Consider the following 549284-nt stretch of genomic DNA (forward strand, 5'->3'; position numbering starts at 1 on the left):
TTATTTATAAAGCAACCGCTTTATTTCTTAAGACACAACATGACATTTATTTGGAAGATGCTTTTGTCCAAAGCGACTTACAATTCAAGTCAATTTAAAGCTTCAGTAGGCAACAATGTTTTTGGCATCTCTGGGCAGACATCCCATAATAACCTTTCAGCATATTGTAATGCAAGTGTTCTGAGAGATCACTAGACTTCTGCTCCTCCTCATGGCTCTGTTTTCAGGCTTTAGAACATCTAGCTCATGACGGGAGACTTTGACCAATCACAGGTCCTTTCAGAGAGAGAGAGAGCGTTCCTATTGGCTGAGCTCCGGCTGGTGGGCGGTGCTTGGAATTTCCTCAGCAGATCTCAACATGGCTGCCGGGTCACAAACTCTCTCATGTTCCAGCTAAACAGAACACTACGAGATGATTCTGAGAACATGTGAGGGGAGAAAGAGAAACTACAGTAACAGAATATTGATTCATAAGTGAAAATATGATTTGTGGTGATTTCTGGACGCCGACAGCAACGTTAATATTGCCGTTGCTTAGCAGCGGTGTTCTCACCACTTAACCACTTGAACGCCACGCACATGGTGTACACGACTTCCCGTGTTGTAAACACGAGCTCACCAGTTTCACTTGAAGGCAGCATCTGTTCCAGATAAGAGGCCAGAATCTTTCCGTTGCCTTTAAAAGGTCTTTGTTCACACTGTTAATGACAGTTGTTGCATTAGAACAACTGTCTTTGTCACAACAAAAAGCTCCTATCTGAGTTTCAGTTGAGGTCTCATTTAATAACAGCATCTGTCTGTTCTAGTTCATGTCTGCAGACACCATCTCTTAATGGAATAGTTTCACTGCTCAACATCCATCCAATGAGTTTCACTTTGGTTCCATCACAGTGTGACGCCTTTTTTCCAAACTTATTTGTTTTGCAATGAAATCTTTATTGTAGGCTCAAGTTACAGAAGATCTACTGACGAATAAAATGACCAAACAAACACAGATCTATAGATTATCAAGTGCAGTTATGATATCCATCCTTACCCTTATTGCTATTTGTAAAAAGGTCTTTTGTTGCAGCTGTGAAGCCTGCGTTGATTAGCAGTAAGAGACAGAGAGATGGATTTAGATCTTAGCTCAACACAGTCAGGTCTGACAGAGAATCAGTAATCAATATTAGGGCCGTCAATCCATTAAAATATTTAATAGCAAATCACACATTTTGTATCTGTTCAAAATGAACCTTAAAGGAGATTAGTCAAGTATTTAATACTCTTATCAACATGGGAGTGGACAAATATGCTGCTTTATGCAAATGTATGTATATATTTATTATAGTAAATCAATGAACACAAATCAATGACAGATATTGATCCAGAAACCCTCACAGGCACTGCATTTAGCATAAAACAATATGCTCCAATCATAACATGGCAAACTGCAGCCCAACAGGCAACAACAGCTGTCAGTGTGTCAGTGTGCTGACTTGACTATGACTTGCCCCAAACTGCATGTGATTATCATAAAGTGGGCATGTCTGTAAAGGGGAGACTCGTGGGTACCCATAGAACCCATTTACATTCACACATCTGGAGGTCAGAGGTCAAGGGACCCCTTTGAAAATGGACATGACAGGTTTTTCCTCGCCAAAATTTAGCGTAAGTTTGGAGCGTTATTTAACCTCCTTCATGACAAGCTAGTCTGACATGGTTGGTACCGATGGATCCATCAGGTTCTATAGTTTACTATGATACCAGTATCTTCACTTTAGCTTTAACACTGAGATGCAGCAATCTAATAATCACAAGTTGCGTTAAAGAAATTAGTGGCATTAAAACAAATTTGCATTAGCACGATATTATCACGTTAACTTAGACAGCCCTAATTAAAACTAAATTAATCATTTCCAAAGATTAGCAATAAGAAGGCAGTCCCAAAACATATAGAAATGTCACAAGCTCTCTATCGCAGGTCTTCATCACCGACAACGCATCAGTAGTTATCACAAGTAAATGATTATAAAATCTTGAGACCAAACCACAAGAGATTGAAAATGAATTCACTTTTCCCCCAAACTTCAGTGAATCACCTTCAGAGTGAAAGTCCACACAGGCTTCCACGACGGAATTTATCATTTAAAGACAACAATAAGTGATGTGAGTCTCTGAAACAGCCAGATATTATAGAGATTCATCATCACACTCCAGCTTCTTGCTTTTGCTTCAGCCTAAGTTCTGAAAACCCACGGATCATCCTTATGGAGAGCAGCGATCAGAACTCTGCTGGCTTCAGTTCCCTTTCTTCGCGCCGTGTCGATCAGGTCTCGTGCTTTATCTGCCCTGGTTTTTGTTCTGATTGACTCCATTTCTTCATCACTTATAACGCGACGTTGAAGGAGTTCATCCAGAAGCTTGTTCAGATTAGGTTCAGACATTCCCTCTACAAACTTTGTTCGAATCAACCGCAGCCTCTCCTCTGGTGAGACGCTGTCCTCTGCTGGGATGCTCCTCTGAGGGATTTCCATTGTTAGATCTGGGAGATAACCAGGGGAAAAAAACAACAATGACTTTTAAAGAGAAATTCAACTGAAGTGAAACGTCATGTTTCTGTACAGCAACATGTCTGCTCTGTAAATCAGTTGTTCTGTGTTCAAAACCAGAAACCAAAAGGGAGACATTCATATTTTATATTTTTTTGGTTTTGATTCTTCTTTGTGGTGAGTGCATGTTCTCCCCGTGTCGCCTTTGTTTTGGCCGACCAGTCGCACCCGAACACACCGCAAAGACGGCAGCCGACGTTCAGTTAGCTACGTTCTGCTCCTGTGAGAGGAAATAACTCTCCACACCAGCAGGCGGCGGTAGTCTGTATTCATCATTCAGAAAGGGAAACAGGAAGAGCGAGGACGGAGGATATACAAGCCGTTGTTATGATACGTACATGAAACAAACCATTTTCACACCACTCTCACTCACCACTTAGCTTCATTCCAGATGTGTCATGTCACTGTGAGAATATGGTACCGTCAGGTATCCACATGTTTGCGTTGGTAGAGTAGTGTAATGTAATGTGTTCATAGCGAATGAGAAATAATCCTGATCTCAAAATTGATCAAAATAATTAAAATGTAATCTTTACCTCCTTGAAACAGATCACATCTCCAGACGTCTTCTGTCCTCTCTTGATTCCGGACCATCAAAGTCACTTCGTCTGGAATCGTAGTCAGGAGAACTTTAAATGTCGGATGGTAATTTGGTCCATAATCTGAGTCAAATGGTGCACGCTGAAAACCAGAAGCATCAAGTCATTTAAATCTTGTTAAAAATGTTTATCTGATACTTTCTTATTGTGAATCTATTTTCAACATGCAGCCAAAATTATATTCATGATAATTCTGCGACTTGACTCACATCAGGTTGTATTCTGAAGCTCCCAGGTTCACAGTGGACACTGTAACTTTGACCAAAGTTGAGAAGACACTTGGCAGTGTTCGGGATGTACGTAGCACCTCTTTGTTGGGCCTCAACCTTCAGAAACAGAACATTTTTAATATGCTGTTAATGCTCATATTGTCGATTGTATTTATAGAGTACACGTAAAAACAACAAATGACCAAAGTGCCTCACAGAGCGATGAGAATTAGAACCAAATAAAACACAGAAATAATTAAGAGGATGCAAGTAAATTAATAAAAGTGTAGAATAAATAATTCTGGATTAAAATCCTCAAAACATGACAGCATTGCACAGAAGTCAAATAAATAAATAAAAACAGAGTGTGACCAGTCTTCAAGGTGACTACTGACAGACTAAAGGAAAGAGACGGGTCTTAAGACAGGTTTGAAGTTATCAATGGAGGAGGGAGATGTAATGGTGAGGGGGAAACTGTTCCTCCATTCAGGACCAACAACCTAAAGAGCCCAATCAGCCCGGGATTCTAACTGGGAGCGTGGCTGATGATGAACACATATGACAGATGGCTTTACCTCGCTTACAGGGACGTTTTTGTTCAGCAGAAAGACATCGAGTACTTGATGTGTTGCGTTGGGAGGTCGGAGGAACAGCAGAACTTGTCCATTTATCGGCCATATGAGGTTCCGAATCCTAAGAATCGTATCCCAGATCAGGCCAAAGGCAGAGAGGTGAGAGATCTTCACAACCACATGAGTGTCTGTAATCTCCAGCGGCTCCAAGATGCTCATTTCATCATCAGAGATGTGAGCGACAGACAACAGGCCATCACAGAGCAATGCTGTGAAAGCAAAGAGCTGTTCAACTTTTGTTTTAATGCCAACAGGTTGATCTACCCAATTCATTTCTCACCACTTGCCACAATCTATTGCCTCTAACTCTGGAGCATCCCGAGGATGTGCCACTTCACCTCTATTCTTTACCTCCTATTTTTTAATTAATTATTATTTTACTGTTCCATGTGTGCATTTAGCGTTGTGCATAAAATCCATTACATTTATATATTTTGCAATTTTACTGATTACTTTTGAACAATGTCTTTACCTTCCTTTGTGTCACAGTGTTGGAGGTGGAGCTGACGGAGAGCAGCATCCTCAGAACACTTGATGTTGAACAGCGGCCCTGCAGCCATTTTGCCAGCTGATTGGAGGAGGCTCTCATCCCATTGGACGGTCCTGTACAGTAGTTCCGCCTCCTGAGCCATGACGAACACCAGTCCAGTCAAAGCACACTGGAACACACCTGGACCAGGACACCTGAAGCTGTAGGACAAAGAGGGCCAAACTGATATAACAAGCATTTATTGGCCTGTTAGTCTCTCTCTTTTAGTCGAGGCCTCAGCAAGGAAACGAGGTTGGTTGGGATATGACATGCTTTCTTTAAAGTTGGTGGGACATATCACCACCATCCACATCTTTATCTGTGCTTATAAACTGGAGCCAAACAGCTCCATGTTGAAATCTAATTTCTGATGTTGAGGTTGAACCACGGCCTGCTCCTGGGCAGGATGCTAGCGCAGAGTTAGTTAGTTTGCTGCCACCTCAACCCAAACCTGTTGAAGGAAAAACAGAATCCTTTTTAAGAGGCAAAGCCTGTTTTAAAAAGAACGTTATCACTTATGTCTGCATACTTTTTGAAATTGAATTTAATGCTTTTTAAGACCTTGACAGATAAGACTTAATACCCTTCAAGGCTAGGTGATATGTTAAAATCAATATCAACACATTAATGACAATATTACAATACTGGTATGTATGTCCATATATCAAGCATATGCAAATTCACATATAAACTAGTCAAATTATTCTTGAATGCAAACTTTATCTATTCAAAATGAACCTTAAAGGGAGATTTGTCAAATATTTTATATTCTTATCAACATAGATGTGGACAAATATGCTGCTTTATGCAAATGTATTTTTCATTCACATATCTGGAGGTCAGAGGTCAAGGGACCCCTTTGAAAATGGACATGACAGTTTTTCCTTGAACAGCGGACCTGCTCCGGAGCAGGTTATGTTCCAGATAAGAGATCAACACATATATAAAAGCACCTCCTACTGACCAATCAGAGCTCGATGAACAGATCGTATGATAATATTACACAAATATGAAGAAGTTAGAGTCATAATCAGACTAAAATAGAGTTTATACGATTACCTGTATGAAGATTCAGCTGTCTGCTCAGGTGAGAAGGATGTTGGAGCCTGGAATTAATAAAAGGAACAGAATTAGTTATTTTAATAGAAATACCAACTTGTCTTAGTGTTTAATAAAGTGATGAAATACTAGAGCCACACTGTCAATACTCAACTCAAGCACCCTGTATGAGTCAGAGAGGAAATGACTTCAATGGAGTGACAGTGTGAGGTGTGTTAGAGAAGACTACACAGAAGGACAACTACACCAAGAACATGGGTCTCAATAAATGTGCAAACACAATCAGCATGCACCAGCTCCAGCACCAGCACCAGCTCCTGGACTGATGGTGGTCCTGCCAGTGACGAGAGCTCCGAGGCCAAGTTTAGTAAATAAATGATAGTTCAGTGATCTTCACTCCACACTATTAACTTCTGCAGGTGAATGCAGTCTAAGTCATTAAATGAATGTCTGCCTGCAGGTGTAATACACTACAGTTCTTCAGTGGTAGATCCTTGATAAATGTCCAAGTAAAGTCATCCATGGTTTAAACTGGAGGATTTCACACCGTACAACTGCTCCTTTCTCACCTTTTTGTCGTCCTCCGGTAGGTTTTCTTCCACATTCAGTTTGACATCTGAGTCCCCTGAAAGTGAAAGAGAATATTGATGAATATTGTTCAAATAGACGTGATCTTAACAGCTGGAACAAAGATGGAACTGAGTAACAGTTTTGTTGTACAATGAGGACATTCTCATTTTAAGATCAGATGTGAATGTACAATAGTTTGATGAATGGGCGAAGTTGTTTCAATACTCACATTCTTTGGGTCTGGCAGCTCTGTAGACCTCCTTGTCTGTACTGTAGAGATCAACACAGACCCAAAAGTTACAGAACAAGTTTAAAATAATTGTCCGTTCTTTGAGTTAGCATCAATCTATCAGAATTAAATGCTTATCATCATATCTGCACCATGAAGACTACAACTGACTGCTGACAATCATGTTCTGTGCCTACATTAAAGGAAATAACTAGTCATTAGTCTCGATCCAACACACATCAAAAGAAAACACAACGAACTACACTTTTCACTCGACTGTAAATTCACACGTCTGTAAAAACATTGCTGACTGACTGTAAAATGTTGCTTTGCATTATCAGGTTGCCTTTTATTGTTTGTGGAAGAAGGAAAGAATGCAGAGAAGAAAAGAAACATAGGATGTGGGGGGGGGGGCGGTAGCTCAGTCTGACGGCTCTGGAACCGGAGGGTCCCCGGTTCCTGTCGGGGGGCCCCGGACCCCCAAACTGCTCCCCGGGCGCTGTATAGTAGCTGCCCACTGCCCCTAATACTAGGATGGGTAGATGCAGAAGGTAACATCACTGGGTGCTGTGCTGTGTTCAATGTACTGTGTGACAATAACAATTACACATTTACAAATGAAAAAGAGGAGAAACTGCACTCAGTGGGAGAAATCCCTGATTTCTTGTGCCAGGTGAAGCTTCCTCTGCAGAGTGACAGTTCTCACCCAACAGAGCAGGAACCCAAGGCTCGGTTCCCAGTAGAGATACCTTGAATCCCAGTAGAAGGACCTCTGGTAATTTGGCTGTGAGGGTTCTCATCCTTGTTGCTGCACTAGCAACTCTTAAGCTTTGTTTATACTGACGTGAGACGCCGTGGCGAGGGCCTGCGGAGATGGCGAGTGTAGCACCTGAGAGATATATAATTTTTTATATCTATTCCTAGTTACATTTATCTAATATGTCATTCAGTAATATGCTGTGATATTCAGTCTTTTGTTTAAATATGTATAATTACACCCGCCAGCAGGGGGCAGGGTGAAACTCTCTGTCGTAAATGACTACCAGCGAAGAAGAAGAAGTTTCTGTTGTTAGACGGAGCCCTTGTTCGGTGAAGTGTGTGTGCCCGGTGCTGCTCGACAGCTAGTTTGGTTTTGCCAGTTCTGCCGGTGAATTAATAAAAGTTGAACTCTCTCTTCTACACCAAACCGTGTGTGTGAGTGGTGTAACAATTTGGAGGTTCCACCGAGATGAGTATGGATATTATTTCACGGCGAAGGACTTGTTAACTCTGGAAGAACACGGTGACGTTGGACACGTGTGAGAGCAGCAGGTCAACTAAGTGAGCTAACGTTAGCTACAGAGAACAGTTGAAGTATAGCTAGCACGACGCCGTCTCGTTTTATTGTTTTCCAAGTGTTGACGAGTCAAAAGCGCTTTAAACAAGATGTCGGAGCACCGAGAAGAGTTTCTGTCAGAAATAGAAACCAAATTGTTTGGACTGACTGTGAAAGAACTGCACAGAGTTTGTGAGTACTGCAACATTGCTGGCGAAGACTCTGAGGACATTAAAAACAAAACCCACCGTGCAATGGTGAAGCACATTGTGGAGTTTTGTGAACGTGAGGACTTTCTGGAGAGGGAAGACGAAGGCATGTCTGTGCTTTTGGAACTGAATGATGTACTGGAAGCTCTGCCAGAGGACCCAGCGGAGACCGACGTCGCGGGAGCGGCGCTACTCTTCTGCGCTACTCTGCGGCCGAAGAGGAGGAGGAGGAGGAGGAGGAGGAGGCGGCTCGCTCCGCACAGCCTGCGTCGGGACGCCGGCAGGGAGACCGCGCATCGCTCATACCGGCGCCGAAGCAGCTGGTCGCCCGGGAGACAGCGCGGGACGAGGGGACGTAAAGCAGAGACAGAGACTCTATCAGCAACAGCTTTCTGGTTTCCAATGGATCCAGAAAGGACTTCAGGATAAACGGACATGTTGGTGAGTCAACATCAAGAGACACTTTGAGCTTTAGCAGCCTTGAACACCAGATTGAAAGTGGTCTAAGGAAGGGCTTTCCAGAAGAGGAAATTATGGAGGTTGTCATACGTGCTGTGAATCCTGGCTTGAAACTGAGGAGCTATTTAGAGGGGAAAATGGATCTCACCTTAGCCACTCTCAGACAAATATTAGGAACACACTATGCAGAAAAGGATGCAACAGTACTGTACCAACAACTGACAAAAGCTGTACAGGGACCTGGTGAAACTGCATTTGATTTTCTGGTCCGAGTACTTGACCTGCAGCAAAAGATCCTGTTTGCATCTGAACGTTCCCAGTCTGGCCTGAAATATAACAAAGAGCTAGTTCATAGCCAATGTTCTCAGTCCATCATGACAGGCTTGTCAAATGATAACATAAGAGCAGAAATGAGGATTTATCTGCAGGATGGGAACAGTAGTGATGAGCTGCTCCTTCAAAAAATGCAGCTAGCACAGTTGTATGAAAATGAGAGAGCCCAAAAGAATAAAGCTACAATTAAAGCCACTCATAAAGCAAGTCTGAGCACAGTAGAGACGAGTGAGGATGAAAATGACCCTTTGACAACCCCAGTCTCAGCTAAAGCTAACAAACCCATTAAAGACAACTCCCTATTTACAAAGATGGAGGAGAGCAACACAGCAATAAGGGAGCTGACAGGTCAAGTAGCATCCCTTGTGCAAACTGTCCAGCGGGGAAGAAATACTGTTGATGACGGCCATACCAGAGCTCCAGCTGATGCTTTTAAGAGGCCAAGGAGACAATGTGTAGCATGTCAGCAGGACAAAAAGGACTGCAATCATTGTTTTAAGTGCGGCAGTGACACACATTGGGCAAGAGGGTGCAGAGTAGGGGAAAGACAGAAGCCGTCGGGAAACTACCAGAGGTTGTGATGGAGGGACGTACCATGACCTCGGAATTAAAGTCCCAAAATCACCCAAAGCGGAACCCTCAAACAGAGCCTGTAACCCTGTACGCAGTGAAGGGGAAAAGAAAAAAACTGCCCTCTCATCACCCATCAGCACCTTTAAAGTCAAATGTGAAACTTAAAGGAGACCAACCCTCTCACTCACACAACCCTTGTACAAAACGCAAGCAAGTAGCACAACTGGTAGGCAAAAAGTGTCTTGTCTGGTGCAGAATGAACAGTGTCAAGACTCAAGCCCTGTGGGACACAGGAGCACAAGTGTCCATCATGAGTGAGACATGGAAGTCACAAAACTTACCTGATGCAAGAATCCGTCCCATCAGTGACCTGCTAAGTGATGATGAACTGCTGGACTTAAGGGCTGCAAATGGCACAGAAATCCCCTTTCAGGGATGGGTCCCAGTTAGTTTCAGTCTGTGTGATCCTAAAGCTAAAGCAGCAAGATCTGATGAGATACTAGTTCCAGTACTAGTGAGCAGGGACATAGTGCAGAGGCCCATAATAGGATTTAATGCCATTGAGGAGATGTTGATAAACAGAGAGGACCAGGTTCAGTCTAGTGAAAGAGTAGCTTTGCTCAGAAATTCACTCAGACTAGGGTCAGTAAAGGCAGAAACATTGCTTAACCTCATTCAGGGAGCTACAAATGAGAATGTTACTTACCCTGTCCTCACAGGACGCACATCTGTTGTAGTTCCAAGGGGGGAAATAAAGTGTATTACCTGTCCTGTCAAAACCAATCTCAAAGTGAAAACTGAAATGCTCTTTGAACCTGAGGAGAACTTGTCATTGGATGAAGGCCTCAAAATCACCTGCCAACTGATAAATGTTTCCTGTTCCTCACGTAAAGTGAACATTTATGTGAGAAATGCCACGCAACATGACATCACAATGCCAAGTAAAGCTGTGATAGGAAGCATGCAGAGAATAACAGACTGTTACCCAGTGTACTCAGAAGAACACCAGGTTAATTCTGTAGTTGTTGAAAATTCTCAGGCTCCACCATGCTCCACCACAGAATCATCTCAAGATGATCCCCAGGACAAACTGCTGGATCCACCTGTCAAGGTAGACCACTTGACCAGTGAACAACAAGCGGTGGTCAAACAAATGCTCAGGGAGGAATCAGGAGCATTTGCCAGACACAAAGATGATGTAGGTTACATTAAAAACTTAAAAATGGACATTAAGCTAACTGATGAGATCCCAGTAGCCAGAACATATAATGCCATACCTCGCCCATTGTATGAGGAGGTAAAGAACCACATCCAGGACTTGTTAAGCAAAGGCTTCATCCGCAAATCCACCTCCCCATATGCTGCTTCAGTGGTCTGCGTGAGAAAAAAAGATGGGAGCCTAAGGCTTTGTATTGACTACAGGGGTCTTAACAAAAAGACAATCCCGGACAGGCACCCCATACCACGCATACAGGAGATACTTGATGGCCTTGGTGGAAATGCTTGGTTCAGCGTGCTGGACCAAGGCAAAGCTTATCATCAAGGGAGTGTCAGTGAGGACTCAAAGAAATTCACAGCCTTCTCAACCCCATGGGGGCTATACGAATGGAACAGGATTCCATTTGGCCTCACAAACGCACCTTCAGCTTTCCAGCGCAGTATGGAAGAGAGCCTGGAAGGTCTCAGAGACAAAACATGTATTCCATACTTGGATGATGTCTTAGTTTACAGTAAAACATTCACACAGCATGTTGAGGATGTGAGGTCTGTCCTCAAACAACAGCAAGCTTGGGGAATTAAGCTGAGGCCAGACAAATGTGACCTATTCAAAAATGAGGTACGCTATGTTGGAAGAGTGATTTCAGCTGAAGGCTACAAGATGGACAGTAAAGAAATCGCAGCTGTGCAAGCGCTCAAGACAAAACCCCCTACAAACATTAAAGAGTTGCGCAAACTTCTGGGTTTCCTGGGATACTATAGAAGCTATGTGCAGGATTTCTCTCGTCATGCAAAATGCTTGTATGAACTACTCTCAACAGATGTAACCCCAAGTCCTAAGTCAAAGCCCACCTTTCGGTCAGCAGGGGCAGGACAGCTCCCCCCACATCAGAAAATAGTGTGGAGTGACACTCACCAGAAAGCCTTGAACTATCTAGTTGATGTCCTGACTAACCCACCTGTAATAGCTTATCCAAGGTTTGAAGATCCCTTCATTCTCCATGTTGATGCTTCAGAACAAGGACTGGGAGGAGTCTTGTACCAGAGGCAGGAAGGCAAACTCAGAGTTATTGGGTACGGCTCACGAACATTGACACCAGCAGAAAAAAACTACCACTTACATTCAGGGAAACTTGAGTTTTTAGCGCTCAAGTGGGCTGTTACAGACAGGTTTAGGGATTATTTGTTTTATGCCCCCTCAGTAACAGTATACAGTGATAACAACCCTGTTACTTATGTTTTGAGCACAGCTAAACTGAATGCGACCGGACATCGCTGGGTGTGTGAGCTTGCCGACTTCAACATAACACTGAAGTACCGTCCAGGAAAAACAAATACAGATGCAGATTTCCTGTCCCGCACACCTGTGAGTATGGACTCTTATATGAGCGAGTGCACAGAGCAGTGCTCCCCTGAAGTTTTAAGTGTAATATTCAATGCAACACAAAAACAACACGAAGTGGACTGGGTTTCAGCCATTACATGCAGCCCACATGTTCAGGAGTTAGCTGCAGATAATCAGCCAGACATAAAAGTAACACAGCAAGAGTTACTACAGGCACAGCTGCAAGATCCTGTCATATCCCATGTACTCCAGTCGAAAAGGTCTGGGGAAAAACCAGACAAGAGGATCATGCATATGGAAGCAGCAAAAACTAAGCAACTGCTACGTGAATGGAAAAGACTGTATGTTTCTCAAGAGGGTCTGCTGAAGCGCAAAACGGCGACCTGTAATCAAATTGTGCTTCAAGAAAAATACAAAGAGCTTGTGTACAAGTACCTTCACTGTGAAATGGGACACTTGGGGGTAGAACGTGTCTTACACCTTGCTAGGCAGAGGTTTTATTGGCCTGGGATGCAAAAAGACATTGAGTTTTTTATAACCCAAGTTTGTAAGTGCAACATCCAGAAAAAACCTGCCGTGCATAGCAGAGCCCCTATGTGTCATGTACCTGCAACAGCACCGTTCGAAATGGTTTCTATAGACTATGTTCACCTTGAAAAAAGCAGGGGAGGGTATGAGTATATTTTAGTGATTATTGACAACTTCACTAAGTTTGCACAAGCCTACCCAACCCGTAACAAATCAGGCAAAACAGCAGCAGAAAAGATCTTCAATGATTTTTCTCTAAAATTCGGTTTCCCTGCTAAAATACATCACGATCAAGGCAAAGAATTTGAGAACCACCTATTCAGACGCCTGCAAAAATACTCTGGCATGACCAACTCAAAAACAACTCCCTATCATCCACAAGGGAACCCAGCTGAAAGATTTAATCGCACCTTGTTGTCAATGCCGCGGACCTTGGATGAGGAGAAAAAGGGGAATTGGAGTGACTATGTGAGTAAAGTCGTACATGCTTACAACTGCACAACCAGTGAAGCAACTGGATATTCTCCTTTCTACTTGCTTTTTGGCAGAAATCCCCATTTGCCTATTGACTTGATCTTTGGAATAAATGATGAGGAAGGATGTAATTCACACCAGGAATATGCTCAAAAATGGCAGCAGCAGATGAAAGAAGCATATGACATTGCATCAAAAACCATCCAAAAGACTACAGCAAGAGGAAAAACGTATTATGACCAAAAGAGACAAAGTTCAGTGCTTTCTCCAGGAGACAGGGTCCTTGTGAGAAATATGTCAGAGCGTGGCGGACCAGGAAAACTGCGCTCATATTGGGAGGATCAAATACACATTGTGGTCTCTCAAAAGGGGAAAGACAGCCCAGTCTATGAGGTAAAATCTGAACGTGGCACAGGGAGAGGCAGAATCCTCCATCGCAACATGTTAATGCCATGTAATGCTTTGCCACTTCAGGAACCAGCTCAAAGCACTGTGAGAGGACAAAATCCTCATACTCAACAAAGAAAGCGACACAAAGAGAATACACCAAATGAGACATCAGAGGACTCAGAGAGTTCAGATGAGGAGGAATATTACTGGGCTCATAGACTGAGGCACCATCACCATCAGCCTGCAGAGCAAAATGTTGCACCTCCCATTACTCCTGAAACAGTACCTCAGCCTGAACTTGACGCTGAAGCGGAGGAGTTCAGAATGGATGCTCCAGTGCAAATGCTTGTGGACAATGACTTTACCGGAGATGTCACAGCTGGACATAACACTCAAGAGGTCGCAGAAACTGTTCAGTCTGAAGACCTGCCCAGCGAACAGGAGTCAGAGCCTTCTGACACACAGCCACGCAGGTCACAGAGGGAAAGACGACCGAAAGAGACATTGACCTATGAATCATTAGGTCAGCCTACTCGTCGTGTGGTGGGGCTTCACACTAACCCGCTGTATGTAAATGCACTGGTACCAGTATATGGACAATACAGTGTGCCCTGGCTACCTCCACAGATGTTTGGAACACAACTGGTTTATCCTGCTTTTGTTCCCGCAGGATATTACTGAAAGACTGCTAATGGGTTCATTATGGACTGTTGCAGATTATTCTGGAAGAACAGATACAGTAACATGGACTGTTTGTGAACTGAGTAGTTACTGTCCAGTATGGATGTCATGGGACAAGGAGGACTGAGATAAACAAAGTATACAGAAGAAAAGAGTCTGAAAGTAACGTGAAGTTATTTACTGTGATTTAATTGTTGTTTACACTTACCTGGTTTAAACAAAAAGAGGAAAAAAAAGATACATTTAGTAAATTGCTTATATTTTCAAAACGTTACTCATATGGGATATGCAACTGAAAAGAAGTTTAGTCATAAACTATATAGTTTGGATTAAGATATGGCATATTTAAGTAATGCATATGGAATGTTTTTGGTATATGTGTGTATGATGTGAAGTGTATAGCGAAGTGACAGAAATGTTTTTGTTTCAAAGTATCAATTTAGTACTGTATATTACAACTGCTCAGAGTTAAGACTATTCTTAAGTTTAAACACTGTGGTGTTATTTAAGAGCAGAGTGTGATGAGATCACATGGTATACAATAGTAATGTACACTTAAGGTAAAATCTGTTCAAATGCACTGAAGAACATTTACGTCTTGCTAACTTTCAGTGAAAGCCATTGCCATTATATGACATGTTAAATGTAAAGTGTTGTCTTAATGACGTAGTTGTATTGGTATTACATCCTATAGTCAGAGTTGCACTGAAATTGAATGCTAATGTTGAGGACAACATTCATTTGGCAGGGGAGGATTGTAGCACCTGAGAGATATATAATTTTTTATATCTATTCCTAATTACATTTATCTAATATGTCATTCAGTAATATGCTGTGATATTCAGTCTTTTGTTTAAATATGTATAATTATACCCGCCAGCAGGGGGTAGGGTGAAACTCTCTGTCGTAAATGACTACCAGCGAAGAAGAAGAAGTTTCTGTTGTTAGACGGAGCCCTTGTTCGGTGAAGTGCGTGTGCCCGGTGCTGCTCGACAGCTAGTTTGGTTTTGCCAGTTCGGCCGGTGAATTAATAAAAGTTGAACTCTCTCTTCTACACCAAACCGTGTGTGTGAGTGGTGTAACACGAGCACACTACGAGCATACACAGAGGCGTTTATGCTCAGAGCGTTGTTCGCTGCAGTATGCTCCGAAACGCCAGGAGGCGTACAAACAAGATATCAAGTGGATCAGCAAGAAGTCAACGAGTGGTACCGGAGAGGAGAGTAGGTTGCCTGGCAACAATAGTAAACACCGATGTACGTACCGCCAAACATTACATCTGTGTACTGTAATTATTACTGTGACCTCCTGACCTCCAAGTCTAAACTACTTCCTGTCTCTCGGTGCTTACCCTCGGGTCGCTGCTCTTTACATCAGACCTTTTTATCTTTAACAAAACGATCTCTCAGATTCTTTCACAGCCTGCAGCAGAAAACCTCTTTTTACCCAGAGTGAGGAATATTTCTTTACAAGTATTTAATGTCATGTGACTGTCCCTGTGGTCATGTGACTGTCCCTGTGGTCATGTGACTGTCCCTGTGACTGTCCCTGTGGTCATGTGACTGTCCCCGTGGTCATGTGACTGTCCCCGTGGTCATGTGACTGTCCCCGTGGTCATGTGACTGTCCCCGTGGTCATGTGATTGTCCCCGTGGTCATGTGACTGTCCCCGTGGTCATGTGACTGTCCCCGTGGTCATGTGACTGTCCCTGTGTCCATTACAATACTTTAGTCTTATTCTTTCAGCTCCAACCCCGGCGGTGTGAAACAGACTTGGGAGAAAGTAAATAATAAATCTATAAACATAATTCACAGCGGTAAGCAGGCTTACTTTCACATCTTCTAATCACCCACAGCATACATAAAAGTATTGGTAGCAAACTAACCAAGGCAACACATTCAGTCTGAGGGACTGTAGGAGCACGACTCTGACGTGTCTCACAGCAACATACGGCTCAAGAAGCTGATTCAGATGAGTCCCTGTGACTGTCCCTGTGACTCTCCCCGTGGTCATGTGACTGTTTCTGTGACTGTCCCTGTGGTCATGTGACTGTCCCTGTGGTTATGTGATTGTCCCCGTGGTCATGTGACTGTCCCTGTGACTCTCCCCGTGGTCATGTGACTGTCCCTGTGACTGTCCCTGTGGTCATGTGATTGTCCCCATGGTCATGTGATTGTCCCCATGGTCATGCGACTGTCCCTGTGGTCATCCCTGTGGTCATGTGACTGTCCCTGTGGTCATGTGACTGTCCCTGTGGTCATGTGACTGTCCCTGTGACTCTCCCCGTGGTCATGTGACTGTTTCTGTGATTGTCCCCGTGGTCATGTGACTGTCCCTGTGACTGTCCCTGTGGTCATGTGACTGTCCCTGTGACTGTCCCTGTGGTCATGTGACTGTCCCTGTGACTGTCCCTGTGACTCTCCCCGTGGTCATGTGACTGTTTCTGTGACTGTCCCTGTGGTCATGTGACTGTCCCTGTGGTTATGTGATTGTCCCCGTGGTCATGTGACTGTCCCTGTGACTGTCCCCGTGGTCATGTGACTGTCCCTGTGACTGTCCCTGTGGTCATGTGACTGTCCCTGTGACTGTCCCTGTGGTCATGTGACTGTCCCTGTGACTGTCCCTGTGACTCTCCCTGTGGTCATGTGACTGTTTCTGTGACTGTCCCTGTGGTCATGTGACTGTCCCTGTGGTCATGTGATTGTACCCGTGGTCATGTGACTGTCCCTGTGACTGTCCCTGTGGTCATGTGACTGTCCCTGTGGTCATGTGATTGTCCCCGTGGTCATGTGACTGTCCCCGTGGTCATGTGACTGTCCCTGTGTCCATTACAATACTTTAGTCTTATTCTTTCAGCTCCAACCCCGGCGGTGTGAAACAGACTTAGGAGAAGGTAAATAATAAATCTATAAACATAATTCACAGCGGTAAGCAGGCTTACTTTCACATCTTCTAATCACCCACAGCATACATAAAAGTATTGGTAGCAAACTAACCAAGGCAACACATTCAGTCTGAGGGACTGTAGGAGCACGACTCTGACGTGTCTCACAGCAACATACGGCTCAAGAAGCTGATTCAGATGAGTGACTATATGAATATCATATATGAATATATGATAAGAGATCATGTACTGATTTTGTGTTATTGTGGTTATATAAATGTCATTTATGTCCGTTTCACACCGCTGGGTTTGCAGCTGAGAGAAGAAGGCTACATTATTGTCATACAGGTCATAACAATACATGTGATCACATTAACTCAGCAGAGTACACAAAGTAGTTCTAGTCAGATCTCTGGTGCTCTAGACGGGGCAGTGATATTACAAGTCTGTTCATTTACACATTCACACAGTCGGTGACCTTTCTGTATGTGTCAGTTTAAACTGTGTTGCTTTTAGCCTGGATTATGTGTTCAAATTCTTTGTCTCTGTGTAATATTATCTTATGATCCACACAGTGGAAATAAACTGCTGAGAGTCCTGAGAGCATCATTACTGCAGAAACAGAGAGCTTTTCACTGCTCACTTTAATGATGGATTTACTACTGCTAGGTTGGTTTCAGTCACATTTCAATGTTTCATCTACTTTTAAATATTACATGACAAATATGTAAATATTAGGGCTGTCAATCCATTGAAATATTTAGTCGTGATTAATCACATGATTGTCCATAGTTAATCGTGATTAATCTCAAATTAATCGCACATTTTACAACCTAAAAATCACAAGTTGCATTAATGTAATTAGTGGTGTTAAAACGAACTAGCGTTAACTCGTTATTATTGCATTAACTTTGACAGCCCGACTAAATATGGAATCTTTTTGGACAAGGAGATCAAACAGAGCGTTTCAGAGAGAGGGTGTAAAGAGGTGCTGCAGCACAGCCGCTAGAAGAAAAGTAAAGTGTTTTTTGAACATTAAAGCATGTAAACATGTTCTAGTAGAAACCCAAAATACAAGTATGAACCTGAACATCAGCTTAACAGGTCCTCTTTAAAGGTCCTACATGTTCATACACAGACTGAACAGTAAAACATCAGCTGTGATTACTGGACTTCAGCAGAGGTTCTGGTCTTTATAAAGACCACATGGTTACTAAATGTAACCATGGTTCTATGATGGTTCTATCTCTCAATGAGAGAACACACACTTTCTGATCAGATTTGATGGTACGACAGTTTGATGGATGAGGACCACTGTCTCTATACATGATGTGATGCTGTCAGCTGTAATCCAGCTTTATTTCCTGGAGACATGAACACAACAACATCTTCTTCACATTGACTCAAACACATGATCACAACAAGCTTCTGGCTGATCTGATTGGTTGACTGTTCTCTCTCACATCACAACAATACTGCTGAAACCAACATGGACCTACTCCGACGGTCTACTTACTCCAGAGTCTCCAGTCTACAGTGTGGACTCTTCACAAGATCAGACAGCAGCTTCACATCTGAATCCTTCAGCTTGTTGTTTCTCAGCTCCAGCTCTCTCAAATGGGAGGGGTTAGACTTCAGAGCTGAGGCCAGAGAAGCACAGCTGATCTCTGACAAACTGCAGGCCCTCAATCTGAATAAAGAATAAATGATGAAGATAAAAATCACTTTATAATCCAGTCAGATGTGTTCAGGTTTTAAATGTGTAGATCAACATCACTATGTCCTAATCAATGATCTTTTCCCTAAAATGAGTAGAGTGACTTTGTCATTGTGTTATTGTGGATCATCATAATGTCAGCCTTCTACAGACATCATCCAAATGTCACCACAACATTCATACACCTGTTCATGTCAACACACATCAATAACATGCTGCTGATCTCTGTGTTCATCTGTGTGTGTGCTGAAGGATCAATATCAATGATCAGACATTATTTGTGGAACATGTTGAAACAATCAGAAACCAGAGAAATATTTCTACTTCATGAAGTAAACTTGATCAATTCAGAACAAATATTCAGGGTTCCTACACATTTTACATTTTACATTCCAGACTTTTCCAGACTTCTCTGTAGATTTTTCAGACCATATTTGACTTTGTGACTCGGGGTTCAGAGGACGCTGTTACAAGACTACAGCACCCCCCCCCCTCCCCCCATCATGGTTGAGATGTCAAACGATTTTCCTCAAAGTTTGCATCCAGCTCTCTTTTCCACTTGTAATTGTTAACCAACCAGGCTTTGTGTTTGGGATCATCAAGCCAGCCCTCAAAACTTTACTCATCGTGGCCGTTCAGTCTACAGTCCTACAGAGAAAGCTGGACGACGTTCTGCTGTCAAACATCCTGCTCTAGGTGAATCACAATGATGCCGCCCCTCTATTAGCACCAGGGACAGACTGGGACACAAACCCATCCCAGGACTTTGAGACGGAGAGGTGTCTTATGTGAGCGGCCGGAGGGCGCGAGACGAAACATTGTGGGTTAGTAATTTTACCACTAATAGAGTTTTAGTGGTATAAAGAGAATGTGATGATGATGATGAAGACCTTCAAGACTCTTCATCGTGGATGACACCTCCTCAGTTTGTATCAGCACTTCATCACTGAATCAAAACAAGACCGGCCAGCTGGATCACTGGTCACAGTTCATCACGTTCATGATGTAAATGACTGAGCCAATCAGATTTCAGCCAGAACGAGGATCAGTCCAAATTAGGAGGGGCCGCCCGTCCCCCCCCCTCAATATGTAAAGTATTAGATTGTCCCAGTCTGACAGGCAGCGTTCTGCTCTGTGCCGTCTGCCTGCAGTTACCGGTTACTTTTTATTATTATATTATTATTGTTATGTTGCTCATGATGAATAGTTGGCCCATATTTGGCTGCCAAAGTGCCGCCCTAGGCGGTTGCCTAGTCGGCCTCTATGGAGGCGCCGGCCCCGGCTGTGACGTACAGGCGTAGAGGCAGCTCTGTAGGAGTGTGCGTTCAGTCAGAGCCTACTTCCTGTGCTGCTTTCAACGACATCAAGCTCTCTCTGGCCCGCGCTCTCTCACACAGTAGTAAACATTGTGGCTGCACCGGCTGCTCTAAACACCATGAAAAACACTCTGCTTGTATGATCTATTTATTTTTAGAAATTCTGAATTTGATATCTTAGAAAGCAGAATAGGAGCAACAGTCTGGAAACAGACATGTTTTTCCATTCTCTCTTTTCTTTTTTCCATACTCATCCAGACCTGGAAATGACTAAAATCAAATTCCATACTTCTCCATACTGCGTAGGAACCCTGAATATTAGTTGAGAGGATCTTCTGTATCCAGATGTGACCATTTACCAACAATGATAAACATTCATTTACTTTAACAACTAACAGTGGACATTTTCTACACTTTCTTTAAGAAACACAAGTCTTTTGTGACTGCAGACTAGATTTAGTTCAAGAAACATGAAAATATGAAGAAAAGGACATTAACAACTTTATGGATGTAAGTTATGTTTGTACATAAATCAGGTTCAATTGTTAATTCAACATATAAGATCTCTAATAGTAACAGAGAGTCAGTGAACTGACCTCAGAGTCTCCAGTCTACAGTGTGGACTCTCCAGAAAACCACACAGGACCTTCACTCCTGAATCCTGCAGCTTGTTGTGACTCAGCTCCAGCTCTCTCAGATGGGAGGGGTTGGACTTCAGAGCTGAGACCAGAGAAGCACAGCTGATCTCTGACAAACTGCAGCCACTCAATCTGAATAAAGAATAAATAATGAAGATAAAAATCACTTTATAATCCAGTCAGATGTGTTCAGGTTTTAAATGTGTAGCTCAACATCACTATGTCCTAATCAATGATCTTTTCCCTAAAATGAGTAGAGTGACTTTGTCATTGTGTTATTGTGGATCATCATAATGTCAGCCTTCTACAGACATCATCCAAATGTCGCCACAACATTCATACACCTGTTCATGTCAACACACATCAATAACATGCTGCTGATCTCAGTCAAGTCTGGAATTAGAGGATCAATATCAAATCAGACTTGTTGGACTTCATTACTTCATTTATTACATGGCCTTCTTCTCACTGTATCTGCTAGCCTAGCAGGTTTATGTCATTTACAGGAAAGGTCCACATTTGTTCAAGTGTGTCTGTAAACAACAGCCACATGTCATATGTACATTAAAAGAGTTATTGGTGGCAGTAATCATTCCTCCTGTGAAGTGGTCCCTTCATAACACAACTACACTGTAAGAAATGACTTCACAAGTTCAAGTGAAACTAATATGAAGATTCAGCAGTCTGAGTCCGACAAATCAAAGTTACACACTGTTTAGTACCAAATTCCCTCTTTGAGTTACTATTCCTCCTGCAGCTCAACAAGGAAACTGTCAAACACAACACACTGACTGGATACATACTAAGGCTGGGCAATATATCCATATTATATCCATATCGTGATATGAGACTAGATATCGTCTTTGATTTTGGATATCCTAATATCTAGGGTTGTCAAAGTTAATCGTTTTAACGCCACTATTTTCTTTAACGCATTAATGCAATCGATCTTCCGGAGGTTATAGCGGCTCAGTTTTAAAGCTAGAGTGAAGATACTGGTATCATAGGAAACTGGAAAACCTGATGAATCCATCGGTACCAACCATGTCAAACTAGCTCGTCGGGAAGGAGGTTAAATAACGCTCCAAACTTACTCTAAAGTTTGGCAAGGAAAAACTGTCATGGGCATCTTCAAAGGGGTCGCTTGACCTCTGACCTCCAGATATGTGAATGTAAATGGGTTCTATGGGTACCCACGAGTCTCCCCTTTACAGACATGCCCACTTTATGATAATCACATGCAGTTTGGGGCAAGTCATAGTCAAGTCAGCACACTGACACACTGACAGCTGTTGTTGCCTGTTGGTCTGCAGTTTACCATGTTATGATTGGAGCATATTGTTTTATGCTAAATGCAGTACCTGTGAGGGTTTCTGGACAATATCTGTCATTGTTTTGTGTTCTTAATTGATTTACAATAATAAATATATACATACATTTACATAAATCATATTTGTCCACTCCCATGTTGATAAGAATATTAAATACTTGACAGATCTCCCTTTAAGGTTCATTTAGAACAGATACAAAAATTGTGAATAATTTGCGATTAATCGTGATTAAATATTTTAATGGATTGACAGCCCTAGTAATATCGTGTTGTGTTGTAAGTGTCATCTCTTCCTGGTTTTAAAGGCTACATTACAGTAAAGTGATGTCATTCTCTGAACTTACCAGACTGTTCTAGCTGTTCTATTATTGGTCATTTACACAAATAAATATTGTGATATTTGATTTTCTCCAAGTCACCCAGCCCTAATACATCTAACTCAGACTGCTGAAGCCTCTGATTAGTTTAAGATCAACTTTACAGGTCATTTTACACAGAACAAGACTGTGGATTTAGTCCTCATCTCGTAACACTCAGGTTATACGGGGGTTGCTTCACAGACAGAAGGAATGATGACAGACATCAATAACTCTTTGAATGTACATATGAACATGTGAGTATTGTATTCACATAGACTTGAACAAAATATGAACCTGCAAAGATGTTTCTGATGCAGAATATTTATTTGGATTTTGCTTCAAATAATTAGACAATGCTGACATGAAAATAGATCACAGTTAGATCTGCTGTCAAAAAGAACGTGGGAATAACTTAGAACCATAGAGACCTATGATTAGATGGTGTCGTTCATAATCATCACTTGTGTGCCTTTAAGTTGGTGCAATACGTGTTTGTTGAAGAGTGCTGCACCTTTAGACATGTTCAAATAGAGAGCTACAGGAATGAGTCCTAAAACCCAGAAATGAATTAGCATTTTAGTACTTCCTGTTCCCTCGTCTGGAAGTCAATGGGTTTTTAGTTAGATGGCTGAAATAAGGTCTGTGGTTAAAGGTCCAGTGTGTAGGATCTGGAGGTATCTAGTGGTGAGGTGAGGAGATTACAACCAACTGAAGCCTCTCCTGTGTGCCAAGCGTGTTGGAGAGCTACGGTGGCCGACGTGACAACGTGAATGTCCCTCTCTAGAGCCATCTGGAGCAGAGCCAGTGTGTAGAGAGTGTGTGTACAAACTACATAAACTACAGTCAGTGAACTGACCTCAGAGTCTCCAGTCTACAGTGTGGACTCTCCAGAAAACCACACAGGACCTTCACTCCTGAATCCTCCAGGTTGTTGAGGCTCAGCTCCAGCTCTCTCAGATGGGAGGGGTTGGACTTCAGAGCTGAGGCCAGAGAAGCACAGCTGATCTCTGACAAACTGCAGCGCCACAATCTGAATAAAGAATAAATGATGAAGATATAAATCACTTTATAATCCAGTCAGATGTGTTCAGGTTTTAAATGTGTAGCTCAACATCACTATGTCCTAATCAATGATCTTTTCCCTAAAATGAGTAGAGTGACTTTGTCATTGTGTTATTGTGGATCATCATAATGTCAGCCTTCTACAGACATCATCCAAATGTCACCACAACATTCATACACCTGTTCATGTCAACACACATCAATAACATGCTGCTGATCTCTGTGTTCATCTATGTGTGTGTGCTGAAGAATCAATATCGATGATCAGACATTATTTGTGGAACATGTTGAAACAATCAGAAACCAAAGAAATATTTCTACTTCATGAAGTAAACTTGATCAATTCAGAACAAATATTCAGGGTTCCTACACATTTTACATTTTACATTCCAGACTTTTCCAGACTTCTCTGTAGATTTTTCAGACCATATTTGACTTTGTGACTCGGGGTTCAGAGGACGCTGTTACAAGACTACAGCCTCCCCCCCCCACCATGGTTGAGATGTCAAACCATTTTCCTCAAAGTTTGCATCCAGCTCTCTTTTCCCCATTTGGAATTGTTAACCAACCAGGCTTTGTGTTTGGGATCATCAAGCCAGCCCTCAGAACACTTTACTCATTGTGGTCGTTCAGTCTACAGTCCTACAGAGAAAGCTGGACGACGTTCTGCTGTCAAACATCCTGCTCTAGGTGAATCACAATGATGCCGCCCCTCTATTAGCACCAGGGACAGACTGGGACACAAACCCATCCCAGGACTTTGAGACGGAGAGGTGTCTTATGTGAGCGGCCGGAGGGCGCGAGACGAAACATTGTGGGTTAGTAATTTTACCACTAATAAAGTTTTAGTGGTATAAAGAGAATGTGATGATGATGATGAAGACCTTCAAGACTCTTCATCGTGGATGACACCTCCTCAGTTTGTATCAGCACGTCATCACTGAATCAAAACCAGACCAGCCAGCTGGAACACTGGTCACAGTTCATCACATTCATGATGTAAATGACTGAGCCAATCAGATTTCAGCCAGAACGAGGATCAGTCCAAATTAGGAGGGGCCGCTCGTCCCCCCCCTCAATATGTAAAGTATTAGATTGTCCCAGTCTGACAGGCAGCGTTCTGCTCTGTGCCGTCTGCCTGCAGTTACTGGTTACTTTTTATTATTATATTATTATTGTTATGTTGCTCATGATGAATAGTTGGCCCATATTTGGCTGCCAAAGTGCCGCCCTAGGCGGTTGCCTAGTTGGCCTCTATGGAGGCGCCGGCCCTGGCTGTGACGTACAGGTGTAGAGGCAGCTCTGTAGGAGTGTGCGTTCAGTCAGAGCCTACTTCCTGTGCTGCTTTCAACGACATCAAGCTCTCTCTGGCCCGCGCTCTCTCACAGTAGTAAACATTGTGGCTGCACCGGCTGCTCTAAACACCATGAAAAACACTCTGCTTGTATGATCTATTTATTTTTAGAAATTCTGAATTTGATATCTTAGAAAGCAGAACAGGGGCAACAGTCTGGAAACAGACATGTTTTTCCATTCTCTCTTTTCTTTTTTCCATACTCATCCAGACCTGGAAATGACTAAAATCAAATTCCATACTTCTCCATACTGCGTAGGAACCCTGAATATTAGTTGAGAGGATCTTCTGTATCCAGATGTGACCATTTACCAACAATGATAAACATTCATTTACTTTAACAACTAACAGTGGACATTTTCTACACTTTCTTTAAGAAACACAAGTCTTTTGTGACTGCAGACTAGATTTAGTTCAAGAAACATGAAAATATGAAGAAAAGGACATTAACAACTTTATGGATGTAAGTTATGTTTGTACATAAATCAGGTTCAATTGTTAATTTAACATGTAAGATCTCTAATAGTAACAGAGAGTCAGTGAACTGACCTCAGAGTCTCCAGTCTACAGTGTGGACTCTCCAGAAAACCACACAGAACCTTCACTCCTGAATCCTGCAGGTTGTTGTTACTCAGATCCAGCTCTCTCAGATGGGAGGGGTTGGACTTCAGAGCTGAGACCAGAGAAGCACAGCTGATCTCTGACAAACTGCAGCCCCACAATCTGAATAAAGAATAAATGATGAAGATAAAAATCACTTTATAATCCAGTCAGATGTGTTCAGGTTTTAAATGTGTAGCTCAACATCACTATGTCCTAATCAATGATCTTTTCCCTAAAATGAGTAGAGTGACTTTGTCATTGTGTTATTGTGGATCATCATAATGTCAGCCTTCTACAGACATCATCCAAATGTCACCACAACATTCATACACCTGTTCATGTCAACACACACCAATAACATGCTGCTGATCTCAGTCAAGTCTGGAATTAGAGGATCAATATCAAATCAGACTTGTTGGACTTCATTACTTCATTTATTACATGGCCTTCTTCTCACTGTATCTGCTAGCCTAGCAGGTTTATGTCATTTACAGGAAAGGTCCACATTTGTTCAAGTGTGTCTGTAAACAACAGCCACATGTCATATGTACATTAAAAGAGTTATTGGTGGCAGTAATCATTCCTCCTGTGAAGTGGTCCCTTCATAACACAACTACACTGTAAGAAATGACTTCACAAGTTCAAGTGAAACTAATATGAAGATTCAGCAGTCTGAGTCGACAAATCAAAGTTACACACTGTTTAGTACCAAATTCCCTCTTTGAGTTACTATTCCTCCTGCAGCTCAACAAGGAAACTGTCAAACACAACATACTGACTGGATACATACTAAGGCTGGGCAATATATCCATATTATATCCATATCTTGATATGAGACTAGATATCGTCTTTGATTTTGGATATCCTAATATCTAGGGTTGTCAAAGTTAATCGCTTTAACACCACTATTTTCTTTAACGCATTAATGCAATCGATCTTCCGGAGGTTATAGCGGCTCAGTTTTAAAGCTAGAGTGAAGATACTGGTATCATAGGAAACTGGAAAACTTGATGAATCCATCGGTACCAACCATGTCAAACTAGCTCGTCAGGAAGGAGGTTAAATAACGCTCCAAACTTACTCTAACGTTTGGCGAGGAAAAACTGTCATGGGCATCTTCAAAGGGGTCTCTTGACCTCTGACCTCCAGATATGTGAATGTAAACGGGTTCTATGGGTACCCACGAGTCTCCCCTTTACAGACATGCCCACTTTATGATAATCACATGCAGTTTGGGGCAAGTCATAGTCAAGTCAGCGCACTGACACACTGACAGCTGTTGATGCCTGTTGGGCTGCAGTTTGCCATGTTCTGATTGGAGCATATTGTTTTATGCTAAATGCAGTACCTGTGAGGGTTTCTGGACAATATCTGTCATAGTTTTGTGTTCTTAATTGATTTACAATAATAAATATATACATACATTTACATAAATCATATTAGTCCACTCCCATGTTGATAAGAATATTAAATACTTGACAGATCTCCCTTTAAGGTTCATTTAGAACAGATACAAAAATTGTGAATAATTTGCGATTAATCGTGATTAAATATTTTAATGGATTGACAGCCCTAGTAATATCGTGTTGTGTTGTAAGTGTCATCTCTTCCTGGTTTTAAAGGCTACATTACAGTAAAGTGATGTCATTCTCTGAACTTACCAGACTGTTCTAGCTGTTCTATTATTGGTCATTTACACAAAAAACAAAATTATGATATTTGATTTTCTCCAAGTCACCCAGCCCTAATACATCTAACTCAGACTGCTGAAGCCTCTGATTAGTTTAAGATCAACTTTACAGGTCATTTTACGCAGAACAAGACTGTGGATTTAGTCCTCATCTCGTAACACTCAGGTTATACGGGGGTTGCTTCACAGACAGAAGGAATGATGACAGACATCAATAACTCTTTGAATGTACATATGAACATGTGAGTATTGTATTCAGACAGACTTGAACAAAATATGGACCTGCAAAGAGGTTTCAGATGCAGAATATTTATTTGGTTTTTGCTTCAAATAATTAGACAATGCTGACATGAAAACAGATCACAGTTAGATCTGCTGTCAAAAAGAACGTGGGAATAACTTAGAACCATAGAGACCTCTGATTAGATGGTGTCATTCATAATCATCACTTGTGTGCCTTTAAGTTGGTGCAATACGTGTTTGTTGAAGAGTGCTGCACCTTTAGACATGTTCAAATAGAGTGCTACAGGAATGAGTCCTAAAACCCAGAAATGAATTAGCATTTTAGCACTTCCTGTTCCCTCGTCTGGAAGTCAATGGGTTTTTAGTTAGATGGCTGAAATAAGGTCTGTGGTTAAAGGTCCAGTGTGTAGGATCTGGAGGTATCTAGTGGTGAGGTGAGGAGATTACAACCAACTGAAGCCTCTCCTGTGTGCCAAGCATGTTGGAGAGCTACGGTGGCCGACGTGAAAACGTGAAAGTCCCTCTCTAGAGCCATCTGGAGCAGAGCCAGTGTGTAGAGAGTGTGTGTACAAACTACATAAACTACAGTCAGTGAACTGACCTCAGAGTCTCCAGTCTACAGTTTGGACTCTTCAGTCCAGCAGAAAGCAGCTTCACTCCTGAATCCTGCAGGTTGTAGTTGTCACTCAGGTCCAGCTCTCTCAGATGGGAGGGGTTGGACTTCAGAGCTGAGGCCACAACTTCACAGTGAGTATCTGAGAGTTCACAGTCAGAAAGTCTGTGATGACACAAAAATGACAAAATATGTTATTATGAAAGAGGACAGTTTATATTTACTTCATGCATTTGATGACTAAACAGTTTGATATAAACTTCTTTAATCAACATTTACTCCTCACATCAGTGGTTCAGCTAATCTGATCTCACTGTTTGACATGAAACAATAATTCTCATCACTCTCTCTCAAACCTGCAGACTTTTAATCTTTGTTTTTCTTTAATCTTGCAGATGAAGAGAGAGAACATGTAGTTACATTGAGGCTTCCCTAATGTCCAGTCTGTCAGTGTGATCTGATCCCAGGTCTGTCTCCACAAAGTTAGCATGAGGCCTTCTTGATTAGAAAAGCATTTTTAAAACTCAGTGAATAAGTAATAATAATACAGTTGATAAAGATGACCTCTCTTTGCTACCTACCTGCTGCTTTCAGGTTCACGTCCATAAATGGGAAAATTAAACAAATTGCTATAATATTAGACCTTTACATAATTAAACATTCATATAACTAGATATTTTGATGACTGCATGGCGTTTTGTCATTAACACTCTTTTCTGAGCATCAAATGTATTCAGCTCACAAACATAATGAATGAACCTATGAGGTTACATTATTTACAACATAATGACATCAGAAAGATGATATCAGTGTATCAGCATTAAAAACATAACACTGATCTTTGGTTTGTATAAGATCTCTTAAAAAGTCTGAATTCTACCATTCTGCTGTTATATATTCATCAGACTGCTGTTATTGGTGGAAGCTGTGTATTTCCTGTTACTACTCTTCTCTACAGCAACAAGAGAGAGAAACACCAGAGTTTCCTTCTGTGAGTAACAGAATAAAAGGAAAGACTTCAAAACAAGATGATGGAACACAACTTGAATTCATTAGCAATAAAATGCACCATTGCTCGATTCAACACACTCAGGGGTTTTACAACGACAAGCTTTGTCTCGTATGACCAGTAGTTTACGGTGGCTAATGCTAGAGTTGGGTCGATTTTCGGTTTTGCCGGTCCGGTCTGGTCCGGTGTACGAGCTTAAACCGGTTTGATTTCATGCTAACGACACGTTCTGCCAAATTAAAAAGTAGCCGACATCAACAACCTGTGCCGACAGAGTCACAGTGCTAAATCCAGCCTGTATTGCATTACTAATAAGCAATATGACAACGTGATTAACGTTATGATTATGATATAATGTTGGTGTATAAACAAGAAGAGGTTTGTTTACTAGGAAGTTCATGTGTTTTTTGGGGTGATCAGATGAGACATGGCAGAGCTGGTCTCAAAGAAAACTAAAACTGCAGCAACATGGCAACAGTTTGGATTTGAAGCCAACGAAAGAGATGAGCCCAAAAACACACAAGGTAAGGTGTAATGTGGTGCAAGGCCTATTGAAAGCAAACCCCAGCACCAGGACTCTGATCCCAGGACCGCCCCGACTCCCCGCCGGATCAGCAAACGTTCTGTTGCTGCCGTTACACCGGTTAGACCCAGCGCTCCACCAGACAGCTGATCTTTTGTTTTTTTCATTTGTTTTACCAGGTTCACATGTCGTCTCCATCACCCAAAAAGATAAATATGAAAAAACTGTCAAATGTAACAATTATTAGAAATAAATAGAATAAGTGTTCATTAACTTGACAGCTAGAAACACAAACTACTGAAACATTTTGAACTCAACATTTGAAACAGCTCAAGAACATCTGTGACAAAATACAAATACATATATATGTAATAAACACGTGGAACATTTATAAGAATATTATATTTATAGAATAATTTATAGTGTGTATATTTGAAGAACTAAACTACACTGATCTATAAAGTTAATCACATCTGGACTTACAGAGCTTTTCTGCAGTTCCTCACAGCTGGAATCAGTCTCAGTCGTCCCTCGTCTGATGTGTTGTACTTCTTCAGGTCCAACTCATCCAGAACCTCCTCTGACATCTGCAGCATGTAGGCCAGAGCTGAGCAGTGGATCACAGAGAGTTCCTTCTCTGATCTGTTCTCTGACTTCAGGAACTCTTGGATGTCCTGATGTACTGAGTGGTCGTTCATCTCCGTCAGACAGTGGAAGATGTTGATGCTTCTGTCAGGAGAGGTTTTTGTATCAACCATGTTCCGCATCAACATGTGGCGTATGCCAGAAGAGGTTTCGGTTTCATCCTATTTCTTCTCGTTCAGGTTTTTGATGGCTCTCTGGATGATTTCTGGACTGTTGTCTGTCTGACCCAGCAGACCTCCTAAGAGTCTCTGGTTGGACTCCAGAGAGAGGCCATGAAGGAAGCGAACAAACAGGTCCAGGTGGCCATTTCTACTCCTCAGGGATTTCTCCATGGCTCTCATCAGGAAGTCATCCAGGGTTGAATGAACATATTCTTCTCCCAGGAAGTCCTTCAGTACCTCTGTGTTGCTGTTTGTGTAACAGTGGAACATGTAGACTGCAGCCAGAAACTCCTGAATGCTCAGGTGAACAAAGCAGTAGACTGTTTTCTGGAAGATCACACACTCTCTTTTGAAGATCTCTGTACAAACTCCTGAGTACACCGAGGCCTCTGTGACATCCAGACCACACCGCTCCAGGTCTTCTTGGTAGAACATGATGTTTCCTTTCTCCAGCTGTTCAAACGCCAGCCTCCCCAGCTTCAGAAGAACTTCCCCGTCAGCCTCCGTCAGCTCCTGTGGACTCGTCTCACGTCCCTCACCGTACTTCTGCTTCTTCCTCTTTGTCTGAACCAACAGGAAGTGTGAGTACAGGTCAGTCAGGGTCTTGGGCAGCTCTCCTCTCTGGTCTGTAGTCAACATGTGGTCCAGAACTGTAGCAGTGATCCAGCAGAAGACTGGGATTAGACACATGATGTGGAGGCTCCTGGATGTCTTGATGTGTGAGATGATTCTGCTGTACAGCTCTTCATCACTGACTCTCCTCCTGAAGTACTCCTCCTTCTGGGCGTCAGTGAAGCCTCGTACTTCTGTTACCCTGTCAACACATGCAGGAGGGATCTGATTGGCCGCTGCAGGTCGGGAAGTTATCCAGACGAGAGCTGAGGGAAGCAGATTCCCCTGGATGAGGTTTGTCAACAGCACGTTGACTGATGACTTCTGGGTGACATCAGACACAACCTTCTTGTTCTTGAAATCCAGTGAAAGTCTGCTTTCATCCAGGCCGTCAAAGATGAACAGAACTTTACAGTCAGCGAGCTTCTCTGCTGTGACCTTCTGTAATGTTGGATGGAAAACATGGAGCAGCTTGAGAAGACTGTACTGCTCATCTCTGATCAGGTTCAGCTCCCTGAACGAAAGCAGAACCACCAGACTGACATCTTGGTTTTCCAAGCCCTCTGCCCAGTCCAGAGTGAACTTCTGCACTGAGAAGGTTTTTCCAACGCCAGCGACGCCGTTCGTCAGAACGACTCTGATGTGTCCCTGTTGGTCAGGTAAGGCTTTAAAGATGTCCTGGCACTTGATTGGAGCGTTATGGAGGGTGTTCTTCTTGGAAGCTGTCTCAAGCTGCCTCACCTCATGTTGGGTATTAACCTCTTCACTCTGTCCCTCTGTGATGTAGAGCTCAGTGTAGATCCTGTTGAGGAGGGTTCCACTTCCTGTTTCATCAGTTCCTTCAGTCACACATTCACATCTCCTCCTCAGACTGATCTTATGTTCATCTACAACCTCCTGCAGACCTCTATCTGCTGAAAGAGAAGGACAAAAGATAAAAATAAAGAAAATGTGATTATTATTTTCATTGCCAATATTGAAGTGATCAATATAAAGTAAATAAAAAAGCAGTAAAGGTTAAACAGTCTAGTTTTAGTGGAAGCATCAGAAATGCTCCTTTTTCTCTCAGTCGGTGTACATGTTTGATTGACAGCAGAGGAGGCGGAGCCTCAGCTGTCCGTCTGCAGCTCTTCATCTAAACAGCTCACTGTGGCTGTTCCTTCCTCACTGTAATATTTAAAACTGATCCACTCATCAAATAATGCAGAATATGTTCATATCTCGTTGTGTGGACATGTTTTTATTGAACAGCACCAATAACAAAAGCCGGGTTTCCACCAAAAGTTCCTGGGACTTTTTAGTCCTACTACTTTTAAGGAACTAAAAGGTTCCTTCAGTCCACTGTTGTCCGTTTCCACTACGGTCTAAAGACCTGTGAAGATTCAGCAAATTAGTCCTCTGATGTATGAAAAAGCAACATGACATGTGACGAGAGCTGTTGGTGGTTGCAGTAGTAAACACACTCTGCAGTCTGCCGTTCAGTGTGTCGTCCGTTTCATCTAAAAAACACGCTGGAAAATAATAAACATTAGGTTTTATCTCACTGTGACGACATTTACTGCACGTTGGATGTAATGAATGAAATGCAGAGGAGGAAAGTGAAACTAAGAGCGTCCGTCTCCACAGTAAATCATGTTGAGTATTTGAGGGTTATTTATTTATGTCTCTTGTTTTCTCTGTCTTTTTGGCTGGACCGCAGACGGCCAGCCCTACAACCCTAAAATTCTGTCACTGAGTGATGAAGTTACACGATTGGTCGTCTGAGTGTCTGTGTTTCCTCATTGACCTCTGGATCGTACGCCAACGTTGGTGTATGTATATATGTCTATGGCTTGAACGGCCAGTTGAGTGGAGCGGGGCGTCCCCTAGTGTCCTCGCAGGACCTGGTGGGACTTTTATGACTTTTTATGTATTAAAACAACGAGTAGTGTTTCAGACATGGAGACGTCAGCAGACAGATGTAGAGTCTTACTTTGTACAGTGCTGGTCTGACCGGCTGGCTGCAGTCCAGCTCTGGTTCTGGATCTTTTCCCACACTGGGGACAGGAGGAGTCTCCTGATGAAGCAGACTGGTCCAAGTACACAGCACAGCAGGACAGCTGCTCCTCCACAGAGACATCACTCCTCTTCCTGTGAAGACATGTCTTTATAACTAAAAGGCTTTGTTGATTGGCCGACACTGTCTCAAAGCTCAGATGGTCACAGGGAACAGTTAAAGTGTTACTTTTCTGTTTGAATTCAGCATTCAGTCTGTGATGACAGTGTTCCTTTTATTTCAACTCTCCTGCTTTCATAAACACTAATGAGCTGAATTTTACTATCTGGCTGTCTTATTAACCTCTTTACAATCCAACGGACGATATTCTGTCTTTCAGAGGTTGTAGCGGCTCAGTTTTAAAGCTAGAGTGAAGATACTGGTAACATGTGAAACTAGAAAACCTAAAGAATCCATCGTTACCAACCATGTCATGCTAGCTTGACTGGAAGAACGCTCTGACCTCCAGATATGTGAATGTAAATGGGTTCTATGGGTACCCACGAGTCTGCCCTTTACAGACATGCCCACTTTATGATAATCACATGTCATAGTGAAGTCAGCACACTGACAGCTGTTGTTGCACGTTGGGTTTCAGAGGGGTCCCGCCTCCGTGGCCGTCCTCCAGAGGGGTCGTCCTCCAGAGGGGTCGCCCTCCTGATCAGTTTCTCCCGTCTGTCCTGTCCCCGGTTCGTACACCTGAGTTTTCCTGCCCCGTCCCTGTTCAGCGCCCGGCAGCTAGCCCCTTAATCCCTCCTCCGGACTCCCTCCATCCACCCTGATGGAGTTCATAGACTATGTTTTAGGGACGTCTGGGATCCGTCCCTTGAGAAAGGGGGGGACTGTCATGGTCTTGGGTTTTGGTTGTAGTTTGTTTCCTGTATTATTTTGTAGGTTCAACACTTTCTACAGCTACTTCACAGTGAAAGTCCTCCATTAAAGAGAGCTGATCATGTTCTTAACAGTCTCACGGTCACTTTGGGCAGCTTAGCTTGAGTTAGTTAGGTTTGAACTGAGGTTAGAAGTGGTCTAAATAGTGTGGTAGACCAGCAGTCTAAGACACACAGTATGTAACAGTGGTGTCTCTGGTTCAAATCCAGATGGTTTACATTTATTTTTATGTCATTCTGATTTCTGTCACTTTCTACTGTCAACTATCAAATGAAGGCATGAATTCAAATATTCTAAAAAGAGAAGTGGTCCAAATGTACATTACTGCCCCTTTTAGTATGAGCAGATAACTTTAACATCACTACTGCCCAGGGATGTTTGTTCTTGACCTTAAGGAACAACATATGGTGGAGAAAATCTAAGGTCAAAGGTCCACTTACTAATGATCCAAAACTTTCAACTGCAAGCTCTGAATCTTTAGTAAGTGAGCTTAAATTCCCTTCACCATATTCTACATCAGTAGTTAGTTAAAGAATAAACTCAAACATTCAACACGCGTTAGTTTGGATCAGAAAGTCACACAATAACACAAACTAACTAACCGATAGAAGCAGCAGTAGAGCAGCAACTCCTGTGTTCTGAGAGGGAAATTACTGCTTTTGTGAATGAAGCCTGGTGGCTCTGAAGAGAGTGATATAACTACGTGGTCTCTATTGCTCTGGTCTATCATGACCTCTCTATTGCTCTGGTCTATCATGACCTCTCTATTGCTCTGGTCTATCATGTCCTCTCTATTGCTCTGGTCTATCGTGACCTCTCTATTGCTCTGGTCTATCGTGACCTCTCTATTGCTCTGGTCTATCGTGACCTCTCTATTGCTCTGGTCTATCGTGACCTCTCTATTGCTCTGGTCTATCATGACCTCTCTATTGCTCTGGTCTATCATGACCTCTCTATTGCTCTGGTCTATCATGTCCTCTCTATTGCTCTGGTCTATCGTGACCTCTCTATTGCTCTGGTCTATCATGACCTCTCTATTGCTCTGGTCTATCATGACCTCTCTATTGCTCTGGTCTATCATGACCTCTCTATTGCTCTGGTCTATCATGACCTCTCTATTGCTCTGGTCTATCGGGAGCTCTCTATTGCTCTGGTCTATCGTGACCTCTCTATTGCTCTGGTCTATCGTGTCCTCTCTATTACTCTGGTCTATCATGACCTCTCTATTCCCGAGGTAAAGCTCCCGTCCACAGCTGCTTTACCTCTCCATCAGACAGCCCTTTCTGACGGGGAACTGAAGCTGTTATATCGCTCTCTTCAAAGCCACCAGACTCCATTCACAAAAGCAGTCATTTAACTTCCCAGAACACGGGAGTATACGTACAACCTCACTTCAAAGAAGCTGTCATAACAGCTGATTTTAGGAGAAGTCAAACCAACACAGTATTTTGAGGACTAATGTGAGAAAATGAATTACACATTTGAAACACATTCTTTCACATTTTGAATAGTTGTAAATCTTTACAGCGACTTCAACGTTCAGGCAGAAATATGAATATTTTCTTGAAGTGTAAATTGTGAAATGGAGGTTCTCAGGTGTTTTGTTACAGAAATACAATCAGTAGTTTGTGGCTCTAAAACCCAGACTAAGATCCATCTTAGTTTGAAACAGTATCTGCACTAATAGTTCTGCATCAGGAATATATATCTGTTAGCAGAACATTTAGTCTTCATCCTCAATGCATCATCATCCATCAGGTCAGTGCACAGTAGAAACAGTCTCTTACTTTGTGTCTGAGGGTCCAGGTTCATTACTGAAGTATGGAGGAATCAATATGAATTAAAGCTGCAAGCAGCGATGAACGGGCCCTCGCACCTTCCCGCACGTCAGGGGTACTGGCGAGACGCCGGTCGACACACCCGTACATTTCAGTGACCATCGGACACTGCACGCACAAGTTAGACGTTATTTCCTTGCCTCTTTGTTTTTTTGGAGCAAATGTGCTCAGAAAGGACAAAGGGGGGTGTGATGTGGGGATTGAGAATGTATATGTTTATATTTAAAACTAATTCAAGTTCATGTATTTGATCTTAATGTGTGTCAGATAATGCAGTGGGTTAGAAAAGATGGTTAGTTTGCATGCAAGACCTTGTCTATGTGAAGCATAAACTAAACACATCAGGTGTGGCAAAACCAGCTACCTAAATATCTCTAATCTTTTAACTTTAATCTCATAATATTACAACTTTTTTTCTCATATTATGACTTTTTAACCTAAACTTATGACTTTTTTCTCGTAATATTACGACTTTTTTCTCGTAAACGTATGACTTTATTCTAAAAATCTAAGATTTATTTGTTTCCTCATTGTGGCCCTAATACTCTGTCGTACTCTTGAGTCTTAACAGTTAAAAATAAACCTCAGTCAAGTTGATCCAAGCTGTCAGACCCGTTCAGACACATTTTTCACTGATGTGAACTCAGATTACAATCAAACTGTAGATGAGATCAGGTGGCAGCAGCAGCAGGGCGGTGACTAAAAGCTACGGTTTGCAGTTTGAAACAGCCTTCACTAAATTTACAGGAAGTCACATGTTTTAAGAGAAATGAGACGTTGTTTCCTCTTAAGCGTCACGTTAATATTTTAGATTATAGCTTCTGTGTACTTCTGTGTACAGTGAACTGTGCAATTATTTGTGCAAAAGACATCAAGTAGTCCGACTCCAGCAGCCATGACCTATGAGCAGGTTCTGAAATGAACTTTTTTCATTGCCTGCCACTGTGGCAAACAAGTACCTTTTTTTTTGTCTGCCACTCAGAAATGTTATCTGCCACTTTTGAAATCTCTGCGCCAAATGAAGGAACAAGGCAAAAGTGAGCATGGCTCAGATACCCCCGCTCACTGCTTGATCCCTACTAAAGTAACACCAAAGGTTTTGCCATTTTGGAAAAACTCAAAAAAGGTTTGGGCACCGTGGACTTCTAACCCCCAAAAGGCACAACTAGACCACACTGTCAACCATCATACCAAATTTGAAGTTCCTAAATTAAATAGTTTTGCTCCGGACACGAAAATGTGACAGGTGAACGGGCGGACGGACGGAAGGGCACGTGGAACGCTATATATCCCCAACTACTTACGGGGGTATAATAACATCTTAGATCTGATGTCATTCAATGTTCAATATATTTTACACAAAAAACATTATATGCATGGTAAATTACAATATTCGAATTACACCGTGGCTTCCGGGGAGCCCTATTTTTCAGGGCAGGGAGGGTACTGTACACAGTACTGTACTGTACTTTGTTATTGTCATCTATAGGGGTTGTTTGCATAAAAACACACAATTCAAATGATTATGATTATTTAAATATTTGCTTTGATTAGAAAAATCTTGGCAAGCTGTTGAGAGCTAGTGTTAGGATGTTAAACAGGTCATACTGTAATTCCCTCTCTATTATCTATTTTATATTGCTGTGAAAACATCTCCTTCAAACAACTGGATTTATTCAAGTTTCTCGCCAAAAACATAATTTTACGAGGTTACATTTGAACAAGACGATAACGTAATTTACCAATAGTCATTTTTCCTGAGCTTGAGTTTGAACGCCACATAATAATAACAACTGCCTAATGCCTAATGTGCCTAATGGCACCTCCATTAACATTAGTAGATCTGTTATTTAACCAAGCAGGACTGTGCTGCCCACCGGCTGCTAACAGGTAACATTACTAACTCTCCTCCTGGCCAACAGGTTTGTTGTTCACAGTGTTGCATTATCAAGGAAAAAACAGGGTGCGTCCCTCAGGCAGTGTCTCCGGTCCAAAACAAACAGCAACATGATACAATGTGCTTATGCGTCATTGTGCACGCGTTACTGTGGAAGGGCATCAATACAGAGGAATCAGTAGTCACGGAGGCTTGAGATACCAAGGAATCAGACAATAAGGAGTCTGTTCTCTATTCCCTCCCCTAACATTTTTTACTGTCTGCCAAAATGGCGGATGGCCTGCCAATTTTACCCGCCAACAATTTACCTGCATTTGGCGGGTGGCGGTTGCTAATTTCAGACCCTGCCTATAAGTATATGTGAATAATAAGTACAATATACAGCTGAGTGAAGGCAGGCAGTTCAGAGGAGCAGAGTACAGCAGAGACTATGGTCCTGGAGACCAAATTATTAGGCTGAATGTTTCAGGGAAAATGTAAATGATATAACTCATATCAAACCCGACGTTCAGGAATTATCAGCCTCACATGTGACTGAATGGAAATGACGATAAATAATGTAAAACGTGTTTGTTGCTGACAGACAGACTCTCCGTCTCTCTCTGACTTTAATAGTATCATTAATAAAAGTTAAAGGGACTGTTTGTAACTTCTTACACGTGTAAATCATTGCGGGTCGGTGTCTCATGCGCGCTCACGTGTGGCTACGCTGTTCAGACAAGACTCCAATAGAAACTACACGGAAGCACCAAAACCACAAAGTTCTATATAGTGAAGCCCGTCTGTTAAACAGTGTTGGCTGCGGTCAGAGACCGTAGCTTTGGTCTCCAGGACCGGAGTCTCTGCTCCTTTGCTCCTCTGCCTGCTTTGCCTGCCCTCACTCACACACCGCGCTTGTTCTCACTCTTTCGCTCCACTCTCACATGCATGCGCGCACACTACACACTGCAGAAGAGTTAGTTTAGCTCTGACAATATTTAGTGAATGTACAGTGGACGTTTGTGCAGAAATAACTGCTGCAGCTCCTCCAGACCAACAGAGGTTTTCCGTGTCTTGTGAAGTGACGGGGCTCCACAGAGAGAAAGGTTATCGTCTCCGACCAAAACTCTGAGATCCCCTGTTCCCTCCGGCCGCGGGCGGGAGGCTGAGGCAGGAAAAGCCAACACTAGAATCAGCATTGATTCATGGGAGACCTTCGTCTGGTCAGCAGTGTCGGCGTTAGGGGCGGGCCATGGGGGTGCAGGCACGTACATGTCTTCAGGCCAAGACTCTTTTAAAACATGTCAAATTTGGGGAAGATTGGACAATGTATAGTCAATTTACAACAACTTCCTGTTTCCTGTAGGGGGCGCTATGACGTTCACTCATAATACCACATATATGTCTTCAGGCCTGGACTATTATCCAGCTTGTGAAGTTTGGAGCAGATTGGACTATGTATAGTCAATTTACAACAACTTCCTGTTTCCTGTAGGGGGCGCTATGACGTTCACTCATAATACCACATATATGTCTTCAGGCCTGGACTATTATCCAGCTTGTGAAGTTTGGAGCAGATTGGACTATGTATAGTTAATTTACAACAACTTCCTGTTTTTTGGCGAAAGGCGGTTATTCGCCGCCACGCCACGGCAACATAGTTCGATAACTTTTTAATCTTTGGATAACTTTTCATCACAAAGGTCTTAAGATACTACTGACCAAATTTGAAGTTGATCGGGTTAAGTCTCTAGGAGGAGTTCGTAAAAGTATGCATAAAATACATAAATTACATGAAAAACACAAAATTCAATATGGCCGACTTCCGGGTGGGCGGAGCTAATGAAACCCATTGAGGAATATGTTTGAAATAATGAGTGGGATATGCATACCAAATTTCATGAATATAGGAACAACTTTGACCAAACTACGGCCTAAAGTCAAGTTACAACAGCCTCCTGTGTCTTGGCGAAACATCAAAATTCAACGCGCCGCCACAAGAACGCCGTTTCACGAAAACACAAAAGCTTCGCAATTTAGTATCATGAAGGTGTTGAGATTCTGCTCCCCAACTTTGAGATGGATCGCTTGTATCCTCTAGGAGGAGTATCGCAAAGTTCCATACCTAAAAAGTGACAAAATGGCGTCTTCGCACATCACGTATGATATCACAGTTCGAGTGATCAAAAATTCCTTCGCAATTTAGCATCACAGTAGTTTGAGGGTTATACCACTCAAATTTGACGCAGATCTGATAAACTCTCTAGGAGGAGTTCGTAAAAGTATGCATAAAATACATGAAAAACGCACATATTCCAATATGGCCGACTTCCGGGTGGGCGGAGCTAATGAAACCCGATGACGAATATGTTAGCAATAATGAGCAGGATGTACCTACCAAATTTAAAAACTAAACCACCTATCTAAACTTTGACCAAACTACGGCCTTCCACGCATTAGGGGGCGCTATAGAGCCCACTAAACACGCTGAACCCAAAAGCTGTACGTTCACGTAAAGTTCACAGGTGTTCATCTTTTTGACAACTTTCATGAGTTTTCGAGTATCCCAAGGGCGTCAAAGGCATGTTCAAAGGATAAAATACATAAGGGGGCGCTAGAGAGCCAACATGCCACGCCCAAGCAAAATTTCACAACTAAAATAAAGTAAATACTAGTTTGGATGTGTGTGTAAAGTTTCACAATTTTTTGTGCATCCTAAAGTCCTCAAACATGTGTTCGTAAATTTAAAAAAAACGCAGGAAGTCCAACATGGCTGACTTCCTGTTGGCCGAAAAAATCTCAAAAATATTTAATCCAGGTATGAGGGCGTGAGTTATGACATACATGAATTTCGTGAAGATCGAAGAAACTTTCTCTGAAAAACTGCCTAAATTAGGGGGCGCTATCTCGCCCCCTGGTGACACCCTAGCCCAATCAATCCAGAACATTGAATTTCCCACCAGTTCTGACGCATATTCCACTTTTGGTGAGTTTTTGGGGATGGCTAAGGTCCCAAAAAGGCAATCTCCGCGCGGAAAAATAATAATCCTTAGAAAAACAATAGGTTTCCTTGCACTTTCGTGCCAGGACACCGTTGGGGTCCTGGCACTTTCGTGCTCGGGCCCTAATGACGAGTCACTCTTCATAGACAGACAGCTGGGTACTGGAGACTCTGCTCTCTGTCTGGACTGAACTCTGCAAACACCAAGATGATTTGATTCACATCACATGAATCCTTGATAAATTCTCTGATGACAAAGACATTTCAGTTTCTAAATACACAAACTACTGCTACTGTCAATAATGTGGTTTAAAGTTTGTATTAGTCCTCTTAGATTACAGCTGTTCTGGGTGACTGACAGCTGTCACAGATACGAAGAGGAAGAATGCACTAATTCATTCTCTTTGTGTCACCAACAGTGTGTTAAACTTCACTTAGTAAATACATTTTAGTAGAAATTTAATATACAAACACACAATCAACTAAATCATGGCATTGGCATGGCATCACTTTGTTTTATATCATCCTGTATCTTCCCAGTGGTGTTCCTTATGTATTCAAATCTGAACTCTACGTACGTAAGTTTTAGCGTCAAAATGCTGTTTTCCCTTCAAGACCTTCTCCCATGTGACCTGATGTAGGTTTCTACATGATGACACTGCTACATGTACAGTATATAAACATCCTTATAGTCAGTGTATTAATACAGTATATGTACATCCTTATAGTCAGTGTATTAATACAGTAACTTAGATGGTGGTCAGCGTGCTCCCAGTCAGGAGAAGCAGACAGGAGTACCAGCAGGAAGCTAAGTGATGTACTGCTGTGGACGCCACGTTAGTTCAGATCAGAAAGTCATACAATAACACAAACTAACTAACCGATGGATGCAGCAGTAGACCAGCTACTCCTGTGTTCTGAGAGGGAAAATGACTGGTTTTGTGAATGGAGTCTGGTGGCTTTGAAGAGAGCGATATAACGGCTTCAGTTCCCGTCAGAAAGGGCTGTCTGATGGCGAGGTAAAGCAGAGAAAATATTCTAAATATAGTATACACCTAAACGAATATTTGTTTGTTTCTTTTAGATGGCTAAAATACGTTTTTCGGCTGCTCCTGTCCACAGCTGCTTTACCTCTCCATCAGACAGCCCTTTCTGACGGGAACTGAAGCTGTTATATCGCTCTCTTCAAAGCCACCAGACTCCATTCACAAAAGCAGTAATTCTACTTCCCAGAACACGGGAGTATACGTACAACCCCACTTCAAAGAAGCTGTCATAACAGCTGATTTTAGGAGAAGTCAAACCAACACAGTATTTTGAGGACTAATGTGAGAAAATGAATTACACATTTGAAACACATTCTTTCAGATTTTGAATAGTTGTAAATCTTTACAGCGACTTCAACGTTCAGGCAGAAATATGAATATTTTCTTGAAGTGTAAATTGTGAAATGGAGGTTCTCAGGTGTTTTTTTACAGAAATACAATCAGTAGTTTGTGGCTCTAAAACCCAGACTAAGATCCATCTTAGTTTGAAACAGTATCTGCACTAATAGTTCTGCATCAGGAATATAAATCTGTTAGCAGAACATTTAGTCTTCATCCTCAATGCATCATCATCCATCAGGTCAGTGCACAGTAGAAACAGTCTCTTACTTTGTGTCTGAGGGTCCAGGTTCATTACTGAAGACTGGAGGATCCCCTATGGACCAGTCACTCTTCATAGACAGACAGCCAGAGACTAGAGACTCTGCTCTGTCCTCCTCTTCCTCCACACTATGACTCATCTTCTGATCTGAAGTCAGTCTGAGAGGTTAAACATTAACGCTGACTGTGAACAGGAAACAAGTTTGTACAAGAGTCACAGACAAGACTGAGAGAACAGAAGGTAACACACAACCTCTCTCTCTCACACACACACACAGAGAGAAACTGACTCAGACACTTTGACAGTAAAATAATAAAATGTTGGATTAACACTCACCCTGCTTCAGTTTTCAGTCGTCACATCTCTGTGTCGTTTTCTCAAAATGAAGTCTGGATAACAAACTAAATGCTTTCACTTTCATGCTTCCTCCCTGTTCTCATCAAGGACTATAGAAAGGAGGCTGGGTCACTGGTCATGTATCGGGTATAACGCATGCGCAGTGTAACTGAAGCTGCGGTCTTGCAGAGCAGATTCTACTGCGCATGCCTTAAACCTTTGAAGTTATGACGCGTGATCTAGCCTCTTTCCACAGACCTTGTTCTCATGAGCCTGGATGACATGGTCAGTGTGGCACCTCCTCTCTCCATTTACAGGAAATCAGCTCAGTTCATCTGTGACTGTGGGTGTGTAGGGAGCGGGAGGGTTCAAATAAAGTCATAGTATAGCATGTCGAAAAAAATAAAGTCATATTATAGTATGTCGGAAAAAAGTAATTGTATAGTATGTTAAAAAAAAGTCATAGTATGTGGAAAAAATTGAAAAAAAGTCACAGTGTAGTAAATTGGGTTAGGTCACCTGGTAGAACAGGTGCCCCATGTACCAAGGTTGAGTCCTCACTGCAGCATATTATAGTATGTCAAAAAAATAAAAAGTCATATTATAATATGTCAAAAAAATAAAAATAGTCATAGTATAGTTGTGCACTCCCGTTGTTCGGACCTGTTAGAAGCCCGCAAACCTCCAGCATCGGCTGCTTTCCATTAATTTATCTCCTGGAGGAGATGGTAAAGAAGAGAGCGAGCGAGAGGGAAACAACTGTAAAACATGAGCTTTACCATTTGTTTATTGATCGCATACATTGAAATTTAATTATATTAACATTATAATCATACATATACAAGATTAACATCCACAACATATCAAAAGTAATGGATGAAAAAAAACATTGTTAAGAAAATAAGATCACTGTCAATAAGTCAGACTGGAAACCAAATCATTTCTCCAACAGAGAAATACTGTTCACAACAGTTACAGTACAAAGATCCATAGATTGGGCAGGGCTGTAATTGATCAGCAGAGCTGAGGAGAAACAGTGTTATGAAATTAAATAAACAGGAATTGTACTTGGTTGATATTACTGTAAATATAAAAAGATACAGTCAGATTATAAAGTGGAGAGAGAATTTGGTTGTGCAACATTTGTATACATCTGAACAGCTGATCCTAGAAAATGTTTGTGAACTAGAAATTATTATGTGGTTGACTGGATATTGATAAATTATGAACATATGTGGCCATAGAATAAAAATACAAACAAAAAAACAAATGAGTTTTCTCAGGAGATCAGAACGGGCACACTGGCACTTTGATGGCCAATCACATGATCATTTGGGAGAAACAAATAAGGCACAAGCATGCGCACACACATACATATTGCTGTTGTCAAATGAAAAACTTGTTGTTGTGACACCAAGGTGTCAATTTTTCATAAGCTAAGAAAAACTGCTTTGGTTTCATCTTCTTTTTACGACGGAGTATTAGAGCCACATTGAGGGGAAAAAAAATCAGAGAATAAAGTCATAACTTTACGAGAAAAAGAGTAATTTAAAGTCAGTTTCCCCAGCAGGTCCGTGTGATTCTTTCTTCAGAATAAACGCAGTTTCTTTCACAATCTTCTCCAGGTCCTGATACTGATGATAATGTGGTGCTGATGTGCCAAAAGATGAAGTATTTGGTTATTTGTGAAACCTAAACTAAAGTAGAACTTCACAAGATGCTCCACGTTCCTCATTTATAATATTCTGACTTTATTCCCATGATACTAACACTTTTTTCCCGTAAACTTCTGACTTTGTTCTCATAATATTACAACTTTTTTTTCTCGTAAACCTATGACTTTTAATACGTAATATTACGACTTTATTCTCGAAATCTCAGATTTATTTTTTTCCTCAATGTGGCCCTAATACGCCGTCGTATATTTTGTTGCTTTTTGTCAACCTTAATTATTTTTTTCATCATGTCGAATAATAAAAAATTGGAGTTAACATGTTTTCACCTGACAACAATAATACACACACATTAATATATATATATATATAAACTGACACAAGCCCTAGTTATACAGCTATACTATATATTTAAACACCAACAGACATATTCTGTCTATTCAAATGTGCTGGGTCCAGCTGAGTTAGCACAAAAAACACACAAGTACACACACCCACATATACACTAACAGTCCTGTCAATGCCATACCATGCCATGCCATACCATGCCATACCATACCATGGTATTGACAGGACTGGGAATTACAACAGGTAAACATTTGAGATTTTTTTTTCTTGCTTTCAGCTTCAGTCAAACTAAAATCACTGATCTTTTGGTGCTTTTCAGTCACATCATACTAAGTACACTAATATTTAACTACTGCTAGTATTTTGGCCATTTACAAAAATAAAAGATTCAATAGCACAGTTTGGCCAGGAGTCTTTTACATAAACTGCACGACTACAGGAAGAGAGAGACACAACTGATAATGGTCACAAAGGTCAAACAGCTAACTCGGTTTTGTTCCTGTGACTTCCAACCAAAGTCACGTACAGTATAACATATCATACCTGTTAACAACTATAGGTCAAAAGCACACTGAGCTGCAAAGTATTTTTTTTTTCATTTTTCATAGAATGCTTTAGATGAGCCGAGACAGATCAGATGGCAGAAAATGAGAAAAAGGTTCTTTAAATTAAGGCTTTGGGAACTGAACGAAAGACCAAAATAAAGCTTGAGGATGCACCACAGAGTACAGACAATGATAACTGCAGAAATACAAGATTAATTATAATAAAAGAACAGTCCGACGTGTTGGAAAATGCAGGAAACTGAGCTGATTCTATTTACACAGCTCTACTCTTTTAGCCAAACTTAAACCCTAGGCTGCTGTTAGTGTGGACTGATGATGTACCTAAATTGGGTCGGACCTTCCACCAGCACTGGCCTACTAGGTGCTCAGACAGCTGTCCTGTGTATCACGACTGTACCATAAGCCACTAGTTCCCAACCCCTTTTGGCCCCTTAAAATAACCAGATGAACCCTCATCAAAGGTGGTTTATCTGAGATTTGAGATAAGCCTGAAACAATAAACACAATTTTGGATAGCAGTGATGGTTAGACACCGTGCAGGGTCCCAGCTGGAGAGTTAGGAACCACTACCGTAAGCTACATTTACACACACTTGTGCAGCAAATAGTCCCAAGTCTTGACTTTGAGGTTTTAGTTAAGTCGAAACTGACAAGTCCGAAGTCAAGTCAAAGTCTTAAACTTTGTTTCACGTCCTGAACAAGTCATTACTTGTTTGTGTGTTGCTCTGCACTGACAAACACATTCCTCTCCTGCTCAAACATTGATTAAACGTGTATCTGTTGGCAGGAAAATGAAGAGTTGATTAGCTGCACACTATTTCATAACACAAGTCCAAGTTTTCTTTACCAGTAATTGTGACAGATTAAAAGACCTGCAGGAAAACATGGAGGAAGTGTTGCATTAAATTCAAAATAAAGACCTGGTTCTCTCTGCCATTAAGGTAAATAAAAGCCCTGCACACTATTTAAAAACTCCTGGTAATGACGTGCTGAACGGCTTGTGTCTTAGTACTTCTGTTTTTGTATTACTAAATATTATTATCCCATACCATTAAAAAAAAAATGGTGTAAAAAAGTGCTTAAGACAATTATAATGTGATGGGAAAAAGTGTGGAAATACAGAGATTATATTATTAATACAATGTTAAGGTCAAATAGGCCTTTAGTAATGAGAGAGCCATAAAGAATCATAAATATCAGTCACTATTAGGATATAGTACAGTATATTACAGAGCTCCTCAGTCTGAAATCAGTCCAGGTCCAGGTCCAGGTCCAGGTCCAGCACTCATTTCATCCACATGCACAGCTGTGTTTGGGTTCTAACAATTAATGACCTGCTGGTGGAATCACACAGCTCGGTTTCTCCTGGTTACTATAGTTACAGCATTTCAAAGATTGTCCACAACATTTGGTACCAAGTTCACCATTTGTAATTTAACCTGAGACGTTCACACCTCCATTCTCTTCATCTCTCCTCTCTTTAAGTTTGGGATCATAATCCTAGAGGGGACGTTTGATAACTGCACTGTGTTATCGTTGATTATGCAGTTTTTTGGCACTACATAGAAAACAGCAGAGAGACAGACTGACAACAGCACAGCACAGGAATACAGAGCATGACTGGGCACGTCTAACTGCTATTAATCTCCCTACAGAGATAAAGGATGACAGCCTGAGACAGGTATAAACACATGCACTTAGGACTGGAAGTTTTGAAAGGTTGGTTGGGTGTAATGGGGTGGCGGAAGAGTCAGAAATGTACTATGTGACCGAACTGCAGCCAGTGGTTGTGTGAGACTAACCATGCATTCACACTGGAACCAACATAGTCAAAGTGACCCAGTGTGAGTGGATGGTTAGTCAACAACGTATTAGCTGTAGAATTTTGTGCTATTGTTTATTGAGGGTTATGTGGCTGCAGTCTAATGTATGTACCATTTCCACCCACATGCCTGGTTTGGAAATGCGGGCTAGAAGCTAGCAGCAGTCCAACAACACACTGCTAATGGGCCAATCACAATGTAAGGACTGGTGGGGGACAAAATGAGATGGGAAATGGTGCTTCTTACTGGAAGAGAGACTGCAGGATGAAGGGGTAGGGTTTAGGTAAAGACCAGATGCTGCTGGTCCAGCAGGGCTCTGGTGAAGTTGTTGATTGGCCCGATGGCGCTGAGTGACATGGCGTTGTCCCGCCCCCAGAGCAGATTAGGACCAAACACCACAGCCAGGTTACTGTTGGTCATCTTATTCACTTCACTGTTGGCTGATACCTAAACACACACACACAGACAGGTTACTATTGGTAATGATATAAAAGTTCTGGAAGGTAATTAGTGGGAAGTGTAGTCTATCAGCTGTACCTGTGCCAGGAATGTGACGAGGTATCGCAGTGATGCATAGTTTTCTTCTGGCAGCGACTCTACCAGTGCCTTCATAATTTCCCCTTGGCTGTCACTGGATACAGCTGGCACACACCAAACACAAACACCACTGATCATTAGAGCTCATTCAGGATGTAGATGTCAATCAGTACATTTACATGTCCACAAATGAGAAATCAGGCTACACAGGATTTCAGACGCATTTGCATACACTGTGGTAACTTGGTTACTGTAAATCTGCATAATAAACGGCAGGTCAGTGATCAGATTTCAAGTGTTTTCAAATATAAGTCAAAGTCAACACGATAATAACGCAAATTCGCTTTAACGCCACTAATTTCTTTAACGCATTTACACAATCGATCTTTCAGAGGTTGTAGAGTCTCAGTTTTAAAAGCTAGAGTGAAGATACTGGTATCTTATGAAACTGCAAAATCTAAGGAATCCATCAGTACCAACCGTGTTATAATAGCTTGTAGCGAAGGAGGTTAAACAACTCTCTAAACTTACGCTAAATTTTGGTGAGGAAAAACTGAGATGGCCATTTTCAAAGGGGTCCCTTGACCTCTGACCTCCAGATATGTGAATGAAAATGGGTTCTATGGGTACCCACAAGTCTCCCCTTTACAGACATGCCCACTTTATGATAATCACATACAGTTTGGGGCAAGTCATAGTCAAGTCAGCACACTGACACACTGACAGCTGTTGTTGCCTGTTGGGCTGCAGTTTGCCATGTTATGATGTGAGCATATTGTTTTATGTTAAATGCAGTACCTGTGAGGGTTTCTGGATCGATATCTGTCATTGTTTTGTGTTGTTCTGATAATGAAACGGAAAATAGTGCTGAATGTTTGAACATACAGGTGAAGTTGACAATGTCGTTGTAGAGCTGGAAGGTCAGCAGAGGCTCCGGTAGTTCCCTCAGGAATGTCTTCAGAATCACAGCAGCCAAGTGGACGTCTTCTATCTCTCTGAAATTCACCGTCTCACCTACAAAACACACACATGTAGGCGCAAGGTGAACACAAGCAGCAATCTTTTACAACATGACGCTTTCCCACTTCCTGTGTAGACAGGAAGTAAAAAGACAAAACAACGGAGTTGGAGCGCTTCCTTGTGCTTAAACGCATAAGCTCAATCGACTGGTTAAACAGGCATGTTGATCCTACCCGAATTGTATCTGAGCTGGACCTCCTTCACCAGAGTCACGTTGGCAGATCGTCTGAAGATGCCTTCAATCTCCAAACCTGACACACACAGTGAAGAACAACAAGGCGGTTCTTAATGAGAGAACGATTCACTGAGGCGATCTACAGTTAAAGTTGATTAGTGCATTATGTTTGTATTTCTATCACAACAAGAAAAGAGTCACCTTGCTCTGAAAGGAAGCTAATGGTGTCTCTCATCACCACAGGGACTAGGTCATCATCTGGATTCCTCTGTCTGAGCCTGACACACACACACACACACACATACACAGTGGTTAAGATAACAAGCTTAGATCAATGATGTTATTATAAGCTGACTGGGGCTTTAAAACATTACCATCTATAAACTTCATGCATTTAACATTTAGAGCAAATGGTGTGAGTGCAATCTGTATTCAGATCCTTTGCTTTTACTACAGTATACCAATACCACACCATGAAAATGCTCCACTGCAAGTAAAACTCCTGTATTCAAAACCTTACTGAAGTAAAAGTATTATCAGTAGGGCTGTCGAATTTAACGCATTTACACAAAATCATTTTAACACCACTAATTTCTTTAACACATTAATGCAACTTGCAATTTTAGGTAGTTGCAGGCTCAGTTTTAAAGCTAAAGTGAAGATCATATGAAACTAGAAAAACCTAAGGAATCCATTGGTATACAAATACCATAATAGCTTGTCGGGAAGAACACTAAATAACGCTCCAAAACTGGGGTCCCTTGACCTCTGACCTCCAGATATGTGAATGAAAATGGGTTCTATGGGTACCCACGAGTCTCCCCTTGACTATGACTTGCCCCAAACTGCATGTGATTATCATAAAGTGGGCATGTCTGTAAAGTCAGCACACTGACACACTGACAGCTGTTGAGTTTGCCATGTTATGATTTGAGCATATTTTGTATGCTAAATGCAGTACCTGTGAGGGTTTCTGGACAATATCTGTCATTGTTTTGTGTTGTTAATTGATTTCCAATAATAAATATATACATACGTTTGCATAAAGCAGCATATTTGCCCACTCCCATGTTGATAAGAGTATTAAATACTTGATTAAAATGTGTGATTAATTTGCCCTAATTGTCAGCTAAATGTACCTAAAGTTAAAGAGTTCATTATGCGTTAATGTGTTCCATGTCAGGGTTTTCCTATTAGATCTGATGTTTCTGGATTAATATGTCTGCTGCACTTATATTTTTACATTTTTGCAGCTAATAGTTACGAAATAATATTAGCTAACAGTAACAGTAACGTTTTTATATTGCTTAAGACGTAGGAAACCTTCAATTTAACACAAACATTCAAATTCATTTTTTCTGTTTTCACTGGACAGGAAGGTGATAAATTATAATCTGAAAAGTAACTAAAGCTGCCAGACACATGTAGTGAAGTATAAAGTACAATATTTGTCTCTGAGATACAGCAGAAGTATAAAGTTACATAAAAGGGAAATACTCAATTTAAGTACAAGTACCTTGAAGTACTTAAGTAAATGTAGTTATCAATCAATACATGTATATATATATATATAAATCTAACAGTCAATCAGCAGGGATTTTGTCACTTACAATACAAGTGGCACCCCGAACACCTGGTTGGGGAGGGGAGGGCTGTGAGGAGGAGACATGGGAGGCTGGGCGGACGGTTTCAGAGACGCTCTCAGCTTGTTGTCGTACCTGACACAGAGACAAAGATTACCAGATTTTAAAAGATAACTTGTGCATTATAAAAATGAACAACACTAATTGTGCCTGAAGGAGAGTAAATGTGTGTAGGTTTACTGTACATTATTTGTGGGTGGAAATAAAAGTATTATTTGTGGAGCAAAATCTGGAGTCCGACATCGGCTCTTACTCTTTGACACGGGCAGGAATGACCAGCTGCTCACACTTCAGCACATCCTCCAGCTCACTCAGATAGCTCACATAGTTGATCTTCCTGCCAAACTTGAAACTACAAATAAAGAGAGAGAGAGTTAGGTTATCATTTGCTGCATTCAGCTTGTTAGTTTTAAAAAGGAGAATGATAGGAATATCCTGGATTGAAACTGGGTTGAATTTTCCCCATTCTTTTTCTGCTATTATGATGATGATAAAATGTAGACACATGACTATAAGCTTACAATTGTAGCTGTAAATAAGAAAAAAATGTATTAAATTTTGCAAGTGTCCCAGTAAGCCATCGCTGGGTGACAGTGAATCAGCATGCACAATAACAGGACATAAAACTGAAGCACCTAAAATGAACTCAGCCATCATTCATTTGATAATTTACCCGTGTTTTTCCTATTATGATTGTTTGATTGCTTATCCTCAGGGACTGCTACTTGCACTACTTTTAATAACTCTTGTATAGTTGTCCTGTAATACGTAGGTACATGTCTGCACCTTGTATTGCATGTTGTTTTGTTTGCACCTCAAGTGTCGTCTGAATATTGCTTCACTCCCACTAAATGTTCCTTCTTTTTGTTTTGCACCGGAGACCAGGAGAAACACATTACAATCACAATTCTGTTCATCTATGTACTGTACTGAACTGGATGACAATAAAGTCTCTCTTAAACTATTAAAGGAAAAATGGAGAAAAAAAAATACCTAGTTCAAGTTCATCAAATGTGACAATTTGCTGCTTTTCTTTCTGACATAGCAGTTAATTGAATAGCTTTGTTTTTTTGAATGGTTGGTCAAACAAAACATTGTATTTTACTCTGTCAACTTGGCATTTTTTCACCTTTTTCTGATGTTTTATAAATATATTTACTAAGAAAATAATCACTAGATTAATTGATAATGGAAATAATGGACAATCAGAAAATAATGTTTTATTTCTCTTATTCGCTGCTTTGTTCTCACTAATGCCTAAATAACACTATGAAGTTACATGAAATTTTCGCAAGGAAAAACTAGCATGGTGATATATTCAAAGACCTTGACCTCTGACCTCAAGACATGTGAATCAAAATGGGTTCTATGGGTACCCACGAGTCTCCCCTTCACTGTAAAGCTGAGACTCTTGTGGATCCAATGAGCCCAACTGTATTCATGTGTGATGATGTTAGTCCCCATAGTAGCCATTTCATTGTAGAGAGACCATTTTTTGAAACGTGACCTCACTGTACAAAATGACCTGTGGTGACCTCTAGGATAATCACAGCCTCATGAAACTTAACAGCCACAAACTAGAGACCTAGAGCATTCAGAGGATGGATGGCTTTCAATAAGGGGGTTTCTGAGCAGTTTACACAACAGAAGTGCTCGCCATCCAATCGTCGAAAAATACAATTCTTGCAGATATCTCCAAATGTCAAACGTTTTTTATCCCAAATCACAGCATGACTTTTTCTATGGTGTTCCTCAAGGTCTTGGTGTCTTAATGTGGATGTTCCTCAGCTTTGTTACAGGCAGATATCCTGCATCAGTATTTAACAACAAATCTGAAACCCCAGTATGAAATTTGCTTAAAAAGAGATATTTGACAGTGTTTTTGTAGTTTTCTACAGCTGCCACTAGATGTTACTAGAGCCATGTCTTATCATGTAGTGCTGACAGTGAAAACATGCACAGTGGAAGCACATGAAGGACTAATCTGGCCACAGAGTAATACTCTGTGCTACCACAGTATACTATACTATGTTGAAAGATAAGGGGCATGAAGAAGGGCTGGGCAATACCATGCAATTTGGAGACGATCCATAACATGAGTGAAAATGACCAGATACCGTGTATGATGTAGCTGATGTACTATCATGTTTTATGAGTTTAAAGCATCATTAATACTATTCTCTGTTTTTAATAACTTAATCACAGGCAAGTTTTAAACCGTCATTAACAAAATTTGTGTGACTAATGATGATCGCTGCATGCATGCACACAACAGCAGCACAGAAGCAGCTTGGAAGTGTAGCACTAAAAAGAGTTTTCATGTGTATCAACGCAGACATTGGTCATTATGTGCAACAGCTTGTGTGTTGTAATGTTCTAAACACCACTCCTAGCAAGTTTCATAACAATAGTCTAGTTTGACTTTTGCATTATGTGAAAAAAAAGATGACAGGTGAATTTTATTTAACTGTCTGAAACTACAAAATTTCATCCTGCAATTGTGTCCTATATAGGACTAGTCATAGTGTTCTGTGAACATGCAAAGTATTATAAAATGATGGCTTAACAAACCTGATGAGTGGTTTGAAGAGGATCAGTAGCGTCTTGATGAACATGGTGGGATGGACGATATACAGAGCTTTGATGTTCTTCTTATACCTGAAAACACATACAGATGATAAGGATAAGGTGTCTGGAGCAGAGTATGTGGCTGTATTCTGTTTTTCCCGTCATTTTACTGAGGCATGCAGTCGTTTTCATTTTTACTTTAGGGGGAAACCCACTGTACTTCCTCACTTTAAAACAACCTTTGACAGTGTGCTTTTAAAATTTCTACATCTGTTTTTCTGCTTGGTCATGTTCTTTTCTTATCTTTCCATAAATACCACTCATTTAGCAAAAATGTAGAACGACAGCAGATATTCCAGTGATCTAAAACATGATAAGTACATCTTACATTGTAGTGTCATAAACTCAAATTGAAAGTTTTGCTTTCTTCAAAAGACCATTTTATACAATCCTACAAGGAGGATACAATGGACAAGGCCGTCAAGGCAAGAGAAAATCTCCAAGCACACCTGCTATTTTGATTCATGTATTGGTGTATTTGGTTCCTCTCCTTACACCTGTACACCATGCGCTCTGTGCATGGTACCAAAATACCACACAGAATGGCAAAGTCAAGCGCTGTTTGCACTGGTCATTGTGCTACCATGAAAATAGGGTCCAAAGTGTTGATTTGAAACAGATCAAAGTGAAGGATTTACGAAAGACTAAGGCTTCAGTCAGTTCTGATATGACGGTCAGTGCACATGTCCAGTGATGTTATCGAGCTTACTTTCTGTCAAACTCCCTGTATGCGTCTCGTAGCCAGCCGAGAGAGGGTTTGTTTTCACTGGTCAGCCCGTGATGGAAATAGATCAGAGTGTAGTCACTTTCAACATACTGATCCAGTGTTCCTTTAAGATACCTGCAAAATAAATAAAACAAATTCATTGTCATTTAAATAGATAAGTGTGTATTTCAACTGGACTCCATATTCTGGTCCAGGTTTACCAAGGCACTGCATTTTCAGCAACCTTCTTAGTGTTTCAGCATGTTACAGAAGCAGTCAGGCCATATGGTGAAGAAAAAAAAACATTTGTGGCATTTGTTTCCCCTTCACAGAAGTTATTGAGACACTTTGGAAAAAAAAACAGTTCCCTTAAAAGACTTCTGAAAGAAACATGTCCTGTTGCTTCATACTGAGTCAAGACATCGACTATGTAACAATGATATCCCTGGTTTGATTCCAAGGACCTTTATTGTATATTACTTCCCTCCCTTTACTCAAAATGTCACTCTCTATAGTCAAACAGTTAATAAATGCGAAACATGCTTTGTAGAATTGCAGAAAAAAAGGGGAGCGATCAGAATAATTTCATGTCAGAGTTGACACAAGGTACAGTGAAGTTGTTTGTTGTTGTTGTGAACCACCGCAAAAGACAGATTCATCGGACAGATGTTTCAGTAAACCCATCTGATATCTTTCTAGGATTTCAACTGGTGCTCCTGCTCCTGCGATGGCCTGGTGCTTGTTGCTCACAAACATTTTCGCCCCTTTCTTTGGCTCCAAACTGACTGTACAGTTGAGAAACAGGACTCAATTAATCCAGAAGAAAATCTAAAAGGCCCCAATCATGACCCGGTATGGTTGCAGTCTGCCGGTCCGAGTCCAGTGCGTCCGTTCCTGGTACTATGACCCGGCCCAACCAGCTCGGTCCCAGGTGGCTGAATTGATGCGCCTCACTAAGAATTAGTTGGCTGAAGAGGCCGGGCCGCCTCCTGCTAGGACGAGTGTTACTGGACCGATGCATCAGTGCACTGCTTTTTGATGCTAAAAGGTACGCTGCTCACACTGCACCCATCGACGTTGCACTGCTGGAGAATCATCAGGTTGTCCAGCAGATGATGCTGTCCACTCAAGCTGGATCCCCTCAGAGAGTCAGAGTCCAGCCAGAAAGGCCAACCCTTCCGCAAAGGCATCACCCACCACCTAACCACAACAGCCTACAGTGCTACGCCTGCATTTGGCCCGTGAATGCCCTGAGAGAGACATCTCTATGCAGCTGCCTCGGGCTCCAGTGCACCCTGCTTTTGGGTCACCTTGTGTTGGGCTCACGAGAGGGTTGACACGCATCGCATCCCGGTTCAAATCAGACACCGGGAGCAAGGTGAGCCTGGAGAGCTGGAGTAGTGGAGAACCTACCACGTCCAGTTGTTTTCTAGAGTCGGCATAGTGAAGGAAATCCTGACTGCCTTCATGTCAAAGGTCATGCAGGACCTGAGCACTCAACTGAGACTGAAACAGCTGCGCACCTCGGTGAACCACCATCAGACAGATATATATATATATAGATATATAGATATATAGATATATATCTATATATCTATCTATATAGATATAGATATATAGATATATATCTATATATATATCTATATATATCTATCTATATATAGATATAGATATAGATATATCTATATCTATATCTATATAGATAGATATATATATAGATATATATATGGTAGGTATATTATAATTTAGATTTTAGTTCTTACATCAGCAGCTTGTGATGGTCCAGCTGGTGCTGAGGAGGCATCCTGCATGCATTAAACACTATCACCTTCCTGCCAAAGTTATCATCACCTAGAGACACACAGAAAGACAGACAGGGATTCAACATTACCTTTTTACTTTCACTGTATTACCTTCTGTTAAAAAAACATGACAAGCAGTCCAACTTCTGCAAATTAACATTTTAGTCTGAAGAAGTAATGGTAAAAGATAAAGTCAACTATTAATGTCACAGTGGGGATGGGAGTGAAGAGACTGGAGGACTGACCTGCCACTTCAATGATCTGATGCCTGGCGATGTCATAGTAGGGATGGTCCCATGGCAGGTGGGGAGAGCCAGCGTCAAAGCGCTGGGAGATATCTGTCTCTGAAACACACACACACACACACACACACATCTGAGTCCTGAGCTCATAGTTCAAGTGATTTTTTTGTTTGTAATAAAATAAAATAAAATGTTTTACTCGGCTTCCTGCCAAACATCATTAGGACACTCGGGGTTAAGCACTTGTTCCCACTGTTTTTAAAAATGCCAGTGCCAGCTCGAAGCATCTGAACATTTCTGCTCACTTGGGCCTACATTTTGGTGAAAGTTGCAAATGTTACTACTGATTTGCTATGCATTTTCAAAGTTTTAAACGGTTGCTGTAGCGCCACCATCGGGACTATTAGCCCACAAAGCCAGTTGAGGAAGTTTGGAACAGGACTGGACCTATTGTTCTGTTTATTTTCATGCAAGGGAAGGCAGATTTCCTAGAAAGAAAAAGATGAAGAAGAAGACGAAGAAGACAAAGGAGACAAAGAAGAAGAAGAAGAATATTTATTGTTTGGCTGTTGCATGACAGCGTACATCCTCCTTTACATTTTTTGTTTGTCCAAATATGTCTGAATCAAGTCAGCATGTTTTGCTTGGTCCTCTATACGTGAGTGTAATGCCAGGATCAGACTACACGGTATTTTTATGGTTACGATGGCCACTATGCCAGATTAGACGATTGAGAGTCATAAATTCTTGTTGTGAATTGGCAGCGACACATGACAGACTACACGTCGGTCAACTGCTCCGACAATACACACTCTCCCGGCACCGTTGTCTTAATATACCGTAGTCTGAACCAGCCATAAGTGTGTGTGCTCTTGAACATCTTCTGTAAAGTTGAAAGTTCTAGACCTTGGAAGTGAGGACATTTTAGGCAGGGTTTTTCAAAGGGTTTTGTTGTGTTATATAAAAAATATAAAATGATATAAAAATGTTTCTGGGTTGAGACTTGGTTCAAGGGTCAAGGTTAGACATGAAGTTGTGACAGTTAAGGTTAGCTCTCGGGAATGTCTTGCATCAATAAGATAAGGTAAGGGTTGGGAGTGTGTGCTTGTATATATATTTTATATCCCTCTCACCTGACTTGCTGAGAGTGGACTCATCAGCGGGCCACTGCTGGTCCTCTATCGTGGCCAGCTTCAGTTGTCCTAACTGTGCAGTCGTGGGGTCTTCACCCAAATCTACCAGCAGCTCTGAAGACATCACACACACTGCAGAACGGCGCTACACGCACCCACTCACACACACACACACAAGGTTGCAGCTTCCACAGATACCTGCAAGAAACAGAGACACCTCAGGTCAGCTGGGTTTGACAAACATTTCAAGTACTACTGAAACTATTGACGGATCATTAAACAAGAATAATCAGTTAGAGAACATTGTGATACTGTGGCAGACAGCATTGTGTATGTACATGTAGCCATGTACTGTGATACTATGTACTTTACTGAGCTGATCATTGTGGTTTGGATTCTCATGCATACTCATTTTGATTTGTTTTCTGTGTAAAGCATTGAGTTGTATTATCTAATGGGTCAGTACTGTCTCTATGGTACCACTGGGGTAAGAGAGAAAATATGTTTGCTTGTCATTTAGGGAAACTGACCCTTTAATGTCTTTCTTATTTCACCTTTTAGGTATGATACTGTGAATGATTAGCCTGGTTCCAGACCTCTGGATCACTGCACCATAAAGAGTGACACATAAATGACAACAAGCATAGATGTCGACACAGCTATACTGTAAGCCAACTCACTGAAATAATAACACAAACTGACTCAAAGTGACAACTACCGCAGCTTCTACGTCGACTGAAAATTATGTTGGCGGGACAAAAACATCACTGGCTACTTACTGGGTAGGGCAAAATGTGATTACCTCAACTGATATCACAGTAAGTGAAAACAGCTTCAGTATATCAGGATAGTGTGACTGTTGTTGACAGGCTCGGGGAGTTAACAGCGTACTTCGGACTGCGTTACATAATTAGGATACAGATTAATAAATTATTGTACAAAAAAAGACGTAATCAGATTAGTAAAAAGGGAGATTATTAGTAGGATTAAAATTTAAAAAGCATTTTAAAATAAAGAACGATATACTACCATGCACATCACGCCACAGGTCTCACACAAGTGCCTCTAACGAAAAAAATGCTTTCACTGGGAGGAAGTTTCTCCCTTATTTTGTATGCAAAGCAGAAAAGGGAACAACATCACAGTCCAGTGTAAATTATCGCAATTATTTTTTGCCGAGAGGCATCCCAACGTGAAAAGACAGTTCGTAGGAAATGAGCGAACTGCTTCAAATTTCTGGTCCGGCAAACATAATACAGGACAAACTAGGAAATGTGCTTGTAGGTTAATTTATTTTACTTTAATTTATATGGGTACTGCTGCTGCTCCAAGATAAAATCCGGCAACACTAATGTGCCAAATGATTCGAGTCCTTGGATGATGACAGCCTTTTCACAGCTGGAAGGCAGGACTGTACTGTAATGATGATGTTCCCCTTTTCTGCTTTACATACAAAATAATGGCGACATTTCAGCATCTTTTCTCTTGTCTTTATTTGCATATCTGTTATTGAGGCAATCCAAAAGTAATCAAGTTACATTGCTTTAATATTGTTGGATTAGGTTACTGACTACATTTTTTTAGAGTAACCCTTCCAACCCTGGTTGTTGATAGGAAAGCACCAAGGTGCACTTTTTCATCACTGATGATACCACTAAAATTCTGATTTGTCATATCCTGTCATCTTCATACTGTGAAGGCATAGTAAACATACGTCCTCTGCTGTGTAGGCTACTGAGATGCCTCCAGAAGATCCAACAAAAAAACTGGAAGCCTGAGCTGCTTCAAATGAATGACTGCATCTATCTTCCTCTTCTCACATATTAACTCTCTCCCTCACTTCCTCTTTTATCTCCCAACCCCCACTTATTTACCCTGCTTTCTCTGTCAGACGCACACACAAACACACAGCCTCTGTTCTCTCTGTGATGTTATGCTGGCTGACAGCATGTTGCTTTAAATAAATATCGCTACTAACCAACAGACGCAGTCAGCCTATTGCTGCTGACCAACCACAGACACACAGATAGTGAAAAACAACTGTTAGCACACGGTTGGCCTGTTTTTCAGTGACCAAGAAGCTGTCAGGGAGCACGTTGGGATTAGGATTTTGGATGATGTGGACAGTAACAGGTTCCTCTTTTCTTGATTTTTCCTGAACTATTGTGCTCCCACAGCAGGTCAGCCAGTGTAGGTCAGAGCAAAAGGCCAAGGGCACACCACATGACTGTGAGATCATCTGTAAACATCAATTAGCTCTGTGGTTGATGTTCAAAACTGAAACAAGTACCACGTGTCAAACACATTGCATTTTTAAGAATCTATGCCTAGGGCTGTCGCAATAACCGCAATACCGCGATATTGGCAAGCCAACCACAGGGGATGGCAAGCAACCGCGACAACCGTTATGTTCAACAACCACAGAGCGTCTATGAGCAGCTGAGTGCTGCACGTATGGTGTTTTTTTTTCTGGTTGTTGAGACTTGAAAAATATTCAACTTTTGGTAAAACTCTGGACAACAACAATAAAAGGAGAAATATATACACATAGACCGGCGAGTCTGTTCTCTCTCCCTACATGCTTCAGCCTTTCCTTCATCCGGAGCAAATACTCAACCTTGTGCCAACATTTTGATATTCCGTATCATAGCAACCAAACGCAACCAAAGCGCAGCTGACAAAAATGCGTATTTATCTAGTACTAATTTCAGGACAGATAAAGTATCATCTCTGTCATTTAAAAAGCAACAACATACCTAAAAATAGGGGTCATAACGGGGTCATAAGTGTCCTTAGGAGGCAGTCCGTGAGCTTCGGCACCCCCTCAATGTCCATACATTGTTCCATTAAGTAGGGATGAATAATATTTTTTGTCCATAGGCCCAGAGAATACATAAATGTACAGGGAGGAAAAATAACATGTTTGTTTATACTTATATTACGAGAGAAGAGAAGATAAGTATAGAAAAGGAATTGAAAAAGAATAAATAAATAGATAAATAAATAAAAATAAAATATAAAACGAGAGAGATTAAATAAATAAAATAAAAATGAGATAAAGTTAGAAAATAGAAATAAAAGAAAAAAAATAGAATAGGAATAATAATAAACAAAAAATAAATAATAAAAAAACTAAATAGAGAATAAAATAAAAATAAAGAGAAACAAAGTAAATAGTGATAATAAATCACAACGAAATAAATAAATAAATACCAATAAACTGTATTTATATAGTAATAATTTCAGAATAAATAAAGTAATTTATTATTTTATTTTACTGTTGAGCCAATCATTATGACCACAGGGGAAATTCCTTTACCACGACAGCCCTATCTATAACTATAATCTAAGACTGGATGTCTAGTGTGTATAAAGGACGACACAAAGGAACGGAATAACTCTGCTGAGTGACAATGCAGTCAGCAGTGTGTGTAGTTCCTTTAGCTGTTAGCGGCGGCGATGCACTCAGTCGTCCTGGTGAGAACTGACCGGGATACTTTTGAAAAATGTTTTGGGAATGCTCCGAGCTACAAGTCCTTTCGGTTACAAGTCTTTATCACAACTTCTCAACAAGGAGATTCCATGTTATTGTGCTTGCTAAATGACAAATCTCAGGTCCCTATCTGTGCATGAAAAAAATAATTTGGCTCTCCGGCCTAACTGCTGCAAAGAAAATGCTGGTAGAACGGTGGTAACCACCACACACACTGTCATTAAACTATTGGTGATACCTGCTGTTAGATATTTTGACTCTGCGTGCAAACGTGTGACACTTTTAACCCTCTGAGACCCGCAGGATCCCCCCGGCTGACTTTACTATCTTTCAGGAGGCTGTAGCAGGCTACGTTTCAGAGCTAGACTGAAGCTACTGGTATCATATGAAACTATACTAACTACCAATCTTGTCATGTTAGCTTGTCGGGAAAAAGGGTAAATAACGCTTCAAAGTTATGCTAAATTTTGGCGAGGAAAAACTGCCATGGCCATTTCAGAGTGGTCCATTGACCTCTGACCTCAAGATATGTGAATGCAAATGGGTTCTATGGGTATGGGAGAGGGAAGAGGAGAGGGAAGAGGAGAGACAGGAGGCGAGAGAAGAGGAGAGGGAAGAGGAGAGGTAAGAGGGGAGGGAAGAGAGAAGAGAGAGAAGAGATGAGGGAAGAGGCGAGGGAAGAGGAGAGGGGAGGGAAGAGGAGAGAGAAGAGGAGAGGGAAGAGGAAAGGGATGAGGAGAGAGAAGAGGAGAGGGAAGAGGAGAGAGAAGAGGAGAGGGGAGGGAAGAGAGAAGAGGAGAGGCATGAGGAGAGGGAAGAGGAGAGAGGAGAGGAGAGAGAAGAGGAGAGGGAAGAGGAGAGAGAAGAGGAGAGGGGAGGGAAGAGAGAAGAGGAGAGAGAAGAGGAGAGGCATGAGGAGAGGGAAGAGGAGAGAGGAGAGGAGAGAGAAGAGGAGAGAGAAGAGGAGAGAGAAGAGGCGCGGTTAAGAGCAGCCTCTGACGGAGCAGAGAGATACCTGCTGAGATAACACATTCCTATAATATCTGGAGGGAGATCAGTCCACTGTTTAGTTGCTGTAACTGAAAAAGCAGTTTGAGTAAATGTTGCGGAGCAATGTTTTATATTTCCCGTCTCCCCTCGTTGATGATCCTGTTTGTCTGACTTCATTATGAGCTGTTAGAATAAATAGTTTAAACCTGCAGTATCTTATAAAGTTAACAAACATAACATAAACAAAAAAAATATAATATTGTAATAGTGGTACGAGTTATTTTTTTTGTCCAGTGCTTTAAGAGGTGGTTTAAAGGCTAAAGCCTGGTCTAACATACTGCAAATACATCGCTTTAACCGTTGCATACTGCATACTACTGAGGAACGCAGTTTGCAGTACATACTAAATACTGCGTTCGTCAGTAGTATATAGTATGCGGTTTTGGATACAGCCAGTGTGTTATCATCTTAAGAGGGGGCAGCCCTAGACATGCCTTCCCCTTTGTGTTACTGTTTGGTTTCTTGGTTTATCTTTGCATTTTTTTTTTTTGCACTGGTCTGTGTATTTGTTTGTGTGATCTAACCGATTCTGATGCTACATAAGTATCTCAGTACCTTCCTTTAAATCTCTTCTTAAGACTCACTTTTATATTATGGCTTTTTCTTAACTTATGGTGCATTATTTTTATGATTTTATTTTGTATTTACTGCACATGATTGTATGTTGTTTGGATTTTAAGTTCTGGGTGTTAATTACTTTTATCATGCTTTTATTGTAAAGCACTTTGTAGCCTTGTTTTGAAAGGTGCTATATCATTTTCCACTTGTGTAATTTTGTTTATAGTCTGTTTATTGTCAATACTGTATATACTGCTCCTATTTTTTATACTTCCTTCTATTTAAATGGTTCATATTTTGCTACACTTTGTTTAGCTCTTTTTTTACTGTGTTAGCTGATGCATCTTGCTTTTTGCACTATACGCTTTGCTGCTGTACACTGCAAATTTCCCCACTGTGGGACTAATAAAGTAATATCTTATCTTATAAATAAAGTTATTATTATTATTATTATTATTAGATAGAGAAGTGCAAAACTATGACGGAGTCTCTGATGTGATTTCCTGTTTCTTGTGTGACATAGCCTTCCCCTTTAATACTGCATAGCCTGTTTTGTTCTTGTCTCTACATCAGAAACTTCAATACACATATTGACCAAAAAAATGACCAAAAAAGGACACATTTAACTGTAGAGTTTGGCGAATGGCTGTCTTCCATACAAGTGGAGCTAACAGGCTATATCGTTAGCTGTTGATATGTCTGCTGATAACAAAAGCAACAAGTGAGCAGCCAGGTGTTCCTTTACTTTTTGACACACACATAAGGTGGAGGACAAACATCAAGTCATCTTGGCTGCTGCTTTTAGAGAGAGCCAAATTAGGCTAAATTAGCAACCTTAGCTGACAAATGTTACAAAGCTAAAAACACACTGGCGAACTGTTAGCAAGCTGCTATCGTTCCGCAGTGTGTCCAAGGCCTATAGAAGGAAGCTAGGACACGGGTCTTGAAAACCAGTACAACGCATGCGCAGTGTAACTCAAGTGCAGGCCAGATTCTACTGCGCATGTGCAATACCCCCGGAGATGTGATGCGTTGATGACGCGTGTCCTCACCTTCTTTGCATAGGCCTTGAGTGTGTCTGCGTACGGATCCACAGACATATGAACGGTTGCTATGCTGAGTGGACATGTTAAAGATAACCAGTGAAATGACGCTTAGCTTAGCTGAACTAACCGCAGTAAAATAAAACCAGTTACCACGACAGCCTCCACGCGATAATTGTGCGTTTAATTGTTGCGTTTTATACGACAGAAACAAAGTGACAGCACAGTGAAATGTGTATTTAACGTTACCGTGACTGTGAAGTAGCTTTGTGATCAGCCGTTGGGGCTCTGAGGCGTCTGAAGGCGCCGTAGACTGCTCGAGCTGTGACGTAGATACAGCAACAATCTGCCTCAACACCTTTTCCGGTTGGTTATTTTCAAAATAAACGTTCTTCTTCTTCTTCTCCTTTGGTGTTTATCGGCGGTTGGCAAACCATCTTAGAGGTGCATTACCGCCACCATCTGGACTACTGGAGTGTGGAGCAGGAGATTGTGCAGAAACAAAATATAAATAATAAAAATAATAATGATGAGGAAAACTCTAGATTCGTTTAACTAAATCAGTTTCTCTTAAAAACTGAATAATTCCACAGTATATGTTATCTGCTGTATTCCCCAATAGACCTGACAATGAAAAGTCCTGATGTTTTGTGACTGTAAAAGGTGATTCCTCTGGATACTGTTGTTCCTGCAGTGTATCAGTACATGTTCCACAGTTTCTAGTCGATTACAATATGTGCATTTCCCAGTTGGGTGCTTGCCTATTCTATATAATGCAAAATAAACGTTTCTGTTGATGCCGTGCTTATTTTTGACATTTCCTTTTTGTCTGGTAATGGTTAATGGTGTCAGTTTGTTTCTCCCCCTCTTTCTTTTTGCACTGGAAGCTACCGTGCTGGGCCAAATTATTGTTGCGTAGCAATAACAAATTATTATCTAGTATTGCTGCACAGAATGTACTGTACCTGTCAAAATAAAAGCACCGATGATGCATGCGTCTTCTCGTTGTCCAATAGGGGGAATTACAATCACAGGGGTCTAGGGGGGCTCCGTACTGTCAGGATATAGTGATTAAATTGTTTTAAATAAAACTATTTTAATCACATTTGCTGCCATTCTACCCACTGCTGCTTTAACTACAGAGGTGGGAAATAAAACTACACTGACGGAACAGCCTGAGGGACATTTTTGTGTGCGGAAGTGCGACTGGAATAAGGTAAAAGTGGACTACAGCAGTTTCCTGGTCAGTTTATAGGCTACTATGCGGTGTTTGACGTATAAACACGTCTGTGAATAGGCTACACAAGTTGTCCCATGTTAGGCAAAGGAAAGTTAATACTTTGCAGACAGACAGGGACCTTTTAAGAGACAGTTTGGGTGGTTCATATTCGTCAGAAGATATGGAGCATACAGAAGGAGAGAGGCCCAACCGGAACGGCCACAAACCGTGGTCAGTCGTTGTGCTGTCGGTGCTGGGCTCCGCCGTAGCTGTGGCCGCTGTTGGTTGTGTCTGCGCCCTCATCTACCCTATACTCAAAGGTAAGCGGGTCAAGCCAGCCTCCACGTTGTTTTGTGGTGCGTCTATATTCTAGGCACTACGGTAAGAGCGTGTGATTTCAAAATAAAAGCACCGTTCTGATGAACGTGATGGGCCATTTCACATTGATTCAATAGGTCAGTCAGTCTGTCAATAATTAATAAATAAACTAATAAATACATACATAAACAAACAAAAATGAATATATATGTAATTCAAAATGAAATTAATGATAATTAAAAGGAAAAAAAAACAACTACCAACAAAATGTATTTCAGAGAAAAATGTTATTTTAATTGTGTATTTTTTTCGTAAAATTATGACTTTATTCTCATAGTACTACGACTTTTTTCTCGTATACTAATGACTTTATTCTCATAATACTACGACTTTTTTCTCGTATACTTGTGACTTTATTCTCATAATAATAAGATTGACTGTTTCAGAGCTGCGGGCAGAGAGAGTGAAAAGAGAGGATGGGACTGAAGAGAGGATGATGGGTGAGTATCAATATCTGTTCATGATTCATATATATATAGGTCAATCGATTAAAATATTTAATCGCGATTAATTTCATGAAGGTCCAAATTAATTGCACATTTTTTATCTATTCAAAATGTACGTTAAAGGGAGATTTATCAAGTATTTAATACTCTTATCAACATGGGAGTGGACAAATATGCTGCTTTATGCAAATGTATGTATATATTTATTATTATAAATCAATGAACACAAAACAATGACAGATATTGTCCAGAAACCCTCACCGGTACTGCATTTAGCATAAAACAATATGCTCAAATCATAACATGGCAAACTGCAGCCCAACAGGCAACAACAGCTGTCAGTGTGTCAGTGTGCTGACTTGACTATGACTTGCACCCAAACTGCATGTGATTATCATAAAGTGGGCATGTCTGTAAAGGGGAGACTCGTGGGTACCCATAGAACCCATTTACATTCACATATCTGGAGGTCAGAGGTCAAGGGACGCCTTTGAAAAAGGCCAAGCTAGTTTTCTTCGCCAAAATTTAGCGTACATTTGGAGCGTTATTTAACCTCCTTCCTGACAGCTAGTATGACAGTATGTTGGTACCAATGGAGTCCTTAGGTTTTTTAGTTTTATATGATATCAGCATCTTCACTATCTTCAAAACTGCAATTTGCGTTAAAGAAATTAGTGGCATTAAAAAAAAATTGTGCGCGTTTGTGTGTAGGTTTCTGGAGTATCCTGGTGCTTTCAGTATTAGTAGGATGGATCTGCTGTGTCTTCTCATGGACCCTCACCTACCTCGACTCGTACCAGCCTGGCAGGGCGTTGGGAACACCACTGACACTGACCCACTTCAGGTAACACACCGGGACACACCAGTATATCAGACTAGTGTCTACCTTATGTCTTAAATCTGACACATGATCCATCACTTTGGTTCAACACAACCTTTGAAACAACATGTTAAAAACAGTAATCTGTGTGTGTGTGTGTGTGTGTGTTTTCTTCTAGAGATGTATCTGGTCTCCACATGGGTTACGGTGTTGCTGTCCTTAATGGTGTCATGGCTATGCTCACCGTCATCTGGAGCCTCACCTGACACGCAGACACATCCTCAGTGGAAGTGCTCAGGTGCACAGGTATCTGTTACTTGACAGCGACCAGCCTGTAACAGTGGAAAGGCTTCCGAGAAGTTCTCCATTATTCAATTAAAATGTAGTATGAAAAGGGCTGTGGTTATGTGTAATTCAAATGTCTCTGAATAGTTTCCGCAGTACCCGTCAGGTGTTTTCTACTCCGTCTGTTTTATGCACATGATTATATAGATTATATATTTGTATTATGCCGTTAGTGCTGCCAAAATGGGTCTGACCATACTGTAGTAGGCTGGCTGAAGACATCCTGTGTAGACACCGATGGAGGATTGTGTGTTAGGAACAAGAAATGACCTGATTCTGTAATCGGACAAATATGGTCGATGCACAATATGTACACGGTTCGTTCTGTGATGATGGACTTCCCATTATATATATGACAGATTAAAGCCTTAGTTCTGGCTTTAACTGTGGCGGAAAGGTACTAAATGTCTTCCCAGAAGCTGAATATGCTACTGGTTAGGCTGGGTTGTTTGTGAATAAGCTGAAGGCTGAACATGTCTGATAAACTGTCTTGTTTTGTTTTACAAGAATTTAGAATCTTTCCTACTCTTCAGGTCTGGCGTAGAGCGATGATGAATTTGCAGTCCGCTACATGTTGGGAGATCTCAGTCATTAAAAGGGAACATTTTATATGGAAATAAAGGGATATTGACAGTTCGGACAGTCTGTATTTATTATATACTGTGTATTTAATGTGTGTTTAACTGTAACAACAAGGCAAAAGTGAGCATGGCTCGCATACGACACTCACAAAGTTTTGCCCTTTTGGAAATAATGGAGCGAGTTCTGCTCCGGAAACGAAATGGAAGTGGAAAAAAAATATCACAGGGTGTTGCAAGACAAATTGGAGGGGTCATTTAAGGATAGGAAAGCAGAAAAACATATCTCTTCTAAACCATGGTGTTGAATCTCTTCTTACTTAGGACAATTATTCATATAAAACAAACAAAAACGTCACATACAGTCCAGATAGATGTCCATTTACTCTCATTATCTGACTCTTGTTAGTGAAGAAGTCCAAAATCCATCCCACAATGGGTTTTATTGGACGGATTGACATGAAATTTGGTTCAGATATTCATATTCCCCGGTGAATCTATAACTTTTATCTATCCTCTTTTCATCTAGTAGCTCTAATTAGCTAATGTTGGCATGGTAATATAGCACCGCATGCCTGAGCACAGCCTCAAGGAGATGCTAGTGTGGCTGTCTACTCCTGTTTTCTGAAAAAACAAACATTGGACAGTAGATGTTATTTCTGTTTATTTAAAGATATTAAGTATGATTTTAAAATAACAAAATGAACAGTGAAAATACACACCAATACATACATAACACAAAAACATGTTAACATATTATTAGACAAAAAACATATTGTCATAGTCATTTCATAGAGACAGCAACTTTGAATGTGTGTACTGTGTTTAGTACCACCACAACACACCTTCCAGGCAGGTAACAAACTACACAGACAGGATTTCATGTCAAGGACTTAACAGAGATCTGGAATGAACACACACACAACGCCTAACTGTCAATACACCGAGTGAGATGTACAGTAAGAGAGGGTTTCCGGAGGCGGAAAGCCCTCCACTTAATACACTTAATACACATAAAACTTCAAGGAGGAATAAAGAAGAGTCGGCGTTTCACCAAGTGGCTGACAAATGAAGCCGAAGAAGTGCCAAAAACTGCAGTTTTAATATTATATTGTCTGTATATATTTAATATGTATAATATTAAATAGGGAGGTGAAGTCCCACCCCTTCCGGTGGACCACCATGGCACCCACTTTGAGCTTCTTCAGAAACCGTCATGGAGACTACGTCCATATTTTATACAGATAAAAGGCCGTATGTTTAAATCAATTTGCTTATTGCTGTTGTACTTAGAGAAATTAGCAATAGAGCAATATTAATAGTAGTGACAAATGTGTTTCATCCAACTTGGATACAATTTAAACTATTTTTCAAATAAATACTCACTTAAATAATTCACTATTCCACATACAGTCTAGGCCTGTATATTTCCAGCTTTGAGTTCATTAACATTTGGTTTTGAAGTGCTTGCTGTTTATAAATATTTTCAAATATTTGTGAATTTTTCGTGCATTTTTTACAGATAGTCAAATCTTGCAATCGTATTTGCAAACATCATTTATACACAAATTAACATGAAGCATCGCTGTGATTGTACTGCATAACAAATAAACTTATATTAGAGCTAAAGTTATGAATAATTTGTATTGATATTAAGTGACACATGAGAGTTAATGACAATAATAATAAAAAACTAAAGGCTGGCTCAACGCCTAGTTGCCTACACAAACAAATAATAAAAAAATCTGTGTATAACATTTGGACAGTGGAAAAGGAAAAGGCATCATCTGAAGTGCTCAAAGATCTGGTATGTAACTAGCACTGTTGCTTTGTAGAGTACAGTGTGTGTGTGATGTGTTTTCCACTGCAGGTATTTGTTGCTTAAATTTGGCCATTATTTCTTATTTCTTTAAAATGTATTGGTTGATGTCAGACAATAAATTTGGTCATCACTTTATATTATATATTTGTCTTATTGTCACCAAATCCCATATGCAGAGCCAAACCAACAACGAATGCATCTACTAACAAGTAGCCTAATAGACAACGTAGTAAGGTATACAACATGTTCATTGCAGTACTGCACATAACAGATACAAGCAGCCCTAACAGGCGTAACAGTTCAAGCCTTCAGCAGCCTCGTTTCATTCATTCAAGATAAACCTGATACAGATAACTCCTCATCGGTATCAATGATTGTACACAATCTAAGCACTTACAGGAGGAAATAATACATATAAAAATATATTTTTTGGCTGGTGTCAAATATATAACACAGAAGTACTATTAAAAGGTACCATTCTTAGTGTTCATTTAGCGTTTTACATCAAGTATAAAAAGGCACCAACTTCAATAAGCTGGGAAATGTAACATTGTGCGACGTTTAACAGATGATTTGTGTGATCAGCAAAGAGTGGTCTTTTAAAAGCTGCGTCTTTTTTATTGAATCGAATATCTAAAGTGAAACATACGATGATGTATCACTCACATCAGCAGCTCTTTTTGCTCATTGTTTTTTGGTTATACCGCACATTTTCTGTATAGTTCAGTCTCAGTGCTCAGCGTGTTGACAGCGTCCATCGCTAACATATGAACCGTAACAACAATATAATTATAATATGTCCGGGCTGTGCGTCTGTCAACTTGTTCTGGAGGTTTTCTGCCACATAGTGGCCAAAATGGATTAATACTGCTTGAAGTGTTTTAAGGCAAAGCCACAGTGAGTAGTAGTAGTAATTATACAGAACAATACAATGAAGACACTATGTGGTTGGAGAGATTACTGAAGCTCACTCACCTGTGGTGTTTTAGTATGTGAGAAGCTAAATCGATATCTATCGTTATGACCTATCTGCAGGAGCTGGCGTCTCTGATTGGAGGAGAGTCCGACTTCGTTTATGCTCGGCTGTCGTCCAGGACCTTGTCCTCCTGGACCTCGTCCTCCTGCTTGGAGCGCCTCCTGGAGGCCAATTTGCAAAGCCCAGCGACGAGGAAGACCGTAGAAATGACAGCAAAGTAGCCGCCGTAGATGAGGAACTGAGGGAAGGAAACAAGACAACCATCAATGAAATCTACACTGTGGGAGGTGGATAAACAGCATAGCTGCCTCCAAGTATGTTGTCATCGGCAACTGAGTAGGGCTGGGACGATTCACCGATCGCCTGATTCCATACTATCATGATACTTGGGTGCCGATTTTTAAGTATTGCGATTCGATATTATGATTTATTGTGATTTTTGTCAACTTTTTTAACACTAGACCATGGTAAAAAGTTGAGTCACACACTTCTAGGGACTTTTACTTTGGAAAATCTCTAAATTAATACATTAAAATGTTTGATTTTCAGCATGTATGTTGTCAGAGATGTCCTGAAGTCAAATATATCATATGTCATTGTCGGGAATTATTTATTAAATTTGTTTCTAGCAAACCAAAAATCAAAGAATAAAGACATTTCCCTCACACATCTTTTCGTCAACATTTTATTTTGAAAACCGGACGTAGTCCCACGTGTCTACTTCTTCTAACGTCTACTTCGTCACGTCTCGCTGCGGTTTGTTTTGGTTGGAACAGATATGACGTCACGTTACTCAGACTACAACAATAAAAGCGGTAACTTCCTTCTACCTCGACATAGACTCAAATGAAGCAAATATATCGATTCTGGCATTCAAAAAAATTCTATTTATAAAATCGTGACACATTGGTGAATCGATTTCATATTCGGCTCCTACAACTCAGCGTGGCAGAGTTTGTTGTTCCTCCTCACCTGAGTGAAGACATCGAGGCCGAGGCCGGCGGAGTCCACCACCACCACAGTGAGGAGAGACTGCAGCAGCAGGGCCACGAAGGTGTTCACTCCAAACACCAGGGCGTAGCGCTGCATGTTGAGAGTGGCTGCGATCTGATATCTGAAAGGTCAGAGGGCAGGCGACAGGAAAACATCAAGAGATATGTGAGGAAAGTTTTGACACGGTCTCTCTTTAATATCTAATTCAAAAAGAGAAAGAAGAAAGCTCTGTAGTGGTTAAGAAAGCTGACATCTAAATGGGCTGCAGTTTGCCATGTTATGATTTGAGCATATTGTTTGATACTAAATGCAGTACCTGTGAGGGTTTCTGGACAATATCTGTCATCGTTTTGTGATGTTAATTGATTTCCAATAATAAAGCAAGCATATTTGTCCACTCCCATGTTGATAAGAGTATTAAATACTCGACAAATCTCCCTTTAAGGGACATTTGAACAGATAAATATGCAGTGAGTGAGAAGAAGAACTGCCTCTTTGTACTTACGTAGCCACAGTGATGAGCAGCATGTATATGGCTCTGAAGAGGATGTATGAGCCGTAACATATCCAGATGTTCCTTATTGTGTCCATGACGAACACACACACAGCCATGAGCAGGGAGAGGACACACAGAGCCAGCTCCCCCCACAGAGACCAGCACACAGGCAGGTAGCCCACCAGCAGAGCTGCCAGAGCCCCTGTGGACCAGTAGAACACAGACGGTTAGAAATACTAGACCTTGAGTTTCGATTATTTTGTCAGCCTACTTTTGTGCCCCCTTCACCTAGCAGTGTGGACAGCGTCTCGACGTAGCCGTTGTAGATTTCATAGTCCTGGGATGGACGAACGTTCTCCCACAGTGCTTGAGCGTAGTTGATGACCTGGAAGTAGCCGCAGGTTGCCAGAGCCCACCACAACGACCAGGCCAGCAGGGGCCGGCATCTGTAGCACTTCAGGAAGTCGTCGAACAGTATCCGTAACACCTCCACGAGACCACTGCGGTGACTTCCCGTCTCAGACGACCTGGATATCTGCATGGAGAGTGAGTGGGTCTTGTCATACAAATACAGGTATTCACATTATTAACATCCCTATCATGACCCTGGGGCAGAGTTTCACTCACCGTGGAGACGTCCTGGCTGTTAGGAGGCAACTTCCTCTCTGAATCCTCATCCTTGTCCAACAGGGCCGTGCTGCTGCTGCGCGGCTTCTCCTCCGCCGCTCCCGGGCTCTTGTGGAAGAACAAGCTCCTCTTGGGCATGGGTAGAAACCAGGGAGCGACGAAGGCCACGGCGGCCGACGCCAGAGTGATGATGACGAGGTGGACCAGCTGAACTTTGGCCACGGAGAGCAGGAGCTGGCCGGTCAGAGATCCAGCAGCCGATCCAAACAGAGTGATGCTGCGGCAGTAACCCGTCACTCTCTGGTAGTGTGCCGGCTCCACCACGCTGTAGATGTAGGAGTAGTAGGCCACCTCCGAGGCCGTAGCCAGTCCAAAGAAAAACTCCAGGAGCTGCATGGCCAGCATGCCCCGCGCCTTCAGCAACATCACATAGGTAACTACTAAGCTGGTGGCCTGCAGGACCAGTACGGGCTTATAACGGAGGTAGTCGGTGGCCAGGAAGATGGGGAACAGCAACGCCAGGTAGGAATACGTCCAAATTGGATAGATTTCATTGACGACCTGCAGAGAACAAATGAAAATTTACAGTAATAAGATTTCAATTCCATTAAATTTTAGGGGTGGGAAAAATCATCTATGTATCGCAATTTTTTTCTTACGATTTTGAAATTTTGAATGCCAGAATCGATATATTCGATTCATTTGAGTCTATGCGGAGGTAAAAGGACGTTTTTATTTGTTGTAGTCCTGAGTAAACATGACGTCATATCCGTCCCAAAACAAACCGCAGCGAGCTGAAAGGAGAAAGTAGAAAACGCTGGAGGGTCCACGTGGATACGACCTGCAGCCTCACATTTTAAATCCATAGGGCTGGGACGATGCACCTATCTCCTGAATCGATACTATCACGATACTTGGGGACCAGTTCAATATGTATTGCGATTTTTAAGTATTGTGATTCTACAAGTATTGCAGTTCGATATCATGATTTATTGCGATTTTTGTTAACTTTTTTAACAATAGACCATGGGGAAAAGTTGAATCATACACTTCTAAGGACTTTTAATTTGAAAAAAAAATCGACAATACATTAAAATGTTTGCTTTTCAGCATGTATGTTGTCAGAAATGTTCTGAAGTCAAATATATCACTCATTGTCAGGACTTATTTATTACATTTTTTACCAGCATCCCAAAAATCAAAGAATAAAGACATTTCCCTCACACATTAGTTGCAATTTTCTTTTTAATTTATAAGGGACATGTAATGTTTTATACTTCTGGTGAATATAATCCATTCAGTGTTATTTCCATATATGCACTTTGTATATACAGTTCCCTTTGTTAACACCTTATTTTGAAAACCGGACGTAGTCACACTAGTTGCGGCCGGCCAATAGAGGGCGCTAGGGCTCCGCCCTCCCTGAGTCACACACAAAAAAACATTACCACTACTAATAATAATAATACTAATAATACAAATTATACAAATTGTCAATATTTGTGTGTTTTAAATATGGAATGCACCCAGTAATATGTGTAAAATATGATAGAAAATCTTCTGTGCAAAATAAATTATTTGCATTCATATTTTTGTTCTCCCGGTAGATTCCAGGTTTAACACAGAGCAGTCACAGGAAGCATGTCATCCAAACACATATGAAAGAAACTGGTCAGAGACATTCCTGACTTTAACAAGAAGGTCATTGAGAGGTTTCTCCACTCAGAAGGAGAGAAGAGCAAAATTCCCCTACAAATAAGCTGTCAAAAACATGCAGGCTTTCTCACCACAGTGACTTTTCTTGTACACAGTTGTCCTCAGTCTCATTTGCTTAAATTGCTCATGGAGGCATCACAATTGAATTGAGACCGGTAAATTAGTTGTATTGTTCTTACTAACTGTATTTTATGTAGTATTAATATTTGTGGTTGTGCCTTTTGAGTAAGGTGAGAGAGTTTTGAAGCAGAAGTGTTGCTGGAGTTCACCATCTCTACACCTCAGAGTACTTGAGTCCCATGCTTATGTACATTCAGGTGAACAGCTTCAGGACTTAACAGCAGTTTTCCTCATTACACTTCATGTTTACTTCCCCTGATCTTTACCTCACTGTTGGTTTACCAAACAAAGCAAGGTCAATATGGTTATCACATTAAGGAAACATTTTCTATTACATGTTATATTGTTATATTATATTAGTATTGTATTACATGTTTATTGTATTATAGCACATGCAGTGGTGGAAGAAGTACTCAGATCTTGTGCTTCAGTAAAAGTAGGAATACTACCATGTAGAAATACTCTGTTACAAGTGTAGGGACCTCACGAGACAAAGAGCCTTGGCCTACATGGGAAACCAGAGACCTGATCACAGCAGGGGACCTAACTGCCCATCTTTTAAAATGTCGCATCTACATGTGAAATTTCATTTTGAACCCAAACAAGGACCCCCATTGGATGAGGCTAACAGGAAATGTGGGGTCTTTCCGGTGAAACACCCACTTTTCTCACAGGAGATATAGGCACGCTCACCTGAATCTCAGCCCTTTCCACTGCGACTCACGTTGCTGCAGGAGGTACCCAACGCTGCGGCGTTCACCTAAAGACCGAGCCACATTTTCTGACCTCGCTGGACGAGTTAAGATAATGTTGTGTCCATCAGACTTTGATCCACATCCCTGCAGAAGGAAGACTACAGCCCGGCTTCACCAAGGAAGCCGAGGACAACCGTTCTTCATCAAAGGAAACGAGCGCACCGCCTTTTCCTTTATTTCTGGCTGCTCTCCCCTCCGCTGCCACACGGAGGTCCAGCCCGCCGTTCATCAGACGTCCAGACCACCATACCTATAGAAGGAAGACCCGGATCCGCGTCCTTCACCAAGGAAGAGACGATCGCCCCGCCGTCTTCACATCAGCTGCTTCCATCCGCTGCCACACGGAGAGCCAGCCCTGCCGTTCTTCCCCCGCTGACGAGCATCATAACGGCCCGTTATTGTCCGAGCCAGCGCGACGCCGCCGGACCAATTAACGACGATATACTCCACTATCGCTCCGAAGAAGCGATTCAAGTAAGAGGCTTGTGTCTGGGCAGAGACTAGTGAGATTGTATATTCCAATAAGTTAATAACTATTGTTGATTTATACTGAACGTACGGACCGCCGAGTCCGTCTGTTGGTTTTGTTTATTTAACTTGCTTTGCTCTGCTTTGCTTGTTTATGTTGCTTTGTTTACTGTTGCTGACTGTCTGATTACTGTGTGCTCCTTGTGTTAGCTCCTGCCAAACGTGAAGATCTGTAGCTGTAGTTTATTATTAAAAGACCAGTGCACGGCTGACTAACGTGAGTTTGCCTGCCGAGCATCTGAGTAATAATAACCCAGCTAGTACATCTCTCGCGCGGCAGTTAGGATTCCTGCTGCTGCGGTGTTTACTGTTTTGACTGTGATACTGTTTTCAGGCGCTCCCCGCCTTTCTTTCCTCCACTTCTACCACACACAAACAAACACTTTGCCGACACGCGGGATCCCCGTCCCGTTCGTACGCAGTCGGTAATTTCCGTGGCGCTTCCGCCACCAGAGCACCTCCTCCCTCGTGACGTAACCACTTCCGTGGTGACGCCGCCTCGGGGTTTCCCTTGCTCCTCCCACACACGCACACACGTAGATACGCCTCCTCACGTTCCCACCTTACTGATCACGCGGGACTTTCACATCCCGTTTGGGCGTGGTCTGTAACGTTCGAGCAACCCCCTCCCTCGCGTGACGTAACTGCTTACGTGGTGACGCCACCGTGAGCGTCCCCTCTTGCTCCTCCTACACTCACACACACATAGACACGCCTCCTGACATAGGCTCACGCCATTACCTTACAGGACACGTGGGGGTCACACCCCCGTTCGTGCGTGATCTGTAACGTTCGAGCAACTCCTCCCTCACGTGACGTAGCCACTTACGTGGTGACGTCCACTTAGGGCGTCCTTTGCTCCTCCCACACCACACACACACATAGACACTCTTCCTTCACACCTCAACACATACACATTTGCATTCACACACACATCTCTCTCTCTTACACACACATCCCTCTCTCTCCAGCACACACATTTTCTTTTGCTTTTGTGTTTTGTTTAATTCTAGTTTAGGGCTTAGAGCTGCATTGTAGAATATCCATTTGTTTATTAAAAGTGTTGTTAATTAGTAATTACTGCTGTGATAAAATATTGATTTAGATTAATGTTGTTAGAGTGTTTATTATTGATTAAGATCACTGTATGTAAATAAATGGTCTTATTTTAAATAGCAGTTGTCTGTGTTTATTGTGCATTCATATTGTAATAACGGCTGGTTATGAGAGTTAGTGCTCGGATTCACCCTTCGCTATTCACCTCCTAAGTGTAAAGTAGTGTTAAAATACTGGCCTTTGGAGGGAATATATCCCCTTATGAGACTGGATTAACGTTTGGTTATTGGTCCCTGATTCCAGGGTGGTGCCCCGTTCATTATTAATGTTGATTAATAATTCTTATTAATAATAATAATTCTATGAATATTATTTATTAAATTAGCTAATAACCAAACCTGTTCCATTTGTAAATCCCTTACACAAGTAAGAGTCCTGCATTCAAAAGTAAAAGTGCAAAAATAGTAGCATCTGAATACTTAAAACATAAAAGTACTCATTATGCAGAATAATGTATATTATTGTATTCTAATTAATGTGTTCATCACTTTAATGTTGCAGCTGGTAAAGGTGGAGCTCATTTTATTATTTACTCGTCCTGTTGGAATAAAATAATTGTTCAATTATTTAACTGCAAAGTAGTAATGTGTTTCTGATACCTTCACTTTTTTTTGCATTAAATCATACCGGGATGTTTGCTGAAATTGATTGGATGTGGCACAATGACTGATATATTTGACTTCAGGACATCTCTGACTACATACATGCTGAAAATCAAACATTTTTACTGGATTCATTTAAAGATTTTCCAAAGTAAAAGTCCCTAGAAGTGTATGATTTAACTTTTCCCCCATAGTCTAGTGTTAGAAGAAGTCAACAAAAATCACAATAAATCGTAATATCGAATCGCAATACTTAAAAATCGCGATACATGTCGAATCGGGAGCAGCCACGTATTGTGATGGTATCGAATCTGGAGATAGGTGTATCGTCCCAGCACTATAACATTGACTTTAGATCAGTTATTTCAATCCCCTCAGCATCAATGCTGCTTCCCAGGGTACATACAGGAAAGACGAACGGTAAAACACCTCAAACAGTCGGTACAATCTGTTGATCAAGTTCATTCTGACATTTCCCTGAGCCGTTAAGAACTGGATTGAGTGCATACCTATAGTTTGCACAACCACAATGACCCAAGCACAACGGACATCCTGACTCCTCCCTGCAGAGTCAAAGACAAGCTTTTTTTAGTTAGTTTCCAAAGTAGGAGTTTGTGTAGAACAGCATCAAAAGCCTTTTTCAAGTCAAGGAACAATGCTGTGACTTCCTTGACAGATCTTGAGTTAGTCAAAAATCGGCTCCTGAACCAGTTTTTCCATGACTCGAGGCCAGTTCAGAACTTTACGGAGCTAATTATTTTCGGATTAAGCAGAAATTCCAACGGATCTGACAATGAGGGATTATTCTGTCTGTGGCCTGTCGTTTGGGCTAGCCTGAAAAGGACTGAGCCATTAACATCCACTTGTATTGTTATGAAGCAATCAACACATCAACAGTGTTTTTCTATACGGATGGCTGCTAGAATAGTAGAATATGGAGCTTATTGGATTGTTTGCTCAAGATTTAAACTGTCACATCACATTAAGGGTGCCTGTGAGCCTCGGGGCACAACCTACTGCATGTAAACCAGTCAACACAGGCTTCCCTTTTATGTCAATCTTAAATGTACATGTGCATGCTAAGAAAAGGTGGATACTAAAGAAATGGAGTCAGAGGCAGGGCCACGTAATGAAGAAACATGTTCAGCATGAGGAACAAGCAGCTCTAGTAGTGGTGTAACAAGAAACACAACGCAACATCACAGCTTTAGTCTCCGTCCGTGCGTTAGGAAATGCAGCAACATTTCTGTCCTCATGAATTACTTCCTCATCTTTTCTTTCACGTGTCAAATATTTATAACAAATGGCTTAAATTATACATTAAGGTCTTCCTGTTACTGTAATGCCTATTTCTCTTCATTTCTCCTCAGATGTTTTCAGAAACATCTTGTAGTGCACTGTTTAGCTGTAAGGTGAGAGAGGTTGTGACCCGGCGGCAGGGAATGAAATTAGCACCAGCCACCTGCCGACTACAGGGTAAATGTTGGCTGTGGCAGGTAAAACTTTCAGGTCACCTGCCACCATGGCAGATTTTCAGGTTTTCCTTATATTAAGAAATATTATTTTTTTTAAAAGCAATGCCTAAATTAAAATTGTCAGGGATTATGGTTACATGATATATTCCATATTTTTGACTGTCTGGTACCACTGACTCAGTGTTTACAGTACTAAATATAGCCAGATAGATTTCAGAAGTGGCCGACAAAAAAATGGAGTGGCCGGCAGAAATGTTCAGTGACCTGCCAGAGGAAAAAAGTTAATTTCAGACCCTGCCTGGCAGCCATGTTGAGATCAAGTTGAGGAAATGCCAAGCACCGCCCACCAGCTGGACCACAGCCAATAGGAATGCTCTCTCTCTCTCTCTCTCTCTCTCTCTCTCTGAAATGACCTGTGATTGGCCAAAGCCTGTGAGGAGGAGCAGAACTCTAGTTTTCTCTCAGAACACTTGAATTACAATATGTTGAACGGTTATTATGGAATTTTTGCCCAATGATGCCAAAAACGTGTTGTCTACTGAAGCTTTTAACTGTTGTTTGAATATATTCTTTGACTTTATTCTCGTAATATAACTTTTTTTTCTCGTAAACTGCTGACTTTATTCTCATATTATGACTTTATTCTCATATTACGCCTTTTATTTCCCGTAAACTTCTGACTTTATTCTCATAATATTACGCCTTTTATTTCCCGTAAACTTCTGACTTTATTCTCATAATATTATGACTTTATTCTCATATTACGCCTTTTTTTTCGTAAACTTCTGACTTTATTCTCATAATATTATGACTTTTATTTCTCGTAAACTTCTGACTTTGTTCTTGTAATATTATAACTTTATCCTCATAATATTGCAACTTTTTTTCTCGTAAACTTCTGACTTTATTCTCATAATATTATGACTTTATTATCATAATATACGACTTTTATTTCCCGTAAACTTCTGACTTTATTCTCATAATATAATGCCTTTTTTCTCGTAAACTTATGACTTTAATCTTGTAATATTATAACTTTATCCTTATAATATTGCAACTTTATTTCCCGTAAACATATGATTTTATTCTTGTAATATTATAACTTTATTCTCATAATATTACGCCTTGTTTTTCGTAAACTTCTGACTTGATTCTCATAATATTACAACTTTTATTTCCCGTAAACTTCAGACTTTATTCTCATAATATTATGCCTTTTTTCTCGTAAACTTATGACTTTATTCTTGTAATATTATAATTTTATCCTCATAATATTGCAACTTTTTTTCTCGTAAACTTCTGACTTTATTCTCATAATATTATGACTTTATTATCATAATATCCGACTTTTATTTCCCGTAAACTTCTGACTTTATTCTCATAATATTATACCTTTTTGCTCGTAAACTTATGACTTTAATCTTGTAATATTATAACTTTATCCTTATAATATTGCAACTTTATTTCCCGTAAACTTATGACTTTATTCTTGTAATATTATAACTTTATTCTCATAATATTCCGCCATTTTTTTCGTAAACTTCTGACTTGATTCTCATAATATTCCGACTTTTATTTCCCGTAAACTTCTGACTTTATTCTCATAATATTATGCCTTTTTTCTCGTAAACTTATGACTTTAATCTTGTAATATTATAACTTTATCTTTATAATATTGCAACTTTATTTCCCGTAAACTTGTGACTTTATTCTCATAATATTATGCCTTTTTGCTCGTAAACTTATGACTTTAATCTTGTAATATTATAACTTTATTCTCATAATATTCCGCCATTTTTTTCGTAAACTTCTGACTTGATTCTCATAATATTATGACTTTATTCTCATAATATTACGACTTTTATTTCCCGTAAACTTCTGACTTTATTCTCATAATATTATGACTTTTTTCTCGTAAACTTCTGACTTTATTCTCATAATATTATGCCTTTTTTCTCGTAAACTTATGACTTTATTCTTGTAATATTATAACTTTATCTTTATGATATTGCAACTTTATTTCCCGTAAACTTATGACTTTATTCTCATAATATTACGACTTTTATTTCCCGTAAACTTCTGACTTTATTCTCATAATATTATGACTTTTATTTCTCGTAAACTTCTGACTTTGTTCTTGTAATATTATAACTTTATCCTCATAATATTGCAACTTTTTTTCTCGTAAACTTCTGACTTTATTCTCATAATATTGCAACTTTATTTCCCGTAAACTTATGACTTTATTCTTGTAATATTATAACTTTATTCTCATAATATTCCGCCATTTTTTTCGTAAACTTCTGACTTGATTCTCATAATATTCCGACTTTTATTTCCCGTAAACTTCTGACTTTATTCTCATAATATTATGCCTTTTTTCTCGTAAACTTATGACTTTAATCTTGTAATATTATAACTTTATCTTTATAATATTGCAACTTTATTTCCCGTAAACTTGTGACTTTATTCTCATAATATTATGCCTTTTTGCTCGTAAACTTATGACTTTAATCTTGTAATATTATAACTTTATTCTCATAATATTCCGCCATTTTTTTCGTAAACTTCTGACTTGATTCTCATAATATTATGACTTTATTCTCATAATATTACGACTTTTATTTCCCGTAAACTTCTGACTTTATTCTCATAATATTATGACTTTTTTCTCGTAAACTTCTGACTTTATTCTCATAATATTATGCCTTTTTTCTCGTAAACTTATGACTTTATTCTTGTAATATTATAACTTTATCTTTATAATATTGCAACTTTATTTCCCGTAAACTTATGACTTTATTCTCATAATATTACGACTTTTATTTCCCGTAAACTTCTGACTTTATTCTCATAATATTATGACTTTTATTTCTCGTAAACTTTTGACTTTGTTCTTGTAATATTATAACTTTATCCTCATAATATTGCAACTTTTTTTCTCGTAAACTTCTGACTTTATTCTCATAATATTATGCCTTTTTGCTCGTAAACTTATGACTTTAATCTTGTAATATTATAACTTTATTCTCATAATATTACGCCTTTTTTTTCGTAAACTTCTGACTTGATTCTCATAATATTACGACTTTTTTCTCGTAAACTTCTGACTTGATTCTCATAATATTACGACTTTTATTTCCCGTAAACTTCTGACTTGATTCTCATAATATAACGACTTTTATTTCCCGTAAACTTCTGACTTTATTCTCATAATATTACGCCTTTTTTCTCGTAAACTTCTGACTTTATTCTCATAATATTACACCTTTTTTCTCGTAAACTTATGACTTTATTCTCATAATATTACAACTTTATTCTCGTAAACTTCTGACTTTATTCTCATAATATTATGCCTTTTTGCTCGTAAACTTATGACTTTAATCTTGTAATATTATAACTTTATTCTCATAATATTCCGCCATTTTTTTCGTAAACTTCTGACTTGATTCTCATAATATTATGACTTTATTCTCATAATATTACGACTTTTATTTCCCGTAAACTTCTGACTTTATTCTCATAATATTATGACTTTTTTCTCGTAAACTTCTGACTTTATTCTCATAATATTATGCCTTTTTTCTTGTAAACTTATGACTTTATTCTTGTAATATTATAACTTTATCTTTATAATATTGCAACTTTATTTCCCGTAAACTTATGACTTTATTCTCATAATATTACGACTTTTATTTCCCGTAAACTTCTGACTTTATTCTCATAATATTATGACTTTTATTTCTCGTAAACTTCTGACTTTGTTCTTGTAATATTATAACTTTATCCTCATAATATTGCAACTTTTTTTCTCGTAAACTTCTGACTTTATTCTCATAATATTATGCCTTTTTGCTCGTAAACTTATGACTTTAATCTTGTAATATTATAACTTTATTCTCATAATATTACGCCTTTTTTTTCGTAAACTTCTGACTTGATTCTCATAATATTACGACTTTTTTCTCGTAAACTTCTGACTTGATTCTCATAATATTACGACTTTTATTTCCCGTAAACTTCTGACTTGATTCTCATAATATAACGACTTTTATTTCCCGTAAACTTCTGACTTTATTCTCATAATATTACGCCTTTTTTCTCGTAAACTTCTGACTTTATTCTCATAATATTACACCTTTTTTCTCGTAAACTTATGACTTTATTCTCATAATATTACAACTTTATTCTCGTAAACTTCTGACTTTATTCTCATAATATTATGCCTTTTTGCTCGTAAACTTATGACTTTAATCTTGTAATATTATAACTTTATTCTCATAATATTACGCCTTTTTTTCCGTAAACTTCTGACTTGATTCTCATAATATTACGACTTTTTTCTCGTAAACTTCTGACTTGATTCTCATAATATTACGACTTTTATTTCCCGTAAACTTCTGACTTGATTCTCATAATATAACGACTTTTATTTCCCGTAAACTTCTGACTTTATTCTCATAATATTACGCCTTTTTTCTCGTAAACTTCTGACTTTATTCTCATAATATTACACCTTTTTTCTCGTAAACTTCTGACTTTATTCTCATAATATTACAACTTTATTCTCGTAAACTTCTGACTTTATTCTCATAATATTACAACTTTATTCTCGTAAACTTCTGACTTTATTCTCATAATATTATGCCTTTTTGCTCGTAAACTTATGACTTTAATCTTGTAATATTATAACTTTATTCTCATAATATTACGCCTTTTTTTCCGTAAACTTCTGACTTGATTCTCATAATATTACGACTTTTTTCTCGTAAACTTCTGACTTGATTCTCATAATATTACGACTTTTATTTCCCGTAAACTTCTGACTTTATTCTCATAATATTACGCCTTTTTTCTCGTAAACTTCTGACTTTATTCTCATAATATTACGCCTTTTTTCTCGTAAACTTATGACTTTAATCTTGTAATATTATAACTTTATCCTTATAATATTGCAACTTTATTTCCCGGAAACTTATGACTTTATTCTTGTAATATTATAACTTTATTCTCATAATATTACGACTTTTATTTCCCGTAAACTTCTGACTTTATTCTCATAATATTATGACTTTTTTCTCGTAAACTTCTGACTTTATTCTCGTAATGTCAGACCTGTGTTTGGTCAAAGTCTCTGAGGAGGAGCAGAAGTCTAGTTTTCTCTCAGAACACTTGAATTACAACATGCTGAAAGGTTATAATAGACTATATATGATATTATTACTCTTCTATAACGCAGTTCAAGTGTTAACTGTGTCAGGTTAAGATGTGACGCAACGTGTTGTAATAAGCAGTCAGTGCTGAGTCTCTCAGCTAGCAGCTAGCTGACCTGAGTCTCCGTCAGGTTCTGGTCCGGTCCCAGCAGATAGGCGGTGAGGAACGGCTCCGACGGCCGCAGGTTGGAGAAGAAGCCGTACACACAGAGCAGGACGGCCGGGTTGAGCACAGACATCCTGGACAAGCATGACCTCCAGCTTATGCTGCTGCTGCACGCTGCGTACTGACCATACTGACAGCTTCTCCTTCTTCTGCTGTGGTGGTGTCTGCTGGTAGTACACGGCACAGCCTTCAGGTACACTACCGCCACCTGCTGGTCTGAATGTGGAGCAGCAGCAGCAGCAGCAGAGGAGAAACAAACTAGTAGCTTGACAGAATATTTCTGCATACTGGGGTCCCTAAACAGTCTTGAATTACATAAATTGGGTATCACTGAAAAGCTGAGACTCTAGTGGATCCAATGAGCCCAACTGTATTCATGTGTGATGATGTTAGTCCCCATAGGAGACATTTCACATAGTGAGATCATTTTTTAAAATTTGACCTCACTGTATAAAAATGACCTGTGGTGACCTCTAGGATAATCACAGCCTCATGACACTTTACAGCCACCAACTAGAGACCTAGAGCAATCAGAGGATGGATGGATCAAACTAGAGAATTTAGATTTAGTGCTTTCACTCCCACCACCACAATAAATACACACAAATAGCATTCAGTTTGCAATAATTGGGATAATCTTTATTGATTCATGTATCAGGAGACTGGGCCATCAGGCAGTACAGAGTGTATATTTTATCCAATCATCAGGAAAACAAGGAAAGTAGAGCGAGGATTACCGAAGAAGGTACTTTATTTAGTTGTACTGTCAGACATGTGTTACTGCGATGAGCCAAATATAGTTTATAATTCAAAATCTTATCAACAGAATAGACCAGAAATTCATGGAAGGGTTTATTGAAGTACACAGAGAGGCTTGTGACAATAATGTGATATTGCTGCACAATAGATAGCGCCGACCTTCACATAGCTCTTAGACACAATAGGTAGTGTTACATCACATCTCAAGGTCCTGACACAAGCTACAGAGGAGGGAGAAGTAAAACACAAAAAAAGCGTATGAGCCAACCACCATGGGTGAATGAAAAGACCTGGTCATCAACACATTCAGAGAATGAAGTATTAAGACAAACTGGCATAGAGAGCTGATTTACAATAATGGGGTTGCCTTCTGCAAGGTGCGTCAGAATGGAAGCAATAATAAGCACTGCAGAGAGGCTTCTATCAATGCTGCTGTCAGGTACATTTAGACAGTGATTTTAGCAATAAAACATACATTTCCTACCAATAGCCAACATCTTTTGAATATTATTTGTAGTTGTACAATTAAAGGATGTACATAAACAGATGACTAGAGGCAGTGAAGGGCATGCTAATGGTTTTGATTTTATGGCCCACAACTTGTTCACCTTTCTCATCAACCTGGTTTCCAGCAGTGGCAGGCAGCTGTTTTCAGTGAAAAAGCTCTGATAAAACCAGCTTGTTCTGCTGTAACCTGTCTCATTTTCTAATAACGCAAGCAGCTGACGCTTTGAAAAGACCAGGGTTTCATTTATTTTTCTTACATTTCAAGCAGCTAAGCAGTGTGGAATGGGGTGAGTTTTGTATAATTAACAAGAACTTTGTGAGAGCTCACCACATTGTGGTCACAACGTTAAACCTGTAGAGAAACATCAGAGGTACAGTCCAACTTTTGGGACGATTTTGACTCAGTCTTACTCCGATGAAAAGATGGATATCAGTTTCATTTCTGTGTGTCCAGGACGTGGTTGGCTTAGCTTAGCTTAGCACAAAGACTGGAAGTAGGAGGAAAGTACTAGCCAGCTTTGTCAAAAGTACACCCTGGACAGGTCACCAGACTCTCACACTTAGAAACAGACAACCAGTCACGCTCACATTCACACCTACAGGCAATTTAGAGTCAACAATGAACCTGTGTGTCTTTGGACTGTGGGAGGAAACCGGAGCACCCGGAGTAAACCCACGCCAACACGGGGAGAACATGCAGACTCCACACAGCCCTAAAATGATACAACATTTAAATAAGACAGCTTTGAAAGGTGCACTTTTCACGCCACAGCTAGGCTAGCAACACGTTTATCCTCTGCACTGGATGCACACAGATTAAACTGATATTGCTCTTTTTAACAAGTCTGTTTCCCAAAAATGTCAGACTGTTCCTTTAACAGACAGTTTTGTCACATACCTCCAACATTCCCCATGTCCTGCAGCCACCGCAAAGTGTCTCAGAGTAATACAAAAACACTCCACAAACTGGTTGTAATCAGACCAGACCAGATAGAATCTCAACACAGAGGCAGAAAAGCCGATCTTTCCCAATGTCGCATCAGCAGAGGCAGATCTACGAAGCTACATGGTGAAGTGTCTCGTGTAGTCATATTCTATTGTGGGAATGACAGCCTGGACGAACTTGAGGAAAATCAGAAGATACCTGAAAGTGTCGGTTAAAGAAAACACGGAGGAGCACGGAGGGAAATAACAGGAAGGAAGTTACAAAAACAGGAACACAGTAGGCATGACGTTATGACATTTTGACCTGATGGTGCCACGAGAGGAAAAGTCTAGTAGTCTCAAAATTACTCAAGTTTTTCCAATAAAAACTTAATTTTAAATGATTACATTTGAAAACATCATGATAACGTTAGAATTTACCTTCGCCCAATAGTCTTTTTTTACTGAACAGAGCTTGAATGCACCATAATGTAACTGTATAACCCCGCAATTTGTTAATTTAGCGGGGTATTTACTGAGACAGAGGGGTATGACATGCAGAAAAGGCTGGAATCGACATGTGCTGTAACCACTGGGATACGCTAAATAAGTTTTGATGCACGTTGCACATCTCTGGATAGTTGATAGAGCTGAAAGCATACATTCGTTGTGCAAGAAGAGGGCTATATGTGAGGAAAGATTACTTAAACAGCCTGATGTTGACAGCTTAACAAAAAGGTAGTAATCAAACAAATTATTAAAGATCAGTGGGAGACTTTTGGTAAATCTTTTTAAACCTAGTTTGACTAGATTGTTTCTGTAATTAACTTGTAAATAACTAATCATATTCCACTGGACCGGAGCTGCTGTCAGCCATTAACATTAAAAAACAGACAGGAGGACCTGATGGAAACAGAAGACTAGCAGGCTGTCGCTGCTGCTTTTTTTGTCTTGTGCTTCGCAAAAAATAACTTTGCAATGCGTCTGTTAATTTGCATTTCTCTCTCGCTCACTCATTCTCTCTCCTTCTGTGTGATAAAACAATGCTGCGCTGTCGTAGTTAAATTTAAGTTAAATATCTGACGCAGTTTCCTCACAGTGGTCAGTCTGCAGGGAAAACTCAGGCGCAGAAGAAACTGCATAAATTTCAATTCCCTCCTCCCATATTTTGTGGCTCTGAACAGGAATGCCTTTAAATAAAATAAAATAAAATAAAATAAAATAAAATAAAATAAAAAATTCTCTGTGGTGCCAGTGGTCGTTTAGTAAATAAGGGCAAACACAATTTGGCTGTTTCATGGCTAAGAATAGGCCACAAAACCGTAGTAAATATCCTCCCCATAGTACCTTAACCAAAACTGTTGTTGACATGTAAGCGGTTATTACCATGAAAGGATACATATGCACTCCTAGCTCTCCTCCCCCTTCTGCCACAGTCTCAATGATCTTTTTCATCACTTCAGCATGTCTGAAAGTAAAGGTTGGATCAGCCAAAGGTTATTATCAAATAACGATGGTGAAATTGCTCTCAAACTCCACCTGCATGTGTGCTTCTAAAGAAGGTTAGGTGTCTCTCACCTGCAGGGGTGGACAGAGCACATGGCAGGGGGAGGAAGGTGGGGGTGATTCTCAATGGTGACCGTCTTCTTCACATGGTCCTGGCTGATGTCCTCGTACATCTGTTCTACAGACAGCGGTTGCCTGTCCTGGGAGACACCACAACAGCTGGATGAGCTGATAGTTTATCAGTGCTGTGTCTATGTGAGCTTCTCTGCCCTAGTTTTTCAAACATCACTTGCTGCAGCTTGAAGTAAAAGAATATCAACACCACGTCATTGGTTTCCTTCATTATGATGGGATGAGCGGTTCTCGAGGTATGTGAAGGACACACAGACAGACAGACAGACAGACAGAGGTTATTTGCTCAGGGGTGCCTTATGGTACATACTTCATCATATCCAAACAGCCAGAGTCGAGGGGTCTGATAGTATTTATCATATGTGATGTACAGGTCATATGTTCTAGTCTGGAGGATGGCGTCTTCACACCCAGGATCTGCTTTGGCTTTGGTTTCAACCATTTTACTGGTGTCCAAGGTCGCCTAGATAGAGGAAAGAAGTGTGAGGTGGTAGCTGGGCTGACGATAACTGGCATCAGATCACACAGTAAATGACATGCGGCGACCCCTTCGAGGCGTTTACCTCATCGGTTTCCAACAAGCCACTTTCCTCGTACTCTGGAAAGACATCAAAATGAGTTATATTACAGGCGGCCTGAAAGAGACAAAATGACTGCTTTGTTACTGGCGGGATGCGAGTACCTTCCATATCTGCCGCTTCTCCATCTTCATCGTCATCTTCATCGTCATCTTCGTCACAACGTGCTGCAGATTTGGCATTCATATTCTTGTCCTAGAGGAATACAAATTAAAAAAGGACCTATTTGCATCTTCAAAAACAATTGAAACAAAGTGGTCACAATTTTAAAAAACTAAACACCATTTCGGCTAGCAGCTAATGGTGCCAACAGCGCTACACTGTGCAAACAAACGTGAAATTGCTGACAGAGGTAACAGTGTATACCTGAGGGGAAACTGGAGGGTGCGCACTACGTGACAGTGCTAACCACCGTAACACCAAAAATACATTTACATGTGAATTTGTGGATTTCACATCAATCAGAATCAGCATGAAACCAAAAACATTCATGAAGCATACCTTATTATTGTCCAGTGAAATTTCTCGCACAGCATCCGTGACTCCTAACACACCTGCTGAAACAAAACAGTGTCAGGAAACATTTTTATTATTATTTTATATCGTTTTACTCTGAACCACGATGTCATAAGAAACTGGAATTGATAAGAGAGCGGTTTCAGAATCTGGCAAATCTAATCGATATCCAATTCAGGGCTTCCTGCCAGGAGAGTTGTTAGGCCGGCGCCGGGCTGGCGGCCAAGTGTCTTTTTTCAAGGGGGCCCGGCGTTGTAACCTGACTCTGTCGTCATTGGAAACTATTTGGAAAAGGGCAGGCGCTCTCAAAAAATACTTGGCAGATGATCGGATGAACCATCTGTCAGTCAAACTAACTAAACATCGCCATACTTTACACGTTCAGCGCCGTTCTTTGCTCTTCTTTGAATGAAGAAATCCTCTCCAGTTCTGATGTAACTTGTTGGCTTTGTCTGAATTCTCACACTACGCACTACATACTCAATATGTGCACTATCGTTCAATATGCTTTTGTGTGAATAAACAGTAGTATGGATCTTGTCGGACGCACTGCACTGGGCTGTAATTTACGTCGTCACTTCCCGAGAGCCTCCTTTGTCGGTTGGAGACGCGTAACCATGGTAACCCGTGCCAACCTCATGTGACCAAAACGACGGATTGCGAGAATCAAAGTCTGAATTAATTAAAAATATATATTACGCCTAGCAAAGTGAAATCTTACGGTTAAATTGAAGCTTTACTGATGTTACAGAACTGTCCGTTATGAACGTTGGCATTACTGCCGCATTGCTTGCGCAATTACCACAGCTGTGATGTGAATTTTAGTTTTTTTGTGCTGTATTTTCAAGACAGCATCGCAGCAAATAGAAATGTCAACATATTAAACTTGCATATCAGTCCAACATGGTTCTTCTGACAATGAAAAAATGGAACTAGATGCAGCCATGCTCATGGATGTTGAGAGATGGTGTCCAACCTGAGTTGTGGTAAGTGTCCACCCAGCCCCCATCTCCATCGTCCTCCTCTATGATGGCTTCCAGCTCATCGGAGTACTCCATCTGTTTACAACGCTTGTAACAGGGAACTGCAAGAACACAAACACAGAGTTAACACACAGAGAGGTGGGTTTCAACACAAACCCTTTAATTTAAAGGTCTGCACTGTCATGTCCATGTTCAAAGGGGTCCCTTGACCTCTGACCTCCAGATATGTGAATGTAAATGGGTTCTGTGGGTACCCACGAGTCTCTCCTTTACAGACATGCCAACTTTATGATAATCACATGCAGTTTGGGGCAAGTCATAGTCAAGTCAGCACACTGACAGCTGTTGTTGCCTGTTGGGCTGCAGTTTGCCATGTTATTTGATCATATTTTTATGCTAAATGCAGTACCTGTGAGGGTTTCTGGACAATATCTGTCATTGTTTTGTGTCTTAATTGATTTCCAATAATAAATATGTACATACTTTAGCATAAAGCAGCATATTTACCCACTCCCATGTTGATAAGAGCATTAAATACTTGAAATCTCCCTTTAAGGTACATTTTGAACAGATAAAAATATGTGATTAATTGTGATTAACTATGGACAAACATGCAGTTAATCACAATAAAATATTTGAATCGATTGACAGCCCTAATTTTATTCTATTTCTGCCAATACAGCCTTCTAAATACTACACACTGTTCCTTTAAAGACATGCAGCCAATGTGCCACACTGCAAATTAAATAAAGTCACGCCCATGGAAATGTCAGAGTTGCTTCACTAGGGGATTTTTTTAATTTATGGAGAACTGAGAGAGAGTTGTTTATGTAACAAATACAAAATGTTGAAGTGACATAGTGAGTGGCATTGTGGAGTGGTAGTTAAAATTCACTTAAGAACAATGAATGAACAGTAGTCCTCTTACCATTGCGTGTCAGGAGAAACTGTTTATCCTGTGGCAAATATGGTTTCACCTTGACTTCTTCCCCAGCGGCCCTGAAGGGGATGGAACCACAAAACATATTATTTGTCCTTACTTTAAACTTGACTTACTTCACACCAGTTTTAGGTTTTATAAACTACTGTTTCAGGTTTGCTTTCATATTTCTTTTAAAGAGGAACACAAGTTGAAATGACTAAAATGTAATGTGAATTATCCTATTTAGTGCCAGGGGAGAAAAAGTTTTGTATTAACAGGCAAAAATGAATATCAATGAGTAGCAGAGGTTACAATCACACACAACTAGGGATGTGTATGGTCAACATGTTCCATAACAATGCCCATACAGTACCTGAGATTTAGTACTAGTATTTCAGTACTAAAAACTCAACAATAAAAAAAAGATTTTGAATTTGTTTCCAAGTTTTTGTGTCAAAAGGTGACAATAAATTGTGTGATGCAACCTGGGTTTCAACAAGTGGAATATTACACTATGCTGTGAAATTCAACAAGAAGAACAGAGAAGTGAGCATGGTAGAGCACACCCAACACCCACAAAAGGTCAGATATTACTGTAAGCCTTTTCCTCATTTTACAGAATCACAACTGATGTGCAAGGAATGGTATAGTGCCAGCACTAACATTATTACCAGCAGTAACCCTAGACTGTATATAAGAAGTGGACGTAGTCATCGTGACGTCACCCATCGGTTTGTGGACTGCCGTTTTGAAGCCTCGAGTTCAGCATTTTGGCTGTCGCCGTCTTGGTTATTTGCAACCAGATGTGACAAGAGAGGGTGGAGCTAAGTACGATCAAACGCTGAGTAAAACATTTTTAGACGACCATGAAGGTTATAATTAGTAGTCATGAACTGAAAACACACTGTGAAAGGGTTAAAGTTGTAAGACGAAAACACAACTCCCAGACTGGACAAAACCGTGGCAGCGACCTGTCAATCACAACGCCCTAAAGCCTCCCCTGCTTTATGGTCTATCTGACTCTAAATGGGACCATAATTTACTAAATGAACATCATGCTGTATTGAAGAAGACTTTATTATAAATTTACCATTTACCATTACTGCAAACATCAATCATGGTTCCAAGAGCTAATAATAATATTTCACATATGTAAAAGGGGATGTTACCATGAGGAATTCATGAATCTGTGATTCACCTCCAAGTGGACACTCACCATTTCCATGTGGGGCAATGGTGAACCAAGTGATCTCCAGCTGCTACGAACTAAAAACACCAAAAAGAGAGGATTAATAAGTCTGCTTTACGGATAGTTTTGAATAGATATAACAACATATAGTGCAACATATAATCCAAATTAACAAGAATGTTCTCACCTCTTCCGGTGTGATGACTCCAGTCTCTTTGAATTTCGATTCCTGTAATTGAAAACAGAACCAATTTACCAATTAATGTTGTCTTTGTTAGATGAAATACATGAAATGTCATGTCTCTCTTTCTTTGAATTTCTGACAAAACATTTGATTGTATAATTTAATTATTAATATTGTTAGTCTGTATGTATGTGTCTTCTCTGAGGAATTTATTTATTGTCTTATCTTTTATTTTATTTTATTTATTCTATTGTTGTCTTTTTTAGATATGTCAAATACATGAAATGTCATGTCTCTCTTTCTTTGAAATTCTGACTTAACATTTCATTGTATAATTTAATTATTAATATTGTTAGTCTGTCTGTATGTGTATATATCTATATCTATATATATATATATATATATATGTAAAATTCAATAAAAATATTGTTTAAAAAAACAACTTAAATAGTGGAGCTGCGCATTTACAAGAAATGTGCAAATATTTGATGTTATACTATGAGCCTGTATCCAAGTAGTGCCTCAGATAACGCTAACAACAAGGAGTAATGATGTTACTGTATATGACTGTAATGACATCTCTTCCAGTAGCCAGCAGCTAGCAGCCAGCTCGCTGCTGTAATGTTTAAAGTTTACCTTCAACACCGGAGTGAGAAACTCCGCCACACCGAGAGCCGTGCCTTTCACCGTGTTTATCACGTTCTGCATCTTGTACACGTCCTTTTTGGCTAAAAGCGTGAAGTTCTTCAACGAACCGTCCTGTGAAAACAACAATTATTTTGACATAGCTACTCCAGCGAGATCACATGAGACGTCTGAACACTTCCGGTATCTGACTCTCGCGAGAAGTGTGGAAGGGACGTAAATGCGCCAAGCCCCCGGGAAGAGCTAATTGATTAAGATAAGATAATATAAGATAAGATAAAATAGAACATTATTAATCCCGAAGGAAATTCTTGTACCAGAGATTGCTCAAAAATACAACAAAATTACTACAAGTTCAAGCGTATAAAATAAAAAAAAGTACTATTTCTAGCACTAGTGCCTAATAGAATAACAATTAAGTGCGATACATTTTGTAAAATTAGTAAATAAGATAAGATAAGTAAAAAAAAAAAAGGTAAAGTAAGCTAACAAACAGAAAAATAAGTAATATTGCACATGTTGGACATTAATATTGCACACAATGAACAGTGATATTGCACATGAGAATGTAAAAAGTAGTATTGCACATGATATTAATATTATATTTGTACTCAGTGTCAGATTGAGCCAATGATGCCAATTTACTTAGTGACCAAACGTAGTTGATAAAACTTTTTTTTTTTAAATAATATTTTTATTTAAGAAAAAGAATGTTATTCACAGATATTTAACACAGAGCATTTTCACTCCCTCCCCTCTCCCCCCCCCCCCCCCCCCCCCCCCGCCCAATTGTTATCAATATTATGTATTTATATTATTTCTTTATATTAATCTTGTCTCTAGGTGGAGGCTCCAGATAAGCCCAGTGGTTTTTTTTCCTCTTCCTGCACTGTATATTATTCATTTAGTGTTTTGTTATGTTGTATAGTCTTAAATTGTGCAAAATAAATAAACAAATAAACAAACAAATGATGTTTCAAAATTAAGTAATAAGATTTAAAAAATAAATAATTCAAATAAAAATAATATAAATAACCAAAATCAAAATAAATAAATCAATAAAACAAAGGTAAAATAAAAGCAAATAAATAAAAGTACTACAACTTAGTGGGGTTTCTATATCTGATAGAAAGTGTACTAATGCTTTTGTTAGAAATCATCTTGAACATATTACTACTCCCATATATAAATATAGGTGGAAAACAACGGAACGCTAACTTTCTATTTTTTTTAATTTATTTCTTTAATACTTTATTTCAAGAGTTCAATACAATATATTTACATGTTCAGATTTTTCATTACAATTCTGCAAAAATATTTTACATTATAAAAATAATATAAATTATAAATTACACAAAAAATAAAATTTAAGGAAAGGAAAAGATGAATAAAAACAACAACAAAATAAAAAACAAACAAACAAAAAACATTCGGGGTATGTTAAACAATTGGAATACATTTAAAATAAGATAAGATAAGATTAGATATTTCTTTATTAGTCCCGCAGTGGGAAAATTTGCAGTGTACAGCAGCAAAGGGGATAGTGCAGAAAACAAGATGCATCAGCTAACACAGTAAAAAAAAAAATAGCTAAACAAAGTGAAACAAAATATGAACCATTTAAATAGAAGGAAGTATAAAAATAGAAGCAGTATATACAGTATTGACAATAAACAGACTATTAACAAAATTGCACAGGTGGAAAATGATGTTGCACAGTGAGAATTAAATGAAATTCCACCTGAAAATATCAGGTTATTGTCAGTTTTTGGTGTGTAAGTGGTCTACTGGGAGCAGTGCTGGTTGTGGAGTCTGACAATACAATATATTAACATGTACTGACAATACAAAATATTTACATGTTCTGATTTTTCATTACAATTCTGCAAAAATATTTTACATTATAAAAATAATATAAAAAATAAATTATAAATTATACAACACATAAAATGTAAGGAAAGGAAAAGATGAATAAAAACAAAACAAAATAAAAAACAAACAAAAAATTGGAATACATTTAAAATGTCTAAACAATTTAATAGTTTTAATCAATTTAGAATTTTTGAGTTTTACGTTGTCAATCATGGTCAAATCTCCCTCACTGGATCGCGGGCTGGGAAGCGGAATAGGAAACGCTACTGCGCCTGCGCAATGGGCCCATATGATGCGGAAGTTCTTGTTCATGTTGTTAGCCGTTAGCTAACATTGCAGACTGTTCCCTGTGTTAATGGTGTTAACGTGAGGGTCGAGTAGCTAGGCTAAGCTAACAGTGCTAATGCTGCTTCACGCATAGCGAGGTGCCACTATGTGGAGGGACTCCGTGAGGTCGCTGTTAAGGAGGGCAAAGCTCCTCAACACAGCTCGGTCCGTCAGACACAGATCACATGGACTCTGTAGCGGTGTTTCAGGGAAGACCTGGGTGAGACCCAGCGGGTTTGATACGGGTCTAAAGACCTTCAACAGCCTGAGCAAACAGAAAGAGCCTCTCATACTGGCAGCAGAGGGAGTAGCTACCTGGTACGGATCATAACCTTATATGATGAATACACACAGTATGCATGATAACCTCACACAGTGTTGTGTTACAGGTACAGCTGTGGACCTACTGTATACGACCATGCTCACTTGGGTCATGCCTGGTAATGATATATATATAAACACATGTTATGCACAAGCCAAATATTGTGAAATGTCTTGGAGCTAAATGTCTTTCTGTGTTGTCCCCAGCTCATATGTCAGGTTTGATATCCTGCAGAGGATTCTGTCCAGGTTGTTTGGGATCACTGTCATCCATGCTATGGTCATCACTGACATCGATGACAAGATTATCAAGAGAAGTTGGGAGGTAAGATCACAGTAGTGTGTTAAAATCAGCTGTTTTTTTATACTTTATTTTTCCCCTTTTTTCAAGGTTGTTTTCATATATGCAATTTACAGTTTACAATAGTTTATAAACAATTTTTAAGTAGATGAGCTTATAGATAAACTCATTAAGTACACTAGAGAAAACAACTTCAACATTCAAAATTGAAATAAAATTAAGAAAAGAAATAATAATAATAATAATAATGATAAAAAGAGAGAATAGAGTTAAAAAAACAAAAAAATCAGCTGTTTTTGTGACCTTATTTATTAAAAAAAAATGTGTGTTCCCTTGTTTTATAGGACAATGTGTCCCCAACCATCATAGCCACAATGTATGAGGATGCATTCAAGAGGGATATGCTGTCATTAAAGGTGTGTGATAAGGTCACACTCCTGTGTGCATTCATTAATATTGAGACTGATCTGTAATAAATGCTTAGGAGAGTGAAAAAAAAAGTAATTTGCTGTGAGGCACAAACTGTGTTTAACTTTATATTCTGTTATTTTGTTTTTTTGAGGTGATTCCTCCTGCAGTGTATTTAAGAGTCACTGAGAATGTGCATCATATTGTTGCGTTTATTGAGAGGATCATCAAGAATGGACACGCGTATGCCACAAAAGAAGGTAAATACACAGGACTTGTCGTTATTTCTCCTGTGAAATAACCACCACAATACCTTGAATCATCATTTGTGGAACGCCTTGTGTTGTAGGTGATGTGTATTTTGACATCCAGTCCATTGGCGATCGTTATGGCAAGTTTGTGGGAAGTGTGGATTCTCAGGGAGAAACTGGTAAGTGTGCTCTGTCACTGTGATAACTGGCACTGACTACATGTCAGCTTCACTAATTGACGACAAACTGCACGGTTCTCTAGGCGGCGCAAAAAAACGAGACTCAAGGGATTTTGCTCTTTGGAAGCAGTCCAAACCTCAGGAACCATACTGGGAATCTCCGTGGGGCAGAGGAAGACCTGGCTGGCATATCGAGTGCTCTACCATCGCAAGGTTTGGATTCACAGCAACCTGTCTGCTTTTCTATAGGATGCAGGTTCAACATAGTCAGGTCCTAAATGCATACGGACTCCGTCTATAGTGTTGTTTTCTCTGTGGTGGTTTCAGCTCGGTGTTTGGGAGTCAGCTGGATATCCACTCTGGAGGTATTGACCTGGCGTTTCCTCACCATGAGAATGAGGTTGCTCAGAGTGAAGCCTATCACCAGTGTGGACAATGGGCAAACTACTTCCTCCACTCAGGTAAGTAAATCCCAGACTGTTTTTTTCTCCTAAAGCTCTGAATTCCGTCTTGTGGTCGCAGGTCCACCAGAAAGACTCCTTTACACCTGCTTTAAGCTTTTTCAATATGTGCACCTGATTGGTTGTTGTTGTTGTTGTCTTTAGGGCACTTACACCTAAAAGGCAGCGTAGAGAAAATGTCTAAATCTTTAAAGAATTACGTCACCATCAAGGTAAAGTCATCATGAATTAGTCATCATTTATTAAGTAACTATATCTTCCACATTGTGTATTGTAGTTTGTGAGAATAATCTTTTTTGTCTTCATTAGGATTTCCTGCAGTCTTACTCTGCCAATGAATTCCGAATGTTTTGTCTTTTGACCAAATACAGATCAGGTGGGAAAAGTTTTTTTTTATTTTTATAAATGTGTTGGTTTGCATCAGACTGTAAACTGTTCTCTTCATGCTGCACTTTTGCCCAGTGCAGTTTGAGGAATGAACTATAACTGTATTGGTTTTAACTAGTGCTGTCAGTCGATTAAACTGTTTAATCGCGATCAATCGCAAATTAATAAATTTTTTATCTGTTCAAAATGTACCTTAAAGGGAGATTTGTCAAATATTTAATACTCTTATCAACATGGGAGTGGACAAATATGCTGCTTTATGCAAATGTATGTATATATTTATTATTGGAAATCAATTAACAACACAAAACAATGACAAATATAGTCCAGAAACCCTCACAGGTACTGCATTTAGCATAAAACAATATGCTCCAATCATAACATGGCAAATTCAACAGCTGTCAGTGTGTCAGTGTGCTGACTTGACTATGACTTGCCCCAAACTACATGTGATTATCATAAAGTGGGCATGCTGTAAAGGGGAGACTCGTTGGTACCCATAGAACCCATTTACATTCACATATCTGGAGGTCAGAGGTCAAGGGACCCCTTTGAAAATGACCATGACGGTTTTTCCTCGCCAAAATGTAGCACAAGTTTGGAGCTAGTATGACATGGCCAAGCCCAAAACGCCTAAACCTGAGCCCGCTACAACCTAAAAATCAATGATTGATGATTTCTTGTGGTGTCTCCACAGCGATAGACTACAGTGACAGCAGCATGTTGGAGGCTCGGACCTCTCTGGGAACCATCTCCACCTTCATCCATGATGCTCAGGCCTACATGAAGGGTCAGCTGCAGTGTTCACCTGTACAGGAAGCTTCTCTCTGGGAGAGGTATATACCCCCTCTCAAAAATCAAATAAATACAAAAATGGTTATTTATTTCTTATTCTAGTTCCGTTCCAGTTGAGAACTTCTTGTGTTCTTGTGTTTCAGGTTGGCTGAGACTAAATCCAGCGTGGTGAAAGCACTGGCGGATGACTTTGATACCCCGAGAGCCATCGGTGCTGTGATGAATCTGGTTTACCACGGAAACCGCCAACTCCAGCCGGTTTCTAAGGTAACTCACTGTGCCTGACTCTCCTGGAATTACATGAGCAGACTAAAAGTTACAGTTGTAGTCGGATCAGCAAGACCAAAGCGCTCAGGAGGCCGGGCTTTGCCTAATCTGATGTTCATTCTCTCCTGCATTTACGCTGTGGTTTAATAAAGGGATTACATCAATCCATAATCTGTACATAGAAGACACATTTGCATCTTTCTCTCTTGCCTTTATCCCAAATCGATGACGTACCTAAGAACCATTTCGTCCATTACTTGAACGTCAGGAGACATTGATTCATTTCCAGATAAGCCCATACAAAATACGTCGACCATATCCTTGAATTGAATTCCGACTGTAGAGAATTGATATCCGGGATTTATGATGTCATTAACAACATCATTCCACACTCCATTGAGCATTTAAAAATGGCCTGGTACTCCGATCTTGGAGTAGTTTTAACAGATGAGCAGTGGGACTCTGTCTTAGACTTGATACACACACATAATCTACGTCTGCTAAACACAGCTTAAAGGTCCCATATTGTAAAAAGTGAGATTTTCATGTCTTTTATATTATAAAGCAGGTTTAAGTGATATATAAATACTGTTAAACTATCAATACGCTCAATATACGGAGAAATACACACAGCCCGTATTAAAAAATTGTGCGTTTGAAACAAGCCGTAAGGATTTCTGTCCATTTGTGATGTCACAAATGTACAATATTTAGACCTTTTACACAGTTTTAAACATTCTAAATGTGTCCCAGTTTATTTCCTGGTTGTAGTGTATGTAAATAACATCAGCTGACAGAAAGTAAACACGGACCCAAACTGTTGCCTAGCGACGCAATTCGGTTACAATGCACTAAAACGGAGCGTTTCAAAAAGAGGGTGAATACAGGTATATTCAGGCTGACAGTATGAGGAAAATAAAGGTTTTTTTTTAACATTACGGCATGTAAACATGTTCTAGTAGAAACATAAAATACAAATATAAACCTGAAAATTAGCATGATATGGGACCTTTAATACAACTGAAAGTGGTACACAGAGCTCATTCGACTAATGCTAGACTGGCAAAGATTTATCTGACCCGTTATGTCTGCGATGCAGAGGCCAGCCAGCTGACTTAATGCATATCTCTCCACCTTCTGGATGGGTATTTTTAAAGCTTATAGTGAGCCCAATTTGACCCGAACCCAATTATTTCTGTGCGGAGGGTCAGCGGCAACAAGCATTTGAAAACCAAGACTTAGATTTCAGTCCGACTGAAGCAGTTTATTGCACAGTACAATGAGGCATCAACTTGAATGTGTGTGTTGTATCTGTTCAGTCTGAGGGAGTGGCTCGGAGCCCTGCAGTGTTTGGAGCGATGGTCAGCTACATCAGAGATGCCTTGGATGTGTTTGGGATCGATCTGCTGCCACATGCTGATGTGTCCAGTAGTGGTGGAAGTCTGGAGGGCGTCGTGGAGCAGCTGACTCATTTCAGAAGTGAAGTTCGAGCGTTCGCACTCGCTCATCGGGACGTTCCAACCGCCGGATCCCCCACGAAACCTGGACTTTACCCAGAGAGAATCCCTCTCCTCAAAGCCTGTGACGTCCTCAGAAATAACCTGGCACCCTTGGGTGTGCTGATAAAGGTATGCTGGGTTGGATCACATCGAAGTTTCAATTTACTCTGATATCAAATATTACAGTTTATAGGGAGTGATGTCTTTTTTGTGTTTTTCAGGATAGAGGAGCCATCTCGACATGGGAGCTAACTCAGACTCAGAGAGGACAGAGAGTCCAGGATAAAGACCAGGATAAAGACCAGGAGACATCCAGCTGAAACACACCTCTGAGACTGACTCTTTATTTTAGGCTTGTGGACTCAATTTAACGTATGGTAACGGGGATCATTGCCCTTTGTTTTTCAATAAAATGCTCTTGATGCTGATTCCTTGTCATATTTAAATCGATGAAAAAGACAAAACAAAGTCTTGATTGAAACAACTGTGCTAACACTTCATCAGAATGGGAAGTTGAATCACAACCGTAAGAGACCTGCGGGGCCGGGGGCGGAACCGACCGACTTTACTGTCTTTCAGAGGCTCTAGCAGGTTCAGTTTGGGGCTAGAGTGAAGCTACAGATATCATATGAAACTAGAAATCCTAAGGAAACCATTGGTAATTGATTGATAATCATATGCAGTTTTGTGCAAGTCACAGCTGCCCTAACAAATGAACAAATAAAGACACTTTTCATCCCTGTAGCTCTCTTTCTCACACTTTTTCATCTGCCCGGCTGCACTTATTTGTTAATAAAAGTGTAAATTGTAGTGAAATTAACTTAACACTTTTAAGCCAATAATATCAGGGACCAATTGTTTATTTATATCATAATAAATGCAGTTATTTATGAAAATAAAAATCTTAATTTTTGACTTAAAACCATTGTGATGTCTGATGTGTGTTGCTGTTTACGGGGGCTAGGGTCAGGGTTCTGGGGGGTTGAACCCGAGCCGGCCCTGCTAACTTGGATCAACTCAGATAGACATTTCCCATTGCATGTTAGGTGTGGTGTTTGATTTAATTAGTACATTTATCCTCTCACAGCCCTTATTTGATCGTTATAAAAACCAAACACATAAAAGATGTGACAAATCAAACTGTATTTTTTTTCCAAATTTTAAAATGCAACAATGCTCAAACACTGTTTTTCATGTGCTTGTTCATTTAATGTCATACACAGTAGTAACTGTATGTAACTTTCAATTTATAGGTGACTCAAACTCAGACACCTACTGGTGAATAAAGGCTACTGAGCCGTGATAACATCACCACCAAACAGCAGCCGATAGCAGATGAACAGTCCACTGTGTGCTTTTCTACACACAGATTATATCATTGTCCAGCAGTCTCGTGAAGACGGTCGTCCAGGTGTCCATCAGGCGGTGCTGCGGCTCTCGGGTGTCAGGTTGATCAGAGAGTTACTGGCCTGAGCCAGCTCTGTGATGGACACTCTGCCTCTCTGTCTCATGAACTGAGCCACTGAGTCCAGCTCTTCTGGAGTGATGGAGATAAACTTCCCTCGGTCATCAATCACTCCTGCAGAAAACATACAGCGTGTCATGTCATAGAGGATACAATAATAATAATAACAATTCCTTCAATTACAATAGCGTGAATTTCGCGTGTTGAATGAATGCGCCATAAGCAAGGCGATACATTGATCGACTGACAGCCCTAATTCATATACATTCACAGTGAACTTCAGACTTCAGAGATGTGAGGAGTGGGGAAAAAAAGAGACACGAGTCAGACGCTCTGAACGCTCTGGGACTTTTTTGTCAACTCCAGACATAGGAACATTTCTGCGTTGCCATTTATTCAAAGAATAAGAGCTCGTGTTTCTATGTTTCCTCTGAGCAGCTTCATCCAGACCTGCCCTGTTCACACTAACCTGTGAGGGAGCCTTCAGCCAACAGGTCCTGCAGTCTGTCAATCGCATCCTGTGTCCTCATCCCAAAGTGGGACGCCAAGTCCTCCAGGAGAACCACCTTAGAGGTCTGCGGGACAGAGGAGACATGGTAAAAGACACTATATTCAGATACAACGGCACAGGTTGGAGTGTGAAGAGTCTCTCACCTCGATGTACTCGATGAATTCTTGCAGCAGGTTGCGTGACTGAGAGTAAAGAACACAAACACTTGTTGTTAATATGTAATAGAGAGAGGAAGTGTTAAAATGATATGAGCTCAGCAGAGATGTGACCTGGTCCTCAGTGAGCTGCTCCTCCTCTCCCTGGTCTTCTACGACGAAGGAGGCTTTGAGTTTTAAGTACTCATCCTCCTCCCGTTTTTCTTGCTCCTCTTTAGCCCGGCGTTCCTCCTCCTCCTGAATAAACACCAGCACAGAGTGTCAGCATCTCCTCTTATGAACACACACAGCTGGTGAGAGGAATGAGTGTGTGACCTGTTTCTGCTCCTGCTGTCGTTCTCTGTCGTCATCCTGACGTCTCTCCTGCTCTCGGAGCTCCTGCATCTTCTTCCTCTCCTCCCTCTCCTCCATCTCCGCCTGGGAATAAGCAACAATACTGGATTCTACTGCAAACTTGGGCAGTTGTACTCACAGCCCAATGTGAACGTAGCTTTAGGATCATATTTCATTCATGATCTCTCGCTGTGTCATCCCTGGATCTTGTGTTCAGCCAGTAGGGCAAAGGCTCAGAAGCTGTGTCCTTATTCTACATATACTACATAGTAATTCTAGACAGTTATTAAGATACTACAGCAAACTAGTATAGGCTACTGTTATATTAACATTTTAGATTTGTTTCCAGTGAGATATTATTGAGTTCATATAGTGACTTTGCTGATGCTGCTCTAGAAACAAGTATGGACCCCTGACCTCTCTCTGGGCTTTCTTGGCCTGTTTCTCCTCCAGCTTCTTCTGCTTCTTGGCTCCAACTTTAGCGGTCGGCTGGAAGTCCTGCGGCTCCGCCTCTTCTTCCTCCACACGCTCCTCCTCTGAAATCAACAGCCCGCTTGTTAAACGGTCTTTTACATCACATGTATCACAAGATTTGCATCTATTAACATTATTTCATGTACTTTTGAATGAAGAATGACGCCTGACAGCTGTCTAGTAAGAGCAGCTCAAACACAGCAGAGGCTCATTATGAAACATTAGATGTTGTTTATGTATGACTGTTAAAGTTCATGTGATGAAGCATTAACGGCTACATTATAAAGGTGAACAAAGTTAGAAACTAACGGTGTTTACCTTGCTCCACAGCTTCTCTCTGTGGCCGTCTGTTAGCCATCACCGCAGCGAGGTTCCTCCTCCTGCGAGGCATCCCGGCACCTCGCTCCTCCGCTGCCCGCTGAGGGGGTCCCGCTGCCCGGACGACATCCCTCCGCTGCTCCTCATCACCTGAGCATGGAGAGGGCACAAACCATAGTACGGTCTATGCAATACACATAACACTGCAAAGATTTCAAATTAAAAAAAAGGATAAAAAACAGCACTGGTATCAGATCAGTATAGGTTGGGCACTGGAACTGGAGTGAGACTAGTGCATCCTCTATCCATTCATCCATCCATTATCTGTAACTGCTTATCCTGTTCAGGGTCGCGGGGGCTGGAGTCCTGACTAGATTTGTGCATTTTCCTTCCAAATGTAGCAGTAGAATACATTAAGCTTAGATATCATATGCATAAAACAGAACAACCTTGAAATTACTTTGAGTCAGATCAGCCTCAATATTGCAATTTTTTTTTTGTGATTTATATAAAATGACTCTACACAAAAATATTTTTCAATGCACACAAAATTGTTTAATAAATTAATAAAGTAATGTAAAATAAATCCACAAATTCATGTATTTTATATGTATTTTTTTAAATAAAAAGAATGAGCAATTTTCGTCAAAATCATATTTGGATATTGTTAAATTTATATGTATTTAATTATGTATATATATTTTTATTTAGATGAGGAAATAAAATTTGCAGGACTGGCTGTCAACCAAAATCCAACTACTTGCTCCTCTCACAAGAGAAAATATTGTGTTTGGTATTAACATGAAGGACATTAAGAGTGACTTGATATTGAACAATCTGATACTGCTGGCAAATCTTTTCATCCATGCATCCAAATGGAGGAAAATTAAACCCCTATTTTCCGTTTTCAAAAGGGACCCTGTGGACAATCATCTCAGTGCTTTAATGAAAGGACAACATGCAAAGAGTCTCCTCAGAGCTTGTGAAAAACATATATGATGATGACCCCTAGAGCTACTACGGAAGAGTGCAGTCTTATTATTATTTATTTATTTATGCATTTCTTTTTTTGTTCCTTTAATTATTTTCTAGCCTCTTTTATTTTTATTATATATATATTTTTTATAATTTAAGTTATCTTTCCTATCCAATTGTGCCTTGTATGTTAGAAGTACTGAGTTTAGATTACAATACCGTAACGTTTGTAAATGAATTATCTTCAATAAAATAATAATATATAATAATAAAGGTCCATTTGGCCCTCTGCAGCCTCCGTAGTGTGACTTATTGACAGCTGTGAGCTGACGTTGCCTGAAATCGGCCCTTAACTAACGTTACTATCGTTACAGTGCACAATATCTCAGCCTGACTGTTTCCTCACTACATACATATTTATTATAATGTCCAAAAAAGTGTTGAAAAACCTAACAACCCCTCTGTTAGAGCGTTAAACCCCATCACAACAGTGTGACAGTAGTGTGAACATACAGATCAAAGCTGCTCTTTACCTTCCTGTGTCTTCCTCCGCAGCTTCAACGCGAACACAATCAGAACAATGAGGATGGCAGCAGCTATCAGGTACAGAGCGACATCCATAGCTGTTATCAAAATATACTTTATCTAATATATATGCTATTTTTCTACGTTTATTTTAGTCTCCAACTGTGTGGACCAGAACCGGAAGCTCCGCGATTCTTCTTCTTGGTTGGCAAACCAGCTCGTAGGTGCATTACCGCCACCTACTGGACTGGAGTGTGGAGCAGTGGATTGGCAGGTAAAAATAAATAAATTTAAATAAATTAAAAATAAATTAAAAATAAATTAAAAATAAAAATAATAAAAATAGAAATTAATAATTATTAATAATAATAACAATAATATTAATTTTAATAATAATTCAATTACATCCATTATTCCTGGTGCCCTTAAGTCATTAATTATATATATATATAGATATATAGATAGATAGATAGATAGATAGATAGATAGATAGATAGATAGATAGATTGATAGATAGATAGATAGATAGATTGATAGATAGATAGATAGTAACTTTATTAATCCCGAGGGAAATTCAAGTTTCCAGCATCACAGTTCCATAGTGCAAAAGTGCAAAAACATGTTAGTAAAAAAGGTAGTAAAAAAGTTAGTAGTGCAAAGTACAAAGAACAAAAAAATATACCAGATATAAAAATACAAGATGAAGAAGAAAACTGTTAAAACTGAATATAGTGCAGAGTAACAGCTGTGATACACGACTATTAAAAAAGTGAATATAGTGCAGAAGAGACTGTTAAAAGTGAGTATAGTGCATTATTATCTGTCCTGCAGACTGTCCTCCTTTGTGAAGATGAAGTATGTGGTTAGTTGTGAAACCTGTAGTTGTGAAACCTGTACTAAATAACTTCACAAGATGCTCCACGTTCCTCATTTTCACACTATTTCCCCTCTAAAATAACACGTAAAATTACTACTTTATAACATTATGACTTTATTCTCATAATACTACGACTTTTTTCTCTTAAACTTCTGACTTTATTCTCATAATATTACGACTTTTTTTCTCGTAAACTTATGATTTTTTTCTTGTAAACTTATGACTTTATTCTAATAATATTACGACTTTCCATCTTTTCTGAAAAGATGTTGTATTTCTTCAAAAATCATTGTGTTTTAGAGCAGTGGATCTCAACCAAAATCCCCCCAATTTTTTTATTATTTCACAAAATTTGGGAATAGTTTATTTTCACTATTTAATTCACTATAGAAGTGAGCCCAATGAGAATAAGAGTCATATGAGTGACTATTCTGATCATAGGTTTCACTTTCTCTGTGTCTGTGACCCACATTTACGCATTATGTGTATTAATTTAGGGGTCCTCGACACGTAAAAGGTTGAGAACCACTGTTACAAAGCTGTCTGAGAAACTGCTTTCTATGCAAACACATGCAAAATATATGCAAAATATACAGTACCTTGAAGAGACAGAATCCTAAGTAGAATTTTGGTTCTACATGAGCATAAAAACCATAAATAAAGCCACCTCTGCAGATCTATGACCTACTTCAGCAAGCAAAGCAGTTTTGTCCTGTTTCCAGGTAACATGCAGTGCAGTTTCACACTCACTAGGTGGCAGACACACTGTACACTGCCTCTGCAGGCACACTAACTGCTGACATGCTAATATGTATGTGTGAACAGCCCATAACGACATATTCTCTCTCTCTCTCTCTCTCTCTCTCTCTCTCTCTCTCTCTCTCTCTCTCTCTCCCTCTCCTTCTCTCTCTCTCTCTCTCTCTCTCTGCACACAAAAACACCTCATCCATCAAGTCAGAGAGAAGGTCACATTGGCAGTGCTGTACTCTCTGTAATGAATCACACACGAAAGCATCGTGCACGACTCCATAGTGATGATACAATATGTAAATAGCCTACTGGAACTACTGTAATAATGCAAATACTACAAAAATGCAACCATAAAAACAAAAAGCCTCCTCACACTGGCCAAACCCGGACCCACTTAACTGTTTTGCATAGGCTCTAGTAGGTTTGAGGGCTGGAGTGAAGCTACTGGTATCATATGAAACTAGAGACGAAGACAAGAGACAAAACAACCTCAGCCGCTGCCACCTTTTTAGACTTAAAACACTTATTATATTCATAATATTTTATTGTTCAACACAGGCCATTTTGGTAGAATATGACAAAAGAATAGAAACAATATTGTTTTACTTTTGTACAGCACTTTGTAGGCGGACGTTTTATTGGCGTCCGGTGGTCACTTTCAGTCCAAAAATGAGGGAAGTGTAGCTCTGCTGCTGGGCGGTGATGTTGCAATCGAATGAACTATTGACTTCCACTTCTTGGAAATATACTGTACATTCTTCGGTTAAAGGTCCAGTTTCACACATGGGGATCAGTTTACTTGTTATGAGGAGTCGGCCTGTCTGTTGAGGATCTGGAGGAGCTTTGTCACGTCTGAGAAAACAACTCAGACAATGTCGCAGTGATGTCATCAGGCTTATCCCAGCTCAGCTTGAGACTTAAAATCTATAACACAAAACATGTGGAGATGTGGAGTTTGAAAGACATGAGCATTTATCAACAAAGTGGTGTTATTGAGAAGTGTAGTGGTTTTTAGAGCTTGACTAAAAGTCAGGATGTCTTGATCCCTGCTTTGTCTTTTTTCATCTGTATCTGCAACACTGAATCACTAGACCCCGTTAATGACAGCGCTTTCTACGCAAAAACATGACTCACTGGTGTTTTTAACCCTCTAAGACCATGGTAGTTTGTTTGGAAGGAGGCTAAATAACGCTCCAAAGTTGGGCTAAATTTTGGCGAGGAAAAAGTGGCATGTCCATTTTCAAAGGGGTCCCTTGACCTCTGACCTCAAGATATGTGAATGAAAATGGGTTCTATGGGTACCCACGAGTCTCCCCTTTACAGACATGCCCACTTTATGATAATCACATGCAGTTTGGGGGAAAAAAACACCGGTTTTATTTTTTTTTATTTAGTAGCCATTTCATTGTAGTGAGACCATTTTGTTTAAAAATTTGACCTCACTGTATAAAATGACCTGTGGTGACCTCTAGGACAATCACAGCCTCATGAAACTTTACAGCTACAAACTAGAGACCTAGAGCATTCAGAGGATGGATGGCTTTCTTAGCTAGATTGACAATAAGGGGGTTTCTGAGCAGTTTACACAACAGAAGTGCTCGCCATCCAATCGCCGAAAAATGCAATTCTTGAGGAAATCTCCAAATGTCAAAAGTTTTTGATCCCAAATCACAGCATGGCTTTTTCTATCGTGTTCCTCAAGGTCTTGGTGTCTTAATGTGGTATTTTGGAGGGATTATTGATCATTTTAATCAATTCTCCAGTGGTAAAAAAATGGTTAAATTTAGCACCAAATCTATGTAACAAATGGTATCAACCCCAAAATTGCTGCAACAACTTATGAGACATAATAGAGCATGAGGAAGGACATCATATACTTCTATCATAATGGTCTAAACCCTTATACACTTTTACAGACAGTGTAGAACTGCATCTCAAATTAATCTCCAGGTTCCCAGCTTTCAGATGATGTACACCACTTCTATGTGACATCTACTGTTGACCTGCTATCTCCCTCTAAAGACCCCCTGTACCCCCTTAAAAAAGAAAAAAATGTGTCTGTCTCAGAGGTGTGTACAGTTTTGTAAAAATGGTGTGAAATTTGAACGAGGAGACAAATAGTGCTGCTTTGTTTGATAAGAACGGTCCTTCGGCAGCCAGTGTGACTGGACAAACGGTGCGTGAGTTCATTGTGATGCATCATGTCTGAATGTGGGCTACCGAGCAGTGAACTCATTCTCCGCTCGTGCAGCAGGAGCTGAAAGAATGTCCCTCGTCAGCAGTTTTTTAGAGAACAGCAACATAAGAACAGGAGAGAAGAGAGCAAAGGAAAGTGAGGACGAGCTAATCATTTAATCCCCCCTCTCTCCCACAGAAGGATGTGAGGCTCCGCTGGGTGTGACGGTACTTTTCCGTCACCGGTGACATCTGGAGGACGCAGCCTCCTTCTGGAGCACCCACTGCAACCGGATTCGCTCACTCTTTCTGTGTGTGTGTGGAAATGTTTTGTTGCTACTAATAACACTTTTCATGCTGGTAAAAAGACCAGTGATTATGATGACTTATGACAGACTTAGCAGACATGTGAGAGATATGAATAAGATGAATTTCATTCCTCTTTTCTCTTCTTCTGTCTGTCCCAACAGCAGACCTCTGCTCTGTGTTTTACTGTGAGTTGCATGATCGTATTTGGCCAGTGAACTGATTCTCATTATAATGAACCTGTCAGAAGCTATTTATGGCATGCAAAGAATGCATGCAGGGCTGAGGCGATCTAAAGTTGAAGGTGAGCATGCGAAGGACACTACACTTGCCGCAGTCCTTATCTCCTGGTTCACCGCTCAGGTGATCTACGGGGGGGGCGGAGATAACTGCAGCTCCTCTTGCAGACTAAAACTGCAATTTACAGCAGAGAAGTAGTCGTGAGAACATGACTGATATCCCCTGTTTCTATGTCAAACCTCCAGAGGTCAGTGTGGCCTCAGTCCCACGTGAAAGCAGCAGTCAGCAGACAGTGCAGGTGTAGTTTGTGAGGATGCAGTCGTGCAGATCTAAAGAGGAAGTAGTAGCAAGGAGGGGGCTGGACCGAGAGGCAGGAAGAGGAAGACAGGAAGAGCTGCAATGTTCTGCAGGGACAAGGTGACTCCTCCGCAAGGCAGGTTTGTTCACGAGTGTCCCTGTGCACCTGCAGAGTCAGAGGGAATGTTTGCATCACACATCACACAGATTATAACATGAACAGCTCACAAGATCATTTATTTATTTCCCTAGTAGCAACACTAAATGAAACAAAGTAAGTGCATTAGTAATAATAGTTATAGTTATATATATTACCTGTCAAACCTCAGGATGTGATTGGCGGTCTATTAGGCATTCTAATGAGTGACTAACTCAAGATTACAAGGTTACAAGGTGCATTTACAGGGTTGTGCAATGAAATGTGCATCGTAGCCTCCTCACACTACACACACATACTATAAAACGTATATACACATATTAGAATATAATAGAATACAGAAAAGATATAGAAATACATATAGTGAGACTTTGGTTTATAGCGGGAATGAATGTAGTGGAAAAGGTTCCCTTACTACAAATAAGAGTATACTTTCAGATGACTTTTGATATACTTATCAGAGATATACTTAACAAAATTATATTTAAGTATACTTGGCTTATACTTATTTTTTGATAACTCTATTAGAGTGTGTGAGTTTTTTTAACGTATGTTTTGATATGAATATACTTCAATGCTTCAAGAATTTTCTATGTTTTTGAATTATTTTTTTGAGTTCCCCTCGCAATATTTTTGCATTACAGGCTACCTCGCAATACGTTCAGCGTTCAGTCCAGTTATAATTCCCTGCCAGTGTAGGGAAACGCTCTGCAGATGCTATAGAAAGGAGACATGATGTGACACTTTACATGATGCATTTATTGTCCATTACAGCTGCGACAGCGTCCTGTCACTGGCTGTGAGCACAGCTGCAGCTGCTCTGCCTGGCTGTGTGTGCTGGACGAAGCTGTGGATATGGTTTTAACAGATATAACAGTAGGTACACCACAGGAATTCAGTATAGCTTCAGAGCAACGCTCAGCCAGCACAACCATGCAAGGCAAAAGTTATTGCGAGGTAGTGCAAAAGAATTTCAGAAAAATTCCCACCGTGGCCCTTTTGACCTTTTTTTAAAAAACGCCCTTACAAAAAAGGAAGTATAGTTCAACTATAATCCCAAGTATACTTTACGTAATAAGTATAATAATATCAATGTACTTGTAGTGTACCTGTAAGTGTACTACTTGAATACTTCTTGGGACAAAATTGGCCCACTTTTTAGTTTATAAAAGTATACTTTAAATGAACTTACACAACTAGTTTACATCCAAGTTGCATTTTGTACTCCAACTCTACTATGAACTATACTACAAGTGAAATTAATAGTTGTATAGTAGATGTATGTACAGTATATCATAGTTGTAATAGTATACCTGAATAGGTATACTGTTAGTTTACTAGTTATATACTCGTAGCCCACTTTTTAGTTTATGAAAGTACATTTTAAAGTATACTCTCCGTAAACTACTAGTTTAATAGTTTTTACTGCATGTATAATTGTAAGTTTTCTTTAAGTGAACTTATAGTACTTTGCCAAATATACTTTTCTGTAAACTTGTCAGTATAAGCCAAGTATACTTGGAATTTTCTGTATACTTGCCAGTATAAGCCAAGTATACACAATTTTGTTAAGTACATAAAAAGTAATCTGAAAGCATACTCTCTTATTTGAAGTTTGAAGAAGTATATTAATAGCATACTTGAATAAACTTCCTTTTTGTAAGGGTATATTTAGTAATATTACTTATTATGAATATACTTTTGGTCATTTTTGCCTTTATACATAATACATTAACCCTCTGAGATCCACAATAGACCCATTTTTGTCTTTTTAGGGACCCCAGTATGTAGAAATATTAAAATACATCATTTTTAGAACAGGCGGAAATTTTATTTATACTGCATTCAAAAAACTGAATGGTGTTCATCACACAACAGAAAGAAGAGGTAAAGTTGAATGAGGTCCTTCAGGAGAAAAACAGCAGCAGGTGTGACTATGACTTGCCCCAAACTGCATGTGATTATCATAAAGTGGGCATGTCTGTAAAGAGGAGACTCGTGGGTACCCATAGAACACATTTACATTCACATATCTGGAGGTCAGAGGTCAAGGGACCCCTTTGAAAATGGCCATGCCAGTTTTTCCTCACCAAAATTTTGCCTAACTTTGGAGCGTTATTTAACCTCCTTCCTGACAAGCTAGTATGATCTGGTTGGTACCAAGACAGTAAAGCTGGTTGGGATCGCCCACGGTTCTCAACCACAAAAACAGAGAAATAAAAACCCAGCAGGTGAAGATGTAAGTCAGTGTGGATCATGTTGAGTGTGCCCGGTTCAGTCAAAGGCAGTGGGGAACATAAAAGTTGGATTTAAAGGCAATAAGTCAGGGACTGTATGAATATGACTAGAGACTGACTCCATGTTTTCAAAAGATGACATTATGAGACGCTTACAACACAATCCTACTGCCTGCCTCTGTGCGGTGTGGTTAGATGACGTGCAGCAGGAAGGAGTTTCAAAGCATCGCCACAAACATTCAGTCACAGCAGATTAGTCAGAGATTGCTGGAGACATTTTCTCTTCCTTCTCTGCACACATGATGAACTGACAGACCACTCAGGGCACTTTACACCATACATCACTTAAGCATCAGAATCTAATCTAAATACTCATTCACACACCGATGGCACAGCCTTTTGGGTTAAGTATCTTGCTCAAGGACACTTGGACATGTGGGGATGGAACCACCGACGACCTGCTCTACCTCTGAGCCAAAGCCGCCCTACTAAGCACCAAAGGTTAGAATATCTCGGCCTCTGCAGACTCACAAGAGACAGAACTACGGAAGTGAAATACTAAATAAATCACTGGACTGCCCCTTTAACTGACGACTGAGCCGACCGCCATTTTCAACAGGGGACAAGTGAGAGTCGACAGGTGAAGGGCGGGTCAGAGGGAGATCGTCCTCCTCTAAAAACAGACTTTGTTGACACTATGTGCAACTGACTTGTGATCCGTAATGATGACCGATGACGTCCACTCTGCTACTCTGATTCGTCTACAACTCTTCTGTTGGTTAAACAGATAAAAGCTCCGATACACTTCATCATCACTGTCTGATTTCATGAAGTGGCATTTGGTGCTATTTCAGGCACGACAACCTTAGTTGTTCTGCCTTATAATAAAAACATTTCAATAAACAATAGTGTATGCAAATGAGTACCGGAGCACTGTGAGCGAGCAGGATTCAGGATTCTGGTTTACAGCGTAATATTCCCTTATCAATCCTACCGACAGTCTGTTAATGGTTGTGGGTTTTATATGACTGCAGGTCACTTCGGTTGTAACAGGGTGTGTTACTTTCACCTTGTGCTTCAAGGGCATCATGGCTTCAGTTAGAGTCACAGTGAATCCTTTGTCTCTCATGTTCAGCCAAACTCTCTGTTCTACCTTTCAACAGGTGTTAATATGAAGTTACTGTTCCTCCACGGCAACGCAGGTCTGCTGCAGACACACACTCTGCTTTACCTGTATGAAACGGAGAGGAAACAGTCCAAGCAATGTCATGAAGACAAGGTCAGAACTCCATAACCTACACATGGTCCCACCCTGTAATAACCAATGGGAGCTCTTTTTTAGGCCCTAAAGGAACTTACTTGCCTAAAGTTTATGCAGTAACGACAGAAAACCTTCTTTATTATTATGAGCTTTCCTAAACAGAAGTGTACTGTCAATAATCTGCATAGATTATTCTCAATTAAAGTGAAATAAAAGACATTTCTTTTTATGGACAAGAGAAATGTGTAAAACCCAAGAAATAAAACATTTTACACATAACATACATATAACATGCAACACAGTCTCACAGCAGTTTGTGAAATAGTCACAAAATTTAATCTGTTTCATTTGTCTACATAGACACGAATTTCCTTTTTTTTCGCGACGCTCAGCACGACTTTCAACAACGTCATTTTAGTGCTTTTTCCTACGAATGTCCAGCGACAGGTGACGCACGTGTCAATTTTTGCTTGAGTCTTTTCAAAATAAAACTACTACTACTAGGAATAGATTGACTTGGTTAGGCTTAGGTTACAAAACGTCTTAGTTAGGTTAAGGAAAAGATTGCGGTTTGTGTTTAAATAATACTGGAAGTGCTATAATTTAAGTACGGAAGTCACGTGACAAAACTACTTAGTTAGCTTTAGGAAAAAATCTTGGTTTGGGTTAGAATAACCCTGGAAGTGCTGTAATTTAAGTACGGAAGTTACGTGACAAAACTACTGAGATAGGTTTAGGAGAAGATCGCAGTTTGGGTTAAAATACCTCCGGAAGTACGGAAGTTACGTGACAAAAACAACTTAGTTAGCCTTAAGAAAAAATGGCAGTTTGGGTTAAAATAACACTGGAAGTGTCGTAACTTAAGTACGGAAGTTACGTGAAGGATAAATCAACTCTGACTTGTGGTTTCACACGGGACATGAACGCCGGTCTCCTGTGGCGAAAGTCCTGTGTTTTTTGACCCCCCCATCCACTCCAACCTCTTCCCTATGCAGTGTTTGCTACTCTCCATACTTCCTGTAAGTAGATTTATTTTGAAAAGACTGGAGCGGACATGAGTTATTAAAAGTCGTGCTGAGCGTCACGAAAAAAAGGGAATATCATTTGTATGTACACGAATCAAATACATTAAATTTCGTGAGTATTTCACAAACTGCTGTGAGACTGTGTTGTACATATGCTACAATAACACAGTAGAATAGCATTAGATTCATCATAATGAGTTGGTATCCATGGCAATGTTCTCTTTTATTAAAGCAATACCACCTTTTCCCAACCTGCAGCAACACTATGAAGACAAGATTTTTGAGATGTAGCATGCAGTCACTGAATCCAGCTGTTGTTAGTCAAAAAAAAGGCTCCCACGCTAACTGCTGCTGAAACCACAATCATCTGACTTTGAGTAAGACTGCAAACAAGCAGATTTTCCAAAGTGCTGAAGTGTTTCCTCTTCAAAACACTTGGCCTTTACCTCAAAAAGACAGGTTTCATAGTCTGACTTGGTAGTGCTATATTGCTCCCAGTTCAGACAGCCGGAGTCTAATTCTATAGTTATCTATCTGGCTCAAATATTAACCATCACATGAATTATTGGAAGAAATGAGTACTAAACTTTGTACTGGGGTAAGCAGCAGCTAAATATGAGTGAGATATGGATTAATTTGTAACCAGCGCACTGTTTCGCAAGAGCATATATTTCACCACAGCGTCAGGAGAGTGGCCAGTCAGTCAGGATGTGTAATCTGCATCGAACAGGTTTAGAGCATGCAGCTCTGACAAGAGGGACAAAAACAATGAAAGTTTAATAGATGTGGTGTTCATTACACAGTGGACACCAGCAGCTGGTCATATCATATGCACCTTCTGCTTCAGACTGTACTGGCACAAGCAGAAACCATTGGCAGGTGACTTCTAGCTATAAAAAACATTGCTCCAAATTGTTCTGTGGTTTATTTGAATGTTTATCATAAAAGCAAACTCACTTCCAGATTCCACTTTACTTATCCTTCCATATCCCATTTTATCTCCAAGTCTGCATATTGATGCCAGCAAAGGAGCTGATGAAATGTCAGCAGCCCTATCAATTTCCCACCTTCACTCTGTCGTGACATCATGTCCTGCCTTTAGGGGATTGGGTAACAGTCCTACAGAGAAAAACATTCACCTGCCCGAGTGTATCAGCAACAGAGCGATACAAATGCAGGCGAATCAGTACTACAGAAGGAGGTCAGGTTTATAATACTCCTGTTAATCTCCAAGAGTGGAAAATGGATTCATTCTCTATTAATCTGTCATATCATGTTAGGTATAAGCTAGATGACGTAATTCATGTAATCGTGAACCAGGGAATTTAAGGAGCAGATGAACGCCGCGTAGGGAGGAGGTCGGGATGGATGGGTGGGTCAAAAAATACCAGACTTTCACCCAGGAGACTGGCGTTCGTGTCCCGTGTGAAACCAGAATTCAATGTTTATTTATTTGTCATGTAACTTACATACGTAAGTAACGACACTTCCAGAGTTATTTTAAGCCAAACCGCTATCTTTTCCTAAACTTAACTAAGTAGTTTTGTTGCCTAAACCTAACCAATTCAATCTTTTCCTAAACCTAACTAAGTAGTTTTGTTGCCTAAACCTAACCAAGTCGATCTTTTCCTAAACATAACTGAGTAGTTTTGTGGCCTAAACCTAACCACGTTGATCTTTTCCTAAACCTAACTGAGTAGTTTTGTTGCCTAAACCTAACCAAGTCGATCTTATTCTAAACCTAACTGAGTAGTTTTGTTGCCTAAACCTAACCACGTTGATCTTTTCCTAAACCTAACTGAGTAGTTTTGTTGCCTAAACCTAACCAAGTCGATCTTTTCCTAAACCTAACTGAGTAGTTTTGTTGCCTAAACCTAACCAAGTCGATCTTTTCCTAAACCTAACTGAGTAGTTTTGTTGCCTAAACCTAACCACGTTGATCTTTTCCTAAACCTAACTAAGTAGTTTTGTTGCCTAAACCTAACCAAGTCGATCTTTTCCTAAACCTAACTGAGTAGTTTTATTGTCTAAACCTAACTGAGTAGTTTTATTGTCTAAACCTAACCGAGTAGTTTTATTGTCTAAACCTAAGGAAGTTGTTTCCCGTGAAGACGGAAGTTTATTTTGGAAAGACTGTATGCATGTAACGAGTGGACATTCGTATGAAAATTAATGAAATAACTTATTTGTAAGATATCATACGAACCGTTGTACCCATTCGGCTACCAATACTGTTGTTTTTATTCAATACTCAAACAGGAGAAAATCATGCATTTGTTGGGGACTATTTTCAACGGTGGATTAATCCACATGCTCTAGTGAGTAGCTTATTTGGGACAGCAGGATAGATAGAATAGATATAGAAGATAGAAGGACGTTTCATTTAGTATTGTCATAGGAAGTAGCCCACAATTGCTTGTTTTCTTTTTGTTCACTGCACTTATGAACTGTGAGGTTCCAGTAGGGAGGAGTCGGGTTGAACAAGTTAAATGAAACCACAGATTCTTTTCACAACTCTTACACATTAACCAGTTCCTTTGAGAGAGGACATTTAAACTTTCCATAATGACCCTCTGTCAATTATTGACCTCTGGGGCATTATGGTGTGGCCTTGGTTGGTGACTGACTAAAGGACTTCAGACATTCTATGTGGCAGACGTAAAGGAGAGCACGGAGAGGCTTTACTATCAACTATGTTTATCTTTAACGAGTTGAAGCAGGGAAAATATTACTACTGTTTCAGTACTGTGTGCCCTTTACCCTCAGTCTCAACTCACAACACACAAAAAGAAACACATGCAGTTGAAAGACTGTTAAACCTAATAAATCCCTTCTCTGATGCTGCTTGGAACACGTTGCTTGAAGTCCATAGAATCAGTTATATTGTCTAATTGTCCCACATTTTGTAAAATCCCACCATTGTGAGTATTGTTATGTTCATTTTTAGTGACACAAAGATGTTGATTCGACTCTATGATCATGAGGCTTTAGTCAGTGATGGTGTTTTATTGAACTGCATTATATTGAAAGTCGGGCTGTCAAAGTTAACGCGATAATAACGGGCTAACGCAAATTCATTTTAATGTCCATTTTCAAAGGGGTCCCTTGACCTCTGACCTCAAGATATGGGAATGAAAATGGTTACCCACGAGTCTCCTCTTTACGTTTGAGTTGGCTATATTGTGATTTGAGCATATTTTTTATGCTAAATGCAGTACCTGTGAGGGTTTATATACCTACATTTCCATAAAGCAGCATATTTGTACACTCATAAGATTATGAAATACTTGACAAATCTCCCTTTAAGGTACATTTTGAACAGATAAAACAGATGGCTTGGATCCATAATTGGCGGGTTCATATTTAAACCTGCAGTAGGCAGAATGTTTTTGGCATCATTGGGCAAAAAAAACATAATAACCTTTCAGCATATTGTAATTCAAGTGTTCTGAGAGAAAACTAGACTTCTGCACCTCCTCACCTCTCAGCTCCAAGCACATTGGTTCCTACTGAAGACACATATTTTATAAATAAATAACATCCAAATGTCATGTATCCCACTCTTTCCAGTTTATGTTAGCTGAAAACAAACCGCAGCCATTGAATCCACTTCCATGCCTAAGCTCTACGCTTCTGCTGAAATATCATGCACTAATGTCCTGCAACAAAATGTACTATGGCATTCCTGTCAGTGTTTCACCTATAAACAGATGCACTGTACACTCTGCCATCAGAGTGCACAAAATGGTCAAGGTCAGGAGCTTTGTCTGTGGAGACAGGCGGAAATGATGTCTGAAATAGGATCCCGTTGTATTCTGTCTATATTCTAAACTATGGCTATGTACTACTGTATTTATTAGTAAAATTAAAATATAAGTTATAAAGATGTGACATGAATGGAGGGAGGAGGTCGGGGTGGATGGGTGGGTCAAAAAACACAGGACTTTCACCCAGTGACCGCTGTTTGTGTCCCGTGTGAAACCACAAGTCAAAGTTGATTTATTTGTCACGTAACTTTCGTACATAAGTTACAGCACTTCCGGACCTTAAACCCAAACCGCGATCTTTTCCTAAACATAACTAAGTCGTTTTTGTCACGTAACTTCTGTACTTAAGTTACGTCACTTCTGGTGTTATTTAAACCCAAACTGCGATCTTGTCCTAAACCTAACTAAGTCGTTTTTGTCACGTAACTTCCGTACTTAAGTTACGTCACTTCTGGTGTTATTTAAACCCAAACTGCGATGTTTTCCTAAACTAAGTACTTTTATTTTGAAAAGACTAGGGGCGGAAATTTACACGTACGTCACGTGTTGTTGGATATTCATAAGAAAAAGCATGAAAAATACGTTGTTGAAAGTCGTGCTGAGCGTCACGAAAAAAAGGGAAATTCTTGTGTATGTACACAAATCAAATAGATTAAATTTCTGTGTTGGTTAATAACATCTTCTGCTTAAGAGGTGTTACAAAATTGCAGTCAGACTTTACTAAGTTTGCGTTCTGGCATATGGAGATGGCTCCAGATACTTTCTCCCTCCCTCCTTCTTTCAAAGTAAATAAATGACTGAATGTAACCATCCTTTAAGATGCAGGTTCTGTGTTGTTAAAGGATGAGTTCAACATTTTGGGATATAAACTTTGCTTTGATGCCTGTGGCCTAGTTTAGCATAAAGACTGGACGCATGGGGAAACTAGCCTGGCTCTGTTCAAAGTTCAAAAATTATCTTACCAACACCTCTAAAGCTCACCGATTAGCACGTTGGTTGTCAAATCCGTATTCAAACAGAAAAGCAAAAAATACAAAACCAAAAAGCTTGTGGTTTTAGGGTGAGTTAGCAACTTCTTGACTTACAACATTCCATCTCTGGGTAATACTTGGGTTGTTAGATACGATCAGTGAGCACAGGTTTTGTTTTTTGTAGGTGTATTTTTGAACTTTGAACAGAGCCAGGCTAGCTGTTTCCTCCTGCTCACAGTCTGTATGCTAAACTAGTCTTATTTCCTGACTCAAGCTCTGTACTTCTGCTGCATTCATGTCATATGGAATTGTAGAACTGGGGAAGACAACTCAAGATCTCAAGAGAAGTTTCGATGCTCATGAGGATTAAAAATACTGTGCAATTACACTATGGCATGACAGGCATTCAATTTGAGTTTAAGTGCCTTGAACAATGGACTTCCACTGACATGAGACATTAATGTTTCCATGATGTTTCTACCATTGGTGCTTTGTGACTCCACATTTTCTAGCCTCAGTCTCAGAAGCTTCAGTGAGGATCTGCTTCTCCACCAAACCAGTGACTACAGCTTGTTTTACAGCATCTTTTCTACTTCCCGCCGACACTGTAATACCATACTGATGAGCAATTTGGATTAGGTCTGCCTTTCTACATGAATTGACCGCCTCCCAAGTGGGATTCTCCACAAATGACTCCACACTGAACTCCATGGTTTGTGCAGTGAACTATTATTTCAAGAGCAACCAACAAAATATACCTGCACAAAGAAAAGGTTTAAAGTGATCCCGGACGAACCCCCAATTGTTATGTTCCCCAACAATGACCAACAAAGAAGATATCAGACCCAAATGAGGTGTAAATTGGGAGTCACTGAGAAGTAGAGGCTGGCTAAAGATGTGCACACTCAAAATCAAAACCCTACAAAACACACAAAATCACTGAACACAATGTAAACACAGAGAGCCAACTGAAGATGTTGACCCTCTGCAGACACACAACCAAATGAGCAGCCAACCTGCTTCTATAGCCTCCCAGCCAGGCTGATTATCAAAAGCTGAGGGTGATCACCAGGTGCCTCCAATAGCTCCTGATGAGCAAGGAACCAGCAGCCCACGTCTGTCATGACCATTCTGACCATAACAGTTATGTTTCCAGTGGTCTCCTGGGTGAAAGTCTTGAGTCTTTTGACCCAATCATCCACTCGACCTCCTCCCTATGCAGCGTTCGCCGCTCTTTATACTTACTGGTTCACAGTTGCGTGGATTACATACAAATTGAGTTTGTGCTGACCATGATGAAAAAAAATAGAAATTCCTGTCTATGTCCACAAATCAATTCACTACATTTCGTGGCTATTTGACGAACTGCTGTGCAACTGGACTGTTATATGTTGTGGAGGCGACAGTAATCAGCTCTTTCCTTCGTCTGAAACTGAGAGGAAGCCAACAGGAAAAAGAATATTATCTTCCACAGCTCTTGGATTAATGAGTAATTAACCTCTTTGACTCCGCCAGGCGCAGCAGTGGGTCAGTTTTTAGAACCTTGTGTCAAGTGGACAAGCCGTTATCAAACCCATTCTAGTGGAGGCTGAACATGTAGGTAATAAATGTACAAAATGATGCACAAGATATGTAGGTTATTTCTATTAACTTAGTTTAAGCAGTAGAACAAGCAAACACAGAATATATATTATCATACAATGTTGAAAAATAATAGTTATTACTGCAAAAGAATCCCTAAGGTGTGATCTAAGATTGGAAACTAGCAACATAATGTAATAATCCACAGCACTAGAATTAATTAGGAATTATCTCATTAATTTCGTGCATGTGCCATCATGAGGCATTATGGGTTGGATCTGCTTACTTTCAACTCAACCAGCTACAAGCTTACACTGTATTTTTCCTAAATGTGAATGTGGAAATTATACCATGACAATGTCTTTGCTTGTTTAGTCAATTTACTACAGATCTTATAAGCAATATATTATTACTAGCCATTGTCTTATTTTTTGTTTAATATTTTGTATTCCAAAGCAGCTATTGGGTTCCTTTCTCATATAGTGCAAAAAACAACTTTTGTCTGCTTTTGTTCTTGCATTACTTTTCCAGACAATGCACACACATGGTTTTCATTTCAGTGAAATGATTGCGTGTCTATTTACAATTTCAGAAAATTACAAAAGCTGCCGGATGCAGCTCCTCAGTTCTGATGTGAGAGAGCTGTGGGGGTTGGGGGATCCAGACAAGCATATACAGTACATAACCTTTTAAAACTCTTCTGTGTAGGATTGTAATATGAGTATAGTGTCTTTTAAATTATTCGGATGATGGAAGTTTGGGTTTGTGGTAAAATGAGACAGTCCTGGTGTGGAATGGTGCAGTCTGTGTTGCTTTCATTCCACTATTATCAATGTCTCTGGGTTACATTTATGCTGTGCACATTTGTCTTTATTGATACTACTGATAGGAGTCACCACAGTCAGAAATTTGTCTTACAGTTGAAAAATCTGCCAGTTGGAGGACATTATTTCAACATACATTGAATCATTTTAATGTCAACATGAACAACGTGACAAAGCGTCAGTGTTTGGCGCCCTTGGAATGAGCACATGCTGGTTTCACTAGAATGAAGAAAAATGACACTAGCTTCCCAATGGTTTTGAAGATACTGTGTGTTGGAAACAGGCTGAACTCTTATTCACTTGGCTGATTTGTTCTTGTGTTAACACATATTGTAGGATGCAATAGGCATCTAACTAACTGTGCATGATTTTTAGTCACACTAGCATGGCTCTGGGGATGGCAATGTCAGTTGGTTGATCGGTCCATCACCGAAATAATACCGAATAATATCTCAACCACTTTTTTAAGGATTGCCATGAAATTTTGACGTTTGTGGTCCCCTCAGGATGAATCCTGCTGACTTTTGGGAACCCCTTACTTTCCCCCTATAGGGCCACCATCAGGTTTCTATAGGGAATGGGAATGTGACGTCACCGACAGCAAGTCCGCCATTTTTGGAGGATAAAGGCTGACAGTCAAGCCGCCGGGAAGAGCGGCAGTTGTTGATCCCACCATCGTAGTGGCCAAACGGTGGTACTACAACTTCTCTGTCCGTCACGTGATGCCATTGGGCCCAAAAATACTTTTTTCCCATAGACTTAGATTGGGAAAGAGATGTCTGTAAGTGTACTTGGCAAGTATACAGAAAAGTCAAAGTATACTTGGCTTATACTGAAAAGTATACAAAAAAGTATATTTGGCTAAGTACTATAAGTTCACTTAAAGAAAACTTACATGTATACTTGCATTAAAAAACGATTAAACTAGTAGTTTACTGAGAGTATACTTTAAAGTGTACTTTCATGAACTAAAAAGTGGACTACAAGTATATAACTAGTAAACTCTCAGTATACCATAAGTTCACTTGTAGTATAGTTCATGTTATAGTTGCAAAAAGTATATTTTTATAAACTAAAAGGTGGGCCAATTTAGTCCCAAGAAGTATTAATATACTACTAGTACATTGATATGAGTATACTTATTACATACTTGGGAATATACTTGAATTATACGTAAGTTTAAGTCATAAAATAAACATAAGTATAGTTCTTTTTTGTAAGGGTGTTAAGCCCAGCACCAGTTTATCTCTGATGTGAAAAATGATTCAACATCTGTTCAAAACTACATTTCAGAAAGACAGCAAACAAACACATTTCCCAGAATATCTTTTGGTTGTAACCACATGCATTGTACTAAATGGGCCAAGGCATGCAACAACACCAGTATGTTCATTTGAGACTGGTTGGGGTGTTCTCCTAAGACAGGATGGGTATGAGGGAACAGCTACAAACCAGTTTCATGAGTGTTACACACCCGCGTCGATCATGAATACCAATAAAACACAGAGTGGGTGATCATCTTCGTGAGAGTTGATATAGAAACTTGCCTTTGTGTAAACGATAGCTTGCGACCTGTGAAGACTCACTTTCACCTTGAGTCCAGCCTCCCCCACACACCCTTACACAGCACACATGTTTATTGTGTAAATAAGCGGACAAAAGGCAGCAGTCGTCTAGGCGTGGTTGATGCCAGACACCAGGCCGTATCATTAGAAAGATGGCAGGCTTTATCTCATCGGCTGTCTCTGTGATTCCAGCGTGATGGTTACCTTCACATGAGCTCCATCATGTAAACAAAGGAAATGAGCATTGTAGTTGTGCAAATTATGACCAATTTTGGATCAGGACAAGTATACAGTAACAGCATGGTTCTCAGCAATTATTAGAGCTTGATTAGATAGGTGAGAGTCAGTGCTATGACGATGACTGATAGAAAGTTTAAACAGTCAAATGAAAGAACTAAAAACCGGTGTAGCTCTAAATTATTATATATATAATTATTATTATAAAAAACATATATTTTCTCAGGAAAAGACCACAACCAACTATGTGTTAGGCCATCTCTCTGTATTTTCGGACTTCCCCAACCTTGTCTGTGACTCTCAGTCCCAATCTGGGTCCTACTGAAGCAACGAATCCTCCACGTATGATATCTTACGAAAAAGTTATTCCTCTTTTTGCGTTCGTTTTCCTACGAATGTCCAGCATCACGTTTCAGTTTCCGCTCGTTACATGCATACAGTCTTTTTTCAAAATAAACTTCCGTCTTCACAGGAAACAACTTGCTTAGGATTAGGCAACACAACTATTTAATTAGGTTTAGGCAACAAAGCCACTTGGTTAGGCTTCGGAAAAGATTGTGATTTGTGGTTTTCCACTCCCCCCTCTTTTTCATAGACACATTTTTGTCTCTTTTAGGGGGTCTTTAGTTGGAGATAACAGAGCACTTCTGTTCTGGAAACTGCTCAGAAACCCTCTAATTGTCAGAATTTCTAGGAAAACCATCCATCCTCTGAATGCCCTCGGTCTCTAGTTTGTGGTTGCAAATTTAAAAAAATGGTCTCACTACAATGAAATGTCTCCTATGGGGACTTACATCATCACACATGAATACAGTTGGGCTCATTGGATCCACAAGAGTCTCAGCTTTACAGTGATACCCGATTTATGGATTTCAAGACTGTTTAGGGACCCCAGAAATATTCAAATTAACCATTTAAAATAGGCGAAAATAACACATTTGTACTGCATTTGGGTACCAATAGAACCCATTTTCATTCACATATCTAGAGGTCAGAGATACTTCACCCCAAATTGCTCCTGAAGGCTGAACCATTAGTGTGTGAATGAGTATTTAGATTAGATCCTGATGGGCATGTTGGCACCTTGAATAGCAGCCTCTGCCATCGGTGAATGAATGTGTGTGTGAATGGGTGAATGCTAACATGTAGTGTAAAGTGCTTGGTGTAGTCGGAAGACTCGAAAGGCGCTATGTAAATACAAGACATTTAGCTCTAAAACTGAGCTATAGCCTCTGAAAAAGGTAAACAAGTTAGAGTCGATGTAGGTAGCTCTGACTGATACCAGCATAAAGTGCATTACAATAGTTAAAGTTTGGAAAAATAAATGAACGTATGTCAGTTGGAGACCAGAATGATCTGCTTTTTGAGATTTTCTTGAGAAGCATGACTGCTTAATAATGTTAGAAACGGAACCAGGCTTGTTGAGTTATCTGGCTGAGAGGAAGCATGGATATTGAAAAGGAACATGTCAGCCAGTGCAACAGTGTGGCTCATTGATGGGTTTTTAAATAGTTTCTGGACAACAATGGAGCTCTATTGGCACGGAGAAATAAGATAGATCGGGCTTTGATGCTCACACAATAGGCCGACTTGTTTTGTAGGATACATTCATTGTTGGGTTGAGTCTCAAGGCCAAATTGTATAGCTGTTTCAAATGGCCACTCAAAAAGTCCTTCGTAGAGAGGGGCTAGATGCGATAACAGTTCAAAGTCAGCACACATTTATTCGTCACGTAACTTCCGTACTTAAGTTACAGCACTTCCGGTGTTATTTTAACCTAAACCACGTTCTTTTCCTAAAACTAAGTAGTTTTATTTTGAAAAGACTTTAGTGGAAATTGACATGAGCATCACATGTTGCTGGACATGCGTAGGAAAAGGCATGAAAAATACATTGTTGAAAGTGTGCTTGACTTTTACTGCATGTGAGCGTACCCCACTGGCAAGGTTTTGTTTTTTATAAGACCAATTTGAGTAACAAAAGGGTTTATGTTTGGTTAGAATTGGGGGTTCCAGGAGTGGAAAGATGGGACTTGATTGTGAGGTCTTTACTTCATAGAGCTGGACAACAATAGTGATTTTACTCCTCTTGTCCTTGAGGAGATATTTAAAGGTCAGAACCCCTATGTGCGTAATCCCAACCCATCACACACATATTTACATTCAAACAAACGTACACAGCTCAAGAGACTCTGATGGCGGCACATTGCAGAGCGATTTTTCACACATGCACGCATGAACACCCGCATTACACACCGCTCACACAGCCAGACAAGAATGTGAAGGATGTACACGCGTCCGTGTTGTTGGCGGGCTGGCGGTTCTAATCGTTTCTTGCTAATCGAAATGAATTCAGACGAGGCATGGTACAGTCACTTAGTACTAGGGAACACAGTATAAATTAAAAGCCTCTTATTTGGAGCTCAGATTGAAAATTGGGTCATCATGTGGCCCCTGGCACTGGCAGCAGAAATGCCCTTGGAGCCGGCTTTAGAGGGGGGTTATAGGCTGTAGAAGGCAGGATATATATACAGGTTTCAACTATGTGTATACTTGGCAATGCTGTGTAACTAGAGCTTATTATCCCTGTGGTGTGAGGGGGGGTGGATGTGAGGAGGAGTCCACTGCACACAACAACACAGGACACCCACCAAGTTAAACTGGGAACAGATACCAGTGTGAGCCACACAGGCTTCATCTAAATGAACTCCATCCTGTCAGTGAAGGGGATGACATGTATTGTTTGTAACATAATGAGTGTTTTAGAGCAGCCGACTTCATTCACAATTGTAGGTTGGTGCACTGTAATCTGGCATTCTGCGTGCGCCTTGTTGTAATTGTTGGCATGCAGGGATTTAACCCGAACAGTCTTTAGCTACACTTGGACATCCATTAGACCGGTTCATATTTTCAATAACTTTGATTTACAGTTGCTCTCTTGTGCTCCGTTAAACCAAAAAAGATATAACCATCACCTAAAAAGACTATCAATCACGCTCCATTTCTACCCACCGCCTCCTAAATTAGGTTTAATCGAGGGTGAATTAGCCTAATGTGGGACATTTTTTGCATTTCAGACTACTGGAATATATTGCGATATAAAGCCAATACATTAAATCCACCCCCAGTACCACTCCGAAACCCCTAGGATGTGTCCTAATCAAACCAAAAAAGATGCAACCACCCCGAGTAATGGAATATAATTTGCACTTTACCTTAAATATTTCAAATAACGCAATGACTAAAAAACTATAAATGACGATTGTTACTGCACAATCCATGCTGTCCAACATTAGGCAAATCATCCTGTGCCACTTTTTGAAACCATATAAGTGTGACAATGGAAAATTTGATTGAAACAACATATATAGAGTATATTGTACCTATAATTTTATTGACTTTAGTTTGTTTGAGGACAACCTACACCCCACTGGAGCTTGGGTGTCCCACATTACGGCAACTCACCCTACTGTTGTTATCAAGTTGAATCCTCCCTGTTTCACCTCTCAGGAGATGGAGTATCTCAGGCTGGGGTCGTTGTACTTGTCATGAATGGTGAGTGCAGATAAATGTTGAGCAGGCAGAAACTCTTGACTGACTCAATAGATCCAATAGACTGCTATGAAATGGATCTATGACGCCCAGGGGCCCTGGCCCCAGGTTCACTCTTTGTAATTTTTGGGATTAATTATACCCTCGTGACAACGTAGTCGGGGGTATCTAGCGCTCCGCTTGTCCGTCCTTCTGTCCGTCCGTCCGTTCGCGTGTCACACTCGGAAACTATTTAACTTAGAAACTTCAAATTTGGTATAATGGTTGATAGTGTGGTCTAGTTGTGCCTTTTGGGGGTTTGAAGTCCAGGGTACCCAACATTTTTTTAATTTTGGCCAAAAAAAAATATTTTTTTACTTCAATTTCGTTTCCGGAGTAAAACTTGATAACTGTTTCACTTAGGAACTTCAAATTTGCACCGTGGACACAGAGTCCAGGTGTTGCAATACAAGCAAGTAATTGGTAAAACCTTGAGAGCATCAACAAGACAGACCATATTTATCTTCCTCTGACTTTATCCTGAGGAAGGTGAGTTAATAACAAGCTACATTGTGCTCAATCGACTAATTCCATTAGTTCCAAGAGGGTTAAAACCTTTGGCCCTACTGTAGTAGGGGTCAAGCGGCGAGCCTTGTTCACATTGCGGATATCTGCAGTTGAACTGTAGATATCTGTAAGGAGAAACCCCATACACATGAATGCGTGCACCAGCAACTTTTTTAATTGCAATTCAAGTGTAAACCTTTTTAATGCAGCAACAAATTGGTCAAAACTTCAAACTATAATGTCTTTAAAAATACAGTTGAATTGAATATATCTGCCCCATTGTCACCGATACCCGATCCAGCTATTTGAGTGAATATCTGGCCGATATCTGATCCGATAACTTCAGCCATGCTTCATTTATTGCTTCACAGTGGAATTATGACGCTCTGTTACCTGTAATTCAGCATCTTCATGCTAAAAATTGATTACAATGAGGAGCTGACAGCGCCATGGGTAATTACTGTAAGCACAGGCTTCACAGTTGAATTAAGATGGCAAGAAGGCAAAAGTAGTTTGAATCTTACCAATAAAAATTTAATTATTATCTTGAATTAGAGTTTTGACTATGCTAAATATCTCTAGTCTAGCTATTAAATGTTAAAGCAGCTTGCCATACACTACACTTGGTTTGTAATGTTGTGATTAAGTAATAGGAATTTTGCTCTCCAAACTATATACAATCTGTATGTATGTGTGTATATGCATGCATGCAGCCCACATGTGTATGTGTATAGTCCTACATGACAAATTGTGGACCACTTTTTTGTAGACCTGAAATAACTTTGTACCTCCACAGACTTTATCTGCAGAGCTCATCCAGCAGTGTGTGTGTGGAGGTGTAAAGAGCTGAATGTCTGCATCTATAGGCATTCTGTCCGTCTCTCTGACGTCACAGTTTACGCACGGCGTCTCCATGCTCTCTGATTGGCCGCCTCCGCTCCGCCCTCCTCCTAGGTAACTTGTTGGAGAGTTTCGGGCGGAGTCGGTGAGGAGAAACGGTTTATATGCCGGTGCCTGCCAGCGGACCGAGCTGGGTTCTCTGCTGTACCTCGGGACGTGGTTGTGCCACAGAATTAAAGGAACATTTTTGACACGGGAATAAATAAAAAAAAAAATGGCTTCAAACAAAAACGACGGAGGATGGAAGAAGTTCCTGTGGGACTCTGAGAAAGGAGAGGTGCTCGGTCGCACCGGCAGCAGTTGGTGTGAGTATAAATGTCCGGTGGTTGCTCGTGGTAACACGGTTGCCTAGGTAGCCTCGTGTCTTCTTTGCCACCTGTTTGATTTGACTTTGCTGCATTCAGGAACGCACATGCACCATTGCACCACTTCATCTACCATCTCCACTGCCTGACCTCCACCTCCACACTTTTACGCATGGCTCCCCAGATGTTATAGTGTGATGAAATAGCTTCTTGGTGGTTAAAACAAGGTGATATATGTGTGGTTTTGCTAGATCTTTATTTGTGAGTTGCATGCAGAGGGTCTGCAGTGCAATGCCAGCTGCAGATTGGACTTCAGTTCTGTTCACACTGGCTGTTTTGTTGTTGGGTAAAACGTCAAGTTCTGTGAATTGGCAGTCAAAGGGTTAAAAATGCATCATTGCCAAGGTGAGTCAAGGTGATGGGGGGGCCTGCAAGGAAGTGGACTATCGATCCGTGTCGGCTTCCTCTCTGATCAGATGTCACTGTAATCTACCGAACAATACAACTGATTAACTTCTTCGACCTTTCCTTCTCCTGTTTCTCGCCAGTGCGCATGTCCTTGTTCCTATCCTCTCAATGTCACACACAGCAGCTCTCCTGTCTAGACACTATAACACCTGGGTAACAAAATATATTACAATGTTCCAGTGACATGATGTCTGTGAGGCTGCTGCAGGAGGGAGGCTGCTGTGTGGGGGATCATATTTGTCCTTCTGAGGTCATCTAAGAAAATGCTGATGCGCTTGGGATCAGTGTGCCATGCGCAGTGCCGTGTTGGGAGGGTGTGATTTAAAAAGGGCATCCCGGCATTAACAAATCTGTTTTGACTCAGTTTTACTTGGCAGAACACTGAGCTGAGATGCTATAGATATCTAGGAACGTCAGGTTTACAATGCTTGCAGAGGACACAAGCTTGGATCATAATGTCCTCGCATCTAACTCTAAGTGATGTGTCATGTTTTAATTGCTTCCGGGCTGTTGTGACCTTTTGACCTTGCCTCATGCAGCAAAACTGCAAGGTCAACTTCAGCTAGGGATGCACCGCCACCGATCTGACCTTTTCGGATCCCGATAGCGATACCTGGGCGTCAGGTATCGGCCGATCCCGAGTATCGATCCGATGCAAGTGTTTAATTAATAAATGACTGGGATCGTTCTTTTAACACAACATCAGGCCGGACTTAAACATTCTTAACTTCTTAAAAATGTAACAATTAAATACATCTACAGCTATTTGAGTCAATATCTGCTCGATATCCGATCCGATAACTTCAGCAGTGCTTCATTTATTGCGTCGCAGTGGAATTGTAACGCTCTGTTACCTGTAATTCAGCATCTTCACGCTAAAAATTGATTACAACGAGGAGCCGACAGCGCCGAGGGTAATTACTGTGAGCACAGGCTTCACAGTTGAATTAAATCTGTAAAGACATTACAATGGCTGCCACTGTTGGACTGTTTTATCATGAATGCAGGCTTTGTTTTAACCATGGTGGAGCTCTGTTAGCGTGTCGGTGTCTGTCTGGTGCAGATGTGGATGACTTTTATGGACAATGTGTTTTACACTAGGTTATTAAAAGTGTCGTTACAATACCATAAAACCTTTCATCCTCGAAAAGGGCAGATTAAATCTTCCGTGCAACATTCCTCTTAAGTATTCACCTTTGGATGTTTTCACATCTTTTTTGTGAACCCATTTGAGCACAGAATAATTGATCGCAAAAGCATTTAAAGTTTCAGCAGCAGGTCTAACCTCGAGTCCGCATCAGCTTCGCTCCGCTGCACACTGCAGTTCTTTTCTCCATTTGTGTCTGCAGAACGTGGTCACTCGTGGTGTTAACTTTCTGGCTGCTGCATTAATTTGACCTTCTACCCCCTCATGAATGTGCAGCATCTCCACCGCATGGCAGGTTTCATGCTGGGTGGTGGTGTGTTTCCCCTCATGTGTGGCATGTAGCGTTAAACAATCGGCTCAACGGCCAGAAAGCTCAATTGTTTTATGTACGGTCTGTAATTTTATGGTTCCCACGAGACCATAAAAGCACTTAATCTCCGTCTCCTGCAAGTCATCTGGTAAACACAAGCCGACATGTCAGTGAGGTTCTTTGCCAGTCTGCCATGCAGCTGTAATGGTGAAGTACTAGTTACTGTCTGTATGCATACGCCAGACAGTCACTTCCACTTGTAGAAGGATAGTTCCCTCTATAACACATGATGGTGAAAGTCCAAGGTGGTGAATAACTTATAGCCTGTGTCACATTTTGTATAAGTTATCGTGTTGTTGCTCAACAGTAATGTAGGTCTTGTAAAGTTAACAGAATGAGTAGCTCCATCCTGGTTCAGGGAGAACAAGTGGAGTGTGTAGAATAGAGATAATATCTAGAGTTTATGGTAGGTGATTAATATTATGGCTCTATTTTTAGTGGAGTGATATGAGACAGTAGGATGTTTTATTGTTTGACAGAATAATTTTTATGGGCTGCAAAATTTTTGAAAAAATATCTAATTGCGATTCTTACAATCAGCCACTCCTGCATGCACATTCAAACCTCTGCAGATGATCCAGAACGCAGCAGCGCAGCTGGTCTTCAACCAACCCAAAACAGCACACGTCACTCCGCTGTTCATTTCCCTCCAAAGGCTCACACGCCCAGAACGCTCGGCCAATGAAAGGCGTCCAGTACTCCCATCACAACAGGGCCCTAAGTCGCTAGATAGACTCTTCTCCTCTGCAGTCCCCCGGTAGTGGAACGAGTTACCAACTCCGCAGAGGCCCTTTCCACCTTTAAGAAAAAGCTATAGACCCAGCAGCTCTTTCATGAACACCTCCGCACCTGATGACACTGATGATATTGAGGGTGTTGCTGATGTTGATTAAGATATTCATGATGATGATGACATTGTTGATAATGTTAATGATGACAATGACACCCTGTGCGTCACCTCTGTGCACTGCCTGACAGCACCCGCGTCCGATCAGACTTGAAGCTGTTGTTGGCCTCTTCCTCACGTCGTTCCCTCCTATCTAGATCCCCGCTTGTGTTTTGTGACCTCTCACCTTGCTGTTTCACCTTGCTCTGTACTGACTTTCTTTTTTTTCTCCTCCACAGTCAAAATTATATTGTTCTATATAGTTTTCTACGGCTGCCTGGCTGGAATCTTCATCGGAACCATCCAAGCCTTGCTGCTCACCCTGAGCAACTACAAGCCCACCTGGCAGGACAGAGTCTCGCCCCCAGGTAAGAAGTGTCACCCACTCTCCGTCTGACAGGATGCCAGCATGCAGATCTACCACAGAGTTGGAGGTCATCTGCAGAACACTGCTTAACGAATGGGCTCATGTTATGCTTGTGAACATGGGGGCTGTTTAACAGTTCACCCAAGTGTTGGATGGTGCAGTTTCATGATGAATTCAGCACATTAGGGCTGCAACTAACAATTATTATGGTCTATAAAATGGTTTAAAGTGTTTCCCAAAGCCCGAGATGACGTCCTGTTTTGTCCACAACTCAAAGATATTCCGTTTTTTAGTCACAGAGGAGTAAAGAACCCAGAAAATATTCACATTTAAGAAGCTGGAATCAGAATTTTTACTGTTTTTTTCTTAAAAAAATGACTCAAACTGATTAATCGATTATCAAAATAGTTGGCGGTTAATTTAATAGTTCACAACTAATCCAAAAATCCTTGCAGCTCTACACGAAATAAATGTAATATGTTTGAAGATTGTGCAAAAGCAACTAAATGGACCCTTTAATTAAGAATCTTTAATTAATATCTTTGTCATCATGATCACATTGTGTCTTTACTGACAAACTCCAAGTTGACTTGGTCAAAGAGGCGCCTGCACAGACAGTAATCAGAGACCTAGATATGGTGTTTACATTCCACATAAACAGGGTTCTCCAAATCCGATAATAACTGCAGTCGTACGGCTGTTCTGCCTCGGTGACACATCTCTTAATCAAAGTCATGTTGTCACCCTCGCCTCAGGTAACATGGCTGCATATCGTTTTTTGGAAATAAACTCCTCATAAATGTTCACATGGTGGTCCCAGTATGCCTGCGCTGACAGCAGCCTCCCCTGTGTACACACAGCAGCCTGGGCGGAATGCAGTCAACTGTTTGAGTAGACGGGAGGAGGCCTGCTCGGCTACTGTCCGACTGCTGTTTGAGTTCCACTTCAAACGGGAGGCGTATCCGTGAGCTTTGTGTTCATTTGAAGTCACCCAAACACAGTTGTGTGTCACGAGGAATTCTCCGGTCGACGACCTGGCGTCCTGCAGCTGATCAAAAGTTATTCCAAACATGCATCTAATAGATTTAGTTACATCAGCGCGGATCAGGAATTAAATTAATGTTCTTTCTTAATTCTTACCCAGAGTCACATGATATCGGTGTCATCTGAGTCCGGTACAGAGACACTGCAGGTTCCGGTCCGTATTCAGCCTATTCAGCCTGTTTTAGCACAGAGACTGGAAGCGGGAGGAAACAGTATCTGTGTCCCGGACGCACAGACGCGACATTAATATTGATCATGTCATCTGAATCTGCAGAAGATGGCAAAATGTGTATTTCCCACACAGTCAGGGTTCCTGAATGTGTCACAGAAACTCTGAGACATCCGTCCGTCCATTATCTGTCCGTGTAAGTGGACAGAGACCATGATTACTGTAGTATTGCTGTTTCTAACAAGCTGCCGATCTGTCGTCCCTGCAGGCCTTTCACACACCCCACGAATCGAAAAACAAGAATTGTCCTTCGACCTCAACGACGTGATGACCTACATGCCTTACACCAGGGCCTTGAAGGACTTCCTGGCCAAGTATGACGAAGAACTGCAGAGGGACCAGATGAAGTACGAGGACTGTGGAGGTAGGTTTTTGGCTCTTCTACATCCCTGAGAAAAGTCCCAAAGCTGGACAGGTACCTCCTGAAATGTGACGAGAACAGAGCCCCAGCCACGATGACACGGTTTTCATTTAATAAATTGGGTGTCTGGGGAGAGTTGTAACTTTTGTTGAACAACTTAAAAATATGTAAAGTTAGGCTAGGTTAGGTTTCCAGATTTGACAGGCTGGACTTTCAGACAATTTCCTCACCCAAGCTAACCCTTCACTCCGCCCTCCAGAGGATCCCGCAAACTACAAGAACAGGGGCGACTTGGAGAGCGAGGTAGGCATCAGGAAGGCCTGTCGTTTCCACAGGAGCCTGCTGGGACCCTGCTCCGGCATCGAGGACCGCGAGTTTGGTTTCAAGGAGGGAAAGCCCTGCCTGATTGTGAAGCTCAACAGGATTGTCAACTTCCGTCCAAAGGTAAGAAGTCTGTTTGCAAAATGGAGTCGCGTTCCGTTGACAAAAAAAGTCCAAATTTGTAAAATTGTTCTTTGCTGCAAGAAATTGAGCACCAGACTGAAAATGTCATTTGAGTATTAATAGTTCACGAGTTGGTAAAGAGCATTAGCTGTGCTGACTGTATGTCACCCGAGGAGAGTTAGTCACTCTTACAGTGTAATCTGATGCCCGAGCCTCGCTCCACTTCCACCTGCCATCTCTGGATACTTTATCTGTATCACGGCATCCGATCACCGACCACCACCTTAGACATTACTGACTGTAAGGTCATCAGAGCCGGTGGAGAAGCTCGCTAGCACTACTGCTGGCTCAGTCATGAGAACGAAAACAATTCATAAAGACAGAAGAAGGGGGAAAAAAGGGCTATCAATCGAAAATAGTTATTGTGATTAATCGCAAATGAATTGCACATTTTTTATTTGTTCAAAATGTACCTTTTAAATGGAGATTTGTCCAGTATTAAATACTCTTTTCAACATGGGAGTGGGCAAATATGCTGCTTTATGCAAATGTATGTATATATTTATTATTGGACAGCAAAACAATTTCAAATATTTTTCAGAAACCCTCACAGGTACTGCATTTAGCAAAAAAATATGCTCAAATCATAACATGGCAAACTGCAGCCCAACAGGCAACAACAGCTGTCAGTGTGCTGACTTGACGTCCGTAAAGGGGAGACTCGTGGGTACCCATAGAACCCATTTTCATTCACATATCTGGAGGTCAGAGGTCAAGGGACCCCTTTTGAAAATGGCCATGACAGTTTTTCCTCGCCAAGATTTAGCCCAACTTTGGAGCGTTATTTAACCTCCTTCATGACAAGCTAGTATGACACAGCTGGTACCGATGGATTCATTACGTTTTCTAGTTTCATATGATACCAGTATCTTCACTCTAGCTTTAAAACTGAGCCCGCTACAACCTAAAATTCACGAGGTGCGTTTAGAAATTAATGGCGTTAAAACTAATTTGCGTTAACACGTTATTGACGGGTTAACTTTGACAGCCCTAGAGATATCATTTACACCTGCTGAGATCAGATCACAGTGAGAGCCAGATGTTCAGCTGGTTGATCTGATCACGATACGTTTTGCGTGCATCTACACTAACACTGAACCAGATCACATGTTAGTTCCAGATAGAAATTGTGTCTCTGAAGCATTTGTGTCCAGTCCATGTGGTAACTCGTCTTTTTTCTTCAGCCTCCTCCCTCTAATGGAAGTATCCCTGAAGAGGCTCAATACAAGGCGCAGCCATTTGTCATCCCTATCTACTGCACCAACAAGGTACACATTTGTTTTTTTTAAGTCGGTGCCTCAGTACAACTGTATGTGATTTCCTTCGCGTCCTCTTATAAACATCTTCTCTTTGTCTCGTCTTCCTTCCAGAAAGAGGAGGATGCCGGTAAAATCGGGGAGATCAAGTACTACGGCATCGGCGGCGGCTTCCCCCTACAGTATTACCCTTACTACGGCAAGCTGCTGCATCCCCAGTACTTGCAGCCGCTGGTGGCCCTGCAGTTCACCAACCTGACCATGAACACTGAACTGCGCATCGAGTGCAAAGTGTTCGGAGAAAACATCGACTACAGCGATAAGGACCGCTACCAGGGACGCTTTGACGTCAAGTTTACAATCAGCAGTTTATGACCGACATCAGGACCATAGCACTTTCCCAGGCCGCCCCTCCCCCCCCCTCTTCCCCCAACTAAATACTAATGTAGGAGATTATAAGTGAGGGGTGGGTAGGCTGTAGCGGTTAAGTCAATCACAAATAGTCTTGAATGAATAAATGATACCTGATAGGGGACCGATGTGTAATCTTGTCTGCTTTCATCACTAGCTTCTACACTTCTGTCTAGCGTTAGAATGTAATTTTAGAGGAAAAGTAGCCTAATAAAAATATTTATTCAGCTGTAAATGAGACTTTTCCACAAGCCATGGGACATTGTTCATTGATGACTGTAAAGTTGAAATCCATCTCTGACGTGTAGCGAGCTGTGTTCGTCCCCTCTGCATATCGCTGCCTCGTGTGGTTCCAGTAGATATTTTTGGAGTAGTCGCAAAAATCTGGTCCTTCCAAAAAAAAAAAAAACACCTCATTATCTTCAAGCTTTAGCAGTTCTTGTGGTTTGTGTGACATGAACGCGCACTCCCACTTACTTAATGATTGAAATGGTCTGACATGGTACTGATCTGTGTAAGGAAAAGGCTGCACTCCAGGGAACTTCTTTCCTCTTTTTATTCGTCTTTTGCATCTGATCACGGGAGACTCTTTGTACTTTTCTTTCCTTGTTTTGCCTTGTTGAATCATTTAAATGTGTGAAGGGGTTTTATTACTTGGTTTCATGCCTTCTACTTTGATTTTTGCCTTTTTTTTTCGATGTCGAGTTGTGTGTCCGGCCTGTCAGCCTGCTGTATGGGCGACGGTGCTAACTCAAGAAGATTTGTCTTTGCTGGATTCATCACAGCACTGTGGTGTAACTCTCTGAATGTTTTAGCCATTAAACATGGTGGAAGAATTTTATATTTATGCAGTTGTACATTTTGTTTTCTTTGCAGAATATTGTAATGTATAAATGCAATACCAAAGTGACGAGTTGAAGAGAGTCTATCAGAAGCAATACGGTACTCGTTTTTAGGATCTCATCATGTTAAGTGCTAAAGTCAGTGTCTCGCCTTGCAACCTCAGCGGTTAACTCTTGATTTGTGTTTTGGCCATGAATGTAGTTAGGTGTAGAATGACCAGGTTTAATTCCACAATGACCTGATTTCATGCATTTTAAGAAAAAAGATACGAGTTCTTCCAGAGCTCAGTGGCTTCAGATGATTAATGATGTTGGCTTTAATATTCCATAGGATCTCATGTTGATGTAAAACACTCGACTTGAACATCAGTCAACTTCCCATCAGTTCATCCAGCTTTGTCATTTAATCAAAGATAGAAACAAATAAAACCATAATGGACCTTTCTCTTGTGTGTTTTCTTTTATATTGTGACATGTTCACTGATCTACACCCTAAACCATAGACATATGGTAGACGCTGCATTGGGCCGCCATATTGGACAGGGCAAAATCTCTGGATAAAAATCACTATAACGTCTACATTTCTCAACCGATTACAACGAGTCGGTATTATATTAAAGGGTTTAAGATCTACGAGGAGTAAAAAAGATAAAGTTTTTCCTCCAGTTACTTAGTATCTGGATAGTTCAGCTATAATCGCTGCTAGACGCTCAGCAGATGAGTGTATCGTAGGTTTAAATGAATTGAATTACTTACGTGATAGAAAATAACTCATCTATCAAATGGAATTGTACAAACTCGTAACTCAAACTGCATGTGATTATCATAAAGTGGGCATATCTGTAAAGGGGAGACTCGTGGGTACCCATAGAACCCATTTACATTCACATATCTGGAGGTCAGAGGTCAAGGGACTCCTTTGAAAATCGCCATGACAGTTTTACCTCAACAAGATTTAGCCCAACTTTGGAGCGTTATTTAGCGGACAAGCTTGTATGATATGGTTGGAACCGATGGATTCTTTTTTTAGTTTCATATGATAGCTGTAAACCTGCTAGAGCCTCTGAAAGACAGTAAAGTCGGTGGGGATCGCCCAGCGGGTCTCAGGGGGTTAACAGAGGCATTCATTTATACTTTTCTTTGGCAATCATGCAAACGCTAGTGAAACAAACTAAGGCTAAACCACCGCTGGCTTGTTACTGGCCAAAATACAACAACAAGCAGAGTTTCAAAAGTATAGTTTGTACAAAGTCAAAGGTAACTGGTTTTGGCAGCTCCAGTAGACGCTATCGTTGTCTGTAGTTGACTAACTGGATTACTGACATTCTTCATTGATTCATCTCTTTACACAATGATGTCTTTCGGACTAAAGAAGCAACTTGTATCGATCATAAATCTGATCTTGGGTCCAGTCCCAGTTATTACACCTAGACCATTGTAGTCAGATCCAAGGTGGACCAGAAATCATTGACCCAAGGTTAGAATAATGGGTCTGCCCGAGGACCCTTAGCTGGGAAACACTCTGACAGGTGTCCATCTATCACGCAGCTACCACAGGTATCACACTCCAAGAACAAAAGGTTAAATGTGCGTTCATTTGATTGACACCACAAGAACACAAAGCTACATTCTTGAACACTCCTGTCAGGGCACAGTGCTGAACATTGAGCTCTGTATTCTGCTCAATGTGAAATCAACATTGTGCTATTGTATCTGGAGCGTATCCCAGCATGCAAGTGCTTCATTAAACCTGCTACAAGTTGAAATGGTCGTCAAAATGCTATTTTCCCATGCCCTTCTAAAGACGTTTTCCCATGTGACTTGAAGTTAGGTTTTCGCATGATTACGCTGCTACATATTCAGTCCATATACATCCTTATAGTCAGTGTATTAATGTTGCATACAGTAACTTAGTAAATCAAGCTTTACAGTCCCCAGTTCACCTCAATTTAGTTGCATGACTTTGGACTATGGGAGGAAACCAGAGCACCTGGTGAAAAGCAACATGCACACACTCTCTGCTCTCTGGTGGTGTGTCTGAAACAACATCCCTCTGTTAGCGACTACTAAGCAGCTACCTCCTGTAATTACAGAGCCATGTGCCTGCAACCGATCCAGCGGCCTCGTCCTGCCTGCAACACCGAGAGCTGAATGACTGAGTGGTAACAGAAATCGTCCAGTCACTCTGCTCCTCCTCCTGAGCCAACAACAGTTCATTCATTCATCTCGGAGGTCAAACAAGAAGAGGGTGAAGGGGTTGAAAGTATGTTCCTAACGCTGTTGCTAACAGTAGTTGAGTCACAGTTAGCTGTGCTAAGTTTGGAAATAACTGAAAGGGTTAGTATGGGTGTTTTGAAGTGGGGTAGTATGTACACTCTCGTGTTCTGCGGGGTAAAAATCATGTTTTTGTGAATGGAGTCTGGTGGCTTTTGAACAGAAAGGGCCGTCTGATGGCGAAGTAAAGCAGCTGTGGACGGGAGCAGCACCTAAAAAAAAATCAGTTAAAGTGTACACTATATTTAGAATGTGCTCACCGCTATACTTTACCATCAGACAAACCTTTACGACGGGGAACTGAGGATGTTATATCGCTGTCTTCAAAGTCACCAGACTACATTCTCAAAAACAGTAATTAAACCTTGCAGAACACTACCACTGCTTTATGATTTGAGCCTGTGAGGGGTTTCTGGACAATATCTGTCATTGTTTTGTGTTGTTAATTGATTTCCAATAATAAATATATGCATAAATTTGCATAAAGCAGCATATTTTGCCCACTCCCATGTTGATAAGAGGATTAAATACTTGACAAATCTCCCTTTAAGGTACATTTTGAACAATGTACGATTAATTTGCAATTAATTGCAAATGGACAATCATGCGATTAATCGTGATTAAATATCTTAATCACAGTTGATATGTTATTATTTAACACAGACCATGATGTTCTTTCTAACTTTAACCTAGTGGTTTGGTTGCCTAACTTTGCCCATGTGTCAATGTGCATTTCTGCAAGCTTGAAACCATAAACATGCAACGTATTCTTGCAGAAACGAACAATGTCAACATGTTTTCTGGCAACTGGCTTGAGAATGTGAAGGCATATCCAGTGTATTCCTGTTTCAACTCTTTCTGAATATGTTTTCATCTGAATGCCACGTGGCAGATCCATTTTGACTTCATGTGCTAACCAATCACATGCTGCCCTTCCTTTTTTCTTTATTAAACCAGGTAAAAGCCTCATTAAAGAGATACAAGTGTCTATTTCAAGAGAGTCCTGACCAACTAGGCAGTTTTTTTATGCAATAAATACAATACAAATAATAAAAACAAGCTAAGACAAGCCTCACACATGACAAAAAAAGCAGTATAAATTAAACTTTACACTGGATCATTCTGTCCATATTCCAAGTGGAACAGGCTGCTAAATCTATACATGGCTCCATATCATTTTAAATTAACCTGGCCACATATAACAACAGTTATTTTGAGGCTGCTGTCAAATTCTAATGGGAGCAAAGGATATACGGGATACATATGCCTGTTAATGAAAGTCTCCAACTATCTATCACCCTGAACAGGACGGATAAATATACAGTATGTCTTCGGTGAAGACTGTTTGGGGTACAGCTGTAAAAAGATGGAGACAGTGTGGAAAGAAAAGAATAAGAGAGAGCCAGGGAGTCTGTTCACGGGGCTTCAGATAACAGTAATGGAGCAGTGAGATAGCATCACACTGTCAGGACACGATGTCTCCACTGAGCACTGAGGAACACAGTTAACATGAAGAACAACTTTATCCCACCTCTGACCCCCTGGGAACCTGCTGGCTCAGTCTGCCGTTATGGATAATTCATCTGGAACATGCGATTGATTGATTTCAGAGTTTAAACTCACGCTGCATGTGATGTAAAGTCACGACAGGGTCAAAGGTCACCTTTGTTGTTCTTCACACTGAACAACATATGTGTGAAAAACATGGTTTCACACATTATTATATTCTTCTCCAGTTGATTGTCCACAGGGCGGGGACATGAATGTGTGTCTCCTATCATGAGATAAAGTTTACGATGGCCACAGTTCCTGCAGTAATGCTGTATTCATGTCAGTAGTAGTAGAAAGTAACTACTCAAGTACTGTAGGTAAGTACACTTTTGAGCTACTTGTTCTTGTATTTCCAACTTCTGCTACTTTATACTTCTATATCCAATAATATCCACCCAGATTGTAGAGCAGATAGACACTGTGTAGCCATGGATGGATTACTGAACGGGTCCACCAGCCACAGGCCTAAAATATCACAAAAAGAGACAAAGAGAGTCCAACTACAGTACAAAGAGACACAAAGAGACCACTAGGGTCCAATCCAAATGTCCACATGGACTCACAAGTCTAAGTGTTCATTTGCATATAGAGATCTGGTCACAAGTGGCCACTTAAGACGACCCATTCTAATGCCAAGTGTGAACAGACGTACTTAGAGCTGTCCACTTGTGGTGGGACGCATGTTAACGCCAGGTCTGAACAGGGTCGCTGACTTTGAGGTGCGTTCTCGCAAAGTCCATTTCGGGTTAAGGGCCGTCCCACCGTCACATCGTCAAGTGTTGTCAAGCTCGAGGGCTCTCTCGCAGACATTTGAGCCCTTTATGCACACCCCCATTTCTGCAGACTTTTGCCCTGAGGGAATTACCCACAATTCATAGCTTTGTGATGTTAAAACACTCCGGGAAAGCCCGGAGGCGTTAAAACCAAAAAAGGTAAACAAAGAGGGGGGAAAAGTAGTATACTTTAACTTTATTTTATGAAGTAAACTTAAGTTCAAGTATATTTCCCAAGCATACTTTATGTAGTAAGTACACTAATATCAATGTACTAGTAATATACTTATAAGCGTACTACTTCAATACTTCTTGGGACTAAATTGGCCCATTTTTTAGTTTATAAAATTATACTTTTAAGTGTACTTTAAGTGTAAGAATAGTAATCTTTGAGGACACAACTGCATCTAATTTGTATTTTGTACTGCAACTGTACTAAGAAATGAACTTATAGGTATACTGTTAGTTTACTATAGATACATACTTGTAGCCCACTTTTTAGATTATGAAAGTACACTTTAAAGTATACTCTCAGTAAACTACTAGTTGAATTGTTTTTTACTGCAACTCTACTTGTAAGTTTAGATAGTGCTTTATCGATAGATAGTGATAGTGATAGAAGTTTAGTATGCTTGTCAGTATAAGCCAAGTATGCTTAAGTTAAGTATACCTCTGGTAAGTACATGAAAGGTAAACTGTAAAGGTAAACTAATGTGACACACTGGGCCCCTGGGTGTAGGTCACACTGGTTAATAACATGGATTTTCCTAAATAATCTTCATTTTCTCTCTCTCTATATATATGCGAGGACCCTCTGGATGCTCACCAGTACACCTCATCTCACACCTGGTTAGCAAACACCAACAAACAAGCTCCATAGCAACAAGGCAGGCCCACCACAAGTGTAACCGGACTACACCGAGCGAGAGTCAGCCCATCTTGTGTATAATGTCAGCAGGGTCACCCTCCATAATGTGAGGAGACGGAGGAAGGGAGTAGTCTGACCCCTATCTCGTTCACGCACTGTCGACCATCACAAGGTTATCGTTACTGATTACCCTCTATCACGTGACACACAGACGCTGCGTGGTTGGCTGGCAGGACAGAGCGGGGATGTCCCTCTGATAGCTTTGTTCCTGTCATACTCTGATATCACGTACATGATTAGCTGCTGATAAATCACTATCACACATTGTTTAGTTACAGACGGACTCACTGACAAGTCTTCTTTTTCTTCCTATTTAACATTTCTTTCAAATTAAAACACCAAGCGGTGTTTCCTCTTTTGGTAATGCCACCCTTAGAACAGAGTGTTCTCTTTTCTCATTTGACCTACATGGGTATTTCTCTTTGTAAACTTAAGTAACATTCAAGTATACTTTATGTAGTAAGTATACTAGTAACATACATGTAAGTGTACTACTTCAATACATCTTAGGACTCAATTGGCCCGCTTTTTAGTATAGAAAAGTATACTTTTAAGTGTACTTTGAGTGTAAGAATAGTAAACTTTGAGAATACAACTAGTTTACATCTAAGTTGTATTTTGTACTACAACTATACCATGAAGTGAACTACATGGGTATACTGTTAGTTTACTAGTTATATCCGTGTAGCCCGCTTTACAGTTTATGAAAGTACACTTTAAAGAATACTCTCAGTAAACTACTAGTTTAATAGTTTTTACTGTAAGTGTACTTGTAAGTTTTCTTTAACTTATAGTACTTAGCCAATGATTTATGCATTACATAAAGAGACTTTTGCTGTTTGACTTGATGTTTTGTGATGAGATTAAAAAAATAAATACAATTTGTTTTTCTGTCTTTTACGTCACATTGGCTTGTCGTGAAGGTTAAATAACGCTCCGAAGTTAAGCAACATTTTGGCGAGGAAAAACTGGTACGGCCATTTTCAAAGGGGTCCCTTGACCTCTGACCTCCAGACTTGCCCACTTTATGATAACCACATGCAGTTTGGGGCAAGTCATAGTCAAGTCAGCACACTGACACACTGACAGCTGTTGTTGCCTGTTGGGCTGCAGCTTTCCATGTTATATGAGTATATTGTTTTATGCTAAATGCAGTACCTGTGAGGGTTTCTGGACAATATCTGTCATTGTTTTGTGTTGTTAATTGATTTACAATAATAAATATATACATATATTTGCATAAAGCAGCATATTTGTTCACTCCCATGTTAATAAGAGTATTAAATACTTGACAAATCTCCCTTTAATCGATTGACAGCCCTAATTAATACACAACTTATATACCGTTTTGTCTTCCCTGTCCAGCTCTACCCTGAGACATGCTACATACCTGAACACTAGAGGGCAGCAGTGCTGCATCAGCTATATGAAATGACAGGAACCTGGTCAAGACTTCTTTAGCTGAGTGTAGAAAGCATCTATCTCTCCAGCTGGAAGGATTTTCAAACCCAAAAAGCAAAACAAACTCAGTCAAAGAAATATACCTCAAGTTTATTTTATGAAGTAAACTTAAGTATACTTTAAGTATATTCCCAAGTATAGTGTATGTAATAAGTATACTAATATCAATGTGCCAGTAGTATACTTGTAAGTGTACTACTTCAATACTTCTTGGGACTAAATTGGCTCACTGTTTAGTTAATAAAAGTATACGTTTAAGTGTACTTTACATGTAAGAGTAGTAAACTTTGAGGACACAACTAGTTACATCCAAGTTGTATTTTGTGCTGCAAGTATACTATGAACTATACTACAAGTAAACTTAAAGGTGTAGTTGATGTTCAGTTCTAATTTGCAAATGTTCGCATGCTAAGATAAGATAAGATATTCCTTTATTAGTACCGCAGTGGGACTAACACGCTAAACTAAGATGTGTTAACATTTAGCTGAAAGCAGTACTTAGGCTTCACTCTTAGTCTTGTTGTTAATTTGTTTTCTAACCATGAGATTAGTGTGTGACATGTGGTTTAATTCTGCTTCCTGTTTTCATGATCAACATCAAAGGTTCATAAAGAACAGAGGTGCAAACACACACACACACACACGATATAGATAAAGAGACAATCGCATTTAATAAAGGGGGATCTGCACCAAACGTGTGAACAAAGACGTGTGTCCGTACAGGAAGCAAAACTATGTGTTGCGCTCTGCCCACGACCACACTGCGAGCAGCAGTTTCTCATGTGAGAAATTTCACTTCTGTGTTATTACGGCTTGATTACAGGAATACAAAACCACAGAATGGAGTCAACAGCAATATTCAATGTTATTCACCTCAGTAAACACATCATTATGTACAAATGTATCATATATTGTCAATGTAAAAACAATGATTACTTCAAGGGCATTAAAACTCAATCAATACAAAACACATTGATAAACACAAATTGGTAAAAAAAAATATGTGAATAAATCAGATACACGTTACAGGTTGCAAAACCTTGAAATGAATGCGAAATGTTTTGATATTAACCATTTGAACTTAGCAGATTGATTTCAAGGTGCAGACAAAGGGATGTTATCATGGATATGGTTGGCAGGCTAGGCATCATGGGAGGGCTGGCGGCGGCTCGGTGTGTCCCTGGATTTTCCTGCACAGGAGAGATCAGATACTGTATTACGCATTTATTCTTATATATTATATATATATATATATATTATATTATATTTATATAAATATATTATATTATATTTATATATACAGTATATATATTATATTATATTTATATATACAGTATATATATTATATTATATTTATAAATATATATATTATATTTATATATATATATATATATAGATATTCACTGTACAAAGATAGATGACACATATATAGATATATATTATATTATATATATATGTATTATATTTATATTATATTATATTTATATATATATTATATTATATTATTATTATATATAAATATAAATATTATATATTAATGTTTTGTGTCATCTTTTTTTTTTTTTTTACTGTTTTGTTTTTCAGATGAGACCTTAAATTCTCACCTTTACACCCACACATTGATGCGACACAGAAAGTTATCACTAAGATGACGAACAGCGTGATCCTGACAACATGGTACACATACCGCCAGGAGTACTCAAGTGCTGGAAGGTAAAAGAGGACATTTGATTAAGCATCAAAGAAGTATCATGGATGTATGAAAGGTTAGATCATGAAAAGAAAATACAAGAGTGAATTAAGTTTTCTTACTTTCCGGTTTTGAAGTCGTCCATGTAACAGTGGTGTGCATGACATCATTTGCCACAACATAATCTGATTATTTGGGAAATGGCTTCATTATAACAGTTTCAGTCATGTATAGGTTTAGTCTTTCTGTGTAGAAAATCATACTCACCATGGACAGTGACGTTAATGTTATGACTGATACTGCTTCCACCTCCACATATGTACACACCTGAGTCGCTTCTGAGTATTTTTTGAAAGATCAAAATCGACTTCCCTTCTAAATGATCTGAAAGTCTCCACTTAGTTTTAATGTGACTGCTGCTGCTGACGTTGACAGGGACATCTGTTTTCTCACGTTTATACCAGGAGACTGTTGGTGGTGGATAGTTGCAGAAAGCAATGGGGCAGTGAATCTCAAGGTCTCCTCTAAGGGCAACTCCATAAACCGTGTTACGGCGTACTTTAAGTTCAACATCACAATTTAAATCTTCACCTGCAAAAGGAAAATGACAAAATGATCAGACAATGTATCCCCGTCTGATGGACAGTCTGATACCAGACACAATGTGAAAGCAGTGGAAAAAGTGTCTAACATTTTTAAAAATCAGTCTGTAGGAATGAGGTGGTTAAAGTCATTTCTACTGCCTGAAATTGTTGTATAAGAAGTATGGCTTATTATTTTGCGCCTTTTATTTTATCAGACATCTACACACTCATAAACCTCTAGTTTATGTTATTCATTTTAATGCTGCCTGCTCTCGATTTTATACGTGAGATATGATAAGTATATTTGAAACAGTTTCAATTTTTAACCTTTAACATGCAAAACTTAATTTATCTGATTCCTATTCATAAATACGTTACTCGGCGACAGAGGGAAAAAAAGACAGAAACAAAGACTTACTCAGATTGAGACAAAGAAAAATTTACCATCAGCATCCAAAGTGATGAGGAGCACCGCTAAGATGGACACAAGAAGGATGGTCAGGCAGTAGTTGGGTCTCATGGTGGAACCACTTCAAAAAGCAGCTATCCACTTCTACTATCACCGCAGGTCTGCTCTAGATATCACACTACATGGCACATGTGTGGTTTACTTTACTTCCTGCTTTTGACTATCTTGGTCTTTGGCGTATGCAAAACCCCCATCACACTCAACATACCTATCACATCACAGAAAGGGACATTTGACCAATCAAAACAAACGTTGTGACATGTTTCCTTATATAGAATAGTCTTTGGGCACAAATGGGTTAATGAGGTTAAAAGGAGTTTGCTTTGGTGAGTTCACATGAAACCAAAGAATAACCTCAGGACATCACTTGACCTCACTGAAGACATAAAAACAAGTGTTATAAACATCAAATGACCACATCAGTAAAAACTGGTGCTCACAATGCTAAACTAAATTAAATAAAGAAGCAGTACCATAAAACAAAAATGATGTGTAGCATCTTGTATAGAAGAAGGAGAAGAAGAAGAAATCCTCTGGTGTTTTAGGAGATCAGGAGATGAACAGCATCTGGATCAATGGATCAATCTGACAGTTAGGAAACGCTATAGTCTGTTAAAGCTGCAGTAGGAAGTATATTTTTGGCATCATTGGGCAAGAAAAACATTAATAACCTTTCAACATATTGTAATTCAAGTGTAATTCTGCTCCTCCTCATGGCTCTGTTTTCAGGCTTTAGAAAATCTAGCCCGTGACGGGAGACTTTGACCAATCACAGGTCATTTCATTGAGAGAGAGCGTTCCTATTGGCTGTGCTCCGGTCATGTGACCGGTACTTGGCGTTCCTTCACCAGATTTCACAATGGCGGCAGCGTCACAAACGTTCCCATTTTACTCCTGTCTCCTGACAGCGAGGTGATTCAGTGAGCAGTGCAACCTGGGAGACACTGGAGACAACAAGATGAATCCGGAGCAGCTTAGCAATTATAAATGCACACGGGGCCAGTGATTATCTACGGGTGATCTCCAGTATCATGAAATGAGCGCTGCAGCCTGGAGACCAGCTTCAACAGATCTGATCCCTGCAGGAGAGACTCGCTGAGGCTGCAGACAGAGCAGAACACCAACATGTCTGAGACGATCGGTGCTTTTCATTCACTAACTTAGCACGGAATCCATTTTTATTTAGTTTTTATTTACGTACAATCACTTTATGAGACTATTGATCCTTTTTGTTTGTTTTCCTACCAATATCCAGCAACACGTGACGCACGTGTCAATGTTTGTTCTGTCTCTCAGAGGTTGTTGTGGGCCGACTTTTCAAGCCAGATAACGCTACGAAGTTATGCCAAATTTTGGCGGGAAAAAACTGGCATTGCCATTTTCAAAGGGGTCCCTTGACCTCTGACCTCCAGATATGTGAATGAAAATGGGTTCTATGGTTACCCACAAGTCTCCCCTTTACAGACATGCCCACTTTACCACATGTCGTTTTTGAATGCAGTATAAATATTCTAAAATGGTTTATTTGAATATTTCTGCATACTGGGGTCCCTAAACAGTCTTAGAATTACATAAAGTGGGTATGACTGTAAAGCTGAGACTCTTGTGGATCCAATGAACCCAACAACATATGTATTCATGTGTGATGATGTTAGTCCCTATAGGACTCTTAGTCCCTTGGGTTCTAAAAGGAGACTGAGTGAATATAACTCCCCACTAAATCTACCAGAAATGACAGACCAACAAAGAAGGTATCGGACCCAAATGAGATGAGATTAAAAAAAAATTAAAAATGTTTTTCTGTCTTTTACGTCACACTAGCTTGTCGTGAAGGTTAAATAACGCTCCGAAGTTAAGCAACATTTTGGCGAGGAAAAACTTGTATGGCCATTTTCAAAGGGGTCCCTTGACCTCTGACCTCCAGGCATGCCCACTTTATGATAACCACATACAGTTTGGGGGCAAGTCATAGTCAAGTCAGCACACTGACACACTGACAGCTGTTGTTGCCTGTTGGGCTGCAGTTTTCCATGTTATATGAGTATATTGTTTTATGCTAAATGCAGTACCTGTGAGGGTTTCTGGACAATATCTGTCATTGTTTTGTGTTGTTAATTGATTTACAATAATAAATATATACATATATTTGCATAAAGCAGCATATTTGTTCACTCCCATGTTAATAAGAGTATTAAATACTTAACAAATCTCCCTTTAATCGATTGACAGCCTTAATTAATACACAATTTATATACCCTTTTGTCCTCCCTGTCCAGTACAGCTCTACCCTGAGACATGCTACATACCTGAACACAAGAGGGCAGCAGTGCTGCATCAGCTATATGAAATGGCAGGAACCTGGTCAAGAGTTCTTTAGCTGAGTGTAGAAAGCATCTATCTCTCCAGCTGGAAGGATTTTCAAACCCCAAAACAAAAAAAACTCAGTCATTATTGTCCCTTACAAAAAAAGAAATATACCTCAAGTTTATTTTATGAAGTAAACTTAAGTATACTTTAAGTATATTCCCAAGTATAGTTTATGTAATAAGTATACTAATATCAATGTACCCGTAGTATACTTGTAAGTGTACTACTTCAGTACTTCTTGGGACTAAATTGGCCCACTGTTTAGTTAATAAAAGTATACGTTTAAGTGTACTTTACATGTAAGAGTAGTAAACTTTGAGTACACAACTAGTTATATCCAAGTTGTATTTTGTACTGCAACTATACTATGAACTATACTACAAGTGAACTTAAAGGTGTAGTTGATGTTCAGTCTGTCTGCTCCCAAATGCACAACAGATACTCAGTGTACCCAAGAAGAGAAGCTACTTTGATCAACATCAAAAGTTCATAAAGAACCGAGGTGAAAACACACACACACACGCCAATATAGATAAAGAGACAATCACATTTAATAAAGGGGTATCTGCACCAGACGTGTTAACAAAGACTGGTATCAAGGAGGAGGAAGCAAAACTATGTGTTGCGCTCTGCACACGACCACACTGCGAGCAGCGGTTTCTCATGTGAGAAATTTCACTTCTGTGTTATTACGGCTTCATTTACAGGAATACAAAAAACACAGAAGGGAGTCAACGGCAATATTCAACGTTATTCACCTCAGTAAACACATCATTATGTACAAATGTATCATATATTGTCAATGTAAAAACAATGATTACTTTAAGGGCATTAAAACTTAATCAATACAAAACACATTGATAAACACAAATTAGTAAAAAAAATATATGAATAAATCCGATACACGTTACAGGTTGCAAAACCTGTAAATGAATGCAAAATGTTTTGATATTAATCATTTTAATTTAGCAGATTGATTTCAAAGTGCAGACAAACGGACGTTATCATAGATATGGGTGGTAGGCAAGGCATCATGGGAGGGCTGGCGGCGACGGCTCGGTGTGTCCCTGGATTTTCCTGCACAGGAGAGATCAGATACTGTATTACGTATTTATTCTCATTGTTTTGTGTCATCTTATTTTTTTTTTTACTGTTTTGTTTTTCAGATGAGACCTTAAATTCTCACCTTTACACCCACACATTGATGCGACACAGAAAGTTATCACTAAGATGACGAACAGCGTGATCCTGACAACATGGTACACAAACCGCCAGGAGTACTCAATTGCTGGAAGGTAAAAGAGGACGTTTGATTAAGCATCAAAGAAGTATCATGTATGTATGAAAGGTTAGATCATGAAAAGAAAATACCAGAGTGAATTAAGTTTTCTTACTTTCCGGTTTTGAAGTCGTCTGTGTAACGTTGGTGCGCATGCCATCATCTGAAAAACATTCAGATTGTTTATTTGCCACAACATAATCTGATTATTTGGGAAATGGCTTCATTATAACAGCTTCAGTCATGTATAGGTTTAGTCTTTCTGTGTAGAAAATCATACTCACCATGGACAGTGACGTTAATGTTATGACTGACACTGCTTCCATCTCCACACTGATACACACCTGAGTCGCTTCTGAGTATTTTTTGAAAGATCAAAATCGACTTCCCTTCTAAATCATCTGAAAGTTTCCACTCCGTTTTAATGTGACTGCTGCTGCTGACGTTGACAGGGACAAATGTTTTATCAAGTTTATCCCAGGAGACTGTTGGTGGTGGATAGTTGCAGAAAGCAACAGTGCAGTCAATCTCAAGGTCTTCTCCAAGGATAGCTCCATAAATCGTGTTACGGTGTACTTTAAGTTCAACTTCACAATCGTATTCGTCACCTGCAAAAGGAAAATGACAAAATGATCAGACAATGTATCCCCGTCTGATGGACAGTCTGATACCAGACACGATGTGAAAGCAGTGGAAAAAGTGTCTAACATTTTAAAAATCAGTCTGTAGGAATGAGGTGGTTAAAGTCATTTCTACTGCCTGAAATTGTTGTATAAGAAGTATGGCTTATTATTTTGCACCTTTTATTTTATCAGACATCTACACACTCATAAACGTCTAGTTTATGTTATTCATTTTAATGCTGCCTGCTCTCGATTTTATACGTGAGATATGATAAGTATATTTGAAACAGTTTCAATTTTTAACCTTTAACATGCAAAACTTAATTTATCTGATTCCTATTCCTAAATACGTTACTCGGCGACAGAGGAAAAAAAAGACAGAAACAAAGACCTACTCAGATTGAGACAAACAAAAATTTACCATCAGCATCCAAAGTGATGAGGAGCGCCGCGAAGATGGACACATGAAGGATGGTCAGGCAGTAGTTGGGTCTCATGTTGGAACCACTTCAAAAAGCAGCTATCCACTTCCACTATCACTGCATGTCTGCTCTAGAGATCACACTACATGGGACATGTGTGGTTTACTCTACTTCCTCCTTTTGACTACCTTGGTCTTTGGCGTATGCAAAACCCCCATCACACTCAACATACCTATCACAGCACAGAAAGTGACATTTGACCAATCAGAACAAACGTTGTGACATGTTTCCTTATATAGAATAGTCTTTGGGCACAAATGGGTTAATACGGTTAAAAGGAGTTTGCTTTGGTGAGTTCACATGAAACCAAAGAATAACCTCAGGACATCAGTTGACCTCACTGAAGACATAAAAACAAGTGTTATAAACATCAAATGACCACATCAGTAAAAACTGGTGCTCACAATGCTAAACTAAATTAAATAAAGAAGCAGTACCATAAAACAAAAATGATGTGTAGCATTTTGTATAGAAGAAGAAGAAGAAGAAGAAATCCTCTGGTGTTTTAGGAGATCAGGAGATGAACAGCATCTGGATCAATGGATCAATCTGACAGTTAGGAGACTGTTAAAGCTGCAGTAGGCAGTATATTTTTGGCATCATTGGGCAAGAAAAACATTAATAACCTTTCAGCATATTGTAATTCAAGTGTAATTCTGCTCCTCCTCATGGCTGTTTTCAGGCTTTAGAAAATCTAGCCCGTGACGGGAGACTTTGGCCATCACAGGTCATTTCATTGAGAGAGAGCGTTCCTATTGGCTGTGCTCCGGTCATGTGACCGGTACTTGGCGTTCCTTCACCAGATTTCACAATGGCAGCGGCGTCACAAACGTTCTCATTTTACAGCTAAACCGTGCACTACAAGATGATTCTGAAAACATCTGAGGAGAGAAATAGGCATTAACGTAACAGAATATTGATTCATATTTGATCAACGCTGCCTAGTTTGACCTTTTGGTCGGAGTTGGCGAGTGATTGACAGCCGGCTCTCATAGACGGCAGATGGACAGCAGACCTCAGATCAGCTCTTACTGCTTGTTTTCCTCCGGTCTGTGAAATCTTGCAGATGGCGTTTTTAAATCATATTTGCTCCAATCTCGCCTACTTCAGCTTTAAAAGGAAGATATTGAAAACAGAGTTTATTCTCTGCAATAATCCAAAACCCAATGGAACAATCCCGTTGGCTTTTTGTGGAGGGAACCCAGGGCGATGCTAACTTCCTGGTTGGCCAACAGAAATAGGTCATCCCTGCAGCACTCTGTAATGCTCTTTGGAGTCAAGGGCCATGACAACCGCAAACAAGAGGAGAAAATCCAATTGTACTCCTAGTCTAAAGAAAAGCCTTCAATATTACATGGCTGACAGACAAGCAGATTTGCCATATTAAAGCTGCAGTTGGTAACTTTGAGTAAATGTAATAAAATGTTATTTTTTATAAAATTTTCACTATATCCTGACATTGGTGCATGAGACAGATAATCTGTGTACTTGTGATCCTAATGGCATTTTTAGAGGGCGACCAGCACCCCCCTTGAGGTGGCGCCCTAGGCGACCACCTATATGGCCTATGCCTTAAGCCGGTGCTGCATTTGGTGTACTCTGGTGTTCACTCGGATTGTTTTTTTTATTTACAAGCTGATGATGAGCAACCAAATGCACTATTAGTTTGTGTCTCCGTGAGGCTAGACTGTCCTCTCTTTTATGGAAATGAACCGAACTGACTCGGGGCCCTGCAGGTGTCTGAGATAGAGGAGGAGCCACCATGACACTATGGTCCTGTGGGGAGGCAGAAAGCGCTTCCTCTGAGGCTGTAATGAATATAATTGGTGAGTCAGATCAGTGCTGTCTGTCAGCAGCTTGTTAACACATCAGCAGCACTGGGAACTGATGACAACAGTGATGTCACAGTTTGGTTTTACTGGTATCAACCTCCAGGATTCAGCCCTTCAGCTGACTCATTCCCAGCCTTTTCACTCAATCTGTCATCAACTAGCAGCCAGTGTGGTCTCAAGCCCCCCCATTGGTTCCTAGAGGCTGCAGTTTTCATCACAACTCTGAAGTGTTTCAGTGTTATTCTTCATATCAGAGAATATACAACTGTTCTATGAGATCCATCAAGAGGTTTCATGGTTCAAAGTAGTAAATCGTTGTGTTGACTGTCTCCTGACAGCGAGGTGATTCAGTGAGCAGTGCAACCTGGGAGACACTGGAGACAACAAGATGAATCCGGAGCAGCTTAGCAATTATAAATGTGTGGCGGTACTGAGTTCCCCAGACTTTAGTTGTTCAGTCAGAAGACTGAAAAACAGTTCCCATCCACATAATAATATAAAATAAAATGCCTTCTCAATAATAATAATGAACAAATGCCTCTTCAATAATGAACAAATGCCTCTATAATAACAAACAATTAAGGAAACTGAAATATTGGTTTGTGTTTTTCCTTTTACCCTCCTTTAAAGTTTTCCCAAATAAAATACACTAAAAGAAATGGGTATAAAGGGTTTCATTGAAAATCAACAAATGAATAGAATACAAAAATACAGCCTGCAGGCGTTAGGCTATTGTAAGGCAAGCCAGATCGTTGCACAAATAGTACCTAAACGTCCCAGTGCAGGTAACCCAATTGGTTGGCACTTAACTTGTTTCCCCAACTAGGAGAGTCAACACTCTCAACAAACAAAACACAAAGATCACAGAATCCCAAAAGGGCCCAAAACAGACCAGAGTTTCTGATAAAGCTGATAACACATGTTGCATTGAGTGAAGGAGAGATCAGAATGACACTGGGTGTGCAGTTTCCCTCCTCTTTTAAGCCCTACAGAAAGGGCGTTGTTACACCCTGATTGGCCAAGAGGGGAATGCACCAAGCTGCTCTCAACTATCATTTAAGAGCCAGTCCCCACACCCTGCGCAACAGGTGAACTGAATAACCCTCTAATCACTCAGCAACTCAACCAAAAAAACACCAGGGAAAAGGGAAACAACAGCAAGCACCAGAGAATTGGCAGCTGCCACAAATGCACACGGGGCCAGTGATTATCTACGGGTGATCTCCAGTATCATGAAATGAGCGCTGCAGCCTGGAGACCAGCTTCAACAGATCTGATCCCTACAGGAGAGACTTGCTGAGGCTGCAGACAGAGCAGAACACCGACGTGTCTGAGATGATCGGTGCTTTTCATTCACTAACTTAGCACGGAATCCATTTTTATTTAGTTTTTATTTACGTACAATCACTTTATGAGACTATTGATCCTTTTTGTTTGTTTTCCTACCAATATCCAGCAACACGTGACGCACGTGTCATTGTCTATTCTGTCTCTCAGAGGTTGTTGTGGGCCGACTTTTCAAGCCAGATAACGCTACGAAGTTATGCCAAATTTTGGCGGGAAAAAACTGGCATTGCCATTTTCAAAGGGGTCCCTTGACCTCTGACCTCCAGATATGTGAATGAAAATGGGTTCTATGGTTACCCACAAGTCTCCCCTTTACAGACATGCCCACTTTACCACGTCGTTTTTGAATGCAGTATAAATATTCTAAAATGGTTTATTTGAATATTTCTGCATACTGGGGTCCCTAAACAGTCTTAGAATTACATAAAGTGGGTATGACTGTAAAGCTGAGACTCTTGTGGATCCAATGAGCCCAACAATATATGTATTCATGTGTGATGATGTTAGTCCCCATAGGACTCTTAGTCCCTTGGGTTCTAAAAGGAGACTGAGTGAATATAACTCCCCACTAAATCTACCAGAAATGACAGACCAACAAAGAAGGTATCGGACCCAAATGAGATGAGATTAAAAAAAAATAAAAAATGTTTTCTGTCTTTTACGTCACACTAGCTTGTCGTGAAGGTTAAATAACGCTCCGAAGTTAAGCAACATTTTGGCGAGGAAAAACCTGTATGGCCATTTTCAAAGGGGTCCCTTGACCTCTGACCTCCAGACTTGCCCACTTTATGATAACCACATACAGTTTGGGGGGCAAGTCATAGTCAAGTCAGCACACTGACACACTGACAGCTGTTGTTGCCTGTTGGGCTGCAGTTTTCCATGTTATATGAGCATATTGTTTTATGCTCAATGCAGTACCTGTGAGGGTTTCTGGACAATATCTGTCATTGTTTTGTGTTGTTAATTGATTTACAATAATAAATATATACATATATTTGCATAAAGCAACATTTTTGTTCACTCCCATGTTAATAAGAGTATTAAATACTTGACAAATCTCCCTTTAATCAATTGACAGCCCTAATTAATACACAATTTATATACCGTTTTGTCCTCCCTTTCCAGTCCAGCTCTACCCTGAGACATGCTACATACCTGAACACAAGAGGGCAGCAGTGCTGCATCAGCTATATATGATATCAGCTATATGAAATGGCAGGAACCTGGTCAAGAGTTCTTTAGCTGAGTGTAGAAAGCATCTATCTCTCCATCTGGAAGGATTTTCAAACCCCAAAACAAAAAAAACTCAGTCATTATTGTCCCTTACAAAAAAAGAAATATACCTCAAGTTTATTTTATGAAGTAAACTTAAGTATACTTTAAGTATATTCCCAAGTATAGTTTATGTAATAAGTATACTAATATCAATGTACCCGTAGTATACTTGTAAGTGTACTACTTCAGTACTTCTTGGGACTAAATTGGCCCACTGTTTAGTTAATAAAAGTATACGTTTAAGTGTACTTTACATGTAAGAGTAGTAAACTTTGAGTACACAACTAGTTATATCCAAGTTGTATTTTGTACTGCAACTATACTATGAACTATACTACAAGTAAACTTAAAGGTGTAGTTGATGTTCAGTCTGTCTGCTCCCAAATGCACAACAGATACTCAGTGTACCCAAGAAGAGAAGCTACTTTGATCAACATCAAAAGTTCATAAAGAACCGAGGTGAAAACACACACACACACACGCCAATATAGATAAAGAGACAATCACATTTAATAAAGGGGTATCTGCACCAGACGTGTTAACAAAGACTGGTATCAAGGAGGAGGAAGCAAAACTATGTGTTGCGCTCTGCACACGACAACACTGCGAGCAGCGGTTTCTCATGTGAGAAATTTCACTTCTGTGTTATTGCGGCTTCATTTACAGGAATACAAAAAACACAGAAGGGAGTCAACGGCAATATTCAACGTTATTCACCTAAATAAACACATCATTATGTACAAATCTATCCTATATTGTCAATGTAAAAAAACGATTACTTTAAAGGCATTAAAACTCAATCAATACAAAACACATTGATAAACACAAATTGGTAAAAAAAATATATGAATAAATCAGATACACGTTACAGGTTGCAAAACCTGTAAATGAATGCGAAATGTTTTGATATTAATCATTTGAACTTAGCAGATTGATTTCAAAGTGCAGACAAATGGACGTTATCATAGATATGGGTGGTAGGCAAGGCATCATGGGAGGGCTGGCGGCGGCTCGGTGTGTCCCTGGATTTTCCTGCACAGGAGAGATCAGATACTGTATTACGTATTTATTGTCATTGTTTTGTGTCATCTTTTTTTTTTTTTTACTGTTTTGTTTTTCAGATGAGACCTAAAATTCTCACCTTTACACCCACACATTGATGCGACACAGAAAGTTATCACTAAGATGACGAACAGCGTGATCCTGACAACATGGTACACATACCACCAGGTGTTCTCAATTGCTGGAAGGTAAAAGAGGACATTTGATTAAGCATCAAAGAAGTATCATGGATGTATGAAAGGTTAATTCATGAAAATAAAATACCAGAGTGAATTAAGTTTTCTTACTTTCCGGTTTTGAAGTCGTCCATGTAACGGTGGTGTGCATGACATCATTTGCCACAACATAATCTGATTATTTGGGAAATGGCTTCATTATAACAGCTTCAGTCATGTATAGGTTTAGTCTTTCTGTGTAGAAAATCATACTCACCATAGACAGTGACGTTAATGTTATGACTGAGACTGCTTCCACTTCCACACTGATACAAACCTGAGTCGCTTCTGAGTATATTTTGAAAGATCAAAATCGACTTCCCTTCTAAATGATCTGAAAGTCTCCACTCCATTTTAATGTGACTGCTGCTGCTGACGTTGACAGGGACAAATGTTTTCTCACGTTTATACCAGGAGACTGTTGGTGGTGGATCGTTGCAGAAAGCAACAGTGCAGTCAATCTTAAGGTCTTCTCCAAGGTCAGCTCCATAAATCGTGTTACGGTGTACTTTAATTTCAACATCACAATCTGATTCTTCACCTGCAAAAGGAAAATGACAAAATGATCAGACAATTTTTCCCCGTCTGATGGACAGTCTGATACCAGACACGATGTAAAAGCAGTGGAAAAAGTGTCTAACATTTTAAAAATCAGTCTGTAGGAATGAGGTGGTTAAAGTCATTTCTACTAACTGAAATTGTTGTATAAGAAGTATGGCTTATTATTTTGCATCTTTTATTTTATCAGACATCTACACAGTCATAAACGTCTAGTTTATGTTATTCATTTTAATGTTGCCTGCTCTCGATTTTATACGTGAGATATAATAAGTATATTTGAAACAGTTTCAATTTTTAACCTTTAACATGCAAAACTTAATTTATCTGATTCCTATTCATAAATACGTTACTCGGCGACAGAGGGAAAAAAAGACAGAAACAAAGACCTACTCAGATTGAGACAAAGAAAAATTTACCATCAGCATCCAAAGTGATGAGGAGCGCCGCGAAGATGGACACATGAAGGATGGTCAGGCAGTAGTTGGGTCTCATGGTGGAACCACTTCAAAAAGCAGCTATCCACTTCTACTATCACTGCATGTCTGCTCTAGAGATCACACTACATGGGACATTTGTGGTTTACTCTACTTCCTCCTTTTGACTACCTTGGTCTTTGGCGTATGCAAAACCCCCATCACACTCAACATACCTATCACAGCACAGAAAGTGACATTTGACCAATCAGAACAAACGTTGTGACATGTTTCCTTATATAGAATAGTCTTTGGGCACAAATAGGTTAATGAGGTTAAAAGGAGTTTGCTTTGGTGAGTTCACATGAAACCAAAGAATAACCTCAGGACATCACTTGACCTCACTGAAGACATAAAAACAAGTGTTATAAACATCAAATGACCACATCAGTAAAAACTGGTGCTTACAACGCTAAACTAAATTAAATAAAGAAGCAGTACCATAAAACAAAAATGATGTGTAGCATCTTGTATAGAAGAAGAAGAAAAAGAAGAAGAAGAAGAAAACCTCTGGTGTTTTAGGAGATCAGGAGATGAACAGCATCTGGATCAATGGATCAATCTGACAGGTAGGAAACGCTATAGTCTGTTAAAGCTTCAGTAGGCAGTATATTTTTGGCATCATTGGGCAAAAATTCCATAATAACCTTTCAGCATATTGTAATTCAAGTGTTCTGAGAGATAACTAGACTTCTGCTCCTCCTCATGGCTCTGTTTTCAGGCTTTAGAAAATCTAGCCTGTGACGGGAGACTTTGACCAATCACAGGTCATTTCATTGAGAGAGCGTTCCTATTGGCTGTGCTCCGGTCATGTGACCGGTACTTGGCGTTCCTTCACCAGATTTCACAATGGCGGAGGCGGCGTCACAAACGTTCTCATTTTACAGCTAAACCGTGCACTACAAGATGATTCTGAAAACATCTGAGGAGAGAAATAGGCATTAACGTAACATAATATTGATTCATATTTGATCAGCGCTGCCTAGTTTGACCTTTTGGTCGGAGTTCGCGAGTGATTGACAGCCGGCTCTCATAGACGGCAGATAGACAGCAGACCTCAGATCAGCTCTTACTGCTTGTTTTCCTCCGGTCTGTGAAATCTTGCAGATGCCGTTTTTAATCATCTTTGCTCCAATCTCGCCTACTTCAGCTTTAAAAGGAAGATATTGAAAAGATGGTTGTAAAAACGCGTAAGTATCATAAACGTGTGTTTGCCACAGAGTTTATTCTCTGCAATAATCCAAAACCCAATGGATCAATCCCATTGACTTTTTGTTGAGGGAATCAGGGCGATGCTAACTTCCTGGTTGGCCAACAGAAATACATCACCCCTGCAGCAGTCTGTAATGCTCTTTGGAGTCAAGGGCCACGACAACTGCAAACAAGAGGAGAAAATCCAATTGTACTCCTAGTCTAAAGAAAAGCCTTCAATATTACATTGCTGACAGACAAGCCGATTTGCCATATTAAAGCTGCAGTTGGTAACTTTGAGTAAATGTAATAAAATGTTATTTTTTGTAAAATTTTCACTATATCATGACATTAGTGCATGAGACAGATAATATGTGTACTTGTGATCCTAATGGCATTTTTTTAGAGGGCGACCAGCGCCCCCTTTGAGGTGGCGCCCTAGGCGACCGCCTATATGGCCTATGCCTTAAGCCGGCCCTGCATTTGGTGCACTCTGGTGTTCACTTGGATTGTTTTTATTATTTACAAGCTGATGATGAGCAACCAAACGCACTATTAGTTTGTGTCTCCGTGAGGCTAGACTGTCCTCTTTTATGGAAGTGAACTGAACTGACTCGGGGGCCTGCAGGTGTCTGAGGTAGAGGAGGAGCCACCATGACACTATGGTCCTGTGGGGAGGCACGCAGCGCTTCCTCTGAGGCTGTAATGAATATAATTGGTGAGTCAGATCAGTGCTGTCTGTCAGCAGCTTGTTAACACATCAGCAGCACTGGGGACTGATGACAACAGTGATGTCACGGTTTGGTTTACTGATATCAACCTCCAGGATTCAGCCCTTCAGCTGACTCATTCCAAGCCTTTTCACTCAATCTGTCATCAACTAGCAGCCAGTGTGGTCTCAAGCCCCCCCCCCCCCCCCCATTGGTTCCTAGAGGCTGCAGTTTTCATCACAACTCTGAAATGTTTCAGTGTTATTCTTCATATCAGATAATATAAAACTGTTCTATGAGATCCATCAAGAGGTTTCATGGTTCAAAGTAGTAAATCGTTGTGTTGACTGCCTCCTGACAGCAAGGTGATTCAGTGAGCAGTGCAACCTGGGAGACACTGGAGAACACACACACACACGCCAATATAGATAAAGAGACAATCACATTTAATAAAGGGGTATCTGCACCAGACGTGTTAACAAAGACTAGTATCAAGGAGGAGGAAGCAAAACTATGTGTTGCGCTCTGCACACGACCACACTGCGAGCAGCGGTTTCTCATGTGAGAAATTTCACTTCTGTGTTATTACGGCTTCATTTACAGGAATACAAAAAACACAGAAGGGAGTCAACGGCAATATTCAACGTTATTCACCTCAGTAAACACATCATTATGTACAAATGTATCATATATTGTCAATGTAAAAACAATGATTACTTTAAAGGCATTAAAACTCAATCAATGCAAAACACATTGATAAACACAAATTGGTAAAAAAAAATATATGAATAAATCAGATACACGTTACAGGTTGCAAAACCTTTAAATTAATGCGAAATGTTTTGATATTAATCATTTGAACTTAGCAGATTGATTTCAAAGTGCAGACAAACGGACGTTATCATAGATATGGGTGGTAGGCAAGGCATCATGGGAGGGCTGGCGGCGGCTCGGTGTGTCCCTGGATTTTCCTGCACAGGAGAGATCAGATACTGTATTACGTATTTATTCTAATTGTTTTGTCATCTTTTTTTTTTTTTTTTTTACTGTTTTGTTTTTCAGATGAGACCTAAAATTCTCACCTTTACACCCACACATTGATGCGACACAGAAAGTTATCACTAAGATGACGAACAGCGTGATCCTGACAACATGGTACACATACCACCAGGTGTTCTCAATTGCTGGAAGGTAAAAGAGGACATTTGATTAAGCATCAAAGAAGTATCATGGATGTATGAAAGGTTAATTCATGAAAATAAAATACCAGAGTGAATTAAGTTTTCTTACTTGCCAGTTTTGAAGTCGTCCGTGTAACGGTGGTGTGCATGCGATAATCTGAAAAACATTCAGATTGTTTATTTGCCACAACATAATCTGATTATTTGGGAAATGGCTTCATTATAACAGCTTCAGTCATGTATAGGTTTAGTCTTTCTGTGTAGAAAATCATACTCACCATAGACAGTGACGTTAATGTTATGACTGAGACTGCTTCCATCTCCACACTGATACACACCTGAGTCACTTCTGAGTATTTTTTGAAAGATCAACAACGACCTCCCTTCTAAATATTTTAAAAGTTCCAACTCCGTTTTAATGTGACTGCTGCTGCTGACGTTGACAGGGACAACTGTTTTATTAAGTTTATACCAGGTGACTGTTGGTGGTGGATAGTTGCAGAAAGCAATGGGGCAGTGAATCTCAAGGTCTCCTCCAAAGGCAACTCCATAAATCGTGTTACGGTGTACTTTAACTTCAACTTCACAATCTGAATCGTCACCTGCAAAAGGAAAATGACAAAATGATCAGACAATGTATCCCCGTCTGATGGACAGTCTGATACCAGACACAATGTGAAAGCAGTGGAAAAAGTGTCTAACATTTTAAAAATCAGTCTGTAGGAATGAGGTGGTTAAAGTCATTTCTACTGCCTGAAATTGTTGTATAAGAAGTATGGCTTATTATTTTGCAACTTTTATTTTATCAGACATCTACACACTCATAAACGTCTAGTTTTCGTTCTTCATTTTAATGCAGCGCTGTTGAGTCTTTGGGCTGTTTCTGTACGCCTGCTCTGGATTTCATACGTGAGGTATAATAAATATATTTGAAACAGTTTCAATTTTTAACCTTTAACATGCAAAACATAATTTATCTGATTCCTATTCATAAATACGTTACTCGGCGACAGAGGAAAAAAAAGACAGAAACAAAGACCTACTCAGATTGAGACAAAGAAAAATTTACCATCAGCATCCAAAGTGATGAGGAGCGCCGCGAAGATGGACACATGAAGGATGGTCAGGCAGTAGTTGGGTCTCATGGTGGAACCACTTCAAAAAGCAGCTATCCACTTCTACTATCACTGCATGTCTGCTCTAGAGATCACACTACATGGCACATGTGTGGTTTACTTTACTTCCTCCTTTTGACTACCTTGGTCTTTGGCGTATGCAAAACCCCCATCACACTCAACATACCTATCACAGCACAGAAAGGGACATTTGACCAATCAGAACAAACGTTGTGACATGTTTCCTTATATAGAATAGTCTTTGGGCACAAATGGGTTAATACGGTTAAAAGGAGTTTGCTTTGGTGAGTTCACATGAAACCAAAGAATAACCTCAGGACATCGCTTGACCACACTGAAGACATAAAAACAAGTGTTATAAACATCAAATGACCACATCAGTAAAAACTGGTGCTTACAAGGCTAAACTAAATTAAATAAAGAAGCAGTACCATAAAACAAAAATGATGTGTAGCATCTTGTATAGAAGAAGAAGAAGAAGAAATCCTCTGGTGTTTTAGGAGATCAGGAGAAGAACAGCATCTGGATCAATGGATCAATCTGACAGTTAGGAAACGCTATAGTCTGTTAAACCTGCAGTAGGCAGTATATTTTTGGCATCATTGGGCAAAAATTCCATAATAACCTTTCAGCATATTGTAATTCAAGTGTACTGAGAGATAACTAGACTTCTGCTCCTCCTCATGGCTCTGTTTTCAGGCTTTAAAACATCTAGCCCGTGACGGGAGACTTTGGCCATCACAGGTCAGTTCATTGAGAGAGCGTTCCTATTGGCTGTGCTCCAGTCATGTGACAGGTACTTGGCGTTCCTTCACCAGATTTCACAATGGCGGCGGCGTCACAAACGTTCTCATTTTACAGCTAAACCGTGCACTACAAGACGATTCTGAAAACATCTGAGGAGAGAAATAGACATTAACGTAACATAATATTGATTCATATTTGATCAGCGCTGCCTCGTTTGACCTTTTGGTCGGAGTTCGCGAGTGATTGACAGCCGGCTCTCATAGACGGCAGATAGACAGCAGACCTCAGATCAGCTCTTACTGCTTGTTTTCCTCCGGTCTGTGAAATCTTGCAGATGCCGTTTTTAATCATCTTTGCTCCAATCTCGCCTACTTCAGCTTTAAAAGGAAGATATTGAAAAGATGGTTGTAAAAACGCGTAAGTATCATAAACGTGTGTTTACCACAGAGTTTATTCTCTGCAATAATCCAAAACCCAATGGATCAATCCCGTTGGCTTTTTGTGGAGGGAACCCAGGGCGATGCTAACTTCCTGGTTGGCCAACAGAAATACGTCATCCCTGCAACAGTCTGTGGTGCTCTTTGGAGTCAAGGGCCACGATAACTGCAAACAAGAGGAGAAAATCCAATTGTACTCCTAGTCTAAAGAAAAGCCTTCAATATTACATTGCTGACAGACAAGCAGATTTGCCATATTAAAGCTGCAGTTGGTAACTTTGAGTTATAAAATGTTATTTTTTATAAAATTTTCACTATATCCTGACATTAGTGCATGAGACAGATAATCTGTGTACTTGTGATCCTAATGGCATTTGCAAGAGGAGGGCTAATTTATTATTTTTATTTATTTTTTAGAGGGCGACCAGCGCCCCCCAGGAGGTGGCGCCCTAGGCGACCGCCTATATGGCCTATGGTTTACCCGGCCCTGCATTTGGTGCACTCTGGTGTTCACTTGGATTGTTTTTATTATTTACAAGCTGATGATGAGCAACCAAACGCAATATTAGTTTGTGTCTCCATGAGGCTAGACTGTCCTCTTTTATGGAGGTGAACCGAACCGACCCAGGGCCCTGCAGGTGTCTGAGGTAGAGGAGGAGCCACCATGACACTATGGTCCTGTGGGGAGGCACGCAGCGCTGCCTCTGAGGCTGTAATGAATATAATTGGTTAGTCAGATCAGTGCTGTCTGTCAGCAGCTTGTTAACACATCAGCAGCACTGGGAACTGGTGACAACAGTGATGTCACGGTTTGGTTTACTGGTATCAACCTCTAGGATTCAGCCCTTCAGCTGACTCATTCCAAGCCTTTTCACTCAATCTGTCATCAACTAGCAGCCAGTCTGGTCTCAAGCCCCCCCATTGGTTCCTAGATGCTGCAGTTTTCATCACAACTCTGAAGTGTTTCAGTGTTATTCTTCATATCAGAGAATATACAACTGTTCTATGAGATCCATCAAGAGGTTTCATGGTTCAAAGTAGTAAATCGTTGTGTTGACTGCCTCCTGACAGCGAGGTGATTCAGTGAGCAGTGCAACCTGGGAGACACTGGAGACAACAAGATGAATCCGGAGCAGCTTAGCAATTATAAATGCACACGGGGCCAGTGATTATCTACGGGTGATCTCCAGTATCATGAAATGAGCGCTGCAGCCTGGAGACCAGCTTCAACAGATCTGATCCCTGCAGGAGAGACTCGCTGAGGCTGCAGACAGAGCAGAACACCAACGTGTTTGAGACGATCGGTGCTTTTCATTCACTAACTTAGCACGGAATCCATTTTTATTTAGTTTTTATTTACGTACAATCACTTTATGAGACTATTGATCCTTTTTGTTTGTTTTCCTACCAATATCCAGCAACACGTGACGCACGTGTCATTGTCTATTCTGTCTCTCAGAGGTTGTTGTGGGCCGACTTTTCAAGCCAGATAACGCTACGAAGTTATGCCAAATTTTGGCGGGAAAAAACTGGCATTGCCATTTTCAAAAGGGTCCCTTGACCTCTGACCTCCAGATATGTGAATGAAAATGGGTTCTATGGTTACCCACGAGTCTCCCCTTTACAGACATGCCCACTTTATCACATGTCGTTTTTGAATGCAGTATAAATATTCTAAAATGGTTTATTTGAATATTTCTGCATACTGGGGTCCCTAAACAGTCTTAGAATTACATAAAGTGGGTATGACTGTAAAGCTGAGACTCTTGTGGATCCAATGAGCCCAACAATATATGTATTCATGTGTGATGATGTTAGTCCCCATAGGACTCTTAGTCCCTTGGGTTCTAAAAGGAGACTGAGTGAATATAACTCCCCACTAAATCTACCAGAAATGACAGACCAACAAAGAAGGTATCGGACCCAAATGAGATGAGATTAAAAAAAAATTAAAAATGTTTTTCTGTCTTTTACGTCACACTAGCTTGTCGTGAAGGTTAAATAACGCTCCGAAGTTAAGCAACATTTTGGCGAGGAAAAACTTGTATGGCCATTTTCAAAGGGGTCCCATGACCTCTGACCTCCAGGCATGCCCACTTTATGATAACCACATACAGTTTGGGGGCAAGTCATAGTCAAGTCAGCACACTGACACACTGACAGCTGTTGTTGCCTGTTGGGCTGCAGTTTTCCATGTTATATGAGTATATTGTTTTATGCTAAATGCAGTACCTGTGAGGGTTTCTGGACAATATCTGTCATTGTTTTGTGTTGTTAATTGATTTACAATAATAAATATATACATATATTTGCATAAAGCAGCATATTTGTTCACTCCCATGTTAATAAGAGTATTAAATACTTGACAAATCTCCCTTTAATCGATTGACAGCCCTAATTAATACACAACTTATATACCGTTTTGTCTTCCTTGTCCAGCTCTACCCTGTGACATGCTACATACCTGAACACTAGAGGGCAGCAGTGCTGCATCAGCTATATGAAATGACAGGAACCTGGTCAAGACTTCTTTAGCTGAGTGTAGAAAGCATCTATCTCTCCAGCTGGAAGGATTTTCAAACCCAAAAAGCAAAACAAACTCAGTCAAAGAAATACACCTCAAGTTTATTTCATGAAGTAAACTTAAGTATACTTTAAGTATATTCCCAAGGATAATTTATGTAATAAGTATACTAAGATCAATGTGCCAGTAGTATACTTGTAAGTGTACTACTTCAATACTTCTTGGGACTAAATTGGCTCACTGTTTAGTTAATAAAAGTATACGTTTAAGTGTACTTTACATGTAAGAGTAGTAAACTTTGAGTACACAACTAGTTACATCCAAGTTGTATTTCGTACTGCAACTATACTATGAACTATACTACAAGTGAACTTAAAGGTATAGTTGATGTTCAGTTCTAATTTGCAAATGTTCGCATGCTAAGATAGGATAAAATAAGATATTCCTTTATTAGTCCCACAGTGGGACTAACACGCTAAACTAAGATGTGTTAACATTTAGCTGAAAGCAGTACTTAGGCTTCACTCTTAGTCTTGTTGTTAATTTGTTTTCTAACCATGAGATTAGTGTGTGACATGTGGTTTAATTCTGCTTCCTGTTTTCATGATCAACATCAGAAGTTAAGAAACCGAGATGCAAACACACACACACACACGCCAATATAGATAAAGAGACAATCGCATTTAATAAAGGGGGATCTGCACCAAACGTGTGAACAAAGACGTGTGTCCGTACAGGAAGCAAAACTATGTGTTGCGCTCTGCCCACGACCACACTGCGAGCAGCAGTTTCTCATGTGAGAAATTTCACTTCTGTGTTATTACGGCTTGATTACAGGAATACAAAACCACAGAATGGAGTCAACAGCAATATTCAATGTTATTCACCTCAGTAAACACATCATTATGTACAAATGTATCATATATTGTCAATGTAAAAACAATGATTACTTCAAGGGCATTAAAACTCAATCAATACAAAACACATTGATAAACACAAATTGGTAAAAGAAATATGTGAATAAATCAGATACACGTTACAGGTTACAAAACCTTGAAATGAATGCGAAATGTTTTGATATTAACCATTTGAACTTAGCAGATTGATTTCAAGGTGCAGACAAAGGCACGTTATCATGGATATGGTTGGCAGGCAAGGCATCATGGGAGGGCTGGCAGCGGCGGCTCGATGTGTCCCTGGATTTTCCTGCACAGGAGAGATCAGTTACTGTATTACGCATTTATTCTTATATATTATATATATATATATATTATATTATATTTATATAAATATATTATATTATATTTATATATACAGTATATATATTATATTATATTTATAAATATATATATACATATATATACATATATATATGTATATATATATTATATATATATTCACTGGACAAAGATATTCACTGTACAAAGATATATGACACAAAGATATTCACTGTACAAAGATAGATGACAAAGATATTCACTGTACAAAGATAGATGACACAGATATATAGATATATATTGCATATTATATTACATATATGTATTATATTTATATATATATTATATTATATTATTATTATATATAAATATAAATATTATATATTTTGTTTTGTGTTTTTTACTGTTTTGTTTTTCAGATGAGACCTAAAATTCTCACCTTTACACCCACACATTGATGCGACACAGAAAGTTATCACTAAGATGACGAACAGCGTGATCCTGACAACATGGTACACAAACCGCCAGGAGTACTCAATTGCTGGAAGGTAAAAGAGGACATTTGATTAAGCATCAAAGAAGTATCATGGATGTATGAAAGGTTAAGTCATGAAAAGAAAATACCAGAGTGAATTAAGTTTTCTTACCTGGTTTTGAAGTCGTCCCTGTACCGGTGGTGTGCATGACATCATTTGAAAAACATTCAGATTGTTTATTTGCCACAACATAATCAGATTATTTGGGAAATGGCTTCATTATAACAGCTTCAGTCATGTATAGGTTTAGTCTTTCTGTGTAGAAAATCATACTCACCAATGACAGTGACGTTAATGTTATGACTGAGACTGCTTCCACTTCCACACTGATACAAACCTGAGTCGCTTCTGAGTATCTTTTGAAAGATCAACAACGACCTCCCTTCTAAACGATCTAAAAGTTCCCACTTCGTTTTAATGTGACTGCTGCTTCTGACGTTGACAGGGACAAATGTTTTATCAAGTTTATACCAGGAGACTGTTGGTGGTGGATAGGTGCAGAAAGCAACAGTGCAGTGAATCTCAAGGTCTCCTCCAAGGGCAACTCCATAAACCGTGTTACGGCGTACTTTAACTTCAACTTCACAATCTGAATCGTCACCTGCAAAAGGAAAATGACAAAATGATCAGACAATGTATCCCCGTCTGATGGACAGTCTGATACCAGACACAATGTGAAAGCAGTGGAAAAAGTGTCTAACATTTTTAAAAATCAGTCTGTAGGAATGAGGTGGTTAAAGTCATTTCTACTGCCTGAAATTGTTGTATAAGAAGTATGGCTTATTATTTTGTACCTTTTATTTTATCAGACATCTACACATACTCATAAACGTCTAGTTTTCGTTCTTCATTTTAATGCAGCGCTGTTGAGTCTTTGGGCTGTTTCTGTACGCCTGCTCTGGATTTCATACGTGAGATATAATAAATATATTTGAAACAGTTTCAATTTTTAACCTTTAACATGCAAAACATAATTTATCTGATTCCTATTCATAAATACGTTACTCGGCGACAGAGGAAAAAAAAGACAGAAACAAAGACCTACTCAGATTGAGACAAAGAAAAATTTACCATCAGCATCCAAAGTGATGAGGAGCGCCGCTAAGATGGACACATGAAGGATGGTCAGGCAGTAGTTGGGTCTCATGGTGGAACCACTTCAAAAACCAGCTATCCACTTCTACTATCACTGCAGGTCTGCTCTAGATATCACAGTACATGGGACATGTGTGGTTTACTCTACTTCCTCCTTTTGACTACCTTGGTCTTTGGCGTATGCAAACCCCCATCACACTCAACATACCTATCACAGCACAGAAAGGGACATTTGACCAATCAGAACAAATGTTGTGACATGTTTCCTTATATAGAATAGTCTTTGGGCACAAATAGGTTAATGAGGTTAAAAGGAGTTTGCTTTGGTGAGTTCACGTGAAACCAAAGAATAACCTCAAGACATCACTTGACCTCACTGAAGACATAAAAACAAGTGTTATAAACATCAAATGACCACATCAGTAAAAACTGGTGCTCACAACGCTAAACTAAATTAAATAAAGAAGCAGTACCATAAAACAAAAATGATGTGTAGCATCTTGTATAGAAGAAGAAGAAGAAGAAATCCTCTGGTGTTTTAGGAAATCAGGAGATGAACAGCATCTGGATCAATGGATCAATCTGACAGTTAGGAAACGCTATAGTCTGTTAAAGCTGCAGTAGGCAGTATATTTTTGGTATTATTGGGCAAAAATTCCATAATAACCTTTCAGCATATTGTAATTCAAGTGTTCTGAGAGATATCACAGGTCAGTTCATTAAGAGAGCATTCCTATTGGCTGTGCTCCGGTCATGTGACCGGTACTTGGCGTTCCTTCACCAGATTTCACAATGGCGGCGGCGTCACAAACGTTCTCATTTTACAGCTAAACCGTGCACTACAAGATGATTCTGAAAACATCTGAGGAGAGAAATAGGCATTAACATAACATAATATTGATTCATATTTGATCAGCGCTGCCTCGTTTGACCTTTTGGTCGGAGTTGGCGAGTGATTGACAGCCGGCTCTCATAGACGGCAGATGGACAGCAGACCTCAGATCAGCTCTTACTGCTTGTTTTCCTCCAGTCTGTGAAATCATGCAGATTACTTTTTTTATCATATTTGCTCCAATCTCGCCTACTTCAGCTTTAAAAGGAAGATATTGAAAACAGAGTTTATTCTCTGCAATAATCCAAAACCCAATTGAACAATCCCGTTGGCTTTTTGTGGAGGGAACCAGGGCGATGCTAACTTCCTGGTTGGCCAACAGAAATAGGTCATCCCTGCAGCAGTCTGTGGTGCTCTTTGGAGTCAAGGGCCACGACAACTGCAAACAAGAGGAGAAAATCCAATTGTACTCTTAGTCTAAAGAAAAGCCTTCAATATTACATGGCTGACAGACAAACAGATTTGCCATATTAAAGCTGCAGCTGGTAACTTTGAGTAAATGTAATAAAATGTTATTTTTTATAAAATGTTCACTATATCCTGACATTAGTGCATGAGACAGATCATCTGTGTACTTGTGATCCTAATGGCATTTTTAGAGGTTGCGCCCTAGGCGACCGCCTGTATGGCCTATGCCTTAAGCCGGCCCTGCATTTGGTGCACTCTGGTGTTCACTTGGATTGTTTTTTTTATTTACAGGCTGATGATGAGCAACCAAACGCAATATTAGTTTGTGTCTCCGTGAGGCTAGACTGTCCTCTTTTATGGAGGTGAACTGAACTGACTCGGGGCCCTGCAGGGGTCTGAGATAGAGGAGGAGCCACCATGACACTATGGTCCTGTGGGGAGGCACGCAGCGCTGCCTCTGAGGCTGTAATGAATATAATTGGTGAGTCAGATCAGTGCTGGCTGTCAGCAGCTTGTTAACACATCAGCAGCACTGGGAACTGATGACAACAGTGATGTCACAGTTTGGTTTTACTGGTATCAACCTCCAGGATTCAGCCCTTCAGCTGACTCATTCCAAGCCTTTTCACTCAATCTGTCATCAACTAGCAGCCAGTGTGGTCTCAAGCCCCCCCATTGGTTCCTAGAGGCTGCAGTTTTCATCACAACTCTGAAGTGTTTCAGTGTTATTCTTCATATCAGAGAATATACAACTGTTCTATGAGATCCATCAAGAGGTTTCATGGTTCAAAGTAATAAATCGTTGTGTTGACTGCCTCTTGACAGCGAGGTGATTCAGTGAGCAGTGCAACCTGGGAAACACTGGAGACAACAAGATGAATCCGGAGCAGCTTAGCAATTATAAATGCACACGGGGCCAGTGATTATCTACGGGTGATCTCCAGTATCATGAAATGAGCGCTGCAGCCTGGAGACCAGCTTCAACAGATCTGATCCCTACAGGAGAGACTCGCTGAGGCTGCAGACAGAGCAGAACACCAACGTGTCTGAGACGATCGGTGCTTTTCATTCACTAACTTAGCACGGAATCCATTTTTATTTAGTTTTTATTTACGTACAATCACTTTATGAGACTATTGATCCTTTTTGTTTGTTTTCCTACCAATATCCAGCAACACGTGACGCACGTGTCATTGTCTATTCTGTCACTCAGAGGTTGTTGTGGGCCGACTTTTCAAGCCAGATAACGCTACGAAGTTATGCCAAATTTTGGCGGGGAAAAACTGGCATTGCCATTTTCAAAGGGGTCCCTTGACCTCTGACCTCCAGATATGTGAATGAAAATGGGTTCGATGGGTACCCACGAGTCTCCCCTTTACAGACATGCCCACTTTATCACATGTAGTTTTTGAATGCAGTATAAATATTCTAAAATGGTGTATTTGAATATTTCTGCATACTGGGGTCCCTAAACAGTCTTAGAATTACATAAAGTGGGCATGACTGTAAAGCTGAGACTCTTGTGGATCCAATGAGCCCAACAATATATGTATTCATGTGTGATGATGTTAGTCCCCATAGGACTCTTAGTCCCTTGGGTTCTAAAAGGAGACTGAGTGAATATAACTCCCCACTAAATCTACCAGAAATGACAGACCAACAAAGAAGGTATCGGACCCAAATGAGGCGTAAGTAGAGAAGTAGAGGCTGGCTAAAGATGAGCACCCTCAAAATCGAAACCCCACAAAACACACAAAATCACTGAACACAATGTAAACCCAGAGAGCCAACTGAAGGGGTTGACCCTCTGCAGACACACAACTGACTGAGCAGCCAACCTGCTTATAAAGCCTTCCAGCCAGGCTGATTTTCAACAGCTGAGGGTGATCACCAGGTGCCACCAATGACTCCTGATGAGCAAAGCTCAGAGGAACCTGCAGCCCACATCTGTCATGATCTCCAAATGTCAAAAGTTTTTGATACCAAATCACAGCATGGCTTTTTCTACGGTGTTCCTCAAGGTCTTGGTGTCTTAATGTGGTATTTTGGATGGATTATTGATCATTTTTATATATAAAAAGAGTTAAATTTAGCACCAAATCTGTGAAACAAATGGTACCAACCCAATTTATGAGACACAATAGAGTATGGGAATGACCATCATAATGTTCTAAGCCCTTATACACGTTCACAATTAATTCTAATTAATTAATTGTTGATTAATTGATGTTTATTTCTGATTTATGACTAGGACAACTAGACACACAGTGCTCAAATTAATCTCCAGGTTCCAAGCTTTCAGATGATGTACACCACTTCTATGTGACATCTACAGCTGACCTGCTATCTCCCCCTAAAGACCCCCTGTACCCTCATAAATAAGACAAAAACAGGTCTACGTGGGTCTCAGAGGGTTAACCTAACTCACCAAAAACATGACGACACAGTCTGCCTGACAAAGCTCATCCCTGTCATTAGGCTCCAGAGTTTTCAATGTACTCTAAATATCATTAAAAAGGTATCTGCTAACCGGGCTGTAACATGTCTCCCTTCACAGCAGCAACATCAACATCATCAGTGTGAATTGTGATCCATCACTTCACCTCTATCTGCTCAGCGAGACGCATCAACAGATTAACTCTAATCTCATTTACAGCAGCTAATCTAGACTCTGCTGTGTGGCTGCAGACCGACCTCGCCAGCACATGAAGACCGCTTATATACACTGTATGATCTGATAGAATACGGAGAGAGGTAATGTATTATAAATGTGTGTGAGGTAACAATCCGGACTGATAAGAATGATAACAGGAACAATATAGTTAACGGGAGAAAACACCTGTGTGGGTGTGCAGGTTTTTAAATTCAAGTTGAGTCCCCAAGTTACCAAAGATACCAACTATCTCAGGTTGATTTTTTTGGGGGAAATGTGTATAAAATGATGCAAAAAAAACATCAAAAGCCCTCAAACTAGATCAGGGCTGCCCTAACCTTTTTCCTTGGAGGATCAAAACTGAAACTTAATGATGAGCCGTGCAAAGCAAACACCAAAGAGTGCTCCAGGGATGACGTATTTTTGCAGCCCAACCAGGAAGTTAGCATCGCCCTTGGTTCCCTCCACAAAAAGCCAATGGGATTTCACCATTGGGTTTTGGATTATTGCAGAAAATAAGCTCTGTGGCAAACACACGTTTATGATACTGACACGTTTTATTCAGCAAGATAATCTTCACAAACGAACATGATTTTTTCAGAGTAAATGAAATCAGCAGAAGTACAAAAGCTAACGTCCACGGTCACATGACATTAACCACAGATCTTATTTCAGACATCTAACTCAAATACATAACAATAGACTAAAGAAGTGACCTTGATGAGCGCCATAGGACTGACTGATGATGTATTCTCTGTTTGCACCTCTAACTGCTCTATCAGCTGCTCTCTCTTCCCCAGCGGCCCCCAGCTGTCACCCACTGAGCTCAGGGTCCAAGGGGGACGAAGGGACGCAGTGATTAGCTGAGGCTGCTGGAGGTGGAGTCTGATGTCTCACTTTAGCCGTCCACACACTAAGAGGATTTACTCCGACTGGAAGGGATATAAATAAAGAGGAGGCTCCAACTCCGATCAGTCCTGTTTATCTACCCGGTGACATTTATAGCAAAAAAACATGCCCGTCAAATTATTCTTCATTTGAGATATCATGCAAATATGTTTTCTGTCTTCCTCTGAGACCCACAACAGACCCGTTTTTGTCTTTTTTAAGGGGGTACAGGGGGTCTTTAGGGGCAGATAGCAGGTCAACAGTAGATGTCACATCGAAGTGGTGTACATCATCTGAAAGCTGGGAACCTGGAGATGCCGTTTGGATGGCGAGCACTTCTGTTGTGTAAACTGCTCAGAAACCCCCTTATTGTCAATCTAGCTAGGAAAGCCATTCATCCTCTGAATGCTCTAGGTCTCTAGTCTGATCCATCCATCCTCTGAATGCTCTAGGTCTCTAGTCTGATCCATCCATCCTCTGAATGCTCTAGGTCTCTAGTTTGATCCATCCATCCTCTGAATGCTCTAGGTCTCTAGTCTGATCCATCCATCCTCTGAATGCTCTAGGTCTCTAGTTTGTGGCTGTAAAGTTTCATGAGGCTGTGATTATCCTAGAGGTCACCACAGGTCATTTTATACAGGGAGGTCAAGTTTAGAAAGAAAAATGGTCTCACTACAATGAAATGTCTCCTAGGCATAGAAAATTATCCTTCCTCCCTCTCCCTCCTCTTCCTCCTCCTCCTCCTCCTCCTCCTCGCTCCTCCCTTCATCCTCTGAGGTAATGCAGAGTGGATGAACAGAAGGGGAAGATCTGTGATGAGTGCTGTTTGCTCCGGTGACATGTCTTAGAAGAGAGATATATTGAGGATTTATACATGTGAACATCAGCCCTCCTGTCAGTCTCATGTTGGATGTGACGGACGAAGAACAAACGAGGAACAATATGGGATTCATCCCGAGCTCACCGTGACTTCTCCTCACCGTCTGAACTGCTCGTCATCATCACTCACATCCAGGTAAACTAACAGTAGATTAGTTATAATTTTTAATGTTAGTGTGATTGCAAGAAAGAAAAGCAAACTCTGAAATCCTGAGCTTAACAAGTCACACCGGGTTGGAAACCTAATTTTAGCTGATGTAATCTGGGAGAGAAGGATTTGAGTTAACCAAGAAACATGCTGAGCTAATGGGACTAAACACAGTGAGAAGCTGTCACTTCATCACAGTCTGCTGTATGTGACATGAATGTGGGCCTCCTCTAACTGAAGTGTCTATCACATTAACAAGTGGTCATGTCCGTAGCATTGACCTGTTAGACAGGACAGAACATGGGCAAATCTGCTTGATTTATGCAAAGACATAAGACATTTAGTAGACAAAATAGACATTTTTCCTTCTAAATAATTCAACCACAGACTTTCTGATTGACACACGTTCCCATGCTTAACGTCTGTATTTCTTGTTGTACTTGGCATTGTGACTGTGAGCTCAACACACTGTCCTGCTCCATGTCTCCAGGCTGATGGACACCCAGGATCAGACATCTTCAGTGGGGACAGGACCGCTGTCCAGGTGAGTCTCACTGTGTGTGCTTCCACTTCAATGAGAGACACCAGTACAGTATGTCCGTCGGAGAAAGTCTCAATTCGTTGCAGATAACCGTGTGTTTGTCTGATTTAGGTCATTTTTTTGTATCTCTTTCCTTAGGATGTCCCACATGATGCGCCCTGGGAGGAGCAGTGTTGGCCCTGCAGAGTCCAGCCCCAGCAGCCAGAGGACAGAGGAGAACACAAGGAGCAGGTGAGCTGCACATCCCAGTGACGGAGGATCTGACCAAGACTTTCAGTGTCATGTCCATTTCAAAAGGGGTCACTTGACCTCTGACCTTCAGATATGTGAATGTAAATGGGTTCTATGGGTACCCACGAGTCTCCCCTTTACAGACATGCCCACTTTATGATAATCACATGCAGTTTGGGGCAAGTCATAGTCAAGTCAGCACACTGACAGCTGTTGTTGCCTGTTGGGCTGCAGTTTGCCATGTTATGATTTGAGCATATTGTTTTATGCTAAATGCAGTACCTGTGAGGGTTTCTGGACAATATTTGAAATTGTTTTGTTGTCCAGTAATAAAATATATACATACCTTTGCATAAAGCAGCATATTTGCCCACTCCCATGTTGATAAGAGTATTAAATACTTGACATGTCTCCCTTTAAGGTTCATTTTGAACAGATAAAAAATGTGCGATTAATCACGATTAAATATTTTAATCGATTGACAGGCCTAATTTGAACCCGTGCAAAATATAAAATTATTTTAGAATTTACTGTGAAAGTCTAAAAGGACCTCTACTGGTGAGAAGAAGTAACCAGCCAAGTCCATAACATTTAAATATTTTAATCGATTGACAGCCCTAATTTATATATTTTCATATTTCATAGCATATTAAAAAAATTGTTGAAAAATATCAGGTGTAATTTATGACTAGCAAGCAAAACATCCCAATACTCTGGCAGTGCTCCATATGACTGTACAGCCAGCACACTCTGGTGTGTTGCTTGTGTATTACCTTCCTGATTGCTGGTAGATATACGTTAGACTGCTGTAAATCTTCTGGTATTGACTTGCTGTATGTCTTGGTCACAAATGCATGTTTCTCTTCCAGTGATGGTCGGTCGGCCCTGGCTGCTCAAAACATGAACAACTGCAACAACAATGACGGGTAAGATGATATATGGATCCTCTCTCACACACCCTTAATCACACTAATTCACTTCAATTGCAGGAAACAGTTGTTGAATACATGCATCAACCTCAAGATATGCGAATGAAAATGGGTTCTCTGGGTACCCACGAGTCTCCCCTTTACAGACATGCCCACTTTATGATAATCACATTTGTCATTGTTTTGTTAATTGTTTTTCCAATAATAAATATATACATACATTTGCATATTTGCTCACTTAAATACTTGACAAATCTCTATTTAAGGGACATTTTGAACAGATAAAAGATATGCGATTAATTGGCAATTAATTATTTTAATCAATTGACAGCCCTAAATAAAACAGTAGTGTAGTGGCAGCTCCTTGTTTTATCTCCTGCAACATGTACAGTGACATGACAGTACTGTGTCACAGTGCCCCCATCAGGCTCTCTGACACTACTGAATCACAAGGATCGAAATATTTACCTCACCTGCCTCTTTCCTCCCTTTCTGGATATTTACAGTAAAAAAGATGGCAAGACAGAGGAGCCCAAAAAGGACGACAAGAAAGAAGATAAGAAAGACGACAAGAAAGATGACAAAAAAGATGACAAGAAAGACGACAAGAAAGATGACAAGAAAGATGCCAAAAAGGATGATAAAAAGGAAGAACCGTGAGTACCACATACTCTTTTCTATGGCTGCATCTTTCCATCAAATGGGACTTTTAGACAATAGTTTTACACACATTTCCTCAATCCTGACTGACAGATTTGGTATCTTTGTTAACTTTGGAAATCTCTACTATAATTTAAAATAAAGTTCTGTGGATTTGAACAAAGTTTGTCCACACCACACGAGTAATGTTTAGGTGTCATACTTTTGGGAACAGCTGCAACATTATTTTATTTAGGGAACAAGTTAGTATGTTAAGCAGTGATAACACTGGCAGTAATACCACTAGATGTAGTAACATTAAGAGCAATTGTAGAGGTAGTATTCTTGCTATCTGAGGTGTACTTAATTTATTTTTAAATTCATAATATTAAAAATCAATGTATCTAGTATGTTAAAGGTAAAAATGAAGATCCAAATCTGTAAAAGTCTCTTTGGAAACACAATTTTCTAAACTGGATCATCTGTAGAGAGTAGTTTCCAGTCCAAGTAAGGCTGGGTATATGTTGAAATTCTTCAATAAAGATACACATATAATACTTGAATCTCTGTACTGATACCAACAACCTTTATCAGTACTTTAATTTGCTGAATATAAACATGTTATTTAACAAAATAATTCTCATTTCAGAAAGGAGGTGTGGATCATGGACCCCGCCACAGATATGTACTATTACTGGCTGTGGACGATATCCATCCCGGTGTTCTACAACCTGATGTTACTGGTGGCCAGGTCGGAATTCTATATCATTATATATATTCAGATTTTTCTCTTTACCTTATTGTTGTTTCAAAGGTTGATGTCATGGTTTTGCTTCTCTGCAGGTCTTGTTTTAATGAGCTGCAGTATCAGAATACGACAATGTGGATAGTTTTGGACTACACTTCAGATCTCCTCTACCTGATGGACACCTTTGTTAGATTCAGGACAGGTCAGTGACAGGTGCTGAATGTGTGGAAAATTAAACAGACTTTGAGTATATGATAGTAATATTGTAACGTGTCAACAGGTTTCCTGGAGCAAGGTCTTCTTGTAAGGGATGAAAAGATCCTGAAAGAAAGGTACATGAAGACACGCCAGTTCCGATTAGACGTCATATCGTTGATTCCCACGGATATCGTATTCCTCTATATTGGAATCGGCAACGCAGAGTGGAGGTTCAACCGCCTCTTTAGGCTAGGCCGACTCTTTGAGTTCTTTGACCGGACTGAAACTCGAACAAACTTCCCCAACATCTTCCGAATTGGTAACCTTGTCCTTTACATTATCATCATCATCCACTGGAACGCTTGCCTCTTCTTTGCCATCTCCAAGACGCTCGGCTTTGGCTCAGACTCCTGGGTGTATCCAGACCTAAAGAAACCGGAGTACGGTCGCCTGGCCAGGCAGTACATCTACTGCTTTTACTGGTCCACTCTTACCCTGACCACTATTGGTGAGACGCCACCCCCAGTCCGAGACGTTGAATACTTTTTTGTGGTGGCTGACTTCCTCACTGGGGTTCTGATCTTTGCCACGATTGTAGGCAATGTCGGTGCCATGATTTCCAACATGAATGCCGCACGTGTAGAGTTCCAGGCTAAGATTGACTCTATAAAGCAATACATGGAATTTCGAAAGGTCACCAAAGACCTGGAGATAAGAGTAGTGAAGTGGTTTGACTACCTGTGGACGGAGGAGAAAACCTGCGATGAGAAGCTGGTGCTGAAGAACCTCCCAGACAAGCTAAAGGCTGAGATAGCCATCAACGTCCATATGGAGACCCTGAAAAAAGTACGCATCTTTCAAGACTGTGAAGCGGGCTTGCTCATTGAGTTGGTCCTTAAACTTCAGCCTCAAGTTTTCAGTCCTGGGGACTACATCTGTAAGAAGGGGGACATTGGCAGGGAAATGTATATCATCAAGGGAGGAAAGCTGGCTGTGGTAGCAGATGATGGGGTTACCCAGTTTGTGGTCCTCAGTGATGGGGCATACTTCGGAGAAATCAGCATCCTCGGTATCAAGGGCAGTAAGGCGGGAAACCGAAGAACAGCCAACATCCGAAGTGTGGGCTACTCCGATCTGTTTGCCCTGTCAAAAGACGATCTGATGGAGGCACTCGTTGAATATCCGGATGCAAAGACTCTGCTGGAGGACAAGGGAAAGGCCATCCTGATGAAAGATAATCTCATAGATGAGTCTCTGATGTCTGTAATTGACGCCAAAGACATGGAGGATAAAGTCAATCGGATTGAAGCCGGTATGGACGTCATGGCGGCCAAATTTCGAAGGCTGACGGCCCAGTATGAATCTTCCCAGCGTAAACTCAAACAACGGCTCAGTAATATGTCGAACGAGGTCCGAACCCTCGGAGTAGACGATGAGTAGATCTTGGTCTTCTGAGGTCATCCCACGGTACTGTAGGACTCTTTGTACACACCAAATGGCATATGAACAGCAGCTGGACAGTGACCGTCTCCATTCATTATTATCACTACCGAGTATCAAAAAACTGTCCGCAATAGGGTATCAGATTCTCAGTCTTGTTTACATCCTTTAAACAGTTGTTCTCGGATCATTTACTTTATTTTGTACTGATATATCCAGGCATAGTTCTATTACAGCTGTTTGTGAGTAACAAAAGGTGTCAAAAACCTTACCAATTTGGTCTCGGAACTAAAATTTGTGTCATATTTGCACCGGTTATGTGAAGCCCTCACATTGCATTTCTGTGATCAGTTACAAAGACATCTGTCAATGCTACATGTATATTTAAGGCAATCCACAAAATGACCTGTAATACCACTGTCACTTTGCCTAGATCTTCAGTAATATGCACTTTTTCTTTGATTACTCATGTGATTAAAAAGAACACTATCCTTTTTCATTTTTATTTTGTGATATTTGTAGCATGACTTTAAAAGCAACACTGTTACCAGAATCATTGTTTCCTGGCTCTGTTTTCCAAGAATGGTTTTAAATAAACTGATTTAAAGTCTGTCTGTGTCCATTTCCATCTGAAGCAGAGATTTAGGAAGTCAAATATAAGTTATGGGACTATTATTATAGGGAAAGATGAGTCAAATGTTGACCACAACTATACAGTAAGTGACTGGTAAGCATGTCCAGCTTATTATAATGTTTATTCATACAGCTTATTTTCTGCAATAATCAAAAAGCCAATGGAACAATCCCATTGTTGCCTTGTTAAAGCCATTAACAACTAAAAGTGGTCCGAAAAGCTTAGCGTCTTAGCCTGATATACATTTCATGTTCCTAATGTAATTATGTGAGTGTATTCAGCAGAAATAGTTTAATTAATAGGGTAATTCTGACAACAATAAACAGCTGAACATTGGGAATATTCAGGACCTGTGGGCTCAAATCAGGATTATAAGGCAATACAAGTTGGAAAAAAAAGCTGTCATCTTTATTTAGCAGGTTTCCACAACACTGAATAGCCTTTCATCAGTTTGTATCTTTTTAGAATGCAACTGTTAAGTCAAACCAATTGATGAAAACTGCTTCCCTTTCCAAGATCAGGTTCACCTTCACTAGGCTCTAGAGCCCTTTCACACGTCCACATGAGCGGCATCTTCAGCATTACAAAACGGAGGTACAGAGTAATGTTAAACAGCTGAAACCAGACCTGGGCTCAATAAACAGTTGTAAATTAATCCTTAACCTTTTGTTTTAACCTACACAGATGATTGAGGTTACCGCTAAGTTGTGAATCGCACAAACATACAGTATGCTGCTGTGGTGACTCCCCAACACAGTCCACTGTTTGTCCGCATTTTCCAGGCACTCTGTCCAAAGTGATTCCAATGAAGGCTTAAAAACAAGAAACAGAAAGTATCCTCCAACATCATTTTGCCCAGGTCCGTCTGAAACCATGACGATGAGGAAGTAAGAACAGAAACAATGGCTCAGGGTTGTTGTACGGCTGTGCTCTGAGCACTGTGGTTTAGTGGTATGTTGTGGGCACCATGACGCTCACAGGCTGAGCAGTGTTTAAACTAAATTAGATGGTCCTCTTGCGGATACATCACTAAGACAGCAGGAACCTGGTTACACACCAGCATCTCAATCTCCAAAGACAACACACAGAACACCCATCTGCTCTGAACAAGTGACTGTTGTAGTCCCCGACTAGATTTTAATATATCAAAACAGTATTTTTTTTTCAATAATCTGGGTCTTGGCAAAAAACGTTTGAACCACATCTCTTCATCGGTGGATGGAGTTTGCTCGGTTGTCATGGAGCTGGCTCTGGCGTAATAACCAAAGAAAATAACGTTGAGGTGGTTGTATAAGGGAAGAGATGGTCTGTTGTGTCCAATGTGAATGTCCTACTTGATCTTTCTCCAGCCGTTCAGTGACTCCTGGTCCATGAACTTTGACCTCTTCCCAGTGGATAGTGTTCGCACATTCAGTCTCTTGATGTTCCTCGACATTAAACCGAAACAGATCAAGGAGGACGTTCACACTCTACACCAAAAGACCATCTTTGAACTGAAACGGAGGTTACCATCTCCCCCTCCCACGTATGACCACTTGGTATCCCGTGATTAAAGATCCATATGAAGGTCAAGCAGGGTCTGAAATTAGCACCCGCCACCCAACAAATGCGGGTAAATTGTTGGCAGTGGCGGGTAAAATCATCACCGCCACTTTGGCAGGCGGGGATGGGAATAGAGAATCGGCATCTCATGCCTCCGTGACTATCGATTCGTCTGGATTGATGCTTTCCGACCGTTATGCAAACACAATGAAGCAACGCCATATGCTGTGTGTTGTTTCACTTTGTTTGGGACCGGAGAAACTGCTGCTACTAAACCTGCACCCTATTTTTACCCTGATAATGCGACACTAAACAACAAATTGGTGTTGAAATCGCCAGGAGGAGAGTTAGTAACGTTAGCTGTTAGAAGTCGGTGGGCAGCACAGTCCTGCTCGGCTAAACGGAGGTTCAATTGACTTATAGTATGGTGCGTTCAAGCTCTGTTCAGTAAAAATGAATATTGCGCCTGAGGTCAAGTGATGACGCCTGAGCCAGCTTCATTTGCTGATGATGAGATGTGGTTAAAATGCTGCAATAGGAAATCTGAAGAGGGGAGGGAAGGGGGACTGTTACGACAGCTTAACTGGAGTGTGCAAAGTTAACAACGAGGGGTCGAACAAGTGTTACCCAAATTATCTCAACCACTTATTTAGAAGTAAAACAAAAGGTAAATGTTAAAGGACCAGTGTGTAGCAACGTTTGCAGAAGGGTTGGCTGTGTGTATACATGCATGATATACATAATAATATACACAGGCTTCGTCCAAAATTGCATACAACGCACAACATACTTAATATGTGTGCTTTTGTTCAACATACTTTTGTGTGAATTAACAGTTATCTTTTTGGGACGCAGTAATTTACGCTGTCACTTCCTGAGAGACTCGATGTCGGTTGGAGACGTGTAACCATGGTAACCGGTGCCGACCTCATGCGACGGTTTGTGAGAATCAAAGACTGAATTAATTTAATGTATATTACGCCTAGCTAAGTGAAATCTTACGCTTACAGTTAAATTGTCTGTTATGAACGTTGTCATCACTACTACTACTACTGTATGTGCACAATGCAACAAACTGTTAAAAGTGACATTTCACATTTTATTTTTCAAATAAGTGGTGTAAATAATTTGGTTAAACTGTAGATGTGTTTAAAACCTGTTTGGGTGTCTGATGCTCGCCCCTAATGCACTCCACTGACAGTGTCAAAGTATAAAGCCTGTGTGCAAGAACATCACGCAGCCATTACTCGAGTTCTTTACAGGTACAGCCTGTTCAAATGAACAAAAATAGAACTATGAAAAAGATCTGCCTGTTCTGTGGGAGGAGGATTTCACAGTTGATATTCCAATTAATGATAGTGAACAAGAAAAGTGCTATTAAACACTCTTTGTTTTCCATAGACAGTGGTTACACCTGTTTTCATTCACATTGACTGTGACAGATCCGAATAGAAATCTCATCACAGTGATGTGTCCACACAGTACCGTCTACCCAAAGAGTCACAGAAGACAATCAGTATCAATGCAATTCAGCACACAGGTATGTAGGTTCGGGATATGTTTAGACTGGAAGCAGGCGGACACAGTTAGCCTAGCCTTGCTACATATGTTGAACTAAAAGAGACAATGCGACGGCTATGGAGAAGGTTTGTTCAACAGAGCTAGGTTAATGGTTTTCTGCCTTCCTCCAGGCTTTGAGCAACGCTCAGCTGGATGCAATCGAGATTACATTTACTCACTTGATGCCAGATAAGATAGTGAACAAGCACATTCAAGGACCAGTGTGTAGAATTTAGGGTGCTCTATTTGCAGTAATGGGATATATTATTCACAACTATTAGTGTATAATCACCTGAAACTTAGGGTGCTTTCACATTAGGGACCCGGGCCCGAATCAGAGTACACTTGTCCCCAAAGTCAAGTTCGTTTGATCAGCGTGAACGCTCCGAACACACCTGAACCGTACTCCAGACCACCTTTTCAAGTGGACCCGAGTACGGTTCAGGTGTGAAAGCCAACCGTACCAAAATACGGAAGTGGACTGCTAGTAAATGTGAGTAACGTTTACAACATAAACAAAGACACCTGGATTATGACGCAAGTGTACTCGGGTACGGAACAACTTCACTGATTTGAAAGCTGAGCTAGATGGCACTAAATCCTACACACTGCTCCTGTAAATGTTGTTTTCCCATCCCTCATGAGCACATGTCAGAGAGAGATCAGATCAAACCACAGATTTACACTGGTAGGAACGTATCAGGAGCTTCTCTGAGGCTCAGTAGCTTCAGGATTGACTGACCCTGGGTTTGCAGCTTTGACATAACAATCAGTTTGTTCAGATTGTGCTTAGACTACTATCCTCACTTGCCCAGCGTCCGATCACAGTACCAACCTGCACACACGAAGACCTGACAGGTCATATGTCATGTTGTCAGAAGATGATATGACAGGTGTAACCACAGCCAGAGACTACAGATCACAAGGTACCAAAGCTGCCTTCTTGACTCCACATAGATAGACTGGGGTTCTATTAGACTCTGCAGTGTGAGCTGTCTATTCACACACGACTAAGCCAGAAATAGACGACACAAAGTGCTCAGGGGGGGTTTCACCTCTCAACTGAATAGATCGGTTGGCACAAGAAGAGCCTGTATCTGAGAGCATCATCAGTGACCGGTCTACATGTGTACTTCCTCCAAAATACGGTCTATCCAACCGCGCTGATATATAAATACTGTTTTTATTTAGAATCGTCAACACAGGAAGACATGGAAATAAAATGCTTCAAACAATCATGGCAACCTGTGGCCAAAAAACAAACATTCTGAAAATGTCTAAGTGCACTTACACAGCTCTGACAAGATTTTAGTCTAACCTGCGGTGGTGCCCCTTCCTCCCTCCACCCCCACCCCCCCCCCGAGGAAACAAAAACAGCTATTTCATAATGTGCCATTTTGGACCAAATGACTTTCTAAAGGCTTACCTTGATCAAACACGGACTTGGTAGAAACAATAGCTGATGGCTGTGAGTGGAATGGTCAGCGGGAGCTCTTTCTCTGTGGCGAATACAAGATTTTGTAGTTGCGACTACTCTAAAACTAGATTTTCTCTGTCTGTGTCTACTTTTACACATTTTTTGTTCAATAAATGGGGTTTATATTGACTTATTATTGTCCCGAATGTACATAGTTTAATATTAACCCTCCCCCTTTCCCCAAGTAGGGAAGCTATCACAACAGGCAGGCATGAAAAATAACCCATTTTAACCTTAAAATAAATAATAAGGAAAATGATCCTCTCTGTACAAAAAAAGACGGGGATGCTGCTGCACATTCACATAATGTGGATGTGTGAGAGGGGAGGGGAGGGGGGGGTTTGATCAGGAGGTCTCTGTGCTTACACTGACTGATGTGGGATGATGCAGGCACAGTAGAAGAACTACTGGAGCGCTCTATTGGAACCATTTCTCCTCTTTCATGACTTGACTCAAAACATACTCTGGTCTGTCTTTTGTCACCTTTTAGATTGTGTCTGATAAAGGAAGGGCAGGGCAGGGTTTGATGGGCTTTCTGAGAAGGAGTCCGTTTTGCTGTGTGTTTGGAGACGGGCCTCAGAGCATGCCAAACCCTTTGGCATAAGTGATGGCTTTCAGCAGTCTCTCCTTCAGCTTCTCCCTGTTGTTGTACTCAGGCAGCAGCAGCACATTAAAGCAAGTGTGAGACGTCGGTAACCTGCCGAGAGAAAACAACACACTTTTTTTCAGTTTCCCTCTGACTGACACACACCAGCATCAGACAGAAAGCCTTTAAGAAACATGGATGGACAAATGACTTCTGAATTGTCATAATGGTCTGTATCAAGCTTGGACCTCGCCACTTCTTGGAGTCTACAGCAGCGTGGTGTCGGAGGCAAAGCTCCGCTATCGGGGTCGCGGAGCTCTCCGCCTCCCGCCGGAGCTCCGACTGCAGGTCGAAGGCGGCAGCGAAGCCGGATCTAACGGCCGGACCACACAGGGAATGTCAGGAGCGCATGGCGGCTGCAGAACCTGTTGTTTTTTTATTTCGGCATCCGTGTTAACAGGTTAGAGCAGCCACACAGCCCGCATGAGCGGCTCGGCTCGGCTCGTCTCAGCTGCGTCTCTTTAAGAGATTCGAGGTTTCGCCTATTTTGACCGCGAGCGGTTCACAGCAACAACAGACAGTGAAAGTGATCTTTTGACAGTATGTTGACATCATACCAGCAACATTACTACAGTTTCAATGTCTGTATCTGTAGAATATGCCACGCCGCACGTGTGAGACACGCAGTAGTTCAGCGCAGCAGCCTAACGTGCCCTGTCTGTCCCGGCCGTAATGGTACATGTCCACAGCCTCTATCCTTTCCACGCTTCCCATTCATTGTCTATGAATCAATCAATCACTCTAAGTAACAGAAAGTCGAAAATCTTCAGTTAACAAATTTAATAAAAAACTGTCAAACCAGGTGTCTATTAAAATAAGTGAGTACTTTACACAAACTGTGCATAAACATTACATGAGTAATGTAATGGGAAGTGCATAATGGATGGAGGTGGCTCACCTGTCGGTGTCAGGGCCGTTCTTGGCAATGATCATCTTCAGCTTGCCCAGCCCACCCACGGGTGCTCTGTCAGTGCCGGTGGTGAACTGCAGGAAGAGGCGCTTCTGCTCCTCACCAAACGAGTGCAACGTCTCCCAAAACTCCCTGCGATGCAAACAAACATCCCCGACAGTCAGAGAGAGGGCAGTGTCAACGTTTCAAAATAGAAAGGATCCAATGGAATTAATACCGATGCTCTTATCCAACAACATTCACAGTGACATTAGGGCTGCCCCCTGAAATCTTCGTATTGAACAGCCAAATCTGAGGTGAATCAAAAACTTCTGATTCGAGTACTAAATGACATACAGTACAGTTACAGTTATGGGTAGGGTCTTGCACATTGGGTATGCATTCGAACCATATTCATAATTTGTGGGCACATACTGTACCCTACAAACACAAATACTTCCTTACTTGATGATTCGAGAATCTCTGTTGTACCCTCCATCGTATTCTGTTGTTTCTTCAAGTGCTAGAAAGTCCAGGTTCTGCAGTATGTGACAAACACATGGATGGAAAATAAGCATTTAAGCGAATTTAAACAACTTACTAACAATGAAACACTCAATTGTCTGGTGTCTCACCCTGCTTCCACAGATCAGGAGCTCGATTTCCTCGGGTCTGAACAGGTATTTAAGCGGAGACTCGTTGGTGACCATGTGGAAGCCTCTCCTGAAAGCTTTGAACTGCTTCTCCACACTTTTGTTCAGCATGTACTCCGCATACTGAGCCACAAACTCCTGCACAGACACATCAACAGGGAAAGTTACTGGTTAATGTCCAAATCCTGATGGGCACTTCAGCCTTTCAAGGGAACATTTAGCCTAGTGGTATGTAGCCTTGAAGATAGCTTTGTTTTCATTTGCCACAGTTTGTAGGTGAACTGCACTGAAGAATCCAACAGCAACACACCTTATCAGAAACAAATATCCCTGTGGAGAATCTGCAGATCTCACAGGAATCATTAGCTAAATAAAAATACTGAAAACTCTCCACTCTGAGGTGGTAGTTACTGTAATTGGATGTTATCTGTCAGAAATTGCAAGTGGCAAGAAACGAGAGGGAAACGCTGCATCTTGTATTGCAAAACTTCAGAGGAGGAACTACTTAAATAGACAGCACTCTTTTTTACTGAAAGAAACGGAGCCAAATGGACAAATACGCCAGGTCACTTTGGGCTATGTTAAATTCTAATGGCCATTTTTTTTTACTATTTTCAGCTGTTTTATTGACCAAACGATAATAAAGAATATTAGGGCTGTCAAAGTTAACGCGACAATAATGCAAATTCGTTTTAACGGCACTAATTTCTTTATCGCAACTTGCAAATTTTAATTAACCTCTTAAAAATCCGACAGGACGCCGGAGGTTTCCTTTCGGAGGTAGTAGAGGGCTCAGTTTTAAAGCTAGAGATACTGGCATTGTCTCAAAGGAAGCTAAATAATGCTCCAAATTTATGCTAACTGTCATGTCCATTTTCAAAAGGGGTCCCTTGACCTCTGACCTCCAGATATGTGAATGTAAATGGGTTCTATGGGTACCCACGAGTCTCCCCTTTACAGACATGCCCACTTTATGATAATCACATGCAGTTTGGGGCAAGTCATAGTCAAGTCAGCACCCTGACACACTGACAGCTGTTGTTGCCTGTTGGGCTGCAGTTTGCCATGTTATGATTTGAGCATATTGTTTTATGCTAAATGCAGTACCTGTGAGGGTTTCTGGACAATATCTGTCATTGTTTTGTGTTCTTAATTGATTTCCGATAATAAATATATACATACATTTACATAAAGCAGCCTATTTGTCCACTCCCATGTTGATAAGAATATTAAATACTGGACAAATCTCCACCTAAGGTACATTTGAACAGATCAAAAAAAAGTGTGATTAATTCGCGATTAAATATTTGAATCGATTGACAGCCCTAAAGAATATTTTTAAAAACGAATTAGTTGCAGCTACTCCAGTATACATGCTCTAAATGTCCTGGTGGTCCTGGAAAATAACTGCTTTAGTAGGCTGCAGTGAGACAGACTGCAGGTTGAGGCTGCATCCATCATTAATGACTGTCAGAGGGAGTAAGTAAAGCCACAGCCACAGTCTTGCTAATGGCCGGCAAAAATAAGACCTATGAATCCTTAGGACTCTAGTCTTAGGAAAAGTTTGGCTCACCTTTCTGTTTTCATTTGTGACTGGAATCTTGTCCCCATTTTCCCTTAAATCATACATGAGTGGGTTCCCAAACAGGTCCGTCTGGGAGATCTGGAAAGTGATCATCATGTCCTCCTCCACGCTGCCCTCGTACTCCAGCAGCTCCTTCAGACTCTGGTATAGAACCTTTTCCAACACAGTTCAGCACAGTCACATATCATATTCAGCATTGCTCATCAAGTGAACATCCAGCACCAAAATCTGGCAGTGTTGAAAGTGTGTGGATTTGCTCCACAGCTACAGAAATTATCCAGTTAAAGAGCAATCAGAGCATTTGATGAGCTAGTCCTTACCGGGTTGGCGTCAGCCAAGTCCCTGAAAGTTCCTTTCTTGCCCATCAGCTTCCTGTAGACCACCATAGGAAAGTGGACGTCCAGAATACAGTTGTTATAGATGGCCAGACCGAGAACGATGCCGATCAGAGTGTACTGGCCCTCGTTTTCCAATGATGACGGGTTGAACCAAAACATTTTGGTGCGCTCATCATATGTGAACATGCCTGCAGGAGGAATAGAGGACATGAAAAAAGTGTTAATTAATATATATATATATATATATATATATATATATAGGGCTATCCACATGAAGCACACTGGCACCGCTTCCTCCGCTGCCATTCGGTGTGATTAACCCTTTGCCTGACAGTGCTATCAGCAGCCAATCAGGAGCGACGCTCTACATAGCATTAGGTTTTATTACTGAACTATGACCACTGTGACACTTTTTATGTCTCTGACAGTGTGGAGATCTGACATATTCACATCATGATGCGAGGTAACCTCAGACTCAGTGCTTGCGTTTGACTTCCTCGCTGTACGTCATTTTGACGACAAGCGTGCAGGAAACCAGAGAGAAGACTTTGCATGTTCAGCTCTCAGTACTTCTGTGGCTTCTAACTGAATCTCCTGCTTCCCTGTTTGTACTTTCAAATATCTGCTTTATTTGACTGTTTCGCTTTCAGCTGAATAGGAGTCGTGTTAAGTTGCTGCGGACGAAAACCAACATTTCCTGACTTTTACACACACCCTCAAGCAGGTAGCTCTGTTGTAATGGAGACGTAAATCCCTGCCGTGCTGGGCTGACACGCCAAGTCATAGATGGAAAAACCCTACAAGACACGGGAAATTGGCTTGTGTCTTGAGGAGTTGCAGCATTTATTCACCGACAGCCTGAAGTGTACACACACTGCACTGCTACACTCACAGCTAGTTAGGGCTGACTTCATCTCACCGTCACACATAAGCTCCCTTGCTCTCTGTCTGTCTGTCTCTCTCTCTTGACCACAAACACCGACACTCGCTAACGTTACGCACACAACCTACGCACTATGTTATTCCTTAAAGGAGTTTGCTACTTGTAGAACACATTTTAGTTTAAAAACATCTTAAAAATACATAATTCTTCGATGCTTTGGCTCGGTGGGTCACCTGAGTTGACCAGTGGCGCAGCTGCATCGGCATCTGTGACCCGAATGGTCACAAGGCCTCCTCCAGTCTGGCAAAATATTACAGGACTCTAGATTCCTGTTTGAGGATTCTTTTATGCTCGCTCTGTGCCCTCGTGTCACATGCATATTTGAGACTAATTAAACCCCATACGCACGTACATGTACATAGCCGAGGACAACTTTACTAAACGATCCATTTAGGTGATGTAAACGATCCATTGAGGTGTTACTGGGCTCCACAAATGAAGTGGTCTACAACGGATTATTACAAAAAGCAGAGAGAGGAGGAGGCTGGTGGGGAGGGAGAGACAACAAAGACTCACTCGGGCAGCGACTGAGCCAGTGTTATTGATTAATACCAGTGAAGAAAGTACTGGATCTTTTACTTAAGTAAAAGTACTAATACCACGATTAAAAAACACGTACATGCATTCAAAATCTTAAAAATCTTAGAAATAAATGATACATTAAATTAAATTTCAAATAGGGATGAAATGTCCTGAAAATGCTTTCATTGCTGCAATGCTGAAACTGCCACTGCTCGACTTGCAAACATGAGCAAATCCACTACAATGCATTTATGTACCACTCGAACTGAAAATGAAAGTGGTGAACTATATTACCCTAACTGTCCCTTTGTAAACTTCCATTCCAGTTTGAGAGTTACTTCCTGTTCACCTTTGACACTCTAGTTTTGCGCACACACACAGTTTTACAGAGCAATATAATAATTGTGCAGGACATTTCAGGTGTAACCAGCTTCGTGTTCACTTCTCAATAAGGGGCTTAGATCTCTTGATTAAACTAGCCTTGCAATGCCACATAGAATCTGTTGAATATCTGTCGCATATCTCAGCACTTCAGTTAGTTAGTAAAACAGTATCACAACACAAACACAAACCTGTGAAAATAAAAAAAACTGCTGAATCACTATAGCCCACAAGAAGGCTTGGTGCAGAGCCTGTGTTACAGTGTTCGGGCACACACCGATTACATTACTTTTTTTGTTTTGTCGACAGTACAACTATAAACTGAAAGTGTCTGCTCCGGCTCCTTACGGCAGCAGCAACAAAGCTGCAGCACAGTAAGGAGAGTTGACCGACAAGACCATGGCAGAGGATTTAGCGTCAAAACAAAAAGCAGAAGCGCCTATTTGGCAATATCTTGGACACACAAACCGTAAACTGAAGTTTTGACACAGCTTTTCTAAGTTTTTGCATTTGCCCAGCTCTGCTTGTCTTTTTGTAACGCAATGGAGAATGGTTAAAGCTCTATGCGTAATCCTGTGCACACAGCTTAGAGGGCAGCTCATTTCAGTTAATGCAGCAAAAATGCATTACAAAAAGTAAAATTAAAGTTTTAAAAAGGACCTTGAAAAGTTACTATTCCTAAAAAGTAAAAAAAACTTTTTTACTCATTTGCGTTACTTGTAACGAGTTACTACCCACCCCTGGATTCCTACTCATGCTATTATTTTTGCAATATAGATGCTAGTTGTTGTGCGTCTTCTTACCAATATCTGGGTTGAAGATCTCCTCCACCACCAGCTGGAAGAATTCTTTGGAAACACCTCCTTCATCAACACCTTGCTCTCCTTCAAACTCAACATACAGCTGCTTCTTCAAGTCTGCAGGATTCTCCATCGCTATCATTTCCAGCTGCAGAGACACAAGAGAAAGATATCAGTGCAATGTGTTCCAGAACAAATGTATTAAAAATAGGAGCACCTATAATAATTGCATGTATTGAACCGGCGCACACGTACCCTGACCAGAGCGTCGTCGATGATGTGGTCTCGCCGCACTTTGAGCCTCAGGTAGGGATTGAGCTGTTGACCCTGCACCAAACTGTAGAGCACAGTAATACGCCGCTCGCTGTACATGCGGATGCGGTTGTCGTAGTACAGACCCAGGTTCTTGGTGACAGCATTCAGGATGAAGGGGCAGGTCATAAAGGAGAACTTGTTTTCAGTTTCAACCTTAAAGAAAGTGTAGTCCTTGTCCATCTCCAGTACCTCGTTTAGAGGCTCATTGACAAACTCCTCAAAGGCAATGAGCGGCCGTCGGCAGTCGTTGGTGCGGATCCCCAACTCCGTCTCCACCGGGTCCACCCGAGGGCCCTTCTTGTTCCGCCGTTCCTCGCCCAGCAGCTCCTGCAGGGTGAGCTCGCTCGACTCTGGGATGGGCTCCTCGTCCTCTTCCTCGTTGTGCTCCATGTCGAGGTCGCCACCCAGCACGTTTGCATAGTAGACGATCTTCAAACACTTGGTGGACGCCACCACTGCGTCATCATCGTTGACCAGGTTGCGGCTGTTGAACTCGTTACTGATCACCTTGTAGGTTATGAGCTGTTGGAAGGTCTCCACCATGCGCCGAATCTGCTCTGCGCTGTAGTGCGACCACAAGCGTGCCAGCTTTGCCTGAGCTGGCAGTGGGAGTTTGCTCATGGCCTTGCAGAACTGTGGGAGGGCGATCTCCAGGTACTCTGGGCTGTGGAGGTTGCTGTTTTCCATCACTATAACAAACAGGTTCAGGTAATTTGGGTCTCGTGAATACACATTGTGGTACGTCAGATCGCACTCTACGTTGGGCGAGAGGTAGACCAGCGCATTCAGGAAGGCGGCTTCTATCTTCTCATTGGACAGCAGGCGCTCGTAGACCCGCCGCACGGCGTCAATGTCCACCGACACCTCATCAGGGGCCAGCTTTTGGACATCATTTTCCCCCGAGGATCCCTCTCCTAGCCTTGATGATGAAGAGGAGGCGGGGGAGTCCTCCTCCATAGCTGTAGCAGAACAGGCGGCGGCCTCCTTCTCATCCTCATCCTTGTCCTCATCCTTACCTTGGAGGGACTTGAGCTCCTCCTTAGTGTGAGGTTTGGACCTCCGGAAGCTCTGCACCAGGCCCTCAGCGCTGGAGAACACCCTACCTATTACTCTGATCAGAGGCGAGTAATCTTCCTTCCCTCCACAGATGTCCAAGATCTCATACACCTTCTCCTCCGTCAGGTAATTTACATCTACATACAGAATCAAAAATCACATGATTAAATGAAAGGAAAATAAAATTGATTAAACAGTCATAAACTGTATGAATGTAACAGCATATTCTGCTCATTTCATCCATCAACAGTGTGTAAATCCTGAATGTCTGGCATCTACTCACCTTTGAAATTGTCCCGTACAGAGTGGACATCTTTATGGTTCAACTTCCTGTTGCTGCAGGCTGAGTTGCTGTGAGCGCTGCTCTCCAGGTAGCCTGAGGCAGTGACTTTCTTTGAGGGGTGGGGGTCACATAGCTTAGCGTTGACCTTGTAGAGCTCCAAGGCTTTGACCGCCGCTGCGTTGTTATCCATGCGGTTGAAGCCGACCGAGGAGGCACACCATGAGTTGGAGCAGGACTCATTCCCACAGCCCTCTGTTAACTGGTGGTAATAGCGCTCTATTAGATGTTTGGCAGCTGCTCGCTTCCTGCGTTGAAAGGTAAGACACAAGAGATTATAAATACTGCGTGAATCCGCTTTTTATCATCATCATTATCATTAACAGCAGTTAGTACAAAATGGAATGGATGGTATAGAGAATGATTCCCATGTTTACAATTTAGGAATTATTTTTCTGTTTTCATTTAATCTGACAAGTTGTCCTTCAACGGGGACGATCTAAAATCGATTTGCAAGGTAAATAATCTATTGTATCTTGCACCTTGTATTTAAGCACGACAAACATTATATGGATGTATTTTTTATCACTCTTGATAGTAAAGAAATGTTAAACGCACTCCGGTTCATTCTCCCTGTGTATAACGTAATCAACATGTGCCAGCCGAGCCAATCTCAGAAAGACGACAACAAAACGAAGGATGGCTGATGGTGAGGAAGAGCCAGACAAGCCAGAGATTTTCAAGCTGCGTTTGAGGTCCAGCATGTGGAAACATTTTGTAAAAAGGGAGATGTCCTTGATAAATCGCTTGCTGTTTGCAGAATATGCAAAGGCCAGATAAAATACAACGGCAACACGACCAATCTTTCCACGCACCTACTGAGACGCAATGCACTTTATTTTTTGTTAAATATTATTGCTATACCTTTTGCGTTCAAAATGAGAACAGAAGCAGCAGTTAAACCACTGTTCATTTAACTTGAATAGAAGTTTGTTTATTTTTATTTTTTTTATATATTTCACTGCCTTGTATCTTGAGAACTAAAGCAGCAGGTCCTGAAGTTGCATTTTGTATTATTTTCAAATAAAAGGTGTATATATTTGCCATTAATCGTTTACTTGTTTATATTCATAATTAGTTTATCCCTGATTCCTTTACAAGAAAAACTTTGAGGTATCCTGACCTGCACTCTCCAGTATCCAGCTATTTGTTTCACAGTCACACTGATATACTGTATAGATTTCAAATCACTGAATCGTATCGTATCGCTCTAGTTGAGCCAAATATCGTCCTTGAATCGTATCGGAACCATAGAAAGTGATACGTATTGTTACACCCCTAATACTTAATGCTCAGCTCTGCAACAGGATCAACTTGGGAGAACAATATCTTTGATATCAGCATGCTAGTGTCACTTTTTTAATGCTATCACTGTGGTTCTGGCTCACCTTGTACATATAACCATGTTAACAACACAATAACAACATAGTCAAAGGAGCTTTGACAGCAAGAAAAGAAAACAAGAAGTGAGAACAGGCAAAAAACAGTAGTGGTCTGAGCTGCTGGTGTGGAAGTGCAGTCTTAAACACATGCTCACAGACACATCGACAGTATCTATTTTCTTTTAAAAAGAAAAACTGGAAGTCAAAATCTTCGTTCCATGGACATTTTGCAATTTGTTGTTCCCAAAGTACGGACTGAATTGGGAAAGAAAGCTTTTAGGTTTTCGAAACCTACTGCTTGGAATAATTCACAATCTGATCTTCAACTTCAAAACTTAGTTACCTTAAATGAGTTTAACGCTCTGGTGAAATCAGTGCAGTCCAGGTTGTCTGTGTGTGTCAAGTGTTTTGTATGAGCAAGTTGTTAATGTATGTGTTGTCTGTTACTTTCACTATAACTGTCTTGCTGCTATCTTGACCAGGTCTCCCTTTGTAAAAGAGATCTTTGATCTCAATGGGACTAACCAATACAAATATACCAGTATTAAAATGAGTTGGACTTACATTCGGCTTGCTTCTGGGTTTTCTATTTCAGGCTCCTCGTATTCTCTGATAGAAACAGACAATAAGGATCAGAACCACAGCAGAGGTCACACTGTGCTGCATTACAACAACATACCTCTCTGTAGGGGACTCAATATTAGGACAGATTTACATTTACAAATTGCAATTAAAATAGCTAAAAAGCAACATTAGAGTGTTATCTTTAAAATGATTAGGACCACAGTCAGTGTATTGTGCTAAACGTGGAGCCATAGTTCATTTAATAAGCTGCACCAGTGCTGGTGAAGTAGGAGAAATGACAGGGAGCTGCACATCCTGGCGCTGACTTAGCTAGCTGATATAGCACAAACTAGCTGGCCTTATTTGAACTATTTAACTATTATTCATTCTTCCAAAAGTAGTAACAGAACAATTTACACTTTTTAATTAACCAAATGCTTGCTAGGAACTTTCTCTAAGTCTACTGATAAAAACAAGAGAGCAGTAACATCCACAGAGCTAGCAGCAGTAGCTAACTGCTGGTTCTCCTAGCAACCCCCGCATCCCCGGTGTTTCCTGATGGCGTCCCCACCTCTGTGGTCCTCCTGCCGGGCTTCTCTCGGCCTGTGGTGGCGCACACTCACAGTCCTCCTCCTCGTCGGGATTCATACGAGACTTTCTCCTCAGTTGTTTGGTTATTCTGTTGCTCCCTGTGAATCTAGCAAGTACTTCCACGGGTCGGTCACCACTTCAGCAGCAGAGTGTGAACGGACGGAGACTGGTAGTGTTTTATTGGTAACTTCATTCAGGGCCTCGCTACAGCAGGCTCTCTGCGCTGCCGGAGATACACCGCCATCTTCACTTCACCGTCAAACACACGGCCCCACAATGCACCGCGGCTCTAGCTACAAGACCCCGCTGGAGTGGATCACATGCTGCCAGGACCTGGACTGACTCCTCATAGTCATCATGATTACATGCTTGGCAATGGTTAATAATTAGTTTCTGCTCCATCTGTCTATATTTATAGATGTTTTACAAAAACACTATAATCATTGACAAGATTCAAGATTCAAGATTCAAGAGTTTTATTTGCCATTTGCACCTATAAGTACATTGGAATTCTGAGCAGTTTACACCGAGTCAGCTTTAAGAAAAGAAAAAAAGGTAGAAAAGGCACAAGGTAATTATAGTACAAAATAAGTAGCACATTCACCTCAACACAATAAATAAATAAATTATTAAAATATAAAACGCCCTCAGTGTAGTCAATAAATAAACTACCCTCTGCATAGGAACGATACCCCAGAATACAAATATACAGTATATATGCTCCATGACCATATTAAAAGAACTTGTAACTCTCATAAAAACATTTAAAAAAATAAATAATCAATATATTATTTATTTTTTTAAATATCTTTTATGAGAGTTACAAGTTCTTTTAAAGGGACTATTTGTAACTTTCAGAAATGCTTGTTAACAGCGACACCTGTGGCCGTGAAATCAACAAAAGTCAGCGTCGGGCTCGCGCTTGCTCGCTCTAAATATACCTGAACGAGCATCACTCAAAACAGTGAGGCGACACACGTCAGCTAAAACCACAATATCACTCTATATTTCAGCTGCTTGGCAGTAATGTTAGCTGACCAGACGAAGGTCTCTCCATGAATCAATGCCGATCCTAGTGTTGGCTTTTCCTGCCTAAGTGCAGGCTAAAGCAGCGGGGCTCTGCAGCGTGTCTCCCTGCTCTCTCCACCCGCAGCCGGAGAAAGCAAAGGAGACACCGGCACCTGGTCGGTAACGAGAAGACAACGTACTCTCTGAAGAGCTCGGTCACTTCACAAGACACGGGAAACCTCTGTTGGTCTGGAGGAGCTGCAGCAGTTATTTCTGCACAAACGTCCCCTGTGCATTCACTAGATATTCTCAGAGCTAAACTAACTCCTCTGCAGTGTGGAGTGAGCGCGCGTTCACGTCTAGAGGTGGAGCAAGACAACGAAGACGCGCGCTCTGTCTGAGTGAAGGAGAGCAGGCAGCGGAGACGAGGCTCCAGCCACACGCGAGCGCGCATATGCGAACGCGCATGTGTGCCGACCCGCTACATTTATACGCTTAAAAAGTTACAAATAGTCCCTTTAACATGGTCATGGAGCATATTAAACAACAAATTCTTAAAACAGTATATAAATTGTTACATTGTGTGCAACAATAATTAATAAGGTTCATAAATACTTTACTTATAATAATATAAAAAAATTGGACTTATATAGCACCTTTCAGAAACCCAAGGATGCTTTACAAAGGGGGCACACAAAATCATACTAATAAATAACACAGAGGAGAAACTATAGGTAAGTAATCAAAAGAGTGATGTGTAGGAAGAGTCAGCTGAGGTCATAGGCCTTGATGAACAGGTGGTGTTTGAGGTGTTTTTTGAAAGTGTCCAGGGATGAAGCATTTATGATCTCAGGAGGGAGAGAATTCCAGAGGGCTGGGGCCGCGGCGCTGAAGGCTCTGTCGCCGAATGTTCTCAGCCAGGTGTGGGGAGGGTGGAGAGCAGACCAGTGTCAGATGATTGTAGTTTCCGGGATGGAGTGTAGAGGGTGGAGAAGGTCGGTTAGTTACTGGGGGGCATGGAGGGATTTGTATGTGAGAATGAGGAGTTTATAGTTGATGCGGGACTTGATTGGAAGCCAGTGAAGGTGGATGAGTGTAGGGGTGATGTGCTGCCAGGGCCTAGTTATTACTTTTGTAATTAGAATTTAATTATCGTCTCTTATCAGCTATGATACAGTATATAATTATAAACTAATTATTTCATATTACACAAACTACTGATAAAATGACAGAAATGATAGCATTACTAATAATTAGTAAACAATCATTGTTAACAGTAAAATAACTATTAACTAAATGTAATCAACTATGAATTTACCATATATAAATGATGGTTATTATAAAGTGTTCCCCCTGCTGTGTTCTGACTCAGTATGTCCATGTAATGCCATCACTCAATTGGCATTAATTGGCATATATACAGCATATTTGCCCTCTCCCATGTTGAGTATTAAATACTTGACAGATCTCCCTTTGAGGTACATTTTGAACAGATAATAAATGTGCGATTAATCACGATTAAATATTTTAATCGATTGTCAGCCCTAATTTTAACCTGTGCACAATATAAATTATTTTAAAATTTATGGGCGCCTGGGTTAGCTCAGTTGGTAGAGCGGGCGTCCATGTATTAAGGCTTGGTCCTGACCGCGGCGGCCCAGGTTTGAATCCGGCCTGTGGCCTTTTCCGCATCCACTCTCTCTCTCCCCCTTTCAAGACTCTATCCACTGTCCTGTCAATAAAAATGGAAAATGCCCCCAAAAAAATAACTTTAAAAAAAAAAAAAAAAAAAAATTTACTGTGAAAGTCTAAAAGGACCTCTACTGGTGAGAAGAAGTAACCAGCCAAGTCCATAACTAGCTTTTTAGCCACACACATCAAGGACAAGTTCGACTACCCGCTGTCTGTGTGTGTTTATTTAACCGCCATATGTTGAAGTTCAACTCTGTAATTTAAAACAAGCTTTATTTTAAATATTAAAATCATCAAAAATGCAGAATACAATAGAGTTTATGCATTACAACATGTTTCATACAAATATAAAACCTGGGGAGTAAAGCTGAGTGTGCATCACCTCCCCAGATCCAGCTGAATAGTCTTCTGCAGACTGGCTATGCTGGCGTCCAGAGCTGCCAGGCCGTCTCTGAACGCCGCCTCGTCTCTGGTGTCAAAGGTCGACCCTGACCTCATGCTCCAATCAGACCACACGGATTCCACGTCACACTGGGACAGATGCCTACGCTCCTTCTCCAGGGGCCACCCACATGACTGGACTTCATCTGAACGGTGACGGGCTGATTCTGCAGGTTTGTCACCTCGCTGACATCTGACATCAGGACGTGATAAAGTGTCTCTGAGCTGGACTGAGGTCAGTTTCTTCTGCTCTAGTGTGTCTCCGTCTCTCTCTGCAGCCACATGCTCAGCGTGTGTTGGATCCAGCTGACCCAGAGACATCAGGAACTGGGTGATGCGGTCCGTGGGGGACTCTGCTGGATCCAGTCTGTGCTGCTGTTGGTTAAAATGTTGTTTTGCTGGCAGAGCGTCAACAACTGTCGGACAATTTGATAAATCGTGACTCCGAAGAATCCTGAAACAGACAGAGGAGAGGAGAAATTGGAGGGAGCTTCATGGTGAATTTCTCACACATTCCCTCTGTAAAAGACATTTTTGTAGTCAAAGTACTTTCATTCATTAATCCATAATCTGTAATGGTTTATCCTATTCAGGGTCGCGGGGGGACTGCAGCCGAGATGACATCGGGTGAAGGCGGGGTACACCCTGGACAGGTCTCCAGAATATCACAGGGCTGACACATAGAGACAGACAACCATTCACGCTCACATTCACACCTACGGGACATTTAGAGTCAACAGTTAAGATGCATGTCTTTGGACTGTGGGAGGAATCCTGATCAGATGTAGAACCTCCTCAGCTGGCCCCTTTCGACGCGAAGGAGCAGCTTCTCTACTCCGAGTTCCCTCCGGATGTCTGAGCTCCTCACCCTATCTCTAAGGCTGAGCCCAGCAGCCCTACAGAAGAAGCTCATTTCGGCCGCTTGTATCCGTGATCTCATTCTTTCGGTCACTACCCAAAGCTCATGACCAGAGGTGAGGGTTGGAATGTAGATGGCCTAGTAAATCAACAGCTTTGCCTTCCGGCTCAGCTCCTTCTTCACCACAAAGGTCCGGTACAGCGCCGCACCAAACCGCCTCCCGCTCCATTTTATCCTCACTGGTGAACAAGACCCCGAGATACTTAAACTCCCTCGCTTTGGGCAGTGCCTCAATCCAAACCCGGAGGACGCAATCCACCGTTTTCAGGCAGAGACCCATGGCCTCAGATTTGGTGGTACTGACTCTCATCGCAAACCGCCCCAGTGTGTGCTGAAGGTCACGGTCTGATGAAGCCCAAATCCCCCCACCCACACACATATTTACACAGAAACACACACAGACACACACACAATTACCTGTTAAGGTTTCCTATCTCTTCCAGTCTTTGTTGGGCGAGTGAAGCCAACTCAGTCTTCTCTCGCTCGCTGTCCAGCAACCTGCTTCTAGTGGCCTCCAAGTCTACACACACACACACCATATAACTTCATTAACACATTTACATTACATAATAACTCTTCACCATTGCCCTTCTATATAAATATGCAGACGTCTTGATTGGTCTATTAGTAGCGCTGTCAAAGTTACACCACTAATTTCTTTAACGCATTAATGCAACTTCCGATTTGTAGCTTGTAGCGGGCTCAGTTTTAAAGCCAGAGTGAAGATTTAAGGTACATTTTGAACAGATAAAAATGTGTGATCAGTAACTGCCTGAACCTGTTTTGATGAGTGTATTCTCTGCCTCTCTGTCCGCCAGCTGGCCCTGTGTGTACTGAAGGGCTTCCCGTAGTCCTGTGAGGTCATCCTGGAGCTCCTGCAGTCGCGTCTGAGCGGTGGTGAGCTCCTCCTGCAGAGTAAACACTGTGGAGAGACACAGGATTTAAACTATTCACATCCCGTTAGTCCTGAGAGTGAAGTCAGAGAGCGTCATAAACTAGACACACAGGCTGTACCTTCTGAGTTACAGAGAGGCTCCATGTTCTGCTGCCGCTCTGCTTTCTCCCTCTCCTTCAGCTGCTGGTTAAGGAGCCTCACACGCCTGCAAAACACACACGCACACAGAATTTTAAATAAAATTTATACCCAACAAGAGATCCCCCATGAGCATGCACTTAGTGCGACAGAGGCAAGAAAAAACTCTTTAACAGGTAGAAACTTTGCGTTCTTGTTTGTTTGTGTCGTCTGTTGTCTTCCAGAGGCCTTTCCCATTTCACAGTTTGTACCTCCTCGATTCCTTTCCTCGACTCCTCTCCTCGCGTCTGAGTCCCTCCCATGGGAGATGCGAGCGGAGGAGGCGAGGAAGAGACGCGAGTACAGAGGAGTCGAAGCAACAGGCATTTAACACTAATTCTTGCCTCGGAGCCGTCATTTTAAAACAAGGTTATTTAAATATGACATGTGTCACAGCTGGATCCTCTGTCCATTGTTTTGTTATATCACAGCATATCACAGTATTTTATGATCTCTGTCAGATGAGCAGAACAGTGCTCATGACAATTATGTTTTCTATTATGTTTTATTTTTATTGTGTGAAGCACTACAGATGTTTGCACGAAAAGCACTATGCCGCACAAATAAGGAGTGACATTATATATTTATAAATGATTGAGTGATATATATTATCCTACAGACAACACACTCCTGTCTGTCTATATGACAACATGAAATACAGCAAATTAGAATCTGAAAGAATGTTCTTATTGATATAATAATTTGCCGTCAGCAGCTGTTTACAGCTGGAAAAATCATACCACGATTATAGCAGGTGAATAGGGTGTAGCCTACATTCAGTAATAAAACATCAGTAATATGAAGGTGAGATGTCATTAATGAATGAGGTTAGAACAGCTCCTTACAAGGTGAAGGGCAGAAAGTTTGATCATCTCACTGACACAGTCCTGATAAATACTAAAAGTAAGTAAAAGTAATATACATATCAAATTGACTTGACTTGACACACAAAGTGATCAGTGAATGAAAAGTGTTTTTTCACTTTAGCCCACTGAGACATGAGTCAGTGAGGGTCCATGCTAAGCTGAGGTACCTGCGGAGCTGAGTGTTCTGGCTGTGTAGTGATGACAGGTCTGGTTCAGTCTGGAGGTTTGACCTACCGACATCCATCAGTGGTGAAGACACGGCCTGCTCCAGGTGACTGAGCAGCCTCTCTGCTACACTGCCTGCACACACACACACACACACACACACAATGGGTTAACACAGCACAGCGTGAGTGCAGCGCTGTAAACTCTGTATCATACAGGGTAGGAAAGACGCTGGAAATTGAGACAAAAAGCAGCAGTTTCCATCAGATGGCATTGGCAAAACACCAGAACATAATCAACATGTCTGCATTAATAATGTGATAATGTCATAATCTGTTTTTAAGTATACATTTACGTATACAGTGAGGCTTAAAAAATGCCTGATTTGCATTCCGATTAGACCCAGACAGGTTACCTTGTCCAGCGATCAGAGCCTTGAGTTCTCCCAGCAGATGCTGAACCGTCCTCATTTTCACTCCCGTCTCTGCGCTGCTGTCCTCTCCGCTGTGTGTGTCCTGAGGGACTTTATCAAGCTGTCCAGGCTCCAGCTGCATGTTTGACATCTTCGTCGTACAGGTGTGTATGTGTGAGTGTCTGACAGCTGTGTGTGCGTCTGTGGCAGTGCTTCTAGTAGTGATGTCTCTCACAGGAACAAACTCCTCCTCTTCTCTGTCACATTCTGCCTGACAGTCGGTCTGAGGGAGAGGCAGCTGGGGTGGAGGGATGGAGGTCTGATGTGGAGGGAATGAGGTCTCGGGTGGAGGGATGGAGGTCTGATGTGGAGGGATGGATGTCTGATGTGGAGGGGCGGAGGTCTGGGGTGGAGGGATGGAGGTCTGGGGTGGAGGGATGGAGGTCTGTGGCAGGGGTGGAGGGATGGATGTTGGGGGCAGGGGTGGAGAGATGGAGGTCTGTGGTGGAGAGATGGAGGTCTGGGGCTGGGGTGGAGGGATAGGTGTCTGTGGCATGGGTGGAGGGAGTGAGGTCTGGGGTGAAGGGATGGAGTTCTGGGGTTGGGGTGGAGGGAAGAAGGTCTGGGGTGGAGGGATGGAGGTCTGGGGCTGGGGTGGAGGGAAGGAGGTCTGGGGTGGAGGGATGGAGGTCTGGGTTGGAGGGATGGAGGTCTGGGGCTGGGGTGGAGGGATGGAGGTCTGGGGCTGGGGTGGAGGGTTGGTGAGGGGGAGGTGCTGCAGTGTTTGACTGGGTGGAGGATGAAGGTGATCCTGCAGCAGAGTCGGAGGTTGTATCTGAGGTGGACGGAGCTGAACTTGTGAGCGTGCAGCTGGAACAGTAGACTGATGGGTTGCTCTTGAAGTTGTACTGCCCGGTCCTGGTCCTGGTCCTGGTCCTGGTCCTGGTCTTGGTCCACGCTGGACTGACTGACGACTCTTCAGGCCTGGAGGTGGAGATGAATATGGGGCAACATTAGGTGGTGTAATAGAGGACTGTGCCATCGTGGTTTGTGAGACCTGAACCACTGATATTTGAGCTGTGAACACTGGGCCACATCACATCAATAAGGTACATTCATATGTCGTGCCAGCACAGAAAGAGTAGGCCTATTACAGGTTTAATAAATAACACGCAAACTACTCAGACTTTTATTGTACACATAGAAGATTGAAAATCAGTGAGTTCTTGTAGTGCTTTGCTTCAACCTTGAAGGGCTGCTGTAAGTTTTGCACACCACCAGATGTCACTGTGCTGCTGAGTTGAAGCTCCGTAGCTTTTTTTTAAAAGCACAAAAAGAAAGAAATCCCCAAAGCTTCACAAGGCTTCATCCCCCCATCACTAGTTTGTTGGTAATACGAGGCCCCTAGACTCTGGACATCTTTACTCTAAGTACATCAGGGACACTCAAGACGCATTAAGATCCGATCGCTCAGACCACATTCAGAGGTGGTCTGGGCCACATATGGCCACATTCTTTTAGCAGTGTGTAGTGAATGTGTATATGAATATGTAGGATATTACTACTGACATTCATGTCACAACGTCTGCTGTATTAGCCGTGGGTTTACTGCGTGTTTATTTGCATGTAGAGCAGGGAAGTGATCACAAGTGGTCACGCATGTGGAGACGCATTCTGATGCCGGGTGTGAACAGACGTATTTAGAGCTGTCCACCGGTGATAGGATCACTCAGGATGCATGTTAATGCCAGGTGTGGGCAGGGCCTTTGTTGGGTCGTCCTTGACATTGTCTAGTTGTGTGTGATCCTCCTTCTCATAATGTCAAATAAACTGAACTAAAACTCAAACACATTCATGAACACACACCGACCTGTCTCTGTGTTCTTGGTGGTCTTCTTCCCCAGTGAGGTAGATGGTCTTGATTTAGCTGCTCCACCCTTCAATGCTCTGGGAGGGCCTGGCATGGCTTCTAAACACACACATTCACAGGTGTTTACATCATTATGATGGGATGTTGTTTCGTCACATAAATCATACAAGACAGTCACTATAAATACAGAAGCTGGCTTGTAACTAGAACTTTAAATAACTATTATTTCCATTATCAATTCATGTATTATTATTCTGATTCATCAGTTAGGCATCTGTTTGAAGAAGCTGGAACCAGAGGATTATGAAAAATGTTGCCGATTACTTTTCTCAACTAATCATTTGATGAAGTGATTGTAACACGCTGTTGGTCTTCTCTATTCATTGCTATTATGTTAGAAAACTCATCTGACCTGCCTTCTCAGCCTGAAGGATGCCGCTGAGCAAGGCAGCACAGCGGTCCAGACCCTGATGGAGAGTAGTGACCTGAGGGGACAGAACACATCAATATATGATATGACACTATTACCAGAGCTGTTCCTTGTAAACAATACAGTTTACAGACCCACTTCCTGCTTCACGGTGACCTACTGGACCTATCAGTGTTCCTGTACAATGAGGATTAGTGACCTTTCAGCTGTGCTCACTTTCAGTTTGAGCTCTAAATTAAACCTGCAGTAGGCAGTATATTTTTGGCATCATTGGGCAAAGATTCCTTAATAACCTTTCAGCATATTGTAACTCAAGTGTTCTGAGAGAAATCTAGACTTCTGCACCTCCTCATGGCTCTGTTTTCAGGCTTTAAAAAGATAAAAAGTCTAGCCCGTGACGGGAGACTTTGACCAATCACAGGTCATTTCAGAGAGAGAGCGTTCCTTTTGGCTATTCATTCAACGGAGGCAGCTGTCAATCAATCGCAGATCAAACAGTCAAACTAGGCAGCGCTGATCAAACATGAATCAATATTGTGTTACTGTAATGCCTATCTCGCCCATAAAATGTTTTTAGAATCATCTTTTAGTGTACTGTTTAGCTGTAAAATGAGAAAGTTGAAAGTCTCATTTCATCATGCTCAAAATCTCCTCTCATGTCTTTCGAACTGGTTGTAAATCAGTTCACTTCACTACCTGGTCTTCAGAGTCTGTGGAGTACAGAGAGTAGGCTGGCTCAGGGCGGGCTGCTGGTCCTTGGTTTGGAGTCAGTCTGACAACACAAGATAAGAGGAGAACAGCACAGCGTAAGAATGGGGGAGAGCTAACAGGATTCAAGATTCAAGATGTTTGTTGTCACGCCGGTTATACAAGTACAATCGTGTGAAATGCTTTTTGCTGGGAAGCTCCATTCAAAATAATAAGTTATGTTACAATTATAAAAGGAAATACTTCGTACAAGGCATATTAAGAACATAATCATATTAGGAAGTATGAATGTACATGTATGAATCGTATGAGTTATCTGTTTAAAAGTCTGATGGCCTGGGGGAAGAAACTGTTCCTCAGTCTGCTGGTGAGAGTCCTGGGGGTCCTGTATCTTCTACCAGAGGGCAGGAGAGAGAAAAGGCTGTTGTGGGTGTGTGTGTTGTCCTTAATAACCTTCAGGGACTTCCTGAGGCACTGCTGGGTGTACAGCTCATGCAGGCTGGGCAGCTCGCACCCAATGATGTGTCAGGCTGAGCGCACCACCCCTCCCAGTGCCTTACGGTCCACGTTGGTGCAGTTGCCGTACCAGTTGGTGAAGCAGCAGGAATATATAGTATAAAAAGTACAAAACAAAGCTACTCACCGTCTCCTGGTCAGCTGCCCTTTGACTCCTCCTCCTGTCAGCCTCCCTGATGTCACCACCTGCCAATCACAAGCCTGTTACAAACGGCTGGAACATCTGCACATCCCAGAGCATCCTCCCAGAGCTACCTGCCAATACTAGGCACCAACAACCACTGCAGCTGAGTACACTTAGAGTTTACAGATATATATGTTGTATTAGTTAACCTGCAGCCTGGAATGACAGATGATAACGTTAACCCATATCCCCACATGTCTGTAAGCATTTCAAAACCTACTTGTCCACTGACACTGAGACACTAGTTAGTTAGCTAGCTAGCTTTAACTGTCTTAGTTTAGTATTACAGTTTGACGTTAGTCGGTCTTACCTTGCTTTTAGCGGTTCCTTTCATGGTGAAACACGTTGTTACAGCTTCAGATAGATTTCATAGACTTTATTTGACTATTCTATAGTCTGTATGTAGACTATAGCCGACAGGTCTGAAGGGTTTTCTCCCCCTGGCTTCATCTAGCTTCTACAACTTCTACAAACTTCCGGGTGACGCACAAGTTTGAAACGGACAACATGTAGCTGACCAATCAAAATGATAGGAACAGAGACCACGCCCACAACGGGCGGGGCTTCAGGGCTAGGAAGAATACACCACCACAGCGTGGATGTATTATTTTTTTCTTTTTTGTATTTACAATAGGCTTTATGGTAATATAACAATATATATAATAACATAACAATACATATATATATTGTATGTATATATTGTTATGTATATATATTGTTATATACACAGTATATTGTTGGTATTTTTTTAGCCTGCCACTAGCACATATTGCAGTATTTATTTTGTTCCAATCTATATCATATTCAATTAACTGACTGCGTGCATTAAAAAAAAATTATGCCAATTTTACGTCTAGATAATTAATAAGTATGCCTACTGTATATCTGTGCAGTAACCAACTAATTGGCATTGATGTATTAAGAGAAGCACCTTAAAACATATTTGACCATTATTGATAACTTAAAATCCCCAAATTCTAAATTGACTAAAACTATTCATTTTAAATTTATTCCAACAGACCCCGAATGTTTTTTATTGTGTTTTTGTTCATCTTTTCCTTTCCTTACATTTTATTTGTTGTAAAATGTATCATTCATTTTTATATTATTTTTATACTGTAATATATTTTTGCAGAATTGTAGTGAAAAATCTGAACATGAACTCTTGAAATAAATAGAGGGGTGGAAATAACAAAAATTAAATGATAAAAATGGAGGTGATGAAAACTGGAGCTGTAAAAATAGATGCAAATTGAAAAATGGAGTGATAAATTATCAAGATAAATGATCAGTTTGATTCATTTAAAGCCGATTTGATTAAAACAGTCATGATGTGATAAAAACAGAGCCACGTTTCATCATTTTCACCATCTTACATTCATCATTCACAACACAAAATTGCCATTTATCATGTAAGGAAAGTGGCCTAAAGGGTGAAAGTAACAAAAATTAGTTGAAGAAAAGTGATGAAAATGAATGTGAATTGAAAAATAGTGATACATTTTCATTTGATCTGATAATCAAGTGTCAACCATTCATCATTCACAACACCCGACTGACAGAGAAAAGAAATGTATTTTTGTGTCATAATAGGTACTTATAAAAAAGAAAATAACATTTTTGCTATGGAGATAGTTCAAAACTCCATATTCATTCACATGTATGATTCATACTAATACCACACTGTCTAAATACCCCACTACAAGTAAAGGTCAACTTTTCATGCTGGTTTCAGCTTTGTGAGGATGCATTTTCCAGCTGATCCAAGAGGCTTTTATTCAGCTGAAGTGAATGTAGTGGAGTAGAAGTATCAAATAAAATACTCAGGAAAAGAACAAGTACCTCAAAATTGAGTCATAACACCATACACAACACATTTGACAATAAATGTAGGCTTTGCTTTGAACAAATACTTATTTATTGGTGACCTTTATGGAAACAAAATATAGTTGGAATATGACATCCTTAAGTTTTGTCTTTTGGTCAGACACATTGTTTTCCTTATTAACTTTGTTATAAATGCAAGTGATGATATAAAAAATAAAACAAATTTGCCACAATATGCCAGTCACTGAAGACCGATTAAGTTGTCGCGTCATAAACGAGACCTGGTTTCCCCGTTTAACATCTCGCTCAACATTTAACCTTTTTTCCCCCCTTCAAACAAAAATACTTTGATAAAACTACAACAAGCTGAACATGTGAAAAGAAAAATAACTCAATGCTGTGTGGATATGTTGCTCTAATATTTCCTCTATTCCCATTCTTCTTCATCTGCAGTCGCAGCAGCAGTCTGAGCAGCCGGCTGGCTTCTCACATCCTTTTCTTGGAAAGATCCTCCCTGAAGACACAGTGAGGACAGAAGACGGTGTGAGGACAGACAGTTACACTGACATCACAAAGACTCCAGAGAGAAAAAAAACAGTGATTATAAAACAGAAGAGTCAATCCAGTTACCTTCCGGGAGTCTGTGGAGGCAAAGCCCTTCCTGGAGGGGTTGAAGCCTGCTCCAGGACCGCTGAACGCAGACTCCTCTAACCATGAGGGCACTTCCTGCTGGGCCTGTCAATCCAAGTCAACATATGGAAACAATGAAGGCCCACACTGACAGTGCTTTAAGTCCTTCCTAGTGATGCATTATTCCTGTACTGTCAATGACTGAATAGTGATTTCTCAGGGGGGATAACTCATGCAGGCTATTACTAGGGCTGGGACGATGTGCCTATCTCCTGATTCAATACCATCACGATACTTGAGTGCCGTATTGCGATTTTTAGGTATTACGATTCAATATTAGGATTTATGTTAACTTTTTTTTAATACTAGACCATGGGAAAAAGTTAAATCATACACTTCTAGGGACTTTTACTTTGAAAAATATCTAAATTAATACATTAAAATGTTTGATTTTCAGCATGTATGCTGTCAGAGACGTCCTGAAGTCAATTATATCAGTCATATATATGTATTTTGTATATACAGTTCCCTTTGTTAACACCTTATTTTGAAAATCGGATGTAGTCCCACGTGTCGACTTCCTCTAACTTCCTGTCCGTGACAGAGTTAGCATGCAGCTTTAGCTGTGATGTCTAGCTCTGATTTTCCTGCAATGTGTGACAACCAAAGTGTTTCCATCCTTTACTGGATGTGTAGTGTTTACCACGCTGGATTGGATGGACATGGGAGGGTGCAGGTCGAATCCACGTCAAATTCAAATTGATTTCAAAATCATAAAAAAATATAAAATCACGATACATAGGTGAATCTATTTTTTCCCCCACCCCTAGCTATTACTGCTTGTTAATGAAATAGCAGGCTCAGTATGAATGTGGATTACCTTGGACAGGATTGTGACGAGGGAGCGGGCCAGTTGGTTATCAGCTTCAGGGTCATAGAAAGACACCGCCCTTCCGGTGTTACCACAGCGGCCAGTTCTCCCAATACGGTGGACATATTCATCAATGTTGTTGGGGAGGTCAAAGTTCACCACATGCTGTACATCTGGAATATCCAGACCGCGGGCAGCTACAGAGGTTGCCACCAGGACGGGACATTTGCCGGAGCGGAAGTCTGCCAGAGCCTGCTCTCGCTCCCGCTGCTCGCGGTCACTGCCAGACAACACAACACATTACTATCTGCATTCAAACAGAAATGGAAATATAGGATTCTAGACACGTCACTTACCCATGAATGCTGGTGGTCAGAACCTTCTCCTGGCACAAATAAGTGGCAATGAAATCAGCTTGTCTCTTGGTCTCCACAAACACCATGGTGCGCTCCGCTCCTGCAACACCAAAATCAAGACTAAGACAAACACCACCAGCTCATGCTCCATTGTGGACAAGTTACTGTACATGTTGAGCTGTAATGCATTATTCAGTCCTACAAGAGCAGCACCTGTGAAGCTTTGGTGACCCATAACTGGGTATATGGGTCTGCTGCAAGCAGTACGGTCTAAAGCCTTTTTGTGTCTAGTCTTAGCTGATAGGGTTCTAATTATACATTAAACAATAAATTCTTGTCCTTGCTTATACTTAGAGGTTTTCTTAACGTTGGAAAGTAAAACAGCTACGAAAAAACTTTACCAACGGTCTTGAGAAAGTCAAGGAGCTGCTCCCTCTTGGAGAACTTGGTGACTTGGACAAACGTCTGCTCCACATCACTGCAGGCTCCGCCCACCACACCCACAGCCAAGAACAAATAGTCGGTCTTGAGGAAGTCAGCCGCCATCCTGCAAAAGCACACTTCCATATTCATACATGCTAAGCTCACTTCTGCAGTAAAATATGTGGTTGGTCAAGGAGCAGACCTCTGGATGTCCTCAGGGTAGGTGGCACTGAACATCAAAGTCTGGCGGTTCTCTTTGGACGGCATTCCAGGGGAGCCCACCAGGCGGCGCATGTCAGGCTCAAAACCCATATCCAACATCCGGTCAGCCTCATCCAGCACCAAGTACCGCAGCTTACTCACCCCAACCTGGAGCACATACACCATTCAGTTACACTTCTTCAACTACAGACTGTATAACTTCAAACATCAAATGTTTGAAAATTCTGACTTAATTTACCTTTCCTCTTCCTATCATGTCCAACAGCCTCCCTGGGGTTCCACACACCACATTGCACCCCCTTAAGATGTCTCGTATTTGGTGTCCAGTGTTGACTCCACCATATACCACTACTGGACGCACACATGTCCTACAACAGTCAGAGGACACAGATTAAAAAATACAACCGTACACCTTCTGAATTCAAGTTTCTCTCTTTCACCGAACAAAGACTAGCGTAATTGCCTTGTTAACTCATCATAAAACACTTTGTCAAAGCCACCGTCTAAACATACCCATGGGCAAACTTCCTGGCCTCCAGGTAAATCTGGTTGATGAGCTCCCTTGTTGGGGCCACAATGATGGCTTCAGGCTCCTGCACCTCACTGAAGGAACTGGCGGCCACACCATCAGCCATCAGCTGCTGCAGAATAGGGAGCAGGAATGCAGCCTGGAGGAGGGAAGATGACTTTATACTCAATCCAATTTTTTTTTTTTTACAAGACAAGTGTTTCTCTCTCTCTCTCATCTCACCGTTTTACCAGATCCAGTCTGTGCACAGGCCATGAGATCTCTGCCAGCAGAGATGATTGGCATGCCGTACTTCTGCACAGGTGTCGGCTTCACATAACCCGACTTGCTGACATTTTTTCTCAGGGACTCGCACAATGCTGCCTCTTCAAAAGTCTGAAGGAAAAAGGCTTGATTTGTTGCCTGAGCAGACTTATACAACAGATGAAACACACCAGCTTCAAGGGACAATTCATATTTGTTGTCATAAGGTTACACTCTAGTTAAGTAATAATGCAAGGTCTGTAGATCTTATTGTTAGACATCCCAGTGAGCTGGCAGCTTGTCAGGCAAGATAAAACATCTTCAGCCACAACACAGCACCAGTACGTCCACTGGTATTTTGGAGGGATAATTGATTATTTTTATCAATTCTCCAGTGGTAAAAAAATTGTTCAATTTAGCACCAAATCTGTATAACAAATGGTATCAACACCAAAAATTGCTGCAACAACTTATGAGACACAATAGAGCGCGGGGATGGCCACCATAATGTCCTAAGCCCTTATACACTTATACAATTTATTTTAATTAATTAATGTTTATTCCTGATTCATGACTGGAACAATTTGACACAGTGCTGAGCCGCATCTCAAATTAATCTCCAGGTTCTCAGCTTTCAGATGATGTACACCACTTCTACGTGACATCTACTGTTGACCTGCTGTGTCCCCCTAAAGACCCCCTGTACCCTCCTCCCTAAAAAGGACAAAACATCTATTGTGCCTCTCAGAGGGTTAATTGCTTATTTTGTCTTACGAACCAGCTTCAACAAATAGTCCAGCTACTGTATATCAACTAATTCATGAATTAACTTATTATTTCAGAACTTCTTACCATGATAGCCGGCGGTGGGTTGGTTCCACTGACATCTACCATGATGTCATCATACTTGTCAAAGTTGATGCCTTTCTCATAGTGGGCAAAAATGGAGTCTTCATCTTCGGGGAGGGATGGGGGAACATACGTGACCCTCGGTCCTGCGGATCACAAAACAAATTAATTATGTGGTGCAGGAGTGGCACAAGCTTAATCATACTGCAGGACTGCCGAATATATTTACATTGAACAGTTTAACTTACTTTCACCCTCGTTTTCATCCTTCTTTTCTGGATCTTTATCTTCCCCTGTATCAGAAACAGATGTCGGTCACATCAGTGAAATGTTTCCCAACTGAATGGCTAAATCAGTTAATCATTTAAAAAACATTACAACCTTGAGCAAAGAACTCCTCATCTCTCCCACGGTAGCCTGCAATGATACAAGACACACTCAACATTTACCAACATGACAGTGACTCATCCAAAAGGTTAAGGAACTGGTCATTTACCTCCTCCAAAGCCTCCTCTGGCACCCTGGTCACCACCTTCAACACATTATCCACCATTAATGATGTGCTCATCACATTTCAAGTTAAGACTGGATCACTTAATTTGGCAATACATTTCTCTGTATTTCAGAACTTCAAGCTAAAGCTGTCCTGCTTTACTATAACAGGACTGAATTGAGAAATACCTCGTCTGAAACCTCCTCTGCTGCCTCGTCTTCCTCCTCTAAACCCTGTTCGGAACATACAGTATTGAAATACAAAGATTCACGTACAGTAGATTAAAAAAAGCTATTCCTTTGTGGAAAATTACAACAGTCAACCTGTTTTTGTACTTTGTGTGGGGGACTAACAAAAGAAAAGAGAAGAAAAAAAACCTACCATTTTCACACACTTCATCATCGTCTCCTGTGAAAAAAGAAATCAAGGCAATTCATGTACTAGGCTGAAATGTCTTTAGGTCAGTTGCACTAAGAATAGACCTGATTCCAGCGGTCTTAGAACCACACATATGAAAACATTACCATCGAATTCACTGCTATCTGTCCTGCCAAATCCTCTGCCGCGCCCTGATACAATAAACATGCTGTCAGGACACACAATTTCATAAACAGTGCAAAGCATTCAAAGGAATAAACATAATACGCTAATATGATACAGTATTTGCTCTTCATATTGTTCAGAAGGTTTAATGGACGACTTCATAATGGTACAATTGTCTCTGGAACCCCCGTCTCATCCAGGATGCTTCTCGTAATGTTTGTGGTTTGTAAAGTTTCTTGAATGTTTTGATTATTTTCCCTTTGTGAAGCTGTTGGAATCCTTCCTCCAAGAAAACCTTAGAGTGTTCGTTCAAGCCTACAGGGGCCTAATGTTTGATATTCACAACAGGTTTCAATAGAGTATTCCATCATGTCTAAAACCTCTAAAGTAGAGACGCACGGATATGGAATTTCAGGGCCACGTTAACCGATATTATTAATTTTAGAAATGCAAAAATGTGAAGCGGAAAACAGTATATTTTTAGATTTACAAGTTTTATCTGGTCAAAGTCTACAAGACTTTCAACTTATCTTATGTAGGGCTGTACCTTCACTAGTCGGCACCAGAAATACTAGTCCGTTAAAAGGATTTTATTAATATACATATTGAATTAGATATTGCCATGCTGGCTCAGCAAATGTCATCTTTTAACAATCGAAGCTTTGATTTGAGAATGAAGTTTTGTCATGCAAGATCAACACATTAATAGGCCTATAAGTGCGTGACGGAGAGTTAACAGGTTTTTGAAAAAATTATATCAGCAACCGATAAATCGTACATCCCTACTCTATAGTAGAGACTAAGTATTTGAACATTTACTACCAGGTTTTTGTTCATTCAGGTAACCCAGTTAATGACAACTCATACACGTCAGTCAAATCTGAAGTGGAATGAAGTTATGTCTCACCTCTGCCACCTCTACCTCTGAAACCGCCTCTTTCTCCTCCTGTATTGTTCCAGCTGTCCCCATCTGTATAGAACAAATTGGAAGGTCAGTAGCACCAAGGACTGAGCAACTGCTGACACCAGTTAATATAATACTGCTGTGCTTACCATTCCCATTCTCATCAGGACCTACAAAACAAAGGTCAAAGCACCAAAATTAGATTAAACCCTTTTACAATGACCATGGAGTTCAACTTAATCAAAGCTATCTCAATCTATGCATTAATTTAAACTCCTTTAAAGAAGAATTTATATATATTCAGTCACTTGACTAACAAGGATTTTACTGCTTGTTAAATGAGATGCATGGGAACCTGAAGAGAAGCTTTTAAATCCTCCTTGTCTGCCTCGGCCTCTTCCACCACGACCTGTAGAGAAACAGAAAAACATTCTTCATCGATGTCCTCTAGGGTGGAGATGGTCATTGCTCATCCTTTCCACACTTACCCCTTCCAAATTCGCCACCATCACTGTTCCAGGAGCCTCCTTGGGTAACTAAAAGTGTTCATGTCCAACAATTCATCATCTTAACTTAAATAGGTAACAAATTATTCTAATTCCAAGTACCCTTTATTTGCAGTTACAAGAAGGGATTTCAGCAGATGTGAAAGGACAGAACAGTTAATTTCACGTTAACAGTGGATGTACAAGTGGTGTTGCACGGTATACCAATACTAGAAAGGTATCGTGATATCCTGCCGTTAAAAACGATACCCCGTTTTATTAGTATCGATACTTTAAGAATGACCGTGTGCGGGACCAGGCAGTTATAACTTTGCTGCTGGTGGGAGCAAGCGGTCAAAAAAATAAACTGTAGTGATAACCAGAAGGATGGAGTATTATTAATATTAAAGTATTATTTTACTGTGTTTCTCTGTAATGTGAAATGGACGGAGAGGAAATGCAGTCCAGTGAGAGTGACTCTTTTCTCTCTTCACACCACAGCTCTTTCTACAGTTACTGTGGTGTCTTCCTGATTTTAGCAGCTTTTCTCTCATCAACTTCTCACAGAACTTCATCTGAATTTATTATCATTTCGTTGTTTTTTTGTTTTGGGAGCCTCGTCTTCCGTGCTGCAGTACCACTCCCCGCCTTAACTGTTACTAATGTGCCAGCGGGAGGTGCTGTTTTAGGCGCTGCCTTACTAAACGCTGTTTAATAAGTGATATCAGAATCAGAAATACTTTATTAATCCCGGGGGAAATTACAGTTGTTCTGTTTTAGAATACAAATATATATAAACATAGATAAGCTAAAAGAAAGATAGAAATAAGAATACAGATGAAATGTAAATATGTGTGCATGATCAAAAATAAATGCAAGTATAAAATTGATTATCAAAGAAATCACAAACTTAAGTAAGGGGGACAACAGATTACTGCATACCACTTCATTCGTTAAATTAATACGTTTTTAGTTAATAAAATATTATTTTAAGTTCCATGTTCTGTCATCTATTATTCCATTACTTTTCCTGATGTTTTAGATTTTTGCCGTGGTATCGTTTCAGTATCATATCGAGATATTTAGGCAGGGTATCGTATCAGAATTCTGGTATTGTGACAACACTATGTACAAGCACTATTTATTTATTTAAAAAGGATCCCCATTAGCTGATACCAATGGCACCAGCTAGTCCTTCCTGGGGTCCGAAATCAAGTACATTACATTTATCACATGCATACTATATACACAACATCATATTTGTGTTACACTAATAACATTTACATTTTCGAAACATATATAAATGTTCTCATTCATACACATCTTCCACAACCATTTAGCCTCAAGGCCCATCATCATGGAAAATGAACAAAAGAAAAAACATACATTACCAACACTGGACTATCGATCAGCTGCTTAAGTAATGTATTCTTAGATGGTATTTGAATGAGGATTTGTTAGAGGATTGACGGATGTAAAGAGGGCAGCTATTCCAATGATTGATGGCACGATAAATTACCTTTTTTAAGGCATTCGATTTCAGGTGAGGTGAAATGATTTGGCCATCACCTGCTGTTCCAGTGAAATGACTGTGAACGTCCCTGCATTTGGTAATTTGACTGTATAAAAACTTGGGTTTAGTAGAATAAATACTATTAAAGCTTACAATGCAATGGCAAATAATTGCCATTGAATAATTTGCATACAGAGCAGTAAACATACCTTCACTTGAGGTGTGGCTGGTTGGTGCAGTAGTACTAGTTCCCTGTAACGATGAGTAAATTCAGATCAGGTGTTGACCATCTGGTTCCATGGCATGAAAAACAAAGCTGGACATAATTAGCAAACTACTTATTTTTAAGGGCACTTACCTCTTCTTCCCACTCGTCCATTTTTGATCACCTAAAGAATTAAAAACACAAGGTCAACATTCAGATACAAGAACTATATTACTGTTGCTTTAGATCAGGGATCAGCAACCTGCGGCTCCGGAGCCACTTCGGCCCCTCTCCAGTGGCTCACTGTGGATTTTTAAAAATGGAAATTAATAATTTTTTTTGGTTTACATTTTCATTTTTATTTATCATTGTTGTAGGTCTATGGTACGACGGAGTATTAGGGCCACTTTGAGGAAAATAAATAAATCTGAGATTTCGAGAATAAAGTCATATTACGAGAATAATGTCATAAGTTTACGAGAAAAAAGTCGGAATATTATGAAAATAAAGTCATAACTTTACGAGAAAAAGTCATAGTATCATGAGAATAAAGTCATAATATTATAAAGTATCAATTTTACGTATTTTCTTTTTTCTCTCTCGTAAAGTTATTACTTTATTCTCATAATATTACGACTTATTTTCTCGTAATATTCTGACTTTATTCTGTAAATCTCAGATGTTTTTTCCCCTCAATGTGGCCCTAATACTCCGCAGTACATTTGCACTTTGGCCCTCACTGCATTAGAGTTATAATTTATATACTTAGACTTTAAACTGTGTTACCTTCATCACAATGATCAAATGTTTTGTGGCTCCAGACAGATTCTTTTTTTAAAATTTTGCCTAAAATGGCTCTTTTGATAGTAAAGGTTGCTGACCCCTGACTTAGAGTAACAACCAACGTCACATATGATGGGACAGCAAAAAGTACAAATAAATATCATCCAAGTTAATGTAATATTAATTATTTGGAAGCTTATGAATGTCTTGATTAAAGCTTTTCCTTCTGTTCCCCAACAGTGAAGTTAAACATGTGGCTTTAGGCACCGCGTGACTTGTGAACCGTCACCGACCTCGTGCTTTCAGCAAGGCAACTGTTAAGCTAACTTTAGCTAAAACACCAGATGTGACATCAAACTGTGGGCGAACCAACTAGTATAATACAACATGAAATCCATCACGTTATACACGACAAACTGTACTTTTAAATGTGCGAACATTAGCCTAAACATAACCCCTTAACCACCAACGTTATCAAGGCAAACTAACGGTAGCTAACGTATTAGCTAACATCGTTGCTAACGTACCAAGGCCTATGTAAAGGAGGCTGGGTCAAGCGTCATATCTCCGGTGGGTATTGCACTTGCGCAGAAGAATCTGGTCTGTGCTCGTCGTAATTGAGCCAATCGTAACGCAGCTTGAGTTGCACTGCGCATGCGCTGTACCCAACACCTCAAGCCCCGTGTACTAGTCTCCTTTAAGGGGCCTTGTAACGTACTAGCTAACATCGTTGCTAACATCACCCATTTCTTTGCTAGCAAAGTGTGCAAAATTATCTGAGCGCTATTTATGTCTAATCCTGATAAAAAAACGGGACAGCTCACTAATGCTTCAACATGACATTTTTAAAGACTAGTGGTTGTTAAGATGACGTGACCTTGTGAAGGTGACGGTCATGTTTAGAAGGCTAACGCGTGTTAGCATTAGCATTAGCAGGGTGTGGCGCTAGGTAACATGAGCTAACTAACTGGGCGTTAATAAAGTAGAATAAAACGTTGACTAAACGTCCTTTCTGTTCTCTGAAATGGTTTGCGACAACAACTACTAGCTATCGTGCATAACCATACCTTTTTTAAACGCTTCTTCAGGTGTAATATGATGATTTATCTCTTTCTTCGTGGCGTCGCTCCGCTCAGTCAGTCAGGTCGCTGCTCGGTTCATCAGAGAGAGTCGACGTGTTGCACACGACACTGACCTGCCGAGCTCAGGGTTGCCAGGTCCGCTGCTTTCCCGCCCAACTGGATTATTTTTTGTAAATACGACTAAAGATGAATTGATCTTGTGTTGTTCCTGTTGTTGTGGTGTATCCTGTCTCATTCTTAAAGTTGTTCACAGCCTGCATGGAGAAAAACAGATATTATGCATTTTTCTAGTTTTGCTTTGAGCTCAAGTAAAATTAACCAAAAACAGCATCACATCAAAACGCATGCATTTGAAGAGGGTTACCTGTCGAAGAGACTTGTTGGCAATAAGATTATCAGGTGAAACATCCAACTGTTTGCATGTGAGAAGACTTACATATATAACCAGAGGAAAAGCAGCAGAATTAGATTCTGCAAATAAATAGAATAATAATAGACATAATAGAGTTAATATAAAGAGAGTCAACATGTCACAGTGTCTTTAATCTTTGATTATTCCCATATAATGTCCTTAATCACAGTCCCCATCACAGATTTACGCTCATTAGAAAATAAGATAAAATAATAAAATAATTTTATAAGTAAAAAATATGACTATAAAATTGTATAAGTAGAAAATATTGCTTAAGATAATTTTATAAGTAAAAAATATGACTTTAGATTATTTTATAAGTAAAAAATATGATTTTAGATAATTTTTTAAAGTAAAAAATATGACTTAAGATAATTTTATAAATAGAAAATATAACTTTATATAATTTTATAAGTAATAAATATGACTTTAGATAATTTGTAAGTAAAAATTATGACTTTATATAATTTTATAAGTAAAAAATATGATTTTAGATCATTTTAAAAGTAAAAAATATGACTTAAGATAATTTTATAAGTAGAAAATATGACTTTATATAATTTTATAAGTAATAAATATGACTTTAGATATTTTGTAAGTAAAAAATATGACTTTATATAATTTTATAAGTAATAAATATGATTTTAGATCATTTATAAGTAAAAAATAGGACTTTAGATCATTTCACAAGTAAAAATATAACTTTAGATCATTTTGTAAGTAAAAATATGACTTTAAATCATTTAGATCTATTCTAACACTAGATCCGATTATTTGCTTGTCTCAGTAAAATTATCTACGTAACATCATCCAGAAAAGGGTTTTTATGCCCTCTTGTGGCCATGGTCAGTAACTACAACTACATGAATATCAAGTTAGAGGAGTTGCATATAAGCAAAACGTCCGGTTACACCCTTCAAAATAAAACTCAGAAAATACATGATTACGCTACGATTTCGTCTGACTTCACTGTAGTGAAGTTAAATTTTCTTCTTCTACTAACCAAAAGTGCCAGAACATTCATTTTGGAGGGAGGAAAGCTTTTAAATGTTTTTATTTTTACTGATGACCGGAAGTAGTATAGCTTGTATGCAACTCCTCTAACTTGATATTAATGTAGATATAGTTACCGACCGTGGCCACAAGAGGGCGTAAAAACCCTTTTCTGGATGATGTTACATAGATTTCACTTTACTGAGGTTAATAAATTATAAATTATACAACCAATAAAATGTATGGAAAGAAAAAGATGAATAAAAACAAAACAAAACAAAACAAAAAACAAAAAAGCATTCGGGTTCTGTTAAACAATTGGGATACATTTAAAATGTCTAAACAATTTAATAGATTTAGTCAATTTAGAATTTATTAGCTTTAAGTTATCAATCATGGTCAAATATGTTTTAAAATCAGTATCTTTAAAAATAAAAAAGGAGGGTATTCTTTTAAGCCATATCATTTTATGTATATAATATTTTGCTAGGATAATAATTAAATTAATAATGTAAATCTCATCTGCCGAGAACTGGATCTAAATATTATTTATAGATGCTTTACAAAGGATTTATTAATCATTTAACAAGGTTTTATAATCATCAGTTGCAACTTAATAATAGCCATCCAAATAATGTTTTTAGATGGTTTACAAATCAATTATTAACCATTAATTAGGTGTTAAAAATATCTGTGTAATGTTTATAGATGTTTTACAAACTATTAAATGTTTCCAAATCATTTCGTAATCATTAACAAATACTCCTAATATATTATATAAAATGTTATCATGTGTGCAACAATAAACTGTTAAAATAACAAATTTGAGCATAATTAGTAAACATTATTAATTATAATTTCATGTTTTATTAACAGTAAAATAACTTTTTCAATTTAGAAATGATGATTATTATAAAGTGTTACCAATAACTTGAGTTTCTGGTCCATTAAATAACGGACCAATAAAAGACAAAGCACTTAAATTTTTTTATGAAACTGCAAAACATGTTTTAATAGCAAAAACCAGAACGAGTATAAAAGCAGCCGTGCACGTTCCAACACAGCTGACATAGTGTTTACAAAAAGAGGCAGTTACAATAATCCCAAAAATTCCCCAAAAGACTACTTTATAAAATTACAGTACAGCTCTGAATAGAAAACATTCATCTGCTCTAAAAACATAAATAACACATGATTTTCAAAATAAAAGTAACAAAAAACCATTAACATATATTCCCTTTGGTAGGTCAAGGCTAGCAAGGAGCGTCAGTGCAGGTGTTCCTTGCAGCTGAAGGACGGCAGATCGGTCCACGTCCAGAGAGGACACGTAATAGTGCAAACCAGCCAGCAGTAACAGAGTCAGAAGACTAGTCAGTGTTGTAAATACAGAAATACAGAGGAGGAGATAATGCGTGGAAACAAAGGCAAAATGATCTGTTACAACGGCAAGAACAGTGAGGATGTTTGTGACGGAGTTCAGGTGGAGACACGCTGGAGGCTGCTGAGTGAAGAATTCAGTCCAACCAGCAAACACCATCACATCCAGAGTCACATCTCACCATCATTTTATAGGAATCCAACAATATAAAGGAGATCAATATCAGTTTCATATCAATATTAGCCAACCCCAGTTCAACTGAGCTAAATATTAGTATTAAATCAATCCATTAAAACTATTTAAACGTGATTAATGCATGATTGTCCAGTTAATCGTGATTAATTGCACATTTTTATCTGTTCAAAATGAACCTTAAAGGGAGATTTGTCAAGTATTTAATACTCTTATCAACATGGGAGTGGACAAATATGCTTGCTTTATGCAAATATATGTATATATCTATTATTGGAAATCAATTAACAACACAAAACAATGACAGATATTATCCAGAAACTTTTTGAGTTTGATGTAAACTGTTGTCCCACAATGCAATGCACAAAGAACATGTAAAAACCATGACAATAGTACATAGAGTGCACAGTTGGTGTGTGGTGTGGAACTGTGGACACAGCTACTGGATGCAGTCACTGCTCTAATGCTCCTAAACCACAACTATCTTTTCACATGTTTAGTTCTACAATATGAATATGTTGACTATATTGAAATATAAGATGTTTATTAGATTAAACTCATGAGAGTTTAGGGACTTTTGAAGCTATGTGAGGGTGTCTCTGAAGATTATCTTTGGCGTCAGATGTGAAAGTGATCAGAAGTGATCTCTCTCCAGCCAGCTCCGTCTCACTGATGAAGACCGTGAGAAAGAAGCGAGGAATATTTCATCAAACTAGGTTAAACCTGTGACTCTGGGTTTGGCGGAAACTTCCCAAAAGTGTTCTTTACTTCTAGTTAAGAGAAGGCGTGTCAGAGAGCAGGAGGCCGGCTGTGAGGGCTCTGTCTTTATGAGTCGTGGTAGAGGTGGACGGTGCTCGCCACGGCCTGCTTGTATCTGTGCTCGGCCTGGATGCTGCTGCTGTAGTCGAGGCAGCTGCTGTCGCTCAGCTCCTCCGCCGTGTCTCCGAAGCCGTGGTAGTGTCCGTAGTGCAGGAAGTCCCTGCAGTCTGCTCCCATCAGCCCCTGCCAGGCCGGCCGGTGGGACACACAGCTGCTGGGACTGCCGCTCTGATGAAGGGAGCCACACATGTCGGCAGAAGAGTGCTGAGCGGGAGCTGCTGCCTGCTGATTGGCTGGAGGGGAGGTCGGCAAGGGTGTCTCGGGGTCATCCTGGGCAGCGTAAGGCAGCGTGTGATGAGGGCTGTTGGTGATGGCTTTGCCTGCTTTTTTTTTTTTAAAAGCAAAGCAACATTTTACGTTTGTGATCTTTTTTGTTTTATCAGCCAAAACATTATAATCACTAAAAAAAAAGCTCCAGTCCCACCTGAGTTGAGCTCCTGTGCAGACTCCATGTTCATGCTCTCCAGCTCCTCGCCTCCACTGCTCTGCATCTGCACCAACACATCTGGAACAGGAGACAGAAAGACATCATACGGCTGTTCATCCATGTCTGGAATTATGGTTTGAACTGTAGTCGGACGGTTAAAGCTAATTACAGTAGGTTTACCCATACCAGTGAACTGGTATTTGAATATATTGGAGTGGACAAATATGCTGCTTGATGCAAATGTATGCATATATTTATTATTATTTTATATTTATATTTATTTTATTTTATATTATTTTGCTACCTTTAATGACATTTATTTATTTATTGAGTCATTCATTTATTTATTAATTTATTTTTGATGTTGGCATGTTCCATTCTCCATATATTTGCACTAATAAATGATATTGTAATGTATTTTTTTGGGGTATGTTACAGAGCTGGGAGCCTTTATATCATCAGTGTTATGGCTCAATAAAAATGCTTAGAAAAAAAGCCCCAAAAATGTCTTACTCTCAGCTCCCCTGGCTTTCTTCATGTGACCGGCGTCCACGGCCGCCAGCAGCCTCTTCCTGCTGAGCAGGCCCCCCCCACACGGGGCGCCGTTCCCACTGAGCTGCAGCAGGTGCTTCTTGGTTTTGGAGATGAAGCAGAAGCAGTCGAGGAAGCCGTGAGCGTGGGCCAGGTCTGCAGCCGTCTGCCCACTGGCGTTCCTTAATCTGGACGAGAAGAGGGACGGGTGAGACAAACTGCTTTCCTGTTGGACATCACAGTGTTTCATCTCTAACAGACTGACTGGCTGAGGTTTACACTGACCTAATACAAGCCTGTAAATGAGATGTTGCAGGGAGAGATCATCATGAGGCATCAACAGGCATCAGCTGACAACATGTCAACATGTCTTCTGCTCCTGACAATGTCCCCCTGCAACACACTCATTCTGCTAAATGAATACAATCTTACTGGTGGGCTGATATGAATGATATCTCACTTCTTATAGAATGTGGCCATATTTGTGAATACATTAAAGAGCCAATTACAATTTAAAATATTTTTAGAAGTCCAGTATTTTTATTTTTCTATGGCCAAAAGATAAAAAAATGATTAAAGCTAACATCCTCTTTAGTACAAAACATGAACAATAAAGTACATTTTAGATGGATCTGCAGGTTAAAGAACAGAGTCCTGTTAACTGAAGTGTTAGTTAATGCTAGCTCTACTACATTTATATCAAATGAAATGTCTCAGATTCATTTATTATTCATCTTCCTCAATACCAGACTAAATTAAACAAATTATTATTAGTGTGAATATTTAAGCTTCCACATTTTAATCACTCATTTGCCTGACTATAATCAGGGTCTGAAATTAGCACCCGGCACTAAACCTGAGGGGACGCAAATTTTTTTTGTCCCTGATAACGCAACTCTGTGAATAACAAATAGTGTATGTGTTGAAGTTAACAGGAGGAGAGTTAGTAACGTTACCTGTTAGAAATCGGTGGGCAGCACAGCCACTGCTTGGCTAAATAACGGAGCTCCTAACTTTAACAGAGGCTCCATTGAGTTACATTGTGGTGCGTTCAAGCTCTGTTCTGTGGGCGAAGGTAAATTTGACCTTTATCTTGATGTAATCTCATAAAATGGAGCTACAGTTTTCTGTAGCTTATAATATATAATTAAACCTACTTTTTTTTTAATCAAAGCAAATATTTAAATAAAAATACAATCATTTATTTCCTAATCATTTGAATTGTGTTTTTATTCAAATAACCATTAAAGGTCCCATATCATGCTCATTTTCAGGTTCATACTTGTATTTTGTGTTTTTACTAGAACATGTTTACATGCTGTAATGTTCAAAAAACACATTATTTTCCTCATACTGTCAGCCTGAATATGCCTGTATTTACACTCTGTCTGAAACACTCCATTTTAGCGCATTTTGACTGAATTGCAACAGAATTGTGTTGCTAGGCAACAGCTTGGGTCCATGTGTACTTCCTGTCAGCTGATGACATTCGCATACACTGCAACCAGGAATAAACTGGGACACATTTAGAATGTTTACATTTAAATATGTGTCAAGGGTCTAAATATTGTACATTCGTGACATCACAAATGGGCAGAAATCCTGACAGCTTGTTTCAAATGCTGAGTTTCTGAATACGGACTGTGTGTATTTCCCTGTGGATTGAGTGTTTCGATACTTTCACAGTATTTATATAGGACTTAAGCCTGCTTTATAATACAAAGACATGAAAATCTCACTTTTTTATAATATGGGACCTTTAAAGTATAATACATTAGTGTGTAGAGTACCCTCCCTCCCTAAATAGGGCTCCTCTGGAAACTACAGTGTAATTCAAACACTGTTATTTACTATGCATGTAATGTTTTTTTATGTAAAATATATAGACAATTGAATGGCATCAGTTCTAAAATGTAATTCCTTCATTTAGCGCAGAGATTTCAAAAGTGGCAGACAAAAAAAAGCCTTGCCTGCCACTGTGGAGGCCGTGAAAAAAGTTCATTTCAGACCCTGACTATACTCGTCCAGCTGAGACTGAGCTTTCCTGGGACTTCTACAGCAACTCCTCACAGTTTGTTAGCACAGTAAGCATGCAGGTCAAGACATGACTATCATCATCAGAGCTTTCTCAAACTTGAAACCAATCACTGCAGGAAATACCTCTCCAGTTTGCCAGCTGCAGAAACTGTAGGAAGCGAACAACTGTAAGATGCTCGCTGATGCACATGTGGCAGATTCTGCAGTGCCTATTTGGATTGTGCTCCCTCTTTCTGGGACTACTCAAGAAAATCGTGTTCAAATTCATTAGCTGTAAAACATCAGAACGTGCAGGGTGTTTTTGCAGTTTGAAAATGAAGATATCCTTTTCTTTACATATTAAAAAGCAAATCTTAATATTCAGTTCAACATGTTAGGACAGATTAAACAGTATCAATTAAAAGCAGCAGGTACTACAAGCTTCTAAACACCCTCCTCCCTGTCACTGACTGCTCCCCTGAGGCTGAAAAGCTCATGATTGTATTTACTGACACTGATTCGAATCAACCACAACTCATTGGATTTCTCTTGAAGTTAAAGCCAACACAAATTGTACCGATGAAACGTTTAGAGTCTGCGCTGGAAAGAGGAGACATTAACTCATTATTAAAACTGTATTCATTGGTTATATGCCATCTTGGGGAAAAACCACATCACAACACTGACATGTTATCAGCTTATAAAAATTCTCCTTCCTGCTCTGTTAAGCCGTGGGCACATTGCCCGCATGACGCTCGCGTGGCGTCTGCGTCGCGTGGTGGCTGCGTGATGCAGGAGTCTGGTGTTCACACTAGACGCGAGTTGGCTGCGTGTCAGCTACCTGTCAGCTGTGTTTCTGTTGCTGCTGTCAGCCCTTTCTTTCTGCATAGAGTTTGCCTTTTAATGGCCATTTAACTTAACATGATAAATATAATTTATATTTATTTTAGACAGAGAAAGGTTCGGAAACGTGTGGTAATTAGTAAACAATAGTAATAATCCACAATTAAAACTCCGTACTGTATTCATTTATGATGCTTTCCAAGTCACTGCTTGTTCCACATCACTGTCCGGCACATATTTCAGAATAAAAGCCTTGTGTTAACAAATGAAGGGATTCTGTCTATAGAAAAAAAAATGCCTGAGGGCTTTTATTTTGAAATGAAAGCAGGAAGTGTTGATTTAAAAACAAGTTCACTTAACTTAACATATTCTACAGATAGACCTCAAAACTGTAGTAAAGTCTTGCTGGTATGAAGTTAATATACAGTCACTAGATCACCTTCACTGTCTGTGACATATTCTACAGATGTCTAGACATGGAAACTGTAGTAATCTTGCTGGTATGATGTTCATATACAGTCAATAGATCACCTTCACTGTCTGTTGCTGCTGGGACACGCAGCCGAGACGCGAGGGGTTCGCGTGTAAAATAGGCGAGCCGTCTATTCTATAAAATGAGACGCGCGTCTCATGCGGGCAGTGTGTCCACTCTAACCTGTTAACATGGACGCCGAAATAAAAAACAACACGCCACGCAGCCGGTACGCGAGCCTCATGCGGGCAGTGGGTCCACCACTTTAGATATCTTGTTTTCAACAATTTTAACCCTTTTTTACCTGACGGACCCGGTACCGGGTTCGGCTGAGCTGTGTGTTAAAACACTGCCTTTAAAAACGTCATAAAATGCCGTGGTGGTCTTTCTTTCTGAATAGTTTCTTAAAGACGATGCCTTAACGCGACTTAAACAACACTCCAAGTGTCCAAACAATGTTTGTTTGGCAACGATTTCAATATTTTAGTTATAAAATCAACACACGAGAAATTGTATTTTTTACTACATAATATTTTTGAGCGTTTTTATATTGAATGTACATACTTGACTGTGGATTATTTTTTTTGATCTTATTTACATTGCTATTGATCTTATTTGTTATTATCTACTTGATCAGGTTTCATTATTATAATAAAACTACTCCATTTGGAATCAAAATTATACAATTTTAGTTGTTTTTTTATTGATTTTAAACTGTGCACAATGGTAGAATGTGATGATGCACAGGGTAAATGTCATGGCCAAAGGCTCCACTGTGTGCTCATAGCCTCCTGTAGTGGATATCAGTAGTATTTTAGAGCCAGATTCCCTTTCAAGAGGTAGAAAACCCATTTGGCACCTTTGGGTATCCAAGTGTGCCAAATGGAGAGTCCTCCTGGTCCTATCCTCACTAAAACCTTTGTAGAATCTATGTGCTTTGTGTTATTTATATCTGCTTTGGCACAGTTGTAGTCGAGGAGTTGCTGAATGAATTCAGTGGCGTCTCTGTTGTGGCATCATTGCTATAATGGTGTTATCCACTGTCTGATCTAAAAAACATTTTAGGCAAGGATAAACATGTAAATTTGTCCTTTGGTTCATCACAGTTTACTCAGACATAGTAACAGTCACAATGTTACTGACACTGGGGATGAATTCTCTGAGGTCTTACCTATCCATAGAGACCAAGATCATGCATATAGACCTGGTAATTGTGGAGCTATTCTTGATTTATTTTGGGTACGTCTGTCTAGGAGAAGCACACCTTCCAGCACCCTATAGGGCTTAAGAGGTTAAATACTAGAGAAATCACTTAACTACTTTTTTATACAAAATTGCTCATTCTCACATCTCGGTTTTTATACGTTAACGAATGAGATGAATGATCAAAATAATTTGTAATAGTTACGCAATCATAAATGTCTTACATGAATGCAATACATTTCCGTATTTGGTCTTTTGTCAGTGTAAATAGAATCACATGAGCTTTTCAGCTTTTGCACACTGCCAACATTCTCACTGAGTATCTCTATCATATTACATGGGAACATTTTTTTACCTGAGCAGCTGTTGAAGAAAAATACAACACACACACATATAACATTACTTTACATCCACTTTACATCAGCAAATTACAAAATTTTCTTTTAGAATGTGTTCAATGTAGACAGCCTCGTGCTGTTTTATGGCTATGTGACATTTGAAGGGTGACACCAGCAGCGATGCTAGAAGGATATCTCAGTGAGTGCATCTTTAAACAGAAAGTAAAGACAGTGGGGGTGTGAGATGTGTAGCTGCTGCTGTGCTTCACACTCAGCATGTGAGCTGATGTGTTGCTTCACAGGAGTCAGCCTGCAGAATACTTACTGTGGTTTTGCTCCTGCTATCAACAGGACCTGGATACACTCCAAGCTACCTGAACGAGCCGCCTTGTGGAGGGGAGCCTCACCTACAAAATCCTGGAGACACAATGTCAAACTCCATTCATCCATTTATAAAAGGCAGGTAATAATGAAGACAATTACAGACACAACGTTGCATATTTGAATATGTGTATTATGTCCTATCTGTTATCTGTCTGCTGGTGGACGGTGTTGGAAGACTGACCTGCCTGTTGACGTCTGCTCCGGCCTGAGTGAGCCACACCACGCAGTGAGGATGTCCTCCGAACGCTGCCGTGTGTGTTGGTGTCTGGTTGAAGCGGCTGGTCACTGTGTTCACCTCACAACCCATCTGCACCAGGCGCACCACACACTCCAGCTGTGCGCACGGAAACAGAAAAGACTCATGTTAATTATGTAATAAAACTAATTGAATAAATGACTCAATAAATAAATTAAATGTTATTTAATGTAGCAAAAATAATATAAAAAATAAATGTAGCCATTAAATAAGTAATAAAATGTGACATAAATTGATATTTCTGTTTTAATTAGCTTTTTATGTATTTATCTTTGTATTAATTCCCTTATTTATTTAGTCTTCTGTTTAATTTTCCCTTTTATTGATTTATGTATTTGTTTTCTTCAATTTTTAAAATGTATCTATTTTGCATTCATTTTTTATTTATTTATTTCCCCAAACTTAATTGTTTGTTATTGTTATTGATACCCGTATTCTTTCATTTGCATAGTGAGGCAGAAATGTAGAAAGAAAAGAATACAGAAATAAATAAGGGAAAATTGTGCAGAAATAAATAAATAAATGCATGAATACATAAATAAATACATACAATTAAAAATAAATATATAATAAATGCAAAATAAATAAATAAATAAAAATAAATGCAAAAATGTTTTCTTTATTTATTTATCTTTGTATGAATTCCTTTATTTATTGACTCTTCTGTTTAATTTTCCCTTTTATTTATCTATGTATTTATTTTTTATCAATTACATTTTCATTCATGTATTGTATTGTATGTATTCATGTATGCTGCTGCAACACCTGAAGTTCTCCTCTAGGAATCAATAAAGGTTTATCTTATGTGTTTTTACAAGAAACTTGTAACCTGATAACATATACATATATGTCTATCTGTACCTCTACAAATATGTAAAGAAATGTATAGAGAGAAGAATACAGAAATTTACAAGTTTGGGGAAATAAATATGGAGTGAAATGTAAAGGGAATATAGTGCAGAAATAAATAAATTAATAAATACACAAGTACATAAATAAATACACACATTTAAAAATCAATAAAATCAATAAAGAAATGCAAAAATAAATAGATATAAAAATGCAAAAATGAATCAAATTGAATTAACAAAAATAAATAAAGAAGAAAATTAAAACAGAAAGATCAATTTATGTCACATATGGGACCTCTGACCATTTTCCGAGATAAACTGGGGTAGAAAGTGTTATAATAGATGTTGGACTCTGTTATGGTTAAGTTGAAGTCATAAGTGTAAGATTTAATATAAGGACACTAATGTCTTGTTAGCATGAATTTTTTTTTACAGTAGATTTTTTTTAATATTTTTTTTTAATTGAAGATAATTCATTGACAAACATTAAGGCATTGTAATTTAAACTCAATACTTCTAACATACAAGGCACAATTGGATAGGAAAGATAACTTAAATTATAAAAAAAAAACTATATAATAACAAAAATAAAAGAGGGTAGAAAATAATTAAAGGAACAAAAAAAGAAATGCATAAATAAATAAATAAATAATAAGACTGCACTCTTCCATAGTAGCTCTAGTTAGTATGAACTGAGTCTTAAAGAGTTAAAGGTTACAGACATGACGCATCACGTTCTAGAGCTGTTTTGGCGCCTGAATACTCATTGGTTGGACTGGAACCAATGAAAACGCTGCAAGCCCGTTACGTCATTTATTTATTTTTTTCCACCCAAAAAAAAAACTTTATTGTACTGTTACAAACTGACACAGGTAGTAACGTAGTAACCATAGACGAGTAAAACGGCGGGTTGCAGACTTCATTAATAACACATTATTTACATAAAATAAGCAAGTTGACTGCAGTTAAATTAACTAACTACTTTATGGTATTAGTTAACGTTACTATGAAGTTATGCAGGATGAACGTGTACACTTAATTAGCTAGTAATGTATGGTTAATCCCTACCTGTCCGTAGTGAGCCGCCCAGTGTAAGGGGCTCCATCCGCAGCAGGAGTCCTCCGCGGTCAGAGGAGCCGGACTGGAGAGCTGCTGGATCAGAGACACCAGAGCTCCGACATCTCCATCCCGACAGGCTCGGTGGATGGGGAACCGGCTGATTAACACCTCATCTCTGGACGAGTCTGGTTCCAGTCCCTCAGACATTAGTGAGCTGTGAGAGTGGAGGACAGAGACGTTTCTCCCGGGTTGTCCCACTGAGCAGATTTAAGAGAGGTTCAAACACAAAGGAAGAGGAGATAAGCCTCTCTACGCGGCTGGAGAAGCACAAGACCCGGACTGGAGTCTGGCTTAGTGATGTTTCGGTCGCGAACGAGTCGGTTCAAAGAGCCGGCTCTTTTAAGTGAACGATAAGAGCCGGCTCCCGTCCGAGAGACGTTTTTTTAAAAAGAAAATGTTTTTAAAGGGACTGTTTGTAACTTTTTATACCTATAAATCTACTGGGTCGGTTTCCGATGCGCGCTCGCATATGCGCACTCGCGCGTGGCTACGCTGTTCAGACCGCTCCTCTGCCTGCCTGCCTTCACTCAACGCGCGCGTTCTCGCTCCACCTCGCATTCATGCGCGCACACTACACACTGCAGAAGAGTTAGTTTAGCTCTGAGAATATCTAGTGAATGTACAGTGGACGTTTGTGCAGAAATAAATGCTGCAGCTCCTCCAGACCAACAGAGGTCAGACGCGACTCGCCGCCTCTCGAAACTCCCGAGAATCTTTTAAAATAAACGTTGATCCAAATTAAAGACAGATTTAGCAACTGCATGGCTTATTTCTCGCCTCAAATGTTTTCAGAAACACATTTCGGTGAACTATTTTCGTGAAATAACAGAAAGTTTCCAAACGAGCCTCATTTGTGGTCTGATTTGAAATCCGGGAGAGGACAGCCCACAAGGGAAAGCGTTTATCCAATCAGGTGCAGCCGGAAGTATTTGAAATAAAAGTCGGGAAAACGTCACCGCCCAGTATTGGTCAATCATCTATCGTGTCACTGCCTAGTGACAGCCCACCAAGCGTCCAATGTTGGGAAGAGTCGTGTCTCCTCGCGATAAAAAACACCCCTGTGGACACGTACCCAGACTGTGACGGAATGTTGTGTTAATGACGTCCGTGGGACCAATCAGGTGATGACAGACACCAACAAGACAAGATATACCATCAAGCAGGGAGGGGCGGGGGTGCGCGGCATGCTGACTGTCTACAGGTACAGAGCTGGAGGGAGAGGAGGAGAGAAAGAGAGAGCGGCGCAGACAAGATGAGTCTGAAACGAAGCAGCATGTAAAATTATGGTATTCTGGAAATTATAAGGTTTAGTATAATTATATTGAATATATTCAGTGATATATGTGCACACATACTAATCATAGGTCAAAACAGCGCTAAATTTGGAATTATAAAAGTGGTAAAACGAAGAGCCGTTTGGGAGCGGAAAGAGCCGGCTCTTCTTGGTGAGCTGAGCCAAAAGATCTGGCTCACTAAAAAGAGCCGGAATTCCCATCACTGGTCTGTCAGTGGGACCCAGAGCGTTTGTTTCAGACGGTTTGGGGTCAAAACCGGCCAGAAACATCCACGGTGAGCCGCCTAGAGGTCTAGAGGGAAACTTACACATTACATTCACAAGTGAGGAACATTATTTATGTAATTCTTTGATAATATGATGTATATTACACTGAACAACTCATTCATGCTGCCTTAAACACGTTTAGCTCATTGTGATAAGATGCTAGCTTTGAGGTACTAAACAATTAATGCTACTGACAATGCTAATAGTGGAGCAGCTAAACTCAGATATAGATAAAGATATAGATATTGCTGCAACTTTGACCCCTGAGGGCCATGGCAGCCAATAAGGTGCTAAATATTACTAATTGCTGCAGAAAACTGATTTTATGAGTCTTGATGATTTCCAAGGTGTGTAAATGCATAAAGACATTTAAAAAGAATAAACATAAATACATAAGGGGTGAAATGCAAAGGGAAAATCGTGCATGCATAAAGAAATAATTAAATAACAAACATACACACATTTAAAAATAGATATAAAATAACTAAAAAATGAATGCAAAAATCAATAATTTAATTATAAATCAATGCAAAAATAAATCAATGAATGTAAAATGTAATAAAAAGAAAATAAATAAATACGGGAATTAATATGAAGATAAATAAATAAAGAAGCAAATCAACGGCCCTCAGGGACCAAAGTTGCAGCGCCTCGATAACTATATCTTTCCATAACATATAACCCTACATCTCTGCCAAATTTGTTGCTTTTATCGAAAAATGCACAATTGTTATATGCTTAACTGCCCTGCTACAACAACCCCACAGGACAAGTCGAATCAGCTTTAGAAGAAGACAATACCGAGCATAAGATGTCAGCGTCATTAAGCGGGAAATCACTGGCACTGAGTCATGGAGCAAATATAAAGGCAAGGAAACAGGTAGGCCTACTGAACACACACTCAATCTGTGGTTGACCTATTCATACCAGACTGCTGTCAAGGCAGGGCTAATCCAAAGCATATTACACATTTTGTATTGTTTTGGCTCTGCTCTAGCACAAAACATATGATGTGATGAGTCACCTTACCTTGTGTTGTGTGCAGAATATTTATTTGGTGGGTGGATAGGGGTCATACCTTTTTTAAAATAGCATCTTTTCAGATCCATGCATTGAGGTTTATCTCTGTTTTCTCTCAGGATGGATTTGTCAGAGTGAGGAAAAGTGATTTAGAGAAGTTAACCACAGAAGTGATGCAGCTGAGGGAGTTCCTGCCCAGAGTTCTGAACGGGGACCTGATTGAAATGCTGCATAAAGCTCGAGCAGCTCAGACAAGTACACTTCCATTAAACTTAACCTTGAAGAGAAAATACTTTAATAAGGTGGTTGCCATGTCAGCTTATGTGTGTGTTATCTAGTGATTGTAAGACAAGAATAACTTACGATAAAGACATAAACTGATATGAAACCAGTCAGCTGAGAGGCTGTGTGGCAGAGCAGCCCAGTCACACAGAAGTGGGTATCCAGGTAACTGGAAACCCACCAACCCACTGATATGTATAGCCCTGTTTCGACTGCAGGAACTTTCATTAAAAAGTAGTTCCTGGGAATAAAAGTCCTGGGAACTTTCGGTGGAAACCTGGCTCATGTGTGTGTATGTGTGTGTAGTGAAGGAGCACCATGCACAGGAACAGGAGCAGATGCGACAGGAGTGTAGGCACCTTCAGTCCCGATTGGATGCAGTGCAGACTGAATGTCAGAAAGAGAGAGAGGTGAGGCTGTCTGCTGTATGAGGTTCACATGCATGTGTGAGGCCTGTAAAATGGACTCATATTACTTTACACAACAATGAGATCAGTGATCAAGCTTTAAAGGGGTTGTGACATGTAGTATGATATGTTGGTACCAATGGATTCTGAGCCCGCTACAACCTAAAAATCTCAAGTTGCGTTAATGCGTTAAAGAAATCAGTGGCGTTAACTTTGACAGCCCTAATCAGGACACCTTGCTGTGTGTGTCTGTGTGTGTAGGAGAAGCTGCTGTTACGTGAGCAGCTGTGGCAGAGCGGAGCAGAGCTGCAGCAGCAGGCGGACTTCTGCTCTGGTCTGGGATCTGCAGCCGGCAGTCTGCTGTGGAGCTGCTCTGCCAGTGAGGACACGGTCACTCGCTGGCTGGCTGACGTGAGTCGTCTCCACGGTCCGTCTGTTTTATATTCATCCCAATGACAGCCAGGCTAAAAATGTAATTGTGTGCTGATGGCGTAGGGGAAGCTGCAGTCCTTCCTGGTTGTAGCTGCTCAGACTCTGGAGAGCTTCGTCAGGTCTCTGGATGAGGAGGCCAAAACTCAAACTGAGGACCACAACTCCCAGGAGCACCAGTTTGTGCTGGCTCTGGCTGGAACCATTACTAGTGAGTTCACAGCTTCTGTATTCACACAGACTTTAAGATTTCATCGATATTTTGCACCACTTTCTATTGGTCATTTAAGATCAGTAGGTTATATACCACTGAGCTTCGTCTGGATACACTGAGTCACAGCAGCTCTTATGAATCAGGTGTGGATCTCATTTTCGGCCCTCAGTTAATATGTATGCAGGTTATTAGTCACTGTACCAGCCTCAAGCGGTACAGCAGCAACTAAGGTGGATGTACTGTACGTAAGACATTGATGTGAAATTCCTCCTGCAGCATCTGAATGCAACATAAACTGAAAATGTGTCACTGGCCTGCCTTGTCTCTACATCCCATCATTCAGACATCGCAGCGGTAACGTGTGGCCGGGATTTCCTCTCCAGCTCGGCTCACGTCCTACTGGACACTCTGATGAAGCTTCTAGAGCTGATGAAGCCTGGTGTCTTCCCCAGACTGAAAGTGTACGTGGAGCTGTGGTAGAATACATAACACCAACTAACTACATAATGTTTTCCATCATATAATTCCTGCTTTGCCTAAAAGGAACAGTGTGTAACATTTCAGGGGATCATATAATATTCATAACTATGTTTTCATTAGTGTATAATCATCCGAAACTAAGAATTGCTGTGTTTTTGTTAGCTTAGAATGAGTCCTTCATATCTACATAGGGAACTGGTCTGCATTTCTTTATGCATTTCTGCCTCATTATGCAAATGAGGGGGCTGTCAATCAACGTGTGTCACGGGGTCAGAGTGCATAGATCGACTATATGCTGGCTAAAGAAATATAGAAAGAAATATGTATAGAAAAGTATAAAGGAAATAATACTGAAATAAATACGTTGGGGGAAATAAATAAGGGGTGAAATGCAAAGGGAATGTCGTGCATAAATAAATACATAAATAAATACACACTTTTAAAAATCAATAAAAAAAACATAAATAAAAACTAAATGCAAAAATAAATTTAAAAATGGATAAAAAATAAATACATCAAAAAATAAAAGGGAAAATTAATCAGAATAGTAATAATAGTAAATAAATAAGGGAATTAATACAAAGATAAATAAATAAAAAAGCAAATTGAAACAAATATAAATTTATGTCACATTTTATCGATTAATTAATGGCTACATTTATTTTTTATATTTTCGCTACATTTAATGACATATTTATGTATTTATTGAGTTATTTATTCATTCATTTATTTCTGATTTTGGCAGGTTCTGTCCTCCACAGAAAACTAGCCTATACAAGCACTGTTGAGTACTAAGTCTAATAGCTCAGACTACAGCAGACTCATCACATTAGGATTGCCTCTGTTGTTTTTAATACACTTTTAAACCAGAAAATAACACTAGCAGTGCTGTCAATCACTAGTGAGGAGCTTCACTCTTACTGATTCGGTCAGTGACAATGTGGATTCAGTGTAATCGGCTCAGTTTGAAGATTCAGTGTTAAAGATTAATTTGTACATGTGCTGAACACCTCTGGCCACTATGGAGAGGAGGAATGATCACAGAGTTCATTTGACATAGCTCAGGCATGTTAGTGTCTCGATGTGGGCAGCAGGTGTCAGTGTTGTGGTTCTGTTTCGCTGCAGGTTGATGCTGATGGCTCTGTATAATGTCAGCATCAGTGTTAAAGGACTGAAGTGCATCAGTGAGAACCCTGGACTCCTGCCTCTTATCTGGACCCTGCTGGACGGTAAAGAGACTTTTTTGGAAGCACAGCAGTCTCATTCAGAACAACTCAACTGTGATACTAACTGCAAGACACACAATACACCACAATTAACGTTATTGTGAATGGAAACCCCACATTTGTAAAAAATCAGGTGTCAGCCTCCACCCTCCCTCTGATCTCTGTTTGTCTGACAGATGGAGACTGGGAGGTGTGTCTCCACTCTCTGCGCCTCCTGCAGTCGGTGTTGTTGGAAGAGGAGGTGCTGCTCCTGCTGGGCTCTTCTCTGCTGGATCCAGACCTCCAGGCTCGCGTCAGCCGACTCACCTCCAGTGGGCAGCCCAGCTTGAGACTGGCTGCCCAGCAGACCCTGGAGGACCTGCTGGCCCTCCAACAGGTGCCACAGTCACAACATATGTAGCTCCTCCTTATGGCTTATAAGTCAAAGCAAAGAAATGCAATTACAATTTGTATTTAGGGCTGAACAATTGAATTCTAACCAACGTTACGTTGTAACAAAACGCAATTTTCAAATCGCAAAAGCTGCAATTAATTTGTTTTATTAATGCTACGCAATCTAACCAACCAGAGGGTCGGAAACACCTGGCCCCCGTGAGCCTCACGTGCACACACTGTCCTACGCTGCACGTGAAACATGACAGTGAGAGTAGATGAAGAAAACAACTTGTTAAATCCCCCGCCGCAAGTGAGCGGTGATGGTAATGCAGCCATTTGACACGCAACCATAGTCAGATGTTGAGACTTGTTCTGTTCTGCACTTTAGTGTGTGTGATTTGTTCCTGTAACTGACTGGAGATCAGTAAGATTCACATATATCTTTCATATATTCATGTTTTTCTGCAGTGCTTTGTTGTTCTTTGTTCCGATCATAATATAACATGTTTACAAGGCTTAAAGTTATCAATATTCTACTGTGATTGAAGGTTTTCACAGTTCAGCAGCTAAATAAAGACTTACTTTTTTTATTTTATATTTAAAATTCATGCATCAGTTCATCTCATTTCATCATATCACATAGGCCTGGACTACATGCAAGAGCAGTTTATATGTAGTCTGTATCCAGTGTTGTGTTGGCACTATAAAATGATTGATTGCTTGTGTATAGTGAATATTACAGAAGATAAGGAACTTATCTTCTACAAAAAAAGCTTTTCATACTGAATCGCAATACTGGTCTTAAAAAATTTGCAAATACATTATTTAACCATATTGTTCAGCCCTAATGTGCGAAATGCTTCTATAGGCACGATAAGCAATTGCCAAAGTCAATAAGTCAGTCAATAATACCTGCAGCTCTGATCTGTTTCATGCTGCACGTGGCACAAGTAGTTTTTCCAGCAGCAGAACATAGTAAAGTTCTGCTGTTTAGGAGTTGGCTGTCGCCTGTAGCTCTTCATCTAACAGCTCACCGTGGCTGCTCTATCATGTTCCAGTACCTAGCATATTCAGAATGGTTGACAAACACTCATCTAGTAGTTACACAGAACCACACTGATGTCATAGCGAGCAAATAGCACCACATTGATTGAACTGGTATGAAGAAGTAAAGAATAAATCCACACAGAAGTTGCCTTTGGTTAATTATACAGATTTATTGTATGTTTCTTTAGTATGGACTTCTCAGTAATGAGCAGGTATCCATTGAACAAGGCCTAGACTACAGTACAGGATATATTTAAGACGAGAGGAGAGGGTTCAAAGAGTCAGCACGAGAATGGAAGCAGCCAGGGCCTCAGAGAACTTCACTGATGGAAAATCTGGGACAAGACATGTGTGACATTTACCTCCAAGCTTAACCCCAACCATCTGTATCGTCAGAGGACTCGCTCTGACGCAGATCAACAACAACCAGCAGAATTGAGTGCCAGGTCGTGAGAATGTCTCGTCCTTAGATGAGTTTGCTCCTTAAAAACTCCAGCTTAACCATCCTCATGGGGAGAGATTTGTTAAGCTCAAAACAATGATACTAATAACACTGTAAGAGTGTGCCAAGAAGAATCAACAGAGGAGAAAGTGAAGCAAGGAGGACACAGATATCCTCTAAGGGTATGGGAGAAGAAGAAGCCAATGGGTGGAGGATAGAGATTCTGTGGTCGTCCATCCCAGTCGATGCAGGGTGTAGCCCTGGTCAACCCCCGCCACTTGGCCTCTAGGAGGACGCGGCAGCATTGGGCTTGTCGTCGCGGGTGACGGGGATGTTGCGCTCGCTGCGGCCGGATTCGCTCCCCCCGCTGACCTTTGGCCCGGTCAGAGTCAGCAGACCATCGGTAGACAGGGAGCAGCTGATTGCTGATTGGTCAACACTGGAGGGGAGGCGGTAGCGGCGGTGAAACTCGCGAGAGATGTAACCGTGGTCATCCTGAAAAACAGCAAGGTTAACGCCACAGTGGCAGATCAGCCCAGGGAAAGACTTCATCATTAAAGGAGTTGTTCACTGTCTTTATATTATGTGCGAATATAGCACTTACTGACAATAAAATAGCATCAATGAGCTGGGTTAAAACATTTAAACATTTGGAGGTACTATCAGGAACTAGAATAAACCATCACACCAAACTATTTAGCAGCGCCTGCAGCATATTTCAAATGTTTTGTAGCTGAACAAAATCTGTATGAAAGTCATGGATTTGTCTCACGATGTTATGTATTCATGGCGTTGCAGCGGTTAGCACTGCCGCATGCTCTCCCCGTGTTAGTGTGGGTTTTCTCCGGGTGCTCCGGTTTCCTCCCACAGTCCAACGACATGCAGTTTAACTGTTGACTCTAAATGTCCCGTAGGTGTGAATGTGAGCGTGAATGGTTGTCTGTCTCTATGTGTCAGCCCTGTGATAGTCTGGAAACCTGTCCAGGGTGTACCACGCCTTCGCCCAATGTCAATGTCATGGATCTGAACATCCCCGTTGAGCCACTCCATGAAAAGACTAGAAGACTTCTTTCCATGTGATCATACACATTGTTTCACCCTCCAGCAGAGGGCAAAGTCCTACTAGTTCATTTGTACTAAAATGTACTACTTTTGGATCCTTGCTCTTTGGAGGGAAATGAACCAAAATAATAGAGACCCCTGTCTGCATACTTATTCAAGTCTTAACTAACTACTATTAAAAGTGATGGTGTGTATAAGAGAGAGAGAATACGAGCATTACCTGTCTTTCTCCGTGCTTGCCCTGGATCTCCACGTAGTCATCAGTGACCTTCACACTGAGCTCATCAGGAGAGAAGTGCTTGACGTCCAGGTAGACTGTGTACTTATCCCTGTCGGACCTCACCTGTGGGAGACACACAAGCAGAGACAGCGTCCATTGGATCGTAAAATTGTAAAAAAAAGTGTTGAGCACAGTAGAAGTTAAGATGTAGAGCAACTCAAGACTGTCACTGGAACAAACCAAACCAAAACAAAATGTGTTTACTGTGTTACTCTACACGTTAAAGTCATTTACAGCTATTTGATTGAAATTGAAAGGATGATGAGCTTCTATCTTAACATCACTAAAGTGTTCTTGTTTGGAGGCAGATGAGCACGGTCCTTCTCCGTCTTTCTATCTGGTCTCCTATGAGCACATGAGTTAACTTCAAGTACTAGAGGTGTTTCTCCTAACATACGTAGGAGGAGGAGTCTGGTGTTGTTTACCTCAGAGGTGCCGGAGTTGGAAGAATCCAAAAAGTTGCGAAACAGCGACTGTCTGTAATAGGGGCTGATGGAAGAGGTGGTGTAGGGGAAGAAGTCGTAGTCGAACATTCCCTCTCCAAAAAACTGGTCAAAGAGTCGGGCAGGGTAGACGGAGCTCATGGCGCGTCTGAACCAAGGGTGCTGGATGGAAATATCCATAGTGACTGGTTGGTCTAGCTCGGGTTTGGCGTGGCTCAGGTTGGCAGATGTACCTGCTCAGCTCAGAGTCCAGCAGGTGAAGGAAGGAGAGGAGGCGAGGCAAGATAAAGAGAGCAGGGATGTTGATGAGAAGAATGTGTCCAGAGTGCTTTGTGCTCTGCTCCACGGCTGCCTCCTCTTTATACCTGAGAGCTAGAAAGAGAGGCTTTAGCCGTGATCCCTCTGGAATGGCATTATCTCATGGTGGGTTGGGCCCCGTCAGCAGAATCAGGGGTTGAGGATGGGGGGGCACTACTGGGTCCAGACCCTGGTGCGACCCAGTGCCATCCACACACACCAGACACCCAGGGCTGCCAAAACAAACCCTGGACGGAGAGGAGGGAGGAGGGAGGAGGGCACGACAGACACAATGAGGTCAGGAAGCAAACGAAAGACAAAGGAGTTTACCTGAGTGATAGTGGATCAAACAGTCAGTCGGTGACATAGTGCTGCTGTATTGTCCCGCCTGTGTGGTTGGATGGAGGGCAGATTTAGAAACAGAGTCAATGGAGCAACAACAACCGACAGAGAGAGATGAGAACATATTACTAATTGTTAAAACACTGGTCCTTTAAGTGCATCTTCCCAATTATACATACATACTTAACAACGTAACATTTTCAATGAGTTTTTTTTTACAGTGTGTTATTAGTTTTTTTTAATTAAGTGAAGGATCTGTGTAGAGGTGATCCAGTACAGCTCAACCTCTTAAACCATCTTTAAATAGATACATTCAAATAATACTAATAATAATGATAAAGATGTGATAATATGAACACTTGTACAGTCTAATCCAATTGAAGACAACAGGCCATAATTTGTAGTTAAGAGTGAACTCTAATGTAAAGATAAGGGTCACTTCCCATCCTGTTGTTTCACCACCAGTGGCTTCCCGCCACCTGCATTAGTCTAATCCCACAGGGCTTTGGCCAGCCAGCACAGAGGCTTAGCCGCTCCATGCACCCACGGGCCAAGAGCAACTGGGCCGGGCAGCCAGGCTTGGGGGCTGATTTAGGGCCAGTTTGGGGAGGTTGTTGGGGTTTGGGGTTACTAGCCGCTGCGGACCGGACTTAGATGCCGTTAGACTGGCTGCGGTTCAGCAGAGTCAGCATTCTGGGTTTTATCAATGAGACAGACAATGCCTGTGGGCTCTGTGTTTCCACAGCCCTGAAAAGCTGTTTTGGCTGACAACCTGGCAACCTGACGGGGTGGACACGCTCACAATCATTGATAGATTTCTGCTCTTTATAAAGAGCCAAGAAAGTTCAAAAGGACAAACACGTGGGAAGAGAAACTAGAAGCAGGATATCTTTAAAAACAGACATCATGTTATTGGAATATCTGACGTTAAAGCCATTGTCATCTTAAACCTTCCGTAAACTTTTGCATCTCCCAGTATAGGGAGATGTATATTTGTTAATAGGGCTGTCAGTTGATTGAAATATTTGATTGCAAATTAATTGCAAATTGTGTATTAGTTCTAAATGTACCTTAACGGGAGAAGTATTTAATACTCTTATCAACATTAGAGTGGGCAAATATGCTGCTTTATGCAAATGTATGTATATATTTATTATTAGAAATCAATTAACAACACAAAACAATGACAAATATTGTCCAGAAACCCTCACAGGTACTGCATTTAACATAAAAGAATATGCTCAAATCATAACATGGCAAACTGCAGCCCAACAGGCAACAACAGCTGTCAGTGTGTCAGTGTGCTGACTTGACTATGACTTGCCCCAAACTGCATGTGATTATCATAAAGTGACAGACATTTACATTCACATATCTTGAGGTCAGAGGTCAAGTGACCCCTTTGAAAATGGCCATGCCAGTTTTTTCAAAATTTAGCATAAGTTTGGAGCGTTATTTATCCTCCTTCATGACATGATAGCATGACATGGCAATTAAATATTTTAATCGATTGACGGCCCTAAAAGTGAGATATCCCTGCTCTTTGAGAGTTCCTCTCCGAAGTCAGATCACTCTGAGAGGCGTACTTCTGCTGCCTCCTGCTGGACTGACATCATATCACCTTCCTGACCCAGATAAAGAAAAACACTTGAAAAAGTTGTCCTGTATATTGACACATTCATATAACATATTCTATGAATGTTCATCTCAAGTAGAAAAGGAGCATTTGGCCTGTTGAAGAATGGATGAAAACTTAAAGGTCCCATATCATGCTCATTTTCAGGTTCATACTTGTATTTAGTGTTTCTAATAGAACATGTTTACATGCTGTAATGTTCAAAAAACCTTTATTTTCCTCATACTGTCTGCCTGAATATACCTGTATTCACCATCTGTCTGAAACGCTCCGTTTTAGCGCATTTTGACGGAATTGCAACAGAATTGCGATGTTAGGCAACAGCTTGGGTCCATGTGTACTTCCTGTCAGCTGATGACATTCACATACACTGCAACCAGGAATAAACTGGGACACATTTAGATCGTTTACGTTTAAAATTGTGTCAAGGGTGTAAATATTGTATATTCGTGACATCACGAATGTGCAGAAATCCTGACAGCTTGTTTCAAATGCAGAGTTTCTGAATACGGGGCTGTGTGTATTTCCCTGTGGACCTTTAAAGAAAAAACTGAACCCTGCCATTTCCTGCATACGTTTCCTGTGAGATATGTGGTTTAACAGCTGGGAGAGAAGATGTAGTGTTGGTTCACATCTGTGCCTGAGCAATAAGACATGTTAATGGACTTAAACTAAGAGACTTGCTCAAGTGCTATATTCACAGAGTATTTTACAATATCTTAACTTACTTTAAGTGGTGCTTAAAGTTTCCAGCATTCTACTGAGACACATTTATGAAGTAATATGTTGTTGATCATTTGTGTACACATTCTTCAATAACTCACACCAGTGTTTTGCTCATATGACACCCAGCGTGTTACATAACACAGATTTAAAGACAGATCAGTGTGTATTTCCAAGATTAACCAGTTAAATGATCAGTTGAGAGGAATGTAAAAAATGATTCCTACACCTAGGGCTGGTGCTCATGAGTAAAGTCTATCTATATATGAGGGACTACATGCTGAGGCAATCAGGACTAAAAGTGTGGAAACTCTCAGAAGTCATAACTTATAGTAACATCCTTTTCTCATACCTCAGCACAGGAAACACAGTAACAAGTACAATCTGACACCAGCAGGGTGCAGTATGGAGTTATACACAGATCTAGGTGGGATGACACATTAGCAGTACTTGTTTAAAGATAAAAGACACTCCAATGATTAAAAAAAAGCGACAAAACTATTTTTTTGACAACATCTGCTGCCGCCATTTCGGACTGAAAATAAAACATTTTTAATATTTTAGTGTTCAACACAGGATATTTCGGTAAAATATGACAGACCAACAGATCATTGTAGTATATGTGAATGAACATATACTACGAGTAATACAGCCTGCTGAGCTGAGCTTATGCTACATGTAATACCACATGAGGGGGTTGCTCTCAAGTTGACACGGTCGTGTAATAACAGAGATCCCAGCAATAACAGTTACATAAACAACACGCCAGGCTCCTCATCACTGCCCACGCACAGAGATATTAATACGTTCTAATGAGACAACAGGAAAAGCCAGTATGTCATCTGCAGAGGCTTTAAAGCTGGGGTTGGCAACGTTGGAGAAAACCAACAACAGTAGGCTACATTTTGAAACTATCCAACTGAAAAACACCAACTCGTTTCTAATTTAAGTAGCCAGCAGCGCTACCTCCAAAACACTGAGAGTCCGTCCCTTCAGACCTGCCTCCAAAGCCACTCCCCCAAAATGATCATTATGAATGTAAACAACGAACATGGTTATTATTAGTACTCACAGCTGATTCTGGTGACGCGCAATGAGTGCACGCAGGCAGGTAGATAAGTAGACTGGCAGGTAGGCGCAATGAAATGACTGGACGGGCTTATTACAGCCACAGGTAATCAGATTTATTGATTCCTGTTGTAATGAGAATTTTAACAAATATAACAAAACATGTTTCTATAATAGGCTACCCTAGATTAATTAGAGTCTGAGCCTCACTCAGTCCATTTATTCTCCCTGTTGACTTCTCTGTGTCCATTAAACTCCAACATGTTTCCAATATTAAACACACAAACAATTACATCCAGTCGAGTGACTACGGCAGCGACAAGCTGTGGTCAGAAAATTGTTTACCTTCCAGACGGAACGCCTGGCTGGACAAATATTGGTTCCTATTTTTAGACCTGAGCACTAAATGGTCCCTACATACAGGAATCTGTACTTATAAATCAAGTCAATCAAGTCTGCAGTCGGTCTGCCTCACGAGTCATTTTGATACAAAAATGGATTTCCCCATATTCTCATATTAACGGTAAAAAGAGTTTGTAGATTATATGTAAATAAGAAACCCAAACACAGGTTTATATTGTGCTATTATTACATCAAATGACCTCAAAACCACTTCTTTTGATTAACCCCACCCACCAGTAAAATGATTTGGTCTCTATTCAAAGATAGCTAGGTCACTATCACCCACGAGAAGAGCCTTAAACGACCTGTGTTTAACAAGTAGGGAGATCTACTGGCAGAAATGGAATATACAATTAATAAGTCATTTAATTCTTCTCCATTATTAATGGTTACTTATTCATTAGATGACCAGAGAGAGAAAGAGAGAGAGAGATGAGCGTCTAACCCCAGTCTACCCAAAATGCTCTATAAAGTCTTATTAACCCTCTGAGACCCGCGGGATGGCGAGCGACCCCGAAATGATTGACATAACATTTTGGATGGGTGTCTGGATGTTGTCTGTGTGTGTTTGTGGGGTAAGCTGTGATTGAATTGCCCTTCTTGGGATCAATAAAGTTGTCTGAATCTGAAACTGAACAAACTAGAGACCTAGAGCATTCAGAGGATGGATGGATCAGACTAGAGACCTACAGCATTCAGAGGATGGATGGATCAAACTAGAGACCTAGAGCATTCAGAGGATGGATGGATCAGACTAGAGACCTACAGCATTCAGAGGATGGATGGATCAAACTAGAGACCTAGAGCATTCAGAGGATGGATGGATCAAACTAGAGACCTAGAGCATTCAGAGGATGGATGGATCAAACTAGAGACCTAGAGCATTCAGAGGATGGATGGATCAAACTAGAGACCTAGAGCATTCAGAGGATGGATGGATCAGACTAGAGACCTAGAGCATTCAGAGGATGGATGGCTCAAACTAGAGACCTAGAGCATTCAGAGGATGTATGGCTTTCCCAGCTAGATTGACAATAAGGGGGTTTCTGAGCAGTTTACACAACACAATTGCTCGCCATTCAATACCGAAAAATGCAATTCTTGCAGAAATCTCAAAACGTTTTTGATCCCAAATCACAGCATGGCTTCTTCTATGGTGTTCCTTGAGGTCTTGGTGTCTTAATGTGGTATTTTGGAGGGATTATTGATCATTTTTTATCAATTCTCCAGTGGCAAAAAATCAATTTAGCCCCAAATCTGTGTAACAAATGGTATCAACCCAAAAAATGCTGCAGCGACTTATGAGACATAACATAAAATCAATTTAATCCCCGTTATTAAATGAGTAATTGATTATTCAAAAGATGACGAAAGAGAGAGAGAGAGGGAGAGAAAAGTGGGAGGGCTCAGGCTGATTTCCTGCAACATGTAGATGGAGGACGGACCGGAGCACCGCTCACCTTCCGCTGGCAACTTCTCACTCCCGCCTTCAAAGCTCGTCCGCTCCGGTTCTCCCAGTGAGCTGCCGGTGACCGAACACACCGAGACTCCTCCGCTACACAGACACTGCTCCGTTTATAACATCACTACCACATTATAACACTGTTTGATCGTTAAACAGAGACACCGCAGGGATGATGAGAGACTCCGTTCCTCCGATTGTGCAGCGACCCGAGCTGGAGGACGTAGCCGAGGAGGAGGACGTGTTCGCCGGGGAGGGGAGCTTCGAGAGCCCGCTGGAGCCCCGGAGCCTTCAGGTGGGTGTGAGGGGGTGTTTAGCCTGCAAAACTGGGTCCTTCTACCTGCCTACAGCCAGCACAGCTACCTAGTCTGGTAGGCTACATTATTACACTGTAGTGAGAGTGGATCATGTGTTATCCAGGAGTTGTGTTGACTGTGTGGTTGGGTTTCAGATGAAGATTACAGATGAAAACTATGTGTTTGTGTTGCTTTTAGGTACCAGGAGAGGTGCAGGTGGAGGGGCCAGAGGAGGAAGAGGAGGATGAGGAGGAGGATGTGGTGGAGGGCCAGCTGTCAATGTCCCAGATGGAGGTAGAGTTTGCTCAGCTGACCTTCAGGAAGCAGGTGTCTTACAGGTAGGAAACACTAAACACTAGCACACTTCCTGCTAACCTGTTTTACCTGAATGTTACACTGGAGCCAGGCCCTGACTAGTTGCCACAGCGTGTGTTTCACTGAATGTCATGTGACACTGTGCATGTGTGTGTGTTTGTAAGTTAACAGTTAAAGGTGCTGTATCACATGTTTATATGTGTGAATCCAAAGTGATAAATGTTAAAGGGACTATTTGTAACTTTCAGAAATGCTTGTTAACAGCGACACCTGTGGCTGTTAAGTCAACGAAGGTCAACGTCGGGCTTGCGCTTGCTCGCTCTAATTAGACGTGAACGAGCATCGCTCAAAACAGTGAGGCGACACACGTCAGCTAAAACCACAATATCACTCTATATTTCAGCTGCTTGGCAGCTGTCTGCTTCAGCCTTCCGGGGCTGAAGCAGGCAATTTGTGCTGGGCAACGCAAAACACGCAAAATTCATGCCATTCGTGCCATTGAGAAATTCGGGTGACGCCGTGTCTACGAAAGTCAGCATTGAGATTCTCCTTTTGCTGTCACTGACGTTGTTGAATCCGAAATGGATGAAAAAAATATCATCTGTGGTCACCCAGAGCGACTATAGTAGGCCTACATCATATTTATACAGAGACCGGACTGAACTCTATGCCTAGATGACTTTTATCTTTAGTGTTGATGGAGCAGCTGCATAGCCTGACACTGATCCATCCGAACTCCATTCAGAAAACAAGCAATTTAAAAGTTGTTTGCTTGTCGTCTTGTGGACAGACCTGACAAAGCGTGAATTCAGACTTATTCCAAATCAACATCACTATGTAGTTATTTCAGCATCCTTTTGATCTGTTTATTGCGATTAAGTTACAGCTGTTTATTTGATTGGATTTGACAACCCTGGTGTGAATAGTATCAGTGTGCCTAGAGTGTTTTTATTCTACTGAAACACAGCAGTGATTTCACTGACTAGTTTCCGTCTGTTGTGTTCAGGGCATACTAATCATTCAGGTCACATGGTGTAGTCCTGAGCAGGGGTGGAAGTCACAAATTACATTTACTCTACTGAGAAGACGCTGCTGATGTGAGGCACTCAGCTGACACCCATCACAGATTCTACATGTGTACGTTCACTGGACAAAAAGTCACTGTTCAGAGGAGAAGGTCAACTACTGCTTTGTCTCTATAGAAAATGATTTTTAACTGACCAGTTTTTTACTTTTATACCATTGTAAAATGCCGTTAAAGTACTTTTACTTGAGAGTCTAATCCTTAGCGTCAACAGCAACCCATAATGTGATCTGTTGCCAGGTTATTGTCAGTGACACTCTGAAAGGATTCGGGGAGCGTGTCGTGGTGATTTCCCCTCCATTACCAGAACAAATTTCCAAACTTAAATAGAAACTGAAGTGGAATCTTCTCTTGGCTCCGTAGTTGTGGATCCCAGCCAAATATTTTCAAGTCTACTAACCTCAACAGTTCATTTACCAGCAGCTTCTGTGATGGGAAGTCCGTTCGCCTGGCAGCCAGCGGAACGATATGATCTAAAATAGATTTTACCATCACTTTCACATTACAGCCAACTGTATTACTGTCAATATTAACGCAGTTGCTTTCCCCATGAATGAAACATTGGCCCTGCCCGTTGCCGTAGAAACTGTTGGCATGTGATAGTCTCTAATCTGATTGTAGTCTCTCCTCTGCCTTTAACAGCTGCCCTCTCACTGACCCTGGGCTGAATGTTTTCTATCATTTCTTGTTGTCATAGACACACAAACCTACACAGGTCCATACACAGATGATGATGAATACGCAGACTGAATTATTTAGACTGTAACTTAACACCAAGCTGTGTCAGCATTGTTTCATTGACGTCCCGACATCGAAGAACTAGCGTTGACGAAGGCTAACCTTTGAGTCGCCTCACGTCTCCTTTGTCTTGACCAAAAAGTTACTTGACTACAGCCAACGACCAACTACCGCGTATGTTCTGCGCCTGCGTGAGAGGAAATAACGTGATACTCATGTCTATTCATATTTTCTTACACCCCTACTGTCCTAGGTTTTCCGGTTTCTCTTTTTGAATGACCTACCGTGACCTGCGTATCGTGATCTCGATCTTTCGGAGGTTGTAGCGGGCTCAGTTTTAGCCAGAGTTTTAGCTAGAGTGAAGATACTGGCATCATATGAAACTAAAAAACCTAATGAATCCATCGGTACCAACCATGTCATACTAGCTTGTCGCTGAGGAAGCTAAATAACGCTCCAAATGTTGCGCTAAATTTTGTCGAGGAAAAACTGTCATGGCCATTTTCACAGGGATCCCTTGACCTCTGACCTCCAGATATGTGAATGAAAATGGGTTCCATGGGTACCCACGAGTCTCCCCTTTACAGACATGCACACTTTATGATAATCACATGCACTTTGGGGTAAAAAATTTAGTTTTTTGCATACAGTATACATTTGTTGTTTTTGCCTACTTTAAAATTGTGTATTTCTGGTGTGTTCTTTATACTATGGCAGAAAAAAATCACAATATATCACCTTGCTATCAGTATTGCCATATATCACAATACATTGAATCGTTACCCCAGTAATACACAGCCCTATAAGACGGTGTATATACAAGCCGTTGTTATGATACGTACATGAAACAAAGCGGCGTCTGTCGACCTTTTTTCACACCACTCTCACTCACCACTTAGCTTCCTGTTGCTGTGAAAATATCTGTGTGTTGGAAAGATCAGATGAGATGAAGATGTGAAATGAGAAGAGCTTTCTGTGTGTGTCCTCTTGACTTTACTTGCTTTCCTCACTTCTTCCGTTTCTTTCCACCAACTCTCTCACCGAGTTCGATGTGAAAATATGCCGACTCTGCACATTGTGTATCTCTGTCTACTAGCTGAGCAGCGACATTATGCAAATGTATGTATATATTTATTATTGGAAATCAATTAACAACACAAAACAATGACAAATATTGTCCAGAACCCCTCACAGGTACTGCATTTAGCATAAAACAATATGCTCAAAGCATAACATGGCAAACTCAACAGCTGTCAGTGTGTCAGTGTGCTGACTTGACTATGACTTGCCCCAAACTGCATGTGATTATCATAAAGTGGGCATATCTGTAAAGGGGAAACTCGTGGGTACTCATAGAACCCATTTACATTCACATATCTGGAGGTCAGAGGTCAAGGGACCCCTTTTGAAAATAGCCAGGACAGTTTTTCTGGCATCTTTGGAGCGTTATTTAACCTCCTTCTTGGCAAGCTAGTACAACATGGTTGGTACCAATGGGTTCCTTAGGTTCTGCAGTTTCATGAGTTGCCAGAATCTTCACTCACTAGCTTTAAAACTGAGCCGCTACAACCCAAAAATCTCAAGTTGCGTTAGAAATAATAAAGGTATTATAAAAACGGTTTACTGGCAGCAGTCTACAGTGAAACTATAAAAGCCCCACTTTTAATACCTGGGAAGTGTATTTATGAAAAGCCTGTCTGATATTGAATATGAACGCATGCCAAGCGCTCAACGTGATCGTACATGCGTACGGGTTTGGTCCTGCCCTACTTCAGATGTTTTCTGTTTTTCTTTTCAAATGTCACCGCTGGTGTTGGATTTCAGGTGTAACATATCAGAAAAGGACGGATGTTTTCCATCACTGGTGGTGGAGGTCAGATAGTAAGACACAGTGACGCTGTTCTCATCGGCCAGATGCCGGCGTGGTGGCATAATCTCAACATAATTTAGTATAATCAGTAATCCAGATGGGATTGTGTGTGTGTTGGTGTGTGTTTGTGTGTGTTGGTGGTGGGGGTGGGGCAGGCTGGTACGGCTGTCAATTCCTGACTCACTAGAGGAGTTATGTAAGGATCAGTCTGTATCTGTGGCACTGCAACACTGTGTCAACTTCATCTTTTCTGGGAACAGACGAGGTAATAAATATTATTCATCATGAATGTTTTTTTCAAAGAAACATCAGCAGGGATTCCTACAAACCGTAAATCTGTCCCTCACACTGTACAACAGCTTTTTGAATCCATATCATTTAGTCTGATTATGACATCTTGTCTCTATAATACAGAAATATGACTGACCAGCTTCATGTGACAAGGTGCTGTTTGCACAGAACGTAGTCAAGGTTACCGCTGCATCTGGTATTTGTAATCGCACACTGACAATAGAGCCTGCAGATGGGACACACATGGCGAGCCGTTTTAACATTTAATAGCTGAGCTTGACTATCCGGAATTTACATCAGAGATATCCACAATGGCATTTTGACTAGTCGTGATTAATTCCAGATATCTATAACGTCATTGTGACTACTCAAAACGACAGTTACAGATATCTGTAATTCAGTTCTGACTATCCTAAATAAGTTACAGATATTTCAAACCTCATTATGACTAGTCAGAGTTGTTGTCATGACGTTGCTCATCAAGGCTTCCAGTTGGATATCGGCCAAACAAAGCATCTGAACAGTGTCAGCAGAAGCTTTTTCTAACTTGGATAGTTCGGTAACGTTGGAAAGATATTCACAGATTCAAACTGATCAATAACTCATAAGTTGTTAAAACACATACGACGAGCCTTTAGTCCTCCGAGCTGGACACATAACATCGGTCTCTATGTGCAGCCGGCTGTGAGACGACGAGCGGTCGGGGATCAGATAGTTAGAAAAGGACATGAGATAGAAAGAGCTCATCATCGAGGAATCTGTGGCCAACGAGAGCTTTGTTCGCTAGAGAGTTGTTGTAGAAATGTACGTGTTGTAGATTTATCGTCACACTTTATCGTCACACTTTATAAACCCATACGCAGTGCAGCGCCATAGTAGTCATTTCACCTAGTCAATACTCTAATTCTAGATATCTGTAATTACATTCAGACTAACTCCAGTTGGAGATATCTACAACGTCATTTTGTCATTAGTCAAAATTCAATTTTAGATATCTAAAAAGGACAATGTAGAGATCATCAATTGAAGGGAATTAAAGATGTCTTGAACTGGAATTCTGACTAGTCACTATTCAGTTGCGGATATCCGTAATTCACATGGCGGATATCTGCGACTGAATTGTGGATATCTGTAATGAGAACCCGCGTACACATGAATGAATTGTACTAGTCAAAATGTAATTACGGATATCTAAAATTAGAGTTTTGCCCAGGCAAAATAGAATTAGGAACATCGTGAATTACAGTTATGACTAGGCAAAATGACGCTGCAGATATCTCGAATGAATATCCTGCCTGGCTATTAAATGTTAAAGCGTGCCATAAGCACAGACCTGCTGCCTTCAGACGCCTGTAAAGACTTCATACATGTCGTGTTGTTGCAGCTGACAGATGATGATAAGAATCAGACATCAGGCCCTGTCTTCCTGGCCATAATACTGCTAATTGTGTTTATTCTGTATAATGAGATATGTCTTATGTTTGAAGGATGCATAGTGGAAATAAAACAGACAAGCCAAACAGGATTAGAAAGGTTTTTGTGATGTCCGCTAATGCAGTCAGCCTTGACAGCACGCTTGCAGTGTGTTTCTGGCTTGTTAGTGACACAGGTCTGTGTAGCGTCATCACACTGAAAAAAATTACAAATCCTTGACCAAAATCCCCAGTTTGAATAAAGTGTATGAAATGAGTTAGTCTATTTTTATTAAATCAATTTTCTTTAATGAATAGAACTCGTCAGTTTCGTCAACATAGATGAGGTGATGACGTCATGTCGGATTCGCCAAGTGAATGCAGATATACATACAATAAGATCTTTTTTGTTGTTGTAACGATTTGATTAACTTACTATAATAGTGTTAGAGACAAAATAGATTTTTTGATATTGTGGTTAGATTGCTGCTAGACCGCCCCGTTAATGCAGGTGAAGGAAATTGATTTTTGACCGCAGTGAAATTGTTGTTTTTGATAAGCTAAACGCCGACAAATATGGATTGAAGCAGAATATTTCCTTAGATTTTGCAACCAAGAAGCAAAAAATATATATCTTTTTGTCGACTTCTGTATAAATTATCTAGTAAGTGTGTTATTATGATTTAAGTTATACAGCAAATGTAATTTTGCCAACCTCAGAGCAGACAAATCCTTTACCCGGACCCCAGGTTGGGAACCACTATACTAGGTCTTGTGCTACCTTCTGGACAGAATGTCCTCCTCTACACCACAAATAAGAGAATTTAATCAGGACATTCATGCTCCAAAAAGATGAACTGTTTTCATTTCGGCCACTGTATGAGCTTTTTTTTTTCTCTTTGCACCATTATTAAAATCTCATCTTTGTAGCGTACACGAGCCATCTAATAACCTGAGGTTGTGTTCACACTGACAACAACACTGCATGAAAAAACCTCCCCATCTAACTATAAAGTGAGGAATCTCTGTCACATATCCCGAGAACTGCTCATCCGATCTACTTCACACTTGGTGGGTGTGTTGCTGGGGACCCAAGGGGGTGCTTTTTCAAATTTGGTCCAATTTTGGACACAAATTAATATAACTTTGAATAAACAAGCGAATGGCGCTCTGTTCAACAGCGGGGCTTCAGGGCTCTACAGACTCGTGTTCTGGAGTCAAGGAACACAAGAAGATAGCTTACAGGAACAGCACCCCTCTGCCATTGCAACTCAAATTGTGTACATTTCTGCCATACTAACTTATTACCGCTCATTAAATTTATGCTGTGCTTTATACCTACTGTGTATGTCAAAGCAAGCGACTTGGTTGTGTTTTTCCAGCCCAGTCGCACAGCTGTTTGTGAAATATTCACGAAATTGAATGTATTGATTTGTGTACACAGACACAAATTTCACGTGGTCACCACGTAATCCACGTGATTGTGAACTGGGAAATATAAAGAGTGGCATGGATGGGTGGGTCAACCGGTGACCGGTGTTCATGTTCCAAGTCAAAATTGATTTATTTGCCAAGTAACTTCCGTGCTTAAGTTACGCCACTTCCGGAGTTATTTTAACCCAAACCGCAATCTTTTCCTAAACCTAACTAAGTAGTTTATGTCACGTAACTTCTGTACTTAAGTTACAGCACTTCTGGTGTTATTTTCCTAATGCTAAGTAGTTTTATTTTGAAAAGACTGGAGTGGAAATTGCCATGGGCGCCACCTGTTGCTGGACAATCGTAGGAAAACGCATGTTGTTGAAAGTCGTGCTGAGCATCACGGAAAAAAGGGAAATTTGTATCTATGTAGACGAATCAAATAGATTAATTTTCATGACTATTTCACTAACTGCCGTGAGACTGTGTTGGTTTTTCCCCCGTGAGTAAGACTGTATTAGTGAGTACAATCATTTATTGATGCTTTATGGGCTCCCAATTCTCACAAAGTGATTGTACTCCTCTACAGGAGGAGTACAATCTGTATTTCCCTGCTGTTGGACTTGTTGCCTACCTTGCCCAGTGGTGTATTTGTTGTGAACCAGACTTTATTTCACTGGTGTTTCTGACCTTGAGTAGTCACGACTTGAGCGTGTGACGCAACTATGTCATAGCAGATGTATTGTTCAGGACCCGAGAACACGCAGTGTTGAGTGTGAAGTTGTTTGTGTGAGCAGTTCTCTAGAAAGCTGCAAGCAGTAACACCACCGCCCGAGCATTTGGTCCGTTCTGAACAGACACTAGTTTATTTCAATGAGACCACTGTGTGAGCACAGACGGCGTGGGTCAACCTTTGTTGTAACATGAGCGAGGTACATTCATTCTACAGTTTGTATTGCGATCATTGATGATATAACTTGATAACACGAGTTATATAATTGTTGTTTTTTTGAGTGCAGTCTGGTAAAAGACAGATTGCCAATGCTGAGCACAATCGTGATAAACAGAGAATGAACCATTTTATTCAGATAACCTCATGGTCTGTCCTCTAGTGCAGGGGTTCCATAAGTTTTCCTGTTCCGGTTTCCTCCCACTCCCATGGATGGATGTGGGTCGTAATGACATTTTTAGTCTCTTTGTCCGTGTTTGCGATCTCTGCTGTCTGTGGTAGTTTCAGCCTCAGGCAAAATACTGATTATCATACCGATGATCATGATTGACAAGTGGTGATGCATTAACTTGACCAGCTGAGGGAGTGGGAGGGGAAGAACAATGCAACTCTTTGCCTCAAGCCAGAAAGTTGCGTAATAGAGCGACGACAGTACACCAGATGGAAGCAAACGCAGATGGCAGAGATAAAGAGCAAAAAGGACAGACGGGAACCCTCCAATCCAAAACGTCCCCCAACTCCTTCTGTTCGCAGGACTCTGTGTAGTTCTCAGTATGCGTGTTGTTTGTCTTTACTTGTGAATGACGATGCCGCAGCTCACTCGGTCTACCGCTCCATGAAGGTGACCACTGCTTGTGAAAACCCAGACTTTCTAGCCTTATCCCTAGAATAACACTTGTTAGATGCTGTCTCATAAGTTGTTGAAGCAATTTTTGGGTTGATACCATTTGTTACACAGATTTGGTGCTAAATTTAATCATTTTTTTACCACTGGAGAATTGATAAAAATGATTAATAATCCCTCCAAAATACCACATTAAGACACCAAGACCTTGAGGAGCACTATAGAAAAAACCATGCAGTGATTTAGGATTAAAAACTTTTGACATTTGGAGATTTCTGCAAGAATTGCATTTTTCGGCGAGCACTTGTGTTGTGTAAACAGCTCAGTCAATCTAGCTAGGAAAGCCATCCATCCTCTGAATGCTCTAAGTCTCTAGTTTGATCCATCCCTCCTCTGAATGCTCTAGGTCTCTAGTTTGTAGCTGTAAAGTTTCACGAGGCTGTGATTATCTACAGGTCCCCACAGGTTATGCAATTCCAAGACTGTTTAGGGACCCCAGTATGCAGAAAAATTCCAATGCACCGTTTTAGAATAGGCAAAAATAACCCATTTGTACTGCATTCAAAAACTGCATGGTTTTTGCCAAAAACTGCATTTGATTCTCATAAAGTGGGCATGTCTGCATGGGCAGACAGAGAACGCATTTTCATTCACATATCTTGAGGTCAGAGGTCAAGGGACCCCTTTTGAAAATGGCCATGCCAGGTTTTCCTCGCCAAAATTTAGCCTAACTCCTTGCCGACAAGCTACTATGACATGGTCGGTACCAATGGATTCCTGAGGTTTTCTAGTTTCATATGATATTTATGATGTAGCTTGACTATAAAACACTAAAACTGAACCTTTTACAGCCTCTGAAAAACAGTAAAGTCGGTCCTGATCGCGGGTCTCAGAGGGGAGATTATTGTACCCAATAGTGTCCACACATTTCCTGTCAGGTCACTGTTGAGGGTTTGTGTGATTTTGAGGAGATCTATGTATATGGAACTGTAGTAGTAATACAGAACACGGCTGTGCTGCGAACAGTGCCCTGATGACCTGCTTTGAGTAGGCGACAGTGGACAGTGGAAAACATAATGAACCGCTGGTGACGGTTACTGTGCTTCTCTAGTCTTTGCGTTGGTCTGTTTCTACATCTGATGTTTTAGACCAGAGCAAGATCTCCTCAGGCCTGCAGACCTGAATACAGAACATTTGATACAGATATTTATCACCCTAAAGGTTTTGTTGTTGCTTCTGGCCTTTCCTTTAAGGTCACCTCAGGACAAAATGTTCACTGGTACACAGGGACCACAATGTAACGTAAGCGCCAGAGAATGAACCATTTTCATTTAGGTAATGAGTTTCCCTCCAGTGCCCTCATTTGGCTGAAATCATCTTTGTACACAAGATGTTTCATAAGTAATAAGTCATTAATATGCTGAGCACAGCCACATAGTCTGTTTGGTGTGTATGAAACAATAAACAATAAGGCGAATGTCGTTTACTCCGGCCTCTGTTGTCTATACTATCATACTATCAAATAGTAAAAAGCCTGATGCACAATGAGATATCATTTTATATATCTCTTTTCACGGTGATAGTCATATCTTCGGGGGTACAACACATGCGCAGTAAAATCTGGCCTGCACTCGCCGAAATTGAGCCAACCGCAGCTTCAGTTACACTGCGCATGCATTATACCCCCATACCCCATGGGCCTTGCCCTAATCCAGGAAGCCGGTGGCTTCCATTCCATGGTTATATAGGCTGCAGATTGGTCTGAAAAGTCTGCATTGTTTCTCACTCTGACAGCAGTAAATGCTGTTGTTGGTTAGTTGCCATTTATACTGGAAATGGATGGCAACCAACAGCTGCCTGGAAGGTCAACCAGTTAGTATTAGCTGTTAGTGTGCAGGGTCAGAGACAGGAAGTAGGTTAATCAATGTCTCTGATCACTGCTGTCCCCACCACAGTGGAGAGAGTCACTTATACACTATACCATATAATGTATCTCACTTCTTTGCTACTGGTGAAATGTTTTCACAAAACACTAAATCAATAGTTATGCCACAATTAATATTATGATTGTGATACAATCAGTCTGGATAATAAGTGATTTACAGGATTGATTTCTGCAGCATTGTTGTGTAGTGAAGTACTAAATCATCATTTCATCCGGAATAACATTAAATCTGCTGCGTAACCATGTCGTAAAAAATTCATCCTGACTCACGGGTGTATTGGCGCTGACAAGGGTCCACAGATGGAGCTGACACAGTCAGCAGACAGATGGTGCAGATCTGTACTTGGTGATTCATCAACCTCTCTCTTTGGTTTTTTACGTGCACATCACTGTGAACATTCAGTCTGCTGGATGCTTTTGTCAAAGTTACATTAACCCCTTACCATTCTGACCTCTTTTTTAGAGGGGTATGCTCTATTGTGTCTCATAAATTGTTGCAACAATTAGACAGACCTCATTTTCTTAGCCGTGAGTTAGGCTTGGTCGTCACTGCCAAGATGGCGACAGCCGGAGCCGCCCACTTTGAGCTTCATTTTTGCTCTTCAGAAACTTTATTGGGTGACGTCACAGAGACTACGTCCATATTTTATACAGTCTATGGTCCTTCCTCTGAGTTCATCCAGTGTCTTGACTCCATTATTCCTGTACAGCTCATGGCATCACTACCCCCATTAAGTAATGATGATGGGGTCTAATCACCAACAACTTCTACAACTGCTGCTGACGCTACAACATCTGCCTAGTAGTACTGCTGCTACTACTATATTGTCACTGCTACTGTCACAAATAATGCTCCTACTATCACAATTACTACCACATCTAACACTTCATTTGACACATAAATGGAACACTAGCATGAGATAAGTATTTATCTTCATCAAAAGACCCAGTTGTATGGAGGATGGAACCTGCCAAAATAAAAAATAAATGAATAAATAAATAAATGACTCGATGAATAATTACATGTCATTAAAGGTAGCAATAATAATATTAAAAATAAATGTAGCTATGAATTAATTGATAAAATGTGACATAAATTGATGTTTCTGTTTTTAAATTGCTTCTTTAGTTATTTATCTTTGTATTAATTCCCTTATTGATTTACTCTTCTGTTTAATTTTCTTTTTTATTTATTTATGTATTTAGTTTTATTAATTTTGAAATTCATTCATTTATTTTTGTAATTTATTTTTAATTTATTCATTTATTTTTTATTTTTTAATTTATTTATTTTTGCGCTTATTTTTTTTAATCTATTTTATATATCTATTTTTTAATTAATTAATTAATTAATTAATTAATTAATTAATTAATTAATTAATTAATTTATTCATCAATGCATGATTTTCCCTTTGCGTTTTTCTGTATTCTTTTCTTTACACATTTCTTTTGGGTGACAGCCCCCTCATTTGCATAATGAAGCAGAAATGTAAAAAGAATACATAAAAGGGAAAATCCTGTAGAAATGAATGAATAAATGCATACATAAATTAATTTAAAAGTAAATGGAAAATAAATGCAAAAATAATAAATAAATAAATAAAAAACATTCAAAAATAAATGATTAAATAAAAAATAAATGCAAAAATACATACATATAAATAAAAGGGACATTTAACCAAGACTAAATAAATAAGGGAGTGAATACAGCGATAAATAAATAAAGAAGCAAATTTTAAAAAAATGCTACTTTTAATGACATATTTATTTATTTATTGTGTAATTTATTTATTTATTCATTTATTTTCTGATTTTGGAAGGTTCTGTCCTCCATACAGTTGTCATGACAGTCAACAGGTTTAATGCCACTTACTATTAAGTACAACTCTTAGTTTAATACATTAAGCAAAGACCAAGTATTATTTTATCTGTAGATGTGATTTCCACAGCTGCTAATCTCCACAATCACAGACAGCAGTTCTGATGTTCATGTCTTACATTACCACTGTGTTATCAGATGTGAACCTGGGCTCCCTGCTCGGGACCTTTTTTAGCTACTCATTAGGAAAAGTGTTTTGCTTTGGGGTCAGGTTTAGGATTAAGGTTAGCATTCATAATCAGAGTCCTTCGTTAGACAGGAACGAAGAAAATAGGTCAGCAGTGGGTGTTGGGAAGTTAAAAGGATCTCTCTGAATTGTGTGTCATGCTTTCGAGTGGCATTTTATTTGTCATGGAAATGCTGAGTGGGCGACGGATGAGAGGGAACAGTGACAGAAAGGAGAGGAGCAGGTGTGTGTCTGTGTGAGATGTGTTCTGTCTGTCAGAAACCATAATCAAATGCTTTTATCCCCTCTCCTACACACAGCATATAGATCATTTATTGCTATAAAAAACAATATTTTTATGTAACAATCAGGACAGTTAAGTAATGCTGATGCCATAATCACAATAAAGATGTCGTTTCCATTAAAATCCTGAAAGAGGTGTTTGATAAATAACCCATTCTGATAGAAAGAATGACAATTCTTACATCCTTTACATTGATATTTGACCCATTCCTTATAAAATATCTGTTAAATAATGCTAGTAAGTGTGACCAATCACTGCCCTGTTCTGCATTTCAAATCTGCACAAAGACGGTGCTGTCCCAGGCTGCATATCAACCCCTACAAGCTCCGCCAACTCAGCTTCACTGAAGTAAAGGATGGGAACGCTTCTTCCAGTCAGTCAGTTGGTGTGTCAGTCTGCCTGTTACCATGGCAGCTAAATGTGCACTCTTGACTGTTGTTGCTTTTCATCATCAAATCATTAGGTTAAAGTTAGATAACAACATGTTAACGCAAACTCGTTTTAACGCCACTAATTACTTTAACGCATTAACGCAATCAGTCGTTTGGAGGTCGTAGTGGCTCAGTTTTAAAGCTAGAGTGAAGATACTGGTATCATATGAAACCTAATGAATCCATCGGTACCAATCATGTCATACTAGCTTGTTGCGAAGGAGGCGAAATAACGCTCCAAACTTACGCTAAATTTTGGCGGGGAAAAACTGACATGGCCATTTTCAAACGGGTAAAAAGGGTTCTATCGGTACCGCTGCGTACTGGCACACTTCGAGCACTGCATAGAACCCATTTACATTCACATATCTTGAGGTCAGAGGTCAAGGGACCCCTTTGGAAAATGCCTATGCCAAATTTTCCTCACAAAAATTGAAAACTTAAAAGTCGCATTAATGCATTAAAGAAGTGAGTGGCATTAAAACAAATTTACAATAAAGTGTTATTATTGCCTTAACACTGACAGTCCTACAATATACCGAATGATTTTGAATGAAAGTAGGTCCTTCAGTGTGAGACCTGAGACTCCTATGTTGGATAATCCACTCTGATCTTTACTAACAAAATATCACCGTATGCACAGTGATGCTCCGCTGACTCATTCCTGCGTCATTCAGTGTCATCAAACACGGTCATAACGTTGCTCACGTCAGCTCATATCAGAGTCAAACATATGGCCAGCCTGTCACATCACACGTACACAAAGTCATCATATGTCACACACTGTCATGTCTTATCATTTCTATGGATCTGTACTTCCTGTAGTGGAGGACTGACCATGTCATACTAGCGTGTCATGAAGGAGGTTAAATAACGCTTCAAACTTAACGCTAAATGTTGGCGAGGAAAAAACGGTCATAGCCATTTTTCAAAGGGGTCCCTTGACCTCTGACCTCCAGATATGTGAATGTAAATGGGTTCTATGGGTACCCACGAGTCTCCCCTTCACAGACATGCCCACTTTATGATAATCACATGCAGTTTGGGGCAAGTCATAGTCAAGTCAGCACACTGACACACTGACAGCTGTTGTTGTCTGTTTGGCTGCAGTTTGCCATGTTATGATTTGAGCATATTGTTTCATGCTAAATGCAGTACCTGTGAGGGTTTCTGGATCAATATCTGTCATTGTTCAGGAATTTAAGGCCTGAACGTGTTCTTCATTACTGTGCTGAAACTCATGAGGCAACCCCGTTACTGGATACTGGATCACGGACCGTGTTGTTTGTCTGCCTGCTGGGCAGCTCCCTCGTGTGGAGAAGCGTTGAGCTTGCTGTTTGTGTGAGTGTGTTTCAGTGAAACAGTAAAGTTGCTGAGGCTGTGCAGGATTTTATTTACCCTTTGAATTTATTCATATTAAATTGTGTAATCCAGCTCACATTGAATCAGCATTAATAATTCGTTAATACTTTATATGTGCTCCAAAATCTGATACATATCTGATTTGTGGCTTGGTTGTGAACAGTCAGTGTATGAAGGTTTATAACATTATAATAGAAGTATATGATGTCCATCCTTATGCTCTATTATGTCTCATAAGTTGTTGCAGCAATTGTTGAGTTGATACCATTTGTTACACAGATTTGGTGCTAAATTTAACCATTTTTTACCTATCGATAATAGATAAATATGATCAATAATCCCTCCGAAATACCACATTAAGACACCAAGACCTTGAGGAACACCATAGAAAAAGCCATGCTGTGATTTGGGATCAAAAACTTTTGACATTTGTTGATTTCTGCAAGAATTTGCATTTTTGGCGATTGGATGGCGAACACTCAGAACCCCCCTTATTGTCAATCTAACTAGGAAAGCCATTCATCCTCTGAAAGCTCTAGGTCTCTAGTTTGTGGCTGTAAAGTTCCATAAGGCTGTGATTATCATGTAGCAACGAACCACCATAAATTACCCTGATAAATGTTCAACACTGAAACATGTTCCTGTTTGGTAGGCTACATGGAATGCACACATGCATCGTGATGTAAACAGTGCAACACAAACCAGACGGCCTCAGTCTCTTCAGAAGTGAGAGACTTTCAGTCAGGCATGTGACCGGGCAGCTAACAGCAAGACCCTGATTGTAGTCATTATCCACTTCCTGGTTTAGAGCCGGACGGGTAGTAGAGGAGCAGTTAGTATTTACCAAAGGGCGCGTGTTGCAGCGTGCAGTTGTGTGTGTGTGTGTGTGTGTGTCAACGTACGCCTCACATGGAGTGTAATTAAACTCTGCAAGAAACTAAAGAAAAAGAGAGGGGGGGAGGAGGACGAGGAGGAGAGGAAACAGAGTGTGAAGAAGAAGAGGAAGAAGAGGAAGAGAGGAAGGAAGAAGACAGAGGAAGGAAAACAAGAAGCAACTAAGAAGAGTGTCACAGAAACACTGGACTACTACTGATACTACTGCTGCTGAGTGGGAGATGTGGAGAGAAATGTTGGGACGGATTATCTCCCTCAGGACTCGACACTAATCTCTCTCTCTCCACACACACACACACACACACACACACACACACACACACCTTGTGTGTCTTGTAAAAGACCTTTGGCATGTGGATTATTGACTTTGTAGCCTCTGCAGGGTAGCCATATTTGAAGTCCTAGAGCAGTTTAAGCGTTCATTGTAGTTAAATTACTGAGCGTAACACTTAGTTTGAGTTGTACCTTCATAATGCTACTTTGTTTAGACATGAAACTTTAATGTTTGTAGTGCTGTTGTTGCTGCAGCTGGAGCAGAATACATTTCATTGAGCAGGTTTCATTGTAATACTGTGTGTATAGTACATGTAGTAGTTTGGAGTAGCTTTTGGAACAGTCCTGAGATCCAGGAGTTCTTTAAATGTAGTGATTTTAATATAGTACCCTGGTGTGCTCCCTTTGGTTCTTTGAGCATAAACACAATCAGTCTTTGTCTCATGGTTCTAGGTTGTATTTCCTCCTATGAGAACTTAATGACGTGACTGCGGTGAAGCAGCTGGGGCTCGAGAGTGGGGATATTTTTTATGGAAGATTGCATCTGCAGCTTGGTGATTTCGTAGATAGCCTTATGAACTTCCTTGGGGAATATTTGGAATACTTAAAGTAACGTTTGGAGTCCTCCTCTAGGATTTTTGGGACTTTTCATTCCAAGACTTATTACAAATTTAGCAAGAATTACAGGAGTTGTTGCCAAAATGTGCCAAGGGTTAGGGTAAGGAAGTGAACAAGTTGCCTGTGATGGATTCTGAGCCGGGAGCAGACACTGAACAAAAAATGGAAGAGACAGAAATCGAAGGAGAAATCTTGCTAAATGTAACAGGTGATAGAGAATTCAGCTCCGCGTCCTCCTCCTCCAATTCCTCTCTACCCTCCTCCAACGTCCCGACATTCTTCTCCTCGCACCCTCCGACATGCGTGGAAGAAGAGAAGGACGCGCTGACCGGCTGCTCCAAGTCTTTAAGCGGACTCAAGCTCTTCTCCAGGAGGTAAGACTGAACGTCGAGTGAAAACAAGAACCTGAATATGAAATGGTTTCCAAAAAAAGGATGTGGATGGTGCCGTGGTTAGCGCTGTCGCCTCGCAGGAAGACGGTTCAAACACGGCCTGTCTTTGTGGAGTTTGTTCTCCCTGTGTTAGCGTGGGTTTGCTCCGGGTACTCAGGTTTCCTCCCACAATCCAAAGACATACAGGTTATGTTAATTGTTGACTCTGAATTGCTCATAGGTGTGAATGTGAGCGTGAATGGGATCGGCTCCAGCCCCCCAGTGACCCTGAGGTTACAGATAATACATGGATGGATCCCCTCCTCAGTGTAATACCTTCTTTTGACCAGCAGGTGGAGCCATTGGCTGTCACTCAGCCTCCTGCCCTGATTAGACAGGATGTGAACAGATGTGCAGTACTTGCAAGTCACATGAGGGCAGCTCACAGCTGCAGTAACAAGTCTTATCTATGCACACACACACACACACACACACACACACACACACACCTTCACACCCACATTGCTGTCTCTGACACACATAAGACCTCAAGTATAGATCATCACACAACCCTACAGACACCCATTTGATGAGTGCAATTCAAGGTTTAGTTCAACCATTTGGGAGAGAATCCGTGTTTTTCCCGCCGTCCCGGTGAGTCAGGGTTGTATGTAACCTTGCCAGCGGGTCGCTAGTCATCATGTGGAGAGGGGACACGATTCCCACGGCAACCGGGGCAGCAGTTGTCATGCCAACAGTAACAACGATGACAGTCGTGCCTCGAGCTTTTGGCTACACACACACCAATAAACAATTGTCAGGAAGCGAAGGATCATGGTGCTGCACTAGCGGCTAATTTGGTATGTCTGGTGCCTTTTCAGAGATTCAGGAGATGTTGTGTAACCCTGGTGGAACTATCAGATTGATTTACCACGATTCATAAACTACTCCTGATCACTTTCTCTCATAAGTAGAGATGTTCCGATACCATTTCACCATGATACCTCCAGGCTGACAGCACAGTGAAGGCTGCTGTTTTGGAGCGGCGAAAGAAGAATTGATTTCAGTTTTTTTCTGGGTGAATAAATGACGGTATCAGATCGATACATAGACGTGCATACTTGCCTATACCCGATAACAAATTTTGGGCAGTATCGGACGCATTTCTGATACTGGTATCGGAACAACTCTAATCATAAGGCTGAATGATTTGAGGGAAATATCTAAGTGCAATGTCCTCTGACCAATGTTGTGATAAGGATTGAAATAGAGTGAACCGCGGGCCTGTGATATTAAGATAAGTTTGTGTCACGTCATCTGGTTACTTCCTTAAAATAATCAGGTAAAAAATGACACATTTTCTTGTTGTCCTCTCAGGGACAAACTTGGCTTCTGTAGAAAAAACTGATCAATTATCACATTATCTCACATTTATTAAAGTTTTACATTTTGTGGTATTCCAACCCGTCTCACTCCGAGTGCGTCAAGTACCGCACCTTGGTCAGTCCCCGATACCGACGCACCAAGGTGCCCTTTAGCGTCTGTATTGGACACACCAGGCTTTCAACTAACTCCAATGTAAACTGAGAAAGTCTGGCTGGCTGAATTTGAGTTTGTGCCATGGACTGTACAGCCCCGGTTAGTGGCACAAACACACTCTAACGTATAGGCCGACGACACATGTGAAGATTAAACAGTGTTATTTTGTTTGGTTGAATTTTGCGTATTCTTGCCCTGCTGTAGTTCAATTTGTTTTAACAACTCATTACTGTAAATCTAGATTGTATGGACCCAGTATAGTAGAGGTGAAATGCTCATTTCTTTGCAGCAGGTTTGCTACATGTACCGTGCACCTTCAGTTCACACCTCTTCAGTCTTGAATTCCTCATTGAAACAGACATCAAACAGTGTGCTGTAGAAAGGGAGATGTGACTCACAATCACTCTATCTGTCTTAGGCCTTTTTCTGTTTCCTCTTTCTCTCAGCACTTGATGTTTGTATGTGTGTGTGTGAACGTTTGTCACAGTTCAGCTCGTCAAGGAAGTACACACAAGTTATTTTAGTCCTCTCTCAGGCTCTCTCTTTCTCTCTCTGTCTCTGGGCCACGCCCTCTTTCTCTCTCTCTCTCTGTCTCTCTCACCCCTCCCTCTCTCTTTCCCTCTCTCTGCGCCACATTAGCGGTCACAGTTTAGTGAGCGCTCGGCAGATAGATAGATGAGGAGTGGAAGCATGGATGGATAATTTTCTCCTCCTCTTTCAGGTTGGCTCCTAATTTATTCTTTGTTTTTTTTAGAATACTTATGAGGACAGAAAGTAACTTATTGCATGAGCTTTATTTAAGATTCTTAAAATGTTGAATTTAGCGAGGTAGAAATAACTTTTTTTGATTGTTGTGTTGGATTAGTTGGGTCAGGTTGTTAGCGGGCTGATGCAGTGCTGTGTTCTTCCTAGTCTTCAGTCAACTCAGACAAAAGGGGGCGGGGGGGCAAAATTCAATCTGGCCAACAAGGTCACGCAACCTCAATGTTTCCCACAACTTTAGATTTTACTCTTGTTGGTCGACTCCTGTCGGTGTGAGCAACTGTAACCGGGACTTTTAAAAATCAACTTTACATTGTGCAAATAAGCAGAGCATTAAAATCTTTGAAAGACACATTAAGAACATTTTCAAGGAACACTACAACATTTTGGCAACTTTGCTCTCTCACCGAAAGTTAGCTGAGAAGAGTCATGCCTTCGCTGTAGTATAATATCGCAACTGGAAAGGTTTGATGACGTCATTTTATATAATAATAAGTCATGTGCTTCTGTTCGGGACAACGGGCTGGCGGCACATTTTCCAGACTATTGGGGTTTCGGACTAATGGGCCGTCGGAACAATGGCATGGCATCTCGGAATCTTCCACAAAGCTGCTATAGCTTGACAGCTGTGAGTACGTAGTCTACGTTCATAATGATAATGTTGGGGGAGTGTCTTTGGAGCGAGGCGCGAAGGGACGGACTGTCGGTGTTGGCAACTTGGCAACTTTCTCGCAAGATTTAAGGCTTTTAGACTCCAAAAGCAAAGCTATTCTTGGCCATGTTGGTCGGTGCCTTGCTAACCAACAAGATGCAATATTTAAAGTGGCTTTAATCATGTGAAATTTGTCGATCGTATAGTAATGAACCTACAGAAGAGTATCACCCCACACTGTTTCTTAGCTCATTGTTTTCTGGCTTGCAACTTCACTGTTTTGGTTCAGCTGTCATTTCCAGCAGCAGCAGGCAGCCTGTAAAACCCACCGTGCACAAGCTGTCCAGCACCAGTTAGAGACTAGCTGGTGAACATAGTCGAGTATTTAGCAGCTAAAGAGACAGATATTTTCCTCAGCTTAGCGGAGACCAAAAACAGAGTTCAGTTACTAATTGCAGGTTAAAATAAGGCAAATTTGACAACTGGTTTTTCCCCCCGTTTCCAGTATTTGTGCTAAGCTTGGATAAACACGTCCTGGACCTGTATATGTAATGGATACACTGAGATGAAACTTATATCCATTTTCTCATCCAACTCCTTTCAAGACAGTGAGTAATCACTGCATGAATCTGTACGCTCTATACAGACAGTACGCAGCCTCTGCCGTCAGTGTGTGAATGGGTGTGTGAATGGGTGAATGCTGTTTCCTTTTAGTCAGCTTTTTCTGGATTGCGCTCTTATATCGTCATGATGAGTAGAACCATGAAGTCAATGAATGATTATAGATCTGGAATCAACAGGAAGAGAGTGAATATTAAGCTAATGTTGAGCTAAAATACCTTAAATGTATTGTTTTAAAGTAACTGAAACAAGAGTAACCAGTAGTACTAACATGCATAATGAGACAATGACGTAGAAAATACTATGTTTTTATAGTTGTGTTTCTAAAAAGCATTTCAGATGACACTGTCCTCAAACCTCTTACTGGCTCTGTTGCTGTAGTTTACTTAGTACATGTGTGTTTGTTGAAATGTGTGTGTGTTGGTTGTGGTAGTTCCAGTCATTAGCTGCTGTTTGGACTGAAAACATGTCACCATGTAGACAACAGAGACAGAGATCAAGAGATGGCTGCTGTTGACACTGAAAATAGAGAGACAGAGAGAGAGAGAGAGTGTTTCATTATTAGCTATTAGCCATTGGAATGGCAGTGAAAAGGTCTATAGGACTATGGAAGGCAATGTAGCCTCATACAACAATTTGAATTATATCTTATTCCCCGTTTTTTGCGCCTTTTGAAAAGATGAACTTGGTTAGGTTTAGGCCACAAACTACTTAGTTAGGTTTAGGAAAAGATCGACTTGGCTAGGATTAGGCAACAAAATTACTTAGTTAAGTTTAGGAAAAGATCGACTTGGTTAGGATTAGGCAACAAAACTACTTAGTTAGGTTTAGGAAAAGATCGACTTGGTTAGGATTAGGCAACAAAACTACTTAGTTAAGTTTAGGAAAAGATCGACTTGGTTAGGATTAGGCAACAAAATTACTTAGTTAAGTTTAGGAAAAGATCGACTTGGTTAGGATTAGGCAACAAAACTACTTAGTTAAGTTTAGGAAAAGATCGACTTGGTTAGGATTAGGCAACAAAACTACTTAGTTAGGTTTAGGAAAAAATCATGGTTTGTGTTAAAATAACTCTGGAAGATTCATGACAAATAACTCAACGTTGACTTCTGGTTTCACACGAGATACGAACATCTGTCTCCTGGATGAAAATCTGGTGTTTTTTTTTGACCCACCCATCCACCCCGACCTCCTCCCGTCGCTCTTTATACTTCCTGGTTCACAATTACGTGGATTACGTATAAATTGATTTTGTGGTATATATACAAATTACAGTACATTACTTTGTAGGAATAGCTATGAACGGTGTATGGTCACAGCCAGTGGAACAACAGTCAGTCACTGTGTAAGCTACTAAGGAAGGGAGTGCGGTATCCGTGCATCATACCGCCTCCACAAAACCTAACATCATCAATCTGAGTTAAATCAACACTCCCTGATTTTGATTTAGTGCTCCAAATTCTCAAATTTCTTCCCAGCTCACTGTTGATGTTTTGAAAGTAGACTGTTAACAGTGCTGAACACTGTAACAGGAGGGCTTGTAAAGGCCTTCAACAAGGGGGGTGGACTGAAAACCACCTCTGTCTCTACTCTGTCTTCTAGAAATTACATTCATATACTACTCTTTTTCGCATTGACGTCTTGGAGGAAACAAGTCTTTTCCAGTGTTTAACCAAGACCCACCATCTTTCCTGTACAGACTTAATAGAAGTTTAAAAATAGAGATGAAAGTAGAGACAGCTCTCATTGCATCGGTAAAGACCGGTATAAGGTTCTGTCTCACCCCGGGCGAGGAAAACCACATTGCTCTTTATGTCTGTGTATTTGCATAGCACCACTATTCTACCATGTAAATATTTAACCCGACAGCACAGAGATCTGCATAGTCTCACACACTCACACTGACAAAACCTCTTTATTCTTCCTCCCACACCGTCTACCTGAGTTGATTACTCATTCAACAGAGGTTTTACACTCTTTTCTACCTAAAAAGTTAGTATTCCTGTATTCTAAAATGTTTCCACGCGGCTAGCATCACAGAGGTTGCAGACATTAATAAAACACAGAACGTCCAGACAGTGAATATGCAGTCTTATTGAGTATTGCCAGATATTATTATTTATTTAACAGTTTGTGTTCCTTTGATGGAGTGATTGATTGTGTGCTAGTCCATGTGATGTTGCTTGGTCCTTCAATTGATTGGTCTACCTGGATTTGGTCCAATTGCAGCGATACATCTTGACAACTTCAGGTCAGCTTACTATGAATTTGGCATGAAGGATGATTCGTAATGTATTTTGGTCTGATGGTGGTGCATGATGAAAGATCAGGACTATCATCACCAGAAAAATAAAATAAAAATAAATAAATAACTTGATAAATAAATAAATATGTCATTAAATGTAGCAAAATAATATAAAAAAATAAATGTAGCCTTTAATTAATTGATAAAAAGTGACATTAATTGATATTTTAATTAGCCTTTTTATTTATTTATCTTTGTATTAATGCCCTTACTTATTTACTCTTCTGTCTAATCTTGCCTTTAATTTATTTACGTATTTATTTGATTAATTTTTACACTTATTTATTTATTTATTGATGTATTTTTGCTTTTATTCATTCATGCACGATTTCACCTTTTGCATTTATAAATAAAAGATAAAATTAAACAGATAAATATTAATTAATACAAAGATAAATAAATAAAACAGAAAATATCAATTGATGTCACATTTTATCAATTAATTAATGACAACATGTATTTTTTTATTTCTATTTTTGCTACATTTAATGACATATTCATTTATTTATTAATGTATCCTGTGTGAAACTAAAAGTAACGTTGACTTATTTTGTCACGTGGCTCGTTGGCATCGTCAGTCCCGTGAGTCGCTAATCAGCGAAGTTAACGTCAACCACGACTATTTCCTAACCCTACTTAAGTACATGCGTTGCCTAAACCTAACTTCCTGTGAAGTTTATTTTGAAAGGACACTATGCATGCCGTCGCTGGTCCCAGCCCTGATTTGCTTCATTTCTGTCTTTAAAAGGAGTCCTGCTCTCTTCAATAGGAAGTCTCTATTTGTGGAAACGAGAGACAGGAAGATGTTTTCCCGCCTCCAGATGCAGATAGAAATATCTCTGTGTTTATGTCTCAGTTCAGCCAGACAAAGAGCGTTAAGCTGCGTTCACATGCAAATACACACTCAGGTGGAGTTTTATTACGGAGTACTCTCATCCCATCTCTTCCTCACTCTCCCCTGTTATGGTCGGGGATTATCATTGGAGAAGGCAGCTGTTACATAACAGCATCACACACACACACACACACACACACACAGTGGGGAAAACACGTTGTCATAATATAGTTGTTTAGAGTCAAAGGGGAGAGGATAGAGATAGAGAGGGACGGATCAGAGGGAACATAAGTCTCTAAGCTAAGCATTCATTCTACACTATAAACACGGCCATACAAACACATTATAGCTCGACTTATACCAGTTTTTGAGGAGCTGTTGACTCTAAATTGCCCGTGTGAATGTGAGTGTGAATGGTTGTCTGTCTCTACGATACCTGGGATTATCTCAAGCAAGTTAGCAGCGGGATGACAACTTTCACAAACTCGTTCTGAAGATTCTCGTGCTTGAAACTAAGACACACCAGTGTGTGACTTTGTGGGAATGATACCGCTTTACCACGGACTCCAAACAACGGATAAGAGAATGCATGTCTAACTAACACCAAGAAGAACAACTGTTTGGCAAAAAAATCTGCGAGTCCTAAGTGGAACTCTCTCGGTGCAAACTAAGAATAAATCATTTCCCTGGGAAATGGGAAGACGAGTGATAGCCAGAGAGCCCGGCGCCCTGAGATTTGTGACGCCATCGGCTGGCCTGTGCTTAGTAGGACACAGCTGTGGACAGCTGCGAAATGAAGAGTTAGCAACAAACCTCCCCAACAACAACAACAAGTTGAGGACAGATTTGCACCAGGACTGCTGCAGGACCCTAAGATGACCTGGATATCCTCTTAATGCCCTGTCTACGTGGACACCACACGTATGCCTGCAGACATTGTTTTAGGGAAATGGAATTTGTCTCGACGAGTCCGGAGTAAAATTGTCACCTCTCTTCCTGCGTCACCCTTCTGCTGGAAGGTCAAGAGACAAGAAGAATCAAAATAACTACAAGTCATAACACAGCAGAGACTTTAAAACATAAGGGTTGCTACAAACAAGCTAAAACAATAGCTGTCTGTATATAGTCTAACTGTCTAGCTTAGTTTAACACGTATCTTAAACTTCTTGTAAACTCATCAGCTGGCTGTGACACCTCTCTTTTACCGACAGTACCTGTAGGAAGTGAATGGTAAATGGACTCGCACTTATAAAGAACCAAACCGATAAAGAGTATCGAAAAGAGTAGCAGTATATTGGCTAACTTGGCTAAACTGCAAGGGAGTTCTGTGGTCTATTTGAAACGTGCGTGTCAAAGGGCCGACACACAATCAAGATCATACACCGGATTTGATTATTAGCGACGGTGTTGCAGCACTGTTGTCAGGGACGTTTTACTGAGACTTGGCCAAACACGCAGCCTCTTATTAGCCTCTAATCTCCAGATATGTGACTGTAAATGGGTTCTATGGGTACCCACGAGTCTCCCCTTTACAGACATGCCCACTTTATGATAATCACATGCAGTTTGGGGCATATTTTTTATGCAAAATGCAGTACCTGTGAGGGTTTCTGGACAATATCTGTCATTGATTTGTGTTGTTAATTGATTTCCAATAATAAATATATACATATATTTACATAAGCCAGCATATTTGCCCACTCCCATGTTGATGAGAGTATTAAATACTTGACAAATCTCCCTTTAAGGTACATTTTGAACTGATAGAACTATAGACAACCATGTGATGAATCATAATTAAATGTTTTGCATATCCCCTCAACCTTTAGATGTCAGTTAGAAAGTGCTTGTGTGTTTAAGTCAGTGGTGGTGGTGATTCTCTGAGATGGGACTTCCTGTTCGACTACGATGGTTTCAGTAGCAGATGTCTCATCTGACATCTCGTGTTGCATCTTTTCTGTTCTTATACACTGGGGGAATCGGTTATAAAACTGGTCACACCACATCTCGTGTCTTCTGGTCTCATCCGAGTTGGGTTAGTTTGTGGTGGTGTGGTCTGCAACAGTGTGTTGACTTAGTCATTTTGTTTTCTGGTAAGCTCAACGGTTAATGTAGAAACAAAGACGGAACAGATCTGTTCATTTTTCCACCTATCATAACCAGCGTCATGTTTACTGTAAACTGTGCTAAACTGTGTCCGCTCCAGGAAGCACAGCAGCTATTTGACACCTTGTTGACTAATAAATAAAGGACACGGCTACCACGGTGAAAAGAGTTAATGATTTCACAGTTCTGCGTGTTGCAGTTTCAGGCTTGATGTTTAATATGCAAAAACTTCCCATAGTAGACAGGATGAGTCATCCTGACTAAATATACACTCAGTTTACACTCATGTCCACCTGGCTCACACTAATACAGTCTAATACAACATTCAGTGCAATAGATCCTGCCTCATGCAGTTGTCTGATGGGGCAAGTGAAAAATAGATGTGATCGTTATTAGGGATGCCCCGATATTCAGTAAAAATATGCGATCGGGATATTGGCATAAATGCTTTTGTTTGAGTGCCCAGAATACGCTCCGCTGCTCTGAGAGTGCGGTGCTCTGAATAACTGAATGGTAATGTTACGTTCCAACAGCGCTCCAAATTTCGATCTTTTCCTAAACCTCACCAAGTAGGTTTGTTTCCTAAACCTGTCAGAAAAGGACATTCTGTCAGAAATCACTGAAAGCAAACTTCTCCCATGTCACTAAGTCACCTAACAGCTGATGTTAACAGATGTCCCATTCCATACATTATGGTGCATTCAATCTCTGCTCAGTGAAAATGAGCAGTAGGGGAAGGTAAATTATCACGCTATCATGCTGCGTTCAAATGTAATCTTGTAAAACGTAGTTTTTGGAGCGAAATGTGAATAAATCCAGTTGTTTGAAGGAGATGTTTTCACAGCAATATCAAATAGATGATAGGGAGGGAATTATGGCCTGTTTAACTTATGATAATACATAAAACTAATAACCAGAGTTGGGGATTGTTGAAACAAGAGGAAAGACTAACCACCAGCCAGTTGCTGAAAATGGAAAGGCTTCATGGAGGTTGTAATGTCTAGAGTGTTTGTTTCTGTAAGGATGTTTGTTCATACCTTAGCCATCCAGCATGACAGATGTGCCCATGTATACTAGGCACAGTGAAACTCGTTCAGGCCTGTGCTAAAACCTCAGTGATGCAGTGACTGCTTTCGGGGTTGCGCAACACTTCTAATATGAAAGGAGCTTCCTTTCTTTAGACTCTCTGTGTCCGTCCCCTAAAGCAAACCATTAAGGTCGGCGCACAGCAGGCAAAGTTCACTGCTGTTGTATTCTATACGAAAGCACTACACAAATGTACTTCATTTCCATGCCAGACCTTCACCTATTATTGTATTATTGTCTCTGAATCCATGCAAATCAATGGCTGGAGGTGCTCTATAGTTAAATCTGTGGCTTTGGGCTGATGTGACGCTACAGACTTCAGGTTGGTGTCGTTGGACAAAGGCCTTTCTCAATTTACCTTTAGCTCATGCTTCTGCTAATGACGGCAGAAATAGATACTCTCAGACTCAGCAAAATGTGGTCACCAAATACCTCAGAGCTCAAAACAACAGATTCATACTTCAAAAAAAAAAAAAAAAAAAATTCAAATCAAGCCTGGGGGCATCGGAGCGTGACTGGCTGAACCCAGTGCACTTATGGGCCTTTTTGTCCCAAAAGTCACAGAAGCTAAGAGATCCAGGAGCTAAATGAGGAACTAAAAGTTAGTTTTTTTGTATTTGCGTTGCTACTGTTTGTCAAGAACCACAAAGAAGAGTTGAGATAAGTGATAGAGAGGAGATCAGCTGAGGTGAAAAGCAAGATTAAAAGCACCGGAAGGGCAAGACGTCAAAAGTAATTGTGATCTGCTGAGTAATAGTCTTTAGTGTATAACTATGGAGGATGAAACCTGACAAAATAGAAAATAAATGAATGAATAAATAAATAAATGAATAAATAAATAAATAAATATGCCATTAAATGAACCAAAAATAATATAAAAAATAAATGTAGGCATTAATTAATTGATAAAAGGTGGCATAAATTGATATTTGTTTTAATTTGCTTCTTTATTTATTCATCTTTAAATTATTTCCTCTACTCTTCTATTAAATTTCCCCTTTTTATTTATGTATTTATTTATTTTTGTGATTATTTTTGATTTATTTTTACATTTATTTATTCATTATTAAATTGTATGTATGTACTTGTGTATTTATTTGTCAAAAATAAATAAATACATAAATCTAAAGGTTGATACAAATAGATAAATAAAAGGGGAAATTAAATAGAAGAGTACTGGGTAAACTTATATATTACATTTAAGATCGTGCTCCAATTTCTGTGTCCATAAGGACACAAGACGCAGTAATGCACCACTCATGCAGTCATGACACTATGAGTATCGCTAAACATCGTAAAAGAATCAATCATACTGTGAACGTTGAGGGAACCAGTGAGTTTCTACTGGTTGATACCAGTTTGACTGACTTAAGGGACTTTGAACAAAGCAGCACTGCATCAGGGATCCATTGATATTTATAACTTGGGAGGAAGGACTTGTTGTATCAGTAAAGTTTGTGGAACAATTCTCTCTGTTTATGCTATTTATGGAAACACATTTAATAAACAGAAAAGCCTATTTGTCCCTTCAGCATCTCTAAAGGAAGATTGGAGAGAAGAGGAGCTGGACTACCACCATCATGTGATATCTGACCTTTAACCTCTAGCTTGGTGTCAGAGCAGACACACTGCTATGTTCTTTACCCAAGTATATCATTTTTAGTACCTTCCATATTGCACTGCACTCCCGAGACATGATGGATTACTTCTTCCAACGCCATTTCTGCCGTCGCCAAAAAAGACCGAAGCATCCGGCTGCGGTGCGTCAGCCAGGTCCCGCTCTTCAGACCAGTAAAGCCAGGAGGCGCTCTAGTGCTGGTCTGCCCTCTGCAGCGTTAGTGCAGTCCAGACGCTCCTCTATTGGTTTACCTCCAGTTTGTACTGACCAGCGCAGGCGCCCCAGTGTTGGCTTACTGGTGGCCAGTGGACAGAGGCGGCAGTCCATTATAGAGGGAGGATTAACAAGTGAAGAATCTAGAAGAGGAGCTGACGCCTTCATCAAGAGAGGAAGAAGGGGATTTAAGTATAAACCTCAGCATGCTCGCGGCGGTTCTGGCACAGCCCCCTACGTGCATCGTGGGATGGCGATGCGAAATCGGCGTCCTCCTAAAGTAACATCTATAGAATCCCACTTACTAGGATCCTCCATGTTACTCGCGAGTGTAGTCCAGATGGGCGTGAAGGAGAAGAAAGAGGAGGAGCTAGACGCCTCGCCATGTTCCTGTTCGGAGTCCGACGGAGAGGAAGGGAGCGATGAAGACGTGGAGAACAGAACTGGAGGAATAACAGCTCAGGTGCACTTAACCCAGGCAGTCAATATGGAAAACGTTACACCCCGCTCTTTACTCCGCCCTCCTCGCTGTCTGAGGCGAAACTCCTCCCACCTCCTCCCAGCGGACACTGTGTTTGGGAACAGCGAAGCAGGTTATGGAGTTCATGGTCGATATAATCCACGAAGGTCAAGTCAAGCTCGCAGGGCTTTTACGAAACAGATCCAGACTTCCACGACCAGCCCCAGTCTGGGTCAGCTGGGCTCAGCAGGTCTGAGCTCCGAGCGTGGGGCTCCCGCTCAAACAGATGTGGCCTCCTCGGAGTCTACGCTCCATAAAAGCTGCTCTTCACCACTGGGGGGACCAGAGGGAACCATATACTATGATCCTTATCTGGAAACATGGGAGAACTTCCTGTCGTATGTAACACACACACACACACACACACACACACATGCAGAATAACTACAAGGCATTTCTCACCAGTGCGATGTGAAAATGTGGTGCGCACTTCACACGACATTCCTTCAATCCCTGCAATTCAGAGGTTTTGCAGGTTTTGTGCTTTTTGCTGTCATTGTGCTTCTTCAAAGATTCAAGCTTAAACTGTGTTGAGCCACTAACAAGTTTAGAGTTGCCTGCAACGGATGGACCACATTGCCTACAATAAACACAGAGTTCCCCTCGTACCGTAACCACGGGTACTGTGTTAGCCATTGTGGCTGAAAGTGGTACTTCTTTTCCTTCCCCTGTCTGTCGGCCAGTCTCTCCGTGCCTGTTGCACATTCATCATCGGTAGTGTCTGAGTCGGCACCTCTGTTAGACTCTCCCTCACCACCAGCTTCCTCTTTTCTCTCCTCATTTGGTTTTTTAAAATAATCAGCGATAGGCCGCTTCATTTTGGGGAACTGCGAAGTTTTGGCGCCGTGCAGTGTGTGATGCGCGTGCGAAGAGGAGAGTGCAGCAGGGGAGAGAAAGGCTGCGCCAGTGAGGAACAAAAAGGACGGCTTTCATCTGCAATATCCAACGCTCTTACCGTGTTACTAAAATAGTAATGATCATGCACTCGCACGAATGCGACTAGGTACAAATTTAACTCGCACACTCCCGAAAAAAGGTTGCATATGTGGTCGCAGTGTAGAGCCCTGCATTACCATCTTCATCGTATCCCAGCTGCTGGGCGATTTCAAGCCATATATTGTCCTTTATTTGGTTGTTGAGGCACAGTAGTAGTGTTTGTCGTTCATTATTGGGTGTTGAGAAGGGGACGGTCCGTTGTAATTCACAAACAAATTCTTCATTCTAAGCTTACACTCATTTACTGCCTACTTCTACGGGTCATTTACCAGTTTTTCTGCATAACTTGTGAAGGAATGTTCCTGCAACACAGACAGTACAGCACCTTTAGTAATGATGTCTAGCTAGATATAAGAGAGCTGTTGATTTAACAGTCTGTCCTAATCTGAAGTCGGGCTGGAATTCTGATCAGCCACTCCTTTTACCTGTTGGTGCCAAAGTTTCATACTGACCGTAAGTCACAGGATGACAGTTACATTCCACTGAAACATGGATATGTTTAGTCCCTTGTGGATGATTTTGTATCAAAAAGTATCTTGAAAACCATTCAATTTGTTGGGTATATTCATAGTCCACATTATATTTATGGTGACCCTCTAACCTTTCCCCTTAGTGTTGAATATCATGCAGAACCGTCACAGATACCACACACGATATCTGATAATCTGAGAGGCAGATGCGTAGCCTTGAAGCTTCTTTTCCCTTTTCCTTCTTCCCTCTTCCTTACGGGCTGCTTCACAGAGATTTTTAAATAAAGTATTTGTCAAAGCCTGTCGTTTTAGTTGAATCACTGGAAAATGGTTTATCCGGTGCTCACATTTAGCTGCTGATTAAAATATGTGAAACTATAAAAAAAAACATCTTCACTTCCTGTGTGACAGCTGTAGTTTGAACACTGACACCAAATAGCAGCACATAGACAATAGTCTGATGGTAAATGTTGAACTTCACCATACAGTTAGAATGAAATGTCTTCATGTTTCTCTAGTAGGTGTGAATGGGAATAGTTGTTTTTGTCTATGTGTGTTAGCACTGTGATAGACTGGTGACCTGTTCAGGTGGACCCTCCCTCTGACTCACTGGGAGGTTCTGAGGTCAATGAAATGGTTACTATGGGGACTAACATCATGACACATGGATAGAGTTGGGTTCATTGGATCCATCAGAGGGCTGTATGGTGGTGCAGTGGTTAGCACTGCCGCCTCACAGTACAAGAGTCGTAGGTTCAAACCCAGCTTTGGACCCGGGTTCTTTGGTTTCCTCCCACAGTCCAAATATTTTCTTGCCTCTCTGAGTTTTATTGTCAAGACAACGTTCTGTCTCTTTATGTTTCCAGGAAAGCCATAGCCAAGTCCGGCCTGCACGATCTGCCCTGTCAGCCCAGTACGTCATTCCTGCACCGGACCGACCCCGAAGCAAATATCCGCAGCACTTTGGACTGGACTGTGAGTCTGAGAAAACACACACAACATTATCTGTGCTTTACCTTTACCTCATGTCTACAAGTAGCCCGGTCGCACAGAAGTTCCCGAGCGTGTCTATGTACACAAAATCAAATAGATCAAATCTCGTGACTATTTCACCGTGAGACTGTGTTGCTTACAAGAGCGGCTCAGCAGCTCTGATATCACACAGGATAACACTCCCTCGTGTTGCTATCATGCCAAAATGTCATCTCTGATATTTCTGTTCAGCCGTCGAGACTACCGTGACTCATCAGAAGCTTTGTGAGAAAGCTGATTGAAAATCTAAGAAGAGAATAATGTACCAGGAGACTGACACTGCCTTGTATAAAGGATTACATGTCTTTCATCAATCACCGTCGCTCATCAGTGTCACTTCTAAATGCCAAAGTGACCCATCAGGCCTTCATTTTTTGCTGCCAGTGAAACAGGTTCTCAGTGTGTGTCCTCCCCTGAGACCCCTCTGTGTCTTTGTCTCCGCAGGACTCGGCTCTGTATGGAGATCATATCTGGTTTGAGACTAACGTGTCTGGAGACTACTGTTACGTGGGAGAACAACACTGTATTGCCAGAGCACTGGTGAGTATCTCACTCCTCCCTCTATTCTCTGACCCTCTTTGTGTTCTCAACTCTATTTTCTACATTCATGTATCAGTGTTAGGGTTCAGCGTTGTTATGTTTCCGTTCTGTTTTTCAGACCCAATGTTTATAAGTCTGCTAAATGTTCACTGCCAACATTTTTCAGTCAGATAGTCCTTCAGTATTTCATAGGCCTCATTTTGCCTATGGGATAGGCTCAGCTGGTATCTGAGTATATTGTATATGAGGGGGAGATGGTAACCCCTGTAGCTGTTCAGAGATGCTCTCTGGTGTCAGATGTGACCTTGATCTATCTCCGTCCGTCCACTGACTCCTGGCCCACGACCTTTGACCTCTTCCCAGTGTGTGCTGTGACTGGTGTTCACAGACAGTCGATGTTGTTTGTTCCAGTGTTCATTCAGTCTCTCGTCCGAGGTCCTCTCTGTTTCACTTGTTTTCTTCATTTTTCTGTCTTTATTTTAGGGCTGTCAAAGTTAACACGATAATAACTCGCTTTAACGCCACTCATTTCTTTAACGCATTAACACAATCGATCTTTTGGAGGTTTTAGCGGGTTCAGTTTTAAAGCTAGAGTGAAAATTTCTAGTTTCATGATACCAGTATCTTCACTCTAGCTTTAAAACTGAGCCCAGTACAACTTAAAAGTTGCATTAATGCGTTAAAGAAGTGAGTGGCGTTAAAACAAATTTACATTAAAGTGTTACTATTGTGTTAACACTGACAGCCCTACAATATACTGAATGATTTTTAATGAAAGTAAGTCCTTCAGTGTGAGATCTAAGACTCCTATGTTGGATAATCCACTCTGATCTTTACTAAAAAAATCTCACCGTATGCACAGTGACGCTCCGCTGACTCATTCCTGCGTCATTCAGTGTCATCAAACACGGTCATAACGTTGATCACGTCAGCTCATATCAGAGTCAAACGTATGGCCGGCCTGTCACATCACACGTACACAAAGTCATCATATGTCACACTCTGTCATGTCTCATCATTTCTATGGATCTGTGCTTTCTGTAGTGGAGGACTGACCCCTAGTGGTCAGATATAACATTACAGCCTCATATTCTGGTCCTGTGATTTTACGTCTATGTCTGTATTTCAGAACTGATCATGTTCTCCCTCTCTTTCTTTCTTTCTCTTTCTAGCAAAAGTCTGTCAGTCGAAGGAAGTGTGCTGCCTGTAAGATCGTTGCCCACACCATCTGTATAGAACAACTGGAGAAGGTAATTCCTTAAAGTTAAAGGGTCTTTTATTTGTCATTTGTCAATTCCAGCAAAAGCAGTTATTGGTCTCAGGCTCCTTCAACAATCCTCATAAAACATGGAGATATAAAAAGGGGAAATCACACAAGTTAACGTAAAAGCAAAATGATAATCTAAGGCATATAATGGTGCAGTCAGAATAAATATTAACATAAGTAAATATAAAATAGTAATGTCAAATTTGTAATTTAGTTGATGAGTATTTCAGGTGGGAAAACTGAACAGGATGTAGTATGTATATTATATATATACAGAGGTGTAAACAGTTCACCTTTTATTCTAATTATGGAGACAACAAACTGTGAAGATGCAGGTGTAAAACTTTAAAAGATTAAAGACGGATGTTTAAACCGTCTTTTAGGGGGGACAAAAGGTGATGGAAGCAAGAATAAAGAAGGATTTTAAACTTCCAGGATGAGTTTAAGATCAGAGAGATGTGAAAAAGGAGGATTACTTTAAACCCTCTAGTCATGATGGGAATCTGAAATGGGATATTTATTTCATTGAAGCACAGGACAGCACATTTGACCGATCGGGCAGCGTGTTCTTTAACTGTTCCTCCTGTCTAACCTGCAGTTCCCCAGCTCTAGAGCCATTCTGTTGGACGCCACCCTGCCCCTCAATGACCCCGACTTTAGAGTGAGCTACACAAAACTCCTCCTTGTCTCTGCTCTCTCCTCGTCTGCGACCCGCAATCTGGTGTTCTGGTCAGGGTGGCCCTGTTTTTTTTCTTTTCTGTTCACACTTCATTACGGAGAATCATGGTGCCTCATCACTTTCACTGCTACAGAGAGTCACACACACCTGTGAACCTCTTTGACCTAACCGCTTCTTTCTCCTAAAACATGTTTTTACCTGCCGACCTGATCGTTGGAAATCCTTCCAATCAAGACTCTACAGCTGTCTGATCTGGAGCTCGGTGCTTTATAACCTCTCACAGCACCCAGTGTGGGGGGGTTTGAAGCCCAGTCATCATCTATATATTTACACCTCTCTTCCTCTTTCCTCTGCTCTCCTTCAGATTAATTTCAGGTGTAAACCGTCTTTCAGAGAATCCGGCTCTAGGAACATCCGAGAGGTGAGTTCTACAAGTTTATTTTGACAGATTGTGGAAGGTGTGGTTCTCCTAGATAGACAAATCAAGAATAGCTCCACGACTACCAGGTCTATATGCATGATCTTGGTCTCTATGGATAGGTAAGACCTCAGATAATTCATCCTCAGTGACAGTAACATTGTGACTGTTACTATGCCTGAGTAAACTGTGATGAACCAAAGGAAAACATTTTTATCCTCTCCTAAAATGTTTTCTAGATCAGACAGTGGATAACACCATTATAGCAATGATGCCATGCACAGAGATGCCACTGAATTCATTCAGCAACTCCTTGACTACAACTGTGCCAAAACAGATATAAACAACACAAAGATTTTCTACCTCTTGAAAGGGAATCTGGCTCTAAAATACTACTGATATCCACCACAGGAGGCTACGTGCACACAGTGGAGCCTTTGGCCATGACATTTACCCTGTGCATCATCACATTCTACCATTGTGCACAGTAGAATATCAATAAAAAAACAACTAAATTGTATAATTTTGACTCCAAATGGAGTAGTTTTATTATAATAATGAAATATGATCAAGTAGATAATAACAAATAAATCAATACCAATGTAAATAAGATAACAAAATAATCCAAAGTCAAGTATGTACATGTACGTTCTTGTAACTAAAATGTTGAGATCGTTGCCAAACAAACATTGTTTGGACAAAATCCACTTGGAGTGTTGTTTTAGTCGCGTTAAGGCCTCGTCTTCTAGAAACTATTCAGAAAAAAAGACCACCACAGCATTTTATGAAGTTTTTAAAGGCAGTGTTTTAACACACAGCTCAGTACCGGGTACGTCAGGTATTTAATTTGGGTTTGTAAAATGAGGATTTGTGTCGTTTGTGTGTGTTTGTGTGTGTTCAGCCCATCGTGGTGCGTCATCACTGGGTGCATCGGAGACGGCAAGAAGGCAAATGTAAACAGTGTCTGAAGGTGAGTGGTCATTCAGGTTTTCCTTGAATTTAAACTGTTGGTTTAATTTCATTTTTTAGTCGCAGTGAGGCACAAACTAAGTTTTCTTCCTGTTTTTTTCTGTGCAGGGCTTCCAGCAGAAGTTTGCTTTCCACAGTAAAGAGATTGTGGCCATCAGCTGCTCCTGGTGCAAACAGGCTGTGAGCATTTCAACTGAACTACCACAAACATCTTTTTCTTTTGATTACATTCTTTCTGCTCTACAGACCTCAATGAATAAATGTTTTATATTTCTATATGTCCCTCTCTAGTACCACAACAAGGTGTCCTGCTTCATGCTGCAGCAAATTGAGGAGGCTTGTCCAATAGGAGCTCACGCTGCCCTTATAGTCCCCCCCACATGGATAATTCGAGTCCGACGCAATCAGGTAACACTGCTGTCTTTTTTTATTTTTTATATAATTACATAAACAGTAGAATCATCTCCTTTTCCCTCCTTCTGTCCCCTCACGCATATACAACATCACCCGCCTCACCTTGAGCTGTGTGTCGTCTGACAACAGACAAAAGCAAACATCCCCCAAGGCTACAACCTGGTCAGACAGCGCTGTATCCATATCTCCTAGCCTCAGGGTGTAGGCATCAGTGGTGGACTCAGTCTCCTCAAATGTGCTGGAAAGAGGCTTCAGTGTCTCATTTCTAGCTGTTTTAAGCGTTGAAATTAGAGTACTGGTCAGGTCGGTGATTTAATACTGAGCGGAGTGTGTCCAGGTCCAGCAGTAGAGCGACACCATGACAGTCCGGTAACGGGCTTGTTGCTTCGCCTTCATTATGAGAACCAGCTGCATCACATCTTCAGCGTTCTCATCCCAACTCGTCACATACTGGCACTTTGTCTCCTGGATGAAAGCAGATGTAAGACGCAGATGGGTTTACATTGTAGTTAATGATGCGTCTCATACCGATGCTATAAAGGGTGCCTTGTGCGTCGGTATCTAACGCCGACGGCGTTGAAAAAGCGTCTGTATTTCACGATCCTGGGAATGAGAACGGTTTGTCCTCTCTACTCTCCGTGAAATCAACCTGCAGTGATCTCCAGCTGCCGTCTCCGTTTGTGTCTCTAACAGTCATCTATGAAGTCGAGTAAGAAGAAGAAGAGGACATCATTCAAGAGGAAAAGCAGCAAGAAAGGAGCAGAGGTCAGTCCTGCACTACATCCTACACAACAAGACATGTTTTAAATTCTCCTTACAGTGGGTTTGGTTCTTTGTGAAACTCTCTTAAGGATATTTTTTTATGATTTGTGGTAAATTTGTGCTCGTTTTTGTCAAAGAACATGTTCAGATAACCACTGAAAGGCAAATATGGATTCAGTGTTTAGATAGACAGGTTAGACAGCCTCTGCCATAGAGGATCTGAGCAGATCATCTTCCCCTCTGACAGGATGGACGACAGTGGAAGCCGTTTTTAATCCGACCCATCCCTTCGCCTCTGATGAAACCGCTGCTGGTGTTTGTCAACCCCAAGAGTGGAGGAAACCAGGTACTCATGAGCAACCCAGCCAGTGGGTAAACTACTGTAGTCATTCAGCAGATGGGTCAGTGAACCAGTCAATGTGTCATCCAGTTCAGTCAAGCTATTAGCTAAGCAGTTATGGTGTCACTGAACCAGCCCGCAAGTCTGGAAGCCCGTTAGTCAGTCAGTGACTCGAAATCAGAGAGGTCACATGACTATACTCTGGTCAGACTCAAGACAAACGATTTCAGACTCAGCTTGTCAAATCAAAAAGCAGTTGAAATTGGATGTATACTTTGACAACAGTGACTTCATTTAGGATTGCTGAAACACTGAAAGCAGCTTTACCCCATTCAGTCTAATATCTGGGTGTTTTTAAGGTGATACCAAAGAAGCAAAAAGACGAAACTCGACTGCTGTTTTGACAATCGTCGCTAGATGGTGCTGCGGTATAAAGAGACGCCTGTAAATCAGAGGACATAAATCAACTTCCCAGTAGGAACACTTAAAAATCCCTCATTTAAATCCTGATGTCCTAAAAGTTGTAAAATGAACTAACAGCTGAATCCAGAGTTATTATCCTCGGCATAATGAGCGTGCATCAGACCCACGGGACTGCACCGCCATGCACACTCATATGACTTATCGGGTTCTGCCAGCTTCCTGCTAGCTGTATGCGGTTGTAATAATGGATATATTGGCTGTAATGCATCACTTTTATTATCTTCTAATACACTAATTTAATGTAGAACACACAACCACTTGATTAGGACTTAAAAGCCAACGTTTAGGACTTGGACCTTGATCCGCCTCTCAACTTGACAGGACTTGAGTCTTACATATCAATGTGTCAGTGCCTGCTGTTGTACTGTAAGTAGACTCTTTAGTTACTCTCTAGTATTGGTTTCTCTGTCTGACAGGGCAACAAGATCCTGCAGTCCTTCATGTGGTACCTGAACCCCAGACAGGTATTTGACCTGAGCCATGGAGGACCAAAGGAGGGGTAGGTGTCTCTCTCTCTTTCACACACACGCACTAACATCAGTGAACATCTGGTGGTGATGTCACATTGGTTTGGCTGAAATGACCATTAACCAGTGTCAACCTTTTAGCCTGGAGCTGTATCGTAAAGTCCATAACCTGAGGATCCTGGCTTGTGGAGGAGACGGCACTGTGAGTAGTAACACACACACACACAGACACACACACACGATGTATTTGTACAGTATAACACTTAATATTCACCTTTGTATTTTCACACTGCACAGGTCCGGGGACCTTCAGGGGGTCCCCAGCAAATGGGGAATCCTTTATTTTCACTATAATTCCATCCATAAGTAGCAGGATAACAGAATGTATGACTATTTTGGTCATAGACTTTCTGTAATAAAACATCTAAAAGCAAAAATCCAATCAAACCAAATCAGAATGGGGACCCTGGGACAAAATCTTATCAAATGGGGGCCCACGGTATAATTTGTGCCGGTTTAGGGGTCCTTGATATGAAAAAGTTTGGGAACCACTGTAGTAAACCAAGAAATACAATGAAACATTGATTAAAAACTTTAAAAACATAACTAAAACAATAAGAAAGAACCAATAAACCATGTATGCACTGTGGATGGTTAAGAGAATCTCACATTTAAAACATGAATACTTATTGGAAGGTCTCTTAAAGGCCGCTATTCAGTCTTTCAGAGGTTGTAGCAGGCTCAGTTTTAAAAATAGAGTGACGGTATTTATTAGTTATTGATAAATTAATCTTCAGGTTTCCAGCTTTCAGATGTTGTATACCACTTCTATGTGACATCTACTGTTGACGTGCTATCTCCCCATAAAGACCCTATTGTCTCTGTAACTACATGTTTGTGGAACCAGGTGGGCTGGATCCTGTCTTGTCTTGATGAACTGGCATTAAATCCTCAACCTCCCGTTGCCGTGTTACCACTTGGGACAGGAAATGATCTCGCCAGGACCCTCAACTGGGGAGGGGTGGGTACAAACACACACACACACACACACACACACACACACACACAACTAAACTATATGAGTAAAGTCCAATTACTGCTGGCTCTAATTCAACATTCAGTGAGCCCTCATATACTGTATTGACGCTTCTGCATTGTTTTAGTTTTCTAGAGGGATTTTATCTGTTTCAGCACTTTTTTTTCTGCAGTGATTTCGTGACTTCAAAGTCAAAATGCTGTTTTTATATTCATACACATATATTTATGCATATATGTTTTATGTAACTGCATGTATTCCAGGGCTATACAGATGAACCTCTGTCTAAGATCCTGTCCCATGTTGAGGACGGAGCTGTTGTCCAGCTAGACAGATGGAATCTACAGGTTGAACCAAACCCCATCGCAGGGGCTGAACTGGACGAACAGCAAGCTGATAAGGTCAGTGCACATACTAGGGGTGTTGGTAATTATCCGTTTAACCGACATTAAACATTTTTACTGATTAATGCTATCGGTTAAACGGTTAAAAGAAATATTAGAAATTAAATAAAAAGCTGTTTTTTAGCAAAAAGTTTCCTCCTAAGAGCTATTCACAAAGCTGCTGAGAGTAACTTTTACTGAGAGAACTTCTAAGCTGAAAGAAGGGTTGGGGTTGATCCTATGGAGGATGGAACCTGCCAAAATAAAAAATAAATTAATAAATAAATGACTCAATAAATAAATATGAAATTAAATGTAGCAAAAATAATATTAGAAATAAATGCAGCCATTAATTAATTGATAAAATGTAACATAAATTGATATTTCTCTTTTAATTTGCTTCTTTATTTATTTATCTTTATATTCATTCCGTTATTTATTTTCTCATCAGTTTAATTTTCCATTTTATTTATTTATTTATTAATTTTTATTCATTTTTAAATTATTTATTTATCTTTGCAATTATTTTGTATTTATTCATTTATTTTTGCATTTATTTATATTTATTTATTTATTTTTGCATGTATTTTTTTTTAAATTTATTTTTAAATGCATGTATTTAATTCTGTATTCTTGTATTTATACATTTCTTTACACATTTCCTTTTATATTTCTTTATGTTGCAAATGAGGTGGAGTGTAAAAAAAAAAGCAAAAAAAATGAATAAATTAAAAATAAATGCAAAAATGAATAAAAAAATGTTTAAACATTAATAAAAATAAATAAATAAAAGGGAAAATTAAACAGAAGAGTAAATAAATAAAGAAGCAAATTAAAACAGAAATATCAATTTATGTCACATTTTATCAATTAATTAATGGCTACAATTATTTTTTATATTATTTCTGCTACATTTAATGACATATTTATTTATTTATCAAATAATTAGTTTATTCATTTATTAATTCATTTTTGTTAATTTACTCTCTCACGCTGTCTACAGCAGTTGGTTGAGAGGTGACCGGTCTGTGTCAGTGAGTAGATTGGACATATTTTAACCCAAATGTGACTGTTTGTGTTTTGATATTTGTGTGTTCTCTCTCAGCTTCCTCTAGATGTTTTCAACAATTACTTCAGTCTTGGATTTGATGCCCATGTGACTCTTGAGTTCCACGAGTCCAGAGGTACAATCTCTCCGCTCTGTCCATTTCATTTCTACATATACTGTATATGAAATCTTGATTGATTTCCTCTTTGTCTGTCACTGTTTCAGAGGCCAACCCAGAGAAGTTTAACAGTCGTTTTAGGAATAAGATGTTCTATGCTGGGGTGAGTGCATCTCTATGTTAAACATCACTGTGTGAATGTTTTTTAATGCTAACTCTGTCACAGACAGGAGGCAGTGGAAGATAGCTCCATCCTACTGTAGGTGTCATGGTGCACTCGTCTGAGACAATCCTGCTTACCTGTGTGTCTGTCTGTCTGTGCGTCTGTCTGTGTGTGTCTCTCATACAGACAGCATTCTCAGATTTCCTGATGGGAAGCTCCAAAGACCTGTCGAAGCATATCAAAGTGGTGGTGAGTAGCTGTCCATCAAGCAGTCCATCATTTGTATAAAAACACACTCACTCCATCTCTGTCTCTCGCTCTGTCCGTCTGTCTCTGTCTCTCTCTCTCTCTCTCTCTCGATCTGTCTGTCTTGGCCTCCGTCTCTCTCTCACTCTATCTGTCTCTCTGTCAATTTCAATTTTTCATTTTACATTTTTCTTTATTGGTCTGACTAATCAATAAATCTGAGTTGCCAAAGCCAGAGCCGGCTCTAGTCCTTTTGGTGCCCTAGACGGAATTCTTTGTATTAATTCCCTTATTTAATTACTCTTCGGTTTAATTTTCCCTTCTATTTATTTCTGTATTTATTTTTATTCATATTTTAATGTATTTATTTTTTATGTATTTATGTATTTTTGCATTTATTTGCATTTATTTATTTATTTTTTAATGTATTTTTTGTTTTATTTATTTTACATTTATTTTTATATGCATGTGTTTATTTCTGTATTCTTTTCTTTATACGTTTTTTCTTTGGATTTGGAGCCCCTGAATTTCTATTTTCATAAATAACTGTATTTATTATAATATAAATAAACAATTGGTTCCTGATATTGTTGAGATGCAGGGGTGAAAAGTGTATTTCTTACACCCACGGGCATTTTTAAATATTTTATTTTAAGAAAGAAGGTGCCGCCCTATGCGACCACCTATATGCCCTGTGACTTCCTGCAGTCCTGACACTGCTACCTAAGAAAGGGATCTGAATGATTTGAGGATCAATAGCACTTCTTTGTGTGCATTTTGAGACTCTGGCAAATTGGCTCAGAGACAATCCTACTGTGTGACCAGGTTTACTGTTCATGTTTTAATAAAGGAGGTTAAAAGTCAAGTCTCTCTCTCTCTCTCTCTCTCTCTCTCTCTCTCTCTCTCTCTCTCTCTCTCTCTCTCCAGTGTGACGGGACAGACATAACATCGAAGGTTCAGGACATGAAACTGCAGTGTCTGGTCTTCCTCAACATCCCCAGGTGATACTACTACCACTACTATAGTTACTGATCCTACCTTTTACCATGTCTACTACTAATACACCATTGTACTTGTACTGCAACTTTGTTGTCCTGTATTACACAACACTCACCCTTCATCGTAGCTGTGATAGATATCCAGATATTCTGGAGTAGAGCTGCACGATTTAGAAAATAAATCAAATTACTTTGACTGATATTGCAATTGCAATTTGATTTGCGATATTAGAGGGTACTTCAGCCCAGTCGCACAGCAGTTTATGAAGTAGTCACGAAATTGAATGTATTGATTTGTGTAAATAGACACAAATTTCATGTGTGTGTGTGTGTTGTGCTCTTCAGATACTGTGCAGGCACCACACCGTGGGGGAACCCCAGTGATCATCACGACTTTGAACCTCAACGCCATGATGACGGATACATCGAGGTCATTGGATTCACTATGACTTCACTGGTATGTAGCTCACTGTATCCCGGTAGTCATGGTAACCATGGAAAGGAAGACCAGCTGCCAGCCGAGACTGTCTTAATTAAAATAAATATCAAATAAATATAATAATATTATCACTTGTGATGATTAGTATTAGTATTATTTTTGATAATATGTACACTAATTAACATAGTCAGTCGCCCCAGTTCATTCCTCACATGTGTTCTCATTAGCGTCACAGAGCTCAGCATCATTTTCAACAACACACACTCCTAATTCAGCTGTATTTCCAGAACCTTCAAAGACTCCTCAAAACAAATAGGCTGAAAAAAATATTACAGCTAAAAGCCATAATGATCAATCTGTCGGAGGATCTCATGCCACGAGGGAAATGGTGGAAAAGCACAGTACTTCATTAAGTCATAGCTGGAGTATTGACCAATTGTAAAGTGAAATATGTTTGTGTGTGTGTAGGCTACTCTCCAGGTCGGAGGTCATGGCGAGAGGTTGAACCAGTGCAGAGAAGTCACCCTCACCACTACTAAACCTCTTCCAGTACAGGTACATATACTGCGTCACTGAACTCCAGCAAGCCGCTTCATATTTATACAATATGCCCAGTTACACCGACGATGACTAAATACATCCACTGAAGCAGTTTGTGATCGATTTTTTTAATTCTTAATAGGTGGATGGTGAACCGTGCAGACTGGCTCCCTCTGTCATCCAAATCAGCCTCAGGAACCAGGCGAACCTGGTTCAGAAAACCAAACGACGGACCTCGCTGCCACACCTCAATGAGTACGTCACACTCACACAGGCTTACACAACCTCAGCCCACTAAAGACAGCAAGTCCTTCCAACCCTGTGGCCTCTTAGGGAAAATAGCATTATGATGTGTGACCTTGATTTTCCACCAGTGTAGACCTCCAGACTGATGTATGTATGTAATAAGTGTTCTGGTCCTGTTTGTGTTATTCAGTCAGCAGCCGGTCCCAGAGAGGCTGAGGATCAGAGTCAGCAGGATCAGTATGACCGACTACGAGGCTCTGCACTATGACAAGGACAAACTACGGCAAGCATGTAAGGACACACACACCAACACACACACACTTGCATTCATGTATGCAGTAAATCATACACCAACAACTTGGCAAAAAAATCTTCCAGTATATAATGTATATAGTAGATAAACATAGAATTGAATTGAATAGATCGGCCCCATTATTACCGATACAGATATTTGAGTCAGTATCGGCCCCGTTTCCCGTCCAGTATCGGTGCGTCCCTACTGTGCAGTGAGCTCATCAGTGGACGTATTCATAGCTTATATCAGAGCACATGTTCAACTAGCTTCTTGTCAGCGTGAAGAGCTGAACAGGGGGGGTCAAGAAGCTGCAGGTCGACGCGCCCCGAACGACAGCAGCATCTTCAGGCTGAAGTGGGAATAAAAAGTGCTCGGTGATTAGAAGGTGGAGCAGTCATGTGAAGGTCAACAGCATCATTTTGTCATCATTTATCCTCCGTCTCTTCACTGTTCTGCGTGTGTCTGCGCTCACGCGGAAGATGTCTTTGATTTGCACACACAAACACACAAACAGTGATGTTTCAGGAGCTTCTCTGTCATTAGGAACAATTACACTCAGCTGACTGCGCACATGCAGTTGTTAGTTCAGAGTTTGGACACAGGGTGGCGCTGTTACCTTTTACTATATTATAATACTATTTATATTGGTGTAAATGTAGACATTTTGTTTATGTGTTTTGCATATCATTCATACGTCCTGGGACTGGAGCCTAATGCTTCATGGAAACACCTATACATTTAATTCCCATTGTTTTAATTCAATCCCCACATTTCTATTGGTTTAGATGATTTTCCGTCATTTCCATCCTTTGTTCTCGCTGTCTGAAGTTTTGAATAGTTTCTCATTATGCAAATCAATCACTGCTCTAACTTTTGGATGTGTCACACTTTGGGAGATGGTAAAAATATGCTTCCTACCCCGAGGCACAGCGGTTATATCATCTCAATGTCATTTCTCTCACTGTGGCTCTGCATTCAGTCCCGAACATAGATCGAGAAGAGAGATTGTTTAACCTTTTCCACTCCCCCCCTCCTCTTTTTCACAGCCCCAATTTTTTGTCTTTTTAAATGGGATGAAGGGGGTCTTTAGGGGGAGATAGCAGATCAGCAGTAGATTCCACATAGAGGTGGTGTACATTATCTGAAAGCTGGGAACCTGGAGATTAATTTGAGATGCAGCTCAGCACTGAGTGTCAAGTTGTTCTAGCCGTAAATCAGAAATAATAAAAAAGACAAAAACTGTTCAAAACCCAACGTTCATCCTCACATTTGACGAGCTGGAACCAGAGGCATTGTTCTTTGGAATATGACCTAATTAATCACTTATAAGAACTGTTGGTGATTAATTCCCTGCTGTTCAACTAATTGTAGAATATCTGTGGTAATTGTTCAGCCATGATTTTCCACTTTTGGTTCTCTGATTACAAAAATATTGCTTGTATTTATGTGAGCTGCACGCAACAGGATGCGCGCACCGTCGCCGTACACAACCACCAATTAGTCGCTACTTGTGTGTCACTTGAAAAGGTCAGTTACAGAAAGGACCGTGCTCAAAGGGAGTCAGTGAAATGAAAGCAGTGGTTGGTGTGTTCCTGTCCGTCATCTCTGAGGAATGTTTGGTGAATTAGCAAAATCGAACACCCTTTTCTAGAATGTGTCAGAATCGGACAGGGTTTCTGTTGGTGAAGTTACTACTGCTCGCTCCCACTGCAGTCTTTGTCTTCCACACTGAGACATTTAGTATCAATGAGAGGTGTGTGTGTGTGTGTGTGTGTGTGTGGGTTCAGGAGCTCCTGACAGCTCTCCCAGCACCAACGAGCCGTGTGATGTTCAGCCAGCAGCAGTGTTGTGTTGCAGCAGCGGGCGGCGGTGCCCGCGTTGCCTCGGGGAGCGCTCTTTATTGTCTCAACAACCGGTGTACGCTTACTGATGACGAGCCAGCTCGGTCCGGCTCATTTAAGGAAATAAAAGACACCGATGCCAATGTCTTTGTTAGAAGTGCGTTACGGCCCACACACATCAAGCCGACATCAAAGAACTAGCGGCCGACTGTTGCGTCTCCTCAAGTCGCCTTTGTCTTGGCCGACAAGTCTACAGCCGACGGCCAGTTAGCGCGCACGCTCTGCTCCTGCGTGAGAGGAAATAACTCTCCACGCCAGCACGCGGCGGTAGTCTGTATTCGTCATTCAAAAAGGGAAACCGGAAGACAGAGGACGGCGGCTATACAAGCAGTAGTTACATGAAACAAAGCGACGTTTGCCGACCATTTCCACACCACTCTCACTCACTCACTTAGCTTCATTCCAGATGTTCATGTGGTTGTGAGAACATCCGTGTGTTGGAATGATCGGATGTGATGAAGACAAAGAGTATAGAAACAAAGAAATGAAACTCCGGTGCTTTTTTAACAGCCGTTAGACAGCGCTGCAGTAGCGCTGCCGCCATTTTGGACTGAAAACGCCATTGAGTCTGTGGCCTCGGATGTCAGAGCTGCTCAAAGGATAATCATTTTTTTTAGGTAAATCAACTTCCCTGTACGAACACTTAAATAGCCCTCATTTAAATCATTATTTTCACACCTTTTTGTCCTTTTAATTTCCCCAAACTGTTCCTGGTACTGTACAGCGTGTACAAACCAGACTGTTTGCACCCGTGAGACAATACAGCTACACTAAATGTCTTTTCCCGGTGGAAGAGAGGCTCACGACACAACGCGGTTTGAGTTACGCTTGCTGCACATCACAGCGTGTAGCACCCAAAGTTGGGCTTTGCTCGATGCAGCGAAAAGCCACCATGGCGCGGCGCTAACTGTTAGAAATAATGAGTTTCAGAGCTCAGTGGTTGCGTTGTCACGTTTTGTCTGAAAGGACCTTCAGTGAGTGAGAGACGGAGAGAGGAATGGAGAGAACTAAGAGAAAGAAATACTCAAGCAGGAGCAGAAATAAATAAAAAGGGATGAGTCACACAAGTTCACACCAGAGGGGTGAATTATTCCTTAAAAGTAGGCCTATTTAATATAAAAGGCTGCTGCAGTGTACTTATTAGTTTGTTATTTTCATTCTTTAAAAGTTATGCAGGACACAAAGTCTCTGAAACTCCCGACGGAGGACCCCCAGACCCGCCGCTTTGGTTTAGAAATCCTCTCTATTTTTGAAGTCTGAAGGTCTGTCCGACGGCCGACTGTCGACTTGGTGTGTCAGGACCTTCACTGAGCTTATTCTGCTTCATATTCATTATTTATTAGCAATCCACTGCCTTCAAAGACACAATCAACCCGTACTGACCAGTCCCAGTTCTTGCCGTCTCCAAGTGATGTCTCTGTAGCGGCCGTCGCCCTGACATGTGGCTCCGAATGCTCCACCATAACCCCTCAACACAAAACTTTAAATCCCCCTTGACTTGTAATTTGCACTAAAGGACTTTAAACAGCTCTGGTTCTGACCTTCCCTATAAGCTGTTTTTTCTTTCTGTCACAAAGAGGATGCCCTCAGTAAATATTACAGCATATATTCTCTGATCTCAAAAACTAATGCAGCTGTGTTTTTGTAACCTGAAACACTCAACGTAGCCAGTTTAAAGTTGACAAGTTGGTGGTTCCCAGTTCTGGTTGTCCATTCTACCATACAGTATCTTTAATTAGACTCATGTGGAGTCCCTGGTCTACACCCGTCCATGCTAGATGACCAGAATTAAAATAGCAGCACTTGCAGGGTCCAGAGGGCTGGAGTTGAGAACCAATGTAAGTAGATATCAAAGTGCTGTTGGATAATTGTCTTGTTCCTCTGTATCTCCAGCCATTCCTCTGGGACTGATCGTGGTTTCTGGTGACAGCGACTTAGAAACCTGCAGAGAACACATCCAGCGTTTGCAGGAGGTAAGGAGGACAGAGGGACGGGGGGTTGGGGGGGTGTACGGAAGTCTAGTTTTCTCTCAGAACACTTGAATTATAATATGCTGAAAGGTTATTATGGAATTTTTGCCAAAATGATGCCAAAAATATACTGCCGAGTCTCATTTTTATGCTCTAAAGTTTTGTCTTTCACATAAAAACAGATATGCAGAAACTTTCTGAAACCAATATTGTGTTTCAGTCAAGAAAAGTGTCTGTCAGGTTGCATTATGACATCCATATATAGTGTAGCGTACGGCTGGTACTGTGGGCCGAGGGCTCAGCTCGCTCCGAATGAGTTGTCAAGCCTATATACCACTCTCCTCTCTATTCCTTCTATGCTCCCATCTTCCTCTCTAGGACTTCTGTTCTGTCCATCCCTCCTTCAGATGCTTGGCACAGCAGGTTGGTGATTGGATGCTGGAGTTTGTAGTGTGTTTTTTTGTTTGGCTCAGAGGCACACGGGAAACTAACAGCTACCAACCCTTCACCATTTTATTAGAAAAATCGGACATTTACACTACAACTAGCAAACTCCATGGTCACCCCGTGGCTATATGATTTAACAAATGTAAGACTTTATTTCCCAAGATCTTTCTGATGTTGTCTCACTGCCACATGCAAGATCCCACTGCACATGGCTTTGCTCCAACACAGGCTGATTGGCCTTAGGCAGCACATAAAGAGGCAACAACCACAGAGGGAAAGATTCACTCTGCTAATATTGCTGCACTTCTTTCAGGCAAAATGTATTTTAAGTCAAACCATCAACGTCATGAGTAAATCTTCCTGTCTGAATCCAGAGGTGGATTCTGGTAGAAAAGGTTATATCTGACACTGGTGCCGGTGTGAGTGATTGACAGCCGGAGAAGTCGAGTTAAAGACGGCTCGAAAATGTTCCGCCGATATGAAATCCTGCTTCGAATTCTACACCATTCTAAACAAACAAACACCCACACACATAAACAGAGCAGATTCTGTACTCGAGGGGATACAAAATACAGCGTGTGGTCAGTAATACATTACACAACACAGATACAGAAATAAAAACCATGTTTAAAACATCATTCCAAACTCCACTTAGAATAAAGACATCCGAACGTTTTCATGTCATCATTAAAATCATCAAAGTAGCTAGGATATAATGTTCTACCACTCAGGAATAACTGATTTCTGTTGTCTGAACCATCATTCTCATTGGTAATAATAACATTTTGCTTAGCAAGTTAATAGCTGAGATCTGGTTACACAGTGACATCACTTAAAAATAAGTCTGACAGGTCAAGAAACACAAACAGTGAGAGCATCTGACAGGTTGGAAACAAACTTTGCATGAGAGAACTAAGGTGAACAGCAATGCTGGGCGTACGCTGTACGATATTAGTCCGTTTCTGACCTGAATTTTGAGCCGTATGACTCATTTTAGAGTCCGAATATCAGCTTGGTGGGGCGTCGTTTGCCGTGCAGTGCTCCTGGTGCCGCAGCGGCTTTGCTTAATTCTGATAGCCCTGTACTGGTACAGCAGGCCATCGATGGTGGAACTAGTGCGGTGTGAACTTTACGCATCGGGACTAAAGGATTTAGGAAGAGTAACCAGCTATTTGTATCTTGGTCCTCTTCGCATAGAGGAAAGCCTCTATCTCACCAGTGTCTGTCACACTGGGTAGCAGAGGCTTTCATTTGACTTACTAAACCCGTGGATGGCTTATGCCACCAGGGGTTTGGCTACCTCATGGGGCATTTTTGTGAATGATATCTTTGCCGCTGCAAGCTGGGCAGCCCCCCCCCCCCCCACCCCCCCCCAACACATTTAAACGTTCCACCGCCTGGATGTGAGCGACAGCGCCTGCGTCATTGGTGCACTCGTGTGGATTCATCATAATATGGTCTTCGGAGCATGCAAATCGGCCGTTGGCCACATATCCCATAGTGAGATACAGAGCTAGGTTTGAAAGAGAATGTTTGGTTACCAATGCAACCTCGGTTTCTGTATCATATAAACTTCTCCAAAGGTGCTAAAATCCCAGAAAAACACACTCGGAGGACATGAACTCTGAGTGTGCCCTGGATGATGTTATTTACTGTAACTACAAAACAAGCTTTAACATCTGCCACTGATGTATCATGTGAGAGAATACTCTTCTTTCATGATATTGTTCATTTCTAACCCGGCGCTGCTCTCCAGCCCTACTGCCGCTGTGGTAAGGAAGATAAAAAGGGGCTTTGGACCTTTGTCTTGTGTGTCAGATGCTAAATAACACATGAGTATTGCAGCTCTATCTATTACAGTCCTTCCATGTTCCAACAGTCATTACGGAACATCTTCCTAATGGAGACCTACTGTGTGTTTGAGAGGCCAAAAGGCCATTACTTCAACAGATAAATGAAGCCAGCAATGTTACAGATGACATGTCTGAACAGGGCTATATTCAGCCCAACTCAGTCCAGACAGTGGCTGGGAGATATAAAACCAAGTCTTGTGTACTCGCTGTACTACAGATTCCACACGTGTTCAGTCATTAATGTCAGTTTAGGGGGAATAACTTAACTACTGGAGTCGTACACACCTTCTGAGAAGAGGGGCAGATCATCGGTCAATCATTTAACCTTTTGGTTGTATTTGTGTGAAAGCTTGTATTACACACCGACTGTGAAGAAATCAATATCTTTAGTTGTGTGTGAATAATTGTTTGAATTGTGTCTCTATTGCACTGCAAAGACTAGAGCATGTGCCACCACTCGTTGGTGTTTTCCTCATCTTGTGAGGCAGAGTATGGATAACCCATAACCAGGTTACTATAGTTTAATTTCTCCGTTCACATTGGAGGCATGCGAGAAAAACAAAGTTTCCTTCCAAAAGTTCCAAGTGACGCGGTGAATAATAATCATTTTGTGGGTGAAGTATTCCTTTAATGAGGCGGCATAGAGTAAGGTGTCATTGTTTTGAAAAGTGGGTCTCCACTGAGAGAGACGCAGAAACACGTCTGTTTTCAGCACAACAACTCGGCTGATAACGTAGTGTCATCTTGTGATGCACAAAGACACATCATCAGTGATGTAACCGTGGGGTCATTGGCTTGTTTAAGTCTTTCAACATCAAACTGCTTCACCCAGGCGGTCCAGTTGGAGGAGATCAGGCCTCAGCTGGAATCCAAGTAGTTTGTGTGTGGTTATTGATGTCTGTCTGTGATGGTCATCATGGCAGTCGTATGATGCAGAGAGGCTGAGCCATCAGATTGAGGCACGTCTAATAGCGGCAGAATCAAGGTCATGATCTTGTCAGGAACAAGGTGTTGAACTGGTTTCAACCAGCTTGCCTTCTGGTATACAACCGTAGGCATTTGGTCAAGGTCCAGCCAACAGAACAATCATGTCTCTTTGGTCTTCTACTGCTTCTCAATCACATCTAACCTGGTCGACAAGCCCTGATAATAATCTATACCTATATCAACAAATACACCCTCAAAAATAACAAGACTCAAAAAAGGGACCCAACATACACACCTTGAGGTGCAGTAGTAGGAGACAAAAACACACATACAGAGATTAGTTTCCCCCACATGTGTCTCAGCATGTTACAGCATGATGCATGGACTATTGTGAATGTGTTTAGATGTGTGTGTGTGACCTTTAATATGTGTTTCAATGTGCTTATGGTATCCATATTCTGTTTTATTGGTGAGCTTAATGTATTGTGACCTGTTGTAAAGCTGAATGTGTCCTTTAATGTGATTTACTCTGTTGTGTGTGTGTGTTAACAGGTAAAAGAAGTGCTTAAGTAAGGCTTTTATTTTGAAAGGATTAATAAATAATCCTTTATTGAAGTGCGGTGTTAATTAGGTAGTCTCTTTGAGGCCCGATCTCCTCAGAAGAGGCCTGAGAACAAAAACAGTCAAGTGACAAAGACAACTCTTAGTACAGTTGTTTGAAAAGTCTTTTTAGTGTTGTATTCATGATAAGTCAATTATTCAATAAACACTTTTCTCAGTTTTGTTCCGTCACACAGTCGGCAGAAGACAGGATCAGACAGAAAAGCTAATTATAACTGTTATAGAAGAAACTCAAAGAGCTTGTTACTCTTGAAATTGAATCTCGACTCGTCACTCTTGTACTACCGAGACTTTCTTTTGCTCTTTTCATTCATAATTTAGAATAACAAGTAAAACAATGTCCAGAATTTCAACTGCACAATGAAAAGCTATTTTATTTATTATTTTATTCTATAGCCTGTAGACCTTAGGTCTTTAATTGGTCCCTGTGTGGGGAAAGCTGCTCCATAGTATGAGCTCTGTAATGTACATTACATACACTTTCTCTATTTCCTTCATGTTACTCACAGAACGTATGACTTGAACTAGTAATTGTTGAGCCCATTGTTCAAATAGTTACTTCTCTATTTCCTAATAATTACTTTGTAAATACTAAACTTATGAGTGTACACTAGTATGTATGACACTAAACCAACAACGGCACTTTATAGGTGGACGTTTTACTGGCGTCCGGTAGTCGTTTTCACTCCAAAACAGCGGAAGCGTAGCTCTGCTGCTGGATGCTGACGTCGCAATGGATCGACAATTGACTTTCACTTCTTAGCAATATGCATTCTTTGCTTTATATACTACGTAACTAGCTCTGAAGTTTGACTTCCGTCACTACAAACTGTCGGTTTCTTTCCTTTCTTTCTTCTCTGAGGTCGGGTTGGGTGGGGGGGGGGTCTAGCTGCTAGGATGCCGTACTGTCATGCTCTGTCACCCTGACATGTGCAGTGGAGGTTGCTGGGCTTTTACAGCCTTTGCAACCTGAATTGTGTTCACAAAGCGTGGAGCTCTGCAGTCCTTTCCATTCATAGGAGCAGACTTCAAACCACTTAACCAACCAAAGGAACCTAAAGTAACTTATACAAATCATTGTTATAGAAGACCAGATATCTTCTTCAGAAATCACAATAATAGTGAGGCTGTATTTAAGCACTCTAATCACCACCACCATCACTTCTCCTGTATTCAAATACAAGTTTCAACTACACACCTACCTCAATGGGTCCGGACTTTTGGTCTTTTCAGTGTGATCTGAACCAAAATTACAGGTGAAACTTCCCCCCCGACCTCCGAACCAAACAGCCCATCCTTGGTCCGACAAAAAGAGGTGGTCTTTGTCTGGATCAAATTGAACTATGGTTTGTTTCTAGTGTTAAAAATGTTTTTTTGGATGGTTCAAACTTTTGGACCAATTAATTTAAATAAATTGTCGGCACCAAATTGCCCCGATATGATTACATCGCAGCCCGTGAGTGTCACTCTCACTCAATACTGGACCTCAGAAATTGCAGACATGACACAAAAACATAAGAAAATAGGGTCCAGGTTGAAAAATTATGAAGTTACCCTTTAATGACAACAGAATCACCTCAATGAAATGGGTTCACTTGTGGAGGGGAAGTAAAGAGTTCAACACTGATGAACTCTTACACGCAAAATCATGATGTTAGTCGTCTGCAAACTACGTGTTTTGATGGTGCTGAACTTAATTGAATATTAATTTCCTTTGTACTTTATGGTGTATGATGTAGAAGTGTACTCTCAGTACACCGTGACATCACTGTTGGGTGTGGTTACATGTGCAACAGAGCACCTGGTCAGAGGTAAAGCACACACAAACTGTGAAACACTGCTAATCAGCTTGGTGTTTAAGGGTAACTCGGACCCTATTTGAAGTGACTAATGGGGACAACATCTTTTGAAATTGGTCCAGTATTGAGGGAGAACTGTAATAGCTTGAGGCAACCTGGCACCATCATTTTATGTCCAATAAAGTGCTTGTTTTTACGACTGACAGGCTCAGATTTTTTTAATAAAAGTGTCTGCCAACATTATGGAAAGGACCCTACAGAGAAATAACATGTTTTTCTTCCGGACACCACATACAACAACCCGTCACTCACGATCGCATTTCCAACAAGAAAACACATCTGCCAGCGTTGACTCAACATACAGTTCATTTCCTCCATCAAGGAGGTTATATTTTCGGCTCGGTCTGTTTTTTGTTTTTTTCTTTGTACATGCATTATGTTTCCCTTTCAGTAACATTGCGAGACGGCATTTGTTCTGCATTCATGTGGTGTCGGAATAATCGGAAAAATGAGTTCCCGACTGGGAAAATTCAAGGAATGCCCCCTCCAGTCGGAACAACAAGTCAAAAACAACTAAGGTGTTGTTTAAGCAATAAAATACAATACTTCTTTCAATGTGGTTCCTGCATTACAACTTAAAGCTCAGAAGTCGTAAGAACACAACTCTGTAAATGGGACCATCCAGGGAGCACATGAATGCACCGTTCGTCTGGGCTCTCTGAGTGGGAGTGCCATTCTACTTTTCTTTTAAATTGATTCTAAATTCAACTCCTGCTGTAGCTGACTGTCTGATATCGAGCGCTGTGGGTTTTTGGCAGGCAGTCGTTTTTTTGCGAAAATCTCCCTAGTAAAATGAATTTATGAAATTTATGAGAATAAGTTGTGATGTTTCATGATGTCCAGTTAAACATCAGGTCAAACAAGCTGTAACTCTGCCGGCGTGACGGTGTTCATGTGCATCCTTGCTTCCTAAACACACAGAGTGCTTGTTCAACTGTCGATGAATTTAGTTGTCATTTTCTGTAATGTTGGGGTTATAGTACCGGCAAGATCCCAGCTGACATTGGGTGAAGGCGGGGTACACCCTGGACAGGTCGCCAGACCATCCCAGGGCTGACACATAGAGACAGACAACCATTCACGCTCACATTCACACCTACGGGACCTTTAGAGTCAACAATGAATCTGCATGTCTTTTACTATTTTATACATGGCCATGTGATCAGCAGAGCTTTGTTAACTGTTTATCTTAATTCCTCAACCTGAAAAAGGAAAAGGTGCTTCTAGTTTCTACTTCATACACCATCTTAAACCCAGAGGTAATCCCAGTACTTCAGTGTAAATGCAGTGAATGTGAAAGCAGCTCTTGAACTTGCTGTATTTCTGTCTCACTGTAGATGAGAGGAGACACTGTGCTGTGTTCTCCTGATGAGGATGTCACGTACCCACATCCTTCATCTCACAATGAGCTTTTTCATCTTCCTCTTCAGGAGCAAGCAGAGCAACACAAACTCTGTAAATGTTATTTTTAACAACACTATCTTGTTTTATATAGGTTAGATCGCTAACACTGAAAAGACAAGCTCATGAGTTGTTGTCAGACTTTGTGTTGCATAGCAACCGGATGATGTAACTCTCGTTTCACCGTTTGATCTGCTGTTCTCTGGTGACTGCTGATGCTCACTAGTGCAGAGAAAGAATTGTCTGATAATGACTGAATATGGCAAACTGTTGCTGCTCTTATTGCAGTGTATATCCAGCACCTTCATTCACTGTGTGACCAGGACAATGCTGTATGTTCTTTTTTAAAGGTCCCATATCGTGCTCATTTTCAGATTCATTCTTGTATTTTGTGTTTCTACTAGAACATGTTTACATCCTTTAATGTTTAAAAAAAACTTTATTTTCCTCATACTGTCTGCCTGAATATACCTGTATTTACCCTCTGTCTGAAACGCTCCGTTTTAGCACATTTCAACGGAATTGCAATGGAATTGCAATGGAATTGCAATGGAATTGCGTTGCTAGGCAACAGCTTGGGTCCATGTTTACTTCCTGTCAGCTGATGTTATTTACGTACACTGCAACAGGAAATAAAGTGGGACACATTTAGAATGTTTACTTTTAAAACTGTGGTAATGGTCTAAATATTGTATATTTGTGACATCACAAATGGACAGAAATCCTAACGGCTTGTTTCAAACGCACAATTTCTGAATACGAGCTGTGTGTATTTCTCCGTATATTGAGCATTTTGATAGTTTAACAGTATTTATATAGAAGTTAAACCTGCTTTATAACGTAAAAGACCTGAATATCTCACTTTTTTACATTATGGGACCTTTAAAGCAGACTTTACACTGGGGGTACATTTCACATCTATTGATGATAATATTTTTTACTACTACTATTCTCTTCAAAAATATCATATTTTACAGATTAAGGCACACATTTAGTGCCCACTACGTGTCATTTAGCTTGAATTTGTGATGATGTTCCTAAATTGATAGTTTTTGCGATGTCCATTTTTCAATTGAGTGTGTCTTAAACTCAGAAATACAATTTAAAACCAAGTTAGCATTATCTATTTGTTATTTATTTATACATTTCTTAAAATTGAGTTTCACATTTAAATGATATATAAATATCTCAGTTTATTATTGTCAACTATGTTACTATGTTACTGTCAACTAAGTTACCCAGAGTAGGGCCAACTCATGAGTAACGTAGTTGACGTGACCATCGATTTTCCTTATACGCATTTAGTTTCATTCACAATTCATTGATTTTTAATATCACATTTATAACATATAAGTAACATATTTATGTCTTCCATCGTTGAGATGGATGTTGTTGAGAAGAGAAGCGGCGCATCTCACTACTGATCCTGGAGCGACAGGCAAACTGCACTTCCAGGCTGATGCTGCCGTTTGATAAACAACACACACACAACTGTAGGCGCTGAATGAATCAGAAAGGGGGCCTTCAAGGCTTACTAAATCTGACCCAAACACAGGAAGAACTCAGCAACTTTATGTGAGAGAAGACAACCAGGAGCGAAACGGAGAAGAGACAGGAGAAGAACGAAGGTGAAGAGAGAAGTCGTTCAGTCAGACGCGTTGAGCTTTTGATTCCGTGTTTGTAGGTTCGCTGTTAAAGCCTGCGGGCGTTTTGCTCGGCTCGAGACTGCTGCTGGAGTCGACAGCAGGATGAGATAAGTACAGACACACGCAGAGAGGGAGAGTAGGAGTGTTTACTTCAGCCAGCCTTTCTGTCACAGTCTGCATGAATGCTTCGCAGTTTGAAAGGAAAACAACTTTACTTGCTTTGGCTTGTTTTCCTCCTGTCACGACGACTTTTTACATTCAGTCACAGAGCTGAACTGAAATCGGTTGTTTTGTATTGAAGCTGCCAAAAATAGCATTAATTACCTGTGTATGTGACCAGTTTTTTCTTTAAACTATTCCAGTCAATGGCAACTGTATGACATGAGAGTTTTAGTCTGTGAAACTGTCTCCTTTTTGTCATGCATTTTTTTGATTCTTGTGTCCTCTAAGCATTTTGAGGCTGCAGTTACCATGGTTACAGGTGTTGTTCATAGCGTGTCTCAGCTGTTTTGTTGCTGCTTCTTATTTGTTTGTTTAGTTATTATTTGACAAAAATGTAAAAGGTTGTAGTACTCGTTATTAAATGTTCTTTTTTATTTAGTTTTAGTGTAGTTTTCGTCATGAAAAAAAAAAAGTCGGCAAAGAATATTTTCCATCATAGCTTTTGTTGAGAAAATTAACACTGTTTCAGACATAAAAAAAATGTCCTGAGTATCATATTAAGTGATCACATTTGGAATCATAGATCATATCATAAAGACCCAAGTTTGTTTAATAGGGAACCAAAACTCAGCCATTCTCTCCTCAATCAACCCGTTCTCATTCCCAACAAACGCACCGGGCTTTCAACTAACTCCAATGTAAACCCATCTGTGTCATTATTAGATGCTCAGAGCAACTGAGGTAGTATAAAGAGCGAGAAATTCCACATACAGCGGGTGGGAGGGGAGGTTGGATGGGTCAAACAAACACAGGACTTTCACCCAGGAAACCGCTATATTGGTGCCCCGTGTGAAACCAATGTCGACTTATTTTACCTTAGTTTTGTTACGTATTTAAGTAACTCTAGTTAACAAATTCATTTTAGCACAATACACAATCTTTCCCTAAACCTAACCTGGTAGTTTTGTTTTATAAGTAAACCTAAAAAACTAAGTAAATTACATTGGGATTTTATTTTGAAAAAAGACTGTATGCATGTACAACACAGTCTCGCGGCAGTTTGTGAAATAGTCCCGAAATTGAATCTGTTTGATTCGTGTACATAGACACGAATTTCCCTTTCTTTTCGTGACGCTCAACGCGTCTTTTGTGCGACTTCCTAAAAATGTCCAGCGACACATGGCGCCGTGTCAATTTCCGCTCCAGTCTTTTCAAAATAAAACTAATTCGTTAGGTTTAGGAATAGATTGACTTGAAAAAAAAACCTTGAAAAAAAAAAGGTCGCCCATTTAGACCTAATGTAATGCTAACAGTATAACCTCATATTACAACTTCCTAAAGCACTAACTTGTCTGTAAATGTTCAGGCAAAAAATCACTTTGAGCTGCAAAAAAACAGTTTTTTTAACCCAAATGTGCTTAAAATGGATGGGTCACATGACCAAATCTGTCTATAGTTGCCTATAAATAACGGGCTGAAATCACCCTCCTCTCCCTACATCTTCCAAAATAACCCAAACATTGAATCAACACCTCTCTTAAAACAGTTTGAACAGAAAGTGAACACGATGCTGATGCTTCATGAATGGAGTTTACTGCAGAGCTGTTGGATTAGACATCATTAGTTGCAGCGCTGGGACGCTAGAAGCTAGAAGTTTTTACACAGCACACAAAGAAAGAAAGAACAGAGCATGCAGCAGACAACATATTGCCTCAGACGAACGGAGGAATAATGAAACGTCAGGCCGAGTTAGCGGAGTAAAATGTGATTCAAGTTGAAAACATCAATGGAGTGAGAAGAACAAATTCATGGAGGAAGAGAAATTCACAGTTTCGGGTCCTCTGCTGAGAAACACAACATTTAGTCTCTAATCTGTGGACAGACAGGGGTCTTTGGTTGGAGGATCTAAGGTGTCTGACAGTGTGCAGGAGCAGGGGTTCGCACATAGAAGCAGGGCTGAGACCATTTAGTGCTGTGTAAACAAAGAACAAGGTTTTAAACCTCAGTCTCCAGCTAACAGGGAGCCAGAGCGGAGAGGCAGGAATCTCACTAATACGGTGTCTGTTTCTTGATCTCGTTAGAAATCTCGCTGCAGCATTCTGAGCTAATTGGAGACTGGATGAAAAAAAAAAAAAAAAAAACAGATCTGAGTGATACCAACATACAAAAAGTCTCAGTAATGAGGCGAGTGGATACGAAGGTGTGGACGACTTTCTCCAGGTCGCAGCATTCTGTTGTGTTTTCAGACATCTGATTTATCGGTTTATTGAACTTCAATGCTCAATCAAGTATGATTTGTTTTTCTATATGTTTTGACATAAAGAGATAATGTACTAGATGTGGATAAAACTTCTTTATTTTGTATTTTTTTTCACTGGAGAAACACACTGAAACTTCTTTGGTAATGATGTAATGTAAGTCTGTGTGGAAGTACACTGCAGACAGGAGTCTCTGCTAACGGAAACAATCAGAGATAAACCTGTGACACAGGTTGAACTCAGAGTGATTATTTTGCGCATTTGCGAACACTCCAAAAGAACTCAGACCTCTCTCAAACGAACCGAACTCAGACCTCCTCCGGAAGCACAGTCCTGCTTGGCTGAATAACGGAGCCAACCGCTAACGGACGGAGGTTCCTTTGAGTTATATCATGATGCGTTCAAACTCAAAAATAAGTATTGGGTGAAAATGATGATGTGTGTATTGTTGTAAAATGTAGTTTTTGGCAAGAAACTTGAATAAATCTAGTTGTTTGAAGTAGATGTTTTCCAGGCAATACAAAATAGATACTGATAAGTGAGAAAAAATAGGACAACAAAATGCAAGTGACACCAATATATAATGATCAGGATAAGTTTAACAGAGTTGTACTGGAAGGTATGAATCTCTGATCTTTGAGCATGGTTAGTCCACAAGGGCGGTATCCTGTACCTTCGTCCTGATGGTAACAACTCATGTTCCCCATAGAAAGACTGTGATACGTCAGCCCTTTCTTTACTACTCACTGAGCGGTGTCATACTTTGTTGTTGTCGACCCGCAATTTCTCTCGAGGTCACGGCAAACATTCTGTTCCATCCGCCCACGTCTTCTTCTTCTTCTTCTTCTTCTCGGAGCTGCTCTTTCGGTTCTCTAGATGGATGCATCACTATTAACAAACACACCTGTTCCATTGTTTTCTCCCGCCCTGCATTCTAACGCTTCTGTCTGTTTGTCATTCAGGAGGAAGCAGCCAAGAGTCTTTCCTCGCAGAGATTATCTCCAAAGTGGTGTTTCCTGGACTGTAAGTACACCACATTGTTCATTATTTACTCTTTCCTTCATCACTTTTTCTACCATCTGGACTCCACATTTGTACCATGAACACTTTTCCACATAAATTACAGACAAAAACAGCACAATTTGACTTATTGCAAATAATGAAGTGCGCTTGTATGTAAGCATAATTCTAAAAGTTTGTATTTTTATTAAAAACAGAACAAGTCAGTTAACTGTGACACCTTGATAACACAGAATGAAGTCTCTGTATTAACAATAGACTGATTCCACTGACACAGCATTGAAAAATGACCTTCAGATATCCCATGGTTAGGGTCTAAAACTACTCGGGTAAAGTTAATGAATGATCATTTTCATTGATAAATCCAGTGTTGATAGCTGGGAGGTGGGAAGGACATTAATTTTGGACGGCGTGTCAATATACGCCCGTAACATGCATAGCGTCCTTTCAAAATAAACTTCCGTTTTCACATGAAGTTATAGGTTTAGGTAATACAACCCCTTTAGGTAGGGTTAGGAAACGGTCGTGGTTGACGTTCACATCACTGGCTGGTGATTTTCTTTATTTCAGTGTGACTTTATAACTACATTTTAACTCCTATCTACCTGCACTCAACTTGCAAAAGGAAAGGTCAAGATATAAAGGCAGATCATTTCAGTTATATATATTCTATATATACTCTTTTCTCGTGAAATTAACTTTTATGAAGCTCAGAACAAACATACTATATACTGCTAATATACATATGATGTGTATTTTCAATGTTTCATTTGATAGAGACACCATACTGAAAAGCTTTGTGCACTATACTGCATATATCTTTATAGATATCTGTATGTATATGTCTTTATATCTTTCTTGAGCATGTGCAGCATGCTCAAGAAAGATATAAAGACAGAATTTGGAACAAATTCTAATAGTTTCTCACAGGATAGAGTTGTTTTCTCACAGGGGAGTCAGGATGGGTTTATAGTGTAATAAAGCAGCCCGGGTTACCAACAGGGAACTGCCTGGGTGTCAGTTGGATTTTGATAATTTGATTACTTGCAAATTTGTTTGGGGATTTGCACCACGGCAGTACAATATGAACAGGTCCTGCATTATTACGTAATCTTGTGGCCCTGTCTTATAGATGGTCAAAATCTTTATCTAATATCGTTATTATTTCAGTTTATGACGCAGACTAACTGAAACAGAAAACCTAGGAGGCAACAGGGCGCAATGACCAATTTTTGCTCCAGAACAGGTTAAAAGATGGTTTACAATCTGTATGCCTCCTCTCCGGCGACAGCCATGAACTGATTAGAATTTGGTGGTCAAAGTTAAAGACCTCACGTACGTCCCAGTCTCCTGTACGCAATATCTCCAACACAGTCTCATAGCAGTTTGTGAAACAGTCACGAAATTTTATCTATTTGATTCGTGTTCATAGACATGAATTTCCATTTTTTCGTGACGCTCAGCACAACTCTCAACAACGTATTGTTAGTGCATTTTCCTACGAATGTCCAGCAAAACGCGAAGCACGTGTCAATTTCTGCTCCAGTCTTTTAAAAAAAACAAAACGACTTAGTTAGGTTTAGGAATAGATCGACTTGGTTAGGTTTAGGCAACAAACTACTTAGTTAGGTCTAGGAATAGATCGACTTGGTTAGGCTTAGGCAACAAACTACTTAGTTAGGTTTAGGAATAGATCGACTTGGTTAGGTTTAGGCAACAAACTACTTAGTTAGGTTTAGGAAAAAATTGACTTGGTTAGGTTTAGGCAACAAACTACTTAGTTAGGTTTAGGAATAGATCAACTTGGTTAGGTTTAGGCAACAAGCTACTTAGTTAGGTTTAGGAATAGATCGACTTGGTTAGGTTTAGTCAACAAACTACTTAGTTAGGTTTAGGAAAAAATCGACTTGGTTAGGTTTAGGCAACAAACTACTTAGTTAGGTTTAGGAAAAGATCACGGTTTGAGTTTAAATAACTCCGGAAGAGCCGTAACTTAAGTACAGAAGTTACGTGACAAATAAGTCAACTGTGACCTTTGGTTTCACACGGGACACAAACAGCAGTCTCCTGGGCGAAAGTCCTGTGAGTTTTGACCCACCCATCCACCTCGACGTCCTCCCTACACGCCGTTCGCGGCTCTTTGTCCCAAAGGACGACTGTAAAACAAGAACATTGAGTTACAAATGTGAGAAGTACATCTATAAAGCTCATGCTTGCAGACTTGCATACAGTCATATGTTAAGTAGACAAAAAAATGCTGATAATAATAACTAGAACATTCCACATCAATGACACCAAAAATAGCACAGTCTCTCTGCATTGTTAAGCAGTTCTTCTCCTACTTGTTGATTGGCAGTTGCTGTTTCTTCATCTGCAAAATAGATTTCTGGTTTCGGGGTGTGACAAAGGGGCGGTCATTTAATGAAGGTTATAGTTGATGAGGTGCATGCAGACATAAACCTGTAACATCAAAATAACATAAAGCATAGTTGCATAGTGAATGTCATGAATATTAATCTCATGCAGCAGCAGCAGCTTACCAAAAATATCACAGAGAGAAACCATGCGTCTTACACAATGTTATACATGCATGCGCACACACACAAACCCACACACACACACACACACACACACACACCTCTGCTTGGGTAGAGTCCTGGTGGAATTTAGCCGAGAACAAACAAAGAAAAAACAGTTGAAAGAGAGACCGAGAGAGTTGTTTGAAGAGGACAGAGGAAATGTGTACGTGGTTAGCAGGTGATCCGTAAGACAATTCACTTCCTGATCAGGTTTTTAGCTTCTGTGGTCTCTGAGTCCTTTGATCCTGATGATCTCAGCACCAGTCCTGATCTAATATTTAGATCTTTCTATTCTATAATACAGCTGCACAGTGCATACTTAGCCCTATTTCTCACTTCTATCTGTACAGTAGCTCAGCTGTTGCTATCAAATTAAGGAAAAATACAAAAACAAAAGATTTAAATAAGGAGGTCTGACAGGTCTGTGATGGATCCACCATCATTAGTGTCAGTTAAGGTCTTAGTACTGTATGCTTCAACAAAAGTGCTTGTTGGATTGTTTCTGCAGTGGAAACATAAAGATTTGTGGGTCACAAAACACAACGCCTTCATTGTCTCCTTCCCTGTATTCCTTGTGTATTATTTATCAGGTACAGTGCTCATTAATCATTAATTAGATGGACTCATTTTCATCCTAATGGTACATTCACACCGGACCGGACTGGACCAAACTGTGTATAAATATGTGTGTATAACAGACAACATTGCTGCCGTATTTATGCCTAGATGACTTTATGTTGAGTGTTGATGGAGCAGCTGCATGGCCTGGCACTGATCCATCTAAACTCCATTCAGAAAACAAGCATTTTAAAAGACGTTTGCTTGTCGTCATGGTAACAGACCTGACAAAGCATGAATTCAGACTTTTTACTAATCAGCCTCATTATGTAGTTAGTTCAGCATACGTTTGATTCGTTTATTGATATTAAATCACAGCACAATCTGTTTATTTTGGGTTTATACCGCAGCAGCTACAGCTCGGTGAAATTCACAGCTCGCTGCCGGGTGACGTTATGAACCCAGACACAGCAGCGTTTGGTTTTCTGACATATCTGGGACTTCCACAACATGTACAAAGCAGCAACAGTGGTTATTTCCTCCATGGTTTGATGGAGGAAACGGAGGAAGAAAAAGTTGTTGGTATCTATGGAGACAAGTTCCTTCTCCTCTCCGCTGCGTTTTGAGCGCAAATGAACACAAATGATCCAGGCGGTCCAACTCGTGCGAGTAAAGCAAGGAGAAAATTTGCTTCACTCATGTCAGACATATTACATGAACATATAAAAAATTCCAACAAAGCGATACTGCCTTGCCCGCAGGCCGTCACATACAGTTCTTACTATAAGTGCTGCAGTAGTGGGGAGCCAACCTATGAACAATTTAACAATGAAGAAATCCTATTAACCTTTTGGCCTGAACCTTTTAGTAACAATCTGCTTTAAACCTGCCTGAATTTGCCTGAAATTTAAAGAGGATAATATTTCATAGGTTAACACTGTTTCTATTTGTCTCTTAAGCTACGACGGCAGATCGTTTCTACAGGATAGACCGAGCACAGGTAAGTCTGTCTCACCTAGACTGGATGTTCTTTCTCCATTGTGTCAAGACTATCTCAAAATGAATACATCTGCCTCTTCACTACAAAGAGCGCTGCCTCTCACTGCATTTGATTGATGATCAGTTCTAGCGTATATAGTGTAGGATAGGCCAGCATGTATGTTTCCTGAGAGGTGACACACAAGAAACTTGAAGTGAATATGTTTTGTTCAAGGATTAATGTGTGCTATATAATATCGTGGTGAGCTTCCACTCACAGCAGGGTCTGGATGATACCTGTATGGACTCACTGTTTGGTTGAAACCGTCTCGTGCTTCATGTTTTATCAGGAACATCTCAACTACGTATCAGAAATCTCCCAAGAAGAGATCTTCATCCTGGACCCTGAACTGGTTGTCATGACGACGGTGGGGACCTCCCCCTCGACCATGCCTGACCTGGTTAACCCCGCCTCCAGCCTGGTGAACAGCAGGTAGGTCAATCACCGCCACACTGGTCCTGTCCGTGTCACCACTGGTTGGACCTAAACCCTAACCGAACTAACCAGAGACATCCTTTTAATACTGTTGCAGCAAGGAGACTGCTGTTAGTGGCCCGTATAAACCAAAAGTTAACGCTGACCATAGGGTGTGTTACGCAACATTGTTTTGCGCAACATTGTTTTGCGCAACGTTGTTTTGCGCAACGATGTTTTGCGCAACGATGTTTTGCGCAACGCTGTTTGTGACGTTGCGTTGTTTAACGCACGTCATTTTACGCACGTCGTTTTACGCACGCCGTTTTCGCACGTTGTGTGATCAAAAGTCTTAAAAATATTCCTGAATCTGGATCATGATCCTGATCTCCACCAAAATCTAATGGATTGTTCATTGTGCCACACCCCACCCCTCCAAAAAATGTCATTCAGATCTATTGCGGACTTTTGGAGTAATCCTGCTAACGGACAAACAAACAAACAAACAAACAAACAAACCAACAAACCAACGCCGGTGAAAACATATCCTCCTTCCTAGGCCTTCGGCCTTGGCGGAGATAATTATGACACTTTTTTTTTGGTTCAGAGACGTCGACATTCAACGTATCCCGTGGTTTGTTGAAACGTACAATACCACATTTTTTTCTGACGACTGGGTTTGTAAAGTGGTTCATAAATTATGTTCTAATCTAACAAATCTATAACTCTTAGAATCTGCATGTTCTCATTGAAATGAACCCCTGCGGTGGGGGTTTCCAGAGTTGTGATGAGATGTAATAAACCGCTGTGTCATGTCTATGAACTGAACTTCCTGGTTGGTAGTTTATCTTCTACTCTGTAGAAACACACCAGCCCCGATGCAGCCTCTCACAGAGACGTTTTGCAAGACATAGATTAGTGACTTAGGGTGACTGTGTCTCAGCAACTAGAGCTGTTCGTGCACTAATCGTGGGTGATTCGATCGTCTGCTAATCCTGTCCACAAGTGTCCAAGCAAGACAATTGAATTCTCCCGATGATTAGAGCTCCCAGTGCCTTACATGGCTCGCTGCCAACAGTGTGTGTGTTTGTGGATAAAGAAGCTTTATAAATGTACCATTTACCAAGTCCCAAGTGAAGTCCCAGCACCGCCTCACTTTTGATCATGTATTGCATTGTGCTGTCATGTCGCTGTCGTGGTAGCTGTCAATCAAGCAGTCAGTCATTTGTGTAAAAACATTCTGTCTCTCTCTGTCCCTCTCTGGTATCAACAGTGTCCACACATGTTTAATAATTGCTGCTTTTATATCGTTACATAAAAGGACAGAGAGTATTTTATAGAGCCAACTGCAGAATTTAGCTCTCTCACATTCTGCTGTGAGCCCAAACGCATCCTCAGCATTAGATCGCCCGGCCCACGCAATCTAGATGTCACACTGAGCACAAATTCTGTGTTTTGTTATCTGCTGCTTACTGCAGACAGCAGTGCTATTTAATTTTTTTTTGGACTTTATCTTGATATACCTCATTCATTACAGAAAAAGAAGCACAGAGTGTGAAAGGCAGTGTTAACACTGTGTTGTACTTACATTCACACGTCTTTAGAAAATCAACGGCTACAATAGAGAGCTGTGTATTTCAGCTGCTTAATGAATTGTCCAAACAGATGCAAAACAGAAACCCTGTGAAGAGAAATTCCACAATGTGGAGTGGAGCATGCAAACACATTTTGTGACGGTTAATTCAGTATAAATAAATACAATTTATTTGTATAAAAAAAATATAATATTAGTGGCGGCTGGTGACTCAAAAAATTGGGGAAGACAGGAGGAAAACCAACCCATTTTATTTTGTTATTTCTCTTATTTTGCACCTCCATCTTATGTATACAGATATGGTATCAGTGCTGCTTGATATACAGTATGGGACACAGCTGCAAAGGCTTTAAATACAGTTACAATGGAGACCAAAGAATTTTGTCTCATTTTTCATCCGATTCGACTGGTACTAGGCCATTAAAAAGGCGTTATCAGTTGCTATAAGCACCATAGATGTGGGTCATTAGGGGCCTCCTACACCTACTACGTTGTAAAAGTGAAAGTGAAACTTAAATGTAACACGTTCTAACATGTAAAACTGAATGAAACGTCATGTTTTGAACACAAACAAAAAGGCTTACGCAATAAAACTACAACTTCTTTAGGTTTAGGCAATAAAACTACAACTTCTTTAGGTTTAGGCATTAAAACTACAACTTCTTTAGGTTTAGGCAATAAAACTACAACTTCTTTAGGTTTAGGCATTAAAACTACAACTTCTTTAGGTTTAGGCAAAACAAACAGTTACAGTAGGTTTAGGCAACAAAACTACAACTTCTTTAGGTTAAGCAACAAAACTACACCTTCTTTAGGTTTAGGCAACACAGCTACAACTTCTTTAGGTTTAGGCAACACAACTGTGCTCTCATGTTCCTAATTTATGTATCTTATAGAGGGGCAAACATGGGATTTAGATTATTCTGTAAATCTTTTAATCTGGAAAGCACTTTGCGCTTAAGTTTGACAATTGCTATATAAATAAAATGATAATAATTACTACACTAGTTGGCTGCTTATCTCTCTACTTTCTTATGTAAAGTGAAAAATGAAGCAGTAAAACAATACCAGTTACTCTTTTTTATATTTTAATCTCCCCTCTTGCCTCTCAAAAATAGAGGAGCAACCTCCTCTGTCTCTGTGGACCAGCCTCCACTGGTTAATATGTGGTAAATATGACAATAATAACTACTGACAACTAGACGGGCAGCAAACATTATGGACTGTCAGTCTGGAAACATACTGTCCGAGCCGTGGCCTGAAGAAAGAAACATGACTGCAGTGTACTGTGGGCCGTCACACTTTGGTTTATGTGTGAATGTGTGAATGTGTTCTTGCGAAGGAAGCTGTAATAAACTTGCTCGTATGGACCCGTAGTCCCCCGGTGATATCCTTATATAAATATGTGTCGTCTGCAGAATTATGATAAGATATTTAGTTGTTTTCCATAATCTGTGCTAGTGGGAGCAGAAACATGTCATCGCTGTACGCTCAGATGTATAATTCATTACCAATCGACACAAAATAGTCCCTGTTCTTTCAAGTAGGATTCAAACCAGTTTAGCACCGTGCCAGATGGTCCCACCCAGTGCTCCAGTCTGTCCAGTAACATGTTGTGGTCGACCGTGAGAGCCTGCTACTGGGTGTCTGTGTACGAGGCACTGGGTCCACGCCCAGCAGGAGAAAGAAGAGGCATGTTGGGGGAAGTAGAAGTAGGGCAGGGACCCCGTCTGTCTCATTTGAATGGCAGTAATTTGAGACGCGACAGTGCAGCTTAGTGGCATCCATTAACATCACATGCAGTCGTCTGATTTCAGCTTGTTAGAGATATCCCTGAGAGGGGAGGTGGAGGGAGGCTGATGAAGCAAACTTTTGGCGACCTTGCTGTCCTTATCGGTCTCGTCAGCCCAGTTCTCCCGCTTTGTCGTCTTCATTATCGGCAAGGTTGTTGTTACAGAGTGTATTGTGCAGTTGTCCGGGGGGAATATGAATCCCAAAAGAGGTGGAGAGAGGAGGAGGAATTAGGAGACTGATCCATGAGCTGGTTCAGTAGTTTAACTCTCGATCTGTTTGTGTGGAGGCCTTCTACATCCCCAGAACAGAGAGAAGTTGTCAATGATTCCTTTCAAATAGCAGGTTTCACAGAGTCCTCAGAGTATGCTGTTGATCTCTCTGTTGACTGTGCTCATGTTTTCGGTGGACAGTTAACTGAACGTATCCGTTTGCGACTAATGAAAGTGAATCTGATATTGGCAATTTGATGAGCGAGCAAGTGTTAGTCGCGAGTGCGTAGGGAGGGTCGAGCTCACGCTCATCACATTTGTGCACGCGGAGCAGAAAGGCTCCCTTCCGAGGATGGTTTTCCGCTCATATCACGTGCACGCGCCTGGTTTTTATGTGCGAGATTAGTTTCAAATTCCAAGTTCTTTATAATCATATGCGCAGCAGTTACAACAAAGTAGTCGTTGGCAATGAAAGTCTTGAATCTCAGGCTCCCAATAAATACGTATAAAAAAAGAGAAGCAAAGTCAATAGTAAACTAACTAACTTTAAAGCAAAAATGGACAAGAAGTCAAAAGTGCTCATGAAAAAATTAGCAAACTCCATATGCTGATGATCAAAAGCTTAAGCTTAATAAGTGAGTTGACCTTGAGCTAAGATTGTCAATATATAATGAGACAATATAAGAACTAAATCAATAGTTTAAAGAAGCCTAAAGTATATAAAGTGACTAGTCTATGAGAAAATGAGCCTACTTCTCTCTTGATTTATTACCTCAGTAAACACTGTAAACATGAGTTTATGGTCTCAACTGCTAGTTTCAAGTCTTCTTCAATACAGCATGATGTTCATTTAGTAAATTATGGTCCCATTTATAGTCAAATAGACCATAAAGCAGGGGATGCTTTAGGGCGGGGCTACCTTGTGATTGACAGGTCGTTACCACGGCGATGTCCGGTCTGGGAGTTGGATGTGTTCGTCTTTCACAGTGTGATTTCACTTCACGAAACATTACATTTTGGTCGCCTAAAAATGTTTTATTCAGCGTTTGGTTGTACTTAGCTCCACCCTCTCGTGTCACTTCTGGTTGCAAAGAACCAAGATGGCGACGGCCAAAATGCCGAACTCGAGGCTTCAAAAAGGCAGTCCACAAAGCAATGGGTGACGTCACGGTGACTATGTCCACTTCTTATGTACAGTCTAAGGTTGGAGCACAGTTTTGCACTTATCTTTAGGTATAGCACCCAGCAGGTAGCGATCCCATTCACTGTGCATGACTTCACTCGTTTTGTTTCAGTGAATCTTGGGAAAGTTGAGGTGTAATTTAGAGAGAGCTGTCCTCTTAAATGTTGTCAAGTTGAATTCTGATGATCTAACTCACCATCAGAAGACATTGGCAGAGTGTCGTGGAGTTCAGAACACTTCTCCGGTGTAAATTGTCTCGAGTATGCCAATCTTCTGTAACAATTTATGACAGTCCTTTGCACTTCAGAGCGAGCAGTGAGGCGTAGTGTTGTCCAGGGCACAATTCTGTCTGTGGTCCTTATATTAAATAATGTTGTGAGCAGCAGACGGCAGTTCAAAGTGGTTATTCGCAACCAACAGAGAATTGTCATAAATTATCCTCCCAATGATTTAGTTGTCATAGGAAACCTCCTTTAAGGTTGTGTAATTCTGCTGTATGCTGTACTGTATTTCATAATATGTTCTTTTTTTGGTGATCTCTAGTGAAAGCCCCTGTGATCAGACCTCCAACCAAGTCATTGTCTACCCTCTCGCTCCTCCCTCCCCTTCACTTTCATCCTCTGATCCCAGGTAAAACCACACATTAAACACAAACATACAGGTCACTACCGAGTTCTTTGAAAGCAGCTTATCTTTTTACCGACTGACTGTGTGTTTGTGTGTGTTACCCTTTAAACCCTATATTACCTTAGAGAGGCAGTAATTGCTCTGTGTGATACACAGCTGCAAAGGCTTTATATACAGTTACAATGGAGACCAAAGAATTTTGTCTCATTTTTCATCCTATTCGACTGTTATCAGGCCATTAAATAGGCGTTATCAGTCGCTATAAGCACCATAGATGTGGGTCAGTGGGGGCCTACTACGCCTACTATGTTGTAAAAGGGAAAGTGAAACTTAAAAGTAACACGTTCTAACATGTAAAACTGAATGAAACGTCATGTTTTGAACACAAACAAAAAGGCTTACGCAATAAAGCTACAACTTCTTTAGGTTAAGCAACAAAACTACAACTTATTTAGGTTTAGGCAACACAACTACAACTTATTTAGGTTTAGGTAACAAAACTACAACTTCTTTAGGTCTAGGCAATAAAACTACAACTTCCATAGGTTTAGGAAACAAAAACAGTTACAGTAGGTTTAGGCAACAAAACTACAACTTCTTTAGGTTAAGCAACAAAACTACAACTTATTTAGGTTTAGGCAACACCGCTACAACTTCTTTAGGTTTAGGCAAAACAACTACAACTTCTTTAGGTTTAGGTAACAAAACTACAACTTCTTTAGGTTTAGGCAATAAAACTACAACTTCCATAGGTTTAGGCAACAAAAACAGTTAGGTTTAGGCAACAAAACTACAACTTCTTTAGGTTTAGGCAAAAAAACTACAGCTTCTTTAGGTTTAGACAACAAAACTACAACTTCTTAAGGTTTAGGCAATAAAACTACAACTTTTTTAGGTTTAGGCAACAAAACTAAAACTTCTTAAGATTTAACAACAAAACTACAACTTCTTTAATTTTACGCAATAAAACTACAACTTCTTTAGGTTTAGACAACAAAACTACAACTTCTTTAGGTTTAGGCAATACAACTACAACTTCTTTAGGTTTAGACAACAAAACTACAACTTCTTTAGGTTTAGGCAAACAAATTAGAACTTCTTTTTTCACACTGTCTATACTACAGCGCCTGACTTCCACTTCTGCTCCTGTCATAATTACTATGGTCGCTGTTGTGTTCATTTATACCTAATTTCGGTGATCTACCATGTGAATAGATGATAAAACCTACTAGTGGGTGTAGTAGGCCCCTATTGGCCCACATTTATGGGGCTTATTGCGACTGATAACGCCTTTTTAATAGCCTGACAACAGTCTAATCAGCTTTTATATTTCTCTGAAGTTTTTGTGCTTACATAATACATAAAACAGATATGCAGAAGAATAACCTCCAGAAAGTAATATTGTGTTGTGTTTCAGTCAAGAAAGTGGATGTCAGGTTGCATTATGATATCCATATACAGTATACAGCTGGTGCTGTGGGAAGGGCTCGGCTCGTTCTGATTGGTTGAGCAAGTATGCAAATGTCGTAGCGCTGCTTCACAGTTTGAGATGTCAAGCCTATAGAGCCTGTTAGAGGGCAAAGCCTGCATGAAGTAGAACTGCATAATTCTGATGCGTGTGTATGCATAGGTGTGTGTGGGAGTATAAATACATGAATAATATTTTCTATCTGCATTTTTCCACAGTTCCCTCTCCTTCGAGAAACAGCAAAAGTGTTACTATACTGTTTGTTATGGTGGTGTGTGTGTGTTTCCAGTGTGTGTCTGTGGACAACACATTTTTCTGCTTGCCCTGCCTCCATATGAAATCCTTTTAACCATATTTACACACACACTCACACAGATTAAATTCTCACCTACAGAAACCTGTTAGAGCAGCTGTCTGCTGATGCTCAGATCGTACAGAGAGAGAACAGATTCAGTGAGAGAGGAGACGGTGGAGAGTTTCTCTCTAATCACTGTTTTTTTAGGATAAGTCTGGTGTTATCCTATATTTTTCTTATTGTCAACAAATCCCATGAAAGGACCCAAACCAACAATGTGAGAATATCTGTGGCTCTGGAGCCCATTTATTCCCGCAGCAAACCTTTCCTCGGAGGAGTAAGGACTGTTTTCAGTGGCGGATTAATCCACATTTGGTGCTCTAGTGAGTATTTGTGTCATCAGGACGGTGTATGAGTCAAAATAAACTAGTGTGTGCGTCTTCATGGTGATGAAGGAACATGTCAGCCAGTGCAACAGTGATGTGTTTTAAAGCTCTGTGGCACAGAGAAAAGATACATCAGGCTTTGATACACACATATTAAATGTTAGTACATGGGATGTGTTGTTCAGATGAAGGTAGAATAGTCTTATCTTTTAAAAAATTGTAATGTATGGCTATTGTTACACCACTTCAAGTGTTATTTAAACCCTAACTGTGATCTTTTCCTAAACCTAATTAAGTAATTTTGTTGCCTAAACCTAAGGAAGTTGTTTCCTGTGAAGACGGAAGTTTATTTTTAAAAGACTGTTTGCATGTAACAAGCGGAAAATTGACACTCCTAGGAAAACGAAGATATCATACGAACCGTTGTATGAGAATACGTTGCAGAATAATGGGAAGAAAACCGTAGGCCGGATGAATTCTGAAGTGTATAGGGACGTACTGGATTTCATATGGAGGGCAGTGCAAGCAGAAAAATATGGCGTCCACAGACACACACACTGCAAACAGTATAGTAACACTTGGCTGTTTCTCGAAGAAGAGGAAACTGCGGGGAAGGCAGTCAATGCCTGCAAAGGATTATCGACAAAGTATTAAAAAAGGAACAGTTTATTTATGATTATGTTAATTTGTCCAATTACATTTGAGCTCTCTGAAAATAGGTGACTGTGTATTAAAAAAATGGTGTTCAACCCATTGAATTAAAACTGAAAGTCTGCACTTCAGTTGCCTTTAATTCCATTGTGGTGGTGTACAGAGCCAAAATAATTAAAAACCGTCACTGGTGGCTAAGAGAGCGAGAGAGAGAGAGAGAGATTAAATGTGGTGATTTTGGTGAATTTAAACACACTATTACTAGCAGTATTGTTGTATGCATGTAACGGCTGACCGACAATAACAGATTTTTGAAAATGAGAGACACATAACGGCATGTTATGTTAAATTTAACAGTTTTGTTCCTATAGTGTGTGGAGAGCTACGATTTGGCCAAAACAGCAACACCACACACTACCACATTCATTCATCAACAACAAGAGTCCCGGATAAAAAAGAAAATGTAAATCTTGCAAAATCCTTCACGATGAAACGTGACTTTAGTGTAAACAAACACGACGGACGATCGGGCCTAAAATCATCTTGATTCTAGTATAGTGTGTCCTCCAGTTACCAAAAACATAGACAATAAAAACTATTCTTCTATTAAGTACATGTTAATCTGACCATCTCTTTTTTTCCTGATCACATAATGTAATGTGTTTACTCATCAGGATCAGTGCTCTTTTGTACCATTTCAGTAATGAGTGGTAGTTATTAGTATAAACATAAGTGGGCACGCTGCAATGACAGCGGCGCTAAAGTTAATTGACCCTGGCTGGTTGATTTAGAGTTTAATTATGTGGTGTTGTATTTGATTATCAGCTATTGAAACAACAATGCCGACAATATGACAACGTGGTAACATAAACATTTACAGGATCATAATATTTCCCCTGGCGTTTGAGCTGCTCTGTGGGTATAAAACGTGAACGTATAAAGATTAGCTTACCGAATCCATAAAGGAACAGGTACAATGTGAGTATAGGCAGCGCAACACAACCTGCTGATCCTAACAACACTTCCCTTTGGCTACGTGTGAGTGTGCACGCACGTGTGTGTGTGCATGTGTGTTGGCGGGCTGATTTGCAATGCTGAGTGCACCGAGTGGGAGGACGAGGAGGAGAGATGAGACCGAGAGGCAGGGGCCGAGTGAGGGAGAGATGGGTTTAGGAGAAAGACAGAGTCGGAAAAAAACAGTGGATGGAGAGAGAAATGCATGTCAGAGCACTCGAGAGTCACAGCGATCCACCGTACTTAGACACACACACACTAACAGAGTAGCGGTTTGCCCACGCAGGGCCAGAGGTGAACGTTATTCCTCCCACTATAATTACCTCTCTCTCTTCTGCTCTCCATCCCTCTGTCTCTGACACCTACACACCAAACATTTTGTTTTTATAAATGATTTTTGAGCTGATAGCTTCGCATGCTGTCGGTTTACACTTCAGCATCGGGTGGAAATCTGTTTAAGAGCAGACGCAATCAGGCTCTGAGGTCAGGGGATTTCTGAAATATTACTGAGGTATGTTTCAGGAGAGAAAACTTAGTGACTATTTCTGGGAGATGTGGCAGAAATGACGATGCATTGTCATTATTTAGTGTATCGTGTGTATTGGAAACCAGACTGAACAACATTAAACAAACCAAGAAAACTGAACATGGGTTCCCCGCCTTTACCCAATGTCAGCTGGGATTGGCTCCAGCCCCTCCGCAACCCTGAATAGGATAAGCGGTTACAGATAATGGATGGATGAAAAGTGAACACGCTTGCCTTTCTCATGGATTAAACTGTATGTCAGGGGGAGGTTGGTATGCACAGGAGAGCTACTTTTATCACTGTGGAACCATAGCTAGATAGATCATGTGATACAGTCAAAACAACAGACTTGTGGTCGACACAAGGGGTTAATAGTAGTCCTTAGTGATGCGTTGGTTCAACAAGCCCATGGTTCGGCTTGTGTTACGGTTTTTGGGTCGCTTTTTGGGCCATTTGTAAAGTGTTTGAAATCCAAAATACATGAATTGATTTGATGTAGCTATACAGCGTAACTTCTCTGAGACAGCCTCATGAAGCTGCATCTCAAATTAATCTCCAGGTTCCCAGCTTTCAGATGATGTACACCGCTTCTACGCAGAATCTACTGTTGACCTGCTATCTCCCCCTAAAGACCCCCTGTACCCTCCTAAAAAAGACAAAACGTCCCTATTGTGGTTCTCAGAGCGTTAATGCATCTGCCTCCTCTACTTGTTTAAGGTTGGGGAAAGATGGTGCTCATGGTTAAAAGAAACATTGTTTAAAAGAAATGTTTGCCTTTGGTAGGAGACGGGGATGCAAACGGTGGTCTCTGGTCTCAAAGAAAGATAAGATAAGATAATTTCCCGAGGGGAAAACCGCTCTGCAGCAGTTCGCAGTACAAACTAGGAAAGAGTGGAAATATACCAAATATAACTGCGCTGTCCAGCTCTCCACATGAGGTAGATGAGTTGTACAATTTAATTGCCACCGGAAGAAAGGCTCTCCTGCGGTGCATTGTGGTGGTTACAGTCTACTGCTGACAGACCAGCACATCACGGAGAGAATGAGAGTCATCCTCCTCTCTGACACCACCACCAAAGAATCCAGCGCCTCCGCAGGCAAGCTTTGAGCTTGTTGATTCCGTTGCCGTTGACTACCCTCACCCTGCTGCCCCAACACACCAGATCATAGCGCTGGCTACCACGGACTGGTAGAACACCCTCAGCATATACTGCAGACATTGAATGAGCAGAGCCTCGGTGTTCTTTAGCCCAGTCCGGCTTGTACTTGTAGAACTGTTTCCACATCCACCCCCTGGATGGAAACAGATGTAGTGAACCACCAACTCCTTCATCTCACCAGTGTTAAGCTGCAGGTCGTTCAGCCCACACCGCTCAGTGAAGCAGTCCACTACGCACCTGTGCTCGGCAGAGTCATCCGAGGACTTCTGTAGGTGGCAGGACTTGGAGTTGTAACTAAAGTCTGAGGTGTCATCAGAAACCAGAACGCTTCCGATGCCAAAATCTTGTCCCGTTGTCTCCAGATTCTACATAGATGCAGAATCTGTTTTTAGAGCGTATGTCTGCTACCAGTTTCTTCACTTTTTTGATCATTCTGAGTGACTTTCACATACCTTCTGCTTCCTCTTGTTTTGTCATGAGCTTGTCCTACTTTGCCACCCATCAAAATGCTTCCTTCTCCTTTTTCTCTAGCGGTGTCTCGCTCATGCTCGTTATCTCAGTGTTCCACTCGTCAACTGTTTACCATTCAAACATACCAGATAAGTGAATGCAGTGAAGAGGTTACCAAAAGGTTGTGACTCATAGTTTTGACATCCAAAAGGCAGGCAGTCATCATTTGCATCATTAGAGGGAGGTTAAAGATTCTCATTCAGGGAAAAATATTTCATTTAGAAAGAAATGTTAAAGAAGAAGAAGTATTAACAGACCACATGGTTCCCATCCTCTACAGAACATACATTCCCGGGGCTGTTTGGAAGCTGGAGAATAGTCTGGAAACATTCAGTGTTGGTTGTAAGCCGTCTCCGGCTGAGATAGAGTTGGTTTAGTGACTGTGTTTCCTTTGTTCTGCTGTAGTTCTTCCCAGAGGCAGCGGATAAACAGTGACAGCTCTGCCGTTGATGCTTTAACACACAACACAACACCTGTGGCCAGCAAACTCAGCAGGTTAGTATCCTCTCAGACACACACACACCCTGTAGAGTGTCTTTATGTGTAGTTTTAATGTGTTCAAGATGCTCTTTATTGTTTTTTATTAGCAAATCAGACCCTCCATGAGTACAACAACAACACAACGGGTGATTTGACAAGTTGACGTGACAGAAAAAAAATGTGCATTAATCACATTCAAAGGATAGCAAACAGAGACTCAGTGTTACGGGCTCACAACTACATGTACTTTTCAAGTGTACTAAAAACAATAGGGAGCCCGTTATGTCAAATTGAGTACTTGTCTAAATGTGTCATTAGGTTGGATTTTATGTTTCCTGTCGTTATGCTGTTCCTGGTCTGTGTTTTGCAGGGCGGGTTGCATCCACCGTTCCAACACCACTGCTGCGGATTTTAAACCAAAACTGAGGTCAGTACATTTACAAACACATGTTTGTACTGTTATTTAAATCAACAAATCCTCAATACATCACAGGAGTTAAACATTAAAATACAAAAAAATATATTTTAAAATTAGAATTATATATAAATACTGTATATATTATCTCTTTTATGTGAATGGGCAAAACCTGCCTCCTACAAAATTACATTCCCATAAAATTAAACTGCATTCTCAATAACGTTTCGAGGGAAATGTATTTTCTCCTGGATTACGGTCGCCGTTTTAAACAGTTTTAAACTATTTTAAACCGTTTTTAACAGTTTTAAACAATTTTAAACAGTTTTAAACCGTTTTAAACAATTTAAACCATTTTAAACATGTGGTTAACGTTGTAAATGAAACAAACCGAAACATACAACAAAGCTTCTCGGTTAGATTTAGTTAAAAACATCATAATTTGGCTTAAAATTACTGTTTGTTATATTTTCAAGCTATGGATATCAATGTTTTTTTAGTTTCACATGGGACACAAACAGCGGTCGTCCACCATCCCGACCGCCTCAATGTCATTACAACCTAGGGCTGTCAATCGATTAAAATATTTAATCAGTGGGCATGTCCGTAAAGGGGAGACTTGTGGGTACCCACAGAACCCATTTTCATTCACACATCTGGAGGTCAGAGGTCAAGGGACCCCTTTGAAAATGGCCATGACAGTTTTTCCTCGCCAAAATTTGGAGCGTTATTTAACCTCCTTCACGACAGACTAGTATGACATGGTTGGTACCAATGGATTTATTAGGTTTTTCTAGTTTCATATGATTCCAATATCTTCACCCAAAAATCGCAAGATGCGTTAATGCGTTAAAGAAATTAGTGCCGTTAAAACAAATTTGCGTTAAGGCGTTACTATCACGTTAACTTTGACAGCCCTATTACAAAAGTATTTGCGATACGTCAAAAACAAACGTGACGAAATACGTTTCGTTCTCGAAATCCCAACGCAGTTTTGTTGTATTGGAAAGTCATTTTTAGGAGACAGGGCTGAAATAGGGTACAAACAGCTGTCAATGTAATGCGGTCCAAAGCAAAACATACTCTATCTAAACTTGACATAAATATGATTCATTCCTGGGATGTTGTGTTGGATTGCGTTAGATTGCAGAGATGTATCCAACTGACTGTGAAGTCTGTGTAAGAGGTTGTTTTAACCACATACAGTTTCTACTGTATGTACTTCTAAATAGATAAACTAAAGATAGAAGCAGCTTTCTCATAAATAGACCAGTACTTTTGACATCTTTTGACAGTTGTCCTCTCATCACTAACCTTAATTAAGCTACCACATACAGATGCCAACAGATGACGTTACAGGCCAGGGTGTGAGAAAGCAGCCACAGAGATGTGATGTGTTCTTCTATTGTTGGTTTGATGAGTCTCTTTGTGTGAGTGAGAGTTCTACTTAAGAGTTTTCATTCATTAGCGACCCCTTGCGCACAGTTTCTTATGATATTGTCAGTTTGAGTCTCTATGTCACATCCCTCTGCTCATTAAAACATACTGGTACTCATCAAAGCAAAACAGTACTCTGCTCATTAAAACACTGTTGCACTGACAAAAGGAGTCCATGCAGGGTTTTTTTCTCTGTACCCTGGACAGGCCAGTCTGCTTGTCAGTGTGTGTGTGTGTGTGCATGTGTGTGTGTGTGCGTGTGTGTGTGTGTGTAACAGAGAGAGAAAGTTCCTGACCAAAGTTTTCCACCGAGAAGTACGGGAGGTCATGAGGTTCATTCTGTTCAAAGCTGCTCATCAATGTGAATCTCTCATTTGTCTAGAATGACCAGCTGTTCTAACATATTTGTACATTTCTGCATATTCAAACTACAACACAGATGTATATATTATATACTTGCTAAAGAGTAGTTCATTTCTATACTTTTTTATTGTAGAATTATTTTCTTCTCAACTTAGGGTGGCCGTCGGTTGTCGGTTGTTTGCTCTTGTAGAACTAAAATCATAATAACACACGTACTGGATAATTTATACGAAAGTCTGTATATAAAACTATTGAAAAATATCCATATATTTTGCTACTTAATTGCAAAATCTAACGGATTATTCTGCTTCAATCCATATTTGTCAGCGTTTTGCCTTTCAAAAACAGCATTTTCACTGCGTACAAAAACTAATCTGCTCTCCTGCTTGAGCAATCTACCAACACCATAAATTACATTTATTTAACCACAATAACAAAAATTCTATTTTGCCTCTAACACTGTTATGTAAGGGATAATGTACAGCGAGCCAGTCATTGTTGTTAAATAAACCCCGATAGGGCGATGCCCCGACGCTTGTATCGCCCTGAAGGGATTTATTTCACAACAATAACCCGCTAGCTGTACATTATCCTGCTTATTACACGACTACTTACTGAAGAAATCCATCATTTGACAGTCCGATAGAGTCCAACATCAGGACTTCGCCCATAGCAACAGTCTGTTATACATAGCAACGGTCTGTTATACATAGCAACGGTCTGTTATACATAGCAACGGTCTGTTATACATAGTAACAGTCTGTTATACATAGCAACAGTCTGTTATACATAGTAACAGTCTGTTATACATAGCAACAGTCTGTTATACATAGTAACAGTCTGTTATACATTGCAACAGTCTGTTATACATAGCAACAGTCTGTTATACATAGCAACGGTCTGTTATACATAGTAACAGTCTGTTATACATAGCAACAGTCTGTTATACATAGCAACAGTCTGTTATACATAGCAACTGTCTGCTATAAAGTAAGAACAGACTGTAGAACACCGTGATTGACCAATCAGAATCGAGTATTCAACATTCGGTTCGCAGGGGCAACAGCTCCAGCAGGGAACCCCAACTTCCCTTTCCCGGGCCACATTGCCGTGTAATAATATATTCTAAAATATATTTTGAACATTTGAAATGGCTGTAAGTGTAGAGTGAACAGAAACAGTAAGTGGTTGAACAGCTCTTCTGTTTGTGTGGATCTCTTTGTCCAGACAGGAAAAGAGCCAAAAGACAAGTGAAACGGAGGGGGAGCAAGAAAAAGGTAACACACACACACACACACACACACACACACACACACACACCTGTCAGCTCAGCTCTGTGAGTAACACGAAATTTAAATGAATTTTAAAATCAAGCGTCAAGCCGTAGCAGCCACGTACAGGACAAAGGAAACGTGTGTGTGGGTAAGGAAGAGAAACAAGACAGCTCCTGTGTCTCCAGACAGACTGTTTTCTCTCTCTGACACATATTTTCTCAACCTCTGTCTCCTCGCGCTCACTTTGCATGCTGGGAGCCGGCTGTGTGGGATCCCGAGCTGTCTGTTTTGTCAGCTTCACTGTGGTTTTATTCTCTTTGGGAACTTGCATGTTTGCGCTTCATGATCTGGTTCAGTTCCGTTTCTTCCTCGGCGCTGAGTTTGCCAGCAGTTTTGTGTTTGATTCCAGTTTCGGCGCTTCGCATATTGAGCTGAACACAACCCAGTTCTCGCTGTCAGTGATTAAAAGTGTTTATGGAAATCAGTCCCACTTTGCAACAACAGAAACTAATAGAGTGAGCTGTTATTTCTGAGGAAGACATGCTGAGAGCCAGCTCCTTCAGAGGAAAGTAGTCCTAACAACTTGTTGTTCATACACATACATAAATTGACATCTTTAAAGGAGCTCTTATATATTTATGTTTACTCCGAGCCATATATTCCATGGAGGTTTGGCACAGTGAAGAGGTGTCAACACAGGCACTGCAGCAAAAGTTGAACCAGGATTTTATGCTAAATGCAGTACCTGTGAGGGTTCCTGGACAATATCTGTCATCGTTTTGTGTTGTTAATTGATTTCCAATAAATATAATAAATATATACATACATTTGCATGAATCAGCATATTTGTCCAATCCCATGTTGATAAGAGGATTAAATACTTGAGATATTATAATCTATTGCCAGTTTTTTCCATTACAATACGCAGGTGCCAGAGGTACATTGAAAGAGATGTGATTGCTATAATCATTTGTGCTCTCTACACTCTGAAGAGAGCCCTTCTCAGTGAGACTGTACTGTACAGGATGATGGAGGAAACAAATGTTCTGTGCTTGTTGTCCTTGTAAAAAATGACCTCTAAAGTTCAGCTGAAGCTAATATGTGACTTCAGTAGTCTGAGTGGCCTATTTGAGAGGGAATCTTTGTCCTGAGAGTCAATTGTAGGTTTATTGCTTTGTGTTTTGTCCTGGCGACAAGCACACATGACTATATGACGTATCTTTCCACTGCATGCACAAGGACACAGACTGTGGCCAGATTAAGGATCTCTATTAAGCATCTCTTATGCCGAGTACACACTAGAATAAAGCTGATTTTGGGCCCGATCCCGCCTCCCGACAATCGTCAGCAAAGCCCCAATTTTTTGATGGTTCTAAAGATGATATTTCCAGATGTTTCTGTGGTGCGAGTGAGGTATGTTAAGACTGTTTTTTACATCCCGTGATCAGCTCGGAAGTCCGTCCTGGCCCCACGATTTCACAAATATTAAACGAAGTCTTGTTTTTGAAAGGCTAAACGCCAACAAGTATGGATTGAAGCAGAATACTTTGTTAGAATTTGCTACTAAGTAGCAAAAAATATATATATCTTTAAATTGTTTTATATACAGTGGTTAGCACTGTCGCTTCACAGCAAGAGGGTTGCATGTTGGAATCCGGCTTGGAGCCTTTCTGTGTGGAGTTTGCATGTTCTCCCGGGTTGCTTCGGGTTCTCCGGTTAGGTTAATTGTTGGACAGCCGCTGACGCAGTCATAAAGTATGGTAGTAAGATGGAACTCAGAAATGGAGGACTAACTTGTTGATTTGTGTCAACAACGTAAGTGTTTATTTAACGTGTCTCCATGACTTCATCCATTTATTTTTCTTTTTTCTTCGTGAATTTTCAGTACAAAGTAGAGCAAAAACTAACATCGCTAAATCTTCCTGACAGTTGCCATGTTTGTTTACACTAAAGTTACGTTTGATCGCGAGAGATTTTGCGAGATTTACATTTTTTTAAGTGGGGACACATCTGTTTAGATCTGAAAAATCTTTTAGCCTTTATGCATGTGAGTGTTGTATTAAGATAGATTTGACATTACTTTAGCTGTTGGCTGTTCTCATTGAAATGAATGGGGAGGCTGTGTTTTTTGACACCTTCTCAGTGTGAACACAGACTGAACCTGAACGCTTGTTGACCACGATATGGACGGCTAACATGATGTTTTCCTCAATTTGCATAATTTGTTTTAAGAAGAAGCAGATGAAGTCGTGGAAACGTTTAGACTCCGTCCGTCTTTCTTTCTGTCCGACACACATTCATCTTCGACTTCTAATTTCTCCTCTCTTTCATCCTCACGCTCACACGTCACTTGCTCCATTGAACTCTCAGTTTGATGCAGTCAACCTGTCTGACCCTTATGGGAGTTGTGTGTGTGTGTGTGTGTGTGTGTGTGTGTGTGTGTGTGTGTGTGTGTGTGTGTGTGTGTGTGTGTGTGTGTGTGTGCCTAATTTATGAGTGTGTGAGAGACAGAATGAGGGAGGCAGGTCTCTGCATTTCAGAAATCTCTCCAGTCTTCCTCTCCCTCTCCTTTCATGTCTTCCTCTCATCTTCCTCTCCCTCTCCTTTCATGTCTTCCTTTCGTCTTCCTCTCCTCTCATGTCTTCCTCTCCTCTTCCTCTCCTCTCATGTCTCCCTATCCTCTTCCTCTCCTCTCCTCTCCAGTCTTCATCTCCTCTCCAGTCTTCCTCTCCTCTTCCTCTCCTCTCCAGTCTTCCTCTCCTCTCCAGTCTCCCTCTCCTCTTCCTCTCCTCTCCAGTCTTCCTATCCTCTTCCTCTCCAGTCTCCCTCTCCTCTTCCTCTCCTCTCTTCTTCCTCTCCTCTCCAGTCTTCCTCTCGTCTCCTCTCTTCCTCTCCAGTCTTCCTGTCCTCTCTTCCTCTCCCTGTCATCTCCAGTCTTCCTCTCCTCTCCTCTTCCTCTCCTCTTCAGTTTTCCTCTCCTCTCTTCCTCTCCTCTCCAGTCTTCCTCTCCTCTCTTCCTCTCCTCTCCAGTCTCTCTCTCCTCTCCTCTCTTCCTCTCCAGTCTTCCTGTCCTCTCTTCCTCTCCCTCTCCTCTCAGTCTTCCTCTCCTCTTCCTCTCCTCTCCAGTCTTCCTCTCCTCTCTTCCTCTCCCTCTCCTCTCCAGTCTTCCTCTCTTCTCTTCCTCTCCTCTTCCTCTCCTCTCCAGTCTCTCTCTCCTCTCATCTCTTCCTCTCCTCTCCGGTCTTCCTCCCCTCTCTTCCTCTCCCTCTTCCTCTTCCTCTCCTCTCTTAAGACAGCCTCTCATTTGCTCTGGTTTACTTAATTCCTTCCCTCGGCTAGATTCATTTAATTCCTACATTCAGAGTGTGTGTTGGGTTTTGTGGTGTGTGTGTTGTTTTTGATTTGTCTTGCAGCCACAAAAGCTCTTAGAGATTTTTGAAGTCTGCTCCCTCTCTCTCTCTCTCTCTCTCTCTCTCTCTCTCTCTCTCTCTCTCTTTCCCTCCTATCCCCCTCTCTCTCCCACACACACACACACACTCACACTAAGCCTAACATAACTGGATTAGGACTCAGCTATTTAGAGAGAGAGGGAGTGAGAGCGAGTATTGAGGTCAACCTAATAAACATTCATCTCATATGTGAGCCTGCTTCAGCCGTACACACACACACACACAAACACACACACAGCATGTGTTTCAGACACCAACTAATGACATCAACACACTGTGTCGTCTGGATGACGATGGACATTATAATCATGACACTGTTATTGTCTTTGATGGTATATACTATTTTAATTCCATAATGTATATATCCATGTTTTTATTAGAATGTGAAAGTTTAGGACATCACAATATTTACTTTAAATAGATAAAAGAAAAATATTAGTGCTGCAACTAATGATTATTTTCATTATTAATTAATCTACTGATTATTTTCTTAGCTAATCAGATAATTGTCTTGTCTATAAAATGTCAGAAAACTGTGAAAAACGGACAATATCCCCAAACTCAAGGTGAGTTTTGTCCAACCAACAGTCCAGATCTCAAAGATAGTTCATAGAACCCTTCATGTCAGGTCAGTTTGTATCATATAGAATCCTTGCAGCCATCTGAAGGCATCACATTAATTAATCTCATTTTAGTTCACGGGCCACATAGAGCCCAATTTAATCTGGAGTGGGCCGGACCAGTAAAACCATTGCATAACAAGCTATAAATAACAACACCTCCAAATGTCCCCTTTCTTTTAGTGTAAAGAGTGCAAGCAAAGAAAAGAAAGTACTGAAAAGATTCACAAGTTAATGAATTCATGATTCATTTACCAAATAGATGCTGTTTCCTCAACTTCATTTATCTCCTCGTTTCTCAGTTGTCCTTGCAGATTTTTGTATTTTACGCCAAGATGAGTGTGATAGTGGTGCAGAATATTATATTTCCATGAGCACTGGAAGGTGCTGTGAACACACCAAGCACGCTGGCTCCCTGTTAACCTCTGTGAAGAATTAGGAACTGGTCCATTTGTCATGGAAATAGCAAACGGCTTCAAGCCACATTCTCATTTACATGCTTCCAGGAGTTTGTATTGACTCTGAAACTGTTTGACTTCTCTTCTCTAATAGTCTCTCTCTCTTTCTCTCTTAGATATGCTAGAGATGTTGATCGAGTGTGTGAAGAACAAGGACGAGAAGAAGGTGAGTTTCATGAGTCAGTCCATCATCAGTGTTTCAATATTGATCCATCACAGATAGAGGCTGAAGCAGACCAACCTGAGTACCGTTAATTACCATTAATTGCAATTGATATAATTTGAGAAGAGTAAATATTAGTGTCTGCTGTCACCTTAACATTTGGGTACATTTGGGTCCATGTACATTTTTTGCTTCTGGACGTTATCTTCCCTCAAATCAAGGTGGCGGCTGCCTAAATCAATGAAATGTATTTACTATAAAACAGAAGCAGGGTGCTTCCAGGTGCATCATGGGAGGAAATTTAAGTATTTTGAGCGTGTTGTCTTCAAAATCGCAGCAATAAATATCTTTCTATTGACAATGGATCAAATATGTAATGTAAAAGGCGTCGCTTGTGACAAACCCACAGAGAATCATCAACCAACTTTGCAGTTTTCTAACCTCTGTAGAACGTTTGAGCCTCTTTCAGCTCACTGTGTGGGTATCCAGCCTGCAAACTCCACCTCTCATCAACCTCTCATAAACCCACTGTACAGTTAAGGCCCTTTTTGAACCATCTATAGCACACGGTCTAAAGTGCATGGCGCAAGGTATGGAAGGTTAAACAACGTGGGCACTGGGCGGGAAAATGACAACTGCGCCGGTCTGGAACTAGCAGTGACAGCATTTAGCAGCTAAAGAGCCAGATATTCTCCTCAGGAGTTGGTGGAGACCAAAGCCAGAGCTAAAAGAGAGAGAATACATCCATGGGTAATATTGGTAGTATTCAATCAAAATGTTGCTACAAAGCTCATTTAACCCTTATTTCACCAAACAGCTGCAGGAGCTGCACCTGAAGGGGGCGGACCTCACCGCGCTGGACTCATCGGGCTGCAGTTTGCTGCACCATGCTGTCGATACAGGAAGCAAAGAGATGGTCCGCTACATCCTTGACAATGGTAACTGTAGCATATAACCACAGGCTGCAGTTTGACATGTTATGATTTGATTTTTTATACTATTTATCATTGTTTTGTGTTAATTGATTTCCAATAATAAATATACACAAAGCAGCATATTTACCCACTCCCATGTTGATAAGAGTATTAAATACTTGACAAATCTCCCTTTAAGGTACATTTAGAACAGGTAAAAACTGTGTGATTAATTTGTGATGAATCATGATTAACTATATTTAATTGTAATAGAGAAATATTTTAGATAGCCTTTGTAGTATGTCATTGATGGTGGTCTGGTCTGATGTCTGTTTTCCAGCTCCAAGTGACCTGCTTGATGTCACAGAAAACCTCCAGTAAGTACAGTCTCCTGTATCGCCTTAAACATTCAACAATTTAAATCTTTAAGTTGAGTTAAAAAATGATGAAGGGATTTAAAATGCAACTTGTTTTGTTGTTACCCATTGATCCTGTGAGCAGAATTCATTTTGATGGACACACCTTAGGTGACACAGTGTGACTGAGAAAGTGTTGTCAAACTTTGTCCTGTGAGTGAAGCAGCAGCAGCCTTGATGTAGGTCCACTGGGCCCTGGTCCGTCTGTATGTGCTGGGCATCCTAACAAGTGTACCGAACGTTAAAGAGAATACCAAACCAAACAAAAGCCGTGGGGTGCCCGAACATCAATGCTGCTCGACTCTCAGAAGACGATGAGAGTTGCTGTTATCTCATGCTCTCCCTCTCTCTCTCCCTCTCTCTCTCTCTCTCTCTCTCTCTCTCTCTGTCTCTGTACTCTGGACCACCAGCGGGGAGACGGTTCTTCATCGAGCTGCATCTCTGTGTCACAGAACCATCTGTCATTATCTGGTAGAAGCAGGAGCCTCACTGATGAAAACAGACCTACAGGTAGGTTCTGTTCACACACGTGTGCATGTGTGTAGAGTCCGATATTTACATTACACCATTTACCCAGCCGCACCGATTACACTTCAGACAGCACTCTGTAGTCGCTTTCAGTCCAAACTGGCGGAAGCGGAGCTCTGCTGCTGGGCGCTGACGCTGCAACGGAACCAACATTTGGCTTTCACTTCTTGGCAAAATACGTTCTTTGTTAATATTGTTGTTATTCGCCGCTCAGCACTGCTCTCATTATAAATTCTATATTGTACCATAGCTGATAAGAGACATTAACAATTACATTCTGATTACATTAGTAAAGTATTTATTAACAGTTTATTGTTGCACACATTATAACATTCGATATACTATATTAAGAATTTGTTAATAATTACCAAATGATTTGTAAACCTAGATAGATAGATGAACCAGAACCCAATTATTATTATTATTCATTTTCTTAAACTGATGATAAAGAATGACATTTTCAGTAAAATAATCATAAGTAATGTTGTTCCAGATCTCATTTAACTTTATGTAACATCAACTCTCCCTATGAGAGACCAGAACTGTTCCTGAAGGCCACACTCACAATACACATTATAATACCCATGATCCATGGTTCACTCTGGTCTTTATCCCATTTAAATAATCTGTTGGCTGGTCTATTATTGTCCTTATCAAGAACATATCGAGTTTCAGTTCAGACTCCATCAGTCTACAGAGCTCCCTCCTCATACCTCTCCAGATGTGGTTATGAATGGCTTTAATACCTGGTGTAACTCCCATGTGTCTATGTATGTGCTGAAAAACAGCCTGTGCAGAAAACATGGATGTGGCATCTGTGACATCTCCAGAAGGTTTATAACGGGACATTCTAAAGCTTGGATTTGGGTTGACGGTCCAGCTCCAAAGATAGTGCAATCTTTGTCAGTCGCTAAAGCCACGAAATCAAAAGCAGTGCAGGAGGCAGAACGGAGCTGAGCTGACAGGTGGCAACCGCCATGGCTGAGCATGGCAGCGATCACTGTCGATCAAGCACTCCCAAAACATATCTCTGTTTGTGCTTAAATGTGTTTTTAACTGCTGACCATGACTGGGAATATTGTCAGGCAGTGGAAGGGAACATGTTGAGAAACTCTAGAGGCGCCCCTTGCCACACCGGTGGTGTATGGGATTCTCTCTGCTGAAAGGTGGCTGTAGCAATGTAGATCCATTACTGATTGTGGATCAGTGGACCATTTTTGCAGGCCAACCAGGAAGTTATCATCGCCCTGGTTCCCTCGACAAAAAGACACACTAAGCTGACAGTTTGGGGCCGTCTGTGAGCATCCGTCGGACTAGTTTTTGCAGTGTGTCCCGCACCGTCGGCTCTAGTCTGCCCGTGTCGGAGGTTTTTCGTCCGATTCAGCATGTTGAATCTTCATCTCATCTGATCATTCCGATACACGGGTATTTTCACAGCGACATGAACATCTGGAAGGAAGCTAAGTGGTGAGTGAGAGTGGTGTGAAAAATGGTCGGCAGACGCCGCTTTGTTTCATGTAACCACGGCTTGTATATCAGCAGTCCTAGGGCTTCTGGTTTCCCTTTTTGTATGACCGTTACGCCCCATCCTCGGGCAGCCCTATTGGGGCTAACAACACTCCAACACTGACCCAAACCACAAACAAAAGACACCTTTAAAACTCTCAAAATCCATAGGATTTATTAACAAAGACATATATCAAAAAGACAATATAAAGTCATCAACTGAGAGGCAGCAGAACCAGCAGAGGAGCTTTTAAGCACCTCCTTCCCAACCTTGTTAAGCAAATGCAGCACACCTGGCCACCTCGTCGAGGAGTGCAGCACACCTGGGCAGAGCGACGAATACAGTCTACCGACGCCTGCTGGTGTGGAGAGTTATTTCCTCTCAGGCAGGAGCAGAGCGTACGTGCTAACTTGCTGTCGGCTGTAACTTTGCGGTGTGTTCAAATGCAACTTGCCGGCCAAGACAAAGGCGACGTGAGGCGACGCAACAGTCGGCCTTTATCGCCGCTAGTCGGCTTGGTGTGCCTGGGCCTTTAGGATGGGATGTCTAACAAGCTCTTATAGGTGGTCAGGTCACTGACATTTAGCCAAATAGTGTGTGTGTGTGTTGGTCTCAAATATGCATCGTCTTTCATTTTTGTTCAGTTTTGCATGGTGGTTTCAACAGTGTAGAAAAAGCGCCTAACTGGCTGGACTAGCAATGACCTAGATACAGAGAGAGGGAGAGAGGGGGAAGAATGGAGAGAGAGAGAAAGAGAGAGGGGGGGGGGGGGGGGGGGGGGGGGGGGGGGGGGGGGGGGGGGGACAGACAGAGAGAGTGCAATGAATGGAAAGACAGACAAATGACTTGAGAAGCGTAGACTATGATGTTGACATCTCTATAAAATACTCTGTTTTATCTCTACATCTCTCTGCGCTCTCCACTTAGGGTCTTTCTCTCTCTCCCTCTCTCTCTCTGGGAATATATCCAAATCTGGTAGAACCCCAAAGACAAATGCACACACACACACACACACACACACACACACACACTGGACTCAACTAATTAGAGTCTGTTCTAAACTCTGGAAGTGATTCAGCATATGGGCCCCTCCCCCCTAAACAACCACTTACAGTAGACTATGCGTCGGTGTGTTTGTCCTCTCAAGGACACATGTTGTTTACTTCGTTTTTTTTTCTTATTTCTCATTATCTCATTTTCTTTCTTAGTTGGAGACAATGCCACTTTAACAAAAGCACTTTTCACTTCATGGAGAAATGTGAAATGGAAAACCATAGTCGGTCCTGTAAACTCACCATCACACACGTTTTAGACACGGCATATGGAGCCCTAATGAAACGCCACAATCTCTCCCGCACAGAGGGGAGGAGAGGCGAGTGGGAATAACACTCTTAACAAAAGCCTGTTTTTGTTTTTAACAAGACTCGCAGTGTAAAGCCCAGTGTTCATCACAGCTCGCAGTGCAAATGTGTTCGTATGTAGTTCATGCTGTCTGTTGTTATTTATTTATTATTGCTATTGTTGAGTCTTACAGCTTCTTTAGATGTAGAGCAGCGATGCCAGATGGGAAATGTTAAAGTATTGTGCCAGAGGCTTCAAATTATCGTATTTTGAGGAAAAGTATCGAGAGATTAACCACAAGAACAAGTAGGCGTAAAAGTGTAATTTTACAAAACACAAATGACCTTTTGACACAAAATCAAATCTACCCACATCTTTTATTTATTTCTTCTTTTTTTTTAAGCATGCTGACATGGCTATGATGTGTGGAAGGGGTTATGAAGGGTTATTGAAGTAGCCTACTATTACAAAATCAACGGTCAGACTGGAAACTTGTTCATATTCTGCATGTTAAGTGTGTAACAGTTAGGGGGATCTATTGGCAGAAATGGGATATAATATTAATAAGAATGTTTTCTTTCGTGTATAATCACCTGATAATAAGAAACGTGTTTTCGTTAGCTTAGAATGAGCCGTTTATATCTACGCAGGTCCCTCTCCACGTAGTCTGCCATGTTGCACCGCCATGTTTCTACAGTAGCCCAGAAGGGACAAACCAAATTCATTTAACTTTTCCTGCTTGGCCCGGAGTCGATAACGTTACTCGCTCCCGTCGCCGCCGCTCTCTCTCTCTCTTGCTTCACCACTCACCACGCAAAAAATGTGCGATTAACTTGCAAATAATCACGATTAACCATGGGCAATCATACAATTAATCACGCTTTAATATTTGAATCGATTGACAGCCCTACTGCTAAACAAAACTAAACAAAACTGTCATCGCAAAACAAAGAAATTATTTATTTAGCCTGATTAATCAGAACCTTCACAATAACATAATCAGCAGGCAGAGGTGCGTAGAAATAGCTGTTTAGCGCCAGGCGGGGGGTCACCGACGCCGACCTGATTATTCTAGGAGGTCACGACTCGAAAAGATTGAGAACCACTGAACTAAACGATGGATGACAATGTGAGCACAGCCTCTGTGTTGCCATAGAGACACAGAAAGGTCAGGGGGATTTCATGACAACCTGGCCTCTCCCTTTTGAACTTAATGTGGACTGTAAATGTTGGGCCATGGGTGGAATAAAAGAACAGTAAAGGACCAACAGTTGAAATAAGAGAAATAATCTCTAACTGTTTGTGTAATATGTGTTTTTATCAGGGGGAGACTCCGAAGAACAGGGCTGAGAAGGCTCAGGACTCTGAACTGGCGGCCTATCTGGAGAACAGACAGCATTACCAGATGATTCAGAGAGAGGACCAGGAAACGGCTGTCTGAAACTGTGCAACTCTTTACGAGCAGGACGTGGATGAAGACGCTGATGTCTCCTTCCTCATCCTCGGGACACTGACAGCAGCTCCTTGAGAGGCCTGAGTGACGGGACGACTGGTACACAGATTCCAGTTTGTGCTTTCAAGGAATGACACGTGTCAGCAGACTGAGAGTGAAGCTGTGCCAAAATCTGATCGCAACATGTATTTAATAATGATTATGGCAGTGATGATGGAAACAGTGATGGAAACAGTGATGTGGTACACAGGCGGTTGAAGCTTATGTTAATGTGGGTGAAGATGCACATGAGGTCGTCCCTTTTCATTTTGAGTAGCTCAGAAACAGCGTTGGGATGATCAGAGTCCTGTTTCTGACGTTGAATAAGACTTCTTCAAAACTTTTTTCTATCAAACAAATACGAAGGACTCTAAACTATAAAGTGATCATCCACCATAAATTAGTGATGTTTTTTTGGGGTCGGATTGTCTCAGTGAGTCTGCAGACTCAAATGTCATGGTTGAACAAACTCAGGAAATTAACTTCATACCAACCATGGAGGGAAAATCTAACAAGATTAAAACTGTAAAGTCCAGTTACAGTGGCTACAAAGTGCATTACACACCTTACCAAAAAGCTTTTATTTTTGGCTGAGATTATGAAATATCTTGTGTGAGCGGTGTTGACATTTTGTCCGTTAGATGAAAGTTCATTGAACGTTCAACGAGGAAGCGTACGGGGAGAAGTTTTGGCTCCGTAGTGAAAGAAACGAATGGAAAGGTCAGGAGCTCAAAACCATTGTGGATCATGGAAATCAGACCGTTAGCTTTTGAAATCATGGACCAAAGTGTTTAAAATGTTGGTATGATGGCGTTAAGGTCGGGATTGTGAAATCGAAGGAAGGCGTATAAATACCACGCCATTACACGGACATTCCGCGTGTCACAAGTACGCATTTTAGCATTTTCGCGTGTCATTTGTACGCCACGCAAACGTCTGCAGTTAGGTTCAGGCAAGAAAACCACTTAGTTAGAGTAAGGGAAAAAGGGTAGACTTAAAATAAGTAAGTAAACTAAGTAAAACACGTACGGAAACAACAACGGAAACACGTCACAAACGTCAACAAAAAACGTGCCAATCGTCACATGACAAACGTCGCTAACGTAACTTACAAAACAAAACACTGGTCAACAACGGTCTCGAACACCGGCCTCCTGGTTAAAAGTCCGGTGTTTGTTGGTCTTTCTCGCATTTTATACTACGTCACTCTTACCGTACAGGATACATGGCGTACAAAAGACACGCAGAAATCAAGAAATGCGTACTTATTGCATGCTAAACGCCTGGGCATTATCGTGGCTTTTATACACCTTTTTGTGCGAACGGGCTTGTGAAATCATGAATATCAGTATCAGGATTCATGGTGATCTAGTAGATGTGAGGAGATGCCGTTTGGACCAAAGTGCTGGACTGACGAACCGAGCTGCCATCCCTGATCCCTGACTAGTGACACCCATCAGCATCATGATGTATGTTGTAAACCTGCCTTGGTTGGTCTTACCTCACACATACCACTTTATCAATATATTGTACAGACTGTATTTTGTTGACTTATATCAACACATTCTAGAGACAATTATTATTTATATGTTGGAAAATAATCAAAGTGATGTTTTGTTTTCTGGTGCCTGTGCTGAAGGATTGGATGTCTGAGGTGAATTTATGGGCTCAGATGACTTTACGCTCCATTTAAAGGAACAATGTGTAACATTTCAGGGGATCTATTAGCAGAAATGGAATATAATATTCATAACTATGTTTTCATTAGAGTATAATCACTTGAAACTAAGAATGTTTTCGTTAGCTTAGAATGAGCCGTTCATATCTACATATGAAGCGGTTCCTCTTCACAGAGTCCGCCATGTTTCACAGAACGGACGAACCAAACTCTGGCTCTAGAGAGAACCTTTTGCATTTTTACGTTACCTGAAGGCCACCGTAGTTCTGACACACTTTTTTGCATGACACGTTACCGCCATCTTGGAAAGGGAGGAGTGAGCGGAGGGATACTCAGTTGGTTGCAATCTGCAACCACACCGCTAGATGCCACGAAATCCTACACACTGTCCCTTTAAACATCCTCAACCTGTTTCTTCTTTTTGTGACTTTTGTTTCTACAGAGTACAGTAATGTCAAATTAGATCAAATGGGTGTGTGCGTGTACTTTAGATTAAAAATGAAATGTTGATATTTTGTTAAGATTGTTTTAGCAAAATGGAGTCTCAAATGATGTATGATTATTATAGTTTGTCGTGCCAAACATTAAAGCTTGTTTACATTTAAAGATATAGCACGCACAAGTCATTGACTTTTGAAACTGTAGTATAGAACTGTGTTGAGTTCCATATTGACACTGTGACAAACATTTAGATGTTGGGGGGTCACTTTTGGACACTGCAGAAAAATCTGTCTTTCAATACTCAACATACTCAATTAGGTTTTGAGGGAAGCGGATTTTCTCCCGGATTACGGTTGCAGCTTTAAAACATGTTTTAACGTTGTAATTTGAAACAAAACAAAACAAAAAATGCAACAAAACTACTTGGTTATGTCACGAACCGGCTCAATGCATGTGACAAGGAGGGGAGACTAGTCACCATGAGTCCCCTAGGGGAACCCGCTGCCAATCCTAACAGGGGAAAAAGTACTCCTGCCCAAAACCTTTGCTAAAACACCCAGATAAGGTCCACCACAAAGCCCCAATCAAGTACACAACTGACAGCAAACAAAACCGACAAAATGCTACTCCTACCAACTTCCCTCACCGGAAGCAACTGGCACAATAAATGTACCTGACAATTCCCCTCCACACAAAGGTTGGTGAACAATGTGACTGTTTTTAACATTGTGCGGTTGTTGTCTGGCTGATTGCTTCTTGTAATTCGTTAATAACTGTGTATTTATTTTAGTTTTATTCTACATTCTGTTTTATTGTACTCTCAACATCATTGAGACAGACAACAATTCACGCTCACATTCACACCTACGGGACATTTAGAGTCAACAATGAACCTCCATGTCTTTAGACTGTGGGGGGAAACCTGAGCACCCGGAGAAAACCCACGCTAACCACTGCACCACCGCGTGACCCTATAGATGCTAAAATGCTCCACCAAATCACATTTTTCAACTTTACTTTCAGTTGGTATGAGTTGATTGTAAAGATCCACATCAGCAAATGATAAAAGCACCCCAGCTGTAGAGCGGAGAATCTCGTTTTAGCTTTTGTTGTTTCTTTGATCATTGTGTATCTTATCTCCTCAGACACGACCGAATCAATTCATGCCTCTGCTTTCATCTTATACCCATAATGTGGAGTTGATCTTCATCAAGGGAGACCCAGAATAACAGCAGAGAAAATAACGATTTCGAAGCTCTAATGTATCAGAGAAGCTTTGATGGTATTTAAACAAGCCATGAGTGGTGGCGTGGCGGTGGAGTTTCTTTAAATCAAATACAAAATAAAAACATCAGATGACACTTGAAGTAAATACATATCACTGAAAGCCAACATAAAAGAAAAGAGGTGACATGAGTCATGATTTTTTCATAAGCCGGCAGAACTCAAAACAACATTTGAGGCAGTATTACAGAATATGTGGCAAAAAGTAGCTCCACAACAAATTGTTGATGCTGCACAGGAGTTAATATAGTTTGATCAAGCTTTGTAAATGAGTATAAGAGCAGTTGGCAGCGTGTCATACTGCTGATCAAAGACGCCGAAATAACCTCAGAACTAAGGCTTTCATTATTCATGAGAAATTAGCCTGCACTTGTCAATGGGAAAATGAATAGAGATTTCACAGCATACATTATACTGATTCTTCCCTGACTTCTCTCGCTGAATCTCAAACCAAGAAGTCTCTGTAATAATGTGCTGTATTGCTCTACATATTTCTTCTCACAATGTATTTGGCAGCCAAACAGCAGTATTGAAAAATTAAGACAAGGTGCATATTTTAACTTCTTACATATTGTAATTACTGCAGTGAGAGGACTCATACAATATTTTGCATTTATAAAACCTTAATTTAATCAGGTCATCTAGCATCAAAGGTCAAAAGGCCTTAGAGAATAAATGTATTGATCATTTAAACCTCCCTTGCAAAAACTAAGGGGGTGCTTGGTCTTTATTGTTGACAAGTCACATGCAAATTTTTGAATGCAGTATAAATGTGTTATTGTCTCCTATTCTAAAATGGTGTATCTGAATATTTCTGCATACTGGGGTCCCTAAACAGTCTCTGAATTACATAAATTGGGTATCACTGTAAAGCTGAGACTCTTGTGGATCCAATGAGCCCAACTGTATTCATGTGTGATGATGTTAGTCCCCATAGTAACCATTTCATTGTAGTGAGACCATTTTTTAAAATGTGACCTCACTGTATGAAATGACCTGTGGTGACCTCTAGGATAATCACAGCCTCATGAAACTTTACAGCCACAAACTAGAGACCTAGAGCATTCAGAGGATGGATGGATCAAACTAGAGACCTAGAGCATTCAGAGGATGGATGGATCAAACTAGAGACCTAGAGCATTCAGAGGATGGATGGATCAGACTAGAGACCTAGAGCATTCAGAGGATGGATGGATCAAACTAGAGACCTAGAGCATTCTGAGGATGGATGGATCAGACTAGAGACCTAGAGCATTCAGAGGATGGATGGATCAGACTAGAGACCTAGAGCATTCTGAGGATGGATGGCTTACCTAGCTAGATTGACAATGAGGGGGTTTCTGAGCAGTTTACACAACAAAAGTTCTCGCCATCCAATTGCCAAAAAATGCAGAAATCTCCAAATGTCAAAAGTTTTTGATCTCAAATCACAGCATGGCTTCTTCTACGGTGTTCCTCAAGGTCTTGGTGTCTTAATGTGCTATTTTGGAGGGGTTATTGATCATTTGTATCAATTCTCCAGTGGTAAAAAATTGTTAAATTTAGCACCAAATCTGGTATCAACCCAAAAATTGCTGCAACAACATACAAAATAATAGAGCATTCAATCATAATGTTCTAAGCCTTTATCAATTTATAAGAACCCCCTTTTTATTAATCCTTAGATAGTATGATCCATAATTCAGTATCTGCACCTTGCACCTGCTTTGCTTCTTCTCCATTCAAACAGCAATAGATTGTTGAGATCGATCAATCCCACCGTGTGGATAAACGGCTTTAAAATCCCAGTTGAAAACAAAAATGTAGAAGATGTTCTGGACATTTTTCCAATTAGTCTTTGGCTAGAAAGAGTGAGACCTCTACTAAGAGTGATCCAGTATGGCAGACGAGAAAACATAAGCAATACAGGTCACCCATTAAGTATAGCAACAGCAAGACAGGGATCAATACATTGGATCTGGAAGGAGCGGTTTGACATATCATCGTGATTGGCTGTGCAGTGAGGACAACAGAAGACTCACCATCCTGCATCAATAGGAAATCTATTGCTATTCTTGGCAAGTAGTTCTTCTCAAGGTGAATTGTCCACAGTGTGACAGGCAGGGTGAGAACTCTCGCTACTCCCATCTGTTTCTGTTCTAATGTTGTTATACAGATATATAGCAAAGCATAACTGCTGCAGAAATATTTTTAACCCTCTGAGACCCTCAATAGACCCATTTTTTTTAGGGGGGGGGGGGTACAGGGGGTCTTTAGGGGGAGATAGCAGGTCAACAGTAGATGTCACTTTGAAGTGGTGTACATCATCTGAAAGCTGTGAACCTGGAGATTAATTTCAGATGCAGCTCAACACTGTGTGTCAGGTTGTTCTACTCATAAATCAGAAATAAATATGAATTAATTGATTTCCTTGCTCTATTTTGTCTCATAAGTTGTTGCAGCACTTTTTGGGTTGATACCATTTGTTACACAGATTTGGTGCTAAATTTAAGCATTTTTTACCACTGGAATTGATAAAAATTATCAATAATCCCTCCAAAATACCACATGAAGACACCAAGACCTTGAGGAACACCATAGAAAAAGCCATGCTGTGATTTGGGATCAAAAACTTTTGACATTTGGAGATTTCTGCAAGAACAGCATTTCTTGGCGATTGGATGGCGAGCACTTCTGTTGTGTAAACTGCGCAGAAACCCCCTTATTGTCAATCTAGCTAGGAAAGTCATCCATCCTCTGAATGCTCTAGGTCTGTAATTTGTGGCTGTAAAGTTTCATGAGGCTGTGATTATCCTAGAGGTCACCACAAGACATGTTATACAGAGAGGTCAAATTTCATCTCTCAAATTTCAATTTCTGGCTACAATGAAATGACTACTATGGACTCTAATAACCTACTCAATCAGAAAGTAAGCATAAACCAAGTATTCTTAGGCTTTTTCTGTATACTTGTCAGTATAAGCCAAGTATACTTAGACTTTTTCTATATACTTGTCAGTATAAGCCAAGTATACTTAGACTTTTTCTGTATACTTGTCAGTACAAGCCAAGTATTCTTAGGCTTTTTCTGTATACTTGTCAGTATAAGCCAAGTATACTTTGACTTTTTCTGTATACTTGTCAGTATAAGCCAAGTATACTTTGACTTTTTCTGTATACTTGTCAGTATAAGCCATGTATTCTTAGACTTTTTCTGTATACTTGTCAGCATAAGCCAAGTATACTTAGGCTTTTTCTGTATACTTGTCAGTATAAGCCAAGTATACTTAGACTTTTTCTGTATACTTGTCAGTATAAACCAAGTATTCTTAGACCTTTTCTGTATACTTGTCAGCATAAGCCAAGTATACATAGACTTTTTCTGTATATTTGTCAGCATAAGCCAAGTATACTTAGACTTTTTCTGTATACTTGTCAGCATAAGCCAAGTATACTTAGACTTTTTCTATCAGTATAAGCCAAGTATACTAAATAAGTATAATTTTGTTAAGTATATCTCTGATAAGTACGTAAAAAGTAAAATGAATGTCTTATTCTAAGTTTAAAAGAGGTATACTTGAATAAACCTCTTTTTGGTAAGGGTGTGCAGTTAGATGAGTCAGTTCTTCTATCTCTTTGTGTGTGTGTGTGTGTGTGTGTGTGTGTGTGTGTGTGTGTGTGTGTGTGTGTGTGTGTGTGTGCGTGTGTGCGTGTGTGTGTGTGTGTGTGTGTGTGTGTGTGTGTTGATAGTCACTGTGTTTTTGAGGGCGTGGGGTGAACGGGGCTAATGCAACCAGAATGAACTGGTTTGGGAGACAAAAGCGGGGGGCTAGGGGAGGTGCATGAGTAAGAGACATAGGAGACTACAGAGAGACAGAACTTTCCCCTGAGTCTTTCTACAACTGCCTGGTACACAAGTAAGTGAGCTCTACATTTCAGCTCATCCTTTACATGACATTTTTTCTGAACTGTAAATATTCAAAAAACAACCTTTGGTTTGTTCCACTCTGTGTAGTTAACTCTGATTTCATAAAGCTAACCCTAAGAAAACCATATAAAACACACAAGTTTTGCTAATAAAAGTTGTTACATCATATAAATTGTGTTTTTTTATACAGTTGCCACTGAGGAAATTAAACTGCGTTTGTGTATTCAGAATTAGGTGTTAAAAACGAGCATACATTTTTTTTAAAAAACATCATATTTATATCTAACGCTGTACTGTATTCTTCCTTGGCTACTTCTCTAACCCCTTTTTGTTTAGTGCTTAACATCTGCCCTCTGTGTTTTATTAGTCTTTATGTAATTGTCCCATTTCCTGTGCCAGATCCCAGCACTTTCCCCACATCTCAACTTTAAAATACTGCAAGTAAAGCTCTTCTATGCACACTTCATGCGGTGTGTGTGTGTGTGTGTGTGTGTGTGTGTGTGTGTGTGTAGCAGACAGGCATGGAAATTTGGGTGAAATGTGTGTGTGTGCAAGTGCAGCAGTTAAGCTATTGTAGCATATTTTCGGGTTTGATTAAAAGTGTTAGAAATGCATGTTTTTGCTTCCTGCTGATACAAGTAGCTTTGTTGTGTTGTGCAGTAAGGATGCCACGTTTCCAGTGCATGTATGTGTGTGTGTGGAAGAGAGAAAAGGCAGATGGGAGCAGTGTTGATTAGCTTTTTTGCTGACAAACTGGGCAACAGAACAGACTGGTGAGCAGCAACCAAAAAGGCGATTAGAGAGAAAGACAGATGCAGCTCAATAAAACTTAATTGTACAAACCATTATTGCCCCCAAAGTGAATATTTATGACGCAGACAGCTATGAATCACATTCACAAGTGCTCTGCTGTAAATCCTCAGCTAGTGGCCTCACCTCGGAGAGAGACAGGTTTATATTTATAGCTTTTATGCACTGTTTTCACTAGTAAATATATTAATTAATATGATAACAAAACATGTTTATGTACCTGTTCTCATTTCCACACATGGCCGGATTATCCAGCACAGGAGCCCTGGAGCATTGTCCTTGTCGGTGCATTGTGTCCAGTATTCCTTTGCTGGAATATTACTTGGCCCCAGGTTTGCTGTGTAATATGAATATTGATGAGCACAAACTAATTTAGTGTTGTGTTCCAGGTAATCAAAATATCAACTGAAATAATGAAAAAAAAGACACTGTGTCTCAAGATCAGGTAATAAAGTAGGACCCACCTTAAGGCCGCTATCATGTCAGTTGATATTGTGCATTAGAGCATAAACAAAATCGGATTAAATAATTTGCCACATAAGCCTTGGGCTGTTGTGGCCGTACACTCTGCTCGCTGCTTCTTTTGTCATGGAAATACAGTCTTTATTCACTCATTCTAGTCACTTCAACATTTCCTACACAGATGTTTCACGTTAAAAGCCTTCCACAAGATCAAAGGGTGTAATCCCTCCCTTTACTGGTAGCTTTTAATGTGAAACATCTGCAGGAAGTGTGGACTCGTGGTTGACTTGGGTAGTGTCCAGATGGGAACCAGCAAACTGGGGAAACTCTTGCGAGATGGTTGAGGTTAGGCACTGAATTTGAATAGTTAAGTTAATGGGTTGGCGGGCTAAGAGAGTTTTTGCAGATCTCAGATCAGATTTCGCAATTTGCGGATTTCCTTCTAGATAGGAACGTTGACTTGTGGTTGTTCAGGGCGTCTGTGTGGAGGAGGACGGGATCAGACTTTCCATCAGTATAGGGAATCGCGGAGACATCCCAGTACGAAACACACACGTATTGTAGCTTCAGCAAGAGAGACGTCACTTACGCGACCGTCGGGTGAGTAGTCTTTCTAATTACGTGATTTCACATGTCGTCATACGTCTTATTCTTCAACAGTTTTTACGACAAACTGCGACATTCTTGACTTGCAAAATTATTTTTTAAATTGACAAACATGATATGTGGGATTCATGGCGCAACTAAAACGGGATCAAAAAAATATTTATCTCTCACTGTTGACTATCGGTCATATTTTTTACGAAATAAGGTCCCATGGTGGTCCACCGGAAGGGGCGGAACTTCACCTCTCTATAGTGGTTTTGTTGCTTAATCCGTTACATGCATAGTGTCCTTGCAAAATAAACTTCCATTTTCACAGGAAGTTTAGACAACACAACCACTTAGTTAGGTTTAGGAAACGGTCGTGGTTGACATTAACTTTACTGACTAGTGACTCACAGGGCTGACGATACTCATGTGACTAACAACTCACGTGACTCACGAGACTGCGGATACCGACGAGTCACGTCTCTGCGTGTCACTGCGTGACAAAATAAGTCAAATCAAACGTGGTTATTCTACGTAACAAACGTAGTTATTTTACGTAACACACACGCTTATTGTACATAACAAACGTAGTTATTCTATGTAACAAATGTAGTTATCTTACGTAACAATCATAGTTATTTTATGTAACTAATGTAGTTATTCTACGTAACAGTTATTTTATGTAACAAACATGGTTATTCTACGTAACAAACGTATTTATTATACGTAACAAACGTGGTTATCTACATAACAAACGTGATTATTTTACGTAACAAACGTAGTTATTTTATGTAACAAACGTAATTATTCTACGTAACAAACAGTTATTTTATCTAACAAACGTTATTTTACAAAACAAACGTGGTTATTCTACGTAACAAACATAGTTATTTTACGTAACAAACAAGGGTTATTCTACGTAACAAACGTGGTTATTCTATGTAACAAATGTAGTTATTTTACGTAACAAACATAATTATTTAACGTAACAAACGTGGTTATTCTACGTTACAACATGGTTATTTTACGTAACAAACATAATTATTTTACTTAATAAATGTACTTATTTTAACTCAAAACACTTTCCTAAACCTAACCCGGTAGTTTTGTTGCTTAAACAGGTTCTGCACTGCAGGGGTTTGCACAGGCACACTGATTGCTCGTGTTGCTGGACATCAGTAGGAGATCGCACGAAAAATAACTTTTCGTAAAATGCCGAACCGTTGTATGAGGATACGTTGAGTACTGTTGTGCACTCAGAGCTCACAGCCCACAACTCAGTGTATGCTGTTATGTACAAAAGCCAGAAGCTTCGGGTTTCAGTTACACAAACAAATAGTGAGTGAAGCTGCCGTTGAAGACAGCAGTGCTGATTAAAACTGAAGCATATTTATTCCATCAGATGGACGCGAGATTGTGCAGAAAGGCTGTTACTTACAGCTGTCACTGAGATGTGTATGTGTACTGTCTCTCCAACTATTTGTCTCTATTCCGTCCTCTGTCTCTCTGGTATAGTTAGTAGGTCATTCCGGGACCGAAAAAATGTCATTTCCGCTCGGCTGCTTTTCAAAATCCCTAATTACAGAGTCAACAGCAACACACACACACACACACATTGAGCCCTTATCTCCGACCTCCCTCACTTCTAATAATTTGGTCAGAATCCAAACTTGGGTGGCTGCGGCGCAAAATGTGTCTTTTTCACAGCACACTTGGCTTTACAGATTAAAAAGTGAACACAGAAATATTACACTGTCAGCTTTTTATTATTAAGTGTGTGTGTGTTTTACTTCAATGACCAACCGTGACTCTTGCTTCTCTCCAATAAGAACACTGCGTCTGCTAAATGCCAGCTCTGCAGAAGTTAAAATGAAAGGTTATTTGTTGTAATCCCAGTTCTGCAGACAAAGCCCTCTGACGCTAAGCGAGGCCAAGCGTAGAGCAGGACATTATCTAAAACTCTGCAAAGATGACAAGGAGGTAAAAATGATCCCAGCATCGACCCACCTCTCTTCATAGAGAAGAGCCAGGATCAGGCTGCCATGCCACCGTAGCCATGGCAACCATTGTGCGTCATGCAAACATTCCAAAGGTGCATTCAGATTGAACACAAAGTGAATGTTTCACCTTTTGCACAAATTTGACCACTGAAATGGATTTACAATTGATGTGTGTGTGTGTGAACATTATGTAATGTTATTGACAAGAAGCACAGGAGTAACAGTGGTGCAGAACACTATAATAAAAATATACTCTCCCTCAACTCACTGTTGATGTTTTGAAACTCAACTCAGCTGACTCAACACCTCTCAGACACTAAACTGAATATGATAACCTTTTATAATGATAGAGATTATGATCTTATTGTAAAGCGTGGCTTACATTGTCGGAGATTCTGTAGGACCTGGATCGCTCTGTCGGTTTGGACAATGGAGCCTGTTCACCTCGTTTTAACACTCCTGCTGGTCTTGGTTTCATTCATGTGAATGTGCGAAGTGTGATCACTAAAATGGATATGATTCTTATATGGGCACATTCAACTAATGCTGATGTGATTGTTACATCCGAAACTTGGCTAAGCAAGTCTGTTCTGGACAAGGATGTTGGCATTGACGGGTATAATGTTTATAGGACTGACCGACCCAAAAGGGGAGGTGGTATTGAAATTTTTTATCAAAAATAAGTTTCATGTGAATGTGCGTCTCTCCACATCGGTGAGTAGGCAATTTGAATTTTTAGCTCTTTATCTCGAGGTCTCTATAACTCTCCATATCACCGTCGTCGGTTGCAATAGGACACCTTCAGCTGTCAGCGGTGCTCTATCCTCTTTAATGCAGCATCTATCAGGGTTTAATTTGAATGAAATTGTTGTTATTGGTGATCTAAACTGGGATTGGCTTCAACCAGTATCTGATGATTTTAAAGGTTATTTCTCTCCTCAAATGTCTTAAAGGTCCCATATTGGAATAAGGGAGATTTCCATGTCTCTTATATTATAAAGCAGGTTTAAGTGCTATAAAAATACTGTTAAACTATCAAAATGCTCAATATACGGAGAAACACATACAGCCCGTATTCAGAAATTTTGCATTTGAAACAAGCCGTTTAGATTTCTGTCCATTTGTGATGTCACAAATCTACAATATTTAGACCATTACACGGTTTTAAACGTAAACATTCTAAATGTGTCCCAGTTTATTTCCTGCTGCAGTGTATGTGAATGACATCAGCTGACAGGAAGTAAACATGGACCCAAACTGTTGCCTAGCAACGCAATTCCATTGAAATGCACTAAAACGGAGCGTTTCAGAAAGAGGGTAAATACAGGCATATTCAGGCTGACAGTATGAGGAAAATAAAGTTTGTTTTTTAACATTACAGCATGTGAACATGTTCTAGTAGAAACACAGAATACAAGTATGAACCTGAAAATGAGCAGGACATGGCACCTTTAAGAGACTCGACAAAGTCAGCAAGAATAATATCCACAGACTAACAAGCACTGAGTCTACTGTCTGACTGCTAGATGAACAAATCTGGCGAGCTTCGAAGCCCTCAAAGTTGTCTTTCTTGTATTTTTGTGGTATGGGAAGTGTTGAGGGCAGCAAGTACGTATGAGAGTTGGGATCAGCAGCAGCCGGATGGAGTCAGTTGGAGTCGAGGATATGGGTTTGTAGTGCTGAGCGAGAGTACAGCTACGGCAAGCCCCAAGGGGACAACATGATTCAGCCAGTCACCACCCACACTGCTTTAAGCTAAACTTCCTAACCCTTGTCACACAGCCAGTTAGTTTGGTAACATCTAAAAGCAGAGTAGGCGGGATAAGCTGAGGGCTTTTGGGATGTTGGACTTTAGAGTGCGAACACTATTTCCTGGAGGCAGCACGTATCAGTGCTGACCCGGAACGTATCAAACTCGCATAAGTAACAGTAGAAAACAATCGTGCGTTCATCTTCGGCCAGCACCAGTTGATAGCACAAAGAACAGCTACTGGTTATATCCTAATATAATGTCTGTCCTGGGGGATGACTCCACGGTCGTGACGATAAAACACTACAGTCACTGAAGAAAAGCTTCCTTTCCTTTCTCTGACACACTCATTCCACCGGAAATAATTTACCGTCGTGACCCTGAAGAAATCCTCTTTGTCTACTTTCATGTTCATAAGAATGTGGTTTTAGGACTGATTTTATATGTTTGTGTCTGATGGCAGATGGACCTCTAGGCACTGACAGAGATAATCAGAGCAGAGAGAAGAAAGTCACTCGAGGGACTTTCCAGTTTTTCTGTCTGTTGACCAGGATTTTTTTCTTTCGGGTAGCGCCAGTATAACACATCTTTGAATGTGAAATGACTGATATAAATGATGTCTCTGAAGCATTAAGTATTCATTACTAAATAAGTAGCAATCAAAGTTGAAATGTAGAAGAACAAAATGTATTATTTGTCAAGAGTTTAACTTTTAACAACTCAGCAAATCTTCATCAGGTTTTGATAATTGGCTATAAACTGTAGATATAAACACCAATATGCAACCATATTGTCAGAGTTGAACTCGTTATGCAAACTAGCCCTGCAGGCGGTCCTCCGGGAACCCGCAACCAAGTACAAACAGTGTCGGCGGGACAGTTACTGACTGTTATTACATACTTTTGTTGAATTCTGATTGGTCAATCACGGTGTTAATTCGTTATAACAGACCGTTGCTATGTATAACAGACCGTTGCTATGGGCGCAGTTCTGATATCGGACTCCGGAGGACCATTTGTGTCAAATTATTGGTTTCTTCAGTAAGTAGCCGTGTTATAAGCGAGATAATGTACAGCTATGCGGCTCATTGTTGCTTCGCATCGGGGGTTTATTTCACAACGACGACCGGAAGATGTGACCTGATGATATGAATGCATGACCCCAATATGTAATGTGAAATGTGCAGGATTTCCAATAAAATAGAAATAAGCACAGCACACACAGAATGCTCTAAAAAGGAGATATGACCTACTGTCTACGCTCTCGGCTTTTGTTATGTTGCACAAACACACTTACACTCCCGCACGTAAACAAGCCCTGCGGTGTGTCACAGTGTGTTTCTCGGTCACTGCCTCCACTAAGAATCAGATTGTGTATAATGGATAAAGGGCTTCTGACAGACCTCTCCTCTCTCTCTTCCTGTTCTCTCTTTTCACTTTTGTACTTGTTGTACATGTGGGCAGCATCTTATCCATTCATTTGGCCTTACACTATATACTTTAAGTAAGGGATAATGTACAGTATAATGACTTATATAACCCCCTGTTGTACCAGCCCAGTCGCACAGCAGTTCATGAAATAGTCAAGAAATTAAATGTATTGATCCGTGTACGTAGACACAAATTTAAATCAATTCATAAGTAGTCCACATAAGTGTGAACTGGGAAGTATAAAGAGCGGTGAACGCCGAGTTGGGAGGATTTTCACACAGGAGACCGCTGTTCGTGTCCCGTGTGAAACCACAAGAGTTGATTTATTTGTCACGTAATTTCCGTACTTAAGTTACACCACTTCCGCTATTGATACTCAAACCGCAATCTTTTCCTAAACCTAACTAAGTCATTTTGTTACCTAAGTCTAACCAAGTCAATCTTTTCCTAAACCTAACTAAGTAGTTTTGTTACCTAAGTCTAACCAAGTCAATCTTTTCCTAAACCTAACTAAGTAGTTTTGTTACCTAAGTATAACCAAGTCAATATTTTCCTTAACCTAACTAAGTCGTTTTGTTACCTAAGTCTAACCAAGTCAATCTTTTCCTAAACCTAACTAAGTCGTTTTGTTACCTAAGTCTAACCAAGTCGGTCTTTTCCTATACCTAACTACGTCGTTTTGTTACCCTAAGTCTAACCAAGTCAATCTTTTCCTAAACCTAACTAAGTCGTTTTGTTACCTAAGTCTAACCAAGTCAATCTTTTCCTAAACCTAACGAGGTCGTTTTGTTACCTAAGTCTAACCAAGTCAATCTTTTCCTAAACCTAAGTTGTTTTAAAAAAAAAAAAGAAAGTGACTTGTGTGTCACATGTTGCTGGACATTCGTAGGGAAACGCATTAAAAATACGTCGTTGAAAATCGCGCTGAGCATCACAGGAAAGAAAAACGGTATGCTGTCTTTCGGAGTTTTTTTGCCGGCTGAGTTTTCATGGTAGAGTGAAGATATTGTTATCATATGAAACCAGATCTAAGGTATCAACCATGTCAGACTAGCTGATTCATTTGTATCTCTTATTAATGACTAGAACAACTTGACACAATGAGCTGCATCTCAAATTAATCTCCAAGTTCCCAGCTTTCAGATGATGTACACCACTTCTATATGATATCTATTGCTGACTATTTGTTTCCCTCTGAACATCCCCTGTCCTCCACCCCTGCCCCACTAAAAAGAGGGCGGGATGGTGAGGGGTTAAGCTTGTCTCAGTCTTGTGAGTGCTTTGACGCAAATTTGTCTTGCATCCTCCTGACAAAGTATCAGGTTACTTCAGCCCCGCTCGAAGAATTAGGTCAATTCAGGCTCTAACATAAAAAATTCAATATGCAATATAATTGGTTGAATTAATCTCGATGCACCGAGCTCGTTGCGGGCTGCTCTTTTTTTTTGCATTCCGTAGCATGTTTCCTCTGCAGACGCTGCAGCAAGAGAGCAATATGAGCCACAAGGGACACTGTTATAAAGGGCCCCTCAAGAAAAAAAACACCTATATATATTTAATGAAAAGTGGTTCTCAGATGAGGAATTTGGGTTTGGAAAGTTGATAATTTCACAGCTGAATTCACCCTTTGTTGGCCTTGTTTTCCATGCAAGTTTGAGGGGAGGCTTGCAGTAGCCATGTCAAACTGACGGCCGGGAACACAAAGAGCACAACAGCAGAAAATAATATCAAGGTTCAAGCTTCTTTATTTGTCATATTCCAGCAAAGCAGTCAGTGGCAATGAAAATCTTTGGTCTCTTCAAAAATCCTCATAAAATATGTGTTTATAAAAGGGGAAATCACACAAGTGAATGTTAGAGCAAAATGATAATCGAAGGCATAAAATAATGCAGTTCGAATAAATATAAACATAAGCAAATATAGTTTAAGTTAACGCGATAATAACACGTTCACGTAAATTTGTTTTAACGCCACTAACTTCTTTAACACATTAACGCTACTTGTGATTTTACAGCTGTTGTTGCCTGTTGGGCTGCAGTTTGCCATGTTATGATTGGAGCATATTGTTTTATGCTAAATGCAGTACCTGTGAGGGTTTCTGGATCAATATCTGTCATTGTTTTGTGTTCTTAATTGATTTCCAATAATAAATATATACACATTTGCATAAAGCAGCATAAATGCACATTCCCATGTTGACAAGAGGATTAAATACTTGACAAATCTCCCTTTAAGGTACATTTTGAACTGATAAATAATACTTTGCGACTAATAGCGATTCATTCAGGATTAAATATTTGTGTTGACAGCCCTATAAAATAGTAATTTAAATGTAAATATGTATAGTCGTATCTGTTACTGAGACAATGATGCTACAAAGAACCAGCCTCTCTCTCTCTCTCTCTTTTTGGCAGCAGTGTTTCTCTCTCAGTCCGTCACTCGCCCTGACTCGCTCACTCTGCACTTTTCTGTTTATGCTGCACTTGATACTTCCCATAATGCCAGTGTTTGTAAAATGTTTCATAGCCCAAAAGCAGTCTCGATGTTCATAAAATCCCACTTCAGCCAGCTGTTAGCAGCTCTGAGATCCCATATTTACTCTCCTCTTTGAGGCATTTTGAATCAGCCATGAGCAAGAGTTGAAAAGTTAATTCCACTATTAAAACGTCCATTCATTTCAATATGTGATACTAAAAAAAAAACACATGTAACAAAGTATAATCCTTTTTCACCTGAGTGAAAGTAAGCTAAAAAATAGATTTAGTTGTATAACCAGCTATAAAACCACATAATAGACATAAAACTGATGTGACAGGAGAGACCACAAAGCCGAAGGCTTATGAAACCGACTACACATCAACTCAACTTACGAAGAGAACAAAGGAAAACATCCTAAACTAAAAAATACAGCATGGTTTTGGCTTTAAAGACAAAACGGACAAGAAGTCTAAAGTGCTCAGAATCCTATACAAGGAAAATAAATGAGGATGAGAAACACAAAATACAACTACGTACATCTAAAAGCATCAGATTTGTGATGCTCTATATATTCATACCTTGCCTCTCCAACCGGTTCTCACTCCCCACTCGTTCATGTCCCATTTAACAAGTGACAAAAATACTTTTTTTAAATCCACATCTTTTCCTAAACCTAAAAACTAAGTATGGAAGTTTATTTTGAAAAGAGACTGTATGCATGTAACGTGTATATAGGACTTTCATCCAGGAGAACACCGTTGTTAGTGTTCACTTTCATTTTAAAAACAGCTGTTAGTGTCCTGTCTTCCAGCCCGTTCTCATTCATCATCAAATACCGAGCCTTTGTCACGGCCGTCGGCGTTTGTTACGGTCGCACATGGCACCCTTTAGCACCGGTAGGAAACACACCAGGTGTGGTGACGTAGTTTAAAGAGCGAAAAGACACACACAGGGCGGGCGGGAGAGGAGGGGGATGGGTCCAACAACACAAGGCTTTCATCCAGGAGACCGCTGTTCTTGTCCCGATGCTGAAAATAAAGTGATGCCATGGGGAGGTTTTTTTTTTGCCCAATCCTAAAGTGTGACAAAGTGTCAGTGTGTGGAGTTGGGATGAGAACATGTTGGGTACCTAGAGCGTCATAGTTTGAAGCGTAGGGCCACTGACCAAGGGTCAGCAGGGCAATGCAGCTTTATTTGTAGAGCACATTCCAGCAACAGGGTAATTCAAAGTGCTTTACATAAACATTCAAGAACATTGCGACAAAGTGCAAAAGAAGTCTAATAGTCTTTTTTGCTTTGGAAGGTTCCTAACAGAGTGAAATGACCCGGGAGTATATCAGTAGCAGCCGTGATAAGAGCTGTTCGAATTCTCTAAATGCTGAGGAAAGGAGCTTCAATGCTTCCTTTATTATCTCCTTTAGCATAGGATACACCGGACCATCCTTTACCAAATAAATCCGTCCCACAATTCCTTGCGGCAGCCACATTTAAAGTGATGCACTATTCGGCCGATCATGAAACCAAACGATATGCCTATTTTGCATATTATTTTCATACAGCCATATAATAATAATTGGGATTCATGTTGATAAATAAGAGTGGACAGTGACAACCATTTCGTTTCACTTTATTTGTAATTCATTATTTATTTGGAACATGTAACAAATAAAGAAAACATAAACATATAGCAAACAAATAATCAACATAAATAAATATTACATGTCCGAAAAGGGAGTAGAGAGAAGTACAGCCTACACATGGTCTCTATAACTAAATGGAAACATGGCACCTAGGAGAAGTTTGCCTTCAGTGCTTTCTACCAGTAAGAGTTTATTTTAATCCAAACCACAATCTTTTCCTAAACCTAACCAAGTTGGTTTGTTGCCTAAACCTTAGAAGATTTCTGGCAGAAAACCCTGAAGGCAAACTTTTTCCATATGCGGAAACATGTGGACTTAGAAGACATGGTTCCCCCTCAGTCAGCTTTTTATTATGAGAAGCAACCTGAGCAGGCCGTCATTAACCTCTAACCTGAACCGAGGGTCATTGTTGGTCATTTCTCAACACTGACTAGACAGGAAGACAATGACTTCTGACCTTCACCTGAGCCTTAATAGGATTCTGTTGTATCAGGTAATGAAAACAGAAGACTGATTATTACTATTTCAGATGGTTCTTTTGTAATTTACATAAACGTTTTAATGAAGTTAAAAAAATAGCAGCACTCAGGAGTAAATCCTCTACCTCATTTTGTCTCATCATTTCACAGTAACGTAATCATTTTACGCATTCTTCAGCATCTTGTTTTATATAAATTGAGGCTCAGGTTGACCTAGGTCTTTATTGCCATAAATATTTTTTATTCCCCCCGGGAACTACTTGGGTTGATCCTTGAAAAGCCTGGAATGGTTTCCTCATGGGATGCTGCTACGGTGCTTTTCAATCCATTCCCTGGACAGGTTATTAGAGCAGCAGTGCATAATTGCAGCCTGGTTGGTGTGTGTGTGTGTGTGTGAAACATCCACTCCATCACGCTCCACCAGCTTTGCTTGCACTTTGTATTACTGAATTAAAAACTGTGGAAAAAAAACGTTTTGTTCGAGCTTTTCATGTGGACACTGACATTGTACATGTGTTGTTTGGTATATATTTGCATGTTGAGCAAGTACATATACTGGTATGAACTTGAAGATTCAGGCTTGACCATGGAAGTAGCAACAACATTTCTATTGATTTGTATACATTGACACAAATTTAAATTTTTTTTTCGTGATGGTCAGCATGAAATGAATTCGTATGTAATCCACATAATTGTGAACCAGGAAGTATAAAGAGCGGCGAATGCCACATAGCAAAGAGGTTGCGGTAGATCGGTGGGTCAAAAGACACAGGACTTTCACCCAGACAGGTGTTTGTGTCCCGTGTGAAACAACAAGTCAAAATTGATTTATTTTGCACGTAACTTCCGTACTTAAGTTACGGCACTTCCAGAGTTATTTTAACCCAAACCACGATGTTTTTGTAAAGCTAAGTAGATTGTTACCTAAGCCTAACCAAGTCGATTTATTCCTAAACTTAACTAAGTAGTTTGTTACCTAAGCCTAACCAAGATGATCTATTCCTAAACCTAACTAAGTAGTTTGTTACCTAAGCCTAACCAAGTCGATCTATTCTTAAACCTAACTAAGTAGTTTGTTACCTAAACCTAACCAAGTCGATCTATTCCTGAACCTAACTAAGTAGTTTGTCACCTAAGCCTAACCAAGTCAATCTATTCCTAAATCTAACTAAGTAGTTTGTTACCTAAGCCTAACCAAGATGATCTATTCCTAAACCTAACTAAGTAGTTTGTTACCTAAGCCTAACCAAGATGATCTATTCCTAAACCTGACTACGTAGTTTTATTTTGAAAAGACTGAAGCGGAACCCAACTACGGAAAACACATCACAAACGTCAATAAAAAACACGTGACACAAACGCCATTAACCTAACAAAACACTGGTCAACAACGGTCTGGAACACGGGTCTCCTGGTTAGAAGTCCAGCATTTGTTGGGTCCATCCACCTCCCCACCATGAGTGGTCTTTCTTGCTTTTTCTTCTACGTCACTAATTCTTACCGTAGCATTTATATGCGGATGCGTTTACATTGCAGTCGGTGCAGGATACACGGCGTACAAATGACATGTGGAATTCAAGAAAGGCGTCTTTTTGTGCGAACTCATGGCTATCAGCACATGGAGTTTACTCAATTCTCCATGATGAGAGATGCAGTTTAAAGCTCCTCAAATGTGTTTTTCAGTTTCAATAATTAGTATTTGTTGAAATGTATTAATAAATACAGTTGTCATTCATCAAAATAGTTTCAAAATGAAAAGAAAAAGAAATGTAGAGTGTGATCAGACGGTGCTGATCACACTGAGGCCTCGGGGTGAATCAGTAGATGTCGGATCGCGCTGGCTAGTGAGCCAAAGCTTGTGATAGTTAATGATGTCTGTTGGCAAGCTTCAAGTCCTCGCTTGAAGATGAAAGAGTTTCTTGGATTGAAAAGTATGTGAATGGCATCCATCTTCTGCTAGTCTTTTTTATCTTGTGTCTAAATAAAGAATAATTTCTAGAGTTACGGTGTGCAGCGAGACTTAAAGCTTTACAGCGATGAACCCAGAACTCTACAGGAGTGAACTACATGTTACAGCGATATGTCTGTTTGTTACTGGCTGCTCACTACTGGTGGGTGTGATCTTTGATGTGCTTTCATGGTCACTTCTTTATCAGGCTGATGACTAGTTCTGTATTGTAGGGCATACATGAGTACCTGAGCAGAGTGGGCTGGGATGGTGGTGGTGGAAAGCATGACCTGTCTTCACAGTAAAGCTCTGTACAGTCAGGAGGAAGGAATTTGCCAGTGACTGCATGTGTGTCATATTAAACCATCCCTAGACCAACAGTGGGAGTTACGGGGCCGGCTCAAGCCCTTTTGGTGCCCTACGCAAAATTCAGATTTCCGTGTTCTTCCTTGCCCACCTGGAGGCTTTGACCTTTTCATCATGAAGAAATAAAATGTGAAAATATTGGACATCTGTCTGTGTAGCGATCCTACGTCCTGACCCGTACTCGGGCTGTTTTGATGCGCACGGCATGGTGCGCCCGGGCCCACAGTGCATAGTGCGGACAGCCACAGTGTGACGTTCACTTGCAGATGAAAAAGTGTGAGAAAGACAGTTTTGAAAAGTGAATTTGTCATCATTTGTTACCTCAATGCAGAGGGAAGGTATTATTATTATTATGTCTTTTTTTTTTAGAGGGCGACCAGCACCCCCCAGAAAGTGGCACCATAGGCGACCGCCTATATGGCCTATGCCTTAAGCCAACCCTGGGGAGTTATATGACAAAGACTGTAACTGTCCAAAGGCCTTTAGGCTACCCGCCTTTAGACAATTTAAGCTTGTTATGAATCAGGGCTGTCAAAGTGAATGTGATAATAACACGTTAACGCAAATTTGTTTTAACGCCACTAATTTCTTTAAAGCATTAACGCAACTTGCGTTTTTTAGGTTGTGGCGGGCTCAGTTTTAAAGCTAGAGGGAAGATCCTGGTATCATATGAAACTAGAAAACCTAAAGAATCTATTGGTACTTGTGCTAAAATTTTGGCGAGGAAAAACTGGCCATTTTCAAAGGGGTCCATTGACCTCTCACCTCCGGATATGTGAATGTAAATGGGTTCTATGGGTACTCACGAGTCTCCCCTTTAGAGACATGCCCACTTTATGATAATCACATGCAGTTGGGGCAAGTCATAGTTAAGTCAGCACACTGACACACTGACAGCTGTTGTTGCCTGTTGGGCTGCAGTTTGCCATGTTATGATTTGAGCATATTTTTTATGCTAAATGCAGTACCTGTGAGGGTTTCTGGACAATATCTGTCATTGTGTTGTGTTGTTGATTTAAGATAATAAATATAAACATACATTTGCATAAAGCAGCATATTTGTCCACTCCCATGTTGAGTATAAAATACTTGACAAATCTCCCTTTAAGGTACATTTTGAACAGATATAAACTGTATGATTCATTTGCGATTAATTGCGGTTAAATAATCAATTGACAGCCCTAATATGAATATAACCAGTAATTGATGGGTGACATTTTTACTTGCCATTCAGGATTTCTAAAAGTTGGATTTATATAACAATTGATGTGCTTGTTTTCTTGTATAAAGACAGCCAGTGTTCACAAGTCCCCTGTCGGGTTGTTATGGGCTGCGAGAGGAGCAGATAATGATTTCACATGAAATAACCCCAGGGCGAGGGTCAACACTTAATGGTTTACCAGTTGTGATGTATGTGAACCTTTTTAATGTTGATTTTCCCACCACTGTGTGTTTGTACAGGATGAAGGCTGCGCTGCTGCTGCTGCTGTTAGTCACTCTCATCGCAGTCAAAACTGTAGCTGGAGGGAAAAACAAGAAAGGTAAGATTCTCTCTCCCTGTCTTGCCTGTTCTCTCTCTCTTGCTATATTTTTTTTATTGTTACAATGAATTATAAGTTCCTGTAATCCAAATGTAGCCTATTGCAAATATTGATTGTTGAAGGCCAAATCTCATTGAACGTCTCTGAAGTGAAGCACTGATTAAAATGTTATTATATATACTTGTTAGAACATTCCATCATTCCCAAAAAGTATGATAAAATATGAAGATACGGCCAAAATGTGCTCTTTTTTTCTCAAGATTTAGTACCCCAAACTTGTTCTGAATTCAACTTTTTGCTACCTAAATGTGAATCAGGCCCCTGTCACAAGCAGCTTACAGTAATACTAATGCTAGCCCCAACTGCTACAGGCTGCACATTCAGCAGGCAGATCAGAGTTGGTGGGGTAATGACGCCGTGTCACTGAGCGAGGATTTCCAACTGCTCACACTTTCTCTGCTATAAGCTCCAGGATTGGTTCACTTCTGCCCTGAAAACACAAGTCCAAGCAACGCACCGTGTTTTAAAGGAAGAATTCAACATTTTGGAACACATGCTAGTTGCATTCTTTTTGAGTGTGAGATATAAAGATGAATCTCGTGTGTTGAGTCGCAGTCACAATGTGATTAGGGCTGTCAATCTTCCTCTATAATAAAATACATAGGATGAGGGAGGTAATTCTTGCCTACTTTAGCTGCGGTAAAGAACATATATTGCCAAAAAGTGAAAGTTAATTGTTCGTTGCAACGCCCAGCAGCAAAGCCACACGTCTGCCATTTTGGACTGAAAGAGACAACCAGACGCCAGTAAAACGTCCGCCTAAAGAGTGCTGTACAAAAGTTAAACTAAATTATTTCTATTCTATTGTCATATTCTACCAAAATGGCTTGTGTTGATCAATAAAATATTATGAATATAATATGTGTTTTCAGTCCAAAATGGCTACATTTATTTTTAATATTATTTTTGCAAAATTTAATGATTTATTTATTTATTCATTTATCGAGTCATTTATTTTTTATTTTGGCAGGTTCCGTCCTCCGTACTTACCATGGAGAACTTAAATTCACTCAGAGCATTTCCCTAAGACGCTACTAACACCTTATTGCTTAAACTAGTTTTGTTCTTTCAGGCAGTTCACAGTGACCAGCGGTCAAACTGGCCACCAGTAGCATTGTCATTGGATTTGTGGATTGCTTGTTGAAGTCACATTGAAACTATGTCCATGTCTGATTATTCTGTCCTCAGAGAAAAACAAACCCTCCGAGTCCGGGTCAGAATGCACTGACTGGCGCTATGGCAACTGTGTCCCTAGCAACGGGGATTGTGGAGCAGGGTTTAGAGAGGGGTCATGTGACCAGCAGAACAAGAAGATGAAATGTAGAGTACCTTGCAACTGGAAAAAGGACTTTGGAGGTAACACACACACACACACACACACACACACACACACACACACACACACATACAGAGAGAAAAAATTGGTGAAATTGGAGGTCAATTGTGTGTATTCAGTGTTTACAACTAGAATTGGTACAGTGAATGTGAACTTTTGCTTTATTTTCCAAAGCCTATCTGACAAACTGACTGAATGACTCCACTGTACAGCAGCATGGGAATATAGAGGAGGTGGAAACAACATCACAAGCACCTGTAACACATGATGCAACCCAGTGCAGCAGCCCTGCATAAATACCTCTGTGTAGCTATAATGATACAACTCGTGTTGACACTGTGTCAGCGAAGATTCAGCTCTAATTGATTCAGCCCCAAATGTTTATGACATACTTTGTGGTGAGAAGCCTGAAGCTCGTAGCCTAGAAATTAAGTGTTTTTTAACCGTTGAGCTCAGAGGTTTACAGTGTTGCACCCCTCTTTTATCTGGAGGAGACCTGCACTGTTACGTTATGTCTTATTTGTCTCACATCACTTCTAAAGTAGAGTAAAACTAACTACATTACACAAGTTTAATTTCAAAACCAGGCAGTAAAAAAGATGTTTTTCCCAAATAAGGTGGAACAAACTGGATCAGTGGTGGCCCAAAGCAAAGTGGTTTGTGCTCAATTTAAGATTTATTTAGAATGCATTATCACATGAAAGAGCCTCAACACAATATACAAAAGGCAATGAAAAGAACAGAAGTACCACCACACAGTTACATTGAAAATGTTTTAAAGTCGATCGTGGTATGTTCTATATTTTAGGACACAAGGTACAAGTGAATTTGGAGTCTGGCCTGAATGGTGCGGAGGGTCATGAGATAACTTCTGTTGTGATTTGGCGCTTTATGATTAAATTGACTTGACTATAGGACGAGAGGGGGTTCGCTCCTAAAGTTAGTCAGAGAAATAGGTGGGGGGGTGAGGTTGTGGAGGGCTTTGTAGGTGAGCAGAAGGGTTTTGAAGTCAATCCATTGTTTAACAGGGAGCCAGTGTAGTTGGATGAGAATGGGGGGGATGTGGTCGGAGGATTTGTTGCGGCTAATGATCCGGGCAGCAGAGTTCTGACTGCTGCGAAGCCTGTTGAGCAGTTTGGTGGGAAGGCCAGAGAGGACAGCGTTGCAATATCGACGTTTGGGGTAGTGATGTTTTAGGCTTTGGAGAGGGTGGAGCAGTGCCTCGGTTTTGCTGCCACTGAGCTTCAAGAAGTTCCTGATCATTCAGTTCTTGATGTCTTGTAGGCAGGTGGCGACGGAGGTGGGCGGCAGGGCAGTGGTGTTTTTTTTGGAGATGTAGATCTGTGTATCATCGGCATAACAGTGAAAGTGGACATTGTGGTGACACCCCGTGAAACAGCAGAAAACTTTGACCAGTGGTTGCTCAGTTGGACATATTGTTGTCTGTCAATGAGAAACCCATGAGAGTGCAACACAAATGATCCCAATATCAGCCAGGCGCTCGATGAGTAGTGGGTGGGAGATGGTGTCAAAGGCAGCAGTGAGATCGAGGAGGATAAGGATGGTGAGCAAGATCGTGGGTGGTTTTGACCAGGGCTGTTTCAGTACTGTGTTTGGGACGGAAACCAGATTGCAAGGGTTCATGGAGGTTGTCTGACACTAGCAGAAGTGTTCTGGAAAAGTTTCAGACTTTTGATAGATAACTAAGGTATGCCAGAGACAGGAAAATAACAATAGTCGAGTCAGGAAGATGTACATGCATGGATCAAAATGTCAGTATCTTGTAAAGAGAGTGGTAACATAAGTGCAGTACAGTAGGTACACCGTACCAACTGTGGAAAGGTTAGAAGTTATTTTTAGTACACGGTGGGAAATGTTTGACAAATAAGAGTGAAAATATGCCAAAGCTCAACCGTGGATGCATATTCTATATGTGTCATATGTCTGCTTTTACTGCCTCAACTACTCATTATAGTTACTAGTTCCCACTATGAAAGCTGATGTATGACAGCTGTGTTGCATGTGTTCATGTATCTTCTGTCTGTCTCTTTCCCCTCTCTCTTCTAGCTGACTGTAAGTATCGGTTTGGTACCTGGGCAGAGTGTGATGCAACCTCTGGCTCGCGCAACAGAACAGGGACACTGAAGAGGGCTCTGTATAACGCCGAGTGCCAACAGACGATTTCTGTCTCCAAGCCATGCGCTGGAAAAACAACCAAGACGAAAACCAAAGGTCAGACTGACAAGTTCACTGATGGATGTTTCTCCATCTCAATAGAGGAGAACAAACTGATGGGTTTTGCTGCCATAAGTGATTCATCCTCTGGGAACCATGATTATCTGTACAGAATGTCATGGTAATCCATTCAACATTAGTTTGGTATGGATATTCATTGTCCTCAGACAATGTTTTCTAATGAAGAATAGCAAACTCTCAGTGTGTTCTATCCCCCACTTTTCATATCTTAACTTTGGAGTGCCTATAGACGTTGAAAAAAAAGTTGATAAACCTAGACATCCTCAGGGGATTGAGCCAAAATGAAAGTTGAACCAACATCGTAACGTCGACGTTGTCTTACTGGCAGTCTTCAACAAAATTGTTAAATTTCTATATCCTGACATGTTTTGTGGATAACAGTCTTCATCAGGGCTCAGCTAATAGCTACACAATATTTGTACACCTTGGGCACGTGTCTCATTTACAGGCCACGTTTCAAAACTGCCACAGAGTTGCATGAACGCATAAAAATAGTCCAACGTTCTACATTGATAAATAACTTACCGATAAATGTGTAAAGATGCCTTCCTCATGTGCTGTCCGTGCTGCTCGAGTTGCTTCTGTGACAGGAGTTCTTTTCAAATGATGCAGGACATGTGCAGTAGATTGAAATTGGTACAATCATTCTACGTAACTCTATATTGCTTATTATGGAAACGTAACTTTCATGTTGAATGTGCACGTCATTTCAAGCCGCTTCACGCGACAGGTTGTGTCACAGACCTGCCGTCGACGATGAAATGTTTGCTGGGTTCTCGCCCGTGCCTCTCCTTATATTTTGACACTCTTTACTCATTTGAATGTCATATTCTTCTTCAATAACTTTGGCACATATTTTGTAAATGAATGCTGTGAGTAATATGTGTTTGTGTCTTTTTTCCAGGCAAGAAGAGAAAAGGCAAGGGCAACTAGAAACAGGCTGCCGAGAAGAGTCCTCAGAGTCAAGGAACCAATAGGAGTAAAAACAGCTGTCCTCTGACAGTTGAACAGCAGCCCCAACACTTATAGAATTATAGACTGATTTCCATACACACAATTTTAAATCCAGGCTTTCTCAACCGTGACAAAAACATGTTTTTTGGTTTTCAAAAGAGTAGTCTGTAAATATGCACTCAATCTCTAGTTTAGGACAAAGTATAACCAGCCAACACAGCTGCTGCCTCCAAATCAAAGTGCATTTGGAATATTCCTATTATACATTTTTTAGACCATAATGTTAGAAATTCTTTTAACGTTGAAATACTGTCAAAAAGTTCTCTGTCAAGGCTTTCATAGATCAAATGCATTAATTAAACCACAGCTACACTGGGAAAGGGACTCATTTTAACTCCCAAGTTGTCATCGTTGGGTCTGAATCATTTTGTAAATCTCGGATGTGTCAGTAGCGTCCACACACAAACTGTGTTTCATTGTTTCAGCTAATTCTGTCGCAATAAACGCAGCCAAGAATCCACCCTTTTCAATAAAGTCCAACCCCCAGAGTTATTTGTAGATGAAAGTGCATTTGGAATATCAGCTTTATAAATTTGCCTTAGGATGCAGAAGCCCCCTGTTACACATTTCTTTCGCTTTGAATATTATATAAAAGAAGAAAAGAAAAGAAAAAGATTTTCTGTAAGGCTTCCCCTTATTTACCTTTTTGCTTCCCTCCTGTAGTTTGCTCTTACAGTATTATTTCCATTTTTCTTTTGTTTATTAAAGTTTCAAAACATACTTCTGTCTTTTTTTGTATTATTTCAGACTTACTCTTTTCTTTTTTTCTTTTATTGCTATGGTACCCACGAGTCTCCCCTTTACAGACATGCCCACTTTATGATAATCACATGCAGTTTGGGGCAAGTCATAGTCAAGTCAGCACACTGATACACTGACAGCTGTTGAGTTTACCATGTTATGATTTGAGCATATTTTTTATGCTAAATATATATATATTTGCCCACTCCGATGTTGATAAGAGTATTAAATACTTGACAAATCTTCCTTGAAGGTACATTTTGAGCAGAAAACAATGTGTTATTAACCTCTCCTTTCGTGTTGCATTAGACGTAAAAGATGTGACCTAGACTTCCCGAGGTGAATGCTGTGGGACATTTCCTCTTAATAAAATAGAAAGCATGAACTCCCAGACAGCATGTGTCTTTCAAAGTTTTATTGCAATAAACAAGGTTCACATTTGCAAATGTGGATCTCCCACCTCGCCAGGCTGGGAAGAGAGAGATAGAGGGAAAAGCCTCAGAAGAAGGTATTTGTACAATGCAGGCGTGCTTCACAAACATCCCTTACTGTCACCCTTAGCAGGTGTCTTTTGATAAACACACCGTGTCTCGTCTTTCCCTTCAACCTTATGTCTCTTTAGACTCTGTCTGCTGGGAATCTAAAGTTGAAAGCTCAACTTTTGAAAGTGGTCTGAATAACATTGGTATTTCGCACAAGGAGAAGAAACTGCCAATACAGTAACCTTTCCTATCTGGTGTGTGCGCTATATTTAGAATATCTTTCACCCCATTATCTTGACGTCAGACAGCCCTTTCCTTTTTCCCATTTTCTGATTTAGGTGAGCCTTTCTTTTAGGTGGCTTAAGTATGTTTTTCAGCGCTGTATTGCTTTACACCGGTGTCGGTACAAGCAGCTGAAAATGAGCTTCCTTCGTAGCTCTTCCTGAAATTTCCTCCATTTTCCCCTTTTAAAAGGTTTCTCCTGATCTGAATCGAGGGTCAAAAGGACAGAGGGTATCCTGTACAGATTGTAAAGCCACTTGAGATAAATTTGTCATTTGTGATATTGGGCTATACAAATAAAATTGACTCGGCTTCTTCTGGTTGTGCTCTCGACGATATGGTGTCATGCCACTTTGATCTCATTTTAATGACCTGATTTGTCTCTCTCTCTCTGTAAAACACACACATCACATGCACATCCAGTCAGCGTCTCTGTGATAGCAACACCTAGTGTGTCACTCTGCTTTTGATGTAGGTTAGAGAAGAAAGCCTTCATCAATAAATAAACAGCTCCCCGCAGCAGTGATGTATTACTGCTGTCTTCATTTCATCCACTGATTCACATTTCGTCGAGGTTCCACACATGCTGATGTTTGTGAAGTCTGGTGAACTTTCTATTGACACAATCTATTTCATTTTTTTTTTTTTTTTTTGTATGATGAGAAAACATCCAACTCCAACCAAAAGATGTTTCCCTGTCGCTGTGTTTGATCCTCTTTCTGCAGGATTTGTCCTAATATTCAAGCCATTGTTCTTATTCTTGATTGATTTTTTGCAACTTGTGTTAAAACAAGTGTTTTCTGGACAATATCTGTCATTGTTTTGTGTTGTTAATTGATTTCCAATAATAAATATATACACACATTTGCATAAAGCAGCATATTTGCCCACTCCCATGTTGATGAGAGTATTAAATAATTGACAAATCTCCCTTTAAGGTACATTTTGAACAGATAAATAATAGTTTGCGACTAATAGCGATTTATTCTGGATTAAATATTTGTGTTGACAGCCCTATAAAATAGTAATGTAAATGTAAATAGGTATAGTCGTATCTGTTACTGAGACAATGATGAACCAGCCTCTCTCTCTCTCTTTGGCAGCAGTCTTTCTCTCTCAGTACATTTAGAACAGATAAAAAATGTGTGATTAATTGCGATTAATCGCGATTAAATATTTTAATCGATTGACAGCCCTAATATGCATGTATTATTAAATCACATTCATTACAAGTACACTATAGCTTCGTCCAGTGTCTTTTTTTTGTTATAGTAAAAAAGGTATTTATTAATTTTTCAGGAGGTCTGTTTTTTTACAGGATGTGCCGGTTCAGTAACTTTTCTCCAGCCTCACTTTGAGAGTTGACAAACAGCTCCAGTGAATGCCCCAGAGCCAGGCAGGTTCACAAGGTGATGCAAGATGATGTGCTTCGTATGAAACCACCATAAAGCCTATAGGGGGGACTGTTGGGCGATAGCAAGGAGGTTACACACATTCACCCAAGCTGCCAAGCACCCACGTGATTGGCCAACGATTAAACAGAATGATGTTTAATGTAAGAACTCTGCGTATAATTTGATTTAAACGTGTATTTTAGTGGTGAAGAGATAAGTAGGTCTGATCCCTTACATGCATGATGTACAGCTGTTGTAGAGATAAATAGGTACAATTTCCATATGTTAATTCCTACAAAGACTGTGTGAGTAACAATATCCATGGTTGACAACAGAACTTAAAGCACCGATAAAGGATAAAAATGCCTTTTTCAAGGCCGTGGAAATTAAGGAGGAAATGAGAACAGTACAAAGGAAGATCAAAACCAAAATGCAGGAATGCGAGGCAGCCTACAGGGATGAGACAGTCACACTCAAAGAAGGACACAGAAAGCCTGGCAGGGTTTACAGACTATTACAGGATAGAAACCCAAAGGACAATTTATCTCATTTACTAACGAGCAGGACCTTGTCAAAGATTTAAAAATGCTTTTGTTGTAGTTCCCACACCGAGGATTTTAGATCAGCGCAAATGAGAGTAACTAAAAATGTAAAAGGCATTTGTTTTTGCTGAAGAAAACAGTGAGCTCACTGAGAGACAGTGCTGCTTATCAAATACACCCACACATCCAGTAGCAGAAAGACGAGTTCAGCTCGCCTGTTTATTTCAATGAGACCATTGTGTTAGCACAATGAGAGCTCAACGCACTACAAATAGACAACAAGCAAATGAAGAAACATCTTCTTAAACTTGATGACGTGCGCGGGTGGCAACCTCCAGTTTTGAGAAGTGAAGCCAATGAGGAAGTACCTTAAATCTGCATTCTCTCTAACAGCCAGCAGGGGGCGACTCCTCTTGTTGCTAAAAGAAGTCTGATTGTATAGAAGTCTATGAGAAAATGACCCTACTTCTCACTTGATTTATTACCTCAGTAAACATTGTAAACATGAGTTTATGGTCTCAATCTCTAGTTTCAAGTCGTCTTCAATACAGCATGATGTTCATTTAGTAAATTATGGTCCCATTTAGAGTCAAAGAGACCATAAAGCAGGGGATGCTTTAGGGCGGGGCTACCTTGTGATTGACAGGTCGTTACCACGGCGTTGTCCGCTCTGAGAGATCTGCCGTTAACCGAGCTTAAGCTTGTTGGTTATCAATTCAACTGATGTTTTTGTGCGTTGGGAAGTTAATTTCGCGTGTCGTCAAATTGATGTTTGATGTCAAGTTGGTGAATGTTTTCTAAATGCTGCACGTGCCAAAACAGTATATAAGAAGTGAACGTAGTCACCGTAACATTAGTCACCCATTGGTTCGTGGACTGCGGTTTTGAAGCCTCGAGTTCGGCATTTTGGCTGTCGCCATTTTGGTCTTTTGGAACCAGAAGTGACAAGAGAGGGTGGAGCTAAGGACAACCCAACTTTCATGAACTGAAAACACACTGTGAAAGAGTTAAAGTTCGAAGATGAAAACACGGACATCACAAGGTAGCCACAATTTAATATTATTGTGTTATTTTAACCCAAACCACCATCTTTTCATAAACCTAGTTTTATTTTGAAAAGAGCGGAAATTGACACATGTATCACAGGTTGCTGGACATTTGTAGGAAAAAGACGCCGAAAGTCGTACTGAGCGTCAAAAAAAGGATATTCGTGTCTATGTACACACATTCAAATAGATTAAATTTCGTGACTATTTCATGAACTGCTGTGAGACTGTGTTGTGGAGGCAGTCGGATACATACAGTACCAGTAAAGATCCAGTACGTACCAAACTCACAAATGTATCGGTACAAGAGATATGTTAATTTTTCACAGCGCTGCACTAAATATAACAGAGATTTATTTTCATGCCGATACCAGAAACCTACAGTCATACAGTATATTATGTAACGTAGCTCTGGCCTCTCTTCCCGGCCCATTAGAAACATGCCGGCTGCCTGTGAAGTAGCTGATTGGCTCGGCAATTATTCAATTATCTCTTCCCACCTTCACCTGCTGATGCTGTATTCCCGCTGTGTTCTACAGTCAATTATTTAGACCTTTGACCTGCTTCGACCTGGCTTCACTTCACTGGCTGCCAGTGAAAGACAGGATTTAAATTAACATTCCTCTCATCATCACAATCAGTGACCGTCTCCCTGTAGTTCGGTCAAAACCCCCAAACCAAGGTGACTTATCTTTAGTTGTTCTGGTGGCTGTGGAGGCTCTGGAGCAGCTTTTCTACCAACATAAGGTCAGTCTGCAGAGTGGACTTCTTTAAAAGGTATTCAAGAGCTAACACTCTGATGAAGGCTTTTTGCCAAAGAGCGTAGGAGTCAGCCTTTCAGTATTAAGGGCTTTTGATTAAACTCAAAGTGCCTTGGAAGTATTGTGGCCCTTGATTCTTTATTCTAATGGACAGTGTGAGGCTTGCTCTTGAAACACACCATATAAATAAACTTATTAACAATACATTGTTCCCAAACAAATGCATTTTGAAGTCCAGCCTGTGTTTCAGATTACAGACTGAGTCCTCAACGACTGTAGGACCTCATGAAGGGGGTGAAAGCACATTGATGCCAGTACTACTAGGCTACCCCAACTTTCATCGCCTGATATTGTTCTCATCAGGGAGAGTGGAGCAGGTGGACTCAAAAGCAGGAGATCACAAAGAAATTAGACTTGACATCAGGCAAAGCAAATTTATTTAAATGGTGAAATAATTTGTAAATGTTGACAAAACTTTTTGAGTTGTTCTGACTTAAGGGGGTGTTCACATTTCTTTTTTTTAACCATAAAAAAACAAAAAACAAATATGTTCTCCCTGTGTTAGCGTGGGTTTTCTCCGGGTGCTCAGGTTTCCTCCCACAGTCCAAAGACATGCAGGTTAGGTTCATTGTTGACTCTAAATGTCCCGTAGGTGTGAATGTGAGCGTGAATGGTTGTCTCTATGTGATAGTCTGGCGACCTGTCCACCCAATGTCAGCTGGGATCGCGACCCTGAATAGGATAAGAGGTTACAGATAATGGATGGATGTACCTGCTGGTTCATACATACATTTGGAAAATGTATGTTTGAATAATCAATCGGGGGCTCCCTCCATGCTGAAAATATGATAGTGTATGATACCAAATGTGAACGACAGCTTGATGATTCTTGCTCGGATCATGAGAGAGTTGACAATGTGATGTTTACAGGAGTAAACAAACACAGAAGCCTGTATATCACACTGACACACTGGTGGTAGATTACACTCTGACTCTTGGTTCCTGATTTACACACTCACATATGGTTCTGTTGGCACAATATTTAGTGTAATTAAGTGTGTGTGTGTGTGTGAGAGAGCGTTGCCTCGTTCATACAGACTCAGGTTTACCATTTCACATTCCTGCCGATGATTATTCATCCTCATAATAAGAGACAGAGTTGTTCAGCTGACGATGATGATGATGATCACATTTTCACCATGGCAACACACCGCCTCTCCTCTCCTCTCCTCTCTGTGTGTGAGTGACTGCTAAATGCCAGTGACTTCCATTGTTTTGTTTTATACTACAATTGTGCGACATGCAGAGGTATTATGTTCCTCTCAGTCTGATCCTGACAGTGTAATATAGACTATGAATAACTGCTGAAATATACCACCTGTAGTAAAGACTTTCTGAGCAGCACAAGACAATCCATGCATTCTTAATGCTTCACTGAATGCTAATCGTTTCTGAATACTTGTTTAATTAACTGAGATTTTTGTCCATTTGAAAAAAAAAATTCTGATTCTGACTCTTAACCGACCTGCTCGTCCCGATCTAGGTCAGCTCTGATGTTCTGATCTCTGTGTTCCATTTCATTGGAATCGACACTGGAATAAATGTGTGTAGTTTCTATCTGTGTTGCCAAGGTTACCGCGTGACGTCGGCATCACGGCACCGGTGCCAGTGGGAGGGGCTATCTGTGGTTTTCCAACACTGATGCTTGGTTAAATAGATAAAAGGCAAAAAAAAAAAGTATTGAACAATACACAAATTGAGAAAATACAATTTGATCTTAACTTCCTAAAGTCCCCCTTCACGCATAAAATTGTTTTTCATCAGGTTCCTTGACTATGATGTTTAAGCTTCCCATGATGTCTGTGCACAGTGTTTTCACATTTATCTGCTAAAAAGGGAAAGTTTCTCTGTGCTCACATTAAATCTGTTTACATCCCGTTCTCATGAAGAGGCGTATGAATGCCACGATGATGCATTTAGCGTGCAATAAGTATGGCTTTCTTGATTTCCGTGTGTCATTTGTACGCCGTGCATCCTGTACTCACTGCAATGTAAACGCATCTGCGTATAAATGCTACGGTAAGCGTTGGTCATATAGTATAAAAAGCGAGAAAATCCACTTATGGTGGGGAGGTGGATGGATCCAACAAACACCAGACTTTTAACCAGGAGACCCGTTTTGTTTGGTAAGTTACGTTAGTGACGTGTTTTCCGTAGTTGTGTTACGTTGTTTCAGTACGTATTTAACTTAGTTTACGTACTTATTCTAAACCCATCCGTGATGTTTTCCCTTACCCTAACTATGTGGTTTTCTTGAACTGATATTGTTCCTATAAATGCTAGAGGTCAGGGTCCAACAAACACCGGACTAACCAGGAGGCCAGTGTTTGAGACCATTGTTTTGTTTTGTAAGTTAGCCACGATTGACACTAATGTTTTAGTGACGTGTTTTACATAGTTTTTACGTTGTTTCCGTACCTATTTTACTCAGTTTACTTACTTATTTTGTTTCTTGTTACAGCGGACGTTTGCGTGGAGTACAAATGACACGTGAAATGGCTAATATGCGTCCTCATGACACGCGGAATGTCCGTGTAATGTCATGCTATTTATAAAGCTTCCTGTGACACTGGTTTGGGTCCCTCTGAAATACAATAAATAAATTAATAAAAGAATAGAATAAAGTAGAAAATGAATTAAGTGTCCAGCAGTTAAACCTTTGAAACCAACAATATTTGCATATTTATAGGTTCTGGATTTTTCAGTGAGGGCGAAGCGGTTGATGTACTTTCAAGAATTTTTAACAAGGTGATTGAAATTTTTCTGGAAAAAACACATTAGACATAAATTATTTTTCTTTATGTCTTAAAACATGTCTGGAGAGGTTCTTTAAAATGAGAATATTTCCCCTGATTAATAAGGTTTACACACATCATCCAACCTTTCAACAGCAGGTGTTTATTAGCATTACAGTTCTGTATCAACACAAGTTGCTTTGAATATATCTTTAATACATTTCATTTAAAAAGTAATAGTAGCTGTGTAATGTGCCAGGCGATGGTCTATTCAAACAGTGTTTTACATGAAAAAGTAGAAGAGAAAGTACAAACAGCCATAAAGCATTATACAGACAAAAAAATCACCAGAGGGTTTTTTTTCCCAAAAGCCACCGTTGGAAGCAAAAGTAAAAAAAAGGATCTGACTACAACGGCACTCGATGTTTTAAAGAGTAAATCAACCGTGATTCATGAAGGGCAGCAAACTGCTGTTTCACTGCTATATGGTCCGTATGTTTGAGGTACTGTTACATCACTGGAGTACTTTCATTTTGAAGACTTTCTACTACTACTTACACTACTAGTACATTAAGAGTTTTATAGACAAGTTACTACTTACTAACTACTTTACAGTTTACTCCACTACATGTGTCCTGAGTTACTTAACCGCAGCTGGAAGTCTAACAAACATGAGTGGAAGTGTGAAGTGTGACCAGTGAGGGGACATGAGTCCTGTAGAACTCAGGTGTTTTACTTCCACAAGGATGTAAAGAGCGTGTATTGTATATATGTACATATGAAATGCATAAGCTGGGTGTTTTCAGTCCCTTTTAAGTTGAACTTGTGTTACGGCTGTATGTTTTCTGTGGTTGGTTTGGGTCAGTGTTGGAGTGTTGTCAGCCCCAATAGGGCTGCCCAAGGGTGGGGCGTAACACTTGTAAGAACCCATGTTCTAGGTTCTGCCATGTTCTCCACTATATATGTTTCTTACAAAACCAGAACATCTCAAAAATATGTCACTGAAAAGGCAACACCGTAAGGGGACAACATGGGTCTGAAATTAACTTTTTTCACTGCCTCCACTGTGTCTGGCAAGTATTTCTTTTTGTCTACCACTCAGAAATTTTATCTGCCACTTTTGAAATCTCTGCGCTAAATGAAGGAATAACATTTTAGATCTGATGTAATTCAATGTTCGATATATTTTACACAAAAAAACATTTAATGCATGGTAAATTACACTTATTTTCAGGGGTGGGAGGGTACTGTACACAGTATTGTACAGTACTTAAATAAATGATTGTATTTTTATTTAAATATTTGCTTTGATTAAAATAAATCTTGGCATCAGTAGTTTTAATTTAATTAATATTATAAGTTGCTTAGAGCTAGTGTTAGAAAGTTAATTCATAACTCTCTCTATTATCTAATTTATATTGCTATGAACACATCTCCTTCAAACAGCTGTATTTATTCAAGTTTCTCGCCCAAAAACTTAATTTTACGGGGTTACATTTGAACACATCATGATAAAGTTTATTAAATTTACCTTTTGTGCAATAGTCATTTTTACTGAACAGAGCATGAATGCACCATAATGTAACTCGGTGGCACCTCCGTTAACGATAGTAGCTCCGTTATATAGCCAAGCAAGACTGTGCTGCCCACCGTTTGCTAACAGCTCACGTTACTAACTCTCCTCCTGTTGATTTCAACACAGATTTGTTGTTCACAGAGCAGCATTATCAAGGAAAAATAGAGTGCGTCCCCTCAGGTTTAGTAGTAGTAGCGCCATGCTTTTGAGCGCTTTTTTTTTTCTCTCCGTCGTGTTTCCGGTTCTAAACAAACTGAAACATGATATAGCGTGCATATGCCGTTGCGTCATTGTGCATGTGGAACTTTTGGAAAGCATCAATACAGAGGAATCGATAGTCACGGAGGCATGAAATGCCTGAACTAGGAACCAGTTCTCAATGGGAACTGATTCTCTTTGTTTGGCGGGTGCTAATTTCAGACCCCGGTGACAACGCTGAGAATCTGGAAATTGGATTTAGTGGCACCCCTAGAGCAGAGCCAAAATTTAGGTCCAGGAACTCACCTCCAGAGTGGTGATAACAGTGGAAACAAAAGCAGAACCTTAAGTAACGGGTTGTTGAGTTCCTGTAGTGGAAAAGGCCCGTTTGTGTACTGACAAAGAGTCCTTCTTGTCAGCTTAAGTGTGGAAGTGTTCAGTCTTGTGTGCACCCCCAAATCACCTGCAACATTTAGTGTTGATTTACCCTTTAAAGAGTCATTCTGTTAGCGCCTCGTGTAGCAGATTCAATTTAAAGCATATACAGTACATATACAGATGGCTATCAACATAGAGGAAACATTACATTGACGTTATACTGTATGTGGGTGTTTCCTTCAGTTTGGCATTTATATTACAGATTCCCAGCTCCCGATATAAAACATATGCCATATTAATGCAGGGACATAGAAAAATGAATGGTGAAAATGTTTTGTCGTCACTTAACTGATGCCATTGAGCTGAAGTTTTAATAGCAATACTCTGACAAAATATAAAGACTACAACTCACAATGTCTTTAGATCACTATAACGTTCATGCTCTGTACATTGGGAGGTAAATATATTTCATATAAGAACACAAGAACCCTGTCTCCTCTCTTTGGAATGATTCAGTATGTGATATAATATTCAGAATTATTGTGTTGTGTATTTACAGCAATGAGCTTCAAATGGACATTTGAACATACAGTGGTGTGTTTTAAACTAGTTACTACCTTTTGAATTATACATTACATTGACTTTCACATATAGATCTTTAAAAAAACAGTAAACTACCAAATGAAACAAAACGCCTGATGGAGGTTTCTCCAAACGATTGCTTCAGTTTGGTAGTTCAGTACACAGTTCATCCTGAATTATAATACAGAAGAAGTGATTTTTGAACCATAGTTTGTTCGTTATATTCTGTTTTATCAGGGAAAATACATTTTGTGCGAAATCTTCTGATTGGAAGATAAAACCCGTCATCAAGTATCATCAGATAAAATCTACTCAAATTACATTACTGAACAAGTGTGTTGATCTAGTGGTTCTCCAGCACCATTGGATCATCAGCATACAGGAGTATATATACACTGAGCATTGGCTATTTAGCCATCGCACGCAACAGTGGAAACCTTTTTCAACCTTTGGCCAAAGCATTCAGGATTCTCCACCAACTGACTGAATGATTGTAAATCAATTTGAAAATTTGCCTGGGGTTCTACTGACATGGTGGCGAGTGTGTACATGCACTGCCATGTGGGGTTAAGGCATATTCAGACCTTCCTGCCTGTAGCGATCCTTACGTACAGTCATTCTCTTGCAGTTACTCCCACGTGGCTCTGGTGGCCTTGGCCGGCTCATCACCTTTATCCACCAGGGATTTATTCTATAGTCTGGTTCTATGATAATACTGTATTCATGAAAGTAATCACTTACTTTACTTTGTTTTCCTTTAAGCTGCACATCTCTTAAGAAAACAAGGTCACCTTTGTATGTACATTTCTATGAATGGCATCTCCTTCCATCATAGGAAGAAAAAACATTAGCCACTGTGCACAGCAGTAGCTACATCTCTAATTATGTGTTCTCCATTGCTACTATTTTAACTTTGCCTGGATGAACTGGTATTTATAGACAGTGAGGTGACTCTTCTACCCAAGTCGAGGCAAAATCCGACAGCTGCCTCAGCCATGAGTATGGTTTCAAATTTTTAATATAGTTAACACTACGATAAATATTTTGTGGTATGTGGTACTTTTATGAATATAAACCCATTTTTGCATCACTAATGGTACGTGTCCACAGCCTCCGTCCTTTCCATTCATTGTTTATATAAGCAGCCAGTGCAATGCATTCTGGTAGCGTGGCGGCACGGTTCGAGAGACGGGGCGTCACGTTAGCTGCTCCTCATTTGCTGAGGTCTAGACTACTTTATGCAAATCAGGGGAGTCCAACATGACTTGCCGCCTCTGGAAACTCCCAGGGAACTTTTAAACTAACCGTTGTTGATCCAAAAGAAAGACAGATTCATCAACTGTGTTTTCAGAAACACATTTCGGTAAACTGTTTTCCTAATATAAGAGAAGAAAGTTTCCGAATTAGCTGCAGCCCACGAGGGAAAGCGTTTGTCCAATCGGGTGCCTTGTGTCTGTTGGCAGCCCATCAAGCATCCAAAGGTGGGAAGCGAGGCGATCACTCGCAGTAAAACAAAACGCCCCTGTGGACACCAACCATTAACCGAATAAGCCAAACTTAAATGTTGTCTTAACACAGCCATAAAACACATAATGAAAATAAAATAATACAGATTTATCTAGTAATATCTGAATTGTGGTGCAGTGGAAACAATTCAGTTGATGAGTACTCATTGAGGCCCCTGCCGTAGCCATAAGCAGGAACTCCCGGTAGAGGTATACGATGGAAAACCAATCAGTGTCGAGTTGGAGCGTGGTCTTTGGAGGTGGGAGGCAATTTGTTCCATTGTGATAGGAGGTGAAGAAACCTCCATCATACTGGTTAGACCTACTGTACGCTCGCAGCATCAAAGCACTTCATGCTCCCCGTGGGTCGGACTCTGCCCTGATCCGTCTTCACTACTCCACCACACACTTCTGCTCTCTTTCCCGGGGCTCAGACGGATAAGTGCGGTCATGGACCTGAAGACACCTCCGCTGAGAAGAAGCTAAGTTACACCAGCAAACCAGACATGTTGAAACGTTTCTGAATGGAGCTCTAGCTCACAGATAATAGGAGCTGACAGAGAGAAGAGGGGATGCCATGTAACAAAGGTCGCTGCCCAGACTCAACCAGGGGGATGCTATTGTTAGATGGTCTGGGTCTTAAAACCCTAGACCACCGGGATAACCTAATGTTGTTGTTTTTTTTAACCGTGACCATAATAATTCCCCAATCATAAGCAAGTAGGTCTTCTTTTAACCCTGATGATGTAATCCTGTCGCACAGCAGTTCGTGAAGTAGTCACGAAATTTAATGTATTGATTCGTCTACATAGACATGAATTTCATACTTTTTTTCATGATGGTCAGCACAAATTCATTCAATTCATATGTAATCCACAGAATTGTGAACTGGGAAGAAAAGAGAGCAGCGAACGCTTCGTGCGGAGGATGTCACAGGACATTTTGCCCAGGAGACCAGAAGTAACCACAAGTCAAAGTTGATTTATTTGCCACGTAACTTCCGTCCATAAGTTAAGTCACTTCCGGAGTTATTTTAACCCAAACCGCCACCTTTTCCTAAACATAACTAAGTAGTTTTGTTGCCTAAACCTAACCAAGTTGATCTTTTCCTAAACCTAACTAAATAGTTTTATTTTGAAAAGACTGGAGCAGAAATTGACACGTGCGTCACGTGTTGCTGGACATTCGTAGGAAAACGCACAAAAAATACGTTGTTGAAAGTCGTGCTGAGCATCATAAAAAAAGGGAAATTTGTGTCTATGTACGAGAATCAAATAGATTACATTTTGTGACTACTTCACGAACTGACGTGAGACGGAGTTGGATGATGAAGGGTCCCATCGTCTTTCCCTAACCCTGGCTGCACATAATTATAGTGGTAACAATAATTAAACATATTAATCATATCAGCCCGATTTATTATGTATTCTTTGTAAAGGCAATGAGAAACATTTAGTTTAGTTTGAAGGGGCTTTATAAGATTGAGAATATCAGTTTCCTAAAAGAATTTAATGTGAACAAGTTTGTTAAATGTTTGACACTCTTCTCTGTTTAAGATGGATGGACTTTCTCATGAATATCGTGCCTAGTGAAGCTTTAATTCTTTCAGTCAGTAAAGAAGTCAGGCAGTCAGTCCAATTTCCCTAAACTCTGCTGTCATCCATTTATTCTGCACATCTTGTCAATTAAATATGTCAGCTAACCAAGCAGTGATCCTTTCTGCCAATCACGCCCTGCAGTCTGTTGGTGATATTTGTTCTTTTCTTTCCACTCCCTCTCTCACACCGAGCAGCCATCCTCAACTTCTTATTGTTGCTCCAATCACGATACAGGCTTTTTTCTCATTGTGAGAAAACAAACAAAGAGGTTTTTCAAAAATACTGTCATAAACTCTGGCTCTAATGATTGAATCTGAAGTTTAAATTGTAGTAGAACTTGAGGAAAAAAGTTTGGTAATAAAAAAAAAACTGAATAAGAAGAATGTGGGGTTGCAGATCATCAACAGAGGAGTACAAATGTGAACAGACAGGATGAGCAAAGACATGGTGGCCCACAGTGGAGAAAGGCCAATGTAATAGGGATCTTGTTAATTATTATTTTTGGATAATTATAAATACATATCTGCCATGTAGCCTAATTCAAATGTTATAATTTCAGGGCAATTACTTGTTGTAATGTTCTCTAATTTGCAAGGCAAAAAACTTAACGAAATAAATAGAAACCCAGCGAGAGTGGAAATGAAAATGAGACGAGGTGGAAGAGAGCGTGAAGAATAAATGATTAAATGAAGAGATACTGCAGGGGAGAGAGAACACAATGAGTCTCTCACCGAGAACAACAACTGACAAGGAAAAGGGGAATGTTTTCACTTCATGATGTCTCTTGCGCTGTATCTACATGTTGTGACAGTTATACAATTACATTCAAAATTATAGTCATATTCTAAATGATCAGTGTTGTGATACAGTTCATGTCAGTGCAACAATAAAGACGTAGAGCGAAGCAGTGTTGCTAAACTTTCAATTTTAGTCAGAATGAAGGAATTGGATTTAAAATGACTCTATCACAACCGTCTTTTGGGCGTGGAACCCACATCACGCTGCATTTAGGGTAAAATTAAGGTTAAATTGTGAAATAAAAGAAGGAACATCCCAGAAAAAAAATCTGATTTAATGTAATCTCTTGTTAAATACCTAAAATATTGAATAAAAATTACTCCTGTGAAATATTTAAATACTTTTGATGACTCATCTTGAGCTCAGGAGCGTATAAATAGGCCTACCGACGCACCAACGTACCAACACATCAATGCTTCAATGCATCAATGCGCCGATGCACCCTTAGCGTATGAATTGCATCAGATTTTCAACTAAATCCCATCTTCTTCATTATTAGACGGTTAGAGCAACTGACACAGTATAAAGAGCGATAAAGTCTACGTACGGTGGAACCCAAACCATGATCTTTTACAAAGTGTAACCAAGTACTTTTGTTGCCTAAACCTAACCAAGTAAATCTAAAAACTAAAGGCCCTGACACACCGAGCCAACGGTCAGCTGTCAGCCAGTTTGGGGTCGTCGGTGAGTGTCTGTCGGCCTAGTTCTTGCAGCTCTAGTCTGCCCGTGTTGGAGGCTATTCGGCTGATTCAGCATGTTGAATCAGCGGTGGAGCTGCGAATCAGTGCACGAGAAGAGAAACGGAAGAAGTGAGGAAAGCAAGCTGACGAGTAAAATCACACAGAGGGCTCTTCTCATTTTTCACCTTCATCTCATCTGATCATTCCAACATACAGATATTTCCACAGTGACATGAACATCTGGAATGAAGCTAAGTGGTGAGTGAGAGTGGTGTGAAAACGGTGGACAAACGCTGCTTTGTTTCATGTACGTATCATTACAATGGCTTGTATAGCCGCCATCCTCGGTCTTCCGGTTTCCCTTTTGACAAATATGTATGACGAATACAGAATAACGCGTCTTCACAGCTTCACAGCATTCAACGTGTTAGGTTAAATAGGCCAAAACAACTTCCGATAGACTAGAGCAAACGGTGAGGGACACGCCGCAAAAACTGTACAGAAGCTCACCGACGGCCCCAAACTGTCCGACCGTCGGCTTGGTGTGTCAAAGCCTTTAGACCACGAGGAAACAAAGTGGGAAGAGCCGCTGGTTCTGGACATGTATTCCCATTTTAATCTCTTCTCTAAACAATATCCTCAATGTTGCATTATACAAAGTCGTGTGACTGTAACAATCACATAGGTTTATGTTTTGGCCACCAGTTTTTATTATTTCAACTTTGTTTCTGAGAAATCATGTTTTGTGTTTCATTTTAATATTACAATACCCATGAGCCTCTAGCCGTGTGGTGAAAAAGCCAATCAGTGGTTATTTCTTGAATTTGTGAACTAAATTTTAATATCTGTGATTGAATGTTTCTGGCTTGAATGCACTTTGGGAGAGGTAGTTAACTTTTCTGCCATAGTTTTTTATGTACACAGGCGATAAGTCTTTATAACTTTATATAAGCAGGGGAAGTGCCTCACTGAGATTAAAGTTTATCAAACAAAATTTCCCAGGAGAGCGCTGATGATTCACCTAGTCTCACATAGCCAGACCTACAGTATCTCCACAGCGCTGTGTCAGCACTAAAGAAAGGTCTGGCTCCACACATTAGCAGTCTGGCATAGTGGCAAAAAAATGTCTTGTTTGGATTTCTTTAAGTCTTGGGGGTCCACGTAGGTTACTTCAAAGTTTGCGGTCCTTCTCCTCCTAAACGGTGGCGTTTTGAGGCTGATGTCTCCTCTGCAAGCGCATGCGTAATGCAGCCTCCAGAGGCTTCCTCTTAGCCCTTACAGTCCGGTCTGATTTGCTGAATCCGCCATTGAAATAGCAATACGCCAATGTGCAGGCGCACCTGGCTTTTAAAGGGAATGGGAGAGGACACTCTGGTTTAATTAACGTTACGTCCAAAACACACCTTTTGATTAATTAAGAGACTAAATACAACACCTTTGCCTTTTGCGCCTTACTGCTTGCTGTTTAACGAGCAAACGTGGAGTTGATTTGATCACATTTGATTTGATCCTGTTTGATCTGATACCGTTTGATTTGATTTGATCCTGTTTGATTTTATCCCCTTTGATATCTGTATGAGAGGACTCCTGTCTTGCCATTGTCAAAAAAAATATTCACAATTCCTATGATGAGCCTTTAACTAAACTGTAGCAGAAAAACACTCTATAGTGTTGAGAGTTTCTGAGCTGGTTGCTGTGACACGTTGCCACCAAATAATACCTCTGTCCTCTTATTTTGACATTGTTGTCGGCAGAGTTCATATCAAAGGCCGTCACCATGTAACCACGAACCTCACTTTAAACACTAATGTGTCCAGACGTGGTCTCTCCCAGCTTCACCTCAACCTTTGAAACAGCACTTCAAGATTTCACACTGTGAGGTTTCCTCTTTTAGTTTAGCTCTGATTTACAAACAGGATGGAAGTATATATACATGTATATCAATATCAATGACGGGTATGTCATCAACCATTCAGGGCTGATTATGGTGGTGGGATGAGAGTCTGGTTTATGTACACAAGCATACAGCTGTTTGGTGGTAGAGATGGTACACAGATGTGCAGTTTTATACATTTTCGTTCTTTCTTTCTTTTTTTATTCTAAGAATCATTGCAATTTCCTTTTCAACACTATATCATCTTTTTCTGTTCAACATATATTTCTTGTCATTTTAAGCCCACCTAATCCTGAACACTGTTCATAGTGAAACGCGATTAGTTCATTCTGTCACTTCTCCGTGTCACAACGCATTAAGGTTTCCAGATATGCACCGATCTTCCACCAAGGACACTGCCAACAAGCTGTGTTGAATTTGTCAGACAACAGACACTTTAGATTACTGGTTCCTTGAATGAAGAGAAGGATGATCGACTAAGAGGGCAGCCGGAGTCCTATGTTTCAGTCCCAGGGTGGAACAGGATGTCGTGGTTTTCTTTCTATATCGTGTTTTTCTCTTCAGTGTGGGCAATAGGTGCTTGACTAGGTCTTGACCTGTGGTGACCTCTAGGATAATCTCAGCCTCATGAAACTTTACAGCCACAAACTATAGACCTAGAGCTTTCAGAGGATGGATGGCTTTCCTAGCTAGATTGACAATAAGGGGGTTTCTGAGCAGTTTACACAACATAAGTGCTTGCCATCCAATCGCCGAAAAATGTAATTCTTAATTCTTAATCTCCAGGTTCCCAGCTTTCAGATGATGTACACCACTTCTATGTGACATCTACTGTTGACCTGCTATCTCCCCCTAAAGACCCCCTGTACCCCCCTAAGAAAAGACTAAAATGGGTCTATTGTGGGTCTCAGAGGGTTAATAAGAACTTAAGAATTCTTTATACTAATAAGATGGTTCTGGAAGACGGGATTTTATCCTGATTTTAGATGAATAATTGTGTTTTTAGTCTGTCTAATTGTCTGTCTGAGCATGAGCATTAGGGATGGGAGCCCAGGACTTAATGAGGAATTCATGTACTTCCTCTATTCTCCTCCTATTGTGGCCTAATTTTCTTCCTCAGGCTCGTCATTCCTTTTACCGAATTCCCTCTTCTCCATTTCCTCCCATCCAGATGTTTCCTCTTTCCCTCTCTCTCTCTATCTGTACTCCATTCTCTCTCTCCCATCCTCTTAGCTCTTGTCTTTGTTTCGTCCCCTCCCTCTACACACCGTACAAACCAACTCTGTAAAAGATTAGCTTGCAGTCTAGAATAACATTTAATACCGTACAATATAACTCTATAACATTATAAAACAGGAGAGGACATTCACAGATCCAATATGTTGGAATCAGTCTGAATCTGGACACGCTAACCAAATCTGATCTGAAGAAACTGAAAAAAGGTACCAGAGAATAAGAAATCCAAAACACGGAGGACCTGAACAGACCCACATAGAGAGAGAACACCGACAGCATGATGCTTCACCAATTAGCAGTCAGCCGCGGTGGAAAAGAGCAGCAATACATTTCACTCATTTTTCCCTCTCCGTCTGCCTCAAAAAACACATTTCCTTTATGCCACTCCAAGATTATCTTCTAAATGATCTCACTCATCAACCAAAATACTAAAAAACACTAAGTGTTCCCGGTCTTACCCCCAAACAAACCAGCATGGGAACCGGAGTATGACTAAAGACAATCAGGCTGCGGCTCTGCTGCCTTTCATCTCCTGTATTCAACTTGGCATGTGTGGAAACATTAAAACAAAGAAAAGCGCTCAAGGAGGGAAAATACAATAAACTGCTGTTGCCTCTGAACAGGCATAAAGTCAAAGATAATGATTTTGATTAGTTTAGTTTGTCAACCAAATTTTCTCCATTTTACTACCACATTACCATCAAACTTGGTATATCAGAATCGAAATGGCAGATTGCCACAAAACTACGTGACACGTCCGTACTCAGAGGATGAACGCTCTGTGTCTTGGATGCTTCATGACTAATTGCCAAATTTGTACATGCTATATCATGGTCATCAGAGGATACGCCCTAAATATTTAGACCTCTTACACTTTCATTTAATGCCATCATCTGATCAAACATTTAATTTGGACAGAAGAAATATATAAAAATCTATAGTGCTCCTGTAAGGCCTAAGATCAACCCTGTCTCATGACTCACAAAGGAATAGTTGTTGATCTAAGAGGAAAACTTAGTAATCATCACACATAAAACACTCTTATGACCCTATTCCACCCCACCTGGCCCCCTATCGACTCCTGGAATTGATATTTGATTTGAACATGAAAAATACAGGTACAGGATGTGTGTTGTCCCTGTGTCCACTTAAAATCAATGCAAACACCATGACACAATTTTATCCGATAAACCATAAACACCTGAAGGACATTTTACAACATTTGACATCCTTCCCCTGCTGCCTTGATATTCTACCAGCAGGCTTTTTTAAAAAAACAAATTGCATAGCCTCATATCTTCTACAAATTGTTAACACATCTCCTCTCTCGGGTGACTCCCCACAGGCCCTGAAAACTGCAGTCATCAAGCCACTCTTAAAAAAGAACAATCTAGACAGGTCACCAATGAACAATTACAGGCCCATATCAGACCTCCCGTTTTTATGTAAAATCATTGAAAAAGCTGTTTTTGACTTCCACTTAAACACAGACGGTGGCAGAATTTCAGTAGCGTTTATTAGATCTCAGTGCTGCATTTGATAAGGTCGACTGCAACATATCACTAGACCGACTGGAACACCGGGTGGGACTTTGTGGCACAAACTGGTTTGAATCCTAGTTAATTTGTGTGTCTGTTGGAGTTACTCAAGGCTTGTGGGGACTCTTCTGTTTAACATCTACCTGCTTCCGCCGGCTCAGATTATGTAAAACAACAAAATAATCATTATGCAGACGACACACAAATTTACATGATCATATAACCAGGGGACTATGGTCCAATAGAAGCACTGTAGCAAGAGTACTGAACAAATTAATGTCTTTCTGAGCAGAGATAGGCGGGCCGTCGGCACGTGCCCCTCTTGCTAGCTAATCTATCTCTGCACTGCGCTCATGTGGCAGTTACAGCCGTCCCGACCGACGGCGTCATCTCAGAAGTGTAACGCCCACCCTGTCAGCACTGTTGCCATTGTTTGCACAGTTTGTGCTGTTGAGAGCCGTGTGGAAGCAATTCCTCAATCATACTGCAGATATGATCTGAATTTGGAATTTAGCACCTTTAACTAACAACTGTTAGCTAACAAATTGCAGGCAACTAATATAAAGTTTCAAGACATGGAGCTTAGCTACAACTATTTCTAACTACTATTTCATTCTATGCTAGTAGTATGCAAATTTATTGAAAACAAGACTTTGATGGTTGTCAAACCAGATTGTTATATGATGGTTTATGAAGTGGAATGACAGAAACACAAACTGATACTAGAAGCAAAATTATCTTATTTACAATTGAGCTAAATACCTCCTACATGGCTGCCACAGTGTGTGGAATGCTACCTTATGTTTTCCCTCATTGTGTGCTGCTACCTTCTCCTCTGTCTTCCACTATGTCAACTGTTCCTTACTGTCCACCTCCACCTTTGCCTTGTCTTCAGTCGCAGTCAAAGTCTCCCAGTCATCGCTCCTCTCCTTTTTACTTTCTATTTTATTTTAATTTCAGTTGTATGTGTCTATTGTATCCATAGATTACATTACAGAATCAGAGTTTTAAAAAAATAATAAATCAGATAAAATTTAAGAAACATCACCACCAGTTATAGATTTTGTTTCCAGACGACAGCTGCCCTACACTTGCCCTATAAAAATGACCACCAAAAGGTCACGGTGTGTGTTTTTTTTCCTCACCTACTTTTCCACTCCTTCGCAGTAAGTTTTGAGCAACTAATACTTTATGTATTCCCTCTGATCCACAGAGGAAGTTCTAACATGCAGCAAGGATACGGCATAATAATAATATGTTTTTAGTTACAACTGAGTGTGCACACTCTCAGCTACAAGTCTGTATAATCGCAGCTGATTTTAAGATAACTAGTGGAGGCTTGTTAACATCTATACTGACTGACTGTAGTTGTGATTATAGCTGTAGCATGGCTTGCTGTTATAATTACCACGGCAGTGACACGTCATTTTTAATGGGTGGTGAAGCTATTCCTGAACTCCCGTAGAGTATGTTGGAAACACATCTGTCATATCAGGTAGAAGCGTGGTGATTAGTTTCATCTTAGGGGGAGCTGGGCAGGTTAAAGAATCACTGGCTTACACTCACATTTAGTACCGATAGAGATGACAGGCAGTCAGTTCATCTCCTGCAGATGGCTCCTCTCTTTAGAAGGATCCCTTCAATCATCCATTTCTGTTCTCCAGAACTCACCTTTCAACAATATTGCCCCCTCTTCCATCCTCTGCCCCTTCCCCATCCATCCCACCCTCAGTCTCCTCCTTCCATCTCATCTCGTACCGATGTTTTTATACTGGCACAGCAGCAGGTTCTTGAATGTCTTTTTGAATGTGGCGTTGCACAGTGCGTAACAAGCCGGGTTGATAGTAGAGTTGACGTAACACAGCCAGTAGCCAATAGCCCACACGGTGTCAGGGACACAGGACTGGCAGAAGGTTGAGATCAGCACCATGACGTTATACGGCGTCCATGTGATGATGAAAGCCAGCAGGATGGCAAAGATAGTCTTGGTCACCTGTAGAGAATGAGAAGAAAAGAAAAAGGACTAGAATTAAAACTTGTTTGAGATAATTAATCCAATCGAGTGAACATCGTGTCTGGTGTTTTCTTGTCAAAAAAGCTGTAAGTCTACTGGTTTGAAATGTAAGCTCTTCATTTTAACACAACAACGAGCAAAAATAAAATGTTCACTCTGAAAGACTGCTTACCTCAAGTCCTTTCAGACCTCTGCAGGTTGATTATTCCTTCGGAGATATTTCTCAAAAGTATTGTATGTGAAGAAGATGTTCTGAGACATGATTGTACCTCCTACTCACTCACAGAAGGCTGAGCAGGCTTTCAGACCAAAAACAACTCTGCGTTAATACTTAGGGGGTTGGGTTGGAGTGGGCACATTGTTCAGTTACTGGTGAGACGATGAATTAAGATCAAGGAAAGCCTTTTCAGGTAGTAAATCCATGAATGTTATCAGGTTCGCAATATTTTTCGATGGGTTTTTACAACTCTGAAAAGTTATAATGGTGGCAGAAATACACTGTCACAAAGTAATGTATGTCTGCATGTATTTGTTTGGCCAATGTAGCACCTTGCCACAGGGCATCTCAGCACATAGAGCGGGTTGTCAACTGGGTTGGCAGTTTGATCCCTCGCTCCTCCTGTCCACATGTCAAATTGTCCTCGGGCAAAATGCTGAACCCCAAGTTGCTCCCGATGAGCAGCCCGGAGGCAATGCAGGTAGAAAAACGGTATATACTGTATACTGTAAGTGCAGACACTGGTAAACTCTCACACACACAACGGTGTCCGTTGCCAGCTAGCTTCCAACTAATGTCTGTACAGTTGGTTCATTGGCTGTTTGGGGTGCAGAAACACAAAGTGCACAAGGTGCACGGTCCATCAGTCAAATTCGCACTAATGACGCAAAGGTGAAAATTTGCTCTGCTATCTGTCTGAGCCATCTTTCAGTCTGTTCGTACGAAAAGGCGTATAAATGCAACGATAATGCATAAGGCGTTCAGCGTGCAATAAGTACGCCTTTCTTGATTTCTGTCTTTTGTAGATTTAGACCATTTAAAAAGCTCAGAGGAACGTTTTTCAAATGCCATCTGTCATTCTGAACACTAATGAAGTGAAGTGACTGCAACACATCAACAGCTGCTCCATACCATTCACACGCAGGTAGACTGGGTAGTCCCACCTGTAAACCAGCAACGTACTGTGTGCTGCCATGCAAAACCAATAGTTTTAGCTTTGTTTGTTGTCATATTAAATTATACTGATCAGTAAGGATGTAACCTGCATCATGGTACAGTTTGATTCTACTCTTCAGACTGTGCTTTTGCACACATTTAAGGGACACAACTATATTATTTGTAATTACGATGTTGAACCAGGCAAACCAATGAATTAACCTCTTTGACCCGACGGACCTGGTACCGGGTTTGGCTGAGCTGTGTGTTAAAACACTGCCTTTAAAAACTTCATGAAATGCTGTGGTGGTCTTTTTTTCTGAATAGTTTCTAAAAGACAAGGCCATAACGCTACTAAAACAACACTCCAAGTGGATTTTGTCCAAACAATGTTTGTTTGGCAACGATTCCAATATTTTAGTTACAAAATCAACGCACGAAAATTTGTATTTTTACTTTATAATATTTTTGACCGTTTTTATATATATACATGTGTACATATGTACATACTTGACTTTGGATTATTTTTTATTATCTTATTTACATTGTTATTGATCTTATTTGTTATTATCTACTTGATCATATTACATTATTAAAATAAAACTACTCCATTTGGAGTCAAAATTATACATTTTAGTTGTTTTTTATTGATTTTATACTGTGCACAATGGTAGAATATGATGATGCACAGGGTAAATGTCATGGCCAAAGGCTCCACTGTGTGCACATAGCCTCCTGTAGTGGATATCAGTAGTATTTTAGAGCCAGATTCCCTTTCAAGAGGTAGAAAACCCATTTGGCACACTTTGGGTATCCAAGTGGCCACAATGGAGAGTCCTCCTGGTCCCATCCTCACTAAAACCTTTGTAGGATATATGTGCTTTGTGTTATTTATATCTGCTTTGGCACAGTTGTAGTCAAGGAGTTGCTGAATGAATTCAGTGGCATCTCTGTGCATGGCATCATTGATATAATGGTGTTATCCACTGTCTGATCTAGAAAACATTTAAGGAGAGGATAAAAATGTAAATCTTTCCTTCGGTTCATCACAGTTTACTCAGGCATAGTAACAGTCACAATGTTACTGACACTGGGGATGAATTCTCTGAGGTCTTACCTCTCCATAGAGACCAAGATCATGCATATAGACCTAGTAGTTGTGCCCCTACAGGGCTTAAGAGGTTAAATTCATTGCAAACTATAAACAATTAATCATGAAAATAATCTAAGGGTAAGAAACATAATTTCATACTCATTATAAACACTAATATCTGCCTTTGTGTTCTTCCACTACCAATCAAACAAACAGCCATGTAATGTACATCTATATGTCAGCACAACGTGTATTATCCATGTATGCCTCATGTCTGTGCAGCGTATAACGTACTTTCTTTTCTCTGGCAGCCATCTGTCTTTTCCTCTTCACTTGGCTTCTAGCAATGCTTGCGAACTTTCTTGCCACAGTCCTGGGACGGCTGATCGGGATCGAATGCCCCGCGGTTCCCTGTATGGGGGGGACAATCTCTATAGCTGTGATGCATTCGTCCCCGGCCTGCTTCGTTACAATCTTGATCTTGGACCACCTCGAGCTGGCATTGATCTTGGACACTGCAGCGTTGGCAGTTGTCGTGGGAACTGGGTTGGGATTCGTTGCAGCCTGTAACAAAACCAGAAGAGTTTTGTTAGGAACTTGAAAAGCCAGCGTGACCTGTTGTAGGGTGCATGAAGGTGTATGAAGTCATCGTGTACCACAACAAAAGTGCCAGAATGCTCCTCCAGAAAGAGTACAAAAACATCTGCTATTACAGTTTTTATGAGTTGCTTAGGCACATCTTCCCTACATCATTTTATACTGTGCAGCACAACACTTAATTTGTCCTGCAAAAGGCCTTCTCAAAACAAAACAAAGCAAACAACACATACAGTCTACTTTTACATCTTCTCTTGTGTATGAGAGGTTTACCTGTAAACATATAAAACTCAGTTTCAGCCCCTCTGGTGTAAATGTGTTTGAGACATGATAGCTGATGAGTTGTACCTTTTAAATTAAGTTTGACAACATGGGATAAGTTACACTACCCAAAACTACAGCAACTGCATGCTAACATTATAGCAAATACATTGTTGTATTCAATAACATTCATTGCCTTCAGATAACCAGATTATTATCCCATTTTGCCACCTTGTTTTCTTGTACAAACTGGATATTTAGCCCGTTATCTTGAAAACAACAACAGATATTTAACCTGTTATCACAAGAAAGAGACAGTAAAGCCATTAGAAGATGTCTTGCTTATCCCAAGAAAACAAGATAAATAACAATCTTAAGGTAATGGGAGTTAAAAAAGATAAAATATTTGAAACTTTGGCAGCTCTCGGCATCTGTGCATGTGTACAAAGTTGTCCAAAGAAAGTTGTCCACTTTGTTTCCAAATTGTCATCGATTTCCGATACCATTTTTTTCCTCCCCGATACCGATTCCGATACCTGAACTTGTGGGTAAGAGCTGTTTCCTACTGACTGTGTATGGGTGGTGGACAGTAGTTGCCAGTTGCAGTCATGACATCCGGAGCAACAGGACAGTGAAGGTTACTGTTTAGGAGCGGTGAAGAAGAATTGACTTCCAGTTAAACAAGTTGATTTTTTTAATGAATTATGGTATCAGATCGGTGCATAGACTGGCGTACTCGCCGATACCCGATCCCGAATTTTGGGCAGTATCGGACACATTTCCTGTACTGGTATCGGAACAACTCTACTTTTAAGAATGTGATGGAAATAAAGCATGTACTAGAAAAAAGAACACCAACCTCAGATATGACCTCGTTGTTGGTGTTGTGCTTTGGTTCTGTGGGGGGAATAAAAGCTGTGGACGAATCGTTGGAGCTCTCTTTTTCCTCCTAGATGGACAGATGGAGAGATGGATAGGTGGAACAACAGCACACTAACTGTGAAGCTCCGGATCAGCTACAGCTACCACACAGTAAATGTTGTCAGTGGATGTTGAAGCCATGAAGCTGTCACACTGCTGAACAACATCTGCTACTGTTAATGGAGATGTTAATGGAGATGTTAATGGTGCTAGTACCTGTGTGGGTCCTGGACTGGGCTGTGCTGTAGGCTGTGGTGGAACAGTTTTGGGTTCCTCCACTCTGCCGTTCTTCACAGCCTCCAGCGCAGTGGTGGTTGAGTCTAGACTGAGTTTGGGAGTACCGCGGGGACTGGCCTGAGGACTGGTCTCGTTGTTGTTGTTCTGCTTCAACAGGTGACTCTTCAACAAGCTGGGAGTTCTGGGAAAAACATTAGAATGGCAATTATTTATCAGGTGCACATCACCAATAGATGTAGTTGAAAGAGTGAAAAGACACACTAAGGGCGGGCAGGATTGGAGGTGGATGGGTCCAATAAACACTGGCACACGGTTTTGGCCGAAGAGATCTTAACCCCCCTTCAGAAGGTGATTATGAGAGGAGACTCCAGCAAACAGCTTCCTGGGTTTTACTTATCTTTTCATTCCAGCCCTGTCTCCTAAAAATTATGTTCCCATACAACGAAACTGCATTGTGAATTACGTTTTGAGGGAATTTTTTTGTTTTGACGTATCACAAATACGTTTGTAATGATCCGCAGAAGTCCGCGGAAGTCCACGTAGGGAGGAGGTCGGAGTGGTGGATGGGTCAACAATCATGATGTTTTTTAACTAAACCTGATCAAGTAGTTTTGCTTGACGGTCATTGTTCGGTTTCATAGATCCATAGTTATACTTGTAACTTTAAATGAAGAAAAGGTTAATGCATTGTAATTTCTATTTTTCCCCATGCCAGCTTTTCTTTTGTTTTTTATTTTCTCTCATGAAGTTTTTGGTAACTTGTATGATGTCTTGACTTGATTCCTCCTTTGATGCTCTTACTTTATTCCCTTCTTCTCTTTCTTCTCTGGCCTGTGTTTGGAGACCCTGCTCCTGGAGGCAAGGGAAATGTGGATGTACAGGACTGTCATTATAATGACAGGAAGATAGAACGCTGCTATAGCCGTCCCAAACGTCGCCGCAGGGTTCGAAAGGAACTGTAGAAAGAAAGAAAGAAAGAAAGAAAAAAAGAAAGAAAGAAAGAAAGAAAGAAACTGTTCCATTATCTACAGAGAATGTTTATACATATGCATTTTATATCTACAGTAATCAGTTTATTAGGTAATTACAATAAAATACAATAAAACTGTAAAGTTTTTGTTGACACTGTGCTGCTTAAAGGTGCAGTGTGTAGGATTTAGGGGAATCTATTGGTAGAAATGGAATATAGTATTCATAACTATGTTTCCATTAGTGTATAATCACCTGAAACTAAGAATCGTTGTGCTTTTGTTAGCTTAGAATGAGCCCTTCATATCTACATAGGGAGCGGGTCCTCCATGTTGCTCCTCCGTGTTTCTACAGTAGCCCAGAACAGACAAACCAAACACTGACTCTAAAGAGAGACTTTTACGTTACCTGAAGGCCATCGTAGTTCTCCGACATGCCCGGAAAGGGAGGAGTGGTATTCAGTTGGTTGCAATCTGCAACCTCGCCGCTAGATGCCACTAAAGTCTACACACTGGACCTTTAAACTGTTAAGTTGGTGATGGGGCTGTAGTGCACTTTGTTATATTAAAAGTGTAATATTTTTCACATATACATTAGGGGTATATTATACATACTAATAAAGCAACAAAAAATGTTTGAGGTTATATCTAAATACCTAAACAACGTTGTATGGAATTTGTCAGGAGCTCCATGGAAGTTCGTTCTTAAAATTGACTTAATAACTGTGGTGTATGGTGAATGACATCATATGAGTCTGCTGTGGGGAACCCTACATCAGTGAAACAGCACGGAGCCTGGACAAGAGACTGAATGAACACCAGAAACAAACATCATCTGTCTGTGACCTCTGGACCAAAACCAGCTTCTGGGATGCAGCATCTGGGATGCAGCATCTGGGTCGCCCTCGACGGAACACTGCAACCTGCAAGTCAAGGGTCAAGTGACTAATGGGGTTGACGAGCTGTTGTGACCGCCAGCGAGCTAATCTGCTTGCATATTTACTCCCTGCAAACTACTTTTGGCTGTGCAAGCTGTTATCACAATGGTACCAAATACACCACACTGACCGTGTGTCTGAAATACTAACGGCAGCTGCACTCATTTAATATTTCTGTAGACATTGTGAACAAAGCTGATGGACCCCATAGTGGGAGTTTCTTGTTTTATTTACGGCTTTATCGGTCCCCTTAAAATATATGATGTTTCAATGGGGTCTAATCGCCAAAGACTGCATTTTTCTTCCACTCAAAATGAAGTCTCCTAATTAAAATACGCCTATTTGGAAGTTACCTCTGTTCAGTGTGTTTCACTGATGTTTCTGACCGCGAGTAACCTCGACTTGCATGTGTTTTCCTGTGAACCAGAGGGTATTTCACTGGTGTATATATTGTATATATGTGGCAGTCGGCCATTCTCTGGTGCTTGCTGTCAATCCCTTTTCCCAAGTGTTTTTTGTTGGTTGAATTGCTGAGTGATTGGAGGGTTATTCAGTTCACCTGTTGGCTCTTTAATGAGAGTTGAGAGCAGCTTGGTGCGTTCCCCTCTTGGCCAATCAGGGTGTGACGACGCCCCTTCTGTAGGGCTTAAGAGAGGTGGGAAACTGCACATCCAGTGTCATTCTGATCCCTCCTTGACTAACTGCAATATATATTATCAGCCAGAAGCTCTGGTCTGTTTTAGGCCCTTTTGTGCTCTTTTGTGATTGATTTTGCTGATTGAGAGAGTGTTGACTGTCCTAGTGGAGGAAACACAAAGTAAACACCCTTCAATTAGGTTACCTGTGTTAGGACGGTTAGGTGCTATTCGTGTAAGGATCTAGGATAGCCTAGCGCCTGCAGGCTTTATTTTGTTATTCTCACTGAAACCCCTTTATACCCTTTCCTTTTGGTCTATTTCATTTGGGGAAACTTTAAAGGAGGGTAAAGGGGATAAATAAAAAATAATATTTAAGTTTCCTTATTTGTTTATTATTGAAGAGGCATTTGTTCATTATTATTATTATTAAGGAGGCATTTTTTGTATTTTTATGTGGATGGGAACTGCTTCTCAGTCTTCTGCCTGATCAGCTGAAGTCTGGGGAATCAGTACTGCCAAACATACAGTATATATATTGTTTTGATCTGCCTAAAGGATCAGTTATTTACTGTACCTGAATATAACACTCTCCAGGTGGCACTGTTCGCGCTCCAACGATGAACTGCCAGAACAAGATGGCAGGAGCCCACAAGATGAAGGACAGGATCCACGCTGCCGCGATCATTAGCCCTGCCATCTTAGTTGTCCTTCTTGCCGGATATGTGAGGGGCTTGGTCACGCAGAAATAGCGATCGAAGCTAATGATCAATAAGTTCATCACTGAGGCGTTTGAGACAACATAATCTAAAGCTAGCCACAAGTCACAGACCACAGGCCCAAGCGGCCAGTAGCCAACAATAATGTAGACTGTGTACAGATTCATGCTGAAAGCACCGATGATCAAGTCAGCGCATGCTAATGAAAATAAGAAATAGTTATTAACAGTTTGTAGGTGGCGGTTTACTTTGATGGACAGCATGACTAAAATGTTTCCTGTAACAGTCACAAAGCTCAGAGATCCTGTAACCAAGGCAATAAAAAACATCTCCAGAGCTTTGTATGACATTCCTGCGTCTGCTCCATCATCCACAGGAGAGCAGAATGTTGAATCATTGAAGGACGTGTTGCATGAGGTGTTGGAGAACGGGTCAGCTGATTGGATGGCTGATGACCCTGAAAGAAGAAAGAGAGAGATAAGAAGATATAGAATTACATCATCGGCATAGAGGCTGACTTTTTGGAATTGCCAGGAAACCAGATGGAATGTGAAAAAATTTCTTGTCACTATAATCTCTGTTTACCTTAATTAGTGAAGTTGTTTAGACATTTTTAAAGCTGCCTCATTAGAGATTATGTTTTTCAAAGAAGCTCAAAATAATTTAGAATTTGAAAATAAGTTATGCGTAACCATTTCTCTACTGCCACAGCTGCACTGGGGACACTTTTTAGAAGCGCACCCATCTGGTTGTACTGGCCCTCCCCCAACTACTCTGCATTCAACTCACTGGTGGCCGCAGTCTGAAGGGAAATCTAACACATGCTGTTGCTGAGTTGACAATGGTTTCAACTGTGCCATAAATGGATATAATTCAAAAAAGATAGGTGCATAGCTGGGATACAGTCTTAAGACAATTCAACAGCTGACTTTGCTCTCCCCAAGATAGATTTCTTTACTTACAGCTTTCCTGACAACACATAAGGAGTGGGGAAAATTCATAAAACCTACCCCCATAAAAAAAAGTTTCTAATAGAAATACAAATGGGAAATGGAGATGAGAAAATAATTAGTAAATGACATATATTTTTATATATTTTATTAGGGCTTGTCAATCGATTAAAATAGTTAATCGCACATTTTTTTATCTGTTCAAAATGTACCTTAAAGCGAGATTTGTCAAGTATTTGTAGCCTTTGAAAATGGCCATGCCACCTGGTTACAAATTCAAACACTTAAAGGGAATTCAATTGAAAAATAATCACTAGATTCTTCAGAACACCAGAAGTAATATCCGAGATGGGCCAAACACATTCCAGCTCATGTTGGAGGAACACTGGAATGTACTTTGCCAAGAAATACCTTTTAAATACACTACTCACAGCAGCCTTGAAGTGTATAACAATGAGATGGCTGAAAACAGACCCTCCCACATATAATACATGGACTGAAAAAGAATGTGACCTTTATCAGATGGAGCAAGTTAAATATTTATTAAGGCTCAAAAAATCCATTGATGGAGCCCTGTCATGGCTTTATTAATAAAATTAACTTTATTATCCAGTTCTCGAGTAGTATCCTTTACCATAGTAAATATTTCACCTGTATTTTACCTATGCTATCATACCTTGAAGTGGAACATTATTATTTTTTTCATGATCATTTTGAATGGGTTTGTTTGCATGTACATATAGATTTCGGATTGGTAGATATTTATCTCTCTTTTCTGTTGTTTGTTTTTTTCTTGTTTAATACTTGAATATAACCAAATGGCCAAATAGACAATAGACAAATACATTGCACTTCCCTGGCTGCTTCACAATGAAAGCCACTTGGTCTTTTGCCAATGCAATGCTTTTAATGTGGAGGATCAGCAATAGAATATGGTGCTGCTCCTTCACATTAAACAACACCTAACAGTTCCAATGTGTTTGTGGAAAGAGACACAGGTTCAATACAAATCACTGAAAGTCTTTTACAACCCATCATCCACACAACGCCTTCCAAAAGGATGATCCTTTTCGATTTGGTGTAACATGACTCAGAGAATAATGTGAATATATAATGTGTGAGAACGTGGTTTATACAGTACCCTTGGATAAGCCTGATTGATGTTCCTAGACATGAGTCATGTATTTGTGCTGATGATTTCAGCTTTGCTAACTTGGTATAAAATGAGCTTCACTCAGCAGAGAAGCTGTTTCTTAGAGATTCTGAAGTCATTATTCAGAGTCCCTTCCCTCCCCACCACAGACTATAAAACATAAACTTTATTAGATTTGTCACATACAGGTACATACATGAAATTTAGAACTAGAGCCACTTCCTATTTAAAAGACTAAGGTACAAATCAATGAATTTCGGTGCATTTACAGAGCAAATATGTTCACTGTGGACAGATGGTTCCACTTCAGACCCCCAGCCGCTGAACAAGGCCAAATCAACAGGCTCTTCACCAGCTGAATCAGGTGCATGGGTTCCTGCCTAATAACTGTCTATTTCTGCTGAGAACCGCGCACATCACACAGAAAAAATAGGCGACACATGGCGAATCTCTAGATGAGCCGCCCACAGCCGAGCCGCACTGCTCACGGTCCACGTGTCTTCTGTACAGTACCGATCCAACAGCGTCTACGCGGTATATTTTCAAACTCTGAGTTGAAAATTTAAAAGGTTATGTCAGCTTTCGGTTTCTTCAAAGATGTAAATTCTTTTAAATTGAATGTAATTGGCCTGACATTCAGCGCTGATTCTGACTTCAGTTCAGTAGTACGTTCAGTCTGTTGCTGGTCCAAGCTGTTACGTTCAGCTCAGTACAAAAGTAGCTTATAGAAGCACTGTACATAAGGTTAATAGCTTGGCAGAGTTCTCAGTCAGTTCACTTTGAACAGGTGACCATATCTAATGACACTTAATTTATTATAAACCAGCCTGTGTCTGAAATGAAATGCTCCAACCTTTCTAATATATTGATGCAGAACAGTAATCAGACATTACCGTGTGTGCGTTTATTGCTGGCACTACTTCAAAGCGCCATGCCTATTGAAAATGAATGCATGCCCTCTAACTAATCTGGGCTGTGAATTCAATTTACTCCATGGTTTAAATATATAGTTTATTGTTCTAGTCCACACAGTTATTCTGTTGATATTTAAACTCATTTAACAGAGAGAGAGAGACTGGCTGGCTCTGATAACATTCAATGAAACATATTAAGTGTACAAAGAAACGCCTGCTGCAGACCCAAGAAACTAGGAGATGAATTCAGGTCGGAACAGGAGAGATTCATGTTTTAAACATTAAAGCAGAACTCCAATCATCTTCAACCCTTCAACATTATTATTGCATGTCTTTTTTCTTTCAAAATAATGATGAGAATACTGGCAAATTCTGGGTTTTATCTGGACATTAAGGGCTGTGAGAGGAGGAAGTCACCTGCGTAGATTTTTATCTTTGTTGTCCACCCTACCCACATACAAAAAACTGGTCTCTACTTCCAGTAGGAGTTATAAGATTTGTTAACATATAGTTATGAAGAAGTTGTTTTGATTTTAGAGAGGACAATCTATTAAGAAACTTCCAGTTATTTATCACTTTGAGGCTTGTTTTGCTTTTAAATCAAGGGGTTTAAAGCAGCCAGAAAGTGTACAAAGGCCGCATTTCTAAGTGAAGACAAAGGCTGAATAAAAGCTGCTCAAAAGGATCTGAAACTGCAATTATGCAGAAAAAATGACTATAAATGATCAACTACAATGACCAGGCTTAGGGACAGCTCTTTCAACATTGGAGGTCAATTTAACACAGTCTCACGGCAGTTTATGAAATGATGTCTCTAGCTGGGCACAAAGCAATAAACCAATACTGATGCCAGGGGTTTGACACAGGTGTATTTTTTTCAAGTCTGCAAGTGGTGGATTGCTGAATTCACTCTTATGAGTTAGCCAGCACACTTTCTGATTACAGTGGAGCGCGCACCAAGATGTGTTACCTCAGCCAAATCTCCGGTTTCGATAATACAACAACACTTTCTGATCATCCATCCATGCAGCCATTGTCTATACCCGCTTGTGTTCTGCAGGATCACAGGAGTGCTGCCCACATTGGGCATGAGGCAGAGTTCACCTGGGTTGGTCACCAGTCTATCACAGAGCGGACACATACAAAATTCATACTCAAATTGAAGTGTTCGGAGCACCCGGAGAACATGCAAACTCCAGACGGAGAGAACCCAGTCGGTCAGTTCTGCATTCAAACCCAGGACCGCCGTCCTTTCAGCCACCACTGCTCCGCCTACATTTAATTATTCAGTGGGACAACAAAGGCAGTCTTTGACACCAGTGGACATTTATCCTTCATAGTCCCGAATGAGACCAAATGTTAATAAATTATCTATGAGGTTAGAAACTTTCTACTTATTCAAATTGTGAGAAATAAGTCAAACTGAAAGGAAAAAGTGTGCAAAAAGTCTGTGAGATAAACTTTTAAAATAAAATGGGTCTCTCTGTACAGACTGAAATATCTGGAGGACCAACATGTGCACCAAATAAACAGTGGGTTATTAGGACTGTGATTGTGACTGGGGAAGGGGCATACTCATATATTCATATGCTCTCTAAACAAGATTCTTCCAAGTCTCCCAACCTAAACAACCAGAGTGCTTTCTTTCCTCTTTAACCCCAGAGACATCGTGACTTTTGGTTAAAATTAGGAAACTATCTTTACACAATATAGTACTGCAGCCGCCTCACCTGGCAGGAGCTGCCTCCTGCACCTAATGTGAGGCGGTTGACTAAGGCCCTGTTCAGACCTGGTATTAAGATGCGTCCTCAGTGATCGGATCACAAGTGAACAGCTTTAAGTACGTCTGTTCACACCTGGCATTAGAATGCGTCTCCACATGCGTCTTCAGTGGCATCATGTGATCCGATCACACTTCCCCGTATGCAAATAAACACGTAGTGAACACACGGCTAATACAGCAAACGTGGTGATGTAATATTACATGAATGTCAGTAGTAATATCCTACATATTTGTGAATTCTGAGGAGGCGCGGTGATCCCGCAGATCCCAGCTGGACATCAGATGAGTAGGCGGTCCTTAATGTGGCCCAGGACGCATTCGCTACACACTGCTAAAAGAATGAGGTCATATGTGGCCCAGACCACCTCTGAATGTGGTCTGAAAGATCCGATCTCAATGCGCCCAGAGTGCGTTCACATTGCTCTCTCCTTAAGCCAGAGCCTTCTGGATGCTGAATCCGCCCGCTTGGAGATGCCCGTGACCCATTTCTTGCGGGCTGGACCTCTGACCCAGAGTACTCCCACTGCTCTGCAGAGTGACTACCCTGCAATCAACTTCCAGCGGGAAGTTCCAGGCTCTCCATACCCTCTGCTGGCTTTCAAGGAGGAGGGAGTGATATTTTCCAAGCTTGCACTCGAGGTAACTACTAGGTAAATAATAGGGAAAGACTGTGTTCATGTCGACAGCGGTCTGAGCTGCACTTGTAAGCCCAACAATCCACTCAGGCAAGTTTTGCAACACATTCTCTATTCCTACTCGTCAAATACAGCTGCTTGGTCAGTGGCCCTACGCTTCAAACTATGACGCTCTAGGTACACCTCTACCATCAGTTTTGGAGTTGTTTGTTTGCAGTTTCTGCCCGTTACATGCATTCAGTGTCTTTTCAAAATAAGGTTTAGGCAACAAAACTACTTGGTTAGGTTTAGGATAAGATCATGGTTTGGGTTAAAATAAGTACATTTGTTACATAAAATAAGTGTGCTTGTTATAACTTACATAACCGGCGTTAGTTAAGTACTTAAGTTCCGTAACAAAAGTAAAGTAAAATAAGTCAAAGTTGACTTAGTTTCACACGGGACACAAACAGCGGTCTCCTGGGTAAAAGTCCTGTGTTTGTTTGACCCATCCATCCATCCATGCTGTCCTCTCACCCACCCTACGCTGACTTTCTCACTCTTTATACTACATCAGGTGTTCTGACCATCTAATAATCGGTTTACAGCTGAGTTAGTTGAAAGCCAAAGCGTCTCACACTAAAGGGGCATTGACCATGTGTCAGTATTTTACAACTTTGGACTGAGAACGGGTTGCGATTTACGGCGCCAAAGGTTTAAAACACTGCATTTGTGACATCTTAATGGTTTTAAGAATCAGTCACGCACAGTGGGAATTACAAGCAATATGAAAGATTTCACTTGAACATTAATGTGTATGCTGCTGATGCAGAAAGGGTTAGGGTTAGTGACTACAGGCAGTGGAATTTGCATAAATATAAAATAAAAGATTGAGGAAAAAGTGCTTACTAAAGCATGTGATCAATATTTAACATGAATGAACCAGTAGGTGTGGAGAGAGAAAATGTCTCTGCTGCAGTGGTGGAGGAAGTATTCAGATCATTTACTGATGTAAAAGTACCAATACTAAATGGTACTAATACTCCATTATAATCAAAAGTCCTGCATTAGAAATGTTAAGTAAAAGTATACAAGTATTCTCAGGGATGTGCACTTAAAGTATCAACAGTAAAAGCAGCATGTGTCTAATGCTATATTATATATGTACTATTATAAAGTACAGCATTAGATTATTATTCCTCATGCAGCCTTTTATTCTTGTAGTTGGTGAAGGTGGAGCTCATTTATAACTATTTTAGATAAGGCGGAATTAAAAGGTTATTTCCATTACAGATTAATCTGCAGCTTATTTTCTTGATCAATTAATTTATGGTTTAGTTTGTAAAACGTAAGAAAATAGTGAGAAATGCCTTCACAATTAGTGACACCTTAAAAAGGCTTCACGTTTGAGAAGCTGAAACGATGAAATGTTGTTTGATTAATTGACGTTTGAGCTCACATTTTATATAATATTTTTTTTTTATATTCATATTTTTTTCTTCATCTGTTTTTTATGTAAACTACAGTTGTAGCTACAGCTCTCAGATACAGTGAAAAAAATAATATTTCCCTCTGAAATGTAGCGGAGTAGAAGTATAAAGTGTCATGAACTGCAAGTACTCGAGTAAAGTACAGATACCTCAATATGTACTTAGTTACATTCCACCTCTGCAAGGCTGCACAATCCTATTATTTTAATGACATAAAGTGAAAGAACCAAACCCCTGTCCATGAATATAGGGCTTAGTAAGAGGATTCGTTGTGCAAAATTGCACCAACCCCCTTGTGCACCTAATTTCAAAGTGCAGATATTCCTTCTTAACTTGATCGCTGCCATTTCATGTTCCTCAAGGCTACAGAGATCAAATATGTTTGAGCTGAAGCTTAACCAGTATAATGGTAAAGAAGTTCCACACAATTAATATGGAACTATATGTTTTATTTATTATTAGGGCTGTCAAAGTTAATCAGAACGCGTTAGCGCAAATTCGTTTTAACGCCAGTAATTTCTTTAATGCATTAACGCAATCAATCTTTCTGAGGTTGTAGCGGGCTCAGTTTTAAAGCTAGAGTGAAGAAACTGGTGTCATATAAACCTAGAAAACCTGATGAATCCATTGGTACTAACCGTGTCATACTAGCCTGTCGCAAAGGAGGCTAAATAACGCTCCAAACTTACGCTAAATTTTATGATAATCACATGCAGTTTGGGGGCAAGTCATAGTCAAGTCAGCACACTGACACACTGACAGCTGATGATGATTTGAGCATATTGTTTTATGCTAAATGCAGTACCTGTGAGGGTTTCTGAACCATATCTGTCATTGTTTTGTGTTGTTAATTGATTTACAATAATAATATATACATACGTTCACATAAAACAACCAGGTTTACCCACTCCTGTGTTGATAAGAGTATTACATACTTGACAAATCTCCCTTTAAGGTACATTTTGGACGGATGAAAAATGTGCAATACATTTGTGATTAATCGCAATTAAATATTTCAATTGATCAACAGCCCTACTTATTACATATACTGCATAAAAGTCTTTCATTTTTTTCCCCATGCATATTAAAAATACAGAAACATCAGTGCATACATATTGCATCATACTGTACATACATTTACACATACAGTTTGGTAGCTGGCCAGCACATAACCATAAAACACATGGATGCACACATGTATTGTACACAGGCACAACTCCCCTGGTGCCAGTTCGACCATGCGAGGCATCGAGTGGAGAGAAAGACTTTGTTTAAACATGTATGTAATGCATCTGCAGTGCTTGAATCATGTATGCTGCCTCTGTAAGGCGCGCCCCTACTGCTCTCTGACAATGATATATGCAGGGGGGCTGCAGTTACTGTAAATCTGAAATCTTAGTTTGCTGCTATAGAACGGCACCATCACTGGTGGTACGCTCCAATTTAAACTACATTATTATAATGATAACATGTGGGAATAATACCATGAAGTCACAATTAACCACAGCTATAATAGTTATATAATCAGAATATACATATGTTAGTTTGTGTGGAGTTTGCATGTTCTCCCCGTGTTAGCATGGGTTTTCTCCGGGTGCTCAGGTTTCCCCCCACAATCCAAAGACATGCAGGTTAATTGTTGACTCTAAATGTCCCGTATATGTGTGAATGTGAGCGTGAATGGTTGTTTGTCTCTATGTGTAAGCGGTTACAGATAATGGATGGATATATACATATTTATAGTATATATAATATATTGTATCCTGCATGTTACAAGTTTATGCATAACAGCTATAATGCTATTTTCACATTTCGTTTTTTGTCTACTGTGTTAAATCAGTTTTTTTCATGTATTGTGCATATTATTATGTTATGTATTATATATTTATATTCAGGGTGCGATTTGCCCGAGGAGATGGGGGGGGGAATTCCCCGCCTCTGGTCTATATATCCCTGCGTCTGCTGAATTTTTTATCTCCGGTGGGGACCAAATTCCTCCCTCCCTCATCGAGATTAATAGCCAATAGACCATATAAAATCCCTAAAAATAAAATCTTTTCAAAACTTATCGAAGTAAAGTGCTGCAACATGAGACGATTCTACAGTGCAAACAGCTATAAAATCAGAAATGGACTTTCACTGGCAGCCTGCATGCTGTGTTACAACAGAGATGAACGTCTCTTTAATTCTTTTGACATTTTTACACTTTTAATATATGCATATATACTTACATAAAGTTTTATTCATTACAAATATTACTAAATGTGCTTAAATTCTTTCGCATTATACTATAATGAAAGATTATTAATAGACTAACCGATATTATTGGGTGGCCTGTGAAAGATATTGAGCAACATTAGGTCTGTTATGTTCTTAAAGGGCTCCCAGAGCCATGTATACATGTTTTATTCATCATTCATGTGGGCCAAGTGGAGCTAATTCTGGATACAGTGTCTATTGTTTATGTAATACTCGAGTCACTATACTTACAGTTTGAGTTTTTTTATGTAATCATTAAATAATCTCTAATATCATCGATGCTGGATTGTGAGTAGAAACGGAACAAACGGAGAGATAAGACTTTGAAGAGTTCATCAGTTAAATAACAAACTTTTTCGCTTTCAACGCATCTTCTAGTCTCCATCAGCAGATGGAGTTTGTTAAGGTGTCACCACGTGACCTCGTAGTGTGCGATATGACAAGTTATGGTAACTTCTGTCTTTGCTCAGAGTTGGTTTGTGAATTTTCTAAAAAAAATCTTCCTGTCTAAAACGGCTCTTGCCAAAAATAGAGATCAAAAAAGACATTTCAATTCTATCTAAGGACCCACCCGTCCACACAGAAGACTTGGCTTAGAGCCTCTATGAAATATACAACACAGGCTGATGAGAAGCACATTACCATTGATTTCATCACCATCATCTTATATACTGGTATATACAGTACATGAACAGCATGCCAGTAACAAGGCTCTAGCCGGCACGCTGTTGCAACATTTATGTCTCTCTAACATGGGCGTACAGACAACCAGCAGCCAGCACTCTATTGAAATATTCATCTAAAATAGACATTAAATTAAATTATACAGCTGGAGATGTTTGCCGGTTTCATTCCTCATTTACCTACTGCAGCTTTAGACCTGAAAAGTCTAAACGTTTGCTGAATAACACTCAAACGGAATGCTTATAAATCCACGAACATTGTGATGCATCCTGTAATAAATACTGTGTAATCATTTGACATTCAGTAACAGCAAGTCTGAGACTATATTGTGCCTCGGTTTGTCTGGGATTGGACATGTTTTGATGTGTTGGGGATGCTTACGCTCAATGATTTCTCCCCAGAGAAGAAACTGGTGAATAATGGGTGACCTTCCCCTTATACCTCCACGCTGAAACCCGAATATACATGTTACATTTTGAAAAGACAGGCTCAAAAAGAGGAAGAAATACAAAATGGTCCTCAGGGAACGAAGCTGGTCTAGCGGTTTTCCAGCAAACAAGCCCCTGTGGGGCCACTGTGGTTGTTTTTGTTGGAAGTGTGGACGAGAACAAACCAACACTGAACCCACAGGTCCCACTGCACGGCCCGCAGCATCATCCTGATTATTGGTCCACTGTGGGTTTCTGTGTGCAGGCCTCACTAAGGACGCCTTAAAGACCAGTTGTGCTTGTTATGTCAAGATCAGAAAGAAATTGTTATTCTGCTAGCACCACAAAACCAAAGCTGTTGTAGGCAGGTTGGAGCAAATATGATTAAAAAAAAACAGGTCGCTATATCCTGACAGTAGTGCATGAGAAGCTGTTTTAGCTGTCAAATGAGAAAGTTTGTGACCAAGTTGAGGAAATACCGAGCACCGCCCACCAGCCGGAGCAAACATTCTCATTTTACAGCGAAACAGTACACTACAAGATGTTTCTGAGAACATTTGAGGCGAGATATAGACATTACAGTAACAGAATATTGATTCATATTTGATCAGCGCTGCCTAGTTTGACCGTTTGGAGTGATTGACAGCTGCTTCCGTTGAATGAACAGCCAATAGGAACGCTCTCTCTCTGAAGTGACCTGTGATTGGCCAAAGTCTCCCTTCACGGGCTGGACTTTTTAGAGCCTGAAAACGGAGCCATGAGGAGGGGCAGAAGTCTAGTTTTCTCTCAGAACACTTGAATTACAATATGCTGAAAGGTTATTATTTTGCCGACTATGTTTGGTAAAAAAGTAAATGAATAAAATAGGACAGAAAGTCTTTATTCCCATGGCTTATTACAACTTTGCTTTATTTTTTTAGCTCTGATCTTTATTGGTTAATATATATAATATACATTTGGTATATGAACTCACCAAAGCTGCTGAGATTTAAATCGGATAAGGGTTTTTTATTTCCCACCCGACCCATTATGAGAGCCAATCCAAACCATCTGACCCACGAACCGCCAACTTTATGCATTAGGCTATAGTAGCACAATTGTCAGGACTGTGGTCTGAGACAAAGACAGAGACAAGCTGACTCGAGCGCTGTGGCTCGCATTGTGTTTGTGTGTTAGAGAGAGACAGAGAGGGGAAGAGAAGGTGAACTATTGCACGTAATGTTTCTGCAAGTCATTAATAACTTATTATGGAACAGTTTGTTCAGGAGTGAGTCCCAGTTTTGTTTATCTCGTGCACACTCACAAAGACGGACATGCATGTGCACGCCGCATTCCTACCAATGGTCATATTATTCTGCTCCGGCAGAAGGGACACCTTCAAAAAGCTCACATCCCTACTTCTAGTTTCTGTTCTCTTATATTATTTGTTTTTCTCCATGTATATAAAGCATAATTTGGTCCCCTGCTATAAAATTACAAGCTATTATTATTATTATCTACATGTGGTGATAATGTGCCAAGAAATACAGCAGTGCGCCCACAAATGCAGTGCAGAAGAAGACTGCAAAAAGACATTGCAGGATTTAAAATACCTAAAAAACTGGCTTTGCAAATGTGGTAATTCACACCGAAGGTAACCGAACTTTAGTTTTGTTTACAAGAAAACTCCACGGTGCACCTTTAAATGCACGTTATTGACGCTCTGTGATCTGAACCACCACGATATGAGACCAGAAATGCAACACAGTTTTTCTTCTCATGCATCCATCCATCAAACAGTGAAGACCAATGAAGTAGAATAATAACAATATTTTTACAGATTTTTACAGAAACCAATTAAAAAATGTCTTGGTGCAACACTACAAAGGCGTTGGAGGTGGTAGAACACACTCATATACGCTCAACAGAGATGTCGAACATGATCAGACCAGCTAGATTCCAGCGGCACTGATCAGTGGTCAGTGGTAATGAGCAGATTCTCATCATAATGATCCCACTCTGGAGCCCGTTAGGCTGTTTCAACTTCCAACATCACAGCCCCTCTCCCCGCCTGAGGGTCTGCCATGCAAAGTCATTGTCCTTTTAAATCTGTTTTATGTGTGTTTATTTGATTCTCAATGAATTTACCATGTAAACGTTTCTCTCCAATTCTAACTGGAGTTTTAAACGTGGTTAGTGTGCCTCATGGGGTGCACTTGACTGCTCTGACATCCATAATCCCCGAAAGCACTGCTGTACCGACTGCTAGGCAGTGCAGACTTGGTGACGTGGGAATCTCCAGAGAATTTCTGCTGTCGGTGCAGCTATCACACAGACATTCTGGGTTTTAGTCCAGTGATGTTGGGCTACTGTATCCCCAAAAGAGACAAGAAAACGTATTCCAGAAAATGAGTCGGAAACCAGCAGGCAGGGAGGAGTACCTGTGAGGGTTTCTGGACAATATTTGTCATTGTTTTGTGTTGTTAATTGATTTCCAATAATAAATATATACATGCATTTGCATAAAGCAGCATATTTGTCCACTCCCATGTTGATAAGAGTATTAAATACTTGATAAATCTTCCTGTAAGGTACATTTTGAACAGATAAAAAATGTGCGATTAATCACAATGAACTGTGGAATTGATTGACAGCCCTAATAGATAGATAGATAGATAGATATTTGGCCCATCCATTTGACTGCACATATCCCTATACATTATTAATTTAGCTCCTGCTTGGGCAGACTGTCAGAGTCACTATTAAAAACAAAAACTTGACACTGACATGTCAAATTGCTGCAGTCTGTGTTTGGACCTGCTGGGACAGTGTGCACCGTTTCCCCTCTTAGCGGTAGGAATACATCATTCACTGCCCTTGAGCAAGACACAGCCCCTTAGAACTGACCGCAGGCTCTGTGCTGTGGAGGCCTATTGCTTCTACGGTGTCAGGGCTAGTCAATTACAGATGACTTTTTCTCATATGGATGTTTTGGTAGACCCAATAAAATCGAATTTAACTAAATTAGTCCAAGGTCAGAGGACATCTGGTGAGCGTCTCTCACTCCATTTCTGTCTTTGTCCGTCCGTAGACACTATCTCCTCACTTTCTCTTCATCTCTTCATCTCTCTCTCTCTAACCCTCTCTTTTCCCTTTGTGTGTGTGTGAAGTAGAGAGGGAGTTTTATACCCCCCCAAGCACATCATAGCGTTGCCAATCCATACTTCACAGTGCAAGGCCAGCAGCGCTCTGTGTGAGCATGTGTGTGCGTGCATGTGTGTGCACTAGCAACATTAGCTATTCTATTTGACACATTCACACTGTAATGGAGCTTCTCTCCCTTTCTAGCATCAGTTCGCCTCTCCAGCTCCAGATATCTCGCTTTATTCCTTTTTTGTCTTTCCCCTTTATATGTTGGCCCGGTTCCACAAGGGGGCATGAGACTAAATGTTAGACCTGGTCCCATCACAAATACAGGTTCCTTTACTGGGTTCTGATGGGAAATAAAACAAAGAGTCTAGAGCCACACTAAGGCAATCTATCCAGTAGTTGTTAAGATATTTCAATCTGCACCAAAGTGGTGGACCAAATGACCGTCAATCGATTCAAATATTTTTTAATCTGTTCAAAATGTAATTTAAAGTGAGATTTGTCAAGTATGTAATACTCTTATCAACACAGGAGTAGGTAAACCTAGTTGTTTTATGCAAATGTATGTATATATTTATTACTGTAAATCAATTAACAACACAAAACAATGACAAATATTGTTCAGAAACCCTCACAGGTACTGCATTTAGCATCAAAAATATGCTCAAATCATCATCAGATGTCAGTGTGTCAGTGTGCTGACTTGACTATGACTTGCCCCCAAACTGCATGTGATTATCATAAAGTGGGCATGTCTGTAAAGGGGAGACTCGTGGGTAACCATAGAACCCATTTACATTCACATAGCTGGAGGTCAGAGGTCAAGGGACCCCTTTGAAAATAGCCATGACAGTTTTTCCTTACTAAAATTTAGCGTCACTTTGTTGCGTTATTTAACCTCCTTTGCGACAAGCTAGTATGACAAGGTTGGTACCGATGGATTCATTAGGTTTTCTAGTTTCATATGATACCAGTACCTTCACTCTAGCTTTAAAACTGGGCCTGCTACAATTTCTGAAATATTGATTGCATTAATGCGTTAAAAATGTGAATGACCACAACTTCAAGTTGGTAGCAAATCTAAAGGGCAAGTGTTTCTGGAGTATTTTAGATGTCCATCCTCCATCTCACACACACACTTTTTATGTCAGCAGCACATCCTGACTTACTGGAAGAGTCAGTGCACCATTCAACCAGCATGTTTCAGCACAGAATAGATCAAACACAGACTATACACCCAAATGTCTGAGTCATCATCAATTAAACAATCACACATTTCAGATCACCCCTCTTCTTCCCGTCAGTAGTTCTCACATTGTTCCAGCATTTGCTGCAGCCACCTAACTCTCCACTTTCCTGCACACCCGCCCCAGTTCGGCACCAGTTCCCCGTTAAGCTGGTGGTATGCTTCTTGGGGCAGGCACTTGCGTCGCGCAATTTGAAACATCAAGGTCTGAGGCCACACAGTTCTTTGTTGATGATTGGCTCATTAGTCAGTAGTCAGTGGGAACCCCAAACCAATCACTTCCAAAACACACTGATAATCACATAATCATCGTATAAAGACCATAAGAACATACAAATCTAGTAGAAAAAGCACATATGCTGTAAAGGTTTTAACTAAGAACCATCACATTTGGCTTTTCCTGCTTTTTTCTTCTACAGCAGCCTTTGCCATATGCTTGCTGTAGATTGGTCCACAGTGGATGAGAGCTTGGCTCAGGAGGTCCATATATATATGGTAGGTTACGAAGAGACTCTCTGGGCCGACACACATTTAGTTCAACTCTTGCCAGTAGTACGGTAGACTATGCCAAAACAGATCTGGACCCGATGCCTCTCAGAGCCTTCACAGTCAACCCACTCACACATTATCGGATCACAGTAAGATCGATATCTATTTGAAGAGGGCACACGCTAACTATGAACCCAGAAAACTGTGCAACATCACACATTCATATAGATGGAAATCAGACAGCATGGAGAGCTAAAAGGCATTAGCAAATCCCAACATCCAATATTGAATTGATTTCTTTCTTTCTGAAATGTTTCCCCGTGATAATTATGTTGTAAACTCTGCAGAGGAGAAAATGAATGTGATCTTTGATGAATGGCATTGTTATCACAAAACTGAACTGACTAAGGTGCGTCGGGAGTAATGGTGGGAGTATGGCCGACGTGACCCGGCACAATGACACAAGAACTCTGCTGAGAGCAACAAAAAAAAAAACGGCTGGAGCCGCAAAACATTTGAGCATTGTGATGAAGGTAACACAGTTTATAGTCTAAGTATATATATATATATAAGTCTAATGCAGTGAGGGCCAAAGAGCAAATGTACTACAAAGTATCACGGCCACATTGACGGAAAAAACATCTGAGATTTACAGAATAAACGAGAATAAAGTCGTTATGTTACGAGAATAAAGTCATAACTTTACAAAAAAAAGTCGTAATATTATGTGAATAGACTCATATTATGAGAAAAAAGTCAGAAGTTTACTAGAAAAAAAGAAAATAACAGGTAAAATTACTACTTTATAGTATTATGACTTTATTCTCATAATACTACAACTTTTTTTCTCGTAAACCTATGACTTTATTCTCGTAATATTATAACTTTATTCTTGTAATATTATGACTTTATTCTCGAAATCTCAGATTTATTTTTTTTCCTCAATGTGGCCCTAATACTCCGTCGCACCGTCGTACCATAGACCTACAACAATGATAAATAGAATTGAAAATGTAAACAAAAAAACAGTTATTCATTTCCACTAATGTTTTTAAAAATCCACAGGGAGCCACTGGAGAGGAGCTAAAGAGCCGCATGAGGCTCTGGAGCCGCAGGTTACGGACCCCTGCCCTAACTGAACAAGAAATAAGAAAGGGAAGGCCTTTGCAAGTTTTATTGATTGATTTCAAGAAAGCCTTCGATACCATCTGGTATGAAGGCCTCTTCTACAGGCGAAGTTGTCACGATGCCACCCTAGTGACAGTGTCTGTCAGACACTGTCTGTGTCTTAGTCTGCTAGTCCTGCCTGTCTGTGTTTGTCTGCACTGAGCTTCAGTCTCTGCCGGATTGTCTCTCTGTGGAACAGTTTGTTGTAACAGTGAAGTCTAGCCTTAGCCTTTATCAGTTTGTTGTTACCTGTCTGCCTGAATCAAGCCTAAACCTCTGTCTCCATCTGCACAGTTCAGCCAGCCTGCCACGCCAAACCTAACGTGGACGCTAGTCGTTTTCACAAGAAAACAGCTTTAAAATTGCCTTAATGCAGAAGCAGTCCCAGACTCAACACCATGTGCCTTCACACCAGCTTCTTCCACACCTTGTTCACCAGAAATGTCACTTCAGGTTAGGGTAATTACGCACAATGATGTTTAAAAAGCCACTTTTCAACCATGTACTGTTCTATCCTCTAGAGCCATTTAAACAGGATACACTTAATGCTATTAAAGTGTTACTTTGTGATTAACATCGGCACTAACAACTCCGGCAGCACAAGTTCTAATGGGAAAGAATGAGATGACCTTTGTTGCATTATTTCCTCCACTAAATTCCCTGGGTGTCACATCAGAGATTTGCCCAGATGCACTTCCACTGGAGCTGACCTTATCTACATTTCATCAGCACAGTCCCGTGTCCTTAAAAAAAACTCATTTTTTTGCCGCCATCGGTGCATATTTCTGTGTGTCTGCACATTGCACAGCGAAGGTTATTAGGCACCATCTAATGTTCCCCCACATCTAGATTAGAAAAATTTTAATCTAGTGAGCGAGACAATATGTCTTGCAGCAGCACAATAACATCCAGTAAAATAGGTCAGGTTTCAGATGTCTTTCTACAGTTACTACAGACATTAAAGTATGCAAAATATCTCTATAATATAGGAAGAGTGCAGTATAGTGTATGTAGGATGTTGTACATTTTCAGTTAATTTAATCAACCCATTGAGACATGTGATCCCGACCGAACTTAACTGTCTTTCAGAAGCTGTAGCAGGTTCAGTTTTAGAGCTAGATTGAAGGTACAGATATCATATGAAACTAGAAAATGAAAAGGAATCCATTGGTACCAAACATGTCATGCAAGTTTGTTGGGAAGGACACTAAATAAAGCTCCAAATTTAGGCTCTAATGATGTTAGTCATAGTAGCCATTTCATTATATTGAGGCCATTTTTTAAAACGTAACCTCACTGTATAAAATGACCTGTGGTGACCTCTAGGATAATCACAGTCTCATGAAACTTAACAGCCGCAAGCTAGAGACCCAGAGCATTCAGAGGATGGATGGCTTTCCTAACTAGATTGACAATAAGGGGGATTTCTGAGCAGTTTACACAACAGAAGTGCTCGTCATCCAATCGCCGAAAAATGTGCAGAAATCTCCAAATGTCAAAAGTTTTTGATCCCAAATCACAGCATGGCTTTTTCTATGGTGTTCCTCAAGGTCTTGGTGTCTTAATGTGGTATTTCGGAGGGATTATTGATCATTTTTATCAATTCTCGAGTGGTAAAAAAATTGTTAAATTTAGCACCAAATCTGTGTAACAAATTGTAACAACCCAGAAATTGCTGCAACAACTTATGAGACATAATAGAGCATCGGGATGGACATCATATACTTCTGTCATAACGTTGTAAACCCTTAAACACTTTCACTATTTATTTTAATTGATTCATTTTATTGTGGGTCCCAGAGGGTTACGATGGTATATGTTGGCCAGCACGAACCAATAGCGAGCTCCACGGCACCATACTCACCACTTTGTTGCTCTGAGAAAAGCTTATCATTGCTATTGCAGTAAGGTTACATCACTGTAATGTACCGATTGATCTAGTGCTGTGGAATGTACAGCACACAGAGTGAATCAAGACAACAGGTAGATATGGAGGAAGAGTTTCCATCAACAGCAAATAGAAACAGAAGGTTTCTTGCTGAAGTAGTGTATAAAACATGGAAAAGTAGAAATAAAGTCTCTAATATGAGCCTGTGTCAAATAAAGCTCAAGTTCAAATAGTGGCTGTTGCTATCTTCACTCGATCCAGTAATAAGCACGTTCCTTTTTAATGATGATGATGGGTAAATTAATTAATACAATATTAGCGATGTTAGCACAATCAGTTCTAATCCTACCAGACCAGTCGTCCTTCCTCTCTAGCTTTGAACAGTTGGAATAAATCCTGCCTCTCGTCAAACCCCTACCCCCTAATTCCTCTATCGCCCCTCTGCATCCTACCCTCTCTCTCTCCAACTTTACATCCCTCTGTGCCCATTTCGATGCCAGCACACAGGGAATGTGCCAGTAACAACATCTGGGGCTGACACATACACATTCACGTCCAGACACACATACACAGCCACACAGTAAATGCAACATGGCAACTGCAGTATCCTGAAAAACTAGGCCATTACAGGATAGAAACAGAGTGTAAGATGACAGCCGAACTACAGGTTGTAAAGGATGCTAGTGGAACTGTAAGGCTTCGGTAGGAGGGTCTGTTGTTTCAATATGCAGCACCACCAAAATATATATTCAAATTCTGAATCAATTTGAACAAAGAAAAATGTGAAAAAAATCATCATCAGCGCTCTACTCTCCATTTTACTCTTCTCTTTCTGCTAGTGGAAGCATACGTCCTCAGAGACTAACACTATAGCTTATTCAAACACTTCACTAATCATCTATTAGCATCTATAATAATCTAAATAATAAACAATACAAGTTATAATTTCTGTGATCTCAAGGTGACATCTTCAGATGTCTTATTTCGTCTCACCAACAAAAAAACTGAAAGTTTACAAAGATATCAAACAAAGTAAAGCAGCGAATCCTGACTTTGGGGAATCAGGAAATGTGACTGAAAAATGATCAAAACCATTTCGACCATCAACTCTAATTCAAACTATCACAGTCAAATGACAACTTGGAAATTAAAGATAGAAAATATCCTCCCAACTTTGAATGTTCTTGTGGAATCTTACCAGCTTCAAACAAAAAACAAAATGTATTGGAGCTGATTTAATGTAAAGTAGCAGCAGCAAAGAGTGCTCCAGGGATGACGTATTTTTGCAGACCAACCAGGAAGTTAGCATCGCCCTGGTTACCTCCACGAAAAGCCAACAGGATTGTTCCATTGGGTTTTGGATTATTGCAGAAAGGAACCTCTGTGGTAAAAACAAACATTCATGATACTGACACGTTTTATTCCGTAAGATAATCTTCACAAATGAACACCACTTTATGATTTTTGAAGACTGAATGCAATCAGCAGAAGAAAAAAAGCTAACGTTACGGTCACATGAGCGTGAGTATAAACACAACGAGGCTGTAAAGGAGGACGAGTCGGCGTGATGACGTTTAGTAGTCTCATTTAGACACTTGTTAGCAACCGACACGTAAAGGCTTCAAAATAAATTATATCGTAGAACACAACGTTAAAATCTCTTGAGTTTGTGTTAACTACAGACCTTGTTTCAGACATCTACCTAAAAACCCATTGACTTCCAGACGAGGGGGCCGGAAGTGCTAAAATGCTGACTCATTTACGGGTTTTAGGACTCATTCCTGTACCACTCTATTTCCTGTTGAACAACCAGATATGTGTGCTGCTAAATTGACTGCATTTTGTTGTCCCTCTACAACACAGGGCTGCACAACGAAATGCGAGTCGTAGTCCCTTTATCCTACACAAGAAAAAAAAAAAAAAAAAGAAAATAGAGAATATTTTATATAACCCCAATATCCCTATACAGCAAATTTTTTTCTTGGGCACTCATCCCAAACACAAGCGTACGCTCGTGTGCACACACACACACACACACACAATCACTACAGACAATGTTAAAGCAGACAATTGCTGTCCCACCCCGGAGAGGCTCACCATGCAACTCCCATAGTGTAAACCAGCCTCAGATCAGCACCACGGACAGCAGCCAGAGCGCACATCTAAACCAGCCTCAGATCAGCACCACGGACAGCAACCAGAGAACTAATTTAAACCAGCCTCAGATCAGCACCACGGACAGCAGCCAGAGAACTAATTTAAACCAGCTTCAGATCAGCACCACGGACAGCAGCCAGAGAACTAATTTAAACCAGCTTCAGATCAGCACCACGGACAGCAGCCAGAGAACTAATTTAAACTAGCCTCAGATCAGCACCATGGACAGCAGTCTGAGCATCAAATTTAAACCAGCCGTTTTGAGCTGGACTTTTGTCAGACGCCCAGCTGTTCCTATTTATTCCTGTCGTTCACCTTAAAATCGCCTCAATGGACCAGGAGCGGCTGATTGGTGAAGCTGATACCTCCTCTTTTCACTACAAAAACCTAAATAAGGTGGCAGCTGGCAGGAGGGAGATCGCCTGAAGGTTTCCTACTGCTGTTGGCGATATTGTATGTCATTTCCAGTAAATATCACAAAATAAATAATAAAATGTTTTCTGTTTAGTTCACACTGCCCCCTCCCTCAGGTCCTCCCTCTCATTCCTGAAGACCACTAACTTGTATTTATATTTTGCTTTCATGTAATTTGCTGTGCATATAGGTGTACATATAGACATATGTGTATATGTACATATGCACATCTATCTTCATAACAGGTCATAACATGACTGCCATCTATGAGCCTGATTAATTCTTTTATTTGAATTCATCATGTTTTATTCAGTGGGTGATATCAGCTGTAGGAGGCTGAGGAGGTTAAAAGAAGATAATCAGACGGTTTTATTGATGGGAAGGCTAGAAGTTTGCGTCATTTGACATCTGCCCTGCACCTCCTGGACAGCAGACTATAAAACAAAAGTCACTGTGGTGTTACTCTTCTCTTGCTCTCTTCTATCTGCCTGCAACTCGACCGACCTGTTGCCCAGCAGGATTCTGGGCCCGCTGAATCCCCGAGCCGCACCGAACGTGCCGAAGGCCGGCATCCATCCAACTTTGAAAGAAAGAAACTCTCAACCACATCTGGCAAACACTGCCACAATCACTCCAGCCAAATGGGAGTGAGCGAAGACCCAGCTGCCTGCAGAGAGAGAGAGAAATGGACCGATCGATTCAAGCCCAATTTGCCACATGGGACGGAGCGGGCCCCGAGAACGCCCGAGAACACCCGAGAGCTCTAGGGAGCACCGAACAAGAATCAGCGACTGCTCCACTGCAACTTTCAGTTGTCCATTAGAACCGCCAGGAGAAACACTACATTTTCCTGGGTTAGGGGGGTTGATACTACAGGATACTTTGATCTACCATCAAAACAGAATATTCAAATTGCCTAAAAAAATCTCCCCTCTTAGTTCCCAAACTCCTTCAATCATGAACTGTTCATCGCTGTATTCATTGTGCTCATTCATCATTAATTCATTTCATTTGCATGTTAGTGTTAGCAACAATTTATGGGACATAATAGAGCATGGGGACGGCCATCGCAAACTTCTACCATCATGTCCTAAGCGCTGATACACTTTCACACTTTTGACAGTTAATTCATTTATTAATTCATTTCTATTTCTTATAAATGACTAGAATAACTTGACACACAGTGCTGAGCTGCATCTCAAATTAATCTTCAAGTTCCCAGCTTTCAGATGATGTACACCACTTCTATGTGACATCTACTGTTGACTATTTAGCTTCCTCTGAACATCCCCTGTCCCTTACCCCGTCCGGGATGGGAAGGGGTTTTTAAGAAAAAAGAAAGATCTGTAATGAGAACTGCTTTTTTAGAGCTGGAGAAGTGTCAGTGTATGAAAGGTCTGCATGTAAGCAAGATACGGTTTAAATCTGGAGGCCAGTAATTAACATTCAGCAGCCTGCAGACTGATGACAGTGATCTGCATCACATCCGCACAGCGCTGTTCCAAGTGCTTTCTTGCCAGCATGCTGAACAACGGGACTGTTTTGCCGCTGACCTCCCTCACACTACAGTGAGCTCAACCCACTGGTAACCCATGGCCAGTTAACACTGCTGCATGATGGGGAGGGCAGGTACAGGACAACAAGAATGCATCTGCCAGAAAATGACCACAGATACATCCAACTCAGTGCTGACCTCTGGAATATACCAGCTGTCTGTGGGATCAGTCAGAGGGGAGCAGTGACAGAAACAGAGAATCTAGGTCGTGGGAAAAGGCGAACGCATGGTTTTTGTGCGTGCATGTCGTTTATACGTCTGGCCCCTGATGTTATTCCATGCATGTTGCTGTCATACTATAGGGCGTACACAACACATTTAATTTGATTTGATTGATCAAATGAATTTACGACTACACTGAGAGTCTGTTATTACTGAACCCAAAGCATCTTTATTCTCACTTCATTAGAGCATGCGTGTGTTCCTTACAGTAAGCCAGCAGTATGTCCAGTGGATCCCAACAGAGGCAATATGTTGCACTGCAGCCAAATTCACTCTAAAAAAACTGTGAAGTTACTGTTAACTTTAGCAATTTGTAGTTTAGATAGAATTGGATGATATATGCACAACTGAAACTGACATTTGTATAGCCACGGCTGGATGATGAGGAGGTGTGTTATTCTGTAGTGGTTTTTGAGAAGTTACTATGGACTGGCTACTTCTTTAACCCTTTTGAGACTGACTTTACTGTCTTTCAGAGGTTGTAGCAGGTTCCGTGTTAAAGCTAAATACAGATATCACCTGACACTAGAAAAACCTAATGAATATATTGGTACCATGTCATGCTAGCTTGTTGGGAGAGAGGCTAAATAACGCTCCAAAGTTAGGCAAAATTTTGGCGAGGAAAAACTGGCATGGCCATTTTCAAAGGGGTCCCTTGACCTCTGACCTCCAGATATGTGAATGAAAATGGGTTCTATGGGTACCCACGAGTCTCCCCTTTACAGACATGCCCACTTTATGATAATCACATGCAGTTTTTGTATTTGAATATTTCTGCATACTGGGGTCCTTAAACAGTCTTGAATTACATAAACTAAGTATCACTGTGAAGCTGAGAATCTTGTGGATCCAATGAGCCCAACTGTATTCATGTCTGATGATGTTAGTCCCCATAGAAGACCAAAGAGACCATTTTTTAAAAACTTGACCTCACTGTATAAAATGACCTGTGGTGACCTCTAGGATAATCACAGCCTCATGAAACTTTACAGCCACGAACTAGAGACCTAGAGCATTCAGAGGATGGATGGATCAAACTAGAGACCTAGAGCATTCAGAGGATGGATGGTTTTCCTAGCTAGATTGACAATAAGGGGGTTTCTGAGCAGTTTACACAACATAAGTGCTCGCCATCCAATCGTCAAGAAATGCAATTCTTGCAGAAATCTCAAAATGTCAAAAGTGTTTGATCCCAAATCACAGCATGGCTTTTTCTATGGTGTTCCTCAAGGTCTTGGTGTCTTAATGTGACATAAAAAGTGTTAAAAAATTGTTAAATTCTGCACCAAATCTGTGTAACAAATGGAATAAACCCATTTTCTGATTAATGACTAGAACAACTTGACAAACAGTACTGAGCTGCATCTCAAATTAATCTTCAGGTTCTCAGCTTTCAGATGATGTAAACCACTTCTATGTGACATCTGCTGTTGACCTGCTATCTCCCCTAAAGACCCCCTAAAAAAGACAAAAACAGGTCTATTGTTGGTCTCAGAGGGTTAACACCATGGAAAACTGCCACTAATCAAATCCTTAGTAACCAACATAATTCCAAGATGACCACAGCCTCCACTCTTTTTGGAGGATATATAACAGCCAGCTTTCAAGCTTACAAGAGTGACTGTGTGGTCCTAAAGAGACAGATTTAGAGTTAAATGTCGAGAGTTAAATGGATAGATCGATACTCTTTCTCCTGTCTGTCCTTCAAAGCTGCAGCCAGCGGCCAATTAGCTTAGCTTGGCATTAAGACTGGAAATGGTAAATGGTAAATGGACTTGCATTTAGATAGCACCTTTCTAGTCTTCACTACACTACATGTCAGCATTCACTCATTCACACACACATTCATACACTGATGGCAGAGGCTGCTATACAACCTGTCCATCAGGATCTAATCTAAATACTCGTAGCAGTTCTGAGTTCAGTATTATGCTCAAGGAACCATCAACATGTGGACTGGAGGAGCCGAGGATCAAACCTCCAACATTCTGATTGACGGGTGACCTGGGCCACAGCCGCCCCGAGGAGAAAACAGCTAGGTTGGCTCTGTTCGAAAGTAAAGAAACCCACCTACCAACAACCCAACCGGTCGAGGCAGATGGCCGCCCAGCCAGAGCCTGGTTCTGCACAAGGTTTCTACCCGTTAAAGGGGAGTTTTTTCTTGCCACTGTCGCATAAGTTGAACTGTTAATCTCACAAAATGTTATGTCTTGTTTGTTCAACAGAAAAGTTTAAAAAATGTGTGGTTTTACAAGAGGTTATGTGCCCAGCTGTTTATTGAACGGGGACAGTGACTTCCTGGAGTCTATGGCTGGTTGCCTGGCAACCTCCCCATGATGAAAAGACAAGACTCTTGGCAAAAAAACTAATACGTTTATTTCCCAAAATGTCACACCATTACAGTAAGACTTCAGTCCTAGTTGATTTGGTGAATGGTTAATGGTATTAACTAGGGCTGGAAAAGTTAACGCGATAATAACGCTTAAATTTGTTTTAACACAATAGATTTCGGACGTTGTAGCTCAGTTTTAAAGCTAGAGTGAAGATACTGGTATCATATAAAACTAGAAAATCTAATGAATCCATTGGTACCATTGGAGGTTAAAAAACGCTCCTGACTTGCGCAAAAGTTTGGCGAGGAAAGACAGTCGTGGTCATTTTCAAAGGGGTCCCTTGACCTCTGACCTCCAGATATGTGAATGTAAATGGGTTCTATGGGTACCCACGAGTCTCCCCTTTACAGACATGCCCACTTTATGATAATCACATGCAGTTTGGGGCAAGTCATAGTCAAGTCAGCACACTGACACACTGACAGCTGTTGTTGCCTGTTGGGCTGCAGTTTGCCATGTTATGGTTTGAGCATATTTTTTATGCTAAATGCAGTACCTGTGAGGGTTTCTGGACAATATCTGTCATTGTTTTGTGTTGTTAATGGATTTCCAATAATAAATATATACATACATTTGCATAAAGCAGCATATTTGCCCACTCCCATGTTGATAAGAGTATTAAATACTTGATAAATCTCCCTTTAAAGTACATTTTGAACAGATACAAAATGTGAGATTAATTGCAATTAAATATCTTAATCGATTGACAGCTCTAGTATTATCAGCAAGTGTGTTTTACCTCTACAAATCTGTTCAAAATTAAACTTCTATCAACCACAAACAGGCGTTGATCAGCTACACTATTAGAAATGCAACAGAAGACAAACAGCTGGCCAATCTGTTTACAGCAGCCAAACACGGTGGCCTCAGAGGATTCATCACACAGTTTTAATTAAAAAAAAGCTAAAGAACAACCACCACAATTACCCAGCATAACACACAGTAATCTAAAGCATTTTCCAAATCAAGGATTCTAAACAAATACATAATATTAATGCAATATTTAAGTCCTAAATCCAGTTTAGCACATCTCAGTGACTGCAGGTAGCCGTCATTTGTTTTTTTCTTTGACCAAACTTTGTTGACCAAACCTTAACAGAACAGCCCCCTCTAGTGGAGCCAGCACTACAGGTTGTTACAAACTACTAAAGCAGGTGTGGACTGCAAACAATCTCATATAATAAACCAACATTAGTCATTTCCTTTGTGTGTTATCCATGCATACACACTGTGCATCCATTCCCTGCACCCACAGTGATGGAGGGCTGGAGCCGGTTCAAGCATGTATCAGGCCCAGAGCAGAGGACACCCCCTGCTCAGGCTGCCAATCTTCGGAGCATTCTAGCAGCGATGTTTCCTTTTGATGTCGTCATCGGACATCATCACCATCAGTATCGCAGATTTATGCACTTTTTTCCAGATGTTTTTTTATTTTATTTTTTTTTTGCAGACATGGCAAAGGTCGTCTTATCAAATCTAGAGCATAACTCAGTGTCCGTGACATTAAAATAAAAACAGAAAAAGTACCACCCCTTCCTGCCCCACCCCATGTTGGTCTTGGTTGCACAAAAGGGAAAAAAATAAATACAAAAATAAAATAAAATAAAATAATAATAATAATAATAATAATAAAGAAATTAAAGCTAAATCCATTATTTGATTTCATATAGGTTTTTTCTCTATTTTATTATTTTATTTATTTATTTACTTTTTCTAATTATTTTATTCTATTTATTATTATTATTATTATTATTATTATATTCTATTTTATTAATTTAACATGAACATCTCCATAAGTAAGTTTAGTTAGTATTGGTTGGTTTAACCACATTACCTGTACATGTATGTTGTTGTTTTTTGCAAAGACCAATAGACACACAGAGACATGCATTTATATTTACATATACACAAACATATATCCACCAATACATACAAGAAATGAATGCTTCACACACGCTGCTGCTTGCTGAAACACATATTTTTCTTCCGTCAGTATAGGCATGTTCTCATGTATACACACCCACATCCAAAATTCTTCATCCACACACATAACCATACATGTGCACACACACACACACACACACACACAAACACGCCTTTACACCGCAGGGATCTGTCCTCAGCAGGAGCAGGGATGTAAATAGGATAGAATTAGAAGAGCAGAAGGAAAGAGGTGAGGAGAGGGAAGCGAGGAGAACAGAAGAGCTGCTGATGGAGGGGAGGAGACAGGGGAGGAATCAGAGAAAATGGAGTAGAGGGGGAACGTTACATCAACCCCCTGATGTTTTATCTAGAACTCAGAGCTGTCAATCATTCTACCGTACTGAGTCTCGCAGCCCTTTGCCTTCCGGGATTTTCTTTTTTTTTTGGTATCCAAGTATTAACTCATTCACCCAGTAGTCTGCGGTGGTATAAACAGCCAGGAAAGACACGTAAAATGATTAAGACCTTCAATTAAATCATATTTGAATACTATAAAACATACACACTGAGTGACAGTGAACAGGAACTGCACCACATTGTCGGGTGTGTCTAATATTTTGCTTCTCCATACAGTATGTGTGAATAAGTTGGAACAATTCTATTAACACCTTTCAGTGTGATGCAGTCTAATACAAAGAACTGAAAAAGCCACCTGCATACAACTACAGCAGCAACACAGTCTCACAGCGGTTCGTTAATTAGTCACAAAATGTAATCTATTTGATTCGTGTACATTTTTGTTTCGTGGCGCTCAGCACGACTTTCAACAACACGTGACGCATGTGTCTATTTCCGCTCCAGTCTTTTCAAAATAAGACTACTTAGTTAGGTTTAGGGAAAGATTGTTGTTTTGGCTTAAAATAACACCAGAAGTGTCGTAACTTAAATACGGAGGTTCAGTGACAAAAACGACTTAGTTAGGATTTGGAATAGATTGACTTGGTTAGGCTTAGGCAAGAAACGACTTAGTTAGGTTGAGGAAAAGATTGTCTTGGTTAGGCAACAAAGTACTTAGTTAGGTTTAAGGAAAATATCGACTTGGTTAGGTTTAGGCAACAAACTACTTATTTAGGTTTAGGAAAAGATCGACTTGGTTAGGCTTAGGCAACAAAGTACTTAGTTAGGTTTAAGGAAAAGATCGACTTGGTTAGGCTTAGGCAACAAAGTACTTAGTTAGGTTTAAGGAAAAGATCGACTTGGTTAGGTTTAAGCAACAAACTACTTAGTTAGCTTTAGGAAAAGATCGTGGTCCGGCTTAAAATAACTCTGGAAGTGACGTAATTTATATGGAAGTTACGTGGCAAATAAATCAACTTTGACTTGTGATTTCACACGGGACACGAACATCGGTCTCCTTCCCAGTTCACAATTACATACAATTTGATGTATGTGAAATTCGTGTCTATGTACACGAATCAATACATTAAATTTCGTGACTATTTCACGAACTTCTGTGCGACTGGGCTGAAAGTAGCAGCCTCGACAAAAAATGAACCTGTTAAATCAATAAGTATCCCTGTCTGGACTAGTCAGTCATTCAGTGTTTTCTAAAGGTTTATAAACCACATTCACTCCTATGTCTCTCCTCCACCCTCCTATGTCTCTCAGTATCTTTCCTTTTCGGTCTGCGTGTCTCTCACACACACACACACACACACTGTGGGATCCTCAACATGCCAATCAACTGCCCTGAGGCAGGCTGGAGATTTGCACAGTGTTGACATGAATTTCCACATAACATTTCCTATATATTTCTATGTTGTATAGTCAGTTTTTACACTAATTATCTTTTATTCTTCTCTCTTTAAGCCTTGCCGCTTTCATATTCCATTAAAGACATGAAAGGAGATGTGGAAAAGAAGAAGAGACGAAAATGGTAAAAGAGACGAGCGGAGTGGAGAGGGGAAGGAGGAGAGGAGGAGTTTATTCAGGCTTTTTAATCTCTGAAAACCTAATTCTGTTCATCTCCTCTCACCCTTTTTGTTATCTCCTCCTTCACCACCTCCTACCTTCCTACGCCCCTTTCCTCATCATCTTCGTCTTTCCTCCTCTGCCCTGAGGAAAATCTGCTGCTCGCATTGTTTGCATTTGGATTTACAAAAACAACATGCCCTTCAACCATTTCGACATGGTCATGAAGACGAAAAACAGGATCTCTTCAACATGATGTTCAGATTATCACTTACCTGCTGATCCAAGAACACACACACACACACACACACACTTATCTTTTTTGATATATTTACTGTATTGTTATTGTTGTTATTATGAATATCTTGTGATAATTGTTTGTTATCACTATAATGTAGTCATATTATTTCTTTATATGAATCTTGTCTCTAGGTGGAGGCTTCAGATATAGGCACTGTATATTATTCATTTATTTTGTTGTTATGTTGTATAGTCTTAAATTGAGTAAAACAAATAAACAACAATAAACAATAGTAATTAGTTTAAAGGGTAGAACAATATCAATCTCCTTATGAATAAAGAATATGGACGAATTTCATTTTTTCCTATAGAAAAGAATGCCACATGTCTATTCCACATATTTAACCTGCCAGTTGGTGGTGAAAATGTTGACCATGTTATGGTCCTTTATTACAATAAACATTTTGCCTCATGATGTTTGACACAACCAGCTTGTTTTTAGTCATCAATATCTACTGAATTATTTGTTTTCAACCTTTTTTTCCACATTTTCTTAACATGAATCAAATGAATGTTGAATACATATCACTTCTCTTAACCAAAGTGCATCATGATGCTTAGTGAGGGATAACTCACTTTACGCACCTCTTTAGGATGCCACAGGCTGCATCCCATTGACAATCACAGTATCTGAATGCATTTACATGACAGTGTTACATGAGAATAAGCCATGTATTATATTCTGAGGTTATAATTGACCTTCCGTCCTTTATTTATAGCTGTACATGATCAAATTCTTAAGGAACTGTGCGTAAATTACGCAAATGAATCCACTTACCATTGAAGTTCCAGAGTGGCCGAAGCCCCTCAGCTGCGTTACTGTCGTTACTCATGTTGCATGTCGACCTGAACACCTCTCTGCTTTATCTCTCCACTTTTCTCTCCAAGTTTTCCTGCCGGCTGTCGCACCAAAATCCCGTCCGCAGTCCTTCTTTAAATCTATATCCTTTTTATTTCTTTATTTCCTCCTCCTCCTCCGTTGTATTATACTGGAGTTTACTCCGTGTTGTTGGTCCTTTGCTCCTGTTTGTCTCTCTGGTTATGATATATCAACCAATTTGGATATTGCAGTGTTCCTCTCTTGTCATTTGATAGGAACAAAAAATAATAAATAGGAATAAAAACACAACATTAACTGATCACTTCTGAATTACTCACTGATTCTCCCTGGAAATAGAAATGTGGCCGCTCAGCTTCTCACGCTGGCGCACCAGAACGCGCTCCTCTCATTCAGAGAGAGAGAGAGAGAGAGAGAGAGAGAGAGAGAGAGAGAGAGAGAGAGGGAGAGAGAGAGAGAGAGAGAGACAGAGAAAGACAGAGGGGGGAGAGATAGAGAGAGAGAGAGAGACAGACAGAGAGAGAGAGGGAGAGAGAGGGGGGGAGAGAGAGAGAGAGAGAGAGACAGAGAGACAGTGAAAGAGAGAGGGAGAGGGGGAAGAGAGAGAGAGAGAGAGACAGAGAGACAGAGAAAGAGAAAGAGAGAGAGAGAGAGCAAGAGAGAGAGAGGGAGAGACAGGGAGAGAGAGGGAGAGAGAGGGAGAGAGAGAGAGAGACAGAGAGAGACAGAGAGAGAGGGAGAGAGAGGGAGAGAGAGAGAGAGAGACACAGAGAGACAGAGAGAGAGAGAGAGAGAGAAAGAGAGAGAGAGACTCTTGTGTGATGTCATTTTCTTCAGCCAGTCCTCAGTGGCTGAATCTCTGTTTAGGGTATTTATCACAGTGCTGGTATTCTAAATGTATAATTACTATGTCATCACTAACATTAATTCCCTCCTCAGAGAAGTGGGGAGTTTAATATTTTCTAGTTGTAAGGGGAAAGTGAAATGGTATCACAGGACAAAAATATTTTCTCTACTTGGGGTGACCGGATCCTAATAAACCAAATGTGGGACAAAGTTAGTGTGGGACAATGTGGGACATGTTACCAAGGCTGATATAATGTCTGTCTAACTTAAATAATAGACATTTCTACTCTGCCTTATCTTGTAACATCTCTGTGCTTTGCCCAGAACGCATCCATAGATCGGCACGTCTCTTTTTGAGCCACGCGTTTCTTGTGAGACTCCCATCGCTTCATGTCGTATTCCCCACCGGCTTATAAATACTGATGAGTAGTTCCACAGTCTTTGTTGTAGCTGTTCTTCCTTTTCTTTGTGGTAGTTTCCGTCATATTCCGCCTAAATCTGTACAGCTTGTGACTCGCAATTTTCCCCGTTGGGCGTAGCGTAGCAAAGACAGGTGAAATGTTAACCTGCACTTGACCCACGTGTGAGCAGTTTGACAGCAAGCACAGCGCCGTCATGACAGCCTTCCCTGCTTTCTTCACAGCCGTTGGATAAAAGCTAGATTTTAAAAAGTGGTTTGACTTTTTAGATTAATTTGAGATGCAGCTCAGCTCTGTGAGTGTCCAAACGTAGAATGGGAGTCAGAGCCTTCAGCTATCAAGCTCCTCTTCTGTGGAACCGGCTCCCAGTTTCAGTCCGGGAGGCAGACACCCTCTCCACATTTAAGAGTAGGCTAAAGACTTTCCTCTTTGATAACGCTTATAGTTAGGGCTGTCTTTGACCAGCCCCTAGTTCTGCTGCTATAGGCCTAGACTGCCGGGGGACTTCCTATGACACACTGAGCTCCTCTCTCCTTCTGTATATATTCATGTCCCATTCATTGTCACTAACTTCGTTTCTTCCCCGGAGTCTTTGTGCTTTCTCGTCTCGCAGGTAACCATGGAACGGGATTACACCTGGAGCGAGGTTACACCTGGAGCGGGGGTACACCTGGATCAGGGCTTCTGGGCTATTATTGTGTTTTCTCTCTCTCTCTCTCTCTCTCAACCCAACCGCTCTCGGTAGACGGCCGCCGGTTCTGCTCTAGGTTTCTACCCGCTAAACGGGGAGTTTTTCCTGGCCACAGCGCACTCCGGTGTAATGCTCTTGGTGGGATCTCTTGTTGGGTCTCTAAACTATAGAGTACGGTATAGAGACCTGCTCTATGTATAAAGCGTCTCGAGATAACTTCTGTTATGATTTGACGCTATATAAAAATAAATTGAATTGAATTGAATTGAAATTGTTCTAGTCATAAATCAGAAATAAACATGAATTAATTAATTAATTAAAATAAATTGTTAAAGTGTAAAAGTGTTTAGAACATTATGATAGAAGTATATGATGGTCATCCCCATGCTCTATTATGTCTCATTAGTTGTTGCAGCAATTTTTGGGGTTGATACCATTTGTTTCACAGATTTGGTGCTAAATTTAACAATTTTTTATCACTGGAGAATTGATAAAAATGATCAATAATCCCTCCAAAATACCACATTAAGACACCAAGACCTTGAGGAACACCATAGAAAAAGTCATGCTGTGATTTGGGATCAAAAACTTTTGAAATTTGGAGATTTCGGCAAGAATTTCATTTTCCGGCGATCGGATGGCGAGCACTTGTGTTGTGTAAACTGCTCAGAAACCCCCTTATTGTCAATCTAGCTAGGAAAGCCATCCATCCTCTGAATGCTTTAGGTCTCTAGTTTGATCCATCCATCCTCTGAATGCTCTACGTCTCTAGTTTGATCCATCCATCCTCTGAATGCTCTAAGTCTCTAGTTTGATCCATCCATCCTCTGAATGCTCTAGGTCTCTAGTTTGATCCATCATCCTATGAATGCTCTAGGACTCTAGTTTGATCCATCCATCTTCTGAATGCTCTAGGTCTCTCTAGTTTGTGGCTGTAAAGTTTCATGAGGCTGTGAATATCCTAGAGGTCACCACAGGTCATTTTATACAGGGAGGTCAAGTTTCAAAAAATGGTCTCACTACAATGAAATGTCTCCTATGGGGACTAACATCATCACACATGAATACAGTTGGGCTCATTGGATCCACAAGAGTCTCAGCTTTACAGTGATACCCAGTTTATGTAATTCAAGACTGTTTAGGGACCCCAGTATGCAGAAATATTCAGATATACCATTTTATAATGGGAGACAATAACACATTTGTACAGCATTCAAAAACTGCATGTGATTATCATAAAGTGGGCATGTCTGTAAAGGGGAGAGTCGTGGGCACCCAGAGAACCCATTTTCATTCACATATCTGGAGGTCAGAGGTCAAGGGACCATGTCAGTATTTACCTTGCCAAAATTTAGCATAACTTTGGAGAGCTACTTATTTATTTATTTAGCATGACATGGTTGGTACCAATGGATTCTTTGAGTTTTCTAGTTTCATAAAATGCCGTGGTGGTCTTTTTTCCGAATAGTTTCTAAAAGACGAGGCCTTAACGCGACTAAAACAACACTGTTTGTACACGAAAGTGTATTTTGTCCAAACAATGTTTGTTTGGCAATGATTTCAATATCTTAGTTACAAAATCAATGCACAAGAAATTGTATTTTTGCTTACTGTTTTTATATTGAATGTACATACTTGACTTTGGATTCTTTTTTGTTCTCTTATTTACATTGTTATTGATCTTATTTGTTATTATCTACTTGATCATATTTCATTATTATAATAAAACTACTCCATTTGGAGTCAAAATTATACAATTTTATTTGTTTTTTATTGATTTTGTATATACTATTTATACTGTGCACAATGCTAGAATGTGATGATGCACAGGGTAAATGTCATGGCCAAAGGCTCTACTGTGTGCACATAGCCTCCTGTAGTGGATATCAGTAGTATTTTAGAGCCAGATTCCCTTTCAAGAGGTAGAAAACCCATTTGGCACACTTTGGGTATCCAAGTGACCAAATAGAGAGTCCTCCTGGTCCTATCTTTACTAAAAACCTTTGTAGAATCTATGTGCTTTGTGTTATTTATATCTGCTTTGGCACAGTTGTAGTCAAGGAGTTGCTGAATGAATTCAGTGGCATCTCTGTGCATGGCATCACTGCTATAATGGTGTCTGATCTAGAAAACATTTTAGATAAAATTGTAATTTTTTCCTTTGGTTCATCACATTTTACTCAGGCATAGTAACAGTCACAATGTTACTGACACTGGGGATGAATTCTCTGAGGTCTTACCTATCCATAGAGTCCATAGAGAGAAATGGCTGCGCTTGCCAGACTACATCTGCAGTTTTGTTGCTTCCCTTATTCCTTGACACCTACAGGGTTTGTAGCAGGAGATAAGAGAAAGCTTGAGTTGTCTGCGTACATTGATACTTAAGCAGTCAAGCCGTGAATCCATCTAGACTTTGATTTCTGATATTTGATCTGATCCTAATGGCTAGCGTTTACAGTATATAGCAATGATAAATAGACATGGTGAGAGTGGGCAACCCAAGCCCCCAGGAAGAGCGCCAGGCTGTGAAGCAAAACGGTGGTTCTACAACTTCCGTGTCCGTCACGTGATGCCATTGGGCCCAAAAAGACTTTTCCCCATGGACTTACATTGGGAAAGAGATGTCTGTAACTCAGCGGATAATTTTTTTTTTTGAGGTGAATCAACTTCCCAGTATGAACACTTGAATAGCCCTTATTTAAATGGTTAGATAGAGAGACCCAGACCGCAGCTGGACCGAGGGCTGAGTTAAAGGAATGTGCCCGCTTCATTGGCCCAATGGATGTGGAAGATCGCCGGATGATCCGGGTACTTTATCACTTGGCAGTCGAGCCATTTTGACTTAATGCGCCACTGAGCAACTCTCATAGGAATGAACAGGAGCTTGCCTACAACGCTGTATCCAGTTCTCTTTATACATCCAGGGGGCAACCCTGTTTTACCCCTATAGACATCTCAAAGGCTTTGGAGACCTCTAGATATATATATATATATATATATCCAAAGGTGTGTGTATATGTACATATATAAAATTACGCCATTGACTTGTGTTGTGAGCAGGAGGGAGTAAAACTGTATGTGTGTGTGTGTGTGTGTTTGAGTCAACAACCTTACATAAGAAATGCTATGCTCTACTCACCTCACCTCTGACACACACACACAAACACACACCGCATGTGTCATTATGGATTGAAGTGGGCTGATTTTGGCTCGGCCATTATCTTCTTACACAACCCACTACAGCGAAGAGAGTCTCGGTATGAGCTAGTGTGTGTGTGTGTGTGTGTGCGTGTGTGTGTTAGCACTCAAATTACTCATGTACTTATGCGCCATTTCAAGTCATTTCTAAAATTGCACCCTAATAAAGCAGCGTGCTCCATCTATCAGCCCTCTGTCCTCTCTCTGTCAGCAGGGCTGGTGAGCTTCATTGTGACGTCTGAACCACAAAACCTTAGAGACACTGACAAAAAGCATAGTTATGTTAAAATAAAATAAATCTGATGATCATTTTAAGGATGATGTTTTCTCCCACAGTTATTATGCAGAGCAGAGTCATCATGTCTTTCTGCTAATATGTTATATGTAGTGCAGTCCAACCACCACATGATGGTGTAATAACCTTAGGAAACAAGATTTGACTCTCATGTCTGAAATATGGAATACACTGTTATACTGTGTGTGTATTTATTTACACATATTGTAGATTTAGACTGAACTCCCCAGGACGGCACAGACTTGATCTGGATGAATCAGCCCTGTTAAAAACAAAGACATACGTGATGCTAAAAGTTTACTAAAAAGTTTACAATCAACATGTAAAAAGTGTGACAGGTCTCCAACTTTTCAAGTCAGTCTTGTCTTTGTGTTTGTGACGTAGAGTCACTATCCCTACTCTAAAACTGTCAGGAAGTCGGCAAAGTTGTTCAAAACAGCAATCAAGTCAGGAGCTAAAATGTCCCAAATCGTCAAATAAAATTCCAAAGGAAGCCCATCTTCTCCTGGAGACGTCCCTGTTTTAAAACTCTTGGTACAATTATGTAACTCAAGGATGGTTAAATCTTGGGTTAAAAGCACACTGTCGTCTACTGTTTGTTCGATGAATCTTAAAACTTCCGCCATGGTGTCCCTTTCAGCAAGCTTTTCATTATATAATTCCCTGTAAAAGTTTTCAATCATTGCTTTTATTTCCTCCGTTGTGTACGCTGTGCACCCATTTTCTTTTTTAAGCCTTAAAATGGCCCACCCTTTATTTACAATTTTCTTTAAAACGTATCTTGTGCACTTCTCCCCTTACTCTATTTCCTTTTCCTTGCTTTTTAAAATGACACCCTTGCTTTGTATTTCTGCTAAAACTGACATCTCTCTTTGAATTTCTTTTATTTCTTCGTTAAAATCCATCCCTTGTTGGTTTAGTTTATAATACCACTGGAGTCGTTTCTGCAGTCCCAACATGCATCTGTCATCCCTATCTTTCTTCCTCTTACCTGCCTGTCTAAAGAAAGTCCGGGTCCTTCTTTTCACCATTTGCTTGACCTGTAGGCCTCCGCTGCCGGGTACCTGGAAACCTTTCACACCTGGGTCAGCCCGAATGGCTGCCGCCAAGGGCTCCATGTATAGGATGTAGAGCAGTGGTGAGAGCGGACACCCCTGTCTTACCCCTGAGTGCAACCTGAATACAAACCTCTACAAAATCAAAAACAACCCTTGAGCCACCATCCTTTTAACTGAGTCCTTCATACCTCTCGCATTTAAAGAAAGAACAATAAATGAACCCATTACAAATAATAAATGTCCATTACCAAAAATAAACATTCTCCTTCCTTCTAAGTGTAGAGGTCATCACTCTCCATCTCCTCAGCCAGACTCACTCCTTTCCTGCACAGCAATGGACTTAGAAGAGAACATTTTAACCACTGCACTCCCGTTTAAAGACTTTTTATATGGACACTTAACACACACACGGACATACACAAAATAAAACCTTTTATGTACACCTTTAACTGATGACAATTTGATCTGTAATGCCTCGTAAATTAATTGCTTTTATTGGCTGAAATTGTTTTTTTTTTACAGATTGCATTATTTATTGTTTGAATACCTTTTACTTGTATGTATGTGAAGTTTTTATGAAATGTGTTTGATATGATGTGTCAATATTTTTTTTTTTGTTCTTATCAGTTTAATATATATATTTCCTCTATAAGGGGACAACATATTAAACAGATTTTTAGCATCAGGAGTTGAAAAAGGGGGCTTGCTCCATTCACTCCACGCATCGACCCGGTATTGCAGTGCCGCTGGGAACGGTGCACCCTTCTCCTTTGGAAAGTAGTAAAAGTCTCATGAAGGCAGAGCTTTCAAAAATTGGCTCGTTAAAATCAATATTCAGCAGGGAGAACAGCGAAACAACAAAGGCTGTAATCAATTTACTTCGTCGCACAGGACTCTATATGAGGATTTAATCCAGCCAATGGAGATCTACAGGTGACCTGTGGAGGGCAGTAACGCGCCTCTGCTGCGGCTAGTCTGCCGCAAATTCCAAAAGAAGAAGAAGAAGAAACAGACGCATCCCATTGGTTTAGTCCTATAACGACACAGCGCACTTGTTTGAATCTTGGAAGGGAGTAATAATATAAATGGTAGCACTAGTTAAACCCGGTTAAACACGGTTAAACCTAAACCAGCTGCTGTTGTGTAGTAGATAACAGGGTAAATGTTGGCTGTGGCAGGTGAACATATCAAGTCTAGCTCCCACCATGGCAGACAGGTTTTCCTTATATTAAGAAATATTATTTTTAAAAAGCAATTCTAAAGCCTAAATTAAATATATGGTAACACTTAATTTTACAGGTCCACAAATTGTCATGGTAATTAGGTAATAATTAGCAAGTAATTTTGACATTTCTTTGGAATTACTGCCAAATTACCCCAATATTTACCTATAAATATATTTCAACCAAATATTTGGAACAAGCTCCCAGAAAACCGCAGGACCGCTCCAACTCTGAGTTCTTTAAATCAAAGCTTAAAACGTTCCTGTTTGTTACTGCCTTTTATTAAACCAGATAATGATCTTATATACTGCACTAGAGCTTTTACTCTTGTGTGTAATATTCTGTTTTAGTTTCTATCCTAGCTTTTATTTTTTGCTTGTTTTTATTTTCTAATCTTTCATGTTTTTATGTTTTCATAACTGTTTTAATTATGTCTTATTTTTCTTTTGCACTTTGTCGCAATGTTCTTGAATGTTTATGTAAAGCACTTTGAATTGCCCTGTTGCTGAAATGTGCTCTACAAATAAAGCTGCCTTGCCTTGTCTTGCCTTATCTGTGGACTAACAGGCAGTTCCAGGTAGAGCTCAGATGTCCTCAACAGGTTGTCATTGCTCTGTGCTGTTGGTTTGCTCATTGGTTGTGTGTGTTGCAGCAGGAGCAGGTAGATTTAATTGCCACAATGTGCATGAAATACAAACTTGTTTTGTTTTGACATGAAAACAATCAAGTTTAGTAGCATGTGTGGCACCCTGGACATTTTAGTAATAAGGATTGTGCCCAGAAATACTGAGTTGTTTACCTGTGTGTCATTATTTTGGTCCCCCCACCATGATTATTTTTAATTATTTTCATTATTATTATTATTTTTAAAGCGCTTGGTGTCACTTAAAAGACAATAGTAAGGACAGTAAACTCCCCTGCTTTAGTGTGAAGTAGTTTTAAGACAATAGTCTGTGTTTGCCAGTAGATGGTGGTAGTGGCTTTGGTATGTCAGCGACTGGTGCTGTTATTCTTCCATAGCCGGAAGTCAGCCCTGTACAGCATTTACTGTCATTTTACTGTTTAGCATAGACATGACTGTCCTTTTACTGTTTACCATACACATGACTGTCCTTTTACTGTGTTTACAGTGTAATAAATGTACCTGGCACCTGGATGGAAAAGACAATGTCTTCATTCAGTGTGTGGGTAACACATGTCTGCCTCAGTATTTCATTTTAGTCATGGTGAAATTCCAGTTTTAGGCAGCATTTGAAATGATTGCTAATTCTTACATTAGGCTTTGAGGAGTTTGCAGAAACCTTGTCTTTGGGATTGGACGATATGAATACTCCTTATTAGTGAAGCCTCTGTCACGTTGCTCTCTGTGTGTCCTTAGATTTGATTCTGCTGGACGATGCTCACCGACTTGGAGAAAAGACAGGCCCTAATCCAGGAGTTCTTCAAGTACAACAACCGACTCAAGTAAGCCACAGACAGTTAATCATACCCTGTAGGAATTTAGATTTTTAAAACCAATAGAAAAGCATTTCACAAAGAACCAGTAATTTGTTGTATTTGGTTTTACTTAACTACAAATAGCTGGCCAAACTTGCACGACTCAACATCATTTTGAGATATTTTCAGTCAAACAGCATCGAGGTTTAATAGCAGAATAAGGCTAATCTAGTTAAACAACTTCTTTAGAGTCTCATCCAACAACTGAACAACAAGAAGTCCATCACAGAAGAGGCAGAGTCATGGAAATATATAGAAACTAGCAGTATGTAGTAGAATCCATCATGTCATCCTGCTGGAATGTATGAAACAAGAGTGAAGTGAAACAGTGGAAGAACAGCTGAGGCTCTGGTACAGTGTATACATGCCTGCAGTATTACTGTGGGCATATCTACTTAATAATGTATATGCAGTGTGTGTCGACCACCTGTTATCTAATATCATCAGCATCACAGGAGTATCACAGGAGTATCACAGGAGTATCACAGGTCCTGTAGTCAGTGCAGTATGAGACATAATAGAGCATGGGGATGACCATCATATACTTCTATCATAATGTTCTAAACCCTGATACACTTTCTATTGTAATTAATTAATGAATATTTCTGATTAATGACTAAAACAACTTGACACACAGTGCTGAGTTGCATCTCAAATTAATCTCCAGGTTCCCAGCTTTCAGATGATGTACACCACTTCTATGTGACATCTACTGTTGACCTGCTATTTCCCCCTAAAGACCCCCGGTACCCCCCTAAAAAAGACTAAAACTGGACTACTGTACTGGATGAATACACACACCCACAGTCACAGATGAACTCAGCTGATTTCCTGTAAATGGAGAGGGGAGAAGCCACACTGACCAGGGGTCTCATTTATAAAACAGTGCGTAGTATCCATACTAAAAATGTACGTGCGCACAAAAGCCGAAAATGGCGTACGCCAAAAAAAATCAGATTTATAAACCGTGCGTACGCACACCTGCACGCAATGTTCCCTTTATAAATCACACTCCACCTGGAAATGTGCGCACGTGGATCCGCCTCATATTCCGCCCTCTACACGCCCACATTCAACCATAAATACTCCATGCAAAACACCTAATTAATGTTTCTGCATGTGAATGAGCCTGTTTGATCTTTACGGTAAATCACGGCAACTACCGAGAGGAAGACCGAGAAAAGGACTTTTTCTGACAAAGAGATCAAGGTGCTTGTAGTTGAGGAGGTCTCTGAACACTCGTTCCCTCTTAATTCTGTTATACACGTCATTTAGTCCTCAGTGCCGGTATATCCACCAGCACCATGCAGCATGTCATCAGTGTTACTGCAGTGTTTATATCTTTACAGCAATCGATTTCATCGATTCACAACTTGCCAAAATGATCAAGACAATCAGTAAAATCCACCACGCTGGATATCATTAGAAAAAATAAGTTTAACAGGTGAACACAATTTATTTATTATTTAAGTTTTTATAGTGAACTTGTCCTGTATTATGATTAGGACTGATAATGATAATGAGGATATGGAGAGTAACGATTGTGTGAGAGCTGTCACTGGCTTTATTTCCACACTTTATTAATTTACACAATCCATACTGGTGAAGATGTGCCGGGTGGAGGTGACTGGTGGAGATGTGACTGGAGGAGGCAGAGTGGCGCACCGCGGTGGCGCACTGGAGACAGTCTGATAGTTGCATCGGATAGCCGTTTTCATTTAAATCTATATGTATACTGTATCTGTCCTTATCTAATAAACCATAAATAAATTAATAAGTCACGTCATCACTGCAGCGATTTTACACAACAAGCGCTCTGTTCTGCCATTCTTTAATGCTATTTGATATAATCTTGGATTTCTACAACCGATGATGATGATTTCATCAGCTGCTCCACAGCTGACTGCGAGTGTCGGTAGTCCGACCCTCTACTTTGAGCTCCGGAGGTGGAGGGACTGTGATGATGAGACAGCGCTGATGAAATATTGAGCAGAATTTGATTTGAGTTGGCTGATATATTTTACATTTGTAAGGTGCTTGTAGAATAGTTATGGCTCAATAGCACAAATAACACTGCTTTTAAATGTTTATGATAAAGTGGATAGGGCCTATAAGTATGAAGTGAAGTTAAATGTGTGAGAGACATCATTATACGTATAATGACATTTAATGTCTACAGTCTGGCTTCAATTCACCACCTCACCATCTGCGTCTCCAGTTTCCTCTACCTCGGCGCCTCCATAATGTGCGTACGCATGGGTCAAAGTTTCCGTACCGGTGCGCACATTCTCCCGTCAAGTTTGTTTTTATAGATCACAACTATTGCGTGGGAAGTGGCGTACGCACATTTCAGGCCCCGTTTTGTGCGTACGCAATGGTTATAAATGAGACCCCTGGGGCCTCATGTATAAAAGACTGCGCAGCTTTCACACTGGAAGATGGCGTACTCACAAAATTGGAAAAGTACGTACGCACAGAAATTTTCACATGTATAAAACCGTGCATACGCCTGTTCCTGCGCACCTTTCCTTTATACATCCCACTTGACGTGAAATTGAGCGCAGCTGCACGTGCCACTTGGTCCGCCTTGTCTCCTCCCATTAATAACTATGCAAATGACTATAAACACGCGCCATGCTGTCACTTATTGTCCAAATAACAACGGCAAATCACGCTGGAAAAGGAACAAAAAAGAAGAATTTCACAGAGTGTGAAATTGAAGTGTTTGTTACTGAGGTGGAGGCTAGAAAACATATTTTATTTGATGGTCTTTCATCAGGAATCAGTAACAAACGCAACGTCTCCACAGCAGCTGACCGTGCGCTCCCGAAGGCTCCCGAAGGCTCCCGAGGGCTCCCGAAGGCTTCCGAGGGCGCACGCATCAGCTGCGCCCCGTGCCTCGACTGCTGAGATGCGCCGGTCTGGCCGCGTCCTCACTAAATATATACTATACGCTGTGCTGGAGTCACAGAGAGAGATTGTCAATACAATGAAGGATAAAATATATATATGCAACGAATTAAAAAGAATGAATGATGGTGGGATAAGTCATATATTAAAAGATCTTGTTAAAAAAATGTTTGTCTCAACTCACCTCGTTGCTTTACATTCTGTGTATCTCATCCAAACGGCGCCGTATAGCTGCTGCATTTGGCTCATTGTTAGTTGTGCCAGGGTCCGGTTCATCCATCTGTAGGTCCTCTGGGGGCACAGGCTCACCACGTTGGTTTGCCACATTGTGCAGCACGTGATTTTGTTTTTGGCACGGTGGTTAAGTCATGCCATCTCTGGGAAATTAGTTTAAATGTGTTTTTGTTGTGCCTCTCTGATGTTAAACATTATGCGCAAACAAGTTAAGAAATATGTGTTTTTTTTTTTTTTTTATCCCACATCATAAATAAAGCTCAGTAAGTTGAGTGGAAAAATTATTTTTACACATTTAGCGAGTTTCAGGACTTTGTAGTTTGATACTGCCAGATGACAGAGTTTGGAAGACTGCCCGCACATTCTCACGACTGGTCTAGAGTTTGCGGCACGGTCCGCACATTCTCACGTCACGTTGATTTTTATACATCCCGTTGTGAGCGTGAAACACAGCGTACGTAACATTTTAGTACGTGCGCACCGTTTATACATGAGGCCCCTGGTGATCCAGGCTCATGAGAACAAGGCCTTTGGAAATGATACTGCGTCACGCGTCATATCTTTGAGAGTACTACGCATGCGCAGTAGAATCTGGCCTGCACGACCGCAGCTTCAGTTACACTGCGCATGCGTTATACCCCGACCACAAGACCCATGACCCATCCTCCTTCTATAGTCCTGGATGAAATCAGAGAAGGGACCGTGAAAGTGTGCAGTTTGTTATCCAGACTCCATTCTGAGACAACTACACAGAGATGTGATGACTGAAGATAGAAGCAGGGTGAGTGTTAATCCATGGGTGGTTTTATTATACTGTATACTGTATACTATGTGTGTGTGAGTGAGTGTATGTATGTGTGTGTGTGAGTGAGTGTGTCCGTGAGTGTGTGGTTGTGTGGGTGTGGGTGTGGTTGTGTGTGTGTGTGTGTGTGTGTGTGTGTGTGTGTGTGTGTGTGTGTGTGTGTGCGTGTGTGTTACCTCCTTTTCTCTCAGTCTTGCCTGTGACTCTTGTACAAACTTGTTTCCTTTACATGTTCACAGTCAGTTATTCCAGACTCCATTTTGTGTCAACGGCACAGAGAGGTGACGACTGAAGACTGAAGCAGGGTGAATGTTAATCCAACATTTTATTATTTCCCTGTCCAGGTGTCTGAGTCAGTTTCCTCCCTGTGGACTGTAGAGGAGAGAAATGTTAGAATGAACTCAACAGTTTGATTCGTCTGAGAACACAAAGTCGTGATTGGCTGAATAATCCTCATTAAACCTGCTGTAAGACAAGAAAACAAGCAGAGAGTTAAAGAGAAGTGACCAGGTGGAGTGCTGGGTGGTTTTAATATACTGTATACTGTATACTGTGTGTGTGTGTGTGTGTGTGTGTGTGTGTGTGTGTGTGTGTGTGATAGAGAGAGGTTGTGTGTTACTTCGTGTTCTCTCAGTCTTGTCTGTGACTCTTGTACAAACTTGTTTCCTTTACATGGTCACTGTCAGCGTTAATGTTTAACCTCTCAGACTGACTTCAGATCAGAAGATGATTGACTGTGTGGAGGAAGAGGAGGACAGAGCAGAGTCTCTAGTCTCTGGCTGTCTGTCTATGAAGAGTGATCAGTCTAAAGGTGAACCTCTACTCTTCAGTAATGAACCTGGACCCTCAGAGTCAAAGTAAGAGAGCTGCTATATGCTGTATTTACTAACTGAAGTTTAACACACTTTTCGTGACACAAAGAGAATGAATCTGTGCATTCTTCCTCTTCGTACCTTCGTTCCTCTTCTACACCTGATATTCATATTTCTGCCCGAACGTTGAAGTCGCTGTAAAGATTTAACTATTCAAAATCTGTAAGAATGTGCTTCAAATATGTAATTAATTTTCTCACGTGTCCTCAAAATACTGTGTTGGTTTGACTTCTCCTAAAATCAGCTGTTATGACAGCTTCTTGGAAGAAAGTTTTTAGAAGGTCTTAAAGGGAAAACAGCATTTTGACGCTAAAACTTACGTACGTAGAGTTCAGATTTTAATACATAAGGAACACCACTGGGAAGATACAGAATGATATAAAACAAAGTGATGCCATGCCAATGCCATGATTTAGTTGATTGTGTGTTTGTATATTACATTTATACTAAATGTATTTACTAAGTGAAGTTTAACACACTGTTGGTGACACAAAGAGAATGAATTAGTGCATTCTTCCTCTTCGTATCTGTGACAGCTGTCAGTCACCCAGAACAGCTGTAATCTAAGAGGACCAATACAAACTTTAAACCACATTATTGACAGTAGCAGTAGTTTGTGTATTTAGAAACTGAAATGTCTTTGTTATCAGAAAATTTATCAAGGATTCATGTGATGTGAATCAAATCATCTTGGTGTTTGCAGAGTTCAGTTCAGACAGAGAGCAGAGTCTCCAGTACCCAGCTGTCTGTCTATGAAGAGTGACCGGTCCATGTGGACTCCTCCAGCCTTCAGTAATGAACCTGGACCCTCAGACACAAAGTAAGAGACTGTTTCTACTGTGCACTGACCTGATGGATGATGATGCATTGAGGATGAAGACTAAATGTTCTGCTAACAGATTTATATTCCTGATGCAGAACTATTAGTGCAGATACTGTTTCAAACTAAGATGGATCTTAATCTGGGTTTTAGAGCCACAAACTACTGATTGTATTTCTGTAACAAAACACCTGAGAACCTCCATTTCACAATTTACACGTCAATAAAATATTCATATTTCTGCCTGAACGTTGAAGTCGCTGTAAAGATTTACAACTATTCAAAATGTGAAAGAATGTGCTTCAAATGTGTAATTCATTTTCTCACATTAGTCCTCAAAATACTGTGTTGGTTTGACTTCTCCTAAAATCAGCTGTAATAACAGCTTCTTTGAAGTGGGGTTGTACGTATACTCCCGTGTTCTGGGAAGTTAAATGACTGCTTTTGTGAATGGAGTCTGGTAGCTTTGAAGAGAGCGATATAACAGCTTCAGTTCCCCGTCAGAAAGGGCTGTCTGATGGAGAGGTAAAGCGGCGGTGGACAGGAGCAGCAGAAAAACGTATTTTAGCCATCTAAAAGAAACAAACAAATATTTGTTTAGGTGTACGCTATATTTAGAATATTTTCTCTGCTTTACCTCGCCATCAGACAGCCCTTTCTGAAGGGAACTGAAGCCGTTATATCGCTCTCTTCAAAGCCACCAGACTCCATTCACAAAACCAGTCATTTTCCCTCTCAGAACACAGGAGTAGCTGGTCTACTGCTGCATCCATTGGTTAGTTAGTTTGTGTTATTGTGTGACTTTCTGATCTGAACTAACGTGGCGTCCACAGCAGTACATCACTTAGCTTCCTGACGGTACTCCTGTCTGCTTCTCCTGACTGGGAGCACACTGACCACCATCTAAGTTACTGTATTAATACACTGACTATAAGGATGTACAGACGTGGACAAAATTGTTGGTAACGTTCCGTTAAAGAAAGAAAAACCCACAATGGTCACTGAAATAACTTGAAACTGACAAAAGTAATAATAAATAAAAATTTACTGAAAATTATCTAATGAAAATCAGACATTGCTTTTAAATTGTGGTTCAACAGAATCATTTTAAAAAACAAACTAATGAAACTGGCCTGAACAAAAATGATGGTACCCCTAGAAAAGATGTAAAATAATGTGACCATAGGGACATGTTAAACTAAGGTGTGTCCTGTAAATAGCATCACAGGTATCTTCAAACTTGTAATCAGTCAGTCTGCCTATTTAAAGGGTGAAAAGCAGTCACTGTGCTGTTTGGTATCATGGTGTGTACCACACTGAACATGGACCACAGAAAGCTAAGGAGAGAGTTGTCTCAGGAGATTAGAAAGAACATTATAGACCTTCATGTTAAAGGTAAAGGCTATAAGACCATCTCCAAGCAGCTTGATGTTCCTGTGACTACAGCTGCACATATTATTCAGAAGTTTAAGGTCCACAGGACTGTAGCCAACCTCCCTGGACGTGGCTGCAAGAGTAAAAATTGATGACAAATCGAAGAGACGGATAATACGAATGGTAACCAAAGAGCCCAGAACAACTTCCAAAGAGATTAGAGGTGAACTCCAAGGTCAAGGTACATCAGTGTCAGATCTTACCATCCGTCGCTGTTTGAGCCAAAGTGGACTTAATGGAAGACGACCGAGGAGGACACCAAATCATAAAAAAGCGAGACTGGAATTTGCCAAAATGCATATTGACAAGCCACAAAGCTTCTGGGAGAATGTCCTTTGGACAGATGAGACAAAACTGGAGCTTTTTGGCAAGTCACATCAGCTCTATGTTCACAGACGCAAAAATTAAGCAAACAAAGAAAAGAACACTGTACCTAATGTGAAACATGGAGGAGGCTAGGTTATGTTCTGGGGCTGCTTTGTTGCATCTGGCACAGGGTGTCTTGAATCTGTGCAGGGTACAATGAAATCTCAAGACTATCAAGGCATTCTGGAGCGAGATGTGCTGCCCAGTGTCAGAAAGCTTGGTCTCAGTTGCAGGTCATGGGTCCTCAAACAGGATAATGACCAGAAACACAGCTAAAAACACCCAAGAATGACTAAGAACAAAACATTAGACTATTCTGAAGTGGCCTTCTATGAGCCCTGATCTAAATCCTATTGAACATCTGTGGAAGGAGCTGAAACATGCAGTCTGGAGAAGGCACCCTTCAAACCTGAGACAGCTGGAGCAGTTTGCTCACGAGGAGTGGGCCAAAATACCTGTCGACAGGTGCAGAAGTCTCATTGAGAGTTACAGAAATCACTTGATTGCAGTGATTGCCTCAGAAGGTTGTGCAACAAAATATTAAGTTAAGGGTACCATCATTTTTGTCCAGGCCAGTTTCATTAGTTTGTTTTTTAAAATGATTCTGTTGAACCACAATTCAAAAGCAATGTCTGATTTTCATTAGTTCATTTTCAGTACATTTTTATTTATTATTACTTTTGTCAGTTTCAAGTTATTTCAGTGACCATTGTGGGTTTTTATTTCTTTAACGGAAGGGTACCAACAATTTTGCCTACGTGTGTATACAAGCACACACTCCCAACCCTTACCTTATCTTATTGATGCAAGACATTCCCCAGAGCTAACCTTAACTGTCACAACTTCATGTCTAACCTTAACCCTTGAACCAAGTCTCAACCCAGAAACATTTTTAAATAATTTAATATTTTTTACATAACACAACAAACCCTTTGAAAAACCCTGCCTAAAATGTCCTCACTTCCAAGGTCTAGAACTTTCAAATTTACAGAAGAAGTTCAAGAGCACACACACTTATGGCCGGTTCAGCCTATACGATATCAGCCCCGATTATAGCCCGACGCGGCCGTCGTAGGGTGCCGACTCGGATCGCGAACGATAAATGAGCGCTGTGAGCGACAATCGATCCGTTATATCTCGTGTAGTGTGTCATAGTACACGACAACTCACGCTGCGTCTGGGACGCCTCATGACGTCCCGACAGAAAGTCTAACATGTTTGATTTTTTTGTTTTTGCCTTCCACGACGTGTTCAGTCACGGCCGTGAATTTGACCGGCTGAGCGCAGACGCACACAGCTGTAAACAGAAGGCTACTTATTATGCAGTATGATGTCATTGGACCTTCAACTGCTGCCGGACCTCGCAGTAGGATATTCAATCTAGGTTGTCGGAGTAAAAAACACCACGGCCGTTGCGTCATTGTGCATTGAGCATCCCGTTGCGCTTCTCCCTGTGAATTATATTTTTATTGTTTTCCCCTGGAGCCCTGTGGGCCCCTTTACATGGTCGGGCCTGGGGGCTTGAGCCCCGGTAAGTCGGTATATTAAGACAACGGTGCCGGGAGAGTGTGTATTGTCGGAGCAGTTGACCGACGTGTAGTCTGTCATGTGTCGCTGCCAATTCACGACAAGAATTTATGACTCTCAATCGTCTAATCTGGCATAGTGACCATCGTAACCATAAAAATACCGTGTAGTCTGATCCTGGCATTACACTCACGTATAGAGGACCAAGCAAAACATGCTGACTTGATTCAGACATATTTGGACTAACAAAAATGTAAAGGAGGATGTACGCTGTCACGCAACAGCTAAACAATAAATATTCTTCTTCTTCTTTTTCTTCTTTTTCTTCTTTGTCTCCTTTGTCTTCTTCGTCTTCTTCTTCATCTTTTTCTTTCTAGGAAATCTGCCTTCCCTTGCATGAAAATAAACAGAACAATAGGTCCAGTCCTGTTCCAAACTTCCTCAACCAGCTTTGTGGGCTAATAGTCCCGATGGTGGTGCTACAGCAACCGTTTAAAACTTTGAAAAAAATCAGTGGTAACATTTGCAACTTTCACCAAAATGTAGGCCCAAGTGAGCAGAAATGTTCAGATGCTTTGAACTGGCACTGGCATTTTTAAAAACAGTGGGAACAAGTGCTTAACCCTGAGTGTCCTAATGATGTTTGGCAGGAAGCCGAGTAAAACATTTTATTTTATTTTATTACAAACAAAAAAATCACTTGAACTATGAGCTCAGGACTCAGATGTGTGTGTGTGTGTGTGTGTGTGTGTGTGTTTCAGAGACAGATATCTCCCAGCGCTTTGACGCTGGCTCTCCCCACCTGCCATGGGACCATCCCTACTATGACATCGCCAGGCATCAGATCATTGAAGTGGCAGGTCAGTCCTCCAGTCTCTTCACTCCCATCCCCACTGTGACATTAATAGTTGACTTTATCTTTTACCATTACTTCTTCAGACTAAAATGTTAATTTGCAGAAGTTGGACTGCTTGTCATGTTTTTTTTAACAGAAGGTAATACAGTGAAAGTAAAAAGGTAATGTTGAATCCCTGTCTGTCTTTCTGTGTGTCCCTAGGTGATGATAACTTTGGCAGGAAGGTGATAGTGTTTAATGCATGCAGGATGCCTCCTCAGCACCAGCTGGACCATCACAAGCTGCTGATGTAAGAACTAAAATCTAAATTATAATATACCTACCATATATATATCTGTCTGAGGGTGGTTCACCGAGGTGCGCAGCTGTTTCAGTCTCAGTTGAGTGCTCAGGCCCTGCATGACCTTTGACATGAAGGCAGTCAGGATTTCCTTCACTATGCCGACTCTAGAAAACAACTGGACGTGGTAGGTTCTCCACTACTCCAGCTCTCCAGGCTCACCTTGCTCCCGGTGTCTGATTTGAACCGGGATGCGATGCGCGTCAACCCTCTCGTGAGCCCAACACAAGGTGACCCAAAAGCAGGGTGCACTGGAGCCCGAGGCAGCTGCATAGAGATGTCTCTCTCAGGGCATTCACGGGCCAAATGCAGGCGTAGCACTGTAGGCTGTTGTGGTTAGGTGGTGGGTGATGCCTTTACAGAAGGGTTGGCCTTTCTGGCTGGACTCTGACTCTCTGAGGGGATCCAGCTTGAGTGGACAGCATCATCTGCTGGACAACCTGATGATTCTCCAGCAGTGCAACGTCGATGGGTGCAGTGTGAACAGCGTACCTTTTTAGCATAAAAAAAGCAGTGCATTGATGCATCGGTCCAGTAACACTCGTCCTAGCAGGAGGCGGCCCGGCCTCTTCAGCCAACCAGTTCTTAGTGAGGCGCATCAATTCAGCCACCTGGGACCGAGCTGGTTGGGCCGGGTCATAGTACCAGGAACGGACGCACTGGACTCGGACCGGCAGACTGCAACCATACCGGGTCATGATTGGGGCCTTTTAGATTTTCTTCTGGATTAATTGAGTCCTGTTTCTCAACTGTACAGTCAGTTTGGAGCCAAAGAAAGGGGCGAAAATGTTTGTGAGCAACAAGCACCAGGCCATCGCAGGAGCAGGAGCACCAGTTGAAATCCTAGAAAGATATCAGATGGGTTTACTGAAACATCTGTCCGATGAATCTGTCTTTTGCGGTGGTTCACATTTTGAAACAACTTCACTGTACCTTGTGTCAACTCTGACATGAAATTATTCTGATTGCTCCCCTTTTTTTCTGCAATTCTACAAAGCATGTTTCGCATTTATTAACTGTTTGACTATAGAGAGTGACATTTTGAGTAAAGGGAGGGAAGTAATATACAATAAAGGTCCTTGGAATCAAACCAGGGATATCGTTGTAACATAGTCGATGTCTTGACTCAGTATGAAGCAACAGGACATGTTTCTTTCAGAAGTCTTTTAAGGGAACTGTTTTTTTTCCAAAGTGTCTCAATAACTTCTGTGAAGGGGAAACAAATGCCACAAATGTTTTTTTTTCTTCACCATATCGCCTGACTGCTTCTGTAACATGCTGAAACACTAAGAAGGTTGCTGAAAATGCAGTGCCTTGGTAAGCCTGGACCAGAATATGGAGTCCAGTTGAAATACACACTTATCTATTTAAATGACAATGAATTTGTTTTATTTATTTTTTTGCAGGTATCTTAAAGGAACACTGGATCAGTATGTTGAAAGTGACTACACTCTGATCTATTTCCATCACGGGCTGACCAGTGAAAACAAACCCTCTCTCGGCTGGCTACGAGACGCATACAGGGAGTTTGACAGAAAGTAAGCTCGATAACATCACTGGACATGTGCACTGACCGTCATATCAGAACTGACTGAAGCCTTAGTCTTTCCTAAATCCTTCACTTTGATCTGTTTCAAATCAACACTTTGGACCCTATTTTCATGGTAGCACAATGACCAGTGCAAACAGCGCTTGACTTTGCCATTCTGTGTGGTATTTTGGTACCATGCACAGAGCGCATGGTATACAGGTGTAAGGAGAGGAACCAAATACACCAATACATGAATCAAAATAGCAGGTGCGCTTGGAGATTTTCTCTTGCCTTGACGGCCTTGTCCATTGCATCCTCCTTGTAGGATTGTATAAAATGGTCTTTTGAAGAAAGCAAAACTTTCAATTTGAGTTTATGACACTACAATGTAAGATGTACTTATCATGTTTTAGATCACTGGAATATCTGCTGTCGTTCTACATTTTTGCTAAATGAGTGGTATTTATGGAAAGATAAGAAAAGAACATGACCAAGCAGAAAAACAGATGTAGAAATTTTAAAAGCACACTGTCAAAGGTTGTTTTAAAGTGAGGTGTACAGTGGATTTCCCCCTAAAGTAAAAATGAAAACAACTGCATGCCTCAGTAAAATGAGGGGAAAAACAGAATACAGCCACATACTCTGCTCCAGACACCTTATCCTTATCATCTGTATGTGTTTTCAGGTATAAGAAGAACATTAAGGCTCTGTATATCGTCCATCCCACCATGTTCATCAAGACGCTGCTGATCCTCTTCAAACCACTCATCAGGTTTGTTAAGCCATCATTTTATAATACTTTGCATGTTCACAGAACACTATGACTAGTCCTATATAGGACACAATTGCAGGATGAAATTTTGTAGTTTCAGACAGTTAAATAAAATTCACCTGTCATCTTTTTTTCACATAATGCAAAAGTCAAACTAGACTATTGTTGTGAAACTTGCTAGGAGTGGTGTTTAGAACATTACAACACACAAGCTGTTGCACATAATGACCAATGTCTGCGTTGATACACATGAAAACTCTTTTTAGTGCTACACTTCCAAGCTGCTTCCGTGCTGCTGCAATTTTTGTTAATGACGGTTTAAAACTTGCCTGTGATTAAGTTATTAAAAACAGAGAATAGTATTAATGATGCTTTAAACTCATAAAACATGATAGTACATCAGCTACATCATACACGGTATCTGGTCATTTTCACTCATGTTATGGATCGTCTCCAAATTGCATGGTATTGCCCAGCCCTTCTTCATGCCCCTTATCTTTCAACATAGTATAATATACTGTGGTAGCACAGAGTATTACTCTGTGGCCAGATTAGTCCTTCATGTGCTTCCACTGTGCATGTTTTCACTGTCAGCACTACATGATAAGACATGGCTCTAGTAACATCTAGTGGCAGCTGTAGAAAACTACAAAAACACTGTCAAATATCTCTTTTTAAGCAAATTTCATACTGGGGTTTCAGATTTGCTGTTAAATACTGATGCAGGATATCTACCTGTAACAAAGTTGAGGAACATCCACATAAAGACACCAAGATCTTGAGGAACACCATAGAAAAAGCCATGCTGTGATTTGGGATCAAAAACGTTTGACATTTGGAGATTTCTGCAAGAATTGAATTTTTCAACGATTGGATGGCGAGCACTTCTGTTGTGTAAACTGCTCAGAAACCCCCTTATTGAAAGCCATCCATCCTCTGAATGCTCTAGGTCTCTAGTTTGTGGCTGTTAAGTTTCATGAGGCTGTGATTATCCTAGAGGTCACCACAGGTCATTTTATACAGTGAGGTCACGTTTCAAAAAATGGTCTCTCTACAATGAAATGGCTACTATGGGGACTAACATCATCACACATGAATACAGTTGGACTCATTGGATCCACAAGAGTCTCAGCTTTACAGTGAAGGGGAGACTCGTGGGTACCCATAGAACTCATTTTGATTCACATGTCTTGAGGTCAGAGGTCAAGGTCTTTGAATATATCACCATGCTAGTTTTTCCTTGCGAAAATTTCATGTAACTTCATAGTGTTATTTAGGCATTAGTGAGAACAAAGCAGCGAATAAGAGAAATAAAACGTTATTTTCTGATTGTCCATTATTTCCATTATCGATTAATCTAGTGATTATTTTCTTAGTAAATATATTTATAAAACATCAGAAAAGGGTGAAAAAATGCCAAGTTGACATAGTAAAATACAATGTTTTGTTTGACCAACCATTCAAAAAACAAAGCTATTCAATTAACTGCCATGTCAGAAAGAAAAGCAGCAAATTGTCACATTTGATGAACTTGAACTAGGTATTTTTTTTTTTCCATTTTTCCTTTAATAGTTTAAGAGAGACTTTATTGTCATCCAGTTCAGTACAGTACATAGATGAACAGAATTGTGATTGTAATGTGTTTCTCCTGGTCTCCGGTGCAAAACAAAAAGAAGGAACATTTAGTGGGAGTGAAGCAATATTCAGACGACACTTGAGGTGCAAACAAAACAACATGCAATACAAGGTGTAGACATGTACCTACGTATTACAGGACAACTATACAAGAGTTATTAAAAGTAGTGCAAAAGTAGCAGTCCCTGAGGATAAGCAATCAAACAATCATAATAGGAAAAACACGGGTAAATTATCAAATGAATGATGGCTGAGTTCATTTTAGCTGCTTCAGTTTTATGTCTTGTTATTGTGCATGCTGATTCACTGTCACCCAGCGATGGCTTACTGGGACACTTGCAAAATGTAATAAAGTTTTTTCTTATTTACAGCTACAATTGTAAGCTTATAGAGTCATGTGTTTACATTTTATCATCATCATCATAGCAGAAAAAGAATGGGGAAAATTCAACCCAGTTTCAATCCAGGATATTCCTATCATTCTCCTTTTTAAAACTAACAAGCTGAATGCAGCAAATGATAACCTAACTCTCTCTCTCTTTATTTGTAGTTTCAAGTTTGGCAGGAAGATCAACTATGTGAGCTATCTGAGTGAGCTGGAGGATGTGCTGAAGTGTGAGCAGCTGGTCATTCCTGCCCGTGTCAAAGAGTAAGAGCCGATGTCGGACTCCAGATTTTGCTCCACAAATAATACTTTTATTTCCACCCACAAATAATGTACAGTAAACCTACACACATTTACTCTCCTTCAGGCACAATAAGTGTTGTTCATTTTTATAATGCACAAGTTATCTTTTAAAATCTGGTAATCTTTGTCTCTGTGTCAGGTACGACAACAAGCTGAGAGCGTCTCTGAAACCGTCCGCCCAGCCTCCCATGTCTCCTCCTCACAGCCCTCCCCTCCCCAACCAGGTGTTCGGGGTGCCACTTGTATTGTAAGTGACAAAATCCCTGCTGATTGACTGTTAGATTTATATATATATATATACATGTATTGATTGATAACTACATTTACTTAAGTACTTCAAGGTACTTGTACTTAAATTGAGTATTTCCTTTTTATGTAACTTTATACTTCTGCTGTATCTCAGAGACAAATATTGTACTTTATACTTCACTACATTTGTCTGGCAGCTTTAGTTACTTTTCAGATTATAATTTATCACCTTCCTGTCCAGTGAAAACAGAAAAAATGAATTTGAATGTTTGTGTTAAATTGAAGGTTTCCTACGTCTTAAGCAATATAAAAACGTTACTGTTACTGTTAGCTAATATTATTTCGTAACTATTAGCTGCAAAAATGTAAAAATATAAGTGCAGCAGACATATTAATCCAGAAACATCAGATCTAATAGGAAAACCCTGACATGGAACACATTAACGCACAATGAACTCTTTAACTTTAGGTACATTTAGCTGACAATTAGGGCAAATTAATCACACATTTTAATCAAGTATTTAATACTCTTATCAACATGGAAGTGGGCAAATATGCTGCTTTATGCAAACGTATGTATATATTTATTATTGGAAATCAATTAACAACACAAAACAATGACAGATATTGTCCAGAAACCCTCACAGGTACTGCATTTAGCATACAAAATATGCTCAAATCATAACATGGCAAACTCAACAGCTGTCAGTGTGTCAGTGTGCTGACTTTACAGACATGCCCACTTTATGATAATCACATGCAGTTTGGGGCAAGGTCAAGGGGAGACTATGGTACCCATAGAACCCATTTTCATTCACATATCTGGAGGTCAGAGGTCAAGGGACCCCAGTTTTGGAGCGTTATTTAGTGTTCTTCCCGACAAGCTATTATGGTATTTGTATACCAATGGATTCCTTAGGTTTTTCTAGTTTCATATGATCTTCACTTTAGCTTTAAAACTGAGCCTGCAACTACCTAAAATTGCAAGTTGCGTTAATGTGTTAAAGAAATTAGTGGCGTTAAAATGATTTTGTGTAAATGCGTTAAATTCAACAGCCCTACTGATAATGCTTTTACTTCAGTAAGGTTTTGAATACAGGAGTTTTACTTACAGTGGAGCATTTTCATGGTGTGGTATTGGTATACTGTAGTAAAAGCAAAGGATCTGAAAACAGATTGCACTCACACCATTTGCTCTAAATGTTAAATGCATGAAGTTTATAGATGGTAATGTTTTAAAGCCCCAGTCAGCTTATAATAACATCATTGGTCTAAGCTTGTTATCTTAACCACTGTGTGTATGTGTGTGTGTGTGTGTGTCAGGCTCAGACAGAGGAATCCAGATGATGACCTCGTTCCTGTGGTGATGAGAGACACCATTAGCTTCCTTTCAGAGCAAGGTGACTCTTTTCTTGTTGTGATAGAAATACAAACATAATGCACTAATCAACTTTAACTGTAGATCGCCTCAGTGAATCGTTCTCTCATTAAGAACCGCCTTGTTGTTCTTCACTGTGTGTGTCAGGTTTGGAGATTGAAGGCATCTTCAGACGATCTGCCAACGTGACTCTGGTGAAGGAGGTCCAGCTCAGATACATTTCGGGTAGGATCAACATGCCTGTTTAACCAGTCGATTGAGCTTATGCGTTTAAGCACAAGGAAGCGCTCCAACTCCGTTGTTTTGTCTTTTTACTTCCTATCTACACAGGAAGTGGGAAAGCATCATGTTGTAAAAGATTGCTGCTTGTGTTCACCTTGCGCCTACATGTGTGTGTTTTGTAGGTGAGACGGTGAATTTCAGAGAGATAGAAGACGTCCACTTGGCTGCTGTGATTCTGAAGACATTCCTGAGGGAACTACCGGAGCCTCTGCTGACCTTCCAGCTCTACAACGACATTGTCAACTTCACCTGTATGTTCAAACATTCAGCACTATTTTCCGTTTCATTATCAGAACAACACAAAACAATGACAGATATTGATCCAGAAACCCTCACAGGTACTGCATTTAGCATAAAACAATATGCTCCAATCATAACATGGCAAACTGCAGCCCAACAGGCAACAACAGCTGTCAGTGTGCTGTCTTGACTATGACTTGCCCCAAACTGCATGTGATTATCATAAAGTGGGCATGTCTGTAAAGGGGAGACTTGTGGGTACCCATAGAACCCATTTTCACCCCTTTGAAAATAGCCATGGCAGTTTTTCCTCACCAAAATTTAGCGTAAGTTTAGAGAGTTGTTTAACCTCCTTCGCTACAACCTATTATAACACGGTTGGTACCGATGGATTCCTTAGATTTTGCAGTTTCATAAGATACCAGTATCTTCACTCTAGCTTTTAAAACTGAGACTCTACAACCTCTGAAAGATCGATTGTGTAAATGCGTTAAAGAAATTAGTGGCGTTAAAGCGAATTTGCATTATTATCATGTTGACTTTGACTTATATTTGAAAACACTTGAAATCTGATCACTGACCTGCCGTTTATTATGCAGATTTACAGTAACCAAGTTACCACAGTGTATGCAAATGCGTCTGAAATCCTGTGTAACCTGATTTCTTATTTGTGGACATGTAAATGTACTGATTGACATCTACATCCTGAATGAGCTCTAATGATCAGTGGTGTTTGTGTTTGGTGTGTGCCAGCTGTATCCAGTGACAGCCAGGGGGAAATTATGAAGGCACTGGTAGAGTCGCTGCCAGAAGAAAACTATGCATCACTGCGATACCTCGTCACATTCCTGGCACAGGTACAGCTGATAGACTACACTTCCCACTAATTACCTTCCAGAACTTTTATATCATTACCAATAGTAACCTGTCTGTGTGTGTGTGTTTAGGTATCAGCCAACAGTGAAGTGAATAAGATGACCAACAGTAACCTGGCTGTGGTGTTTGGTCCTAATCTGCTCTGGGGGCGGGACAACGCCATGTCACTCAGCGCCATCGGGCCAATCAACAACTTCACCAGAGCCCTGCTGGACCAGCAGCATCTGGTCTTTACCTAAACCCTACCCCTTCATCCTGCAGTCTCTCTTCCAGTAAGAAGCACCATTTCCCATCTCATTTTGTGCCCCACCAGTCCTTACATTGTGATTGGCCCATTAGCAGTGTGTTGTTGGACTGCTGCTAGCTTCTAGCCCGCATTTCCAAACCAGGCATGTGGGTGGAAATGGTACATACATTAGACTGCAGCCACATAACCCTCAATAAACAATAGCACAAAATTCAACAGCTAATACGTTGTTGACTAACCATCCACTCACACTGGGTCACTTTGACTATGTTGGTTCCAGTGTGAATGCATGGTTAGTCTCACACAACCACTGGCTGCAGTTCGGTCACATAGTACATTTCTGACTCTTCCGCCACCCCATTACACCCAACCAACCTTTCAAAACTTCCAGTCCTAAGTGCATGTGTTTATACCTGTCTCAGGCTGTCATCCTTTATCTCTGTAGGGAGATTAATAGCAGTTAGACGTGCCCAGTCATGCTCTGTATTCCTGTGCTGTGCTGTTGTCAGTCTGTCTCTCTGCTGTTTTCTATGTAGTGCCAAAAAACTGCATAATCAACGATAACACAGTGCAGTTATCAAACGTCCCCTCTAGGATTATGATCCCAAACTTAAAGAGAGGAGAGATGAAGAGAATGGAGGTGTGAAAGTCTCAGGTTAAATTACAAATGGTGAACTTGGTACCAAATGTTGTGGACAATCTTTGAAATGCTGTAACTATAGTAACCAGGAGAAACCGAGCTGTGTGATTCCACCAGCAGGTCATTAATTGTTAGAACCCAAACACAGCTGTGCATGTGGATGAAATGAGTGCTGGACCTGGACCTGGACCTGGACCTGGACCTGGACTGATTTCAGACTGAGGAGCTCTGTAATATACTGTACTATATCCTAATAGTGACTGATATTTATGATTCTTTATGGCTCTCTCATTACTAAAGGCCTATTTGACTTTAACATTGTATTAATAATATAATCTCTGTATTTCCACACTTTTTCCCATCACATTATAATTGTCTTAAGCACTTTTTTACACCATTCTTTTTTTTAATGGTATGGGATAATAATATTTAGTAATACAAAAACAGAAGTACTAAGACACAAGCCTTTCAGCACGTCATTACCAGGAGTTTTTAAATAGTGTGCAGGGCTTTTATTTACCTTAATGGCAGAGAGAACCAGGTCTTTATTTTGAATTTAATGCAACACTTCCTCCATGTTTTCCTGCAGGTCTTTTAATCTGTCACAATTACTGGTAAAGAAAACTTGGACTTGTGTTATGAAATAGTGTGCAGCTAATCAACTCTTCATTTTCCTGCCAACAGATACACGTTTAATCAATGTTTGAGCAGGAGAGGAATGTGTTTGTCAGTGCAGAGCAACACTCTGTGTGTGGGTGTGGGTGTGGGTGTGTGAGTGTGATAGAGAGATTGTGCGAGAGTGTGATAGAGAGATTGTGCGAGAGTGTGATAGAGAGAGGTTGTGTGTTACCTCCTGTTCTCTCAGTCTTGTCTGTGACTCTTGTACAAACTTGTTTCCTGTTCACAGTCACTGTTAATGTTTAACCTCTCAGACTGACTTCAGATCAGAAGATGATTGACTGTGTGGAGGAAGAGGAGGACAGAGCAGAGTCTCTAGTCTCTGGCTGTCTGTTCATGAAGAGTGACCGGTCCATAGGGGAGCAACCGAACTTCAGTAATGAACCTGGACCCTCAGACACAAAGTAAGAGACTGTTTCTACTGTGCACTGACCTGATGGATGATGATCTGAAAGAATGAGCTTCAAATGTGTAATTCATTTTCTCACATTAGTCCTCAAAATACTGTGTTGGTTTGACTTCTCCTAAAATCAGCTGTTATGACAGCTTCTTTGAAGTGGGGTTGTACGTATACTCCCGTGTTCTGGGAAGTAAAATTACTGCTTTTGTGAATGGAGTCTGGTGGCTTTGAAGAGAGCGAGATAACAGCTTCAGTTCCCCGTCAGAAAGGGCTGTCTGATGGAGAGGTAAAGCAGCTATGGACGGGAGCTTTACCTCGGGAATAGAGAGGACATGATAGACCAGAGCAATAGAGAGGACATGATAGACCAGAGCAATAGAGAGGTCACAATAGACCAGAGCAATAGAGAGGTCACGATAGACCAGAGCAATAGAGAGGTCATGATAGACCAGAGCAATAGAGAGGTCACGATAGACCAGAGCAATAGAGAGGTCATAATAGACCAGAGCAATAGAGAGGTCATAATAGACCAGAGCAATAGAGAGGTCCCGATAGACCAGAGCAATATAAGACAACGTAGTTATATCACTCTCTTCAAAGCCACCAGACTTCATTCACAAAAGCAGTAATTTTCCCTCTCAGAACACAGGAGTTGCTGCTCTACTGCTGCTTCTATCGGTTAGTTAGTTTGTGTTATTGTGTGACTTTCTGATCCAAATTAACGCGTGTTGAATGTTTGAGTTTGTTCTTTAACTAACTACTGATGTAGAATATGGTGAAGGGAATTTAAGCTCACTTACTAAAGATTCAGAGCTTGCAGTTGAAAGTTTTGGATCATTAGTAAGTGGACCTTTGACCTTAGATTTTCTCCACCATATGTTGTTCCTTAAGGTCAAGAACAAACATCCCTGGGCAGTAGTGATGTTAAAGTTATCAGCTCATACTAAAAGGGGCAGTAATGTACATTTGGACCACTTCTCTTTTTGGAATATTTGAATTCATGCCTTCATTTGATAGTTAACAGTAGAAAGTGAAAGAAAACAGAATGACATAAAAATAAATGTAAACCATCTGGATTTGAACCAGAGACACCACTGTTACATACTGTGTGTCTTAGACTGCTGGTCTACCACACTATTTAGACCACTTCTAACCTCAGTTCAAACCTAACTAACTCAAGCTAAGCTGCCCAAAGTGACCGTGAGACTGTTAAGAACATAATCAGCTCTCTTTAATGGAGGACTTTCACTGTGAAGTAGCTGTAGAAAGTGTTGAACCTACAAAATAAAACAGGAAACAAACTACAACCAAAACCCAAGACCATGACAGTACCTCTCTTTCTCAAGGGACGGATCCCAGACATCCCTAAAACAGAGTCTATGAACTCCATCAGGGTGGGTGGAGGGAGTCCGGAGGAGGGATTAAGGGGCTAGCGGCCGGGCGCTGAACAGGGACGGGGCAGGAAAACTCAGGCGTACGACCCGGGGACAGGACAGACAGGAGAAACTGATCAGGAGGACGACCCCTCTGGAGGACGACCCCTCTGAAACCCAACGTGCAACAACAGCTGTCAGTGAGCTGACTTCACTATGACATGTGATTACAGACATGCCCACTTTATGATAAAGGGCAGACTCGTGGGTACCCATAGAACCCATTTACATTCACATATCTGGAGGTCAGAGCGTTCTTCCCGACAAGCTAGCATGACATGGTTGGTAACAATGGATCCTTAGGTTTTCTATAGTTTCATGTTACCAGTATCTTCACTCTAGCTTTAAAACTGAGCCGCTACAACCTCTGAAAGACTGAATATCGTCCGTTGGATTGTTAAGGTTAAGGTTAATAAGACAGCCAGATAGTAAAATTCAGCTCATTAGTGTTTATGAAAGCAGGAGAGTTGAAATAAAAGGAACACTGTCATCACAGACTGAATGCTGAATTCAAACAGAAAAGTAACAACACTTTAACTGTTCCCTGTGACCATCTGAACTTTGAGACAGAGTCAGCCAATCAACAAAGCCTTTTAGTTATAAAGACATGTCTTCACAGGAGTAGGAGTGATGTTTCTGTGGAGGAGCAGCTGTCCTGCTGTGCTTTGTGTCAGGACGTCCTGAAGGATCCAGTCTCTACCAGCTGTGGACACTGGTTCTGCAGACAGTGCATCACCTCATACTGGGACCAGTCTGCTTCATCAGGAGACTCCTCCTGTCCCCAGTGTGGAGAAAGATCCAGAACCAGAGCTGGACTGCAGCCAGCCGGTCAGACCAGCACTGTACAAAGTAAGACTCTACATCTGTCTGCTGACGTCTCCATGTCTGAAAACACTACTTGTTCTTTTAATATATAAAAAGTCATAAAAGTCCCACCAGGTTCTGCGAGGACACTAGGGGACGCCCTGCTCCACTCAACTGGCCGTTCAAGCCATAGACATATATACATACACCAACGTTGGCGTACGATCCAGAGGTCAATGAGGAAACTCCGACACTCAGACGACCAATCGTGTAACTTCATCACTCAGTGACAGACTTTTGGGGTTGTAGGGCTGGCCGTCTGCGGTCCAGCCAAAAAGACAGAGAAAACAAGAGAGACATAAATAAATAACCCTCAAATACTCAACATGATTTACTGTGGAGACGGACGCTCTTAGTTTCACTTTCCTCCTCTGCATTTCATTCATTACATCCAATGTGCAGTAAATGTCGTCACAGTGAGATTAAACCTAATGTTTATTATTTTCCAGCGTGTTTTTTAGATGAAACGGACGACACACTGAACGGCAGACTGCAGAGTGTGTTTACTACTGCGACCACCAACAGCTCTCATCACATGTCATGTTGCTTTTTCATACATCAGAGGACTAATTTGCTGAATCTTCACAGGTCTTTAGACCGTAGTGGAAACAGACAACAGTAGACTGAAGGAACCTTTTAGTTCCTTAAAAGTAGTAGGACTAAAAAGTCCCAGGAACTTTTGGTGGAAACCCGGCTTTTGTTATTGGTGCTGTTCAATAAAAACATGTCCACACAACGAGTTATGAACATATTCTGCATTATTTGATGAGTGGATGAGTTTTAAATATTACAGGGAGGAAGGAACAGCCACAGTGAGCTGTTTAGATGAAGAGCTGCAGACGGACAGCTGAGGCTCCGCCTCCTCTGCTGTCAATCAAACATGTACACCGACTGAGAGAAAAAGGAGCATTTCTGATGCTTCCACTAAAACTAGACTGTTTAACCTTTACTGCTTTTTTATTTACTTTATATTGATCACTTCAATATTGGCAATGAAAATAATAATGACATTTTCTTTATTTGTATCTTTTGTCCTTCTCTTTCAGCAGATAGAGGTCTGCAGGAGGTTGTAGATGAACATAAGATCAGTCTGAGGAGGAGATGTGAATGTGTGACTGAAGGAACTGATGAAACAGGAAGTGGAACCCTCCTCAACAGGATCTACACTGAGCTCTACATCACAGAGGGACAGAGTGAAGAGGTTAATACCCAACATGAGGTGAGGCAGCTTGAGACAGCTTCGAAGAAGAAGACCCTCCATGACGCTCCAATCAAGTGCCAGGACATCTTTAAAGCCTTACCTGACCAACGGGGACACATCAGAGTCGTTCTGACGAACGGCGTCGCTGGCGTTGGAAAAACCTTCTCAGTGCAGAAGTTCACTCTGGACTGGGCAGAGGGCTTGGAGAACCAAGATGTCAGTCTGGTGGTTCTGCTCTCGTTCAGGGAGCTGAACTTGATCAGAGATGAGCAGTACAGTCTTCTCATGCTGCTCCATGTTTTCCATCCAACATTACAGAAGGTCACAGCAGAGAAGCTTGCTGTCTGTAAAGTTCTGTTCATCTTTGACGGCCTGGATGAAAGCAGACTTTCCCTGGATTTCAAGAACAGTGAGGTTGTGTCTGATGTCACCCAGAAGTCATCAGTCAACGTGCTGTTGACAAACCTCATCCAGGGGAATCTGCTTCCCTCAGCTCTCGTCTGGATAACTTCCCGACCTGCAGCAGCCAATCAGATCCCTCCTGCATGTGTTGACAGGGTAACAGAAGTACGAGGCTTCACTGACGCCCAGAAGGAGGAGTACTTCAGGAGGAGAGTCAGTGATGAAGAGCTGTCCAGCAGAATCATCTCACACATCAAGACATCCAGGAGCCTCCACATCATGTGTCTAATCCCAGTCTTCTGCTGGATCACTGCTACAGTTCTGGACCACATGTTGACTACAGACCAGAGAGGAGAGCTGCCCAAGACCCTGACTGACCTGTACTCACACTTCCTGTTGGTTCAGACAAAGAGGAAGAAGCAGAAGTACGGTGAGGGACGTGAGACGAGTCCACAGGAGCTGACGGAGGCTGACGGGGAAGTTCTTCTGAAGCTGGGGAGGCTGGCGTTTGAACATCTGGAGAAAGGAAACATCATGTTCTACCAAGAAGACCTGGAGCGGTGTGGTCTGGATGTCACAGAGGCCTCGGTGTACTCAGGAGTTTGTACAGAGATCTTCAAAAGAGAGTGTGTGATCTTCCAGAAAACAGTCTACTGCTTTGTTCACCTGAGCATTCAGGAGTTTCTGGCTGCAGTCTACATGTTCCACTGTTACACAAACAGCAACACAGAGGTACTGAAGGACTTCCTGGGAGAAGAATATGTTCATTCAACCCTGGATGTCTTCCTGAGGAGAGCCATGGAGAAATCCCTTGAAAGTAAAAATGGCCACCTGGACCTGGTTGTTCGCTTCCTTCATGGCCTCTCTCTGAAGTCCAACCAGAGACTCTTAGGAGGTCTGCTGGGTCAGACAGACAACAGTCCAGAAATCATCCAGAGAGCCATCAACAACCTGAAGGAGATGAACATGTATGATACCAAAATCTCTCCTGACAGAAGCATCAACATCTTCCACTGTCTGACGGAGATGAACGACCACTCGGTACATCAGGACATCCAAGAGTTCCTGAAGTCAGAGAACAGATCAGAGAAGGAGCTCTCTGTGATCCACTGCTCAGCTCTGGCCTACATGCTGCAGATGTCAGAGGAGGTTCTGGATGAGTTGGACCTGGAGAAGTACAACACATCAGACGAGGGACGACGGAGACTGATTCCAGCTGTGAGGAACTGCAGAAAAGCTGTGTAAGTCCAGATGTGATTAACTTTATAGATCAGTGTAGATTACTAGTTTAGTTCTTCAAATATACACACTATAAATTATTCTTAAAATATAATATTCTTATAAATGTTCCACATGTTTATTACATAAATATGTATTTGTATTTTGTCACAGATGTTCTTGAGCTGTTTCAAATGTTGAGTTCAAAATGTTTCAGTAGTTTGTGTTTCTAGCTGTCAAGTTAATGAACACTTATTCTATTTATTTCTAATAATTGTTACATTTTACAGTTTTTTCTTATTTATGTTTTTGGGTGATGGAGACGACATGTGAACCTGGTAAAACAAATGAAAAAAACAAAAGATCAGCTGTCTGGTGGCGAGCTGGGTCTAACCGGTGTAACGGCAGCAACAGAACGTTTGCTGATCCGGCGGGGAGTCGGGGCGGTCCTGGGATCAGATTTCTGGTGCTGGGGTTTGCTTTCAATAGGCCTTGCACCACATTACACCTTACCTCGTGTGTTTTTGGGCTCATCTCTTTCGTTGGCTTCAAATCCAAACTGTTGCCATGTTGCTGCAGTTTTAGTTTTCTTTGAGACCAGCTCTGCCATGTCTCGTCTCATCACCCCAAAAAACACATGAACTTCCTAGTAAACAAACCTCTTCTTGTTTATACACCAACATTATATCATAATATTACGTTAATCACGTTGTCATATTGCTTATTAGTAATGCAATACAGGCTGGATTTAGCACTGTGACTCTGTCGGCACAGGTTGTTGATGTCGGCTACTTTTTAATTTGCCAGAACGTATCGTTAGCATAAAATCAAACCGGTTTAAGCTCGTACACCGGACCGGACCGGACCGGACCGGACCGGCAAAACCAAAAATCGACCCAACTCTAGCATTAGCCACCGTAAACTACTCGTCATACGAGACAAAGCTTGTCGTTGTAAAACTCCTGAGTGTGTTGAATCGAGCAATGGTGCATTTTATTGCTAATGAATTCAAGTTGTGTTCCATCATCTTGTTTTGAAGTCTTTCCTTTTATTCTGTTACTCACAGAAGGAAACTCTGGTGTTTCTCTCTCTCGTTGCTGTAGAGAAGAGTAGCAACAGGAAATACACAGCTTCCACCAATAACAGCAGTCTGATGAATATATAACAGCAGAATGGTAGAATTCAGACTTTTTAAGAGATCTTATACAAACCAAAGATCAATGTTATGTTTTTAATGCTGATACACTGATATCATCTTTCTGATGTCATTATGTTGAAAATAATGCAACCTCATTGGTTCATTCATTGTGTTTGTGAGCTGAATACGTTTGATGCTCAGAAAAGAGTGTTAATGACAAAACGCCATGCAGTCATCAAAATATCTAATTATATGAATGTTTAATTATGTACAGGTCTAATATTATAGCGATTTGTTTAATTTTCCCATTTATGGACGTGAACCTGAAAGCAGCAGGTAGCTAGCAAAGAGAGGTCATCTTTCTCAACTGTATTATTATTACTTATTCACTGAGTTTTAAAATGCTTTTCTAATCAAGAAGGCCTCATGCTAACTTTGTGGAGACAGACCTGGGATCAGATCACACTGACAGACTGGACATTAGGGAAGCCTCAATGTAACTACATGTTCTCTCTCTTCATCTGCAAGATTCTTGAAAAACAAAGATTAAAAGTCTGCAGGTTTGAGAGAGAGTGATGAGAATTATTGTTTCATGTCAAACAGTGAGATAAGATTAGCTGAACCACTGATGTGAGGAGTAAATGTTGATTAAAGAAGTTTATATCAAACTGTTTAGTCATCAAATGCATGAAGTAAATATAAACTGTCCTCTTTCATAATAATGTATTTTGTAATTTTTGTGTCATCACAGACTTTCTAACTATGGACTCTCAGATACTCACTGTGAAGTTGTGGCCTCAGCTCTGAAGTCCAACCCCTCCCATCTGAGAGAGCTGGACCTGAGTCACAACTACAACCTGCATGATTCAGGAGTGAAGCTGCTTTCTGCTGGACTGAAGAGTCCAAACTGTAGACTGGAGACTCTGAGGTCAGTTCACTGACTGTAGTTTATGTAGTTTGTACACACACTCTCTACACACTGGCTCTGCTCCAGATGGCTCTAGAGAGGGACATTCACGTTTTCACGTCGGCCATCGTAGCTCTCCAACACGCTTGGCACACAGGAGAGGCTTCAGTTGGTTGTAATCTCCTCGACTCACCACTAGATACCTCCAGATCCTACACACTGGACCTTTAACCACAGACCTTATTTCAGCCATCTAACTAAAAACCCATTGACTTCCAGACGAGGGAACAGGAAGTGCTAAAATGCTAATTCATTTCTGGGTTTTAGGACTCATTCCTGTAGCGCTCTATTTGAACATGTCTAAAGGTGCAGCACTCTTCAACAAACACGTATTGCACCAACTTAAAGGCACACAAGTGATGATTATGAATGACATCATCTAATCAGAGGTCTCTATGGTTCTAAGTTATTCCCACGTTCTTTTTGACAGCAGATCTAACTGTGATCTGTTTTCATGTCAGCATTGTCTAATTATTTGAAGCAAAAACCAAATAAATACTCTGCATCTGAAACATCTTTGCAGGTCCATATTTTGTTCAAGTCTATGTGAATACAATACTCACATGTTCATATGTACATTCAAAGAGTTATTGATGTCTGTCATCATTCCTTCTGTCTGTGAAGCAACCCCCGTATAACCTGAGTGTTACGAGATGAGGACTAAATCCACAGTCTTGTTCTGTGTAAAATGACCTGTAAAGTTGATCTTAAACTAATCAGAGGCTTCAGCAGTCTGAGTTAGATGTATTAGGGCTGGGTGACTTGGAGAAAATCAAATATCACAATATTTTTTTGTGTAAATGACCAATAATAGAACAGCTAGAACAGTCTGGTAAGTTCAGAGAATGACATCACTTTACTGTAATGTAGCCTTTAAAACCAGGAAGAGACAACACTTACAACACAACACGATATTACTAGGGCTGTCAATCCATTAAAATATTTAATCAGGATTAATCGCAAATTATTCACAATTTTTGTATCTGTTCTAAATGAACCTTAAAGGGAGATCTGTCAAGTATTTAATATTCTTATCAACATGGGAGTGGACAAATATGATTTATGTAAATGTATGTATATATTTATTATTGTAAATCAATTAAGACACAAAACAATGACAGATATTGTCCAGAAACCCTCACAGGTACTGCATTTAGCATAAAACAATATGCTCCAATCATAACATGGCAAACTGCAGCCCAACAGGCAACAACAGCTGTTAGTGTGTCAGTGTGCTGACTTGACTATGACTTGCCCCAAACTGCATGTGAAACGATTAACTTTGACAACCCTAGATATTAGGATATCCAAAATCGAAGACGATATCTAGTCTCATATCACGATATGGATATAATATGGATATATTGCCCAGCCTTAGTATGTATCCAGTCAGTATGTTGTGTTTGACAGTTTCCTTGTTGAGCTGCAGGAGGAATAGTAACTCAAAGAGGGAATTTGGTACTAAACAGTGTGTAACTTTGATTTGTCGACTCAGACTGCTGAATCTTCATATTAGTTTCACTTGAACTTGTGAAGTCATTTCTTACAGTGTAGTTGTGTTATGAAGGGACCACTTCACAGGAGGAAGGATTACTGCCACCAATAACTCTTTTAATGTACATATGACATGTGGCTGTTGTTTACAGACACACTTGAACAAATGTGGACCTTTCCTGTAAATGACATAAACCTGCTAGGCTAGTAGATACAGTGAGAAGAAGGCCATGTAATAAATGAAGTAATGAAGTCCAACAAGTCTGATTTGATATTGATCCTCTAATTCCAGACTTGACAGAGATCAGCAGCATGTTATTGATGTGTGTTGACATGAATAGGTGTATGAATGTTGTGGTGACGTTTGGATGATGTCTGTAGAAGGCTGACATTATGATGATCCACAATAACACAATGACAAAGTCACTCTACTCATTTTAGGGAAAAGATCATTGATTAGGACATAGTGATGTTGAGCTACACATTTAAAACCTGAACACATCTGACTGGATTATAAAGTGATTTTTATCTCCATCATTTATTCTTTATTCAGATTGAGTGACTGCAGTTTGTCAGAGATCAGCTGTGCTTCTCTGGCCTCAGCTCTGAAGTCCAACCCCTCCCATCTGAGAGAGCTGGATCTGAGCTCCAACATCTACCTGCAGGATTCAGGAGTGAAGGTCCTGTGTGGTTTTCTGGAGAGTCCACACTGTAGACTGGAGACTCTGAGGTCAGTTCACTGACTCTCTGTTACTATTAGAGATCTTATATGTTGAATTAACAATTGAACCTGAATTATGTACAAACATAACTTACATCCATAAAGTTGTTAATGTTCTTTTCTTCATATTTTCACGTTTCTTAAACTAAATTTAGTCTGCAGTCACAAAAGACTTGTGTTTCTTAAAGAAAGTGTAGAAAATGTCCACTGTTAGTTGTTAAAGTAAATGAATGTTTATCATTGTTGGTAAATGGTCACATCTGGATACAGAAGATCCTCTCAACTAATATTCAGGGTTCCTACGCAGTATGGAGAAGTATGGAATTTGATTTTAGTAATTTCCAGGTCTGGATGAGTATGGAAAAAAGAAAAGAGAGAATGGAAAAACATGTCTGTTTCCAGACTGTTGCCCCTATTCTGCTTTCTAAGATATCAAATTCAGAATTTCTAAAAATAAATAGATCATACAAGCAGAGTGTTTTTCATGGTGTTTAGAGCAGCCGGTGCAGCCACAATGTTTACTACTGTGTGAGAGAGCGCGGGCCAGAGAGAGCTTGATGTCGTTGAAAGCAGCACAGGAAGTAGGCTCTGACTGAACGCACACTCCTACAGAGCTGCCTCTACGCCTGTACGTCACAGCCAGGGCTGGCACCTCCATAGAGGCCAACTAGGCAACCGCCTAGGGCGGCACTTTGGCAGCCATATGTGGGCCAACTATTCATCATGAGCAACATAACAATAATAATATAATAATAAAAAGTAACCGTTAACTGCAGGCAGACGGCACAGAGCAGAACGCTGCCTGTCAGACTGGGACAATCTAATACTTTACATATTGAGAGGGGGGGACGAGCAGCCCCTCCTAATTTGGACTGGTCCCTGTTTCAGCTGAAATCTGATTGGCTCAGTCATTTACATCATGAACGTGATGAACTGTGACCAGTGTTCCAGCTGGCCGGTCTGGTTTTGATTCAGTGGTGACGTGCTGATACAAACTGAGGAGGTGTCATCCACGATGAAGAGTCTTGAAGGTCTTCATCATCATCATCACATTCTCTTTATACCACTAAAACTCTATTAGTGGTAAAATTACTAACCCACAATGTTTCGTCTCGCGCCCTCCGGCCGCTCACATAAGACACCTCTCCGTCTCAAAGTCCTGGGATGGGTTTGTGTCCCAGTCTGTCCCTGGTGCTAATAGAGGGGCGGCATCATTGTGATTCACCTAGAGCAGGATGTTTGACAGCAGAACGTCGTCCAGCTTTCTCTGTAGGACTGTAGACTGAACGACCACGATGAGTAAAGTGTTCTGAGAGCTGGCTTGATGATCCCAAACACAAAGCCTGGTTGGTTAACAATTCCAAATGGAAAAGAGAGCTGGATGCAAACTTTGAGGAAAATTGTTTGACATCTCAACCATGGTGGGGGGGGGGGACTGTAGTCTTGTAACAGCGTCCTCTGAACCCCGAGTCACAAAGTCAAATATGGTCTGAAAAATCTACAGAGAATTCTGGAAAAGTCTGGAATGTAAAATGTAAAATGTGTAGGAACCCTGAATATTTGTTCTGAATTGATCAAGTTTACTTCATGAAGTAGAAATATTTCTCTGGTTTCTGATTGTTTCAACATGTTCCACAAATAATGTCTGATCATCGATATTGATCCTTCAGCACACACACATAGATGAACACAGAGATCAGCAGCATGGTATTGATGTGTGTTGACATCAATAGGTGTATGAATGTTGTGGTGACATTTGGATGATGTCTGTAGAAGGCTGACATTATGATGATCCACAATAACACAATGACAAAGTCACTCTACTCATTTTAGAGATGAGGACATTTGATTAGGACATAGTAATGTTGAGCTACACATTTAAAACCTGAACACATCTGACTGGATTATAAAGTGATTTTTATCTTCATCATTTATTCTTTATTCAGATTGTGGCGCTGCAGGTTGCCAGAGATCAGCTGTGCTTCTCTGGCCTCAGCTCTGAAGTCCAACCCCTCCCATCTGAGAGAGCTGGATCTGAGAGTCAACAACCTGAAGGAATCAGACGTGAAGCTGCTGTCTGATCTTGTGAAGAGTCCACACTGTAGACTGGAGACTCTGAGGTCAGTAGAGGGTCGGAGTCGGTCCATGCTGGTTTCAGCAGTATTGTTGTGATGTGTTTCCTCCGTTAAGCTGTGAGAGGAGAACAGTGACACACAGAGAGAGAACAGTCAACCAATCAGATCAGCCAGAAGCTTGTTGTGATCATGTGTTAGAGTTGATGTGAAGAAGATGTTGTTGTTGTGTTCATGTCTCCAGGAAATAAAGCTGGATTACAGCTGACAGCATCACATCATGTATAGAGACAGTGGTCCTCATCCATCAAACTGTCGTTCCATCAAATCTGATCAGAAAGTGTGTGTTCTCTCATTGAAAGATAGAACCATCATAGAACCATTGTTACATTTAGTAACCATGTGGTCTTTATACAGACCAGAACCTCTGCTGAAGTCCAGTAATCACAGCTGAGGTTTTACTGTTCAGTCTGTGTATGAACATGTAGGACCTTTAAAGAGGACTTATCAGGCTGATGTTCAGGTTCATACTTGTATTTTAGGTTTCTACTAGAACATGTTTACATGCTTTAATGTTCAAAAAACACTTTACTTTTCTTCTACCGGCTGTGCTGCAGCACCTCTTTACACCCTCTGTCTGAAACGCTCTGTTTGATCTCCTTGTCCAAAAAGACTCCATATTTAGTCGGGCTGTCAAAGTTAACGCAATAATAACGCGTTAACGCTAGTTTGTTTTAACAACACTAATTACTTTAACGCAACTTGTAATTTTTAGGTTGTAAAATGTGCGATTAATTTGAGATTAATCACGATTAACTATGGACAATCATGTGATTAATCACGACTAAATATTTGAATGGATTGACAGCCCTAATATTTACATAATTGTCATGTAATATTTAAAAGTAGATGAAACATTGAAATATGACTGAAACCAACCTAGCAGCAGTAAATCCATCATTAAAGTGAGTAGTGAAAAGCTCTCTGTTTCTGCAGTAATGATGCTCTCAGGACTCTCAGCAGTTTATTTCCACTGTGTGGATCATAAGATAATATTACACAGAGACAAAGAATTTCAACACATAATCCAGGCTAAAAGCAACACAGTTTAAACTGACACATGCAGAAAGGTCACCGACTGCGTGAATGTGTAAATGAACAGACTTGTAATATCACTGCCCCGTCTAGAGCACCATAGATCTGACTAGAACTACTTTGTGTACTCTGCTGAGTTAATGTGATCACATGTATTGTTATGAGCTGTATGACAATAATGTAGCCTTCTTCTCTCAGCTGCAAACCCAGCGGTGTGAAACGGACATAAATGACATTTATATAACCACAATAACACAAAATCAGTACATGATCTCTTATCATATATTCATATATGATATTCATATAGTCACTCATCTGAATCAGCTTCTTGAGCCGTATGTTGCTGTGAGACACGTCAGAGTCGTGCTCCTACAGTCCCTCAGACTGAATGTGTTGCCTTGGTTACTTTGTTACCAATACTTTTATGTATGCTGTGGGTGATTAGAAGATGTGAAAGTAAGCCTGCTTACAGCTGTGAATTATGTTTATAGATTTATTATTTACCTTCTCCTAAGTCTGTTTCACACCGCCGGGGTTGGAGCTGAAAGAATAAGACTAAAGTATTATAATTCCTCCAGGAGATGAATAAAGTATCTTCTATTCTATTCTATAAGAACACATCTAATCAACTCATTGATTTAATGGAACACACGTGTAATTAGTTCTAGTCAGATCTATCGGGATATTAAAAGTCTGTTTATTTACACATTCACACAGTCAGCTGTCCTTCCTGCATCTGGCAGTTTAAACTGTGTTAATTTTAGTCTGGATTATGTGTTTAACTTTTCTAATATGCGTTTGTAAAGTATGCCGCTCTGCTGACCGTAGACTGGTCCATGTCTGTGATTGGTCATGTGCTACAAACCCCGCCCCTTCTATGTGAACGCGCTCATAGCCAGACTGAGAAACCCTGGGTTGACTTACCGAGTTGATAACGGCTGTCGTAGGACCGCTTAGCGGGATCTTGGTTGAGGGGTTAGTTAAACCAGATAAGGAGAAGATACCCTGGGTGTGTTGGACTGGCTTCGTAGTACAGGCCTCTGGTCTGGGAGCTCTGAGCTCAGTGTGTTCACTCCAATACGTTAACATGAGAGCTGAAAGGAAGCTGGCTACGCTACACAGACTGAAGTCCCTTCTGCTCTTTATACTGGATGCTGACTGACAGCTGATGAAGGGAGTCTCTGTAAACACTGATTGCTGACTTCTGTTGTCTTCTTCTTCTCTCATCAGATGGGAGAACAGTATGTATCCCTAACCACCATCATTCCTGTGTGTTCCTCTGGACCTGACAGAGTATCATCAGTGTATCTGGACTCTGTCCTTCTGCACAGTCTCTGCAGACACACTGAGACTCCTCCACTCCTTCTGCTCCACACTCAACCACCTCCTCCATCTGGACCTGGGTTTCACTTTGTCTTCATTCATTCATATATTCTGAACCCAAAGATGCAAAAAAAACCTTTTTTTTTTAGTTTATTACAGATGTACACACGTGGACAAAATTGTTGGTACCCTTCCGTTAAAGAAAGAAAAACCCACAATGGTCACTGAAATAACTTGAAACTGACAAAAGTAATAATAAATAAAAATGTTATGAAAATTAACTAATGAAAATCAGACATTGTTTTTGAATTATGGTTCAGCAGAATCATTTTAAAAAACAAACTAATGAAACTGGCCTGGACAAAAATGATGGTACCCTTAACTTAATATTTTGTTGCACAACCTTTTGAGGCAATCACTGCAATCAAGTGATTTCTGTAACTCTCAATGAGACTTCTGCACCTGTCGACAGGTATTTTGGCCCACTCCTCGTGAGCAAACTGCTCCAGCTGTCTCAGGTTTGAAGGGTGCCTTCTCCAGACTGCATGTTTCAGCTCCTTCCACAGATGTTCAATAGGATTTAGATCAGGGCTTATAGAAGGCCACTTCAGAATAGTCCAATTTTTTGTTCTTAGTCATTCTTGGGTGTTTTTAGCTGTGTTTTGGGTCATTATCCTGTTTGAGGACCCATGACCTGCAACTGAGACCAAGCTTTCTGACACTAGGCAGCACATTTCGCTCCAGAATGCCTTGATAGTCTTGAGATTTCATTGTACCCTGCACATATTCAAGACACCCTGTGCCAGATGCAGCAAAGCAGCCCCAGAACATAACCGAGCCTCCTCCATGTTTCACATTAGGTACAGTGTTCTTTTCTTTGAATGCTTCATTTTTGCGTCTGTGAACATAGAGCTGATGTGACTTGCCAAAAAGCTCCAGTTTTGTCTCATCTGTCCAAAGGACATTCTCCCAGAAGCTTTGTGGCTTGTCAATATGCATTTTGGCAAATTCCAGTCTCGCTTTTTTATGATTTGCGTCCTCCTCGGTTGTCTTCCATTAAGTCCACTTTGGCTCAAACAGCGACTGATGGTGCGATCTGACACTGATGGACCTTGACCTTGGAGTTCACCTCTAATCTCTTTGGAAGTTGTTCTGGGCTCTTTGGTTACCATTCGTGTTATCCGTCTCTTCAATTTGCCATCAATTTTCCTCTTGCAGCCACGTCCAGGGAGGTTGGCTACAGTCCCATGGACCTTAAACTTCTGAATAATATGTGCAACTGTAGTCACAGGAACATCAAGCTGCTTGGAGATGGTCTTATAGCCTTTACCCTTAACATGAAGGTCTATAATGTTCTTTCTAATCTCCTGAGACAACTCTCTCCTTAGCTTTCTGTGGTCCATGTTCAGTATGGTACACACCATGATACCAAACAGCACAGTGACTACTTTTGACCCTTTAAATAGGCAGACTGACTGATTACAAGTTTGAAGATACCTGTGATGCTATTTACAGGACACACCTTAGTTTAACATGTCCCTATGGTCAAATTATTTTACATCTTTTCTAGGGGTACCATCATTTTTGTCCAGGCCAGTTTCATTAGTTTGTTTTTTAAAATGATTCTGTTGAACCACAATTCAAAAACAATGTCTGATTTTCATTAGTTAATTTTCAGTGAATTTTTATTTATTATTACTTTTGTCAGTTTCAAGTTATTTCAGTGACCATTGTGGGTTTTTCTTTCTTTAACGGAAGGGTACCAACAATTCTGTCCACGTGTGTATGTGTCACCCTGCTAGTTTTCACATAACATGGCTCAACACAGACACATGAAGTCAACCTGTGGAGCTTTTCCCTTCAGAAATCAATGTTGAGTCGCCGTTATCACCACCGTGTTCTGTAGCTCCTGGTGGAATGTTGTTAAAAAATTAAATGTAATCATAATTTACTTTATTTAAAATGATGAAAAATTCAATCTATAGAGTGAATGAAGAGAGGGAGCTCCGTTAGTGAAAGCAAAGCAGTGAATCAGAGAAATAAAACATTATTTTCTGATTGTTTCACGGCTTTAACGTTCTAAAGCACCAATAAACACGCCTCCGCACAACCCTGCAGGAAGGTGCCTTATTGCCGGATTTTGAATGAATGCAGCCGAAGGTCAGGCTTCATCTTGTCCTCAATGCTCGCGTTATTTTTTTCCCCAGGATTGGGCCTCGTCCCGCCCTACTGTGCTGTGATTGGCTAGTATTCGTTGCCTCTGCCTCGACTGTTCGGCTCATTTTGCACACGGGAGAAGTCTTTGCCTTCAGGGCTTTCTGCCAGAAAGGGTTTATTTTAACCCAAACCATTATCTTTTCCTAAACCTAACCAAGTAGAGTTGCTGCCTAAACCTGAAGAGGTTTCTGACAGAGGCAAACTTCTCCCATGTGCACTCAATTCAAACAGTTTAGCATTTAAATGGAATTAGCAAGCTAACTAGCCAGCCACTACATTAGTACAATTTGAACAACGCACACACTTGTCACAGTGTAGGAAAGCTCATCACCATTTGAGTGACAACTTTGTTTTGCTCATTTTCTGTTACCAGTGTAGCATGAAAGCATGGTGGAATTAGCTAGCTAGCTAACTAGCCAGCCGCTAAATGAGTAAACATGAACAACTTCATGGCTTCGTCCACACACTCTTGTCCATCTTGTCACAGCATAAGAAAGCACATTGCTATTGCCAGATAATTCGCCAATCATAGCACTGTGTAGTACTAGCCAATCACAACACGAGGGCGTGACAGAGCGGCAGTATTTGACGACCTGAACGGGCGTCACACCCTGCACGCTGTTATTAGTTTTACATGGTCAGCCATATTGTTTTGTAGTCCATGCAGCTTCAGTCACTATTCTGAGACAAGAAGCCATCTTGTCTTTGTACATGACGTACATGAAGCAGGAAGAGTTGAAAACATCACATCTGCGTGGAGCGATGAGGAGACGGTAACCTTCTGGCTCAGGCCCCTGCTTGAAAATGACATTCCCAAAATGAAGAGAATATCTCTGCAACTACATATGAATAATCTTGGTATGATAAGAAAGGCAACACTTGGGAGATTTCTGCAAAGGTGTAAGCTTCTGTATATACTGTATGTTACTGGCTATTTGCAAATAAAGAAAGATTTAATTTCCGAGTTTTTTAGAGTGAATATCCCTTTGGAATGATGCAGTTGCAGAACATTACCTCTAGCAAACCATATCACAACATCTGAACATTACCTGTGCACACATTGATGCTAATAAAGTAAAGAGTGAATAAAGAGCTAATCGAACAATGGCCAAGCGTCAGGGAGAAGAAAACACTGTTAAGTATGCATGATTGTTTCAAATATAAATAATACATAATAGCCTACAGAGATTTCTATTAAGTGACATTTTTCAACATACTATACTCTGACTTTTGTCAAACTTACTATACTAGGACTTTTTTTTCAAAATACTATATATACTAGGACTTTATTTATTTTTTTCCGACATACTATAAAAGGAGCCACTGGTTGGATTCAATCTCACTGTGGTAAGGACTCATCCTTGGTACATGGGACGCCTGCTCTACCAGGTGAGCTAACACAACATACCATACCATAATAAGAATTTATTTTTATTTTTTCATCATACTATACTATGACTGTTTTTGACATATTATACTATGATTTTTTTAATTTTTTAAACATACTATACTACTGACTTTTTTTTTTTTAAGATTTTTGCCTTCATGAGTTAGGGAAAGGGAGAGAGAGAGAGGACGATATACAGAAAAGAGGCCACAGGTCGGATTTGAACCTGCTGCAATGAGGACTCAACCTGGGTACGTGGGGCATCTGTTCTTCCAGGTGAGCTAACACAATTTACTATACTATAACTTTTTTTTAATTTTCCGACACACTATGACTTTTTTTCGACATAATATATTATTATATTTTTTCGACATACTATAATATGACTTAAAATGGCGGACCCTCCACACGAGGGCGCAAACGGAGTGGAAGTGTGTAGGGAGAATTACAATGAAACTCGTGAGCTCGTGTTTATGTAACAGATAGAAGAAGTGACAGTAAATAATATTTGTAATTTTTAATTCTTATGTTATGTGTTTTATTGCAATATGTATTAATTTCACCAAAATCCCTCACTTGTAGTGTTCCTAAATTTATCCTTGGTATTGGGAGTACTGTTTTAGTTTGTGCTACAGCGCCCTCTAGTGGTTGTTTCAGTTTGTGCTACAGCGCCCTCTAGTGGTTGTTTTAGTTTGTGCTACAGCGCCCTCTAGTGGTTGTTTTAGTTTGTGCTACAGCGCCCTCTAGTGGTTGTTTTAGTTTGTGCTACAGCGCCCTCTAGTGGTTGTTTTAGTTTGTGCTACAGCGCCCTCTAGTGGTTGTTAGCAGACGTACTGCGTCTCTTCCGCTCTCTCGTCAGTCTGCACTGAACCTGACTGCGAGAGGTATGTATCTAAAGTGGCGCGATGTAAAGTGTGAATTCTAATGTTTTAATGTTGATTTAATTGCACAGAGCAGTTTACTCTTTCATAGTATCATTAGGACAGACGAACTGGGTAATTTTCTGTCGTGTATTTTACTTGTAAAGTGAGTTTTGAGAGGCTAAGCTAACTAGCTAAGCATGTGTGTGCTGGTGTCGCCGTTTTATCTTCCCGTGGGATCCACATGTAAGCTTGTCCTTTTCTCATGTTAGGTGTGTTTCTATGAGGATAGAAACCATATGACAGCATTTTGCTCTCTCTGGGCTCAAAACAGGTATGTGTATATGTGTTGTACTCCCATTACCGTGTTCAGTAATTATAGTATTCATTTACAGTATATTGTGTGAGGTGATTGTGGTACAGTGTAATTTTCATGACAGCCATAGGGGTCTGTAAAATATTTTTTTCATTGAATATGTATTTTTTTTGTGTGTGTGTGTCATTTAATGACAAACACACATCTATATGATTTATTTCATGTCATAGCAATGTAGCCTAAGCCTAAAGGCAATTGTTATTAATAATATAATTGAATGTCATGTAATTGGAGACACAAAGTAATGACACACTCATTTATATTTTATTGTGTCCTATTTGATTTACATGTTTTGAGTTATTTTCAAGTTTATAATCAGTCTGCACTGAACCTGACTGCGAGAGGTGTGATTCTATGAGGATAAAAACCATATGACAGCATTTTGTTCTCTCTGGGCTCAAAACAGGAATAAACCTGAGTTCAACAAGGCATGCCAGTGTCCAGCGTCTGATTGTGCACCAGAACACAGCGCAGTGTGGTCGGGACCTGCAGACCGTTCCGGCTACATTTACAACTCGTGAAGTCCTGTACACAAGATATAATACATATATAATATGCTTGATGTTCAAGTGGTTAAAGCCGTGAGAACTCCACTGCGAAGCAACGGCAACATTAACTAACAAGCGAACAAGTGGGTAACATAAGGGATGAGTTTCTAAGGCTTTTATTTTGTAGTACCTGCAGGTGCCCTGTGGGTAACATAACGTAGGGGTTAATTCGACTTTTATTTTGTAGTACCTGCAGGTGCACTGTGGGTAACATAACGTAGGGGTTTATAAGGCTTTTATTTTGTAGTACCTGCAGGTGCACTGTGGGTAACATAACGTAGGGGTTAATTAGGCTTTTATTTTGTAGTACCTGCAGGTGCCCTGTGGGTAACATAACGTAGGGGTTAATTCGACTTTTATTTTGTAGTACCTGCAGGTGCACTGTGGGTAACATAACGTAGGGGTTTATAAGGCTTTTATTTTGTAGTACCTGCAGGTGCACTGTGAGTAACATAACGTAGGGGTTTATAAGGCTTTTATTTTGTAGTACCTGCAGGTGCACTGTGGGTAGGTGTCCGGTGCTCGCTCCGCTCTAATAATGTTCAATAACATCATTGAAGTTGTCTCTCAGTGTGCTACAGTCTCCAGTATCAGATTGTTTAACGCTGTAACTCACGTTCAACACATTTAGTAACTTATCAGTCCCGTGAATGCGTCATTTCCGGTTGAGAGGTTGATACTAATGACGTAGCCTGCTAGCTTAACGTGTAACATCCGGGTATCTAGCTAGTTGCTAATGCAGCACCTTTCTGTCCTTTCATCCAGGTGTGAGCGGGCTGTGATGACCATCTGAACGCTGTTCCTCACCTGTCTGCTGGTGTGTGTCCCATCATACAGGTGTGTGATGTTAGTTGCATGTTATATATGTTAAGTAGCTTCTTCATTTTGGCTCAAATTCACTTTGTTATCAGGCTTTTATTGACCTGTTAACCTGCTGTGTTCTGTAACCCTCCTGAAGGTGGCAGCAGAGCACCATTTATATGTAAATCTCTTCTGTTGTTAAAGAGAAATGAAAACCACATTTAGAGTTTGGGATAAAGAAACACACTAGCTGTGCTGTTAAAACCACATTTGATTAGATAGCATTGATATGACTGTATGTGAATGACAAAGTGTGGAATGTGAAAAGAGGTTTTATGTTTTTTATGCTCATGTTTTACAACACAATTGTAAACAAAGTAATTTTATAACTTTGTATTTAAATATTTTTCCATTATGGATTTATAAGGGTGTAAGGAAAATATAGAGTATCGCGATATTATGTTTTGTGATACTGTATCGATTCTCAAATCCACTCTATCTATTTTTAATTAATATTTTACATGCAAAGATTAACTCAGTCAATACTTTTGCATTTGCAAAGAGATGCACCCTCTCAGTGTACTGTCCTCTAAAAGTAGTGCTGTGATGCTGGATGTTACAGGGACTGTGATAAATGATTGCATATACTTTTTTTACTCCAATTTTATGCATATGGTGTTTTACGACAGTTTTCCTAAAATTGTATTTAAAAAATTGCAATTTATCACCTTCCTTACAGTATCGCAATATATTGAATCGCTACCCCTGTATCGTGATACGTATCGTATTGCCCAATTCTTGCCAACACACAGCCCTACTATACGATCATAATGTAACCTACAGCAGAAAGAAACTCTCGTGCTGTGGTTGGAGCGGGCTGTGCAGACCATCTTAACAGTAGTCCTGACCTGCCTGGTTGTGTGTGCCCCATTATACAGATGAGAAATAAATACTCAATTGTTCCATCGACCTTGACTCCCGCGCCATAATTGGGTCAACATGGAGGACGGAAACAGAGTGGTCACAAATATACGACTAAAATTACAATATATTAACTTATTATGCAGCGGAAAATGAACTTCCGTGGCCTTCGTCAGCAAACACGTCACAACTTGTGAACTCTGAGCTTTCAGAAACTTTCCACTTATCTTACCTAAACACGACAACATTTGAAGGCACCAAGACCCGTGTGCCAGCCTCTTTCAATATGCCTTGAGTTGGTAACGTTACATTACATTATATTGTGAGAATGAACATGGCGTTTTATATCTCTTTTGTTAAAGTTTTCCTGCTGTTGATATCAGAGGTAAATCAGTGCCACCTGTGGATGAGCACTTGGCGAAAGCGTACCGGCTCTGGAACAACATCAAGAGGAAAGAAAGAGGATAAAACACACAATACTCACAATTAGTGTAAGATTGTAGATGTTAATACAGTTTAATGGCTCATGTGTTTCATCATATAGCCAACCTACCGACTGGTGTTTACATGATCGTGGGAACTATGGAAGTCTCCAGGTATTTAGGTTAATACTAACTATAAATATAACTATAAATTCTATAAAAGTGTATTATGAGTTTTACTGTTGCATGTTAAGACTTTTATTTGTCACACACTTGTAGATATGTGGCATCAATGGAAGACATCTGGAGGAAGAATAGGAAGCGTATACAGACCAACTGAAGGACCATCTTCTCTTCACTGAAGCTCTGAGGTAGGATATGTTTTCTCTCAGTATTACCAGCTGCTGTGTTTAATGTTGATGGAACTGAGTTAACTTTAAAGGGTCAGATCATCACATAATCTCTTTGGCAGACCTCCATTCAGTGCTTGAAGTGGAGACAAATAAGTGTCAGTACTCCCCTTATTCATATGTTACCGTGTGTAAGCCGCAATCTCTTTTGACTTATTCCTATTTATGTATGATTTTTAAGCATGTTATACTGTTTCAGTCATCATCAGCTGGGATTTTATTGCTATATTATTATACTTGGGGTTATGCATCTTCTATAGTTGGCCTATAATACTCCAATAATATTCCAAATGGAACATTATAGGGTTAAGGTGGTGTGTTTGTATATAGTGTTCATACTTACAGTGCTTTCCTGTGTTATTTGTAGCATCACTCTATAATATATTATAGGATGCCTATCCACCTTATTCCTTGTCCCCATGATGCCTTGTGTGAATTATGGGCGCAACTTCCGTCGTGTCGCGTCACTGAGCCGGAACCGCTGTTTTCCAACGGTACGCTAATCCTCTCTCCATATTAAAACATCTAGTAAAACATGTGTGAACACCACCTCTTACAGCTCAAACAGGATCATGTGATCAAAGCATTGAGCTATTTTTTTAGTGTAATGCTGCCCATAAACTGTCTTACATTTAAACTGTACATAAAATAGTAAAAGTAACTGGCTGTCATTAAACAGACGCTACAATGCTGTATCCTCCCTACACATGAAATCATAGCTGACGTTCTCCTGGCTCTGCTATCAGTCCTTTTAAGGACCCGACGTCTCTCCTCTGCTGCTCTTTCGTAGCCCAACCACGAAGTAGGATACAGGTTTTCCTCCGTTGAGCACACTTACAGTGTTTTAGGTGGTCTCTTGAAGTTTAGGTTTCTCAGCCACATTCTTGTGGATTCCTCGTCTGTAGGTCGGCGATGGAAGCTGTACCGTCGGTCACAAGAACAATCCCTTTTTTGTTTTGGGGGGCATGTTCAACACACTGTTGTTGAAGCCACACATTTAGCTTTGTCTGGTTGTTGGTATGGGGATGACCATCATATACTTCTATCATAATGTTCTAAACCCTTATACACTTTCACTATTTATTTTTAATTAATTAATGAATTAATGAATTAATATTTATTTCTGATTAATGACTAGAACAACTTGACACTCAGTGCTGAGCTGCATTTCAAATTAATCTCCAGGTTCCCAGCTTTCAGATGATGTACACCACTTCTATGTGACATCTACTGTTGACCTGCTATCTCCCTCTAAAGACCCCCTGGACCTCCCTAAAAAAGACTAAAACTGGTCTATTGTGGGTCTTAGAGGGTTCATTCAGCCTGTTCAAGCCAAGAGAGATTCTGATGACCACATCATGTTAAATGGCTGTGAACCGCTGTGAACACACACAGTCACAGATGAACTCAGCTGATTTCCTGTAAATAGAGAGGGGAGGAGCCACACTGACCATGTGATTCAGGTACGTGAGTACAGGGGTGGAACCGTGAAAGAGTTCAGTCTGGTTCAGAGAGTTCAGACACCATTTTGTGTCAACGGCACAGAGAGGTGACGACTGAAGACTGAAGCAGGGTGAGTGTTAATCCAACATTTTATTAGTTTACTGTTAAAGTGTCTGAGTCAGTTTCCTCCCTGTGGACTGTAGAGGAGAGAAATGTTAGAATGAACTCAACAGTTTGATTCATCTGAGAACACAAAATCGTGATTGGCTGAATAATCCTCATTAAACCTGCTGTAAGACAAGAAAATTTAAAGGGATTTAAGATTTAAAGGTGTGCGTGTGCGTGTGTGTGTGCGTGTGTGTGTGCGCGCGCAGTTGTGTTACTTCCTGTTCTCTCAGTCTTGTGACTCTTGTACAAACTTGTTTCCTGTACATGGTCACTGTCGGCGTTAATGTTTAACCTCTCAGACTGACTTCAGATCAGAAGATGATTGACTGTGTGGAGGAAGAGGAGGACAGAGCAGAGTCTCTAGTCTCTGGCTGTCTGTCTATGAAGAGTGATCAGTCTAAAGATGAACATCTACTCTTCAGTAATGAAGCTGGACCCTCAGAGTCAAAGTAAGAGAGCTGCTACTAACTCATTTATAGGACTCATTTTCACTTTCCTCTACCAATACCATGTTTTCTGTTGATTTTGTGTTTCTATTTTAAAGTTTCTACTAAAATGTATTTGCTAACTGAAGTTGAACAAACGTTTCTTGACACAAAGAGAATTAACCCCCCCCCTCTCCAGCCAGTTTTACTTCCTGTGTTTTGGTTAACGTTCTTCCTCAAACAGAGAATGGAGATGTGGTTAATAGTCAGGCGTAACTCATCAACACGGAAACAAGATGGCATCGTTTTTCAACCCAGTTTAGATGAATTTACTGTTTATCAGCCCACAAATGAGACAAGAATTAGCTCAACACACCGTCTCTCTCTCACTCGCTCTCTTCTTCACCGTCTGGGAAGATACAGAATGATATAAAACAAAGTTATGCCATGCCAATGCCATGATTTAGTTGATTGTGTGTTTGTATATAACATTTATACTAAATGTATTTACTAAGTGAAGTTTAACACACTGTTGGTGACACAAAGAGAATGAATTAGTGCATTCTTCCTCTTCGTATCTGTGACAGCTGTCAGTCACCCAGAACAGCTGTAATCTAAGAGGACTAATACAAACTTTAAACCACATTATTGACAGTAGCAGTAGTTTGTGTGTTTAGAAACTGAAATGGCTTTGTCATCAGAGAATTTATCAAGGATTCATGTGATGTGAATAAACTCATCTTGGTGTTTGCAGAGTTCAGTCCAGACAGAGAGCAGAGTCTCCAGTACCCAGCTGTCTGTCTATGAAGAGTGACCGGTCCATGTGGAATCCTCCATACTTCAGTAATGAACCTGGACTCTCAGACACAAAGTAAGAGACTGTTTCTACTGTAAGCTGACCTGATGGATGATGATGTATTGAGGATGAAGACTAAATGTTCTGCTAACAGATTTATATTCCTGATGCAGAACTATTAGTGCAGATACTGTTTCAAACTAAGATGGATCTTAGTCTGGGTTTTAGAGCCACAAACTACTGATTGTATTTCTGTAACAAAACACCTGAGAACCTCCATTTCACAATTTACACTTCAAGAAAATATTCATATTTCTGCCTGAACGTTGAAGTCACTGTAAAGATTTACAACTATTCAAAATGTGAAAGAATGTGCTTCAAATGTGTAATTCATTTTCTCACATTTGTCCTCAAAATACTGTGTTGGTTTGACTTCTCCTAAAATCAGCTGTTATGACAGCTTCTTTGAAGTGGGGTTGTACGTATACTCCCGTGTTCTGGGAAGTAAAATTACTGCTTTTGTGAATGGAGTCTGGTGGCTTTGAAGAGAGCGATATAACAGCTTCAGTTCCCCGTCAGAAAGGGCTGTCTGATGGAGAGGTAAAGCAGCTGTGGACGGGAGCAGCAGAAAAACGTATTATAGCCACCTAAAAAAAAAAATATATATATATATATATATATATTTGTTTAAAGGGACTATTTGTAACTTTGTACGCGCATAAATGTAGCGGGCCGTCACACATGCGCGCTCGCATATGCGCGTTCGCGTGTAGCCGCTGTACCCTCCTCCTCTGCCTGCTCGCCTTCACTCAGACAGCTCAGCTCGCTCCACCTCTAGACGTGAACGCGCGCTCACTCCACACTGCAGAAGAGTTAGTTTAGCTCTGAGAATATCTAGTGAATGTACAGGGGACGTTTGTGCAGAAATAACTGCTGCAGCTCCTCCAGACCAACAGAGGTTTTCCGTGTCTTGTGAAGTGACGGAGCTCTTCAGAGAGTTACGTTGTCTTCTCGTTACCGACCGGGTACCGGTGTCTCCTCTGCTCTCTCCGGCTGCGGGAGGAGAGAGCAGGGAGACACGCTGCAGAGCCCCGCTGCCTCAGCCTGCACTTAGGCAGGAAAAGCCAACACTAGGATCAGATCTAAATCATGTTCATGGAGAGACCTTCGTCTGGTCAGCTAACATTACTGCCAAGCAGCTGAAATATAGAGTGATATTGTGGTTTTAGCTGACTTGTGTGGCCTCACTGTTTTGAGTGATGCTCGTTCAGGTATATTGAGAGCGAGCAAGCGCGAGCCCGACGCTGACTTTCGTTGATTTCACGGCCACAGGTGTCGCTGTTAAGAAGCATTTCTGAAAGTTACAAATAGTCCCTTTAAGTGTACGCTATATTTAGAATATTTTCTCTGCTTTACCTCGCCATCAGACAGCCCTTTTTGACGGGGAACTGAAGCCGTTATATCACTGTCTTCAAAGCCACCAGACTCCATTCACAAAACCAGTAATTTTCCCTCTCAGAACACAGGAGTAGCTGGTCTACCGCTGCATCCATCGGTTAGTTAGTTTGTGTTATTGTGTGACTTTCTGATCTGAACTAACGTGGCGTCCACAGCAGTACATCGCTTAGCTTCCTGATGGTACTCCTGTCTGCTTCTCCTGACTGGGAGCACGCTGACCATCATCTAAGTTACTGTATTAATACACTGACTATAAGGATGTATATATACTGTACATGTAGCAGCATCATCATCTAAGTTACTGTATTAATACACTGACTATAAGGATGTACACTCACTGGCCACTTTATTAGGTACACCTGTGCAATCTATTGCAATTCAATGCAACAGCTCTGCCATCAATTTATACCTTTTTGTTGACATTGTCAGAAATCTGTTTATTATTGAGGTTGTAGTTTGCAGTGGAGTTGTACTGGACTACATTGTATTAAGTGGTGTTTCTAATTTTTTGTCCTCCTTATTTATGAGGGCTGCCCCTATCTTAGTAGATTAGTTGACTAATCGGTCGTTTTGGTCTTAGTCGACTGAGATTTCTTTAGTCGATTAGCCGTTTTTTGTGCTTTTTTTCATGCAGAATGACTTATTTCCAAGAAACTTATGAGCACATCTCTGACAAACACGAGATTTAAAGTGTGTGATTCTTTGTGGAGAAACTCAGTCTTACTGATCTCTCGATTAAATTAATCGATTAGTTGACAAAGAATTTCTTTGGTCGAGGACAGCCCTAACCACTATCTATGACCTCAGTGCTAAACATATAATTGAATTAACACCTCTATGACAGTGAACAAAAACTGAACATTATAGGCATCATAAAAGTTAACTTTATGACAGGATTGTAGCCTACTAGATTGTACAGGTGTACCTAATAAAGTGGCCACTGAGTGTATATATACTGTACATGTAGCAGTGTCATCATGTAGAAACCTACGTCAGGTCACGTGGGAGAAAGTTTTTAGAAGGGCTTGAAGGGGAAAACAGCATTTTGACTTTAAAACTTACGTACGTAGAGTTCAGATTTGAATACATAAAGAACACCACTGGGAAGTTACAGAATGATATAAAACAAAGTTATGCCATGCCAATGCCATGATTTAGCTGATTGTGTGTTTGTATATAACATTTATACTAAATGTATTTACTAAGTGAAGTTTAACACACTGTTGGTGACACAAAGAGAATGAATTAGTGCATTCTTCCTCTTCGTATCTGTGACAGCTGTCAGTCACCCAGAACAGCTGTAATCTAAGAGGACTAATACAAACTTTAAACCACATTATTGACAGTAGCAGTAGTTTGTGTGTTTAGAAACTGAAATGTCTTTGTCATCAGAGAATTTATCAAGGATTCATGTGATGTGAATAAACTCATCTTGGTGTTTGCAGAGTTCAGTACGGACAGAGAGCAGAGTCTCCAGTACCCAGCTGTCTGTCTATGAAGAGTGACCGGTCCATGTGGAATCCTCCATACTTCAGTAATGAACCTGGACCCTCAGACACAAAGTAAGAGACTGTTTCTACTGTAAGCTGACCTGATGGATGATGATGCATTGAGGATGAAGACTAAATGTTCTGCTAACAGATTTATATTCCTGATGCAGAACTATTAGTGCAGATACTGTTTCAAACTAAGATGGATCTTAGTCTGGGTTTTAGAGCCACAAACTACTGATTGTATTTCTGTAACAAAACACCTGAGAACCTCCATTTCACAATTTACACTTCAAGAAAAATATTCATGTTTCTGCCTGAACGTTGAAGTCGCTGTAAAGATTTACAACTATTCAAAATGTGAAAGAATGTGCTTCAAATGTGTAATTCATTTTCTCACATTTGTCCTCAAAATACTGTGTTGGTTTGACTTCTCCTAAAATCAGCTGTTATGACAGCTTCTTTGAAGTGGGGTTGTACGTATACTCCCGTGTTCTGGGAAGTTAAATGACTGCTGTTGTGAATGGAGTCTGGTGTTTTTGAAGAGAGCGATATAACGGCTTCAGTTCCCCGTCAGAAAGGGCTGTCTGACGGCGAGGTAAAGCAGCTGTGGACGGAAGCAGCAGAAAAACTTATTTTAGCCATCTAAAAGAAACAAACAATCATTCGTTTAGATGTACACTATATTTAGAATATTTTCTCTGCTTTACCTCGCCATCAGACAGCCCTTTCTGACGGGAACTGAAGCCGTTATATCACTGTCTTCAAAGCCACCGGACTCCATTCACAAAAGCAGTAATGTTACCTCTCAGAACACAGGAGTAGCTGGTCTACCGCTGCATCCATCGGTTAGTTAGTTTGTGTTATTGTGTGACTTTCTAATCTGAGCTAACGTGGCGTCCACAGCAGTACATCGCTTAGCTTCATGCAGGTACTCCTGTCTGCTTCTACTAACTGGGAGCACGCCGACCACCATCTAAGTTACTGTATTAATACACTGACTATAAGGATGTTTATATACTGTATTAATACACTGACTATAAGGATGTATATAGACTGTATTAATACACTGACTATAAGGATGTATATATACTGTACATGTAGCAGTGTCATCATGTAGAAACCTACGTCAGGTCACGTGGGAGAAAGTTTTTAGAAGGGCTTGAAGGGAAAACAGCATTTTGATGCTAAAACATAGGTACGTAGAGTTCAGATTTGAATACATAAGGAACACCACTGGGAAGATACAGAATAATATAAAACAAAGTTATGCCATGCAAATGCCATGATTTAGTTGATTGTGTGTTTGTATATAACATTTATACTAAATGTATTTACTAAGTGAAGTTTAACACACTGTTGGTGACACAAAGAGAATGAATTTGTGCATTCTTCCTCTTCGTATCTGTGACAGCTGTCAGTCACCCAGAACAGCTGTAATCTAAGAGGACCAATACAAACTTTAAACCACATTATTGACAGTAGCAGTAGTTTGTGTATTTAGAAACTGAAATGTCTTTGTCATCAGAGAATTTATCAAGGATTCATGTGATGTGAATAAACTCATCTTGGTGTTTGCAGAGTTCAGTACGGACAGAGAGCAGAGTCTCCAGTACCCAGCTGTCTGTCTATGAAGAGTGACTGGTCACTCATATGGAATCCTCCATACTTCAGTAATGAACCTGGACCCTCAGACACAAAGTAAGAGACTGTTTCTACTGTGCACTGACCTGATGGATGATGATGCATTGAGGATGAAGACTAAATGTTCTGCTAACAGATTTATATTCCTGATGCAGAACTATTAGTGCAGATACTGTTTCAAACTAAGATGGATCTTAGTCTGGGTTTTAGAGCCACAAACTACTGATTGTATTTCTGTAACAAAACACCTGAGAACCTCCATTTCACAATTTACACTTCAAGAAAATATTCATGTTTCTGCCTGAACGTTGAAGTCGCTGTAAAGATTTACAACTATTCAAAATGTGAAAGAATGTGTTTCAAATGTGTAATTCATTTTCTCACATTTGTCCTCAAAATACTGTGTTGGTTTGACTTCTCCTAAAATCAGCTGTTATGACAGCTTCTTTGAAGTGGGGTTGTACGTATACTCCCGTGTTCTGGAAAGTTAAATGACTGCTGTTGTGAATGGAGTCTGGTGTTTTTGAAGAGAGCGATATAACGGCTTCAGTTCCCCGTCAGAAAGGGCTGTCTGACGGCGAGGTAAAGCAGCTGTGGACGGGAGCAGCAGAAAAACGTATTTTAGCCACCTAAATAAAATGTATATATAAATATTTGTTTAAGTGTACACTATATTCGAATATTTTCTCTGCTTTACCTCGCCATCAGACAGCCCTGTCTGACGGGGAACTGAAGCCGTTATATCACTGTCTTCAAAGCCACCAGACTCCATTCACAAAAACAGTAATTTTACCTCTCAGAACACAGGAGTTGCTGGTCTACCGCTGCATCCATCGGTTAGTTAGTTTGTGTTATTGTGTGACTTTCTGATCTGAACTAACGTGGCGTCCACAGCAGTACATCGCTTAGCTTCATGCAGGTACTCCTGTCTGCTTCTCCTAACTGGGAGCACGCTGACCGCCATCTAAGTTACTGTATTAATACACTGACTATAAGGATGTATATAGACTGTACATGTAGCAGTGTCATCATGTAGAAACCTACGTCAGGTCACGTGGGAGAACATTTTTAGAAGGTCTTGAAGGGAAAACAGCATTTTGACTCTAAAACTTACGTACGTAGAGTTCAGATTTGAATACATAAGGAACACCTACTGGGAAGATTACAGAATGATATAAAACAAAGTTATGCCATGCCAATGCCATGATTTAGTTGATTGTGTGTTTGTATATAACATTTATACTAAATGTATTTACTAAGTGAAGTTTAACACACTGTTGGTGACACAAAGAGAATGAATTAGTGCATTCTTCCTCTTCATATCTGTGACAGCTGTCAGTCACCCAGAACAGCTGTAATCTAAGAGGACTAATACAAACTTTAAACCACATTATTGACAGTAGCAGTAGTTTGTGTATGTAGAGCTACTGAAATGTCTTTGTCATCAGAGAATTTATCAAGGATTCATGTGATGTGAATAAAATCATCTTGGTATTTGCAGAGTTCAGTCCAGACAGAGAGCAGAGTCTCCAGTACCCAGCTGTCTGTCTATGAAGAGTGACCGGTCCATGTGGAATCCTCCATACTTCAGTAATGAACCTGGACCCTCAGACACAAAGTAAGAGACTGTTTCTACTGTGCACTGACCTGATGGATGATGATGCATTGAGGATGAAGACTAAATGTTCTGCTAACAGATTGATATTCCTGATGCAGAACTATTAGTGCAGATACTGTTTCAAACTAAGATGGATCTTAGTCTGGGTTTTAGAGACACAAACTACTGATTGTATTTCTGTAACAAAACACCTGAGAACCTCCATTTCACAATTTACACTTCAAGAAAATATTCATATTTCTGCCTGAACGTTGAAGTCACTGTAAAGATTTACAACTATTCAGAATCTGAAAGAATGTGCTTCAAATGTGTAATTCATTTTCTCACATTAGTCCTCAAAATACTGTGTTGGTTTGACTTCTCCTAAAATCAGCTGTTATGACAGCTTCTTTGAAGTGGGGTTGTACGTATACTCCCGTGTTCTGGGAAGTTAAATGACTGCTGTTGTGAATGGAGTCTGGTGTTTTTGAAGAGAGCGATATAACGGCTTCAGTTCCCTGTCAGAAAGGGCTGTCTGACGGCGAGGTAAAGCAGCTGTGGACGGGAGCAGCAGAAAAACTTATTTTAGCCATCTAAAAGAAACAAACAATCATTCGTTTAGATGTACACTATATTTAGAATATTTTCTCTGCTTTACCTCGCCATCAGACAGCCCTTTCTGACGGGAACTGAAGCCGTTATATCACTGTCTTCAAAGCCACCGGACTCCATTCACAAAAGCAGTAATGTTACCTCTCAGAACACAGGAGTTGCTGGTCTACCGCTGCATCCATCGGTTAGTTAGTTTGTGTTATTGTGTGACTTTCTAATCTGAGCTAACGTGGCGTCCACAGCAGTACATCGCTTAGCTTCATGCAGGTACTCCTGTCTGCTTCTCCTAACTGGGAGCACGCAGACCACCATCTAAGTTACTGTATTAATACACTGACTATAAGGATGTATATATACTGTATTAATACACTGACTATAAGGATGTATATATACTGTACATGTAGCAGTGTCATCATGTAGAAACCTACGTCAGGTCACGTGGGAGAAAGTTTTTAGAAGGTCTTGAAGGGAAAACAGCATTTTGACTTTAAAACTTACGTACGTAGAGTTCAGATTTGAATACATAAAGAACACCACTGGGAAGATATAGAATGATATAAAACAAAGTTATGCCATGCCAATGCCATGATTTAGATGATTGTGTGTTTGTATATAACATTTATACTAAATGTATTTACTAAGTGAAGTTTAACACACTGTTGGTGACACAAAGAGAATGAATTAGTGCATTCTTCCTCTTCATATCTGTGACAGCTGTCAGTCACCCAGAACAGCTGTAATCTAAGAGGACTAATACAAACTTTAAACCACATTATTGACAGTAGCAGTAGTTTGTGTATTTAGAAACTGAAATGTCTTTGTCATCAGAGAATTTATCAAGGATTCATGTGATGTGAATAAAATCATCTTGGTGTTTGCAGAGTTCAGTCCAGACAGAGAGCAGAGTCTCCAGTACCCAGCTGTCTGTCTATGAAGAGTGACCGGTCCATGAGGACTCCTCCATACTTCAGTAATGAACCTGGACCCTCAGACACAAAGTAAGAGACTGTTTCTACTGTAAGCTGACCTGATGGATGATGATGCATTGAGGATGAAGACTAAATGTTCTGCTAACAGATTTATATTCCTGATGCAGAACTATTAGTGCAGATACTGTTTCAAACTAAGATGGATCTTAGTCTGGGTTTTAGAGCCACAAACTACTGATTGTATTTCTGTAACAAAACACCTGAGAACCTCCATTTCACAATTTACACTTCAAGAAAATATTCATATTTCTGCCTGAACGTTGAAGTCACTGTAAAGATTTACAACTATTCAAAATGTGAAAGAATGTGCTTCAAATGTGTAATTCATTTTCTCACATTTGTCCTCAAAATACTGTGTTGGTTTGACTTCTCCTAAAATCAGCTGTTATGACAGCTTCTTTGAAGTGGGGTTGTACGTATACTCCCGTGTTCTGGGAAGTAAAATTACTGCTTTTGTGAATGGAGTCTGATGGCTTTGAAGAGAGCGATATAACAGCTTCAGTTCCCCGTCAGAAAGGGCTGTCTGATGGAGAGGTAAAGCAGCTGTGGACGGGAGCAGCAGAAAAACGTATTATAGCCACCTAAAAAAAAAAAAATATATATATATATATATATATTTGTTTAAAGGGACTATTTGTAACTTTGTACGCGCATAAATGTAGCGGGCCGTCACACATGCGCGCTCGCATATGCGCGTTCGCGTGTAGCCGCTGTACCCTCCTCCTCTGCCTGCTCGCCTTCACTCAGACAGCTCAGCTCGCTCCACCTCTAGACGTGAACGCGCGCTCACTCCACACTGCAGAAGAGTTAGTTTAGCTCTGAGAATATCTAGTGAATGTACAGGGGACGTTTGTGCAGAAATAACTGCTGCAGCTCCTCCAGACCAACAGAGGTTTTCCGTGTCTTGTGAAGTGACGGAGCTCTTCAGAGAGTTACGTTGTCTTCTCGTTACCGACCGGGTACCGGTGTCTCCTCTGCTCTCTCCGGCTGCGGGAGGAGAGAGCAGGGAGACACGCTGCAGAGCCCCGCTGCCTCAGCCTGCACTTAGGCAGGAAAAGCCAACACTAGGATCAGATCTAAATCATGTTCATGGAGAGACCTTCGTCTGGTCAGCTAACATTACTGCCAAGCAGCTGAAATATAGAGTGATATTGTGGTTTTAGCTGACTTGTGTGGCCTCACTGTTTTGAGTGATGCTCGTTCAGGTATATTGAGAGCGAGCAAGCGCGAGCCCGACGCTGACTTTCGTTGATTTCACGGCCACAGGTGTCGCTGTTAAGAAGCATTTCTGAAAGTTACAAATAGTCCCTTTAAGTGTACGCTATATTTAGAATATTTTCTCTGCTTTACCTCGCCATCAGACAGCCCTTTTTGACGGGGAACTGAAGCCGTTATATCACTGTCTTCAAAGCCACCAGACTCCATTCACAAAACCAGTAATTTTCCCTCTCAGAACACAGGAGTAGCTGGTCTACCGCTGCATCCATCGGTTAGTTAGTTTGTGTTATTGTGTGACTTTCTGATCTGAACTAACGTGGCGTCCACAGCAGTACATCGCTTAGCTTCCTGATGGTACTCCTGTCTGCTTCTCCTGACTGGGAGCACGCTGACCATCATCTAAGTTACTGTATTAATACACTGACTATAAGGATGTATATATACTGTACATGTAGCAGCATCATCATCTAAGTTACTGTATTAATACACTGACTATAAGGATGTACACTCACTGGCCACTTTATTAGGTACACCTGTGCAATCTATTGCAATTCAATGCAACAGCTCTGCCATCAATTTATACCTTTTTGTTGACATTGTCAGAAATCTGTTTATTATTGAGGTTGTAGTTTGCAGTGGAGTTGTACTGGACTACATTGTATTAAGTGGTGTTTCTAATTTTTTGTCCTCCTTATTTATGAGGGCTGCCCCTATCTTAGTAGATTAGTTGACTAATCGGTCGTTTTGGTCTTAGTCGACTGAGATTTCTTTAGTCGATTAGCCGTTTTTTGTGCTTTTTTTCATGCAGAATGACTTATTTCCAAGAAACTTATGAGCACATCTCTGACAAACACGAGATTTAAAGTGTGTGATTCTTTGTGGAGAAACTCAGTCTTACTGATCTCTCGATTAAATTAATCGATTAGTTGACAAAGAATTTCTTTGGTCGAGGACAGCCCTAACCACTATCTATGACCTCAGTGCTAAACATATAATTGAATTAACACCTCTATGACAGTGAACAAAAACTGAACATTATAGGCATCATAAAAGTTAACTTTATGACAGGATTGTAGCCTACTAGATTGTACAGATGTACCTAATAAAGTGGCCACTGAGTGTATATATACTGTACATGTAGCAGTGTCATCATGTAGAAACCTACGTCAGGTCACGTGGGAGAAAGTTTTTAGAAGGGCTTGAAGGGAAAACAGCATTTTGACTCTAAAACTTACGTACGTAGAGTTCAGATTTGAATACATAAGGAACACCACTGGGAAGTTACAGAATGATATAAAACAAAGTTATGCCATGCCAATGCCATGATTTAGCTGATTGTGTGTTTGTATATAACATTTATACTAAATGTATTTACTAAGTGAAGTTTAACACACTGTTGGTGACACAAAGAGAATGAATTAGTGCATTCTTCCTCTTCGTATCTGTGACAGCTGTCAGTCACCCAGAACAGCTGTAATCTAAGAGGACTAATACAAACTTTAAACCACATTATTGACAGTAGCAGTAGTTTGTGTGTTTAGAAACTGAAATGTCTTTGTCATCAGAGAATTTATCAAGGATTCATGTGATGTGAATAAACTCATCTTGGTGTTTGCAGAGTTCAGTACGGACAGAGAGCAGAGTCTCCAGTACCCAGCTGTCTGTCTATGAAGAGTGACCGGTCCATGTGGAATCCTCCATACTTCAGTAATGAACCTGGACTCTCAGACACAAAGTAAGAGACTGTTTCTACTGTGCACTGACCTGATGGATGATGATGCATTGAGGATGAAGACTAAATGTTCTGCTAACAGATTTATATTCCTGATGCAGAACTATTAGTGCAGATACTGTTTCAAACTAAGATGGATCTTAGTCTGGGTTTTAGAGCCACAAACTACTGATTGTATTTCTGTAACAAAACACCTGAGAACCTCCATTTCACAATTTACACTTCAAGAAAAATATTCATGTTTCTGCCTGAACGTTGAAGTCGCTGTAAAGATTTACAACTATTCAAAATGTGAAAGAATGTGCTTCAAATGTGTAATTCATTTTCTCACATTTGTCCTCAAAATACTGTGTTGGTTTGACTTCTCCTAAAATCAGCTGTTATGACAGCTTCTTTGAAGTGGGGTTGTACGTATACTCCCGTGTTCTGGGAAGTTAAATGACTGCTGTTGTGAATGGAGTCTGGTGTTTTTGAAGAGAGCGATATAACGGCTTCAGTTCCCCGTCAGAAAGGGCTGTCTGACGGCGAGGTAAAGCAGCTGTGGACGGAAGCAGCAGAAAAACTTATTTTAGCCATCTAAAAGAAACAAACAATCATTCGTTTAGATGTACACTATATTTAGAATATTTTCTCTGCTTTACCTCGCCATCAGACAGCCCTTTCTGACGGGAACTGAAGCCGTTATATCACTGTCTTCAAAGCCACCGGACTCCATTCACAAAAGCAGTAATGTTACCTCTCAGAACACAGGAGTAGCTGGTCTACCGCTGCATCCATCGGTTAGTTAGTTTGTGTTATTGTGTGACTTTCTAATCTGAGCTAACGTGGCGTCCACAGCAGTACATCGCTTAGCTTCATGCAGGTACTCCTGTCTGCTTCTACTAACTGGGAGCACGCCGACCACCATCTAAGTTACTGTATTAATACACTGACTATAAGGATGTTTATATACTGTATTAATACACTGACTATAAGGATGTATATAGACTGTATTAATACACTGACTATAAGGATGTATATATACTGTACATGTAGCAGTGTCATCATGTAGAAACCTACGTCAGGTCACGTGGGAGAAAGTTTTTAGAAGGGCTTGAAGGGAAAACAGCATTTTGATGCTAAAACATAGGTACGTAGAGTTCAGATTTGAATACATAAGGAACACCACTGGGAAGATACAGAATAATATAAAACAAAGTTATGCCATGCAAATGCCAAAATGCCATGATTTAGTTGATTGTGTGTTTGTATATAACATTTATACTAAATGTATTTACTAAGTGAAGTTTAACACACTGTTGGTGACACAAAGAGAATGAATTTGTGCATTCTTCCTCTTCGTATCTGTGACAGCTGTCAGTCACCCAGAACAGCTGTAATCTAAGAGGACCAATACAAACTTTAAACCACATTATTGACAGTAGCAGTAGTTTGTGTATTTAGAAACTGAAATGTCTTTGTCATCAGAGAATTTATCAAGGATTCATGTGATGTGAATAAACTCATCTTGGTGTTTGCAGAGTTCAGTACGGACAGAGAGCAGAGTCTCCAGTACCCAGCTGTCTGTCTATGAAGAGTGACCGGTCCATGTGGAATCCTCCATACTTCAGTAATGAACCTGGACCCTCAGACACAAAGTAAGAGACTGTTTCTACTGTGCACTGACCTGATGGATGATGATGCATTGAGGATGAAGACTAAATGTTCTGCTAACAGATTTATATTCCTGATGCAGAACTATTAGTGCAGATACTGTTTCAAACTAAGATGGATCTTAGTCTGGGTTTTAGAGCCACAAACTACTGATTGTATTTCTGTAACAAAACACCTGAGAACCTCCATTTCACAATTTACACTTCAAGAAAATATTCATGTTTCTGCCTGAACGTTGAAGTCGCTGTAAAGATTTACAACTATTCAAAATGTGAAAGAATGTGTTTCAAATGTGTAATTCATTTTCTCACATTTGTCCTCAAAATACTGTGTTGGTTTGACTTCTCCTAAAATCAGCTGTTATGACAGCTTCTTTGAAGTGGGGTTGTACGTATACTCCCGTGTTCTGGAAAGTTAAATGACTGCTGTTGTGAATGGAGTCTGGTGTTTTTGAAGAGAGCGATATAACGGCTTCAGTTCCCCGTCAGAAAGGGCTGTCTGACGGCGAGGTAAAGCAGCTGTGGACGGGAGCAGCAGAAAAACGTATTTTAGCCACCTAAATAAAATGTATATATAAATATTTGTTTAAGTGTACACTATATTCGAATATTTTCTCTGCTTTACCTCGCCATCAGACAGCCCTTTCTGACGGGAACTGAAGCCGTTATATCACTGTCTTCAAAGCCACCAGACTCCATTCACAAAAGCAGTAATGTTACCTCTCAGAACACAGGAGTTGCTGGTCTACCGCTGCATCCATCGGTTAGTTAGTTTGTGTTATTGTGTGACTTTCTGATCTGAACTAACGTGGCGTCCACAGCAGTACATCGCTTAGCTTCATGCAGGTACTCCTGTCTGCTTCTCCTAACTGGGAGCACGCTGACCGCCATCTAAGTTACTGTATTAATACACTGACTATAAGGATGTATATAGACTGTACATGTAGCAGTGTCATCATGTAGAAACCTACGTCAGGTCACGTGGGAGAACATTTTTAGAAGGTCTTGAAGGGAAAACAGTATTTTGACTTTAAAACTTACGTACGTAGAGTTCAGATTTGAATACATAAAGAACACCACTGGGAAGATATAGAATGATATAAAACAAAGTTATGCCATGCCAATGCCATGATTTAGATGATTGTGTGTTTGTATATAACATTTCTACTAAAATGTATTTACTAACTGAAGTTTAACACACTGTTGGTGACACAAAGAGAATGAATTAGTGCATTCTTCCTCTTCGTATCTGTGACAGCTGTCAGTCACCCAGAACAGCTGTAATCTAAGAGGACTAATACAAACTTTAAACCACATTATTGACAGTAGCAGTAGTTTGTGTATGTAGAGCTACTGAAATGTCTTTGTCATCAGAGAATTTATCAAGGATTCATGTGATGTGAATAAACTCATCTTGGTGTTTGCAGAGTTCAGTCCAGACAGAGAGCAGAGTCTCCAGTACCCAGCTGTCTGTCTATGAAGAGTGACTGGTCCATGTGGAATCCTCTGAACTTCAGTAATGAACCTGGACCCTCAGACACAAAGTAAGAGACTGTTTCTACTGTGCACTGACCTGATGGATGATGATGCATTGAGGATGAAGACTAAATGTTCTGCTAACAGATTTATATTCCTGATGCAGAACTATTAGTGCAGATACTGTTTCAAACTAAGATGGATCTTAGTCTGGGTTTTAGAGCCACAAACTACTGATTGTATTTCTGTAACAAAACACCTGAGAACCTCCATTTCACAATTTACACTTCAAGAAAATATTCATATTTCTGCCTGAACGTTGAAGTCACTGTAAAGATTTACAACTATTCAGAATCTGAAAGAATGTGCTTCAAATGTGTAATTCATTTTCTCACATTAGTCCTCAAAATACTGTGTTGGTTTGACTTCTCCTAAAATCAGCTGTTATGACAGCTTCTTTGAAGTGGGGTTGTACGTATACTCCCGTGTTCTGGAAAGTTAAATGACTGCTGTTGTGAATGGAGTCTGGTGTTTTGAAGAGAGCGATATAACGGCTTCAGTTCCCCGTCAGAAAGGGCTGTCTGACGGCGAGGTAAAGCAGCTGTGGACGGGAGCAGCAGAAAAACTTATTTTAGCCATCTAAAAGAAACAAACAATCATTCGTTTAGATGTACACTATATTTAGAATATTTTCTCTGCTTTACCTCGCCATCAGACAGCCCTTTCTGACGGGAACTGAAGCCGTTATATCACTGTCTTCAAAGCCACCGGACTCCATTCACAAAAGCAGTAATGTTACCTCTCAGAACACAGGAGTTGCTGGTCTACCTGCTGCATCCATCGGTTAGTTAGTTTGTGTTATTGTGTGACTTTCTAATCTGAGCTAACGTGGCGTCCACAGCAGTACATCGCTTAGCTTCATGCAGGTACTCCTGTCTGCTTCTACTAACTGGGAGCACGCCGACCACCATCTAAGTTACTGTATTAATACACTGACTATAAGGATGTTTATATACTGTATTAATACACTGACTATAAGGATGTATATATACTGTACATGTAGCAGTGTCATCATGTAGAAACCTACGTCAGGTCACGTGGGAGAAAGTTTTTAGAAGGTCTTGAAGGGAAAACAGCATTTTGACTCTAAAACTTACGTACGTAGAGTTCAGATTTGAATACATAAGGAACACCTCTGGGAAGTTACAGAATGATATAAAACAAAGTTATGCCATGCCAATGCCATGATTTAGTTGATTGTGTGTTTGTATATAACATTTATACTAAATGTATTTACTAAGTGAAGTTTAACACACTGTTGGTGACACAAAGAGAATGAATTAGTGCATTCTTCCTCTTCGTATCTGTGACAGCTGTCAGTCACCCAGAACAGCTGTAATCTAAGAGGACTAATACAAACTTTAAACCACATTATTGACAGTAGCAGTAGTTTGTGTGTTTAGAAACTGAAATGTCTTTGTCATCAGAGAATTTATCAAGGATTCATGTGATGTGAATAAACTCATCTTGGTGTTTGCAGAGTTCAGTCCAGACAGAGAGCAGAGTCTCCAGTACCCAGCTGTCTGTCTATGAAGAGTGACCGGTCCATGTTTACTCCTCCATTCTTCAGTAATGAACCTGGACCCTCAGACACAAAGTAAGAGACTGTTTCTACTGTAAGCTGACCTGATGGATGATGATGTATTGAGGATGAAGACTAAATGTTCTGCTAACAGATTTATATTCCTGATGCAGAACTATTAGTGCAGATACTGTTTCAAACTAAGATGGATCTTAGTCTGGGTTTTAGAGCCACAAACTACTGATTGTATTTCTGTAACAAAACACCTGAGAACCTCCATTTCACAATTTACACTTCAAGAAAATATTCATATTTCTGCCTGAACGTTGAAGTCACTGTAAAGATTTACAACTATTCAAAATGTGAAAGAATGTGCTTCAAATGTGTAATTCATTTTCTCACATTTGTCCTCAAAATACTGTGTTGGTTTGACTTCTCCTAAAATCAGCTGTTATGACAGCTTCTTTGAAGTGGGGTTGTACGTATACTCCCGTGTTCTGGGAAGTAGAATTACTGCTTTTGTGAATGGAGTCTGGTGGCTTTGAAGAGAGCGATATAACAGCTTCAGTTCCCCGTCAGAAAGGGCTGTCTGATGGAGAGGTAAAGCAGCTGTGGACGGGAGCAGCAGAAAAACGTATTATAGCCACCTAAAAAAAAAAAAATATATATATATCTATATATATTTGTTTAAAGGGACTATTTGTAACTTTGTACGCGCATAAATGTAGCGGGCCGTCACACATGCGCGCTCGCATATGCGCGTTCGCGTGTAGCCGCTGTACCCTCCTCCTCTGCCTGCTCGCCTTCACTCAGACAGCTCAGCTCGCTCCACCTCTAGACGTGAACGCGCGCTCACTCCACACTGCAGAAGAGTTAGTTTAGCTCTGAGAATATCTAGTGAATGTACAGGGGACGTTTGTGCAGAAATAACTGCTGCAGCTCCTCCAGACCAACAGAGGTTTTCCCGTGTCTTGTGAAGTGACGGAGCTCTTCAGAGAGTTACGTTGTCTTCTCGTTACCGACCGGGTACCGGTGTCTCCTCTGCTCTCTCCGGCTGCGGGAGGAGAGAGCAGGGAGACACGCTGCAGAGCCCCGCTGCCTCAGCCTGCACTTAGGCAGGAAAAGCCAACACTAGGATCAGATCTAAATCATGTTCATGGAGAGACCTTCGTCTGGTCAGCTAACATTACTGCCAAGCAGCTGAAATATAGAGTGATATTGTGGTTTTAGCTGACTTGTGTGGCCTCACTGTTTTGAGTGATGCTCGTTCAGGTATATTGAGAGCGATCAAGCGCGAGCCCGACGCTGACTTTCGTTGATTTCACGGCCACAGGTGTCGCTGTTAAGAAGCATTTCTGAAAGTTACAAATAGTCCCTTTAAGTGTACGCTATATTTAGAATATTTTCTCTGCTTTACCTCGCCATCAGACAGCCCTTTTTGACGGGGAACTGAAGCCGTTATATCACTGTCTTCAAAGCCACCAGACTCCATTCACAAAACCAGTCATTTTCCCTCTCAGAACACATGAGTAGCTGGTCTACTGCTGCATCCATCGGTTAGTTAGTTTGTGTTATTGTGTGACTTTCTGATCTGAACTAACGTAGCGTCCACAGCAGTACATCGCTTAGCTTCCTGATGGTACTCCTGTCTGCTTCTCCTGACTGGGAGCACGCTGACCACCATCTAAGTTACTGTATTAATACACTGACTATAAGGATGTATATATACTGTACATGTAGCAGCATCATCATCTAAGTTACTGTATTAATACACTGACTATAAGGATGTACACTCACTGGCCACTTTATTAGGTACACCTGTGCAATCTATTGCAATTCAATGCAACAGCTCTGCCATCAATTTATACCTTTTTTGTTGACATTGTCAGAAATCTGTTTATTATTGAGGTTGTAGTTTGCAGTGGAGTTGTACTGGACTACATTGTATTAAGTGGTGTTTCTAATTTTTTGTCCTCCTTATTTATGAGGGCTGCCCCTATCTTAGTAGATTAGTTGACTAATCGGTCGTTTTGGTCTTCGTCGACTGAGATTTCTTTAGTCGATTAGCTGTTTTTTTGTGCTTTTTTTCATGCAGAATGACTTATTTCCAAGAAACTTATGAGCACATCTCTGACAAACACGAGATTTAAAGTGTGTGATTCTTTGTGGAGAAACTCAGTCTTACTGATCTCTCGATTAAATTAATCGATTAGTTGACAAAGAATTTCTTTGGTCGAGGACAGCCCTAACCACTATCTATGACCTCAGTGCTAAACATATAATTGAATTAACACCTCTATGACAGTGAACAAAAACTGAGCATTATAGGCATCATAAAAGTTAACTTTATGACAGGATTGTAGCCTACTAGATTGTACAGGTGTACCTAATAAAGTGGCCACTGAGTGTATATATACTGTACATGTAGCAGTGTCATCATGTAGAAACCTACGTCAGGTCACGTGGGAGAAAGTTTTTAGAAGGGCTTGAAGGGAAAACAGCATTTTGACTCTAAAACTTACGTACGTAGAGTTCAGATTTGAATACATAAGGAACACCTCTGGGAAGTTACAGAATGATATAAAACAAAGTTATGCCATGCCAATGCCATGATTTAGCTGATTGTGTGTTTGTATATAACATTTATACTAAATGTATTTACTAAGTGAAGTTTAACACACTGTTGGTGACACAAAGAGAATGAATTAGTGCATTCTTCCTCTTCGTATCTGTGACAGCTGTCAGTCACCCAGAACAGCTGTAATCTAAGAGGACTAATACAAACTTTAAACCACATTATTGACAGTAGCAGTAGTTTGTGTGTTTAGAAACTGAAATGTCTTTGTCATCAGAGAATTTATCAAGGATTCATGTGATGTGAATAAACTCATCTTGGTGTTTGCAGAGTTCAGTACGGACAGAGAGCAGAGTCTCCAGTACCCAGCTGTCTGTCTATGAAGAGTGACCGGTCCAATGTGGAATCCTCCATACTTCAGTAATGAACCTGGACTCTCAGACACAAAGTAAGAGACTGTTTCTACTGTAGCACTGACCTGATGGATGATGATGCATTGAGGATGAAGACTAAATGTTCTGCTAACAGATTTATATTCCTGATGCAGAACTATTAGTGCAGATACTGTTTCAAACTAAGATGGATCTTAGTCTGGGTTTTAGAGCCACAAACTACTGATTGTATTTCTGTAACAAAACACCTGAGAACCTCCATTTCACAATTTACACTTCAAGAAAATATTCATAGTTTCTGCCTGAACGTTGAAGTCGCTGTAAAGATTTACAACTATTCAAAATGTGAAAGAATGTGCTTTCAAATGTGTAATTCATTTTCTCACATTTGTCCTCAAAGTACTGTGTTGGTTTGACTTCTCCTAAAATCAGCTGTTATGACAGCTTCTTTGAAGTGGGGTTGTACGTATACTCCCGTGTTCTGGAAAGTTAAATGACTGCTGTTGTGAATGGAGTCTGGTGTTTTGAAGAGAGCGATATAACGGCTTCAGTTCCCCGTCAGAAAGGGCTGTCTGACGGCGAGGTAAAGCAGCTGTGGACGGGAGCAGCAGAAAAACGTATTTTAGCCACCTAAATAAAATGTATATATAAATATTTGTTTAAGTGTACACTATATTCGAATATTTTCTCTGCTTTACCTCGCCATCAGACAGCCCTTTCTGACGGGAACTGAAGCCGTTATATCACTGTCTTCAAAGCCACCAGACTCCATTCACAAAAGCAGTAATGTTACCTCTCAGAACACAGGAGTTAGCTGGTCTACCGCTGCATCCATCGGTTAGTTAGTTTGTGTTATTGTGTGACTTTCTGATCTGAACTAACGTGGCGTCCACAGCAGTACATCACTTAGCTTCCTGCCGGTACTCCTGTTTGCTTCTCCTGACTGGGAGCACACTGACCGCCATCTAAGTTACTGTATTAATACACTGACTATAAGGATGTTTATATACTGTACATGTAGCAGTGTCATCATGTAGAAACCTACGTCAGGTCACGTGGGAGAACGTTTTTAGAAGGTCTTGAAGGGAAAACAGCATTTTGACTCTAAAACATTACGTACGTAGAGTTCAGATTTGAATACATAAGGAACACCACTGGGAAGATTACAGAATGATATAAAACAAAGTTATGCCATGCCAATGCCATGATTTAGTTGATTGTGTGTTTGTATATTACATTTCTACTAAATGTATTTACTAAGTGAAGTTTAACACACTGTTGGTGACACAAAGAGAATGAATTAGTGCATTCTTCCTCTTCGTATCTGTGACAGCTGTCAGTCACCCAGAACAGCTGTAATCTAAGAGGACTAATACAAACTTTAAACCACATTATTGACAGTAGCAGTAGTTTGTGTATGTAGAGCTACTGAAATGTCTTTGTCATCAGAGAATTTATCAAGGATTCATGTGATGTGAATAAAATCATCTTGGTGTTTGCAGAGTTCAGTCCAGACAGAGAGCAGAGTCTCCAGTACCCAGCTGTCTGTCTATGAAGAGTGACTGGTCCATGATTACTCCTGTGAACTTCAGTAATGAACCTGGACCCTCAGACACAAAGTAAGAGACTGTTTCTACTGTGCACTGACCTGATGGATGATGATGCATTGAGGATGAAGACTAAATGTTCTGCTAACAGATTTATATTCCTGATGCAGAACTATTAGTGCAGATACTGTTTCAAACTAAGATGGATCTTAGTCTGGGTTTTAGAGCCACAAACTACTGATTGTATTTCTGTAACAAAACACCTGAGAACCTCCATTTCACAATTTACACTTCAAGAAAATATTCATATTTCTGCCTGAACGTTGAAGTCACTGTAAAGATTTACAACTATTCAGAATCTGAAAGAATGTGCTTCAAATGTGTAATTCATTTTCTCACATTAGTCCCCAAAATACTGTGTTGGTTTGACTTCTCCTAAAATCAGCTGTTATGACAGCTTCTTTGAAGTGGGGTTGTACGTATACTCCCGTGTTCTGGGAAGTTAAATGACTGCTGTTGTGAATGGAGTCTGGTGTTTTTGAAGAGAGCGATATAACGGCTTCAGTTCCCCGTCAGAAAGGGCTGTCTGACGGCGAGGTAAAGCAGCTGTGGACGGGAGCAGCAGAAAAACTTATTTTAGCCATCTAAAAGAAACAAACAATCATTCGTTTAGATGTACACTATATTTAGAATATTTTCTCTGCTTTACCTCGCCATCAGACAGCCCTTTCTGACGGGGAACTGAAGCCGTTATATCACTGTCTTCAAAGCCACCAGACTCCATTCACAAAAGCAGTAATGTTACCTCTCAGAACACAGGAGTTGCTGGTCTACCGCTGCATCCATCGGTTAGTTAGTTTGTGTTATTGTGTGACTTTCTAATCTGAGCTAACGTGGCGTCCACAGCAGTACATCGCTTAGCTTCATGCAGGTACTCCTGTCTGCTTCTACTAACTGGGAGCACGCCGACCACCATCTAAGTTACTGTATTAATACACTGACTATAAGGATGTATAGATACTGTATTAATACACTGACTATAAGGATGTATATATACTGTACATGTAGCAGTGTCATCATGTAGAAACCTACGTCAGGTCACGTGGGAGAACGTTTTTAGAAGGTCTTGAAGGGAAAACAGCATTTTGACTCTAAAACTTACGTACGTAGAGTTCAGATTTGAATACATAAGGAACACCTCTGGGAAGTTACAGAATGATATAAAACAAAGTTATGCCATGCCAATGCCATGATTTAGTTGATTGTGTGTTTGTATATAACATTTATACTAAATGTATTTACTAAGTGAAGTTTAACACACTGTTGGTGACACAAAGAGAATGAATTAGTGCATTCTTCCTCTTCGTATCTGTGACAGCTGTCAGTCACCCAGAACAGCTGTAATCTAAGAGGACTAATACAAACTTTAAACCACATTATTGACAGTAGCAGTAGTTTGTGTATTTAGAAACTGAAATGTCTTTGTCATCAGAGAGTTTATCAAGGATTCATGTGATGTGAATAAAATCATCTTGGTGTTTGCAGAGTTCAGTCCAGACCGAGAGCAGAGTCTCCAGTACCCAGCTGTCTGTCTATGAAGAGTGACCGGTCCAAAGGTCGTCCTCTGAACTTCAGTAATGAACCTGGACCCTCAGACACAAAGTAAGAGACTGTTTCTACTGTAAGCTGACCTGATGGATGATGATGCATTGAGGATGAAGACTAAATGTTCTGCTAACAGATTTATATTCCTGATGCAGAACTATTAGTGCAGATACTGTTTCAAACTAAGATGGATCTTAGTCTGGGTTTTAGAGCCACAAACTACTGATTGTATTTCTGTAACAAAACACCTGAGAACCTCCATTTCACAATTTACACTTCAAGAAAATATTCATATTTCTGCCTGAACGTTGAAGTCACTGTAAAGATTTACAACTATTCAAAATGTGAAAGAATGTGCTTCAAATGTGTAATTCATTTTCTCACATTTGTCCTCAAAATACTGTGTTGGTTTGACTTCTCCTAAAATCAGCTGTTATGACAGCTTCTTTGAAGTGGGGTTGTACGTATACTCCCGTGTTCTGGGAAGTAGAATTACTGCTTTTGTGAATGGAGTCTGATGGCTTTGAAGAGAGCGATATAACAGCTTCAGTTCCCCGTCAGAAAGGGCTGTCTGATGGAGAGGTAAAGCAGCTGTGGACGGGAGCAGCAGAAAAACGTATTATAGCCACCTAAAAAAAAATATATATATATATATATATATATATTTGTTTAAAGGGACTATTTGTAACTTTGTACGCGCATAAATGTAGCGGGCCGTCACACATGCGCGCTCGCATATGCGCGTTCGCGTGTAGCCGCTGTACCCTCCTCCTCTGCCTGCTCGCCTTCACTCAGACAGCTCAGCTCGCTCCACCTCTAGACGTGAACGCGCGCTCACTCCACACTGCAGAAGAGTTAGTTTAGCTCTGAGAATATCTAGTGAATGTACAGGGGACGTTTGTGCAGAAATAACTGCTGCAGCTCCTCCAGACCAACAGAGGTTTTCCGTGTCTTGTGAAGTGACGGAGCTCTTCAGAGAGTTACGTTGTCTTCTCGTTACCGACCGGGTGCCGGTGTCTCCTCTGCTCTCTCCGGCTGCGGGCGGAGAGAGCAGAGGAGACACGCTGCAGAGCCCCGCTGCCTCAGCCTGCACTTAGGCAGGAAAAGCCAACACTAGGATCAGATCTAAATCATGTTCATGGAGAGACCTTCGTCTGGTCAGCTAACATTACTGCCAAGCAGCTGAAATATAGAGTGATATTGTGCTTTTAGCTGACGTGTGTCTCCTCACTGTTTTGAGTGATGCTCGTTCAGGTATATTGAGAGCGAGCAAGCGCGAGCCCGACGCTGACTTTCGTTGATTTCACGGCCACAGGTGTCGCTGTTAAGAAGCATTTCTGAAAGTTACAAATAGTCCCTTTAAGTGTACGCTATATTTAGAATATTTTCTCTGCTTTACCTCGCCATCAGACAGCCCTTTTTGACGGGGAACTGAAGCCGTTATATCACTGTCTTCAGAGCCACCAGACTCCATTCACAAAACCAGTCATTTTCCCTCTCAGAACACAGGAGTAGCTGGTCTACTGCTGCATCCATCGGTTAGTTAGTTTGTGTTATTGTGTGACTTTCTGATCTGAACTAACGTGGCGTCCACAGCAGTACATCGCTTAGCTTCCTGATGGTACTCCTGTCTGCTTCTCCTGACTGGGAGCACGCTGACCATCATCTAAGTTACTGTATTAATACACTGACTATAAGGATGTATATATACTGTACATGTAGCAGCATCATCATCTAAGTTACTGTATTAATACACTGACTATAAGGATGTACACTCACTGGCCACTTTATTAGGTACACCTGTGCAATCTATTGCAATTCAATGCAACAGCTCTGCCATCAATTTATACCTTTTTGTTGACATTGTCAGAAATCTGTTTATTATTGAGGTTGTAGTTTGCAGTGGAGTTGTACTGGACTAACATTGTATTAAGTGGTGTTTCTAATTTTTTGTCCTCCTTATTTATGAGGGCTGCCCCTATCTTAGTAGATTAGTTGACTAATCGGTCGTTTTGGTCTTAGTCGACTGAGATTTCTTTAGTCGATTAGCCTGTTTTTTTGTGCTTTTTTTCATGCAGAATGACTTATTTCCAAGAAACTTATGAGCACATCTCTGACAAACACGAGATTTAAAGTGTGTGATTCTTTGTGGAGAAACTCAGTCTTACTGATCTCTCGATTAAATTAATCGATTAGTTGACAAAGAATTTCTTTGGTCGAGGACAGCCCTAACCACTATCTATGACCTCAGTGCTAAACATATAATTGAATTAACACCTCTATGACAGTGAACAAAAACTGAACATTATAGGCATCATAAAAGTTAACTTTATGACAGGATTGTAGCCTACTAGATTGTACAGGATGTACCTAATAAAGTGGCCACTGAGTGTATATATACTGTACATGTAGCAGTGTCATCATGTAGAAACCTACGTCAGGTCACGTGGGAGAACGTTTTTAGAAGGTCTTGAAGGGAAAACAGCATTTTGATGCTAAAACTTACGTACGTAGAGTTCAGATTTGAATACATAAGGAACACCACTGGGAAGATACAGAATGATATAAAACAAAGTGATGCCATGCCAATGCCATGATTTAGCTGATTGTGTGTTTGTATATAACATTTATACTAAATGTATTTACTAAGTGAAGTTTAACACACTGTTGGTGACACAAAGAGAATGAATTAGTGCATTCTTCCTCTTCGTATCTGTGACAGCTGTCAGTCACCCAGAACAGCTGTAATCTAAGAGGACTAATACAAACTTTAAACCACATTATTGACAGTAGCAGTAGTTTGTGTATTTAGAAACTGAAATGTCTTTGTCATCAGAGAATTTATCAAGGATTCATGTGATGTGAATAAACTCATCTTGGTGTTTGCAGAGTTCAGTACAGGACAGAGAGCAGAGTCTCCAGTACCCAGCTGTCTGTCTATGAAGAGTGACCGGTCCAATATGGAATCCTCCATACTTCAGTAATGAACCTGGACCCTCAGACACAAAGTAAGAGACTGTTTCTACTGTGCACTGACCTGATGGATGATGATGCATTGAGGATGAAGACTAAATGTTCTGCTAACAGATTTATATTCCTGATGCAGAACTATTAGTGCAGATACTGTTTCAAACTAAGATGGATCTTAGTCTGGGTTTTAGAGCCACAAACTACTGATTGTATTTCTGTAACAAAACACCTGAGAACCTCCATTTCACAATTTACACTTCAAGAAAATATTCATATTTCTGCCTGAACGTTGAAGTCGCTGTAAAGATTTACAACTATTCAAAATGTGAAAGAATGTGCTTCAAATGTGTAATTCATTTTCTCACATTAGTCCTCAAAGTACTGTGTTGGTTTGACTTCTCCTAAAATCAGCTGTTATGACAGCTTCTTTGAAGTGGGGTTGTACGTATACTCCCGTGTTCTGGGAAGTTAAATGACTGCTGTTGTGAATGGAGTCTGGTGGCTTTTGAAGAGAGCGATATAACGGCTTCAGTTCCCCGTCAGAAAGGGCTGTCTGACGGCGAGGTAAAGCAGCTGTGGACAGGAAGCAGCAGAAAAACTTATTTATAGCCATCCTAAAAGAAACAAACATATCATTCGTTTAAGATGTACACTATATTTAGAATATTTTCTCTGCTTTACCTCGCCATCAGACAGCCCTTTCTGACGGGAACTGAAGCCGTTATATCACTGTCTTCAAAGCCACCAGGACTCCATTCACAACAGCAGTCATGTTACCTCTCAGAACACAGGAGTAGCTGGTCTACCGCTGCATCCATCGGTTAGTTAGTTTGTGTTATTGTGTGACTTTCTAATCTGAGCTAACGTGGCGTCCACAGCAGTACATCGCTTAGCTTCATGCAGGTACTCCTGTCTGCTTCTACTAACTGGGAGCACGCCGACCACCATCTAAGTTACTGTATTAATACACTGACTATAAGGATGTTTATATACTGTATTAATACACTGACTATAAGGATGTATATAGACTGTATTAATACACTGACTATAAGGATGTATATATACTGTACATGTAGCAGTGTCATCATGTAGAAACCTACGTCAGGTCACGTGGGAGAAAGTTTTTAGAAGGGCTTGAAGGGAAAACAGCATTTTGATGCTAAAACATAGGTACGTAGAGTTCAGATTTGAATACATAAGGAACACCACTGGGAAGATACAGAATAATATAAAACAAAGTTATGCCATGCAAATGCCAAAATGCCATGATTTAGTTGATTGTGTGTTTGTATATAAAATTTCTACTAAATGTATTTACTAAGTGAAGTTTAACACACTGTTGGTGACACAAAGAGAATGAATTAGTGCATTCTTCCTCTTCGTATCTGTGACAGTTGTCAGTCACCCAGAACAGCTGTAATCTAAGAGGACCAATACAAACTTTAAACCACATTATTGACAGTAGCAGTAGTTTGTGTATTTAGAAACTGAAATGTCTTTGTCATCAGAGAATTTATCAAGGATTCATGTGATGTGAATAAAATCATCTTGGTGTTTGCAGAGTTCAGTACAGGACAGAGAGCAGAGTCTCCAGTACCCAGCTGTCTGTCTATGAAGAGTGACTGGTCCATGATTAATCCTCTATACTTCAGTAATGAACCTGGACCCTCAGACACAAAGTAAGAGACTGTTTCTACTGTGCACTGACCTGATGGATGATGATGCATTGAGGATGAAGACTAAATGTTCTGCTAACAGATTTATATTCCTGATGCAGAACTATTAGTGCAGATACTGTTTCAAACTAAGATGGATCTTAGTCTGGGTTTTAGAGCCACAAACTACTGATTGTATTTCTGTAACAAAACACCTGAGAACCTCCATTTCACAATTTACACTTCAAGAAAATATTCATAGTTTCTGCCTGAACGTTGAAGTCGCTGTAAAGATTTACAACTATTCAAAATGTGAAAGAATGTGTTTCAAATGTGTAATTCATTTTCTCACATTTGTCCTCAAAATACTGTGTTGGTTTGACTTCTCCTAAAATCAGCTGTTATGACAGCTTCTTTGAAGTGGGGTTGTACGTATACTCCCGTGTTCTGGAAAGTTAAATGACTGCTGTTGTGAATGGAGTCTGGTGTTTTGAAGAGAGCGATATAACGGCTTCAGTTCCCCGTCAGAAAGGGCTGTCTGACGGCGAGGTAAAGCAGCTGTGGACGGGAGCAGCAGAAAAACGTATTTATAGCCACCTAAATAAAATGTATATATAAATATTTGTTTAAGTGTACACTATATTCGAATATTTTCTCTGCTTTACCTCGCCATCAGACAGCCCTTTCTGACGGGAACTGAAGCCGTTATATCGCTCTCTTCAAAGCCACCAGACTCCATTCACAAAAGCAGTAATTTGACTTCCCAGAACACGGGAGTAGCTGGTCTACCGCTGCATCCATCGGTTAGTTAGTTTGTGTTATTGTGTGACTTTCTGATCTGAACTAACGTGGCGTCCACAGCAGTACATCGCTTAGCTTCCTGCCGGTACTCCTGTCTGCTTCTCCTGACTGGGAGCACGCTGACCGCCATCTAAGTTACTGTATTAATACACTGACTATAAGGATGTATATATACTGTACATGTAGCAGTGTCATCATGTAGAAACCTACGTCAGGTCACGTGGGAGAACATTTTTTAGAAGGTCTTGAAGGGAAAACAGCATTTTGACTCTAAAACTTACGTACGTAGAGTTCAGATTTGAATACATAAGGAACACCTACTGGGAAGATTACAGAATGATATAAAACAAAGTTATGCCATGCCAATGCCATGATTTAGTTGATTGTGTGTTTGTATATAACATTTATACTAAATGTATTTACTAAGTGAAGTTTAACACACTGTTGGTGACACAAAGAGAATGAATTAGTGCATTCTTCCTCTTCGTATCTGTGACAGCTGTCAGTCACCCAGAACAGCTGTAATCTAAGAGGACTAATACAAACTTTAAACCACATTATTGACAGTAGCAGTAGTTTGTGTATGTAGAGCTACTGAAATGTCTTTGTCATCAGAGAATTTATCAAGGATTCATGTGATGTGAATAAACTCATCTTGGTAGTTTGCAGAGTTCAGTCCAGACAGAGAGCAGAGTCTCCAGTACCCAGCTGTCTGTCTATGAAGAGTGACCTGGTCCATGTGGAATCCTCCATACTTCAGTAATGAACCTGGACCCTCATACACAAAGTAAGAGACTGTTTCTACTGTGCACTGACCTGATGGATGATGATGCATTGAGGATGAAGACTAAATGTTCTGCTAACAGATTTATATTCCTGATGCAGAACTATTAGTGCAGATACTGTTTCAAACTAAGATGGATCTTAGTCTGGGTTTTAGAGACACAAACTACTGATTGTATTTCTGTAACAAAACACCTGAGAACCTCCATTTCACAATTTACACTTCAAGAAAATATTCATATTTCTGCCTGAACGTTGAAGTCACTGTAAAGATTTACAACTATTCAGAATCTGAAAGAATGTGCTTCAAATGTGTAATTCATTTTCTCACATTAGTCCTCAAAATACTGTGTTGGTTTGACTTCTCCTAAAATCAGCTGTTATGACAGCTTCTTTGAAGTGGGGTTGTACGTATACTCCCGTGTTCTGGAAAGTTAAATGACTGCTGTTGTGAATGGAGTCTGGTGTTTTTGAAGAGAGCGATATAACGGCTTCAGTTCCCCGTCAGAAAGGGCTGTCTGACGGCGAGGTAAAGCAGCTGTGGACGGGAGCAGCAGAAAAACTTATTTTAGCCATCTAAAAGAAACAAACAATCATTCGTTTAGATGTACACTATATTTAGAATATTTTCTCTGCTTTACCTCGCCATCAGACAGCCCTTTCTGACGGGAACTGAAGCCGTTATATCACTGTCTTCAAAGCCACCGGACTCCATTCACAAAAGCAGTAATGTTACCTCTCAGAACACAGGAGTTGCTGGTCTACCGCTGCATCCATCGGTTAGTTAGTTTGTGTTATTGTGTGACTTTCTAATCTGAGCTAACGTGGCGTCCACAGCAGTACATCGCTTAGCTTCATGCAGGTACTCCTGTCTGCTTCTACTAACTGGGAGCACGCTGACCACCATCTAAGTTACTGTATTAATACACTGACTATAAGGATGTATATATACTGTATTAATACACTGACTATAAGGATGTATAGATACTGTACATGTAGCAGTGTCATCATGTAGAAACCTACGTCAGGTCACGGGGGAGAAAGTTTTTAGAAGGTCTTGAAGGGAAAACAGCATTTTGACGCTAAAACATACGTACGTAGAGTTCAGATTTGAATACATAAGGAACACCATCTGGGAAGATTACAGAATGATATAAAACAAAGTGATGCCATGCCAATGCCATGATTTAGTTGATTGTGTGTTTGTATATTAACATTTATACTAAATGTATTTACTAAGTGAAGTTTAACACACTGTTGGTGACACAAAGAGAATGAATTAGTGCATTCTTCCTCTTCGTATCTGTGACAGCTGTCAGTCACCCAGAACAGCTGTAATCTAAGAGGACTAATACAAACTTTAAACCACATTATTGACAGTAGCAGTAGTTTGTGTATTTAGAAACTGAAATGTCTTTGTCATCAGAGAATTTATCAAGGATTCATGTGATGTGAATCAAATCATCTTGGTGTTTGCAGAGTTCAGTCCAGACCGAGAGCAGAGTCTCCAGTACCCAGCTGTCTGTCTATGAAGAGTGACCGGTCCATGAGGACTCCTCCATACTTCAGTAATGAACCTGGACCCTCAGACACAAAGTAAGAGACTGTTTCTACTGTAAGCTGACCTGATGGATGATGATGCATTGAGGATGAAGACTAAATGTTCTGCTAACAGATTTATATTCCTGATGCAGAACTATTAGTGCAGATACTGTTTCAAACTAAGATGGATCTTAGTCTGGGTTTTAGAGCCACAAACTACTGATTGTATTTCTGTAACAAAACACCTGAGAACCTCCATTTCACAATTTACACTTCAAGAAAATATTCATATTTCTGCCTGAACGTTGAAGTCACTGTAAAGATTTACAACTATTCAAAATCTGAAAGAATGTGCTTCAAATGTGTAATTCATTTTCTCACATTTGTCCTCAAAATACTGTGTTGGTTTGACTTCTCCTAAAATCAGCTGTTATGACAGCTTCTTTGAAGTGGGGTTGTACGTATACTCCCGTGTTCTGGGAAGTAAAATGACTGCTTTTGTGAATGGAGTCTGATGGCTTTGAAGAGAGCGATATAACAGCTTCAGTTCCCCGTCAGAAAGGGCTGTCTGATGGAGAGGTAAAGCAGCTGTGGACGGGAGCAGCAGAAAAACGTATTATAGCCACCTAAAAAAAAAAAAATATATATATATATATATATATTTGTTTAAAGGGACTATTTGTAACTTTGTACGCGCATAAATGTAGCGGGCCGTCACACATGCGCGCTCGCATATGCGCGTTCGCGTGTAGCCGCTGTACCCTCCTCCTCTGCCTGCTCGCCTTCACTCAGACAGCTCAGCTCGCTCCACCTCTAGACGTGAACGCGCGCTCACTCCACACTGCAGAAGAGTTAGTTTAGCTCTGAGAATATCTAGTGAATGTACAGGGGACGTTTGTGCAGAAATAACTGCTGCAGCTCCTCCAGACCAACAGAGGTTTTCCGTGTCTTGTGAAGTGACGGAGCTCTTCAGAGAGTTACGTTGTCTTCTCGTTACCGACCGGGTACCGGTGTCTCCTCTGCTCTCTCCGGCTGCGGGAGGAGAGAGCAGGGAGACACGCTGCAGAGCCCCGCTGCCTCAGCCTGCACTTAGGCAGGAAAAGCCAACACTAGGATCAGATCTAAATCATGTTCATGGAGAGACCTTCGTCTGGTCAGCTAACATTACTGCCAAGCAGCTGAAATATAGAGTGATATTGTGGTTTTAGCTGACTTGTGTGGCCTCACTGTTTTGAGTGATGCTCGTTCAGGTATATTGAGAGCGAGCAAGCGCGAGCCCGACGCTGACTTTCGTTGATTTCACGGCCACAGGTGTCGCTGTTAAGAAGCATTTCTGAAAGTTACAAATAGTCCCTTTAAGTGTACGCTATATTTAGAATATTTTCTCTGCTTTACCTCGCCATCAGACAGCCCTTTTTGACGGGGAACTGAAGCCGTTATATCACTGTCTTCAAAGCCACCAGACTCCATTCACAAAACCAGTAATTTTCCCTCTCAGAACACAGGAGTAGCTGGTCTACCGCTGCATCCATCGGTTAGTTAGTTTGTGTTATTGTGTGACTTTCTGATCTGAACTAACGTGGCGTCCACAGCAGTACATCGCTTAGCTTCCTGATGGTACTCCTGTCTGCTTCTCCTGACTGGGAGCACGCTGACCATCATCTAAGTTACTGTATTAATACACTGACTATAAGGATGTATATATACTGTACATGTAGCAGCATCATCATCTAAGTTACTGTATTAATACACTGACTATAAGGATGTACACTCACTGGCCACTTTATTAGGTACACCTGTGCAATCTATTGCAATTCAATGCAACAGCTCTGCCATCAATTTATACCTTTTTGTTGACATTGTCAGAAATCTGTTTATTATTGAGGTTGTAGTTTGCAGTGGAGTTGTACTGGACTACATTGTATTAAGTGGTGTTTCTAATTTTTTGTCCTCCTTATTTATGAGGGCTGCCCCTATCTTAGTAGATTAGTTGACTAATCGGTCGTTTTGGTCTTCGTCGACTGAGATTTCTTTAGTCGATTAGCTGTTTTTTTGTGCTTTTTTTCATGCAGAATGACTTATTTCCAAGAAACTTATGAGCACATCTCTGACAAACACGAGATTTAAAGTGTGTGATTCTTTGTGGAGAAACTCAGTCTTACTGATCTCTCGATTAAATTAATCGATTAGTTGACAAAGAATTTCTTTGGTCGAGGACAGCCCTAACCACTATCTATGACCTCAGTGCTAAACATATAATTGAATTAACACCTCTATGACAGTGAACAAAAACTGAGCATTATAGGCATCATAAAAGTTAACTTTATGACAGGATTGTAGCCTACTAGATTGTACAGATGTACCTAATAAAGTGGCCACTGAGTGTATATATACTGTACATGTAGCAGTGTCATCATGTAGAAACCTACGTCAGGTCACGTGGGAGAAAGTTTTTAGAAGGGCTTGAAGGGAAAACAGCATTTTGACTCTAAAACTTACGTACGTAGAGTTCAGATTTGAATACATAAGGAACACCTCTGGGAAGTTACAGAATGATATAAAACAAAGTTATGCCATGCCAATGCCATGATTTAGCTGATTGTGTGTTTGTATATAACATTTATACTAAATGTATTTACTAAGTGAAGTTTAACACACTGTTGGTGACACAAAGAGAATGAATTAGTGCATTCTTCCTCTTCGTATCTGTGACAGCTGTCAGTCACCCAGAACAGCTGTAATCTAAGAGGACTAATACAAACTTTAAACCACATTATTGACAGTAGCAGTAGTTTGTGTGTTTAGAAACTGAAATGTCTTTGTCATCAGAGAATTTATCAAGGATTCATGTGATGTGAATAAACTCATCTTGGTGTTTGCAGAGTTCAGTACGGACAGAGAGCAGAGTCTCCAGTACCCAGCTGTCTGTCTATGAAGAGTGACCGGTCCATGTGGAATCCTCCATACTTCAGTAATGAACCTGGACTCTCAGACACAAAGTAAGAGACTGTTTCTACTGTGCACTGACCTGATGGATGATGATGCATTGAGGATGAAGACTAAATGTTCTGCTAACAGATTTATATTCCTGATGCAGAACTATTAGTGCAGATACTGTTTCAAACTAAGATGGATCTTAGTCTGGGTTTTAGAGCCACAAACTACTGATTGTATTTCTGTAACAAAACACCTGAGAACCTCCATTTCACAATTTACACTTCAAGAAAATATTCATGTTTCTGCCTGAACGTTGAAGTCGCTGTAAAGATTTACAACTATTCAAAATGTGAAAGAATGTGTTTCAAATGTGTAATTCATTTTCTCACATTTGTCCTCAAAATACTGTGTTGGTTTGACTTCTCCTAAAATCAGCTGTTATGACAGCTTCTTTGAAGTGGGGTTGTACGTATACTCCCGTGTTCTGGAAAGTTAAATGACTGCTGTTGTGAATGGAGTCTGGTGTTTTTGAAGAGAGCGATATAACGGCTTCAGTTCCCCGTCAGAAAGGGCTGTCTGACGGCGAGGTAAAGCAGCTGTGGACGGGAGCAGCAGAAAAACGTATTTTAGCCACCTAAATAAAATGTATATATAAATATTTGTTTAAGTGTACACTATATTCGAATATTTTCTCTGCTTTACCTCGCCATCAGACAGCCCTTTCTGACGGGAACTGAAGCCGTTATATCACTGTCTTCAAAGCCACCAGACTCCATTCACAAAAGCAGTAATGTTACCTCTCAGAACACAGGAGTTGCTGGTCTACCGCTGCATCCATCGGTTAGTTAGTTTGTGTTATTGTGTGACTTTCTGATCTGAACTAACGTGGCGTCCACAGCAGTACATCGCTTAGCTTCATGCAGGTACTCCTGTCTGCTTCTCCTAACTGGGAGCACGCTGACCGCCATCTAAGTTACTGTATTAATACACTGACTATAAGGATGTATATAGACTGTACATGTAGCAGTGTCATCATGTAGAAACCTACGTCAGGTCACGTGGGAGAACATTTTTAGAAGGTCTTGAAGGGAAAACAGCATTTTGACTCTAAAACTTACGTACGTAGAGTTCAGATTTGAATACATAAGGAACACCTCTGGGAAGTTACAGAATGATATAAAACAAAGTTATGCCATGCCAATGCCATGATTTAGTTGATTGTGTGTTTGTATATAACATTTATACTAAATGTATTTACTAAGTGAAGTTTAACACACTGTTGGTGACACAAAGAGAATGAATTAGTGCATTCTTCCTCTTCGTATCTGTGACAGCTGTCAGTCACCCAGAACAGCTGTAATCTAAGAGGACTAATACAAACTTTAAACCACATTATTGACAGTAGCAGTAGTTTGTGTATGTAGAGCTACTGAAATGTCTTTGTCATCAGAGAATTTATCAAGGATTCATGTGATGTGAATAAACTCATCTTGGTATTTGCAGAGTTCAGTCCAGACAGAGAGCAGAGTCTCCAGTACCCAGCTGTCTGTCTATGAAGAGTGACCGGTCCATATGGAATCCTCCAAACTTCAGTAATGAACCTGGACCCTCAGACACAAAGTAAGAGACTGTTTCTACTGTGCACTGACCTGATGGATGATGATGCATTGAGGATGAAGACTAAATGTTCTGCTAACAGGTTGATATTCCTGATGCAGAACTATTAGTGCAGATACTGTTTCAAACTAAGATGGATCTTAGTCTGGGTTTTAGAGACACAAACTACTGATTGTATTTCTGTAACAAAACACCTGAGAACCTCCATTTCACAATTTACACTTCAAGAAAATATTCATATTTCTGCCTGAACGTTGAAGTCACTGTAAAGATTTACAACTATTCAAAATCTGAAAGAATGTGCTTCAAATGTGTAATTCATTTTCTCACATTAGTCCTCAAAATACTGTGTTGGTTTGACTTCTCCTAAAATCAGCTGTTATGACAGCTTCTTTGAAGTGGGGTTGTACGTATACTCCCGTGTTCTGGGAAGTTAAATGACTGCTGTTGTGAATGGAGTCTGGTGTTTTTGAAGAGAGCGATATAACGGCTTCAGTTCCCCGTCAGAAAGGGCTGTCTGACGGCGAGGTAAAGCAGCTGTGGACGGGAGCAGCAGAAAAAACTTATTTTAGCCATCTAAAAGAAACAAACAATCATTCGTTTAGATGTACACTATATTTAGAATATTTTCTCTGCTTTACCTCGCCATCAGACAGCCCTTTCTGACGGGAACTGAAGCCGTTATATCACTGTCTTCAAAGCCACCGGACTCCATTCACAAAAGCAGTAATGTTACCTCTCAGAACACAGGAGTTGCTGGTCTACCGCTGCATCCATCGGTTAGTTAGTTTGTGTTATTGTGTGACTTTCTAATCTGAGCTAACGTGGCGTCCACAGCAGTACATCGCTTAGCTTCATGCAGGTACTCCTGTCTGCTTCTACTAACTGGGAGCACGCCGACCACCATCTAAGTTACTGTATTAATACACTGACTATAAGGATGTTTATATACTGTATTAATACACTGACTATAAGGATGTATATATACTGTACATGTAGCAGTGTCATCATGTAGAAACCTACGTCAGGTCACGTGGGAGAAAGTTTTTAGAAGGTCTTGAAGGGAAAACAACATTTTGACTCTAAAACTTACGTACGTAGAGTTCAGATTTGAATACATAAGGAACACCTCTGGGAAGTTACAGAATGATATAAAACAAAGTTATGCCATGCCAATGCCATGATTTAGTTGATTGTGTGTTTGTATATAACATTTATACTAAATGTATTTACTAAGTGAAGTTTAACACACTGTTGGTGACACAAAGAGAATGAATTAGTGCATTCTTCCTCTTCGTATCTGTGACAGCTGTCAGTCACCCAGAACAGCTGTAATCTAAGAGGACTAATACAAACTTTAAACCACATTATTGACAGTAGCAGTAGTTTGTGTGTTTAGAAACTGAAATGTCTTTGTCATCAGAGAATTTATCAAGGATTCATGTGATGTGAATAAACTCATCTTGGTGTTTGCAGAGTTCAGTCCAGACAGAGAGCAGAGTCTCCAGTACCCAGCTGTCTGTCTATGAAGAGTGACCGGTCCATGTGGAATCCTCCATACTTCAGTAATGAACCTGGACTCTCAGACACAAAGTAAGAGACTGTTTCTACTGTAAGCTGACCTGATGGATGATGATGTATTGAGGATGAAGACTAAATGTTCTGCTAACAGATTTATATTCCTGATGCAGAACTATTAGTGCAGATACTGTTTCAAACTAAGATGGATCTTAGTCTGGGTTTTAGAGCCACAAACTACTGATTGTATTTCTGTAACAAAACACCTGAGAACCTCCATTTCACAATTTACACTTCAAGAAAATATTCATATTTCTGCCTGAACGTTGAAGTCGCTGTAAAGATTTACAACTATTCAAAATGTGAAAGAATGTGCTTCAAATGTGTAATTCATTTTCTCACATTTGTCCTCAAAATACTGTGTTGGTTTGACTTCTCCTAAAATCAGCTGTTATGACAGCTTCTTTGAAGTGGGGTTGTACGTATACTCCCGTGTTCTGGGAAGTAAAATTACTGCTTTTGTGAATGGAGTCTGGTGGCTTTGAAGAGAGCGATATAACAGCTTCAGTTCCCCGTCAGAAAGGGCTGTCTGATGGAGAGGTAAAGCAGCTGTGGACGGGAGCAGCAGAAAAACGTATTATAGCCACCTAAAAAAAAAATATATATATATATATATATATATTTGTTTAAAGGGACTATTTGTAACTTTGTACGCGCATAAATGTAGCGGGTCGTCACACATGCGCGCTCGCATATGCGCGTTCGCGTGTAGCCGCTGTACCCTCCTCCTCTGCCTGCTCGCCTTCACTCAGACAGCTCAGCTCGCTCCACCTCTAGACGTGAACGCGCGCTCACTCCACACTGCAGAAGAGTTAGTTTAGCTCTGAGAATATCTAGTGAATGTACAGGGGACGTTTGTGCAGAAATAACTGCTGCAGCTCCTCCAGACCAACAGAGGTTTTCCGTGTCTTGTGAAGTGACGGAGCTCTTCAGAGAGTTACGTTGTCTTCTCGTTACCGACCGGGTACCGGTGTCTCCTCTGCTCTCTCCGGCTGCGGGAGGAGAGAGCAGGGAGACACGCTGCAGAGCCCCGCTGCCTCAGCCTGCACTTAGGCAGGAAAAGCCAACACTAGGATCAGATCTAAATCATGTTCATGGAGAGACCTTCGTCTGGTCAGCTAACATTACTGCCAAGCAGCTGAAATATAGAGTGATATTGTGGTTTTAGCTGACTTGTGTGGCCTCACTGTTTTGAGTGATGCTCGTTCAGGTATATTGAGAGCGAGCAAGCGCGAGCCCGACGCTGACTTTCGTTGATTTCACGGCCACAGGTGTCGCTGTTAAGAAGCATTTCTGAAAGTTACAAATAGTCCCTTTAAGTGTACGCTATATTTAGAATATTTTCTCTGCTTTACCTCGCCATCAGACAGCCCTTTTTGACGGGGAACTGAAGCCGTTATATCACTGTCTTCAAAGCCACCAGACTCCATTCACAAAACCAGTAATTTTCCCTCTCAGAACACAGGAGTAGCTGGTCTACCGCTGCATCCATCGGTTAGTTAGTTTGTGTTATTGTGTGACTTTCTGATCTGAACTAACGTGGCGTCCACAGCAGTACATCACTTAGCTTCCTGATGGTACTCCTGTCTGCTTCTCCTGACTGGGAGCACGCTGACCATCATCTAAGTTACTGTATTAATACACTGACTATAAGGATGTATATATACTGTACATGTAGCAGCATCATCATCTAAGTTACTGTATTAATACACTGACTATAAGGATGTACACTCACTGGCCACTTTATTAGGTACACCTGTGCAATCTATTGCAATTCAATGCAACAGCTCTGCCATCAATTTATACCTTTTTGTTGACATTGTCAGAAATCTGTTTATTATTGAGGTTGTAGTTTGCAGTGGAGTTGTACTGGACTACATTGTATTAAGTGGTGTTTCTAATTTTTTGTCCTCCTTATTTATGAGGGCTGCCCCTATCTTAGTAGATTAGTTGACTAATCGGTCGTTTTGGTCTTAGTCGACTGAGATTTCTTTAGTCGATTAGCCGTTTTTTGTGCTTTTTTTCATGCAGAATGACTTATTTCCAAGAAACTTATGAGCACATCTCTGACAAACACGAGATTTAAAGTGTGTGATTCTTTGTGGAGAAACTCAGTCTTACTGATCTCTCGATTAAATTAATCGATTAGTTGACAAAGAATTTCTTTGGTCGAGGACAGCCCTAACCACTATCTATGACCTCAGTGCTAAACATATAATTGAATTAACACCTCTATGACAGTGAACAAAAACTGAACATTATAGGCATCATAAAAGTTAACTTTATGACAGGATTGTAGCCTACTAGATTGTACAGATGTACCTAATAAAGTGGCCACTGAGTGTATATATACTGTACATGTAGCAGTGTCATCATGTAGAAACCTACGTCAGGTCACGTGGGAGAAAGTTTTTAGAAGGGCTTGAAGGGAAAACAGCATTTTGACTCTAAAACTTACGTACGTAGAGTTCAGATTTGAATACATAAGGAACACCACTGGGAAGTTACAGAATGATATAAAACAAAGTTATGCCATGCCAATGCCATGATTTAGCTGATTGTGTGTTTGTATATAACATTTATACTAAATGTATTTACTAAGTGAAGTTTAACACACTGTTGGTGACACAAAGAGAATGAATTAGTGCATTCTTCCTCTTCGTATCTGTGACAGCTGTCAGTCACCCAGAACAGCTGTAATCTAAGAGGACTAATACAAACTTTAAACCACATTATTGACAGTAGCAGTAGTTTGTGTGTTTAGAAACTGAAATGTCTTTGTCATCAGAGAATTTATCAAGGATTCATGTGATGTGAATAAACTCATCTTGGTGTTTGCAGAGTTCAGTACGGACAGAGAGCAGAGTCTCCAGTACCCAGCTGTCTGTCTATGAAGAGTGACCGGTCCATGTGGAATCCTCCATACTTCAGTAATGAACCTGGACTCTCAGACACAAAGTAAGAGACTGTTTCTACTGTGCGCTGACCTGATGGATGATGATGCATTGAGGATGAAGACTAAATGTTCTGCTAACAGATTTATATTCCTGATGCAGAACTATTAGTGCAGATACTGTTTCAAACTAAGATGGATCTTAGTCTGGGTTTTAGAGCCACAAACTACTGATTGTATTTCTGTAACAAAACACCTGAGAACCTCCATTTCACAATTTACACTTCAAGAAAAATATTCATGTTTCTGCCTGAACGTTGAAGTCGCTGTAAAGATTTACAACTATTCAAAATGTGAAAGAATGTGCTTCAAATGTGTAATTCATTTTCTCACATTTGTCCTCAAAATACTGTGTTGGTTTGACTTCTCCTAAAATCAGCTGTTATGACAGCTTCTTTGAAGTGGGGTTGTACGTATACTCCCGTGTTCTGGGAAGTTAAATGACTGCTGTTGTGAATGGAGTCTGGTGTTTTTGAAGAGAGCGATATAACGGCTTCAGTTCCCCGTCAGAAAGGGCTGTCTGACGGCGAGGTAAAGCAGCTGTGGACGGAAGCAGCAGAAAAACTTATTTTAGCCATCTAAAAGAAACAAACAATCATTCGTTTAGATGTACACTATATTTAGAATATTTTCTCTGCTTTACCTCGCCATCAGACAGCCCTTTCTGACGGGAACTGAAGCCGTTATATCACTGTCTTCAAAGCCACCGGACTCCATTCACAAAAGCAGTAATGTTACCTCTCAGAACACAGGAGTAGCTGGTCTACCGCTGCATCCATCGGTTAGTTAGTTTGTGTTATTGTGTGACTTTCTAATCTGAGCTAACGTGGCGTCCACAGCAGTACATCGCTTAGCTTCATGCAGGTACTCCTGTCTGCTTCTACTAACTGGGAGCACGCCGACCACCATCTAAGTTACTGTATTAATACACTGACTATAAGGATGTTTATATACTGTATTAATACACTGACTATAAGGATGTATATAGACTGTATTAATACACTGACTATAAGGATGTATATATACTGTACATGTAGCAGTGTCATCATGTAGAAACCTACGTCAGGTCACGTGGGAGAAAGTTTTTAGAAGGGCTTGAAGGGAAAACAGCATTTTGATGCTAAAACATAGGTACGTAGAGTTCAGATTTGAATACATAAGGAACACCACTGGGAAGATACAGAATAATATAAAACAAAGTTATGCCATGCAAATGCCATGATTTAGTTGATTGTGTGTTTGTATATAACATTTATACTAAATGTATTTACTAAGTGAAGTTTAACACACTGTTGGTGACACAAAGAGAATGAATTAGTGCATTCTTCCTCTTCGTATCTGTGACAGCTGTCAGTCACCCAGAACAGCTGTAATCTAAGAGGACTAATACAAACTTTAAACCACATTATTGACAGTAGCAGTAGTTTGTGTGTTTAGAAACTGAAATGTCTTTGTCATCAGAGAATTTATCAAGGATTCATGTGATGTGAATAAACTCATCTTGGTGTTTGCAGAGTTCAGTCCAGACAGAGAGCAGAGTCTCCAGTACCCAGCTGTCTGTCTATGAAGAGTGACCGGTCCATGTGGAATCCTCCATACTTCAGTAATGAACCTGGACTCTCAGACACAAAGTAAGAGACTGTTTCTACTGTGCACTGACCTGATGGATGATGATGCATTGAGGATGAAGACTAAATGTTCTGCTAACAGATTTATATTCCTGATGCAGAACTATTAGTGCAGATACTGTTTCAAACTAAGATGGATCTTAGTCTGGGTTTTAGAGCCACAAACTACTGATTGTATTTCTGTAACAAAACACCTGAGAACCTCCATTTCACAATTTACACTTCAAGAAAATATTCATGTTTCTGCCTGAACGTTGAAGTCACTGTAAAGATTTACAACTATTCAAAATGTGAAAGAATGTGTTTCAAATGTGTAATTCATTTTCTCACATTTGTCCTCAAAATACTGTGTTGGTTTGACTTCTCCTAAAATCAGCTGTTATGACAGCTTCTTTGAAGTGGGGTTGTACGTATACTCCCGTGTTCTGGGAAGTAAAATTACTGCTTTTGTGAATGGAGTCTGATGGCTTTGAAGAGAGCGATATAACAGCTTCAGTTCCCCGTCAGAAAGGGCTGTCTGATGGAGAGGTAAAGCAGCTGTGGACGGGAGCAGCAGAAAAACGTATTATAGCCACATAAAAAATATATATATATATATATATATATTTGTTTAAAGGGACTATTTGTAACTTTGTACGCGCATAAATGTAGCGGGTCGTCACACATGCGCGCTCGCATATGCGCGTTCGCGTGTAGCCGCTGTACCCTCCTCCTCTGCCTGCTCGCCTTCACTCAGACAGCTCAGCTCGCTCCACCTCTAGACGTGAACGCGCGCTCACTCCACACTGCAGAAGAGTTAGTTTAGCTCTGAGAATATCTAGTGAATGTACAGGGGACGTTTGTGCAGAAATAACTGCTGCAGCTCCTCCAGACCAACAGAGGTTTCCCGTGTCTTGTGAAGTGACGGAGCTCTTCAGAGAGTTACGTTGTCTTCTCGTTACCGACCGGGTACCGGTGTCTCCTCTGCTCTCTCCGGCTGCGGGAGGAGAGAGCAGGGAGACACGCTGCAGAGCCCCGCTGCCTCAGCCTGCACTTAGGCAGGAAAAGCCAACACTAGGATCAGATCTAAATCATGTTCATGGAGAGACCTTCGTCTGGTCAGCTAACATTACTGCCAAGCAGCTGAAATATAGAGTGATATTGTGGTTTTAGCTGACTTGTGTGGCCTCACTGTTTTGAGTGATGCTCGTTCAGGTATATTGAGAGCGAGCAAGCGCGAGCCCGACGCTGACTTTCGTTGATTTCACGGCCACAGGTGTCGCTGTTAAGAAGCATTTCTGAAAGTTACAAATAGTCCCTTTAAGTGTACGCTATATTTAGAATATTTTCTCTGCTTTACCTCGCCATCAGACAGCCCTTTTTGACGGGGAACTGAAGCCGTTATATCACTGTCTTCAAAGCCACCAGACTCCATTCACAAAACCAGTAATTTTCCCTCTCAGAACACAGGAGTAGCTGGTCTACCGCTGCATCCATCGGTTAGTTAGTTTGTGTTATTGTGTGACTTTCTGATCTGAACTAACGTGGCGTCCACAGCAGTACATCGCTTAGCTTCCTGATGGTACTCCTGTCTGCTTCTCCTGACTGGGAGCACGCTGACCATCATCTAAGTTACTGTATTAATACACTGACTATAAGGATGTATATATACTGTACATGTAGCAGCATCATCATCTAAGTTACTGTATTAATACACTGACTATAAGGATGTACACTCACTGGCCACTTTATTAGGTACACCTGTGCAATCTATTGCAATTCAATGCAACAGCTCTGCCATCAATTTATACCTTTTTGTTGACATTGTCAGAAATCTGTTTATTATTGAGGTTGTAGTTTGCAGTGGAGTTGTACTGGACTACATTGTATTAAGTGGTGTTTCTAATTTTTGTCCTCCTTATTTATGAGGGCTGCCCCTATCTTAGTAGATTAGTTGACTAATCGGTCGTTTTGGTCTTAGTCGACTGAGATTTCTTTAGTCGATTAGCCGTTTTTTTGTGCTTTTTTTCATGCAGAATGACTTATTTCCAAGAAACTTATGAGCACATCTCTGACAAACACGAGATTTAAAGTGTGTGATTCTTTGGGGAGAAACTCAGTCTTACTGATCTCTCGATTAAATTAATCGATTAGTTGACAAAGAATTTCTTTGGTCGAGGACAGCCCTAACCACTATCTATGACCTCAGTGCTAAACATATAATTGAATTAACACCTCTATGACAGTGAACAAAAACTGAACATTATAGGCATCATAAAAGTTAACTTTATGACAGGATTGTAGCCTACTAGATTGTACAGATGTACCTAATAAAGTGGCCACTGAGTGTATATATACTGTACATGTAGCAGTGTCATCATGTAGAAACCTACGTCAGGTCACGTGGGAGAAAGTTTTTAGAAGGTCTTGAAGGGAAAACAGCATTTTGATGATAAAACATACGTAGATAGAGTTCAGATTTGAATACATAAGGAACACCACTGGGAAGATACAGAATAATATAAAACAAAGTTATGCCATGCAAATGCCAAAATGCCATGATTTAGTTGATTGTGTGTTTGTATATAACATTTATACTAAATGTATTTACTAAGTGAAGTTTAACACACTGTTGGTGACACAAAGAGAATGAATTTGTGCATTCTTCCTCTTCGTATCTGTGACAGCTGTCAGTCACCCAGAACAGCTGTAATCTAAGAGGACCAATACAAACTTTAAACCACATTATTGACAGTAGCAGTAGTTTGTGTATTTAGAAACTGAAATGTCTTTGTCATCAGAGAATTTATCAAGGATTCATGTGATGTGAATAAACTCATCTTGGTGTTTGCAGAGTTCAGTACGGACAGAGAGCAGAGTCTCCAGTACCCAGCTGTCTGTCTATGAAGAGTGACCGGTCCATGTGGAATCCTCCATACTTCAGTAATGAACCTGGACCCTCAGACACAAAGTAAGAGACTGTTTCTACTGTGCACTGACCTGATGGATGATGATGCATTGAGGATGAAGACTAAATGTTCTGCTAACAGATTTATATTCCTGATGCAGAACTATTAGTGCAGATACTGTTTCAAACTAAGATGGATCTTAGTCTGGGTTTTAGAGCCACAAACTACTGATTGTATTTCTGTAACAAAACACCTGAGAACCTCCATTTCACAATTTACACTTCAAGAAAATATTCATGTTTCTGCCTGAACGTTGAAGTCGCTGTAAAGATTTACAACTATTCAAAATGTGAAAGAATGTGTTTCAAATGTGTAATTCATTTTCTCACATTTGTCCTCAAAATACTGTGTTGGTTTGACTTCTCCTAAAATCAGCTGTTATGACAGCTTCTTTGAAGTGGGGTTGTACGTATACTCCCGTGTTCTGGAAAGTTAAATGACTGCTGTTGTGAATGGAGTCTGGTGTTTTTGAAGAGAGCGATATAACGGCTTCAGTTCCCCGTCAGAAAGGGCTGTCTGACGGCGAGGTAAAGCAGCTGTGGACGGGAGCAGCAGAAAAACGTATTTTAGCCACCTAAATAAAATGTATATATAAATATTTGTTTAAGTGTACACTATATTCGAATATTTTCTCTGCTTTACCTCGCCATCAGACAGCCCTTTCTGACGGGAACTGAAGCCGTTATATCACTGTCTTCAAAGCCACCAGACTCCATTCACAAAAGCAGTAATGTTACCTCTCAGAACACAGGAGTTGCTGGTCTACCGCTGCATCCATCGGTTAGTTAGTTTGTGTTATTGTGTGACTTTCTGATCTGAACTAACGTGGCGTCCACAGCAGTACATCGCTTAGCTTCATGCAGGTACTCCTGTCTGCTTCTCCTAACTGGGAGCACGCTGACCGCCATCTAAGTTACTGTATTAATACACTGACTATAAGGATGTATATAGACTGTACATGTAGCAGTGTCATCATGTAGAAACCTACGTCAGGTCACGTGGGAGAACATTTTTAGAAGGTCTTGAAGGGAAAACAGCATTTTGACTCTAAAACTTACGTACGTAGAGTTCAGATTTGAATACATAAGGAACACCTCTGGGAAGTTACAGAATGATATAAAACAAAGTTATGCCATGCCAATGCCATGATTTAGTTGATTGTGTGTTTGTATATAACATTTATACTAAATGTATTTACTAAGTGAAGTTTAACACACTGTTGGTGACACAAAGAGAATGAATTAGTGCATTCTTCCTCTTCGTATCTGTGACAGCTGTCAGTCACCCAGAACAGCTGTAATCTAAGAGGACTAATACAAACTTTAAACCACATTATTGACAGTAGCAGTAGTTTGTGTATGTAGAGCTACTGAAATGTCTTTGTCATCAGAGAATTTATCAAGGATTCATGTGATGTGAATAAACTCATCTTGGTATTTGCAGAGTTCAGTCCAGACAGAGAGCAGAGTCTCCAGTACCCAGCTGTCTGTCTATGAAGAGTGACCGGTCCATGTGGAATCCTCCAAACTTCAGTAATGAACCTGGACCCTCATACACAAAGTAAGAGACTGTTTCTACTGTGCACTGACCTGATGGATGATGATGCATTGAGGATGAAGACTAAATGTTCTGCTAACAGGTTGATATTCCTGATGCAGAACTATTAGTGCAGATACTGTTTCAAACTAAGATGGATCTTAGTCTGGGTTTTAGAGACACAAACTACTGATTGTATTTCTGTAACAAAACACCTGAGAACCTCCATTTCACAATTTACACTTCAAGAAAATATTCATATTTCTGCCTGAACGTTGAAGTCACTGTAAAGATTTACAACTATTCAGAATCTGAAAGAATGTGCTTCAAATGTGTAATTCATTTTCTCACATTAGTCCTCAAAATACTGTGTTGGTTTGACTTCTCCTAAAATCAGCTGTTATGACAGCTTCTTTGAAGTGGGGTTGTACGTATACTCCCGTGTTCTGGGAAGTTAAATGACTGCTGTTGTGAATGGAGTCTGGTGTTTTTGAAGAGAGCGATATAACGGCTTCAGTTCCCCGTCAGAAAGGGCTGTCTGACGGCGAGGTAAAGCAGCTGTGGACGGGAGCAGCAGAAAAACTTATTTTAGCCATCTAAAAGAAACAAACAATCATTCGTTTAGATGTACACTATATTTAGAATATTTTCTCTGCTTTACCTCGCCATCAGACAGCCCTTTCTGACAGGAACTGAAGCCGTTATATCACTGTCTTCAAAGCCACCAGACTCCATTCACAAAAGCAGTAATGTTACCTCTCAGAACACAGGAGTTGCTGGTCTACCGCTGCATCCATCGGTTAGTTAGTTTGTGTTATTGTGTGACTTTCTGATCTGAACTAACGTGGCGTCCACAGCAGTACATCGCTTAGCTTCATGCAGGTACTCCTGTCTGCTTCTCCTAACTGGGAGCACGCCGACCGCCATCTAAGTTACTGTATTAATACACTGACTATAAGGATGTATATATACTGTATTAATACACTGACTATAAGGATGTATATAGACTGTACATGTAGCAGTGTCATCATGTAGAAACCTACGTCAGGTCACGTGGGAGAACATTTTTAGAAGGGCTTGAAGGGAAAACAGCATTTTGACTCTAAAACTTACGTACGTAGAGTTCAGATTTGAATACATAAGGAACACCTCTGGGAAGTTACAGAATGATATAAAACAAAGTTATGCCATGCCAATGCCATGATTTAGTTGATTGTGTGTTTGTATATAACATTTATACTAAATGTATTTACTAAGTGAAGTTTAACACACTGTTGGTGACACAAAGAGAATGAATTAGTGCATTCTTCCTCTTCGTATCTGTGACAGCTGTCAGTCACCCAGAACAGCTGTAATCTAAGAGGACTAATACAAACTTTAAACCACATTATTGACAGTAGCAGTAGTTTGTGTATGTAGAGCTACTGAAATGTCTTTGTCATCAGAGAATTTATCAAGGATTCATGTGATGTGAATAAACTCATCTTGGTATTTGCAGAGTTCAGTCCAGACAGAGAGCAGAGTCTCCAGTACCCAGCTGTCTGTCTATGAAGAGTGACTGGTCCATGTGGGATCCTCCATACTTCAGTAATGAACCTGGACCCTCATACACAAAGTAAGAGACTGTTTCTACTGTGCACTGACGTGATGGATGATGATGTATTGAGGATGAAGACTAAATGTTCTGCTAACAGATTTATATTCCTGATGCAGAACTATTAGTGCAGATACTGTTTCAAACTAAGATGGATCTTAGTCTGGGTTTTAGAGACACAAACTACTGATTGTATTTCTGTAACAAAACACCTGAGAACCTCCATTTCACAATTTACACTTCAAGAAAATATTCATATTTCTGCCTGAACGTTGAAGTCGCTGTAAAGATTTACAACTATTCAGAATCTGAAAGAATGTGCTTCAAATGTGTAATTAATTTTCTCACATTTGTCCTCAAAATACTGTGTTGGTTTGACTTCTCCTAAAATCAGCTGTTATGACAGCTTCTTTGAAGTGGGGTTGTACGTATACTCCCGTGTTCAGGGAAGTAAAATTACTGCTTTTGTGAATGGAGTCTGATGGCTTTGAAGAGAGCGATATAACAGCTTCAGTTCCCCGTCAGAAAGGGTTGTCTGATGGCGAGGTAAAGCAGCTGTGGACGGGAGCAGCAGAAAAACTTATTTTAGCCATCTAAAAGAAACAAACAATCATTCGTTTAGATGTACACTATATTTAGAATATTTTCTCTGCTTTACCTCGCCATCAGACAGCCCTTTCTGACGGGAACTGAAGCCGTTATATCACTGTCTTCAAAGCCACCGGACTCCATTCACAAAAGCAGTAATGTTACCTCTCAGAACACAGGAGTTGCTGGTCTACCGCTGCATCCATCGGTTAGTTAGTTTGTGTTATTGTGTGACTTTCTAATCTGAGCTAACGTGGCGTCCACAGCAGTACATCGCTTAGCTTCATGCAGGTACTCCTGTCTGCTTCTACTAACTGGGAGCACGCCGACCACCATCTAAGTTACTGTATTAATACACTGACTATAAGGATGTTTATATACTGTATTAATACACTGACTATAAGGATGTATATAGACTGTATTAATACACTGACTATAAGGATGTATATATACTGTACATGTAGCAGTGTCATCATGTAGAAACCTACGTCAGGTCACGTGGGAGAAAGTTTTTAGAAGGGCTTGAAGGGAAAACAGCATTTTGATGCTAAAACATAGGTACGTAGAGTTCAGATTTGAATACATAAGGAACACCACTGGGAAGATACAGAATAATATAAAACAAAGTTATGCCATGCAAATGCCATGATTTAGTTGATTGTGTGTTTGTATATAACATTTATACTAAATGTATTTACTAAGTGAAGTTTAACACACTGTTGGTGACACAAAGAGAATGAATTAGTGCATTCTTCCTCTTCGTATCTGTGACAGCTGTCAGTCACACAGAACAGCTGTAATCTAAGAGGACTAATACAAACTTTAAACCACATTATTGACAGTAGCAGTAGTTTGTGTGTTTAGAAACTGAAATGTCTTTGTCATCAGAGAATTTATCAAGGATTCATGTGATGTGAATAAACTCATCTTGGTATTTGCAGAGTTCAGTACGGACAGAGAGCAGAGTCTCCAGTACCCAGCTGTCTGTCTATGAAGAGTGACTGGTCCATGTGGGATCCTCCAAACTTCAGTAATGAACCTGGACCCTCATACACAAAGTAAGAGACTGTTTCTACTGTAAGCTGACCTGATGGATGATGATGTATTGAGGATGAACACTAAATGTTCTGCTAACAGATTTATATTCCTGATGCAGAACTATTAGTGCAGATACTGTTTCAAACTAAGATGGATCTTAGTCTGGGTTTTAGAGCCACAAACTACTGATTGTATTTCTGTAACAAAACACCTGAGAACCTCCATTTCACAATTTACACTTCAAGAAAACATTCATGTTTCTGCCTGAACGTTGAAGTCGCTGTAAAGATTTACAACTATTCAAAATGTGAAAGAATGTGTTTCAAATGTGTAATTCATTTTCTCACATTTGTCCTCAAAATACTGTGTTGGTTTGATTTCTCCTAAAATCAGCTGTTATGACAGCTTCTTTGAAGTGGGGTTGTACGTATACTCCCGTGTTCTGGGAAGTTAAATGACTGCTGTTGTGAATGGAGTCTGGTGTTTTTGAAGAGAGCGATATAACGTGAGTTACGGATGTAACTACGGTTCTATGAATTCTGGATGACCGCCAGAGGACGGTGCTTTAGCACTGGATATCTCCATCTCGCATATGCGCAGGTCGAGTAATTATACCAACAAAGTCACCTGTGACCGTGTGATGACGTATGGCGCATGCCCCAGTATAAAACCCCTACGTCATCACGCAATCTTTTCCTTCAGAATCTTCTCGCCCAGATTCCGAGTGACAGACAACTCTGGTGGTCATCCAGAATTCATAGAACCGTAGTTACATCCGTAACTCACGTTCTATTTCATTCTTACTGACCGCCAGAGGACGGTGCTTTAGCACTGGATGACTTATACCAGCAAAGTCACGAGGAATGCTTACCGCACTAAGGAATGGAAGCCGTTGATAGGACGGCTGTTGCCACAGCGTGCGGAGCAGCCACATTAACACGGTAATAGCGACCAAAGGTACATGAAGACTCCCAGGTCGCCGCAGCACAGATGTCTTGCAGAGAGACTCCTTTCAAGGCTGCCCAAGATGTGGACACACTCCGAGTAGAGTGGCACTTCACATTACTAGGTAGAGGCAAGCCCTCTGACCTATAAGCATGTAGAATCACATCCACAATCCAATTAGATAGTCTCTGTTTTGATAGGGGTTCGCCCTTCTTACAGCCCCCATAGCAAACAAAAAGTTGGTCAGTTTTACATAAGTTGGCAGTGGCCTCCACATACGCTTTGAGTGCCCGAACCGGGCACAGTAGCACTGACGGTTCCTCTGGCCCCTCAGATGAACCTGGCTGACTGAATGTCGCCAATTCAATGGCTTGGTTTACATGCGAGGGAGGCACCCTCTTTGGCATGAAGGATGGATTTGGTAGGAGAGTAACCCCTGAACCATCTGGGTACCAACGTATGCACATCTCGCTCACTGATAGGGCGTGAAGTTCACCCACTCGCTTCGCTGATGTGATGGCAAGCAGAAATGCTGTCTTGGCAGACAACCACCTCAGTTCTGCCTGTTCCAACGGTTCAAACGGGGGTTGACACAGAACCCTTAACACTAATTTCAAGTCCCATGATGGCACTACAGTGACTCTTGGTGGTCTAAGCCTCTGTGCGCCCTTCAAGAACTGACTAACCAGATAGTGTGACCCCACTGTCTGGTTGTCCACCCTCAAGTGCCCCACTGAAATGGCAGCTGCATATACTTTCAAAGTTGATGCACATCTGCCACCATCCAACAATGACTGCAGGAAACGCAGAATAATGGCCACTGAGCAACTCTCTGGTACCTCACCTTTTGTCTTGCACCACTGGGAAAAAAGCTTCCATCGATTAGCGTAGAGGGACCTAGTGGAGGGGGCCCTCGAACTCAACACCGTATGGATCACTGACTGGTCACAGGATGCCAGGAGGGGATCCTGGCTTCCAATGGCCAGACACACAGCTGAAGGCGATCTGGATTCGGATGCCATATGCGTCCTTCCAGCTGAGAGAGAAGGTCTGGTCTCCTTGGGAGACGCCATGGCTCCCCATTGACCAGTTTCAGGAGCACTGGAAACCACGGCCTGCCTGGCCAGTTGGGGGCTACCAGCAGTAGTTTGTGGCCTCCTACTTGGACTCTGTCCAGCGTCACACGAATGAGTGAAATCGGTGGAAAGGCATACAGAAGGCATGCTGGCCAAGTGTGAGCGAGGGCATCCTGCCCCAGAGGGCTGGTCCTCTCCCTTAGGGAGTACCAGAGGGGACAATGTGCTGACGCTTCTGAGGCGAAGACGTCCACTTCCGCTCTGCCATATCGGCTCCAAATCACTCCCACTACCTCTGGGTGGAGTCTCCACTCTCCCTCTGGCGGCCCCTGGCGGGAGAGAACATCTGCCGCAATGTTTTGCGCGCCTGGGAGATGTACGGCCCTGAGGCTCAGGAAGTGGGGAAATGCCCACGTAAGGAGCTGCTGTGACACTCGCAGACTCTGCCTGGACCTGGTGCCTCCCTGATGGTTGATATGATATACCGCTGATGTGCTGTCTGTCCGGACGAGTACATGCCGGTCCTTCAGTACTGGGAGAAAATGTCGTAGTGCCAGATATATTGCTCTGAGTTCGAGCACATTTATGTGTTCTAACCTCTGCTGCACGCTCCATCGGCCCTTGATGGTCCTGCGCTGCCAGACTGCACCCCATCCCAAAAGTGAGGCATCTGTCTCCACAACCTCTCGACGGGAGGGGATTACCCCCAGAGGAACCCCCGTGGTCAGATACACCTTGCTCCTCCACAGCTTCAATGTTCGGCAGCAAGAGTTGGACACTCTCACGCTCCTGCCCCTGTGCCACTTGGGGTCCAAGTGGAGTCCGTTGACCCAGATTTGAAGGGGCCGTAAGGAAAGAAGACCCAGAGGGACGACCATGGATGCGGCTGTCAGCATGCCCAGCAGCCTGAGAAAGAGGCCGTACTTCAAAACCCTGCCCCTCTGGAAGCAACCGATAAGTTGCAGAATAGCCTCCACTCTCTTTGGGGAAAGGAATGCTCTCATTGACTGTGAGTCGAGTGTCATGCCCAGGTAATCTACCCGCTGACTGGGCGTAAGATTGCTCTTGGTGTAGTTCACTGTAAGGCCCAGCTGGCTTACATGACCTAAGAGCGTAGCTGTGTCTCTGACTGCGTGCTCCACAGTTGGAGAAATGAGTAGCCAATCGTCCAGGTACGGCAAGATTGTCAAACCCCTGGCTTGCATGGGGGAAAGAGCAGCTGTCACGCACCTCGTAAATATGCGAGGGGCCAGTGAGAGACCGAAAGGCATCACCTTGAATTGGTAAGCCCGTCCTCGAAAGGCAAACCTTAGGAATTGCCTGTGGTGGGGGGCAATAGGCACATGAAAATAGGCATCTTTGAGATCTATTGATACAAACCAGGCCCCTTGTGCAATTGACTGGAGAACATCCGCCATCCGCAACATGCGGAATGGCCGGACCTTTAAAAACTTGTTCAACCCTCTCAAGTCTAGGATTGGGCGGAACCCGCCATCCTTCTTCGGAATTAGAAAATACACTGAATAAAACCCACTGAGCCGTGTATGCCACTCTACAGGCTCTATGGCGTCTTTCTCTATGAGGGTTACTAGTTCCTGGCTGAGGGCCAGGGATTTTGCGGGATCTGTGACCACAGACATTCTGAACCCGCAGAAAGTGGGTGGCCGGCATCGGAACTGTAACGTGTATCCCTTGGACAGAGTGGACACCACCCAAGGGTCTGTGGTCTCCCTCTCCCAGTAGCTGAGGTGCTGCTGTGAGAAGTGTCCGACACCGGCCCCTCGAGCCTCAGGTCCGACCCCCCCCGCCCCCTAAAGCCTTTAGGGGGGCGACACCTGGGGGCTGGTCCTCTTGGCATCTGAAAAGCCGGCCGGGAAAGAGCCTGCCGCGGCTTATCATATTGCCCAGAATAGCGAGAGGCTCTAGCTCGTCCACCTGGGCGAGCAGGTGGATAAGAATGGCTGGGACCAGGTGTAAAAAGATCCCTCTGCCTTGGAATTGGGCCCCGCCGCAGGCCAGCAAACTGCTGCCTGGCTTGATCTGCTTGTGCACTACGCTCTAGTGCCTGCTGAGCAGCCGGCCCAAACATCTGCCCCGGAACCACTGGAAGGGAAAGGAGGGTGCGACGACACCCCTCCGCCAGAGGGGACTGCGCTAGCCAGACCTGGCGGCGTGCCAGCGTCATGGTTGACATCAACCTTCCAAGCTCCCTAGACATGAAAGCAAATGCCTGAAGGGATGCATCACTGAGGGTCTGAGCAGCGGGGTCCGTACCAGTTTCCTGCAGGCTCTGAGACAGAGCCAGGATGAGGTGGGAAAATGAATTGCCCATACGCCCCATTCGTGCTGCTATGTTATAACTCCTTGCAAGGAGATCATCGGTCAGTCGACACTGAGGACGGGGACAGCGGGCATCAGTTCTGAGAGCCTCATCTGGGGATACTATTAAAGAGGCAATGGCAGGCTCGACCGGGCCCATACGGTCTAACCCATAGCTACCTGCCTCCTGCATGGCAGCCAAGTTTCTGCAATCACTGGTGTGATGGGAAAACAACTTAGGGTCTGCCCAGCACCTCTGGAGCTCTTCAATATAGGGCTTAGAAGGAGGGACTGAAAAGGCAGTGGACTGTGGCGTTTGCCTGAAAAAGGCGCTTGACGGAGCTGCTGTAACCGGCGCTTCGTCCAGCCCCAGGCGTGCTAAAGCCATCCGAATTGCTGGCTTCATTGTGGCATGGCCAGCTGCTGACCCATGTAATGATCCGCCATCAGATCCTTGAGAAAAGGCATCAGAGGCTTGAGAGGCTGTGGCTTTCTCCACGTCCTGCCCCATGTCTGTAAACAAACTGCAGGAGGCTGCAGTTGATAGTACATCATCATCATCATCATCCTGAGAAGGCGAGTCCCTTGTGGCGGAGTCACCACCGGTAACTGGCCTCCTATTAACAGGCTGGAGATTGAACAGGAGCTCTTTAATCTGGGCAAACTCTGATGACAGACTGCCGACTTTGAGAGCTAAAGTGTCCACTCTTTTGAGTCTTTTTGGTGGACCACGTGAGACCGCCCTGCGTCTCTTAGATGTTGTTGGGTCTGCAGGCCCACTAGCAGGGGCCAGCCCAGTATCACCACCTATCTCTGCAATTCTAGCCATTCTCACAGACACTGGCATAAAGCTACAGCACATACAGGGGTTGTCAGAGACACCTGCCCTGAGGTGTTCAATCCCCAGACAGGCAGGGCACTGATCATGGCCATCCTCAGTGTGGAGGGGGGCCATACAGGTGTTACAGACATGCGTGCCCAACATGTCATCCACAATATTAGTACACAGCTAATACTATGCTGTCACTATTAACAGCTACTGTCGAACTCAACAGTACCCAATTATCTTACTATGCCAGCTGGCAACAGCGAAAACACAGTGCCGCTGTTCTACACACAAGCTAGGCTGCTACCGTGGCGGAGCGTGCCTCTGAAACGCTTTAAACAAAAGCACTCATACGGCAGCAGCGCACTCAAGCACTGGCCGATGAACTTAATAACACTTTAAATAAAAGCTATCATACGGCCGCAGCGCACTCAAGCACTGGCCGATGAACTTAACAAGCGATCAACTTAACAAGGCTTTAAACAAAAGTTATCATATGGAAGCAGCGCACTCATGCACTGTCTGCTTAACCTAACAAGGCTTTAAATAAAAGCAATCATACGGCAACAGCACACTCAGGCACTGGCCGATAACTTAACCACGCTTTAAACAAAGCTATCATATGGCAGCAGCGCACTCAGGCACTGTCTGCTTAATTTAACAAGGCTGTAAACAAAAGCTATCATGCAGTAGCTCAGCTATCATGCAGTAGCTCAGCTATCATGCAGTAGCTCAGCTATCATGCAGTAGCTCAGCTATCATGCAGTAGCTTTAACTGATTCAAACAATGTACTCACTGTTGATGTCGCATTCCTCCGAGAGCAGAGAGCTAACAACACAGGAAAAGGACCAGGTGGGTCCGGCGAACCGCCGGCTACTCACCTGGATAGTAACGTTAGTTCAGCACAAACCGTAACGGTGAAACACCGCTGTCCGTTCGCCGAAAACAATAAAGTTTTTTTTTTTTTTTTCTTTCTTTCAATATAAGCTTGTCGCAGCCTCTGGTGGACGTAAGAACGAGGCACCAACCCTCAGGTTACGAAGCTACAAGCGACGAGCCAGATTGACCTGCTACCAGTATACTCGCTGGCGAGAAGATAGAAGGAACAGATTGCGTGATGACGTAGGGGTTTTATACTGGGGCATGCGCCATACGTCATCACATGGTCACAGGTGACTTTGTTGGTATAATTACTCGACCTGCGCATATGCGAGATGGAGATATCCAGTGCTAAAGCACCGTCCTCTGGCGGTCAGTAAGAATGAAATAGAACGGCTTCAGTTCCCCGTCAGAAAGGGCTGTCTGACGGCGAGGTAAAGCAGCTGTGGACGGGAGCAGCAGAAAAACGTATTTTAGCCACCTAAATAAAATGTATATATAAATATTTGTTTAAGTGTACACTATATTCGAATATTTTCTCTGCTTTACCTCGCCATCAGACAGCCCTTTCTGACGGGAACTGAAGCCGTTATATCACTGTCTTCAAAGCCACCAGACTCCATTCACAAAAGCAGTAATGTTACCTCTCAGAACACAGGAGTAGCTGGTCTACCGCTGCATCCATCGGTTAGTTAGTTTGTGTTATTGTGTGACTTTCTAATCTGAGCTAACGTGGCGTCCACAGCAGTACATCGCTTAGCTTCATGCAGGTACTCCTGTCTGCTTCTCCTAACTGGGAGCACGCCAACCGCCATCTAAGTTACTGTATTAATACACTGACTATAAGGATGTGTATATACTGTATTAATACACTGACTATAAGGATGTATATAGACTGTATATGTAGCAGTGTCATCATGTAGAAACCTACGTCAGGTCACGTGGGAGAACATTTTTAGAAGGGCTTGAAGGGAAAACAGCATTTTGACTCTAAAACAGTAGACACGTAGAGTTCAGATTTGAATACATAAGGAACACCACTGGGAAGATACAGGATGATATAAAACAAAGTGATGCCATGCCAATGCCATGATTTAGTTGATTGTGTGTTTGTATATAACATTTATATTAAATGTATTTACTAAGTGAAGTTTAACACACTTTTGGTGACACAAAGAGAATGAATTAGTGCATTCTTCCTCTTCGTATCTGTGACAGCTGTCAGTCACCCAGAACAACTGTAATCTAAGAGGACTAACACAAACTTTAAACCACATTATTGACAGTAGCAGCAGTTTGTGTATGTAGAGCTACTGAAATGTCTTTGTCATCAGAGAATTTATCAAGGATTCATGTGATGTGAATAAAATCATCTTGGTGTTTGCAGAGTTCAGTCCAGACAGAGAGCAGAGTCTCCAGTACCCAGCTGTCTGTCTATGAAGAGTGACTGGTCCATGTGGTATCCTCCAAACTTCAGTAATGAACCTGGACCCTCATACACAAAGTAAGAGACTGTTTCTACTGTGCGCTGACCTGATGGATGATGATGCATTGAGGATGAAGACTAAATGTTCTGCTAACAGATTTATATTCCTGATGCAGAACTATTAGTGCAGATACTGTTTCAAACTAAGATGGATCTTAGTCTGGGTTTTAGAGCCACAAACTACTGATTGTATTTCTGTAACAAAACACCTGAGAACCTCCATTTCACAATTTACACTTCAAGAAAATATTCATATTTCTGCCTGAACGTTGAAGTCACTGTAAAGATTTACAACTATTCAGAATCTGAAAGAATGTGCTTCAAATGTGTAATTCATTTTCTCACATTTGTCCTCAAAATACTTGACTTCTCCTAAAATCAGCTGTTATGACAGCTTCTTTGAAGTGGGGTTGTACGTATACTCCCGTGTTCTGGGAAGTCAAATGACTGCTTTTGTGAATGGAGTCTGGTGGCTTTGAAGAGAGCGATATAACAGCTTCAGTTCCCCGTCAGAAAGGGCTGTCTGATGGAGAGGTAAAGCAGCTGTGGACGGGAGCTTTACCTCGGGAATAGAGAGGACATGATAGACCAGAGCAATAGAGAGGACATGATAGACCAGAGCAATAGAGAGGTCATGATAGACCAGAGCAATAGAGAGGTCACGATAGACCAGAGCAATAGAGAGGTCACGATAGACCAGAGCAATAGAGAGGTCCCGATAGACCAGAGCAATAGAGAGGTCACGATAGACCAGAGCAATAGAGAAGTCACGATAGACCAGAGCAATAGAGAGGTCATGATAGACCAGAGCAATAGAGAGGTCATAATAGACCAGAGCAATAGAGACCACGTAGTTATATCACTCTCTTCAGAGCCACCAGACTTCATTCACAAAAGCAGTAATTTCCCTCTCAGAACACAGGAGTTGCTGCTCTACTGCTGCTTCTATCGGTTAGTTAGTTTGTGTTATTGTGTGACTTTCTGATCCAAACTAACGCAAGTTGAATGTTTGAGTTTGTTCTTTAACTAACTACTGATGTAGAATATGGTGAAGGGAATTTAAGCTCACTTACTAAAGATTCAGAGCTTGCAGTTGAAAGTTTTGGATCATTAGTAAGTGGACCTTTGACCTTAGATTTTCTCCACCATATGTTGTTCCTTAAGGTCAAGAACAAACATCCCTGGGCAGTAGTGATGTTAAAGTTATCTGCTCATACTAAAAGGGGCAGTAATGTAAATTTGGACCACTTCTCTTTTTAGAATATTTGAATTCATGCCTTCATTTAATAGTTGACAGTAGAAAGTGACAGAAAACAGAATGACATAAAAATAAATGTAAACCATCTGGATTTGAACCAGAGACACCACTGTTACATACTGTGTGTCTTAGACTGCTGGTCTACCACACTATTTAGACCACTTCTAACCTCAGTTCAAACCTAACTAACTCAAGGTAAGCTGCCCAAAGTGACCGTGAGACTGTTAAGGACATGATCAGCTCTCTTTAATGGAGGACTTTCACTGTGAAGTAGCTGTAGAAAGTGTTGAACCTACAAAATAAAACAGGAAACAAACTACAACCAAAACCCAAGACCATGACAGTACCCCCCTTTCTCAAGGGACGGATCCCAGACGTCCCTAAAACAGAGTCTATGAACTCCATCAGGGTGGGTGGAGGGAGTCCGGAGGAGGGATTAAGGGGCAAGCGGCCGGGCGCTGAACAGGGACGGGGCAGGAAAACTCAGGCGTACGACCCGGGGACAGGACAGACAGGAGAAACTGATCAGGAGGGCGACCCCTCTGGAGGACGACCCCTCTGGAGGATTGCCACGTAGGCGGGACCCCTCTGAAACCCAACGTGTAACAACAGCTGTCAGTGTGCTGACTTGACTATGACATGTGATTATCATAAAGTGGGCATGTCTGTAAAGGGCAGACTCGTGGGTACCCATAGAACCCATTTTCTTTCACATATCTTCAGGTTGGAGCGTTCTTCCAGACAAGCTAGCATGACATGGTTGGTACCATTGGATTCCTTAGGTTTTCTATAGTTTCATGTTACCAGTATCTTCACTCTAGCTTTAAAACTGAGCCGCTACAACCTATAGACTGAATATCGTCCGTCGGATTGTTAAGAGGTTAATAAGACAGCCAGATAGTAAAATTCAGCTCATTAGTGTTTATGAAAGCAGGAGAGTTGAAATAAAAGGAACACTGTCATCACAGACTGAATGCTGAATTCAAACAGAAAAGTAACAACACTTTAACTGTTCCCTGTGACCATCTGAGCTTTGAGACAGTGTCGGCCAATCAACAAAGCCTTTTAGTTATAAAGACATGTCTTCACAGGAAGAGGAAGAGGAGTGATGTCTCTGTGGAGGACCAGCTGCCCTGCTGTGCTGTGTACTTGGACCAGTCTGCTTCATCAGGAGACTCCTCCTGTCCCCAGTGTGGAAAAAGATCCAGAACCAGAGCTGGACTGCAGCCAGCCGGTCAGACCAGCACTGTACAAAGTAAGACTCTACATCTGTCTGCTGACGTCTCCATGTCTGAAACACTACTTGTTGTTTTAATACATAAAAAGTCATAAAAGTCTCACCAGGTCCTGCGAGGACACTAGGGGACGCGCTGCTCCACTCAACTGGCCGTTCAAGCCATAGACATATATACATACACCAACGTTGGCATACGATCCAGAGGTCAATGAGGAAACTCCGACACTCAGACGACCAATCGTGTAACTTTATCACTCATTCAGTGACAGACCTTTGCGGTTGTAAGGCTGGCCCTCTGCGGTCCAGCCAAAAAGACAGAGAACACAAGAGAGACAACACGAGTGAGAGGGCGATCAGCAGAAGAGACACAGAGAGACGTAGCGTGACGGTGTAGTGAATGAGAGAAAGAAATGTTATTTTCTTTTTATTTCACGGTGTTAACGTTCTAAAGCAGAAATAAATAACCCCTTAAATACTCAACATGATTTACTGTGGAGACGGACGCTTTTAATTTCACTTTCATCCTCTGCATTTCATTCATTACATCCAACGTGCAGTAAATGTCGTCACAGTGAGATTAAACCTAATGTTTATTTTCCAGCGTGTTTTTTAGATGAAACGGACGACACACTGAACGGCAGACTGCAGAGTGTGTTTACTACTGCAACCACCAACAGCTCTCGTCACATGTCATGTTGCTTTTTCATACATCAGAGGACTAATTTGCTGAATCTTCACAGGTCTTTAAACCGTAGTGGAAACACAGACAACAGTGGACTGAAGGAACCTTTTATTCCTTAAAAGTAGTAGGACTAAAAAGTCCCAGGAACTTTTGGTGGAAACCCGGCTTTTGTTATTGATGCTGTTCAATAAAAACATGTCCACACAACGAGATATGAAGATATTCTGCATTATTTGATGAGTGGATCAGTTTTAAATATTACAGGGAGGAAGGAACAGCCACAGTGAGCTGTTTAGATGAAGAGCTGCAGACGGACAGCTGAGGCTCCGCCTCCTCTGCTGTCAATCAAACATGTGCACCGACTGAGAGAAAAAGGAGCATTTCTGATGCTTCCACTAAAACTAGACTGTTTGACCTTTACTGCTTTTTTATTTACTTTATATTGATCACTTCAATATTGGCAATAAAAATAATAAGCACATTTTCTCTATTTGTAACTTTTTTCCTCTCTTTCAGCAGATAGAGGTCTGCAGGAGGTTGTAGATGAACATAAGATCAGTCTGAGGAGGAGATGTGAATGTGTGACTGAAGGAACTGATGAAACAGGAAGTGGAACCCTCCTCAACAGGATCTACACTGAGCTCTACATCACAGAGGGACAGAGTGAAGAGGTTAATACCCAACATGAGGTGAGGCAGCTTGAGACAGCTTCCAAGAAGAACACCCTCCATGACGCTCCAATCAAGTGCCAGGACATCTTTAAAGCCTTACCTGACCAACAGGGACACATCAGAGTCGTTCTGACAAACGGCGTTGCTGGCGTTGGAAAAACCTTCTCAGTGCAGAAGTTCACTCTGGACTGGGCGGAGGGCTTGGAGAACCAAGATGTCAGTCTGGTGGTTCTGCTCTCGTTCAGGGAGCTGAACTTGATCAGAGATGAGCAGTACAGTCTTCTCATGCTGCTCCATGTTTTCCATCCAACATTACAGAAGGTCACAGCAGAGAAGCTCGCTGTCTGTAAAGTTCTGTTCATCTTTGACGGCCTGGATGAAAGCAGACTTTCACTGGATTTCAAGAACAAGAAGGTTGTGTCTGATGTCACCCAGAAGTCATCAGTCAACGTGCTGTTGACAAACCTCATCCAGGGGAATCTGCTTCCCTCAGCTGTCGTCTGGATAACTTCCCGACCTGCAGCGGCCAATCAGATCCCTCCTGCATGTGTTGACAGGGTAACAGAAGTACGAGGCTTCACTGACGCCCAGAAGGAGGAGTACTTCAGGAGGAGAGTCAGTGATGAAGAGCTGTCCAGCAGAATCATCTCACACATCAAGACATCCAGGAGCCTCCACATCATGTGTCTAATCCCAGTCTTCTGCTGGATCACTGCTAAAGTTCTGGACCACATGTTGACTACAGACCAGAGAGGAGAGCTGCCCAAGACCCTGACTGACCTGTACTCACACTTCCTGTTGGTTCAGACAAAGAGGAAGAAGCAGAAGTACGGTGAGGGACGTGAGACGAGTCCACAGGAGCTGACGGAGGCTGACGGGGAAGTTCTTCTGAAGCTGGGGAGGCTGGCGTTTGAACATCTGGAGAAAGGAAACATCATGTTCTACCAAGAAGACCTGGAGCGGTGTGGTCTGGATGTCACAGAGGCCTCGGTGTACTCAGGAGTTTGTACAGAGATCTTCAAAAGAGAGTGTGTGATCTTCCAGAAAACAGTCTACTGCTTTGTTCACCTGAGCATTCAGGAGTTTCTGGCTGCAGTCTACATGTTCCACTGTTACACAAACAGCAACACAGAGGTACTGAAGGACTTCCTGGGAAAAAAATATGTTCATTCAACCCTGGATGTCTTCCTGATGGGAGCCATGAAGAAATCCCTAAGGAGTAAAAATGGCCACCTGGACCTGTTTGTTCGCTTCCTTTATGGCCTCTCTCTGAAGTCCAACCAGAGACTCTTAGGAGGTCTGCTGGGTCAGACAGACAACAGTCCAGAAATCATCCAGAGAGCCATCAACAACCTGAAGAAGAAGAAGACCGAAATCTCTCCTGACAGAAGCATCAACATCTTCCACTGTCTGACGGAGATGAACGACCACTCGGTACATCAGGAGATCCAAGAGTTCCTGAAGTCAGAGAACAGATCAGAGAAGAGACTCTCTGTGATCCACTGCTCAGCTCTGGCCTACATGCTGCAGATGTCAGAGGAGGTTCTGGATGAGTTGGACCTGAAGAAGTACAACACATCAGTGGAGGGACGACGGAGACTGATTCCAGCTGTGAGGAACTGCAGAAAAGCTCTGTAAGTCCAGATGTGATTAACTTTATAGATCAGTGTAGATTACTAGTTTAGTTCTTCAAATATACACATTATAAATTATTCTTAAAATATAATATTCTTATAAATGTTCCACGTGTTTATTACATAAATATGTTTTTGTATTTTGTCACAGATGTTCTTGAGCTGTTTCAAATGTTGAGTTCAAAATGTTTCAGTAGTTTGTGTTTCTAGCTGTCAAGTTAATGAACACTTATTCTATTTATTTCTAATAATTGTTACATTTTACAGTTTTTTCTTATTTATGTTTTTGGGTGATGGAGACGACATGTGAACCTGGTAAAACAAATGAAAAAAACAAAAGATCAGCTGTCTGGTGGAGCGCTGGGTCTAACCGGTGTAACGGCAGCAACAGAACGTTTGCTGATCCGGCGGGGAGTCGGGGCGGTCCTGGGATCAGAGTCCTGGTGCTGGGGTTTGCTTTCAATAGGCCTTGCACCACATTACACCTTACCTCGTGTGTTTTTGGGCTCATCTCTTTCGTTGGCTTCAAATCCAAACTGTTGCCATGTTGCTGTAGTTTTAGTTTTCTTTGAGACCAGCTCTGCCATGTCTCGTCTCATCACCCCAAAAAACACATGAACTTCCTAGTAAACAAACCTCTTCTTGTTTATACACCAACATTATATGATAATATTACATTAATCACGTTGTCATATTGCTTATTAGTAATGCAATACAGGCTGGATTTAGCACTGTGACTCTGTCGGCACAGGTTGTTGAAGTCGGCTACTTTTTAATTTGCCAGAACGTGTCGTTAGCATAAAATCAAACCGGTTTAAGCTCGTACACCGGACCGGACCGGCAAAACCAACCCAACTCTAGCATTAGCCACCGTAAACTACTGGTCATACGAGACAAAGCTTGTCGTTGTAAAACCCCTGAGTGTGTTGAATCGAGCAATGGTGCATTTTATTGCTAATGAATTCAAGTTGTGTTCCATCATCTTGTTTTGAAGTCTTTCCTTTTATTCTGTTACTCACAGAAGGAAACTCTGGTGTTTCTCTCTCTTGTTGCTGTAGAGAAGAGTAGTAACAGGAAATACACAGCTTCCACCAATAACAGCAGTCTGATGAATATATAACAGCAGAATGGTAGAATTCAGACTTTTTAAGAGATCTTATACAAACCAAAGATCAATGTTCTGTTTTTAATGATGATACATTGATATCATCTTTCTGATGTCATTATGTTGAAAATAATGCAACCTCATTGGTTCATTAAATGTGTTTGAGAGCTGAATACATTTGATGCTCAGAAAAGAGTGTTAATGACAAAACGCCATGCAGTCATCAACATATCTAATTATATGAATGTTTAATTATGTACAGGTCTAATATTATAGCAATTTGTTTAATTTTCCCATTTATGGACGTGAACCTGAAAGCAGCAGGTAGCTAGCAAAGAGAGGTCATCTTTATCAACTGTATTATTATTACTTATTCACTGAGTTTTAAAAATGCTTTTCTAATCAAGAAGGCCTCATGCTGACTTTGTGGAGACAGACCTGGGATCAGATCACACTGACAGACTGGACATTAGGGAAGCCTCAATGTAACTACATGTTCTCTCTCTTCATCTGCAAGATTAAAGAAAAACAAAGATTAAAAGTCTGCAGGTTTGAGAGAGTGATGAGAATTATTGTTTCATGTCAAACAGTGAGATAAGATTAGCTGAACCACTGATGTGAGGAGTAAATGTTAATCAAAGAAATATATATCAAACTGTTTAGTCATCAAATGCATGAAGTAAATATAAACTGTCCTCTTTCATAATAACATTTTTTGTAATTTTTGTGTCATCACAGACTTTCTGACTGTGGACTCTCAGGTACTCACTGTGAAGTTGTGGCCTCAGCTCTGAAATCCAACCCCTCCCATCTGAGAGAGCTGGACCTGAGTGACAACAACCTGAAGGATTCAGGAGTGAAACCGCTTTTCGCTGGACTGGAGAGTCCAAACTGTAGACTGGAGACTCTGAGGTCAGTTCACTGACTGTAGTTTATGTAGTTTGTACACACACTCTCTACACACTGGCTCTGCTCCAGATGGCTCTAGAGAGGGACATTCACGTTTTCACGTCGGCCACTGTAGCTCTCCAACACGCTTGGCACACAGGAGAGGCTTCAGTTGGTTGTCATCTCCTCACCTCACCACTAGATACCTCCAGATCCTACACACTGGACCTTTAACCACAGACCTTATTTCAGGCATCTAACTAAAAACCCATTGACTTCCAGACGAGGGAACAGGAAGTGCTAAAATGCTAATTCATTTCTGGGTTTTAGGACTCATTCCTGTAGCGCTCTATTGGAACATGTCTAAAGGTGCAGCACTCTTCAACAAACACGTATTGCACCAACTTAAAGGCACACAAGTGATGATTATGAACGACACCATCTAATCAGAGGTCTCTATGGTTCTAAGTTATTCCCATGTTCTTTTCGACAGCAGATCTAACTGTGATCTGTTTTCATGTCAGCATTGTCTAATTATTTGAAGCAAAAACCAAATTAATATTCTGCATCAGAAACCTCTTTGCAGGTCCATATTTTGTTCAAGTCTATCTGAATACAATACTCACATGTTCATATGTACATTCAAAGAGTTATTGATGTCTGTCATCATTCCTTCTGTCTGTGAAGCAACCCCCGTATAACCTGAGTGTTACGAGATGAGGACTAAATCCACAGTCTTGTTCTGTGTAAAATGACCTGTAAAGTTGATCTTAAACTAATCAGAGGCTTCAGCAGTCTGAGTTAGATGTATTAGGGCTGGGTGACTTGGAGAAAATCAAATATCATAATATTTTTTGGTGTAAATGACCAATAATGGAACAGCTAGAACAGTCTGGTAAGTTCAGAGAATGACATCACTTTACTGTAATGTAGCCTTTAAAACCAGGAAGAGACGACACTTACAACACAACACGATATTACTAGGGCTGTCAATCCATTAAAATATTTAATCACGATTAATCGCAAATTATTCACAATTTTTTTATCTGTTCTAAATGAACCTTCAAGGGAGATCTGTCAAGTATTTAATATTCTTATCAACATGGGAGTGGACAAATAGGATTTATGTAAATGTATGTATATATTTGTTATTGTAAATCAATGAACAACACAAAACAATGACAGATATTGTCCAGAAACCCTCACAGGTACTGCATTTAGCATAAAACAATATGCTCCAATCATAACATGGCAAACTGCAGCCCAACAGGCAACAACAGCTGTCAGTGTGTCAGTGTGCTGACTTGACTATGACTTGCCCCAAACTGCATGTGATTATCATAAAGTGGGCATGTCTGTAAAGGGGAGACTCGTGGGTACCCATAGAACCCATTTTCATTCACATATCTGGAGGTCAGAGGTCAAGAGACCCCTTTGAAGATGCCCATGCCAGTTTTTCCTCGCCAAACTTTAGAGTAAGTTTGGACCGTTATTTAACCTCCTTCCCGAGGAGCTAGTTTGACATGGTTGGTACCGATGGATTCATCAGGTTTTCCAGTTTCCTATGATACCAGTATCTTCACTCTAGCTTTAAAACTGAGCCGCTATAACCTCCGGAAGATCTATTGCATTAATGCGTTAAAGAAAATAGTGGCGTTAAAACGATTAACTTTGACAACCCTAGATATTAGGATATCCAAAATTTAAGACGATATCTAGTCTCATATCAAGATATGGATATAATATGGATATATTGCCCAGCCTTAGTATGTATCCAGTCAGTATGTTGTGTTTGACAGTTTCCTTGTTGAGCTGCAGGAGGAATAGTAACTCAAAGAGGGAATTTGGTACTAAACAGTGTGTAACTTTGATTTGTCGACTCAGACTGCTGAATCTTCATATTAGTTTCACTTAAACTTGTGAAGTAATTTCTTACAGTGTAGTTGTGTTATGAAGGGACCACTTCACAGGAGGAATGATTACTGCCACCAATAACTCTTTTAATGTACATATGACATGTGGCTGTTTACAGACACACTTGAACAAATGTGGACCTTTCCTGTAAATGACATAAACCTGCTAGGCTAGCAGATACAGTGAGAAGAAGGCCATGTAATAAATGAAGTAATGAAATCCAACAAGTCTGATTTGATATTGATCCTCGAATTCCAGACTTGACTGAGATCAGCAGCATGTTATTGATGTGTGTTGACATGAACAGGTGTATGAATGTTGTGGTGACATTTGGATGATGTCTGTAGAAGGCTGACATTATGATGATCCACAATAACACAATGACAAAGTCACTCTACTCATTTTAGGGAAAAGATCATTGATTAGGACATAGTGATGTTGAGCTACACATTTAAAACCTGAACACATCTGACTGGATTATAAAGTGATTTTTATCTTCATCATTTATTCTTTATTCAGATTGAGTCTCTGCTGGTTGTCAGAGATCAGCTGTGCTTCTCTGGTCTCAGCTCTGAAGTCCAACCCCTCCCATCTGAGAGAGCTGGACCTGAGCTACAACAAAAACCTGCAGGATTCAGGAGTGAAGGTCCTGTGTGGTTTTCTGGAGAGTCCACACTGTAGACTGGAGATTCTGGGGTCAGTTCACTGACTCTCTGTTACTATTAGAGATCTTATATGTTTAATTAACAATTGAACCTGATTTATGTACAAACATAACTTACATCCATAAAGTTATTAATGTCCTTTTCTTCATATTTTCATGTTTCTTGAACTAAATCTAGTCTGCAGTCACAAAAGACTTGTGTTTCTTAAAGAAAGTGTAGAAAATGTCCACTGTTAGTTGTTAAAGTAAATGAATGTTCATCATTGTTGGTGAATGGTCACATCTGGATACAGAAGATCCTCTCAACTAATATTCAGGGTTCCTACGCAGTATGGAGAAGTATGAAATTGATTTTAGTCATTTCCAGGTCTGGATGAGTATGGAAAAAAGAAAAGAGAGAATGGAAAAACATGTCTGTTTCCAGACTGTTGCCCCTATTCTGCTTTCTAAGATATCAAATTCAGAATTTCTAAAAATAAATAGATCATACAAGCAGAGTGTTTTTCATGGTGTTTAGAGCAGCCGGTGCAGCCACAATGTTTACTACTGTGTGAGAGAGCGCGGGCCAGAGAGAGCTTGATGTCGTTGAAAGCAGCACAGGAAGTAGACTCTGACTGAACACACACTCCTACAGAGCTGCCTCTACGCCTGTACGTCACAGCCAGGGCCGGCGCCTCCATAGAGGCCGACTAGGCAACTGCCTAGGGCGGCACTTTGGCAGACAAATGTGGGCCAACTATTCATCATGAGCAACATAACAATAATAATATAATAATAAAAAGTAACCGGTAACTGCAGGCAGACGGCACAGAGCAGAACGCTGCCTGTCAGACTGGGACAATCTAATACTTTACATATTGAGGGGGGGGGACGAGCGGCCCCTCCTAATTTGGACTGATCCTCGTTCTGGCTGAAATCTGATTGGCTCAGTCATTTACATCATGAACGTGATGAACTGTGACCAGTGTTCCAGCTGGCCGGTCTGGTTTTGATTGTAGTCTTGTAACAGCGTCCTCTGAACCCCGAGTCACAAAGTCAAATATGGTCTGAAATATCTACAGAGAAGTCTGGAAAAGTCTGGAATGTAAAATGTAAAATGTGTAGGAACCCTGAATATTTGTTCTGAATTGATCAAGTTTACTTCATGAAGTAGAAATATTTCTCTGGTTTCTGATTGTTTCAACATGTTCCACAAATAATGTCTGATCATCGATATTGATCCTTCAGCACACACACATAGATGAACACTGAGATCAGCAGCATGTTATTGATGTGTGTTAACATGAACAGGTGTATGAATGCTGTGGTGACATTTGGATGATGTCTGTAGAAGGCTGACATTATGATGATCCACAATAACACAATGACAAAGTCACTCTACTCATTTTAGGGGAAAGATCATTGATTAGGACATAGTGATGTTGAGCTACACATTTAAAACCTGAACACATCTGATTGGATTATAAAGTGATTTTTATCTTCATCATTTATTCTTTTTCAGATTGTGGCGCTGCAGTTTGTCAGAGATCAGCTGTGCTTCTCTGGCCTCAGCTCTGAAGTCCAACCCCTCCCATCTGAGAGAGCTGGATCTGAGAGACAACGAGCTGAAGGATTCAGGAGTGAAGGTCCTGTGTGGTTTTCTGGAGAGTCAACAATGTAGACTGGAGACTCTGAGGTCAGTTCACTGACTCTCTGTTACTATTAGAGATCTTATATGTTTAATTAACAATTGAACCTGATTTATGTACAAACATAACTTACATCCATAAAGTTGTTAATGTCCTTTTCTTCATATTTTCATGTTTCTTGAACTAAATTTAGTCTGCAGTCACAAAAGACTTGTGTTTCTTAAAGAAAGTGTAGAAAATGTCCACTGTTAGTTGTTAAAGTAAATGAATGTTTATCATTGTTGGTAAATGGTCACATCTGGATACAGAAGATCCTCTCAACTAATATTCAGGGTTCCTACGCAGTATGGAGAAGTATGGAATTTGATTTTAGTCATTTCCAGGTCTAGATGAGTATGGAAAAAAGAAAAGAGAGAATGGAAAAACATGTCTGTTTCCAGACTGTTGCCCCTATTCTGCTTTCTAAGATATCAAATTCAGAATTTCTAAACATTAATAGATCATACAAGCAGAGTGTTTTTCATGGTGTTTAGAGCAGCCGGTGCAGCCACAATGTTTACTACTGTGTGAGGTAGCGCGGGCCAGAGAGAGCTTGATGTCGTTGAAAGCAACACAGGAAGTAGACTCTGACTGAACACACACTCCTACAGAGCTGCCTCAAGCACTGTAGTCTTGTCACAGCGTCCTCTGAACCCCGAGTCACAAAGTCAAATATGGTCTGAAAAATCTTGAGCTACATATTTAAAACCTGAACGCATCTGATTGGATTATAAAGTGATTTTTATCTTCATCATTTATTCTTTATTCAGATTGATGAACTGCAGTTTGTCAGAGATCAGCTGTGCTTCTCTGGCCTCAGCTCTGAAGTCCAACCCCTCCCATCTGAGAGAGCTGCAGCTGAGAGAGAACAAGCTGCAGGATTCAGATGTGAAGCAGCTGTCTGATCTTGTGAAGAGTCCACACTGTAGACTGGAGACTCTGAAGTAAGTAGACAGTCGGAGTCGGTCCATGCTGGTTTCAGCAGTATTGTTGTGATGCGTTTCCTCCGTTAAGCTGTGAGAGGAGAACAGTGACACACAGACAGAGAGAGAACAGTCAACCAATCAGATCAGCCAGAAGCTTGTTGTGATCATGTGTTAGCGTTGATGTGAAGAAGATGTTGTTGTGTTCATGTCTCCTCCCTTTAAGGTACAATTTGCACAGATATAAAATGTGTGATTAATTTGAGATTAATCACGATTAACTATGGACAATCATGCGATTAATCGTGACTAAATATTTTAATGGATTGACAGCCCTAATATTTACATATTTGTCATGTAATATTTAAAAGTAGATGAAACATTGAAATGTGACTGAAACCAACCTCTCAGCAGTTTATTTCCACTGTGTGGATCATAAGATAATATTACACAGAGACAAAGAATTTGAACACATAATCCAGGCTAAAAGCAACACAGTTTAAACTGACACATGCAGAAAGGTCACCGACTGTGTGAATGTGTAAATGAACAGACTTGTAATATCACTGCCCCGTCTAGAGCACCATATATCTGACTAGAACTACTTTGTGTACTCTGCTGAGTTAATGTGATCACATGTACTGTTATGACCTGTATGACAATAATGTAGCCTTCTTCTCTCAGCTGCAAACCCAGCGGTGTGAAACGGACATAAATGACATATATATAACCACAATAACACAAAATCAGTACATGATCTCTTATCATATATTCATATATGATATTCATATAGTCACTCATCTGAATCAGCTTCTTGAGACGTATGTTGCTGTGAGACACGTCAGAGTCGTGTTCCTACAGTCCCTCAGACTGAATGTGTTGCCTTGGTTAGTTTGCTACCAATACTTTTATGTATGCCGTGGGTGATTAGAAGATGTGAAAGTAAGCCTGCTTACCGCTGTGAATTATGTTTATAGATTTATTTTGTACTTTCTCCCAAGTCTGTTTCACACCGCCGGGGTTGGAGCTGAAAGAATAAGACTAAAGTATTGTGATTCCTCCAGGAGATGAATAAAGTATCTTCTATTCTATTCTATAAGAACACATCTAATCAACACATTGATTTAATGGAACACACGTGTAATTAGTTCTAGTCAGATCTATGGTGCTCTAGATGTGGCAGTGATATTAAAAGTCTGTTAATTTACACATTCACACAGTCAGTGATTTTTTTGCCAGCTGTCCTTCCTGCATCTGGCAGTTTAAACTGTGTTAATTTTAGTCTGGATTATGTTTTCTTGGGAGTCTCTGTAAACACTGATGAATGACTTCTGTTGTCTTCTTCTCTCATCAGATTGAAGAGATGGAAGTGGTGATCTCTAACCACCATCATCCCTGTGTGTTCCTCTGGACCTGACAGAGTATCATCAGTGTATCTGGACTCTGTCCTTCTGCACAGTCTCTGCAGACACACTGAGACTCCTCCACTCCTTCTGCTCCACACTCAACCACCTCCTCCACCTGGACCTGGGTTTCACTTTGTCTTCATTCATTCATATATTCTGAACCCAAAGATGCCTCTGCAGATCAGTTCTGTTTATGACAACAGAACTGTAGATTAACAAATTTAAATAGATGTTTCTGCCTTGCTTTCTGTTGCAGCTCCACCCTGTGGAACGATGGAGTTCTGCAGTTAATTTCCACATACTACTAAATATACATATACCATATACACTACATATACCAATACCAGATGTTTTTCATATTATAACAGATTTGCTTGTAACAAACAGAAAGAAGTAGATAAAACCTGAACCTTAGGCTTCAGTTTCTCAACTAACTACAAACACATTATGTCTGGATTTTGGTGGAAAGTCAGCTCCTTAATATTGTCTTTTGTATGTGATGTTTGATGTAAAACAAAACAAAGTCATATTTTTTTTAGTTTATTACAGATGTATGTGTCACCCTGCTAGTTTTCACATTACATGGCTCAACACAGACACATGAGGTCAACCTGTGGAGCTTTTCCCCTCAGAAATCAATGTTGAGTCTGTGCTGTGATGTGATTGGCTAGTATACGTTGCCTCTGCCTCGACTGTTCGGCTCATTTTGCACACGGGAGAAGTCTTTGCCTTCAGGGCTTTCTGCCAGAAAGGGTTTATTTTAACCCAAACCATTATCTTTTCCTAAACCTAACCAAGTAGAGTTGCTGCCTAAACCAGAAGAGGTTTCTGACAGAGGCAAACTTCTCCCATGTGCACTCAATTCAAACAGTTTAGCATTTAAATGGAATTAGCAAGCTAACTAGCCAGCCACTACATTAGTAAAAGTTTAACAACATAAGGCTTCATCCACACACACTTGTCCTAGCGTAGAAAAGCACATCACCAGCTGATTGACAACTTTGTTTTGCTCATTGTCTGTTACCAGTGTAGCATGAAAGCATGGTGGAATTAGCTAGCTAGCTAACTAGCCAGCCGCTAAATGAGTAAACATGAACAACTTCATGGCTTCGTCCACACACTCTTGTCCATCTTGTCACAGCATAAGAAAGCACATTGCTATTGCCAGATAATTCGCCAATCATGGCACTGTAGTACTAGCCAATCACAACACGAGGGCGTGACAGAGCGGCAGTATGTGACGACCTGAACGGGCGTCACACCCTGCACGCTGTTATTAGTTTTACATGGTCAGCCATATTGTTTTGTAGTCCATGCAGCTTCAGTCACTATTCTGAGACAAGAAGCCATCTTGTCTTTGTACATGACGTACATGAAGCAGGAAGAGTTGAAAACATCACATCTGCATTGAGCGATGAGGAGACGGTAACCTTCTGGCTCAGGCCCCTGCTTGAAAATGACATTCCCAAAATGAAGAGAATATCTCTGCAACTACATATGAATAATCTTGGTATGATAAGAAAGGCAACACTTGGGAGATTTCTGCAAAGGTGTAAGCTTCTGTATATACTGTATGTTACTGGCTGTTTTTAAATAAAGATGGAACACAGCATAAGTGAAAGATTTCATTTCCGAGTTTTTTAGAGTGAATATCCCTTTGGAATGATGCAGTTGCAGAACATTACCTCTAGCAAACCATATCACAATATCTGAACATTACCTGTGCACACATTGATGCTAATAAAGTAAAGAGTAAATAAAGAGCTAATTGAACAATGGCCAAGCGTCAGGGAGAAGAAAACACTGTTAAGTATGCATGATTGTTTCAAATATAAATAATACATAATGGCCTACAGAGATTTCTATTAAGTGACATTTTTCAACATACTATACTATGACTTTTTTTAAAAATACTATACAAGGACTTTATTTAATTTTTTTCGACATACTATAAAAGGAGCCACTGGTTGAATTCAATCTCACTGCAGTAAGGACTCATCCTTAGTACATGTAACACCTGCTCTACCAGGTGAGCTAACACAACCTACTATAATAAGAATTTATTTTTATTTTTTCATCATACTATACTATGATCTTTTTTTTTTTTTTTAAGATATTTGGCTTTTTGCCTTTATTAGTTAGTGAAAGTGACAGTTATGAAAGGGAGAGAGAGAGAGGATGACATACAGCAAAGGAGCCACAGGTCGGATTCAAACTCGCTGCGGTAAGGACTCAACCTTAGTACACGGGGCATCTGTTCTACCAGGTGAGCTTACACAATTTACTATACTATAACTTTTTTTAAATTTTTTGACACACTATGACTTTCTTTCGACATAATATACTATGACTTTTTTTCGACATACTATAATATGACTTAAAATGGCAGACCCTCGACGCGAGGACGCAAACGGAGTGGAAGTGTGTAGGGAGAATTACAATGAAACTCGTGAGCTTGTGTTTACAACTCGTGAAGTCCTGTAGCTACACAATATATAATCTTTAATACATATATAATATGCTTGATGTTCAAGTGGTTAAAGTCGTGATAACTCCACTGCGAAGCAACGGCAACATTAACTAACAAGCGAACAAGTGGGTAACATAAGGGAGGAGTTTATAAGGCTTTTATTTTGTAGTACCTGCAGGTGCACTGTGGGTAACATAAGGGAGGAGTTTATAAGGCTTTTATTTTGTAGTACCTGCAGGTGCACTGTGGGTAGGTGTCCGGTGCTCGCTCCGCTCTAATAATGGTCAGTAACATCATTGAAGTTGTCTCTCAGTGTGCTACAGTCTCCAGTATCAGATTGTTTAACGCTGTAACTCACGTTCAACACATTTAGTAACTTATCAGTCCCGTGAATGCGTCATTTCCGGTTGAGAGGTTGATACTAATGACGTAGCCTGGTAGCTTAACGTGTAACATCCGGGTATCTAGCTAGTTGCTAATGCAGCACCTTTCTGTCCTTTCATCCAGGTGTGAGCGGGCTGTGATGACCATCTGAACGCTGTTCCTCACCTGTCTGCTGGTGTGTGTCCCATCATACAGGTGTGGGATGTTAGTTGCATGTTCTATATGTTAAGTAGCTTCTTCATTTTGGCTCTAATTCACTTTGTTATCAGGCTTTTATTGACCTGTTAACCTGCTGTGTTCTGTAACCCTCCTGAAGGTGGCAGCAGAGCACCATTTATATGTAAATCTCTTCTGTTGTTAAAGAGAAATGAAAACCACATTTAGAGTTTGGGATAAAGAAACACACTAGCTGTGCTGTTAAAACCACATTTGATTAGATAGCATTGATATGACTGTATGTGAATGACAAAGTGTGGAATGTGAAAAGAGGTTTTATGTTTTTTATTCTCATGTTTTACAACACAATTGTAAACAAAGTAATTTTATAACTTTGTATTTAAATGTTTTTCCATTATGGATTTATAAGGGTGTAAGGAAAATATCGAGTATCGCGATATTATCTTTTCATGATACTGTATCGATTCTCAAAACCACTGTATATATTTTTACTTTTGAATAATAGATTTTTCGGTGCATAATAAGTTAATATATTGTAATTTTAGTCGTATATTTGTGACCACTCTGTTTTTGTCCTCCATGTTGACCCAATTATGGCGCGGGAGTCGAGGTCGATGGAACAATTGAGTATTTATTTCTCATCTGTATAATGGGGCACACACAACCAGGCAGGTCAGGACTAGAAATATTATTTTTAAAAAGCAATTCTAAAGCCTAAATTAAATATATGGTAACACTTAATTTTACAGATCCACAAATTTCATGGTAATTAGGTAATAATTAGCAAGTAATTTTGACATTTCTTTGGAATTACTGCCAAATTACCCCAATATTTACCTATAAATATATTTCAACCAAATATCTGGAACAAGCTCCCACAAAAACGCAGGACCGCTCCAACTCTGAGTTCTTTTAAATCAAAGCTTAAAACGTTCCTGTTTGTTACTGCCTTTTATTAAACCAGATAATGATCTTATATACTGCACTATAACTTTTACTCTTGTGTGTAATATTCTATTTTAGTTTCTATCCTAGCTTTTATTTTTTGCTTGTTTTATTTTCTAATCTTTAATGTTTTTATAACTGTTTTAATTATGTCTTAATGTTCTTTTGCACTTTGTCGCAATGTTCTTGAATGTTTATGTAAAGCACTTTGAATTGCCCTGTTGCTGAAATGTGCAAAACAAATAAAGCTGCCTTGCCTTGCCTTGCCTTATCTGTGGACTAACAGGCAGTTCCAGGTAGAGCTCAGATGTCCTCAACAGGTTGTCATTGCTCTGTGCTGTTGGTTTGCTCATTGGTTGTGTGTGTTGCAGCAGGAGCAGGTAGATTTAATTGCTACAATGTGCATGAAATACAAACTTATTTTGTTTTGACATGAAAACAATCAAGTTTAGTAGCATGTGTGTCACCCTGGACATTTTAGTGATAAGGATTGTGCCCAGAAATACTGAGTTGTTACCTGTGTGTCATTATTTTGGTGCCCCCACCATGATTATTTTTAATTATTTTCATTATTATTATCATTTTTAAAGCGCTTGGTGTCACTTAAAAGACAATAGTAAGGACAGTAAACTCCCCTGCTTTAGATGGTGGTAGTGG

The 549284-nt window shown here is 40.6% G+C and overlaps 25 protein-coding genes, 6 long non-coding RNA genes and 1 pseudogene across 52 annotated transcripts; 14 read left to right on the forward strand and 18 right to left on the reverse strand.

Annotated features, from left to right (window-relative positions):
- Positions 1-1766: 1766 nt before the first annotated feature.
- LOC119483767 (protein NLRC3-like) lies at positions 1767-42397 on the reverse strand. The gene is given in 16 exon segments (XM_037762217.1): positions 1767-2524; positions 3128-3272; positions 3400-3516; positions 3975-4240; positions 4504-4721; positions 5620-5666; positions 6189-6244; positions 6419-6459; positions 20457-20630; positions 23044-23217; positions 25153-25326; positions 27741-27917; positions 29768-31616; positions 32675-32832; positions 40121-40123; positions 41999-42397. Coding segments are annotated over 16 exon segments (4035 nt in total). The 5' UTR covers positions 42130-42397; the 3' UTR covers positions 1767-2219.
- A 2206-nt stretch (positions 42398-44603) lies between these two features.
- On the reverse strand, positions 44604-64308 carry LOC119483798 (rho GTPase-activating protein 1-like). 5 transcript variants are annotated; one of them, XM_037762287.1, is made up of 14 exons: positions 63015-63164; positions 56622-56819; positions 55492-55590; positions 55208-55295; positions 53448-53579; positions 52682-52768; positions 50364-50462; positions 50078-50185; positions 48669-48745; positions 48466-48543; positions 48158-48286; positions 47273-47376; positions 46982-47182; positions 44604-46412 (listed from the first exon to the last, which is right to left on the reverse strand). In XM_037762287.1, exons 2-13 carry the CDS (start codon positions 56743-56745, stop codon positions 47015-47017), a joined length of 1293 nt encoding a protein of 430 aa, XP_037618215.1. In that variant the 5' UTR covers positions 56746-56819; positions 63015-63164; the 3' UTR covers positions 44604-46412; positions 46982-47014. The 5 variants fall into 5 exon arrangements, with proteins under 5 accessions (XP_037618215.1, XP_037618214.1, XP_037618212.1 ...); XM_037762286.1 differs by having other exon boundaries at positions 44915-46470; XM_037762284.1 differs by having other exon boundaries at positions 44915-46497.
- Positions 63783-66609, forward strand: arl6ip6 (ADP-ribosylation factor-like 6 interacting protein 6). 2 transcript variants are annotated; one of them, XM_037762349.1, is made up of 5 exons: positions 63783-64304; positions 64749-64802; positions 65520-65652; positions 65807-65934; positions 66507-66609. In XM_037762349.1, the coding sequence occupies exons 1-4, from the start codon at positions 64166-64168 to the stop codon at positions 65892-65894; spliced, it is 414 nt and encodes a 137-aa protein (XP_037618277.1). In that variant the 5' UTR covers positions 63783-64165; the 3' UTR covers positions 65895-65934; positions 66507-66609. The 2 variants fall into 2 exon arrangements, with proteins under 2 accessions (XP_037618277.1, XP_037618276.1); XM_037762348.1 differs by having other exon boundaries at positions 63786-64304; positions 65807-66609.
- Positions 66610-67198: 589 nt separating this feature from the next.
- On the reverse strand, positions 67199-83301 carry slc19a2 (solute carrier family 19 member 2). The gene is made up of 6 exons (XM_037762277.1): positions 83107-83301; positions 71466-72026; positions 71127-71373; positions 70848-71040; positions 70322-70463; positions 67199-69587 (listed from the first exon to the last, which is right to left on the reverse strand). The coding sequence occupies exons 1-6, from the start codon at positions 83227-83229 to the stop codon at positions 69447-69449; spliced, it is 1407 nt and encodes a 468-aa protein (XP_037618205.1). The 5' UTR covers positions 83230-83301; the 3' UTR covers positions 67199-69446.
- A 467-nt stretch (positions 83302-83768) lies between these two features.
- Positions 83769-92211, reverse strand: atg3 (autophagy related 3). Of its 2 annotated transcripts, none has more exons than XM_037762309.1 (12): positions 91993-92211; positions 91360-91401; positions 91200-91249; positions 89990-90060; positions 89055-89162; positions 88064-88119; positions 87667-87757; positions 87548-87582; positions 87295-87447; positions 86925-87052; positions 86746-86814; positions 83769-85566 (listed from the first exon to the last, which is right to left on the reverse strand). In XM_037762309.1, exons 1-12 carry the CDS (start codon positions 92062-92064, stop codon positions 85485-85487), a joined length of 957 nt encoding a protein of 318 aa, XP_037618237.1. In that variant the 5' UTR covers positions 92065-92211; the 3' UTR covers positions 83769-85484. The 2 variants fall into 2 exon arrangements, with proteins under 2 accessions (XP_037618237.1, XP_037618238.1); XM_037762310.1 differs by having other exon boundaries at positions 88064-88116; positions 91993-92209.
- A 1951-nt stretch (positions 92212-94162) lies between these two features.
- On the forward strand, positions 94163-99497 carry cars2 (cysteinyl-tRNA synthetase 2, mitochondrial). The gene is made up of 14 exons (XM_037762274.1): positions 94163-94518; positions 94590-94640; positions 94729-94846; positions 95167-95238; positions 95385-95490; positions 95580-95660; positions 95744-95873; positions 95988-96121; positions 96266-96333; positions 96431-96497; positions 97206-97344; positions 97447-97570; positions 98890-99198; positions 99291-99497. Exons 1-14 carry the CDS (start codon positions 94307-94309, stop codon positions 99387-99389), a joined length of 1710 nt encoding a protein of 569 aa, XP_037618202.1. The 5' UTR covers positions 94163-94306; the 3' UTR covers positions 99390-99497.
- A 414-nt stretch (positions 99498-99911) lies between these two features.
- Positions 99912-104039, reverse strand: LOC119483817 (DDRGK domain-containing protein 1-like). Its single transcript, XM_037762313.1, has 8 exons — positions 103834-104039; positions 102326-102475; positions 101951-102069; positions 101516-101617; positions 101315-101437; positions 101189-101227; positions 101004-101109; positions 99912-100648 (listed from the first exon to the last, which is right to left on the reverse strand). Exons 1-8 carry the CDS (start codon positions 103919-103921, stop codon positions 100488-100490), a joined length of 888 nt encoding a protein of 295 aa, XP_037618241.1. The 5' UTR covers positions 103922-104039; the 3' UTR covers positions 99912-100487.
- A 23102-nt stretch (positions 104040-127141) lies between these two features.
- Positions 127142-135726, forward strand: LOC119483815 (sodium/potassium-transporting ATPase subunit beta-233-like). Its single transcript, XM_037762311.1, has 6 exons — positions 127142-127397; positions 130508-130636; positions 132117-132272; positions 132529-132713; positions 133958-134041; positions 134144-135726. The coding sequence occupies exons 1-6, from the start codon at positions 127307-127309 to the stop codon at positions 134402-134404; spliced, it is 906 nt and encodes a 301-aa protein (XP_037618239.1). The 5' UTR covers positions 127142-127306; the 3' UTR covers positions 134405-135726.
- Positions 135727-142917: 7191 nt separating this feature from the next.
- LOC119483831 lies at positions 142918-145495 on the reverse strand. The gene is made up of 5 exons (XM_037762337.1): positions 144988-145495; positions 144227-144550; positions 144082-144144; positions 143874-143975; positions 142918-143459 (listed from the first exon to the last, which is right to left on the reverse strand). The coding sequence occupies exons 1-5, from the start codon at positions 145061-145063 to the stop codon at positions 143410-143412; spliced, it is 615 nt and encodes a 204-aa protein (XP_037618265.1). The 5' UTR covers positions 145064-145495; the 3' UTR covers positions 142918-143409.
- Positions 145496-147908: 2413 nt separating this feature from the next.
- On the reverse strand, positions 147909-156612 carry LOC119483828 (B- and T-lymphocyte attenuator-like). 4 transcript variants are annotated; one of them, XM_037762333.1, is made up of 5 exons: positions 156475-156612; positions 148943-149266; positions 148774-148821; positions 148566-148667; positions 147909-148456 (listed from the first exon to the last, which is right to left on the reverse strand). In XM_037762333.1, the coding sequence occupies exons 1-5, from the start codon at positions 156548-156550 to the stop codon at positions 148359-148361; spliced, it is 648 nt and encodes a 215-aa protein (XP_037618261.1). In that variant the 5' UTR covers positions 156551-156612; the 3' UTR covers positions 147909-148358. The 4 variants fall into 4 exon arrangements, 3 of the variants coding, with proteins under 3 accessions (XP_037618261.1, XP_037618259.1, XP_037618260.1); XM_037762331.1 differs by lacking the exons at positions 148774-148821; positions 148943-149266 and adding exons at positions 155570-155632; positions 155715-156038; XM_037762332.1 differs by lacking the exon at positions 156475-156612 and adding an exon at positions 149703-149819.
- LOC119483869 lies at positions 154709-155454 on the reverse strand. Its single transcript, XR_005205828.1, has 2 exons — positions 155362-155454; positions 154709-155252 (listed from the first exon to the last, which is right to left on the reverse strand). It is a non-coding gene; the product is annotated as an uncharacterized LOC119483869 (long non-coding RNA).
- A 3148-nt stretch (positions 156613-159760) lies between the features above and the next one.
- LOC119483847 (B- and T-lymphocyte attenuator-like) lies at positions 159761-160995 on the reverse strand. Its single transcript, XM_037762354.1, has 2 exons — positions 160683-160995; positions 159761-160215 (listed from the first exon to the last, which is right to left on the reverse strand). The coding sequence occupies exons 1-2, from the start codon at positions 160756-160758 to the stop codon at positions 159845-159847; spliced, it is 447 nt and encodes a 148-aa protein (XP_037618282.1). The 5' UTR covers positions 160759-160995; the 3' UTR covers positions 159761-159844.
- Positions 160996-165119: 4124 nt separating this feature from the next.
- LOC119483884 lies at positions 165120-166268 on the reverse strand. The gene is made up of 2 exons (XR_005205842.1): positions 166114-166268; positions 165120-165663 (listed from the first exon to the last, which is right to left on the reverse strand). It is a non-coding gene; the product is annotated as an uncharacterized LOC119483884 (long non-coding RNA).
- A 166-nt stretch (positions 166269-166434) lies between these two features.
- Positions 166435-167488, reverse strand: LOC119483838 (B- and T-lymphocyte attenuator-like). Its single transcript, XM_037762344.1, has 2 exons — positions 167282-167488; positions 166435-166811 (listed from the first exon to the last, which is right to left on the reverse strand). Exons 1-2 carry the CDS (start codon positions 167355-167357, stop codon positions 166441-166443), a joined length of 447 nt encoding a protein of 148 aa, XP_037618272.1. The 5' UTR covers positions 167358-167488; the 3' UTR covers positions 166435-166440.
- A 6132-nt stretch (positions 167489-173620) lies between these two features.
- Positions 173621-178378, forward strand: LOC119484036 (cyclic nucleotide-gated channel cone photoreceptor subunit alpha-like). Its single transcript, XM_037762594.1, has 7 exons — positions 173621-173717; positions 173853-173945; positions 174815-174871; positions 175381-175530; positions 176163-176264; positions 176357-176463; positions 176542-178378. The coding sequence occupies exons 1-7, from the start codon at positions 173668-173670 to the stop codon at positions 177897-177899; spliced, it is 1917 nt and encodes a 638-aa protein (XP_037618522.1). The 5' UTR covers positions 173621-173667; the 3' UTR covers positions 177900-178378.
- A 537-nt stretch (positions 178379-178915) lies between these two features.
- LOC119483777 (ubiquitin-protein ligase E3A-like) lies at positions 178916-194428 on the reverse strand. The gene is made up of 11 exons (XM_037762247.1): positions 194098-194428; positions 193527-193571; positions 191524-191828; positions 190125-191377; positions 189873-190017; positions 187206-187411; positions 186874-187038; positions 185283-185438; positions 185113-185186; positions 184657-184800; positions 178916-183809 (listed from the first exon to the last, which is right to left on the reverse strand). The coding sequence occupies exons 1-11, from the start codon at positions 194172-194174 to the stop codon at positions 183689-183691; spliced, it is 2691 nt and encodes an 896-aa protein (XP_037618175.1). The 5' UTR covers positions 194175-194428; the 3' UTR covers positions 178916-183688.
- A 2641-nt stretch (positions 194429-197069) lies between these two features.
- Positions 197070-204880, reverse strand: LOC119483782 (coiled-coil domain-containing protein 14-like). Of its 3 annotated transcripts, none has more exons than XM_037762253.1 (12): positions 204711-204880; positions 204344-204402; positions 203689-203764; positions 202975-203047; positions 202563-202661; positions 201647-201676; positions 200636-201616; positions 200283-200415; positions 199192-199277; positions 198956-199099; positions 198595-198697; positions 197070-197712 (listed from the first exon to the last, which is right to left on the reverse strand). In XM_037762253.1, exons 1-12 carry the CDS (start codon positions 204732-204734, stop codon positions 197196-197198), a joined length of 2325 nt encoding a protein of 774 aa, XP_037618181.1. In that variant the 5' UTR covers positions 204735-204880; the 3' UTR covers positions 197070-197195. The 3 variants fall into 3 exon arrangements, with proteins under 3 accessions (XP_037618181.1, XP_037618182.1, XP_037618183.1); XM_037762254.1 differs by having other exon boundaries at positions 200696-201616; positions 204711-204879; XM_037762255.1 differs by lacking the exons at positions 204344-204402; positions 204711-204880 and having other exon boundaries at positions 202979-203047; positions 203689-203752.
- A 1410-nt stretch (positions 204881-206290) lies between these two features.
- Positions 206291-216513, reverse strand: ddx4 (DEAD (Asp-Glu-Ala-Asp) box polypeptide 4). 6 transcript variants are annotated; one of them, XM_037762258.1, is made up of 23 exons: positions 216344-216512; positions 214647-214677; positions 214498-214540; positions 212779-212826; positions 212646-212699; positions 212440-212460; positions 212294-212356; positions 211368-211412; positions 211225-211251; positions 211032-211076; positions 210847-210882; positions 210732-210767; positions 210599-210643; positions 210354-210496; positions 209481-209633; positions 209243-209397; positions 208968-209097; positions 208710-208876; positions 208486-208631; positions 208085-208184; positions 207738-208008; positions 206858-206962; positions 206291-206741 (listed from the first exon to the last, which is right to left on the reverse strand). In XM_037762258.1, exons 2-23 carry the CDS (start codon positions 214665-214667, stop codon positions 206655-206657), a joined length of 1941 nt encoding a protein of 646 aa, XP_037618186.1. In that variant the 5' UTR covers positions 214668-214677; positions 216344-216512; the 3' UTR covers positions 206291-206654. The 6 variants fall into 6 exon arrangements, with proteins under 6 accessions (XP_037618186.1, XP_037618187.1, XP_037618188.1 ...); XM_037762259.1 differs by lacking the exon at positions 216344-216512 and adding an exon at positions 215804-215827 and having other exon boundaries at positions 206655-206741; XM_037762260.1 differs by lacking the exon at positions 216344-216512 and adding an exon at positions 215500-215727 and having other exon boundaries at positions 206655-206741.
- Positions 216514-218746: 2233 nt separating this feature from the next.
- On the reverse strand, positions 218747-228984 carry LOC119483804 (ankyrin repeat domain-containing protein 10-like). Of its 2 annotated transcripts, none has more exons than XM_037762296.1 (6): positions 228602-228984; positions 226608-226760; positions 226368-226459; positions 221153-221358; positions 220637-220717; positions 218747-220532 (listed from the first exon to the last, which is right to left on the reverse strand). In XM_037762296.1, exons 1-6 carry the CDS (start codon positions 228797-228799, stop codon positions 220159-220161), a joined length of 1104 nt encoding a protein of 367 aa, XP_037618224.1. In that variant the 5' UTR covers positions 228800-228984; the 3' UTR covers positions 218747-220158. The 2 variants fall into 2 exon arrangements, with proteins under 2 accessions (XP_037618224.1, XP_037618223.1); XM_037762295.1 differs by having other exon boundaries at positions 218747-220535; positions 228602-228980.
- Positions 228985-230066: 1082 nt separating this feature from the next.
- On the forward strand, positions 230067-235247 carry LOC119483807 (heat shock transcription factor 2 binding protein). The gene is made up of 9 exons (XM_037762299.1): positions 230067-230269; positions 230981-231093; positions 231353-231488; positions 231822-231925; positions 232184-232333; positions 232418-232562; positions 232909-233026; positions 234171-234274; positions 234448-235247. The coding sequence occupies exons 2-9, from the start codon at positions 231025-231027 to the stop codon at positions 234669-234671; spliced, it is 1050 nt and encodes a 349-aa protein (XP_037618227.1). The 5' UTR covers positions 230067-230269; positions 230981-231024; the 3' UTR covers positions 234672-235247.
- On the forward strand, positions 234602-335589 carry LOC119483766 (diacylglycerol kinase zeta-like). Of its 5 annotated transcripts, XM_037762213.1 has the most exons (39): positions 234602-234647; positions 244010-244145; positions 244345-244484; positions 275682-275790; positions 276292-276387; positions 277560-277637; positions 278253-278315; positions 278698-278754; positions 279653-279721; positions 279829-279900; positions 280012-280128; positions 280828-280899; positions 281144-281242; positions 282136-282218; positions 282328-282388; positions 283094-283207; positions 283486-283623; positions 284711-284789; positions 284879-284934; positions 285121-285183; positions 286108-286181; positions 286524-286635; positions 287086-287172; positions 287300-287412; positions 287594-287694; positions 291493-291572; positions 291948-291992; positions 303706-303766; positions 307860-307900; positions 308229-308371; positions 313677-313763; positions 320176-320265; positions 320621-320677; positions 323693-323742; positions 328383-328432; positions 329247-329367; positions 329684-329720; positions 330170-330269; positions 334460-335589. In XM_037762213.1, the coding sequence occupies exons 2-39, from the start codon at positions 244023-244025 to the stop codon at positions 334574-334576; spliced, it is 3255 nt and encodes a 1084-aa protein (XP_037618141.1). In that variant the 5' UTR covers positions 234602-234647; positions 244010-244022; the 3' UTR covers positions 334577-335589. The 5 variants fall into 5 exon arrangements, with proteins under 5 accessions (XP_037618141.1, XP_037618143.1, XP_037618140.1 ...); XM_037762211.1 differs by lacking the exons at positions 234602-234647; positions 244010-244145; positions 244345-244484 and adding exons at positions 263227-263352; positions 272531-273687; XM_037762215.1 differs by lacking the exons at positions 291948-291992; positions 313677-313763 and having other exon boundaries at positions 234607-234647.
- cryaa (crystallin, alpha A) lies at positions 235839-238256 on the reverse strand. The gene is made up of 3 exons (XM_037762343.1): positions 237903-238256; positions 237418-237540; positions 235839-236630 (listed from the first exon to the last, which is right to left on the reverse strand). The coding sequence occupies exons 1-3, from the start codon at positions 238098-238100 to the stop codon at positions 236421-236423; spliced, it is 531 nt and encodes a 176-aa protein (XP_037618271.1). The 5' UTR covers positions 238101-238256; the 3' UTR covers positions 235839-236420.
- On the reverse strand, positions 326201-327419 carry LOC119483878. Its single transcript, XR_005205836.1, has 3 exons — positions 327407-327419; positions 327283-327287; positions 326201-326283 (listed from the first exon to the last, which is right to left on the reverse strand). It is a non-coding gene; the product is annotated as an uncharacterized LOC119483878 (long non-coding RNA).
- A 6213-nt stretch (positions 335590-341802) lies between the features above and the next one.
- Positions 341803-362818, forward strand: mdka (midkine a). Its single transcript, XM_037762345.1, has 5 exons — positions 341803-341926; positions 357353-357432; positions 358681-358848; positions 360896-361060; positions 361989-362818. Exons 2-5 carry the CDS (start codon positions 357354-357356, stop codon positions 362015-362017), a joined length of 441 nt encoding a protein of 146 aa, XP_037618273.1. The 5' UTR covers positions 341803-341926; position 357353; the 3' UTR covers positions 362018-362818.
- Positions 362819-380166: 17348 nt separating this feature from the next.
- Positions 380167-422015, reverse strand: chrm4a (cholinergic receptor, muscarinic 4a). The gene is made up of 7 exons (XM_037762275.1): positions 421568-422015; positions 391519-392117; positions 389202-389356; positions 388380-388581; positions 388102-388191; positions 386679-386948; positions 380167-384117 (listed from the first exon to the last, which is right to left on the reverse strand). Exons 1-7 carry the CDS (start codon positions 421620-421622, stop codon positions 383872-383874), a joined length of 1617 nt encoding a protein of 538 aa, XP_037618203.1. The 5' UTR covers positions 421623-422015; the 3' UTR covers positions 380167-383871.
- Positions 422016-428677: 6662 nt separating this feature from the next.
- On the forward strand, positions 428678-428900 carry LOC119484040 (annotated as a pseudogene).
- An 11657-nt stretch (positions 428901-440557) lies between these two features.
- Positions 440558-449917, forward strand: LOC119483812 (rho GTPase-activating protein 1-like). The gene is made up of 12 exons (XM_037762303.1): positions 440558-440679; positions 440877-440964; positions 442422-442553; positions 443232-443318; positions 445504-445602; positions 445781-445888; positions 447214-447290; positions 447416-447493; positions 447673-447801; positions 448544-448647; positions 448738-448938; positions 449508-449917. Exons 2-11 carry the CDS (start codon positions 440924-440926, stop codon positions 448903-448905), a joined length of 1023 nt encoding a protein of 340 aa, XP_037618231.1. The 5' UTR covers positions 440558-440679; positions 440877-440923; the 3' UTR covers positions 448906-448938; positions 449508-449917.
- Positions 449918-450587: 670 nt separating this feature from the next.
- LOC119483850 lies at positions 450588-454032 on the forward strand. Its single transcript, XR_005205809.1, has 3 exons — positions 450588-450635; positions 452684-452913; positions 453975-454032. It is a non-coding gene; the product is annotated as an uncharacterized LOC119483850 (long non-coding RNA).
- A 451-nt stretch (positions 454033-454483) lies between these two features.
- Positions 454484-457777, forward strand: LOC119483820 (protein NLRC3-like; the record flags this gene model as incomplete). Its single annotated transcript, XM_037762314.1, has 2 exons — positions 454484-455772; positions 457639-457777. Coding segments are annotated over 2 exons (1428 nt in total), but the record flags the coding sequence as incomplete, so codon positions are not given.
- Positions 457778-467159: 9382 nt separating this feature from the next.
- LOC119483866 lies at positions 467160-467737 on the forward strand. The gene is made up of 2 exons (XR_005205824.1): positions 467160-467314; positions 467663-467737. It is a non-coding gene; the product is annotated as an uncharacterized LOC119483866 (long non-coding RNA).
- Positions 467738-478309: 10572 nt separating this feature from the next.
- LOC119483778 (protein NLRC3-like) lies at positions 478310-545217 on the forward strand. The gene is made up of 9 exons (XM_037762248.1): positions 478310-478353; positions 479863-479982; positions 532958-533115; positions 534296-536084; positions 537928-538101; positions 540511-540687; positions 542157-542330; positions 543093-543266; positions 544600-545217. Exons 2-9 carry the CDS (start codon positions 479912-479914, stop codon positions 544619-544621), a joined length of 2739 nt encoding a protein of 912 aa, XP_037618176.1. The 5' UTR covers positions 478310-478353; positions 479863-479911; the 3' UTR covers positions 544622-545217.
- Positions 499889-507592, forward strand: LOC119483861. Its single transcript, XR_005205819.1, has 3 exons — positions 499889-499910; positions 502998-503115; positions 507536-507592. It is a non-coding gene; the product is annotated as an uncharacterized LOC119483861 (long non-coding RNA).
- Positions 545218-549284: the final 4067 nt, after the last annotated feature.

This window comes from Sebastes umbrosus, chromosome 24, assembly GCF_015220745.1.
Source record: "Sebastes umbrosus isolate fSebUmb1 chromosome 24, fSebUmb1.pri, whole genome shotgun sequence".
Lineage (NCBI taxonomy): Eukaryota > Metazoa > Chordata > Actinopteri > Perciformes > Sebastidae > Sebastes > Sebastes umbrosus.

Bases quoted from the DNA above. Each gene is read 5' to 3' on its own strand.
- ddx4 (XM_037762258.1), bottom strand. From the start codon at position 214,667: ATGGACGAGTGGGAAGAAGAG. The intron at 211,077-211,224 runs GTAGGTTTTTTT...TGTTCCGAACAG, and splicing joins TGATGAAGTGTGTGAAAATG to GGTTTAGAGGAGGAAGACGA. The intron at 210,644-210,731 runs GTTGTAATGTTT...TTTCTGATACAG, and splicing joins TGAGGAGTTCTTTGCTCAAG to GGGAAGATAAAGATCCAGAA.
- cars2 (XM_037762274.1), top strand. From the start codon at position 94,307: ATGTGGAGGGACTCCGTGAGGTCGCTGTTAAGGAGGGCAAAGCTCCTC. The intron at 95,239-95,384 runs GTGTGTGATAAG...TGTTTTTTTGAG, and splicing joins GGGATATGCTGTCATTAAAG to GTGATTCCTCCTGCAGTGTA. The intron at 97,345-97,446 runs GTATATACCCCC...CTTGTGTTTCAG, and splicing joins GAAGCTTCTCTCTGGGAGAG to GTTGGCTGAGACTAAATCCA.
- LOC119483828 (XM_037762331.1), bottom strand. From the start codon at position 156,550: ATGAGACCCAACTACTGCCTGACCATCCTTCATGTGTCCATCTTCGCG. The intron at 156,039-156,474 runs GTAAATTTTTCT...TTCCTTTTGCAG, and splicing joins CATCACTTTGGATGCTGATG to GTGAAGAATCAGATTGTGAT. The intron at 148,668-155,569 runs GTAAGAAAACTT...TTTACCTTCCAG, and splicing joins GACGACTTCAAAACCGGAAA to CAATTGAGTACTCCTGGCGG.
- LOC119483804 (XM_037762295.1), bottom strand. From the start codon at position 228,799: ATGTCTGAGGGACTGGAACCAGACTCGTCCAGAGATGAGGTGTTAATC. The intron at 226,460-226,607 runs GTCAGTCTTCCA...TTGTGTCTCCAG, and splicing joins GAGCAGACGTCAACAGGCAG to GATTTTGTAGGTGAGGCTCC. The intron at 220,718-221,152 runs GTAAGACATTTT...CTCCTGTTCCAG, and splicing joins GAAAGCCAGGGGAGCTGAGA to ATGTGTTGGTGCAGATGCAG.
- LOC119483798 (XM_037762287.1), bottom strand. From the start codon at position 56,745: ATGTCTTCAGAGCTGCTGGTAGATTTGGGTGAAGACCCCACGACTGCA. The intron at 55,591-56,621 runs GTGAGAGGGATA...TGTGTGTTTCAG, and splicing joins GTCCACTCTCAGCAAGTCAG to AGACAGATATCTCCCAGCGC. The intron at 48,287-48,465 runs GTAGGATCAACA...TGTGTTTTGTAG, and splicing joins CCAGCTCAGATACAATTCGG to GTGAGACGGTGAATTTCAGA.
- cryaa (XM_037762343.1), bottom strand. From the start codon at position 238,100: ATGGATATTTCCATCCAGCACCCTTGGTTCAGACGCGCCATGAGCTCC. The intron at 237,541-237,902 runs GTAAACAACACC...TGTCTCCCACAG, and splicing joins CCAACTCCGGCACCTCTGAG to GTGAGGTCCGACAGGGATAA. The intron at 236,631-237,417 runs GTAATGCTCGTA...GCTGTTTTTCAG, and splicing joins GCAAGCACGGAGAAAGACAG to GATGACCACGGTTACATCTC.
- LOC119483782 (XM_037762253.1), bottom strand. From the start codon at position 204,734: ATGAAAGGAACCGCTAAAAGCAAG. The intron at 198,698-198,955 runs GTTCAGGCAGTT...GTGTGTGTGTAG, and splicing joins GAATACACTCATCAAAACAG to ACTTGGAGGCCACTAGAAGC. The intron at 197,713-198,594 runs GTAATTGTGTGT...TGTCTGTTTCAG, and splicing joins GAGATAGGAAACCTTAACAG to GATTCTTCGGAGTCACGATT.
- LOC119483812 (XM_037762303.1), top strand. From the start codon at position 440,924: ATGCCTCCTCAGCACCAGCTGGACCATCACAAGCTGCTGAT. The intron at 442,554-443,231 runs GTAAGCTCGATA...ATGTGTTTTCAG, and splicing joins TACAGGGAGTTTGACAGAAA to GTATAAGAAGAACATTAAGG. The intron at 447,291-447,415 runs GTGACTCTTTTC...TGTGTGTGTCAG, and splicing joins TAGCTTCCTTTCAGAGCAAG to GTTTGGAGATTGAAGGCATC.
- LOC119484036 (XM_037762594.1), top strand. From the start codon at position 173,668: ATGGACACCCAGGATCAGACATCTTCAGTGGGGACAGGACCGCTGTCC. The intron at 173,718-173,852 runs GTGAGTCTCACT...CTCTTTCCTTAG, and splicing joins GGGACAGGACCGCTGTCCAG to GATGTCCCACATGATGCGCC. The intron at 176,265-176,356 runs GTCGGAATTCTA...GCTTCTCTGCAG, and splicing joins CTGATGTTACTGGTGGCCAG to GTCTTGTTTTAATGAGCTGC.
- LOC119483766 (XM_037762211.1), top strand. From the start codon at position 272,693: ATGATGGATTACTTCTTCCAACGCCATTTCTGCCGTCGCCAAAAAAGA. The intron at 277,638-278,252 runs GTAATTCCTTAA...TCTAACCTGCAG, and splicing joins GTATAGAACAACTGGAGAAG to TTCCCCAGCTCTAGAGCCAT. The intron at 284,935-285,120 runs GTGAGTGCATCT...TCTCTCATACAG, and splicing joins ATAAGATGTTCTATGCTGGG to ACAGCATTCTCAGATTTCCT.
- LOC119483831 (XM_037762337.1), bottom strand. From the start codon at position 145,063: ATGAGACCCAACTACTGCCTGACCATCCTTCTTGTGTCCATCTTAGCG. The intron at 144,145-144,226 runs GTGAGTATGATT...CCAAATAATCAG, and splicing joins CATTAACGTCACTGTCCATG to ATTATGTTGTGGCAAATGAT. The intron at 143,976-144,081 runs GTAAGAAAACTT...TTTACCTTCCAG, and splicing joins GACGACTTCAAAACCGGAAA to CACTTGAGTACTCCTGGCGG.
- LOC119483847 (XM_037762354.1), bottom strand. From the start codon at position 160,758: ATGAGACCCAACTACTGCCTGACCATCCTTCATGTGTCCATCTTCGCG. The intron at 160,216-160,682 runs GTAAATTTTTCT...TTCCTTTTGCAG, and splicing joins CATCACTTTGGATGCTGATG to GTGACGATTCAGATTGTGAA.
- LOC119483777 (XM_037762247.1), bottom strand. From the start codon at position 194,174: ATGAATCCCGACGAGGAGGAGGACTGTGAGTGTGCGCCACCACAGGCC. The intron at 187,412-189,872 runs GTAAGAAGACGC...TTCCTCCTGCAG, and splicing joins GATCTTCAACCCAGATATTG to GCATGTTCACATATGATGAG. The intron at 185,187-185,282 runs GTGAGACACCAG...CACATACTGCAG, and splicing joins TCCTGATCTGTGGAAGCAGG to AACCTGGACTTTCTAGCACT.
- mdka (XM_037762345.1), top strand. From the start codon at position 357,354: ATGAAGGCTGCGCTGCTGCTGCTGCTGTTAGTCACTCTCATCGCAGTC. The intron at 358,849-360,895 runs GTAACACACACA...TCTCTCTTCTAG, and splicing joins CTGGAAAAAGGACTTTGGAG to CTGACTGTAAGTATCGGTTT. The intron at 361,061-361,988 runs GTCAGACTGACA...TCTTTTTTCCAG, and splicing joins AACCAAGACGAAAACCAAAG to GCAAGAAGAGAAAAGGCAAG.
- LOC119483838 (XM_037762344.1), bottom strand. From the start codon at position 167,357: ATGAGACCCAACTACTGCCTGACCATCCTTCATGTGTCCATCTTAGCG. The intron at 166,812-167,281 runs GTAAATTTTTCT...TTCCTTTTGCAG, and splicing joins CATCACTTTGGATGCTGATG to GTGACGATTCAGATTGTGAA.
- arl6ip6 (XM_037762349.1), top strand. From the start codon at position 64,166: ATGGAGCATACAGAAGGAGAGAGGCCCAACCGGAACGGCCACAAACCG. The intron at 64,803-65,519 runs GTGAGTATCAAT...GTTTGTGTGTAG, and splicing joins GACTGAAGAGAGGATGATGG to GTTTCTGGAGTATCCTGGTG. The intron at 65,653-65,806 runs GTAACACACCGG...GTTTTCTTCTAG, and splicing joins CTGACACTGACCCACTTCAG to AGATGTATCTGGTCTCCACA.
- LOC119483778 (XM_037762248.1), top strand. From the start codon at position 479,912: ATGAAGAGTGACTGGTCACTCATATGGAATCCTCCATACTTCAGTAAT. The intron at 536,085-537,927 runs GTAAGTCCAGAT...GTGTCATCACAG, and splicing joins AGGAACTGCAGAAAAGCTCT to ACTTTCTGACTGTGGACTCT. The intron at 542,331-543,092 runs GTCAGTTCACTG...TTCTTTATTCAG, and splicing joins TGTAGACTGGAGACTCTGAG to ATTGATGAACTGCAGTTTGT.
- chrm4a (XM_037762275.1), bottom strand. From the start codon at position 421,622: ATGAGTAACGACAGTAACGCAGCTGAGGGGCTTCGGCCACTCTGGAAC. The intron at 388,582-389,201 runs GTAAGAGCATCA...TGTTTTTCCCAG, and splicing joins AAAGAGAAGAAGGGAATAAA to AACTCCCAGCTTGTTGAAGA. The intron at 384,118-386,678 runs GTACGTTATACG...CATTCTCTACAG, and splicing joins TGGCTGCCAGAGAAAAGAAA to GTGACCAAGACTATCTTTGC.
- LOC119483807 (XM_037762299.1), top strand. From the start codon at position 231,025: ATGTCAGCGTCATTAAGCGGGAAATCACTGGCACTGAGTCATGGAGCA. The intron at 231,926-232,183 runs GTGAGGCTGTCT...CTGTGTGTGTAG, and splicing joins AATGTCAGAAAGAGAGAGAG to GAGAAGCTGCTGTTACGTGA. The intron at 233,027-234,170 runs GTACGTGGAGCT...GTTTCGCTGCAG, and splicing joins GTCTTCCCCAGACTGAAAGT to GTTGATGCTGATGGCTCTGT.
- atg3 (XM_037762309.1), bottom strand. From the start codon at position 92,064: ATGCAGAACGTGATAAACACGGTGAAAGGCACGGCTCTCGGTGTGGCG. The intron at 87,448-87,547 runs GTAAACGCCTCG...TCCTCTATCTAG, and splicing joins GCTTGTTGGAAACCGATGAG to GCGACCTTGGACACCAGTAA. The intron at 87,053-87,294 runs GTATGTACCATA...GGTGTCTCCCAG, and splicing joins GGCTGTTTGGATATGATGAA to GACAGGCAACCGCTGTCTGT.
- LOC119483815 (XM_037762311.1), top strand. From the start codon at position 127,307: ATGGCTTCAAACAAAAACGACGGAGGATGGAAGAAGTTCCTGTGGGAC. The intron at 130,637-132,116 runs GTAAGAAGTGTC...TCGTCCCTGCAG, and splicing joins GGACAGAGTCTCGCCCCCAG to GCCTTTCACACACCCCACGA. The intron at 132,273-132,528 runs GTAGGTTTTTGG...TCCGCCCTCCAG, and splicing joins GAAGTACGAGGACTGTGGAG to AGGATCCCGCAAACTACAAG.
- slc19a2 (XM_037762277.1), bottom strand. From the start codon at position 83,229: ATGTCTGTGCTCAACCCGGCCGTCCTGCTCTGTGTGTACGGCTTCTTC. The intron at 72,027-83,106 runs GTCAGCTAGCTG...TGTTCTCTGCAG, and splicing joins AGAACCTGACGGAGACTCAG to GTCGTCAATGAAATCTATCC. The intron at 70,464-70,847 runs GTAAGTACAAAG...CTGACCTTTCAG, and splicing joins CTGCTCATCACTGTGGCTAC to ATATCAGATCGCAGCCACTC.
- LOC119483817 (XM_037762313.1), bottom strand. From the start codon at position 103,921: ATGGATGTCGCTCTGTACCTGATAGCTGCTGCCATCCTCATTGTTCTG. The intron at 101,438-101,515 runs GTCACACACTCA...GTGTTTATTCAG, and splicing joins GACAGCAGGAGCAGAAACAG to GAGGAGGAGGAACGCCGGGC. The intron at 101,110-101,188 runs GTGAGAGACTCT...TCTGTCCCGCAG, and splicing joins AATTCATCGAGTACATCGAG to ACCTCTAAGGTGGTTCTCCT.